Source organism: Hemicordylus capensis, chromosome 2 (genome assembly GCF_027244095.1).
Source record: "Hemicordylus capensis ecotype Gifberg chromosome 2, rHemCap1.1.pri, whole genome shotgun sequence".
Taxonomy (NCBI): domain Eukaryota; kingdom Metazoa; phylum Chordata; class Lepidosauria; order Squamata; family Cordylidae; genus Hemicordylus; species Hemicordylus capensis.
This window is the reverse complement of record NC_069658.1, coordinates 19,913,902-20,441,269: the sequence shown is the minus strand read 5'-3', so window position 1 is coordinate 20,441,269 and position 527,368 is coordinate 19,913,902. Positions and strand designations below refer to the sequence as shown.

The 527,368-nt window shown below is 43.8% G+C and overlaps 2 protein-coding genes, 1 long non-coding RNA gene and 1 other non-coding gene across 16 annotated transcripts; 1 reads left to right on the top strand and 3 right to left on the bottom strand.

Annotated features, from left to right (window-relative positions):
- Positions 1-92,644: 92,644 nt before the first annotated feature.
- On the bottom strand, positions 92,645-101,534 carry LOC128346868 (uncharacterized). Its single transcript, XR_008317253.1, has 3 exons — positions 101,427-101,534; positions 95,620-95,739; positions 92,645-93,501 (listed from the first exon to the last, which is right to left on the bottom strand). It is a non-coding gene; the product is annotated as an uncharacterized LOC128346868 (long non-coding RNA).
- A 17,357-nt stretch (positions 101,535-118,891) lies between these two features.
- Positions 118,892-435,111, bottom strand: WDR7 (WD repeat domain 7). Of its 9 annotated transcripts, none has more exons than XM_053295511.1 (28): positions 435,009-435,111; positions 393,752-393,923; positions 387,994-388,100; positions 387,645-387,723; positions 384,630-384,804; positions 383,047-383,123; positions 382,197-382,316; positions 378,358-378,503; positions 376,410-376,524; positions 375,613-375,754; positions 373,487-373,738; positions 370,048-370,268; positions 369,314-369,509; positions 363,839-364,053; positions 352,904-353,670; positions 352,116-352,204; positions 346,711-346,800; positions 342,189-342,307; positions 339,285-339,408; positions 310,931-311,041; positions 253,507-253,728; positions 221,841-222,027; positions 208,762-208,879; positions 204,669-204,818; positions 200,649-200,731; positions 185,892-185,991; positions 131,599-131,703; positions 118,892-122,862 (listed from the first exon to the last, which is right to left on the bottom strand). In XM_053295511.1, the coding sequence occupies exons 2-28, from the start codon at positions 393,908-393,910 to the stop codon at positions 122,659-122,661; spliced, it is 4,473 nt and encodes a 1,490-aa protein (XP_053151486.1). In that variant the 5' UTR covers positions 393,911-393,923; positions 435,009-435,111; the 3' UTR covers positions 118,892-122,658. The 9 variants fall into 9 exon arrangements, with proteins under 9 accessions (XP_053151486.1, XP_053151487.1, XP_053151485.1 ...); XM_053295512.1 differs by lacking the exon at positions 435,009-435,111 and adding an exon at positions 432,180-432,197; XM_053295510.1 differs by lacking the exon at positions 435,009-435,111 and adding an exon at positions 431,092-431,314.
- Positions 435,112-436,529: 1,418 nt separating this feature from the next.
- On the top strand, positions 436,530-477,916 carry TXNL1 (thioredoxin like 1). 5 transcript variants are annotated; one of them, XM_053296576.1, is made up of 10 exons: positions 436,530-436,943; positions 456,896-456,992; positions 460,077-460,250; positions 463,565-463,687; positions 463,919-463,988; positions 464,854-465,026; positions 467,876-467,980; positions 474,959-474,999; positions 475,471-475,652; positions 477,657-477,916. In XM_053296576.1, exons 1-9 carry the CDS (start codon positions 436,846-436,848, stop codon positions 475,616-475,618), a joined length of 1,029 nt encoding a protein of 342 aa, XP_053152551.1. In that variant the 5' UTR covers positions 436,530-436,845; the 3' UTR covers positions 475,619-475,652; positions 477,657-477,916. The 5 variants fall into 5 exon arrangements, with proteins under 5 accessions (XP_053152551.1, XP_053152552.1, XP_053152554.1 ...); XM_053296577.1 differs by lacking the exon at positions 475,471-475,652 and having other exon boundaries at positions 436,534-436,943; XM_053296579.1 differs by lacking the exons at positions 474,959-474,999; positions 475,471-475,652; positions 477,657-477,916 and adding an exon at positions 472,290-474,951 and having other exon boundaries at positions 436,534-436,943.
- On the bottom strand, positions 475,545-475,610 carry TRNAA-GGC (transfer RNA alanine (anticodon GGC)). The gene has a single exon. It is a non-coding gene; the product is annotated as a tRNA-Ala (tRNA).
- Positions 477,917-527,368: the final 49,452 nt, after the last annotated feature.

Sequence of the window (527,368 nt, the reverse complement as noted above, 5' to 3'; positions counted from 1 at the left end):
TCTTGACCCTGGAGAAAGATTGATGACAGCAGAGTTTTTTTTTAATCATGCAATTGACGGTCCAGGAGTCTATGGAAGTCCCATTCCAAGCTTCAGGATCTGTGTCTGAAAGCTGGCATCTATAGAACACCAGAGGGAGTTCAGATCAACTCAAGCCCTGCGAGTTTGACTCCCTCTTTTTCCCCAGTCCAAAGCCTCCGCATTTCTGATCCAATTATAACACACACAGAGTCATTGCCAGGCTTCAACTTTCTGCACATGTCAGAAATTGTTCTTTTTCTGGCATTTAACAATGCACTTGCATGTGCTACTTTGTGCACTTATCTGTGTTAATATAGGTCAACATACAGGCTTTTGCCACGGACACTATACAATACTTAGCATTTATTTATGGTATTCAAGTGATCATACTAATGACTGGACAATATTATCTCAGCAATTTTAATAACAGCAGTTTGGAGATAGATAATGATTCAGAGAGGGACCACAGCATTGTATGCAGAAATTCCTAGGGTCACTCCTTGGGATATCCAGAAAGGGGTTGTTCCCAACCTTTAAAAAATGTGTACCCCTTCTGTCACAAAACTATAGCTAAAGGGGGGGGGGGAGAGAGAGAATGCACTTACAACAAATCTACATATTACAGTTATGAGAAAGACAGCTCCAGTCAATGGCTTACAGCCAAACTAAGTTAATCATGAGTGCTCCCATTTAAATCAATGGGTCAAGTTTACTTGTCCTATTCATTTAAATGGGGGTACTCAGTGCTAATTTTCTGAATCCAGTTAGACTGAGGGGAGGGGTATGCTGAGCTTCAGCACATAGCAAGCCAATCAGGAACAGAGGAGGAGGGTCTTCACTCACCTCCCTCCCCTTCTGCTGTGGACATATTCTTGAGGATTCAACAATGTGCTTCAAGCCGGCAATCATCAGATGGGAAACAAAGAGCATGGCTGCAGCATAGGGAACCAAGAGGGCTCTGAGTACTCCCTGGGAGCCCTTCATGTACCCCTAGGGGTACATGTACCCCCTGATGGGAACCCCTGGTGTAGACAATACTGACCTATATGGACCAATGATCCAACTCAGTGGCTGGGTGCAGATGTAATGGTGGCACTTCAGGTTCCCACCGTCCGTGATGTGCATACATCCCCCACCCCTATGTGAGCCTCTATTTTCTTTGTTCATCTAATGCACTCAGATTGGGCATTCTGTACAAACCCACCTGTCATGGACCCAAATCCACCACCACACCATGCAGTGAGAGGACGAGGCATCACCCTGGAGTCCGAGTCCCCTGGAGACATCCACAAAATCCAGCCCTGAGGCTCCCCTTTGGAAACCATGTGTACCACCACCCACATCGAGACAGAGTGAGGGAAGCTCTGAGGATGTGGAAGCCGAAGAGACACTTCTTCCCGAGGAGCCTCTATCCGTGCTTTGTGCCGAGGATACTTGCCCCGAGGAGAGGGTTAGCAGCACCTCCCCCTTGGCAGTTTTTCTCTTTAGTCCTGGGGCTGGCTTCTCACCGGGAGATCACAGCCCTCCCTCCTGCTTCTGCCTCCATACTCCATATTAGTCCCTTCATTTTAGCTGCTTCCCCTCTGCTTCCTTTCTCTCCTCCTTCTCCCGGCCCCAGCCCTGTCTCTAAGGCAACCCCCGCCTCCATCAGCTGTGTCTCCCCACTGAAGTCATCAGAAGGCACGGTTTGGCTCATCGGGGGTTGCCCTATAACCCCCCCCCGTCACCTTCATATTCAAAAATTTACATATTTACAAATTTACATATTTACAAATCTACACATTTACAAATCTACACAGTGCAGCACTGACACCCCCCCCCCCCAGTCTTTGTGTGTGTGTGCCTCCAGCACCCCGGATGCTGCTGCCCAGGTGGAACCAGGGGGGTGTTCGGTGTCACGGGTTATGCTAATGGGGGTGTGTGACCAGATGTCATGTCACAGCACTAGTGGCATGAAGAAAGAAGAGGGGAGGGTTAGGATGAGCAGAAGCTGTTGCCGGGCAGGTGACATAGGAACATAGGAAGTTTTCATATACTGAGTCAGACCATTGGTCTATCTAGCTCAGCATTGTCTTCACAGACTGGCAGCAGCTTCTCCAAGGTTGCAGGTAGGAATCTCTCTCAGCCTTATTTTGGAGATGCCAGGGAGGGAACTTGGGAACTTCTGATCTTCCCAGAGCGGCTCCATCCCCTGAGGGGAATATCTTACAGTGCTCACACTTCTAGTCACCTTTTCATATGCAACCAGGGTGGACCCTGCTTAGCTAAGGGGACAAGTCATGCTTGCTACCACAAGACCAGCTCTCCTCCCCACCAACACCATGGGTCAACCATGGGCCAATCACTCACCCAGCTCAACATCCAGCCCAGGGTAGCCCAGCAGGGGGAGGTTAACCTTAAGGAAAACCAACTGCTCGACCAAGCCAGGGTTCTACCAGGACCAAGTGGGTGTTACCACGTCGCCAGCACATGAAAACACCTGATCACTCTGGACACTGGTTGGTGGGCAGGAGAGGAGGTGCACAGCAGTCACCACCAGGTCTGGCTAGACTGCCCAGAACTGTGTGCGGTCCATCTCTGGGTCCTCCTCCACAGGCTCCTCCAGGCACTGGGTAATGAATTGTGGTGCACTGTTTGGCCTGGTAGGCCAAGCCTCCCACAAGGAGGCACCAAGGCATACCCACTTAAACCACTGGGTTGATTTGAACCACTGGGTTGACGTTGGTGCTGCTGGGATACCTCACTTCTAGACTGGGAAGAGGAAGGGGAAGTGGTGGCAGATGAAGGGCCACCTGCACTGCTGCTGGGTTTGGGTTGCACACACTCGGGTGGCACACCATCACCACCCTCATGGTCTCTGGTCCCCCTGACCTCCTCCTCCTCTCTAACGCTATTGACAAGGAGGTCCCTCCACCTGGGCAAGTCAACTGAGCAAATAACATTGCCCTTGATGGTCGGGTTGCAGAGACAAGCCAGGACATACTCCTGTCTGTCACCCAACACACCAACCAGCCTGTTGACAACCCTGGTCCTCAGCCATCCAGCCACTGCCCGGCCTTCTGGCATGGTCAGTGAGGTCAGGAGTTCACACCTCAGCTTTTCCAGGAGAATAGCTGTGGGAAGGGCCTGGTTCAGAGGAGTTCGGCACACAGAGTCTTCGTTGCAAACAAGAAGGGCTCCAGTGCTGACACCATCTCGGACACAAACTTCCACTCCTAGTTGGAGATGTCACACACACCCAAGGCCTCGTTCCTCAACAAGTCATCTAGGGCCAGCTCCTGCTCCAACAGATGCTGGAACAAGAGGAAGGTGGAGTTCCACCGGGTATCGACATCTGTGGAGATGATATGGTGAGGAAGGCCATGCTCACGCTGCCGCTCACAGAGCAATCACCTGGACTTCTCACTCTGGTGGAAGCACCGAAAAATTACCTCCCCCAAACCCTACCATTGGAGGCCCTATTTAATAAAAACTAAGGGCAAAGTGGGCACCAAAAAGCAATCACTTACCCCCTCGTTGTCCTGAAGTGTTCTGCCCCAGATGCAGCATACACACACAGGCCAGAAGGGGGGAAAGCCTGACCAGCGGCAGCAGCACAATCACCTGGGGTGTGTGGGGGGAGGGCAGCTGGGCAGCTGTGGGCGACCCACCCAAACAGACAAATTAAAATAAACACTGAGTGAAATAAAATAAAACACGGATGGAAAAATTAGAAAAACTGCTGGAGCTTTCCTCCAGCAGTTTTTCTAATTTTTCCATCCGCGAGGAAAAAAGCATCCGCCCATCTTTTCTCCATCCGTGAGAAAAATGGGGAGGAAGAGAAAGCCTTGGCCTGTGGGTCAAGCAGAGGCAGCCACTGGCCGCTGCTGGAGCAAGCAATAGGGTTGCAGGGGGCGATCAGCCAAAAGTCCCCCCAAACAATCCAAAATAGAATGAAGTGAAGGGGGTGGGACAGAGGCTGGGGACAGACAGTCAACCCAGCCCAGAAAAACCAAAGCGGCCAGTCAGTCAGCAAAAAGGAAGGGTAGAGGAGGTGGGGATGATTAAAATGGGCCAAAGGCCTGTGGCCCTCCTAGAAGTGACTATCTGGGCAGAGCAGGAGGAGACACTCACTCAAAAATCCAAAAGGGAAAGCACAGCAGCCACACACAGCCAGGAATAATTACAAGGGGGTTGGGGGAGGGAAGCCCAAAACAAAACAAAACAAAACAAGCAGGGCAGGCTGGAAAGACCTCACCAACACAGCAGCAGCAAGACCAGACCAGAGAGACAGAGAGGCAGCAACTCCACAGCCAAAAATAAACAGGCAGCAGCCAGGCAGCCCTCTCTCTTGCTCTCTCTCTCTCTCTCTCTCTCTCTCTCTCTCTCTCTCTCTCTCCAGCAAAGAGTAATTTTGCAAGCCCATGGGCTTGCCTTTAAATAGAAGTTGAATCTCCCTCCTTGGAGCCCCTGCCCCATCCTTGCCCTCCCAATAGGGTGCCAGTTCTCCAGGACTGGCAGCACTTAAAAGCCTACCAGAGAGCCAGATACATCTGGCCAATCAGGGAAGCAGGAGCTCAGCAAATCACAGCAAGTGACACAAGTGTCACAAAATGGCCACCAGAACCGAAAATGAAGGCTCGAGCCTTCAAGCCTCTTCTAGCTGATTCGAATAGAACCAGGCTCTCTTTGGTTCTAACTTGGACCGACACTGCCAATTCCATGACCTGTTTGGTCCGAGTTCGAACCTTCGAACCAAACCGGTTCAAATTCGAATCTGTTGGTACATCCCTACCCTGGACAGACTAAGGAGGATTTGGGGGCCACCAGGGGCTGTGGAGGCCCTGGACTTCAGCCCTGAAGTCCAGGGGTAAGAGTGCTCTGGTCATACAAGAGGAATGCCTGCAAACTGCAAGCCGTGTGTGTGTGTGTGAGGAAAGAGAGAGCGAGACCAAGAGCACAGTACTGCAATGGGAAGTTAAGAGTCCTGCATTTCTAGGCAGAGAGATCTCTAGGCAGTGTTGCTGAACAACAAAATGAAGATCAGCTTGCAGGGGCTTGCAGCACTTATTTCATAATGTCAGTTGTGGAAATTCACCATCCAAGTTATTGTCCCACAGGAATGCCTTGAAATTGTTTCCTAGACATGGCCTAACAGGAAACAATACTCTCAGCAGCAGAAAAATAAAATGTAAAAGTGGCACACACGAAGAAGACTACAGTTGTTTTTAAAAAGCTCAGCTAAAACAGCACACTGCAGATCCAAATCTTGCACACAACAATAGTGTTATTTATTAATATTACACAATGCACATGCACACGCACATCCACACAAATACTCACACTCACACACATCCCTACAGGTTTTTTAAATACACATTGGCTGATGTGACGAAAATTTCTCAAACCTTCCCATTGAAATTAAAAGATCAAGTTAGGCATTGCCTAGCTTGTCTTTGAATTAGGAGTGTGCATGGACTGTTTGGCGCAATTCAGTCTGAATTCAAATGGAATTTGGACTGAACTGAAGGTATGTGAGCCGGTTTGATCAAACTGATTGGCTGGGCGCTTTCCAGGCTAGCTGCTCAACAGCAGCAAAATTTGGACTGAACTGAAGGTATGTGAGCCGGTTTGATCAAACTGACCGGCTGCAACAGCAGCAAAAATTCATCCATTGAGGCAAGTTGCATTCGAAACATAAACAGCAGTGGGAGCAGTCTTGTGGAAACGAACAACCCCCCCAAAACAGCAACTTCTTTACACGGGATATATGATGTCCTAGGTCTTTATCGCAGCGATTAAATTCAAAACAAGGCATTGGAATTGTGAACGGCACCTTGCTGTCCGCGTAGGGACTGCAGTATCACAACGCAGGAAGTGTGGAAGCACACTTCCAAGATATGACATGACCCTGTTGCAGGGTCTAATCTGGAAAGCACCCTGGGCCGGTTGGTTCAACAAACCATCTTGAAGCAGTTCAAGTGATTGAACTGCTCAAACCAGCCTGGTTCGCAGTGGTCCAGTTTGCAATAGAACTAATTCTACACATCCCTACTTTTAATTTCAATGGGACTACTTTGAATAATTTCCCCTATCACGTCTGCCCCTCACAATTAGTAAGCAGTGGGTTTAGTCATGATTAAAGGCCATTAAAATGAATAAAACTTAAGTTGTCTTATTGGGCTGGTTCACATGATTAAACGAATCTCAGTTTACTGGGAAATCCCAATTGACAAGCTGTGTGCACTCCTGTGGGGTATGTCTTGTGCACCCAGACATTTTTGCTAATCCCAGATCCAAGCCACAACTGATCAGTATCAACCAGCTGAGTTCCAATCTAAGATTAACAATCCCAGTTGAAAGCTGATTGATTGTGGCACATATCTGGGATCAAAGGAAAAATCTTGTACATGTGGTAGGGATGTGCCTGAACTGCGGTTCGAAGCGAGGTTCAGATACTTTTTAGTGAAATCAAAAGGGGGACTTTAAGAAAAAGGAGAGCAGGTGCGTACCTGCTCTCTGCTGCCCCTTCCAGCTTCCTAGGGACCCTCCCCCCGACACACAACATCAACATGCACACAGTGTCCATGCATGTGCGAGAGCCATTTTCTTGGTCAGCAACACCATGTTGACCATGCCAATGGTGCCTGCACATGTGCAGACACCATGTGCATGCTGATGGTGTGGGCTGGACCACCGCAGCAGAAAACTGGCAGGGACAGCAGAGATCTCCTTTTTCTCCCAAGTCCCCCTTTTAATTTCACTAAAAATGCTTGAACCATGCTTCGAACCGCAGTTCAGGCACGTTGTAACCCACCCACCGGAAAGCATGGGGTGGGGGCGAGAGGAAGCGGGCCAGCCGGCCTGCCCACCAGAAAGTGCGGTGGGGGGGAGAAGCGGGCAGGGGGGAGAAGTGGCTGATCAGCCAGAAAGCTGGGTGTGCGGGGGGGGGGGGAGCTGCGGCAGAGGGTGGGCCAGCCAGACGCGCAGATGCTCTGCGCCCGGCCCAGCTATGCTCTGTTGTTACAAGAAGCAAAACTATCTACAACTTTCTTCAGAAGAGACTTTGTTTTTTCAATATCCATGATAGCCAAGACCCTTAACCAGTCATTTGTCATTAATTTTATATTATGGTCCTAAGCTATAGGACCAAAATATACTATGACAGTGTGTGTGTGTGTGTGTGTGTGTGTGTGTGTGTGTGTATTTTTACATATCTATCCTGCTCTTCCTTCAAGGAGCCCAGAACAGTGTGGAAGGTTATATTTGATCCTCACAATAACCCTGTGAAGTAGGTTAGGCTGAAAGAGAGGTGTCTGGCCCAGAGTCACCCAGTGAGTTTCATGGCTGAATGGGGAATTGAACTCAGGTTTCCCCAGTCCCAGTCCAACGCTTTAACCACCACACTGACCAGTATTGACTGACACTTTGCTGTAAAATTCCAGTCAGGTGGTTGAGTGAGTGAAATGCAGTGGTGGCATCAGAATTTATTTATCTATCTATCTATCTATCTATCTATCTATCTATCTATCTATCTATCTATCTATCTATCTATCTAAGGGGCACAGAAAGGGCAAAGCGCATTTATGGGGGTGGGTGGGAGCTGTGTACCACATATTAGATTCTGAAACAGAAATGGCTGAGTGGAGAGAACAATTTGTTATGATGTGGCTAACAAATAAAGTTGTTATTATTTCTTGTTTACACAGTCAGACAGGTGTTATTGACTGGTTTGTTTTATCCAGACATCGAGTCCTTCCCAAGGACCTGGGATGGCTGAATTTTATTGTCAATGTTGTTGCTGTTGTTATAGATATCGTTGCAGAATATAGGATGTTCCCAGTAAAGCTGCTTTTTGTAATTGGCTGGTGGTGATTTCTGTGGCCCCTATGGTGTTGAGGTGCTCTTCAAGGTCTTTTGGAACTGCACCCAGGGTGCCAATTACAACTGGGATTATTTTGGTCTTCTTCTGCCACAGCCTTTCAATTTCAATTTGTAGATCTTTGTATTTGGTGATTTTTTCTATTTCTTTTTCTTCTATTCTGCTATCCCCTGGTATTGCTATGTCGATTATTTTGACTTGTTTTTCTTTCTTCTCGACTACAGTTACTGTATATCTGGTGTATTGTGTGGCAGATGTTTGTCTGTTTGTAGTCGGAAGTCCCATAATACTTTTACATCTTCATTTTCTTCAACTTTTTCAATTTTATGGTCCCACCAATGTTTGGCTACAGGTAGCTTGTATTTTTTGCAGATGTTCCAGTGTATCATCCCTGCTACCTTGTCATGCCTTTGTTTGTAGTCAGTCTGTGCGATCTTTTTACAACAGCTGATTAGGTGGTCCACGGTTTCATCTGCTTCTTTACAAAGACGGCACTTGCTGTTTGTTGTTGACTTTTCTGCTTTTGCTCTTATTGCATTTGTTCTTGGTGCCTGTTCTTGCACAGCCAGTATTAAACCCTCTGTTTCTTTCTTCAAGTAATCATTCTTAAGCCATTGCCAGGTCTTGGTGATGTCTGATTTTCTACTGATATTGTGCAAATATTGACCATGCAGGGGCTTATTTCTCCATTTTCCTGCTCGGTTCTTGACTTGTTCTTTCTTGTAGGCCTGCTTTCTTTCATTGGTGTTGAATAGTTTCTCGTTATTGACCATTTGAAGTGCATCTTCTTCACTGTCCTTGATATATGCTTCAAGGCCTCTTTTCTCCTCCTCTACAGTTTGATGGACTTGCAGCATTCCTCTTCCACTTGAGCTGCGAGGGAGGTATAGCCTATCTACATCACTGCAGGGGTGCAGAGCATGATTGATGGTCATTATTTTCCTGGTCTTACAATCCAGTGTCTCCAGCTCTGCCTGGGTCCAGTCTATTATTCTTGCAGTGTATCTGATCAAAGGTATAGCCCAGGTGTTTATGGCTTGTATGGTGTTCCCGCCATTGAGTTTAGACTTGAGGATTTTTCTAACTCTCCTGATGTATTCACTTCCCATTTTTCTTTTAACTTCAGTGTGTGCGATGTTATCAGCCTGGAGAATGCCCAAATATTTGTAATGTTCTTTCTCTTCCAGGTTCTTGATCTTGCTTCTATTGGGCAGTTCTATTCCTTCTGTTTTTCTTATTTTTCCTCTGTTCATTATTAATGCAGCACACTTGTCTAGTCCAAACTCCATTGCTATATCGCTACTGAATATACAGACAGTGTTTAGCAGTGATTCAATTTCTGACTGGGACTTTCCATATAACTTCATTGTTATTATTATTGTTGTTGTTGCTGCTGTTGTTGCTGTTGTTGTTATTGAAATGGAGGTGAGTGGGGAAGGCAAGACACTTCCCTGGGGGATTCTTGCCCACCCATGCCCATCTCCAGAGCCACTCTAGAGGAGGATTTAGGATGTTTTGGGGGGAGCACCCACTCCCCCTTGGAGTGATCCATGAGTTTTCTCCAGTGCGGATTTGGACGGCTGTTGCTCCTGGCTTCCCTCGCCCTGGAAGAGCGGAACCCCTGTGGACATGCATGGCTGAGCAGCCTCTTCTTGAATCCAGTTAGATATACTTTCCATGCGAGAAGCAAAATGTACAGCAGAGATTTCCTGTACACCAGCAGGACAGTCACATTTAATAATAAAGCAGCAAATTTACGACCTGGGCCCATTGTGGTACATCCATTCCCATCAACTGAGACCCTGAGCACCATAAAAGTAAAATGGAAGGCGTGCATTCAGTAAGTGCGAGCAGGGCAGCGTTATTAGATCATTTAAAGCTAAATACATTCCTATGTTGTTGTCCTCTTGACAGATATATCAGCGGAGGGAGGTGGGAGGGAGGAACGGGGCGGCCGTGTCTATGTTGGCTTCTCTGCCTCTTCAGAACTCCGGCTTTAAACTCAGTTTTGGAATCTGCTGAGAAAGCAAAGTCACCGCAGCAGCCCAGAGACTCCAGCATTACGCATGAGATCCCGAGAAGATGTTTTTTGTGGTTATCCACAGAAGAGGTTTGGCATCATTTGTGAGGTTTAAAAAAGAAAAGAAAAAGATGCCTTTCTCCCACTTCGTTTAATGCAACTGGAGGCACTGGAAAAGAAAAGAAACTTCCATTTATAGAGACGAGACGGCAAAAGAGCACCCATTTGATAACACATATTGTGACCAGAGTACATTTGGATGGCATGGAGAGCTGTTTATTTAGTGTATTGATCAACTTTTTGTATGCGACTAATTAAGACACATTGCTCAAGCCTAGCACTTAACTTGAAAATAGTCTGTTTTATAAAACAGTTCCAAGCATGTTAGAATGTGGAGGAAACAATTCAAGATAAGGAGAGGCAGGCAGATCTTAAATGAAAAGCACACTTGTGGAAGAATGCAGAAAAGGAAAGGAGCTACGGAGGCCTAACATGTCCTCCCCAGCAGATGATATTTTTCATACCATTCCCCAGCTGCAGAACCACAAGAAAGCAAGAGAAAGCACTTATGGAAAGTAGAAAAACAACAGACAATCTCTTTCCCCTGCAAGGCGTTCACAAGGACTTTGGAAAAACTCTGGGTTGCATGCATGAATGGAGTCCAGTGCACAGAAAGGGAATCTTCAGCTAAAACGGGGAGGAGAGATGGTCTTGCGGTAGCAAGCATGAATTGTTCCCTTTGCTAAGCATTGTCCATCCTGGCTTGCATTTGGATGGGTGACTACATGTGAGTGCTGCCTGCTGTAAGATTTACCCTTTAGGGGTTGAGGCTGCAGCTCAGTGGTAGAGCCAGGGGCGTAGCCACCATTGTGCCAATGGGTTCAAAGAACCCGGGCCACCAATGAAAAGGGCCCGTGGCTCAGGCTCCAGAGGAGCCCAGAGCGACCTCCCCCCTCCCATGCCTGGGCTGCCGAGAGCCCAGGCGAACTCGCCATCAGTTATTTCAGGCAGCGCTGGCTGCTGATAGGACGTTTTTCCCTTTCTCTCCCTCTGGAGAGAACTCTCTCCCTCGTTTCTCTCCCTCTGGAGGGAGAGAAAGGGGAAAACATCCTATCGGGCAGCCAGCACCTAAAATGACGACCTGAGAGCTCACTTGGGCTTTCGGCAGTCTGGGCCACACCCCCTTTGCATGTGACATCACGGGTAAAGGGGCATGGCCCAGATTGCCGAGAGCCCAAACTTGCTCTCAGCTTATCATTTCAGGCAGAGCCAGCTGCCTGGTAGGATGTTTTCCCCTTTCTCTCCCTCCAGAGAAAATGTCCTATCGGGCAGCTGGCGCTGCCTCAAATAGCAGATGGAGAGTTTGCTCGGGCTCTCAGTAGCCCAGGCGGGAGGCGGGAATTTGCTCTGGACTCCTCCGGAGCCTGATCCATGCCTCTGTGAGCATGACATCATGTGCACGGGGGTATGTGGAGGAGGCAGCCAAGTGGGGCTGGACCCAGGCCGCTGTTCAGCTAGCTCCGCAGCTGGGTAGAGCATCTGCTTGCATGCATAAGGGACCAGCTTCACTCCCTGGCATCTCCAGGTAGGTAGGGCTGGGGAAAACTCTTGCCTGAAACCTTGAAGAAGCTGCTGCCAGTCAGTGTAGACAATACTGAGCTAGATGGACCAAGGGCCTGACTCAGTAGAAGGCAGCTTCCGATGTTCTTGTGTAACAGGGAGGAGGGGGGCCAAGGGCTGGTTCACACATGCATGTTAATCACTTGATGATTTGCATATGCAAAAAGGTTGTCACAATCCCGCAGCTGGAACTTCTGGGCTATCTTGGATGCTTTTCAGTTTGAGGTGGTCACTCATTCAGCAGCTAGCCATCACTTTGCACTTGCATGATGGCAACATCCATTAACTTGCATGTGTGAATGAGTAACCGCAGATAGAAATTTCATGTCACCTCTCACACACAATGCTTTTTGGTGATGTCAGTTCGCCCATGCAGCTGCAGGTCAGCAAGTGTGTCGTCACTCAGTGCAGAGAAATCAAGGGACAAGCATGCATATGTGAACGAGGCCTCTGGAAAAATGAACAGAAAGCTATTTCTTCTGGAATCCCATCTGTGATTGGTGTGTTGACTTTGAGGCAGGTTGGTAGGGTGGATGTCCCTTCTCTCTCCATAATTGCCTGATGGGTGGCCATGGGAACATTGAAGCTAAGTCTGCAATCCAGATACACATGAAATCAGAAGCCATGCACTCAGCTGGGGCTTCCCCTCCAAGCAGTGTTAAATGTACCATGAGATACCCTGAAGAGCAGACAAGATAGTGCACCATTAGGAACATAAGAACATAGGGAGCTGCCATATACTGTGTCAAACCATTGGGTCTATCTAGCTCAGTATTGTCTTCACAAACTGGCTACGGCTTCTCCAAGCTTGCAGGCAGGAATCTCTCTCAGCCCTATCTTGGAGATGCCAGGGAGGGAACTTGGAACCTTCTGCTCTTCCCAGAGTGGCTCCATCCCCTGAGGGGAATATCTTGCAGTGCTCACACTTCTAGTCTTCCATTCAAATGTAACCAGGGTGGACCCTGCTTAGCTAAGGGGACAAGTCATGCTTGCTACCACAAGACCAGCTCTCCTCTCCTCTCCTCTCCTCTCCTCCCCTTACATTGAGGGAGGGTGCAAAGTTCTGAGGTCAAACCAGTGCTTCCAACCAGCCCCCTTACTCCCTGCATCACTGAGGCAGCTGTTTCACAGAGAGAGTTAATCAGCCTTATCTTTGCTGGTCCACAGTGCCACACAGATGATGGTCAGAGAGGGTACTGCAGCTCATCAGCCAGGCCAAGATATCTGGAGAACCAATCAGGGTCTGTCCAGCCTTATAATACATGGCTTCCTGTGAGGTTTCACATGTATGAGCAACTCATCTCCACAAGGCCCCTAGGACTGTGCCTTTCCTCCTTCCCCTTGGGCTGCCACCTTTCTCAACAGTCTGCCTGACCCAACTGCATTCTTGGCTCTGGCCCCATAGGAATTCTGCATGCCTCTTCCAGAATCTCACCTGGGCCCTGCTCCTAGGCTTGGCTCCTGACAGAGGTGCGTCATACCTGAGGGTCCACATTCTGAAGTGAGGTGGGTGGTTACTGGGGACAGAATATTGTCAGTTGTGGTGCCCCACTTGAGAAATCCTCTTCCAGGGGACTCCATGTGGCCTCTTCCCCTTCCCAAAAGTAAGTTTTTTTTTTAAAAAAACCCTTCCTTTTTAGTATTCTCCACCCCAGCCCCCCCCCCAAATCTAGGTAGCCATGTTGATCCATTAGCAGGGCCAGCCCGACCCCGTACAATGCAAAGTGGGTCACCTGCAATGTCACAAGAGAGAGACACAGGCGGGAAAGCCACAATGATCCAAGGCTCTCCCTTCCCAACTGCCACCATAGAGCTACCTAGGGACCCTCTTGCTCAGAGGAGAAGAGAGAAGAAAGGGTTGATGTATGGTTTTTTATCGAAGCTATTGGGAGGGCTGCCGGAAAAGCAGTACATAACATGCTAAACATAACATAACAAGCAGTACATAACATGCCCGTGCTAACTGGGCAAAGAGGCACCTTTTAACGTGGTGATTCTCTTTATTTAGCAGGGGGAGAGTAACTGGCCCTATCCACCCCCAGCACAGTACTTCCAGTGACTGTTGCTGGTGTGTGTCTTATGTTTCTTTTTAGAATGTGAGCCCTTTGGGGACAGGGATCCATCTTATTTGTTTGTTATCTCTCTTTGTAAACCGCCCTGAGCCATTTTTGGAAGGGCAGTATAGAAATCGAATTAATAATAAAATTAAAATAATAATAATTATAATAATAATAATAATGATAATAATGATAATGATAATGATAATAATAATAATAATAATAATAATAATAATAATAAGAAGAAGAAGAAGAAGAAGAAGAAGAAGAAGAAGAAGAAGCAGATGAAACAGTGGACCACCTAATCAGCTGTTATAAGAAGATCGCACAGACTGACTACAAACAAAGGCATGACAAAGTAGCAGGGATGATACACTGGAACATCTGCAAAAAATACAAGCTACCTGTAGCCAAGAATTGGTGGGACCATAAAATTGAAAAAGTTGAAGAAAATGAAGATGTAAAAATATTATGGGACTTCCGACTACAGACAGACAAACATCTGCCACGCAATACACCAGATATAACTGTAGTCGAGAAGAAAGAAAAACAAGTCAAAATAATCGACATAGCAATACCAGGGGATAGCAGAATAGAAGAAAAAGAAATAGAAAAAATCACCAAATACAAAGATCTACAACTTGAAATTGAAAGGCTGTGGCAGAAAAAGACCCCAATAATCCCAGTGGTAATTGGCGCCCTGGGTGCAGTTCCAAAAGACCTTGAAGAGCACCTCAACACCATAGGGGCCACAGAAATCACCATCAGCCAATTACAAAAAGCAGCTTTACTGGGAACAGCCTATATTCTGCGACAATATCTATAATAATAACAGCAACAATATTGATAATAAATTTCAGCCATCCCAGGTCTTTGGGAAGGACTCGATGTCTGGATAAAACAAACCAGTCAATAACACCTGTCTGACTGTGTAAACAAGAAATAATAATAAAATAAATAAATGCCAGAAACAAACAAATGCGGGGCTGCAGCTATAACTGAGCAAATGGGTACAAAGAACCTGGGCCCCCAGCTCCTGAGTGCCCCCCCAGGTCCACCCCTCCCCATTTTCTTCATTAGCTCCCTCACTCTGAGGGGCTGCCGGAGAGAGGAGTGAACACAGGCCCCCTCTCCCCCAGCTATGCCCCCGAATGAATGAATGTGTGTATGTGCCTTCTAAGGTGTGTGCAGGTGTGCATGCACACAAGGGTTGGTTTTTGGGGGGTTTTTTGGCCGCTCAGTGAATTTTCAATCGCGCTCAGGTTGAATCAGGGAGGCTCCTCTCTATACGCACATGTGCGCGCACACTGCCTTGATACTGCCACCTGGAACAAAACCCATTTTGCACCTTGGTGAAAAAAAATTAGAGGGAACCCTGGCCACTTTCCCCTCAGTTCTTCTCCCCGCCCCCTGCCCCCAGTGCACAGAAAGCACCCCCACTCCCACTCCAGCTCTTCCCCGCCATCAGGATGAGCCATGAGCAGTAAGCTGCTCAGTTTTGTAAGACCCCCGAAGCCGGGACTGGGCAGTCATGTAGTGGCTACAGCTGGTAGCTAGAGGCTAGGAACATGCCAGGGGTCAGAGAAACCGTGCAGACAGACTAAGACGTCACCAAGGCCAGTCCTGCATCCACCACACCAGGAACAAGGAGACCCTGACCCTGAGGCAAGGCCTGCCTCAGACAGAAATCAGGGGTGCTGCTGCAATTGAATACAGGAGGCACAAAGGGAGAACAGCCTTCTATGATGGGGATGGGGAGCAGTGTTTCCTCTAACAGGGATTCCCAGATGTTGTTGACTACAACTCCCAGCATCCCCAGCTTCAATAGCCCTTGCTTGGGGATTATGGGAGTTGTAGTCATAGGAATATAGCAAGCTGCCACATACAGAGTCAGACCATTGGTCTCTCTAGCTCAGTATTGTCTTCACAGACTGGCAGCGGCTTCTCCAAGGTTGCAGGCAGAAATCTCTCTCAGCCCTATCTTGGTGAAACCAGAGAGGGAACTTGAGACCCTTTGCTCTTCTCAGCTCCATCCCCTGAGAGGAATATCTTACAGTGCTCACACTTCTAGTCTCCCTTTCGTATGCAACCAGGGTGGACCCTGCTTAGCTAAGGGAGCAAGTCGTGCTCGCTACCACAAGAACAGCTCTCCTCTCTGTGAATCCTGGTTAGAGGGAACACTGGTGGAGAGCTCAGACTTCCTTTATTAATTATGAGGCTAGAGCTGTTACAAAGTGCAAAGGGATGCTTGTGAGGCTCTGTGCAGATGTTAGGGTGAATGCGGGGGGGGGGCTACTAAAGGCAGATGACATGTGACAATGAGAGCCAGCATGGTGTAGTGGTTAGAGTGCTGGACTAGCACCGGGGAGACCCGAGTTCAAATCCCCATTCAGCCATAATACTAGCTGGGTGACTCTGGGCCAGTCACTTCTCTCTCAGCCTAGCCTACTTCACAGGGTTGTTGTGAAAGAAAAACATAAGTATGTAGTACAGCACTCTTTATGCCGCTGGAAGCCTACAGGCAGGAGCCAAGGGCATGCCTTCTCTCCTGCTGTGATTCCCCTGCAACTGGTACTCAGAGGCATCCTTCCCTTGAAGCTGGAGGTGGCCTATAGCCCTCAGACTAGTAGCCCTTGGTAGACCTCTCCTCCATGAAGTTATCCAAACCACTCTTAAAGCCATTCAGATTGTTGGCTGTTACCACATCTTGTGGCAGAGAATTCCACAAGTCTTAGGAACCACGAAACATTGGCAGGTGAACCTTTGGTCCATCTTGCTCAGTATTGTTTACACTGACTGGCATTGGCCCTCCAAGGTTTCAGGCAGGAGTCTTTTCCAGCCCTGCCAGGGAGTGAACCTGGGACCTTCTGCATGCAAACATGGAGATGCTCTGCCACTGTGCTATGGCCCTATCCCCTAAGGGGAATATCTTACAGGGATATTTTATTTTATTTTTATTTTTTGTTTTTACACTTATATCCCACTTTTCCTCCGAGGAGCTCAGAGTACATGGTTGCTGTTTTTTATCCTCACAACAACCCTGTGAGGTAGATTAGGCTGAGAGATACATGACTGGCCCAGAGTCACCCAGTGATTTTCATGGTGGAGTGGGGATTCGAACTCAGGTCTTCCCGGTCCTAGAACAACATTCTAACCACTACACTATGCAGGGCTATATATCATATTATTAATATATTACGGGGATATCCCTTATTCTTAGGGAATAAGATATTGCCTAAGGCAAATATGATATTCCTTAAGGGGAATCTCTTACAATGCTAACATGTAGTCTCCCATCCAAATGCAAAGCAAGACAGACCCTGCTTAGCAAAGGGAACAATTCATGCTTGCTACCACAAGACCAGCTCTCTTCCCCATAACATTCTGCAAATATGTTTGCACTTGTGTGCATCAAAGTGGCATACCTCCTATTGTGAAATCTGGTCCTCAAATGTTTTGTGGGGAACTTTTGCACAGCATCAAACATGTTCATGGCTCCACACAATGACATGACTGACTTAAACTAGTGCAACTTTGTTTGTTGTTGTGTCACTCTGGCTGTCTTTCCTGCCTTTCCAGCAAATTCACTCATGTGATAACAATTCAGCGGCCTGTTTTCTTGCATGGCATTGTGAAGAATTTCCACCGACTAGAACTGAAACACACTCCAATACCGAGAAAGGTTAAGATGTTTGCACCTCTGTCAGAGTTAACACAAGAGTCCTCTCAAGAGCTCTTGAAACTTTGCAGAAGAACCTGATCCTCTCCAAGTGGCAAAGAAAAGAAAAGAAAAATCAAAAGGAATTGGCCCTATACGGCTGGCAACAGAAAATAATGAACTGTCTATAACTGTGAAATGTTGCTCTGCAAAAGAGCAAGCATGAAGGGGTAGGGAAGGAAAACACACACACACAATGGCATGGCTGGTGTTGAAGGATAAACTGCTTTGTGTGGTGACACTCGTGTTACAATGTCAATTGGCGAAGGGGTTTTTGCAGTGAATTGTATGATGGAGGGAGCACCATGATTCAAGCCAACTGTCATCAAAAGGAACCTCTGCTCCATATAAATGGGGCAGCAGACACCTGCTTTAATGGAATGCAAACAACACTGCCATGTACCAGATGAGATAGGTCGCAAGGCAGCCTGTCATATTCCAGGACAATTGCATTGATTTGTGTTTTTTGTCCTGGTTTTGTTTTGAAATGATTCGCGTGGAGGAAATATAGACGGACACCAAAGCTGCCCAATTGTGCAACGCATGCTGGATTTCTAAAGCCTCTGGAATATTTTATTTGCACTGCGTCTGAGGGGAACAGAACTACAGGGCATAACATTCTGGAGCCAATTTCACTGGCTAAAAAAAAAAAATCAGAAGACGAGGAGGAGGAGACCATGGGGTGGTGCAAAGTCACGAGAATGCAAAGTCACTCCCCAATCATAGTTGGGCTGTGTGTGATAGAGGTCTTTGAATATCAGAAGGGAAGCTGGCCTTATATTGAGTCAGACCATCTAGCTCAGTATTGTCTACACAGACTGGCAGCAGCTTCTCCAAGGCTGCAGGAAGGAGTCTCTCTCAACCCTATCTTGGAGATTCCAGGGAGGGAACTTGGAACTTTCTGCATGCAAGTATGCAGATGCTCTTCACAGAACGGCCCCATCCCCTTAAGGTTTGGATCTTACAGTGCTCACACGTCAAGTCTCCCATTCATATGCAACCATGACAGACCCTGCTTAGCAAAGGGGACAATACATCTTTGCCATCACTAGACCAGCTCTCCTCCTATTGTTATTCTAGGGGTGTGAAATATTCCCAAAATGCAGAATGAAGTGCCAAGAGGAGATTCTGGAGCATCTCAGACACAATGGCAGCACTGGGGGGGGGGTTGTGGGGGGGCGGCACAGAAGTAATCTCCCATCCAAAGGCAAACCAAGGCAGACCCTGCTTAGCAAAGGGGACAATTCATGTTTGCTACCACAAGACCAGCTGACAGACCTGTTCTCTGTTGCTCCTGAGGTTTGGAATTACAAGGAAGCAGATTTAGGCTAGACATTAGAAAGAATGTCCTCACTCTAAGAGCTGGCCAGAAGTGGAACAGTTTGCCTTGTACAGAGGTAGGCTCTCTCTTGCTGGAAGTTTTCACAGGCTGGATGGCCCTCTGTCAGGCATGCAGTTGCAGTTTTCTGTACTAAGCAGAATGTTGGACTTAAAGACTTCCAAGGTCCCTTCCAACTCCAAATCCATTGCTCTTGGCCAGAGCTTGACGCTCCCATGTTTGGTCTGAAGACACACAATGGAATTCTATAGCTGAAGCTCACCGTGGGGCTTGGCTGGGAGGCGACATGGGGATCATATGTAAACTCTCCTGAGCCCTCTGGAGGAACCTTGGGGCTACCTATCGAATGAGCAAAAGCATTTGAACTGGAGCTGGTGTTGAGGGTGGAGTAAAGAATGCTTCCTCTTCAAACACCACACCAAAGGCTTTTGCTCGGCTGCAAAAACTGGCTGGAATCATCATCTGGTGGCATCCCCTGATGATTACATGTCCCAGGTAGGAAGATCCACAGGAATTAGTGTCCCTTCCAGTGTTCCCTCTAACGCAGGGTTTCTCAACGTGTGGGTCCCCAGATGTTATTGGACTTCAGTTCCCATAATTCCCAACCAAAGGCCACTGGGGCTGGGGATTATGGGAGTTGAAGTCCAGTAACAACTGGGGACCCACACGTTGAGAAACCCTGCTCTAACGGATCCACAGATGTCGTTGACTATAACCCAGAATCCCCAGCTGCAAGGGCTTTGGCTCAGGGGTTCTGGGAGTTGTAGTCAACAACATCTGGAAATCCCTGTTAGAGGGAACACTGGTCCTTTCTAGGAATGTGCAAACCAGTTTGGAACCGAACCGGTTCGGTTTGACGGCTCGATGTCGAGGCAAAACTACGCCACTTCAGTTAGGCATTGAGCTGAATCCCACAACCTGTTCGGGGTGTTCAAAGTAAAAAAACAATTTTTTTTATTAACTTACCTCTTCCCGGGTGGGGGGGGGGATGTTCCTGCGGCCATGGGCAGGGGATCTCCAGAGGTTTCCCCTCCCCTGCCAGCCTCCATTATTGCCAGAAACCATCCCGGCCTCGCAGAAGCTCATTGGGCATGTGTGCAGCCTCCGAAATGGCTGCCACGATGGAGGGAAGGCCTGGAATGAGCTGAAGACTGCCCGAACCCGGTAATTTCTGGCAATAAAGGAGGCCAGAGGGCGAGGGGGGGGATCCCCTGGAGACACATCCCCCCCACAGCAGCACCCCCAGAGGGGGTACGTTGACTTAAAAAAAAATACTTTGAACCTCGCTGAACTGAACCGGGGGGGGGGGCGGGTTTCGAGGGGGTGCAAAATCGAACTGGCCGGGTCCAATTCAAGTCCGGTTTGGACTCGAACCAAACCAGGCCAACCAGTTTTGTGCACAGCCCTAGTCCCTTCCCTTCTCTTCCCAAAATAATAGAATTTTCGTGCTCAAAGGGATCATAGAGATCATCTAGTCCAACCCTCTCCTCAGTGCAGGAATCTGCAGCAGTATCTCTGTCAGGTGGCAATTTGAAAAGCTGTAGTGAAGAAGAGCCGACCACCACTCAAGAGAGATTTTTCCTTGTAATTCCAATCCTTCCCTTTCTTCCCTTTCCTACTACTACTATTACTACTACGCATATTTCTATACCACTCTTCAACCAAAGTTCTCAAGGTGGTTTACATAGAAAAATACATAATAAATACATAAAATGTCTTCCTGTCCCCAAAGGGCTCACAGTCTAAAAAAGAAACATAAGATAGACACCAGTAACAGCCACTGGAGGAATGGTATGCTGGGGATGGATATGGCCAGTTGCTCTCCCTTTGCTAAATAGAGAACATCACCTCTTTAAAAAGGTTCCTCTTCGCTCATTTTCCCCTGTTCTCTCTCCCCCTCTCCCTACCCTGCTCAGGACAAAGACCTGCCCTTGGGGATGGGGGCTAATATTATTTTACAAAACATCTTACTCATTTAGGGCTACAATGAATATTCTCCAGCTGTAGTTTTCAGACCAAAAATAGTGATAGTTGTGATGAAATTATTTCCCCCCAATTATTTTGGGGGAGATATCCCCTGCTAAGCAAAGAGGCACCTTTTAAAAGTGGTGATTCTCTTTATTTAGCAGGGGGAGAGCAACTGGCCCTATCCACCCCCAGCACAACATCCCTCCAGTGGCTGTTGCTGGTATCTATCATGTTTCTTTTTTAGACTGTGAGCCCTTTGGGGGACTGGGAGCCATTTTATTTATTTATGTATATCTATGTAAATTGCTTTGGGAACTTTTGTTGAAAAGCCGTATATAAATATTTGTCGTATTCATATCATATTTGTATTTTCCTTGTGCAAATACACACACACACATACATACACACATACATACACACACACACACACACACACACACTGTTCAATAATATTGTATCCCCTTGCTTAAATTACTTAGCACCATTTTCCCCTCTTGGTAATTACTTTTTTCTCCTTCTGGAACTAGACATAGGCAATTCCAGCCAATCAGGGAGCACAAACAGGGAGCAGGATGATATTACTACACTTAGGGTTTCACTCTGTGACATCATTCATTCATTCGATTTCTATACCACCCTTCCAAAAATGACTCAGTGCAGTTTACACAGAAAAATAATAAATAAGCTAAGAGGGACCCCTGTCCCCTTATCTTAGGGTTCATAATCTAAAAAGAAACATAAGACAGACAGTCACTGAAGGTACTGTGCCGGGGGTGGATAGGGCCAGTTACTCTCCCCCTGCTAAATAAAGAGAATCACCACGTTAAGAGGTGCCTCTTTGCCAAGTTAGCAGGGGATAGCATCACCGAGCTGCTGAAATCAACGGAGAGCAAGAGATATCACAGTAAACCTGCAAATATTTTTGCACAAAGCAGTGAAAGACCAGCAGGGAAAGGGGCATTGTTTTGATTACTGCCAAAAAAAATTCGTCTGAATGGTGAGTAGTTACAGCTCAAACCACCTTATGGCACTAGATACTTAATTAGATGTAAGAAAGAGAAGTGGTGGGAATGTGGCCTGGTTGGCTGAACCCCGATATCATATACATACGTTGAGTTGGGGGCACCACTTATATGGTGATTATCTTATTTTTAGCAGGGGGAGAGCAACTGGCCCTACCCAACCCCAGCACAGCATCCCTCCAGTGGCTGTTGCTGGTGTCTACCTTATATTTCTTTTTAGATTGTGAGCCCTTTGGGGACAGGGATCCATCTTATTTATGTATTATTTGTGCTTTGAGAATTTTGTTGAAGAGTGGTATACAAATATTCATACTAGAAGTAGTAGTAATAATAGTAGTATATTTTAAAATACCCTTGAAGGTTCAGTAGAAAACAAACGGCAGAGTGGAGAAGCCTGGAGATATTTTTGTTTTTTTGTTTTTTTATTTTTTTATTTTTGTTTTTTTGCAGTAAGGATAATAATAATAACAGTGTCAAGGACACCATTCAAGATGATGCCTGGAGAGCTATTCAGTATAGTCCTATTTACGGCCATTATAAAATGCCTGTGGATAGTTCAACGACTGATTTTCAAGAGTCTTTTTCTACTGTTTGAAGGATCAGGAAAATCTATCAGCTGGAGAAATTAAGCTATTTTTCTTCAGGGGGAAGAGATGGAGCGGGGAAGCTTCGTACATTAAAATGCTGGCTGTAGATTTGAGATGAATGAAAAATTGGCCTGCATATAAATGAGTCCTGGAGATAGATTTTTAAAAGGTTGGAAACTGGCTAGTTGCAGATGCTGTTTACAGTGGGTGGAAGATCAGGCAAACAGGAGTTAGGCTGTAAAGCCTGGGGGATTATTTTCACCCCCTCGAAGCACTATTTTGTCTGTTCTTGCTGCTCATGCATTTTTAAAACGTAGTTTGAACTAGTAGGGTTTGATAGTTTCACTTAACATGGTGCGGTGCCTATAGAGTGCAAGGAATCATACAGAAAGGTTGTGAGAGTTGGCTATCCATTAGAAACATCATGCAGTACAGATTCTCTCTGGGGCAGGGGGGTGGGCAAATTTGGCCCTCTAGCAGCAAGAACAGGCAAAATAGTGCTTCAAGGGGGTAAGAATAATCTCCCAGGCTTTACAGCCTAACTGCCTGATATCCCACCCACTGTAAACAGCATCTGCAACTAGCCAGTTTCTAACCTTTTAAAAATCTGACTCCAGGATTCATTTATATGCAGGCCTGTGGTTGAACTAGAATCCCCAGCATTCCCGACCACAATGCTGGGTGTTGTAGTCCAAAAACAGATAGAGGGCCCACCCCTGCTCCTGAGCTGCAGAACAGGGGTGGCAACCTGAGGTTCACCAGCCGTAGTTGGACTCCAACTCCCATCATCTGCAACCATAATAAATTGCAGCTGGGGGTGTTGGGAAATGTAGTGCAGCAACAGTGGAGAGCCTTAGGTTTGACACCCCTAGTTTAGAATATAGGCATCGGGGGCAGTGGTGTAGCTAGGGCAGAGGGAGCTTGTGTTTGTGCCCCCCCTCCAACGGCCCCCAACCCCCTAGGGGGAGTAGTGAGCAACGGATGGCAGCAGAGAGGGAGGAGGCAGGGGGAGCGGCAGGAACGAGCAGCAGTGGTGGCAGAAGCCCTGGTGGTGGCGGCAGTGGCAGTGGCAGTGGCAGCAGAAGCAGCCGCAGCAAGTGGGGAGAGGTGGAGGAGAGGAAGGGGGAACAGCGAGTGATTCCTGGGGGACCCCCATGACCCATGTTAACAGAAGGTGGGTGAACACCAGTAAACACTGCCCTTGTCAGGGGGGGTTGCATCTTTGAATATCTCTCCTACAAATTTCCAAGACCATGTGGAAGTTCCTGGAAGGTTTCCACCTCCATGTGGAAGGTCCAGTCCCTGGCATGACCAGTCAGAGTAGCTCTGAGTATGGGTGAAATAGATTTGCTCTTGAACAGTCTGCTCTTCCCGACATTGATTTTGACTATTCTCAGGCTGATCACATATTTGCTGGATTTTCATGCAATGTTTTGAGTCTCTATTTGACTTCCAACCATGTTTGTATTTAGCAATATCTGATAGCAATGGTATTTCACAGTTCACAATATCTGGTCAGTGGCACCCTATACTATTTAATACGTATTTGACTGTTGACATGAAGTGGTATTTAGTATCTGACAGCATTTCATGGGTGAGGACCTCTAAGATTTCATATCTGCTAAAATCAAAAGGATTCGGATATTCCAATAGGTCCAAAGCATTCAGATCACATCCAACTGGAAACAGACCTCTCCAGATGACCTGAATGTGCGTTAGGGACCATACAGAAGTATGTGCACGAGCAGGCCCACTTTTTAGACTACTTTGTTTAAATGTAGCCTTTTTTCTTATGATGTTGGATCTTTTTTTAATGCATTGTGGGAGATGGCAATGGTAAACCCCTCCTGCATTCTACTAAAGACAACCACAGGGCTCTGTGGTCACCAGGAGTCGACACCGACACAACGACACACTTTACCTTTACTTATTCTTGCTTTTAATAACTGTAAACCTCCTTGAGAGGTTTTTAAGCTAGAGGGCAGGGGAAAATATTATAAATGATACATCAGTAAGCACCTACATTCATACATATGCTTCATGCATGCTGTGCAGACTCAAATACCTTAAGTCCTTTCACTGGTACCTCCACCCCATTTTTCTTTATTTATTTCCCCCCATGCTTTTCTACATAAAAATGCACACAAATGGACAGACAATAAAAATATTAATCTACATACACTGTAATAAGAAATATAGTCTGCATGCTGCTTCCATCCATTCCGATACAAAGTCTTGCCAATTGTGGCAAAGGGATTGTTCGGCAAAACCAGAAAATGGGCAGCAATCAGAGGTCAGGGTGCTCTGGTAGTAGTGCTAATCCAGCCAGGTACCTAAGATACCACTGTCCCACCCAAGCACTCTCTCACTTCCACTTCTTTTCTCCTCCTCCCATCAATCCCCAGCATCCACCTTCCATCAGTTCCCACTGTCCTTAAGAACATAAGAACAGCCCTGCTGGATCAGGCCCAAGGAAGTCCATCTAGTCCAGCATCCTGTTTCACACAGTGGCCCACCAGATGCCTCTGGAAGCTACAGGCAGGAGTTGAGGGCATGCTCTCTCTCCTGCTGTTACTCCCCTGCAACTGGTACTCAGAGGCATCCTGCCTTTGAGGCTGGAGGTGGCCTATAGCCCTCCGACTAGTAGCCGTTGATAGACCTCTCCTCCATGAAGTTATCCAAACCCCTCTTAAAGCCATCCAGGTTGTTGGCTGTTACCACATCTTGTAGCAGAAAATTCTACCAGTTGATTATGCATTGTGTGAAAATGTACTTCTGTTTGTTGGTCCTATATTTCTTGGCAATCAATTTCATGGGATGACCCCTGGTTCTCCCATCAGTTCTGTTACCCTTTTTCCAGCCCACTGTCATCTTTCCATCATTCCTCACTGTCTTCCTTCTATCAGTTCCTTCTGTCTGTCTCTTCCCATCAATTCCAATTGTTCACTGAATTATATTTCTAGCAGCTGGGATAGCAGCATGGAATATAAATTCAGGAAGACTGTCAGGCCTGCCATGCTAAGCACAGTTGCTCACAATCATCTTGCAGGCGGGAATTGGTTGCGTGTGCTGTGCCCAATCTGACATCCTATTTCCCTGTGCTCAGTACATGATTTGTTGGTTGAATTTGGGATTGGGGTAGAGATGATAGTTTGAGCTCTACTTTTTTGGGCAAGAATAGGAGGTCTCTCCCTTGTGCGCCCTTCTCCTGGCTTACTGAGCCTCCAGTTTCTGTCCTGACTCTATTCAGAAACAGTATAGATAAAACATTTTGGCTGACAACAAGATTAACAAAGCACTGGTGCTCCATGAAAAGTGTCACTGCTGCTGCTGAGTTCTAGATTAACACAGCACTGGCACTTGTGGAGGGAGGCAGGAAATTTCAGTGACCCCTCCTTCCACCCCAAAGTGCCCTATACCACCTAAAAATATGTCCCTGAACATCATGCAGCCCTCAAGGACATAATTTTGGGTAGAACAAAGCACTTGTGGGGGAAGGAGAAGTAATCAGAACTAGGGATGTGTGAGCTGGACTTTTGGCCAATTCTGTTTGAATCCGGGCCAGTTTTGAGTCAACCCGGCCCATTCCAATTTCTGGTTCAGCCAAATCAGGTCTGGTCTGGTTCAGCCATTGAACTGGGTCAAACCAGTTTGCAGGCCGGTTCAAGGATACTTGTAAAGGGGAATCTTTGAGGATTCCCCTTTACAAGTAAAGGGGGCACCCCTAATCCCTATCTTAAAGGCGCCGGGAGAGAGGTGTGCTGCTGAGAGATAGGGCCTCCATAGTTTAGTGGAGGCGGTAAGGGAGCAGTGGAGATATTGGAGGCAGGGGGGCAGCACCGGGGGTTCCTGCAAGCCCCCCACTGGCCTCCTGAATGACAGCCTAGGCCGGCTAGGCCAGCTATGGCCTGGTCCAGGCCTCCATGTACACGTGGAGGCCATTTGCATCACCACATGATTTGAATGGTGACGCAAAAAGCCGTGCATGCGTGGAGGTCACAAAAATGGCCTCTGCATGTGCATGGAGACCTGAACTGGGCCTCAGCCAGCCATTCAGGAGGCCAGTGGGGGGGCTTGGAGGAGCCCCTACCCACCGCCCCACTGCTGCCTCTGATGTCTCTGCCACCACCTCTGCTAAAGGTACAGAGGCCCCTTTCTCTTGCCACTCCGGCAGTGCCTTTATTTATTTATCATATTTTTATACCGCCTGATATATACATCCCTAGGCAGTCCTGTCTTTAAGATAGGGATTATTTTATTTATTTATTTATTTATTTATTTATTTATTTATTTATTCAATTTTTATACCACCCTTCCAGAAACGCTCAGGGCGGTGCCCTTAGAAATGCCACCTTTAATGGTAAAGGATTCCCCTTTACAGGTATACTTGAACCAGCATCATCATCATCATCATGCTCTGCACCCCTGCAGTGATGTCGATAGGCTATACCTCCCTCGCAGCTCAGGTGGAAGAGGAATGCTGCAAGTCCATCAAACAGCAGAGGAGGAGAAAAGAGGCCTTGAAGAATATATAAAGGACAGTAAAGAAGATGCACTTAAAATGGTCAATAACGAGAAACTATTCAACACCAATGAAAGAAAGCAGGCCTACAAGAAAGAACAAGTCAAGAACCGAGCAGAAAAATGGAGAAATAAGCCCCTGCATGGTCAATATTTGCACAATATAAGTGGAAAATCAGACATCACCAAGACCTGGCAGTGGCTTAAGAATGGCAACTTGAAGAAAGAAACAGAGGGTTTAATACTGGCTGCGCAAGAACAGGCACTAAGAACAAATGCAATAAGAGCAAAAGTAGAAAAATCCACAACAAACAGCAAGCACCACCTTTGAAAGAAGCAGATGAAACAGTGGACCACCTAATCAGCTGTTGTAAAAAGATCGCATAGACTGACTACAAACAAAGGCATGACAAGGTAGCAGGGATGATACACTGGAACATCTGCAAAAAATACAAGCTACCTGTAGCCAAAGATTGGTGAGACCATAAAACTGAAAAAGTTGTAGAAAACAAAGATGTAAAAATATTATGGGACTTCCAACTACAAACAGACAAACATCTGCCACACAGTACACCAGATATAATTGTAGTCGAGAAGAAAGAAAAACAAGTCAAAATAATCAACATAGCAATACCAGGGGATAGCAGAATAGAAGAAAAGGGGGGGGGGGAAATCACCAAATACAAAGATCTACAAATTGAAATTGAAAGGCTGTGGCAGCAGAAGACCAAAATAATCCCAGTGGTAATTGGCGCCCTGGGTGCAATTCCAAAACACCTTGAAGAAGTACCTCAACACCACAGGGGCCACAGAAATTACCATCAGCCAATTACAAAAAGCAACTTTACTGGGAACAGCCTATATTCTACAGCAATATCTATAATAATAATAATAACAACAACGATATTGATAATAAAATTCAGCCACCCCAGGTCCTTGGGAAGGACTCGATGTCTGGATAAAACAAACCAGTCAATAACACCTGTCTGACTGTGAAAACAAAACAACAACAACAACCACAACCCCCCTTGCAGAACCCCATAGCATAACGGCCAAGGGGGTTGAGCAGTAGTCCTCCAGCACCACCTTTTGGGAACGGGCCTCGAGGTAGGAGTGGAACTACCTCCAAGCAGTGCCTCCCAAACCCAACTCAGCTGGCCTATCCAAAAGGATGCCATGGTCAATGGTACTGAAAGCTGCTGAGAGATCCAAGAGAATTAACAGGATTGCATCCCCCCGCTCTACATAGGTCATCCCACAGGGCGACCAAAGCAGTTTCTGTTCCAAAGCCGGGCCTGAAGCCTGATTGAAATGGATCTAGATAGTCTGTTTCCTCCAAGAGTGTCCGGAGCTGGTCAGCCACTACACTCTCAAGAACTTTGCCCAAGAAAGGAATATTGGCCACAGGCCTATAGTTGTTTACATCCTCTGAGTCCAGACTGGGTTTCTTTAGGAGTGGACACATAATAGCTTCCTTCAATAAAGCTGGAACCACTCAGAACCTGCTGGACACAGCTAAAAATTCCCTAGATTCAATAAGCCATGAAGGGCAAGGGTCGAGCATCCACATGGCTGGGTGAACCTGACTAAACACCTCAAGGACCAATAACTGAAACTCTCCCAGCAAAACTAGGCCAGGTTTTACTCTGGGCACCTCTCCCAGTGATCCTGCCTCACCCTTAGGGTCCAACTCATGGTGAATGCGAGCGACTTTAGCCTCAATGTGCTGTGCCCCACACAAGGAAAGCCCCACACCACAAGGAAGAACCCCACTGGATGACATTGATGCAATGGTGGATGAAAAAAAGTGTTTCTTCTGTTCCGTGACTGCCACAGAGTAGACTCAATAATGAGCCCTAACCTCTGTTCTCTCAGACTCATCCCTCCACTTCCATTCCAGACAACTCCCAGTTTGCTTCATCACCCTCAGCTCAGGTGTATACCAAGGCTTTGCATGGATTCTGCTTTGAAGGGGAGGGCACTTGAAAGCAATCATGTCAACCGTCCGAGCCATCTCTGCATTCCAGAGAGTAACTAGAGCTATGACAGGAGCACCTGCCATTCCAGCTGGAAAATCCCCCAGAGCCCTCAGGAATTGACTGGAGTCTTATCTGGCTCTGGGGTGGACCATTTTTATAGGTTCCCCCACCCTCTCAGAGTGTTGTAGTTGCTGAGACTCTAAACCTCAGAAGAAAGTGATCTGACCTTGACAAGGGCATAAATTCTATCTTCCCTACTTTCAAATCACCATTCTCTTGTCCAGTCAAAAAAACCAGATCCAGAGTGTGCCCCAATTCATGTGCTGGGCCAACAACATGTTGGGACAGCCCCCTGGCTGACATTGCGGCCATGAAATCTCGAGCCACTCCAGACAAGGCAGCCTCAGCATGGATGTTGAAGTCACTCAGAACAATCATTCTGGGAGTCCTCAACACCAAATCCGAGACCACCTCCATGAACTCAGGTAGGGAGACAGCTGGGCAGTGGGGTGAGCGGTAAACCAACAGAATCCCCACTCTGTCCCAAGAGCCCAACACCAGGTACAAGCACCCTGAACTGGCACTCACTTGGACAGGGGGCCTAGAGAGGAAAATAGAGCGTTTATTAATTACAGCGACCACCCCCCACCCGGCCCTCCAGCCTATGCTGATGCTGCACTAAATACCCCAGTGGACACAGCTGGGAAAGACTAATCTCTCCCAGTTCCCCCACCCATGTCTCTGTAATGCAAACCGGGTCGGCCCCTTCCTCCACAATTAAATCATGGATAATAGAGTTCTTATTCTGGACTGACCTGGCATTAAACAGAAGCACCAGCAGGCCAAAGGACAGGCTGGTAAAGCAGCCAGGAACCCTTATGGGAACAACCAGAAGAAGGGATAGGGATAAGAGGTAGAGCCACTCTTATGATATGAGACCCCACACCATACCTTTGCCTACCTGTAATCACTCTAACTGAAGCACCCTCAGCTCTCCTTAGGTTCACATCCTCACTCTGGCACATAACTGAAACAGCTTTAAAAAATATTACTCCCAGCTAGCAAAGTGGAGCCCTTGCGGTTCCCAAAGGGGCAACTGAAGGCGCAGCCCCTTTTGGAGTCACCCCTTCGGTCACCCCTTCGGCAAGCTTGCCACTCAGGGCAGCATGCTGTTTTATACTGCCAGCCCAGGAAATGAGGCAGGACCCATCAGGAACTGCTGAGTCAGCACTCTCTGGGCCCTCCTCCTGGGCTGTAGTTCTTCCACCAAGAGAGGGTTACAGCAAGGTTGCTCTCAAAGAGAGAGAGCCTCAGGAAAGCAAGGGGTCAGCTGCTGGCACTTACCACAAGCTCTACTCACCTCCTTCCAGGGCAGGATGACACAGGGCAGGTGGAACTCTCTCTTCCTCTCTCTTCCCTCTGCTGAAACTGTGATATAGTTCTTAGAAGTGGGGCTGGTCCGGTTCTAACTCAGGCCAGCCAACCGGGCCAGCTCAATTTGAACCGCAGTTTGAATTGAGCTGGCTCACACATCCCTAATCAGAACATCTCTCCCCTGTGTAAATGGTGGTGCTGCATTAGTCTGGAACTCAGCAGCAGCACTGGCGCTTGAAGCACCTGCTCTTCGATTACCTATTGTCTTCAAAGCACTTCACACATTGTAGGCTGGTTCACCTAATCATCAAAAGCAAGTTAAAAGCTGGGCTACCTAATGCTTCTGCTTAATACTTCTGTTGACTCACAAAAATCCCTCCAGCTCAGGTTTCTCCAACCAGGGTAACCCAGATTCTCTACTCTGCTCTTAACCAAGGTAGGAAAAAAGGATTACCCTCTGGCCTTTGTCTTCTGGTTGTGTGAACTCAGTCACATTTTCTACCCTAGAAACAGGCCTGGAAACAATAGAGACATGTAGCTAAAGGATGTGCCACTCTGCAAAGACCAGACATGGATGTGCCACTCTGCAAAACATACTCTCTGACCCAATCTATGCAGCCACTTCAGTGGGGCTTGGTCCACCTGGCCTGCTCCTTGTGGCCAGTTGAAGCGTAGTTGCTTATGTCATGAAGCTTTCCAGTCTACTGGCAATGCAAAACATGCTGGAAAGGCCTGATAGGTGTTTGGAAGACTTTGCATGCTTCCAGCTCCCAATTTCAGCAATGGAGGCCTTGCTTGGCTTCCTCGTGTGTTCCCTGGGTTTGCAGACCCAAACAGAGATTCTGATCACCTGTTGCAACTAGGGTAGGATTTTCCCAACCCTCCAACCCACCCCCAAATGGTTGGGTGAATGGGCCTACTCTCTCAGAAATCCTTACAACCCTGTAAAGCAGACCCAGGATTAATTTCCCACTGGATGCCATTTGCTGGGATAAAAAACTGAGTGATGGTGGGTTCCCAAAGTTTATGGGTGTGCTGAGAAAGGAGCTGCCTTATCCCAAGTCAGGCCCTAGGGCCATCTAGCTCAGTGTTGTCTAGAGCAGGGATTCTCAACATTGGGTGCCCAGATGTTATTGGCCTTCAACTCCCATAATCCCCAGCCCCAGTGGCCTTTGGTTGGGAATTATGGGAGTTGAAGTCCAATAACGTCTGGGGACCCAACGTTGAGAATCCCTGGTCTAGAGTACTGACTGGCAATAGCTAGTGGAGGCTGGCCACTTAGGGCAGGCAACAACAGTTTCCTCATCAAACCCATGATCTCTCTCTCTCTCTCTCTCTCTCTCTCTCATCCTTTGCTTGCTTGCTTGCTTTCTCTGTCTCTGCTTTCTCTGCCTACCTTTTCTCTGCAGTCTCCTACCTTTATTTGGCAGCTGCCTGAGTGACCAGAAGCTCTCTAAGGGGACCACCCAGTCACTCAGCCAGCCTCCTTCTGCAAGCATCTGCCCTGCCTTCTACCCCACCAGCCCCGGTGGGCACCAGCCACCACTGCCAGCAGCTCTTCAGGTACTCAGATGGGAGTTCTTCTCAGCCCTACTGAAGATGCCAGGGAATGGACCTGGGACCTTCTGCATGCAAAGCAGATGCTCAGACCCTGAGCTATGGTGCCTTCCATGAACAAGGGGCTTCCCATCTCATAAGCCTTTGCATGCAACATGCAATGCTTTGCTGGCTCTGTGCTTTTGTGCGCCCATGGCTTTAAGCTATTTGCCTTCACGTACAAGTGACAGGAGATGGCCGCTGAGCGCCACACAACAATAAGACATATTTCATATTATGTGTTATAGATCCAATCAAACACACTTCACATTCAGCAAATGGGATAAAGGTGGCTGTACAGTCACTGTAATGAGATATGATCTGGGATGTGTCACAGGAAGGATTACATTTACCCAGTGGCAACAGATTATAGCAAATATGATACAGGCATGAGGTAATGCAAGGATGAGAGGGCACCCTCAAGGTAAGTGGTGGGGGGCGAGAAAGCAACAAATGTAAAGAAGAAAGTGTGAGCAGGAGGCTCCATTCTGCCCTTCCATGCAGAAGAAAGACAATGCAGATGTTTAGCTGTGCCATTCATGGCTCACCCTGTGGGAAGAAGCCTATACTAGGAGGATATGTGTGTGTGCAGCCCTCACTGAGGATTAGGAACGTAGGAAGTTGCCTTCTACGGAATCAGACCATTGGAAGCTCAGTATTGACTACCCAGACTGGCAGCGACTTCTTCAAGGTTACAGGTGTCTCTCTCAGCCCTATCTTGTAGATGCCGGAGAGGGAATGTGAAACCTGCATACAAGTATGCAGATGCTCTTCCCAAAGTGGCCCCATCCCTAAGGCAGGAGTCTCCAACCTGAGGCCCTCCAGATGTTGCTAAACTGCAATTCCCATCATCCCAGCCACAATAAGTTGTAGCTAGGGATGATGGGAATTGTAGTTCGGCAGAGGGCCGAAGGTTGGGGATCCTTGCCCTAAGGGGAATGTCTTACAGCACTCACATGTAGTCTCCCATTCAAATGCAAACCAGCACAGACCCTGATTAGCAAAGGGGAGAATTCATGCTTGCTACCACAAGACTAGCTCGCCTGGTCATCCCGTTCATCTGACCAAAGTTGCATTCCAAGAGCTGTGAGGCAAAGAGGTCCGGGGTAGGTTGGTGCCCTCACTGTATCAGCGCAGGGCCCTCTATGGCAAGCAGCAGACTCAGTAGCAGAGTCAGATTTAAGCACAAGCTAGGTATGCTGCATTTTAGGGTATGCTAGGTATGCTGCATTTTAAGACACTTGCTCTGTGTCTTGGGTAGTTTCCTGGACAGCTCCCTGCCTTAGAATTGTTCTCTGGTGACTCCCATTTCCTGACACAGCTGGACAGCTCCTCTACGGAGCCCTGTCTGATTTTAGCCACATTCTCCAACGGGAGGAGAGCTGGTCTTGTGGTAGCAAGCATGAATTGTCCCCTTTGCTAAGCAGGGTCCACCCTAGTTTGCATTTGAATGAAAGACTACCTGTGTTATTCACCTTAGGGGATGGGGCCGTTATGGGAAGAGCTCCTGCATGGTTGCATGCAGAAGGTCCCATGTTCCCTCTCTGACATCTCCAAAATAGGGCTGAGAGAGATGCCTGCCTGTAACCTTGCAGAAGCTGCTGCCAGTCTGTGTAGATAATGCCGAGCTAGATGGACCAACGGTCCGACTCAGTATATGACAGCTTCCTATGTTCCTCTTCATGGGATCAGTGAATGCCTGGGAGTACAATTGGGCCCAATGCCCAATGCCCTGATGTTCATGTGTTGCTTGAACCCTGGTCATGCAAGGTCCCAAATAGCATGGAAGCTCCTACTGTATGTGCCCACAGCTGCACTTGCAAAGGAACCCCTTTCATTCTCAGCTGAATATATGCACTCCAGGAGTTCAATCAGCAAGCACACCAATGTCAGGGCTGGGACCAGTGATGTGGTCCTGCTCTCCACCCCATATATTCCCTAAATGCATTCAGGGGACAAGTGGACGGGGCTGTTTTGTCTGAATGGGCAGGAAGAGAACATATTTCAGCTGCAAACTCTGTGCTTGCTGATTGGCATATTCTCTGATTATGCCTTGTGAGAGGGAAAGCAAGCAGAACAGGAAGAACAGGGAAGCCATTGCAGGAGAGAGGGCATGCCCTCGCATCTCACCCGGGGGCTTCTCTGAGGCACCTGGTGGGCCACTGTGTGAAAAAGGATGCTGGACTAGATAGCCCTTGATCCTGATCCAGCAGAGCTGTTCTTATGTTCTTAAAAAGCAAAGAGGCTGGTGGGAACAGGAAATTAAACATAAATTAAACATAAAGATTTGGCCCTAGCTTTTTTCCCCTACAGGGCAAAATGTATGTATTTATTTGACACTAGTACTGTAGGTGAGCCCGTCATTGACTGACCGGGCAAAGTCATTCTGCCTAGATTACACTGTTCAATGAACGTAAATATATGTCATATAATTCTGTATTAATTCTTGCAAAAGGGAAGTAAAAGAACAATTTTCAATATGTAGGATTTCAACTTCCAAAATATTATTCATTGTATTGAATAAGTACTAAACATAGTAAATTTGAATCATAGTAAATTTGAATCTGGGAAAGCTCTTCCGCTTCTCTTAGGCATGAGATTGTTTTTGAATTATTGATCTGATTCAGTGTTACATATGTTGAGAACAATAACACTTAAAATATGATTAGTATATTCAGCATTTCTTCTAAAAAGTATGACTTCCTTTTGTACAAAACAAAGCCACAAACAAACATACAAACTCTTCAGAATATATTATAAGGGTATTCACACAAACTACGGGGTAGGTGAGTGGGCAGGGTGGAAGGCAGAGTTTCACCTACCTTCCCCCCAGACGATAAAACAAAGTTTGCCTGGAACACAGAACACACTCCCAGATGATCTGAACAGATCAAGCAGAGCAGATTTCCGGAGTCTGGGATGATTCATCCTGGCCTCCAGATATCCCACAATGCACCACATAATGAGTGTAGTGCACTGGAGGAATCCCTCAGGGGACGGGCACTCTAGGTGCCTGTCTCTATGTGCACTCGGGCTGTGAGCAGCCTGAGCACACATATGATCCTGGTGCCGGGGTGAAAGGTGCACTCACACCCTGACCCTCGACTAAAGGCTGGGCTACAACATGGGGTTAGGCAAGCGGTAGTGCCGGAATCCATGCAGATCCAAGTGCTGTACATGAGCAGCCTAATGAGCTGAGCTGCCCTTGTGAGAACAGCCTTTATAGATATTTTTATACTGCTTTTCTGCCTAATATCAAGCGTCCAAAGCAGCAAATAGCAAATATTAACACTGTAATAAACCTCATTTTAAAGTGATGTAAAATTACAATAAACAGAATAAAGTAATATATGAACGACCATTGCATATACATAAAACCCCTGCTACCTGGGCAAAGAAGCACCTTTCAAAGTGGTGGTTCTCTTTATATTAAGCAAGGGGAAAGCAACTGATCTTATGCAACCCCAGCACAGCCTCCCTCCAGTGGCTGATAACGTGTGTGTGTGTGTGTTTATGGTGAGTCCTTTGGGGATAGGGAACCATCTTCACCTCATAATTTCTTTCTGTGTAAACCACTTTGAGAACTTCTTTGTTGAAAAGCAGTATATAAATAGTAGGAGGAGTAATATTTAGCCAGCAGTATGAGGCAAGCCAGTTATTCTTCCAAAAAGATTCGTCTACGATTCATTTGCTACGAACCACACCACCCATTGAGATCATCTGGAGAGGTTCGTCTGCAGTTGCCACCGGCTCGACTGGTGACTACTCTGTGACGGGCCTTCTCCGTTGCTGCCCCAAGGCTTTGGAACACACTTGCTGCTGAAATAAGAGCCTCCTCATCTCGTACAACTTTTAAAATGGCAGTCAAGACGCATTTGTTCACCCAGGCTTTTAATTAAACATTGTTTTAACTGTGTTTTAATTGCTTTTTAATAGTTTTAACATTTTAAATGTTAATGTATTAATCTTTTTATTGGTTTTTATTGTCTTGCAAACCGCCCAGAGAACTCGCATTTTCGGCGGTATAAAAATGTAATAGATAAATAGATAGATAGATAGATAGATAGATAGATAGATAGATAGATAGATAGATCTAAAAAAGAAAGAAAAGCCAAATGCCAGAACTGGGCAATACCTTTATTAGGACCAATTCAAATATTATCATTTGTTTGGACCAATGCAAATATCAGGGCTGCAAGTTTTCAAGTTTTCCAAAGCCTCATCCAGACATTATAAACTACAACACCACTGGCAAAAGGGGATTGGTGTATTAGCATTCTTTCATCTGGACAACCATGGAAGAATCAACCAGTATGTGCAGTTGAGAGCAAACAACAAGTTCTTGTGGTTCAAGATACCCCTAGGAAAAACCATATTTCTTATATAGTACAAGTACATTATTATTCTTACCCATTCAAAATAGACTTCAACAACAGACATTACTGAGCTAAATGGACCAAGGGTCTGACTCAGTATGTGGCAGCTTCCTCTGTTCCTATCAGCATATACAGGCAGTGGGCTGCATAGTACATGATGGTACTATAATTGTTTTCTTTGCATGCACATGAATGTACACTGAATGAAAATGCACTCAAAGAAAAGAATTGGAACCACACCAATGCATATAGTTACATAGGCTGACATACAGAGCAAGGATGCATTGCACTAATGGAGTGAGAGAGCAGTCTAACAGGACTTCCTAATTAACTACATCGGTATAATGGGGAAGCACCAGTTTTTGATGCCCTCCTGTTCCCCAGGAGGTTTCTGTGACACCCCAAAAAAATGTCCTCGAGGGTTACCCAACCCTCAGGGACATATTTTCAGGTGTCACAGAGGGCTTTCTGGGAAGGGGAGGATATAAAAATTTGCCACTTTGGTGCACTGATGCAGTTGCTTGGGGAGTGCTATTAGACTGCTCTCCCCCTGAATCCCTGCTCTGTATGTGAGCCTCTTATAACAGCTCCAATGTCCAGCTGTTCTAAACTGAAATTATACGTTTTTCTTCGGTGTCTGTCTTCCTTCTGTTCTTTGCTCAGATCCAGTGCTAATGGAACGAGAGGAAGAGGACACAAGTTTCAGAATCAGAATTAAGTAAGTGGGGGGAAATAAAAGGGGGAAGCAGAAGAGGCAGGTCCCAGTATGTTTTCTATTTGGATGGCAGGCTGTTTCACTCACATTTTCATTACAGTACTCTTAAGGTGGCAGTCCAAAATTAATCAACAGCATCTCTTCTATAGCATTCTGGATACTCTTTTGAATCAAGATCTGATATCTTAACTCAAGATCCATCCACCACCTGTGATTTAACTAGTAAAGACCCAGGACAGAAGGAGGAAATCTGTTGGGTCACAAATGCTTACCTCTTTCTTTGTTTGCCTGGTCCTCCTGCTTATTTTGCAGCTAACCTCTACTAGGACCAATATCATGATTTGTTACTTTTAATAGTCCTATGAATATATCAAGTTGCCTTGTCCCATATCAGACTGTTGGCCCACCTTGCCTAGTACTGTCTACTTCAGAGCTGGGAAAACCTGACCCTTGAGTTGGAGGGCCAAGTTTGCCCAGCCCTGGTCTACTATGCCTGGCAGCAGTTCTCAAGCAATCATTCTCATCACCTGCTAGTCAAGTAAAGTTTGCCATTAAGTCATTGTCAGCTCCTGGTGCCCACAGAGCCCTGTGGTTGTCTTTGGTAGAATACGGGAAGGGTTTACCATTGCCATCTCCTGCACAGTATGAGATGATGGCTTCCAGCATCTTCCTATATCACTGCTGCCCAATATGGGGAACATACCAGTGGGGATTCGAACCGGCAACCTCTGGCTTGCTAATCAAGTCATTTCCCTGCTACTTGATCCTTTAACTGGAAATGTCTGGGATTGAACCAGTGACCTTCTGCATGCAAAGCATGAGCTCTTCCACTGAGCTATGGCCCTTGCCCACTAATGTGAACAAGATGCTGTCCAAGGTGCTGCTGGTGCAAAGGGAGCAGGTAGAGCTTTGGAATATCAGGGACCACTTCTCACCCCACTGGAAATGTTGCAGACTCATAAGGCACCCCAACGCTGCAGGGAATGAGCAGACGTACAATCCGAGCTAATGCAGTCACTCTCATTTGTGACAACTATGCAATGCTCGTCCCCTGCAGCGCCCCGATGTGGTGTGCAGTGGCACTGTAGCCCTGCACATGAAGTCAGCCCTTATTGTCTGGAAAATGTGAAAGCAACATGATATGAAAGTTTGGGAACAAACAAAAAAAGATCAGTTATGGGTTCTCATGAACCAAAGCCAGAGAGGGGGTATGTCCTCACCTCTTACCTGTGGGCTTCATAAGAAAATAAGAACAGTCCTGCTGGATCAGGCCCGAGACCTATTTAGTCCAGCATCCTGTTTCACACAGTAGCCCACCAGTTGCCTCTGGGAAGCCCACAGGCAAGAGCTGAGGGCACGCCCTCTCTCTTGCTCGCCTGACTGAAGATGCCTTCTCAGAGGCATCTGGTGGGCCATGGTGGGAAACAGGATGCTGGACTAGATAGGCCTTGGGCCTAATCCAGCAGGGCTGTTCTTATGAGGGTCTCTTCACATTTCTGCACATGTATTCCAAAATCTTGATTGTGCCACACACTGAAAATGGAAACCATAGTGTTGCTTCTTATTTGCAGGCTGGAACTGGAGGAAAGGCCAATCAACAGCAATTAGTCATGATAAACAAATAGCATCTGCTTCATGTCCAGAGACAAGGGTACCTCTGAATACTAGAAGAGGGTGACAAGAAAGCAGAGAAGGATGTAGCCTTCCAGGCTGTGATGATGGCTTTTCTAGAGACTTCTGGCTGACCAGGGATGGGAACAGAATGTGGAGCTAGACCAGGGGTTCCCTACCTTAGGCCCCCAGATGTTCTTGGACTACAACTCCCATCATCCCTTCTGGCATTGTAGCTAGAGATGATGGGTGTTGTAGTATGACTTCATCTGGGGGCCCAAGGCTGGAAATCCCTGGCCTGGACAGACCCTTGTTCTGATCCAATATTTCTTATGCTACATATTTGCATTACTGATTCAATTCTACTTTCAATTCTCTCTCTTTTGAAATGGCTGTACATTACCAAGCTCTGTGCTATCTTTCATCCATTCTCTCAATTCTGTGCATATGAGGCTACTCACATCAAAGATGAGACTAGGTCATTCTTACTTGAAAGTCTCCTGTATTCTTGCAAAGATAATCTGCTCAAAAAAACACAACAACCCTAAATTGTACACCATTACATTTAATGTGCCGTCACATCAACTATATAACTGTCTTTGCTGAGAGTAAAATGTAGGACACCCTGCTGCTGACATCAGAAAGTTTTATGCTTAGAAATGACCTTGAAAGCATCCTAGCTGATCTCAGCCCACAGGATGGGATACGAGATGAAAGCCAGTCTCATGGCTAACCGAGTTAACAGACCACGGAGGGCTTTCGAGGTCAGTGCTTAAACTGTATGCTTTGGGGAGCAGAGATGGTGTGTGTGTGTGTGTGTGTGTGTGTGTTTCCGCGCACATGCACACACACACACACACACACACACACACACACACGAGTCTGTATAATGCAAGCCTGAGTCCTAACTGATGCTCTTCCTGATTCTTTAGCTATGCAAAAGTAGAAAACTAACAGAAGTCAGTGAGGTCTGACAGTTAGAGCAAGGGATCTCAAACTTCAGTCCCCAGATACTGTTGACCGTCAGAGCCCATAATCCCCAGCCACAATGGTTTTTTCAGCCCAGGGGAAGGACTGCAGCTCAATGGAAGAACAGCTGCTTTGCATGCAGAAGGTCCCAGTTTCCTATGGCCATTATAGCTGGGGATTATGGGGAGTTGAAGTCCAAACACAATTGGGGACCCTTCCTGTATATTTATCCATGGTAACAGTCTAAAGTTTTAATTTTGTTCATTCACACACACACAAATTGGGGACCCAAGTTTGAGAACCCCTGGCTGTTAGATTGAGAGCCAGTCCACACAATCAACGGGATCAGGTGGTAAAAGCCTTCTTCTGGACTGTATTCCAAGTGTCAGAATTGTTCGTGGTGTGTCTGTGTGTGTGTGTGTGTGTGTGTATGTGTGAAGTGAGTGACAGCTACCATTGGGCGGGGTTAAGAGGAGCAGCTCAGAGACACCACTGGAGTTGGGGCCCAACCCTGGGGGAAGGACTGCAGTTCAGTGGAGGAGCATCTGCTTGGCATGCAGAAAGTCCCCAGGTTCAATCTCTAGCATGTCCAAGTAGGGTTGGGAAAGACGCTGGTCCGAAACCCTGGAGAGCTGCTGCCAGTCAGAGCAGACAGTACTGAGCGAGATGGACCAGTGATCTGACTCCGCATATGGCAGCTTCCTATGCAAACTATTCTCTCCAACCTTGGGAAATCAAACTTGGTCATCCCTTCACATATCCCCATCCAGAATTCTGTTTCTTGAGAACAGGATAGGAATGGTCCGTTGCAGACTATGGGGTTCACCCATACTCTCTGCTGCCCACCTCAAATCCAGTGAGGACCCTCATTCTGCCAGGGAGCATCAGTGGCAGAGAGCAGTGCACAGGTGTGAGCCTCCAGGAGGCTAGGATGCAGGCTGAAGGGATGCACAGTTTTTGAAGCTTGTTTCTCTTCCGCTGGTCAGTGGCAGCCAATGAGCCCTGGGGCAGGTGGGGCCGTGAAGAAGGGGGTGGAGGGATTTAAGATTAGCAAACTCACTGCTGCTGGGTTGGTCCCGGTGCCTGAACCGGCAACCGGCCTCATCAGTCAGGCCCGGGATGCCCTGCACACTTCACACACACACACACACACACACCCACTCAACGGGCCGCTGGGCATGTGTGGCAGCCATTTGTAGGGTCAGCGGGGCCGAGTGTCAAGGATGCTCCGTCGGGCACCAGGACTGCTCTACTGTCAGCTGCAGTGAGTCTCTAGAGATTGAATTGGCTAACCGGGCAAAGAGGCACCTTTTTCACGTGGTGATTCTCTTCACTGAGCAGAGGGAGAGTACCTGGTCCTATCCAACCCCAGCACAGCATTCCTCCAGTGGCTGTGGCTGTTGTGTACCTTGTGTTTCTTTTTGGATTGTGAGCCTTTTGGGGACAGGGAGCCATCTATTTTTTTTTTTTTTAAAAATTATTATTTCTCTATGTAAACCGCTTTGGAAACGTTTGTTGAAAAGCGGTATATGAATATTTGTTGTTGTTCTTGAATTGCCAAGTGCAATAGAGATGTGCATGAATGGCTCATGCATGGGCTGGTAGGGCAGGGAGTCGTTCCCTTAAGGAGCTGGTAAGGAGCTCCTGACCTGCTCCTCCCCGCCCCGTTGCTTTTCCTAGCATGGTGCTCGGTCCGCAACGGACCACATGGGGCTATGGCACTGTTCTCTGCAGCCTGCATGGTGTCGGCATGCACATGGCCGGGGTTGGGGACCAGGCACCATGCCCGGAAAAGTGGCGGGGCAAGGAGGAGTAGGTAAGAAGCTCCTGACCTGCTCCTTAAGGGAAACACTCCCCACCCTGCCAAGCTGGCTTGAATGTCGGTTCCTGAGCCGATTCGGTGCTTCCCAGAGGAGGTGCCGATCCAGCTCATACACATCCCTATTGAGCAGCAATCTTTGGCATGAGAACTGGTTGTTACAAGGCTATCCCTCATTTCGGTGAGCCCTTTGGGGACAGGGGACCATCTGATTCATGTGTTATTTATTTTTGTCTGTAAACCTCTTTGAGAACTTTAGTTGAAGAGCAGTATTCATAGATATTCATAGTAGTAGTAGTAGTAGTAGTAGTAGTAGTTCATCTGCAAAATGCTGGAAGGCATGGGCGTGGCACGTCTGCTTTGCATGCCAGCTCTCCCAGTTTGCTTGGCTGCACCCCTCACTCCTGGCACACCACGCCACCTGCATATTTCATGAGCCCATCCCTGTTTTCATTGGTGAAATGTTGGTGGGGATATAATTAATGCATTTGTTTTTACATTTCTATCCTGCTCTTCTTGGAATAAACCAAGGGCAGTCTAGAGGGGCAGCAAGGGGGGCAAGTGCACCCCAGAAAGTAGTTTTCCCCAACCTGCCCCCTATTTCTGTTTCAAAAATCTGATATGTGGGACAGGGCTTGCCCACCCATAAATGCACTTTGCCCCTCCTATGCCCCCCTCAGTTTTTTCTGGCTTATGTTTGTCCTGTGAGGTAGGTTAGGCTGAGGGAAACTTACCCAGTGCATTTCATCATGGCTGAACAGGGTTTTGAACACGTCTCTCTTTTCCTAGTCCAGCACTCTAACCACCACACCACGCTGGCTCTTAAGGGTATGCCCTTAACTATGAACCTCTAGTGCCCTAAAAACTTCCAGAGTGGCAGCTGTATTAGTCTCTTGAACTAAAGACCTCCTTGGGATTGTTTTAATGAAAGGCGGTATATAAATTTAACAATCAATCAATCAATCAATCAATCAAGTAACAAGAGGGTCTTACGGCACTTTAAAAACTAAAGCCCCATTCACACATGATGTTCAACACTCATACAACAAAGGTACAGTGTACACAGGTACAAATCTGTACACAGATACAGTCGTTCACATGTTATGTTGAACACAGACAGAGCAGTACACTTCCTCTCTGAACCATGCATTTGAGGGGCCTGTACCCAGGTTCACTTTTAACATGAATGTTTGTATAGTCATTCACACAAAAAGCATGTACAGGTGTACAGACGTGTGCTTTCATACAGCAGCACATCTGAATTGGGCTAGACACAGATCTGTATGCAGGTACAGTTATTCACATATTACGCTGCATAACTATAAGCAGGTTGGATACAGGCCCTTCAAATGCATGGTACAGGCAGTTCCTATCTGTTCCATGTATTTGAAGTGCCTGAATCCAGGTTCACTTTTAACATGAATGCTGGTACAGTCATTCACACAAACACATATACAAGTGTATAGACATCTGTACATTTGTACAACATAATGTCTGAATGGGGCTTAAGAAAGTGCTACAAGTATCTTTGCTATCCCCAAAGATTAAGACAGAAGGTAACCCCCTTGGTCTTCCACAGAATGCCAGCTAAACAACAGGAAGTTTTGTACTGCTTGTGCTGGGAAGCGAGTGAGAATCCAGAAGACAATCTGCACATCAATATTTCAGGCTGAAAAGGGTTTGGAGTTTTTTTGTTTTTTGTTTTGGAAGCACTTCACCTTCAACTCCATTTGTGACATGCCTGGCCCTCTGCCAGATTTCTCAGTGTACCGTGCACAATCGCTGCCTTTGGTTGAACTTGAAGTTTTCTTTGGAAAGGTTAGAAAAATGGGTTGTTATGGAACAGGAATGGCTGGAGATGCTCTCAGGGTGCATTCCTCAATGCCCTAAACAACATGGATGTAAACTGTGCTGAAATGAAAGGGCTTTACTTAGAGGCATCTGGGGTCAGGGTGTTGAAGCTAAAGTCCCATGGCTGCATTGCTGATAAAAACAGTACATGGTTTTGTTTTTCAAAAGTAAGCAATTTGGATCTGTCATCTGCAGTGGATTTGGCTATATTTGTGTGTGACCCAGCCAAAGTTAAGCACTATTGGAGAGTTCCACAGTTGGAGAGATATAACTTTCCCATTGAGATTAAAGATGTTTTTCTTTGGCTGAATTTTGCCCCTGGTTATTTCTTTATTTTTAAAAGTTTATAGGCCACCTGTTCAAAAGCTCACGTCAGCTGACAAACCACGACAGAGGAATCCAATCAAATAGTGAAAACCAAACCTGGAAAATCACTATATTAAAAAGGCCCAGCAGAAGAAAATCAGCAAAAGTAGCTTATATGTGTATCTTGCAAAAACTAACCCAAACAAATCCCCTGCTAACTGGGCAAAGAGGCACCTTTTTAATGTAGTGATTCTCTTCATTTAGCAAGGGGAGAGTAACTCATCCTATCCATCCCTAGCACAACACTTCCAGTGACTGTTGCTGGTGTCTATCTTATGTTTCTTTTTAGATTGTGAGCCCTTTGGGGACAGGGAGCTATCTTATTTACAGATTGAGTATCCCTAATCCGGACATCCAAAATCCAGAATACTCCAAAATCCGGAAACCACCACGGCATGCGCCCGCAGCATCAACAAAACATTATTTTCACATGAAATCTGAATTTCATCTCCACCTAAAATGCCATGTTTGAGTCTAACATGACCAGCAACATTATTACGTTGAAAATTTTCTCACAATTAGTTTTCATTACATTTACAACTACCTGTAGTTATTGTAAATTCGATGCTTATTTGTTTTTATACTTTACATAAAACCTTAAAAAAATAAAATACAGTGTACAGTAACCTTTCGTGTTTAGACTTGGATCCCATGCCCAAGATATCTCATTACAGTATGCAAACATTCCAAAATCCAGAAAAGTCTAAAATCCGGAACCTTTTGGTCCCAAGCAGTTTGGATAAGGGATACTCAACCTGTATTTATTATTTCACTATGTAAACCACTTTGGAAACTTTTGTTGAAAAGCAGTATATAAATATTTGTAGTTGTTGTATATTACTTTTTCTAATGGCCAGAAGACTTCATTGCATATAAGACATGCAACACAGGAAGCTGCTTTATACTGAGTCAGACCATTGGTCCATCCAGCTCAGTATTGTCCACACTGACTGGCAGCAGCTCTCCAAGGTTCCAGACAGAGATTTTTCTCAGCCACACCTGCAGATGTCAGGGATGGCAACTGAGACCTTCTGCATGCAAAGTCGATGCTCTTCCATTGAGCTGTATCCCTATCTCCTAATCCTATCCAATGGAAGTCAAGTCAGGGTTCTTAACCTAAAATGTTCATGCTTTCTGGTACATGAATGAATGCGTAAGAACATAAGAGAAGTCTTGCTGGATCAGGCCCAGGGCCTATCTAGTCCAGCATCCTGTTTCCCACAGTGGGCCCCAGATGCCCACAAGCAGGAGACGAAGGTGTATCCTCTCTCCTGCCATTGCTCCCCTACAACTGGTATTCTTCTTTTAAATGGAAGATGTTTTCTTTTATCCAACATACATTTGTTTATTGAATTTCCTTTTTCCATAATTCCCCCCCAACCCCGCCCACCCTTGTCTTTTGCCTTTGTTTGTAAACAAAGCCTCGGGTCTCCAGTACTTTCTCCTCCAAAGACAGCTGACCCTGAAAAGATTACTCGGGATTTTGCATCACTCAGGGACAGAGAAACAAAGCCGTAGTGCGAGTGCATATTTTGATCTTTGAAAGTCCTTCAACCCCTGATTTATCCTAGCTATGAAGAATGCCCATCTCCCAGGGTGCCAGGAGGAGTTAACAGCCCTGGAACTATAATCTCTCCTCAGCTGAAGCTTTCCAATCAAGTTCTCTCTCCCCCTCCTCCTGCTTTATGTACACTTGGCCTCTGCTTTTATCTTCTCTCTGTCTTTGTGGTGTATCTCCATTTCTTCTGTCTTTTTAAACTGCTTGACTCAACATTTCTCTCTCTTCTTTTTGACACTCTCTCTCTCTCTCCAGGACAGCCGCATCTCATGACTTGCCTCTCCTTGATACATCTCTTTGGGAGCAGATTACAGCACAGGAAGTTGTCTGGACTTCAGTTTCCCTCGCATTGTTTTCCAGGGGACAGTGTCTGCAGACAGAGACTCTTGAAGGACAACCCATTATATACTCCAAGCTCTGAAATGTGTATAAGATGTTACAAACTTTGAACCTGTTCAACATAATTTCCCCCCTTTGAAATACACATGAAATGTACACGCTGATTTGCTGCACTGTGGAATATCAGTATTAGGGACTCATTGTGGCTGCTGCACATGTGGCAGGCAGTCCCAAAGGAAAGCACAACTGGCCAGTTGTACAATGATTTAAAAAATCCATCTACACCCAGTTGCACAATGCTACTTCCATGGCACTGTGAACCTGGCCTGTATAGTTGCATTCTAATTGCATGGCAACCCGTAACACCTTAGGTCCATTCACATGTTATGTTCAACACTCATATCAGTTTACAGTGTAAACAGGTACAGAACTGTACACAGCAGGTACAGCCATTCTCATGTTATGTTGAAAGCAGGTACAGAAGTACACTTCCTATCTGTACCATATATTTGAAGGGCCTTTATCCAGGTTCACTTTCTAAATGAACAGGTACAGTCATTCACATAAACACATGCATGAGTCTACAGACATCTGTACACTCGTACAGCATAATGTCTGAATTGGGCCCTTGTCTGGGCTATTTGGGTCATGTCTGCAGTATTTGAAGATCATATAATAAGCATACGTAAACATAACAACAACAACTAGAAGGGAATATGGCTTAAATGCTTTCTGGAACATGGAAACATGAATTTTACCTTCCCAGAAACATTTCATATCTCTTCTTTCCCTGCACTGCAATTCCCATGCTCCTTTGTAGGCACTTTGCCTCCTGTGCAAAGCTTCTGGTTCCCCTATAAATTATTATGTTTGCTGCAAATATACCCATTACAGAAATGGGTATTGAAATGGTACTGGGGGGGAGGGGGGAATATGCAGTTTACCAAACTCTGAATAACAGCAGATTACTATGTTTCCCAGACTATGGGAAACACCTATATCGGCCAGGAGGATGCTGAAAGGCATCATCTCATACTGCGCGGGAGGAGGCAATGGGAAACCTCTCCTGTTTTCTACCAAAGACAACCACAGGGCTCTGTGGCCTCCAGGAGTTGACACCGACTTGATGGCACACTTTACTAACTACAGCTTATCAGGGTTTGAGACGGACAGACACCACTACCACCCTTAAAATCTGCTCATTTTCTGTTGGTGGCTGGTTTGGATTTGCAGCTAAAAATATCCATTCATATATATGGAACATATACACCATATTCATGGTGGCGTGTTTCCTCACAATTTTATATATACTTCAACCTTGTGAGGTAGGCTGGTCTGAGAGATTGATGACAGGCCCAAAGTCACCTAGGGAGCTTTGTGGCTGGATCATCCTGGTCGAAATCTAATACACCTCCCTGTCAAAACACACATTTTTGTTTCATGCCAGCTGTGTGTGTGTGTGTGTGTGTGTGTGTGTAATTGGCAGTGCTGTTAGAGATATATCTGGGGGCGGGGAGCAAAGAACTTTAGAGGACGAATCTCTTGTAAATACCCATTAACCTCAGTTCCTTGTTAGGCTCTGCTTATAGAATCCATGGCTCTTCTTAAAAGCAGGCAAGTGTATATGTCATTTCTTACATGAAAGAGTCTTCACCATGAAGAAATACAAGGATGAGAGACCCACTTTGAAGAAGTTTCCTCAGGAGGAATAAAAAGCTGTTTGCTGCTGCTGCCGCCTGGTTACTAAGGGGGCGTGTGTTGTGTGTGTGTGTGTGTGTGTGTGTGTTAAGCCTGACAGGCAAAGTTGAAAGCTTTCCTAGATGTGTGTAGACTCTCTATCTGATACAAGTAATACAGAAGAGAAATCTGTTAGAATTACTGAATTACTGTAAAGGCAGAGGAGGAAAAAAATCACTTCAGGAGCAGAATGACGGGCAAAATGGGGGCACTGCAGAGACAGTATAGCTGTGAACCTCTTTCATCATGAAAGGAGCCAGGAGCAATTTTCAAAACAGCACAATTGACCCTTGACTGACTGACCGCTTCAGATTGCTCGTAAGCTCCTATAGAAGAGAAGCTCTGTCAAAACTGTCAGTTTACAGTGCAATTCATGTACATTTGACTCCTTTGTTGTGGGAATCCAGACATCTTTTCAATATAAAGAGCTTCTGGGACAAGGATATTGCATTTTGCCAGTATTCAAATTGCAGTATTTGGTTTTGAGATCTCTCTCTCTCTCTCTCTCTCTCTCTCTCTCTCTCTCTCTCTCTCTCTCTCTCTCTCCTGCTAGGGTGGTTATTCTGTTTCACAGGTGCCTATTGGATAGTGCCTGTGACATCCTTCTTGAAGAGCACACGACTCCTTCTCCATAATATCCTTAGTGGGGATGCAATTCCCTATGCTACTACTACAACACTCATCCTTCATAGAGGGCTGGTGCAGTAGCAAAGAGTGGGCAGGCAGAAGTCTCTGGTTCTCACATCAGCCAAAATCTCCCATCTGTAATATAGATATCATGACCTGTTTGGGGCCATGAGCAGCCAGTTTAAGTCTGGAGGACATAGATAAGCTTGAAGGCTCTTTAAAAAGATGTGTTTTAAGTTGTTCTTTTTAAAAAACACTGAGGAAGGGAGCTTGGCAAAGCTCTTTAGGGAGGGTGTTGCAAAAGCCCAGAAGCTATTGTTAACCAATGAAGCTGCCGCAGGATGGGTGTGACACTCATGAAACAACTTGCACTCATGAGCATCTTTGCAGCAGCATTCTGGACCAGCTGAACCTTCCAAACCATCTTCAAGGGCAGCCCCACCTGGAGTGCATTGCAATAGTCCAATCTGGATATTACCAAAGCATGAATGACTGAGGTCAGATCCAACTTCTCCAAGTAGAGTCACAGCTGGGGTGCCAGCCGTAGCTGGCAAAACGGACCTCTACACACCACCACCACCACCACCTGAGCCTCCAAGGACAGTGTCGGGTCCAGAAGCACCCCCAAGCTGCAGACTTTGTCTTTCAGAGGTAGCGTGACCCCATCCAAGACCAGATTCAACGCACTACTTAGATGATCAGTTTTACCAACCCAGATCACTTCTGTCTTATCTGAATCAAGTTTCAGCTTGTTTGACCCCATCCAGTCCACAACAGCCTCCAAGCCCTGGTTCAGAGCATCCGCCGCCTCTCTGGTGTCTGCTGACTGAAAATATAGGTAGAGCTGGGTGTCATCAGTATATTGATGGCACTGCATTCACCACAGATGACCTCTCCCAGAGGTTTCATGAAGATGATAAACAGCATGGGGGACAGAATAGATTCCTGTGGCACCCCATAGGCCAAAGGCCAAGGGGTGGAGCAAGCATCCCCCAGCACTACCTCCTGAGTATGACCCTCCAGGTAGGAGCAGAGCCACCGTATAACTGTGCCCCCAGATCCCAACTCGGAGAGATGACCCAGAAAGATACCATGGTCGATGGTATTGAAAACTTCTGAAAGGTGCAGGAGAATCAACAGAGCCACACTCCTTCTATCTATCTCCCGGCGTAGGTCATCCACCAGGGCAACCAAGGCAGTTTCTGTTCCATATCCAGGTCATAAGCCAGACTGGAAAGGATCTAATCAGATTCATCCCAGGTTGCCTGGAACTAAGATGCCACCACACTCTCCAACACCTTGCCCAAGAAGGGGAGGTTAGAAACTGGTCAAAGTTTATTTAAACCATCTGGGTCCAATGAGGGCTTTTGAAGGAGGGACCTAATGACTGCCTCCTTCCGCTGAAGCGGCACCACCCCCTGCTTCGGAGGCGTTCACCTCCCATGGACCCGGTCCCTCCCTAGTAGCATTCATCAACCATGAAGGGTAAGGATCAAGATGTACAGGGTAGGCCTTCCAAGCAGCCTGTCCACCTGCTCAGGCAACACAGTCTTAAAACCATCCAATATAACAAGACGACAGCAACAACAACATTTATATACCACTTTTCAAGAAAGGTTTCCACCCCCTGCTAAATAAAGAGAATCACCACGTTAAAAAGGTGACTCTTTGCCCAATTAGCAGACCAGACGGTGCACTGTGACAACATCCAGTCCTGGTGCCACAAAAACCTTAGCATCCAAGTCAGGATGAATATGAGCGATTTTATCCACAAAACATAATGCAAATTAGTCAGATTGGGCTGCCAACGGTTCTGTTTGATGGTCTTTGAGGCCCTGACATAGGAGGCCCTGAACCTGTTGCTACTGAGGGTGGTACTGAAGGTGGATGGTATTTGCAAGTTTTCAAGCTTTCAGAGTACAGCTAGTGAATTGTATTGTTGACAGAACTGAAGGGAAAAGAAACGTTTATTTCTTTTCCCTTCGGTAAGTACTTACATTTTAACGTAAGTAAGTTTCCTCCTTTTCCCCCTCAGCTTGTTACCTTAATTACTTTAGAACAGAAAACGATCTAACCATTTGTTTCGTATATATCAGCACAACAGCCAGGAATCCTAGACATATTTGCCCTGTGATTTTGTGTCCACAGCTGGAGCGTTCCTAATTCAGCAATGTCCTCAGCATGTTAATGGGAGCATGGGATAGCATGGAACAAGCCCCTGGCTAGGAAATTCACATTTGGCAGCCTCCTCTGGAGCTCGCATATGCTGTGGCCTTCCCGCTCGGAAACGGATAAGCAGTGCTGTTTGGACTGTTAGAGGGCATTTTGATTAGTTTTAAGACTGCTGCTTTATCAGTCAGCATAGGATTGCCATTTACTGTATGCTGCATGGCACTTGACATCAATGTGCCTACTGTAGCATCTAAGAAGGTCCTTCCTGGGAAACATGGCATCATTTCCCAGGAAATCATTGTTAGCAATATAGGAACATAGGAAGCTGCCTTCTACTGAGTCAGACCATTGGTCCACCTAGCTCAGTATTGTCTACCCAGACTGGCAGCAGCTTTTCCAAGGTTGCAAGCCGGAGTCTCTCTCAGCCCTATCTTGGAGAAGCCAGGGAGGGAACTGGGAACTTTCTGCAGGCAAACATGCAGGTGCTCTTTCCAGACCAGCCCCATCCCCTGAGGGGAATATCTTACAGTGCTCACACAGAGTCTTCTATTCATATGCACACCAGGGCAGACCCTGCTTAGCAAAGAGGACAATAAAGGTAAAGTGTGCCGTCAAGTCCTGGCGACCACAGTGCCCTGGGGTTGTCTTGGGTAGAATACAGGAGGGGTTTACTATTGCCTCCCCCCGCACAGTATGAGATTATGCCTTTCAGCATCTTGGGATGATACATGCTTGCTATCCCAAGACCAGCTCTCCTCCTATTGTTATTCTGGGGATGTGACATATTCCCAAGATGCAGAATGAAGTGCCAAGAGATTCTGGAGCATCTCAGACACAATGGCAGCACTGGCGGCGGGGGGGGGGGGGGATTGCGGATGGTGGCACAGAAGGGGCTATGTGCATTTCTGGAGCAGGGGGGAGATGTGTCCCCCCCATTAGATGTCTGAAACAGAAATGGGGGGGCAAGCTACTTGTCTGAGGGGGTGTTGCCCTCCCTTGGCCCCTGCTGGAGGCACCCTTGCTCAGACAGTTTCCATACATGCCACTGAAAGTGCTTTAAAGTCTCTCTTTCGCCACCAGTGTGTGGGGGTGGAAAGCAGAAATGGGATTTCTTTGGGATAAATATTTTCTTTCCCAAAGATATGTGACTGATGATGTTAATAATAACCACTTTGAGTTAATATTGTAAGAAACTAACAAATGTATATCTTTAAGGACACCATGGAAGTGATATATCAGGTAACTAGTGTGTTTCGCAAGCGTATTGTCCCCATCTGGTCCCTGTCTCCTGCTTCTCTCTTCTTTCCATTTCCATGGTCAGTCTCCACTTTGGTAGTGGTAATGAAGCTTCCCCTTTGGCCTAAACATGTGCCGTTTGCACCTTCTGAAGTTTGAGAAACCAGAATACAGTCTGTTTGTGTGTACAAAAGGTATGTATGTATGTATTTTATTTGTACACCACCTCAAACTTACATCTCTGGGCGATTTACAGCCATATATAACAAATTAAAACCATTAAAACATTTAAACCATTTAAAACCATAATTCTAGTTGTATATATAGTTATAACATGAGTATTCTTGATCTGACAGTCCCAGGATTTTAATAAGAGCCTGTGGGCCTTCTGTAGGTGCTATGGTGCCTCCCAGATCTTCTGTTGACCATCATCTTTTATGCTGAAGAACAATTAATGAAGACTTAACCAATGCAGCAGGAACCTCCTGAGGAAAGGTGTAGAAGAGGGTTACAAGATGTTTCTAGAACTAAATATGTGAAGTGTATAATGTCCTTCTGTGAAGATCCATAGCTTTATTACTCCCAATGTATCCTGTAAAAATCTAGGCTGTGGTTAATACAAGATAATCAACTCGATTCAGATGTTTTCAGTGAATGCAGGTGCTCTCTTCATACAAGGAATGTCCCATTTATTTCAGCGAAGGAAAGTAGTCAAGATTGGGACAGTTTGTGGTTGCATGACCTCCATGTGTGTTTCAGAGTTCCTGGAGAGATCAAGATTACAGAGGCTTCCTCAGGGGCGTAGCATCCGTGGTGCGAGAGCAAGCAGTAAACCCAGGACGTGGGTGCCCGAGTGCTGCCCTGTGTGTCGCCTCGCTCTTCCATCTTTGCAGTCCACCACCACCACCACCTAGCCTCACTTGCCCGAACTCCTCACCAGCTGGCCAATGTGCATGCATGTGCACAGCAGTCATTTGAGGGGTTGGGTAAGGCCCCCATTGGAAGGGGTCAGGAGGTTTTTGCCCCCAGGCTGCTTGCAACCTGCCTACACCACTGGGCTTCATCAAATATTTATTTATTTATTTATATTTTATATCCCGCTCTTCCTCCACGGAGCCCAGAGCAGTGTACTACATACTTACGTTTCTCCTCACAACAACCCTGTGAAGTAGGTTAGGCTGAGAGAGAAGTGACTGGCCCAGAGTCACCCAGCAAGCATCATGGCTGAATGGGGATTTGAACTCAGGTCTCCCCGGTCCTAGTCCAGCACTCTAACCACTACACTACACTGGCTCATTTCTTCCTGCCCCCCCTCCCCGCATTTGTAGACACATATTTCACTGTTGAATAAGCAAAGAAACCACAAAATTAAGCCCACAAAACCACATTTTATCTCATTCAAATCTAATTTGCCTAAAGAATATCAGGAGATAAAAGGCGATTAATGAAATAGATGTTATCCATCTGATAAATATTTAAATATGCTTAATATTCTTCTGGTTAGCCGAACAGGACGAAGACTTACACACACACATTTCCACAAGCTGTCATTAACACTCTAAACATATATTCATTGGAGTTGCATTTATTATTCTTTGTGATTTTATCTGGGTGAGAAATTTTTGAGAATTCGGCCAGATTACTTTTTTTTTTTTTAAGGATTTTAAATGGAAGCCTATAGTGTTGTTAGCAATATGCAACTGTTACAAAAATAGAAGATATACAGATGTCATAGGAAAGATGACAATCGAGGTTTGGAGAGAAAAAATCTTATTGCTTCTTGTCATAGGAACATAGGAAGCTGCCTTATAATGAGTCAGACCTTTGGTCCGTCGAGCTCAGTATTGTCTACACAGACGGGAAGCGGCTTCTTCAAGGGGGCAGACAAGAATCTCTCTCAACCCTGTCGCAGAGATGCCAGGGAGGGAATTTGAAACCTCCTGTCTGCAATGAGTAGCACCCAAATTTGGACACGATGGCTGGCATGTTCACTACTGTGGGCCCTAAAACAATGTCGGAGGTGTTGCACGAGTGTACTCTTGCACTACTATGGGAAATTGCACAATCGTGCTTCTGCAACACTACAGCCAACATTCCCAGTGGCCATAAGACTGCAGAAGCCTGATTGCGCAATTTCCCATATTTTGCACAACACCTCCAGTGCTGTTTTAGATGCCTGGAGGGGCACAGGCACTGCTGAACCACCCACGGCACACTGCAGGATAGACCAGCCTTTATCTTAAAACTGGACCTCAGTCTGTAAGCCTGATCTATGAACTTATTAATTAAGCTGGTCTTGTGGTAGCAAGCATGACTTGTCCCCATAGCTAAGCAGGGTCTGCCCTGGTTGCATTTGAATGGGAGACTTGATGTGTGAGCACTGTAAGATAGTCCCCTTAGGGGATGGAATCACTCTTGGAAGAGTAGAAGGTACCAAGTTCCCTCTTTGGCATCTCCAAGATAGGACTGAGAGAGATTCCTGCCTGCAACCTTGGAGAAGCTGCTGCCAGTCTGTGAAGACAATACTGAGCTAGATAGACCAATGGTCTGACTCAGTATATGGCAGCTTCCTATATTCCACGATGAAGAGCAAAAACTGAACCACAAGCCTGTTGGAAGAAGGGCAAGCACAGCCTCCGATCATGGGTCATTTTCACATAAAAGGTTACCTTATTCTGAGTCAGATCCTTGGTCTATCTAGCTCAGCACTGTTGATTGGTCTATCTAGCTCAGCACTAGTTGTTGATTGGCAACAGCTCTCCAGGGTTTCAGACAGAAATGTTCCACAGCCCTACTGCCGATCTCAGGGATTGAACCTGGGACCTTCTGCAGGTAAAGGGATGCTTTACCACTGAGCTATGGCTCCATACCCCTTAAATCTGGATGATCTGACCAGGGATCGGGCCCATTTCTGCAGCAGAAGACCCCTGAGGATTCTCCCCACTAACCCTCCTAGGTCACTCCTGGCTCCCACAAAGTCATTATGAACGAGCAGGAATTGTAGTCGCTAGAACTCTGGACCCAGTTATTCTGGTTGGCAATAATTCCAGAACAAACATACCTAAATATCACGCCATGCAGTACTGCTAACTGTCCCCTGCTAAATGAGCCAAGAGGCACCTTTTTAAAGCGGTGTTTCTCTTTATTTCACAGGGGGAGAGCAACTGGCCCTATCCATCCCCAGCACAACATCCCTCCAGTGGCTGTTGCTGGTGTCTATCTTATGTTTCTTTTTTAGATTGTGAGCCCTTTGGGGACAGGGAATCAGTTTATGTATTTATTCATATCTATGTAAACTGCTTTGGGAACTTTTGTTGAAAAGTGGTATATAATTATTCATTGTATTTGTATAACCTGTCTTAATAAGTGTACAACTTCTTTTGTAAACCTTCAGCAAACCTTCAGCCCAGGGGTGGGGGGCAGGGGGAGAAAGGGAGAGATTCCATTCACATGTAACGTGAAACTGGAGGTTGCCGAAGCCGCGGTTATTTTTCTAACCATGAATCGCATAGCAGATGTTCACCCAACCACTGCTCTGCAGCCTCCATTTTCAGGGCAGGGTAGCCGCCCACACTTCCTGGTCCGCTGAAGCCACATCCCAGCAATCTCCGTAGCACTCATGGTGCCAGACTGTGGACAAGGCATCAGCACATCTCCAGGGTGGCATCCATTGGCTACCATCTTTAAGGGGGTGCGCCGAGCATGATCGTGCCTTTTCAGAATGGTTCACCTGCCGTTGGCAGGGAAAGGGCATTTAAATCCCTTTAAATGCCATGCCATGCAAGCCCTTCTTCTGACAAAGACTGCACAGCTTCCCTCGTAAGAGCCCTGAAAAGGAAACAGTCTTGCACAAGCACAATTTTTGGTGTAGGGCGGCGGGGGCGAGGATGCTGAGGGGCACTATTTTTCTGTTACTCAGGATATATTTATGAGGATCCTGGGGTCTGGCCCACTGTGACCAAGGATGCTCTTGTGATGGCTCACCCCAGCCAAGCAGTCCATGGAGACCAAACTCCACCACTGCCTCTGCTGCGGTCATTGTCATACTCACTGCCTGAATTTTAAAGGTAAAAACTACCCTTTCTCTTGTGCCCACCCCATCTACTCTAGGGACTTTTACTTGTAGTTACTTGTAAAAGGGAATCCTTGCCCGATTCGCCTTTACAAGTATACCCCCACGCTGGCCCCCAAGCTGGTTCTTCGAACCGGAGGTCGGTCCAGTTTGAATTTGGACCACTCGTATTGGGCTAGCTCGATGTTGAGCCCGGCTTGAATTAAGCTGTCTTGCACATCCTTAGCCCTGACTGACCACTGGGCCTGAAGAGGCCAAATTTGCAATGGTTTTTAAAACATTTTCAAAACACAAATACTACTATAACATTTTATCAGTATTGTCGGAGGAATCAAAATGAAAATTGGCAGGAATGTCCACCAAAGACTCCATGGAGAGAGGGCAACAATCTGTTCATTGTTACCGGAACCCTACCCTCACCTTTACCTTTACCTATCCCTTTCCTCTGTGCAACCATGACCGCTATTTTACCCAAATTGTTTGAGGGTAGTGATAACACACAGAAGGGATGATAACGCAGCTAAAACTATAAGTGCAACAATGCTATCACCTATTTTCCATCTTAGGGGACAGAATATAGACGTTGCCAAAAATCACTATGAGCATTCATCTCCTGAGATATTAGTGATGGCCAATATTTGTGGGCCTGACTCATGGACTAATGTTCACCAAAATAATTTGGTAGAGTCCTTCGGGGATTGTACTTCTTCAGATTGCAGGTGGGGAAACTGTGTTTTTGAATGCTTCCCCAATTTTATTTTATTTTTAGAAACACTCTCCCTGATATAGATATAGAAAACTAATCCTTCTGGGAGAAGGCCAGGTTACTACTCTCCCTTCTCTGCATGCTGAAATGAACATGATGCAGAGAGAAGCTGTTAAATACCCCACCACTTGCACTGGGGTCCCAATGATAATGTGGTGCTTAATACAATCCCACCTCTATGAGCTGCCATTCATCCCTGGAGTGAAGCTCCCATAGACTCCTGATCTGGGTTCCAAGCTGCATAGGGCCATAATGGCTTTAAATGTTTATTCTTAGATTTCCATCTCACCTTTCCACATCAACACCCAAGAGAGCTAACAAATAATTTTTAGAACAAAAACACAGCATCAAAACAGAAAGAATGGCAGATGAAAAACTTGCCACAGGAATCATCCAAATATAGTCACCATCAACAAAGTAATAAGTCTGCCAGAATAAGGATGCATGATTTTTCATGCAGAAGATCCTAAATTTAATCCCTGGAATCTCCAGGTAGACTCCTGCCTGAAACCTTGGAGAACCGCTGCCAGTCAGTGTAGAAACAATACTGCACAAGATGGACCAATGGTAGAGGTATGCATGAACTGTTCAACATCAAACTGGTTCGCATCGAACCGGGCTGGTTCGGCAGTTGGATCACAAACCTAACCGGGGCCAGTTTGGTCTGTGATAGAACCAAACCAACCCTAGTTCAATGCCAAAGGTGTGCAGGCCGGCAGTAGAGGAGCGGTTAAAAATGTTGTCTATGGTTCTTACTGGCTCACCGCTTGCTGCAGCCCCGCTTCCCCCAGTACATCCCAATCGCCTCTTACGTTGCTCTTTAAAATAGGTCACCTGTGTGGCAGTAGCACAGTTCTGGTCTCTGCAGATGCCACCACACAGGTGGCCTATTTTAAAGAGCGACCCAGAAGTAATTGGGAAGTACTGGTGGGGCAGTAAGCCAAGGCGAGCCATAGCGAGCGGCAAGCAGCAGCAAGTGGCGAGCCGGTAAGAACGTTAGACAACTTTTCTTGTCACTCCCCTGCTACCTTTCGGTGGAATCATCCACCCCTTTACTTGTAAAGGGGAATCCTCACTGGATTCCCACCCGAGTATTGCCATCTGAACCGCTGAACTGGTTTGACCGAATAGACCAGACCAGCCAGCCAGTTCAACTGAACCGGTTCAGAGGAATACGGTTCGGTTCAAATTTGATTCGAATTCAAACCAAACTGCAATTTTTGGTCCATAAACATGCCTAACCAATGGTCTGATGGCACAGCTGCAAATGGGGCCATAGCTCAGTGGTAGAGCATCTGCTTAGCATTTAGAATGTCTCAAGTTCAATCCATAGTTGAGAGGGATTCCTGCCTGAAAGAGAGCTGTTGCCAGTCAGTGTAGACAATACTGAGCTAAATGGACCAATGGTTTGACTTGGTATAAAAGATTTTTTATTTTTCTATGTAAACCGCTTTGAGAACTTTGGTTGAAGAGCGGTATATAAATATTTATAGTAGTTTGTAGTAGCAGTAGTCAGCTTCCAATGTTCCTAAGGATGTTCTTTTAACTGAGGCAAAACAACATTAAAGAAGAGACTAGACCATTTTCCTGAGACAGGGACTTACACTGTCTGAGTGCCACCAGAGAGGACTCTGTTCCATACCTCTAACCAATTGAACCTTAGATAATGGCAAGACACAAGGCCCATTCACACATGGCCATTATCTAAGATTTTGGCAGTTCTGGCAGACGTGCCTCTGGTACCATCTGGTCCTATTGTGTTGGTTTCTTTTCAGTTGGTGCAGCCTGAGGATGTGGACAAGATCTTGGGCAGTGGGCGGGAGACATCATGCGCTCTTGACCCTTGCCCTTCATGGCTAATAAAAGCTGCCAGGGAGGGTACTGGCAGATGGTTGGAGGTGATTATTAATGTTTCATTAAGGGAGGGCAGGATGCCATCATGCCTCAAGGAGGCGGTGGTAAGACCATTATTGAAGAAGCCCTCCAACCCGGACAACTATAGACATGTCTCTAACCTTCCCTTTTCCGACAAGGTGATAGAGCATGTGGTGGTGTCCCAGCTGCAGAGGGTCTTGGATGATACAGATTATGTGGACCCTTTTCAATCTGGCTTCCGCCCCAGATATGGGACTGAACCTGCCTTGGTCACTCTAGTGGATGACCTATGCTGGGAACTAGGCAAGGGGAGTGCGTCCCTATTGGTTCTGCTGGACCTTTCAGCGGCATTTGATACCATCGGCCATGGTATCCTTCTGGACTGCCTCTCGAGTATGGGAATCGGAGGTACTGCTTTGGAGTGGCTCCGGTCCTTTCTTGGGGGGAGGGTCCAGAAGGTGGTGCGGGGGGGGGCTATTGCTTGGCTCCATGGCCATTGGCCTGTGGGGGTCCCGCAGGGTTCGGCTTTGTCCCACATGCTGTTCAACATCTACATGAAACCTCTTTGAGAGGTCATCTGGGGACTTGGACTGAGTTGTCAGAAATATGCAGATGCACACAGCTCTATCTCTCCTTGTCATCTGATCCTAGGGAGGCAGTGGATGTCCTGAATTGGGGGCTGGAGGCCATGATGGGTTGGTTGTTGACTAATAAACTGAGACTGAATACAGTCAAGAAGGAGGTAATGTTGGTCAGTAGGAGAGCCAGTCAGGATGAGGAGATTCTACCGGTTCTGGATGGGGTTGCACTCCCCTTGAAAGAGCAAATACACAGCTTGGGGGTATTGCTGGACCCGGCTCAGCTTTTGAAAGCTCAGATGGAGCCAGTGGCCAGGGATGCCTTTGCATTGCTTTTGCTAGTCCACCAGCTGCATCCCTTTCTCAAGAAGGCAGATCTGGCTACAGTTACGCACGCCTTAGTCATGTCATAGCTGGATTACTGTAATGCGCTCTACTTGGGGCTGCCCTTGAAGAATATTTGGAAACTGCAGCTAGTGCAAAATATTGCAGCTAGGATTTTATCTGGAGCTGCCCGTTGGGATCACATCACACCATTTTTAAAGAGTTGCACTGGCTGCCAGTTTGTTTCTGGGTCTGATTCAAGATGCTGGTTTTGACCTTTAAAGCCCTTAATGGTTTGGACCCAGGATACCCGAGGGACCGCCTTCTCCCAAGGGTTGCTGCCCACTTGACAAGGTCATCTGAGGGATCTCTGCTCTGGTTGCTGACAATGAGGGAGGCTCGGCTGTCGTGCACGTGGGACAGGGCCTTCTCTATTGCTGCCCCCAGACTCTGGAATGCACTCCCAGTGGGTATCCACTCCTCAGTCTCCATCACAGTTCTTAGAAAGCATATTAAACCTTGGCTTTTTACCCAGGCTTTTATGTGATTGTCTCCACTGCTGCTTCTTTGTATTTTGTATGGTTTTTTAATGCATGTATTTTTAAATCTTTTTAATTAGATCTCTGTTTTTTATTTTTTAGCTTAATGTTTTAATTGTGTAACTTTTATAGTCTTGTTTTAATTTTTCTATGTAAACCATCTTGGGATTGTTTTAATGAAAGGCGTTATACAAATTTAACAATAAATAAAACAAATAAAAAATAAATGTTCAACACTCATACAATAAGTGTAGAGTGGACACAGGTACAGATCTGTACACAGGTACAGTCATTCAAATGCATGGTTTCTATCTGTACCACACATTTGAAGAGCCTGTATCCAGTTTCACTTTTAAAATGCACCGAGGTACAGTCATTCATACAAACATATGTACGCATGTACAGACATCTGTACACTGGCACAGCATAATGTCTGAAGTGGGTTACACACAAAAGTTTTAAAGTTTACTGATGGTTATTTTAAAACTGTTTTGATTGATTGATTGTTTTAATTGTTGTCTGTGTTTTAAATTTGTACACTGCCCAGAGATTTGTATATTTGGGGTATTAAAAGGAACAAAATAAATAAATAATAAATAAATAAAAGCCTCCCTCACTATTCTCAAAGGACGGGCAAGATCATAGTGAATTTTGCCACATGGCTCTGACCTTGACATGTTCCCCCAGCATCTCAGGAAGGACCTGCATTGTGGTGGTTCCACAACACCTGTGGAACAGGAAGAAAGCCTTATTGTTAATTTGCATATCATAACTCCTTTCATGGGACATCTGATGGCTTACAGATAAAGTACAGTACAGCAACGGTTAACAAGGATTTAGTTTGATGCTGGGCTGCAACAACCCAGCCTGTTTTGTTTGATAATTCACACCACAGGGATGCAGTCAAGTGTGCCTAATCCTTGAAGGATGTGATTATCTCTTCAGAAGCGCATCCCAGGAAGCTCCCTTGTTTTGTTATGTGAAATCTTTAGAACAGCCACGTTTGATGCAGAGGAAGAAGAAGAAAACTCTTCCAAATTTAAATGGTAGAGGAGAAACCAGAGATTTAACTTCATCCTGAGCTGAACTCATAGACAGCCAGCCATATGCACAAATTTAAGGTACAGGGGGCCCTCATTATCTGTGGTCCTGGCACCCATGGATCCACATATCTGCAGACGGGTCTTAAAGACCTGATTTCTTTATCTATGGTACAAAAATAGGCTAAAACTCACCTATTTGTGGTTGATGAATGGCCGGAAATGACCAGAAATGACTTCCAGTGTCACTTCCTGCCACTATTTTACAACATGGAGCCATTTTGAGGTTCTTTCTGTTTTAAAAAACAATTTGGGGTGGTGAATATTTGCCAAAAAATTGGCTGATTTTCAGGGGAATTCTGGACACCTGGAAAGTAAGATACTGTTCATTTCTACTCTTATTTCTCTCCCCTTCCCACTTTTTTTGGCAGTGTGTCTCTGTGTGTGTGTAGAAACCAAGCCCCTAGTTTCCCATAGTGGTAGGATTCCTTAAGTTTCAACTTTCATACTTGCGATTCTCTCTCTCTCTCTCTCTCGTTTATATTCAAGTCATAACTTGAATAGCAAGCCAGAGGTTGCCGGTTCGAATCCCCGCTGGTATGTTTTCCAGACTATGGGAAACACCTATACAGGCAGCAGCAATATAGGAAGATTCTGAAAGGAAGAAAGATAAGAGGAAAAGAGGACAAGTATATTATTTATATGTTTGAACAAGGTATTTTTCACCAATTTGCAAAAGGGCTATAGGTGGTTAATAATACAGTTTAAAAATTAAAACATGAAATAACATACAATAACACAGGGGTTCTCAAACGTGGGTCCCCAGATGTTGCTGGACCACAACTCCCATCTTCCCCTGACACAATGGCCAAAGGCAGTATCCAAAAATTACAAGAAAATACGGACAGTGACTAAAACAAGCATTTTAAGTGGAAAAACACAGAAAGCAGAATCAACTAACAAATGATCAGGACAGCAGCATACATACTTCCGGGGGCGGGGACTCTTGGAAAGGCTTGTTGGAATAATAATGTTTCAAGTCTCCATTTGAATATCACCAGGGAAGGAGCCAACCACAATTCCAGTGGCAAGACATTCCAGAGGACAGGGGCAACCACTGAGAAGCCCTGTTCATGCAGTATCATCAGCCTAGCCTCACTAGGTAGTGGAATGCTCAAGAAAGTCTCTCAAAAAGATCTTAGAGGACGGGCAGAAGTCATAATATGTTGTTATAGCAATAGCAATAGCACTTACATTTATATACCGCTTTATAGCCGGAGCTCTCTAAGCGGTTTACAATGATTTAGCATATTGCCCCCAACATTCTGGGTACTCATTTTACCGACCTCGGAAGGATGGAAGGCTGAGTCAACCTTGAGCCCCTGGTCAGGATCGAACTTGTAACCTTCTGGTTACAGGGCGGCAGTTTTACCACTGCGCCACCAGGGGCTCACTATTTTCATTTAGTTATTGCTAAATGAAAAAAAATTGGAAATTTCAGATAATGAACATCTCTTAATTATCTTTGGCAAAATGTAATGTGAATGTTTCTGGAGGGTTAGAAAGGTGTGTACAGTAGCAATCAAGGGAGTTATGAATGGAAAGAGCCACTGTGGCATACTTATTGGCAGTTGTTTATATAACATCATCATTGGCAGAGCTGTACAAGTTCAGCCCCTCAGCAGCTGCTGGACTACAACTCCCATCCTCTGCAGCCACAGTGACTAAAAGTAAGGGATGATGGGAGTTGTAATCCAATATCTGTAATAGGGCCAAAGTTGTGCAGCCCTGCTTTACAGTGTGAAAAAGACAGGTCCCTGCCCAGCAGAGCTTACTGCCCAAAATATAACACAGAGGAGACAGCAGAGGAAGGGCAGGGAAGGGGAAAGCTGTAGATAGGGAAATAAGAGGAGATTAGAGGCTGAGCTCCAGAGGGATACAGGGGTTTAGGTGCTCTGTACAAGGCTTCACAGAACAAAAGAGAAGAGGTAGCAGATTTAGAGGGTTGGGGACCATGGCTCAGAGGTAGAACATCTGCTTTGCATGCATGCAGGTCCTTGGTTCAATCCCTGACATCTCCAGGAAGGGCTGGGAAAGACTCCTGCCTGAAACCATGGAGAGCCACTGGGAGAGATAGCCGTGACAATACTGAGTTGATGGACCAATGGTCTGACTGGGTAGAAAGCAGCTTCCTGTGTTCCAGATGTTCTGGAATGCATTCCAAGCTTAAGGGGCAGCAAGGAAGAAAGGACAGAGCTCTGCTAATTAGGCAGTGGATATTCATGTTTAGCAAAGGGAGGGTCAGCAGTCTCTATCTAGCCCCAGTAAAGCCTCCCTGCCAGTAGCAGCTGCTAACATCTCCCTTGTGTTTGTTTTTAGCATGTGAGTCCTCTGGGGACTAGGGACTGTGTCCTCTTTCTATTAATCTTTTCCTTTTAAACCATGTTGAGAATGTGTCAACGTTCCTTTTAAACCAAGTTGAAAAGTGGTGTGTGGCTACATAATGATAGCAGCAATAAACAATATTTTCAGGGAGCAGGAGACCTCCAGGTGGCTGTGCCTTAACTGTGTTACCAATTCCAGTCTTCACAACTGAATGGATCTTGCTTCTTCGGAGACGAAGTTACCAGAGTTTATTTTATTTTATTTTTTGTTTAAAACTTTCTACCGCCTTTCATTAAAACAATCTCAAGGCAGTTTACAAAACATATAAAACAATATAAGACTATAAAACAGTTACACAATAAAAATATTAAATTGGAATATAGAAATCTAATTAAAAGTTTAGAAAACATACACCATAGGACCATAAAATACAGAGCAGCAGCAACAAAAACACTCTTAAAAAAGCCTGGGTTAAAAGCCATGATTTCACTTGCTTTCTAAAAACTGTGATGCAGTTAACGCTCATGAATTAAAAAAAACATATAATATCAAGTGCTTCCGACACCATCAGCCGTCTTGTTGTAGTTAACACTTACTAAGAACAACAAGGAGATTCTTTTTCCCAGGGTAAAGTGCTTCCTACATCTATTAACTTTCCTCTAGCTGAACCCTCACAGAGCATCTGTGCAGTAGTACACTGAACCTGTGGCATCCCCCCACTCCTCCCACAACTCACTCTCCCCCCCAACTTGCTTTCTCTGTCTGTTTCTCCTTCCCAACTTGCTCTCTCTCTCTGTCTCCCCCCACAACCCTCTCGCTCACGCTCTCCCCGCCACATCCCTCTCACTCGTGTTCTCCTCCCCACATCCTTCTCACTCGTGGTCTCCCCCCACATCCCTCTCGCTCATGCTCTCCCCCCATATCCCTCTCACTCGCGCTCTCCCCCCCACATCCCTCTCGCTCCTGCTCCCCACCCACCCGGCCCTCATCCTTGGCCCGCCAGCGCCCGCTCTCCCTTTGGCCCACTGGCAAGCCTGACAACAGCCGCCTCCTCAACCTGGGCCCACCGCCTCCTCCTCCTGCCTCCTCCCTCCTGAGGCCAGCGGGGGGCCTCTCCCCCCATCCCCACCAGGCCGCTTCTCGTTCCATCCCTGCTAGGCCATTTCTCCCCCCTCCCTGCCAGGCCACTTCTCCCACCACCGTGCCTCCTCCTAAGCCCGCCAGCAGCCTCCTCCAGGTGGCGGGGCTTTGCCCACCATCTGGCTCCCTGCCTCCCTCCCTCTCTCCCTGCCGCCAGCCAGGCAGCCATTTTTGGGTGACCATGCCACTGCCACATTCACTCCTAAGCCCTGTTGGTTCTGGCACTGAGCAGCAGCTCTGCCCCGCCTTTTCATTGGTCGTGGCTGCAGCAGGGGCGGGGTTTGCCAAACATCCACCCACATCCCCACGCAGTTCTCTCCTCAATCGGCTGTAAGAGAATTAAATATATAGATTCCCACAGTACTGTTAAATATACTTCACTACCAGCTGATGGATGGGTTGTAAAGGTTTGGGCAAGTATCTTCCTTCCAAGAGAGCAGAAAGTTTTAAGACTTTGTAGGGTGGGGACTCTGAGTTCTTGCCAAGAGTTTAACGGAGAGGAAAGAAGAGAGAGAAAATGACCTCATTGCAGAGTAATGGTTTGGTTTCTTCCCCTCACTTGTCCCTGTTCCTATTTTCCTCAAAAGGGAATTCACCACCTGCTCCTTTTCATCTCCAAACTGGGAGACTGAGCAACAAAATGGCAAATGTGGTTCAATATAAGCAAGTGTAAAGTTGGGGTGGGGGGACCCCAGCTTCACATATACACTGATGGGGTCTTGCTGTCGGTGACTGACCAGGAGAGAGATCTTGGGTCATGGTGGACAACTCGTTGAAAGTGCCGACTCAGTGCTCAGCAGCTGTTAAAAAGGCCCATTCCATGCTGGGGATCATTAGAAAAGGGATTGAAAATAAAAATGCTAATATTGTAATGCCCTTATACAAATCTATGGTGTGGCCACATTTGGAGTACTGTGTACAATTCTGCTCACCACATCGAAAAAAGGACATTGTAGAACTGGAAAAGGTGCAGAGGAGGGCAACCAAGATGACTGGAGCACCTTCCTTATGAGGCAAGGCTACAGAATCTGGGGCTCTTTACCTTGGAAAAGAGGCGACTATGGGGAGACATGATTGAGGTGCATAAAATTATGCATGGAGTAGACAGAGATACATTTTTCATCTTCTCTCATAATAGAACCAGGGATCTTCCCATGAAAATGAAGTTGGAAAATTCAGGACCGACATAAGGAAGTACCTTTTCACACAGCACACAATTAACTTATGGAATTTTTGCCACAGGCTGTGGTGATGGCCACTAGCTTGGATGGCTTTAAAAGGGGCTTAGACAAATTCATGGAGGACAGGACTATCAATGGCTACTAGTCTGGTGACTATACTTGTTTGTTTGTTTGTTTGTTTGTTAAATTTATACCCCGCCTTCCATTAAGAAAATCCCAAGGCGGCTCACAATAAAATTTAAGAACAAAAGGCCACCTCCAACCTCAAAGGCAGGCAAGATGCCTTTAAATGCCAGTTTGAGAGCAACAGCAGGAGAGAGCGCAAGTCCTCACCTCCTCCCTGTGGGCTTCTTGAAGGCATCAGGTGGGCCACTGTGTGAAATAGGATGCTGGACTAGATCCCCCTCTCGTACATAACCCTTCTAGAGCTGGTTGGTGAACTCTGGAGACCTACTGATTGCATGTTGCTGGCAATGAATGCTGATTCACCTACATACAAACTAGCCACTGAAGGCTGAGAAGGTAGACAATTTGAGATCACCTTGAAGCATGAGTCTGGTCTCCCCACCCACTTGTGGCATCACTGTTAAGAGCTTCCAACTCTGGCTGAAGCTGTTCCTGGAGATTTTTCATCCATTCCCCACCCCCTCCTCCCCTTCCAACATTCATAAAATAAAGCCTTTAAAATCTCCAGAATTGTTTTCCGTAGTCTCCTGGAGATCGATGTGGATTCCGGGGGACTTTAGGTTAATTGAGGAGGTTGGCTATCCTAGCTTCTTTATGGGCTGCTACTAACAGGGAGGGTGAGTTGAGAGCTAAATCCTAAACTAGGATGCTAGCCTGAATCCTAAATTCCTCCTCCGAAAGTTAGGATTCACCAGAATCTGAGTTTCCAGTAAAAGCCGGAGAATACTAAAGCATTGCTCTTAACACTGCAGTAACCTCTTCTGGCTACTAGAGGCATGATGAGATGTTAATAGGTCGTTCTTGGTCAGTTGAGTGAGAATTGTTCAGTTGTTGCTGAAGGCTAGTGCAATTTGTGGTGGTGTTCAATGGCGCTCTCTCAGTATGTAGTTTCTTAATAAAACTTTGTTTTTTGAAGTCAGCCAACTATCTTCAGAAAATATCTTGGGCTAAACATCTTTTTCACCAGAACATACTCTGCTGTGTGAGGACTTTAATGTTTCTCCTCACACCCCTCAACAGAACCCTCCTGAAAAATGTGGGTTTCCAATGGAACTTGGGGTTTAGGGTTCCTGTGAATTCTCTTACACTCCAAAAAACTTTGCTCACTTACTATCTCCCTTCTGCTATTTGTGAGTGTTGCCATAGTGATCGTGTCAGCATGGTTTCACCTTTTCCATCTCTATGTATTCTTGATGAAGGTCATGGCTGGAATATACAACCTGAGGTCATAGGTCTTACAGAGAGTGATAACTCATCAGGAGGTAGATGAGCTTATGGCGGAGTTTTACTTCCCTGGGAGATCTAACACTGGCAGGACAGAAGCAAGGAAATCATAGACGGAAACATTTGGGAATGTTCCCCTAAGCTTGGAGTCCCAAAAGTGCTTCTCACGTGGGCATGATTGCTTGGATGGGTTGCTTGTCCACCAGTCACAGTGTGTCACTCACTTGACCCAGGATCATACACACAGTGCTGGCTAGCATGCATCTAGCGCATTTCAGAGGGTTCACGTACATTATCTCCGTAATTTTTATAACAGCTGTGGTGGAAGGCCTTTGAGAAATATAACCATTATTATTTTCCCATATTGCATGGGGTAGAGAAAAAGGCAAGATAACTGTGCCATGCCTGATTTAAGACAGCCTAGTGAGTTTCTGGCTAACATTTACTTCATACCCAGGATTCCTCAGCATGTAGCTCACTACTATACACACAGCCACTATGTTATACCAACTGCCAATGACAATGTAGAATTAAAGGTAAAGTGTGCCGTCGAGTCGGTGCTGACGCCTGGCTACCACAGAGCCCTGTGGTTGTCTTTGGAAGAATACAGGAAGGGTTTACCATTGACATATCTCCCGTGCAGTATGAGATGAATCCTTTCAGCATCTTCCTATATTGCTGCTGCCCGATACAGGGGTTTTCCGTAGTTTGGGAAACATACTAGCGGGGATTCAAACCAGCAACCTCAGGCAAGTCATTTCCCCACTGCGACATTAGGTGGCTAATGTAGAATTACCACACCTAGAACATAAAGACATAAGAACAGTCCTGCTGGATCCTGCATAAGGCCCATCTAGTCCAGCATCCTGTTTCACACAGTGGCCCACCAAATGCCTCTGGGGAGCCCACGGGCAAGAGGTACGTGCATGCCCTCTCTCCTGTTGTTGCTCCCTTGCACCTGGTATTGGGAGGCATTGTGATATTGTGCCTCTGAGGCTGGAGATGGCCCACAGGCATCAGACTAGTAGCCACTGATAGACCTGTCCTCCATGAATCTGTCTAAATCCCTTTTAAAGCCATCCAAGCTGGTGGTCATTACTACATCCCATGGCAAGGAATTCCATAGATTAATTATGCGCTATGTGAAAAAGTACTTCCACTTGTTGGTCCTAAATTTCCCAACCTTCAGTTTCATGGGGTGACCCCTGACTCTAGTGTTGTGAGAGAGGGAGAAACATTTCTCTCTGTCTACCCTCCCCACTCCATGCATAATTGTATACACTTTGATCATGTCTCCCCTTAGTCACCTCTTTTCCAAAGTAAAGAGCCCCAAATGCCATAGCCTAGCCTCATAAGGAAAGTACTCCAGGCCCCTGATCATTTTGGTTGCCCTCTTCTATGCCTTTTCCAGTTCTACAATATCCTTCGGTGACCAAAGCTGTATGCAGTTCTCCAGATGTGGCCGCACCACAGATTTGTATAAGGGCATTATAATATTAGCATTTTTATTTTCAGTCCCCCTCCTAATTATTCCTAGCATGGAATTAGCTTTTTTTACAGCTTCCATGCACTGAGATGACACTTTCAATGAGCTGTCCACCACGACCCCAAGATTTCTCTCCTGGTCAGTCACCGACAGCCCAGATCCCATCAGCATATATGTGAAGTTGGTGGGTTTTGCCCCAATGAGCATCACTTTACACTTGCTTACATTGAACTGCATTTGCCATTTTGTCACCCAGTTCTCCAGTTTGGAGAGATCTTTTTGGAGTTCCTCACAATCCATTGTGGATTTCACTACCCTAAATAGTTTAGTGTCATCTGCAAATTTGGACACTTTGCTGGTCACCACAACTTCTAGATCATTTATGAACCTAAATACTTTGAAATCTGGGGTTCTCAAACTTGGGTGATGTTGGACTACAACTCCCATCATCCTTCAGTCATTGTGGCTGGGGATGATGGGGGTTGTAGTCCAACCACATCTGGAGATCCAAGTTTGAGAACTCCTGATTTGAAATGATGGATCCTGTCATGGACCCCACCCTGCTGCCACGGCTCAATCTCAACCAGCCCCATGATCTTAAGCTTCACCACTGACATCAAATAGACGTTTATATATTTTTGTTTTCCTGGCTGGGAAAACAACCTTCCAAACTTCTTTTTCATTCAAAGTTAGGTAGAGTGGAAAGGCTTCCAAACGTGGGGTGGGGAAACCGAGAGAAGCAACAAAAATAGTTCAATTCAAAACAATAATTCTTTTGGAAATTTTAGTACAAAACAGCAACCAAATGAGCACAAGGAACAAATAAAATATGAGAAAAATGCACCCAGACCCAGTCTATCCTGCACCAATGCTGGTCCCTCATTCAGAGTCCTCACTAAGAGTCCGCTTGCACTCCCTGATGGAGGCTATTCCCCCAATCTCTGGAAAGCAGGTTAAGGGAGCTTAGCTTGTTTGCTAGGGATTGTGGGAACCACCGGGCCTGCAGGTGAGCCTGGTGCTCCCAATGCGGCTAGCCTGCCTAATCCCCCCCCCCACTTAAATGAGGTTAACGGAGCGAGTGCTCTGTTAGCCTCATTTTTTGCTTGTGTCTCCCCGCAGCACGCGGAGACACATGAGTAGACCCCCGACCAGGAGGCTGCAAGCAGCTTCCCAGGCTTGGGGGTCTCTCCAGGATGCCCCATGCACTTGCTCGGGGCGTCCTGGAACATCGGGGGCCTCATGGCCCCCTATCCCGCAGCCCCTGCCGGCTCTGTGAAGGAGCCAGCAGTTGTGTGGGCCGCCGATCTGGCCACCCAGGGCTGCCTTTTGATCATCTGCGGGGACAGCGGGCTAAGCCCGCCCACCCAGCAGACCCAGAAGATGCTCTTCTCACTGTGAGAAGAGCTTCCTGGTCAGCTTCTGTATTAAGGCTGGCTTATCCCTGGCCCAGCTTCCAGTCCTGCGCTTCCCTCCCAGATTAGGGGCTTCAATCCCAGACTGTTCCTTCAGCTGCTTAGGGAGTGATCCATCCTCCAGAGAGTCACAGCTCCCTCAGTGATTTCTCAGCTCTCTTTCCAGAAGCTTTTCTCAGTTCTTCTTTCCAGCTCCAGCTCTGATTCTCTCTGACTCTGCTTCTGGCAGCAACTTGCACTCTTTGAACACCTTCGCTTGAACTCTTCTGCTCTCCAACTTGCACTAAAACTCTGCTGAAGGCCATATGTTCTCTTTTGCCCCACCACCTTTTTTCAAACCCACCAATCAAAACCAACCTCTCTTCCCTCCAAAATTAAACTGTAGAACACTCTGAACTTTTGACCTCTGCCCAGCTTTTTAACATAGGGAGTAAGCAAAGCAATGACAATACAGAAATCCAGGGGTGGAGTCACTATTGGGCCAACGGGTTCAAAGAACCCAGGCCGCCAACCAATAAGGGGCCGTGTCTCACGGCCCCGACATGCCCCCCCCCGTCTGATGTCAGATGCGGGGGTGCTAGTTTAGCTCCCGAGCGGGGGCCGCGCAGCCCCTTCGGGAGCTAAACAAAGGCTGGTGCTGTGTTCGCAGTGCCAGCCAGGAGCGGCTCTTCCCTGCAAAGGCAGGGAAGAGCTGCTCCTGGTTGCGCTCTGCGAACGCAGCGCCAACCTAAGTAGCTCCTGAAAGGGCCATAAAACCCCTTCAGGAGTTAAAAGGCTGGAGCTGCTTTTGCAGCTCAGCCCACGAGCAGCTCTTCCCTGCAGGGTTAGGGTTAGGGCAGCACCAGGCTTCATTTAAAAGCAGCGTCTAAGCCTTTGTTTAAAAGCAGCGGCCCCTTCCACAGTTAAACGGCAACTCTCCCGGACTGGTCCCGAACAGATCGTCAAGGCTCTGTTCAGCCAGACCACACCTCCGTGTAGGCTATCCCCAGCGTCTGATGTCAGATGTGGGGGCAGGGTTAGTGGGGCCGCTGCGGCAGCTGCATACAGGTCGCCGCTGGTCCCGCTTCGCCAGTGCAGAAATCATATATAAAAAGAGGAGATGCAGGCCTCAGTCCTTCACAGATCCTTGATAGCATTTTGTTCAGTACTAGTGGGACACTGAGCACTGTCCAGTAGGAAGACAGGGATTTTTTTTTAAAAAACTGTATTCCGCTCTTCCTCCAAGGAGCCCAGAGTACATAGTGAAGTTTCTCCTCACAACAACCCTGTGAAGTAGGTTAAGCTGAGATAGAAATGACTGTCTCAGAGTCACCCAGAAAATATCATGACTGAATGGGGATTTGCACTCGGGTCTCCCCGGTGCTAATCCAGCACACTAACCACTACACCACGCTGGCTCCACTACACCACACTGGGTGGGGGCATAAGTAATTATTGATAGTTACTCATGGAACTCTATGCTGCAGTATATGGCAAGAGCCACTAGCCATGACAGCTTAAAAGGTTAGTTTCAAAACCAACTTAATGGATACCTGATCAAAATAAAACTCACAAACCCTCCAAGACCAGGGCCAAAATATATACAAACAAATTTTCTATATACATAAGTGATTGTTCAAACCAGTGCTTAAACATGTCAGTGTAATCTAATTAAAACATCTCTGCAAATATGAATTATCAGAAATGTTCAAATATCATATAGAATAACAAGTAACAAGTTTTAAAAGTTTGCTTTTATTCCAGAATTGATGTATTAGGCCACTGAAGAAGACTTAGAATAGGTCGAAATGTGTCTGGTGAAGAATTTGTCATTTTCTAATTATTGTGCAAACTTCAAGTCCCAGTTGTGATTTCAACATTTATTATTGTATAAGATAGGTGAATATTATTTCTGGTCTTTTATATTTTGGGGGGATGGTTTAATTCGATTATATTTGCATTTTTAAGCATTTATGTGAACAAACATGTATACTTATGTAATACTTGTGTGTATGCATTCTGTTCCTAGTCTTGGAGAATTAAACTGTTCTCCATGGTCTGGGTGGGTGAACCCTGAGGAAGTTGCTCCACCATTATCATACAAAGTCTGTGGCACAGAGCTGGTCTTGGGGATCAGCTATGGGCCACTTGGAAGGTTTGGGAGTCTCAACAGTTGCCCAACAATGCCATCTTTTGACACCAGCCCTGCTGTATTTACTTTCGCCACATCATGCATAATTTCTATCATGTTCCTCCCTGAATCGACATTTAATGTTTGCTTTGCAAGCCAGAGGTTGCCAGTTCGAATCCTCGCTAGTATGTTTCCCACACTATGGGAAACACCTATATTGGGCAGCAGCGATATCGGAAGATGCTGAAAGGCATCATCTCATACTGCACGGGAGATGGCAATGGTAAACCCCTCCTGTATTCTACCAAAGAAAAACCACAGGGCTCTGTGGTCGCCAAGAGTCAACAGCAACATGACGGCACACTTTTCCTTTGTAAAGAAAATGTTCCAATCCCTTGGAAAAATTTCTTACCTTTTTCTTCACTTTTTCATCCTGCAGACATCTTTTTGAGATTGGGTCAGTGTTCCCTGCAACAGGGATTCCCAGGTGTTGTTGACTACAATTCCCATAACCCCCAGCCAAAGGCTATTGCAGCTGGGAAAGATGGGAGTTGTAGTCAACAACATCTGGGAATCCCTGCTGGAGGGAACACTGACCTGAACTAGGCACTTCCAGGGGAAGGGGAGATTCACCTATCTGTGCAATCACCAAAGCGGAGTTAGTAGAAGCCTTCTACTGCACAGGTGCATCTCACATAGCACGCATGCAGTTTTAGTCAGGATATTGGCCAGTCTTACAGATGTGTCTGCACCATAGATTTGAATAGGGGCATTACTGCACACAAGCACATGTTTCGGTGCACTGCCAAATGTGCTGAAGGCAAATATGAAAAGTGATATACTTCAGCTGAGAGAACTCTTTGCAGACCATTACAAGGTGACATTTAAGTGGTTGGTTAATGTGAGATTGTTTACCTTAATGTAAGTCCTGATAGGGGGATGCTGGAAAAGCCAAAAAAAACCCTCTAAGTGACTTTACTTCTAAAATAACCTGATTTTTTCCAAACACCTCAGTTTAAGTAAGAAGGAATATCTGAAAGTCAGAAAGGATACTGGAATTAGATGGGAATGTGTGTATATATATAGAGAGAGAGAAAAAAATAATTTAAAGCCTTTTATGTTTGGGGAGTCGGGGACCAATTAATTATCAAAACCTCTAGTTTTGGGAAGGAAGATATTTAATCTCCTCTAATCCCTTGTGACTCTGACCTTTGACCCCAATGTTCTGACCTCTGGCTTCAGGCCTTCCATCCCTTAGGGCATGACTAAATATAGAGCCATTGTTTTACAAACAATGGTTCCATAAATCTTTGCAAGTGTAATGTCAGAGCCTTGCCGTCAGTGTCTTTCCCATCCCCCTTTGAGGCCCTTATATGTTTCTGTATGAACTATGCATTCTGTTTCTTGACTCTTAGTTTCCCGATCTGATTTAACATGATCTTCCTCCTATCTCATTAACTCAGGTGTGTGGGGGGGATGGGGGGAGGGTGTATGTATTTACATAGGATGAGGATTTGCATTAAATGTAAAAGGTAAAATGTAGTGTGCCATCAAGTCGATTTTGACTCCTGGCACCCACAGAGCCCTGTGGTTGCCTTTGGTAGGATACAGGAGGGCTTTACCATTGCCTCCTTCCGCGCAAAGGTGATGCGTTTCAGCCTCTTCCTATACTGCTGCTGCCCGATATAGGTGTTTCCATCAGTCTGGGAAACACACCAGCGGGGATTCGAACCGGCAACCTTATGATTGTTAGTCAAGCATTTCCATGCTGCGCCACTTAAGGTGGTTGTATTAAATGTACAAGAATCTATCTCAGCACTGAGCCTTCTGCAGTCTTTCTTTCAGTCACTGGAATGGGTTCCCGCTCTGATCTGACAGTGGAAGAGTCTGGAAGATAATTATACAGCTCTGCGCGTGCCTAGCTTGTGGTGTATGACACACCACATTATTGACACCAATTTTAATTACTTCTGTTTATCTCTCCTCTCTACCTAATCCAAAGTTGACATTAGTTACTTCACTGCAGGAGTTGCTGAATATCATCTAGTGCAGGGCTAAGTCTACACTAGAAGCCTGGTTTATTTAAATAAAGAGCTCTGGGTTTATACACAGGAAAACAACTTTTTGTCGAATAGTGTCACGTGAAGGAAACTGTGTGACAAATAGAATGTGTATTTGTTGTAGCCACCAAGTGGCACTTATTTTCTTGTGCATAGCTCCAAGAGAACAACATCTAATATAAGGGCATTGCTAGGTACTTAAGAAATCCAGGGCCTAGGCCTCCTTTTGATAATTAATCTCAATCATATTCCCCCAGAATAATTACACACGTTTTAAAAAGTCTCTAATATAAGATAGCACCTGTGAAATAGAGTTGTGCATGGACCGTTTGATGCAGTTAGGTCTGAATTCTGTTTGAATTCCGACTGAACCATACCCAAACAAACCACATTTGTTTGGACATAAACTGCCCTGAGCCGTTTTTGGAAGGGCGGTATATAAATCAATCAAAATAAAATAAAATAAAATAAAATAAAATAAAATAAAGGAACTGGTTTGGTCTAACTGATTGGATGGGTCGGTTGGTTCGACGAAGCAGTTTGAAGCGGTTTGCGGTCGAACAGCTCGAACTGGCCTGATTCACAGCAGTCCGGTTCGCAAGTGAACCTATTCTGCACATCCCTACTATGAAGGTGTAAGCAGCAGAGAGCTAGGTGAGGCTAGGAGCTCTCTCCCATGCTCTGTGCAGGTGTCTCCACTGCTGCACTTCCTTTCTGGTAGAGGTCATGGAGGAGGGAGGTGGCTGATGAGATTCAGGGCTCTGAGCAATTCATTGGGAGTATGTGCCCCCTGGACCATCCCTAATGATTCCCTGATAGAGTATCTTATGTACAGACATTAAAAGGGGGAAGGTTCTTGTCCCTGTTCCAGATCTCTAAATCTGGGGTGCTTTTGGATCTGAACCTCTCCTTGGTGTCCCAGGTTGAGGAGGTGGCCAGAGGTGCTTTTTATCTGATTCGGCTGATACACCAGCTGTGTCCGTTTCTGGAGATGAACAACCTCAAAACGGTGGTACATATGCTGGTAACCTCTAGGCTGGATTACTGCAATGTGCTCTATGTGGGGTTGCCTTTGTACGTAGTCTGGAAACTGCAGTTGGTCCAGAATGCGGTGGCCAGGTTGGTCTCTGGGTCATCTAGGAGAGACCATATTACTCCTGTGTTGAAAGAACTACACTGGCGGCTGATACATTTCTGGGCAAAATACAAGGTGCTGGTTATTACCTATAAAGCCCTAAATAGCTTAGGCCCCGGGGTATTTAAGAGAATGTCTTCTTTGCCATGAGCCCCACGGCCTGTTAAGATCATCTGGAGAGGTTTGACTGCGGTTACTGCCAACTCGTCTGACAGCTACTCAGGAACGGGCCTTCTCCGTTGCTGTCCCTGGACTTTGGAATGTGCTCCCTGTGGAAATAAGAGCCTCCTCACCTCTGGCAACTTTTTAAAAGGCACTGAAGTCACATTTATTCACCCAGGCTTCAAATTAGATTTATAGTTTTAAAATGTTAATACTGGGTTCTAAATGTTTTTAATGTTTTAAATGATTTTAATTGTTAATTGATTTGATGTTTTACAGTATTTTAACTGTAAACTGCCCAGAGATGCAGGTTTTGAGTGGTATAGAAATATTTTAAATAAAATAAATAAAATAAAATAAAATAAAAAATATATGGACTCTGCTGTGTGCATAGAATTTGCATTTGTGCATTTAAAAATGTCCTTATTCACTCATTCCAAATGCTCAAGGAGAACTGGAGGGACTCACACTCTTTTGAACACATAGACAGTTCCTCACTGAAGGGTATGGAAAAGGTCATGCGGGGAAGTTTCATGAGGACATTGCAATTCTTGCATCCAGAAATGAATTCCTACATCTCCCACTTCCACCCACATGGCAGATATGTACAGCCCATTTCAGATGTTATAAATAAGCCTGATTACAGGAACTCTCTCAACTCTTTGTCACGCCCATTCTCTTGAAGGGCTGAAGCCCCCCCACTGGATTCGGGTGCTAGTTCAGTTACTATGAAAAATATTCTGAATACGTCTCAGTCTAAAACCCTATGCAGACATGTTTTTGTGTACATGTACATGTTTCTGTGTGAATTATTGTTCATGAAGTCATTTTAAAAGTGAACCTGGGTACAGGCCCCTCAAATTCAGGGTACAGATAGGAAGAATCAGAGGTGCACCTAGGTAATTTTGGAGCTTGGACCTAAAGGTCTTTGGAGCCCACCCATCCCCTGCAAGTTAAGCATCTCTCTCTTTTTTTTTAACATGTAGATTCTTGAGGGCACAAACTACACCACACAAGACAGACTAAAGGGGATTGGGGGAGGCAGGAGGTATGGGGGGGACCTGAACTTTGGCCCCAAATCCAGGGGTAAGAGCACCTCTGGGAAGTATACTACAGTATGAGCACATACACTATAATACCTGCATATAAGGCAGTATAGCCACCTAATGGTGCAGTGAGGAAATGCTTGACTAACAAGCAGAAGGTTGCTGGTTGAAATCCCTGCTGGTACTATATCAGGCAGCAGCGATACAGGTAGATGCTAAAAGGCATTATCTCATGCTGCGTGGGAGATGGCAATGGTAAACCCCTCCTGTATTCTACCAAAGAAAACCACAGGGCTCTGTGCTCACCAGGAGTCAACACTGACTCGATGGCACAACTTTACTTTATTTGTTTATTTGTTTATTTGATTTTTATACTGCCCAAAACGGCTCACGGCAGTTATAATGCAGTATGGTATGTGTGCAGAATAACCTGCATATAAGGTATGTGTTATAACCTGTGTATAACAGTATGTGTGTACAGAAATGTGCATGTACACGGATTATATGTGCATTGATGTGTGAATAGGGCTGAAGGACTACACTATAGGCTAAATGAGATAATACACAGATTTGCATGGTGTGTGTGTGTGTGTTTTAACTAGAAATAGCAGCCACCTAGGGCCCCAATCCAGATTGGTATTGCAACAGCGGGCAGGGCACTATAATCCTTAATGTTCTGATTCTTCTTAGACACTTCACAGCTGCTCTTTGGCCTGGAAGAGAAGCTGCCCTTAGTGCAAATGACACCCTCCTTCCTGGGGCAAAAAGCAGCTGCCAGGCTGGGGTGGGATTGGAACCAGGGTAGATCAAAAAGTTAAAGCTTTCTTCCCCCAACCCCAATCCAGATCAAGTCTCCATATGGCTATTATACTGTATATCTATTTAAAACGAACACATACACAGGTCCTAATCGTGCAATCTGTGAATCGTCTGCTTTGTTTTACAGGTGTTTATAGTTAGCAGATAATATGAAATGGGGCTTTACCCCCACGCAAACAAAAAGGAGTCACTTAACACCAAAATGAGATGCCTCCACTTTATGCTTCCATACTTAGTGTGGATCTCATGGACAGCAGGAAAAAAGCAGGCTAGCACCACACACAGACCTCAAAGCTTGGGGCCAAATCTCAGTAGTTCCAGTCAAAGCACAGAAGGTGAAACAAATGCATATTCGAGTGCCCTTATATGAATAAACCTCCCACTTGCTTTGGCACCTTCTGAGGTTTGCCTCCTTGCTCTCATTTACAGCACTCCTTCCAAAGCATTTATGGTGCTGATCCAGATTATTTGGGAGCAGGCATCAGCCTCAGCCTGGAAACATGAATTATTGCATATTGTCAACAAGCACGACGATACTAGGATTCAGGGAAGGAGGAGAATATTAAGCATTGCTTTGATTTAATGTAGCAATGGATATCGCTATGTGCTCCTTATTAACCACTGGATAAAACATTCTCTGTGGCTAAAATTGTGCTGACATTAATAATTCATCTTCCGTTCATTCCAGACTCACTGCTGTATCCCTTTGCCGTCACTTTGTAAGCAGGTGGATATTTTCAGTAAATGGAATGGGGAAAATACACACACACACACACACACAGAAGTGAGAATAAGTAATCATAATGGTGGTGTTTTGAAGCTGTTTTGCTTTTAGTTTTCCATAGCAAGGAAGGAATCCCCCGAGATCACATATGCCTGACCCTAAACTTTCCCCATTTTCCAAGTCAATGCACTTGATGGGAACTCTTCAGGCCTCTCTCTCTCTCTGATTACCTACCCTTTAGATCTTTAGTTGTGGAACAGTTGCCAATTTAGGATTGGTTGAATTCATTTCATTTATGGTGCTTTTAAGATATTTAGTCTCTCTTCCCCACACACTCCCTTTCCCTATGCATCTTAAAATGTCTTCCAAAGAAGCTAGATTGCATCAAAGGGCTGGATTTTGTAGTGCACACTTAGCATGCAATATGCAAACATATTGCATTTCCTTCAGATGAAGTTCCAGAGGGTGGGATTGTCACTTCGGAAACAAAGCTTGAGTGCCAAGCTCTTAAAAGTTCCCTCCCCCACCTTCAATTTTTAGCAAGCTAGTAAAAATCAATAGCTTTGTGTTCCCATCTGTAAGCCACCTGACATTCTATGAATGATCAATCGAGCCTACACAGGGACTCAAGAAAGCAGGCCGAGAAGCTCCACAACGTTACAGTTTTCATCTTCTGTTGATTCAAAATCATCCTTTCCTCTGTACTTTTAAAGGACATTAACGAACTACCGGATGTTGCTAAGTGGTTATCATCAGAAAGCGTCTCTCTTCGCATTCGGGGAATTATGAAAATAATAATAATAAATATCATGCCATGCAATCCATTCTCGTAAAAAAGAAAAGAAGAAACACTGCAGCTTCTTCCACATTTGAGAGCTAATATATCAGGTTGCATAATTTTGCAGTGAAGTGGGTTGAGAATTTCATTGCTCATAAGAACACAACACATTTTCAAAATGTATTTTTCAGGAAAGAGCCACTGTACACTGTATAGACACTTTTGTGGTGTCTATAGATTATATATGCAAATAGGTTGGGTTTCACCTACTGGAAAGCCATTCCTTGAGGGGTTTGATACAACAAAGCAGCAATTGGTGATGGTGAGGCTTTAACAAAGTAATTGACTGAGGAAATTGTGAAGCAAGACTCTTTTCTCCGAGGGAAAACTGGAGGAGGAAATGTAACAAAGATTTCCCCTCTCTTTTCAAAAGCCCCAAAGTGAACCTCTGACTATTGTCACTTCCAAGCCAAGTTGAACTCTGAAAGAGAGCTTTTCAAGATGTGCAAAAGAACCAGAGTGCACTTTGTAGCTGTAAGCACTGCCATCTGCCACAGCAATCCTCAACCCATAATCCCTGGCTCCAGCCAAGCTTTCTTTTACAGTGGCTCATGCTGTGCCCGCTGGAGAATGAGCGTGAGGTAATAGGACACAAAGGTTTCCATGTCAAAGAGGTGCGCAACTTAACTTCTCAGCCTGGTCCTTTACCAAACAATTTTCTTCAACATATGATGGATATTATGCTGTATGTAAAAAACTTGTTATACAGATATAAATATATGAAGCTCTTTTATTCAGAGTCAAACTATAGGTCCATTTAGCCTAGAGCTGTCTTTTCCGACTGCCAGTGTCTCAGAGGTGTTCCCCAGCCTTGTCAACTGAGATCTTTTATGGGGGGCTGAACCTGAGAACTTCCATATGCCAGGCAGGCATTCTACCGGGGCGGAACTACCACTGTGCGGATGGTCCAAAGAACCCATCCGCCACTCGCTGTGGAGCTGTGCCATCCAACCTAGCCACGCCCCCTGCATCTGATATCCAATGCAGGGGGCGTGGCCATATGCAGAAACAGGGTCGCACAACCCCTTTTGCAAGGCACTTCAGACACAGTGCTGGGTTTCCAGCCTAGCTGAGAGTGCCTTTCCCTGCCTCAAAAGGCAGAGAGATGTGTTCCCAGCCAGGCTGGGAACCCAGAGCTGGCTGAAGGGACTCTCAAATGGGGCCATGCCACCCTGTTTGCGAGAAGTTTTAGCCAGCTGGTTAGGGTGCCTAGGGGCCGCTGGCAGCGGGTTGCACCCATGCAGGTGGCAGCTTTCTACGTGCCTGCACTCTGCCGCTGATCTATGGGCCCCTGTAATTGGCAGGCAGTATGAAGCTTTTTGATTGGCCAGACCTGGTACACCCTACTAGGAGTCTGCCTTTGATAGAGAGCAGGGGTCTTCATTGTAAGGCCCGGGAGCAAGTGACAGCTCCCATCTACCCTAAGTGTGGCTCCCTGAATAATTGCTAATTAGGCCTGTGCAAAGCTTTGCTGAATTGGAATACTCCGCACACCCTCCACTTTGCCCAGAACTGGGGGGCTCCTTTAAGGGAAATTGAGCCTTTTTAAGCCCCTGCACCATCTTGGAAAGCATGCACAGAGTACTGGAAAGTGCAGCCTTTCCCAGCGCTTTCCTCCCAGGGATCTTACGAGCAGGCTCTGTCTCTCTTAAAGGGGCCTCGCAATTCTGAGAAAAATTCATTACTGGGCAGAGGTCAACCCACTGAGAAATGACTCTCACATTGATGATTTTTTGACAAAGTGGCCCCCACTTGAAAAATAATGAGGATCACTGCACTGGAATAATATCTTCTTGATTCAGGCCTCGCCAAGGCTGGTTTCTCACATAATGGTGGCCACTGAGTATGGAATTGCTGCCAGTTCCTGCTGGACACTGGTTTGATGTCATCAGAGCTAGGGAAATGTTGGATAGAGGATGTCAGTGACCCACCGCAGCCCAACATTGTTAAGCCAACTTCAAATGCTGGTTACAAATGTCGGGCGAATGTCGGGCTGACATCCTTCACCCATATCCGGGTTCTGATGACATGGAAATAGCAGCAGGAGTAGGAACACGTGCCCAGCAGGTAATTGTGGCTGTCCTGTACTTACTTGCCGCCTGCATGGGAACCTAGCCTTAGCTTTGAGTTCAGGTAAGCGAAGGACCTCAGGACTTTGGGCTGGAGAACAGTTCTGGATTCTGACTTCTGATCTCTGGGCAGCTAATTTTTATGTTTATTTTATTTTGCATTTTATATCCCGCTCTTCCTCCAAGGAGTCCAGAGCGGTGTACTACATACTTAAGTTTCTCCTCACAACAACCCTGTGAAGTAGGTTAGGCTGAGAGAGAAGTGAATGGCCCAGAGTCACCCAGCAAGTGTCATGGCTGAATGGGGATTTGAACTTGGGTCTCCCCGGTCCTAGTCCAGCACTCTAACCACTCAGATCTCTGGGCAGTTGACAGGGGGAATGGCATATGTAATTCCACTGGCTCACATCCTTTCTTCCTATCCTTGCATTACCTTGCCTTTCACTGTTGTTTCTCTCCACATCTAACTTTAAGATCATAAGAACAGCCCTGCTCAGCTGGACCAGACCCAAGACCTATCTAGTCCAGCCTCTTCTTCCACACAGTGGCCCACCAGAAGCCTCTGAGAAGCCCACAGGCCAGAGGTGGGGACATGCCATCTCTCCTGCCGTTGTTCCCCTGCAACTGGTATTCAGGGGCATCTATCCTCTGAGGCTGGAGGTGGCCTATAGCCATCAAGACTAGTAGCCATACTTTAAAATGCTTGAAAACAAAAGATATACATCCTTAGAAGAAGGTCCCCCCCCCTCTTTTTTCCTAGGTAGGCTGTATTTTATTATGTTATGCTTAAAGGATGTTTTCTTTCTTTTTTTCCCCCTTTTTCTGTTCTATTCACATATGTAATTGCTATCCCTGATAATGTTATATGCACTGTTGCAATCTTTTTGAAATAAAATTAAAATATCTTTTAAAAGACTAATAGTCACTGATAGACCTTTCTTCCATGCATTTGTCTAAGCCCCTTCTAAAGCTGTCCAAGTGAGTGGTCATCACCACACCCCGTGGCAGAGAATTCCATAGATTAATCATGCGCTGTGTGGAAAAGTTCTTCCTTTTGTTACTCCTAAATTTCCTCGACATCAGTTTCATGAGATGACCCCTGGTTCTAGTGTTGTGAGAAACGGAGGAAAATTTCCCTCTGTCCACTTTCTCTACTCCATGCACAATTTAGATCTGTCACTTACCTTTCGATGGCAAGTTCCTTATCCTGTAAAGCACCATCTGCACTGAATGCACAAACAACACTAAAAACAATGTCTCCATCTCTCTGCAATCATAACTAGAGGTGCCAGCCCTCAAGGATTGGCCTGGGGTTGCCAGGAACTGGCATCTGTCTCGTGGTGACTATTGAAAGCACCTCTGGATATAATCAATAATGTGGAACACAATGCGCCCCCCCCGCCCCACAACACAAAACCCCCCTCCAGGAATAGCTGCCATCACCGTTGGCAATCCTAATCACTGCTACCACATAGCAAGCCCCTTTTCACGATCGTGTGAGCAGGCTTGCTGGTGGGTGGCAGGGAAGGCTGCAGAAGCTCACAACTTCCCTGCAAATGAGCCTACTGCTGGTTCTGAGCACAAAAATTGTGCACCCAGATGTTCCGCTGCTGCCCCTGGCAGTGCAGAGGTGTGGGGGCCAGGATATGTCCCCCACCAAGCAATGGAAGATCCTACAATGTACCCCGCAAGTGAGCAGTGCGTTGTGGGGATTCCCCCAGTGACAGGCAGGCATCTGGCAGTGTTTCAGCACTGGCTGAAAGCAGCCAGTCCTGACACAGAGACAATTTAACAGCCTGGCTTCTTACCCGGGTTTGCCGCCAAGGCACCCCAGGAGCTGAGTGGCTCCCGGCGGTTCCACAGACAGCCAAAGGCTGAGCTTAGTTGCTCTAGCCCAGTCTTGGCTGCTCGTGAGAACAGCCTCAGTATGTCATACTTGTCATCAGGTAGTTTTGGTTCAACGGCTGGAGGAGGAGGGACTAGATCCCTCCACCTTTGGACAATCATTGACACAAATCGAAAGGATAATAAATCCTTAACAATCTGCTTCTTCTCTCTTCCTGGATCCTTCCCCTCCCATCTTGTGATGATGGTTGCATCACCCATCTTAATTGAAGCTGATAGTCTTTGTGCTTTTGATGATTCTGAACATGATGTGGTTGTTGCCACTTTCAGGGTTGGGGAAGATGGGAGTCATTCTTCAAAAGAGAATTCTCTCTGAACCGTTCTCGGGGATGTGGAGGAGGGTCTCCAGAATAGCCGTGTTCAGAACATGTGACTTTATGCTTTCTTTGCTCATTAGTTTTTGATGAGAAAGAAATCACCTCTCCCATCCCCCCATGAGGCAGGACAGTAGGGTGGACCCTGGCTGAAGACTTGCACCTGCTCAGAGAGAATAAGGACATGCGGTTAAGCGAATCTGCTTTCATGCAATGAACCCTTAATTTGCCGCTTTCAGGGAAATATGGCAGAATGCCAAGGAGTAACATTTGAACAATAAGCCTTACCCTGAGATCCAGAGGAAGCCCTCAGATCTTCACTGCGGACTTCCAAAATGGGCATTACTCATGCTCTTAAGAGCCAAAGACGTCCTGGACATCCAATTTTGCTTCACCGCTGTGATGCTCCTGTGAAAAATGGAGCGCACACAAAAGCTATTGACTCCTATGGCACAGAGCCAATTTGGGTTTTCTGGGGATTTGACTCATCACCTCATTTTAGAGAAGGGTCCAAAAATAGGAACAGGCGTGCAGGTGGAGAAAGGTGTGGGAAGGCTGTCACCTCCCAAAGCAAAGGGATAACTCTTGTTTTAGTTTGTGGTTCAAGGTGCACATGGTAAAGAATGAAAGAATATAAATCCAAGGGAAATTAAGAAAGTTTCCTTAATAAATGTTTCACATTTGGACAGATCTGCAATTCCAGAAATAGCAATACATCTGTATTACAAATCTACAGGTCTTTCTAGCTGCTTAAATGTTAGGGCTCATTCCAAAGATCAATCGGAATTGTGGTGTGGGGAGGTTTCCCTTAATTTGGTGTTGGAGATCCCCAACTGCTTGTGGGGGAAGGAATGATCTGGACTGCTCGTGGTCAGAGGTGCTCTTACCCCCGGACCTTGAGGCCCCAGCCCGTGCCTTCCAAGGTCCAGTGGGGTTCCTGCCACCACCCCACACTGGCACCGCTGCCCCGCTGCAAGGCAGAACCACTGATTCTTCTCAATAATTCTAGCTACTGGAGGTGGGGGTAAGCCGAGCAGGTCTCTCCAGCCTCCCCCCTCCCAATGGCGGTGGTGGTAGTGGGCACAGTGGGAGCTGCCACTGGACCTGACCATCTGGCCCAGAGGCCCTGAGAACTGTGAGGCGCTCCAGCACACCTGCACAGGTATAATAGAGTGCCACACCTCGCAGTTCTCAGGGGCTGCTGGGCTGGATGGTCAGGCCAAGCAACCACTCCTGCTCCACCCACTACCACTGCTCAGATCACCCCACCCACTCCCTGGCAACTAGAATTATTTTTTAAAATCGGTGATTCAGCCTCGTGGCAGTGGTGGTGGGATCTCACAGGTGTGGAGGGGGACTCATGGTGGTGGGGGTGCCTCATGGCGGGTGCGGTCCAGGCAACAAAATTACCTAGGTGCATCACTGCTCCTGGTCACATGAAAAGTATACATTAATTTTGAGCAGGGTCTGGGGTTGGACTAGGAGACTTCCAACATCCCTTCCAGCTCTTGAATTCTATGATTCTATATGGATTCTCCAAAGACAATGATCTCATCAAAGAATTAGTGACATGGAAAAGGAGCAGAGGTGCTTGATGTACACTGAACCTCCTGGGCTGGGTTCACACAATCACAAGGATCTTGATTAAAAAGTTAATCACGATTAATGAGCCCTGTGGAGCTGGAAGTGAAATTGCAGGATTTCAGGACAATCCTGGCCAACCGCTTTGGTTAAGCAGCATTTAACCAGGGTAGATAACCAGGATTCAACCTGATTATCTAGCCTGGTTGTCTGTCTCTAGAGTTGCCATTTCCCTCAAAATTCCAGTTTTCACCCGCATTTTAAGCATCTCACCCAGCTTACTTAGCCCACCCTGATTCTCCCATATTTCAGCTTTCATTTAAAAAAAAAAGAAGGAAAAAAAGGCTAAGCTCGAGTGCTTGAAGAGCAAAACATGCAGTCACTATTCTGCTCAGAAATTATCTTCCAGCTAATTTACATAATATGCAAATTAGGCACCCGGATTTGGAAAGCCAGAATATAGCAACCCTATCTATCCTGGTTAAATGCTGGTTAACTGGAGCGGTTTAACCAGGATTGCCCTGAAATTCTGCAACCTATCAATCAGCTCCACAGAGCTCACAAATCTGGATTACTTTTGTAATCAGGATCCTTGTGATGTGTGAACCCAGCCCTGGAAAGACACTCTTAGTTTTCATGTGCCACTTGCATTCCATATAACCCATCTTGGGTATTTATTTATAGAAAACTCAGTGGACTGGTGCCTTTTGAATCTTGGAGGCGTGTTTTACGATGCTGCAGCTGTACTTTGCAAAACGACTGCGATCACCCAGAAGGCAGATATCCACATTCACCCAGATGAGTCATTTGAAGCCATCAAGAGCAGGGTGGACAAGAGAAAACCCATTTAAGAGACAAAGGGGGACTTTCAGACTCTTAATAGCTCCACTCTCTGCACACAAAAGGCAGAAGCTGCTATAACTGAGGCCTGCTATTCACAATCAAACTCCGGCCTTACAAGATGCCAGAACCAAGGAACTGCTTTTGCTACAGATACATTTGTAGCTGACAGCAGGCAAAGGCCTCATATGGATGAACAGCCATTCTGAGAATGGTTCACGGTTCATGCTTTGGGGAAGCATAGACCTCCGGGCATCTCTGTCCTCCAGTCTTAGTAGCACTGGGTGAATGTCAATTCACCTGATCCAGCAGGGCTTTTTCTTATGTTCATTGGTATAGGACCAAAAGTGGGAAAGAGCCAAGGGGTCTCTTCTGACCTCTCTCTGCTATATCAAAGGCTAGCAGCCATGATTCCTGTCCAAAGCACCAGCTGCAGTGTGGCACTGAATACGTGATACTGGGGCGCAACAGCGGAAGAGGGCTATTGCCCAGCGCCTGCTTGTGGGTTTCTTGGAGACATCTGGCTGGCCACTGTGGGAACTGGGATAGGAACATAGGAAGCTGCCTTATACCATGTCAGACCCTTGGTCCATCTAGCTCAGTGTTGTCTACACAGACTGGCAGCAGCTTCTCCAAGGTTGCAGGCAGGATGTTGGACTAGATGAACCTTTAGTCTGATCCAGCAGGGCTCTTCTCATGTCCTTAAGGCAAGACTATCTACCATGTGCCAGCCTACCTCAGAGGGCTGTTGTAAGGATAAATACAACTACATATACCGCCCTGGGCCCATTGGAAGAAGACCCCAATAGAAACATAAAAATATATAAATATCACAACTTGAGGGAACAGGACTTCAGAGGAGGAGGAGATGGATGATTATATTATTAATTATTTAATAATAATAATAATAATAATAATCATCATCATCATCATCTTCTGCAGAACCAAGTACACAGCTGCTCCTGAACTGTAACTCATAAGGCTTACTGGGCTGGCAGGATTAGCATATCTGAATATTACACAGGAACATAGGAAGCTGCCATATACCGAGTCAGACCATTGGTCTATCTAGCTCAGTATTGTCTTCACAGACTGGCAGCAGCTTCTCCAAGGTTGCAGGCAGGAATCTCTCTTAGCCCTATCTTGGAGATGCTGTCAGGGAGGGAACGTGGAACCTTCTAATGCTCTTCCCAGAGTGGCTTCATCCCCTGAGGGGGATATCTTTCAGTGCTTCTAGTCTCCCATTCATATGCAACCAGGGTGGTGCCTGCTTAGCTAAGGGGACAAGTCATGCTTGCTACCACAAGACCAGCTCTCCTCTCCCATTATGGGACAGTTCTTAGGATACAGCCCTGACATACATGGTTATGAAGGAGATGTGCCAGAATATGCTTGTGTAAACAAGTATCTGGAGCATGAATAGTGGCCATTCAGATGAACCACCCCTCATGCAGTGAAGGGACATGCCAAGAGCGCATTGGGACCTCCATGGAGGACATCACCATGGCCACACTCTCAGAGCCCCCCACCCCCACCCATAATCAGGTGTACTGGGGCTGTATTGTTGGAACTGGCTCACTACACCTTCCCCCTCAAAACACCACCTCCACCTGTCTGCGCTTGACAGAGGGGAGGGTCCTGCCTAGATTTCTCCTTAGCCTGATTCAGATGTTATAAGACCACCCATTGTAGCCATATACAGCAGGGTGAAGAGGGAGGAAGTCCTGCCTCCTCTGTGTCAATCACCTATGCCCTGCTACTCATACTGGATGATGTGATGGTGGGTGGACACTTCCATGATCGCGAGGCTGAATCGACCCAACCTCACAATCATGGAAGCGCTTGTCATCATGCTTATGGCCCTTCCTGCTTCGGACAGGTCCTCCTGTAAGCATGAGCAGTAGGACGCAAGGATAATTGACACAGCAGAGGCAGGACTTCCTCTCCCTTCACCCTGCCATACACGGCTGCAGCGGGGCGATTTTATAACGTCTGAATCAAACTTGGGTCAGGGCCAATGGCAGCAGTCAGAATAGTTGGGTGGGGGTTACAGAGCCTTCAGAAAGGTCCTCTGCTAGAGTTGCTATATTCTGGCTTTCCAAATCTGGGTGCCTAATTTGCATATTATGTAAATTAGCTGGAGATGTTATGTAAATTAGCTGGCTTGAAAATAATTTTTGAGCAGAATAGTGGCTGCACGGTTTTGCTTCATAACTCCACTTCTGCAAGGGCTAGTGCTTAGCATTTTATTTTATTTTATTTTATTTTATTTTATTTTATTTTATTTTATTTTATTTTATTTTAATGAAAGCTGAAATCCGGGCAAATCTGGGTGGGCTAAGCAATCTGGGTAAGATGCTTAAAAAACCTGAAATTCCGGGGGGCATGGCAGCTCTATTCTCTGCTGACCCCCAAGACCACCTCTGTGCCCATAGCATTCATGTGATGGAGATGGAGCAACTCTCTTGAGGCCTACCAGGACAGAAGGAGTCTGGGAGAGGACAGTTTGCGGAGGATGCTCTGAAACCTGGAGCTGGCCCTGTATGAAGTGAGCCCCCCACCCACCCCCCAGCAGGGCTATTCAGAGACCGGTTCCCCCACTAGCACTGAAGTGGCGCAGTCCAGGAACAGCTTTGCCGCTTGGTTTCATTGAATGGCCTGAGACAGGAAACGCCAAACTGCAGCCTGACATACAACTTGAGAGCACTGTGAACTGGAAGGCAAACACATCCTCTAAAATGCCAACCTTGTTTTTATCATGTGTACGGTTTTTCTACATATGCTCAAGAGCCTTCCGCTTCCTGACATTTTAAAATGATGACACACAGGAGGGGAACCAAGACAAACCTTTCAAAAGAGCGTCAACTGTGAGCGCTACCTGTCCTGTAGAAACACATTGCCCCTTGGAGACACTAATCTGCTCCCTGCCTGCTGGGGAAAAACAACAAAAATGACACATTCTTCTTGTATAAATGCTTTCTGGTTTAGTCAGAAGAAAACAACATACGTATCTGTAAAAGACAGACTCACAGCATGGCTGCATTTATTAATTACTAGCTTAAGCCACACAGAGCATCTGTGCGCTAGGACTTGATTGCTCCCCTCACCCCCTGCCACAGACCCCCTTACCTCAGAGATCTCTCCACCCTCACCTGAGCTGCACTCCTGCTCCTCCTCCTCCATCCCGTTGCCCCCTCTTGATCACTTTAGTCCATCCCTTTATTCCATCCCCCTCACCCCTCTTGGTCATGGCTGCAGCATTGCTGGCACTTATTGACCAAGCTGCAGCCCCCTATGCCCAGAGACCTCCCCACCCTCATCTGAGCCCCGCTCCTGCTCCTCCCTACAGGAGCAGCAGCAGCGGTTGACTGGGCCCTTCCTCACTAGCCATGGCCACTCATTCCCCACAGGCTGCTGACAGGCCTGGGCCCATCCCTCACCTGCCTGCCTGTCTCCACCAATGGCCTAGGTAGCCCCAAACAGTAGCAGTGGTTGACTGGGCCCTATCTTGCTGCCGCTGCTGCCATAGCCACTCGTTCCCCTCAGGCCACTGAGAGGCTCAGGCGCGTCCCTCGCCTTCCTTCTTTTTCTCTTCTCCTCCCTTCCTTCTCTCTCTTTCTCTCTCCTCCACTTTCTCTTCCCCTCTGTCTTTCTTCCCCTCTCTTTTTTTCTTTCTCTCTCTCTCTCCCCCTTCCTGATTTAACAGATCTTGTTCATCTTGTTTCCTCATCTAGCAATAGCAATAGCAATAGCAATAGCACTTACATTTATATACCGCTCTATAGCCGGAGCTCTCTAAGCGGTTTACAATGATTTAGCATATTGCCCCCAACATTCTGGGTACTCATTTTACCGACCTCGGAAGGATGGAAGGCTGAGTCAACCTTGAGCCCCTGGTCAGGATCAAACTTGTAACCTTCTGGTTACAGGGCGGCAGTTTTACCACTGCGCGACCAGGGGCTCATCACACAACGGCAGCCTCCTTTCCTGAAGGGGCTCTTTCCTCCATCACAACCTCCCCCTTTGCAGACCTCTGCCCACTATCCTTTTTTATATATAGATTCCTCTCCTCTACAGTCAAGAACATCTTCCGACCAGTAACAGTTGCATTCCAACTGACCTTAACCATCACAGGCTCCTCCTCTCTATCTGCATATGGAATCCCCACTGCCCAATCAGCATGGTGCTACAGGCTCCTCCTCCCTATCGGCATATGGAATCCCCACTGCCCAATCACCATGGTGCTTCTGCTGTCACAGGCTCCTCCTCCCTATTGCATACGGAATCCCCACTGCCCAATCAGGTGCTTCTGCTTGCAAACTCTCGCGAGAGCTGCCATGAGTGGGATTAGCCACAGTTACACCTTAGAGAATTATATAGAGAAATTATTATCACATATTTAAAATATTTATCTCTCACCTCTCCAGTATAAGAACATAAGAACATAAGACTGTACATGAGTACAGCTTCCCCAGTTTTTATAATAGCAATTTTTATAATATAATTTTATTATATAATCTTTATATAGCAATGTACTACTGTATATGTGTTGTGCATGCATGTGTGAATAATTGTAATGTGTTATTCTACATGCATTGAATATAACATGTGACTAGGGTTCTGTATACATTCTGGAAATAAAATCCAGAAGTATGGCAGATGGAGTGTACTGGCACTGATCCTGAAAGAAAGGAAAGTAAATTGGACCCACCCAGAATTCCTGAGAGAAAGCTGCATATTCTGCAGGCGACTTCTGCTTACTCCTCTCTTCTTCTGTGTTCCATTTTAGAGTAGAAAACACCGTCATAAAATGGTGAGGATTTATTCATAAATCGAGTGGAAAGTAGCCAAAGGTACTGGCTACTTTGGGCTACTTTTTACTCCATTCTCTTTTCCACTCCCCCCAAGTTGCATTCATTTCAGGGCAAATGCAGCTTCCAGTCAATGAAATCAATAGATAATGTTGTCCAGCCGTAAAGATGGCACAGGAGTGGCTGTGAGCGGCTGCAAGATGAATGACCAGTAACACAGGACTTTAGGAGAAGGTCAAAGGTGGCCAGCACCTGGAAAATCTAATCTGCTGCCTGTAGTTCTTCTCTCAATGGACACCTGCCTGAGAGTGTAAGCCAGGTGTGCTCAAACTTGGGTGCCCAGATGTTGCTTACAACCAGGGCCTCCCATCATCCAAACGGGCATTCCCCATCCCCGTCACCTGCCTGCCAGCTCTCCTTGCCGCTCTGTCACTGTCTGGCAGCCAGCCTACCACAGCATGATGTGGCAATGACATTATACCACACCATGGCAGGCCAGCTGCCCAGAAACAGCCAGCAGTGGCAGGAGCGGTGGGCGAAGGTGGTGAGAAGAGCAAGAGGGTGGCTGGGCGGGCAAGCGACAGGGATGAGGAGCACCCACTCACTCAATGGGAAGTGCCTGCCTACCTGTGGGGGCAGGTGGTGCTCATGGAGGCGGAGGTGCAACAGCACACCCCACAGGTTGCACATGACCCAGGCCATCAGCGCCCCTCCCTGCTTGACCCCCTAGGCAGCCACCTAGTTCGCCTAGTGGACGGGCTGCTCCTGCCTACAACTCCCATCCTCCTTAGCCACAATGGCTGGAAACAGCATCATATATTAGCCGCAATGGCTGGAAACAGCGGCTCTGTGACTTACCAGGCCATTTCCAGGGCTGGATGTTCTATAACACCTGAAGACCATAGGCATAAAGGGTGACTTTCCACTTTATGAGTCTTCCTTGGCCCAACAGTCATCAATAGCCTCTGCCTCCAAGTCTCCCTGCCATCTGAGGTCCTATCCAACCCGGCACAGCATCCCTCCAGTGGTTGTTGCTGGCATCTACCTTATATTTACTTTTAGATTGTGAGCCCTTTGGGGACACAGAAGCATCTTATTTATTATTTTTTCTAAGTAAACTGCTTTGAGAACTTTGAAAATCAGTATATAAGTATTTGTACTACTACTACTACTACTACTACTAGTAGCAACAGAGCCAGGGACGGATTAATCGTTTGGCAGCCAAAGATTTGCCACCCCAGGGACAAGAGTAAGGGGGCTTGGCGGGGGAGGGAAACATTTCTTTTTTTACCTTGAAAAACGCCACTCTGTAGCAGCGGAGACTCTGCCCACCTCCTACCATCACAGCAGATGAGGTCAGGCACTGGAGGATGGCAGCAAAAGAGGTCCTCCCTCAAGCCTGGCTTACTCGCAAATGACTCAGAGCGGGCAATTTCGGGCCTCTGTGCATGCATGCAGAAGCCCGAAATCGCCTGTTCTGTGTTATTTGTGAGTAAGCTGGGTTTGAGGGAGGACCTCTTTCACCGCCGTCCTCCAGTGCCTGAGCCCGATCTCACCTCCTGTTATGGTTTAGGAGGCAGGCAGAACCATCGCTGATACGCAGCAGCATTTTTAAAGGTTGTAAAAAAAAAGGGGGGGGAATTTTCCCTCCAGATGCCAATCCCCAAGATTTTGCCTATGTGGTAATCTGCCATTGAACAGTGGTAGCAGCAGTAATAGTAGTAGTAGCCATATTCTCCAGTCTGGGTTGCATCTCCTTTGAGCCTAGATATGCCTTTGATCTCAGAACTCAGCAAGCTATCTGGAGTTTAGTCTGAGCATCTTCGTAACTTCTATCATTTTCGAGCAGTCTTAAAAGCAATTATTCATACATGATGATAAAAAGAGGTATTCACAATCCAACATTATAATGAATTTAGAGTTAATGCAATCTAAGCGCTCATCGAGATCACATGAGTTGTTGGGGAACCTTTGATCCTTGCGTGAAAACTACATCGGAAATGAATCATTCACATTATTCCTCTGTCCAGATTTATCAATGGTCTCCTCCCTTTCCTTGTAATTACAGCAGTTGCGGCTTCGGCCCTGGATGTTGAAATGATTTTAAAGTGCCATTGTTTAATTAGAGATGTAATATTTCAGCATGCACAGCGCAGGAGTGATAAAAATTCCCTCCTGGTCTCCTTTGATCCTGGTTAGCCTCTGTATTAATGTCGGGCACAAGCAAAGCAAGTTGGACAAAATAAAAGTTATGTCTTCATTTAGAGACAGGTATAAATTAGCAGTGGGTGAGATCATTAATTTCATTGATTTGGGATTCAGTGCTTAAAGATTCATGCTGTAGATTTGGAGAGGGAGATTATATCAGAGGCTATGCTGGGTCCCAGCGGAATCAAACTCCTCCAGCCTGTTGAGGTAGGTTCATTTGCTGAACACAAATGCTGGGAAAGACTTAAGCTGCTCAGCAGAAGTTGGCCATGTTATCTGCATTGACCTTGGCCGCAGCGAACGACCAGTGAACAGAAACGGTTAAAAAGAAGGTTACCTGAGCAGCTGTTTGGGCGGGGAAAACAAAGAGAACTGTCTTATGTCCCCCAACTAAAATGGGGCGGTGTAATGGTTAGAATGTTGGACTAGGACTGGGAGGATCGAGTTCAAATTCCTGTTCAGCCATGAAACTCAGCAGACTCATCCACACAATTATTATTAGGGTAGGAGAAGCCTCCTACCTTAGACTGGGAGCAGCATGTACTCCTGTTTTCTGATCGTCTGTGAGTTCAACACACACTCGAAGGTGCCGGCAGTGATCGTATGCCAAGCAGCAGCTGGGTCAGAGGGCTTTCCCTCCTACCTCATTAAAGACCTGCTGGGTGTGAACGGGCCTCCTGGGTGACTCAGGGCCAGTCATGTATCTCAGGGCCAGTCATTATTCATCCCGCCCCCCCCCATGTCATAACAAAGACTACAAATACAATGAATATTTATATATGAGAAATATAAATTACAATAAAAGGGTGGGGATAGGAGACAAAAACAGAAACAAGCAGAAAAGGGGGGGGGGAAGCGAAGGGAAGGATGGAGGGGTTAACACAGTTATTGATTTGAAATAAACAGAGGAAATTATGAGAATAACTCTAAACTAGCTGATCTGGCACAGAGCATCTGCGCCCGTAGTTCTCCCTGTCTCTCCTCGCCATCTTTATTCCTCCCCCTGCTTCAGCCCCAGTCCATTTCCCCCCTCCCAGTTTGCTTTCCTTCCCGGCCAGCTGGTGGTGCTTTCCCTCCCCGGCCAGCCTGGCCAGTGCTTTTTAATTCTCCCCACCACTGTATCCTTCTCCCACCCACCCCCTTTCTCCTTGCACCCGCTGCAACGGCCATTTGCCCGCTGCTGCCGTTATCTCCCCGCCCCACCGGCCAGATGGCTGCCACCGCTGCCATTTTCTTCCCCCAACCCGTCCCCATCCCCGAACTCTTGCAAGAGCTACCACACATGGGATTAGCCACAGGTATGCCTTAGCGAATTATATATAAAGAAGATAGTCCTTCCAAATGCTGGTATGGGAGTCTTCTTTCAGCATACAACGGTACGTTGTCAGTTCAAAGGTTGCCAGGTTAAAGCAGTCTTCTAGCCATTGATAAACTAGCTCCTTTTTGGCATTTATTTTGAAGGAACATCTGTGCCGAATGCACTCCACTTGCTCCTCTCAAGTAGAAACTACTGCATAAGAACAGCCTGGCTGGATCAGGCCCAAGGCCTATCTAGTCCGTTTCACACAGTGGCCCACCAGATGCCTCTGAGAAGCCCACAACAGTAAAACACCTGCAATTAAAACACAAAACAAGTTACAGTACAACAGAAAATACAGAATACAATATTTTAAAACATTTTTCAAAAAACCAATTTTAAAAAGCCTCAGTGAAAAAAAGGTCTTCACCTGGCATCTAAAAGAACAAAATGGAGAGGAGATGGAGAGGAGAGCTGGTCTTGTGGTAGCAAGCATGACTTGTCCCCTTAGCTAAGCAGGGTCTGCCCTGGTTGCATATGAATGGGACACTTGATGTGTGAGCACTGTAAGATATTCCTCCTAGGGGATGGAGCTGCTCTGGGAAGAGCAGAAGGTTCCAAGTTCCCTCCCTGGCTTCTCCAAGATAGGGCTGAGAGAGATTCCTGCTTGCAACCTTGGAGAAGCCGCTGCCAGTCTGTGAAGACAATACTGAGCTAGATAGACCAATGGTCTGACTCAGTATATGGCAGCTTCCTATGTTCTTATGTTCCTAAAATGATGATGGCAGGCGAATCCCACTGGGGAGGCTATTCCATAGAATGGGTGCCACCACCAGAAAGGCCCTTTCTCTAGTAGCCACCCACTTCACCTTATTTAGCACTGGCACTCGGAGCAGGGCCTTCGAAGAAGATCCTAATGTCCGAGTCGGGACATTTGGTGCAAGCCACTCGCTCAGGTAACTGGTCCCAAGCCGTTGAGGGCTTTAAAATGTGATAGCGCCAGAAATAAGCCAGTGTGAACATGGTGTGCAGCCTGTGTGACTGCACAGGAACAATTTGGAATCCAGGGCTCCACCACTCTGGTTGCACAAAGGCTGCCCCTGTGCAAGATCGCCCTGCCATTGCAGTTCTTCCACACTTGGACAAGAAACACCATGATACTTTCCTGTCTTTGGGCAGACTTTCATGACATTACCATTCGTCAACATGTGGACCACTGTGATAATATTCCTTTTTTAGTATTTGCACAATTGCAGTCACATCTAGGTAGGTCCTGAAGCTGTTATGTTCCTACACACATTTTAAAAATAACACAGACAAAAAACCATTGTACACATTTAGAGTTGAGCTCAAGTCTTCCAGGAAATCAGAAGTCGCCATTTCTGTAGCATAACGATAGCAGACCTTACACTGCAGATTCGTTTTACTGTACTTTGCATAGCTTTTCCTGGAGTAATTGGCTCTGCAGTTGTGTAATTATGAGTATAAGCATTTCTAAAGATAGCTCTTTGCTGCATTACCCAAGACACTGAGGGGCCAGGATCCCAGCTTTATCAATATATTGTTTTAATGCCATCTCATCACTCAGATTTTACTGATTTGCCATCTATATCGAGAGACCTCCTCCGAGATCTCATCCCTCACTCCTAACTAAGCAGAAGTGCCTTGAGATTTTATATGGATTAAGATGGATAGTGGAATTAAAATAATTCACTACTGTCCCTAGCACTTTGCAGTAGGACACTGGCTCTCTCTTGCAGTCCCTGGTCCACAACTGTACTGCCTCTATGCTTAAATGTCACTTCCTGAAGAAAAGATAGGAACATAGGAAGCTGCCTTCCACTGAGTCAAACCCTTGGTCCATCTAGCTCAGTACTGTCTACATAAACTGGCAACAACTTCACAGTTACAGGCTGGAGTCTCTCTCAGCCCTATCTGGAGATGCCAGGGAGGGGACTTGGAACTAGGGGTGTGCACAGAACCAGTTTGGTTCAATTCTGGACTGGATTTGAACTGACCTGGTCCGGTCCAGTTCCAGGTGCAGCAGAACTGGGTCGGGTCCAGCTCGGACATTGAACCGGGCCCAACCACTTCACGGATCAGTTTGGGGATATACTTGTAAAGGGGGATCCAGCAAGCATTCCCCTATACAAGTAAAGGAAGGGACGTTCCCTATCCTAATGCGAGGGGCGGGGAACAGCAAGAGAAAAGATATTTTGTACCTTATCCGAGACCGCAGTAGAGACATCAGCGGTGGTGGGGGTTCCTCCAAGCCTCCCACCGCCTCCTGACGGACAGCCTGAGCCAGCTGCTTTTAGAACCTGGGCTGGTCCAGTTCAAACGCTGACCAACCGAAATCACCAAGATTGGTAGGTTTGTACAATGTGACCAATCTCTGCATATCATTACCAGGACCGGTAAGAAGAGATTTACCTGGGGAGGGGAGAGTATGTACTCCTGGGATGGCAGCAAGCTGAGGTGCCACCATTAAATCTGAATGCACCCACTGTCTGAATGGGAGACGGAGAAATCCATGCATGACACCTTGAGTTGCTGCAATGTGAAAGAAAGGGAGGATTTAAATGTCAAAAATGCAATAACAAGAGTGGGCTGAAAGTGGTGAAAATGATAAATGCTTAGCATTTAGATAGCAGTACCGTCTGAGTTCTCGAATACTCCACACACATCCTTTTAGTAAGCTTTGCAACAGCCTCGTAAAGGTCCCTCTTACATACGGCGGCCATATGGAAAAGAGGTGTGTACCTTTAAGAGATGCACAGAGGAGATCATTCCAGCAGGGGGAACTTGTCATATGGGGTGGGGGGAAGCAGCACCTGTTGAAATTCCCTCTTCTGTGTATCTATTAGGTACAGGAGACCTTCCATATGGCCGTCCTATTCTTGTACTCACACTGTGCATCGGAGGCAGAGGCTGAAAAAAAGGGTGGGGGGACAAGTGGCTTGGCAAAGGCTACTTAGTAAGTATGTGGCAGCAGCAAGTTTTGAATTTCGGATTTCTTGCTTGATGCTCTTGTCTTAGCCAAGATATTACATTAGCACTGAAAACAAATAACACCATTTATGTGGTGATGGTGGTAAGGCAGAGAGCAAATCTCCCCCTCAATCATAACAATTCCCACCTGACATTAAGAAAAATCCATTCGCATTTTTAAACAAATCTGGGCTTTTGTGTAGAATGAGCAGTTCTTGGCTTCATATTCATATAAAAGCAACGGAAGGAGAAAAAGAAAAGCAAGCTGGTGAGCTGCTTTAGAAGAAAGTTTCACCTTTTAATTTTTCATAGCAGATTAATTTTTAATTTCCAGACATCAGGGATCATGGAAGGCGTCCTGTGAAGCTGACTGTTCAAAGGCCTTATTTAGGTGACTGTTGCCCTCCTGTTTAATTCTTTACCCTTGAAGGCTCTAGTCTAACTGCACCATGGTCATTGTTCTCTAGACATATTTTTGCTCTTCCAATTCCTTCCCTTTTCCCTAATAGCTGTGCATTGCCAGAACAAATGCACACAAGTTTACAAGAGAAAATTCTGGTTCATTTCGTGTGTGTGTGTGTGTTGTGTGTGTGTGAGAGAGAGAGAGAGAGAGAGAGAGAGAGAGAGAGCAGGGCCGGATTAAGCCAGTGCAGGGCCTGTAGCATATGTTATAAAGGGGCCCTAATTTTTTTAAAAAATGCACATAAATATTAAAACGTAAATTATTTACTTGCATAGTAAAGTAATTCAATTTTTTTCATTTGCTATATTTCGGAGTATGGGAGACCAAGCCACAAACTCACACTTACTACAACAACAGTGAACATTTATATACTGTATTTCAATCAAAATTCTCAAAGTGGTTTACATAGAAAAATAAAGAGTGGATAGATGATTCTCTGTCTCCAAAGGGCTCACACTCTAAAAAGAAAAATGTGGTAGGCACCAGCAACAGCCACTGGACAGATGCTGTGCTGGGCCTTCTCTTAAAAGGCACATTTAGCAGGAAAGGGATATTTTATCTAACGTGGACCAAATAAAACATAAAGTTTTAACTTTAATTCCCAGTTGGAAGCTGGGCATGCGGGGCCCTCAAAAACACGGGGCCCGTAGCAAATGCTACATTTGCTACTACGTTAATCCACCTCTGAGAGAGAGAGAGAGAGAGAGAGAGAGAGAGAGAGAGAGAGAGAATAAATTAACGGGGGTGGGGGGTGAAAATTGACCTGTAGCTACTGAAACATTTTAATTTACAAGCTCAGATTATCTTAATTTTTTAAAAAAATACAGTCACAATACACTCACCAGCAGTTCAGATGAGCTATGGAGAGCTTTAGAAACATTTGCACTGAAACTTTGCTGGTATTACTTGCTGTTTAGCTTTTGCAGGAGCCAGTTTACATTTTCTTTCTGACTTTCAGATTGTGCTCTTTTTGTTTGTTTTGCTGCTGCATTTTGGATTCAGATTCCCAGATTTGGGTTCAGATCCTGGATTGCAGTTTGTGTGTATGTGCATATTTTGGGGCACATATACATAAATGCACACACAGATAAATCACCTCTGCATTAACCCAGCATTTCAGAAGGCAGAAAAACTGAAATAATTGTTATTCTTGGATATATCTACATTACTCTTCCAGTAGAAGACATCAGACCAGGCATTCAAATTGAATGAAAACCAGATATTTCAGAAGTGTATACTTCTCTTTATACAGCCAGAGACGTGTGTATCTAATGTTAAGAGAATCTTTCTGATCATTAGAAATATACTGCATAAGGCTTCATATTTGCCTTATAACATTCTTCTTCCTTCCTTCCACATGAACAGTATTGTAGAATAAGCAAACCTGAAATTCCTGAGTGAATTCTGAGGAAGCCAGGTCACTATTTCTCAGCATCAAAATCACCAAAGAAGACCACAAGGTTACAGGTTTGGCCAATTGAATTTTGTTTACAACACCTCCAGAAAATTCATTATTTCAAGGCAACGTATTCTATTTGTTTGCAATTTCACTATTTCACATGGCTTGGGAGACATTTCCATGACTTTATATGATACCAAGTTTTTTTAGTTACAGTATCTTCCAAGCTTTTATTCCCCACCCCACCCACATCTACACTATAGATAGGTTACAATTGCATCCGTTTAACTGTCATAGCGTTTTCCAAAGAATTGTGGGAATTATAGTTTAGGGTGGATGCTGAGAGTTCCCTCCCCTCCCCTCACCCACCCCTCCCAGAAATGCAGTTCCAACTTCCTGGGGAGCGGGCAGAGCTATTAAACCCGTTTAAAGGCCAAACTGGATCAAATGACAGGAAATACGTGTGACTGGATCTTTGGCAAGTTTTTGAAAAGCTAGGTATTATTTGGCTTGCTGGACAAAATTTATTGGTATCAGAAGGTTGACTATTTGTTTTCGATGCTGCCGGACATATAGAAGTTCATGGGGGCAATTTGGATCAAGGAAATGCGGTTGGGGAGTGGGTTCTGTGTGCTCTACAATGCTGCAGCCCTAACACAAAGTAATTTATTTTATTTTATTTTATTTTATTAATTTCTGTATTGCCCCATACAGAATACATATATCTCTGGGCAGTATACACATTAAAACCTTAAATCATATAAAATAAATTAAAATAATCCTAACTTTAAAAAAACCCTTTAAAACATGATAAACTAAAAGTCTGATAAAATAGGTGCATCTTTAAGGTCACTTAAGAACAGCCAGAGATGGGAAGGCTCTGCTTTCATTTGGGAGTGCGTTCCAGAGCCCTGGGGCAACCCTAGAGAAGGCATGGTTTTGAGTCAACAAATGAGCCAGTGGTAACCGCAAACAGACTTCCCACAATGATTTTAATAGGCGGTGGAGTTTATGAAGAAGACCTCCATTTGTGGTTGAATTTACCCCTTTAATTTTCAGGGGGGTGGGACTGTTCTGATCCCAGATCTCCCGCTGCCATCTCATCAATTGTGGCTAAAGACCATGATGTAGCAATGTCAAAAAAATTTATTCCATCAAGGTGATTCCATTTGGATTCCTTTCTATTTCTATTTCTATTTGATTCCTTTTGAAGGTGAAGAACAGGAGGAATCTCTCACCATCTCCTACATGCAAGATCTAGCATGATAGTGGAAAGGGTATGGTCAGCTTTTGAGGATTGTATGGGCCAGGGACCTATAGAACCCACAACTAAATGAGTCAAAGGCCTCAGCCCACAAGATTTTCAAGCTACACCCTGATTCCAACATCAGTGTTCTGGTGGGGGCCGGGGGAGGGATGTTTTCCATTTCAGTCTCCAAAGCATTTCTCTTTCCTTCCCAAGTTTGCAGAACATTGCTGCTTGAATCATTTAAGCAGAGATTCTCACCTGTCATCTTCCCGCACAGCTGGGGTTGCCAACTCTGACTGAAGCTATTCCTGGAGATTTATTTCCCAATACTCTCCCCCAATATTGTTCACAATGTTGAGCCATTAACATCTCCAAGATTGCTTTCAAGAGTCACTGGGAGATAGATGCTGCCTGCTGGAGATGCCAGGCGAATTCTTGAGGGTTGGGGACCTTATCACACTTTGTCAGGGTCACGCCAAGGCCATGGGTAGTCATAATGGAGTCCAAGCAGAGCTGAGGTTTCTTCCAGCCCAGGACCCCTGGAATCAGCTGCTGGAGAAACAAGGGCTTGCTTTGCATCAGATATTGCTCTGCTGATCTGGCAGTGTCAGAGGCTAGGCTTCTCCCCATGTTTATACTGTGCCTGGACAATCCAGAGGCTTCCTACTGCTCACCAAATGCCGGAGCAATGTTCAGTCAATGTTCAACTTCCCAGTTCCCTTCATTGCCTGGAAAAGGCTCTGAATGAGGCCTGGGAACACATTAGGCTTGTGCATAAAGGTAGGTAAAGTATGCCATCAAGTCAGTGTTGACACCTGGCGACCACAGAGCCCTGTGGTTGTCTTGGGTAGAATACAGGAGGGGTTTACCATTGTCTCCTCCCGTGCAGTATGAGATTATGCCTTTCAGCATCTTCCTATATCACTGTCGCCTGATATAGGTTTTCTCCATAGTCTGGGAAACAGACTATGCCTGATATCAGTGTTTCCCATAGTCTGGGAGACATACCAGCGGGGATTTGAACCGGCAACGTCTGGCTTGCTAGTCAAGCCATTTCCCAGCTGTGCCATTATAAGGCAGGCTTGTGCATGCCCCCACCCCCAATCAGATTATGACCCAACCAGTCAGTGCTACTGTCAAGAGGCACCATGTCCTGTGAATCATATTGGTACAGCCTGGGTGGGGGTGGGGTGGGGGGAATTACCAGTCTCAGAAGCACTTGTGCTACTCATGAGACCTAGGCCAGCGTGGTGTAGTGGCTAGAGTGCTGGACTAGGGCCGGGGAGACCCGAGTTCAAATCCCCATTCAGCCATAAAACTAGCTGGGTGACTCTGGGCCAGTCACTTCTCTCTCAGCCTAACCTACTTCACAGGGTTGTTGTGAAAGAGAAACTCAAGTATGTAGTACACTGCTCTGGGCTCCTTGGAGGAAGAGCGGGATATAAATGGAAATAATAAATATAATAATAATAATAATAATAGAAGAGATTCTCTTTTTTTAATAGAAGTCCCTTTTAAATTCAAGCTGAAAAGGCAGCTTCCTGGGGTGGGTGGGTGTGTATGTGTGCTCCCCTTGGAGAGAAGATTAGCAGCCCATCCAGTCAAAGGCGGTGGAGGAGGAGAGGGCAATGGATGGTGTGTTTGACAGTCATGTCTGATCTCGGAGGGGGCTCCACAACAATAGCAGGGATGTGGCGCAGCGGGGAAATGCTTGACCAACAAGCAGAAGGTTGCCGGTTCGAATCCCCACTGGCACTATATCGGGCAGCAGCGATACAGGAAGATGCTGAAAGACATCATCATCTCATACTGCACGGGAGATGTCAATGGTAAACCCCTCCTGTATTCTCCCAAAGACAACCACAGGGCTCTGTGGGCGCCTGGAGTCAAAATTGACTTGACGGCACACTTTACTTTACTTTAGCAAGGATGGAGTGGGCCCTGGTATAAAAAACGAAGATGAGTCCCTGCCTTCCCAGGGACCCTGCCTTCTTCATCTCCCTTTTCTTTCTAACAAGGGAGGATTCAAAAAAGGTCACTATGCTCCCTTAACTGGAGATTTTTTCAGTTCTGTCTCAGCTTCAGGAGGGGAGGGGAGGGGAGGGGAGGGGAACCATTTCAGACACCATTGCTCCTACCTCCTCTCCCTGTGACTGGCTGGCTGATGCTGAGCTACAGTTCCCTCATGGGTGAGTGTGATGGTTGGCAGCAGCTGCCCATCACCTTTTAAAACCCAAGGAACTGCCCTCCAGGTGGGATTTGTAAGGGAGGGGCTTCAGAACGGAGCAGAGAGTGACAGTTCACCTGTAGGCTCCAAGTGGTAGATAGGAATGGGCAGGGCGAGAGAGAGGATCTCTAGATGGATAAGGGTCTGTTCTGGGACCGGTGGGGTGCCACGGAGCGACTCGGTAGGACAGGATCTGGTGATAGGCAATCAGTCAGGGGTGGGCAGAGGTGCACCTAGGTAATTTTGGAGCCTGGACATAGAGGCCTTTGGAGGCCCCTGCCTCCCCTGCAAATTAAGCATCATCATGCTTGGCTGGGCAACCACACCATCTGGGACAGACTAAAGAGGATTTGGGGGGCCCCTGGGGCTGTGAAGGCCCTGGACTTTGGCCTGGAAATCCAGGGATAAGAGCCCCTCTGGGGGTGGGTTGAACTTGAGCACTATAGCACTTACATTTAGCAATAGCACTTACATTTATATACTGCTCTATAGCTGGAAGCTCTCTAAGTGGTTTACAATGATTTAGCATATTGCCCCCAACATTTCTGGGTACTCATTTTACCGACCTTGGAAGGATGGAAGGCTGAGTCAACCCTGAGCCCCTGGTCAGGATCGATCTTGCAACCTTCTGGTTACAGGGCGGCAGTTTTACCACTGCGCCACCAGGGGCACTATCCAGCTGATCAGAAGGAGGAGAGAGGGATTCTTCCCCCTCCCATCCTGGAGGGGCTCGTCTCTCTTGAAGCCGAGATGAGTCCTTTGATCAGGAGCCAGCAGTGTGCCAATGAGTCAGGGAGGCGGGAGAGGGAAAGTACAGCATGCTGCCACTTAGACAGCAGGACCCCCACCCCTCTCAAGGACCCAGGGACATTTGTCCCCCTATTGTTCAATTATAGCTATATATTTATCACATTTTTATACTGCCTGATATGTACATCTCTAGGCAGTGTACAAAATTTAAAATATTGAAAAGTCAACATGGATTAAAATACATGAGACACAATAAAACCAATATAAAAGAGTTATTAAAGAAAATTATTAAAATCATTAAAAATTAATTCTAACTAAAAGCTTGCGAGAACAGGAGAGTCTTGAGGGTCTTCCTGAAAACAAACAGAGAAGGAGATGCTCTTATTCCAGCAGGGATCATATTCCAAAGCCCTGGGGCAGCCACAAAGAAAGCCCGGTCATGGCTCGCCACCAAACAAGCCGGTGGAATCTGTAACTGGACCTCTTCAGAAGATCGCAGGTGGCAGGGTTCATGACAAAGGAGGCGCTCTCCCAAATAGCCTGGACCCAACAAAGTCATTAAGCGTTTTATAGGTATTAACCAGCACTTTGTATTTCACCCACAAACATATCACAGCCAGTGCAGTTCTTTCAAAACCGGTGTTGTATGGTCCTTTTGGATTGTCCCAGAGAACAATCTGGCTACCACATTCTGTACCAATTGTAGTTTCCAGACTATGTACAAAATAGAGTGCATTACAGTAGTCAAGTCTGGAGATTACCAGCATATGCACCACGGTTTTAAGGTCATTCACCTCTAGAAATGGACATAGCTGACCGATCAGCTGAAACTGATAAAAAGTGCTCCTGGCCACTGTCTCAACCAGATAAACCAGGAAGAGATCTAAACCATATTTTGGATCCTGACGCCCACCCCACTCCCAGTCAGTACCTCCATCTTATTTGGAATCTTCAGTTTGTTATCCCTCATCCAGCACATTACCACCTCTAAGCAGGCATTTAGGGAAGATATGTCATTTCCTGATGTGGTCGGCATGGAGAAGTAGATCTGAGTGTCATCAGCATCTTGATAACACCCTGCACCAAACCTCCTGATCTCTCCCAGCGGTTTCATGTAGGTGTTAAAGAGCATTGGAGACAGTGTGGAGCTTGTGTAACTTCACATTTTAGTTCTCACTTTGCAGAACAACAGTCTCCAGAGACACCATCTGGAATTTGCCAGAGAGGTAGAAGTGGAACCACTGTAAAACAGTGCTGCCCAATCCCACCTCCCTCAGGTGGTCCAGAAGGATACCATGGTCGATGGTGGTATCAAAAGCCACAGAGAGATCCAAAAGGATCAGTAGCCAGTTGGTGATCATCCATCAGGTCGACCAAGGCAGTCTCAACCCCATAGCCCACATGAAAGCCAATTTAAGATGGATCTAGATCAGGGATTCTCAAACTTGGGTCCTCAGGTGTTATTGGACTTCAACTCCCATAATCCCCAGCCTCAGTGGCCTTTGCTTGAGGATTATGGGAGTTGAAGTCCAATAACACCTGAGGACCCAAGTTTGAGAATCACTGGTCTAGGTAATCTGCATCATCCAAAATTGCCTGGAGCTGAGAGCCACCACCCGGCTCAACCACCTTGCCCAACCATGGAAGATTAGAAACAGGTCTGTAATTAGCTAACTCCAAGGGATCCAGAGCAGCTTTCTTCAAAAATGCTCTAATAACAGACAAGAAGGGATCCTGCCCTTCCTCAGAGAAGCATTTATAATATTTACCAGATCATCTCTGATAGTATAATTATCAGATAAGATAAGCCAAGCTGGGCAAGGGTCAAGAGAACAGGTTGTAGGGTGCACAGTCCAAATCAATTTGTCCACTTCCTCAGTAGCCACAAACTGAAAATGATTCAATCTAACCCCATGAGAGGAGTTGCTGGACACCTCCACAGTAGACTCTGCAGTAACTGTGGAATCCAGCTCGGCCCAAATATGAGAGATTTTATCCACAAAGGAGTCATTTTAAAAAATTACAATGAGTGACCAATTGTTCCAAATTTAAATTCAAGGGGGAGGAGTACATACTAGCCCCCTCACAACTCTAGACAACTCAGCTAGATGTGAATTTGCAGAAGCAATGCGGGCAGAAAAGAACCGCTTCTTCATCACCCACACTGCCAAAGCATAAATGTTCAAATGTGCTCTGTGTTGTACCCGATAAGACTCGCGCCGAGTCTTCCTCCACTTGCGCTCTAGTCGTCCACCTTGCCTCTTCAGCTCCTGCAGTTCATCCAAATACCACGGGGCTGTCTTTAAAGCAGGTCAGAAAGAACGCTTAGGAGCGATTGTGTCCACTGCTCTAGTGAGTTCATTATTTCATCTTTGTACCAGATCATCGAAAGAATCACTAGCAGAGCCAACCCTAAACCCTTCCAAATCTTCTTGGAATCCTATTGGATCCAATAACCTCCTCGGGCGGACCATTCTATTAGGTCCTTCACCCCTGCCAAGGTGGGTTGTGGCTGTAAGTTCTACCTTAACCAGATGGTGATCTGTCCATGACAATCTATGTCCATGAACAGCAGCAAAGAGCCTCCCGAGAGTTCTGACTGTCAGAGGCTCCCCTGCTGTTATGGCAGAAATCCCTCCAGTAACTCCTGATAGAGGGATGTTGGTCCAACATGGCTCTCAGACCACCGGGATGCACAGCCCTAGAAATCACCCCAGGTAACTTTAGACTAGGTCTCAGCAGCATCAGACCACAAAATTCCCAGTTCAGCACTGGCATTTCTCACAGGGTCTACTGATATTAGTGCATTTTTGTCAAAGAATCGAACCATTACAAATCTGCATTGCATTCCAGGTCAGGTTCACTAGCATTTTTTTAAAAACTCAAACTTTACAAAGTGGTTTGGTAACTGGTCCAAACACTTTGAGCCATTTTTGAATGGATGGAGATATGTTTCATGCAGAATAATATCAAACTCTCTGGCTTGTTGTAATGCAGCTCCATAAAATGCATTACAATAGTAACTGTTCCACTTGAGAACGCTATTTTAAAAACCAGCTTTATTTTTGAATGTTTTTTTAAAAGGCTTTCACACACACAGTAGATTAAGGGGAGGGAACAAGGGGGTACTATTTAAATACAGAGGCCACTGAGGACCAAATACAGAGGTCCTCAATTGTCCACCACTGAGGACCAGATGCTTGAGACAGAGAAGAGGGGAAGTCCATCTAACCCCTGCTAACTGAGCAAAAAGGCACCTTTTGAAAGTGGTGATTCTCTTTATTTAACAGGGGGAGAACAACTGGCCCTATCCAACCCCAGAACAGCATCCCTCCAGTGGCTGCTGTTGGTGTCTGTCTTATGTTTCTTAGACTGCGAGCCCTTTAGGGACAGGCAGCCATTTAATTTCTGTATGTAAACCACCTTGGGAACGTGGGTTGAAAAGCAGTATATAAATACTCATTGTATTCATGTTCCATCACTTTCATGCCCTGCATGTGAGCTATTCAAGGCAACCAGCTTGCCCCTCTTGGAAACACTGTACTGGGTTAGAGGGTCTGGTGGTCTAGCTAGCATGGCAGTTCCCGTGTTCTTAGGGGGGTTGGAGGCTCTTTCCCCAGCATCTCTCCACAGTTCAGATGGCAGGTGATTACATAGCATTGCCACCTTCTCCTTCTGAAACCCGAGGGTAGTAATTCTGAAGGACGGCAGCTTTCTCCTGGTCCACTGGCACTCCCTCCCTGAGCACCCTCTAGTGTCTCAGCACTTAGAAGAGAGATGGGTGAAATTTCACAAATTAACCTGAGAGCTAGAAACACATATTTGGGAATAAGGCCTGCTGAAGCCAATGGGGTTTCTTATTAAATAAAGATGCATAGAACTGGATTGCAGAGCCTAGTATCAGCCCTGTCCCAAGGTTAACATCCCTCAATGCTCTCCTTAGCATTAACTAGCAGTTAAGATTAATTTTCATTACCCCACAACAAATTAAGCCTTATCCATGTTATGCGAAGCCAAATTTCTCAGCCAGGGGAGTCTACCGCTTCCAAGATATACACATAATGCAAGACAACGTAATAAAAAGCGAGAGTAGAAATTGTATTTATCTTTGATCAATACCTGGGCTGCAAGGTCTGCGTACAGCAGACCCCTGCATTTTGAAGCAGAAGTGCTTCCCCCTTGCAATCGGCATATCTTGAAGACGATGCTTAAAATACGGCGAATTTATCATTTATAAGGGCTCGAGGCAAGGGCTGTGACTATGTACTTTCTCGTGTGTGTGTGTGTGTGTGTGTGTGTAAAGGAGCTTGCACTGTGCAAACAGGGATGCCATTATCCCGAGGGTTAGAATCCCTGCAACGAACTGGGCAGGAGCAGACGCCTGTTTTCAGCAACAAAAGAGCAGACAGTGGTAATTTCCTGTAATAATATTTTCCCTATAGATCTCAAGTGCCCCCTCTCATCACAGGTATCTTTCTCCAAGTGCAGGCTGCAGAGCTTACAACGGATGGATCATCTGTGATATTGAAGTAATTAGCCAGTAGGTGGCCACAGCCATTAGGCAATTTGCACCAGTTCAAATTCAATGCCCTGCTAGACTTCGGAGAGACGCCTCTCCTGTTGCTAAGAAGGCCTCACTCCGCCTCTTAGCCTCCCTCTCTGTCCTCTTTTTCTGGCTGCTTCAGCCTTCACAGATGCTGCAATATTCTGGACGCTCACAGGAAACTGCCTGCAATTGCCTCTGACGGGAAAGAAAGCCTGGCCCTAAGGAAATGTCCAGATATCTCCTTTTTTAAAAAAGTAATGTGTCCAAATCCTGCTCTTAATGCCACTGATTTGCCTTTAAACGTAGGAGTTACATACATGTAAACAGACTCACAGCTGGGGTGCTGGGACGGGCCTGTTCTCCCCTCCCCCATTTTTATCTGCCTCCTCCCATTTATTTTTTTATCAACATATAATCTTAAAATAATGTTTGGTTATTTTTACTTGTGGCTTGAACTTTCGACTGGTGGGGGCCAGATAAGCTGCCTCGCCCCTACTTTTTTGCACACACCCCCAACGTCTAGCCTGGCTATGGGCCTGCCTGTCAAAACTATTACAGCCCAAGTGGGCCTCTAAGTGGTCTGTAATATTAACATATGAAATATCAGAGCAACAACAAAGCAAAGAAACCTGTAACTGAAAGAAATGCTTGTTCTTTCCCAGCTTACCCCAGTCTCCATTTCCCCCTTCCTTCCCTTGTTGTCTCCCTTGTGTCAAATTGGAAGATTGTAAGCCCCTAGGGGCAGAGGCCTGCCTTGTTGTGCTTTGGAAACACCATGAACATTGATGGCAAATAAATCATCGTAATCACAGAGCCTAGTTAAACCTCAGTTGCCAGTAAGAAAACCATAGAGGCCTGCTGAAACCAGACAGAGAATACAAATTAACCCCAAACTCCTTGTGAACTAAAAATGTGGCAGGACATCTGAAGAATGTCCCCCCAAGACCTCCTGCTCCCATAAACAACTTTGCCTTTTCTACCATGCGTGTCTGAGGGGCAGGGGAATGGGGCCGTGCAGCTGCACTCCCTGGATCGAGCCATTTCCGACTGAATTCAATGGGACATACTGGGGGGGGGGGGGGCGTGTATTGAAAAAAAAGAGCCCCTGGTGGCGCAGTGGTAAAACTGCCGCCCTGTAACCAGAAGGTTACAAGTTCGATCCTGAGCAGGGGCTCAAGGTTGACTCAGCCTTCCATCCTTCCGAGGTCGGTAAAATGAGTACCCAGAATGTTGGGGGCAATATGCTAAATCATTGTAAACCGCTTAGAGAGCTTCCAGCTATAGAGCGGTATATAAATGTAAGTGCTATTGCTATTGCTATTGGATTGCTGGCTTTGCCCCCTCCCCATGGAAAAGGTCTTGCGGACACCTATGCTTTCTTCTCCTTATTCCTGGAACTGCCTCCTGGAATGCCGCCTCCTCCCTCTCGCCCCCCTCAAAATTGCTACTTAAAACCATGCCTTTCTTCAAAAGAAGAAAGGCTTCACTCCTTAATCCAATACAATGGTGGTGGTGGTGGGGGGGTGAGCATCTCTAGGCCTCCGGGGTCTGGGGTGGGGGGCAGAGGCAGTGAGGCACTCCCTTGCTCCCTTCTGCACCCAGCCAGTGAACAAAACAAATGCTTGCTGGGAGCACAAGGTCCCCCTTCCTGCCTAGAGCCCCAGTTTCCAAAGGCCCCAGTTTTCTGTCAGCTGGACCTTGTAGCCCAGCCTCCAGGACCTCCCCCCCCCCGTGTGCTGCTGTACTGGTGGGCAGATTTTCCTCCTAGGTTGGCAGTGGGGAGCGGAGGGCAAGCAAGTCAGTCCAGTTGCCAGGGCTGAGCCGTGGGCCGCTTCCTCAAAGTGGGGCAGGACCTGACAGGTCTGGAGGCAATCGGGATTCATGGGGCAGGAGAGGAGGTGAGAGGGAGTCAAAGCCAGGGGGCAGGACTGCACAGCTAGTTGTGGGTCAGAGGTGGAGCCAGGGAGACAAGCCAGAAGCCAGGGGTGAAGCTGGAGGTCAGGAACAGAGTCAAAGGGGAGAGAAGCCGAGTAGTCCAGACAGAACAGGTGCAATGCACCAGGCTGCCACAAGGGGCAGTGACATGCAGATCCTTAGTACAGGTATTTTATTTTATTTATTTATTTTTACATTTATATCCCGCTCTTCCTCCAAGGAGCCCAGAGCGGTGTACTACATACTTGAGTTTCTCTTTCACAACAACCCTGTGAAGTAGGTTAGGCTGAGAGAGAAGTGACTGGCCCAGAGTCACCCAGCTAGTTTCATGGCTGAATGGGGATTTGAACTCGGGTCTCCCCGGTCCTAGTCCAGCACTCTAACCACTATACCACACAACACCTGGTCAGTTTCTCTGGATGGAAACACTAGATTTCCCCCTTCTCTGGTCACAGAAGTGGCTTCCAGGCACTTAGGTTCTTCTTACCTCTCGCTCTTTCTTCCCTTCCTGTAATTCCCCCTCCCAGTCAAAATGTAGAGTGTAAGCTCTTCAGGGCAGGGACATGTTGTGTGGTGTATGAACGTTATTCTGTACAGTGCCATGTATGCATTGATGGGGCTATAGAAAACATAACCTGCTCATCCTTTGGAAGGGAATTCCACAGCAGGGGGGCACCACAGAAAAGATCCACCTCTATGGGGCCAGGAGTCTTGCTTCAGGTGGGAAGGGGACCCAGGAGGAAGGCCTCGTTGGCTGGTCGGTAGATCTGCAAGTTTCTGTATGGTAGGAGGAGATTTGGGCAGGTGGGGCTTTCCCTGGCATTGTCTCCCAATGGCAACGGAAGCCTTACCTGCTGCAGATAAGGCAAAGGAACATTCTACAGGTCTGGAGCAGGCCAGATATATATATTACCTGTTATGTTGCATGGAATAGCGAGATGGAAACCAACAGAGCTTTCTGTTATTCTCTTCAGACAATTCAGAGTGGTTGCTTAGAGCTATGAAGCGCTAGAGCAGAGATCCCAGCCTTGGCCCCCAGAGATGTTTTTAGACAACAACTCCCATCATCTCCAGACCATTGTGGTCTGGGCGCCAAGGGTGGGAACCCCAACCCTAGAACAGTTACACTGAAGCAGCATCCCTGTGCCCTGGAAAGATGTTGGAGGTGGGGTCAGCCTCATATTCACTGCACATCCTCACTTTGGAGATACATTAAAGTCTCAACATTTTAGGTCAGTATTAGAAGAGTATCTCATTTTGGCTGACTTCTATAGGGTTGGGTTAAAATAACAGACCTGGGAGGGGAATCTATAATTAATTCTCTTAGCTGGCATGCGTGTCCAGGATTTGGTGGCGGAACTCTCGTGGCATGCTGTGAGAGTTCCGGTGAGAGACCTGGCTGACTCGAATGAGGAGGGAGGAGGAGAGGGGAAAGAAAGTGGCAGTGGCGGTGGGCAGTGGGGAGAAAAAAGCAGTGGGGAGAAAATAGCGGTGGCTGGATTGGGGGAGAGAAAAGCCATGGCAGGCGGAGGGGGGGGGAGAGAAAAGCGGCGGTTGGTGGGAGGATGGAGGGGAGAGAAAAGCAGTGGCGGGCGGGCTGATGGGGGGAGAGAAAAGCGGCAGTGGGTGGGCGAATGGGGGGAGAGAAAAGCGGTGGTGGGCGGGGCCCTTTTTGGCCGCCTGCTGCCCAGTGAGGCTCTGTGTGTGGGGAGGAATGGGAGGGGGAAGGGATAGAGAGTGCGGGGCTGGAGGGAAGGGGAAGAGAGGAGAGACTGGGGCAGGAGGGAGAGGGAGGGGAAAAGAACTGGCCCCAAAGCACAGCACAGATGCTCTGTGCGGGGTCGGCTAGTTGAGAAGTATTACCTTAAGTGGCACAGCAGGGAAATGTTTGACTAACAAGCAGAAGGTTGCCGACCTTCTGCTAGTTCGAATCCCTGCTGCTACTATATCAGGCAGCAGACATATAGGAAGATGCTGAAAGGCATCATCTCATACTGAGCGGAGGAGGTAATCGTAAACTCCTCCTGTATTCTGCCAAAGAAAACCACAGGGCTCTGTGGGCGCCAGGAGTCGAAATCGACTTGACGGCACACTTTACCTTTACTTTACGTTACTGGAATTCAACTTAGAGATCTTGGGTGTGTTCAGTTGTGCAGTTACCTTCCAACAGGTACCATATTTACCAGAACTGAAGATGACTCTGTATTTAAGACAACCTCCTTACAAAGTAGAGGTTAAATAGAGGTTATACTTGCATTTAGTCAAAAGGAAGTAGACTCAGGGATCATCTTAAATTCAGAGTCATCTTCCTTTGGGGTAAATACAGATGTAATCTGGATCTTTTAAGGGGGTAATCTTACATTCAGAGTAGTCTTCTATTCAGGTAAATATAGTATGCCATAGTGCCAATCAGGTTTTCTTTTAGCTGCTCAGGTGTGTCGGCTGCACGCAGAATCATCTGTTGATGGTGCCTCCATGTCATCCCTATTGAGTCAAGAGCACACTAGAGACCCTCTGCAGGTGATCACATGGGAGTTAAATGACCAGAATGGGCCATAGAGTTAGGAACATAGGAAACTGTTTTATACCGAGCCAGACCACTGGTCTATTTAGCTCAGAATTGTCTCCATTGACTGGCAGCAGCTTCTCCAACATTTCAGGCAAGAGGCTCTCCCAATCCTACCAGGAGATGCTGCCATGGACTGAACCTGGGGCCTTCTGCATGCAAAGCAGATGCTCTATCGCTGAACTATGTCCTCATCCCCTAAGTTGCCATAGGCAGGTCTCCCGTCCAGGCACTGACCACACCAAGACCTGCTTAGCTTCAGTAAGGTGACTGTATTTTGTCCACTTAGACTATTCTCTGGGACCCAAACTAGAAACGTAGTCCCCCTTCAGGAGGGATGGAAAGCTTATTCTCCCCCAACTCCAGATTTCTTGGCTTGGTGGGTAATAAGTCTATAATATCAGAAGAGTTTGGTTATGCTATCAAGCTCAGGCATTTTCAAACACCCTGGATCGTATTTTAGAAATGTCACTTATCAAACTCAAGTGCTTTCCCCAGGCTTAGGTTAACCAGAAGTGAACCTAACCACTAGTTGATCACTAGACAACAGATTAACCACTAGTTTATTGCCACAATTCCAGACTGTGTTGGCACCTCTCCACCCAGTCAGCTGCTTCTATGAATATTTACCTGCTGTTCAAATCTTGCAAGGTGATGCCCAAGGGGGCTTCCAAAATAAAGCCTAATACAAGACTAGTCATAAAAGCAATACCCATTGGCTTCTTCAGCGCCCGCTGGCCAGCTTCTTCCCCTGCTCCCTGCCCACCCGCCATCCGTCTTCTTCCCCGGCTCCCTGTCCTCCTGCCCACCATCTTCTTCCCTGCCTCCTGTCGTCATCGTCTTCTTCTCACCCACCTGCCACTGTTTTATTTGGCCGGCTGGCCAGCCGCCACAATTCACCGTCATTATCTTTGCCGCCATTTTCTCCCCCGTCCCCGTTGCTATCTGGGCAGCTGCTCACGAACTCTCACAAGAGCTGCCTAACATGGGATTAGCGACGGTACACCTAAGAGAGAGAAAGAGAGACAGAAATTACCTAACAGATAAAATAGCAAAACAACAACAACAACAAACAAACAGCTTAACATTGCTTTGAGTGTTGGTTCTGTTAGGAACATAGAAAACTGTTTTATACTGAGTCAGACCATTGGTCCATCTAGCTCAGTATGCTCTGCACAAACTGGCAGCACCTTCTCCAAGGTTACAGGCAGGAGTCTCTCTCGGCCCTATCTTGGAGATGCCAGGATGTGAACCTGGGACCTTCTGCAAGCATTCAGATGCTCTTCCACTGAGAGATGCCCTTACAGTGCTTGCATGTAGTCACCCATCCAAATGCAAACCAAGGTGAACCCTGCTTAAAAGGGGGAACAATTCATGCTCACTACTATAGGGTGCATAGCCATTTGCTGCACCCCTTTGTAAACTTACAAAATAGGCATACCACTGTTTCTGAGTAGACATGCAGACAAATTGAGTTGCTCATTTTTCTGGTCCTGGGGAGGAGTTGGCAAAGCTGTCTCCTACTCAGCAGTTTCCTGCAGGCTGCAGAAATGAGAATGTGGCATCCATCAGTCTGCAAAGGGTTCTTCAGTTCCTCCTATGGTGGGACAGATCCAAGCACACCAAAGGAAGCCTGCACAGAGCTGCCTCCCTTATTGCAGTGAATATGGAAGCTTTCTTGCAGGGGAAGAGTCTGCACACACCAGAACTCTGGTGCTGAGCATCCTTGTGTAATGTACTGGGGATAGCAGCATCCAACAGTTTTGGTCACAAGCTCCATAATTATGTATGTAGTGAAATCATGGCTGTGATATGACTTTCTTCTAGAGTACAAAGCTCCTCGGGAAGCATGTGGTTCAACATCAGTGATTAGCATTGTTCTCAGGTGATGAAGAGATTGATCGATGAAGAGATTGTTCTCAGGTGATGACTTCTGTGTACACGTGGCCTTCTGCATGTGAAATATGCCCTCTGCCTCTTTTTCCAAGAGAGAAAGACCAGCTCTCCAGGAGAGCTGGTCTTGTGGTAGCAAGCAGGACTTGTCCCCGTAGCAAAGCAGGGTCTGCCCTGGTTGCATATGAATGGGAGACTAGAAGTGTGAGCACTGGAAGATATCCCCCTCAGGGGATGGAGCCGCTTGAGCTTGATGGACCAGTGGTCTGACTCAGTATATGGCAGCTTCCTATGTTCCTCCTTACATCACCTCCCATGCCCTATCACATTTTACTGCTGCTCAGTTGTCAATCCCCAGCTGCCATATTTCCTAATGATATTGCCCATACATACTATTAAAAAATGGTGGCAGGGAATGGAAGACTGGTGGTCCCTATAGGGAAGACATGACTGCTGTCAGACTTGAGAGCAATATTATTTATTTCTTGTTTACACAGTCAGACAGGTGTTATTGACTGGTTTGTGTTATCCAGACATCGAGTCCTTCCCAAGGACCTGGGATGGCTGAATTTTATTGTCAATGTTGTTGCTGTTGTTATAAATATGGTTGCAGAATATAGGCTGTTCCCAGTAAAGCTGCTTTTTGTAATTGGCTGATGGTGATTTCTGTGGCCCCTATGGTGTTGAGGTGCTCTTCAAGGTCTTTTGGAACTGCACCCAGGGCGCCAATTACCACTGGGATTATTTGGGTCTTTTTCTGCCACAGCCTTTCAATTTCAATTTGTAGATCTTTGTATTTGGTGATTTTTTTCTATTTCTTTTTCTTCTATTCTGCTATCCCCTGGTATTGCTATGTCGATTATTTTGACTTGTTTTTCTTTCTTCTCGACTACAGTTATATCTGGTGTATTGTGTGGCAGATGTTTGTCTGTTTGTAGTCGGAAGTCCCATAATATTTTTACATCTTCATTTTCAACAACTTTTTCAATTTTATGGTCCCACCAATTTTTGGCTACCGGTAGCTTGTATTTTTTGCAGATGTTCCAGTGTATCATCCCTGCTACTTTGTCATGCCTTTGTTTGTAGTCAGTCTGTGCGATCTTTTTACAACAGCTGATTACGTGGTCCACGGTTTCATCTGCTTCTTTACAAAGGTGGCACTTGCTGTTTGTTGTGGAGAATGGTTACTTGAAGAAAGAAACAGAGGGTTTAATACTGGCTGCGCAAGAACAGGCAGTAAGAACAAATTATTATTATTATTATTATTATTATTATTATTACATTTATATCCCGCTCTTCCTCCAAGGAGCCCAGAGCGGTGTACTACATACTTGAGTTTCTTTTTCACAACAACCCTGTGAAGAACGGTTAGGCTGAGAGAGAAGTGACTGGCCCAGAGTCATCCAGCTAGTATCATGGCTGAATGGGGATTTGAACTCAGATCTCCCCGGTCCTATTCCAGCACTCTAACCACTACACTACACTGGCTCTTTCCAGATCTTGGAAATAAGATCTTAGAGATCTTGGATAAGCCGGATCTTGGGCCCAATCTGCTACAAAAGGCAGAAAAAGAACAAGGAAAGCAAGGAAGAACAAAGCAAGAAGCAAATCAATAGCAGCTGAAAAGGGTGAAAGGAAATGTGGAAACCATCACTGTAGCCAACATGTCAACGGTGTTCTCTGGGCAGACTTGGTCCCTTAAGAAACCATCACATAGATGCAAGGAGTTTCATCAGTACCAGCAAAGCAACTGATGCTTGCAAATTATTTTGGAACAGTAATCAGTTAATCTAAGGTCTAGATTACATATGCAAATTCATCACTTGATGAGCATAACATGAAGCAATGACTTCCATCAATGAGTCAGCTAGAACAACACAGAACTTGGACATTATTTCAAATACAAGGTTTTTAAGTGGGGGCTGTCCACACATTCACCGGCCACTCTTGAGTGTACAAGCATGTGTGAACTAGACCCGAGAGGAGTTTAATCAATACGTACCCGATTTAGTACATATAACAATTGTTCTCATTCCCCAAAGAGAATGATCAATAATTCACTAGATAATATTATACGCAATTTCTAGAAGATGGTGCTAGAATACAATAGAAAACAGGCAAGAGGCAGATGCAGGCTACACAATGAAATTGCTTCAGGCAGAACACAGATGCCTGTCATCTACTCTCCCCCCACCCCACCCCCGTGGCCACTCCCCACTTTTCCACCAAAAAGAGGACAAGCTGATAGAATTCATGGTGTGTGTGTGTGTGTGTGTGTGTGTGTGTGTGTGTGTGTGTGTGTATTTGGCAATCAAAGGTTGGCTACAATCTTGTTATTTGGTAAAGCAAATAGTAAAGAGACAATGCATGCAATTTCTGAAATTCTTCTCTGCTTTTCTTTTTGACCTTTGGTATTTGTACGTTATCGATGCTTTCTCTAAACCATTGTACAAAAACACCTTGAAGTGTCAAGCTTTAAAAATGAGTCTTCTTTTCTCTTTCTCCCGTGCAGCTTGGATTATCTTGGCCTTGTCAAAATACATTCTCTAGTTAGAGGTTGGAAATATTTCCCTCCTGGCTCCTAAGTATTGATTTTTTCAACACTCAGCTCTGTCTGTCAACTGAAGAGGTGAAAGGTGAAAGTTCACCCAGCGCTGCCTGGCTTTACCTTCCTATTAATGTCATGCCCTTTCTGCGTTTGATCAGTTTATGTGATCAGCAATAGAACGGTTACTGAGCAGATTCTACCTATAGGAAAAATATTTAAGCCATCAATTATTTTAACGCAGAAACACACCTTGAGAATCAAGAGGTGCTTGAAGTGTTGCAATTATGAACACACTGCGATTATCTGACGTTGCCCCCTCTCCCTTGTTATGTAATGACCACCTCAATCCATATTCTCCCTCCTCTTCATGAAAACCTCCAGGAAAAAGAAAAGGCTGAATTAGATAGTCATATAATCTGCTCTAAAGAATAATTACTCTACTTGTACAGCAGGTATCAGTATGCAGATGCAAGCTCAGATTGCCGGATGAAGAAAAATACCACTGGATGGCCGTCCTGGTTTAAACCATTCAGCTAATAATTTGCTTCAACTGCTGCTTTTTAAGAGAAAGCTAGGACAAAGACACAGTATTTTTCTGTACTATAGAGGGTGCTATTAAAATAGGTAAAAGATCTACATGCCTCTTTCAGGATGGAATCTTCCCATTCCACCGTAAACAGCAGCTGCAGCCTCTCCCCATATTAGAGGGTTGTCCTATCTCTAATTCCTTTGGCATTATGGATAGATTTGATCACCAGCATAATAAAATGCTGTTTCAGAAAGGCACTAAAAGTTTTAAAGATAAAACTATGGTCCAAACGAGATGTTTTGGTCTGTTGAAAATCTGGCTATATATAAAAGGCTAAGGCTAAACGTGGCAAGCCCTGCCCACACAGTGCTTTACCAATTGGAGGTAATAGAGCAGAAACACTGTAGTGATTGGGCAGTGAGCATTCCATATGCAGATGAGGAGCCTGAGAGAGCAGAAGCACTGTGGTAATTGGGCAGTGGGGATTCCATATGCAGATAGGGAGGAGCAGCCTGTGATGGTTAAGATCTGTTGGAATGCAACTGTTACTGGTCGGAAGATGTACTTGATTGTAGAGGAGAGAAGAATCTTTATATATAAAAGATAGTGGGCATGGGTCTGCAAAGAGGGGTTGTGAGGGAGATGAACAAGATCTGTTAACTCAGGAAGGGAGAGAGAGAGAAAGAAGGGAGGGGAAGAGCAAGCGGAGCACTGGCAGAGCCGCCATAGTGTGAATGGGTCCAAATAACACAAGCGGCCACACTTCAGGGGCTGTGCTTCATGCTCCAGCCATGCCCCTGTCAGACATTGGGCATGGTTTGCTTGCAAATGCGCCCCCCCCCCCCATTTGCGAGTAAAATTTGGCCAGTGCTGCACTCACAGTGTGGCTGGAACGGCTCTCCCTGTTTTGGGCAGCGAGAGTGGCTCCATCTGTGCTTCGAACGTGGCATTGGCCGGATCTTACTTGCAAATGGAGGGACCATGTTTGTGAGCAAACCATGCCCCCTGTGTCTGACATGAGATACTGATGGGACATATTGGGCGTGGCTAGGGGGCTGCGGTGGCGAGCTGTATCCAGGCTGCCCCTGGCCTCCCTCCACACCTGGACTGGAGGAGAGAGAAAGAGAGAGAAAAGAGGAAGGGAAGAAAGAAGGGTGGGGTACAGGCCATGGGCCTGTCAGCAGCCTGAGGGGAACGAGTGGCCATGGCGACGGCAGCAGTGAGGAAGGGCCCAGTCAACCGCTGCTGCTGCTTCTCTGGCAGGGAGGAGCTGGAGCAGGGCTCGAGTGGGGAGGTCTCTGGGGTTAGGGGGCTGCAGCTTGGTCAATAGGCATCAGCAATGCTGCAGCCATGACCAAGAGGGGTGAGGGGGATGGAGTAACAGGATGGAAGTGTGACCAAGAGGGGTGAAGGGCATGGGAGAGGAGAAGGAGCATGGCTCAGGTGAGGGAGGAAAGATCTCTGAGGTAGGGGGACCGTGGCGGGAGGTGAAGGGAACAATCAAGTACTAGTGCACAGATGTTCTCCACGGCTTAAGCTAGTTCTATTTATTTTACACGTTCATTCCGCTTTTCATCCTGGAATGGCCACCATGTGTGTGTCCCCCGCCTCTTTCTCTGCCACATCAAATAGAAATTAGCTTGTGTCACAATATGCGGCATTTGTGTATTAAAGCTCCATATCCTTGGCTGAGAATGGGAGTTGGGAATGTAACCCCCATGAACTGGGTTTTACTTGGTTCAGGCTGGTAGATGTAGCCAAGGGAGAAAACCAGATCTCGCACAGACAATAAACCAGACAGTGTGGAGGGTCCTTGTGCCAGCCATAGTCCCCCCCCCCCCCCACCACAGTGAACAAGGATTAGAGTATGACCGGCAGCTATGATCACACAACTTTAATCCTAGTTAACTGTGGTGCAGGGACTGCATGCAATAGGTGCTAAAGCGCAGGTTCTCACTTCGCGCTTCACAGGAACGTGCTTGGCTCAGCTATCAGAGCTAACCCTTTGACTAAGATGGTGTGGGTCATGAGAGTATGACCCTAGTGGAAGAACAAGAAGAGGCCAGTTTTCCATCTCCAAGGAAGACTTCAGTGTAGAGCTGAGACTTCTCCAACCAATGACTGCAAATGGTTTGTTTTCACAACATTTTGTGGACAATTTGTAGTTAAATTGTTCAAAGTAGGAATTGTGTGTGTGATCATGTATATGTTTGCTGTTGTAACGGTTTGCTGGTATAAAAAAACGAGAGAGAATATTGTAGCTATTAAAATCTTGCAAATTCATTTCTGAGTTTTGGTCCTTATGAACTCGGAGATCACTGCAACACAAAATCTTGTGATACCACAACACAACTAAAAATTTACCCAACGTTACAGGAGTAATAACTAAGGTTATGGTGGCTCATTTTTACTGGCAGTCACACCTTTACTGTAACCTCTGGTTTGGCCCTAATAGTTCAACCATCCAGTGCTGTTGAGTGTGGCAAAGTGAGAATTGTAATATAGGGAAAGTGTTCTTCAGTCGAATCTAGTATTTTTTCCACACACATTATCATCGACACAGTGTAATTCAGTACATGCAGCAACCAATAAGTGGAATCATCAAGCTGTTTCTCGAAGCAGACATTTTAATCAGTTACCATACACTGTGACTTCAGTCATGACAACATTTTCATACAGGTGCCTCATCATATCATCTTTTGCTTGTAAACTGCCAATGAAGCTACGTACGTCTCTACATTTACAAGGACAAATCCAAATACAGTACTAAACAAATCAATAAAACACTAAAAGCTTACACTGGAATGACAATACAAATTTTACTGCAGTGCTGAAAGATCTAAGCTGTGATGAAGTTTGCAGTGAGGGTTGAGAGTGTCAGATTTGCCTATGCGGATGTTAGGGAAATTAAGACTTCTAGGGCAAAAATCCACTTATGTGCTACACTGTAGCACAGCCTCCCTTCATTCCAGTGATGGGGGTCACACAGGGTCCCCATACTGGGCTTGGTGGATAGTTGCGATTGCTAGTTAATAAATATTGATTATCCTGTTTAAATTACTCTTTTCCATAAGCTAGCTTTCCTATTGGTTTAAAAGCCCTGAACTGTTATTTACAGACATGTATCATGTGCTATATATCTGTAAGAGACAAAATCTTAGTGTCCTCCCCCCGCCACCCTCCAATACGCCATTGAGAGTACTTTTAAATCCTTCACAACACCCAACTACTCTGTGTTAGTGATAGCATGTGACTGTATTTAAAAATACTGGAATTAAGAAAACCCATTTTGTTTTTTTTTAAAAACCTCGCACAACTCAGCTGTTATGGTTGCCATCTCATCTAGCACAGTTGCTGTACATTCTCCATTCTTCTTGGGTTTTTTAAATTTTTTGCTTTTTTTAAAGTAGCAGCAGAATTACAGGATGCACAATTCCCCTTGGAATGAAAACAGATTGTGCAGCCTTGCTTGGGAAATTTGCACTCTTGTCAGCACAGTGCAGAATCTGTGATAGACCTGGAGAGCGGAACTCCATGTTACAACACACACAGAGGCTGCTGGCAAAAGTTACAATCACAAAACTGAGTTCTCCCTTCTCCACTTGCAACGTGTAGTATGCTTGTCTGATGTCTCAACTTTATGCGTTTCCTTGCCCCTGCCTCACAACACTGACCACTTACTGGCAGAAAAATTCATAACATTGTGACATCAGGGCACAGATATGTTTTACTACATGTTAGGAAGGGAGTGAACTCACAATGGGGATGCCATTTTCAATGGAAGCCTTGTGTTCAACGTAACCTACGCACAATGGCTCTAGGTGGAGTTTTGTGGTAGCTGGAACCCTGTAAGTTTTCTTCAATGCTGGGGATATTCTTTGCATGAACATCCACAGCATGCAAGAAGCAGTATCCCACACTAAAGAGACAGGAGAACTGCTTGATTGTGGAGAACTCTGTGTAAGCACCAGAGCCCTGCAAACTCTGGCTCATGGGCACTGTTAGAAAAGCAAGAGATGAACAACAAAAGTCCTAAATATGACACTCGGATGTCCATGGAATGATGTGCAGAAAGGTCTTTCTCCATTTTTACTGATGCCAGCACTCAAACTCAGTGCTACAACACTCTGTCGTACAGACAACATGTATACGTTCTGTGTGTTCTCCCTTGCAACACATGAGCACATTGCATAAGTTCACTTAAAAAACGCCAAGCTTCATGATAGAATTTTTACCACGCTGGACACATGCTATGTAGCGTTGCCATAGTTAAAAAGGACACACATTTACAGCACTATGAGATCAGCGTTCCTAGTGGTCTTATTTCTTGCTCCACTTTTAAGATCCCAAGTAGATATGTTGATTGTGGCCTATGTAATCCTAGTTACATGTATAGTGTATTAAATAGACCTAGTTTGTTTGTTTGTTTGTTTTTTTAAACCAAATACACAATCCCTCAAAACAGCATTTGCAAATTACTGGGAGCTCTGCTGATGCAAGTTCCCCTGGCGCAAAAGGGAGAGGCAGGGCTTCTCAAACTTGGGTCCCCAGATATTGCTCGACTACAATGGCCTTTGGCCATTGGGGCTGGGAATGATGGGATTTGTAGTCCAGCAACATCTGGGGACCCAAGTTTGAGAATCGCTAGGGAAGAGAATGCATGATATCGGCACAACCCTCATCAACCTTTATAGTGACTGCAAAAAAGCAGTGCATGAACACGAATGCACCCAATCTGTTTTGAATCTATAATTTCAGTTTATTGTTTCAGATTCTAGTTTTGCATTTTCTACAGGCTCCTTTTGTTGTTGTTGAAACATGTTAGCATATACTAAGAGGATTCTCTCTGCACATTTCCCAGAAAGTGAATGCAAGCTAGAATCACACATGCGTATATACACACAAGCACGCGCGCGCACACACACGCACACACACATACACACGCTTTAATTTAAAAAAAACAAAAACCCCTACATCTTTTTACTTTGTCCTGTGAACAAAACTCAGATGCTTTTCACACAAAAATAAATATGCAAGACATGGGAGATATGTGAACACCAATTGTTTACATTATAAGTGGATCTTCTCATTAAGGAAAATGCTAAAAAATGTTGAAACTGGATCAGAGTTCACTTTTTAAAAATTTTTTCCTGCAATAACAATTAGTGATGCATTTCAGCATCCAACTCTTATGTCTCTGTCCTTCAGTGAAATCAAAATGAAAACACGCTAGATCATGATTTGTTTATGCAGCAACACAATCCGGCATAAATGTGAAGGACCTTTGCCTCCTCATTGAACCCAGGGCTAGTGAAAGCTGGGTGAAAGAACACTTGTGGACAGAGAGATCTATATTAGCAGCAATGAAAAGACTGATACATGTTTTCATACTAGGTTTCACTTAATTTTGCTTTGCAGATTTTCATGTTCTCTTTTAAATTTAACACCAGAGAGATTATTCGACTCTCTTCTGCAATGTAAGAAACATACAGTTCTCTCTTCATTCATTAAAGTATGCCATCAATCCCAAATCCATCAACAATGTAAGTGAGGGGAAGCATGCTGATCCAAAGTAGAAAACCCTCCTGCCCCTGAATTTTTGCGTGAAATGCCTGACAACTGATCTAATGAACATATGGGAGCTCTTTTGCACACACTGCAGGACTAGCTGCTTCTCTTCTGTTGGTCAAAAAAGACCAGAAATGCATGTGTGGAGCTATAACTACCACCCCGAGCTCTGGGTAGTAGCCTCAAAACTCTTCTGAGTGATCCTCCAACAGCTGCTGGAAGAACATCCATGTAAACATGTAAGCTTTCAGTAAACATCAGGATTCTAAATACTTCAACATTTCCATATATATATATATATATATATATATATATATATATATATATATATATTTTTATATATAAAAATTCCAGTGGGTTATTTCAGCTGTTCTCAAAGTGATTAGTCAGCCCAGCTCCTGTGCCATAGTTAGCAACTGCTTTTAGAAATATATCAAAAGAAATTAAGATCTTCCAGAGTCTCACTGAAGAAGCTAAAACAGACAAGGCAGCTGGATTCTCAAGCTCCTCCTTTTCTCCACCCACAAGAGGGGGAAAAACCCACCCCACACGCCAGAATAGCTGCTATAGGCCACAGCACGGATGTGCATCTTTCTAAGTAAACAGCAAGCTTAAATAAGGCTCTGTTCTTGAGAACCAAGTAGAATAAATGCCACCTGGCCAATCCTGCTGGATAACTTTTGTGGACACTGGTATGGACCCTCCAGTGTTAAGATCACAGAGAGGGGGAGAGCTTTACAGGGGATTTTAAAACAAAATTGTATTCAGAGCAAGAAATAAATAAAATAAAATAAAAAGGAGCCTGGCTCTACACCACAAATCTATGCTCTTTGCCATCATGGGCCATAAGGATCACATTGCGGTTGGAAGTCCAGATAAGCCTGGCCAGTCGGAGGGAATTGTGGGAGCCTGGTGACGCAGGCTGGACGGGCGGCACCTGGTAGGTTTTCATACAACGGAGCTGTGGTGCAGAATTCAGCATGCCAATGCTTCCCAAGAGAGAGGTGTTCATCTGTCATCAAGAGAAAAAGGAGAGAGAAACAGCAAGTCAGTGTTGAAACACAAGGACTGGTGGTTTAGGAGGAGCAAAGCCGTCCAAATGGTAGGGAATCTCCCCTTCAAAGCAGGGGGTCTCAAAACTGGGTCTCCTGATGTGGTTGAACGACAACTTTCATCAGCCCCAGCCACAATGGAAATCATACAGCAGGGATTCTCAAACTTTGACTACAACTATGAATATGAATATGACAAATATTGATATAGCGCTTTCCAACAAAAGCTCTCAAAGTGGTTTACATAGATATAAATAAATAAAACGGATCCCCAAAGGGCTCAAAATCTGAAAAGGAAACAGAAGATAGACACCAGCAACAGCCATTGGAGGAGACTGTGACTTTGGCCATTGCAGCAGGGGATGATGGGGGTTGTAGTCTAACAACATCTGGAGAGCTAAGTTTGAGAACCCCTGCAAAATGTTTACTAAAGCCCTTGGATAAGGCTTTCTGGGGAAAGCATCATAGATTCACTCTTGTTTGACTTTCAATTATACTTTCATTTCATTCATCTTCCACCAAAACCACCGCCTGAACTAGCGAGAGGGCAAATAAAACTTTGCGAAGGTTCTCGATAAGAGTTCCAGCATGTACAAGACACACAAAATGTGGCTAACCCTTCATATTTAACAGTGGCTTCTGAATGTGGGTTCCATAAAAGCTATATAACTGCAGCTGCCTAGGAAGGTATATTATTTTTATTATTTATTTATTTGATTTCTATACCACCCTTCCAAAAATGGCTCAGGCCATTTTGCAGCTGGATATAGAAGTTTACTTTCTAGTTCATTCATGCTTGAAAATAAGAGGAAGTCAAGTAAAAAATAATAATCAGCAACATAAGGGGAAAACACACAGAATACAGGCAAGGTTTAGGTTTATGGTCATTTCATTTCATCATTTGGCAGATCTGGCAACAGATACAGAGCAAGACAACTTCACAACTTGCCCTGCATCCTGATCTTGGATTCCCTTTGGTTATGGGAATAACAGGACTCAAGAGCGCTGCTTAAATACACTGAGAACTAAATGCTTGTTATTTTATGTCTTCCTTGCCCTGTAAGTACCTGCCACTGTAAGCACCTGTTTATTAGGGCAGGGAACGGGAACCAGCTGTCTCAGTGTGCTGCGGAGTGGCCTTCCGGTTGGGCTGCTTCATGAATCCTTATGAGGCAAGGCTACCACATCTGGGGATGTTTAGTGTAGAAAAAAGGCGACTAAAGGGAGACATGACGGTAGAGGTCTATACAATTATGCATGGTGCGGACAGGGAGAAATCTCCCCCCCCCACACACACACACAGAACCAGAACTAGGGGTCATCCCATGAGATTGATTGCCAGGAAATTTGGGACTAACAAAAGGAAGTGTTTTTGCAACAGCACATAATTCATCTATGGAATTCTCTGCCACAGGACACGGTGATGGCCACCAGCTTGGATGGCTTTAAAAGGGGCTTAGACAAATTCATGGAGGGCAGGTCTATCAATGGCCACTAGTCTGGTGGCTATAGGCTACCTCCAGCCTCAGAGGCATGATGCCTCTAAATACCAGTTGTGGGGAGCAACAGCAGGAGAGAGGGCATCCACATACCTCTAGCCTGTGGGCTCCCCAGAAGCCTCTGGTGGGCCACTGTGAGAAACAGGATGCTGGACTGGATAGTCCAAACAAGTTTGGTGAACAGTAACAGAACCTTGTTTGATTCAAGATACAGACAACACCAGAGGTACACCGAGGTAATTTTGGAGTCTGGACCTAAAGACCTTTGGAACCCGCCCCCGTCCCCCTTGCTGGAGCCCCCGCCCCCAACTGAAAATTAAGCATCATCCTCCCTGTGCACGCACATAGACACACACACAGAGTGACACACACAGTATTTTTTATACGTGGGATCTTGAGGGGCAGAAACAGCAAATGCACTCACAAGAATGTAAGAATATAAAACAGGTATATTTGTGCAAATATGCATTAGCAGAAACATTTCAACATGCAACTGAATGTACTCCCATCCCACATATTTCTTTCCCCAATCCCCCATATTTATTATTTATTTATTCAATTTTTATATCGCCCTTCCAAAATGGCTCAGGGCAGTTTACAATTAAAACAAAACCATTAAAATCAGTTAACAATTAAAACAAAAATTATAAAACTGTATAAAACAACAAACAATTAAAATTAAATTATGTCTCTAAAGCACCCGGCACAGGTCACAATCACACTCATCAGCCCTGTGCAGAGCTGGCCAGTGGCGACCACACCACCCAGGACAGACTAAAGAGAATTTGGGGAGGCCCCAGAGGGTTTGGAGGCCCTAGACTTTGGCCCCAAAGTCCAGGGGTCAGAGCACCACTGGACAACACCCTCACATCCAGAGGCTTTGGGCAGCATTCTGGTTAAGAAGTGAAATGAGAAGTGAAAGGGAAATGAGGAAGGGGTGGGCTGACATCAGGGAAGGGGCCAGTCTGCCTGTTTCCCCCTGCCGCATTCTTCACTCTGTCATTCCTCAGCCTCTCCCAGCTTGCAGTGACGGGCAATGCGTTGTGGGGGCAAAAGTGGAGTGGAGCTGGGCAAGAGGGGTGGCAGCAGACAGGTGAAGCAGCAGATCCGAGGGCAATGTGAAGGCGGGATGCCTAGACTCACCACCTCAGGGTGCAGGTGCTGTCTGTGGCTGTTGGCTCACCTCATGGACAAGCGGCCCCCTGGTCCAGAGTAAAGCGCCACAGGAGTCTGTGCAGAGCAATTATTGCTGCTCTCCCCTTTGATGCGCTCTGTGCCACTTGATCATATGTCCCTGGGGGTTGAACAAGTGTCAGGGACATATGTTCAGAGGGGAGGAGAGATGGGTGAAAACTGCCCTGTCTAGGCTGCTTTACTCCAGAAGGCAGCATGCTGTATGTGCACTTTGTTAACTCTGGATGTCGGCCAGTGTTTTGGTGGGAAAATCCAAACCCACCTCGCCCACGAATGCTGTGACTCTCATCTGATTCAAAATGCAAAGCAACTGTTGATTTATGAAGTGCACACAGACTGTTTTCTAGATCTGCAGGAATGTGCAAGTTTTAAAATGGTTGCAACTGTACAATCTGGTGATGGAAAAAGGTCCTCTCTGGCCACAGCAACGTCTTGAATAATAGGGTGGGTGTGCTGCTGGCCATATACAGTTTGAAAGGGGGGAAAGGAAAGCTACAACAGACTTTGTATGTTTCTATCATTTCTCTAAGCAAAGGGAACAAACCTTTAAGCATTGGAGCTTCCAATTCACTAGATAACTGGTCAATTTATATCACTTTGTTCCATGTGTGATGTGGTTTACAACAAGGAAACAGAGCAACAGCTCTATACTGGCTTAAATACTCCCCTAATCACCCTGCTCCCTGATTCATGAGATCTCTAAATTTGCATAGAACAGGTGGAACAATGGTCTGAGCTGCATGCCTGAGACTTTGACACATGAAAACCTTGGCATATCCGAGGACGTTTTAAGATGTGCTATTGCTGATATCATGTCCTGAATTCTGATAAGTGCAACACAGAAGCCATTACTTTCTTCCTGGTCCTTCTCAGCAGCAGAATGGTGTCAGAGCGTGTAAATCATGGCATCTGTAGCAGGGAGCATGCAAGCCCCACTGACATTTTCACAATTTAAATCATCTTGAGTAATAACCCTTTTAAGATGACTAATGTTACTGATTTTCCTGCATTAATAGTAGTGCTGAATAGACCACGGCGGGGCGTCGGGGGGGGGGGGGGGGGAGAATCACTAGTGCACGAGGTCACATTTTAAAGAGCAACGTGTCGGCTCTTTTTAACTCTTTATGTTAAAGCTGCCTTAAAAAACCCAATAATTTTAGCACAACAGTCTTAAGCTTAGCAGTTTGTAGGCACAAGCGTGTGCTTGCCTGTCCCTGCCACCCCCTGAGATCTTAGGTGATCATGTAAAACATCTCAATCAATATGTCTGATTGCTTTCTGGATCTTCCCATGCAACTCCACTAAATATATGCAAGTGATGGAAGAGCATTTTTACAGTTCTTATTCACTGCTCCAGAAGTCGCCCACTATATGATGATGGATAATAATTCAATGCTCTTAATGGCATGTACAGTTATCATTGAATGACATGCAGAAAGTCATGGTAGATTAAAAATATATACTATTAGCTGATAGTTACAGGAATGCCGAGTCCAAGGAGGCAATAATTCTGCTGTCAGAGCTTCCTTCTGTGTTCACAGAGGTACTGTATCTGCCTACATGGGGCTGCAATTCCAAACAAAGGGAACAACTAATAGGAAGATCTTCTGGGAGAGGAGAGCTGATCTTCTGGGAGCAAGCATGACTTGTCCCCATAGCTAAGCAGGGTCCGCCCTGGTTGCATCTGAATGGGAGACTTGATGTGTGAGCACTGCAAGAGATTCCCCTCAGGGGATGAAGCCGCTCTGGGAAGAGCAGAAGGTTCCAAGTTCCCTCCCTGGCTTCTCCAAGATAGGGCTGAGAGAGATTCCTGCCTGCAACCTTGGAGAAGCCGCTGCCAGTCTGTGAAGACAATACTGAGCTAGATAGACCAATAGTCTGACTCGGTATATGGCAGCTTCCTATGTAACCTAAGCAGAGTCCTGGTGGATTAGACCAAAGGTCCATGTCCTGATTTCTACTTCCCATGGGCAAACAAGATGCCTCCAGGAAGCCCACAAGTAGGGCAATGAAAGTTAATAGCCCCCCACCTTCAGAAGTGTAGACCTATTGGACCTAGAGGCTCCTTATACGTAGCTCTCACAACTAATCACCATTACCAATCCTATCCTCTATGAATTTGTCCCTTTTTAAAGCTACCTAAGCTAGTGACCATCCTATAATGTGGCAGACACATACCATATTTACCGACACAGAAAATTACTCTGAATTTAAGACAACCCCAATAAAAATATAGGTTCTATCTGTATTTGCCCCACAGGAAGAACTAATTTAAGACAACCTCCTGATTTCTAACAGCAAAGAACTTGGAAAAAACCCTGTATTGGATTCAAGTTAATAGGGCACAAAAGTTATGCACTGACCAAAGTAGTACTCTCTTGTGTCTGTCCTGAATCTACTGCAAATCCATTTCATTAGGTTTCAAGTTCTAGTACTGGCGGGGGCGGGGGGGGCGGCGCTTCACTTCACACATGAGCCCTGCTGAAATGAATGGGAGCTGTGCAACCACGCAATACCCATGCATTTGCAACCATGCAATACCCATACATTTCAACAGGGCTTGTGCTGAAAGAGTGTGCCCATACTTCCTTGCAGTGTCAGTCTTCATGAAATCTGAACAGGATTGATGAATATGCAGCAGGAGTTCTCCATCTCGGGTACTCAGATATTCTTGGGCTACAAACCCCTCACCCCCAGCCACAATGGCCAAAAGCTCAGGATGATGGGAGCTGTAATTCAACCACATCTGGGCACTCCAGTTCGAGAATCCCCAATATACAGCAGTTTTAAAGCCCTTGCTGGCCAAGAACTTTGGGGGTGGGGTGCAATGAAAGTCAGAGGGTCTGTTCCATCACTGGATTTAATGGTCAAACTCTGGTAGTAGACCACTGATCTATCTAGCCCAGTAACAGTACTGTCTACTCTGGCTGGCAGTGGCTCTCCAACATCTCAAGCAGGGGTCTCTCTCATCACCTGCAACCCCCTTCACTAAAGAGATCAGGGAATGTACTTAGAACTTTCTGTGTGCAAAGCAGGTGCCCTGAACCTCTGAGTTCATGCTGACACATTTGTATAAGATTGGGGGTGTCAGTTTTTTGTTTTTGTTCTGGATGTTCATTTTAGATAATGTCTCATTATATTCTATCAATGATTATTTAGAATTTCTAATGATATTCTATCATTAGATTTGCCGAACTAGTGCCTGGAGGGCACGAAAACCTGGATGTGGGCCAGTAAACTAAAACTTTACTAAATAATGAACTGGCAAGACAAAGGTGCTCTTGGTCAAGAAGGATGCTAGCCATGGTATAGGGCAGGGATTCTCAATGTGTGGGTCCCCAGATGTAACTGGACTTCAACTCCCATAATTCCCAACCAAAGGCCACTGGGGCTGGGGATTATGGGAGTTGAAGTCCAATAACATCTGGGGACCCACACATTGAAAAACCCTGGTATAGGGTTTCAACCCTCTGAAATCTCAGGTTCATAGGTTCTCCTCGATCTGAATTTCACCTGGATGCCCAAGTATCAGCTGTGGCATGAGGTGCTTCAGTCCACTTTAGGTTGGTATACCAGCTGTGCCCATTCTTGAGAAAGTAGATTTGGCCAAATTAACATGTGCTTTGTCACCTTCAGATTGGACGACTGTGACACTCTCTAACTGCTTTGAGAGCATTTTTGTTGAAAGGTGGTATAACAATAACAATAAAATAAATAGAAAAAAATAACAAAATATAAAGATCTTCAAATCGAAATTGAAAGGCTGTGGCAGAAGAATAATAATTCTGGCATCCCAGGTCCTTGAGAAGGACTTGATGTCTGGATAAAACAAACCAGTCAATAACACCTGTCTGACTTTGTGAATAAATAATAATAATAATAATAATAATAATAATAATAATAATAATAATAATAATAACGTGGGCTACCCTTGGATTGTGTTCAAAAGCTTTACCTAGTGTGGGACGCAGCCACCAGATTGCTCAGTGGGTTTGGCCCACTGGCCCATATAAGACTGCATTTGCTGCCCCCGCACTGGCTCCTGATTCACTTCCAGGCTCAGTTCGAGCTGCTGGGTTACCTTTAAAGCAACATGGGATGGAGATCAGTGTCAGCTATAGGTCACCACAAAAGCCAAGACAGAAACAGCTCCATGAACGGATCATTTTTACCCAACACGTTTTGAAGACAGAGAGTTGGGGAGGCAAGCATCTTTTCCAAGCAGTCTAGTAAGAACTAGACTAATCTTGAGAAAGATTGCTTTTGAAATGCACTGGGCATAAATGTTTGTGTCTTTGCTTTAATTACCTTTAAAACCCAAAATCAGCCCAGAGTACTGGAATAACTAGGAACATAGGAAACTGCCATATACTGAGTCAGGCCATTGGTCTATCTAGCTCAGTATTGTCTTCACAGACTGGCAGCGGCTTCTCCAAGATTGCAGGCAGGAATCTCTCTCAGCCCTATCTTGGAGAAGCCAGGGAGGGAACTTGGAACCTTCTGCTCTTCCCAGAGCAGCTTCATCCCCTGAGGGGAATCTCTTGCAGTGCTCACACATCAAGTCTCCCATTCAAATGCAACCAGGGCAGACCCTGCTTAGCTATGGGGACAAGTCATGCTTGCTACCACAAGACCAGCTCTCCTCTCTGTTTCCTCTCAGTCATCTTGCAGTCTCCAGAAATCTGGGGAAGCTGTGTAGTGCACTGTACCTTTATTGGAGGGATGGTTGGTGGGCACGTGGGAGGGTTCCTTCTCTTGTACAGTACCCAGTTTGTGCAACACCCTCCCTTGTGAGATTTGCTTTGCTCCCCTCTGTGCCCTGCCTCTGTCACTGTTTAAAGCTGCTTTTAAATCTCTTGACATCCCCTATCCCTCCTCGTGAAATCTGGTATTTGAGAATGGCTCCTCCAAAAACCATTGTATGATTTCTTTTTTTTTTCTTTTTTTGCACTATTGGATCAGTTCATTGGCCAGGCTCCAAGGGACATCTCTGAGCCTGAAGTGTGTGTCTTCTGCCTTCCTACCCCTGCGTGACCATCTACTTCCTATCTAGGTTAGAAGTAGGGGTTTACTTGGATCACAGAAACATTTGGTGAAGAGCCACATCTATAATGTGAAATCTACACTGTGTGCAATGTCTTGTAATCAAGGAGGAGCACTCCCAATTCACACTGCACAAGACTAGTAACCTGCTGAAAACACCTAGCAGACTGGGAACACGTACGTGTAACTAATAAAGCAGACTGGGGTGTGCGGAGAGCTGGTCTTGTGGTAGCAAGCATGCATTGTCCCTTTTGTTAAGCAGGGTCCACCCTGGTTTACATTTGAATTGCAGACTAGATGTGAGAGCACTGAAAGGTATTACCCTTAGGGATGAAGCCACTCTGGGAAGAGCATCTGCATGCTTGCATGCAGAAGGTTCCAGGTTCCCTCCCCAGTATCTTCAAGATAGGGCTGAGAAAGACTCCTGTCTGTAACCTTGGAGAAGATGCTGCCAGTCAGCGTAGACAATACTGAGCTAGATGGACCAATGGTCTGACTCAGTATATGGCAGCTTCCTATGCTCTTAGAATAAGCTAAGATTGGTTGTGACATCGAAGCCCACCAATCTTGGTTTATTCTAATCTACTTGCTTCAAATATGCCAGGATCTGAACCCAAGTTTTGAAGTTAATTACAGATCTTGGCATATTTGAAGCACTTAGGCTATAATAAACTGAGATTGGTCTGTCTGGACATCACAACTGATCTTGGCTGATTTTAATCAAGATAGTAAGTGGATGGGAACTTGTGCACCTGAGGCTCAGAGATGTTGCACAGAGCCTGGCTTTAACTGAGGTTCCATATGACATATGAACCACTCCACTGTATTGCACTGCCTTTAAATGCACATTTAAAGGAACTTTAATACACACATATACATTTCAAAAAGAAAAGCTAAGCAATAATATTCAATTATGAAGTGAGGAATATTTCTCTTTTGAGATGCATGTGTACGTCTTACCTGCCAAAAGGAGAGGTGACTATCTGTGTTGGAGTAAGTGGCAAGATAGCGTCCATCAGGAGCAAAAGACACTGCTGTAATGGGTCCTTTATGGCCAAGGATGGTCTACACAAAAAGGAGAGATGATGTATAAAATTAGTCTGTTACTACTGATCATATTGACATACAGCAACAACATGTGTGCATATGCAGATACTGTGGATCAAAAGAGAAGCTTGAGAACCATGTGTCAAAACATACAGAATGAAGGGTGATGGGGACCCTTATCGCGGGTTCTCTGCTTGCAGTTTCAGCTATGCATGGTTTGGCTATAAAGAACCAGTTTCCATTAGCAAGGGGGTGATTTCTGGCCACTTGCGGTTCCTGTGCACACACATCACACTTCTGGTGGCATTTCTGGCTTGGAGGTGCTTCTTGAGGCAGTGCGGAGCCATGGTTGGGACTTTTTTTCTTGCAAAATTTGGAGGGATTTTTTTTGGGGGGTGAGGGGGGTGCAGGTTGGATGGGGCAGTTGGGTGCCATGACTGGAGGAGCTGGAGAGCTGCAGTGGCCGAGGTACAAGGCTGAACCCCTCTGTTATTTCTGTCCCCCCCTCATTTTTTTTGGGGGGGGGCTATTTTTAGCAGTTTTCAATGTACTGAGGAACGTAACACAATCGTTCCCATAGGCACAAGTTTTCAATTACTGCAGTTTCGGCATTTGTGGTGGTAGTTGAGAACGTAACCCCTGTGATAATTCAGTCCCTCCCCCATACATTCAGAATTCATTCATTTATGTATTCATTCAGAATACATTCAGAATTTCTACCGAAGGTTGCTCTTCTGAAACTTAACACACTGAATAACCAAATATTAGCCTATTTGTCTTCACGAACAGGAATACTACATGTAACAAACGGAACTGTGCAAGAAATGGCCACTGAAAGCCAAATATAACCAGAATTCAGGACTCATACATTTGCACTGAATAACTGTTTGACCCCATGTCATGGTTAACTAACAGCACCCCAAATCCTAGACAAGCCCTGACAGCTTACAGCCATATAAATCACGTTAGCAAGCACCCCTGAACCTTTTTATATGCCATCCAATTTGGAAGACATTTCATAATGTTGAAAACAGAAATGTGTGTACACACACACACGCACACACACGATTGCCAAACACACACACACACACACACACACACACACACACACACCCCTGCTGTTCCAGCTATAGTTTTGTATACTTTTCCAAGATTATATTCATAATTCAACCATTATCTGAATAAGTATTTAGAGAATTGATGGTGTAGTGGATGCACTTTTGGATGTGGACCTGGAATTCCCACATTCAAATCCCTATTCAGCCATGAAGATCATGGGGAGACCTTAAGGAAGGTGCCACCTCTCAGCTTAACCTTCCCCACAGGTCTGTTGTACAGATAAGCTTGCCCCAAGTTCAAGACAAGTATGATGAAAATTAAAAAACGCACTTTCCTCCTCTGAAATGTAAACTGAAGGATGGCACAGCAGGACAAAGCCTCAGGGTGAGTGCAGTTTGTAGAAGTGATTACTATGAGACATTACATGGAACAGATGCATAATGTGGTTATAAACAGGCAAAATAGAGAAGGATACAATGCAAGCCGTAGCCTCAGATGGTCCCTCATGCTTGACCTATTTGAAACCAACAGTAAACATAGGGTGCTTCTTTCTTGTACTCTTCCTCTGAAGCCTCTTCAGATATATTAACAGTATGTGTTGTTAAAAGTAATGTGGATTTGTAGCACAACTAACTCTTTCTTCCAATAGTTCCCAGGTTCCCCCAATTTTTTAAGATGGAAATCTGAACCTGGGAAGGAGCAAATTGTTCAAAGCCACTGGGAAGCCACATGGTGAAGAAGGGATTTGAAGCATGCCTTCCTGGTTCCAGTCTAAGTTCAGAATAGTAGTCCCTGCTGCTCCCAACGAGTGCATCTTCCGCAAGCGGAAGATCAGCCTGGCCCAAGTTGCCAGAGATGAAGCATCTCGGGCAGCTTGTTCCGCTTCCATCTCACGGAGAACCGCACTTCAAGAGTCAGTCGGCCTGTGTCAGAAGCGAGGGAGAGGCTTGCCTGTGCCCATCCACTGCCCAGAACATACCAGTCAATATTGCCCTGAGGAAAATAGGAACATATGCCTGTGAATATGTAGGGGGCGTGGCCAATTAACCTGGGAGGCATGGCATATAAGCATGCCACTAACAGAAAGCAGGTCATAAAGTGCACGCAGAGCACATTATTCCAGATATAACCGAGGCAGATGTGCCAAGCTCAGATCCTCCAACATTTCACAGATGAAAAGAGGGTTACATACCCGTAGGAATTAATCCTCATACCAAGGATGACTGGCCAAGTATCCCCCTGCCCCCAGACTATGATACATCGCTGAAGACTGGATTCCACCGTGTGTGTGTGTGTGTGTGTGTGTGTGTGTGTGTGAGAGAGAGAGAGAGAGAGAGAGATGGATGGAGAGCTGGACTTGTGGCAGCAAACATGAATTTTCCCCTTTACTAAGCAGGGTTTGTCCTGGTTTGCATTTGAATGGGAGACGACATGTGTGAGCACTGTAAGATATTCCCCTTAGAGGATGAGGCCACTCTGGGAAGAGCATCTGCATACTTGCTTGCAGGGGGTTCTGCGTTCCCTCCCTGGCATCTCCAGGTACGGATGAGAGGGACTCCTGCCTGTAATCCTGGAGAATTTGCTGCCAGTCTGTATAGACCAGGGGTTCTCAACGTGTGGGTCCCCAGATGTAATTGGACTTCAACTCCCATAATTCCCAACCAAAGGGCAGTGGGGCTGTGGATTATGGGAGCTGAAGTCCAATAACATCTGGGGACCCAACACTGAGAAACCCTGGTATAGACAATGCTGAGTTGGATGGACCAATGGTCTGACTCAGCATAAGGCAACTCCCTATGTTCCTATGCTCTACACCAGGGATTCTCAACCTTGGATCCCCAGATGTTGATGGACTTCAACTCCCATAATCCCCAGTTCCAGTGGCCATTGGTTGGGGATTATGGGAGTTGAAGTCCATCAACATCTGGGGACCCAAGGTTGAGAACCCCTGCTCTACATGCATAGTGCCTTTGTGTTGTGCATCAATTGACATGCAGGTGCACACTAGGGTCCCAGGTGCACTTCTACCCACCCAACCCGCTTGGATGTTGTGTTTGATTTCTAGAGACTTAGGGGAAGGAGCTGAATTCTGAAGAATGACAACTCTAGCATCTCACATTAAAAACAAAACAAAATGAAATGAAACCTAAAAAGCATCCCACAAGAGACCAAAGTAGGGACCCAAATAGGGACATAGTTTTACCAGGGACAGATTTCAAATAAAAGGGACCGTCCTTGGTAAATAGGGACTGTTGGAGTCAATGCCAGAAGACCTAACATTTGCTAAAAAATTCTGCCCTTTCCCACTTAGCAAGAACTGTATCAAAACCACCAGCTCCTCTCTGAATTACTGCCAAGAAGCCCTGAAACACTGAAAGAAATTCCTTTTCTTGGTTAGTTCTTCTGCTGAAATTAGGAGAAGAGAAGACGAAGGTGAGGTCTTATAAACGTAAAGTGTGCCGTCAAGTCGATTTCGACTCCTGGTACCCACAGAACCCTGTGGTTTTCTTTTGGTAGAATACAGGAGGGGTTTACCATTGCCTCCTCCTGCGCAGAATGAGATGATGCCTTTCAGCATTTTCCTATATTGCTGCTGCCTGATATAGTACCAGTGGGGATTCGAACCAGCAACCTTCTGCTTGTTGTGCCACTTAGCTGTCTCCAAATATCTGAAGGGTTGTCACACAGAAGAAGAGGGAGTGGATGGAGTTACTGTATCTGTTGCTCCTGAGAGCAGGACTGGAACCAAGAGGTTGACATGACAAGGAAACAGATTGAGGCTAGACATCAGGAAGAATTCCCTGACTCTAAGAGGGGTTCAGTGGTGGAACAGTCTGCCTCTACTTAGCTGGAGGTTGTCAAACAGAGACTGGGAAGCTATCGGCCAGGGATGCTGTACCAGATTTCTGCCCTGAAGAAGGGGCTAGACTAAGACCTCCAAGGTACCTTCCAGCTCTGCAATTCTATGAGTCTGTTATTTCAGGCATCGTCTTGGTATGACAAAGAGAATGTGCATGACACATTAATGACATTATCATCTTGATTATGTATGGTGGACAAGTAAAGTCCAGTGACCAAACAGTCATCTTTAAAAAGGGAGAGTTTAAGGTTGATCAGAAAGGACACTTTCCAGGATGATTTCAGGCTTCTCGAGCCAAGAAAAAGAGCATAGCCACTGACATTAATAAATCATATTCACAGGATTAGCAGCAAAGATAGAGAGAAGAGAAAAAGTAAAATTATAGCATTATAAAAATCCAGACTCTTATACTAAGCTGTTGCCATTCAGACAGGAGTGCACCATGCCCTATCCAAGATTATGGACCCCCCCTCCCTCCCTCCCCCCCCCCGCAGCAAGCTAGGACATACTCTTTTCTCCTTTCTTCTTTTTATAATTGTTTCCGTTCATGCACTGCTGAAAGTAAGTCCCTTTACTACCACTGCTTCAGCACACTAAGGGACTTCAGCAGGGCACAGGGAAGACTCAGGCTAAGATGTCGGGAGGCAATATATGCGTGATCCTGTCTTCCCTTGATGCACAGAGGGTTCTTTTGACCTATGGTGCAGCCTGACCTTTCTGCCGAGTGGGTCAACCGGCTGTGGAGAGAATATCCATGTAGGGCTTTTAGCAGACTGTGTGATTCAAAGAGCTAGTTATATTCCTATGGCGATCACTCTGTTAACCCACAATGAATACCTAGCACTATCTATGATGCTTAAATAAATGTAACATCAGGAAGATAATTTTATGCAAAGACGAAAACAAACCAAAAATTCAGAGGTACAAATGCTTCATCACACACACACTTCAGGTAGGAAACTGGAAAAGCGGCTTCTGTAAAGATGTCTTGTTCTTTACTTTCCCTCTGTGTATTCTGAAAAGGTGTGAATAGTAGCACACCTCTCACCCTCCATGAGAGGGAATGAATAGCAGTAGTTTAGCTAAGTATCTACCATTGCTTCCCCAAAACACATTTCACACAATCTTGGAAACAAAGCTCCCGGCAAGACAGGTCAGCATTTTTAACACTTTAATATGGATTGTGGGATTGAGACAGAAAGTGCACTTTGGCTTGGGCTGCATGGCAAGTCCATGGCTGGGGCAACATTTCAAATACCCCAACTCCATGGCTTCTTATGTTAACCATTACAACTTGGGTCCCATGGCTGGGGATCAGTGTCCCCTCTAAGAGAGATTCCCAGATGTTGTTGACTACAATTCTCATAACCCTCAATCAAAAGCCATTGCAGCTGGGGATTCTGGGAGTTGTGGTCAAAAAAATCTGGGATTTCCTGACAGAGGGAACATTGCTGGGGATGATGGGAGTTGTAGTCCAAGAACATCTGGGGTGTGAGATTTGTGAACCCCTGCACTAAACTATACCAGATAATGGCCAGGCATGTCTTTGTAATGTACAGTTCGGTACAAGCAATGGAAAATTTCTTGGGAAGGTCATGATGATGTTATTGATTTGATATATATGAGTGAATGTATGTATATTTTATAGAATGTGTGTCACATCATAGGAGAAGACCTATGGCCCCCTATGAAGAAGATTGTACAACAATGAAGTTATGAAATTCCAATGAAGATCTTCTGTTACAGTCTATACAGTTCGCCCATTTGATTCATTGCTGCTCTGTGCATTTTATGTTTTGTTAGTATTCTTCCTCATATTATTTATTTATATTATCGTGTTCAAATGAGTTCATTAGTTCACTGAGAGCCAGCGTGGTGTAGTGGTTAGAGTGCTGGACTAGGACCAGGGAGACCCGAGTTCAAATCCCCATTCAGCCATGAGACTTGCTGGGTGACTCTGGGCCAGTCACTTCTCTCTCAGCCTAACCTACTTCACAGGGTTGTTGTGAGGAGAAACTCAAGTATGTAGTACACCGCTCTGGGCTCCTTGGAGGAAGAGCGGGATATAAAATGTAAAAATAAATAAACAAATTAGTTCCAATATAGTTTATATTTATAGTCATTTCTTGTTCCTTGTTTTGTTATGTTTGTTGGATCTGCTGGATTGTCTTTTGAATTTCTTGGGGAAGCCTGGCTAGATATGCATCTCATCAGACCCTCTACATGAGTTGTAGTTCAACAGCAGCTGGAGAACCCAGGTGGCTCAACCAGTTTCTGATGACAGAAAGCTGTGCATCTGCAGCCACATGCCAAATCCTCCCTTGCATGCATGTTAAGAAATGGCTACCATCTGCTCAAGAAAATACAGCAACAAGCCTTAATATGCAATATATGCCAACACGCAGGTGCATTCTCCCATTTAATGAACGGGGCTCTGGTTGCATGAATATGGCCGTCCACAAGCCAGTTAGCATCCTCTCCAGACACCAACCTGGGCTCTGTTTTGGCAACAGGGCCTTTGCGATTTTGCCTAACAGGCAGGCGACAGAACTGATTAGGCTGCCACAGTCCTTGCTGCTACATTTTATTAGTCCTTCCGGTAAAGGAATGAGATTTGGAAGCGCTCCCTTGCTGCTCAGAACAGAATTTAGGAAGAAACAGCGATACCGTGAGGCTTTGCATTTATGCAAGAACGGAGCAACCTCTTTTGAGGACTGGGGCAAAGACCGACTACAAAGTCAATCTTTTCCCCTTCCCCTGCCGCCAAACCCTACAGATCTTGCAGAGATATTTTGCCTGTAGAGTTTGTTTTGTAAGGCCGTGTCCTTATTTGCCCCTCTGATGGCGGGAAATCCCTTGGACTGCCACAGGCTTCCAGCATTTTTCCTTTCCCACCGATCGACAGAGTCATTTATGTCCGCTCTTAACATAACCTGCAGCATGCAATTAGAGCAAGATGGACCACGGCCATAAATAAAGGATGATGCCAACCCATGGTGCCTAATTCTAGCACATGTGTAACTTCAGCACAATAGTTACACCTCTACCATGCACTCTCAGAAACACCATGAAAACTGGCAGTTGGCAACTATACGCCCAGCCATGCTCTCTCTAAAGCAGAGGGTTGATTGAAACCATTATTCTTTTAACCGCACAAGCCCCAAACTGACCCACTCAGTCACAGGTTACCATAGGAAACTGCCTTCTACTGAGTCAGGTCTATCTAGCTCAGTATTGTGTACACCGAATGGCAGCAGCTCTCCCAGGTTTCAGGCAGGAGTCTTTCCCAGCCCTAACTGGAGAGGCTGCCAGGGAGTGAACCTGGGACCTTCTGCATGCAAAACAGATGCTCTGCCACTGAGCTATAGCCCCATAGCAAAAGTACTGTAATTTTGGGTAGAAAGGCTGCAGCGTGTATGTTATTAAAAGTTGTTTATTGCCACCTGCAGCATTTATGCCGATGTGGTGTTTACACTAGGATTCAGAATCAAGCTGTAGTAAAATCTTAAGCGTACAACACAACTGAAAAAATAATGGTTGATGTCCCCCTCTAATTGTGGCATTTACGCCGATGCGGCATTTCTGCTGGGTTTCTGCAATTTTTCAGCCTTTTTTCTTTACTGCAGCTTTTACACTGATGCGCGTTTCTGCCCAAAATTATGGTAATAGTAGTTTGCCTTGGATCAACTGCCACTTGGGTCCTCCTCTCCCAAAATTGTCTCCCACACTGTCCATTCTGCCATTATGTAACTCCATGTAATAAGTATGGAAGCTTTGGTAAGTTTTAGAACCACCTAGAGCCATCTGGGTTAGGCAACATAAACATGTAATAAATAAGTAATTAAAAATGCTTCTTTTCCTCTTCCCTCCCCTGCTAACTGGACAAAGAGGCACCTTTTACCGTGGCGATTCTCTTTGTTTAGCAGGGGGAGAGTAACGGGCTCTATCCACCCCCAGCACAGGACCTCCAGTGACTGTTGCTGCTGGTGCCTATCTTATGTTTGGTTTTAGATTGTGAGCCCTTTGGGGACAAGGGTCCATCTTATTTATTTGTTACTTCTCTGTGTAAACCACCCTGAGCCATTTTTGGAAGGGCGGTATAGAAATCTAATTAATAATAAATAATAATAATAATTCCTCTGTCCTTTTGTGTCAGGTCTCTTAGATTCCAAGCCATTATTTTTGTTGTCATTTGTTTTATTTTATTTTTTGTTGTCATTTATTTTAACTAATGTTTTAACTTTTTCTGTTTGTTTGCTTTGTTGTAAACCACCCAGAGACGTGAGCTTTGGGTGGTATGAAAATATGTCAAATAAACAAACAAACAAACAAACAAACAAACAATCTTAAAGTGCAAACCATCTTGAGTGCTTTGGCAGAATTGTGGTATATAAAATGTAGTAAATAAATAATAGCAAATGTATAGCAGAGACTTGAGCTGGGCTCAGTATGAAACCAACTCCAGTGCTCTAGAACCCAGTGGGAAGACATGTATCATTCACTTTTGCAAAAATGACTTCTTATGGGCATTCCATTTACCGACTACTATCTCTTCTGTCTAGGAGTCTATGTCTAAGGCAGGGGTCTTTTGAAATCCTTTGAAGTCAAGATACCAGGGGATGAATCTGGGACCTTCTGCATGTATTCTACTACTGGGTTATGACTTTTCCCTACAGTGGGAAGTGATTAACAAATACTAGCAAACCACAGTTAATGGGTAGCAATCATGCCTACCTACAGTGAGAGGCAAGCCAAAGATAACAGAAGGAGGAACAAGGCCACAGGTTCCTGCAGTAGGCTTTCAAATCTCTAATGAAAAAAACAATTCAATAAAAATAAGAGATTGCTCTTTGTCAAGTGGGTAGAACATTACTGCTTCTCTCCAGGTTCCATTAAGGTTCCTGGTATCCCAGCCCTGTTTTAACATGTGCCTTATCTACAACCTGTCTCTCCTTTGGAAGGTTCACCTTCTCCTTGGATAACAGTGGGCTTAAACTGCTAGAGTGTGTGTATGTTTAATGTATATGAAACAGTAGAATTATGCTTTGTGTACAGCAGACCATACAAAATTATGCTCTAGCCAGATGTCCACTATTTTAAGGGCCAGTATAATGCTCTGAATCAAGCATCTACAAATCCACTTGCCAGCGGCGAGTGTCCTCCATGTTCTGGAGAGCAGGACACCGAGAACCACACAGGTCGCCTCAACAGAGCTCTCATTTCCACAGCAATTTTGGAGAATGTAAGGAACAGCAGCAATCCATTCTGAGCAGCAGGAGAGGTCTCCCACTGTTTCTTACCATCTCCATCTACAACTGCAAAATGACAGAAGACCCGCTTCTCTTCTAAGTCCTCTGCTTGCATGTCAGAAAAGAGTCTGAGGGGAAAGAGGCAATTGGAGGCGACCACAAATAATGGCTGGCTAGTGAGCTTATAGTGCGCCATCGAGTTGGTATTGACTCCTGGCAACCGCAGAGCCCTGTGGTTGTCTTTGGTAGAATACAGGAGGGGTTTACATTGCCATCTCCCGTGCAGTATGAGATTATGCCTTTCAGCATCTTCCTATATCACTGCTGCTACCTAATGACGCAGCGGGGAAATGACTTGACTAGCAAGCTAGAGGTTGCCAGTTCGGATCCCTACTGGTGTGTTTCCCAAACAATTTGGAAACATCTATATTGGGCAGCAGCAATATAGGAAGATGCTGAAAGATGGCAATGGCAAACCCTTCCTGTATTCTACCAAAGGCAACCACAGGGCTCTGTGGTCGCCAGGAGTCAACATTGACTCGATGGCATATTTTACCTTTAGTGTAAAGTAAAGTAAAAGTAAAGTGTGCTGTCAAGTCGACTTCGACTCCTGGTGCCCACATAGTCCTGTGGTTGTCTTTGGTAGAATACAGGAGGGGGTTACCATTGCCTCCTCCCACGCAGTATGAGATGATGTCTTTCAGCATCTTCCTATAAAGCTGCTGCCCGATATAGTCCCAGTGGGGATTCAAACCAGCAACCTTCTGCTTGTTAGTCAAGCATTTCCCCGCTGTGACACTTAAAGTGACTTTTCTTTAGTGAGCTTAGTCTAAATTTGTGGATCCAGCCCCTGAATCCTCTGGAACAAAAACAAAAAACTAAATCTGCAGCTCAAGCAAGTGCCCCTTTATAACTGATTGCTGGAGAGTACAGCTTCACTACAGAAACTAAGATGTACTGCACTTATCAAAAAAACAGACATTAATAATCTATTGTGGTACTTGCTTACTGTATATCAGGCACATGATATGTTGGCTTAAGCAAACCCCGGTGTCTTAGGTAATCTCAGTTGCTTAATGATAAGGAAAACTAAAAGGCTGATTAATTATGGGATTCAATATTTCGGCCATCAAATTCCTTAGCACTTAACAAGCAATTAATATTTGCCAATGAAAAATGTTTGGCTAATTCAAAAGGTGAAAATCAATACAGCTAGTAAACTTGTTGCACTCTTGGCCACTGACAATTTATCCAAATAACTGCAATCCTTGAGGGAGCTCGATCGCGCTGATGTTTTAATTTATGTGCTTTCCTTGCAGATGCTAATCCTTTAAAAACAGATTTCCCTCTCCATGGTGTAATTCAGTGTGCACTTTGCAGGGCCCACTCGCATTCATTTTTCAAACAATTAATATTAATGCAGAAAACAAAAATCAGTAACAGAAAATCAGGCAGCGTGAGGCCAAGCCCTTTGGTCTACCCACTGCTTTATAGTTGGAGGACTTGAGATTTGTTGACTTCTGCACCTAAGTCTAAAGTGGATGATACACAAATATTCTAAAATTGCCATGGGGCAAAGAACAACTTTAATCAAAAGGGAAATCAACCAACCAAGGTATTTTGCTCAATACTGTAATCTGAAGTGAGTCCATACTCAATATGGAGCAAAATGGCAGGGTTTTTTTGTTTTTGCGGGGTAGGGTGGTTGGGCCGCGACAACTTTAAAATGCTCATTCTCTGCCATGGAGGCCTCCATTTGCCAGAGGTATAAAATCTAGGATAAATGACAAAGCACCTTGTAATGACGCTATGAAAATGGAGGAAGAGAAAGGGGAATTGATGCTTTCAGGCAGCAAATGCTGCCTGAAGGACAGGCAAATGCTCGCTCATGGGTGGAGAGGGGATTTCTCTTGGGACTCAGGCATGCCCCACGCATGGGACGTCTTCAGAGGGGCTGCCAGGCGGGGCTGGACCCAGGCCACTGCTCAGCTGGCTCTGCACCTGCCTGGACACATTACATGATGCTATACCTCTCTCCTCCACAGGGGTGCAGAGCCCACCTTAAGCATTAGAGGAGTTGCCCTCCCCATTTTATTGAACTCCCCCCTCCCCAAAGTGTCTTTCATCCCTTGAAAAAGAAAATTAGGTGAGAAGTTGCTCTGCAAGCTTTCCCTCTGTCTCCACCACTGTCCTTCCTACAAATCCTTCTCCCAAATTAACTCTTTCTGTGTGGCCTTTGTGTTACCCTTTAATCCTCATTCCCAAATGTAACCACATTTCATGTAAGTGTAATGTCATTTGCCAGCATTCTTTCTTCCCTCTGCCATGCTGTCCCTCTACCTGCATGTTGCTTCCCAGTGTCTCCTTTAAATGGTAAGATCCTGCTTTGGAGAAAAATTGTGTAACTTATTGGGTAATTTGTGAAGACCAAGAACTTCAAGTACTTGTCACATACACATTTAATGCTAGTGACCTTCACAGTAAGGCATGGGAGTCATGGTGGCTTCCATCAACGCCAAGGAGGCTCCCTCGCCCATGTGGAGGTGAGCGTCCCCACTATACAGTGCTGTACTTTGCCCAGTGTTACTGGGTTCCTTTAAAGGAAATGGAGCCCATTTGAGTTCCCACACCATCTTGGAAGGCATGCACAGAGTGCAGCAAAGCGGACCCCCTCCCACAGCTTTCCCCAAAGAGCTCTTAAGAGAGGGGACCGTCTCTCTTAAAGGGACACACTGAGAAAAGTGCAGTAATGTGCGGAAGCCAGTAGTGGAGGTAGGAAATGGCTCTCACATGAATGGTTTCTTGCCAAAGTGGCCCCTGCTTGAAAAATAGTGAAGATCACTGCTTTATGCTTTTAGATGTATGCTTTAACATTTTTAATGAACAGCCCTTTTGAGTAATTTTATGAATACCACTCAAGCATATACTTCAACCTGAACTGTGGATGTGTTTCCACCTCCACCCATTCCCTTGATACACATTTTGGGGCGAAGCCAAACACATGTGTATCCACTTGGATGACTTTACATTTCAGGTGGAGTCAAAACGTTTCTACAAGGATCTGTCAAAGGAGATTTGTCCCAGTATAAATTATTATTGCTAAAATTAAAGTAACTTACTCTATCATACCACTCTAAAAAAGTGTCATTAGCTTTTGGATAAGCAAAGTTTACACGTCAGTCCTAAACATAATGGGTGGCACCCACCATTTCCATTACTCCAGAACTAAGGAGACTTCATCCAGAATAAGATTTCTTGCTCCAGAGTAAGGGAAACTGTGGATGCCACCCAGTTACTAGAAATAAATCTCCTTGATTTTAATTGAACTTCCTTCCCTATTAAGCGTTTCTAGCGTGTACCAATGTCTGCAAGTACTTTATGCTTATGAAGCATGGCATTGTTGCCTCAGTGTTATACGATCAGATGGTGGAAATCACATACTTATGTTAACATTTTATATTCATTTTCTACCGGACTTTCAAATTGCTTTTCAATCAAAGCTAGATGGGGGCCAAGAAAAGTTTTAACTTACATATATATATCTTAATTTAAAAAATTTCTAATACTATTATTTTGCATCAGCCACCACAAATTACTTTGTATTAAAACGTAAAACTGCATGATTTGACAGCCAGCATACAAAGAGAGCAGAAAGTGACCTTGAACAGCAGTGTATAAAAATACATTTATCACTGAAATGGCATGCTGGCTGTCAGTCAATATATGCCTCTCATTTGTTCAGAGGTTCTCCTGCTGTGATTCCCTCATTATAATTTGCTTTTACTTCCTGGGCAAATGACAAGCTGAAAATGAGGCAGCGTCTTTCTTGACCAAACTTAATCCAGAAAAAATTAGACAACAGCTGCAGCCAACCAAGTGTTACAAGCTCGTTTCACAAAATGTTATCTAAAGCGTACTGTTTATATACATCCTCAACGTTACACGATGCCAAAGAGGAGAGCTGCCGAACGTGTCCTATATCCTCAAAACCCATCACATTTTATTAAGTTATTTACGCTGATCTCTTTAAAAAAAAAAATCAATGCACCCTATTTTTCAAGCACGCCAGACATTTACAAAGATTTGATTTACATTCACAGTTTAAGAGGCACAGACTTCTTTTCTGTTTCAGATATTTCAAGATGACACTGCCAAAAATTAATATGGCAGTAAAGTCAACAGCACATTTTGAACAGTTATTCCTAATTAGGAGCACTCACCTCTAAGTGGATGTAGTTAAGACTGGCTCACAGATTACAGTAAGGGGCATAAAATACTTCATAGCAAGGGCAGTTGATCTCTATGTGTAAACATGCATGAGTCTATGGCTGGTTGTTACAAACTGCTGCTACATCTTTTTCTCAGAACGCCTACCCGCGCCCGCCCCCCCCCCCCCGGCAAGCAGTGAATAATAAGTGACCTTTATCTAGATGAGGCAAGAATAGTTCAATCAGCTCAAAGAAGAAGCTATGGCGAAGTATAACACCCCACCAGTTTCTGCTATATGAGTAAGTCTGACAGTCTAGTTCATTTTACACAAAATGCACATGTAGTACAATGAAGTTGGGCTTCATTTGCAAGCATGGGATATGAATCTGCTATAAATTATAATTTACTTATAACTTAATTTCAGAAATCATTAGCCTAAAGTAGAATTCAGCAGCTGGCTAGCTTTATGGTTTACAGTGTCTTAAAAGTGATTTTAAACATTCTTCGATAGTCCGTTCACACAGAATCCAACAGTGGACCAAGAAATCATTTACATATATTCAACGTTTAAGGAATCATTCAATTTGCAGTAAGATCATAATAGTAAGAATTATCAAAATTCTGCTGTTGCTGGTTATAAATACCTACAAGTTTAACAGACCAAATGCATCACATTCACCGAATCAGACAAATAATGATCCTTGAATTTACATGTGCTAACCCTTATAAATCATTGCAAAGTACTTTTTCTTTAACCACAAATCCCACAAGATTGACGTTCAATAGAATGAACATTAGCTCAAGAGAGAGCACTTTGGATGGAGAAATATATCCAAAACCTTAAAGCTTCATTAACCAAAATCCAAAAACAAAAAAACACACGAAACATTGAGTACAACATGACAGTTTCTATTAGCTTTCATAACCGATTTAAAATAATATTCCTAATTATTATTATTAATTAGATTTCTATACCACCCTTCCAAAAATGGCTCAGGGTGGTTTACACAGAGAAATAACAAACAAATAAGATGGCTCCCTGTCCCCAAAGGGCTCACAATCTAAAAAGAAACATAAGACACACACCAGCAACAGCCACTGGAAGTACTGTGCTGGGGGTGGACAGGGCCAGTTACTCTCCCCCGCTAAATAAAGAGAATCACCACGGTAAAAGGTGCCTCTTTGCCCAGTTATCAGGAAATATATGGAAATGTATGTTAAGAAAATATATTAAGCCATTTTAGGAATGTGATGAATTGCTCATAAGAATCTTTCAGGCACAACTGAACTTCTTAATTTGGACAGCAACAGTGCAAATTAACGGTGCTTATTAGTACACACTTCTTATATATATATAAGCTGAAATGTGAGACAATATGATACACACACACACACACACACACACCTTATTTAAAGGAATAATCTGTGAGAAATCTGCATACATTTTATCTGTGGATTCTTCTAGCATTCTCAGTCTGAAGTGTTTTGGGAACGTACAAAAAAACCCATAGCTATTTGCCCAATGAACAATATTTTAAAAAGTGCCACATTCCATCCAAGTCATGATAAACAAGGAGCACACAGAAAACAGATGTTTGCACTCATCCCTTCAAGCCACCACAATTTCCCCAAACCAAAAGCTTCTGTATTCCACTGAGCTCAGAAGATCCTAATCTAGCCTTGCTTTCTGCTCTAAGGGATTGTGGAAGAAAAATGTAATTTCACTAACAATAACGATATATCTTCCATTGTTTCCTTTCATAATTTACTTCTTAACCATATTCTTGGGTCTGCAGACATCACAGAACTGCAGCAGATTCTTCTTACATGGGACAGGCCTTTTGACCAGCTTTGGATCCACAAAGACCTTAAGAGCAGAAGGCACCAAAATATAAAGAAGCAACAAAAAGACTTAAATAAAATCTATGACTGTTCCCACACTTCAAAGTATCACGCAGTCACTTCCAAGGATTTGGGCATGGACTTTCCGAATGGTGACTGGATTACATAGAATATTACTTCTGAAACTGAGAAGACTTTCAAAAGCTGTGACATTGTATGGGAGGTGGGTTTGCTGTTCAGAGAATCAAAGCCAAACATCAAATGGGGCACAGGAATACCCCTAAAATAGTTCTTTGGTCCATATTTACAATTCTGTTGGTTCAGACAAACCTGTTGCTTATTCACCATTGCACTCCTGATGTTTTTATGCTATTAGATTTTATTGCTATATAACTTAGAGTATGCCTCATTTAGTGGCCGATATCCTAATGAACAAATAATTGGTGCTCTGAGAGATGTGCTGAAGTGGCAGACAGAATAGACTAAACCAGCACTATCCCTCTCTCTTTCCCCCCACCGTGTGTGTGTGTGTGTGTGTGTGTAGATATAGATATAAATAGTCAATTTCTCCAGAAGCCCTCTGTCTCACCTGAAAATATGTCCCTGAAGGTTGTGTAGCCCACAGGGTCATATATTTTTGGATGACACAGAGGACTTCTCGGGGAAGGTGAGGTAGGCAAAATTAGCCTCCCCATGACCGCTGATGCTGAGAAAGTTTGGAATTTGTCTGCTGCACTGGCGCATCTCAAGGAGATTCATTAGTTAGGATGTTGGCTATTCTTTCTATTATCACATTTTAATTTATTGTTACATTGGTTCCTAGTCTGTAATTTATTATTTTTAATTTTTATATACTGCCTTATGCAGTTTGCACTTGCATAGAGAAGGGATATAAATATCTTAAATAAATAGTTATGCAGTTTGAAAATGCCAGCCTTCTCGTTTCCATTTGCTCCAGCGTATCTTACTTAGGGTGGCTTTGAACATTGTGCCGACAGAAAATGTGGCTGCACAAGCAGCTTGTGCAGTCACTTGGCAAGATCCAGACTTAGGATCTTCAGTTCCACTGAAATTAATGGAATGTAAGCAGGGCTTCTCAAAGGTCCAGAGAGGCCTGGGTCACTTCCAGCTGTTGAGGCCCCTAGCCATAATAATAATTTTAAAAATGACAACACAGGCAAACAAAACAAGAGAAATACTTCAAATATTTATTGAGACATACTTTGAATATTTATTGTTTAAATTTGAGCTCGAGACTTAAGCCAAATAGCCCTCCCTCTGATTGGTCCTAGGAATAAGTCAGTCATGTCTCATTTATTTCAATGGTGTTTAGTCACATGACTAACTTAGTCTGTGTCTTGCTCACTTTTTGTGCTAAAGAATGTAATGTCCAAAAGGGGAGGCTGTGATCTCCAAAGTGGTGAGATAGAATGAGCAATCCCTGGAAGCATCTGGTGTGCACTCATCCACTTACTGGAGAGGTGCATAATCCCCACAACCACCTTGGGCTGGACAGTGGAAACATGAAAAGCCAGTCGCATGCGTATCTGCTTTCCCTACTTCAGTGCAATGTGCAAGCAGTTCTCTGCAATCTCCGTTTCAAGGCTCAAGCCTGCAGATTGTCATGTTTCACAAAGATACTACTCATTGTATAAGGGAAGAAGTATTTGGCTGTAAATGTTCAGCACCACTTAACCCATTAGCTCTGGTCAAGTGTTTTCCCATAAAGCAGAATGCCATTTTATTTAGACAGCAATCCCAGCCATTTGCAATTAATCTCTTAGAGCAAATCAGTTTTCAAAGAGATATTCCAATAAATTTTCCCCTTAAAAAAAAAAATCAATCTTATTTGTTTTGAACTCATCTTGGGAGAAGGAAACATTTTAATTGAGATCTCTTTTAAGTTCTAGAGGCACAGATCAGGTAGGGCATTAGGGTGTATCACTTGAATAACCAAGGGAATGAGGCTGCTCACACTGAATCATTTTTGGCTGAACTAAAACTCTTCCTACCTTACATTACAGGATTTTACAAATGATCTGTGATGACCTTGAGCTGAAATGGTGTTGTGTGTGCATTTAAAATGTGAATCATTAACCTACAGCTTCATAGAGTTTAGTGTACCAAACATGCACAAACAGGAAGCTGCCCTATACCAAATTAGACCACTGGTCCATTTAGCTCAGAATTGTCTATACTGACTGGCAGCAGCTTCTCCAACATTTCAGGCAAGAGGCTCTCCCAGTCCTACCCGGAGATGCTGCCATAGACTGAACCTGGGGCCTTCTGCATGCAAAGCAGATGCTCTATCGCTGAACTATGTCCTCATCCCCTAAGTTGACATAGGCGGGTCTCCCGTCCAGGCACTGACCACACCAAGACCTGCTTAGCTTCAGTAAGGTGACTGTATTTTGTGCACTTAGACTATTCTCTGGGACCCAAACTAGAAACGTAGTCCCCCTTCAGGAGGGATGGAAAGCTTATTCTCCCCCTAACTCCAGATTTCTTGGCTTGGTGGGTAATAAGGCTATGATATCAGAAGAGTTTGGTTATGCTATCAAGCTCAGGCATTTTTAAGCATTCTGGATTGTATTTTAGAAATGTCACTTATCAAACTCAAGTGCTTTCCCCAGGCTTAGGTTAACCAGAAGTGAACCTAACCACTAGTTGATCACTAGACAATGGGTTAACCACTAGTTTATTGCCACAATTCCAGACTGTGTTGGCATCTTTCCACCTAGTTAGCTGCTTCTATGAATACAGGAGGACCTTGATATTCACGGGGGTTCTGTTCCTTGCTGCAGCTGTGGATACGGAAACTGCAAATATTGAGGCATTAAAGTCAATGGGATTGCGAGGGTTAGGTTCCCAGTTGGCCAGAAATTGCTCAAAAATGGCCGAAAATCAGCCAAATTTTGCAGGGGGGGAGCTCCTTACCATGCTTTGCTGCTCCCCTCGAGTCACATTGTGCCTTGAAATGCCCCCAAATTGTCCAAAAATTGCCATTTGTTTTGGTTCCCCCCTTAAAATGATCCATTTTGTGGCTCTGAGAAACACAATAGCGGCCGGAAATGACCTCCATGGTCATTTCTGGCCACCCCAACACACAGATACACGAGGTTGATTTGTTTTTTCCCTTTCCTCCCGTGTATGCTGAGGCCAGGTGTCTTCTTCCCAGCCAAGGATAGGCAAATCCGTGGATAATGAGGTTTCCCTGTATTAACTTATTTAGGGTATATTTATCTGCTGTGCAAATCTTGCAAGGTGATTCCCAAGGGGGCTCCCAAAATAAAGCCAAATACACAACTAGTCTGAAAATCAATAATCACAATTACCTAACACAGCATAAAATAGCAAAAACTAGATTGACATTCTTTGATTGTTGGTTTGGTTTTTAATATGATTTAAAGAAACTTTTTTTAAAAAAATATAAACCACACTCAGCATCTGGAAAAGTGACATAATATATTTTAAATAAAGATAAACAAACCCAGATAAAAACAAACAAGAGTTAAAAAAAAAAAAAAGGTGCAGAGCAGTGTTCCCTGTAAGAGGGAATCCCAGATGTTGTTGACTACAGCTCTCAGAAACCCTAGCTGCAGTGGGCTTTGGCTGAGGATGCTAGGAGTTGTAGTCAACAACATCTGGGATTCTCTGTTAGAGGGAACGCTGGTACAGAGCAATAGAATTCCCTGTTACCAGTCAGAAAAAACATCACAGTTGACTGAAAACCCAGGCACCAATAACTGTTGTCATACTTTGTTAAATTTTTGCTAAAACTTAGCAAAATTGCTGTCAGTGAATATATCTGGGAAAGGAGTTATAACTGAGGCACTATTACAGGAAATACCCCCTCCTCAGAGGCGTATCTAGGGAAAATGGTGCCTAGGGCAAGCACTGAAATTGTGCCCCCTGTCCAAACTTCTGACAACCATCTTTCAGATAACTTTACCATAATATCAGCTGAAAAATACAAGTCAAGCTCGTTAATCTTTTAATATTTCAAAAACTATTTAGTAGTGGACATAGCCAGACCAAAAAATGCTGGAAAACTACAAATTTCAGTATGCTGGGGCTCATGAAATACCCAAATACTATGTGGAGGTGTACTTGGAAAACTAAACAGAAGTGCCTGTCTAATTCTCTACTATGCATTGGAGCATCACTATTACATAAGTTTTAAAAATAAATGGAGAATTTGACTTTTCCCAGATACTCTGAAAATAATTAAAGGATATGCAGAGTAAACTGTGTCACTGCTTGGAATATATTCTAGTATTTCAGAAAGACAGTTAAAATGAGAGAAGGAGAGCAGGAAACTCCCAGTGGGCCTTAATACTAAGGATTTCACACTGATTCAAAGATAAACTCACCATTAATAGCCATATGATTAAGACATCACATTTAACTCACTTATCACAAGAAGCAAGGTAAGAGCAAATGAATACAATCCTAGCTGATAAGCTTCAGCTCAGTATTCACAAGCCCTGATTCTCTGTACATAGTGCCAAACTGAATATGTGTACAGTGACTTATATTATATATATTTTTTAAAAGTTACCTGTAGCCCCTTTGGGGGGCTTCCTAAAGGCCATGGGGGGGTCTGCAAAGGTTCCCCCTCCCCCCGCTGGCTTCTAGGGCCTTGCAGGGACCATTTGAGCATGTGCGGTGGCCATTTAAAAAAATATTTTTTTAAAAAAATGGCCGCCGCTCATGCTCAAATGGCCTCTGTGAGGCCTAGCATGGCCTAGGGCCTCACAGAGGCCATTTGAGCATGCACAGTGACCATTTTGTTTTCAGCAGCCATTAAAAAAATTTTTTTAAAAAATGGTGCCCCCCCTTCAAGTGGCGCCCGGGGCACGTGCCCTGCCTGCCCCACCCTAGATAGCCCCTGCCCCTCCTATTTGCCACTCACCTCATTTCTAAAGATGGGCACCTGGAGAAGGGTATTTGAGAAAAAAACAACTTAATGATCAGGGCTGTTCACATGGAAGTATGCCATGCTTTAGACTGCCTATGTGGTTTCAGATGATAACTACAACCCAGAACACTTCTTCCCCCAATGACTGGGTTTTCCAGAATGGCGTAGTGGGGGAATGACTTGATTAGGAAGCCAGAGGTTGCTGGTTTGAATCCCTGCTAGTATGCTTCCCAGGCTATCGGAAACTCCTATATCGGGCAGCAGTGATATAGGAAAATGCTGAAAGGCATCATCTCACACTGCGTGGGAGGAGGCAATGGTAAAGCCCTCCTGTATTCTACCAAAGACAACCACAGGGCTCTGTGGTCACCAGGAGTTGACACCGACTTGACGGCACACTTTACTTTACTTATAATTATCTCAAACTAGAGATGTGAAAAATGATTTGATTTAAATCGACTCAAGATCAAAACAGAAAATTTTGAGTGATTCGAACTTGAAATGAAACATCCTTAAAATAAAAGGCCTGTTTCAAGTTTGAATTGAATTGAAATGACCCTGTTTCGGGCTTGAATCAATTTGAATGTTTTGAGCACCATTTTCTGGCACTGGCTTTAGTTGGCTTGAGATCTCCTTGCTTCTTGGTTGGCTTGTTATCATTTGAATCAAGTGTTGGCATGGGCAACTGTGCCCCCAGTGGCTGGGAGAGGGCGCAGGGAGGGCCGAGGCCAAAGCAGGAAGTTTCAAAAAGTATGTAAGGGCTTGGGAGACAGAAAGCTCTTACAGTGTGCCAGTGTCTCTTGAAGAGGAAGGATAGATCAAGAGAGAGGAAGGACATAGACTGCAGCAGCACAGCAGCAGAGGAGAGCAGAGTGGTGGCCTGGGGCCTGCCTGGCCCAGTGGAGAGAGAGAGACAGATTGTCTGATGGGTTTAGCTGTGTCTATTTCCCCCTTCTTTGAATTTGCAATGCCAACAACAACTGCTTTCCTTTTTCTTTCTCCTCCTAAATCATTTTTAATTGTACCAGCAGCCCTAGTGGCTTTAACTGGCTGCTGCTTCTTGAATTTTTCTTCTTCTTTGGCCTCCCCCTCTTTGTGCTTGTAGCCAGCCCCCAGTGGCTTTAATAACTGGTGTGCTGTGCGGATTCCCCCCCCCCCATTATACCAGCAGCCCCAGTGGCTTTAACTGGATGCTGCTTTACACATTTCCTCCCCTTCTGAGTATTTACCACCCTTCTTGCTTGTACACAGCCAACCCCAGTGGCTTTTATAACTGGGTGCTGGGCTGACTGCTTGTTTTTCCTTTTGCAGCCCCAAGCTGCACCTCTTTGCTGCTGCTGTGTGTGCCTGCCTGCCTGGATTGGACTGCATTCTCTCTCTCTCTCTCTCTGCAGGATGGTGTTCTGTGACTTCTGTCTGGTTCCCAGCATGTTCAGGCTCTTTCTGTTATCCTGAGCTTTTTTGTCCACTCCCCACAGTAATCCCCTTAGACTTACCCCCCCCCCAAACCTGCTTCTTTCTTTGATTTCGTTTTTCTAGTTCCTGTGTGTGTGTGCACTACAATGCTATAGATAGCACTTTGTGTGGCACACACCACATAAATAGACCACACCTGACCCTACACACCCCTTTTTAAAATACCCTCCTTAAGGGCACCTCCCCCCACCCCACTTCAGAGTTAAGGCTTCAATATATTAAACAAAAACCCCAAGATGTACGGGAGGGTGTGAGGCAGAACGAGGAGAAGAGTGGCAAGGCAGGCAGAGGGAGGGGTGATGCTGCTGGTCGTGATGGGTGATGGCGAGACGGAACTACTCCCCGAGTCATCCCCGCTGATGTGGTTGTGTGCAGGCTCTCCTTTCTGGAGGTGCCTGGTCCTGCAGCACAGCCGCCTGTGGAGGCTGAGGTAGAAGTGGTGGGGAGGTCTTCCCCTGTCAAGGAAGAAGATCTTCCTGTGGCAGCGGAGGAGGAAGTGAATGTGTTGGGTGCTACTAGCCCAGTCAGATAACTCTCACCATCCTTCCCAATCAGTGCGATCCCCTGGTCTGAGACTGAGGAGGATCAGGAGGAAGTCATTCCTCTTCCTGTCCCTGGACCTTCTCAGCTCCAGACCAAGGATAGTGGTGGTGGCGGCCCCGGAAGGAACCAGCAACCACAGTACCACCACCAGCGAAATGGTCCCAGGCCAATAGCTGCATGGTGTGGGGCCACTTTGAGCTCTGCCCTGGTGATGCAAACCATGCCGCCTGCATCCACTCAGTGTCTTACAATGTCGGGGAACCTGTAGCTCCTGCATCCCTACTCCTGCTGGCAGCAATAGGCCTGGTGTGTCCTCAAGTAGCCACAAGACACTGTTCCTGCTCCCAAGCAGGAAAAGTTGCCTGCGCAGTGAGTGCAGTTGGTGGGCAGGTGGTCTGGTCACTCAGAGCCCCATCTCATCACCCAGATCACTGGGGAGATCACTTTGAATGACCAGCCATTCAGGTGGCAGAGAGCGCTGGCTTCTGCCAGCTGCTCCAAGTGTTTTGCCCTCGACTATAACATCCCTTCATGTACCAGCTTCAACAGGTGGGTGGTGCCTTCTCTATACTGGGCGTGCAGAGAGGCCGTGCCAGACACCAGGTACACTTCAATGTGGATCTGTGGACCAGCCACAGTGGGGGTGGGGGGGCATGCTGCTTTCTTGTCCCTCACAGTGCACTGGCGGGGACAGGAGAGCAAGGGAACATCTGCTTATGGTGGTGTGGCCAGCCCCTCCCATGCAGCAAAGCACAGGTGGGCTGTGCTACATGTGCAGGTGCTGGACACTAACCACACGGCAGATGAGCTGACAGTGGCCATGGATTGCTAGGTACAGGGTGGCTGTCTGGGTATCCAAACCTTCCCCAAAGGTTCATGGTCACCAACAATAACATAACTAAAGCAGCCAAGGAGGATCAGTTTGTGTCCATTCGTTGTATGGAACACACTCTGAACCAAGTTGTGCAGGATGTGCTTGGCTCCTTCTTGGGCTGCGGCCAGGCAAGGCATTCCCGTGGGAGGCGCTGGTGTACTGCTGCCATGGCTGCACTTGTGGAAAAGTACCACAAGATAGCAGCTAACTTCCACTGGAGTGAAAAGGGTAGGTGGATGCTCATGGAGAGGCAGCCTGAGCTAGGCCTTCCTGAACACCTGATCCTTCAGGATGTTTTGAGCAGGTGGAACTCTACCTTTCTCTTGCTCCAGCACTTGCAGGAGCAAGAAGCAACCATCCACACCCTGGCAAGGAGGTGTGGCTTGGAAGTGTGTGATCTATCCAACCCGGATTGTGCGGTTATTTCTGAAGTTGTCTTGATACCCAAGCCATTCTTTGTTGCTATGAACAGCCTGTGTGCCAAGACAACAATGCTGAGCCAGGCTTTGCCCACGGCTCCTCTCCTCAAGATGATGGGTGAGCTCCAGACCATGCTGAGCACTGGGGAAGGAATCACCTTGGCAGGCTGGCTGAAGACTGGAGTGGTGGATTGGCTCAGGTCTCCCTTGGGTGCATTGGCAGAGCATGATTTGTCCTGCCTATGTGACCCAAGGATGAAGGACAAAGTCATCATCCCTGACAAGCTGCCCTGGTGACGGGACCTGCTGGTTGCAGAGGTTAAGTGAGCCAAGGAGAGGAGGCTGGGGAGCAAGCAGGAGGAGGGTGTTGGAGCACCTACTGCTAGTTCGCAGTCCACTCCTAGCAGAAACATCACTTCCCGGTCCAGCAGCATGGTCCCTGGCAGCATGAAGTAAGACAGGAGTTTCACCTCAGCATTCTACCCGGTGGTTCACAGAGGGCTTCCTTGGCACCTTGCTAGGGTGATGGGAGGAGTCCACGGAGCCTCGAAACAGTGCTGTGCTGTGTGTTCTGCAGTACCTGCAGGAACCAGTAGCAGGCCAGGAGAGGGAACCAATCCAGTTTTGGGCAACATGTCACCAAGTCAAGGTGGAGCAGCTGTTCTTCCTGAAGGCCAATCTCTCCCTGCTGGGCTATCCCGAGCTGGCCATGGAGAATGAGTGATTCATGGTCACCCCTACCCACTGCAACACCACTGGCAGCTCACCCCACCCTGGCCATCCCCAAAAGCAGATGTGCCACAGTCTGCCAATTAGTGCTGCTCACACACATGGACATGCACACACACCACTGCCATGGCCAATGATAAGATTATGGACTGGTGCCCTGACCCATTTGTGTAAGGCTGTCAGCCAGACTTACACAAAGGCCCCCCCCCCCGGCCTTCCTTGTGCCAAAAATCACCCGGTTTGGGCATTCTTTGGCCCTTTCCCCCTTGCGGTGGCCATTTTGGAGACTGCCGCACATGCTGGCTGCCGTAACAGGAGAAAGGCCCTGAAAGGGCTGAAAAACACCCGAACCAGGCAATTTTTGGCATAAGGAAGGCCAGCGTGGGAGGGGGAAACCTCTGCGGACCATCCCATGGCCTCGGAGAAGCCCCCCGGAGGGAGTAAGAACTAATAGATAGATAGATAGATAGATAGATTGGTTTAAAAAAAATTACTTGAGCCCCCCCGCCGAACCAAACCCGTTCAAAGTCGAACCTGTCTGCACATCCCTAGTACACTGCACTATCATGTATTCTAAATGAGATAGAGGAAGGGTGTTTCCGTGACTTCTGTGTCATCTTGGTTGCACATAGGAATTGCAGCAAGTATGGTATATGTGTCTGGAAGGTATAAGACCTAGAGCATAATTTAGTGTGCCCCAAATCTCCAATCCTTAAAACTGTGAATACTCTCTTTCCCTGTTCTAGCATGTATTTGTACAGGAATCATACATTCTTTCTGCCCCACACTTTCTGGATTGCAGATGGAAGCAATCAATGGTACCAATGCAGGCAAGGGCAGTTGTTCACCCCAGAGATAAATGGTGGTTCAGTTTTTCGCCTACCGCATTGTATTCGCTTTTCCGAGGACCTTTCAGTGCAGCACTGGACCACATTGCAAATGCACCCATAAACACTCCCCCCCACATAATGGGTGTTTCATTCCCCCGCAAAGCCATCAATTAGAGATTGCCACCCAATTACCACTGAAGCCGCTTTAAAAATATTCATTCAGGAATCCGCTCTTGGAAATAAATAAGGTAGCTTACTCCCCATGCATAGCTTCAGTGATGCTGCCATTCAACTAAGATTGAAATTGGCACCTCCTAGCTTGCTATGCTGTTTGTGTAGCTCTGTTCCAACACAGACACAAGCTGGAAACAACACTTACATGAATAAGAAATTAGAAGTGCCATTGTAGATTGGATCCAGTTAACTGTTTAATTGAACCTCCAAACGCCTGGTAATGGCCACCCCACCTCTAGACTAAGCCAGCTATGGAAGAGCCTGCCCCATGGTGGCCCTAGCCACAGTCACACATTGAGGGCTGCATCACATGCTATTTTCCCTCAACAGGGAGAATAAAGTCAGGAAAAGGTAATTTGAGGCTGGCAGGCATTCTTTCAGCAGTCATGAGGTTTTTAATGTCCCCCACTGCAAAATCTGGCAACTGTTAAACCTCTTTTGTGGTAGCAAGCAAATGCTAGTGGCTGTTTACAGAATCAGGCCCCAGATTGCTTTGAGCACCAGAAGAGCCAGACGTGACAGAAGCAGAAGCAAATAAGGTGTTTGGGGTCTTGCAGAAAGGTGCTAGCCAACATCTAATGATCTCCACTGGGACAGCATGCCACTGCGTTGCTGGAAGAGGGGCACAGTAAATACCAACATCAGGTTTTAAGCTTAAAATGATGTTATTTGTACCATGTTGCTTCTCTCTCTCTCTCTAAAAACCATTTTCTTTGTCTGAGGCTTGTCTTCTGTTTGTCACGGTTGCATCATCCAACCGTTTTAACAAAAACCATGCACCTACTGATCTCTTACAGCAGTGCACAAGCGAATGATAATATCATCGCATTTTTAAAAAAGGGGGTGTATCTGAAAATGACCGTCTATTACCACCAGTCTTCCTTTTAGGTATCTTTTCACTCCTGAAATCCTAAATCTGCTTTTCTTTGAAAAAGAATTGGACACAGACTTTGCTCTAGCAAGCCTGGGTGGGATGGTGGTGGGAGAATAGGTTGTTACTATGCGTAAAAAAATCTAAAGTCTCTAATCACCCCCAAATTGATGTGATCACACATCACCAACCTCCGCTTGTGTCTACAGCCATCCCCTCTAACAGCTGTGTCATAAGGCGCACCCACGTTCCTGCATTGCCGGTCAATACCATGCAATCTGCTCTTGTGTTGCACAGTTCACGTACAGTAACATGTCCCAAGGCATTCTGACAATCCATACAACATAGCCCCAAAAGGCAAAACCTCAAATGAACTGGAGAGAGCGGAGGAGAAGGGGAGAGAGAAGCCTATTTCAACCCTCATGTTAAAAGGGGAATGTAAACAGTCTCAGGAGCCATTCTAATTATCCACATGATTGCTGTGCATTTTAAAAGGTAACCTCATTCAAAATAAATAATAATTAAATAACAATGATGATGATGATCCTCCTTAGCACCCTGCATTTGCTTCTAAATACAGGATAAATCAGTACTTGCTCAACAGCTAAAGCAAGCAAGCAAGCTTCAACAGACATTCACACTTTTTTTTTAACCTATTTCAGAATCGTTTTATCAAAATGCTTCAAATAAGGTTTTCCTTGCACTACGTTAATTACTGCTTCAGTTCCATTTCAAATGTACTCTTGATATGGGGATTAAAAGGTTTAGTTCCATTGTAGCCAATAAGTACCCCTATATCCTCTCTTGAAAGGCCATTTTGTAAGTCCTCGCAGCTATGCTCTAAGAGAATTCACAAATAGATTCCCAAGGATATGTGTGTGAGCAAGCACACAAAAAGAGAGTTCTCACTTTTTTTTGGTACTGTTAAATAACCAGTTCCTAAAAGCCTACATGTTTATCAAGGCTTCAGTTCCTCTGTTAAAGACCTACGCACTTAAGGGTACATCCACTTGGATACTCCCCATAGCTTCAGCTTGGTGTTTTAATGATAAAAAGTATAGGTATCTTAATGGTGCAGTGGGGAAATGACTTGACCACCAAGCCAGAGGTTGCTGGTTCGAATCCCCGCTGTATTGGAGCAGCAGCGATATAGGAAGATGCTGGAAGGCATCATCTCATACTGTGCAGGAGGAGGCAATGGTAAATCCCTCCTGTATTCTGCCAAAGACAACCACAGGGCTCTGAGGTTGCCAGGAGTTGACACTGAATCGACGGCACACTTTACCTTTACCTTCTCCAACAGAGAGTTAAATGATGCCTTACACTGATTCAAAACATTGGTCCTATCTAGCTCAGTCTACTCTGACTGACAGCAGACTTTCCCAACCCTATTTGGAGATGCTGAGGATTGAACCAAGGACCTTCAACATGCAAAGCACATGCTCTGAAACTGAACTTCAGTTCCAAGCCTGAACCTTCACCCTGTCTACCATGCACCACTTCCCCAATGTGTGTTCAAAGTGGCTTATAACAGAGAGAAACTTGTAAAAATGGCAATAATATAAAATCAACTTTAAAAGATAAACAAAAAGTATCTATTGATCTATACTTTTGTATTTAACTTTGCTGTCTGAATACATTTTTGAGCTTTCGGAAAAACAGTGTAACTTTTTTTAAAAAGTAAATTGATAATAAAGAGATTGCATCTAGAATTAGCTAATTAAAAATACCCCTCCAAGGCAAAACCCCTCAAAAGGCAGGCAAAATCTGAAATCCAAAGAGGAACAATTAATCAAATACCTCCACAGCAGTTTACCAAAAGGTGAAAGTTGGACATAAATCTACAACTGGTTCGATCTTCCTGGTTCAACACTTGAAGGGGGAAAAATGGTGGTGTGGATTACTGGCCAACATGATGACAAAATTACTCAAAGTACTCTCACTGAAATTAAAAGGACAAGTTAGGTTATGCCTTTTGATTTCAATGGATCTTCTCTGAGTAATTTTCCTCATCCCATCAGCCATTGCCTCTTAAGAGAGATGGGACTTTGCTCACCTTCAAAGAGAAATATAGCTTATAGCCCAACATGATCTAAAACACAAGTAGAAGCCTTCACAACAGCCAGCACTTGTCAACATCTTGAAGAGAAATCAGGCTGAAATGATCCAGGCAACAAGTGGGTGTATCTGACACTTCCATTAGAGACTCAGTACCAACAGCAGCATCTAAGCTGGATTGAATCTGAGTGACTTTATCAGCAAAGGGTTGAACAAATTCATCGCAACAAGCAACAGCTTATTCACCACGGGGGACGTTGGAAGCTGGACTTTAAAAGGCTCTGAGCCAACTGGAAAATGTGATTCAGCTGATGCAGAGTAAAAAGATGACCCGACAGTAATTGTGGCTATCCCACAGGTCGGCAAGCAGGTTCTATAGCAAGCCTGTACAACAGAAGATGTGGGGTGCTAGGGGAAAAAAAAAGATGTACCCCCATTCAGATATTTCCTGTGTGGGCCAACTGAATTCAGCCATGTTGAAACCCAAGTGGCTTAGGTGCACTGCAGGTTGGGTGCACTGCAGAAATCCAATATACAGCCAGAGCACATGCAATTGCTTTGAGAGCTTTAGCTTTCAAATGATGAACCGCAGGAGCTGGCACATCTGACCCCTTTTGTAGATGCACCCTATGATGGTGAAAGGCAAAACAGATTTTAGAATTCATGCCCTTGTTTTCCCTTAAAAAAAGACAAGTCCCTTGAAAACAGTCTTGCAACTCACAAATGTCACGTCTAGACTAGGAGTATAGGTCATCCTTTAAAAGATTAAGGAATACATTTAACTGACTGACATTGTTTTTAAAAGCACATAGATGGAGAAAATCAGACAGATAAAATCATGCTTGTTACAACCAGCCATGAGACACACCCTGAGATTGATCAAGGCTTCTCCTTTAAAAAATATAAACCTGACCTTGTCTATATTGGCTGTAAAGCTATCTGCTAGACATACTAGTTTACCTTCACCATGTGTTTTTATAACTTATTTTTTAGCACCAGATACTAATTTGGTTAGAAAGGCCACTGTGCTGCTGAAATGTGAAAGTGGTGGAAAACGTGCACACACACACACACACACACACACACACACACACACACACATATGCACTCTCTCTCTCTCTCCCCCTCCACCCATTTCTCACTGTCACCAGCACACAAGGCTGTAAGGGCCAAATGCCTGGCGTAGCTATTAGTTCCTAGAAGATCCTTTCAGCCAGAAATTGATCATTTATTTGCCAATCAGAACAGAACAATAACTGTAAGGTCGCTATTTCCGAATTTCAGCCATGCTAGTATATGGCTCTCTCTCTCTCTCACACACACACACACATATACACACATATACAAATGCACATCCTTCCACAGTATCACCTTCATCACAGAAGTGAAATGCAGGTGTAAATAACCACCATGAATGGGGGGAAAGGTTGCATGACTGGCCCTGTTATTTGGCTCATTCTGCCACCACTCACCTGTGTTTTATAGAATCCCTTGTCTACACTGTAGAGTTAAAATGTACCATACTTAACAGTAATTCCCTTTTACTAGAGAAGCCTTCTGGGAACTATAGTCCGTGTGTGTGTGTGGGGATAATCTAAGGCTCTACTATATAAAATCCGTAGTATCCTCACCAAACTACCCTTCTCAATATTCTTTGGAAAAATCCAGCACAATTAAATGGGTATAAAACTAATAAAAGCTTGGAATGCTGCTATATCCCTGCATGTAGGATCCAAATCACTTCTGTGTTTCGTACATGGCTTATGTTAGCTCTAAGTATGTGTTAAGGCAGGAGTGCCGGCCAAATGCAGGCATTGCAACTAGTTTTTAGGTTTCTATGAAACTGTTGCATTAGGTGAGCCTCCAAGTCTCTGATTGGGACTTCTACCAGTTCCCTGATCTGCTCTTTGTCATGACAACAAGGTACAGTAGTAGTGTATAGTATACAACAACATTAGCATCTATTTATCATGAGATAATGATTTTTAAAATTCTGTTTTGATGGCATCCCAATGTAAAGTCTTCTCCCCCATTGAGTTCAGTAGGACTGGTAAAGTGTAAAGTGTGCTGTCAAGTTGATTTCAACTCCTGGTGCCCACAGAGCCCTGTGGTTTCCTTTTGTTAGAATACAGGAGGAGTTTACCATTGCCTCCTCCCGCGCAGTATGAGATGATGCCTTTCAGCATCTTCCTACATTGCTGCTGCCCGATATAGTACCAGCGGGGATTCGAACTGGCAACCTTCTGCTTGTTAGTCAAGCATTTCCCTGCTAACTGCTCAATTAATGAGATTTGACTCAAAGTATTAGTGACTTAGGATACAAACAAAGAAGTCAGTGGATTTAGTGATTTTCCTTCCAGGTTAAGTGAGCCTAGGATTCCAGTCTAACAATCCAGTCGACATCCTCGTTCGGGCAAATTCCCTGGGCTTAAGGCAATTTTTTTCCATGACTGTGCAGTCACTAACATACTTAACATTTTTGTTGAATACAAGGATGCATGTGAACATTTGTTTTACTGCAAGTACACAGAACTATGCACTTATCATGGTTTCACTGTTTTCAATGCAGGAAAGAATTCACATACAAACAGGCCCTTCTGTCTAATCAGACAATGACCCAGTTCCAGTGACTATTTGACTATGAACTAGTCCATTCACCCCTTTCTTCCCTCTTCCCTTCTATTCTCACATGCCTGGTTAAATCAAAATCTTCATGGGAGTGAGAGACTGTGGTTAAACCATAATCTATAAACCATAATCTACCATGGTTGAATATCCTGATTTGTAGGAAGAGCTTAAACCACAGCTTCCCAGTTTGGATGTCATGGGAATCTGGTTTACCAGACCAGAAAGCTTTCAATTTATCCAGGCATGCAAGAACGGGGGAGGGAGGAGGAGGTAGCAGCAGCATATGGGTTTATTCCTTGCTTGTTCATGATTCATACAAACCATAGTTTGTTGGACTGTCTGATCTGGGCCTAATATTTCTTACAACTACATACGACCCTTGTCCTGAGATCCCAAAGCAGTGACCAATAAACTAAAACAAATAAGAAAATTATTAAAAATACAACTAAAACCCAACATACCAAAACCATACTAAAACCAAAAACCAACACACGAAACCACCTAAAAGAAACTCAGAAGACAACTCAGGATGCCTCTGAATACCAGTTACAGGGGAGTAGCAGGAGAGAGGGCATGCCTTCACCTCTCGCTTGTGGGCTTCTCGGTGGCATCTGGTGGGCCACTGTGTGAAACAGGATGCTGGACTATATGGGCCTGATCCAGCAAGGCTGTTCTTATGTTCTTAACTACTCCTTAACCAAAAGCGGGACTGAAGAGGGAAGTCTTCAGTTGTCTCTAAAAGACTGGGAGCCATGCGAATCTCACTTGACAGCAAGTTCCAAAGCCTGGGCACAATCACCAAGAAGGCCCTGTCCCATGTGCTCAACCAACAAGCAAGACCAATTGTCACTTGAGACCAATTCTACAAAGTACTAACTAGATCGTCAAATAAAAGGACACAAGCTCTGGGCTGGGAAAATGGCAAACTATGCTTTTTTTTTTTTTTTAAAGGGATTTGTACTCTACCCTGTTCTAGAAGCTCAGGACAGCGTGAGACAGCATCTCTATTTTTAAAGTCAAAGGAATACAATAATACTACCAAATGCTAATGTATTCAGATCAAAGTATTCCAGCAGTAATCCTGCCCCCCCCCCCCCACACACACAAAGATTCTGAAACAAAAATGGTTTTGTAGACCTTCTGGAACACAAATGTCAACACTGTAAAACTTTCAACCATAATGTTAATAGAGCATCTATTATTGTCCAGTTAATAAATTATTTTCAGGACCAACTTCAAGGCTTCTGCTCTTCCACTACCAATGTTGCAGTACAGAATTAAGCAGGCTGTCTGTAATCTGTTCTCCTGCTTTTTGGCATCAACCTTTTCCTAACTTTTAGGTCTTAACTCTGTGTGTAGCTGGATTTTTCTTTCTTTCTTCTGGCTTCTAAATTTAAACTAGACATTCAAAATGCAGTGCAAACATGCCTTTTCACACTATACATTTATACAGGATGTACCAAAATCACATCACTATTACTGGACATACAAAACCCACTATCATTTTCAGATACGCAATATGAAAAATAAAAGAAGATGGAAAAAATGTTGCAAGTCAATGCCAACATCAGTTGCGCAAGTACACTGCAATAATATCAATGAGCTGTGATGCTGTATGTTTATCATGAGATAATCACACCCCTGGAGGATTAAAGGCACTCAGCTGAACCTTGTGCCTCCTAACACACTTGGGGTGTCATTATCTGATGATAACCCTACTCCCTGTCAAGCCTTATTGCTTAATTAGGGGTTATGAAGGTGATAACAAGACTAAAAGAAATCGGATGAACAGCACCTAAGATGAGCGATACCTTAATCAACTTAAATCTAGCAGCTGAAAATGGACATGTCCAACAAAAGGCATATAATCACTTAACGGTAATTATGTGCTATACAAGAATGCGTCAGCTGATAGGTGGAGTGGAAATTCCCACACTTAATCGTTGGTTCTGTCAATGGTTTTGCGGAAGGAAATTTAATAAGTGCGCTTAAGGAAACATATTCAGCCAGCACCCGGAGGCAGCTTGTCCTGGCAAAAAGGAGACCGCAATCTAAGATGTGCAAGGGAAGGACATTCAAGAGTAAGCTTGTCCTGCCCCACCCCCTCAAAACCCCCCATATATTCTTAGCATTAAAAAATGCAATTAAGAGTTGAAAAAATGGCAAATGTTTTTAAACACACAGAACAAGGTCTGGCAAAGTCCAGGTCTTTTGTTCCATTTTGTAAACACTTGTGCTATTTGCACGTGGGAGACGTTAATGGATCTGGTACACTCGGAACTGCTTTCCAATTCACAGTGAAACATCAATTATCTTTATCAAACAACAATATCTCATCTCAGTCCATTATCAAGATGGAGTCTTATTTTAGCTGGACTGCAGCCCTATCTGTATATCAAGGCGGGCCGCAGTGGCAGAGAGTGAGTGAAAGGCTGTGAAATAATCAATAATAATCATCAAATTGTGGCCGACAGGTTGTGAGGATGGAAGTTTTTGATGAAACCTCAACCTTTTTGTGTGTGTGCGTGTGCGTGCAGATGATAAGGTTTAACCTTTAAAATACCTGATAACTGTGACTCAGAAGGAGCAGCCCTGGAGCCCAGAAGCATTTGAGAGCGCTTTGGCCATTCAAAATAAAGATGAAATAGTGAGAGGTACCATTGTCTTACAAAAGAGCATGCTTTCTATAGGAAAGGCAAAGAATGGCTTCATGAACATATTATATGGTGCACTACAGCACATGAGTTGATGACTGGAATTCAAATGGAGCACAAATGTGAGCAAGGTGAATATAAACAGTCAGCCTTGAGACAACATTGTTTGGGTAAGCATGAACTGGAGATTAAGCAACCATATGGTATGGCTAAGCAGCTGAACCCCTCCACAAAGCAAGGGTGTAGCGTTGCAATAATAGCAGGCACAATTTATAGTAGAATCCAAGTATGCATTATGATTGAATTACACAGGTAAGGTTTTCGTTCACTCAGATTTGAAATGTAGATTACAAGCCCCATGCCATCAAAACGTGGAGCTTAAATATTTGCAGATAAGTGCCTTCAGAGATAAGCAAACAAACAAGTATGCACAAGGGAAGCATAACTGCTCAAAATGTGTCCATTTAACACATCTGATCTATTTGCCTATATATTGCTTTTGCTAGTAAAGTTTTGCATTGAGCAACTTTCAACAAAGAAGATAATCTTTCACTATGAACCTAGCTTGTGGCATGCTCTCTTTCTATGCACATATATGCTTCTGCGGCAACAACATATTTCATAAGTTATGGCAAGGAAAAATGACAGTACAAAATTCCTCAAAATAGAGGGAAAAGTGCTAAACCATTTTAAGCTACAGCCCAGGTATGAGATGCAGTGCATCACAGCCTCTTGTGTTCTGTTTACACTGTTGCATTTTGAATTTTGCTATGCTGTTTCCTTTTGGATCCATGGTTCAGTATTACATCTGCAACGTTAATGCTAACTATGGATAACTCAAACAAGGTTTTTCAACCCCCTTCAAGCCATAGTTAGACATGTACACCTAGTACATAGACCCATTTAGTTGTTTTATAACAACTAAAAATGTACCACTAGTGATTAAGTGTTCTTGAGAAAGTCAGATATGATTTTACAGAAACCAGAAGTTATCCATAAATGACGTCCCGGCTCCATGCAAAAGACTTGTTTTGCCTGTCACATGATAGCTGCCCAAGTACAGTATATGGGGTTTCCATGTCCCCACTTGTGCATGTGGGGTTATTTCGTTGCACTGCAAACCTTGAGTGGCACATCTAGTCCACCCATGAGGCCGCCTGAGGTGGTTGTTCCAGGCGGTGGACGGGTGGAAGGCAGCGAGTGCCCTGTGCCCACTGGTCCCTGTCCTGCCAGCTCTGTCCCATCTCTCCCCAGAACTCTCCAATATCTCTAGCCCATATTCTTCTTTCCTCCACACGTCCTACTCCATTCCTTTCTTTCTAAAACATCAGGAGTGGGAGGAAGAGGTGGATGGGCAGCATCAGTGGTGGTGGTGATGGCACATTGCTGGGTAAGAGGGATGGGGGAGTAGCAGCAGAACTGGTTCCCTTCCAGACAAGAGCCGGGTGTGTGCCTGTACACCATGAGGTAAGGTGGCCTATTTGGTGTACACCAGGGCTGCTCAACTTCGGCCCTCCTGCAGCTGTTGGCCTACAATTCCCATAATCCCTGGCTATTGGTCACTGTCACTGGGGATTATGGAAGTTGTAGTTCAAAAACAGCTGGGGGGCCTAAGTTGAGCAGGCCTGGTGTACACCATTAGGTAAGGGGTCCCTGAGGTGGTGCACAAGTGGGGTGATCCCTTGCGCTGCCTCAGGAGCTGCAGGGGAGGACACCTTGTTCAAAGTTCCAACAATAATCTGAAGTATCTCATGGGCATATTGTCTCTTATGAGAAGCATTCCATGATCTAGTTCTCTTCTGTTTGAATGACAATGCTTTAAAAAAAGATAATGAACTATGTCTAAAAAATCATGATTTTAAACCACGTTCAACTAGGATACATGTATTAAATTAATATGACACAATAATTGTACTGAGAGATGTCGAGGCCTCACGTGGCTTTCTAAAGAATCAATAGGAATGGAAATAACTCACACCTATTGATAACAAAGTTGCTTGAAACTGGGAGAACCTCATTGTAGCATCCTACTGAAGTGCCTTTTGCAATGGTGTGCATTGAACTAGGGGTTCTCAAACTCGGATCTCTCGATGTGGTTGCACTACAACTCCCATCATCCCCATTGTGATTGGGTCCATTGTAGCTGGGGATGATGGGAGCTGTAATGCAACAACTGGGGACTCAAGTTTGAGAACCCTGCATTGAACTCTGGCTCACAATGATTTCTTAAAGTCCGTTTATAAAGCTCTAAGATACTCGTATCAAATCATTCATTCCTCGAGTATTCTTATTCACCTCCGTGGGTTCATTTCCATTTAATGGGTTTGAGGATTGCAGATTAATTGTCTTTAGACACTGAATAAAGTAGACACACATTTCCCCTCCCAGAATCTGAGAGCCAATTAAATTAGAGGAAGGTAAAACATGAGACCCTGTAGCAGCACTGCCACTGAAGTAGCTATGGTTTTGCATTAAGTCGGTACTGTCTGTAAGTGTTCTTGATGCAATGCTGATGAAGAAGAGCCCGTTGACTTACAAATATTGTGAAATCAGTTGCACTAACCTCCCAGTTAATTTTCATTTTCAGACACACGAATGGGTAAGGCCTGCTCTTTAGAACTACGACAATATATACTTTTCTAAATGGGAGAATACCACTAAAACCTAGCACAGATGCACAGCCTTAAAGTTGCTATAGCTCTCTGTCCAACATATAATAAATGTTATCCAGAAATGTAGCAGTTGTAGTAAAGCTCCATCGGTTGCTTTCCAGAGCAGAGTAGCAATAAGATAGTATGTTTTATTATGAGTGTCATGGAGACAGTGTGAAAAATCAAGAGCCACAGGCAGTAAGCAGCAATGGGTCAATAATGTTCACAGAGACATTGTGTAGATAATCAACAACAAGGCCTTAGGTTCTCTATGCACTGCAAACAGCTGAAGGGCAAATCAATACAGCCATGGGAAGGACACTGCCTTGTTCCACTTCCCACAATACACTACCCACCACTACAGGAAAGCACCCTAAAAATGAAATGAATTCTAGCTTCATCTGTAGCCAGCACAAGGCAACAATGAAATAAAAATAACTGTTATTAAGCATTTTATACACCCACATCTGTAGCAGAAAGGAAAAATCTAAGGTACAGAACATATAAGGAGAAAGTCTGATCAAAACAGTGAATGATGATTGCAGGACAGGAAATGGAATGAACACTGAATACTTATTGTGTAATACCAGAAGGAATGCAGTTTGCCTCCTAACACAGATATTATTTTAAAGAACGCTGCCCCTCTGCCACTGGTTTCTAACCAGGTAATCTCAATGCCTATGTTTTTGGAATTATACATGTAGGAAACACCACTTAATGATCAATTGCTTTCGGAATTAAGTAGGGACTAACAAACTTGAGTTAATAGATTTATATGTACAGTATGTTGCAAAAACTAATGAATCAACATAATGGGATAATATTGCAATGCAGAATATTGTTGCCAGAGGCAATATTTTCCAAGCAGTATTAATAAATGACAACTTTTTAAATATGTGATGCTAATTTTGCAAAACCATTTAGTTAAAAAATCCTGATCGGAAATAAATGTTGATTTATTATTTCTCAAGGAAAAGGCAATTCTCGGCATCCATCATGGCATTAATCACTAGATGCAATCTTTGAGTTGCTATATAGAGTCATCATGTTGGGACCTGATTAAAAATGTGCTCAAAGGGGAAAGTATGGAGGGGGGGGGGGGAACCAAAACCTGGTCTGTTTCTAAGCCTTCCCAGCTCAAGTCCCCTCTTCTCTTCTTCATTCAAACAATAACACTCTGCCTGTCTGCTCATACACCAGAAACTATGCACTGCATTTTGCAGAATGTGTACAAAGCACACACACAACATGAAAACAACCACCAAACCAACCAAAGGCAACGTGAATAATTAACACAGACACGTACGTATTGTCAGCTTACTGCCTCACATGATTTAGAGGGCTGTATATGAAAAATTGATAGAATTGATGCATACGTAGGCTGAGTGCATATGAAGAATTCTGAAATGTTAACTGAAGCTATGACTAATATGCAAAGCCCAGCAGACTGTTATTACTATGTGCCATTATATTATATCGCTACGAATACATTATCCGAAAGGCACAGCAACTTTGGGCAATTTCTGCCTCTTACTCCTTTAAGAAGAGTAATTAATAATCATAATAATTTCTATACTATACAATGTGCAGCTGCCATTGTTGAGACATGGGGGAGGTGTATTCTAATGCATATATAATTTTAGATTAATTAAATCAAAGAGATAATACCACACTAAATGATGGAATTTCAGTACATGCAATAGTAAATTGTTTTAACATTTTTTTAATAAGCTCATTTTGCCATGTTTAAGTTTGCATCTTTCATATAGGATTATAATGGATTCACAGAAAACTGATCCTAGATCACACGATCCCCCTGCTCCTCCCCCGACACAACAAATTATTTTAAGTTCAAACATGAAAGATCTGCTTTCTTGTTAAATAGTTAAATAACTGTGTCAAAACATATTTCCATTTATATTCCAAAACACGCACGCGCACACATGCACGCACACACACGGGTTCCAATACTTTAGTATTCCCTAACCCATGGCTTATCCCACCGGTCTTCTCTTCTCTACAAATACCCCCTTCCAGTCTCTTGGCAAGTTTATCTCTTTATCGTTTTCAATCCAGTGTCGCCCTTTCCATTCACTCTGGTGACATTAAATCATGGTACATTCATGCAATAGTGCCTGCCAACTTTCCCAAAGTATCCTCAGCCCCCCAAAACACATGCAAAGGACATTGCAAGAAATAAGCAGTTACTTAATATGAAAATGTTACAACGTTTAATAATCAACGATGGTTTTCTTATTTCTTCAGGATAGAATGTGAAAGGAAAAAATGGAGAAACCACTGCCAATGAACTATTTTGAAGGGCACTGTACAGTCTCACCCAAAGCCATGCAGAGGCCAACTATACTTCTCAGCCCCTGGCATCATCCTTCAGGTTACAATGAAAGCAAGCAACACTCTATAGAGAACTGTGACCATGCAAGATGGGAAGTGATCTTTGGAGAAACTATTTTAAGGAGTTCAATGAGCTTTAATGGTCAGGGAATTTATGCTTGTTCTATGGGAGAGGAATATTATGCTATAGAAGTAAAGCAGCAATGGCCAATTTCCTCCAGTCTGAGGAGTCAGTCTCTCTCTAGCCAAGTATTTGGAGGAACTAGAGGCTTTGTGCTTTAGGCTAGCAAAATGTTGCTTGTAAACACAAGCAACATTTTGCTAGCCTAAAGCACAAAGCCTCTAGTCCTCTAGGTGAGGAAGCCTCTAGGTGAGGAAAACACTCAGTGAATGAGAGCTAGAACCCTTGCAAACCGACACACAGCTCTAGCAAACCCCCCTTTTTTTAAAGAAAGGGTGAGCACGTACCATGGTGAATATTATTGGGTCTCCAGGCAATGTATCCTCAACCATCTGCAGTGAAGTTGGTCACTTCTTTTCAAGTTCTCCTTTTGTTTCCAGCTGCTGAGCCTTTTAATTAGGGGAACCAGCAAGCCTTCTGCAAAAAGCAGTTGCCTTGAAGGTTTCTTAAACCAACAGAGTGATGTATACATTCATATATACATGGGAATAAATATATCTGCCAGATGAGCAAACAAACATTTCTTCTCCAGTTTAAAGCTCTGGTTGGCAACTAATTTTTAACAAGGGCATGTTTTAAATGAAGGAAGGGATGAAAAAACTAATAGCAGCCGACTCAATCACAGCTGGGACCAATAGAGGTAAGGCATGGAAAAGCACATCCTCGAAAGACTGCCTTGTCCACTATGAAGGTGTTCAATAGCATATTGCTTGTTTATTAGGCTTCTTCTACTGAAAACAGTGGGATCACGAGATGGCAGAGTAGCCAATGTCACTTCAGGCTGCAGGTGAGGGATGCCATTTTTGAATGCTTACATTAAAAAAAAAGTTGGCATATGGAGGGAAAGGTTCTAGCACAGTGTGCTCTTGTACTATTTCCCCACCTGCAGGTGGCTTTTATATGCAGAAGAACATTAATGTCCATATATGCAGTCTGAAGGTACTTGTAGCTTCACCACATCACCTAATTTTCCTGTGCACATGGACACAAAAGAGAGAGCAAGAAACCACCACCACCACCAATAACAACAAAGCAATTGAACATGGTATCAAAGATCAAATTGAAAATGCCATTTTCATCTGAAGATAATCCTCATACCACTTACTCCAGAGCAGCTCTATCAGACAAGATGAGACCACCAGAGCCGGTGGTTTGAAGAGTTACAGAAAGAGGGCTGGCCGATATGCCGTACATGTCAGAATCTGGAGCACCAAGCTTAGAGAGAGTAGGCCAAAATATGCAGGAGTGGCATTTCAAAAGGTAAAAATGGCCATTTTAAAAGGAATAAAATCAAACTTTGACATCTACCATTTCAAATTATGTCAAACTGATGTTGACACAACAACAAAGTGCCAAGGAAGCCATTAATGAAAAGCTCTTCCAAATTTAATCACAGCATCCGTTCAGTGGGCAGCATTGATCTGCTACAGGCACAGGTTGGGGTGAAGGTTACACAGTGGCCAAGACACAATTGCATGGAACTTTCAGAAAAAGTATATATGATGTATCAGTGCATCCAATTTAGTGCACTCACAACTGGCTTCCTAGGCATGAGTGGAATGCAGAGAGAGCATGAGCCACAAATATGTTATGATGTGAAAGGTTTACATGGGCTTCCCCAGCATCATGCTGAACCCAAGTGTACTAAAAGCTTATGTATACACCACAAGCACAGCATTTCTCTTATTGATGCACTGACCATATGCAGCCAGAACTTCCTGGTGGAGAACATGGTGATAGATAAAGTCAACAAGAGCGCATCATTGCAATGGTTGTTCCCCTTATTACAGGGGTTCTCAAACTTGGGTCCACAGGCGATGTTGGACTACAACTCCCATAGTCCCCAGCGACAATGGCAAAGGCCCCTGTTGCATTCCAACAACATTTGGGGACAAATTTGAGAATTTCTGCCTTATCAGTATTCCATATGAGCCATTGATGGTTTGTTTGTAAGAGCAGCCCACAACGTTGAATATTCTTCCAATCCCCATCTGAAAGAGTTCTTTTACTAAGATCATCCTTGAATGTGGTTGCTCTTTTTTTCATTCCCTGCTATTGTGTAAACATAATACTAATACTTGCCATTTGTATAGCACTTTATCAAAGTGCTTCACAGATATTATTTTGATATAATCCCTATAACCACCCTGCAAAAGTGAGTAATATCTTACTCACTTTTGCAGGGTGGTTATAGGGATTATATCAAAATAATATCTGTGAAGCACTTTGATAAAGTGCTATACAAATGGCAAGTATTAGTCTGACATGTCATGTCTTTATTTACGATCCAAGGTCAGCATAACATGACATAAACAAAACATCTCATAACACAGGGAAATACAACTGGAAGAAGGAAATATGTAAATATGTGCATAAGTATCTACGGATAATAATCAATAAAAATTATAAAATTAATCAAGAAAAACTCACTGCTGTAACAATACTGCAATAGAACAAAATTTGGCCACCTTAAAGGTGACATCTAAAATTCTATCCTCAAAAAGATAAGAAACATAAAAGTCTCCTGAACAGCCTGGGAAGGGTGTCAGAAGAGGAGTTAATAAGGAGCATCTTAAATCTCTATATAATGGACAGTGCAACAGAACATGATGGATGGATTCGACTTCCCCCATACCACATGGGCATAATCTATCCTCCCTGGGGATCCCCAGAAACCTCCCCAAGAGCACCGCTGAAGGTAACATGTCATGTCTTGCCCTAAAAAGGCCCTCTGGTAGCACGTCATGCTCAGAGCATTCAAATAGGCAGCAGGGCCTCAGCTGGAACTGCTCAAACCCAACCTCCTTTTAGTACAATCAGGAATGCGGGAGAGTTCTTGTTGAATTTCAGAGTCCAAGAGTCTTTGCTTCAGGATCTGCCTAGCCTGGTCATAACTTAACAAGACCAGGTAGTCCACAGACAGACCCAAGGACACAACTTTGTCCTGAATAGCCGGGCCCAAGTGGGCTAGAATACATCAGCCAAGATAAGAGTGATCTATCCTTGAGGAAAAAATTCTGACTTTAAGCCACGTATTTTGGGGACTTCTAAAAGTTTGGACTAGAAGCGGTCCAAAAACAGTTCAGAACTAATGTAAAGGTCATGGCTTGAAGACTAAGCCATGACCCAGGAAGTTCCTAGTCAACAGTTTACTTTGGCCATTCTTTGTCTCAGCCCTCCAACTGCAATACAGGGATAAATTTAATACTAAGCCGAAATGTCCTCTCTTCAGTTTCGGTGCCTCATGTGCAGGCAGCAAAACTGAGGCATTTTGGCAAATTTCAGGTCCTGGTATTTAGTATTTTGGCAAATACTACATCTAGTACTGCTGCTACTAGTATACTGCAGTAAAACTAGTGTGAGTGCTCTTTGGGTCTGTGTGTGTCCTTCAAGTCAGTTAGGTGGCTCACTGGTTTTCCCCACTACTAAAGAATCTCATTTATGGCTTAAGGCAACTTTCACCCCTCACCCCACAAACTCTGTACTAAAATTTCTCACATGAGAATTTTGGGCTCAGCCATAAATACTGACAGGCAATATTCCCTCTAAAAGGGATACCCAGTTGTTGTTGATTACAACTCCCAGCATCCTTTGGCTGGGGATTCTGGGAGTTGCTATCTATCTATCTATCTATCTATCTATCTATCTATCTATCTATCTATCTATCTATCTATCTATCTATCTATTGCTCAAATCTTGTGTCTCTGGGCGTTTTAATCTGGGAATCCCTATTAGAGGGAACACTGCTGACAGGGCTATTGTCTATAAACCAGTTTCACGGGGTTACTGTTTAAATACTCTGAAAATATTAAATGGTATTAAAATGAGCATGATCCAAGAACATTCTTATATCTGCCTTGTTTAGGAGAAAACACAAGTTACTGTTTCAGTGCTAAACAGCACACATTTTGTCCTGCGCATGAACATGCTTGTACTCCATATTTATAAGAGGAACTGTTGACTTCTTTGGGGAATTGTGAATTATAAATCCTTTTTTGATGCATCAGCCAGCTCTTTTGGCACATCTACACCACTTTTGGTGCAAACAGACCCTGAATGTGGCCACTGGGAGCCACAACATTTCAAAAGTGCCTATAAGAACAGAGTAGCACGTGTCTTTCCTAACAGCAGTAGCTAACAAGTTTTCCGACAGGCTACAATAACTGCCAAGTTACTAAATAATGAATGACAAACATATTGAAATCATTTGTCAAATGGAAGCAGCTAGAACTCCTTCTTGAAACTCAATCTTATTTACAGGAAGGGGAAAGTCCTGGTGCCCAATGTAGATATGCAGTTATTTTACAGTGATATCAATATTCCCAGCGCCAAAAGTCTAACTAGGGACCTACAGGTGAAACTCGGAAAATTAGAATATCGTGCAAAAGTCCATTAATTTCAGTAATGCAAATTAAAAGGTGAAACTGATATATGAGACAGACGCATTACATGCAAAGCGAGATAAGTCAAGCCTTAATTTGTTATAATTGTGATGATCATGGCGTACAGCTCATGAAAACCCCAAATCCACAATCTCAGAAAATTAGAATATTACATGGAACCAAGAAGACAAGGATTGAAGAATAGAACAATATCGGACCTCTGAAAAGTATACAGTGTACTGTGCTTGATTGGCCAGCAAACTCGCCTGACCTGACCCCATAGAGAATCTATGGGGCATTGCCAAGAGAAGGATGAGAGACATGAGACCAAACAAAGCAGAACTGCTGAAGGCCGCTAATGAAGCATCCTGGTCTTCCATAATACCTCATCAGTGCCACAGGCTGATAGCATCCATGCCACGCCGCACTGAGGCAGTAATTGCTGCAAAAGGGGCCCAAACCAAGTACTGAATACATAGGCATGCTTATACTTTTCAGAGGTCCGATATTGTTCTATTCTTCAATCCTTGTCTTCTTGGTTCCATGTAATATTCTAATTTTCTGAGATTGTGGATTTGGGATTTTCATGAGCTGTACGCCATGATCATCACAATTATAACAAATTAAGGCTTGACTTATCTCGCTTTGCATGTAATGCGTCTGTCTCATATATCAGTTTCACCTTTTAATTTGCATTACTGAAATTAATGGACTTTTGCACGATATTCTAATTTTCCGATTTTCACATGTAGTCTATATACCCTAAGCTGCAAACCCCATTTCTCAGAAAAGGAAATTTGTATAGCACATTTTTGCAATGTAGCTTCATATTTCTGCTTTTAATCATAAACTAGCCTGCTGGAATAAGACCAAGAACCTGACTAGTCTTGCATTCTGTCTCCAACTATCAGATCATGATGCTTCATGGTGTGCCAGAGTACTTGGAGAAGGACCAGGGTCCTCCCTTCCTCATTAACATAAAATGAGAGACTCCACCTTTAATTTTTATATGATATATGGAACATTTAGGGTCGGGGATGCTTTTCATTTTGTTCAGGACATCAAGTTTGTGAGGAACCTCCCCAACACACCCCTTCCATCTTCCTGACGTTGAATTATACCCTCCCCTTCTCCCCCAGTTTCCTACTGCCTCAAGAGGGGAACCATGTCTACTGTACCTGCAATCCCCTATACAACCCCCCAACTACCATACACAAATCGGGGCTTATTCACTCAGTGGTTGATGGGAAATCAAGATCTCTGTGATTTTTTTTTTAAACTTTCAGTGGCCATGCACCATCACCAAAAACCTCTCTCCCTCTCCACTAAGCCCTGGAGTTTATACCGATACTACTCCTAGTATCCTGTTTCCAGTCTTGCCCCTCCCTTTTAATGTCATCACTGCATCTATCTAGTGTTTCTTTGCCCCATCCACTGAACTATTCCCACCAGGGACATTGGATGGCTGGAAAGAGGAATTAGCAGGCACACGAATGCCATTAGCAGGCACATGAATTGATCTCTGTATAAATTAATTGTTTGAAATACTACAATTTGTGTATCCTGAACAAACTCATCTATTGCTCACCCTCCAAACCAGTTCTAACAATGGTGGACGGAACCAGTTCGGCGCTCCAGGAAGGGAGCACAGAACCGGTTCCATGCACATCCCTAGCTAGCACTGTACAGACTAATCATGTGAATCAGCCTGCATTCCCAGATGATGCCACAAGAACTACTACTTTTCCTACAGAAATGCCCTGTTTTCAAAATCATCAGGAAACCTATCAAACTGGTTGATGGGTCACACATATCTGAAATAAATGGAGTTGTGCCAGTTGTTTTTATTATTATTATTATTATTATTATTATTATTATTATTATTATTATTATTGTTATTTCTTGTTTGCACAGTCAAACGGGTATTATTGACTGGTTTGTTTTACACAGACATTGAGTCCTTCCCAAGGACCTGGGAGGCCAGGGTTTTGTTATCAATATTGTTGTTGTTAAAGATATTGCCGCAAAATGTAGGCTATTCCCAGTAAAGTTGTTTTTTGAAGTTGGCTGATGGTGATTTCTGTGGCCCCTATAGTGTTGAAGTGCTCTTCAAGATGTTTTGGAATTGCAACTAGGGCGCCAATTATTACTGGGATTATTTTGGTCTTCTTCTGCCACAGCCTTTCAATTTTGATTTGCAGATCTTTGTATTTTGTTATTTTTTCTGTTTCTTTTTCTTCTATTCTGCTGTTACCTGGTATTGCTATGTCGATTATTTTGACTTGTTTTTCTTTCTTCTCGACTACAGTTATATCTGGTGTATTATTATTATTAATTATTATTTATTTACAAAGTCAGACAGGTGTTATTGACTGGTTTGTTTTATCTAGACATAGAGTCCTTCCCAAGGACCTGAGATGGCTGAATTTTATTATCAATGTTGTTGCTGTTATTATAGATATCGTCGCAGAATATAGGCTGTTCCCAGTAAAGTTGCTTTTTGTAACTGGCTGATGGTGATTTCTGTGGCCCATATGGTGTTCAGGTGCTCTTCAAGTTGTTTTGGCATTGCACCTAGGGCGCCAATTGCCACTGGGATTATTTTGGTCTTTTTCTGCCACAGCCTTTCAATTTCAATTTGTAGATCTTTGCATTTTGTGATTTTTTCTATTTCTTTTTCTTCTATTCTGCTATCCCCTGGTATTGCTATGTCGATTATTTTAACTTGTTTTTCTTTCTTCTCAACTACAGTTATATCTGGTGTATTATATGGCAGATGTTTGTCTGTCTGTAGTTGGAAGTCCCATAATATTTTTACATCTTCATTTTCAACAACTTTTTCAGTTTTATGGTCCCACCAATTTTTGGCTACAGGTAGCTTGTATTTTTTTGCAGATGTTCCAGTGTATCATCCCTGCTACCTTGTCATGCCTTTGTCTGTAGTCAGTCTGTGCGATCTTTTTACAACTAGGTTGTAAGATTAGGTGGTCCACGGTTTCATCTGCTTCTTTACAAAGGCAGCACTTGCTGTTTGTTGTTGACTTTTCCACTTTTGCTCTTATTGCATTTGTTCTTAGTGCCTGTTCTTGTGCAGCCAGTATTAAACCCTCTGTTTCTTTCTTCAAGTTGCCATTCTTAAGCCATTGCCAGGTCTTGGTGATGTCTGATTTTCCACTTATATTGTGCAAATATTGACCATGCAGGGGCTTATTTCTCCATTTTTCTGCTCCGTTCTTGACTTGTTCTTTCTTGTAGGCCTGCTTTGTTTCATTGGTGTTGAATAGTTTCTCATTATTGACCATTTGAAGTGCATCTTCTTCACTGTCCTTGATATATTCTGCAAGGCCTCTTTTCTCCTCCTCTACTGTTTGATGGACTTGCAGCATTCCTCTTCCACCTCAGCTTTGAGGGAGGTATAGCCTATCTACATCACTGCGGGGGTGCAGAGCATGATTGATGGCCATGATTTTCCTGGTCTTACGATCCAGCGTCTCTAGCTCTGCCGGGGTCCAGTCTATTATTCCTGCAGTGTATCTGATAACAGGTATAGCCCAGGTATTTATGGCATGTATGGTGTTCCCTCCATTGAGTTTGGACTTGAGGATTTTTCTAACTCTCCTGATGTATTTACTTCCCATTTTTCTTTTAACTTGAGCGTGTGTGATGTTAACAGCCTGGAGAATGCCCAAGTATTTGTAATGTTCTTTCTCTTCCAGGTTCTTGATCTTGCTTCCATTGGGCAGTTCTATTCCTTCTGTTTTTCTTATTTTTCCTGTGTTCATTATTAATGCAGCACACTTGTCTAGTCCACCTCCATTGCTATATCGCTACTGAATATACGGACAGTGTTTAGCAGTGATTCAATTTCCGACTGGGACTTTCCATAAAACTTCAGATCGTCCAAGAAGAGATGGTTGATTTTACTTGATGTTTTAGATGTTTGGTAGCCGAGGCCTGTTTTGTTTAGTATTTGTGAAAATGGAGTCATGGCGATTACAAACAACAGAGGGGATAGTGAGTACCCTTGGAAAATACCTCTTCTAATGCTAACCTGTCCAAGTGTCTCACCATTGATTGTTAACTGTGTACTCCACGTGCTCATTGCTTTTTAAAATAAATATCTGAATGTTTTTGCTGACACCAGTTGTTTCTAAACATTTTAGTATCCATGTGTGAGGCAATGAATCAAAGGCTTTCTTGTAGTCAATCCATGCAACACTTAGATTGGTTTTTCTTCTCTTGCAATTTTCTAAAATCATTTTGTCAATCAGCAGCTGGTCTTTTGTGCCTCTGGTGTTCAGACAATTTCCTTTCTGTTTAACTGGAAGCTGTTTGTTAGTTAATAAGTGTTGCAATACTTCATCTGCTATTATTCCAGTTAATACTTTGAACATGGTTGGCAGGCAGGTTATCGGTGTATAATACTTAGAACTGCACCTTTTGCTGGGTCTTTCATGATGAGATGAGTTTTCCCAGTTGTTAGCCATTGTTCAATATCACCTCCTTGCAAAATGTGATTGAACTGTTTTGATAGTTGTTTATGAAGGCTTGTTAGGTGTTTTAGCCAAAAGCCATGCAGTTCATCGTTGCCTGGTGCAGTCCAAAATTTTTAATTTTCTTTGCTCTTTCACTTATTAATTCTGGTGTTATTATTAGATCTTGCATTTGTTGGTTACATTTTTTGACCTCTTTCATCCAGCCTGCTTTTTTATTATAATCTATTGGATTGTCCCAAAATTTCCCCCAGAATTGTACTGTTTCTTCTTTATTTGGTGTTTCTATGTTTCTTGCAGTTTTTCCTTCTATGCTTTGGTAGAAACATCTCTGATTTGACTGGAATTGGAGATTCTGCCTGTGTTGTGTAATTCTGGCTTCATAACTGCTAATCTTCTTTGACACTGCTGTTATTTGCTGCTTTATTATTTCCAGGACTTCTCTAATTTTCCTTGAATCTAGGTGGTATTTTTGGATCAGATACTGTTGGGTGTTTTCATTCTTCAGCTTCTTGTCTTTCATATCTTTCAATTTACTAGCATCTGATCTAAGCCTGGAGATTTTATTTTCTAACTGAATCTTCCATTTAGCTGATGTACTACTTTCTTTTTTGACAGGTCCACTGATCTTATATCCGAGCTCTTGTGTTGTTATTGTTGCTGCACTGTACATTAGTTGGTTTGTTTCTTGCAAATTATTGGTTGTTATTTCTGCAAGTGCAGCACTGACATCTTTTAATGCCTGAGCAAGTTGTCTTTTGGCAACTGTTTTTAGAGCTGGAAGTCGAACCCTGGTGGTTGTTTGGTTCATGTGCTCAGTTATTTTTTGCTTTAGTTCTTGTTGCTTTTCTGTTAAATGGCATTTGGGTTTTTGAGGTGAAGGCAAAGGGGAGGTTGCCTGGTTTTGATTTTGAAACAGTTCAGTAACAGTGGCATCCTCTATTTCCAACACCTCCTCCACCTGCGCCTGAGCAACTGCTTCAGTTGGTGGTAATTCTTCTTCTATATCTTGAGCCTGTGTTGCTCTTTGCAGTTCTTCCAGCTCAACTTCTGTGAATACTTTTTTTCTTATTATGAATCTTCTCTGGTCTGTTATTTGTTCTGTTATTTCTATATCTGGATGCTTCTCTTTCCAAATTTGGTACATTCTTTTTAAATAACCTCTTCTAGTTGGACTAGACTTGTAATAGCAGATCATTATTTCCTTGTTGGCGTTTATTATTATTATTATAGTACTAGAACAACAAAGTCATGTCAAACAGTAAAACCCAAACACTTGTGCTAATGCATACAAATGTAAGCCAATGATTTGCTTTTTCAAACTCCCTGCTCTCAAACAGAGCGCATCCTAAAAGGTTGCTATGAGAAAGGGTGGGGGAAAGTCAGGAAGATAAGATAGTCCAGCATGTCTACTGAACCAAGGACAAACCGTGCCAGAGGGAAGATTTTCATTGCAGCTTCAGCCATTCATACAGAGATGTGGCTGTAAGCACTTGCCCGGTCTGTCCATCAACACCTCTGACCTTTGTTAGCTGCTTTAGACTCCCAGACAGCGACATTTTTAAAAGCACATTTTGGAATCCATAATGTAGAGCAGGGCATCCTAGAACTAGTGGTGGCAATATAATTCAGTGCATTTGCCCTGCAGACACGCTGGCAAACTATGCAAGAGAAGAAGGAAAAAACCTAGAGGATAAACATATCTTCAAACACTGAACATTTGTTGTTATGCTGTTCCTTTAAACAAACAAACTTACATAGGCGGAAGATACAGCAAGAAAAAATAAACATGGGAATGAAAAGCTCCTGAAAAAATCTATACAGTTTTCTTTCAGAAACCAGGTGACACTATGCTTAAGAAACATGAGTTCAAGGAGGACCCATTAGACATATGGGGAATTTATTCTCTGATAGGAGAAAAAAATCACTCATGTAACCTAACACAAAGGAAGCTTTTTTTTAAAAAAGGAAAATTCATGGAGGACAGGTCTATCAATTGCTACTAGTCTGGTGGCTATAGGCCATGTCCAGCCCAGAAGCAAGATGCCTCTGAATACCAGTTGCAGGGTGAGCAACAGCAGGAGAGAGGGCACACCTTCATCTCTTGCCTTCTTCCCAGAAGCATCTGGTGGGCCACTATGTGAAATAGGATGCTGGACTAGGTGGGCCTTGGGCCTGATCTAGCAGGGCTGTTTTTACGTTCCTATGTAAGCTGACACACAGTGAACATAAGGACAGCCCAGCTGGATTAGGCCCCAGGCCTATCTAGTCCAGCATCCTATTTCCCACAGTGGCCCACCAGATGCCTTCAAGAAGCCCACAGGGAGGAGGTGAGGACTTGCCCTCTCTCCTGCTGTTGCTCCCCTGCAACTGGTATTTAGAGGCATCTTGCCTCTTAGTTTGGAGGTGGCCTATAACCTTCAGGCCTGTATCCATAGATAGACTTGTCCTCCATAAATTTATCTAAGTTATGCGCTGTGTGAAAAAGTACTTCCTTTTGTCAGTCCTAAATGTCTTGGCAATCAGTTTCATGGGATGACCCCTGTTTGTACAGTTATGAGAGAGAGAGAGAGAGAGAGAGAGAGAGAGAGAGAGAGAGAGAGAGAGAGAGAGAGGAAATTCTCTCTCTCCAAACCCTGCATGATTTTATAGACCTCTATCATGTCTCCACTCAATCATCTTTTTTCTAAACTACAAAGCCCCAGGTATTTTAGCCTTAGCCACCTAATGGCACAGTGGGGAAATGACTTGACTAGCAAGCCAGAAGTTGGTGGTTTGAATCCCCACTGGTATGAAACACCTATATCTGGCAGCAGCGATGCTGAAAGACATCATCTCATACTGCACGGGAGATGGCAATGCTAAACCCCTCCTGTATTCTACCAAAGAAAAACCACAGGGCTCTGTGGTTGCCAGGAGTCAACACCAACTGGACGACACACTTTACCTTTATTGTAGCCTTGCTTCATAAGGAAGGTGCCCTAGGCCCCTGGTAATCTTGGTTGTCCTCTTCTGCATTTACCTTTGTAGAAGCCATGCTGGTTCTCCTTCAGCAGGGCTTGTTCTTCTATATGCTTAACAATTTTATCTTTGAGAATGCTTTCCATCAATTTGCCGAGAACAGACGTTAATTTCCCAGATCCCTTTTTGGAAAACTGGTGTTACATTAGCTACCTTCCAGTCCTCTGGTGCAGAGCCTGATTGTGGTGATAAATTACATATTTTTGCAAGGAGATTAACAATTTCACATATGAGTTCCTTAAAGACTTTTGGGTGGATGCCCTCAAGCCCTGGTGATTTGCTAATTTTTCCAGACAGTTTAGAATATCAACTCTCATCACCTCTATCTGACTCAGTACTTTAGCCTCCATACCTGAGAAGTGGCCCGGTTCAGATGAGCCACAGTGAACCTCTGGCTCGTGTGCTCACCTCACCTTAAGCACAAGGAGGAGGAGGAGAGCAAAAATTCACTTTAATCTTAAAACTTTCACTTTAAGAACAAACAGCAGATCTGCATTGTGTACAATCTGAAGGAATTGCAGTTTTAAAACTAACTAGGGTTAGAACCAATCAGATTATTAAATGAGGATCAAACCATGAAGTTCACAGGCAGACTGTGGTTTGATATCCTAGTTTGTGGTCCAAGACATTTTGCTGCCTGAGCAAAAATGAAACTCCACCACATCTACAGGCAGGTGCTCATTCTCAGGCCCTGTTGTTAAGGCTGCAGTGGCAGCATGCAAGCATTCTTAGATTGTGTCACCAAGTCAGGCAGTGGTGGATAGAGGCATTCCTAGCTCACTTTGGAGAGGGAAGAAGAGGCATACCCCAGCATGGCAAGAAGGAGAAAATGAACAGTATGCCTCAGTGGGGTGAGCAAGGGCACCAGGCACCACGCCCATGGGGTGGTGCCTGCTGTGGCAAGGGGCAACTCCCTATGCCCTCTCTCATGCTGGCTCCTGAGCAACTGCCTTACTCTGCGTCATGTGGGGGGGGGCGCCCCTGCCAGGTGCATACGTAACAGAGTTGTGCCTTGTTTCTAGTGAAGGCTTTAGGAGAGAGGAGGGAATAATATGCAAACCTAAGGTGCCTCATTTGCAATAGTGTAAATCATGAATTAGATCAGTGATGGCCGAAGCAGGGTGCCAAATGCCACAGCACCTTCTTGTGCATCTTTGTGGTTTGCAGTAGTGGCAACAGCCACTGCTTCTGCTTCACTAAACACGCATGTGGAGACGTGCATGAACACCCACCAGATTATGACATGCTGAGGCCCGACGATCCTGTAAGCTTTGTCAAGCTTAAAAGGGTAATAACGTCTCATAGGATTACAAATAAATAAATAAATAAATTCTTTTTGTAATGCTATGGACAAAAAGGGCAACTTAATTTTTACTTGGCAAAGATGCAACAGAGAACAAATCTAACAAAAGCAGTTATCTTGTAGTAAGCCTATTTGAATTAGAAGTACCTTTAAACGAAAATACATTATAAAGAAATTGGTCTATTTTTGTATCCAGAGGCCCCTCATAATGTGAGGCTCTAAAGCTGAAGCTTACTGAGCTTGTGCATAAATCTGGCCCTGCTTCTGCTCCTGGCTTGGCCCATATCCACCCACCTCTCTTGCACTGGGTTAGGAATGGAAGGAAGAGTAGAATTATGAAAGACTGATAGAGTATACAAGTTGGAGGCAGTGGGAGGCATCCTGAGACCTTGGTGGAGCCCCAAAGATTTGCCACTTGAGGCATGCCACCTCACTTCACCTCCTGGAAGGCCTTGCCGTTGGTTTAGGTGATGGTCTGAACCAGGCCATCAGAGGAGAGCTGATCTTGTGGTAGCAAGCATGACTTGTCCCCATAGCTAAGCAGGGTCAGCCCTGGTTGCATCTGAATGGGAGACTTGATGTGTGAGCACTGTCAGATATTCCCCTCAGGGGATGGAGCCGCTCTGAGAAGAGCAGAAGGTTCCAAGTTCCCTCCCTGGCAGCATCTCCAAGATAGGACAAGATTATTATTATTTTTTAATAGGACAAGATTTTTTAATTGAACCAACAAACTACCAAAGTATATATCTCCAAGATAGGTCTGAGAGAGAGTCCTGCCTGCAGCATTGGAGAAGCCGCTGCCAGCAGTCTGTGAAGACAATACTGAGCTAGATAGACCAATGGTCTGACTCAGTATATGGCAGCTTCCTATGTTCCTAGCCATTATGCTCAACTAGCATTTATTCTAAGATTAACTGACAGATGTGGAAATGGTCTCTTGAAGGTCAATGCAAGCCAAATTGAAAGTAAATTTGCAGTACTTTTTTTAGGAGGTTCACATTCTAAAACAAACAGGGCACTTGTATACTATTTACAGATATCAGTAAAAGTGGAATGAGATGACACAGCACGAGACCTACGCTGACACCCCCTTAATTTTTTGAAAGGCTAAATACAATTGCAGAGTGCCCCAATTCAGACCAGGGCCAAAGTGCTGCTATGTAACCCTTCCGCAATGCGATTTCCCCCTACATGAATCATGCATTCTCCCCCTCTCCCCACCCGAGCTGCTAGTTGCCCCATTAGGTGAAGTACATTCCTATCACACAAGCACTTGTATGATCTCCCCCATTTAGAACAGGAAAAGAAAAGGTTCCCAACTCTCAGCATTTAGCCTCTGAAAGAAATGCAAGAGATCCAACCAAAGATCCCCCATCATCTTACCTGGTTTGACCCTAAGTTTGATCATAGGTCAATTTAAATATTAGAGAAATAAAGACAAATGCACTGATGATGAAGGCTGCAATTCTAACATCAGCTGAGATCAACTGAAATTAAATCACTTCAGTTCATTTAACAGATCCATGGAGTAATTAAGAATGCAGGATGACTATTACTACTACTTATATGCCACTTTTCATCAGAAGTTTCTAAAGCCGTTTGCACAGAAAAACAAAGATGGTTCCCTGTCCTCAAAGGGCTCATTATCTAAAAAGAAACTTAAGTGATCCTGCAAAGAAGATTAAACTGAGAACTGTTCTGAGGGTCTTTGGGGGGAAAATAAGCACTGGCAGTTGCCAGACTTATGGCTCCTGGCAGCGTAAGGATATTGGCCTCTTTCTCTTTTCATTTCAGGAACCTCTGCATTAGTAGAAGTGAGTTTTGATCTAGTGAAATAAAATTTACTGCCAGATTTTACGCAGGCCTACTTGGAAATTGGTTCCACCGCATTCAATGAGACTGACTTTCCTAGCAATTGTGCTTCAAGTTGCAGCCTAATAGTTTAACTGCACTCTGGTGCTCATTACTGTTCTTTCTGTATACGGCACTTGCTCAACAAATCCTTGAATATGGGTTGCCTTTTTTTTTTTTTGTAAAAACCCCAAACTAAAATAGTTCTACTTCAAATAGAAAATTAGTATGGACACAAAACCAGGAATGAAACAGGCAAGATGTTCAAGGTACTCAGCAAGGAGTTACAGCTTTTTTGGACAGCTATTATTAACCCCATCTGTGCTCGCCATTCAGTTACAGCAAATGAAAACAGTAAGACTCTATATACATCGAGTCCTTCATTAAACTATTGATCCCCCTTAGCATTATCCATAATGTTCCAGCGACTCAGCATGTCAACGGGTGCAGAGCTCGTCTCCTTCCTTTCAATAACTACTACAGTTTACAGAGAGGAGATCACAATGATTTATTTACCTGACATTTCCCAGTCCGGATGTCGTAGAGGGCCACTGAACCATGGCGGGATCCAACTGCTATTCTGTGACTCCGCTCATAATAGCTGACCATGTAGAACCTGAATTGAACATTAAGAGCAAGCAACGAGTGAGAGATTTGATCAGGCGGTACGTGATGTAAAATTTCATCTGGTCCCCCGCACCCCCGCCAACCCACTACATCCTAGCAATTAATAGTAGTGCTGGTATGGACATTCAGTTTTGGACTCTGGCCCAAGGAAACCATTCTAGTTCTGCCAGTGCAGCTGCCTGCACTGCTAGGGCAAAAATGGTGCCCTCCCTTAAGCAGGAACCATGTGCAGCAGGTGCTGGGGAACACCTATGGGAGGGGCTGCTGCCCACGTTCTCCACCTGCGGGCTTCCCAGATGCACCTGATTGGCCACTGCATGAAGCAGGAGACTGGACTGCATGGGCCTTTGGCCTGATTCCACAGGGCTTTTTCTTATGCTCTTAACATTCTAGTTCTGCCTCTCACCAGCAGAATGCACCTACCCAGACTCTTAAGAGGAGAAAAACTTCAATTCCAAAAACCATTACACCACACTGGGTGCCCTTAATGGCAATCATTAAGAGCACCTAAGGCACTGTTCTTCATTGTAAGGCACCAGGACCAGTGGTGCCCCCCATCAACCATAAGTGTGACTCCCTGAATGATCATTTATTGGGCCTACATGAAGTTCAGCCAAAACGGAATACTCCACATAATTCCCCTGGTACCATGCAGAGACAACCATTCCCACTGTTCAGTGTTGCACTTTGCCCAGTGCTGGGGGGCTCCTTTAAGGACAACAGAGCCCACTTGAGCCCATGCACCATCTTGGAAGCCAGGAGACTTGCTGGTTGACTCTGGGCCAGTCACTTCTCTCTCAACCTAACCTACTTCATAGGGTTGTTGTGAGGAGAAACTTAACTATGTAGTACACCGCTCTGGGCTCCTTGGAGGAAGAGTCGGGTATAAATGTAATAAATAAATACATAAATAATAAATACACAGAGTGCTGGGTAGTATAGCCCTTCACCATGCTTTCCCCACAAAACTCTTAAGAGAGGGAGCTGTATCTCCTAAAGGTACTGGGAAAAGTGCAGTACTGTATGGGGGTCAGCACACTGAAGGTGCTTTGCAAAAGTGACCCCTGCTTTCAAAATAGTGAAGATCACTGACCCAAGGGCACTCACTCTTCTGTGCTACTCCCTACTGCTGTAAGAACATTATTTTATTATTATTAAAAATAGTTATAACCTGCCCCTCCAGTACAAGACTGCTTGGGTAGATCACATCTTTGGTCACAACTGAGTAAGCAAATATGTGTAGAACCCAAGACTCCAAATCCCGAACACACATGGCTTGCTTTGGCATTCAGCTCAGCAGCATCCCTGACTGCACTTTGAGAGAGGAAATGGGAGGTGGACACAGCACCTAGACAGAGGTGAGATACAGGCGTACCTCACCATCCATGGTTTTTCATATCTGTGGTCAGGTAATGGACACCTGACCTTGGCATATGTGAAAAAAACAAAAAAGGGGTTAATTTTGTGTTTCCGTGGGTGGCCAGAAATGACCTCGGAGTTCATTTACAGTTGCCATTTTGCACGTGGGAGCCATTTTATGGCTCATTTGTGTTTAAAAACCTCCTCAAAAAGTGATATTCAGTTGAATATGGGGGACATTTGCACTTGCAGGGGACATCCTGACAGCCTGCAGAGCACGGTAGGGACTATTCGGCCCCTTTTTGATTTGGTGGGAGGGATTTTAAAAAAAAAAACAATTCTGGGAATTTAACTCCTGCATTACCATAGACTCAATAACTTGTTACCCACAGTAACAATCTGTGGGAGCAGAACCCCTGCAGATAATGAAGTACTCCTGTACAATTCTTGCCTCCCTCCACAACCCGATTTGCATGCATAAGTGATGGTAACCGTTAGGTGATTTCTGGTTATTAAAACTAGTCAGTAATCAAATGGTAAAAAGGGTGTCATGGCTTTTCTGATTTCTGCGTATTGTTTTCATACTGCAGGCTGTGGTGTAATGGTTATAGGGTTGGACTAGGACTGTGGAGACCCAAGTTCAAATCCCCACTCAGCCATTAAACTCACTGGGTGACTCTAGGCCAGTCACTTCTCTGTCATCCTAACTCACCTCACAGTGGTGTTGTGAGGATAAACATAACCATGTACAGCGCCCTTGGCTCCTTGGAGGGAGATATATACAAGCAAACAAACACATTTCCCTAAGGGACAATGTCAGGTGCAGGTTTTTGGTTTGCTTTTCTCTGCATGGTTCACTCACTGGGGTAAATTGGTTAACAACAACAACAACAACAATTATTGCTGTTTATTTTATTTGCTTTTCAAGAAAAGTTTCCAAAGTGGTTTACATAGAGAAATAATTAATAAATAAGATGGTTCCCTGTCCCCAAAAGGCTCACAAGCTAAAAAGAAACGTAAGATAGACACCAGCAACAGTCACTGGGGATACTGTGCTGGGGGTGGATAGGCCCAGTTACTCTCCCCCCGCTAAATAAAGAGCATCAGCATGTTGACAAGGTGCCTCTTTGCAGGGGTAAGCCAGAGGTTCTCAAAGTTGCAGCTCCAGATGTTGTTGGAATACAACTCTCATCAGTTGTGGGAGTTCCTCATTGTGGCTGGGAAAGATGGGAGTTGCAGTCCAACAACATCTGGGGACCCACGTTTTAGAAACCCTGGGGTAAATACTTCAAACAACCCTAAAGGGAAAAGCAATAGAGAAGCAGTCCAGGCTGGGGAGCTCAGGCCCCAGAGCTGACCAAGACCTGTGCACCTGAGGGCAAGGCAGAAGGACTCAAGGCCAGGGGAGTGTGTGCCTCATCATCACATCCTGAAGAGGCCACCTATGTTCTGAGATAATGCTTCATGTTGTTATTTTGGTCTTATGTAACTTGCTTTATAATTACATTGCAAACCACCTTGATTGCCCTGGCAGAAAGGTGGCATAGAAATGCAGCAAACAGACAGACAGACAGACAGCATCACAACTGGCACACAGGGATTTCTTCTCTTCAGCTAGAACAGTTTTAATACCATATCTGAAGAGTGTTGTCAGAGCCTCAAGCTCTGTCATAGGTGGGATGTACGTTTTAAAGCAAACAATATGACCTTGGGGTCAGACTAGATAACCCCCAGATATAAGGTCTAGCTATATAATGGTATGAGGGAGAAAGAGGCTCCTGACAAACACAACAGCATGTTGTGTGAAAGAATGGACTTAAATGCAACGGACTGGTAGCTTTTATTCTTGGCTGGGGAGAGAAGAAAATGGAGCAAAGCTGAACAGGCGATTCTGAAGTGTGAGAAGGTTTTAGTCTAAGGAATCCTGAGGCCTGGGGGCATAGAAAGGTGTGCAGAATTATTTAATAGGGTTGAACAAAATCCAGGTAATAAAATGAAAAAGCTCTGAAGCTGTTGCTTTGATGCAGTTTGTTCTATGTAGAATAATAGATGAGGAATAACAGGAGTTCTGTGCTGTCCAGGCTGGGAATGGATAGAGCAGTTAGATTTCTGGGCAGGGTTATTTTGGGAATTCACACTCAGAGAAGGAATTCTTACTTCTCTGAAATCTATGGTCATGCTCCACTAGCAAAATCTGTGCACAGCATTCAATAAATGCATTCTAGGATTCAGATGTGATCGCCACAATTTGAATTTTGGGTCTAACCTGGCCACTTTGTTAAAAACAATAACTCTCTAAGCCATGGATTTTACATTCCAAGTAAAACTTGTCTATAGCCTCAAAAATAAGGCTGGGAGAAAAAGTGGGGCAGACAAATGAAATCTTAAAAAGTTATTCTGTACTTTTTCTATTGCTGAAGGACAGTACTAACAGAACTAGGACGTTTCAACTGCAAATAGCAATCAGGGCTTTCTATCTTTCAAAATAGAAGACCTCACTCAACCTTTTCCCAATTTCCCCTTAAAACTATTCACTTGACTAAAGCTAACATTCCAACCCACCAAAAAGATTTCAATCCAAACACTTCAGCAATTTTCAGATCTTCTCCTGCCACTTAACTTTTAGTCTTGATAAAATCGCTTTGAACTCACCAGTATTAACTGAGATGGGGGAAGAAAGGTCTAGATCATTTGTGAATATGAAATGATCTAAACAAGTGGAAATAATGTTGGGAGAAGAAGTATATCACAGAATAGATCCTTGCTGTTCACTTTGAATTACAGCTCAATGGAGCAATCACTGAACTGTAATCACTCCCCCTTTTTGTGACATGTTTTGAAAAAGCCTGAAGAGTTCTTATCTGAACCATCACTCTTAAATCTTTCCATAATTAGTTATGAGAGTTTCATTCGCCCCTGACTTTTTAGCTGAAAGAAACTTTTTGTGGGCCTTTATGATGAATGTGAGAGTATTTATATACTGCTTTTCAGCATGTTCTTAAAGTGGTTTATACAGAAAAATAAACGAGGGTTTAAAAAAAACCATATACACTATATTAAGATATATTGACTATGTTTAACAAATTAGGCTTGTGCAATATTGGATTTCAGATATTGGAAATGTCCTGATATCAAAAATATCAGAAATGATTCTGATCTGATATTTAGAGCTATGTCAGATCAGAATTATCTGATATGGTGTCAGGGATATCGGGGGAAATATTGGAAATAATATCAGAATTGATTGATGGATTGATTGATATAAGAATACTGGAGCACAAAATGGTGGTGGAAATACAAAATGCAGTCCACACTTTACCCCCTTGATCATGGCTTGGGAAAAAAGCCATCCCAACATCTATTTGCCTGCCCGCCCAAGTGTTTTATTTATTTAGCTGATTTTTAATTTAATTTTTGACTTACTGCTTTAAAAAGCAAGTGGTAGATTCTCAGATGTTACATCACTTCCCTTGTGATTCTCAGATGTGACATCACTGCCTGCTACAATTCTCAGAAGCGAGTACAATTTCTGGGTTACTTTAAAAATTCAATTAAAAACCAACGCATGGGCCAATTTATTCACAATTAAATACACCAAGTCCTGCCTTCCCCTGCTGTGTGTGTGCCAAATTTCAGAGCAGCCATTTTTTTGCAGTTTTATTTTTAAATTTCCCACATAGACTTTTATGGGGATTTTAATACATAATTATCAGATTTCCAATTGGAAATCAGATACCAATAATGATATTTGGAAGGATCAAATGACTTGATAGCAGTATCTATTGTATCTGATATGGTATTACATAGGAACATAGGAAGCTGTCTTCTACCGAATCAGACCATTGGTCCATCTAGCTCAGTATTGTCTACACAGACTGGAAGCAGTTTCTCCAAGTTTGCAGGCAGGAGTCTCACTCAGCCCTATCTTGGAGATGCCAGGGAGGGAACTTGGAACCTTCTGCATGCAAGTATACAGATGCTCTTTCCAGAATGGCCCCATCCCCTAGGGTCAGAGATGTATCTAGGGGAAATAGCACCTAGGGCAAGCACTGAAATTGCACCCCCTGTCCAAACTTCTGACAACCATCTTTCAGATAACTTTACCATAATATCAGCTGAAAAATAGAAGTCAAGCTCGTTAATCTTTTAATATTTCAAAAACTATTTAGCAGTGGACATAGCCAGATCAAAAAATGCTGGAAAACAACAAATTTCAGTATGCTGGGGCTCATGAAATACCCAAATACTATGTGGAGGTGTACGTGGAAAACTAAACAGAAGTGCCTGTCTAATTCTCTATGCATTGTAGCATCACTATTATGTAAGTTTTAAAAATAAATGGAGAATTTGACTTTTCCCAGATACTCTGAAAATAATTAAAGGATATGCAGAGTAAACTGTGTCACTGCTTGGAATATATTCTAGTATTTCAGAAAGACAGTTAAAATGAGAGAAAGAAAGCAAGAAACTCCCAGTGGGCCTTAACAGTAAGGATTTCACACTGGCTCAAAGACAAACTCACCATTAATAGTCATATTAGCAAGACATCACATTTAACTCACTTATCACAAGAAGCAAAGTAAGAGCAAATGAATACAATCCGAGCTCATAAGCTTCAGCTCAGTATTCACAAGCCCTGATTCTCTGTACATAGTGCCAGGGGCATAACTATAATAGGGCAAGGGGAGACAGTTGTCTGGGGGCCCACTGCCTTGGGGGCCCCCCCGAGGCAAGTCACATGACTGACTCCCCCAGCCACGCACCCGCCCGGGCTTCCTCTGAAATTGATGTGAGTGTTAAGACCTGGAGCTACCAGAACAGCATGGCCTAGGGCCTCACAGAGGCCATTTGAGCATGCGCAGTGGCCATTTTGGTTTTGGTGGCAATTTTTTTAAATTCCTTAATTTTAGAAAATGGTGCCCCTCTTAAAGTGGCACCTGGGGCACGTGCCCTGCCTGCCCTACCCTAGATACGCCCCTGCCTAGGGTCTGATTGTGCACAGGCCTAACACATATATTAACTACGTTTAACATAAACACTATGTTCCAGCAGTTTAAATGGTTATATTATTAAACATTATTTACATCCCTAGTCTAAAACCTCTCCATTAAAACTGAGACTCTCTTCTCTCACCCTTTGTAATGTTCTGAGCCATCAGAATTTAGATTTCAGTTGTTATTTTGTGTGTATATTTATTTCCCATATTTTTATACCGCCTGATATATACATCTCTAGGCGGTGTACAAAATTTAAAATATTTAAAAGTCACAGATTACAGTACATGACACAAGCATATATTGGAGAACTGGAATTCTCCAATAAAAATAGAATAAAATAGTTATTAAAAATAGAATAAAATAGTTATTAAAACAAGTTTTAAAAAATTATTAAAATTAATGGTATAATGATGCACCGACAAGCCAATTACTTCCTTACAGATCTAAGCCAGCAATGTAGCTCCCAATCAACCTGACAATGTGTGGTACAGCAAAATACACAGATGGACTGGGCAGAACCCATGGGGGACTTCTCCTGTGCAAGACCCATTGAAATGAATAGAAAGGGACATGCAAAGGAATACAAATATTCTCACTTCAGTTCCCATTCATTTCAATAAATCTTCAGCAATAGAAGTTCCCGATAGACTACATTCATTGAATTTTAATCCTGAACATACACGTTTTCAGTCATCCTCAGTTTATAGGAAGCTGCCTTATCCTGAGTCAGACCATTGGTCCATTGAGCTCAGTACTGCCTAGACTGGCAGTGGCTTTCCAACGTTTCAGGCAGGAATCTTGCTCAGCCCTCCCTGGAGATACTCAGTTACTGAACTTGGGAATTTCTGCATGCAAACAGATGCTCTGCCACTGTCTACCACTACAGTAGGGGTGTGTGTGTCTCTCTCTGTGTGTGTATCTCCCGAATAAGTCTTACTGAATAAGGCCTACATATGTCTTGGGAAGTATACAAGCTCCTGCTCTCCTTAACATTTCCAAAATGTCAAACACAACATTACCCTATGCCTAACACAATTACCAATATCATTTTATTGTTTCAGCTTGGGGGATTTATGTCTGGCCTTTTAGTAGGCATACACAACAGATAGAACGCAACATGAGTCTGCACAAAAAAAGTCCAAACATCGGAAGAGACAAGTCCTAATAAAACACTGTAAAGAGACACTGACTATAACCGAGAGTGCTATGCCACAAGGGGCCCAAGGCAGGCATGAATAGGCAAGACATGTCTATATGTCTGGGACTGGACATCCCCACAGCATCTCACAAAGTGAATGTTGGATGACATCGGCTAAGTGTTCTCTGGATACATCTGGCAATGCAGATGCTGTCCAAATAAGTACTGAAATGAAATGTCCAAGAGTCGGGGCCAATCAATCATTTCTGCAGCATATAGGAGTTAAGAAAGAGAGAGAGAGAGAGAGAGAGAGAGAGAGAGAGAGAGAGAGAGAGAGAGAGAGAAGCAGGCAGGTGCTTTAAAACAGGTCTCTCAAATGTACCCATTAACATTGTAATGTCATCCAGAGCCAGTGTGGTGTAGTGGCTAGAGTGCTGGACTAGGACCGGGGAGACCCAAGTTCAAATCCCCATTCAACCATGATACTTGCTGGGTGACTCTGGGCCAGTCACTTCTCTCTCAGCCTAACCTACTTCACAGGGTTGTTGTGAGGAGAAACTTAAGTATGTAGTACACGGCTCTGGGCTCCTTGAAAGAAGAGTGAGATATAAAATGTAAACAACAATAATAACAATCCACAGGTTCAGTACATACAGTTTCCAGTTCTCCAATATATGCTTGCTAAAAATGAGAAGTGTGTTCCTAAGGACTATAAAATCAGGTCTGAGAATTAGGGATGTGCATGGAACCGGCTGGCTCAGTTCGAGTCTGGACCGGACTCGAACCTGACTGGACCAGTTCAGTCCGGCACCCCTTCGAACTCCCTCCAGTTTGTTTTGGTCCGGGGGTGTGGTTTCATGATTTTAATTTTTTTTTTTAACCTTTAGCCCCTTTGGGGGGCTTCCTCTAAGACACGGGGGGTCGGCGAAGGTTGCTCCTCCCCCCGCTGGCCTCGATCATCACCGCTGCAAACCGTTTGGCTGCTTTTTAAGGCCCGTTCGGGCCTCCATATTTTGGCATGGTGGTCATTTTGTCTGTCACCGTGCATGCGCAAATAGCCCCAGCAAGGCCTGGCATGGCCCAAGGCCTCACAGAGGCCATTTGCGTATGCACGACAGCCATTTTTAAAAAAGGATGCCCGAATGAGCCACGGTGGTGATGACCGAGGCCAGCGAGGGGAGGAGGAACCTTCACTGACACACACCCACACACCCCCCACGGCCTAGAGGAAGCCCCCTAAGAGGCTTAAAGGTTTTTTTAAAAATTTCACACAAAAAAAATCGTGAACCCCCTGAACCGTCAGGGGTCGGGGTCGGTCCTAGTTTGGACTGAATGGGGAGGGGTTCGGTTTGACCCCAAACCATCAAACCGAACCAGGGTTCAAACCTGTTTGCACATCCCTACTGAAAATTAAACTAACCTACTTTGCAATACTACTCAAGAGCTTTTACTTTGATCTACAAAACATGCTCCAGGGTCGCCTGAATTTTGGTAAACAACATTGTTTAGGAATATTCATTGCCTTTAAAGGTAACCGGAACAAAGGCAAAGTCTGGAAGAGTCGCATTTCAAATGAAGGTGGGAGAGAGGAAACAGTTCTCTAACCAGTAATCTCCTTATAATCTCATTATCATATCAGATAATACTGAACTCATTTAAAAAGAACTACACTGGCTGCCAATACGTTTCTAGGTGAAATACAAAGTGCTGGTTATTACCTATAAAGCCCTAAACATCTTGGATCCAAAGTATTTAAGAGAACGCCTTCTTCTTCATCAACCCTGCCACCTATTAAGATCATGTGAGGAGGTCCGGTAGTGGTTTCTACCAGCTCAGTTGGTGATGACTCGAAACCGGGCCTTTTCTAGTGTTGCCTTGGGACTCTGGAACGTGCTTCCTAATGAAATTAGAGTTTCCCCTTCTCTGAATGTTTTTAAGAGGGATCAGAAAACACACTTGTTTAGCCAGGCTTTCAGTTTATAGTTCGGGTTTTAGTGTTTTTATTTGTAGGTTTTAAATTGTTTTAACTGTGTCAATGTTTTAATGGTTTTTAGATTGTGAACTGCCCAGGGACTTTTTTGTGTGGGGCGGTATAGAAATGTAATAAATGTAATAAATGTAAGAAAGAAAGAAAGGGGAATACTTGGAAAACTTCACCTCTCCTCCCAAAATTGGCTTTCTCCACAGGTTTAGCTTCCTCCAAGGTGAACTTCAGCAACAGAAAAGGAAGTGAGGATAGAAAGACAATCTGTAGAGCTGTCCTTCAAAGAAATCTTTGATTAATCTAATGTGGTTTAACTGGTTAATGTATTAAATCTGCATAGATTTGCATGTGAGAGAAAATCTTTAAAAGTATGAATTAATTTTTTTTTGAATGGTGCACATGAGCTGCAGCTGGCACCATCTTAGAAATTTATTCCTCCCTCCCACACTGCTCTAGCAATCTGCCTTTAGACTGAGTTATTTGAATTTTTCTCCTGCTTTTCAATATAGGAATTGTTAAAATCAGAGAAGTGATAGAGGGTGGGTCACAAACTAGTTATTCTGGGTTAGACAGATGACAGGTGGTCATGCCAGGGGCTAAAGCTTTTTCTGACATTTACAGAGAGAACCTGATTCTTGTAGGATGGCTTGGAGGAAGGTATAGGGGAAGAATTTTAGACTAAACTACATGTGCATGCAAACAAGAGCTCTAAAGGAGTGCTTCCAGAAGCACCTGTTATGTCAAATATGACTGGACTCTAAGAATGAGGGGATATTTGGCCAAGAGGAAAAATTCACTTCTTGGTTGCTGGGTAGATCTTTTCCTCCCCATGCTCCTCTCCATGTTGGGTGGGAAAGGAAGGAATTAACAAAGGGAAGAAATGGCGTGAGCCAGAGGAGCTTGGATAGGTTGGTAGGGATGGGCACGGACCTGTTTGGAGGCCCTTTTACAGGCCTTTGAACTTCAAACACAGGGCCGGTTTGAAGTTTGAAGGCCTCGGGGGTGGTGGTTTAAGGGCGGGGGGGAAACCTTTGGGGTAGTAGTGTACTTCCCTGCCACTCCGTTGCCCTCCTTGGCTGGAAGTACCGGGCGTGCATGCACGTGTATGTCAGATGGGTGTGCACACACGTGACGTGTGCATGCATGCCTGGTACTTCCAGCCACTTCCGGTTGAGGAGGGCAACTGGGTGGCAGGGAGGTATGCTGCTGCCCCAAAGGTTTTTACAAAAAAAATGATGCTGGTGGAGGGAAAGCAATGGGAGGGGTAAGTGCAGCCTCCCCTGCCCTTAAAGTGCCAACCCCGCCGCTTCTGAACCACCCAACCACGGTTCCGTGCACATCCTATAGTTTGGAATAGGATTACTGTCCTTAACCACAAAGAGCATTAAAAAAAAAAACCCATTATGTTTATAGCAAGTGGAGTCAATTAGATGGCGTAAGCCCTCAGGGCAAGGGGATGTGTCACAACTATATAGCGCCTGCACACAGATGCTGGTCTAGGGCGACATACACACACACACACCCCGGCATTTCGGCTCTGTTCTGCATCTTCAGCAGCAGCCCAGGGGAGGCTCCTGCCTTGTTTTTCTCCTTGCCGTGTTCTTACCATCAGCCCAGCAGGTGTTCCGAGGGCCCAGCTGTATTTGACAGAAAAGAACGGCTTCCGGTCAGAAGCATACTTCTAGAACACACATTTGTGCGCAGGTGTAGCTTGGCCCTTATCTGCTGCTAATGAGGCCAGTAAGAACAGCAGTATCATGGTGGGCCTCCTCATCATTCTAAAAGAATGACTCCTTGCCTCTGTTGTTTCTAACATGAGAATTCCAGGCCAGTCTGACGCAAAGACGTCATGGTAGCAGAAAGCAAAGAGGATGGTGGTTCTTAATAATACATTCCTTTGGGGTGGATTTAGTCCTCTTTGGTCATTAGTGCTCCTACGTCTACTTCCTATCTTCTTCTGAAACAGACCATAGAATTGGCATCATCTGTTTCTACACTACGTTTAGGAGACAAGTTGTGGTGGCGGTGATGATGATGAAAAATGCATTTATCTTGTTCAGACTGTCAGGACTACAAGATCACAATAGATATGCAATTACATATTTAATCAGTATAGAAGGGAGATCATTATGACAATAAAATATTCAGTAACAGAATTATGTCAAATTTTTCCACTTGAATTCTTTCCAAAGTTACAAAGCAAAAATCATAGGAAAATTTTCTCCAAGTCTGAAAGCTAATCCATCCTGTCATTAGTAGAATGCTGTATCATTTTTATAGTAGCCATAATTACATACAGTAAGATATAACGCATGCTAATTAACACAATTTAAAAGGCAATATGTCTTTATTAAACCAGCCTCCCATACAGAGAGTTATCTTACATTAATTCCAACTTGTCCTTGTGTTTGCATTTCACACGTGCAATGATTTTCAGCGGCACACCTCTAATTGTTGCTTTCACAGTTTGTCACATTAATGTTGCCACCACCCTGTTAAATGTCTATATTCTACAGACTGCAGAGCTGTAGAAGCATTTTGCCTTACGTCACAGAGGGTGATTCCATGCTTTATGCGAAATACATGATTGGGTGCAGATTCCACAGTGTTTCCTGCAGCAAACATGTCAAGGGTGGACATCTGCATATTTAAACACTTGTGCACAATGTGCCTGGGAACTCTGGAAAGCAGCTCTCCAAAGCTGGTGTTGGAAGAATCAAGTACAGTAGCTTGTTTGTTGCTTTTTAATTCAGCGAAAGCCCGGACGTTCTATCTCAAAAAGTACCCAAGAAAACACAGCCAAAGCTTATCAAAAGGTATCATTTCCCATGATTTTCTAATGGGAAATTTTTTCTGCATTTTCTGGGAATTTAATAGCTTTTTCCGGTGTTTTTGGTTTTGGGGGGAAGTCTGGGTGAGGTCTGGGACCCACTGTATGTTGTCCACACTTTACATTATTTGCTGCAGGAGACACTAGCATGTCTGCAACAATTACATCTTATATATAAAGTGAGGAGCCACTCTGGGAATATTTTATATCCAGATTGCTAGATTATCAATGTTGCATCATTACCTACAGGTGCAAACAACAGAAAACACACTTATGCTCCCTCTAAAAGATGAAAAACGTTGCCCCCACTAAGCCCATGTCCATGGTTCTAGGGTAATGCTTTCCTGAAATGTTGGGAGGGAAGAACAGGGCACCACTTTCATTTATTGCTACATTTTAATCCTGCCCTTCTTCCAAGGATTTCAGGGTGATGTACATGTCTCCCCCACCCCCACCCCCCATTTTATCCTCATACCATCCCTGTAAGGTAAGTTAGGTAGTAGAGAATGTCTGGCCCAAATCATTCTGCGTGTTTCATGGCTGAATGGGCATCTGAACCTGAGTCTCCCAAGTACTTTATTCTGGAAACCCTTTGGCATGATCCAGCAAGGCTCTTAATGTCCTCTCCTTGTTTCACAAGAGCAGCTTATAACATTGGTACCAGAAGAGTTAGGGAGCAATGTAAGCTTGCAAATTTTCCGCATCCTCAGACCACACGTTTGGGATCTTTCTCTGTACTGGAAGTTGCACACACATCTTAAAAAATTTCTCCACATCTACCAAACCTAGATCATTAAACTAAAAGCTAAGATTATTAGGCGCTGTGATATTAGAGTCCATCAGTTGTCTAGCTGCTTTAAGAAGTGACACTAGCAGTTCAAATTAATATGAATGATCTGGAGTGCGTGAGTTTTGCTGCACATAAAATGGGGGTGTGCACTGCCAGTTGCCGACTGCATTTTAGTACCATCAAACAACAGCATTCAGGGACTGTCCCCCACACTAACAAATGGGGGGATTTTCTTGAGTGCAAACCCCAACCCTTGAAGATTTGCCCTCGGCAAGGGGTATGATATATTTTGAAGATCCATGATATGCAAAGAGTGGCCCCCATACAATAGCTCCCAGGAATATGCAGAGATGGAAACTTGGAACCTGGCTGGGATTGTATGAATGCACAGGGTATATGAGCTGGTGCCTATACTTAGGAAAGACAGGGCTGTCCTTAGAGCAGAGCAAGCAGAGCAGCCATCTGGACCCTGTCCTGCCATTAAAACAATCTAGTAGGGATGTGCACTGAATTGCTTTGGTGCACATCCAAGGGCAGCAAGGGGTTCCCTTAGGAGGAGGTGGGCAAGTCCTACCTGCCCGTCCTCCAAGACCCCGCCAGGGCGGTATTGTTATGGAAAGACTTCAGTGCAAGCAGCAGCTTATGCCACTTGCCCCTCTAGAATGCTGCGCCATGGCAATGGGATGCATCCCCGGCATCCCTTGTGTGGTGTCAGCATGTAAATGGCGTCGACGCACTGACACCATTCACATGCTGATACCACGCGAGGGATGCCGGAGACACATCCCATCGCCACGGTGCAGCATATTGCACGGAAATCAGGTAGGATCGGCCCGCCTCCTCTTAAGAGAACCCTGTGCCGGAATGTTTTGGCACCAGGGAGCCGAAGTGTTTCGGCGCCTTTCCAAGGAGGAGCAGAAATGGTTTGGGCTCATCCCTACAGCTAGGAGGGACCCCGCACTAGCTGATTTGCCCTAGGCCCTATACCCTGCAGGGTTCTCTAAGGACACCCCTGATCAAAGGGGTGGTGGCGGTGGTGGCAGGGTCATGTGACTGGCATAATTTGTGCCACCACAGCATCCCTTTATTTCAAGTTGCCACAATTGCATATTGTGGCAGCCAAGCATCTGTGGTTCACGTGGAGGCATGATTGATACGAAAACATCTCCACATGCTTCTAAGCTCAGTAGCAAACCTGATACAGACCCACACGCTTCGGGATGCTATTGCATGGGGGCGGGGTGTTCCTGGTTAAATGACCAGATGCCAGCGAATGGGACATTTAAGGCCAACCCTTTCTGCCATCAGCACACTTATATTATCTGAGCAAATAAACATGGAGAGGCCTGTGCCTTTCCCTCCACAATATTGGGACTGGATGGATTTGATATTCATTGATTCATATCCTCCAAGTTACCTTTCCTGGGATAGGCCATTCCTTTGCCCAATGCCAACAAGATGAGAGTAACAAGAAATAGCATGGATAATGGCCACAAAAATCTGCTCATCACTAGTCTCCACAGTCAGATTTCTGTTTTGTAGTCCTACCTGCAGATGGCTGGAAAGCACTCTTTTAGTCCCTTTTTCTTGACTAATGATCCTTCAAGACAATACATGAGGATATCCATAACCTAGGAACATAAAGTAAAACATGCTTCAATTTTAATTACACCAAGATTTATTTATGAGCATTTCTAATTCTAAGCTTTGGCTACTTTGCTGATGATTCATTATAAAGCAGAGGAAAAACCTGACGGCAACCATTTGTAACATGAATCGTGCCAGTTACTGTTATCTAAACAATACTACCAACCTAACTATAGAGATGGTTGCCTTTAAAAACAAAGGTATTTCACATGATCAGCGCCACAGAGAGGTAGGCTAAGGCAAAAATTAATCTTGGGGCCTTTCTCCTGACCCCCCCCCCCCAAAAAAATGTCAATATGAACCAAAGTGCTGAGGCCCACAGCCCTGTGAAGCTCCAAGGCAGTTTGCCTTCTTTGCCTCCCCACAGCTAACCTTACATAGCTTATCTTGGGGCTGTTTTAGATGCTACCATTCCTTTTGAGTTTCAATGGGATTTGGAGTGAGGTGGAAGAAACTTCCATATACTGAGTCAGACCATAGGTCCATCTAGCTCAGAATTGTCTTCACAGACTGACAGCGGCTTCCAAGATTGCAGGCAGGGATCTCTCTCAGCCCTGTCTTGGAGATGCCAGGAAGGGAGCTTGGAACCTAGATGCTCTTCCCAGAGCAGCTCCATCCCCTGAGGGGAACATCTTACAATGCTCACACTTCTAGTCTTCCATTCATATGCAAACAGGATGGACCCTGCTAAGCTAAGGGGACAAGTCATGCTTACTACCATAAGACCAGCTCTCCTCTCCAAGACCATCACAGCTTGGGATCTGGGTGCCCGAAGGATCACCTTCACCCAAATCAACCTGTCTGTACACTGAGATGTGCTTTAGGGGATCTTCTCTGGGTTTCTTTACCGACTGAGATCCAGCAGGTGTCAACAGTATGCTCTGTTCACATCTGAGACAGGTATGGCAATTGAATAAAAGTGCTGAACTGATGTTAGACAACAAACTGAAGCTCAGTCCTGACAGGACAGATATGCTGTTGGTGGCTGGTTTGTTCCTGTCCAGCAAGGTGGCGTTCAAGCTGTTCTGGATGGAGCTGCACTGCCCTTGAAGGACCAGGTCTTCAGCCTGTGGGTCCTCATTGACTCAGCTTTGTCACTGGACGTCCAAGTAGTCTCTGCAGCATGAAGGCCTTCTTCCAGCTTTGGCTAGCATGCCAACTGTGACCTTTTCTGGATAGACACATCCTGACTGCAGCTATCCATGCTCTGGTAACCTCTGGTCTAGACTGCAGCAGTGTGTGATACATGGGTTAGAAGACTATATGAAAACTGCAGCCAGCTCAGAATAGGGTTGATTTGGCGCGACCATCACAGCTTGGGATCTGGGTGCCTGAAGGATCGCCTTCGCCCAAATCAACCTGTCTGTACACCGAGATGAGCTTTATGGGATCTCCTTTGGCTTTCTCTATTGACTGAGATCCAGCAGGTGTCAACTGGGAAGAGAGCCTTTTTGGTGGTGGCACCCTGGCTGTGCAAAGTTCCACAATGTCAGGACACTCTCCTGGTACCTACTTAACTATTCAATGCCAGGCAAAGACTGTTGTAGTTTCCCAGTCCTTTTAAATATGAACGTTTAATCCTTGATGCAACTGCTTCAAGCTGCTTTTATCTACTTTTTTAGAAGGTGTACTTTCAATTTTGGGCATGCTTAGAGCTTTGTATTGGATTGTAAGGCAACCTTGGAAAATGTGTATTGAAAGGGTGAGGTAGAAATGTTTCCAAATAAATAATACTTAATATGTTGCTCTAAACACAAACAGCACATGTGCTCTAGTGCTAAAATAATCCTTGCAGTGGCATTTACTTAATTAGATGTAATGGGATTGTTAAGATATTGTAAAAACCAATAAAAATTTAAAAAGCAAAAAAATAATCCTTGCAGTGGCAGTGCTGTATGTTCTGCGCCATGGGAGGCGAACAGTCTCAAGAAGACTGATGCATCGTCACTTCTGCATGGAGCACCATAATGGAAAAGAACATTTGGCAGCACTCACCTGGGGGTAGTGGCCCCTCAGTAATTCTTAGAGCAGTCCAATAATGCAGCCATTCTTGCTAAAGATTTAGGTGGGGGTGGAAACGGAAGACTGGCGACAGTGGCTTGCCTTCTTCCTTTTCCTTCCAGTCTCTCATCCGTCATTCTTATTGCTTGGATCGAATATCAGTTTTGATGATCCTTCTCGTTTTGCCTTATCTATCTAACCACTGCCTTTTGATCGCCATCTATCTCATGCTTTGGCCATACCCTTGAACTTGCGCTACATATTACTAGCTCTTGGCCTATGCTCTCTGAAATTTCCTTCTCTATCTGATGCCTGTTCTACTTGCTCCACTGCACAACCTTTCAATGGCTCCACTCCATGGATTCTTCTCTTACTTACTCTCTCCTCCACCATCTCCGCTTTCTACATTATTTCCCTTGCTTCTACTCAAGACACCTCCCTCCGTTTTTTCTTCCCATTCTGTCCATCCCTTTCATCTTTCCTCATATGCAGAGATACAATCATGTCTTCCTGCCATAAGAAAACAGCACACAACACAGAAAACAGGTTCTGTAGATGCTTCATCTTAAGAATCTAAAATCATAAACAAAGGGAATGGGCAAGGTAAGAAAGGAAGCAAGGACAGATGACCTTGGGGATGGGGCTGGAAATTCAGTGGTAGAGCATCTGCTTGCATGCAGAAAGCCCCTGGTTCATTCCCTGACCTCTCCAGGTAGGTCTAATAAAGACTCCTGCCTGAAACCTTGGAGAGCTGCTGCCAGTCAGTGTAGGCAATACTGATGGACTAATGGTTTGACTCAGTAGAGGGCAGCTCCCTATGTCCCTGTGACCTTGGTTCACCTACAGCAACCGTGATAACCAGGGCTAAACTGAAATTCTTATCTGCAAACATTGTGGTGATATGGCCAAGATTTCCCTCTCTTTCCCTTTTCAGATTGTACAAGATTGAAGGGTGTTTTTGGTGCACACAGTGCAGGTCAGACGTGCATTAAATCTGCTTCAACTTGGTACAGGCATGCAGTTAAATTACTAGTGCAAACAAGTTTAAGATACACTTGAGATGTACATGAGGGAAAGTATTGTGAACGTTAAGACCTTAAACTTGCATTCAATGGGAGTGATTATGGGAATGGCAGTAGCAAATATGAGCTAAGAACCTATAAAATATACATGTAGAGGACCAAGATGACAACAGGTGTTAATTTCTCTGTTTAATGTGCTGAAGGACAGGGATACATTATGAGCATCACACGGGGACAGGTAGAAATGGCCTTTAAGATGACTTATTGCTCCTTCCCTGTAATGTGTAGAGACGATCACTATGTTGAGCTTCTGAATCATGGAGGTGGGCATGGGAGGGGGGTGCTTCAAATTCAGCACTGTGGACAGACAGGTGTGGGGCCTCTCCAAATGATGAAAAAATTACAGTGTTGTGAATAGCTTGACACTTTATGGCAGCAGCAAGGATAAGTCATAATAACAGAGGCAATTCCAAACGGTCTCCATGTTATAACTATAGTGAGTAGATGGGGTTAAAAGTTTTTTTAAAAAAATATGCACACAAATATCCCAATTGTAACCTCTCAGGAAAACAAGCCATCTTCATGTGATAAAGACTGTGTAGACCAGGTCAAAGTGTTGTGATCTGGATATATGTGTGTGATGAGACTACATGTTTGTGATCAAATTACTCAGACCTGTATACTGTTGCAAATATTGTTTGCAACATGTTCTGCGATTTCTTTATCCAGCAACTGAGCAGGTGAAGAAGCACTGCCTTGCCTTCGGAAATACAGGTCAGACACCAAACATAAACACCTTCAGCACTTGAAAGCCCTGTGGGAATGTCGGGATCATCAACCTGCTTAAACAGAAACATGCATAACTTTAAAAACAAACAAACCAAAATGAACATCTTACCTCTACAAGGAGATCCACAACATCTGTGGGCATTTTTTCAATAAGTATTTCAACAACTCTCAGAATTTCTCCTTTGGCCCTTGACAAGGTTGTGGTATGAATATTCTGCTGAGACTGCGTGTTTGCTTGTAGAGCAGTGTGCCTGTGCACCTACAAAAAAGTGAGATTATTAGAGAGGCTTGCAACATTCTCTCCATTCAATTTTGTTCTGGGTTTGGGGGTTCTCAGTCACCTGATCTTGTTTGCTGAGCGACACTCATGCATTAGGAATCCACCAACCTTCCATTTTTTGGTTTCCACACTTTATCAAGTCTGCTGCACCTGCACAATCTGCTAATGTTTGCAATTTGCATCTCCCCCGCCCACAGATTACCAGTGCACATGAGCAAAAATGCAGATGGATTTAAACCTAATGATTAAGAAATCTTAACAAAATCACATCAGGATCTCTTCATGTGCTGCGATTTAATCAACACCCATCTGCACTACTGTTAACTATCAGTAACCTATACGGGGAGGTGGAAAATGAGACCTGAAAACTGGTGCAAACTGTGCATGCAACAATTCCAATAGGTATTTTAGAAATTCTCTAAGTTACACTTGTAGGCAAGTGAAGCAGAACACAGAGCAGAGTCAACACACAGGAATGGGAAAAATCTGCTCATCCCTAAAGACTACAAGTCTTATCCATGGAACTTCACCAGTTAATATATTTGACCCTTCCCTACCCTTGATCTTAGCCAAAAGGCCAAGAAGCGATATTTGACCCTTCCCAATGGAGTCTCAGTTTATTTCCTAGCAATACTTTCCCATTTATTTTCTCCACAACACTGTGCTTAAAAGTGTTTACTTATATATTTTATTTGCATTTATAGCAATCTATGTAGAATATGAGGCTTTTCTCTCTGTTGCAACGTACATCGGGAATCTCAAAAAGGAAGTTTGCAAGATTATCTTTAAATGCATATCTTTAAAACTAACACTACTGAAAGAAAACCTAACAAAAATACCTATCAACCAGAAATACACCTTATAATAAACTTTGTTTAAGAGACAATCTTCTTCTTCATCAACCCTGCTGCCTATTAAGATTATTTGGGGAGGTCTGGTTGCAGCTGCCACCGGCTCAATTGGTAGCCACCCAAAATCGGATCTTTTCTAGAGTTGCCCCAAGATTCTGTAATGTGCTTCCTAGTGAAATTAGAGTTTCCCCTTCTCTGAATGTTTTTAAGAAGGACCTGAAAACATACCTGTTTATAGCCAGGCTTTTCATCTATAGTTTTAAAGCTTCGGGTTTTAGAGTTTTTATTTATAATTTAAATTGTTTTAACCGTATTAATGTTTTTATGATTGTTTTTAGATTGTGAACTGCCCAGGGACTTTTTTGTATGGGGCAATATAGAAATGTACTAAATCAATGAATCAATCAATTCTACATCTCATAGTTAGCAATCCAGGTTCAAATCACAGCTCACTTTTCAGGGTATAGTCTCAGAGTTATGTCAGTATGGATTAGTAAGTATGGATGTGTCAGTATGGATTAGTAAGTATTTAATGTATGCTGGAAATCCTCAGCCCAATTCAGGGGTTTTTAAAAGGGTGCCACACAATGTTAAGTTTTATTCTTTCAATTAATGTTTATGGAGGCATTTTCATATTTCCCCCTATTCTCCACTGAATAATCTGAAGCATCCATAGCATGAACACGCCACAGAGTTTTGTACTGTCAAATCCCACAGTTGGGCCTCATAAACCTGTTGCTCAAACATCAAAAGACTGAAATGGACAATCATGAGATGTGGGTATATACGTCCTTTATGCTTGCTTTCTGGTTTTGACACACTTCTGGTGCATCCCGCCCCCACCCCCCAGACACATTTCCATTAGGAATTCTCTCAAAGATGCATGGGCTCACCAACTCCCTCAGGTGATTCAAGAGGCTCAAGTGATCTGCTTCCAACCATCACTTTTTATTCTAGCTTGTTAATAGTGAAGTGTCGCTTGGTTTAACTGTGTCTTCACGACACAGTTCCATGTAAAACCCATTGTCTCGGGATTGCAATGTATTGAGTATGCCTTTGCAGATAGTCAAAAGCTATGACTCTTCATTTCTTGAGAGGACCTTGAAGCAGATCACACTCAAGCATGGGTCTATTTTCCTAAAGACTTAAGGGTATACATTTCAGGCGAGTGCTAAAATGGTTTTGGTCCAAGGAAGCTTGAAGACAACTATGCCATTGCAATAGCCAAGCTAAAGCAAGAGTAGAACCTCTTGCCAATATTCCATGTGAGTACCCAGAATGTTGGGGGGCAATATGCTAAATCATTGTAAACCGCTTAGAGAGCTTCCAGCTATAGAGCGGTATATAAATGTAAGTGCTATTGCTATTGCTATGTGCCAATTTCAATAATCAGGAGTACACACAGAGGCATATCATTGGCTCCTCTAAGTTTACTCCCTTTGCTAGATTCTTCAGAGCAGTAGCTTGAATATTCTCAGGAAGCACTGTAAGAATTTGAGCAAGTGTTTAATAAGCCAGGTGGAATATATGTATGTGGGTACAGGAAATGGAGTACAGGTGGACCTCTGTATCTGTGGGGGTTTAGTTCTCCGCTAATACTATGGTATTAAGTCAATGGGAGGGGGGTAGGCTTAAAACACACACACACACACACACACACACACACACACAACTTTTCTTAAAATGGCGAACAGAAATGACCTCCAAGATCATTTCCAGCCACCCTATCCCTGCAGAATTAACCCCCTTTTAACCTCCATCCCCCCACGTATGTTGAATCCGCAGATAGTGAGGTTCTGCTGTATTTGCATAACGGAACAAACGGAAGTACTTTAATATAACGAATGGAAGTACTTTTTCACACAACGCATACTCAACTTGTGGAATTCTCTGCCATAAGATGTGGTGACAGCCAACAACCTGGATAGCTTTAAGAGGGGTTTGGATAACTTCATGGAGGTCTGTCAACGGCTACTAGTTGGAGGGCTATAGGCCACCTCCAGCTTCTGAATACCAGTTGCAGGGGAGAACAAGAAGGAGAGAGGGCATGCTCTCAACTCCTGCCTGTAGGCTCCCAGTGGGCCACTGTGTGAAACAGGATGCTGGATTAGATGGGCCATGGGCCTGATCCAGCAGGGCTGTTCACTGAGAACTATGAAATGTTCAACATCATGAGAAGCAGGGGAGATCACCATTTGTGGGTCTGTATCTTGTAGAGATATTTGGCTGCAGTATCTAGGATAGGAAGACAAATGTGTTCCTACCCAACTGTGTCTCAGATTGCACTGGTTCATTTCCAGTTTGTTGTGCAGAAATCAAGGAAAGGCACTGGAATACAGCTTATTTGTATTTGCTTTGCCCTGCCTCAATCACACTGCATTGTGACAAAAGATGTATAAATTATATGGCAATATGATCTATTTATTGAATTAACCTTAATCCAGGACTAGTTCCCCCCCCCCATTTGTTTGATGTTAGAAATCAGGGGGTCATCTTAAATTCAGAGTCCTCTTCCTTTTGGGTAAATATAAGGATAACCTGTATTCTACCTCTAATTTTTTTATGGGGCTTGTCTTAAATTCAGAGTCATATTGTATTTGGGTAAATACGATATATAGGACTTGATAATATCATCAGCCCTGAGCCCACAAGGTCAAAATAAATCTGTATATACATAGTTACTTGGCAATGGGTAAACTAGTGTGTGCATGCAAGTTTGCACGCACACCCACTCACCCAAGTCCAGATGTAACAACAAGCCACTGTTTCCTGTTATGAGCACAAGCTTCAGAATCTCATGCAAGAGAAGGCCAAAAGTTTCCATTCCTGGTTGGTGAAAAACTGCAGTTTCCCATTTTGTCTGAACTTGGAAAACTGTGTTTTGTACAAACCCCCATTAATTAACAAGCCAGGATAGGGTGTTTGGCAAGACATGCAACTTAACACAAAATTAATCAAGACATTAGAGAGAGGTAAATCAATTCTGAAATGTTTCTTGTTGCTAAATAATGAAGCAATTGTCCCTTCTGAAGTGGAACTCAGTGAGCACTGGAAAAAGTTCTTTGGCTCACCTCCTTGGCGATGGTTGTTATGAAGGCGGGTGGTCTGGCCGTGGCAATGAGGGAGAGAGCATGTCGTGCAGAGCGGGCGGAGTCAGCTGCTGGACTCAGAGGCAGCCCCATTGTGATGCTAATCAGAGATCAGACAAAGAGGGAAGGGGGGGAGGAAGAAAAGAAGCATTAGAAATATAGAGTGAAAAGATTAGACACAGCTTATAATGTCAGTTCAAGGTCAACGGGAGCACTCAAACAGTTAGAATATAATGGACTTCCAACAATGAGCAGTGATTAGGAGTCAGGGTGTTCTAGCATCTAATACAAAATCAAATAATTAACCGTGAAGATTGAAAACAGTATGTGCATCTGTCCAAAGTGTTAAAAAGGCCTTGTTAACAAATTATCTAGCTGTAGTACTGAATACGTATCACAGAACCAAGGCCAACACAAATATATGGTGCCATACAAAGAAATTGTATGTTTTATTTCTCATCTAGGAGTTTTAGAGAGACAATATGTGCACAGCTCTGCCCCATTTATCATTCCAGTCAGTCACGAATGTTGCGTTTTTCTGGCTCATAGGCAAAAGTGCACTGGAAATACTGGTTTCAGTATCATTTGGGCTTGCTGTGTTCAGTCCCAACCATTCTTTAAAGGAAAAAAAGTAGGGGAAAGGGACAGGAGATACAGCAAACCCAGTGTTCAGTTTTGGTGTTGCTTTCATTGCCAGGACAATATTTAAAGATGGAACTCCTGCTTCTTTCCTTCAGGCAATGAATCCTGCATATTGTAGGACACATGGATCGGAATTTGCTATTGATGCGTTGCCATCAACAAGCTCAAGCAGGCAATTTCTTTATAAGAACCATCTAATAGAGTTATTACAAATATTCCACGTTCTCAGTAACTCTTTCTGGCAGGGATTCTCAAAGTTGGGTTCCCAGATATTGCCAGACTACAACTCCCATCAACAGCCACAAAGTCTGATGGCTGGGGATGATGGAAGTTGTTGTCCAAGTTTATGTGGGATCCATGTTTGAGAAGCCCTGCTTTACATGGTTACAGGTTGCTGTAAAGCAGAGGTAGGAAAAAAACTTTTGGTAGGAAAAAAGCCTTTGACCCTCCAGCTACTGTTGAACTATGAATATGGCAAATATTTATATGCTGCTTTCCAATGGCTCAGTGGGGAAATGCTTGACTATCAAGCAAGAGGTTGCCGGTTCAAATCTCCACTGGTACACCTATACTGGGCAGCAGCGATATAGGAAGACGCTGAAAGACATCATCTCATACTGCACGAGAGATGGCAATGGTAAACCCTTCCAGTATTCTACCAAAGACAACCACAGGGCTCTGTGGTCACCAGGAGTCAAAACCGACTCAATGTCACACTTTACTTTTTCAACTAAAGTTCCCAAAGCGGTTTACATAGATAGATAGATGGATAAAAATGCCTTCCGGTCACCAAACGGCTCACCATCTAAATAAGAAACCTAAGATAGACACCAGCAACAGCCACTGGAGGGATGCTGTGCTGGGGTTGGACAGGGAGGAGAGCTGGTCTTGTGGTAGCAAGCATGACTTCTTCTTCTTCTTCTTCTTCTTATTATTATTATTACATTTATATCCCGCTCTTCCTCCAAGGAGCCCAGAGCGGTGTACTACATACTTGAGTTTCTCTTTCACAACAACCCTGTGAAGTAGGTTAGGCTGAGAGAGAAGTGACTGGCCCAGAGTCACCGAGCTAGTTTTATGGCTGAATGGGGATTTGAACTCGGGTCTCCCCGGTCCTAGTCCAGCACTCTAACCACTACACCACGCTGGCTCTCTTAGTCACCACTTGTCCCCTTAGCTAGGCAGGGTCTGCCCTGGTTGCACATGAATGGGAAACTAGAAGTGTGAGCACTGTAAGATATTCCCCTCAGGGGATGGATCCGCTCTGGGAAGAGCAGAAGGTTCTAAGTTCCCTCCCTGGCTTCTCCAAGATAGAGCTGAGAGAGATCCCTGCTTGCAACCTTGGAGAAGCCGCTGCCAGTCTGTGTAGATAATACTGAGCTAGATAGACCAATGGTCTGATTCTGTATATGGCAGCTTCCTATGTTCTATGTTTCAGGGCCAGCTGCTCTCCCCCTACTAAATAAAGAGAATCACCACTTTAAAAGGTGCCTCTTTCCTCAGTTAGCAGGGGACTACAACTCCCATCATCCCCAGCTGCAATTTATTGTGGCTGGTAATGATGGGAGTTATAGTTCAACAACAGCTGGGGTGCAAAGGTTCCTATCCGTAATGTAAGGATTGTGAACAAGGTAATACATATAGACTACTCTGAACACTAGAAAGCAGCACAGAAATGTTAAGTATCAGCATAACCACCATCACCACCACTCCTTTCATCGTCCATGGAGAGGTTACCTTCAGTTTGGGAATTTGTTGTTTATTTTATACTTGAAAATATGCATACACATTAGTTTCTAATTGATTTCCACATTAAAAATTGGCTACCTACATACAATCAGATATTGTACAACAGAATGAAGCAGGCCCAATTTTGCTATAAATAACCAAGCCACAATTTCACTATTGTGAACAGACTTTGGGCTTGTAAGTTCTCTCTTCCTTTGTGTGCACTGATTTTTCCTTCTCTTTTGCCTGGATATAATCAACCCATAGTTTGCAGTAATATCCAAACTGGGCAAAGCAGGAATCTGAGCATGTGACAGAAGAAGCATGTGTGAAGCCAGGCACCTGGATATGATGGCAAATCATAGTTTGGCCAGTATATCTGAATGAGTTCGCCGTCTGCATTTTCGCCACAACTAACATTTCCATTTTGCATTAACAATGCAACTGGTGATCCATAACACTGGATCACCTTAAGCCATTTCCTTTCTAAATCTTCACCAAGTACTTTACCCCTCCCTCGTGGTTATTCTTAAATCAGAAAGGCTTAAAAAAAATTACATCCACTTAGTTTAAAAAAAATTACCGTTACCACTTAGAATAAGTACTTCCTTGCTTACATTGTTGGTGGTGTAACCTGTCAGGTAATCTGATAAGCACATTGAGAACATCGCTTGTTGATAGAAGAAATGTCACGCCAGCTTTACATATTAGGAACCTAACTTTTTCTCCCTTTTTAACTTTTTCTCCCTTTCACAAATTGAACTAGGTGTAGCCTCTAGTTTCTTCACAACATCAGTTCACTCACCTTAAGTGGTGCAGCGGGGAAATGCTTGACTAACAAGCAGAAGGTTGTCAGTTCGAATCCCTTTTGGTATGTTTCCCAGGAGGTTGAATTTTGCCAGACTATGGGAAACACCTATGTCGGGCAGCAGCTGAAAGATGCTGAAAGGCATCATCTCATACTGCTTGGGAGGAGGCAATGGTAAACCCCTCCTGTATTCTACCAAAGAAAACCACTGGGCTCTGTGGGCACCAGGAGTCAAAACTGACTTGATGGCACACTTTGCTACTTAGAATGACCTCACCTTATTAAACAATGAACGTGTGACTACCACTGCAATCCTATGCACACTTATCTAGAAACAAACTCCATTCAACCAAGTGAAATTTACTTCTGAGTAAGTAAGTTTAGACTCATGCTATAATCCTAGGCACACTTCTTTGGCACCATTTACTCCCATGGTCTTTACTTACAAGCAGGGTGGATTTGATTTAAATCACGATTTAAATCACTAGCAGGGTGGATAAAAATCAATGATTTTTTTTTAAAAAATCAAAAAAATTGGATTTTTTTGATTTAAATCAGATTTTTTTGATTTAAATCAGATTTTTTTTATTTTTTTAAAAAAATCATTGATTTTTATCCACCCTGCTAGTGATTTAAATTGCGATTTAAATCGTGATTTAAATCAGTTTGATTTAAATCAAATCCACCCTGCTTACAAGCAAACACACTTAGGATCAGGGTGCATAAGCATCTAACATTTTAAACATGGCTCTCAAATACTTTTAAATCATCCACCTTATAACTGATTTATACATCTATATATTTAATTCTCCTGGGTGTGCCAGGGAAAAATGCGTCCCGGCAGCCCAGCTGATTGGCTGGGCTGCGGGGCGCCTGATTGGCTGGCGCACCCAGAACAGCAGCGGCGGCGGCCATGGCCGGGGAGCCAGGAGGGCCCGGCCACAGAGGGGAGGTGGCGGGCCTGGCCGCGCCGCTGGGCCAGGCGGCGGCGGGCCCCAGTACTACAGTACTACAGCGCGGTAGTGGTGGTGTGGCGGGGCGGGGGCAGCCCGGCTGCGGCGGTGGCACTTGGCCCGGCCGCGGCACTCGGGTCAGCTAGTTTACACTTAAAACACATGCACACATCACCCACACCTTTGTACAGATGCCTTTTTAGCAATGCAGCTAATTGACAAAAAAATAAAATAAGTACTGTTAGAAGGAAGTAGGAACATAGGAAGTAATATCTTTAACATTTTGTTACTGAATTTAACACATTTTTATGCTCCCCATAACCAGGTCTCAAGGTGGTTCACAACTGATTAAAACATCTGCGAGCTTTGAAACAGATACATTTGAAATCAGGTAGAATTGTATTGTTTACTATTAAAGCAACACACAAAAGGCAAAAGAGTTTCATAATCAAACACATATTGAATTAATTCTCAGCCCTCCCCGCCCCCAATTAAAATTTGCCCAAATTGGTTGAAAGTGGCCCACATAATCAAGGAAGTTTATTCTGCCAGTTAAAGGTTACAGCCTTATTATTATTATTATTACATTTATATCCCGCTCTTCCTCCAAGGAGCCCAGAGCAGTGTACTATATACTTAAGTTTCTCTTTCACAACAACCCTGTGAAGTAGGTTAGGCTGAGAGAGAAGTGACTGGCCCAGAGTCACCCAGCTAGTTTCATGGCTGAACGGGGATTTGAACTCGGGTCTCCCCGGTCCTAGTCCAGCACTCTAACCACTATATCACGCTGGCTCTCTGAATGAGATGGGTACGCTCTTGGGCATTGCAAAGGTGTCTAAAGATCTGTGAAAACCTAATGGCTGAATTACAACTAAATCTCAGAGTAGCAGCACAGCTTTGGACAGCTTTGGAAGCTGCTTCCAGAATACTGTACTGCTCTACTCAGATCTCCTCCCTTCTCTCCCTGCACTTGCCATTTAGTGCCAACATCATATGTTCATTGCACCTTCCGAATGAGACCATGGAAAGATGTGACAAGGGAAGTGTCCCTACCCTAACTTGCCGGTTTTAAGAATTTCTGTCCCTGAGTCTTTCTGTCAACAGCACACTCCCTCCTCCTGTGGGGCAAGGCGTGGGTTTTTCTGAAAAGCAACAGGCTCCCTGTCAATTCATTAATGATACTCTGTAGTGTTAGTATGTGGCCAGAGATTAACCCCTCCTGTAGCTGGGCCAGCTGCTCTGTCAGAGTAAGAAGTGTGCATGAAGAAGCAGACAACCTGCACCAAGGCCACAGAGGCCCAAACAAAGGCAGATGCAAGGCTAACATCAACAGGAAAGCACCAGGAGCGTCCCTGTGTTTATGCTTTGATTGAGGAATTTTTCTCTTCTCCATCATTAATGGTAAGACAGTCTGCATTTCACTCCCTGTCACACAGACTGCAATCATAAATCATGGTTTGCTAGTGTGCCATTCACATCACTATTAAGTCCTACTGATATAGGCATATGAGATTACAGTATTAGCTGATACTAGGTACATATCAACAGGTTCTAGAACACTTGACCACACAGAACATAAAGTGAAATAAACACTGAATATCTGTCTATTTTTATAAGGCTGAAAGAAATCTGCTCAGTCAATGAGAGGAAGGTCCTTTCCTACGGTGGTGCCAACGTTACTGAAAGTTCTTCCTGAAGAAGATCTAAGGAGAAAACACACACACTTATACAGTGTGTGTACACACACACACACACGTACGTGGCCACTGGCACCAAACAAAAATGATGGTGCACTAAACCAGGGATTCTCAGCGTTGGGTCCCCAGATGTTATTGGACTTCAACTCCCATAATTCCCAGCCCCAGTGGCCTTTGGCTGGGGATTATGGGAATTAAAGTCCAATAACATCTGGGGACCCAATGTTGAGAATTTCTACTCTAAACTTTGCCAATTCAAGTTCCTCCCTGAATCAGGGAAAATTTCCTGAGATGACCTTTAAACAAAATGAATTGGGTATATTTTTATGGTTATGGTTGTAAGCTGCTTTTATTCTAAAGAAAAGCAAGAATAATATGTGAAAATAAACACAGATGAATCATGCTTAAGTCATATGAATGACAAGGGGAATCCCTCTTCAGCAGTTATGATAGTGAGCACAGCAGGTTACAAACGGTGCAAGGGGTAACTTGGGTTTGTTTTTAAAGATCACTTAACTTTCTGTTACCCTTTGCTAAACTCTCTGTGCGTGTGACTAAAATATTCCCTCAAGCTCAATTCAAGGTCACTAGTAACTTCAGCCTTTATCATTATCTCCTTTCTATTCTGAAGCAATCTTTTAAAAACGGGTCTTTTAACCACTATGATTACCAGCATGGCAGGGTGCTTAAAGGGAGTAAGGGGTAACACACACATGTACACACACCACTGAACATGAACAGTATCTATCCTTTAAACTATATTTTAGCCCTTTTTAGTGCCCTGCCATAACTCAGAATCACGATGGCCATAAAAGGGCGATTTTTTTTTTCCTGGGGGTCATTTAAGAAGGGTATCTGTTTTTATGTAAGATATTAATTTGCAAGGGAGGTACTCATAAGTAGGCAAATATATGTGGATATAAAAATAATTGTTCTTATTAGAACAAGCACTTGTGCTTGTGGTAGAGAATTTTCTGTTCGTTATGAATACCCTGATTTTCCATCTGTTCCTTCTAAGCTTCACCTGGAAATGTGGCAGCTCCATTTGTCTAGGAAAGGTAGATTGACCCTGAATGAATTTATTGGTTAGGAGGCAACTGAGCAAAGAGGAACCTTTTGAAGTGTTAACTCTCTTATATTTACCAGGAGGAGAGCAACTGGCCCTATCCAACCCCAGCACAGCATCCTTCCAGTGGTTGCGGCTATTGTCTATATTATATTTTCCTTTTAGATTGTGAGGCCTTTTGGGACAGGGAACCATCCTATTTGTTATTTATTTTTCTATGTAAACCACCTTGAGTAATTTGTTGAAAAGTGGTATATAAATATTTGTAGTAGTCTCCCTGGTCCGTGTCTGGCCTGAACCAATGGCTCCCAGTCTCAGTTTCCCGTTTGGATATGTTTTCCTTATATTTTTATACCACCAGAGTCGTGCGTGTTCCTTTCTGCCTTTGGTTACTGCAGTCTGAAGACAAAAAGGACTCTCACTCCATCAAGCTCTGTTTCAATGCAAGCCCTGCTGCAATGGATGTGGGCAAACAGTATTGATGAATTGCCTTCAAACCCCTTAAATTAAAAACAAAAAGCCGCTGCTTAATTACACAAGAGTGCATAAGACAAACTGTACAAAGTAATCTGAATCAAACTGCAGCTTATAATTCAAAGGAAGAAAATTATGGGCAACAAAGATCCCTACAGCTGTCCAAGCCTAGAAATCAAAGCCTAATTAATGCTAGAAAAATACTCTTAATCCTCCGGAGTGTGTAGTTCCACTCAACGTATCTCCCACAGCCTAATTGTGCATGTGTGTGGTGACGGCAGGGGGAGAAAGAAAGCTGGGTTAGACCTGTAAAAGGAGTAATTCAAAGCTCTCCAGCACACTGTCTCTTGGAAATGTATTTTATTCAACACACACACACACACACACACACACACACACAGAGACATACACACACGCACGTAACACACAAAAAGAGAAACACTGCATGTGTTTTTTCTTCGTCAATAAATGCGAAGTGATTTTTTTCCCTCCCCCCTCGGAGCCACACGCTTGACATAAAAGCTCCTTTATAAACCATGCTTAACATCACAGACCGAAGCGAGGCAGCTGTGCGCTGTTATTGTGTGCACGGTAAATCAGGCACAAAAAAGGGGCAGCTCAGCAGGGCACCAGGAGGGTAAGATGCACACTTAACCCCCTGTACACTTTGTTGCTCCATTTCTTTCCATCTTAAGTCCCTCTGCAGTCAGTACTGTACCTGTCACGGATGTAACAGGCCGTTTTCAATCTAAATCTTGTTATGGATTAATAAGCAAACACTTTCTCGCTTATTATGCAATTTATCATGATGAAAATTGCATTGGTCTCCTCAAGGCTACATGCTGATACATTCATTTATTCAGCGGCTCTGTATACAGAGAGCAATACTAATCTTTATGACAGCTAGAGATGTACGAGGGAGACCAAAATAGCATCCTGAAAAACTCTACTTGGCATTTATGAAAACTGTGTAGACACACATGTCTTTTACCCAGTTTGGGGAGGGGGGGAACAAGGAGAAAGGGTATTCTACTTAAAAGTATTGCAGTATGCATTACCACCACACACTCACTTCCTGTTTCATTGATGCTGGAAAACGTACTACAAAACTAGCTATCAATATTCACCCTTCCATCATATACACAAACTTAAGTCATCTAATGACTCAGAATGACGACTAGGTGCATTTACACACAGCAGGCAATTGTACAGGTTCAGTCTGCCCACATGATAATCTTCAGTCACATGGTACCAAATATATATTTTTAATCTAACAAAAGTAGAATTAATCTTCTAGTCATAAAATTACAGAACTAAAGAAACAGTGCTTTCAAATTTTTAGAAGTAAATACAAATATAAAACGGAATTTATATAAAGAGGCAACACATGCATGGATCAAAACTTAAAATTCATATTTTCATTCATATTTAATAAAGTGGAATTGTACATTTAAAAGAAAGAAAAATATGATTGTTGAGGTACTAAGAATTTTGATTTAAAAAACCACCACCACCAGGGGCTGACATCCAGATTGAATTCCTTAGACTACATTTTTAGTGGGACTACTCATGAGTAATTTAGTCTGGATGCCAACCAATGATAAGATTCTGCAAAGAAGTTGCTCAGAAAAATACATTTTCAATTGAAAAACTTTGAATCCCCTTGGAATTATTGGGGACTTGTAACTGCATTGCAGGCTTTTACATATGTGCTTTGTAAAAAGTGTTATTAAGCAGGTATGTCAGAAAAAACTATGTAGGATAAACTAGGAAATCCTGATTTCTATCATGATGCATCTGAATTTGTTCATATGTGGAATGGCAAACTGCAGACAAAAACGCAGAGCCAGCCCCACCCTCAACTATCTGTTCCATAAATAATTAAGAGAATGCACAGAAACCATTGCAAAATTAATCAACAGAATGGGAATAAAGTATTTTGAGTGCTTGAGAGAAAACCATGCAGCTACCCTTGCTATGTGCAGGAGTGTATCATCTCATCCATGACATTTATATTCTCAGATGCTGAACATGCCTTGGAAAATAATTTTTGAGCTAGGAGTGCACAGATCAAAACACATTCTTGTCACAGAGATGGCTTTATTGTCTTTTTTTCACTAGGCAAGACACATAAAATGCTAACACTGCTGCAGAACAAGCGGGTAATATTTGACTGTTCATTTTCCCACTCAAAATATAGCTTACTACTTACAAATATCATAAACCACCGTGGTAGATTATACTAGGAGTGTGAAACAAAAGGCACAGAGGAACAGATGAAACAAGTTTATATTTGCTTAAGGCAGTCTTGACAGAAAAAATTAAAAAATATTCGGTTCCGAACATTAGATTTTCAATATAACTTTAAAAGGCGTGAGGAATAATCCCAATAGGAAATTAGAGTTTTATGTTTTGTTGCATATAGCTGAGATTTGGGAAATGATTGCACATCAGCTGATTATAACCACAGCTGTGTTTTTATCAGGTGATCTGGAGAGCAGTATAGATGTGGCATGCCGTGCTTTAGCTGTTTGTTAAAATTAGAGCAAATCACAGCTAATCAAAGTTTGTACGTTTATAAACTGATTAACCAAATCTGCACAGGAGCAAAAAAGAATGTTTATGCCAATCTGTATTTTGATGTCATATTTGGTTAGCATTCGGCTAGCACTGTAACATATGACTGACAATTTTGTTAGGCAAGAAGTAAACAAGCATGTTGATTTACCAAGTTATAGCTAAGAGTAATTACGGCTGGCCTACAAAACAGTCAAAGAAAGTGTTTTATTCAGCACTTGGAGGATGAAAGTAGAAGCATGATTACAAGGTCTTACAGAAGCAGATACATGTCAGTGTATGAGAACAATCCTGCAGGAAAATTTTTCCCCAAGTCGATTATATTTACTTAAGATAGGAATTAAAGCAATTACTGTCTCAATAGCGGCCTAATATTTTTATATCCTGTCCATGAGGAAGGATTATGCTTGCTTGGGAAGGAAAGGAAAATCTACTGTATTTTTTCTTTTAGAACCTGTTGTATTGATTGATCTTTTTTCTCCAGGATTGATCAGATAGGTCTGTTTCTCAGTACACCATGTTTGCATAGGAAATCATGAATCAAACTGCTCTTAAGGAAAGAAATGATACTCAGAACATTTATAAAGATGGTTCAGAGTCATTCTTGGGCAGCACTCACAGTTAAATACATTCCCCCTAATATAAATATTCTGTAAGTGCAATATTTGAAAAAGTTGTCTTGAAATGTGTTCTATAGACATATACGCAAATTACAGACATTATTAAGAAATTAACACTATAATATCTGCTTTTTAAAAAAAATTGCAAGTGGATCTCCCTTCATGGAGGAACTTGACTCTGCTAATATATTTCAAAACTTTGCTTTTGATATAGTATTAATAAAACAAGTGTTATACCTTTTCAAAAGCAATAAAAGTACACTAAGTCATCTCCCCTTTCAACTTGCAGGTCAAAATTGCTATATTGAGTTAGTTGATATCATATTATTACTTTAATACAAATTACAACAATACTAATTTTGTACATGTTTTGATGTTTAGAAATTTATTTATTTATTGGCTGGTTTCATTTGCTTGTTAACCACCTTGAGACTTTTATAGTAGGTTGTATACGAAGATATTAAACAAAAATAAATAATAAATAATTAGTTTGGGAAATTGTTGCATGTATATTAATACCTCCCACAGCACTACCTTACTACTACATCTGAGTGTGCTCGCCTGCCTTGGTACACTGTACATTTTTTCAAGATACCCTAGAAGCATTACTGAAGGATGGTACAGACGTTTTTAAAATAAAGCAACTCCAGTAGGCTACCTAAAATGAGTAAGGAAACATACTCATGAACAAAATTCGTTGACTCCCATTTTATATGTAATTACTAGGCCATATTTGATAGGAAATAAACTGCTAAGCATGAAGCCTGGTTGCAGTGACAGAGGAGGGCACTCTGTCCATGATTAGATCCAACCACCTCTTCAGCGACATATGGAGAAACAAGTACATAGAAACGTAGGAAGCTGCCTTACACTGAGTCAGACCATTTGTCCATCTAGCGCAGTATTCTCTACATTGACTGGCAACAGCTGTCCAAGGTTTCAGGCAGGAGTCTCTTCCAGCCCTACCTGGAGATGCTAGGGAATGAACCTTGGACCTTCTGCATGCAGTCCTGCAGATACTCTTCCACTGAGCTATGGCAACATCCCCTAAGCAGGATATCTTACAGCATTCACCCATCCAAATGCAAACCATTGGCTTTGCAAAGGGGATAATTCATGCTCGCTACAGCAAGATCAACTTTCTTCCCTCATGATATAGGATATGCAGGTGCTAATCAAAACATCTGGGAGACTCTTTGCACATTACATTTTTAGGCATTCCCTGGATATGTTCAAAGGGCATACTGCAACATGTGAAGTCGGAACATGTTAAACACATGTTTGAAAAAGTGCACCATTTGATAGAAAGCCAGGATTAGCTTGGGTTCCCTGTTAAATGTACATGTGGTGGCACACATGGGTTTGCAGCTGTTTAATGTGGGAAATGAGCTACTACAAAACTTCAACACAATGCGGTTTCCTTGCTTCTCTCCCCCCACTTCAAAATCTGCCACTGAAGTTCTCTGAAGAAGATGAGGGACCCACAACAGATTACAGAATCTTCCCAAAATTAAGAATCCCAGGATTTATTTGAGAAAAAAAACTCTAACAGTTACTCTGGGTTGTTTTTTTAAAAAGTTGCTCTGGAACAGTATCCTGGTTTAAATGACACACTTCAGCAAAGGAAATAAATAATCCACCGTGGATTCAGTCTCTCTCTGTAGAATGTTTGTGTATGTTTATGTTCAAGCCACAATTAAATACTTTCCAAAAGGCTGACTTTATGTCATTGACACTGAAGTGCATCTACAAAAATGCCACAAGAGACAATGAGCTGAGTAATGCCTGAAACAGTAGCAGATGCCAAGACAAATAAAAACGTGACACGGTAATTCTGCTCTCTTTTTTTAAAAAAGTAGTTGATTTCTAACGAATTGCTAGAAAGCAGAACACACGATATAGGAGTTTTTCTACCACTTCCCCTAAGCAGTCTGTAACATGCTGGCACAGTTCAGACACGGCAAACCGTGGTTATGAAAAGAAATTGTGGCAAGCCTTGGGCTCATGTGCTCCCCTCCTCCTCCTCCTGTAAATGCAGCAGAATCAAATTTCCAGTATCAGTTTTTAAAAAGTCACCGTTTTGCACTACTTTTGAAAAGCTACCATTCAGGAAACTATGCTTTATTCAAAACTGTTTATTCGAAATACATACAAATCAGGGCTGAAACTCTGGTTCATCCAGGATTGTTTGAGCTAATCATAGATTTTAGATCATCGTCTGAATCCAATATTAGCCTTATTATGTTGCTCTGGTTCTCAAGTGGTATTGCTTGATTGTGCATTTTGATACTTATTTTTGTGAGCCACCTTTGGCTGATTCTTGGAGAAACAGGGTACAAAATTCATGAAATAAAGAATTCAAACTCTTCACAGACTCTAGAATATAATCCCATCTATAAACATGGTTTCTATGTCATTTGACTTCCCAACAGCATGTGAAGCACATCACAATCAACACATTCCACTCCCACATCAAGGTACTGATGAAGAACTTACTTTGAAAGTTGCTTCTCAGCATCAGCACAGAGCTCCAAAAGGCCCATCAGCACAGCAGACACGTCCATGTAAGGTTCCCATACTGTAAACCCTCGTCCTATGAGGTCAATAGCAGTTCTCCTGATGGTGCTGTGCAGGGGAAGTTTGGGGCTGGGAGGCTGCAGCAGAAGGTATGTCAAGGCCTTGCCTGCCACATGAGAAACATTAAAAATCCAAAGTCAGGGGGTGGGGAAGAGAGAGTGATCAATCTGGACAACTGTGGTTTAAGGCATCTTTTGATATGAAATGTTTGGAAGTATCTAGCACGGAGACCTACTGATTGGGAAAAAAATTACTGATGTAAAGGACATAGGAACATAGGAATCTGCCTTATACTGAGTCTGACCCTTGGTCCACCTAATTCATTATGGTCTCTACTGGCTAGCAAAAGCTCTCCAAGGTTTCAGGCAGGAGTCTTTCTCAGGCCTGGGAGATGTTGTCAGGGGTTAGGACTGGGACCTTCTGCATGGAAAGCAGATGCTCTCCCGCTGAGCCATGGCCCGTCCTCACTAGTGACCACTGGCCTACTCAATGCAGCAAGAAGCTTGCAACTGTCTTTTGTTTTTAAAACAAATCTGTTGCCGCCCCGAGGTTTTGGAATGCGTTCCCTGTTGAAAGAAGAGCCTCCCCATCTCTGACAACTTTTAAAAGGGCAGCTAAAGACACATCTGTTCACCCAGGCTTTTAATTAGAATTAATTAGAATTTATTTATAAAATTAAAAAAATTATGAATTCAATAAATTCGATACTGTTATCGTTTTTAACACTGTTGTACATTTGAAATGGTAAATAAATAAATAGGATGTTATAGACTCAGAAAGAGACACTAAATTTATTTATTATGTATTCTGCTATGTAAACTGCTTTGAGAACTCTCATTGAAAAGTGGCATGTAATTACGTTGTGAGCTACCCAAGAACAATTATGATGTTGGCTACCAATCAACACATAAAGTTGCTGTTATTGGTAGGAGTAAGAAAAGGAGCAGAATATATTTTTTTTTTTAAATCAAAAGGAGATGGTTGTTACATTTCAAAGAATTACACACATTCATATGTAAAGAAACAGGAAAAAGAATTAATCTTGGAAAGTGATGGGAGCAGGGGGATTTTTCCTTCAGATTTCAGCTGGGGGGGACCCCTAATACTCTATGTGTGTGTGGGTTTGTGTGTGTGGCATTGGTTCATCTATCTATAACATTTTATTTCAAATTTATTTATTAATTTTTCACATTTGTAGACTGCCCCAAACCAAGGTCTTAAGAACTAAAAGGTCTTAAGACACTGCACTCCGTTCCAGGGGGAGAGGTGAATGTTGCCAGTTTCTTCTTCCTTCGGCAGCTCCAGAGCCCTGCAAAAATCTACTTGGATCCTCCAGAGCAGATCAGGGGGCAATGCAAAGGGCTGCAGAAGGGAAGGAATATGGGCAAACATCAGCCCTTCTCTCTTGCACACAAAATTGAGTTTCTTCTGCAAACAGAAAAAGCTCTCGGGATACAGCCCATTTCATAGAGGTATCTACATATATGTGACCCCCAAGACACACCTCTTTTCTCAGGCTTTTAAATGAAATTAATTTTAAACAGTTTAACTGTTTTTATCCCATGTAATTGTTTTAACTTTTTATTCTGTAAAATTGTGTAATTGTTTTTTACTCTGTTTTACATTTGTGGTGTTTTAAGTTGTACACGCCACCTAGAGATATACATAAAGGTAAAGTGTGCTGTCGAGTCGAGGTCGACTCCTGGTGGTGCCCACAGAGCTCTGTGGTTGTCTTTGGTAGAAAACAGGAGGGGTTTATCATTGCCTCCTGCCACGCCGTATGAGATGATGCCTTTCAGCATCTTCCTAGATCGCTGCTGCCCCGATATAGGTGTTTCCCATAGTCTGGGGAACGGACCAGCGGGGATTCGAACCGGCAACCTCTGGCCTGGCAGTCAAGCCATTTCCCTGCTGCGCCATTAGGTGGTGATTAGAGATATACATATCAGGTGGTAAATAAACAAAAACCAAAACAAAAATAAATAAATAAAATAGCACACTAAAGCAAAATGCTTGAGAAACTAAGCAGGCAATTTTTAATTCAACTCCTGCATATGCCACAAATTCACTTGTCCTCAGCTTTCCTTACAACTATCTGCAATATGGAGATTATAATAATAAACTACCTTACAAGGTAGTGTTCAGACTCCTGAGCTAATGTATGTAAAGCTTACTGAATGGTCACATTTGTAAATGTGGAATATTACTGCGGCCATGAGTGTTCCAATGGGAAGAAGTCAGGGGCGTAGCAAGGTTGGAGTGGGCTCAGAGACGAGCTTTTAAATTGCCCCCCTCCCCACTCAAAGTCCAGGGCCTCCGCACACCCCAGCCCCCAAGGATTTAAGTCTGATATTCCAAAATAAGTATGCTGCCTGGAAATACATTTCACTGAATACACACATGCACACTTCACAATATATAGTGATATACATTGAGTACTATATATTTGTGCTACTTTTAATGCCTAAAACACACTAGAAACACTAATGATTAAAATGGGCCCCTCACTGCAGATTAGCAAAGGAGACTTTCAACCATGCAGGGTGAGCCTATGTTTGTTTTCTCAGAATTCTGAACAAATTCAGTCAAGTTTGATTCCAGGAGGTTTTTCACAGGAGGCTTTTAAAGCCCTTTAAGACACATCTCCTCTGGAATGGAGGTGCTGCATTCACATGTTGGCCAGATTTACCCTGAAGTCCCTGCAAGTTATTGAGGAGCAGTTCACACACAAGAAATATAAAATAAAATAAAAGCACAGCACATGCTTCACAGTTCTCACTCAGACCTTCCGGGTTGCAAAACAACTTGAACATAAGTGCATTTATAAATGAATGAATGAATGAATAAAATAAATATAATACTGTTTGTTCCAGAAGTTTTTGCAATTTTCTGCCATGAAACAAGCCACTTATAGGACTTTTTAGATAGTTTTTTTTAAGCCAGCAAATTTTCCAAGCTGTTTTAAAATAAATATTCAGAGACTTCTCAGTCCCTCCCCCCATATCAAAGCCCTATGGCAAGCAGATCCCTATATATCCAGGGGCGGGGGCAGGGAAGGTAACCACAAAAAGGAGTTCACATTCTACCTGGCAAATGCTGGGCTGGGTTGGGCAGGGCAGCAAGGGGTCTGCTGCAGAGAACAGTGGTGGCCATTCTGGCTGCCTCCTCCTTCCTGGCTTGCTTGGGCCCTACTCGAGTTCAGGCTTCACAGAGGCCTACACGGAGGCCTCCGTGGAAGCCCCGCCCACCCGCCGATCAGCTGAGAGGCGGGAGAAAAGCAGCTCTTTGCAGCTTGTCTGCTGCCTGGATTGCCGGCCAGGAGAACAAGCTGGAGAGACGGAGAACAGGGCAAGTGGCTGAGGGCCTTGGGGCTGGGCAGGGGGCAATGGGGAGTCACGTGAGGTGCCTCTGGGGGGCCCCTCCAGGCGGTGGGGCCCCCAGACAACTGCCTCCCCTTGCCCAATCGTTGTTACGCCCATGGAAGAAGTAAAATGAGGCTTCTTTCTTGTATCTTCTCTTGCTATAAAATCATGCTATAGAAGTACAATTTACAATTTCTCTTTTCCCAGTGCGACCAAACAAACAGGGATTTGTAAATAACATTTCCCACTACCACTATTTAACTGTGTGTGTGAACAGATTCTTTGGTTTGGTTCTGCCAGTTTATACAAAGGGCTGGTGCAGATGTCATGTGGCGCTTCAGTTACAGTCAGGCTCCATGTGATGTCCGAGTCTCAGGAACGAGCACTCCCCCTCAAATACCCTTCCAAGTGTCTATTTCAGGCATCCCCAAACTGCGGCCCTCCAGATGTTGCTGAACTACAACTCCCAGCATCCCTAGACACAATTTTTTGTGGCTGGGTATGCTGGAAGTTGTAGTTCAGCAACATCTGGAGGGCCACAGTTTGGTGATGCCTGGTCTATTTCCTATCTAGGTTAAACTAAGACAAGATTGGTCATGTTATCTAAACCCACCAATCTCAGCTTATTCCAACCTACTTGCTTCAAATAACCCAAATCCGCACTCAAGGTTTGAAACGGGTTACAGATCTCAGATTATTTGGAGCAAGGTTAGAATAAGCTGATATTGGTGGGTTTGAACAATATGGCCTATCTTTGCTTGGTTAAAACCAGATATGAAGTAGCAGCTCAAATGGGAATGGGAGGCCGTGTTTCTGAGACTCAGAGATGTTGTGCAGAGCAAGGCTGTAGCAGAGGTTTCTCATGACATCTGAACCAGGCAACTGGAGCTTGAAGCAGAGGTATGGGAAAGAGCTTGTCTACTCAAATAAATGTATGCTTTTCTCTTCAACAATCTGGATAATGCAGAGGTTCTCTACACTGGTTGCCCAGATGTTATGGAACTACAACTCATATCATCCCCAGTCAAAATGCCTGAGGATGGTAGGAGTTACAGTCCAACATTATCTGTAAACCAAGGTTGAGAACCCATGGGTTAATGGAAGAATGAGTGCAGGCACGGAGCCTGACCGACAGTGGCTTGTGTGCAGGCGCGGCAGTGGCCCCGCTCACTAGTAGTGTGCACAGACCGGTTCGGAGGCCATTCTACTGGCCTCCGAACCGGTCCAGACAAGGGGTGGTTTTGGTTCGGGAGGGTTAGGGTGGGGGGTTCCATTAAGGGTGGGGGGGCTTTACTCACCCCTCCTGCGCTTTGCTGCTTTGGCGCCATAATTCGTTTAAAAAATGCGCCGCAGAATCGCTCTCCGCCCGCTCTCCGGACCGGGGCTCCTTCTTGTCTTCAAAATCAGGCGGCAGGATACTTCCCTGCCGCCCCCGAAGCCCCCTCAAGCCATTTTAGCTCTTTAAATCTCGCCCCGGACCGTGTCCTATAGCGCTCGGGCGGGCGGCGGGGAGATGTCCGTCCGTCCGCCCGCCCGCCCCCTTCCCTGCCTTCTGCGGAGATTTAAAGAGCTAAAATGGCTTGAGGGGGCTTCGGGGGCGGCAGGGAAGTATCCTGCCGCCCGATTTTGAAGACAAGAAGGAGCCCCGGTCCGGAGCCATAGGAGCGGCGAGTGGGCGGAGAGCGATTCTGTGGCGCATTTTTAAAACGAATTATGGCGCCAAAGCAGCAAAGCGCGGGAGGGGTGAGTAAAGCCCCGCCGCCCTTAATGGAACCCCCCACCCCAGTGCCGAACCGCAGGTCCGCGGTCCGGTGCACACCCCTACCGCTCACCCTGCCCGCTGCGTCTGACATCAGACTTGGGGGGGGGGGCGCGGGCGTGGTCTGGCTCCCGAATGGAGCTGCGGGATTCTGTTCAGGAGTTGGAGCCTGGCCGGTGCTGCGTTCACAGCGCTGGCCATTTAAAGGCAGGGAAGAGTCACTCCTGGCTGTGCCACGAACACAGCAGCCATTTAACTCCTGAATGGGGACTGCGTGGCCCCCGCTCGGGAGTTAAACCAGCACCCCCGCATCTAACGTCTGATGCTGGTGGTGTGTCGGGGCTGGGAGGCACGGCCCCTGATTGGGCGTGGCCAGGGTTCTTTGAACCCGTTTGCCTGATGGTGGCTCCGTCCCGAATGAATGGGAGGGTGTCAGACAAAGGAGGAGGAAGAATCATGCATACTAGCATTTAAACAAATACAAAAAAACCCCTCTCTCACTCCCAAGTTAAAATTCTTTATGGTTAATACTGAATAAGGTTTCTGTTTGGCCTATGGCTGCAATAAAAGAACTACTACTACTACTGGATAAGGCTGACTCAGCATCATTTCTTCTTGTTCAGAAACTGTATGCATATTGTGACTAAATGGACTTGAGTTAGTAAAGGGTTTTTTGTTTATATTTCAAGAACTGCATTACAAAGGACAGCTCACTGGCTGATAACATCGTTTGTGTTTTTTTAATGAGGTTGATTTTCATCCAAAAGGTTCTCCAAAGCCATGTATAGCATTTACAAAAACAGCCTTAAGCTACTAAGATTGCAATGAAGCATCAATAACTAACAAATTAAGCAACCTAAAGCAACAGTCAGCCAGTATCAACCACTACCATCTCACTAAGGAAGCAGAGCATAACAGAACAATGCTATGCCGGAGAGGAGCTGGTGTGCAACTTCACTGACAGTGTGGGCAGTAGAAGTGTGCACAAAAACAGTTTGCCCAGTTCGGTTTGAGCTCAGACTCGAACGGGACTGGGCATGTTTGGTTCTGTGCACCCCCAAGCCCTCAGTTTGGTATTTAATGAATTCTTTTTTAAAAAAAAGTCCCCTAAGAAATGTAACTCACTGCTGCCCCTCTGGGGGCTTCTCCAAGGTTGTGGGGGTGGGGAGGTCTCCAGAGGCTCTCCCTGCCAGCCCCCATTTATTCACAAATATTTGGCCGGTCTTTGGCCCATCCAGGCCTCACCTCTGTGGCAGTGGCCACGCATGCCCAATGGGCCTGTGTGTGGCCGGCCAAGACCCACTGGGAAGGCACAACAGCCTCCACAATGGCCACTGCCATGGAGATGAGGCTCGGAAAGGGCCGAAGACCACCTGAACCAGGCTATTTGTTAATAAATGGAGGCCAGCGGAGAGAGGGAGAACCTCTGGAGACATACACCCCCGACCATGGACAAGCCCCCAGAGAGATAGCAGTGAGTTATATTTCTTTCTCTTTTTAAATTTTAAAAAACCAAAAAAAAACAACAACAAACCAAAACCAACTCCCGAACCCAAACCGGGGGTGATTTGGTATTGAACCACTGAACTGGCCCTGTTCACTGTTGAATGGGTTCAATACCGAACCCGTTCACACATCCCTACTGGGCAAGGCTCCTACTTCCCACGCTGCATTGCACAGTATATGAGTGAGCAAGTTTGCTTGCGAAGGGGGGACTCGCACAGAAGGCTGGAACATGCTCCCCAAGGCTTGGTTTTCCTCAGCTCTCTTGGAAAAAGCTTTGTTTTGTTTGAGACATCTCTAGGAAAGCCTGGAAAAGCAAAATTAATTGCAACATGAGTGGAGAGGGGGAAGCTCACTCATTCATCACTAGCTGAAAGCAGACTTTAAAAAAGAAGAAAAAGAAAAACCCATAAAAACTTGCTAAAGCAGTTTTTGCAACAGTGTTGGCAGTTTTTCAATCAGCTTTAATTGCAGCAATGGTGGATGGGGGAGAAGGCAAGACTCTAATGAGAATGCATGCACAATTGTCAATGATTCCTTAACTGGTGACGTCACCCGAAGAACCACTGGAAGGGGCTCTCAATCTGTATGCATGGCACTGCCTGGGAGTTTAATTCTAGTGAGTAATGCTGCAAGAGTGTAATGAAGACGTCTTAACCCTTAAACCTAACCCCACCATGAATATGCTTCACAGTCAGGCACTTAATTTACTTTAAAAAACCACACACAACTTGAACTAAAAGCTGCTGCTTCCACAGTTACTTCTGTTACAGCTGAGAGGTTCAGAGGCTGCAGGCAGTTCCTTCCCTTAGAACCAAAACAGAGAAGAACATTCAGAATAGTTAGCAAGCGATGAGTTCAAGGCTTGAATGTTGTTGTACTTGGCATTTCACAGCAGTACTGTCAAAAAGGAATGTGACAGAAGGAGAAAAAGCACACGCAATAAGGAAAATGTGTTGCTGCTCTCCAATGAGACACGTGCATGCAAACGGCTGGGCCAGATATATGCCAGCCCCATCCTGCACTGTAAGAATGTTTGCATATGTGCTGGAGAGAGAAAGAGAGAGAGAGAGGTGGGGTGTGTGCAGGGGCGTAGCAAGGTTAGAGTGGGCCCAGAGACAAGATTTTAAAATGCCACCCATCACTGAAGTAAAATTTATATGTATGTATGTATGTATGTATGTATGTATGTATGTATGTATGTATGTATGTATGTATATCCTATGTGCCACAATAGAACATCATCCTAAATTATTTTTAAAACAGTTTTGTAAATTAAAACCCTTAAATGGTTAAAGCCTTAACAGTCTGGGCCCGGGATACCTGAGGGACTGCCTGCTCCCAAGGTTGCTGCCTGCTTGACAAGGTCATCTGAGGGGAGTCTGCTCCGGGTGCCAATGATGAGGGAGACTCAGTTGCCGTGCATGTGGGACAGGGCCTTCTCTGTTGCTGCCTCCAGACTCTGGAATGCTCTCTCGGTGGCTATTCAGTCCTCGGTCTCCATCATAGCTTTTAGAAAGCATGTTAAATTGTGTCTTTTTACCCAGGCTTTTATTTGATGGTCTCTGCTGCTGCTCTTTGTACTCTGTATTGCTTTTATGCTTTTGTTTTACATTATTAATCAGATTTGTTTTATATGTTTAGCTTAATATTTTAATTGTGTCTTTTTTACAATCTTGTTTTTAAATTCTGCTGTAAACTGCCTTGGGATTGTTTTAATGAAAGGTGGTATATAAATTTAACAATAAAATAAAACAAAATAAAATAAAACAAAACAAAATAAATAAATTGTGGATGATGCAAGTCATTTAATGGTACTAGAGAAAGACATGCTGTTTTGGTAGCTCCAGGTCTTAAACACTCACATCAGTTTCAGAGGATGAATACAACTGAAGGAAGCCCAGGCGGGTGCGAGGCTGAAGGAGTCAGTCATGTGACTTGCCTCTGGGGGGGGGGCAAGGCAGTGGGACCCCAGACAACTGTCTCCCCTTGCCCTATTATAGTTACGTGTGTGTGTGTGTGTGTGTGTGTGTGTGTGTGTATAACTAACGTCTGTCCACTCCCACTCCAAATCAGTCTTAATGCAGTGAGTAATATGCCTTTCCTATCACTTACTTTATTGATGGAGATTGGGAATATTCGATAAACTGCATCCTATTTGAGATATTTTCTCCCACCGTCTTCATTCTTCAGAGCGGCAGTGGGTGGAAGGTACACTGTATTCATTTGCAATCTCCAGTGCCTTCCCTAATGTATGTTGGGCTCCTTGCAAAGAACAGTGGACTTAAATAAACGTTGGCTAGGTGACACCTGCAAGGTGGTACTTACGTTCTTCAGCAAATGCACACACACTGAGATTAGTCAACATTTGTTATTTATGCCTTAGCTGTTAAATGAGCCCAAGCACACACTATTGCTTTATAAATTTAAATACAGTCAGTTGATCACAGGGATTGTAATCACACACATCCATACCATGCAAGACGGAAATACGCTTAGAGAACTTTAAACTCCACTATTTTGCTTTCTCCAATTCTCCCTTTTGTGCTGAATTTACTGAGCCATGCTACCTGGCCCCTAACCCCCACCAAACTACATCTTGGTAAGGTTCAAACCAATTTTGCTTTTACTCCAGGAAGCTTATGATGGAACATAGGAACCTGCCATATACTGAGTCAGACCATTGGTCCATCTAGCTCAGTATTGTCTACACAGACTGGCAGCGGCTTCTCCAAGGTTGCAGGCAGGAATCTCTCTCAGCCCTATCTTGGAGATGTCAGGGAGGGAACTTGGAACCTTCTACTCTTCCCAGAGCAGCTCCATCCCCTAAGGGGAATATCTTACACTGCTTACACTTCTAGTCTCCCTTCCATATGCAACCAGGGCAGACCCTGCTTAGCTAATGGGACAAGTCATGCTTGCTGCCACAAGACCAGCTCTCCTCTCTGATGTCTGAGAATCGCTGTTTTAGAACTCAATTCTTGATAAGTCTTAAATATTTTTGTACAACGCTTTACCTCGTACCAAATGTAGGAAACGAATGCTGAAGACGAGCCAGGCATAAAAGGCATGTTTGTGCTGTGGATGCTTTTCTGAACGCCTCTTTTTGGCAACCCACCCCACATCTCCACTCTAAACCTCATCCTACCACTCCTGTGATCCCATGAGCCCCTTGATGTGCCTCTAGTGAAGAACAGTGGAAAGAGGAGAACTAGCAGAGTGGGGTGAGAAGGAGATCATACCTTTGTTATAACTAAGAGCTACCAGGAGCTGTTGGAGGACTAATGGGCTGGGATTCTACAGACTCAGTGTTGTGCAGCTCGGCAGCCGGGTAAGTGAAGAGGACCGACACCAAGAAGGGGCAGACACACATTGGTTATACCGCTGTATTTAGCACGCTCTCAGGCATCATCCTAAGGGTGGATCTGCACATAACGTGGAGCCTACTTGCAAATCCAGAAACAGACTCATCCGTGACTGTCTGAATTCACACCCAGACAGGAACCAGAGGTTCACTTGAGGGGTCAGAGGCGTGTAACTAAGACATGAAATCAGCTTGCCAGACCAAGTGTGGCTCGTCCCGAGAGGCTATGTCAGAAGCCCCACACGCCATGAACTTCGGGTTCATTCCAAGACAGTCACGCCTCCCCCCCACTTTGCAATCAGTCCCAAAGGCTGCGAAGCAGAGAACACAGGGAAGATTGGCCAGTTGAATGGCAGAGCAAGGCAGGCTGGGACAGCATCCAGGGCCTCACTGGAAGACCCAGACAGGGGACATAGCTCTGGCTCAGCTTGGCTACTTCCAACAGAGATATGTGATCATCTGCAGCCTCAACACCTCCATATCTTGGGCTGGAGGAACCTCAGGCATAGGCATCTGGAAGGTGGGGGGAAGAGGGAACAGCCCCCCCCCCCCAACTGAGGCAGTTCCTACTAAATTAAATGGGGAATACTCCCAGGGAAGGGGGTATAGGATTGCCAGCTCTCCCCCCACCCCCACCACCGAGAAAGTCCTGCAGACGCCCTGATCTCAGGTTCTACGTTATGTGTGAAACCAACCCAAGACTTTGCTATGGTCAGGAGCAGTTAGATCTGGAGCTAACCATGTCACCTATCCTCCATCCTGGCCACAAACTGCACAACCTGACTCTGGCTTGAAGGAGGAGAGGTTTTTCTATAATCATCCTGCCATAACCAACAACTAACTACAAAGAACCTGTAACCATGCTGAACTTACGTTCATAATGGCATGCGTGTAATATATGCAGAAAGGAACTGATAAATGGCTGCCAAGTGTCTGCTGACATCAGGGGCTGAAGAGTTGATGGAAGCAAAGAATGCTGCATTAAAATAATGATGCATTAATTAATAGCTCAGTTACAGTTACAACCCCTGGAGATTCCTTATTAGAAGCACTTTAAAACCAAATTAGTTCACTAAGATTTACGTTATTACAAAGAATGCCAAATGAATTAATAATGACTGGCCACTTAAAATAAGTATTACTAAGCGAACCAAGCTCTTTCACCACAGCTGCTGGGGTCACAGGCGGTGGCCAGGTTTTATGTTCTGTGATTTGCCCATTGTCCTCAAGTTTAAAAGGGGGAGGAAATTTGGATGCTACAAAACTTCTCAGTTGAAGATACCAGACATTTTTTAAATCACATGATCTTCCATTCCTATTCTGAATGAGCAATCCTTGTTGAAAATGTTTGACCTACTGCAATGTTCACTCATAGACCAAAAACTAAAAAAAAGGAGGGGGGAGCAATACAGCCCTGTCTTGCTTGCTTATTCCTCTTTCTAGTTACATCATCCATCACCCAGCTCAGGTGCCATGACACCTGAGATCTGTCAAGCCTTGAATTAAGAAGCGCACATGTGCACACAGGCACACCATGAGCTAGAAGACTCTCCCATGCAGGCCATGCTCAGAGCCAGACTTGGTTACCTTCAGCAAGAGTATGGCATCACACACTTTTAGACAATACTTTGGGCCATCAACTGAAATAGGCGAAAATGAACGAGTGCACTTGGAAACCATCTTGGAGGAGTGGCACAATGTGTATTTTAGGGTCACGTTGTGGAGGCAGTGTGGTGAATATGAACCTTTCCACTTATGAGGTTCTTTTCTGGGTCCCCTCACTGTCAGATGTATGGCAAGTGGGCACTAAAGGTTGAGCCTTTTTGGCTATGGTGCTCAACATTTGGAACAGCCTTTCTGGTAGGATATGTCTGGCCCACTGCTGCTCACTTTTCACATGGACAGTGAAGACTGCTTTATCCCAGGCAAGCTCTCTCAGAATATTGCTTTTTAAAAGGATTCTACAGCAATTTTATAAAAGCAACAGCAATTGTTTTTAGATTTGTTATTTAGTGTTCTGTTTTATGGATTCTAAGTTGCCTTTATTATTTTATAGAAGAACGGGATAGAAATATAAGATATAAATCAGCTTCTTTGGAATGGAGTGGGGCTTGTTTCTTCAGAGCCAACAATCTTATTTCCCTAGTAGTTCTTATGTTCCCTAAAGGGTTGGGGAAGGCACTGGTAGGGTTATCCCCGAGACTAGGCTGGGATAAACCCAGAAATGGTGCAAATCCAGAGATTTCCCCCCAATCTCCATTTGGCAACACACCAAGCTGACAAGTAGCCAAGATCTGTAACCTTTTGACCAGGGTTGGTGGGGTGAGGAGTCCCATGTTTTTGGATGGAACTTGCTAAATATCTAAGACAGCTACCTACAATCATTAAATTCATGCCATTATGTCCACCCTGTTGGGATGACCTTGCACACTCTTACAGCTTTATGGACACCAATCACTTTGGCTCCCCAACCCTATGAAGCAGTGGACTTCTGAAAACCACTTTGTACATTTATAGCTCTCTATAGATAACACAATAAACTCCACATTTTCATTTACATTTACTACACTGGAGTTAACAGCTACATTCAATTAGGAGAAGTGACTGGGAGCCTTCCAATCCATACTATGCTACATCATCAGCTTCCAGCCTGTTAAATGCAAAATTAATTTGGTCTACTTTTTCTTCACTCACACACACACACACACACACACACGATGAACCCCAGTGTTAATACAAAGCCTCTGTCATATTCATTTCCGTGTCCAGATTATGCATACTGAAATTGTGATAATGAATCTTGTAATGGATTATTTTCATTTTCAAATGAAGCACGCAGAAATAATGAACTGCGGCAATCATCCATTAGTAAAATGTGAATGAGGGCTAAACAAGCAACTTGCCTAGATAAATGTAATTGATCATTACTGTGATGCTATTATACAGTAGCTCTTTTTAATATCATTCATTTAGCTACTTATTGTTGTGGTTGAGATCAAGTATTGATTTTTATGCTTTTCTTACCCCTTCTACAGGCTGTTTTCAAAACTCGGCTTATTTTTGTTTATTGAACAAACTGCCTGCCATATTTAGCACGTGAGTGGAGCTGCCCAAATCACGGCCCTTCCTAGGTAGCCCAATTTAACCTACTGGAAACCCGACTGGATTTCAAGGAATAGCAATTGGTTGTTTCCAAGATGCATACAAAGCATGCATTTTATAAAATTAAACGTTTCACTCTATTTAAGTCTCTCCCTATTTAAATAAGAGACTCCAGCCTTCAGAACTCTAGCACGTTAGCAAATACCTACTACCTACATACAAGTCTAAATATTTCTCCTGTCAACATTTGTCTTGTTTAAATTGAGCTAGGGGAAGAAGAAAAAAGATGAACTAAACAAAAGTCACTCTGCTGCCCACTTCTCAGTCTGGACATCTTTGTTTAAGCTTTGACTTGGCTTAAATGAACGAATTAATATTGACAAAAACATCAACTAAGCTAATGAGTTGTTAGTTAAGGCAATAAACATGTCACATTAGAGTCAGCGCAGTGAAGAGGTAATTAGCCCTAGAAAAGCTCCGCTGATTGGGGATGTTGCGATCCTTTGCTCTTAACCTTTGAGTCCATTATCTGATGCAGGATGAGCAGCGTCTATGCTAATGCAAATCCGCCAATACACATCGGCCTTGGTACAGTAGCCAAGGACTGCATTAGCAAGTATGTGCAGGGATGGGTGCCTTCATATTTGCCCAGCGTCTATTAACAAGTTGATATAATAGCTCAAAGGGATTACAATCAGTCCTGGATGCCGAAGAGTTTCAAAATAAGGGCAAACAATAACAGTACAGCATAGAGCAAAACTGGTTAAGAGGTAACTAGCTCTGACTACCTGGATCAGCCAGCTATGCTCCTGGGGGTGGGAAACAGAGAGGTTCTGAGCCACTAAGTCAAGGAGCATTGATGCATCTATCTGGTCTAGTGAGCAGAACACACTCTAAATCGACAGGAACAGCAAGCTGCAGGGGGTGGTGCTCCTTGCAGGCACTTCCTTGGAAAAGGGGATATCCCTGAGCCTAACATGGATCCAAACAGAACAGCAATCGTGGCAGGAATAACCGAGTCCAGGAAGAAAAAGTTCAAAATACGATCTAGTCATTTGCTCTCCTAGTATAGCCATCACATGGAGATCAGCACCGATAAGTCTATCTGTCCTATGGATAGGGCTGTCAACTCGACTCTGAATGAAGCTTCTCCTGGAGATTTTCACATCAAATTGCATGCCTCCACTATAACGTGGATGTTATATGAGAGAGTTTTTAGATTGTGAGCCCTCCTGCGCATGGAACCCTCTTTTCATTCCTTTTATTATGTAAATAATTTTGAGAACACCTTTACTGTAAAGCAGGGCTGCTTAGCTTCAGCCCTCCTGCAGATGTTGGCCTACAATTCCCATAATCCTTAACTATAGGCCATTGTGGCTGGGGATTATGGGAGCTGCAGTCCAAACACAGCTGGAAGGCCAAAATTGAGCAGCCCTGCTGAAAAGCAATACATACAGGCATTCTCAAACGGGGATCCCCAGGTGTTTCTGGGCTACAGCTCCCCAGCCACAATGGCTGAAGACCATCTAAATAATAAACAAATTGCTATTCTAATAGGACACATTCTAAACAATATTCTAAATATAATAAAAATAAAAAGTTGCAGACTTGCATGGCTACCATTCAGTCTCCTGCCCCCCGCTGACCTGGTATGATTAAACCAAACACAAGATGCAAGGTGATCACATTATGAATGTTCCTGCCTCTACAAGCAGCAGACTTCAGCGGTGTGGGGAGAAGAAAACTTGCAACGGGATGCCTTCACATTGTGCATTCTACTTTACTAGACATTATCGGAAAGAGAACTAGGGGGGACATCATGTTGCTGGTTTTGACATAGCTACATCATCTCTAACATCTAGCTTCAGTATGAACAAAGTTACATATATACTCTAGTACGGGGAAATGACTTGATTAGCAAGCCAGAGGTTGCCAGTTCAAATCCCTGCTGGTATGTATCCCCTGGTGGCGCAGTGGTAAAACTGCCGCCCTGTAACCAGAAGGTTACAAGTTCGATCCTGACCAGGGGCTCAAGGTTAACTCAGCCTTCCATCCTTCCGAGGTCGGTAAAATGAGTACCCAGAATGTTGGGGGCAATATGCTAAATCATTGTAAACCGCTTAGAGAGCTCCGGCTATAAAGCGGTATATAAATGTAAGTGCTATTGCTATTGCTATGTTTCCCAGACTATGGGAAACACCTATATTGGGCAGCAGCGATATAGGAAGATGCTAAAACACATCATCTCATACTGTGCGGGAGGACGGGTGGTGGTGGTTTATTTAAGGGGCAGGGCTGCCAGCCCCCACCCCACTGCTTTCCCACTGCCAGCGCCCCGGTCAGTGTCGCCACGGAAGCGGCCAACATGTGTGCATACCGTGTGCAGGTGTGCCATGGCAACGCTGACTGGTGCGCAGGGAGGGACACTGCAGTCCCACGTGCCTGCTTTTTAAGAGACCACCGGTGGAGGCGGGAAGTGGCCGGGCGGGGGGGTGGGGTAGCAGGTAGGCAGCGCCTCTCCTGCCCCTTAAAGAAACCCCCTGCCCTCTGAACTGGCTCAAATGCTGGACCACAGAAACAGTTCAGCATTCTTAGAATGGAGAGCTGAACAGTTCCATGTACATCCCTAGTCCCTACAACTGGACTAAATTTGGTCCAAAACGGTTAGGCAGTTCACAAGTTAGCCCACTTGCATTTCAAATGTTCATGCATCTGCCATCTTGAACTGGGTAGGATGACATCATCACAAACTAAGCCGTTGAGGTGTCCCTACAACTGTACCTAATTTGATTCAGATTGGTCCAGGTATTGCAGTTGATTGGAGGGAGCAGGGACACATGTGGACAGACAGACAGACACACGGAATGTTGGGTGATCTCGTAAGCCTACTGGAAAGTAGGTAAAAACAGCCAGCAGTTAGCAAGCATATTAAAGTCTTATCTCTCTGTGACTCTGTGCGTTTCCTAGCGCTATATGGTATAATTCCCCTTTCATTTCAATGGGAGAGGTTTTCTGGCTTTCCTGGGGCACTAATGCATTTCCCCATGTTTTGGGATTTTTTTTGGTAGTCTGGCCGAGGTCTGGAACCTACCTGCAAATATAACATGTTTATATCTTTTGTGGTTTAGTCTGGGATTTTTATGCCAGTGAGGGAGTGAGTGAGGCCCTAGCAGCTTTATATTATAGATACATACATATTCATTCCTCTGCATGCAAATTTAAGAAAATAAAAGGCTTCTATAGAAACAACGCTCAGCCGAACTTGTTTGTTGAGCTAACTTTAAATATCCAATATCTTGCACATTCTCAAATGGTGGTCAGGGATTCGCACTACCCTTCCCATCTTTCCTCAAAGGTACCTTGACTCACCTAATAAATGGTTCAAAAACTGGTCAAGTGGGAACCTTGCAAATCTTAACTGCGATTAGAATCTCTGACAATGGAATGCTCCAAGTAGGAACATAGGAAGCTGTCTTCTACCAAGTCAGACCACTGGTCCATCCAGCTCAGTACTGTCTACAATACTGAGACAATACAGACTGGCAGTGCCTTCCCCAAGGTTGCAGGCAGGAGTCTCTCTCAGCCCTATCTTGGACAATTCATGCTTGCTACCACCAGACTAGTTCTCCTCCAAGTAATGGAGTGTGTGGAGATAGAATTTATTCCAGAGCGTCTGTGGGAAAGGAAACCCACCGAACCTGCAGTTGAAAGCTGCCTCCTACCCAGTGATTAAGTCTCACTGACCCAGTTCCTATACCCTTTTTAGAAAACTCCTTTTAAGTAATACAACCTTTGCTGATTTTGTCACTATCACCTAAAATGGAATTTAAACATGAGCTCCTAAGTGCAAATATGAGAGATAAAATCCTGACTTTTTGAACCCCAGGGGAAGACTCCAATTGATTTCAAGATTTCACCCAAAGCCCTTTAATGTTCTTACAATGAAATTAATAAAAAAGTAAGACACATTAATTGTTTTATTAAAAGAAGCTTAAGACCCTTCTCTTATTTCCCTGCCAGTTTTTATGGCTTCACTGAAAAAAGAGCAAGAATACGGTTATAAAAGGTGGCTTCTTCCATCTACGCCACAACCACATTTCTGCGCAAGCCTATAAATTAAGATATGTGGTGCATTTCCCCCCCAAACTGTAAACTAATATTAAGAGGGTCATTGAATCATAAAATGAAGATGAATAGGATGTTACAATACATTTTTCAGAACCGTTAGTTCTGCCATTTTTTTCTTGGACAATTCTACTAATCTGAGCTGGCTGTTACGCAATGCCTGCTAAAGCTTCAACTCCAGTCATTGCTGCAGTCAATTGGGTGTTGAAGTCATCCTCAATTTCAAGGGACCCAGAAAGAGGAACATTGACATTTCGATGGCGCACTCAAAGTGCCCAAATTTAGAATGTTGTTCTCAATTCCAAGGAAAGAAAGCAAGTCAGCCCCACAAGCACTAGAAACCCTAGGCAAATGTTAACCAAATATGGACCACAGCAGTCATGATTTCCTAGCCTTTCTAACTGATATCTTGATGCTTGCTGTAGTTATTGGTAGGGTGACTTTGACGTGCACTCTACCAACAACTATGTGCTTGATTCCCCCCCCTCCTTTGGAAAATTCTAGGAACACTACACTGGGTGACAGAAGATTTAGGTTACCTAGATGTTAGGTGGGAAGCCCCACCAAAAATCCCACCTGGAGAAGAAATGATGTACAATGTATGCTGCCATGGAGTTCTGATGTTCCCAGTGCTTTTGACAGATGGCCAAAGAAGCAACTGAGCAGGCTTTGGCTCCAGACTGATGCACCTGGAGCACCTGGCTCCAGATTTCTGCACCTGATGCAAAGACTATGGGGGTGCTGTCCATTAAGTGAATGCCCTGGGTGTCTCATAGGAGGCAGCCAGGGTCCATGACAGTCAGGCCTTTTAATGGCTAGCCTGGCTAGATACAAGGACACTCTTTCAGGTCACACCAAGAGAGGGAAAAGCCCTGCTAGAACAACTTAGGAAGCTCAAAGGTGTGGCAATCACCTTCCCTCTGTAAAGCTGTGCCCTCGAGTCAGTGTTGACTCCTGGCGACCACAGAGCCCTGTGGTTTTCTTTGGTAGAATACAGGAGGGGTTTGCCATTGCCTCCTCCCATGCAGTGTGAGATGATGCCTTTCAGCATACCAGCGGAGATCTGAACTGGCAACTTCTGGCTTGCTAGTCAAGTTATTTCCCTGGTGCGCCATTAGGTGGCTACTGTACTGAGATGCCCTCTGTACTGAGCCCCAATAGCCACAGGTTGGGAGTAGTAAGTCTTAGACAGGCACGGTGTTGGATCCTTCTCTCTGCAGACCTGCCCACAATACTGCAGTTAAGGCCATATTGAGATGAGAGCTTTAAGGTGGAACAGACTTTGCAAGAGACAAGTGGTTGCCATCAAGAACAGCAGACTTGCATCTTTCTCTCCCTCATTGACCAATAAAATTTAGCAAGTACAAGGGTGTAACATGAAATCAGAACACTTTGCATGTTTGCACAAGTGGCAGCCATAGAAGTGAACGTGAAACACAATAATGTCACATTACTGGCATGCTTCTCTTGCAGTGTTGTTCTGGCCTCAGAAAACAATTTGCCTGCAATTATTTTGTTTGTGTGGTGTTCATCAAGTAACTCACCTCCATAAGAAGGTATATTTCAAATGCTTCTGGAAAGCACTTAATATTTTCTAATATACTAGCCAGTACAGGTTGAGTATCCCTTTTCCAGACTGCTTGGGACCAGAAGTGTTCCTGATTTCGGATTTTTCCAGATTTTGGAATACTTTCATAATGAGATAGCTTGCGCATGGGATCCAAATCTAAACACGAAAGGGGAGCATGCACTCTTTGCTCTCTCTTGCAAGGCAGGGATGGAGGAGCCCCCTTTGCTGCCTCATGCCAGAAGGAAGGCCAGTTTAAGGGTTAACCTGAGGGAGTTGAGGTTCCTAGAAAGGTGACTGGGAAGAAACATTCGGCAGGGGTATATATATTTTTATATATATATATATATATATATATATATATATATATATATATATATATATATATATATTTAATATCCCGCTCTTCCTCCAAGGAGCCCAGAGCAGTGTACTACATACTTAAGTTTCTCCTCACAACAACCCTGTTAAGTAGGTTAGACTGAGAGAGAAGTGACTAGCCCAGAGTCACCCAGCAAGAATCATGGCTGAATGGGGATTTGAACACGGGTCTCCCCAGTCCTAGTCCAGACTCTAGCCACTACACCACACTGGCAATGTAGGTGGGGTGCGTGGGGACCCTAGAACCGCAGGGGGAGGCAATGCAAGGGAGGAAAGCAGGGAAAGGGCTTGGGACAAAGAAACCAGGGGAGAAATGTCCCGGGTGGTCAATGAGGGGGATGAGATGTGTGCAGCCTTCTGAAATAAATAAGTTTTGACTTCATGTTTAAAAGCAGCAAAACTGGGAATCTGCGAGCGAGTGAGCTGAGGTGTTTTGATTTTTGTTTTTGTGACGGCATGGTGTCTGGATTTTGGAGCATTCTGGATTTTGGATGTCCAGATAAGGGATACTCAACCTGTATTTGGGGGGGTTTCTCCTAGGGGCAATGTGTCTGCAACCCTCAGAGTTAATATTTTGCATGAGAAACAATCTATTCATTTGCACTTTCTGTGCTTAGCAGCTCTTGAAGTCTATGTCAGCAAAATTCTTTCCATGTGTTGGAATCTTTCTATCCATCCATCCATCCATCCCCAGTCTTCCCAAGCCCTAACTGCTCTACCATCCCAGAGATTTGGGCAATGACAAAGGCTAGCCTAGCTATACCACTGGAGAACAAACAAACTGAACAATGTCACCAACTAGGATCACCTTCCCAATGTCTAACTTGCGATCAGCAGAAGCAGAGCCTCAGATACAACCATCTTGCTGAAGCTAAGCAGATCTTGCTATGGTGTCTGGATGGGAGAACCATGAATGCCACCTTTGAGGGTGAGGTCATAGCTCAGTGGCATAGCATCTACTTTGCATGCAGAAGGCCTCAGGTTCTGTCTCTGGCATCTCCAGGTAGGGCTGGGAGAGCAACTCCTGCCTGAAACTGTGTAGAAAATATTGCTGGATGGACCAATGGTCTGATTCAGTATCAAGCAGCTTCCTACGCTCCTAGAGGGCAGATGGTCAACTATAAAAACAAGAGGCTATTTTCAAATAGTCTGGGCCAGTGCAATATCTGCTCCTTCTCCACTGTTGCTCTAGGACAGTACTCACGTAGTTGGGCAACATTTATTTATCAATCATATTTTTATACTGCCTGATATATGCATCTCTAGGCAGTGTACAGAGTTAACACACAACAAATATAGAACAGAGTATAAACAGCTAAAATTTCACAAGATCAATAAAAACAATCTCAGAAGATCAACACCAATTAAATTGTTGCAAATTAATTTCAGTTAAAAGCCTGAGGTGCATCTTGAGGGTCTTCCTCAAGATTTCCTCAATTTATTAAATAAATGATAATAAATAATCCCTGAAAGCAAACAGAGAAGGAGATGCTCTTATTTCAACAGGGAGCATATTCTAAAGCCACAGAGAAGGCCCAGTCCCGAGCTGCCACCAAACGAGTTGGCGGCAACAGTAACCGATCTCTCCAGCTGATCTTAATAGGCAACAGGGTTCATGACAAAGAAGGTGATCAGCAGAAGCAAGGTCTCAGAGCATGGTTTAAGGGCACACGATACAACCATCTTGCTGAAGCTAAGCAGGTCTTGGTATGATCAGAATCTTCTTTGGGTAAATTATGTTGGGGGGATTTTTCAAAAACCCTTTTCACCATAGCAATGCTCTAAACAGTGTTCCCAGTGGCTGCTAGCCTCTGCATCTTTTTTTAGTCTGAGGAAATAGGAAATGAATCTGTGTTATGTTGTAAGGCAATTTCCTGCTGCATTCCAGATTTTTTTTTTTTTTAAAAAGAAATGGCACAAATGACTACATCATGGCTCTGTATTTCCAGCTTTGTTGTAAAATAGAGATGCACAACTTTGGTGCGCCAGCTGTTGGACTACAACTTCCATCCTTTCCCTTGACTTTTGGCTACTGTGGATGGGGATGATGGGAGTTTTAGTCCAACAACAGCTGGAGGGTGAAAGTTGTACATCCCTGTTCTAGACCAAAAGAAAGAAAGAAAAAGATGGTGCCTGGCACTAGCTAGCCACTGGGGATACTTTTAAAGCTGCCATGATTAAAAAACAAAAAAACAAAAACTCCTCCCCTTTATCCCTAACAACAGACAAGTATATTTGATAAATATGATAAACAAATAAATATTTAGAAGAGGTGAATTGCTTTGGGGGCTTACTAAGAAGGCTGCTCCACCATCCCTTGGATCTTGATACTGAACCCTACTTTGACATGCATCCATCCAGCGGGATGCCATGTTACCTGGTTGCTTGGGTGGCCCTGTGGAATCTGGAGAAGGGTGTGGCATCCCTCCTGTGGGGCTTTCGTTCAGGGGGTGGTCGGGATGAGAAGGGTCCAGCCTGGTCGAGTCCCAGGGGTGTGAGAGGACAAAGCAGGGAGAGCGGCAGGAAACAGCTCCAGGGAGACAGCTAGGTTGGGTGGGGCAGGAAACAGGAAGCAAGGTCCGGAAGGCGCTGGGGCTGGAAGTAGGTTTTAAGCCCTGTCAGCTCGGCACTGACTATATTGTAAGCTGCCTCAAGTTTGTGCAGAGCTAGATATAAATGCTTGAAACAGACACATGTGTGTGCATTTAAATATTCATTTGCTACATTTTTAAAATACACTTGGATTTTAATACAAGCCATAAAAAGCACTCCTCTAATATCTAATTCTGCTCATGATTTTCATAGGTTTCTAAAGATGAATCATACTCCCAAATGCGTATCTATGAACCTCTGAGTGAACCAATAATCCATACACATTTCTAGATTAAAATGGGGGTCACATCAGTGATGCTTCCCTATCATAGATACTCAGTGGCAGAATTTCAGCATCTTTAAAAAATCCATTCAATCTCAATAGATGGGGAAATCAAGATATCTAGGGCTAGCACCAAAGCATGCTGATGTAATGCTCCTGGCCTGGACTGACTGGGAATGAACACAGCTGCTTAATGGGCAGGACTACACAGTAGTGATGGGAAGGCTCCAGAACGTGCAAGGAGGGAGCAATCAACTTTCTTAGAGTAAGGTGCACAAAGTTCAGTCAGCTTCCATTTGGAATGCCTTAATCAAATAAATATGCAAAGATGTAGAAAGCAACAACGTTGATCTCTCGGCTGGCATTTTCTATGGGAAAACAATGGGATGCTGATGTTCAAAAAGGTGCTAAATTACATTTAAATCAGGCTGGCTGCTAGTAAGATTGGCCACAAAGAAAGAGAAAAATTAAAACAACGGGTTTGCCAATCTTTTCTGTCTAACTCTGGCCTAGTTAAACTGACCTAACAATGCTATTTTTCTTCCTCTCAAAATCTGCAGTGGGTGAATCAAATGTGAAAGCAAGATCAATTCCGTTCCAAGACAGTAAATGAGCTTTAGCTCAGACTTGTTTCAATTTATGGAGAGAATCCAACTATACCAGCTCTAAGTGCATTCTTAGTCCAGCTATGAAACAAATGCTACGGAAAAAGCCAACCATCATAATCCCCTCACTCCAAATTTGTTTGCTGTTAGTGAGGGTGAAATCTCAGGATTCTATATCTGCATTTCTATAACTGCATTTCTAACTTCTAGCCTCACTTTGCAAGGCTACTGAAAGTGTCATTTAAAAAAAATATGTCAATTTTTGTCATTTTGGTCATTGTTTTAGTGATCTGTTGCGAGTGACCATGGGTTGCTTTTGCAAGAAGGGCAGGTGTTCAGCTTTTGAAAATAAAAATAAAAGTAAATAAATTATTTCAGTATCATTCATGTATATAGATAGATGGATGAATATGAATATAAAATTATTGCAAAGCTTAATAAAAGTAGGAAAATACAGTTAAAAGTAAAAAGCTTTTAACAAAGTCTGTTGAAAGTAGGAATACGGTATCTAACAAAGCGAACCCACCTCCCGAAGTATATATTTAACATGTATTAAATTATTTTACTGTTTCAAATTAATGCACTTTTTATACTGCAAATTATAGGCTGAAAAGAATGGATACAATACAGCTTTACTGAAATAAATAGTTCCACCATTAACTTCAATGGTAGTGAATTGTACTATGCATGTTTAAATATCACTGGACTACATATTACATCTTGCATGTTAGCCAGCTAATGTGAATACTAGGCCAGAGTTCCATGTTTCATGCTCCCACTACTATACAGGGAGACACCAGTCCTCAGAATGGGCTGCAGTTAAATCTTTAAAATGTGCAGTTGCTTTAAGGATGGCAGACAGTACTTGTGCTCATGGCATCCGAGATCTCGGACAGATTACAAATTCGGTTGCTGTACTGTGCTGCACAGCAAGCTCCATGAGTGATCTAATTAGTTTCAAAGGTGACAGCAAAGGTGGAACTAGACATGACGATGAACACAGGATTGCTTCCCAAATGCCAGCTCTGTATTGAGTTTCTCTTCTTCATCATTTCTACGTGGTTATAGAAATACATAACATGGTGTCATCATGTCACGCAAATCCTTGGCCCCACCACAACAGCCTTCCCTTGCAGACTCTTGTGGAGCTCCCTATGGCCAATTTCCATTGGACTAAGTTCAGTGCCCTCAGTATGATGATGTCAATAGCATGTTCTCTTTCTGTTTGACTTGGTTCTTGTCATATCAGTGCTTACTGAAGCATCTAGCTATGATTGGGAAAGTGATGAAGGCAAACTGATTGAGGCTATGCAGACAGATCTTATCACACCCTATAAGCACCGCAAGATGCTTTTTACTGGGGCTAGTTCAGAGTAGCCAGGGTTGAACTTTTAATGGGCGGGAGGTTTTGTCCAATTTGTTGAATGTATTTTAAATGGTAATGTACATGAGTTCACAGCACAGGAGATCCAATGAGGTCAGAACTGCTGTTAAAACAAGCTGTGAGAATCTAGCACTGGGGTGGCTATTTTAATTGATAAGCACATGATTGAGGCAGCTTAGAAATGTGAGTGCACATTTAACAACATGTGTGCAAATCCTCCCCACTCCCCACCCGTCGCAACTATCTCTCAACATTCACAGTGCTTGATAATGTATTTTTGGACATGACATTGACTGAGTTGAAGTGCAAAATGCTTATCATTAATAGCTATATTGATGGCAGAAGGTTTGAAAAATACACTGCATTAATGACCGAACTGAGTATTTTCATATTCAGGACAGAAGAGTCATTCAGATTTATCAGCCCATTAACTTTATAAACATAGCATTAGCCGCCATTTAGGTGTGATGTGGTGAATCTGTAATGAGAAATTCTTCACGTGGCATTTTATAATTAAATATCTCATGAACCATTTGTAAGGTCAACAGAGATTAATGCGAGATGTCAGGCAAGGTCACTGTGTGAATTCCTAAAGAATCACATCTTTCCTTACAGAGCAGAAATATCACAATTAATTGGCATTAAATACAACAGTAGGCAGGCATTTGATAGAGTTTTACATGTTACAATATTAAATCAATGAGATGCTTATCAAAATAAGCTACTTTCTAATTGTTATTGCAAATTAAACTGCTGAAGCGAAGCCATGTATTTTGGCATAGGACTGGCTCTCTCATCCCTTCACTTTAGATCAGGGATTATTACTTAGTGAGACTGTGTTTACACTGAAGGGCATCATAGCTTTAATTTGCATTATACTTGTACTATACACCACTGTTCCTCTAAGGATCTTGAAGCATTCTACATATAGAGTTCTCAAGGGGAAGGCCATAACTCACCAGCAGGGCACCTGCTTTGCATGTAGAAGGTTCCAGGTTCAACTCTGGCATTGCCAGTTTATGAGGATCTCAGGTAGCAAGCCTGGGAAAGATCTTTGCATGAGACCCTGGAGAGCTGTGCTAACTGACCCTGCTAACCGAACAAAGAGGCATCTTTTAAAGTGGTGATCCTCTTATATTTAGCAGGGGGAGAGCAACTGTTCCTAATCCAGTCCCAGCACAGAATCCTTCCAGTGGCTGTTGCTTGTGTCTATCTTATATTATGTATGTATGTATGTATTTGATTTGATTTGATTTGATTTCTATACCGCCCTTCCAAAAATGGCTCAGGGTGGTTTTTGAGCCCTTTGGGGACAGAGAAGCATCTTGTTTATTATTTATGTTTCTAACATGTCAGAAGGAGAACCTGACACACAGGCTTTGTATGTGTGGGGATTTAAAAATCTCTCTCTCTCTCTATGTGAACCTCCACCGTCAGCCTGAAGTGGTACATCCAGTGAGCTCAGGACTCCTGTTAAACAAGCTGGGAGAGAATCTAGCACTCGAGTGGTTGCTAAGTCCACTGTTTCACTTGGACACCTTCAAACAACCCAGTTCTGCTGGACTTGCAGTATTTGGCAGTTGCAAAACTAGGTCTCCTAAGCAAACACTGAGAAAAGATAACACTTGTCTTCATCAGGGCTCACCCAAGTGAGTTAGGAAAGGATAAAGAACTCATAGGAACATAGGAAGCTGCCTTATACTGAGTCAGACAATTGGTCCATCTCGCTCAGTATTGTCTACCAGGGGTGGGGGAACCTTGGCACTCCAGCTGTTGTTGAACTACAACTCCCATCATCCCCAGCCACAATAATTGTGGCTAGGGATGATGAAAGTTGTAGTTCAACAACAGCTGGAGTGCCAAGGTTCCCCCACCCCTGGCACTCTATACTCTTCAAAGAGACTCTTCAAGGTTCCAGGTAGGAGTTTTACCCAGCCCTACCTGGATATGTCAGGGGTTGACCTGCGATCTTCTTCATGCAAAGCAGATGCTCTACTACTGAGCTACAGACCCACCCCCTCTTTATGGTCAGCCTCTAGAAACTCTTTGCACTTAACTTAGTGAGAATCACCTTCCAACTCTTCAGAATCTAAATGAAGGTGCTACAACACCACACACATAGACCAGGGATGCACCAAGTTGGCCCTGCAGCTGTTGTTCAACTACAACCCCCACCATCCCCTGACCACTGAGGGCGCTGAGGCTGGGGATGAGGGGAGCTGTAATCCAGCAGCAGCTGGAGGGCCAGAGTTGTGCAAGTCCTGTTCTAAACAGGGCAACAGGCACACAAATATAATATGGACATAAAACAGTTACTTAAGCATACAAAAGAGAAACAATTTTTTAAAAAATTACCAATTTTCACACATGAGGAGAAATAGCTATACAGGCTTAGAGGTCTCCTCTCTATTCATTTAGATATATTTGTGGTGACTCCCATGGGGGTCATGGAGGAGGATTCTTCAGATGAAGACTCAGAGCAGGGGGAGCAGGTTGAGACTCCGGTTGACTTAGCAGAGCCGGAGCGGACAGGCTCGCAGGCTCTTCTGCCTCCTTCCCGTTCTCCTCCTGATAAAGCCCCTGTGGCTCTTGAAGTCGAGGCACCTGTCCCAGATCCCTGGAAGCGATGCTTGGCCAGAGTACAGGCTCAAAGGGAGGAATGCCGCAGGTTGGAAAGGCTGGCCAGAAAGAACAGGTGTTCCACCTCTGACTCAGCTGCAGTGAGAGGCGGGACTCTCAGCACACAGCCTATTTAGAGCAGCCTGAAAGCTGGATCTGTGCGCTAGAAACAATGTCCATGGTGACCAGCCCTGACCATGAGCAACCTTGACCTCAAAACTGAGCCTGTTTCTTTGTTCTGACTACGACTGTGTTCACCCTTGATCCTGGCATTTGTGGAATCCCCAGTGAGGACTTTTGGCAATGTTTTGGGACTACGCGCTGTCTCTGTTCTTGTCGGACTGCATCTGGTGGCTCTACCATCCCCTCTGAAGAGAGAGATTCTCAGAGGCTGGGCAACCGGCCAGCAGGTCATTACAGTATTGAGCAGTGTGTGAATATACAGAATTGTCTTGCCTCCCCAACCATTTTCCAGAGGAGGCTGGATGGCAGAGCTTCTGTGGCCATTTAATCGAGCTGCAGAAGAGACGGCAGATGGTGCCTTCAGTTCTAGCATCTTATTTTATATTTTTAACTCACCCTTCTTTTAATGAACTCAGGATAGTATGGACAGCCTCCCCAAACCTTATCCTAGCTACAACCCTGTAAGGCAAGTTGGGCTGAGAGAGTGTAAATGGCTCCAAGTCACCTAGTGAGTTCATGACTGAGTGGGAATTTGAACCTGGATCTCCCAAGTCCAGAGGAGTGAGGCACTGTGGTCTCCCTGATGTTAAATAGCTTATCATCCACCTGAGGCTGCTCTGGAGTAATAGTGTTAATGTAAGAGTAAGGCATGTATTATTTTGTCAATTGCTTTGAGAGCTTAGATAGCAGAAAAGTGACTAAGAAATGCATTAAATTGATAAATACATTCCTTCCTTCTTGAGTTATCAGACAAATATACTAGAACTTCACAGAAACCTAGCATGTAAACATCAAGGACTAACCAAGGATTGAGATATACACAGTGCTGGGTCATGTTAAAGGGGTTCCAAATGTGAGCTTGCAGTACAAATACCTGCGGCCTTACCTGGACAGAGATAGCTTGGCCACAGTTACTCGCGCCTGTAACCTCTTGCTTAGATTACTGCAATGCAGTGTAGGCTGCCTACACTGTGTTGCCAGTGAAAATGGCAACACAGTTTTCATTGCATTGAAAACTGACTTTGAAAACAGGGCTGCCTTTGGAAATGGTCCGGAAACAGCAGCTGGTACAAAATAGAGCTGCAAGTTTATTAACTGGGACTGGATATTTTGAGAATATTACGCCAGTGCTTCGTCAGCTGCACTGGTCCCCAGTCCATTTCCAGGCCCAATACAAAGTGCTAGTGTTAACCTTTAAAGCCCTAAATGGTTTGGGGCCAGGTTATTTGAGGAAGCGCCATGCCCCTTATAGGTCCCAACTCAGACATTAAGATCTTCTTTGGAAGCTCTCCTCCAAGTGTCCCTGCCAAACGAGGTGAGGTGGGTGGCTACTAGGGAGAGGGTCTTTTCAGTGGTTGCACCCCGTTTGTGAAATAGCCTCCCCAGTGAGTTTTGCCTGGCTTCATCACTTTGTTCTTTTAGACACTTGGTAATGACCTTTTTGTTCACTCAAGTTTTTTAAATTTAAAAATATATATCTTATTTTAATTGATTAAAAATGTTTTAAAAATTGTTTTGTATAATATTTCGTATTTTCTCCCCGCCTACTTCTTGTTCTGTTATGATTTAATGTGTTGTGCATTTTCATATTATGTTTTAACGCTGTGCTGTAAGCCACCAAGAGAACAATTTGTTATGGGGCAACTAACAAAGTATTAACTATTATTATGCTATTTACACACAGTCTACCATATGTTATTGACTGGATTTAGTACTTTAATTATCAGGCCCTTTCCAAGGGTCTAGGGTAACTTGAGAAAAATTAGAGATACCGTTGTAGTATTCGTGCTGTCCCAAGTAGTGTGACCTTCTGTAGTTGATGTGTAGTAATTTTATTGATGCCCAAGATGTCGAGATGGTGTTTAAGTTCTTTTGGTACTGTACAAGAGCACCAACAACTATTGTAATAATAATAACTATTAATAATAGTATTAATAACTATTAAATAACTATTATTAATAACTTATTATTACTATTATTATTAAAATACAGCAAATATTTATATGCTGCTTTTCGATAAAAGTTCCCGAAGTGGCTTATATAGATATAAATAAAGAAACAAATAAATAAAACGGCTCCCTGTCCCCAAAGGGCTCACAATCCAAAAAGGAAACACAAGATAGACACCAGCAACAGCCCCTGGAGGGATGCTATGCTGGGGATGGATAGGGCCAGTTGCTCCTCCCACTAAATAAAGAGAATCTTCACTTTTAAAAGGTGCCTCTTTTGTTCAGTTATCAGGAGGTGACTCTAGCAGTCCTCTATACCATACTTTCACAAGTCAGATGTTTGTAGTTTGCCAAACAAAGAAGGAGCGAGTTGTATGGGAGATCCCTTCATATGACTTCGTTATACACATGTGTTGACTGGAAAAAACATGGTGTGTGGGGGGGGGGAATGGATGTTCTAATCCACTTTTGCTTAGTCCTTCATCCAGGACCTAATCCCAGATTAGCTTTTAAACATCACAGAATACTACACAATACACTTCAGCACGGTCATTTCTCTTCCAAATTCTTAGCAATGCTTTAGGATAAGCTGCAGCATTCAGCTATTGTGGTTTGCACATTAAAATGTGTTTACAAAACGAACGTGGGCTCCTACAAGCATTATCCAGAGTTCACTTGAGATAAGGGGCAGCCAATATTTTCAATCCCAAAGGGACTAGCGGTATCATACATTTGCAGTTGTGTTGGAGAGAATCTCTGCTCTTCCTTATGGGGGAGCAGCACTCAAGGGAAAAGGCATAGGGGTCAACAAATGTGATTATAGAGAGGCAACACTCAGTCTCTCGGAGAACTACAATTAATGATAAGTAACCTCTCTCTGTCAAGATGTTCTTTGTGCATTCTCATTGTGGGGGAAGATCCTGCCAAAAGTGCAAACCCCGGCAAAATGGACTATTTAGCTCCCATTATAGATTTCCTCTTGCAAATAAGCCTGAGATTTGGAAAGGTGAAAGTGCACTGCCATATGCAGATGTCAGAAGCAAACCTCTCAGCACCTTGCTATAGTGTAAATAACATGGCCTTATAGCAAAGAAACATGGCCTTATTCTGAAAAGAATTTTGCTATTAATGTTCCAACAAGGAAAATGTATGTTAAGGCCTATATATGGATCTGTTCAAAGGATTACCAAGCATAAAAAAGTAAATAGATGCTTTTCCACAAAGGAGGCCTTGATGTTCATACTGAGAGAATAAAAACAGGAAGCATACTAAACTCAATTCCTACTTTACAAAAAATCTAAAGTTAGATGAATGTAGTTAAGGAAGTGCAGAGCATTAGACAGATAATAGCATCAATAATTTCCAGTGGAAAGGCCTTTATATGCAGTTGTCCCAGACCAGAGACCCTGGAGCATGGCAGCACTTAAAGAATCTGTCTCAATCCCACCCATTGACTGAGAGTGGGAAGAAGGGAAGATCTGCTTCGGGGCCAGTAACACCTTGGCATTGCATAGGCTCATTTGAGAAGGCATAGTTCTTGTTACCAAAGAACCTCAAGAAATGGGGTTTGCTACTTCAAAGGAGAAGACCCAAAATTTGAAACAGGCACTGGCCTCAGCATGAAATATTCAATTTCTGTAAAATAAATTTATGTCTGAAGTTGATTTTGGCCTATGGGAATATGACAGAGAAGGATCTGATTTGCTCTATTGAACTTAAACTCACCTAAGTGATGTCTGCATTAGGAATTAAACACAAGAAAAAAAATATATGTGGATGGCAAAGGGGGGGGAGCACCCCTCGCCACCGAGCACTCAACCTTATTAGATTCTGTACAATGGAAGATTATTTTTGTAACCTTTAGGAATCCATCCAAGGCCACGGGATTGAGGAACCATTGTAACCGGACTACAATATTAATACATTGTGAAATAAAAGGTGAAAAACCCTTCTCTATAGTTGGGATAGTCACAAGAAAGCATCTTGAATAATTAGATCCAAACAACCACGAATGTAAACAAGGGGACACCCTACAATACACTTTTAAGCTTTGCTACACCACCTCTTCCCAAACTGAAATCTTGTCCTTATACTCCACTAAAATCTGAAATGGCATTCCTGGGGGCTGGTGTGTAGATAGATCCTGCCTTTACGTAGCAGGTTCAGTTAGATGGCTTGTGGTCTCCTAGCAGCTCTACAATTCTCTTCATGCATATGTAAATATATGCACAAACTTATACATTAGTATGGTAAACCCCTCCTGTTTTCTACCAAAGGGCTCTGTGGGTGCCAGGAGTCGAAACTGACATGATGGCACATTTTACTTTTATAGGCAAAGAATAATATTTTCAAGATTTCAAGGCATCAGGAACTTATTTATCTGACCTGCAAAGCAAGGTCATTACACTCACCTAATGGGATGGGGCTGCATATCAGTGGTAGAGCATTTCCTCTTGTGCAGAAGGTCCCAGGCTCAATCCCTGGCATTTCCAGACAGGACTGGTGAAGATTCCTCTCTGAAACTCTAGAGAGCCACTGCCAGACAGTGAGACAAGACTGAGCTAGATGGACCAATGGCATGACTCAGACTCAGTATAAGACAGCTTCCTGTGTTCCTGTTTTCTGGTAATTGCACACTGAAAATTCTCTCTTTGGCTACTCAAGTGCTCAGAATTTGCTCCTTGTCTTTAGTATCTATCTGTGTCTAGCAATCACAATATAAGCTAATGAAGTTCTATATACTCTGCAGAAATCATTTAGCAAAACAGCTGGATTAAAGAGGGGAGGGAGAAGAGGAGGAAACTTACAAGTATGCCTTGCCAAAGAATAGTTGGATCCGCCACTAGTTGAGCCAAACCCTTCAGGAATTTGGCTAGAACTGCGAGGTCTGGTCAGCAACTTCGGAGGCTCAATTTCTGCTCCAAACTCTGCTCCAATGACTCCTAGCAGAACAATAGCTGTAGCTTGCTTTCGCCTCTCTTCATATGACAAAGATATCTTTTTCATTTGTGGAAGTCCAGACAGAGAACCTGCAAGACAACACAAAGCGTTAGGGGGATGAACTACTAGCACCACTAGTTGCTTCCAACGCAAGGAAAACAACGTTGATCCCAGCAGCTTTGGTGGTCTTTTAGTTGTGCATATTTTAAATAGGGCCTCTTTTCACTGAAGGATTATCGTTACTGGCCCCGGAGCCAACACATTAGAGCTTATTCCTCCACGACTCAGTAACACCAGAAGCCTGTAGTCATGTGTTAGGAGTCACAATATCTCAACCTGAAGCAGTGCTGGTATGAGAAAGACACACAGGACTTTGCTCATGTCTCTGAGCAGCAAGGGGAAGAACCTTGCTGCTACAGCACCCAGCTGGCATTAAAAAGTGCTCTCAGGAATATGCGCTTTTAAAACATTTCTTAAGTGCCCAAACATTAAAACTGGGAAACAAGCATTTGTACCTAGGAAGATTAAATATGCCACTACAAATCTCTTTTCCCTTGCACTGGGTTCTGTTTCTGACTGTAGTTGTCTTGGGGTCAAGGAGATACAAGTGTTTAGGGATGTGATCTCCTGTTTCCTTAAGTTACTTATCAAAAAGTGTATAGAAAAACAACAAGATGGTTCCCTGTCCCCAAAAGACAACTGAGCAAAGAGGTACCTTTAAAGTGGCAATTCTCTTATACTTAGCAGGGTGAAAGCAGCTTTCCCTATCCAGTCCCTGCACAGCATCCCTCCAGTGGCTGATGCTGTACCTTACAATTCTTTTTCAACTGTAAGTCTTTGGGGACAGGGAACTATCCTTAAGACACTTATGCTAGACTGTAAGAGGCTCCTAGGTGTTAGTATAGCTTAAAGTTGTAGTAGGAGAACTTCCCAGGCAGGTACCCCAAGCAATGCATGCTAAATGGGTGCGGGGGGGGGGGTCGGGGCGGGATCTTCACGAATGCAAGGGGATGAATTGAAGTGCTCCTTTTCCTGTGGGCAAAGCAACACAACACACCAGATCATTCTGAACCCAAAGACTATAGATATCTTTAGAAATATAGGTCTGCAGACCTAAATAGCTTGCGATTCTCAGCATTTACAATTACACATAAACACAATGCTTCCTAATAGAATACAGTTATTTTGATAGCTGTACTTGAGATATATTTAATTCCTTCAACGTACCCGGAAGCACACTCCCATATATTGCCCCCAAAGTAATAAAAGTCTCACCCTTCCCTACTGCACTGTGATGTTAAATCTTTTCTGTGAGAGTCAGAGGATACCACTTGGTAGTACTCGGGGAAAATTACTAGGTCTGAAGATTAACGAAGTGTGAATTAATAAAAGGTCTGCTACTGTACGCCCAAACTGTAGCAAATGAAATTTCTTGCCCTCCCCCCTTCTTAAAAAAAGAAAAAAAGAGAGAGCATAAGAATCTCTGCTCAGAAAACCTATTCCCAGTTCAGTGCTAGCTCTGATAGTTTTACACCCAAAGGGGGCGGTGGGAGGGTGGGGGAGAATCTTTAACAATGAGAAGGAAAGGAGCAAAAAAAAAAAAAAATCAATAAGTCACCTTCTACGGAAAAAGGATGAAAATGGACTCTACGCTAAGTGATACGCAACCATTTTAATCGTCTGTAATTTGTATATATAATCACTGTAGTTAAATGCGGCACAAACGGCAACTGGACTCTGCCTAAAGAGATCCATTTTTAATTCTGTTCACTCAGAATACAATGATCTGGAAGGAAGCCACCACCGTGCTCCCTTTCCTCCTCCTCCTCCTCCCCCGCCCTGAAGAAGCATGCTCCATAACAATAGTTCAAAGGAAAGCTCCATTCTGCAGTTGCACTGATTGTTCTGTCAGCTGACCTCTGCAGAAGGGAATTGCTAACCGCGGCCGAGCTCCTTAGCTGACAAATGAATGATCGCAGCTCCATCTATTTTCACTATGGCTGCCTCTAGCCCAGGTGCTCAGACAGAGAGCCCGGTGTGACATCTTAGATCAAGATGAATTGGCACAAACTCCTGATCCAAGATTGTTTTATACCATTTAATTTAGTTTCTTCCCCTGCTCGGATGAGCACAGCTCTGGTTATGGATTTCTATTCTAATGTACTGAAGCAGGCACTGAAAGAAGCCAATGAAGCAGATGCTGGAGCTGGGGACTGCAGGGATACTGATCAATAGGCAAGGCATTGACCCCGGCCACTCAGCCTCTGCAATGGTCACTGTTTAAAGAGAAGGAAGGGGGCGGGGGGGGAGCCCCACACATGTGCTGCTTCCAGTAGGAAATTAAACAACAGGGGCACTTGGCAAACTCCCCCACCCCCAACACCCCCCCTTGTTGCTCTTCCTTTTGTTTGAGCTAGGCAACCTCAAGTTAACCCTTCTTGCAGCGGGACAAAAATTTATAACCAAAGACTCCTTTATCTCAAAGATCGTACTCAAGCTCAGCAAGACTGCCATTTTCCCCAAACCTCAAGAAACAAAAGAGTAATATATCAGCATGCACCTGTTTCCAAGCTCCGAAAGTCTGGCAGTTACATGGACTTTGAAATCCCTCCCCCCCAACAATAACAATCTTGCTTGGAAGCATGTTAGGTTCCACTTATTTTGTGAGTTAAATAGAGAAATAAGGCCTATGTGCCAAGAAGTTAAGGGGGTTAAAGCTCAGAAGGTTTTTCAAAGCCAGTAGCATCCTCAAGAAATTTCATCAATCCACAATCTTGTTTAAAGCCACAAACGCTGAGTGCTGAAAAGCCAATGGGGTCTTGGGTGGGTACAAAGCAAGCGTTTCAGAGAGACCCATTAACATATTTGTTTATGTTCTGCCCACCAAAGCATCCTGGATAACATTTTGCACTGCTTAAGACAGACTTAGGTGTGAAATTGGGGTGGGGTTGTTTTTTTTTTTTTTTTGTCTTTACAGTCTTTTGAGTTATTAGTAGGAAAGTGCAATTAATGGCAAACCTTCCCAACAAATAAACTGACAGCCAAATGGGAGATTTTAAAATGAAATAATGTCTATAAAAGTTGTCCTTGCTACAAGTTTCATTTGTCTCGTGAAAATTTGGTATTTTCTCACAGTGATGTGCCTCCATTTAATCATGCTAAAGGGTGACATGGAGATCCATTTTCTTGACAGGACGGTTGATCACCCTATCACAGTGAGAAAATTAATAACCTCAAATAGCCCTATGTGGAAAACAGAAGCTTCGCTGGGGAAGGGGGACGGATTCTACATTTAAGTTGTAGAGATAGTGCTCTTTCTATGCACTAAGTAAATGGACATGACAGATTTCTTCATTTGCTTCGTTTTAGCAAAATGTACATTTCTGACTCAGTATTTAAATGAATTCGAAACATGCTTACAGAATACTAAAAAACAATACAAGAATGGTTTTAGAGGAATGGTCTGCAAGCACAAATGTATATGTTGCCTCCCTAATCTGTTTAAATAAAATATAGGTTAAAATGTCTGAAAAGTTTAAGCTGTTTAAAAGGTTGCAAGATATTGATTACTTCATTTAAAAAGCAGTCAGGGAGTGCAACCAAGAGGTCAGGATAAATTTAACAGTTTGAAGCACTTTACTAAATAACTGTAAAGATCATGTTAATTGGCTTTGCACAGTTCTAGTGTAAAATTAATTTTATCCTAGCTTACAATAAAAGGATTAAAAGACATATTAAGTTCTACAGGTTTAACTGGAACAGGAATCAATGGATTTGAATTAAGGCTAAAGGCTATTTTATGGGAGATGGACTATCCCCAGATACTTTATAACTGCTATTAGGCATATATTGATGGTACTCTATTATTGTATTAGGTATTAGGAACTTGGAGGTGTAAATGCCAGACATATTTATTATTGCAGAAATACAAGTTGGGACCCCTGCAAAAATGCTGCAGTGTATCCTCAGCCCCTAACTGGAGCATTGCTGGTTCAGGGCTCTACCCAGCTTGAAACGGAGGCTTCCAGCACAGTCTGGGGGCTCACAGAGAACACTTTTTTTCCTTTCCCACCCTCTTGAAACTTTCCCTAGTGCTACAAAGTGCTAAGGGGCTCCAGACCAAGGAAGGCTAACTGTCCTGTTTTATTGTTATATAGCCAGGCAAGCATCACATGGAAAGGAGAATTTTCTAACCTCAGGCCATGCATCCATCTGACCTAAAACTCACCTCCAGGATTCTATAGAAAGTCAAGGGTTCAAGCAAACCAATTCCCTCGCTCTCTCTCCATTTCCCTCTCAGACATCATCAACGGTCTTCAGTTGTCCAACTGATTGTTAGACTTGCAGTCTGCTGGACTTCTGGCTTGTTTAGGCCCATTTTTAACTTAAGAACATAAAAATAGCCCTGTTGGATCAGGCCCAAGGCCTATCTAGTCCAGCATCCCATTTCACACAGTGGTCCAAAAGATACCTCTGGGGAGCCCACAGGCAAAAAATGAGGGCATGCCCTCTCTTCTCCTGTTGCTCCCCTGCAACTGCTATTGAGAGGCATCAAGTCTCTCTTCTTCCAAGATGCAAGTAAAAGCTGTCCATTGAAAGGCATGGAGAAACTAGGAGTTGAGCATAGCTATGACATGGCAACAACATTTATTTTATTTTATTTTATTTTATTTTAACTAATTTATATACTGTCCAAAACTTATGCCTCTGGGCAGTTTACAATAAAAACATTACAAATTAAAACAGAATAAAAAGATTAAAGCAATTTACAATTTAACACAATGTTAATACTGTTAAAAACTATTAAGAACTATAAATCTAATTAAAAGCCTGGGTGAACAAATGTGTCTGAACTGCCTTTTAAAAAGTTATCAGAGATGGGGAGGCTCTTATTTCAATAGGGAGTGAATTCCACAGCCTCGGGGCAGCAATGGAGAAGGCACATCCTGTTTTATTGCTATATAGCCCTTGGCAAATGTAGACAGACCTCTGTAGAGCCAGTGGCAACTATAGACGAACCTCTCCAGATTATCTCAAAGGGCAGTGGGGGTCATGGCCAAGCACTGCCCTTCTCCACCCCTTCCAGACAAAAGGTACCTAATATTCCGCCAAGTGTTCTCCCTCTAGATCAGGAGCAGGCAACCTTGGCTCTTCAGCTGCCACTGAACTGCAACTCTCATCATCCCCAGCGCCAACACCCCTGCTAACTGGGCAAAGCAGCACCTTTTTAAAATGGGAATTTTCTTTATTTAGCAAGGGCAGAGCAACTGGCCCTATCCACCACCAGCACAGTATCTCTCCAGTGATTGTCTATCTTATGTTTCTTTTTTAGATTGTGAGCCCTTTGGGGACAGGGAGTTATTTTATTTATTTATTATTTCTCTATGTAAACTGCTTTGGAAACTTTTGTTGGAAAGTGGTATATTAATATTTGGGAGAGGAGGAGGATGGAAGTAGTTCAACAACAGCTGGAGATCCAAGGTTGCCTACCCCTGACCTAGATAATGAAATTAGTATTTCCTTATCTTTGTTTAATTTGTAAACCGCCCAGAGATGATGATGATGATGATGATGATTATTATTATTATTATTATTATTGTTATTATTATTTTATTTAACATATTTCTATACTGCCCAAAACTTGCGTCTCTGGGCGGTTTACCATTAAAATCATTTAAACATTACAATCATTAATATTAAAATAATTTAAAACCCAACATTAAAACTATAAATCTAATTAAAAGCCTGGGTGAATAAATATGTCTTCAGTGTCTTCTTAAAAGTTGCCAGAGATGGGGAGGCTCTTATTTCAATAGGGAGCGCAATCCAGAGTCCAGGGACAGCAACGGAGAAGGTCCATTCCAGAGTAGCCATCTAACGAGTTGGCAGCAATTACAGACGAACCTCTCCAGATGATCTTAACAGGCGATGGGGCTCATGGTGAAGAAGAATTTTATATAGGGTGGCATATAAATGTAACCAACAAATGCCTTCAATATCCCATAGGCCCTTGAGTTTAATGCAACGTTTTCTTTTAAAATTATCTTATTTTACAAATTTATATATTTCCATGTACCCAGGGAGACAGGACTCCTTAGATACCAATAACAGCATCATTTTTGGACAGCCCTGTTTTGTTTCCAGATTGATAGGCGCTCAGCGACTCCAATTTGCTATTAGGAGAGAAGTGGGGACCCTCAACAATGTTTCAGTATATCCTCCCAGCCCTTAAGAGCAGCACCCCAGTTTAGGGCTCCAGCCAGTTTGGAACAGGAGCCTTGTGAGGCCTCAAAAAGGGGGGAGGAGTTTCCCCCTGAAATGTTTGAGGGGGAAATGGAGAGGAGGACACCTTTTTCCTTCCCCACTCCCTTGAGGCCTTGCCCTGCTGTGCTATAGAGTATTAGAAGGTCCACTCTGGGGCTGGTTACCAGTCCCAAACCCAAGCATTTAATTGCTTGGAGTGGCCCTTCCATGAGGCAAGGAAAAGCAAGGCAGTTGCCTCAGGCAGTACCTTATTGGTTTACCAGGAGGCTGCAAGATGCCCTCCAGCACCCTGCTTTTAAAAGTGGGGGGGATGAGGATATATGCAAGGGGGCAGCACTTGGTACCGTGCCTCAGGCACACAGAGGTCCTGAGCCATCACTGGCGCTGGGGGAAAGGAATTGTGCTGGGGTGAGGGAGAAAGAAAAGACGCCCTTTCTTGTTGCCTCTTGAAATATCCCTTCACAGAATTGTAGAAACCACCACTTTATCTTCGGGTGACCCCACTGCAAGGATCTGCCACAGACCGGCCAAAAAAGGACCCGGCACAAATGCTGGCAACCAAGACATAAGTGTCTGCTCTGACTTGGGTCTTATTTCATATGTAACTTCCCCCCCACCCCCTGTTATGTGGTTGTTTTTATGATGGGAAAACTGGTGCTCAGTCCCAGCTCCTTTTCAAAGCCCTTGCCCCTCAGAAACACAAAGCTGTGAAACAGCTGCTGAGGAAATGGTTTTACACACTTGAGAAGCAGAAGGGCTTCTGATTGTCTTGAGGGAGTGTTCTTCAAGCTGATACATTTTCTGGTCTTTTTCTTCAAGCCTTAACTAACATGGGGGCAGTTTTTGGTGGTGGTTGTTTTTTGGGCCACCTTAGAGTTTCCCCTTGAGATTCTTTGAACATTGACATATCTAATTTTAATTTTAATCTGAGTTAAACGTGTATTTTTTAAAAGTTTTAATTGTTTCATGTGTTTTTTAAATTATTTTAATTTAAACAGCTGATTTTAATTGATTGATTTTAATGTAAACTGCCCTGAGTCATTTTAGGAAGGGCGGTATATACATTAATTGAATCAATGAATAAATAATTCAGAAATAAAATAAATATACGTAACCCTATATCTGCTGGTAGTCTCCACTTGCACACAGGAGCTCTGATTCTCTGTCCATAAGGACCTCAAATCTTAGTATTTTCAAAAATATTATATAGACAATAATGATGCCACCTTAGGATTCTAAGCAGGTGACTCATTTATTCCAGTCTATAGAGCTGGCTGGTCAGCTCACCCATATCATGCCCCCTTATAGAGGTGAATATTATAGTGATCTTTAAAAAGGTATTAATTTGTCAGCTAAACTAATATAATTGCTACTTACCACTGAGGCCCCACAACTCACTGGTAGAAAGCTTGTACGCATACATTGCATGTAAATTTTGTAAGCCTTAAGTGCCAGTTCAATCTTGGCATCTCCACATATGTGACCTTATGAAACAAGGCTTGGAAAGACTACTGCTTGAAATCTTAAGAGAGTCACTGCCAGTCAAGAGTACACAGCACTGGGCTAGATGGACCAATGGTCTGACTCCGTACACAGCAGCTTCCTATGTTCCATGGAAACCCTGACATACTCTTGAATACAGCAGCAAGCAAGTCAAAAACCTTTCTGTTGTAAACCGCCCAGAGACTTTAGTTGGGGCAGTATAGAAATATGCTAAACAAACAAACAAACAAATAAAATTGTTGGCGTGTCATTGTTCTCTCTTAAAACCAAGGCAAATAGATAGTGACTTCCCCAATAAAACAAGCCCCCCCCCAATACTGATAAGAAAAATGTGTACAGTACATTGTTATTTAGTTTCCCATTCTCCTTCCAAATGTTTGCACTTTAATATCTCCACTCCATAGACAAAAGTTAGCACATCTACCTGAATGGTCATCAGATTAATTTCTGCAAACTTACTAACCTCCAGAGGTTATTTTATCTTGGATCTAGAAGTCTAAGAAAAGACCTTTGGTGTTTTAGTAGCTGTGTGTTACGGCATCTGCTTTGCATTCAGAAAGTCCCAGTGTCAATCCATGGCATCTCTAGGTAGCGCTTGGGGTAACCTCTAGGGGTGTGCACAAACCTTTTGACATCAAACGGGCCTGCAACCAACCGGGCTGGTTTGACCGCAAACCACAAAAATCAGTCTGTGTACATCCCTAGTAAACTCAGCCTGCCTCTGTTGGGTTCCCCCTCCCTGCCTGGAGCGCAGCAGTCTTAAAGGGGCAGGACTTTGGCCTGGAGTCTGGCGTTCCTCCTCCTCCTCCTCCGCTAATCCTGCCACTCCTGTTGCGATGGCTGACATGCAGATATCCAGGAGGAAGGTGGAAGGGGAGGATGAGTCCCCTCAAGGAGCCAGTTCCTCTTGGGAGTCTGAGGGTGCCGCTTTGGGAAGTTTAGGCTCTATGGACACTGTCTCAAGGGACTTCACCTACCTCTCAGTCTCTGGTCTGGTGTCAGGACACAGGGCTGGGGCTGGCCCTGCCTCTTCAGGGTCAGATTTGGAGTCACAGGCTGCAACTCAAGGCACACTTAGTTGGAAGTAGCTGCCCTGAACTCAGAGGGACCTACTTCCAAGTAAACAAGCATAGGATTAATCTGCACCCCAACTGATTGTATGAGTGTTAATTGACCATTCATTAGTCAGTTGAATCTGATTAAATCTGCATGTGAATAGAAAGTACATTTGATTGATTGACTGATAAACTTATATACCGCCTTTCATTAAAACAATCTCAAGGCGGTTTACAGAAAAATTTAAAAACAAGATTGTAAAAAAGATACAATTAAAATATTTAGCTAAAAAATATAAAATAAATCTGATTAAAAATTTAAAACACAAGCATAAAAGCAATACAAAGTACAAAGAGCAGCAGTAGAGACAATCATATAAAAGCCTGGGTAAAAAGCCACGATTTAACATGCTTTCTAAAAACTGTGATGGAGACTGAGGAGCGAATAGCCACCGGGAGAGCATTCCAGAGTCTGGGGGCAGCAACAGAGAAGGCCCTGTCCCCGCAGGGATGAAGATAAAGAGCATACATACTGCAAAAGGCACTAACTTGGAAGAAACATTCTTTATTGTCTGATTAAGAAAGTGAAGTCACTTCTTCTACGATGGTGTTTTAGATATTTTATATGACTAAGAGCACCTCTGCAGTTGATTAAAAATGTTTTGATCACTTAACTTATCCAGTGAATTACTAAGCACTGCAGCCCTACTCCGTAGATTCCCAGACATGATTGACAGATGCTGCAGGAGAGCTTTGCTTAAAGAGACTTCAACTTAATGACCTATGCAAGACTCATAAGCTAGACAAACAAACAAACAAACAAAAATATCAAGCAGTTAGCTCCAATGCCTCATGATCAGTGGTTTGCTATATTGTCCAAATATACAAGATTGCTATACTACACTCATGATGTCTGGTATTTGCTTATTATGATCTCATAAGTATCAGCCATACTTTGCTCTTCTATGAATTTTTCTTCCCTACCATAATGCTGGGGAAAGTTGAAGGTAAGAGTAGAAGAGGACGGCCAGCAGCAAGGTGGATGGACTCGATTACAACAGCAATAAATGAACCACTGGGAGACCTTAAAGGCCAAGTTGAAGACAGTTCATCTTGTTGAAAATCTATCTATGTGGTTGCTAAGAGTCAACACAGACTGACTTGACGGCACTTAATCAATCAATCATCTGATGCTTCATCACCTGATGAAGCATTTCACAAAGAAAAAATGATCCCTCCCATTTTAATCATCATCATCTTATACAAATAAACAATGTTTCAGAGTTGATAAGTCTCAGTCCTTACCAACTTGTTTTCTGCCCCTTTCTTGGCAAATGTCCTGGACTACTACTAGAACCCATCTTAATAAAACTTGGGATCAATGTACAGCTTTGGTTTTTTAGAAAAACCCTAGACAAGCTGTTTCTGTCTCAAACATGGCTGACCTGGGAAGCAGCTAGACATGACACAGAGAAACCCCTATAAGTGAAGCGGTATGCAAGCTTTGATATTTGTCTTTTAATTATTCATATAGATATGGCAGTATCTACTGACCTGAACTAAGGGAAGTTTACTGTGTGGTCATCTGTGAAGTGTTAAGATTACTGTTTTGCCACTTTCAAGGCAAACTACACTTGACCATGAGCTGTATGTGCCTTCAATTAAGTGCACCAAACAGTACTTATAAAATTTTCAGACGGACCTCAGGATGTGTGAAATATCACTTGTAGCCATGCCAATTTCTTTCTCTCGTTCTCCCACTTTGCATTATTTTTTGCTCAACATCACCCTAACCACTCTCCCCCGCCGAAACAAGCAAAAGTATAATCCCCATCCTTTTGTTGACAATTATTTCCTTTCATAGCTGCTATTGTCTTAATATTTCCCCTCTAAATGCAAAGGAGTGGACAGCTACTACCCCACACCTTCAAGCCATATGCACAGCTTCAGGTAACCAACCCAAAGCTCAAGGATCTTGGAACACAAAGATGGTTGAGCAATTAAAAACAACTAACTTCTAGGAACACATGAGATTTACAGAGTACACATGAAACTGCTTTATCAGGTTATTGGCCCATCTAGCCCACTATTATCTCCTCTGATTGGCAACAATTCTCCACGGCTTCAGGAGGGTTTTTTCCAGTTCTACTGCCAGATATTCTTTTAAATGGAGATTTGGGGAATCAAACCTGTGACTTCCTACATGTAAAGCATGTGCTCTATCAAGCGCTTTAGTGTATCACCTTTAGTACAGGCCTTGATACATTTTCTTTGGATCCAGGAACCAACTGAAAAAATTAGGAGCCAGACAATGGACACTTGACACAATTACAGGACTTTGTGATGGACACTGTGGAGGGAGAAGGCAAATGAGCTTCTCTTTATAAGTAACATACTTGGAACAGAAACAGATTTGCCTGGGGCAAATTAAATAACTCTGCCTCTGAATATTCTAGTCTAGGTGCCATGGTTAAATTTCTAGGCACTATGGCTTCCCAGAGCCTGGGATTTGTCAAGCCCTCCCTTAGTGAACTTTATAACTAACGTGTGAAGCAGGGCAGTATCATTCCCATACTGCAGGTGAAAAGCACAGCGGCTAAAGTGGATAGACACAGGCTTGCCTAAGGCTACCTAATAAAATCATCACAGAGGGAAGAATTGAATAGGGGTTTTTTCCTGGTTCACAGTGCAGTCTCTTTTCTGATATGCTACATATGCTCTCAGTTTGCCCCAAAGCAAGGCAGGATGCCATTCCAAGAAAGTGAATCCCCCTGATTCAACTAAATAAAATAAAATACAGAGACTGGGTCAGCTATTCTAATATTTGCTACTATTTAGTATCAAATATTAATAATAGGCAACTAGTTAGACTAGGTCAGTTGTGGCAAAGTCCCATTGAAATTAGTGGACGTAAGTTAACCGTTACTAACTTGTGCCTGTACATAATACCTGTTTGGCAATGAAAGTAGAGTATTCATATGTACCAAAATAATTTAGGTAGATTGCATGTACCATTAAACAAAGTTGCTTCTTGGACTTATGGCTGATCTACACAATGCAAAAGGCTGCACCCTAAGTTATGAGGGACCCTCTGTTTCCAATGAGCATTTCAGCTGTCATAGTGCTGAGCTGTTAGTGGGGTCTCCTATTCTTTTCCCTAACAGATCAACACAGGCAGTGCCAATCATCAGTTGCAGGGGGGGGGGGGAGATCCTGGATACCACCATTTGTTAAATGGGTGTCCAGACATTCACATGTTTCTTCAGGAGGTAGCAACTCTACCAGAAAGGTTTAGCAATATCAGAGCAAGGGGGGAAAAACAGAAGATAAACCCTCTACTGGAATTAATGCTATCCAAGATTATGTCGATTAAGTGCTTTGGTGCTATGAAGGCGCTCTCTAACTGGCATGGTGACTACTGTCAACATGTCTATTCTAATACACACAAAGGATGAACAAAGACTGACTCCTGTTCTGAGCTTTCACAGGATTATTATTAGTCTTCATCTCTTCTCCACTTTCTTGGCTCCTATTACTCTCTAGACCTCCTCCCTGATTACACCATACATCTTGCCCTAACTCTAGCTGGGTCATAGCGGCTGCATGGTCAACTCTGCATGCATGAATCTTCCCATCACCAACTGGAATGTTCATGGACATTCTACATTATTACTGAAGGTTAGAAAGGGATTACAAGGCACCAGTAACTAATTTTATCACACACATTGCTAACTTTTATACATTATATAATTTCACACATGTGTACTAGTATTTATATAGTGCCATTAAAGTACATAATGCTTTACATCAGCAATGGGCAGACTTAAGGCTTCCGAGAGCTATTCCCCTCACCTGCCTTGCCAAAACTTTGGGAACTACGAGTATGAAAGAGAACTCTGGGGCACTGGAATCCATCACAAAATGGCAGCTTGTACAAACATTTACATTGCCTGAAAAAAAGGCTTTTAACATCAAAACCACTGATTTTCAGGATAATTTTCCTGCAAGCCAGGAGAGAAGCAAGAGCAATTGATGCTGAGGTGGGGGGAGAAATCAGAGAGAAATTAGTGGAAGACCAAGTAAAACACCCAACGAGGGGCGGGAGGGGAGAGAGTGAGAGGGGCGGGAGGAACGGAGAGAGGGGAGGGAGGAATGGAGGGAGGGGGAGAATTTATAATGGCATAGCTGTGCCACCACTCAGCCAGCCAATCAGATTTATTATTATTATTATTTATTTACACAGTCAGACAGGTGTTATTGACTGGTTTGTTTTATCCAGACATCGAGTCCTTCCCAAGGACCTGGGATGCCAGAATTTTATTGTCAATGTTGTTGCTGCTGTTATAGATATTGTCGCAGAATATAGGCTGTTCCCAGTAAAGCTGCTTTTTGTAATTGGCTGATGGTGATTTCTGTGGCCCCTATGGTGTTGAGGTGCTCTTCAAGGTCTTTTGGAACTGCACCCAGGGCGCCAATGACCACTGGGATTACTTTGGTCTTTTTCTGCCACAGCCTTTCAATTTCAATTTGTAGATCTTTGTATTTTGTTATTTTTTCTATTTCTTTTTCTTCTGTTCTGCTATCCCCTGGTGTTGCTATGTCGATTACTTTAACTTGTTTTTCTTTTTTCTCAACTACAGTTATATCTGGTGTAAACATCTGAAAAAAAGATGTTTGTCTCTTTGTAGTCGGAAGTCCCATAATATTTTTACATCTTCATTTTCTACAACTTTTTCAGTTTTATGGTCCCACCAATTTTTGGCTACAGGTAGCTTGTATTTTTTGCAGATGTTCCAGTGTATCATCCCTGCTACCTTGTCATGCCTTTGTTTGTAGTCAGTCTGTGAGATCTTTTTACAACAGCCTATTAGGTGGTCCACTGTTTCATCTGCTTCTTTACAAAGGCGGCACTTGCTGTTTGTGGTGGATTTTTTGACTTTGGCTCTTATTGCATTTGTTGTTAGTGCCTATTCTTGTGCAGCCAGTATTAAACCCTCTGTTTCTTTCTTCAAGTTGCCATTTTTAAGCCATTGCCAGGTCTTGGTGATGTCTGATTTTCCACTTATATTGTGCAAATATTGACCATGCAGTGGCTTATTTCTCCATTTTTCTGCTCCGTTCTTGACTTGCTCTTTCTTGTAGGCCTGCTTTGTTTCATTGGTGTTGAATAGTTTCGCATTATTGACCAATAGAAGTGCATCTTCTTTACTGCCCTTTATATATTCTTCAAGGCCTCTTTTCTCCTCCTCTACTGTTTGATGGACTTGCAGCATTCCTTTTCCACCTGAGCTGCGAGGGAGGTATAGCCTATCTACATCACTGTGGGTGTACAGAGCATGATTGATGGTCATTATTTTCCTGGTCTTACGATCTAGCGTCTCTAGCTCTTCCTGGGTCCAGTCTATTATTCCTGCAGTATATCTGATAACAGGTATAGCCCAGGTGTTTATGGCATGTATGGTGTTCCCACCATTGAGTTTGGACTTGAGGACTTTTCTAACTCTCCTGATGTATTCATGTCCAATTTTTCTTTTAACTTCAGTCTGTGCAATGTTATCAGCCTGGAGAATGCCCAAGTATTTGTAAGGTTCTTTCTCTTCCAGGTTCTTGATCTTGCTTCCATTGGGCAGTTCTATTCCGTCTGTTTTTGTTATTTTTCCTCTGTTCATTCTTAATGCAGCACACTTGTCTAGTCCAAACTCCATTGCTATATCGCTACTGAATTTACGGACAGTGTTTAGCAGTGATTCGATTTCTGACTGGGACTTTCCATACAACTTCAGATCGTCCATGAACAGCAGATGGTTGATTTGACTTGATGTTTTAGATGTTTGGTATCCAAGGCCTGTTTTGTTTAGTATTTGTGAAAGTGGGGTCATGGCGATTACAAACAACAGAGGGGATAGTGAGTTCCCTTGGAAAATACCTCTTCTAATGCTAACCTGTCCAAGTGTCTCACCAGTGATTGTTAACTGTGTACTCCACGTGCTCATTGCTTTTTTAAATAAATATCTGAATGTTTTTGCTGACACCAGTTGTTTCTAAACATTTTAGTATCCATGTGTGAGGCAATGAATCGAAGGCTTTCTTGTAGTCAATCCATGAAACACTTAGATTGGTTTTTCTTCTCTTGCAATTTTCTAAAATCATTTTCTGGTCTTTTGTGCCTCTGGTGTTCAGGAAATTTCCTTACTGTCCAACTGGGAGCTGTTTGTTAGTTAATAAGTGTTGCATCACTTCATCTGCTATTATTCCAGTTAATAATTTGAACATGGTTGGCAGGCAGGTTATTGGTCTATAATTACTTGGAACTGCACCTTTTGCTGGGTCTTTCATGATGAGATGAGTTTTCCCAGTTGTTAGCCATTGTTCAATATCACCTCCTTGCAAAATGTGATTGAACTGTTTTGACAGTTGTTTATGAAGGCTTGTTAGGTGTTTAAGCCAAAAGCCATGCAGTTCATCGTCACCTGGTGCAGTCCAAAATTTTTAATTTTCTTTGCTCTTTCACTTATTAATTCTGGTGTTATTAGATCTTGAATTTGTTGGTTATATTTTTTGACCTCTTTCATCCAGCGTGCTTTTTTATTATAATCTATTGGATTGTTCCATAATTTCCTCCAGAATTGCACTGTTTCTTCTTTATTTGGTGTTTCTATGTTTCTTGCAGTTTCTCCTTCTATGCTTTGGTAGAAACGTCTCTGATTCGACTGGAATTGGAGATTCTGCCTGTGTTGTGTAATTCTGGCTTCGTATCTGCTAATCTTCTTTGACACTGCTGTTATTTGCTGCTTTATTATTTCCAGGACTTCTCTAATTTTCCTTGAATCTAGGTGGTATTTTTGGATCAGATACTGTTTGGTGTTTTCATTCTTCAGCTTCTTGTCTTTCATATCTTTCAATTTACTAGCATCTGATCTAAGCCTGGAGATTTTATTTTCTAATCTAATCTTCCATTTAGGTGATGTACTAATTTCTTTTTTGACAGGTCCACTGATCTTCTATCCGAGCTCTTGTGTTGTTATTGTTGCTGCACTGTACATTAGTTGGTTTGTTTCTTGCAAATTCTTGGTTGTTATCTCTGCAAGTGCAGCATTGACATCTTTTAATGCCTGAGCAAGTTGTTTTTTGGCAACTGTTTTTAGAGCTGGAAGTCGAACCCTGGTGGTTGTTTGGTTCATGTGCTCAGTTATTTTTTGCTTTAGTTCTTGTTGCTTTTCTGTTAGACGGCATTCGGGTTTTTGAGGTGAAGGCAAAGGGGCGGTTGCCTGGTTTTGATTTTGAAACAGTTCAGCAACAGTGGCATCCTCTATTTCCAACACCTCCTCCACCTGCGCCTGAGCAACTGCTTCAGTTGGTGGTAATTCTTCTTCTATATCTTGAGCCTGTGTTGCTCTTTGCAGTTCTTCCAGCTCAACTCCTGTGAATACTTTATTTCTTATTATGAATCTTCTCTGGTCTGCTAGCCTTTGTTCTGTTATTTCTGTATCTAGATGCTTCTCTTTCCAAATTTGGTACATTCTTTTTAAATAACCTCTTCTAGTTGGACTAGACTTATAATAGCAAATCATTATTTCCTTGTTGGCATTTATAGTATATTTTTTCCGGTTAAGCAACGTTTCTTCCAGTAACTTTGCAGTCTCCAGCCCTGGTTGCTCAACTGAAGATCCTGAGTCCTGTTGCCCACTTGCCACCAGATGTCCAGGGACTCCAGCACCTGGCGCGGTCCTTGTTGACCTGGGCGACGACCGATCCAGTATAGATTTATTAAAGTTACGTCTCACCATACTGTTGATGGGAGAGGCACTCTTTGTCTAGCTCCTCTGGTGGGACCTGTCCAGTATGGTTGGACCTCTGGCATAGCTCTCACCTTCCTTAGAGCATGCAAGCCCCACAACCATGCCAAGGTAGTGCCTCACTGGGGGATTATAATTATTATTATTGATTTGATTTCTATACCGCCCTTCCAAAAATGGCTCAAAGTGGTTTATAGAGAAATAATAAATAAATACGATTATTAATTATTTGTTACTTTTATTAAATTTTTATATACCGCTTTTCAACAAAAATTTCCAAAGCGGTTTACATAGAGAAATAATAAATAAATAAGATGGATCCCTGTCCCCAAAGGGCTCACATTGGCTGGAAGGGAGGGAAGCAAGCAAGCAAGCAAGCAAAAATGCTTGGAGAGCTACTTCAGTAAGACCACACATTACTAGTAGTTCCTGAGGAACCCAATGCCTGCCCTTGCTTTACAAAGTAACAACCAATGGCAGATCCCTGTCCCGAGAAGCTTGCAATTGAGGGAGAAAGATTAAAGCAAGGCAAAGCAGGAAAATAAAGTCTGTTCAGTTGTATGTACTTAGGCTTAGAGATTAAGTGGCTGTAGCAAATAATTATTACATATATCCCAGCACTGGATAGGAGGGTTTTTTCTCCCAAACATTTTAAATATTGGCATAAATGTTATGTTAATATATGTTAACTAAAAAATAAAAATAAACTTTTCTGAACCTTTAAAATGGAGGATATGCATCAAATACATATATAAAATGAATTAAAACCACATGTGCTCAAGAGAACTGTTGATGTCACCTGTTCATTTTACTCAAGGTAAACAGCACGGCACTACCTTATTTTAAAAACAAACTCAAGCTGAAATTTTGCTTCCATTTTTCAAGCAGCTGGAACCAAAATGTTTTCATAGAAGCTTACAGTAACCATAAGGATTAAGGTGCTGATTTTCTGCTGCATAGTTGGTGCTGTTCTAAGCCAATAGCGTGTTTAAATCCACACCAATGAAATCAATACAGCACTGTTCTCTTCAAGGTGAGACCAAATAAACCTGTCTGGAGCTTTGAGAAATAGGCTTTGCACTACACTTTGAGTGCTAAGTGCCTTTCAGTCTAGAGATCTGTCATTAAATAATCATTAGCCATCATTCATTCTTCCTAAAAAGCTTAACATCTAAACTTGTTCAGCATCCACTAAAGTATTAGTATAGACTACCAAGTATTCATTAGCTCTTAGGGATGTGGATACACTTAACTTTAACAATGTACTGACATGCTATGGCACAAGAACGCTTTGCTCACAACGCTCCTCACTTATTGCTTACAGGTTCTTTAAATTGCTGTCATTACATGGAAGGGTTAAAAGAGCTAGCAATCTTTTTGTAAAAAAAAAAAAACAGGTATCGCTCAGAGATAGCCTTGTCGAGATACTAAATTGCACCCCCCCAAAAAACAACAACGTTTACTCATAAATTTATGGCTTGTTGTTTCACATCCAATTGTAGGTAGAGGGTGATTTTTGAGCTTCTCTTATCCAGAGTCTTCGTTAATATTTGGAGGGGGAAACAGTTAGCCTTTTCATAATCCATTCAAATGAATCCACAGTGTTCCAAAATTCCCCTGTACAGTATTGCCTTGCTACAGAAGCACACTTTTAAAACTTAAAAAAAAAATAAGACTACTACATCATTAATTGCAATACACTAATTACTGCATCCTGTAATTTTGTTGTATAGTGAGCAGCATAAACATATTATTGAAAACAACAGAGCTAGGACAGACAATAGGCTTCCTGTTCCTTGTGCACAGCGATGCCTAATCATTTCACCAATCTGTACGGTGTCTCTCCTGTGCATTATTCATATCATTTAAAAAACCTTAAGACTCTTCTTGGTTTTCAAAATGTGAAACTCAAACGTTAAATTACTAATCTCCTAGCAAAAATATGTAATTTATCCCTACAATCAGGCTCTATACCAAAGAACTGGAAAGTAGCTAATGTAACTCCCCATTTTCAATAAGGGATCCAGTAACTACAGGCCGGTTAGCTTAACTTCTGTGCTGGTTAAATGGATGGAAAGCATACTTAAAGACAAAATGGTTAAAGATACAGAAGAACAAGCTTTGCTTAAGAAGAACCAGCATGGCTTCCACAAGGGCAGGTCTTGCCTCACTAACCTTTTGGAGTTCTCTAGAGAGTGTAAACAGGCATGGGGATAAAGGTGATCCAGTTTATTTACTTATTTATCATATTTTTACACCACCCAAAACTTACGTCTCTAGGAGGTTTACAACAAGATTAAAAGTAAAACATTAAAAACAAAAATTTTAAAACACAATTTAAAACACAATTTAAAATTTTAAAACAATATTCTACAAACAACATTAAAACAATCAAAACAATATCAGTTAAAAGTCTGGGTGAAGAAATGCATCTTTAGAGACTTTTAAAAAGATGTCAGAGATGGGGAGGCTCTTATTTCACAAGGGAGCGCATTCCAAAGCCTTGGGGCAGCAACGGAGAAGGCCCGTCCTTGAGTAGCCACCAGACGAGCTGGTGGCAAATGCAGACGGACCTCTCCTGATGATCTCAATGGGTGGTGGGGTTCATAATGAAGAAGATGTTCTCTTTTAAAAAAAAAAAGACTTGACATAGTATACTTTATTACATTTTTACACCACCTCATCCTAAGGCTACTTGGATTTCCAAATAGCTTTTGACCAACCTCCTCACCAAAGGCTCTTTAGTAAACTTAGCAGTCATGGGATAAGGGCACAGCTTCAATTGTGGACTGGTAACTGGTTGAAGGACAGGAAAGATTGGCTAGGAATAAATGGACAGTTTTCAAAATGGAGGGAAGTACGAAGTGGGGTTCCCCCAGGGATCTGTATTGGGACAGTACTCTTTACTTGTTCATAAATAATCTAGAAGTTGGGATAAGCAATGAAGTGGCCAAATTTGCAGATGACACCAAACTATTTAGGGTAGTGAAATTAAAAAAAAAAAAAAAGATTGTGAGGAACTCCAAAAGGATCCTTTTAAACTGGCTGAGTGGGTGACAAAATGGCAAATGCGGTTCAATGTAAGCAAGTGTAACTGTTGGGGCAAAAAACCCAACCCAATTTCACATTTATACTGATGGGGTCTGAGCTGTCAGTGAATGGCCAGGGGAGAAATCTTGGGGTCGGCTGCACATCTTGTTGAAAATGTCAACTCAGTGCGCAGCAGCTGTGGGGAAAAAAGGCAAATTCCATGCTAGAGATTATTAGGAAGGGGACTGATAATAAAAATGTTAATATTATAATACCCTTATGCAAATTTATGGTGCGGCCACATTTGGAGTACTGTGTACAATTCTGCTCACCATATCTTAAGGAGGACATTGTAGAACTGGAAAAGGTGCAGAAGAGGGCAATCAAGATGATCAGGACCCTAGACCAGGGATTCTTATCCTTGGGCGTCTGGATGTTATTGTACTGCAACTCCCAGAATCCCCAGACATGACCTTTGTGGCTGGGGATTCTGGGAGTTATAGTCCAACAACATCTGGGGGCCCAAGGTTAAGAAACCCCCTAGACCACCTTCCTTATGAGGCAAGGCTACAGCATCTGGGGCTTTTTAGTTTGGAAAAGAGGTGACTATGGAGAGACATGATAGAGGTATATAAATTTATGCATCGAGTGGAGAGAATGGACAGAGAGAAATTTCTCCCTTTCTCACAATGCTGGAACCAGGGGTCATCCCATGAAATTGATGGCCAGGATATTTAGGACTAACAAAAAGAAGTACTATTTCACACAGAACCTAATCTATGGAATTCTCTGTCATGGGAAGTGGTGATGGCCACTAGCTTGGATGGCTTTAAAAGGGGCTTAGCCAAATTCATGGAGGACAGGTCTAGCAATGCCTACTAGTTTGGTAGCTATAGGCCACACCTCCAGTCTCAAAGGCAAGATACTTCTGAATACCAGTTGCAGGGGAGCAACACCAAGAGAAAGTGTGTACCCCCACCTCTTGTCTGTGGGCTTCTCAGAGGCATCTGGTGGGCCACTGTGTGAAACTGGATGTTGGACTAGATAGGCCTTGGGCCTGATCCAGCAGCACTGTTTTTGTGTGGGATTACATCTAGTTACTGTAGGCTTATAAGTGAGTGCCTTCATAAGCTTGTTGGGTAATGCATCATCAAATACAGAAATTGTATGGCCTTGCTACTGAATAAAATTATAGACAAATATTTTTAATGCATATTAAAAAGTGTTGTTGATTAAGTTGGTAGTTTAATAGAACACAATTTCCTTTACCAGTTCTAGTCATATGAATACAAAAAAGAAAAGTTTGTTGAAGTATTGCCTTTATAACGTAGTAACAACATTACATTAATTACTAATGCATTAGAAAACTGAGCAAAGTGGGTAAGAGAGGAGAGATGGTATGTCAAAAAGAATTCAGCTCTGGTTGATTAAAGGGCTAGTCTACCTGCTTCACACAGAACTGCAGAGAATCCATTTTGTCTTAAACTATTTCTCACTGCTCTCACTGTGTGTTAGGAAGAGTAATCTTCATCCATTTTAGGCTTCTCAGTCTCCAATACAGCAAAATATTTGTACAGAACAGAGACCTCAAACAAGTCCCCAGGTTAAGAAAAGCTACCTATGTAATTACACACATTTAAGAATATGCCAGGTTCAGTGAAACATATGGACAAGAGTATACAATTTATACAACAGAGAATTAGGAATTTGATGGAATCATGTTTGTATCATCATGATAGGTTTAAAAGATATCCAAGACTGTGCTACAGGAAAATAGCTTTATTCTTTTTTCTTTTAAATTGAAGCATTAACATTAAAAAGTAAAATTTATACAAGAAACACCTTGACATCCTTAAACTTGCCCTATAACCGTGGCTATGCTTACTAATGTACAAGCTCTGGTTAAAACAGAAGTATACAGGACTCTCAGTTTTAGAACATTCCATGCTCTAAGAAACCAATCAAATATTTCAAATTCACCAGTTAAATTATGGACTACCTTGCAACATGCTAAAAGGTAGTAAACAACAAGACAAAAATCCAAGTACATATGAAAATATTTTTCCAGATGATACTTGCTCTTAAAGATATGCTAGATTACCAAAAACAAAACAAAACAAAACAAACACCAATCAATAAAAGCAATTCATTCTGGAGTATCAAACCTCAATGGGCATTGGTAAAACTTCAATAAAACCAGTATTCTAGATTTTACATTTTGAAGCATGATTACTGTTTTATTGAAAAGTATAAGAGTAACAAACTATTTTAAATTGCAATCATTTTGAAACCGAGTTGCAACTTATCCTGATTTTTTATGAACAGACCAAGTTCTTATTGGAAATCAATGAGAAGGCAGGTAAAATTAGATAGCCATGATTTGCCAGGAAATCAATAAGAGATACAGCAATATCAGAAACTAAAAACGGAGTGTCTTATAGAAACTGAGTGTATTTTCTCCACTAAGAAAAATGTAAAAAATATATCCTGTTAAAAACATTAAGTGCCATAAAATATCCAAAATAATATAGACATTACAATTTATTAGTATGCAACTATTTTCACGTGCGTGTGTGTGTGTTGTATGCAGATATATATTAAAATCTTCATATCTCCTTTCTTTCTATTTCCACTGCATGTCTGAAAATGATTCAACAAATCATTTCAGAAATTATATTACAAACAGTTTAAATGGAATACTATACCAAAACAACAGAACTGTATTTCAAATGGCTTGAGAACTTAGTATGTGCAATTGCATGTATGCAGTTAAAAATCCTGTGGGGAATGGGTATTTGTCTGCTAGATTCTTTCTGTCGTGATGTGCTTTTCAAAGGGTGACAAAGTAGCACCATCACACAAGTACAAATTGAATAGTGTCACTTTGTAAAGGTTTCTCAGGTTTTGCTCAGAGTCTCATTCTGTATCTCTCAAACCCTTGGTTATCAAGGTGTGCTGGGTATACATGACAAGTTGAAAGTACCTTGATCTATCTTCTTATATAATTCTCAAACTCCAATAATCAGCAGATATCCCATAACATTAAGTAAATATAAGAGTTATTCAAATCATAAAAGTACAAGGCTAGCTTCACTCTGGAGAGGCAGGCAGTAGGTCAGTGAGGTATATACATAGGCACAAAATAAGGGGGGAGAGCGAGCAAAAAAAAAACCAAAAAAACACCACAACACAAAATGCTTCTTAGTGACACACAAATGCCTCCTAGCACCACAGTCCTATGGCCACTGCTTAAAGCAAACAATGGATAGTATTGCATGTGCGGCCCACCACAAAAGGACAATCCTTGCAAGTCACCGTATTGGTATGACACTTTAAAGAAAAAAATCATCTGTCCAGGAAACCAACACGTGGTAGGAGATTGCATAATTTATTCATTCTCCTAAATGTAGCCCCTCTCTGACCCAAGAGACTTACAGAGAACAAATTAAAAACACCCCCATTTAATATTATTCATATTGCTATGGAATAGAGCTACTGTCCTGTGCAACCCTTTGCATGATTCAGATGTGGGCGGAGTGTCCACCCTGCGTAATTCCCAGTCATGTAATCAAGACCAAAAGGACCACCAGCAGCCCTTGTGGTGGTGCAAGACGGCAATCACAGAAGAAGGCAAACAACCAGCACATCTAGCGGAGACAGAACCAATTAGAGAAGCTCACTCAAAGTCTGAAAAGCCCCAACCTATAAACTATTCTATTTTCTAATTCACATAATCACTTAAATCATTCCGTACTGTTTACATAGAGAGACCAGACCCTACCATGAGGGATTTGGACAGAGATTATGCTACCTGAGTAAATAAGTGGTGGTGGGCGGGGGGGAGGAAGCAGGAGAGAATGAATGAATAACCACAGTGATGTGTCAATGTTCATTTAAATATCATTGGTTGCCATGACAGCACAAAACACTAATAGCAGCAGACTGTGCTTATCACATTCTCTAGCAGAGCTCGCATGTATAGCTTACGCTTAATGCATGACACTGTATCTGGACAGTTGTATTATGCAATTAAAAGGTGCTAGCTTTTATCCATGATGCCCTCATTACCTCTGGCCCAGCACACCTTGGATAGTAATAGTCAACCTTTTCAGAATCACCTTTAACCCCATTCTGCAAAACGGGGTCCACTTTACACACACACACATCCCTTTTTATCAGCTCTTTCTCCTGCTCTCCCAGTTTCTTCTCACTTAGAAACAACAAAACCAAACCAGAAATATGACAATGATGGTGCTGTTCCTGGTGTGACCCACCCATGTGGTCCTGATATATAATACAGCAGAACATTTTATTCTCTGTATACAACTGACCAAGAGAACCATTGTTAATATACCCTCTACCTATCATGCTTTAAGAAGAGCAAGCAGAAAAGGCATTGCCAACAAACACCCTACAATAATGGGGCTCTCTTTTTTTTCCATAGGTGCATCTTTCAAACACAGATGAACATTTTAACATTCAGATTAATGCCCTCCAGGATTGGCCTGGAGTTGCCAAGCATCTGCACCAGTTTCCAATTGACTACTAGGAAAAAAAAAATCCCAGCATTTTTAATGCCTTCTATATTTTGGAAAATACACTGCAAATTATATATATTTATATATGGGGGGAAAATCTGCAGGAATAGCTTCAGTCAGAGCTGGCAACCATAGTGGAGTATATAGATGGAATACACAAGCAGTACATGAGTGCCTCCATTTGAGAAGTAGCAAGGCAGAATACAAGTTCTCTAATAAAAATAATATTGGTATGAGGAAAATGAAGGCAAACTGAACTACCATGTTTACTTACAAGCAAAAGTGAAAACAAACAAAAATACCAACCACTAAGGAAGGCACAAATCTGTATTTGTTTACGGATGGCCCTACAGTACGGAAGAGGCTCAATACTCCGAGATGCTTCTGCTGCTGGAGGAACTCCAGAGAGTTAACCTGGTGTGATAAAAGACTTGACAAAGCAATTCTGACTGTGCAGCAATGCTAAGTTGTGGGCTAATACGAGAACAGGGGGCCCAATGGCTGTCTTTCAACATGTGCAATTTACACATGGCTTTATCAATAGCCCTAGTGCTGAATACAGAACACACTCTATTTGGCTTTCAGTCAATTAAGCTTTAAGCTGTCAGCAAACAAGACTTTTAAGTTAATTTTGAATCACCGTGAATCAAGTTGAAGGTTGGAAAAGGGCGCACTCACATGCCGGCATGAAAAAAGGCAGTTTAATTGCCTCTGAATAGCTATTATATGCTGCAATTGGCCTATTGAATCTTAGATGATCTATTTATTTATCAAAGCGCAGCCAAAACTGAGTAAAAGAATGAGGTACATGCATTAAAATTTTAAAACATGAATTAGATGGTGATAATATGGTGCTCTACATGTAAATGTTACAGCTGCTAGATCAGGGGTGTTTTAAAATTAAAAAACATGCTTTACTTCATTAGCATTTAAATGGTCTATTATATTCTGAATAAGCAAGCAGATGCTAATCTGAAGCACAGAACTCCACGTAAGACACCAATACTAATACACTATGATTTACAAACATTATAAACCTTTCCCCCCTAGACAATCCATGCATAACGTTTTGAATTCTGATGCAATACATGTTGTCTTTTGAGATGTCGACATAAGACAACTTAGCTAAAATGCAACTATTTTTCAGAACTCAGTATATATAAAAATACTGGACATTTTAGAAAACAAGTCTTTTCCCCTCTCTACCATACATTTAACATCATGTGTGAATTATTCATATTCATTTTGATGAAAATAGACAAATAATTTGTTTTCAAACTCAGGGATGGTGTTCTCCCTGCCCCTAGTCCCATATAGGAGGCTACAAATGTTCTAAGTTGCATTTCTTTTATTAGTGCATAACCAGAAAAACAAAAATACCATGTTAAGCAATTTGATTTGTGAATCTCACATACCTATTTAATTCTCAAAAACAAAATTAATCATATCATTTATATGGCTATCACAATGTCTGCTCAGTAGTCTATATGCCGTAATGCAGGATATTTCAAACAAATAACCTGCATTCCCCCAAGGGGCATGCTGTGCATTTTAATTGGTTCTGAGACATGTCAATCAATGCAGCAGCATTAATTTCAAAATCCGTAGACACTAATGTAGTGAGAATAGAAGGCGTAAAGGAGACATATGTATTACTTTCAAATCTTAAATTGTTACTTCTGAGGTAACTTAATATTTCCATCATTTACCAAAAAAGGAAAAAAGCAGTGTCATCTCCAAATTGTTTTAACATACATTCGGTTTCATTAGGAGCCAAACAACTTTTTGAAAATTATCACAATTTACATATGTTCCAGTATACAAACTGCTTTATAGTTAACCTGGTGTGATAAAAGACTTGACAAAGCAATTCTGATTGTTTATATATCTTAAAGTGTTTGTCTCATAAATTGACGGCATAGGGCAAATTTATGCAAGGGAATCCATGGTTCATATGAATTTCTTTGAACCTGGTCCCTCTCTGCTATATACAAAACATGCAATCCTCTGAACTCAAAAGATTTAAGACTCAAAATCATCTCTTTGTGTGCATAAAAACAGTCTAGCTGAAATTAAGAATCACCTACTAAAATAATTAGCACTGTGTGTATGAATATTATACACTTTTTAATTCATTAAAAGATTAGAATAAAAAGTCTTTTCCTACTCTTTTCCCCCTGTAACAATATTCTCAATTGCTGAGGCAGGAACAAACAAACCAGCCATACATTCATTCATTTAGAATGTGGTCAAAAGGCCAGAACATTATTAAATCAAACTTTAACAAGATAACCCCTAATGGCCATTAGGTTATGCTGGTGGCTTAAAACTGTATGGAGACACTTAGCCACTTTGCTATCGATACCCTCTTCTCTCATTCCTTGGATAGAGTGTCCTGATTAATCAAACACATAGCAACAAATCTATAACAAGTCTATAGCCACTAACAAGTAACAGACTGTTCATGGCAAGTCCTATGTTAAGAGGTAGACAGCATTGCCAGTTTCCCTTAGTATTTTATAACAAAGGTGACGTTTGGTGGTGCTCTTTAAAGCAAATGTTTGTTAATGTTTTCGTCTTCCTAGGGGAAAGCAGAAGTTTGTAAATACAAACCTTAAAGAACATCACAAGGCAAATGATGACTCTGGCTGTTATACTACACTGCTTGTGATCCAGAATTTCACACAAAATATGGAATTGACACAGACCTGAGCACAGCTGCATTTTCAAAGTTTCTAAACCTCATGGCTGTGGAATAATTTGAAACAAGCACCCAAATTTCCTCTCTGCAAACATTCCCTAAATGATTACTGTAAACTGCTTTTCAACGAAAACATTCTTAAAAGGTTTCAAGAAAAAAATAAGGTAGTTCTCTGCTCCCAAAGGGCACACAATCTAAAATGTTCGTTTAGTATGTTTTACTGAATGTGCTCATTTCCCAGCACAAAGCTTACTTCTGGTAAAACTTTGGAAGCCGGTTCAAAGATGGACCTGCATATTGTGACATTTGTGAAAATGCATAAGTTACCCCCCCCCCCCAAAAAAAAAAAAAAAAAAGGATTTGGAACCAGAGTGATTCCAAACTACAGCAGCTGTGTGACACAACTAGCTTTCCTGATGGACAAAACTCAAAAGTTTTGTTTTCAATTTCTCAGGTCTTTTATATAGGCTGGGTGCCAAGATATCTTGGGGACCTCTCTCTCAGATTCCATGACCTTCCCCAGCAGATGCCCTCCTCTAGCACAATGGAATTATCAGTCACAGTGATGGGGCCAGGGAGGGAAGAAGCACTTTTAAAGGCAGCAGCTGGCCCACAGCTTTTCCTCCACAATAGATCAAAACACACTGACCATGGATCTTTCTGCTTCCTGGTCAGCAACACTTGAAGCTCAGCAACATTGTTGCAGAGGGCAGTTTTCTAAATTAATGATGCAATCAACAGCTTTAGGTAGGCGGGAAGGCTCAATTACACCTTCAGCTACCTGCTTCTCCTCACCCTAACATTGATGGCTGTCCAATTTACTAGAAAATGTATGTCAAGAATCTGAAAACTTTACACAGCCCTATGCATTGCAGCCGGCTAGAAATTTAATTTATACTATTTATTTACTCAACGTATAGAACACCTCACAGTTACACAAAAATAAATAAAATACAAATACATAAAATCATAATAGCCACACAACAGAGGACAGCCGGTGTGGGGTTGTGGTGGTGGTGTGTGTCCAAATGGCTGGAGACAAAAAATGTTACCTCAAAAAGATTGAGGCACTGTTTTGGGAAATTTGAACTATCTATCTAGCCCTGGAGGCAAGTAGTTAAATTAACTGCTAGCCATTATGGTCTGACAGAACCAGGATTCAGATAATACCAACATACAATTCCCAAACGAAAATCTGCACTTACTGATACATTTACAATATCTTTTCATAGGCAGGCAATTTAGAATAAGGGGTTCCAGTAATCGTACTAAAGACTGAGGATAGCTGGAACTTAGGTAAGGGTGGACCAGTGGAAAGTCATTTCCATACTGTGCTAGCAGGAGTGGTTCATCTCATCTGAATGGGACTTTGTATAGGCTGTCAACATATTTTGTATTTGCAGTATTTCTTCAATGGAAGAGGGCAGATTTAAGGTTGCACACAATTAACTGAGACACTTGCTTTTACGATCCTCTAAAAACTTTTAGATCAGTTTCCACTTGTTCTGAAGCAGAACATTCATTTTAAAAGAAAAGCTATTAACAGAGTTAAGAGAGAAAACCATTCTAGAAAGTTACCATCAGATGTAATAGAACCAAGACAGGAAAACATCAGAAAACGATAGTGCCATACACGTTTTTCTAAAAGGAAGGAGATAGGCCTTTTATCATGTTTAACTTTAGTTTAACTATGGAATAAAAACGTTCTCAAAAGGTAAAACAAGATGTCTACTGCTAACATGGCAAAGAATTACTGATAAGTGTTATGCTTTCATATAAATTGAAAAAGTACTTTTTAAAAAGGATTAATAAAATTTGGTACTTTGAACTTGAGAAGTCAGAAGCTTTAATGTTGGTTAGTGTAAGAATAAATTGCCAATTATACTCAACAAAATCAAAATGTGAACTGAATTTAAAAGGAAAAAATGCACATTGACAATGTATGACAGAGAAGTCTAAATGAGTCATTATTTAAGTTCATACCTTGTATTTTTACTTTAGCTCTTGAATAGGCAGCAGCATCCTAACTAGCATTCTAACAAATAAAAGAGGTTCCAGTGATGTTTTTGGATTCTTTTCCCTCTGCAGTCCCTGAAAATATATCTGGAGGTTCTCCAGCCACAGATTTTTTCTCCAGGGGCAGATTTTGGGTTAAATGAGGAGGAGGGGGATAAATGAAAGCCACCCTCTTTGCACAAGCACAATGTCTTATAACCATGCAAATCCTTTAGTACTAAGCAGTAAATTTATCCAACGGTTCTTGAAAGTGTAACTGTAATGCATAATATTAGATATCTGATGTGCACGTTTTCCCGAGCACAGCAAGTTGCTGACTTCCATTAAAAGGTTAATACTGTTTTCCCCATGCTTGTTTTCATTTTCACATATACGGTGCTATTGATGTACATGGCACGTTACGGAGCAACATGAGCAAAAAGGGGATAGGCCCCTGCCCCACCCCTAGTAGGTGGATGTCTAAAACTTGGCATGGAACGAGAAAGGAGAGAGAAAGAAAGGGAAATAAACACAAATGACGACATGAATATGAGAGCCGCTGCCAGTCTGTGAAGACAATACTGAGCTAGATAGACCAATGGTCTGACTCAGTATATGGTAGTTTCCTATGTTCCTATGAGACATACTGAATTACACTCCCCTTGGGGAAAAGAAAATAGTGTTCAAATATATAAATCCTAATCCAGTGGCTGTGCTTGCTGATGCAGGACAGTTGGAAGTAAAATGGTCAAATATAAGGGAATTCTGGCATGTACGGAGCTACTACCAGCACTGCAGCAGATGGAAGCCAAGCCCTTGGGTAGGAGACCAAGCATTTTGAGTCAAGGAAGAGAATCTGACCCCAGGATCCAGCAACCAAGGCAGGAAGTCAGTGGAAATGAAAGGAAATATCTTCCTCTGCCAAGAAAGCTACTTCTCTCTCCACCCATACAAAGTCAAGTAACACCCTCCCAGCAATCAAAATAATCACACACAGGAGGGAATTACGCACAAATCTGGTTCTCTTCTAGATTTAAAAACTGCAACTGTGATCAAACATGGGGCTGCGGAGGAAAGTAAAAAAATAGTGGTATTGGCTAAGTCTGCCTGTGCTATGATTAAGAAAATACAGTGAGAAACACCCACAATAGCTGCATTTTTATTATGGCTATGAAGCCTTCTTTCTATCATAAAATGTTAACAGTAGATTGAAGACAAGTTTTGGTTCCCCTGACTTATCTGGTTTGTAAGTATAACAGTTGTTACACTACTATTATCAGCAAACTAATTACGTCTACATTGCTGTGAGAACTCTCAATACTGAATGCACTCGACTTCTAATTTTTTAAAATGAACTATAATATTTCCAATGCATGTTTTAAAATGTTAGCCATTCTCAATATTGTTTTCTTCCAGCTACATATGGTGGAGCACAAATTTAGCTCATTACCAAGGAGTCAGACGGGACATTAAACTCTGCAATCTCCAGAACAGCACTCTCTTAAGAAAACAATTTAACCTTTTCTACTATAAAGTACATGAAAAGTCATGCAACTGCCTCTTCCCTAATGTTTCACTCCAAGAGATTTCATCCTGTATACCTCTGGTAACAAGCATAAGAACGGCTTGTGAAGTGTACTGGGGACATCTACGTGACAGATACTTTAATCTCTTCAAGATTTGTATCTTGCTTAACATGGAACTGTCTTTAAAAACACTTAATACTTTAGTTTTTTCTCTTTTTAAAAGGGCATAATGAGATTAGTGTATCTAAGTATTTGAAACACACAAGTGACCACATGTTATACTATACCCCAGAACTCACCCTTTGCTGCAGCCACTCATGAAAACTTTCTAGTTGTATTTACCTGAATTGCCACTAACAGTTGTAGAAACATCATCTTTAGTAGCATTTTGAAAGCTTTACTGATTTAAGTGAAGAGAAATAAACCCTTTACCATTATATTCTAATCTATATTTTATATAGAACTTTACAATTTAATCCATATTTTGAAATGGAAAGGAATCAAAGCAACATATTGGAAGCAACAGATATGTTCCCTTCTTATTTAGCATCTGAAAAGACGCAACATTTGCTCAGGGTAAGAAAAAACTCACAACATCAAGTGTTTGACATAATACCCAAGGCAGGATATGGTGGATGGTTTTTCAAGGAGTGATTAAACACAAATTAAAAGCTTATTTGATCTGCTTAGGACAGGCTTCTGCAAGAGCATACACCGAAATCTATGTTGACAGGATCTGTGGAAGGTTCGCAGGTTTGGTCTAACCTACTTAAATGAAACCCAGCAGGAACTTTGTCCAGAGGCTGACTCCTTTGGCACCATTATTGTCCTGAACAGTGGGGTTGTTGCTTGTTCGCTAGGGATGACAGATGGTTTCATTTGTTGCAAACTTCTATTCCTCACCAAATTTTAGGTAGTGGCCTGATGAGAGGGAAGTAATGCGTGGTTGCACCTGCCAGTTTCCACTTAAACAAAACCAACTTTGTGTGTGTGCGCGAGAGAGAGGAGAGAGAGCAAGGATGAACAAGAACCAAGTAAACTGTTAAGTCTGAGCACAAATCCCTAACTTCATTATTATTTGTAATAATAATGAACCACCTAAATATGCTAGGTGCTGGTGGGGGAGGGAGGACAAACCCTTTCCCACAAGCTTGGGATTTAAATTATTCTCTACTAATTATTCTTCATTGAGTTAAGGCAATCATGCCCAGTGATGTCCAAACTTCAACAGATTAGAAAGGTAACTGGCAACATCACATTACTTGGTAGAACATTGTATTTCAGTTCCGTGTAGACTTTTTGAAAAAAAGTATTTTCTTCTGGGAGAATCATGCAGAAGCTTACCAGTCAAGACACTCAGAAAAATGTATAAGGATTTGGTTCTATTCAATGAATGTCAGCTGTTTGAAATATCATAATGCAAATTTAATAAGACTGCAGAAGTTGTCTAAGGAACAGGAGGATTCCAACATACCAGCAGTAATTTACAGGAGGATCCTTGGTCTTAGTATGTAGGCTGCTAAGGTAGCATGTACCAGCATAATATACTCTACTTGTGAACCTATGCACTCCTAGCAGCAGAAAGTCAAACCATCTCAGAAGAAAACATATTGTTCTTTCAGCCTCATTTGCAGATGTGAAGTTGAAGAAGGCAAGTGTTATCGACTTTTCCACTTTGCTGTGGGCCTTGGCCATTTATAATTTCTGTAATATGTTCAAGTCCCTGCTTGTTTATTCACCATTCATAGGAACATAGGAAGCTGCCTTATACCAAGTCAAACCATTGGTCCATCTAACTCAGTATTGCCTACACTGACTGGCAGCAGCTCCCCAAGGTTACTGAAGGGAGTCTCTTCCAGCCCTACCTAAAGATTTCAGGCATTGAACTTGGGACCTCCTGCATGCAGACTTGCAGATGCTCTTCCACTGAGTTATGGCCTCATCCACTAGAGGGAACATCTTACAGCGCTTACATTCGGTAAACATGGGGGCACAATGATATAAACCCATGCCATACATCTTGATATGTTAAATGAATATTTGCTACAAGAATGGACAATGAAATTGGAAGGAAAGACTACAGACACTTTAAACATTAGGCTCCTGTTCACGTTAACTAAGTGTCCAGGTCTCTATCTACCTGGATATAAATGTGGTAAATCTTTGATCTCATAACTATACAAATCCATCAGCTGAATAAGCTGATCCCTCCTTTCCACCCATACCCTGTTGCCAGAAGACTTCAATGTCAGCTCTGGGGTGGAGTTTGAAAATATATCCACCCTAGATATCTCCTAAGGTGGGTTTGCACTAGGATAAGCACAACTGGGTGTCAACCTTAGGGGTGGGGAGAGGAGATGAATGGATCATATCATGTTGCAACTTGTTTTAAGACAAGTACTAGTAGAAAACCTGGAACAAGCCGAGCTCTTCCATTTCAATATCATGCAGTGCGAGTACTGACCTATATTGATCTGGTCTGATAGAAAACTGAAGCCTATGGAACAGGCTGTATCTAGTCTACCAGCTTCAAGCACCGCGTCTGTGAAATATTCATGGAGTATTTGCCACCCTAAACTAATTCAACTGCAACTGTAAGACTTCATAGCATTGCAAAAAAGAAAACTGTGTGTGCACACAGAGAAAACAGACGTTGTTAAATGTCCTCGTTCAACAACAAGGCCCTTGTAGTTATGATTCTAATTGCTTAGAGTCTGTTCTTATTCAGGTTCTGAATTAATCCAATTAGAGGACATGGCAAACCCACATTAAAGCATCAGATTAACATTTCAAGAGAGTCCAACGCCTCCCCCCAAATCAATAAAGCACGTGTAAACTGGCCGATTAAAAACATCCCTGCCTGCTCTATCAAAAATCTTCAGTTTCTGCTTTTGGTAGCAATGCAGTTTGCCCCAGTATAAAATATGGCTGCACTGAAGGTGGGAGATGTGGAAAGCACAGTGTCCATATTAATGGAGATTCTTCCATATCAAGAAGCCCTGCATCTCGAAAAGTTCATATATGAAAAGATGCAGCAATGGGTGCTAAACAGATCTGGAAACTGGCCCACTTCCTGCCTCAAACAGACTTGGTGCTGAAGATGGTTTTAAAACGATGGTCTTTAATTTTACGTCTTTAGCCAGTATTTTGCTTTCCAGTGCTTTCTATATCTACTCCCCACCCACTCTTTTGTATCAAAGGATGCCAAGATCTTCAGACAGAGGAAATCACGCCAATTAAGTGTGTTGTAGCAACAGGTCCCGTCCCCCCCAGTGAAATGAACCTCAGAGGAATGAAGGCAATGAGCGATTGAGAAGAGATAAATGGCAAAGGCAAGGAGACATTAGTTCACAACATGTAAGACCAGTTAATGGAAATACAGCAGTCATCCAGGATTTTACCCTTGATGGGCATACTGACCTGGCTTGTGTGATGATGTCTTGACTGGAGAGGGCTAGTAGGGTCAATCCTGATCCAGCAACAGGCTCATCTCAATAATCATTCATGAAATCAGTCTCTTCCCCGCCATATCCAACCAGACAATCCCAGAGTGTGTGTTTGTGGGCCTCCAAGACAGGACAGGGATTCTTTTGATGTACTGCCTTGGGATTGTTTTAATGAAAGCCAATATATAAATTTAACAATAAATAAAACAAACAATAAAAAATACCTCCCACCTTGCTGCGCCTCAGTTTTCCTGCCTGAGCTGTTGGAATGGCCTCTGAGATGGTGCTGGGCTCTTCCAGACTGAGCCTTTGGGGATTTCAACATCCACACTGAAGCCCCCTCCATGGGGGCAGCTCAGGAGTTCATGGCTGCCACAATAACCATGGATCTGAAGTACCGTTAGGCTGAACACATGCAACAGGGTAAACACTGGATCTGGTGTTTGTTGGGCAGGATGCAGGCGATCTGAATAACAATGAATACTTAATTGTCATGGACAGTTCACTACTGGTGAGGCTTTCTGTGTACTCTGGCCTTCATGAGGTGGGGGTGGGCTCACTAAGAAGGTTTGCCCCAGAGGCTTTTGGATAGGGTAAGTTTCCAGGGAGCTCTCAGCGGGTTTTCCTATTGCCAGGTTCTGGGAACTTTATTGAAGTGCTGGTTGCCCTCTCGTATTGAGAGGCAACCCAGGCACTAGATACAGTTGCTCCTAAGTGCCCTCTCTGGCTTAGTAGAGTCCAATCAGTTCCCCACTTTTCTGGGGAGCTTAGGGCAATTAGTCAACCTAGACAGTGGCTAAGAGCATCACTGGATGGAATCCAACTGAACACCGGTGAGAGCCCATTTTAGAGAGACTACCTGATGATGGTGATGGCAGAAAAGAAAGTTTGCTTTTCTGCCACTATTACATCCATGCGGTTAGGAGGCAATCATTAGACTGCTTCTGAAGAAGCCTGCATTGGATCCTTCAGAGTCAAGCAACTATAGGCCTGTCTCCAATTTTCCGTGGCTGGGCAAGGTAATTCATAGGGTGGTCTTGGAGGAACCTGATTATCTAGACCCATTTCAAACAGGCTTTCAGGCAGGTTATGGGGTGAAGACTGCCTTGGTTGGCCTGACAGATGATTCCCAGTTGGGAATCGACAGGGGAGTGAGACTCTGCTGGTCTTTTGGATCTCTAGGAGGCTTTTGATACTATTGACCATAGTATCCTTCAGGAGCATCTGAAGGAGTTGGGGGCGGGAGGCACTGCTATGCAATGGTTCTGCTCCTACCTTTGGGGCATATTCCATATGGTGTCCCTTGGAGACTGTTGATCTTCAGAATGTGAACTTTCATATGGCATCCCCCAGTGCTCCATACTGTGTTCAATGCTTTTTAACATCTACATGAAACTGCTGGGAGAGATCATCAGGAGATTTGGTGCAGGGTGTTATCAGTATGCTGATGACACTCAAATCTATTTCTCCATCTCAACATCATCATAAAATTGCTTAACCTCTCTAAATGCCTGCCTGGAGGCAGTGATGGGTTGGATGAGGAATAACAAACTGAGACTGAATCCAGATAAGACAGAGAGGTACTTATTGTGTGGGATCAGAACTCAGGAGACAATTTTGATCTGTTGGTTCTAGATGGGGTCAGATCTCCCCAGAAGGAACAGGTATGCAGTCTGGAAGTGCTTCTGTATCCAAACCTCTCCCTGGTGTCCCAGGTTGAAGTGGTGGCCAGAGGTGCTTTCTATTGGCTTTGGCCGATACGTCTGCTGTGTCCATTTCTTGAGAGAAACCATCTCAGAACTTGATTCGCTCTATGTGGGGCCGCCTTTGTACGTAGTCCGGAAACTCCATTTGGAATAGAATGTGGCAGCCAGGTTGGCCTGTGGATCAACTCAGAGAAACCATATTTTTCCTATACTATAAGAACTACACTGGATACCAAGATGCTGGTTATAATCTATAAAGCCCTAAACAGCTTACGCCCTGGGTATTTAAGAGAACATCTTCTTCGCCATGAGCCCCATCATCCATTGAGATCATCCGAAGAGGTCCTTCTGCAGTTGCCACCAGATTATCTGGTGGCTACAATGATGGGCCTTCTCTGTTGCTGCCACAAGACTCTAGAATGCACTCCCTGTTGAAATAAGCGTCTACCCATTTCTGACAACTTTTTAAAAAGTCTTTAAAGACTTCCTGCCCATCCAACATTTTTAACTTTCTTTCTTTCTTTCAACATATTTTTATACCGCCCAAATCTTACATCTCTGGGCAGTTGACTGTGGTTTTAAAATTGTCCATTTTTGCCTTAATTTGTTTTATATTGTTGTAAACTGCCCAGACGTGGAAGTTTGGGGTGGTCCACAAATTAAATGATTGATAGACAGAAAGACAGACACAGACAAAAGCCAACAGAGTTGTTTCAAGTAACCAGAGCGTTGCATATCGCCAACAAAGGCACTTGGGGAAGAGTCCTCTATGGTCTGCTTTTACCAGTTTGCTTGAACTGGTCGCCCTTCCTTGTGAAGACCAAGCCAGCCTCTTTCACTCATGCCTTAGTCATGTTGCGTTTGGATTATTGCAATGTGCTGTACATGGGGCTGCTCTTGAAAGGTATTCAGAGACCACAGATGGTACAGAAAGTGACAGTCTTACTGGAGCTTCCTAAAGTTCACGTATTACACCTAACTTGAAGACCTTATAGGTTATAATAAGGTACAATTTATTTGTTCAATTCTTTTACCACCTTTCATGAGACATCCCAAGGCGGTTTACAATTCAAGGTGCTGGTTAAATGGCTTGGACCCCATGTGTTTTAAGGGTTGTCTATCTGACTGGGAGGGCTCTGCTCTGTATGCTAACACTTGCTGAAGCTTGTTTAGCTGAGTATGCAAGGCAGGGCCTTCTCAGTGCTTGCCCCCCACCCCAGGTTGTGGAATCTGCTCTTAGATGAGATCCACATACAGTAGCTCCCTCAATCCCAGACTTTTGGAGAAGGCTGCTCCTTTTACATAATGAATGGCACTCCTCTGATTTCCTTTTAGTTCATTGTAACTGTGTTTGTCCGACCCCGGACCAAACACCCCTGGACTGTTCGGGAGTTCGTGAATTTTTTAAGTCGCTTATCCATTTTGTGGGAGTTCCTTGAGGTGGCCAGGGTGGGTCGACCGAGGTTCCCCCTCCCCCTGCCCGGCTCCGTTATCACCCAATCCAGCCGGCCAGTTCTTCGACCAGTTTGGGCCTCTGTAGATCAGCACAGTGGCCATTTTGGATGCCACTGCACATGCACAAATGGCCTCTGCGAGGCCTGGCATGGCCCAGGGCCTCGCAGAGGCCATTTGTGCATGTGTGGTAGTGTCCAAAGTGGCCACTGCGCCAAACTATGGACGTAGTTTGGCATGGTGGCCATTTTGGATGCTGCCGTGCATGCGCAAATGGCCTCTGTGAGGCCTTGGATCATGACAGGCATGTGCGGCAGCATCCAAAATGGCCACCGTGCCAATCTACAGAGGCCCGAACCAGCCGAAGGGGGTGATAATGGAGGCTGGCAGGGGGAGGGGAACCTCTGCGGACCCCCTTGCCGCCTCAAGGAACTCCCACAAAGGGAGTGACATTAAAATTAAAAAAAAACACCCCCCAAAAAAATCATGAACCCCCTCCAGACCAGGGGGAGGGTTGAGGGGGTGCCGGAACGAACTGGTCCAGTCAGAGGTTCAAGTCCTATCCAGACTTGAACTGAACCGGGCCAGCTGGTTCTGTGCACATCCCTATTTGTTGTTATATACGTTTGTTGTTGTACGTATTTAAATATGCATTTGTTGTTAAACATGTATTTAAATAAAACATATTTTTGTTTTTCAGTTATTTGCTGCCCTGGAGTCCCAGTATGAAGGGATATAAATGTAAATAAATAAAATATATTCAATTGCCTTTTTGACTGAGAGGCAACCAAGATGGAGTACTACAACTCATACAGACCCATAAGATACGTATCAATTTCTTCCAGGCAAATAGCTTGGCGAGACCTACTTGTGAGTTTTTGACGTTCTGGGCAGGGCTACCTCTGAACATAACATACATATGGTAAACAAACCAGTTCTTATCTCATATTGGCTGCCTACTCATTTCTGAGCTCAGTTTAAGATGTTGGTGTTAACTTTTAGAGCCTTGACCAGATTGTCTCTGGAACTATCTACCCAAACGGAACCCTTAAGATCAGCTGGAGAAGCCCCGTTATCTGACCCCTTGTTACGTGTACATGATGAACTGTACACGGGACAGCGCTTTTTTAGTGGTGGTGCCAAGATTGTGGAATATCTTCTCTGAGAAGATCTCTTGGACGACTCGATTTGTTTTTAAATACCTAGTGAAGGCCTTTTTTTGTTTGTTCCAATTCAACAACCTTTTAATATCTCATTCAACTGCTTAGGGTCTGCTGCCTTTAAATTGTTACTTATATTTTAGTGCTGGTTTTTACGGTGGGTGTGTTTTTTAATCATTGCATCTTTCTTCATTGCAAGCTGCTCTGGTTTTTATAGAAAAGAACCAACAGGAAAACCTAGCATCAACTTGCACATCCATAACTGTCTTCCTCCCCACCCCACAGTGAAAAGGGCAACCATGTTAGTGTGGAAAGTTTATATTCAGTCAAAGATGTACAATGCCGCCTCAACTGCTCTGGGACCATGTTGTACTGTGGCACCGCGACCTCACAGGGAAGGAGCAAGGGTGTTTGTAAGCAGAAAGGCTTTTCATGCCCCCGACAGCTGCCTGGAGACGGAGCTGAATCAGCCTCTTGAGCATGTAACATTTTACATGATTATATCAAGAAGGGTATGCTTCCTCCTCGCTTCCATATTTGTCATTCAGCACCACTGCATCCCCCCTCCTTCAAATCCCTCCTCAAAACCCACTTTGTTTCCATGATGTTTTTGGGCTTTCCCTTTACTACTCAACCACTGGACAAAACAAAGACGACATGTGTGTAACTGCACTTGCGCTCACCCATCCTTTGAAACTTGTTCCTCATTCATGCCCTCTCCATTTCACTCCGTGAAGATGCAGTACGCCGTCATTGCTATATAAATGTATGAGTCAACAACAGTGCTTCTGCTTCCATATCCCCTGTTTAGTCATTAATTATGGAATTTCAACTTGCCCTCAAATGTGGATCATTAGTTCAGGTAAAAGCAAGACAACAATTCAATCAAGGCAGAGCTTCAATATATAGGCCTCTATATATACCAGTACAGAAGTATACCCAGACACCCATTCAGATGGTGGATGCATCCATTTAAAAAAGGAAGAGTACTGATTTTTAAAAGTCAAAAAATCAAGCAACCAAGTGAGAGCTGGCCAGCTGCCCGATTTTTAAAAATCCCTTTTCCCACTTTTTATCAGGGTTTGCACATGGATAGTAATAATTCACAGGTGTGATGTAAAACCGCTGAAATATGAGACATTGCTGTCATTACTCTTGTGAATTACAACTTTTTTCATATGGGCTTGTGATCAATTATAAGGGCAATCCATGTAATATATAGAATATATATAATAGTGTGCCACAGTCTAATGTAATTTATTTCCATCAGTGAGGTAATATCACCCAGCACACCAGAGGCCAAACCTAGAAGTTCATTGTGAAGGTTATTTCTTCACATCAAAGGTCTGCTTTGCACCACTGTCAAACCTTCCCTTCTCACTCTCATGTCAGGTGCTTTCATTTCACAATCAACACCATTGCAGGTTGTGACTTGGGGGAAAATAAGACCAAATGGTTATGACCAAGGCTACACGCATCCACACTGAAGACATATCCAGACACAAGGAACAAATCAACCTACCCACCCACCCACCCAAAACGTCTTCTGTGCCTAATTTGAATCTCAATCTGGCTAAACTCAAAGACCACAGAAACATAGAAAGCTGCTTTATGCCAACTTAGACCCTTCTAGCTCAGTCACTACACTGACTGGCAGCAGCTTTCCAAGGTTTCAGGCAGGGGTCTCTCCCAGCCCTACCTGGGAGGTGCCAGGGATTGGACCTAGGACCTTCTGCATACAATGCAAATACTCTACCACTGAGCCAAGCTGCATTCTACTGAATCAGGCCACTGATCCATCTAGCTCAGTGATGGCTACCCTGACAGGCAGTAGTACTCCAAGGCTTTCAGCACCACTGTGCTACAGCCCCATCCATGCAGGCTTGCTGGACCAGAACAAGAAGTCCATCAAATTCCAGCACTCTGTTGTCCACACTGGCTGGACGCCTTCAGAAATCCCACAAGCATGGCTTGCAAGAATAACCCCTCCACTGCTGCTGTTGCTCCCCCCACTCAGGAATTGATATCCAAAGGTCAACTGCAAGGGTCCCCAGATGCTGCTGGAATACAAAGGCCATTGTGACTGGGGTTGGTGTGTCTTGTTGCCCAGTCACATCTGGGGACTCAAGCTGGGGACCCCCTGGGTCTACTGCCTCTGAACGAGGATGTTCTAGACATTTATTGGTTTCCACATTACTACCTGTCCTAAGTCCTCAAATGAGTGGTCTGGAAGTCAAAACATCAGTTCAGCCATGGCAGAGAACACCACTTAAAGAACAGGTGAGTGTTGACAGAGGAGCACCATTTATTTATTTTAATTATTGTTCAATTTTTATACCGCTTTTCATTAAGTATCTCAAGGCAGTTTACAGAAGTTAGAATTCCATAAAACTTACATTTAAAACCTTAAAATCAATGTAACATTAAAACCACAAACCACAGGTCTTGAGTTTTTTTAAAAGGAGCCACAATTGTCACAGAGTGGACATTCACTGAGAGAACATTCCAGAGTCTGGGGGCAACAACAGAGAAGGCCCTGTCCCATGTGCATGACAATCTAGCCTCTCTCAGGGTCAGCACATGGAGCAAAGGCCCCCCTCCCGATCTTGTTGGGTGGGCAAAAACCCATGGAGGCTAGTGGTCCTCCAGGTACCTTCAGGGCCCTAACTGTTAAGGGATTTAAAGGTAAATAATCAGCACCTTCAATTGGATCTGGAAACAAATTGGCAACCAGTGCAGCTCTTTCAGAAATAGGAGTAATATGCTCTGAGCGAGCAGTTCCAGAGATTAGCTTTACAATCATTGCACACGTATTCCTTCTAAAGTAATTCTGCAGATCTGTCAAAAAGATAGCTAAGCATGCCAACTATTTTGTGTCGCTTCAGCAAAATCTGTAACCATCTGGTGCTCTAGGCCCAGCATTTTTTTAAAGTATCTGTAGGTCCCAACAGTTTCTGTTTTTCAACAGAGATGAAGAAGATTCTGCATAACCATCCAGACAACTTACTTCTGAGGAGGTTTGTTTCCCTGGCTCAGCTACCCTAAGAACAATCCCACAAACGTGTGAAAGTTTCCTCGTTCTGCTACCAATTAAAACCAGAGGCTTAAAATGGCACTGCTATGAAGCAAAGATGGTAGTTGTTGATAACTGCCACTGAGATGCTGGAATGGCAGCAAAGTCAAAACAAATATGGCTGCCTTTTTGAAGAAAGAAACCTGTTTTGTTTGCTTTATACCAACACCCAAGGAAGTCTGGGCAGAGTGCTTCCCCTAGCAGAGCACTAACGGTAAAGCAGACACTGGAAAACGAAGGCTTTTGCTGCATCCAAGTGGATCACAGAAATAGGTTCAGGCAAGAAAGGCAATTCCACGGAACAGTTTAATTGCCAGCACATTAATTATATGGGCCGGTCAGCAGCTTTATGTTGCCACCTGTTGGATAAATACAAGTCTAGCTTTTACAGTGCAGTCTTGTTCAGCATTTACATTGACATAAAGTTCTCTGCAAATGTGCAATCTTCTCCCCAGCCAGTTTAATCAACATCCCCTTACTGAGTTCTCTCCCCCTAACAAACCCAGGATTACTTACCCAATGTCATTTATTTTTTTAAATTATTATTTCTTGTTTACACAGTCAGACAGGTGTTATTGACTGGTTTGTTTGATCCAGACATCGAGTCCTTCCCAAGGACCTGGGATGGCTGAATTTTTTTGTCAATTGTTATAGATATCGTCGCAGAATATAGGCTTTTCCCAGTAAAGCTGCTTTTTGTAATTGGCTGATGGTGATTTCTGTGGCCCCTATGGTGTCGAGGTGCTCTTCAAGGTCTTTTGGAACTGCACCTAGGGTGCCAATTACCACTGGGATTATTTTGGTCTTTTTCTGCCACAGCCTTTCAATTTCAATTTGTAGATCTTTGTATTTTGTGTTTTTTTCCTATTTCTTTTTCTTCTATTCTGCTATCCCCTGGTATTGCTATGTCGATTATTTTCACTTGTTTTTCTTTCTTCTCAACTACAGTCATATCTGGTGTATTGTGTGGCAGATGATTGTCTGTTTGTAGTCGGAAGTCCCATAATATTTTTACATCTTCATTTTCTACAACTTTTTCAGTTTTATGGTCCCACCAATTTTTGGCTACAGGTTGCTTGTATTTTTTGCAGATGTTCCAGTGTATCATCCCTGCTACCTTGTCATGCCTTTGTTTGTAGTCAGTCTGTGTGATCTTTTTACAACAGCTGATTAGGTGGTCCACTGTTTCATCTGCCTCTTTACAAAGGCGGCACTTGCTGTTTGTGGTGGATTTTTCGACTTTTGCTCTTATTGCATTTGTTCTTAGTGCCTGTTCTTGCGCAGCCAATTATCTATATATTTAATCCCCATAGACGTGCCTCAGCCTCTGTGGGGATGCATCCCGGCAACCCAGCTGATTGGCCAGGCAGCGGAGCGGAGGAACGCACCTGATTGGCTGAGACGCATCTGTGGTGGAGGACAGAGGCAGCGGCGGGTTAGGGTTAGGGGAGGCCAGCGGCGGCCCGGCCCGACCAGGGAGGCCGGTGGTGATGGGCCTGGCCAGGGAGGCCGGTGGAGGCGGCGGCCCGGCCGCGGAGGCCGGTGGCGGCGGGGGCCCGGCCCGGCCGCGGAGGCCGGTGGTGGCGGGGGCCTGGCCGCGGAGGCCAGGGCCCGGCCCGAACGCGGAGGACGGTGGCAGCCCGGCCAGAGACTGCGGGGGGGGGGGGGGACAGAGGTAGCCAGCCCCCAGAAACACGCAGATGCTCTGTGCGGGGGTCGGCTTGTTATTATTATTATTTCTTATTTACACAGTCAGACAGGTGTTATTGACTGGTTTGTTTGATCCAGACATCGAGTCCTTCCCAAGGACCTGGGATGGCTGAATTTTATTGTCAATTGTTATAGATATCATCGCAGAATATAGGCTGTTCCCAGTAAAGCTGCTTTTTGTAATTGGCTGATGGTGATTTCTTTGGCCCCTATGGTGTTGAGGTGCTCTTCAAGGTCTTTTGGAACTGCACCTAGGGTGCCAAGTACAACTGGGATTATTTTGGTCTTTTCCTGCCACAGCCTTTCAATTTCAATTTGTAGATCTTTGTATTTTGTGATTTTTTCTATTTCTTTTTCTTCTATTCTATTCCCTGGTACTGCTATGTCGATTATTTTAACTTGTTTTTCTTTCTTCTCAACTACAGTTATATCTGGTGTATTGTGTGGCAGATGATTGTCTGTCTGTAGTCAGAAGTCCCATAATATTTTTACATCTTCATTTTCTACAACTTTTTCAGTTTTATGGTCCCACCAATTTTTGGCTACAGGTAGCTTGTATTTTTTGCAGATGTTCCAGTGTATCATCCCTGCTACTTTGTCATGCCTTTGTTTGTAGTCAGTCTGTGCGATCTTTTTACAACAGCTGATTAGGTGGTCCACGGTTTCATCTGCTTCTTTACAAAGGCAGCACTTGCTGTTTGTGGTTGATTTGTCTACTTTTGCTCTTATTGCATTTGTTCTTAGTGCCTGTTCTTGTGCAGCCAGTATTAAACCCTCTGTTTCTTTATTCAAGTTGCCATTCTTAAGCCATTGCCAGGTCTTGCTGATGTCTGATTTTCCACTTATATTGTGCAAATACTGACCATGCAGGGGGCTTATTTTTCCATTTTTCTGCTCAGTTCTTGACTTGTTCTTTCTTGTAGGCCTGCTTTGTTTCATTCGTGTTGAATAGTTTCGCATAACTGGCCATTTGAAGTGCATCTTCTTCACTGTCCTTGATATATTCTTCAAGGCCTCTTTTCTCCTCCTCTACTGCTTGATGGACTTGCAGCATTCCTCTTCCACCTGAGCTGCGAGGGAGGTATAGCCTATCTACATCACTGCGGGAGTGCAGAGCATGATTGATGGTCATGATTTTCCTGGTCTTACGATCTAGCGTCTCTATCTCTGCCTCGGTCCAGTCTATTATTCCTGCAGTGTATCTGATAACAGGTATAGCCCAGGTGTTTATGGCGTGTATGGTGTTCCCGCCATTGTAGTTTAGACTTTAGGATTTTTCTAACTCTCCTGATGTATTCACTTCCAATTTTTCTTTTAACTTCAGTGTGTGCGATGTTATTAGCCCGGAGAATGCCCAAGTATTTGTAATGTTCTTTCTCTTCCAGGTTCTTGATGTGGCTTCCATTGGGCACTTCTATTCCTTCTGTTTTTCTTATTTTCCCTCTGTTCATTCTTAATGCAGCACACTTGTCTAGTCCAAACTCCATTGCTATATCGCTACTGAATATATGGACAGTGTTTAGCAGTGATTCAATTTCTGACTGGGACTTTCCATACAACTTCAGATCGTCCATGTACAGCAGATGGTTGATTTGACTTGATGCAATGAATCAAAGGCTTTCTTGTAGTCAATCCATGCAACACTTAGATTGGTTTTTCTTCTCTTGCAATTTTCTAAAATCATTATGTCAATCAGCATCATCATCATCATCATTATTATTAATTCGATTTCTATACCGCGCTTCCAAAAATGTCTCAGGGTGGTTTACACAGAGAAATAATAAATAGATAAGATTATGTTATCACAATTTGTGCTTCTCCAGCCCCACTCCACATAATAGGCGTTGCTGGCAGAGGTGGGGAAACATATAATGTGATGGCATCTCAACACTAGGTAAGCATTCTGACATGTTTAACGGGAGATGGGGAGACTCAGCATGGAATTGCCAGTTTGGGTGCCATTCCCATATTGCGCGAAACATGCAATTACAGTTTTAGAAACTGGAAAAGCTCAGGCCCAGGGTATATAAGGTAACGTCTTCTCAATTATGAACCCTGCCACTTATTGAGATCACCTGGGGAGAACGATCTGCAATTGCCACCAACTTGTCTGGGGGCTACTTGCGGACGGGCCTTCTCCTGAGGCTTTGTAATGCACTCCCTGCAGTAATAAGAGCCTCTCCATCTTTGACAGCTTGTAAAAAGCATCTTAAAGATACATTTGTTCATCCAGGTTTTTAATTAGATTTACAGAATCTGGAATTGTTTTAAATTGTTTTCGTTTTTTTAACCACCCAGACACGTGAGTTTGTGGCAGTCTATAAATATGCTAAAATAAATAGAACACAAGATTTGTGGGGGGGGGGCACAGCAAGTGTGGAGCTCGCCATCTTTTGCCTTCTGATTTGCTGACTCTTTCAAGTACACTATTCTGATGCTTTCAGGATTTTAGCAACCCAGGAGAGCTTCATACTCTTTGCTCCCTACCCCTAAAGAAAACTGACAAGCGTATTTACTGCAATCGTAACCAATGCTTGTGATCCATGCTGAGGGTTTACAAACTGAATTATGCATAGTAGGGGCGATAGAAATAAGCTTTATTTACCCATTCACTTTGAAGTATTTAATTCAAACGACATACTTAATAACATTCTGCTATACAGTTTTGATCTTTAAACACAGACAATTCTCTGTTCTCTTGCACTGTAACTAGAACTTTTTGTTACACACACATATACAAAATTCCAAAAGTCCTTGCCATTTACAAATATTATGAGTAAGGCAGTGTTTTTAAAAAGTGAAATTAAGCCATTCTCTTAAGCAGCAAAAGTGTGTAAATTAATAAAGACAATATCACTGAATTTTCCATCTTGGCAACTCCCTTTATTCTGCAATGCAAGCTGTCAGATACAACAGTAATGCTGATGAAAGAAAAAAGCCTGTGGTTTCTGACAGCAGCAGTGAACTCTGACCCTTGAGGACCATAAAGCAGCCAACTTGGGCCCATTTTACATGAATGGAGCAAAGTGATTTACGTGGACTGGTCTAAGTTTCAAGAGACAGATAACATCTTATGAAAAGCCACAGAAATTATGGGAAGAGCCTTCTAAGCACAATTTTAAAGATGGCCAAGCTTTACAGTACAGGAGATTTTCAAGGATGTACAACTGGATGTTAATGTGTGCACATAATTTACTGCCTTCTTGTTGAGCTTGAAACTTGGCTCACCTTTTCCAGACCTTATGAAGTGCTTTGGAAAACTGAAGAATTTTTGTTTAACCCACTAACGGGCACTAGCGCAATACAAAGACACTGCTCAACTGGTCTAATCTTTGGTGCAGAACTACATGTGACACACACTCAGCAGCTGTTAAAAATTAAGCCCTCTGTCAAGTCTCCCCCCTTTCTAACAGTTATTTTTTACACACACACACACCCTCTCTTTAATATTTCTACTCCCAGAGCAGGTCACAAACAATATACAAGTAAAAATATAAAATGTGTGTGTGCGCGCTGATGTCACATCATTGTATTCTTACCCTGCCAACCAACAGTGTCAGGTACAGAAAATGAGAAAATGACAACAACATCATGGTATTGGAACACAGACACGTTTTACTAGATGGGGCAGAACTTGACATATGGCTGCCAGTTTCAGTCACAGTATTTTTATTTTATGATATGTGCTTCAAATACAGCATGCAGACAGCTCAAAATACAGCGAAGTATATGTCCATGTGCGAGAGAGAAATCTATCATGAAAATCATACCAAGGGCCATTTCCAGTTCAGCTACATGTTAAGCAGATGCTATGCCACTGTTTGTGCACACCAAATGCCACAAGAGGGAAGCGAATAATGAAAAGGTTACCCTTCTCCTCCCCCAGGACAGAACTGCTCTCTTTGCTAGTAATTTAGCATATGGCTTGAAAATCTGCATGTTTGTTCTATACTAGTAAAAGGGCTTGCAGTTTGCTAGCATTCCTCCTGTATGACAAAGTGACCATGCACTCTTCCTTCACTCCCTGCTAGCTGATGACCAGAAGAGATGTTCTGTTTTGAGGATGTAATAGTATTGCTGTCAGGAACCCTTAAAAAGACAAATTCTACAAGACTGCATGAGATTGACAAATCAAGATATCTAGTACAAAAATCTTCATGTATTTCGATTTCTTCTGCAAGTTTTGTGGAAATCAGACACGGATTGAAAAGCAGTGCACTGAAATAATATAGCTTATTTCTTTATCATTCTGTTCAAGACCAGACTTTCTGTCTCTCAAAGTACCCAAGGAAATTGTCAAAGTTTGTCAAAAGGCATCATTTCTCATATTTTTCTACAGGAAGCATTTCCCTGCTTTTTCTGTTAATGAATTCTAATGAATTTTTCCAGGGATTTTGGTTTTTCTCATAGTGTGGGTGAGGTCTGGAACCTACCTGTGGAAACGGCATGTTACTATCTTTCGTGATTTGGTCTGGGAGTTTGATAGATAGATAGATAGATAGATAGATAGATAGATAGATAGATAGATAGTGAAATAAAGTTCAGCTTTCAAAAACAAAAAAAAACCTCAACAATCCATAGGGCAGGGGTTCCCAACTTTAGGTCCTCAGATGTTGTTAGACTACAACTCCCATCATCCCCAGTCACAATGGCCAATGGCTGAAGATGATGAGAGATGAGAAACATCTGGGGACTCACCTTGGAGAACCCCTTTGATAGGCTAAACATCTGTTTTTAAAAGTTTACTTGTCTTAAAAGTAAAGGAATCAAGGAATGTGTACAACATTTTCAGCAGTAAAGAGAAAGAGACAGGAAAGATGACTTTTTTTATGGCTTCTATAGACATTTCTACATGAGATGTGCACTGGTCTCATGGTACTTAATACACGCCTCTGTTCCTGAAACAAACTTTGGAAACAGTAGATTAGAAACATATCAAAATATAGGTCTGTGAAAAGCAGAAGCCTGATGACTTATGTGAGAGGACTTAATTTTCAGAAATATTCATAGACAGCAATGACAGCTGAAGGGGGAAGAATGTAAGATATGAAACTGCAAAACTACAGAGAAAGCAAGAGGAAAGTGAAAGAGTGCATTTGGTTCAATTGAAAGGTTGCAGCATGCTGACCATGAAAGGGACTGGAGAGCTACTGAAGAAGAGTCCCCAAGGCCATCTCACCAATATGCTCTGGCAGCGCAGTGGATTGTGCCGCTGAAGGAATACGGAATCAGTCAGGAGAGGCTGCATCTTGCTCTTTATCCCAACTATCAGCCATGGGTATAAAGCCAAGAGCAGCCGGGTTTCATTTTTAATCTTAAGACTGCCAATCACAGTTTTTAGAAAGCTTCTTAAATCTTGGCTTTTTACCCAGGCTTTTACATGGCTGTTTCTACTGCTGCTTCTATGTGTTTTTACTCATTTATCGTTTTTATGCTTGTATTTTATAGTTTTTAAATTAGATTTGTTTTATATTTTTAGCTTAATATTTTAATTGTCAGTTTTATTGTATGTTTTTAACTTTTGTAAAACACCTTGGGGTTGTTTTTAATGAAAGGCGGTATAGAAATTCAACAATAAATAAAATAAATAAAATCATTTCAGATAATGCCTGCTTAAAACCAATCCAAACTTGTTTATTCTGAATGGGTACTCTTTGAGGGATCTCCCATTAATGGGAAGCCATAACTTGGCTTATTCAATAGGTCAGGTTACTACAAAAAATGTCTTCTCAATTCCTTAGTCTACAGTTAATCTTAAAGGCATATTTCGGCAAACAAGTTCTTGTTGCCATGTACCTGCTGAAATGCAATGGCTCCTTCAGAAGCCTAAAAACTGCCTTTAGCTCTTGAATGTAAGAAGAATCCTAGCCTTCTCTGTCACACTCTTTCCTCAAGACAAAGGCAACCACCTACCAGAGGCCTTACATAGGGACATAGGAAGCTGCCATATACTGAGTCAGACCATTGGTCCATCTAGTTCAGTATTGTCTTCACAGACTGGCAGCAGCTTCACCAAGGTTCCAGGCAGGAATCTCTCTCAGCCCTATCTTGGAGAAGCCAGGGAGGAAACGTGGAATCTAGATGCTCTTCCCAGAGCGGCTCCATCCCTTGAGGGGAATATCTTACAGTGCTCACACATCAAGTGTCCCATTCAAATGCAACCAGGGTATACCCTGCTTAGCTAAGGGGACAAGTCATGTTTGCTCCCACCAGACCAGCTCTCCTTTACGATGCTCTGCCTTTACCAACTTTTACTAACTCATCGCAAAGTTGGCCTTTATGATGCTCAGCCAACCACTGAGCCTGAAGACATGGCAGGTGGATAGGACTGGGCAATTGATGACTTGGCACCATTTACTGACTGCTGAACCAGGCCCTTTCCAGCCCAGCATGTAGGAACTGCATGAGTGCTTCCTGCAGGTAATGGAATTTCAAAGAGGACTGCTGGGGCAGGGGGCAAGTTGTTTTTAGCATCTTCACAATATCTTTCAGGCAGCACCTCTAATTTAGGTCACCATCCATCCACAGAAATTTGGAAATACTATCTAGATAAAATTTCAGAGTGCATCTCACAACACATTTCCAGTCTGACCACTGGTGCAGAGCAAGTTGCTCACTCCAGTTTATTTTTTAACTATTTGCCAAAAAATTGTTAGAAAGTTCAATTTTCCCCCAAATGCAAAACTTCAAAACAAAGGAAAAATCAACAGCAAAAAATCTCTTTTTTGGGTACCAATAGCTGTGGCTCAACAATACAGGAATATACAATGAAATTCAAACTTGAATCAATTTGGGTCAAATAGGGTGGGGGTGGTAGTCAACCTCAAATCTAATCACCCTCAAAATAAAGGGCCCGATTCAAAGTTGGGGAGAATCACCCCTGATTTGACCCAAATTGATTCAGGTGATTCAAGCACCATTTTTCCAGGGAGATCTTATCTAACAATTGGGCCAGCAGGTAGACCAGGCCTCTGCTCCAGACTCGGCACACCTGTCTGGTGTGGAGAAAGTGAATACAGAGAAATTTCTCTCTCACACACATAACACTAGAACCAGGGGTCATCCCAAGAAATTGATTGCCAGGAAATTTAGGACCAACCAACAGAAGTACTTTTTCACACAATGCACAATCAACTTGTAGAATTCTCTGCCACAAGATGTGGTGACAGCCAACAGCGTGGATGGCTTTAAGAGGGGCTTGGATAACTTCATGTAGGAGAGGAGTATCAACAGCTAATAGTCGGAGGACTAAAGGTCACCTCCAGCCTCAAAGGTAGGATGCCTCTGAATACCAGTTGTAGGGGAGTAACACCAGGAGAGAGGGCCATGCCCTCAACTCCTGCCTGCAGGCTCCCAGTAGCATCTGGTGGGCTGCTGTGTGAAACAGGATGCTGGACTAGATGGGCTTTGGGGGCCTGATCCGGCAGGGCTGCTCTTATGTTCTTATGCCTACCTCAGAGGACTGCCTGCCTTGGAGGATAGACCAGTCCTCCGAGGCAGGCTAACACACTACATCCAGTGCAGAGGGCTGGTCTACCCACCAACCCTTATTGATGGACCAGGTCAACCCAGAAAAATGGCGCCAAAAATGGTGGGCTCTCCTTCACTGGAAGTTTTCAACCAGAGGCTGGACAACCATTTGTTAGGGTTGCTATAGCAGATTCCTACACTGAGCAGGGGGTTGAACAAGGAGACCTCCAAGGTTCCTTCCAACTTTAACATTCTATGATTAAGCTTCTGCACTATGGTGTGGTCCAGACAGAAGGTGAGACTACTGCAGATACAAAGTTATTGAAAGTCTTTCTACCGCAGACATAGGAAGAGCAAACTAGTTTTTAAACTAAGCATGTAGGAGCACCATGTATTTTCATAGCAGCTTCTATTTTTGCATTCTAGACTTGGTTCACCCTTCGATATGGTGCAAAATTACCTCAACTCTGCCAGCCAGAAGGGATATATACAGATGCTTTATTAGGAGAGAACCTCAGAAACTAGCAACAAGCCCAAATCAATACTCAGTCTCACACTAAATCCTCCTTCAACTATATCCCTGAACACTGGAAATGGATATTTTTTCAGCATTATATACATTCAAAAATGATTCATATGTACTATATTTACATTCCTGAACTTATAGTGACAATGCACTTTCCCCAAGTCTACCAAATACCTTAACAGATTAAAAGACACACTGATAATACATGTATGAGGTGAAGAGAGTAAAGTGATGGTACTTACTGGGGCCAATTACTCTAAATGGAACAATTGACTACCATAAGTAATGATTTCAAAATGCATTTATGCATCTCCTCTCCCTCCACATGTTCGGTATGGCACCGGAATGAGTGTCTCATGGCTGGACTAATGTGGAACAGCAATATACGCACACTTTGTGCACACACACACCCTTTGCAGACACACCACAAAAATCCCTATGGATTCCTGTGCTAACAGGTCAGAATACAAAGCACGGTAAAGCAGATCTTCACATTAGGTTTCTGCTTTCGGACAGAACAACAGACCCTTTGAAGAATGCTTTAAAGTACTTTTCATATTGCTGACCAGAATGATTGTAAGCCAGCTGAAGCAATGCCAAGTGGCAAAGTGAATGTCACAGGACATCCAAAAGCAGTCCACTGCTCTTTCTGCTGTCTACACACATGCAGAGTTTAATGTCTGACAAGTGAAACTGTAGTTCATATCAGCAGATGAAACTGCCTTATACTGAGATAGTTCATTGGTCCATCTCTTTCCCAGCCAGATTGAACCCAGGACCTTCTTCCATAAAAAGCGTGTGCTCTACCCCTGAGCTATGGCCCTACCCTCAAAAGGCCCTTGCCTGCATGGCCTCACTGTGGTCTTTATGCTCACTTTCACCAATCTAAGTCTTTAGATCAAAAGAAAGGATACATTGCTAGAAAAGGAAAGGATCCATCCAAATATAGTTACTTAACTGGTGCAGTGGGGAAATGACTTGCCTAGCAATCCAGAGGTTGCCGGTTCGAATCCCCGCTGGTATCTTTCCCAGACCATGGGAAACACCTATATCGGGCAGCAGCAATATAAGAAGATGCTGAAAGGCATCATCAAATACTGCGCGGGAGATGGCAATGGTAAACCCCTCCTGTATTCTACCAAAGACAACCACAGGGCTCTGTGGTCATCAGGAGTCGACATCGACTCGACGGCACACTTTACCTTCTGTCAAAATGCCTCATTTGCTAATGTCAGAGGAAAAAATGCGAGTAGTTGCACTTCAGTGCCAGTATGGAAACCTTACAGGAGTGAACTAACTATGAGAATATAATCAGATATAATAAAAAATGGGTAAAGGGAAGGGATCCCAAGTATGATCTATTCCACTGCTTTCCCTCTATACATTAAAAGTGAGAAAGAATTAACTGGATTCTTACATGGCCCGTTGTAAACGTCATTCAGTAGAGCTACTCATAATTTAGCCCAACTGAAAGGATGGCAATTATTCTGACCAACACGGATATATAAATGGCATCTGGGAAATGTTTGCAGTGGCACAGAGGTAGTGCACAATGGCACACTGAAAGTGCTCTCTTTGTTTATGTAGCATGTGTGCAAAATGTTGACCCATTACTCAGGAAGGGAGGAGGGTCTTGTGTCCCCTTTAGAGCTCTAGAAGATTCTGCAATTACAGCCAATATATACAGTCCCCATACATGTAGCTGCACTGGGGCCATAAAGGAGATCTCAGGATAACTCAGTTTCCTGCAGTTTTTAAGCATATAAATGTACGATTTCCCCAAACTTCTAAAATGTGATCAAGATTTGGAGAGACCCCATGCTTCAACATTTCTACAAATTCTTCACATTTCCAGGAGGGTGTCATAGGTCATTAGCATCCAAACTGTAAGAAGATTTGGAAACAGCATGCACAATGTTGAAAGAACAGCATTAAATTCCACATATGACCATATTGCTTTTACTTGAAAGCAGTTAAATCTATCAACAAGAAGTCGTGATATAGTATCATATTCTCTGCTTTTGACAATGTCACTGACATTTGACCTATGCTCCTATTATGTGGTCAGCTGGGCTGACCAAAGAACAGCTAAAACTAAAGAATAGACACTGACGGCAGAATTAACCCATACAGCAACTGCATCCACTTAAAAGATTCATATTTACAAATAAAAAAGGTTGTTCAGAACTTTCCTATTAACCTTTAAGAATCAACATGCATCTAGAAAAAAAAAAACAGTTGAAGATTCAATTAATGCCTTAGCCTAGGTATGATTTGTTCCTGCAACTGAACATTTAAACATATAGTTGACAATTTTTACCTATCGATTTTCTATTCAAGTTTCTCTCTCCTAGATTCAAAAGCGTGACAGAATTTGTTGAGCTGACTACTGTTTGGCTGGAGTAATCATGTTTAGTGTTTTTCTCCAATCGTAATGTTCCAGATAAAAATATTCTTGCTAAAAATGATTCATTTGTGCTATTAACTAAGCTACTGTCCAGAATGGGCATCAGGAGTTGAGGGTAACCAAGTTGTGAAATTCATTTCGGACAGATATAATGCAAACATATAGTTTTGAAATATGTAACTTTAACACTAACTCTTCAACAGAGTACATAAAATTGGCAGCAATATGGAAGAATATGGAAAATGCAGAAGCGTACTTCAAACAGAGAGTTAATCTTCCAAAGGACTCAAGTGGAACTAATCTGTTTTTGTTTTTTAAGGCATACATAAGAAGTTTTGGTGACACACAGGTTGGGTTCAAAGTAATCCCTTAGGACCGCATTATGATGCCAATCAATATATATTAGCATTTAAAATACAGATATAGAAAGAAGCTGCATCATATTTTAAGATGACAAGGTGAGATTTCACTTGTCACAGTCACAACTTAATATTTCCTCATTCAAGTTTCCCAGTTGTCCACCTACAACTAGAAGGATATACTTTCCATATCCATGTTAACGTAGTCAATGGATTGCCATTTGACTATACACAGTTGACTTTCTTTTGTCTCTACAACAGCAACTTTACAGAAAAACCGATATGTTTAAGTCTAGCATGCAATTAAAAGCTTTTTAAATGGATCATTTGCCTTTTAACTGATTAAATTTAAACAAATCAGTTAAAAAGCAGATCTGCATATTACCAACACCTTTCTGAGACCCTCAAGCAAGTACGAGCAAACTTATAACCTAACCAAAAACGACCATTCATTGTTAGAAAATATTGAGAATGATTTTTTCTGCTTTTTACTGCCCTTTTCAGGAACACAAACCAAAATGGCCTCAAAAAGCAAAACAAGATGTGCCCATAATTCTAACCCCACTGAGTAATCTATTGGTTAAATTGATTAAAATTTGCAGTTCTGAGAAATATTTATTTATTTAGCATATTTCTATACCGCCCATAACACAAGTTCTCTGGGTGGTCCACAAGACAATAAAAACAACCAATAAAAAGATCAATACACCTCAACAATTAAAATTTAAAAAGTTAAAACAATTACAACAAACACAATAAAAACAATATCTAATTAAAAGCCTGGGTGAACAAATGCGTCTTGACTGCCATTTTAAAAGCTGTAAGAGATAGGAAGCAAATATTGCTTGGGAAGAATATTAGCAGCAAAATACATCAAATTTTAGTTTGGACTCTTGGCAAAAATGGAAAATTGTTATTAAGATATTTGCTCTAAATTCTATAAAGTGGACTGCTGTTCTCTACTGATAAAACCAAGTGTTGCAATAAATGTGGAGGTATTGCCAAACAAGAAAAAAACGCAGCTCTGTATCAAGTTTCCCCCTCCCCTTCATCATGTTTAATATAACTTCCATCATCCTCTGGGCACAATGGCCAAAGACCACCTTAGTGGGGGGTTGTTACGAGCCGATATCCAACATCTGGGGATGTAAATTTCAGAACCCCCCTACATATGACACTCTTAATTGCTCGGGTAAGCTCTACCATTACACGTTCAAGTGCAATGAGAAACCATTGATGTGCCTTACACATTACTTTCAGTAGGGGCAACAGAATGCCCTGTACGCACAATATAAATAAAATTAGAATAATCGCTTACTGGTAATGTCTTGAACCTATAAGCATAGATAGTACTATGGTAATGGGCCTCAGAGTTTCAATTTTTGTCACTTTGTATCAACAAAAAACAATGCAGTTAAACATCAGCAGAAATAAATAGCTGTCAGCCAAGGCAAGCAGCATATGGTGATAATTCTATATGGATCATAAAACGCTACCAATTTATTATTTTATACATTTGTTATATAAATTTATATCCTACCTCATAGCAACAAGGGCATAAGGTATTAAAAGCCATCAAGCCCCAAAACATAAAGCTAGAACAGCAATGGCAAAAATTAATTGTACAGCAACAGTGTGTCTAATGAACAGGAGACACTAAGAGTTCACAACATGTGAGAGATTATCAAGCGCCCAAATGGATTTACTGCCCCATGCTGTTTCGTAGCATAAATGCTCCAGCTACTAGCTAAATCTCACTTTCCTACAATCGCCACCAATATAGAATTTATGGCTCTTGATACTGGTTTCACTCCTTGTATGCCTATCAGATTTTTCATATTGTAATTTATATAGGCTCCTAGTCAATAGGAATAAATATAGTTTTCTTTTAAGACCTGCACAGAAATCTATACGGAGCTCAATCAAGTGGCAGACTCCAAAAGGAAGCTTGCACAGTCTATATGCGGGAGCTCGCTACTTGCTTTGCCAGTACGCTAAGAAAGGCTCTTTGTTATTTAAATTGTGAGAAATTTAACAAAGCACTCTTTCATTTCACGTGATACACCATACACATTAGTTGATGGCAACAAATCAAGTTTGATTAAGATGTTTGAATGTAGTCCTGCATAGAGATTGCAGTATACAACATCTCTCTCCAAAACCCATAGTTCCTTTTGGCCACAGCCCATCTAAGTACACATAACTGTACCTGGGTCTACACTAGAGATGTTCAGAACATTTTGAGCTTGAAACATTACAACTCGAAATGGACCTGTTGGAAGAGCCTGTTTTGAGCTTGGAACGGAATAACCTCACTCCAAGTTGGAACGTTTTGAGTGTTCTGAGCATCATTTCGGAGGCGTGTTTTCCCCTTGCTGGCTGATTTTGGCACAGAAACCAATGCCAAAACCAGTCAGCAAGGGAAATACATGCCTCCAAAATGGTGCTCGGAACACTCGAAACATTCTGAGCTCATTCCGTCGGACCAACCGGCACAACTGGTTATTCCAATGGAACGTTCCGGGCATTTGAGTTCTGTTCCAAGCTTGGAACACAAATCCCGTTCTGTGTACATCCCTAGACTACACAAGCAGCAGAAAGAAATGGTACAACTGGAACTTGCACTTCAGGAGTATGCCCCCTCACTGTAAAGAAACACTCTGCAAGTTAAAACAAAGCACCACATCAGGGAGAAGGGTTTTTAAGATCAGCCTTTGCTGATTGTTTTTAAGAAAGCTTTGCCAGCTTTCTGCTTACGGGGAATATGTTTACACCAGGAAGCAATATGAAGAGGTAAATATATTCTACCACTGCTGCATTCCATCATCTTACTATGCTATATGCACAGATATGTCTGTGTTTGCTTACATTCAGCCCTTGTTACCCTGATCTCTCTTTCTTCTCTCCTACTGTTGACATGTAGATTGCAAGCGCTTCAGGGCAGGGACTTAGGTCATCCTTTCATTATTCTCTCAAACTGTCATATACAATGATGGTAGGACATTCGTTCATTCATTTTGCAGTAAGCTGCTCTTTGGGGAATAATTTTTTCAATACTGTGATCATGTTTTTAAAAAGGAAGCAAACTGACTTTTCCTCTACTCACACAAATATTTTCAATGTTTACTCTGACAGAAAGACTAGGTGCAATTATCTGTGGGGCCATTTATAGCAGAGGCGCCATGGAAGGACCGTAAAGAGGGAGTGGGCAAGCGTCCATGCTAACCTGCATTACACCAAACAGTGAACAAAACTGAATGCAAATCTCAAAGCACAAGACTTAATAATTTTTCTAGAAATCTGCAAGACTATATATGTCATGTCTCAGGAGACGCTAACTATAAATTCAGCATGTAGTGACATAACACAGAACTGAATATCTGCAATAATATTTCACTTAGAAATACATCCAGAACATTTATTCCTGAAATTCTGCAATGTGACTTTATTTGGCATACCTGTAGAGTTTTATTGAAACATAACCCAATAATTCTCTGCCTTGCAAGCACCTTGTAGAAAAACAGTGCACCTTGTAGGAGCCCTGGTTTAGAACGGTTTATATAGCAAAGCTTACCTGAGATGTCATCATCCACCAGATCATGCTCCTCTTCTTGAACTTTGGTTTCAGGTCCCTGTTGTTCTGGATTAGCAATAGCAGACTGAATGGCTTCTGTGGTCACTCCAGCTGAAACAAGTCAAACCACATATGTAAATCCATGTTTGTCTTGCTTAAAACTAAAGAAAATACCAATCACATTAAATAACCAACCTCAACAACAAACTCATCTCAAATTCATAAAGGAATTGGGTTTGCACTTCCAGAGACCTGCTGAAGATCATATCATGACAGAGAAGAGTTTCTTCAAGCTGGCTTTGATCTCTTTAGAATACTTCAACCAAAGAGGGGATCAATGGCAAACCAAGCTAAATGTCCCTTGAAATCCAGTGACGTGCTCTCACCATCTCATTTGTGCATGTGATGTTTTCACTGTCTGGATACAGATCACTACATTTAATAAATAGATAAAAATAACTGACCGCTCCTGGCCTATTGTGTCCAGTTGCCTAGAACTTCTTTCAAGTAGGCTTGAGCCCGAAACATTTCGGCGGGCATTGAAAAGGCCGCCGAAACGTTTTGGGTGGTGGGGGCGATTCGGTGTTTCGGCGCCGGCAGGGGTAGGGCTTTAAGGGCGGGGGAGAGTGTACTCACCCCCCCTGCCGCATTTCCCCCACCGGCGCTCTCGGAATTAGAAGCCCCTCAGGACGGCAGTGTTCCTCCCTGCCGTCCCGTTGCCCCCGTCGGCCGGAAGTGGCCAGAAGTCCCGTTCGCGCGTGCGCCCGTCATGTGCGCGCACGTACGGGCACGCGCGCACGACGGGCACACGCGCGAACGGGACTTCTGGCCACTTCCGGCCGACGGGGGCAACAGGACGGCAGGGAGGAACGCTGCCGTCCCGAGGGGCTTCTAATTCTGAGAGCGCCGGCGGGGGAAATGAGGCGGGGTGTGTGTGAGTACACTCTCCCCCACCCTTAAAGCCCTACCCCCGCCGTGCCAAACAACCTTTCGTGCACATCCCTACTTTCAAGTACTGTGAGGTGTTATTTCAAGTATTGTGAAGTGTTATCTGAGCTTGTGTGTGGCATCCCTCAGGGCTCCATACCGTCTCCAATGCTCTTTAATGTCTACATGACACCTCTGGGAGAGATCATCAAGGGGGAGAGATCAAGAAGTGGGGTCCCCCAGGGATCTGTACTGGGACTGGTGCTTTTTAATTTATTCATAAATGATCTAGAAGCAGGGGTAAGTAGCGAGGTGGCCAAATTTGCAGATGATACCAAACTCTTTTGGGTAGTGAAATCCAAAACAGATTGTGAGGAGCTCCAAAAGGATCTCTCCAAACTGGGGGAGTGGGCGACAAAGTGGCAAATGCGGTTCAATGTTGGCATGTGTAAAGTGATGCACATTGGGATGAAAAACCCCAACTTCAAGTATACGCTGATGGGATCTGAGCTGTTGGTGGCTGACCAGGAGAGGGATCCTAGGGTTGTGGTGGACAGCTCATTGAAAGTGTCAACTCAATGTGCGGCAGCTGTGAAAAGGGCAAATTCCATGCTAGGGATCATTAGGAAGGGGATTGAAAATAAAACTGCTAATATTATAATGCCCTTATACAAAACTATGGTGCGACCACACTTGGAATACTGCGTACAATTCTGGTCACCACATCTAAAAAAGAAGAGTGTTGAACTGGAAAAGGTGCAGAAGAGGGCAACCAAGATGATCAGGGGGCTAGAGCACCTTTCTAATGAGGCAAGACTACAACACCTGAGGCTATTTAGTTTAGAAAAAAGACGGCTGCCAGGAGAAATAATAGAAGTCTATAAAATCATGCATGGTGTGGAGAAAATGGATAGAGATACATTCTTCTCCCTCTCCCATAACAATAGAACCAGGGGTCATCCCATGAAATTGATTGCCGGGAAATCTAGGACCAACAAACAGAAGTACTTTTTCACACAATGCATAATCCACTTGTGGAATTCTCTGCCACAAGATTTGGTGACAGCCAACAACCTGGATGGCGTTAAGAAGGGTTTGGATAACTTCATGCAGGAGAGGTCTATCAACGGCTACCAGTCGGAGGACTATAGGCCACCTCCAGCCTCAAAGGTAGGATGCCTCTGAGTACCAGTTGCAGGGGAGTAACAGCAGGAGAGAGGGCATGCCCTCAACTCCTGCCTGTGGCTTCCAGTGGCATCTGGTGGACCACTGTGTGAAACAGGATGCTTGGGCCTGATCTAGCAGGGCTGTTCTTATGTTCTTATGGATTTGGTGCGGGGTGTTATCAGTATGCTGATGACACCCAGATCTACTTCTCTATGTCAACATCATCAGGAGATGGCATAACCTCTCTAAATGCCTGCCTGGAAGCAGTAATGGGCTGGATGAGGGAGAACAAACTGAGACTGAATCCAGATAAGACAGAGATACTTAATGTGTGGGGTCAGAACTCCATAGAATATTTTGACCTGCCTGTTCTAAATGGGGTCACACTTCCCCAAAAGGAACAAGTACGCAGTCTAGGAGTGCTTCTGGATCCACACCTGTCTCTGGTATCCCAGGTTGAGGCAGTGGCCAGCAGGGCTTTCTATCAGCTTCAGCTGATACACCAGTTGCATCTGTTTCTTGAGATGAACGAACTCAAGACAGTGGTACATATGTTGGTAACCTACAGACTTGACTTCTGCAATGCGCTTTATGTGGGGCTGCCTTTGTATGTAGTCCGGAAACTCCAGCTGGTACAGATGGCAGCAACCATCTGTACCCTGGGCATTTAAGAGAACATCTTCTTCATTATGACCTCCACCGCCCATTGAGGTCATCTGGAGAGATCCGTTTCCAGTTACTGCCAGCAAGGCTGGTGGCCACACGGGGACAGGCTTTCTCGGTTGCTGCCCTGAGACTGTGGAATGCGCTCCCTACTGAAATACGATCCTCCCCATCTCTGACAATTCTTAAAAAGCACTTGAAAACCCACCTCTTCAGCCAAGCCTTTTCAGCTTTTTAAATTTTTAATTTTTAATCTGTTTTTACTTTTAGATTGTCTAAATTGTTTTAAGATTTTTGTGTATATTTTAACTTGTTTTATGTTGTTGTTAACTGCCCAGAGATGAAAGTTTGGGGCGGTACACAAATTCAACAGACAAACATATTAGAAACACACCACAGAGAAAAATTAATAAGCAAAGTATTTGTTTCTGTATTGACAATGAGATTGCAGTTTCATTGCACTTTGTGGTATCTACTACAGGTTGAGTATCCCTCATCCGGACATCCAAAATCTGGAATGCTCCAAAATCCGGACACCATGCCGTAACAAAAACAAAAAACAAAACTGCCTACAGCTTTAACCTCTCACTGAGTGAAGCCCCGCCGGAGGTGTGCTTACGCTTTTTCTTTTTCTCTGGACCCACGTGTTCCTTTAAATCCTTTGCCACACTCTCTCTCTCTCTCTCTCTCTCTCTCTCTCTCTCTCTCACACACACACACACACACACACACACACACACACACACACGCAAAAGGGCCTACATGCTATACCAATTTCGACAGCAGGCAGACTTAAAGTTAATTATCTAACTCCAGATATCGATAGGATTAAAATTAAAGTTCCACACACAATAACATAAGAATGGGAGGCGAATAAAAATCAGTCATGGCGCTCTCTGCCCAAGTTGTTACCAGGGAGCCATCTTGACTCCTCCCCCTTTTTTAGAGGGACTAAAGAAAGAGCACATGCAGTGAAGTGAAACTAAGTGATTCATTGAGCTCGAGTCAGGTGGGGCAGGCGCTCAGAGAAGGAGCTCTTGCCACCACCTCCCTCCCCAGAGTGCCCGCACACCCGCTGCCAGCCCCCATCTCTGCCATACAGAAGTGCTTTCTTTTAAAGTTTGTTAAAAAGATTTGACTTGCCCGGCAGGTGTGGGGCAGCGATGGAGCTCTGGGGAGCCCCCCCAGAAGACAAGTGGCCACAGACCAAATCCCCATGGTCCATGGCTAAGTGTGCCTCTGCACATTTTGCCCTGTAAAATACAAAACATCCCTGGAGAAAGCACGGCCATCACAAAGTTTCTTGAATTCCCTTCTATGCATGTGATTTCAGTGCCCAGAAGACTGAAGTATTTCACATTACCTTCTTCTAAGCAAACACTTGAATGTGATGCTGAACTCTGTTTTCCCTTTCCTTTGCCCGAGTCTCACTGAAGCTCCTAAAGATAGTAGCCTCTGCAAGCTGAATGGTCATTCTAGTAAAAGCATCTAACCCAATAACAGGAGAAATTCATCCGCATGATGGGGCCTTAATTGAGCTTTGTGTACTTTTTAAAAGACTGCTTCATCCTCCCCTATACAGGGGATCTATCTGGTGCACCAAGGTCAGATTGCAAGGGCAGCAGACAGAAATACTGTGGTGATCCCCAACACCTTGCAACTTGCTTCTTTTGGAAGAGCCTCTTTCAGGAGTACTGCAAAACTTTCCCTTTTGGTCACCAGGTTTATACTTTCTAATTCTTGGTTGTATAGCACATAAGTTCCCAACCTTGGGTCCTCCGATGACCCAAGGATGTGAATTCATCCAAGTTACCCCTGCTAACTTGGCAAAGAGGCACCTTTTAACGTGGTGATTCTCTTTATTTAGGAGGGGGAGAGTAACTGGCCCTATCCATCCCCAGCACAGTACCTCCAGTGACTGTTGCTGGTGTCTTTCTTACGTTTTAGATTGTGAGCCCTTTGGGAACAGGGCGCCATCTTATTTATTTCTTATTTCTCTGTGTAAACCGCCCTGAGCCATTTTTGGAATGACGGTATAGAAATTGAATAAATAAAAAATAACAAATTCAGCCACAACAGTTGAGAATTACGGGAATTGTAGTTCTCCAATTTAGAATACAGATGAACCTCCATATTCACGGGCTCCATATCCACGGTTTTGCGTATCTGTGGTGGGGGCATGGCACATGACCTCTGTATACACAGAAAAAGCTGGCAACTAAGGGGTAATATCCGGCCTCCATTTTGGGATCAGGAGCCTCAAAATAGTTCAGGGGGGGGGACTAAAAAACTGCAATTTTCAGCCAATTTCCTGCTATTGGGGGCATTGCTGTGCTGCTGGGGACCTGCAGGTCATGGCAGGCCACTTCTTCACACATTTTTAGAGCCGTTTTCTTCTATTTTGAACATTTCCCTGTCCTCTGGGAACCTAACCCCTGCAATCCCATTGCCCAAATGCCTCCGCATTTCTGGTTTCCATATCAGCAGTAGCAGTGAATGGAACCCCCGCGAATACAGAGGTACTCCTGTATTTATATAACGTGTGCTCACATGTGTATAAACTCTATTTATATAGTTTTAATATGTGTTTGTGTATATATTGTGTGTGTTTACACACACAATATTAATGTTTTACAAGGAAGGAATGACAAAACTGTTCCATGTCCCAAAAGGGCTCGCAATCTAAAGACACACACAACAGACACCAGCAGCAGTCACTGAGGGGGACAGATAAAGTTGAAGGCCATTGTGACTGAGGATGATGGGAGTTGTAGTCCAGCAATATCTGGGAAGCCAAGGTTAGGAGCTCCTCATGCAGTATAAAGACTTATTTTCTGGATTTGTGTAACTCACAACTGAGATCCTTTTGGATCTCTCAGTGGCTTTTGAGTCCATTGACCACAGTATTTATTATTTATTTATGTATCTAACATATTTCTATACCGCCTGATATGTACATATCTAGGCCGTGTACAAAAGTTAAAAAATTTAAAAGTTACAAATTAAAATACATAATAAAAATACAATAAAATAAATATTAGAATAAGTTTTTAAATTATTAAAATTAATTCTAATGGAAAGCCTGTGAAAACAGGAGAGTCCTGAGGTTCTACCTGAAAACGAAGAGAGGAGATGCTCTTATTTCAGTAGGGAGCATATTCCAAAGCCCTGGGCCAGCCACAGAGAAAGCCTGGTCACAGGTTGCCACCAAACGAGCCAGTGGCATCCCGAACCGGATCTCTCCAGAAGATTGTAGAAGGTGGCAGGGTTTATGACAAAGGAGGTGCTCTCTTAAATAACCTGGACCTAAGACATTAAGGGCTTTATAGGAAAAAAACCGCACTTTGTATTTCACCTGGAAACATGTTGGCAGCTAGTGCAGTTCTTTCAAAACTGGTGTTGTGTGGTCCCTACGTGTTGTCCCAGAGACCAATCTGGCTGCTTCAGTCTTTACCAATTGTAGTTTCCATAATATGTACAAAGGCAACCCCACGTAGAGCACATTACAGTAGTCAAGCCTGGAGGTTACCAGCATATGTACCACTGTTTTAAGGTCGTTCGCCTTGAGAAATGGAGGTAGCTGATAAAAAGCGTGCCTGGCCACCACCTCAACCTGAGAAACCAGGGAGAGCGTTGGGTCCAGGAGTACTCCCAAGCTACATACCTAATATTTCAGGGGGAGTGTAACCCCATCCAGAACAGGCAGATCTAAACCATCTCTTGGGTCCTGTCCCCCCAAAGTCAGTACCTCCGTCTTATATGGATTCAACTTCAGTTTGTTATCCCTCATCCAGCCCATTACTGCCTCCAGGGAGGTATTTAGGGAAGATATACCATTTCCTGAGGAGGTTGGCATAGTGAAATAGATCTTGGTGTCATCAGCATATCGATAACCCCCAGCACCAAACCTCTGGATGATCTCTCCCAGCAGTTTCATGTTGAAACAAGAATGTTGTTCAACCACTTTGTAAGGTAGAAGAGGGAGAAGGAGACTGGCCCGCTATAAGTGGAATAAAATGATTAAAGAATGTTGACTTACTTATAGCAATCTGGGTGTTGCAAATAATCAAAGTCATACACACACAGTATGTATGTATGTATCTATCTATCTATCTAGAGTGCAAGTGCACATTGGCAGCTTTTGTAGAAATAATTGCTTATATCACCTTACATTTAACGTTCAAAAGCTGGAGTATATTTATTTCACCTGAACCTCCATGGAGGGAAAAACCCCATAAATAATAAGAATAAAAAAAAGGAACACCACAGGAGCAACCAAAGACAAAAAAGAGAGAGAATGTGAAAAACAGAAATAAATCAGATGGAGACAGACTGTGAAATATGGCTTCTTTTTTGAAATAAAGTCAATGAACAAAAGCATGCATTACCAAGCCTGACCTCCCTGTTCTCTAGTGCTTTCTAGTTAACTGGTCAAGAGCAATTCCAACAAGCAAATATATTTTACACACAAAAATAGGGAATGATTTCCTTCCTAAAATATAGTAACTGCAATATAAAGAGTAGCATATGGGAGAAATCTGGTAGCAACATTATGTTACATAGGGTATGTCTTTAAAGACACAATTTAACTTTTATTATTATATTACTACTACTACTAATTATTATTATTATTATTATTATTATTATTTCACATCTAAGAGAAACCCCAAGGGGCTCTCTTCCAAATTGGAACCACAGTGCATGGAGGTAGCCCTTTCCCCCAGTCCCTATGGATGCGTCCACAGCTCAGAAACATAGCATCGGCTTTGCATGCAGAAGATCCCAAGTTCAATCCCTAGGGCTGGAAAAGATTCCTGCTCGAAATCTTGGAGAAGCTGCTATTAGTCAAGTGTAGACAATACTGAGCTAGCTGAACCAATGTCTGACTCTGTCTAAGTCAGACCATCCCCCTTGCGCTACTTTCCCCAGAAGCTATTTGATGCCAAAGTGGCTATTTGCTAGTAAGAAAGCAGGGGAGGATTTCTAGCAGGAAAATGGCTCAGGATAACAGCATTTCTGGATCAGGGGCCCCAAAGCTGCTTTTTGATTGACTTAAAACGAAGCAAAGAGGTGTTGCCTGACTTAACCATCTCTCTTAATTGTGCATTTTACACAACATGCAGTTTGCACTTTATTCCATTCCAACTGTTGTATGCTTTGAACTAACAGTTTCCCTTCATTCTTTCCACCTTGAGTCAGTTCTTTCCCATGCACGATATGATGTAGGCTAGGCGGAAACATGAGCCTATCCGCGAATTAGGTCTTGTTCCACCTCTCTTCTTCAATTGGAGCTGCATTGGTCAGGATACGCAGCAGGGCCCTCTTGATCAGGATGACCCCTCCCCAGAAAAATGCATTAGGGCAACTCTATTTTTTCTTCATTTCTAGCAGGCATTTGGGAGAATGGCCTGATTCTGCTGAACTCATCTTAACAGGTGCTGAAAACTGCGGTTATTTTCATACTGTTTTTATCTAGCTGTTGGATGTTTCCTGGTGCATGGTTATATTATAAACAGGTTTGGCTTTTTAAAAAGTTTGGTCAGCTGTAGCATCACCGTGAGAGCTCTAGGGAGCCATGTGACCAGGCAGAAACTAACAAAACAACAACAGCACAGCACAGGGCCACAACAGAATCTGCAGGAGCATAGCAAGGTTGAAGAGGGCCCTGAGACAAGGTAGCCTCTGGGCCTCTGACACCTTCTCCTGCTCTCTTTGCTGTTGAAGGAGACATGGTGAAAACCAAAACATTATCGGGAAACCCTCTCTCATTCCTGTGCAAATAATATCACACACTCCCCACACATGCAGACTCTCTCTCTATTCAGGTCTGGTTACGGTTGCCACCAGCTCGTTTGGTGGCAACTTGGGAGTGGGCCTTCTCTCTGGCTGCCCCAGGGTTCTAGAATATACTCCCTGCTGAAATAAGAGCATCTTCTCTGTTTGCTTTTAGGAAAAACCTCAAGACATACTTGTTTTCCAAGGCTTTTAACTGAAATTTAGTTTTATCTTGTTTTTATCTTTTTTATCAATTTTAAACTGTTTGATACTGTACTTATGCTTTAAATTGTACACTGCCTGGAGATTTCTATATCAGGTGGTATAGAAATATGATCAATAAATAAATTCATACAAGATCAACAGTGAAGAGCGGAGCGCAAAATGTCATGCTGGTGGCATCCCTCCTACTGCAGGGGCATCAGTTCAATTACAACTACTTCCCTGAGTATCTGGCTGTAGCTGATGTCAGAAGGGCTGCAGTATTGTGGGAACCACTGCAATTCTCATTGAATCAGTAAGTTTCCTTATGCTAGGGTCCAGCAGCTGGATGCCCCTGTGCACGAAGGCCAAATTTGATGAGACACTAAACATATTGTCTCCTGCAATGTGATTTTCCCTTTCAAAAAGCAGTCATGGAGGGACCCCCGATCCAGACTGGCACTGCAGTGCAAGTAGAGGGGGCTTTAAGCCTTTGCCCATGTCTATTTTTCAGTCAAAAAGCCTCCCTAGTAACTACTCGCCAGTGAAATTGTCATTTGCTGCAATAGTGTCTGGGGAGGGGCATAATGTTCAGCTGGAAAGCAACATAAAGGCAACAGATTAAATCCCATCCCCTATGCACCATGGTACCAATACAGTTTATAGAGTTCCTGAGCTGCTAGCTCTAAGGAAAATATGCACATGCACAACAAAAAATGATGTGTCAAATCTGCCCTAATTTAGACCTCTGAAATATGCCAACTAGACCCCCTGTTGCCCATCTAGAGGTAAAAGAGATGTGGTGAAAGGGATATTGGTCGTCAAAAATAAGCCCTTGCTGGCTAGCACTTTAAGTGGTGGGTGGTTGAGATGCTGGCCCCTTTGCTCCTCACTCACTTCTCAAAGTGACCCTTCCAGAAAAGCTAGTTGTTGACCAGGACTGTAAGCTCTTTGAGCGAAAGCAGATAGGTTACCTAGGACTGCAGTGCGGATAGCTGTCAGAATGTTTAGAGGAGATAGAGAGCCTAAACCACCTCCAGCCTCAGAGGCAAGATATCTCTAAATAGCAGTAGCAGAGGAGCAACAGCAGAAGAAAGGGCATGCCCTCACCTCTTGCCTGTGGGCTTCTCAAGGGCATCTTGTGGGCCACTGTGTGAAATGGGATGCTGGACTAGATAGGCCTTGGGCCTGATCCATCAGGGCTGTTCTTATGTTCTTAAATAAGGATTAGATGAGGCAAGACATAACAATTTCATCAAGGACCAGGGTTCCCAATCATCATGGGTCCCCAGAACTACAACTCCTAGGTCTTGATCTTTGTGTCTGGGCATGATGGGAGTTGCAGCCCAACCACATCTGGGGACCCAAGGGTGGGAACCTCTGTCTTAGGAAAAGCAGAGTAAACCAACAAAAGAATTGGAAAGGGGTTTCATAATAATCAATCACAAATAACCAGAACAAAAAGATTTGTTCAGGTTTAGAGCACAGGTGGAGTTGGGGAAGCAAGAAGCACGCTGGACAAGAGTACAAGGCATTAAGTGGACTAAGGAATGTGGTACTCAAGGCAGGATCAAAGCAGACAGCAAACAGGGAACAATCTAAAGTAAAGGCGGAAAGGGACCCAGAGCTATTTACAGAAGCCAGCCAAGATGGTGAGGCTACCCTGGGACTCAGGAGGAGACGAATACGCATTTCTAGCTCCCAGGAAGCAACTCTGAGTAGCTTTGTACAGAGAACTGCTGGTGAATCTCAAAACCTCTGGGTGAAGGCTGGCCATTCCAGATGTAGGACCAAGTAAGAATCCCCCCACCCTGCATGGGCTGATTCACGTTCTTTGCATCCAACCGCTTTATGCTAGAGCGCCTTCATTTTTCTTGACCGATTTTTAGGGCTTACGTATCTGAATTGAACTTAATCCCCTGATTAAGAACTAAAATTCAGTTCTTCTTAGACACGCATATTTTGAAAGCTCTTTCTACTTTACCAGCAGTTAAGTAAATTTCTTTCAGCTATCTGAGCTGGTGGCCAAAGATTCAACTAAAAACATTCAGAGATTTTCAAAACAGGACACCAAATACTCTGTGTTTTACAGAGAGTTTCATAATGATGCACAATCAAAGGCTGCAATCCCAAAAACCATTACACGTCCTTCAAGTCAATACTACTTGTGCGCATGTAGCTGTGCGCAGGATTGCAGCCTTAATTTGAAAGAAACAGATATTGATACATAGGGACAGAATCATACTTGTTATAAGGAATTTATTGTATTTTCTTTTGGAGTGCTAGTATGGATTTACAGGATCATTTGAAAGGTTCAAATTATTAAGACAACTCATTTGTATTTCATATCAAAGCATCCTTCGAGGGATTTTGTTGTTGTTCGTGCATGACATTAGTGGAAACAATTTGGTACAAATACTATCTGAATAAATAAGCATTTAACAATATGGAAAGAGCAAGACTACCTATAGTTTATTTCCAGACAGAAGGTTTAAAATTTATTGGAAACAGATTTCTGCAGTGACTGACCACTGCTGCCCCACATTCTCTGCAAACCCTATGACAGACAGACTGCCTGCCTCACATTAATTCACTTCACACTATTTCTATCGATCCACAGTCGGTTCCCTAGTCTCTTTGCACACATTGCCTGTCTGGCTGCCTACATCCACATCAGCACATATACACAAAGGCCACAGAAAGATAACCTTTTGCTTTCCATTAAAGACACAGTAGCCATTTTTCCCCTATCTTCAGCAGCATCAGACATATAAAAATATACCAGAATTTCTACTGCCTGCTGGACAAATCAAGTGCTCAAAGATTTCAAGTACATTGAGTGTTATAGTCTCGAAAACAATCATTTTCACATTTTAAGAAAAGATGTTACGTTGGTCCAAGAAGGTACGTACGTATGTGTGGGGGTGGGGGGTGGGGGGGTGGAGAAGAACCTGGGACAATAGATACATACAGCAAAGAAACCCTTTCAGAATGGCATTTCAGACTGAAAAATCAACATTACGTAGACCAATGTGCAGCTGTAATAAAAAGAACTCTTCTTTTGAGCGCCTGCATGTGATCAAAACATTTCACCATACCTCCCCAACACAGCTGAGTAGACTGAATACATTTGTGCAGTAAGTAAGAACTGTTCATACAAAGATGATCAAATATAGACAGTAAATACAGAGTGGCATCCAGATTGTAATGCTCAGAACACTCCATTCTCCAAAGGAGCCAGGGACAAAAATCATTATCAATTGACAATGTTTTGACAGTATTGATATTATAACAACAACAACACCTGTCTGACTGTGTAAACAAGAAATAATATTAATAATGACGACGACCAAAGAAGACCAGAAGACGACCAAAATAATCCCAGTAGAAATTGGCGTCCTAGGTACAATTCCAAAAGACCTTGCAGAGCACCTCAACACCATAGGGGCCACAGGAATCACCATCAGCCAATTACAAAAAGCAACTTTACTGGGAACAGCTTATATTCTATGACAATATCTATAATAATGACAGCAACAACTTTGATAATAAAATTCAGCCATCCCAGGTCCTTGGGAAGGACTCGATGTCGGGATAAAACAAACCAGTCAATAACACCTTTCTGACTGTGCTAATAACAATAATAATAATATACCTCTTTTCAAAAAAGTTTGCAAAGCCGTTTACATGGGAAAATATATAATAAATAAATAAGATGATTCTCTGTCCCCAAAGGCTCACAATCTAAAAAGTAACAAGTAGACACCCACAGCCACTGAAGGGATGCTTTTCTGGGTTTGGATAGGGCCAGTTGCTTCCCTCTTGCTAAATGAAAGAGAACCACCACTTTGAAAGGTGCCTCTTCGTTCAGTTAACAGGAGTTAACTGACTCACACTAACAGGAGTTAACTAACTGTACACACCTTCCCCCCCACCTTTTTTGGGGGGAGGTGCATCAGACAACAAGCTGACGACACTAGTTTGGGATTTATTTATTTCTATCGCTGTAAACTGCTTTGGAAACTTCTGTTGAAAAGTGGTATATAAATATTCATCCTATTCTTATTTCAAAGTTCCAAATAAAGAATAGATGTTTTTCTTCAGTCTGCAATTCATTATTAAGCGATGGCACATCTATCATAGCACACAGGCTCCAAATTCCTTAGTATATCCATGACTAAAAGTTTACAGATCACAACCTTCACTCGAGTCAGAAAATAAGACTAAGTACAGCACTTTGGAGAAGATTCAGGGAGACAGAAATCAACCCCTTGGGGTCTCTGTGATGGAAATCCACAAACCTTTCTGGGGTTATTCCTCTCTCCGAGGCTGCTAGCCATTTCTAAGCCACTAACTCTGTAAACTTACTGCATAGATTAGACAGTCTATTTCTGGAAAACAAATATGGTGCCAGCAGTAAAAGCTACAAACAATATTATCACAAGATTAAGAAAGCAGAGGAGACCGTGAGGCTGTGCATAATGAAGTGAGGGGTTGTGTAAAATTCAGATTTTACATTGCCACATGGTGCTCAGCCTGTCAGAAATCCACATTGCCAAACCTCAATCTTTTCTCAACATGCTCATTCTCCTTGGCAATAAATATATGCAGTTAAGAGTACAGATCTTTTGTCTAAAGATAGGCAAGGCATAGATAGTGAAAGAACAAGTTTGATGTTTGTTCAGTTGTCATCCAAGTAAAATGTAACCTAAGTGTGCATAAGAAAATGACTTTTGAACTGGCTACACTGAAAAATAATTTGCACTAATCTGATATGTTATGGAGATTATATCTAATGTTACAGGTGACAAATGTTTAGGATCTTTGTTGAGCACAAAATGGCTGTCAATCATTAAGACAACAATCCTAAACACACTTACTAGGGAGTGAGTCCCACTGAATTAAAGAAGACGTATTTCTGAGAAAGAATGATTGGGATTGTGCTTCAAGAATCCAATTCAACTGCAACACAGACAGGTATTGCCTCAGATCCATTTTAGCAGTTTTGATCTTGTTTCATGCAGCAACACTAGCCTTCAGCAGCCCCCTTCCATCTTTCTCATTTTTAAGCCTGACTGTTGTATAAAGAAAATGCAGCAAACATACATGCAACAGAATTTGGGAGGAAAAGAGAAAGAGAAAGGAAAGAGAAAGAGAAAGAGAGAGGCAGACAAAATTGAACATATTGTGCAGTGTCAGTAGCTTCGTAATTGGCATGTGTGGCCACACACAATCATGCCCACAACAGGCAGGGTACAGGAATTGTGCAGCTGATCTGGTAGGCAGCAGAAGGACTTCACGTGGGAAAGCAGGAGGCAAGAATGTCACTCATCAAGAGGAGCCCCTGACATTTGTTTGTTTATTTGTTTGTTAGAAACATTTAATAGACTGCCCACTCCAAAGACTCTGGGCAGCGTACAAAAACATGTAAATAAGGCAACATTAAAGATTGCAATCTAAATTAAAAACTAAAGTAGCTAATGGAAAACAAATAAAGTAAACAACAGGGCAAAAACCTGGCGAAAAAGAAAAGTCTTCAGTAGAGATTTGAAGATCAGTAAGGAAGGGGCTAGACAAATTTGAAGGGGAAGAGAGTTCCAGAGAAGTGGGGCAGCATGGCCGTGTTTACTAGAATACTCAGAGTAATGGGGTGGGGCAGGGGCAGGGGAGATCAGGAGAGAGAGAGCACTTCTGAGCATTTATGTATTTGAGGGTTTCTCATGTAATCTTTTTTAATAATTGCCGATAACTTTCAAAAGTGTAACAGGGCAAAGATACTGGTCAGAAATAAATGGCCACCATGAGTGCCATCAAGCTAGTGAAACTTGGGAGCATAAAAAAGCTTAACATCACTGGGCATAGCCTTTCAGGCACAAGACTTGGAAACTTAAGTATCTAAATACTTTAGACAACTAACTAAAATCTTGAGTGGGCAGGATGCTGACTTGCTAGAGAAAATGCACACTGCATGCATTTTATCATACTTCAGGACTAATGAAAATTATTATTAAAATGATGTATTTGATCCAGAGGTGCTTTGGACCAGCAGAAAGGCACTCTTGCTTCCTTGACTTCTCTCCACCACCTCCACCTGGAGCCCTCCACATCATGTCCCACATTATTCCCAAAGGTCCCCCAATGCCTCAAGATCAGCTTTTCCAGGGCCATGGGGGCCACAGAGGGGAGGGGAGGGTGAGAAGGTATCCTTATGGGAGGAAACTGCCTGCATCTCTAGGTTCGACTTGTATCACAGGCTTCAAAAGCAGAGCCAGTGTGTTAAGAACAATGTTAAAACTTTTGGAGATGCCAAAGAGCTTGGTATTGCCAGTCCACGACTCCCTTTAGCCTAGTACTGTCTACTGCATCTAGCACACTTCTCCAACGTCCCAAGCAAGCTTCTCTCTCAATCCTGCTCCCAGAGATGCTTTAACAGGAGATGCCAGGGAGAAAACACACACCTACACGAAAATAGATTCCATTGCAATATCATCCCACTCAGCATATCCTATATGTTCTGCTTATTACAATCTCACTGTGGAGAGATTGGGAGTGCATTTCTATGAGAGCTCATCTGGTCCTGCTGTTCATCTTTCTCCTAAAGTCATAATCCTCTCGCTATGACATCACAGCAGGCTATGCGAGAAGTTAAAAGGGAAGTATAAAATTATGCACTATATTTTTAAAGAAGGGAATGATTGCACGTCCTCAACAGACTCTTAGCCTCCGAGGTGGGAGGAAGGAGAGAGGAATCAGTCATTCCTCATGTGGTTACAAACAGTTTTATATTACTTTACTAGTCTGTTTCAATAGCACCATATTTCAGTGGTCTGGTGGGGTCTGTGAATGTCCACCCATTTAATCTCCCCAATAACAATGGAAAATCCATCCAAAACATTGCTAGAGGTGGCTTTGGATGGCGTTAGCAACATGGGGAATTTGGGGCAGAGTAAATGGAGCAGTGGGGAAATGCTTGACTAACAAGCAGTAGGTTGCTGGTTTGAATCCCCACTGGTACTATATCTGCCAGAAGTGATATAGGAAGATGCTGAAAGGCATCATCTCATACGGCGTGGGAGGGAGGCAATGGTAAACCCTTCCTGTATTCTACCAAAAGAAAACCACAGGGCTCTGTGGGCGCCAGGAGTTGAAATCGACTTGACAGCATGCTTTACCTTTACCTTTAAGTTGATGTCATCATTGCAGGATCAACAATGGGGAAACCAGGAAGTAGTTAAGTCAGGAACAAGGCTCCAAGACTACTTTCTTATCAGTGAGGTTAAAAGAACTTTCAAATCACACTCCCAGGAGACAAGTCTGAACCAGAGTACAAAACTGGAAAAATGGATACTGCAACAACTGAATCCCACAATATGTTAAGATGACCACAAAGTAAAATCGAAGAATCCCATGTTAAAAGGTATTTCCTAACCGCCTTTCCTTTGTCCATCTCTCTCAAGGATCTTTTTGGATTTCCCTTATCTTGAGCTAACTACATTGCAGGCAACATCCTGGATGACATTTGGAAATTTGTGGAAGGCTGTAGTCTGCCTTCCCCAAATTTCCATATGCGAAACAAGATGCTGTCTGCTACATAGCAGGAGAGGGCTCGGTAGGTATTAGGCCACAAATGGGAAACTGCCCTGTCCCAGCTACAAAGACATGTTCTTCCATGGTGTTGTGACAGACAAGCAGAAACGTAGGATTTAAGGCAACACACGACAAGCTAGGAAGTCTTTTGTTCTCACAGGAGCTACTTCACTTATGTCACACTTGGCATAACCAAGATATGGAAGGCTGGGGGAATGTTGATAAAGGGACAAGACTAAGCGTTACTGGAACTTTGGATCCCTTTTGTGAGATCTGTTATTTGACAAGTCTGATCTTGGGTTTTACCCCACAGTTGTCCCAAAGCAGTACTTGACCATTTTCCATTGGAGTGCCTAGGAGTTGTCAGATTAGGTGGAAGGAAACAAAGGGATACATTTAGGGGCATGGAATGTGGCAGAGACTAAATCTGCCACCAGTCCATAATAATCCACCTCTACCCAGTTCCCTAATAAAGAGCAAGTTACATGTGTTGCAGAGAACTCAATGGAAACCATCAAGAGCCAAGCCCACTTCTATGGAATGCCCCACCCCTTCATCTGCATACCCATCCTCAGCTTCCCTCTCTTGGTGATGAACAAGTGTCATGGAACCTCAACAAGTTTGGGTATTATTTGTACACACAGAGGCTGCAAACCCATGCACCCTTACTTGGAAGCAAGTTCCATTGAATGCAAAGGCTTAAGCAAATATGCATAGGGCCAGGCTACATAAGGCCGAATAAAAGTGGAATACTTATTTCCATGGTGGGGAATAAGGCACGCTGGATGCAAAAGGTTATCAAAAGGTTTGAATAGCACTTCCTTGGGCAGCTCACATCTAATGGAAAGACCCCCTCCCTGTCAAGAGCAAAGGAAGTTAGCAAGCAGAGACTAAACAATAGGATTCCGACTCTTCTATTCATCTGCTCTCCAGGTCTGCAACACTGGATTCTTGGACAGCTCCCTGGTGAAACAAATTAGTGCTTAGTTTCTTCTCAGCAGCAATCTGGTTCTAGCTCTCACTCTCTAGAGAGGAGGATTGGGCTTCTCGCATTTATCAGTGATTCTGCAAATATCCAGTCAATGCTTGGTTTTGTACCCATTTCAATCAGCCTTCCACCCCATATTTCAAAATCCTGTTACAAATGAGAATCTTTCACCAGCAGATGACGCCATAATCCAAACAGCCCAATGACAATTTACACCTCACTAGAGAGAGATAAAAGCTTTAAATTAATGACTTTCAACTATACTAATAATGCCATGTACAAAAGATAACAGGGTTTATTAGAGTGTTTTACTATGCAATGATTTCCCGCTCAAAAGAAATTTGTATTATCCAAAGTGGAGTATAAAAGCCAATATAAAAATGAAGGTTAAGGACAAAGATTGAAACTATATGGCATAAATAAATGATAATAGTGAGCTGTTAACCTCAACATGCACGAACTACCAGCAGCCATGCTTCACACCATGCTTTAAAAGCATTATTTAAGAGTATGAAGATGAAATATCCATAATGGCTGATATTCTGTATTGTTCCATTTTTAATGAACCATGCTGAAGTAAATGAAATTAAAGCTTTCTTTATTTATCCATGCAAAATATTTGCCCAAGTATTAGATTACTTCCATCAGGTCATTCATGTCCAATGTCTACCTAGATTTGTGTATTTACATTCTACAACAGCAGCAAGGTCTGATAGGCAACAAAATCATCTTCACCTCTTTCCTAAAACTAATCCCTTTCCTCACTAAGCACTGGTACTACTAAGACTTCTGCTTGCCCCTTCCTACTGCAGTCCCCTTGCATCCTCAAAATATCCATCCTGGGGTGTTGGGGAGCACTGAGCAGTGCGGAATGTAGCACTTTAGACAGAGAGGAAGAATTGGTGACAATCAGTTTCAGCCAATAAGTGCACAAAAGTGTCTTTCACTTGTAGGAATGTGTATGAACTGCAGTCCAAGCACTGGTTTGATGTGGGGAGGGGAGCAGGAGCTTTAAGAAAAAGGGAAGAGCAGGTCCTTACCTGCTCTCCACCACCCCAGGTAGCTTCCTGTTGGGGAGGTGCCTGGCCCAAGTACTGGCACACAGCGCCAGCACACACATGACATCTGGGCATGCTGTCTTAAAACTCCTGCTCCTCTCCCCTCCCCGCGCCAAGCCAGTTCTCGAACTGCAGTTTGTGCACACCCCTACTCACTTGCCCAAAGACACCTTCAGATTAAAGCCTATGCATGCAATCCAAAGCAGATATACATGCTTGCATGAAGACCCACCTACTCAGCTGAGGGGTTCTTTCAGGTTTGCACTGTTGGAGAGGCAAGTGTTTTGCAGCTTAAAAGTGAGGTTTGCCCATTCAACAATATCAGCACAAGCAGTTACAATTTCAAAAGAAACCTTGGCTGCCTATGCAGTTCCCCCCTACACACGCACCCCCTCAGGGCTGGAGTGGGGGCACCGAGAGAATGGTGGAATGTATGTGGGGAGGGCGCCAGGTTTTGAGCAGAATGGGTAATTAAGGGTGGGCACAGGGGTGCCCCGCAGATGGGGCGTACCGGGAATATGTCCTGTTGCCCTGTGGGTCAGTCCGAGCCTGCACACCCTACCTACCGCTATCTGCCTGCATTTCCTTTTGGTTTTTTTTTGTTACCAGAACCATGCCCCGTTTGCAATTTAATATATACACTTTTAAATGCTGTCAGTAGCCCAATTCTAAGACTGAATGATTGACTGCCTCTGTAATGGCACGGTAATAATGGCTGGTCAGCTTTCCTGAATGACAGCTTTCCCACTACTACCAGTCTTCCTCTGAATAGAACAGCCACAGAAGAGCATTCTAGGCTGCACACTCGGTTCATACCGAGAGGCGACAAAGCCCAAGCGATCTGGCGTGGCATCCTGCAAGAACTGGGAGTATGCCCCGGAATCTCTTGCAGCCTCATGGCATTCCATGGCCAACATGCAGAAGCGCTCACTGGGTGGATCAACATGCAAAGCATTCCCTAAAGTTGAAAGCTTGAAAATCACTGTTACTTACAGGAGATCAGTGACATTCCTCAACAAGATTATTTTTAATGCTGATGAATCCAAAGCAAGTCCACTACTTCTATCCCTCCCTCCTCCACCCCCACCACCCCACTCCTCTTCAGGGCCTAGTAGAGGAGACATTAAGTTCAAAGCAAAATAAAAGCAACAACAGTAGCTTCACTAACTTTGCTCATTTTAATAAATTTAAATGCAAAAATGATGTAAGTATTTGTAAAACTACTAAAGGGGTCTCTTGTGGAAAAAGGCTATATAGCCAGTTCAGTTTAAAATATGTTCATGACACATGTTAAATGAGTTGTCTTTCATCAACAATTCTCCCTCATTTTAGAGAGTGGTGGGATCACAGGAACCGCTAAAACTTATATTGTCCTAACATCAAGTTGATTTCCAACAATCACTTAGAGAAAAACTGAAACTAAATCTCATTGCTCTATCACCACTGCACTAATGTATATATTTAAAATTAACTATGTCAATTTGGGGGCTTACTGAAAGAGAACACAAATGCTGCTGCATTTCTTTAGCGTTTTTACAGAAATGCATTTGTAGAGGGACTAAAAAAAGACAAATTGATATTAAATGGCAGAAGAAACACAGTGATTACAACGTATGAAAGTGCAAGGCATCTAAAGCATAACAGAGTTACATCAGTACATTACACTGATTAAGTCTCACCGTTTTATATATTTATACCCAACAAAATGATTTTAAAAGGCAGAAGTGTTGAACTAATGTAGGAAGCAATCACTGCATACAGCCGGGGCTTTTAGAGAATTAACTTGTAAACATAAACTATGAAACATATGGCTAAGAGAGGCTGCTAGACCACAAAATCACTACAATAAATGTTAAATGAGTAAGGTATTTGGCAGATGAAAAATTGCAGAAAAAGGGCAGGCAAACACAGGACACAGCTGCATTTTCTAATTCTTTATGAAATCCTTCATTTGATTCCTAATTGTTAGCAACTGTGTGCATCACTAGGCTATGTGCAGCAACAGATGCAAATAACTGATTTTTAGCCATTTGTATTGAATGCTTTCAATTAATAGTGCAACTAAGTAATTCACTTTAAAACTCTGAATGATTCCTTCAACACCATCCCTCTTATACACCAAATAAACCAAAAGACCCACTGGCAAAGCAAAGAACCCAATTGGGGAGGAGGGTGTAGCTCAGAGCATCTGCACGCAAGGTAGAAGGTCCCAGGTTCAATCCCAGGCATCTCTAGGCAAAGCTAGGGGAAAGACCCATCTGAAACCCAAAAGAGCTGCTGCCAGTCCGTCTCTAGACAATGCTAAGCTAGACAGACCAACAGTCAGATTCAGTAGAAGGCTATGATCACAATAAAGGAATACCATGCATGTGTGTACACAGAGTACTTCCACATCAAGAGATCTGCAAGGGCATGAGGGAATTCTTCCTTCCAGCAGCTCCCTCTGCCTCTCATGGAGTGCTATTCCATGAGATATATAAGAACCACCCTGCTGGATCAGGCCCAAAGCCCATCTAGTCCAGCATTCTGTTTCACATAGTGGCCCATCAGATACCTCTGAAGAGCCCACAAGCATGAGGGCATGGCCTCTCTCCTGCTGTTACTCCCCTGCAACTATATTTAGAGGCATCTTGCCTGCCTCTGAGGATGAAGGTGGCCCATAGCCACCAGACTAGTAGCCATTGATAGATCTGTCTTCCATGAATTTGTGTAAACCCCCTTTAAAGCCATCCAAGCTAGTGTCCATCACCACACTCCATGGCAAACAATCCCATAGATTAATGAGTGTAATGAGTACGTTCAATCTTAGTGTGTGCGCAGACCACCACAAATGGTTATTTTAAATCCCAGCCTAATTACTTCATCAAATTCACTCACTTTCACACACCCCTACATGCAAGCAGCAGGTAGATTAAGTAAGACTACACAAAGGTGCCCCAAACTGCGCATTGCATTCAAATCACAGAGGTTGGCTTTTTGCAGAAAGGGGTGTTAACAATCTAACCACACCTTATGGTTATGATACCATACCTTAGTGGTATAGATTCCTTATGGGTGCAATATCTGAATCTCATGCACTAAAGCAATTATCTACTTGAATTCCAGTTTCTTTCATCCAACACCATTTAATGATGAGCACCCAACCCACTAATTTCTTACCGATGCAGGAGCTCCAGCCTCCACCTGCAAGGGACATGTCAGCTTCTAGGGAGGCAGCAGAATCATGTGTGCATTCCTTTGTACGTACAGATCAACTATCCAAATGAATGGGACAGTCAGTGGACATAAGAGCTCTATGCATGTGCTGAAGCACAGGCAGGAGTGGTGGGGGTCTATCGCTATACATATCTATATTACTGGAGATGTGTGTGTGGGGGGGGGTCATACCTATTTTTTTCCATATACACCATGGAAACCCTTTTTGCTGAAAAATGGTATATAGCCATTTTTAAAGAAAACAATGTACACACATTATATGCACATGTGCTCTGAGCATATTCACATCTGCCCCAAACCAATCCCAGACAAACATATTTTAAAGGTTTTGTAGATACTTATTCCACTACAGGGATGTGTTCCCACATTCAGGTGCTGTGTTTTGTAAAGCTCTTTATTTCCATTAGCATTATGGGTGGGGTGGGTGGGAAACTCAGTTCTTCAGCAAATCAGAGAGAGAGACTAATGGCACAAATCAATAACATATTCTTCAGAACAACTAATACTAGGCCCATTTACTACAACATGGCTCACTAATACCAAGGTGCTACCAACTTATTTCAATAATCCTACCCTCCTCCCACCCACACGAACACCCTCTCTCTCAGGCAGCCAGGGGTGGGAGAGATGAAAAATCTTTGCATTATCCTTTCCTATGATGCAAGCCTTAGACAAATGTTTGGATTATTTAAAATACTTCCTAGAACTCAATTTTAAATAGCTTCAATTAAAGATTCTACTGTTTTGATTGCAATCCAACCATAACTCTTCTTCCATTTTAGCTCATTAACTATATGGAAAGCCAACATTATATTAAGCATAGAAGAAGAAAAGGCATCATCAAAAGAAGCTAGAAATGTTTACAATGGGCTGGTTCAGACAGTCAACTAATCATACCGAGTCATGATTGTGAATCCAGCCTAAGGACTAGCAAGTCTGTACATTCTCATGCAGCCAAGAATCGTAATTTGCTCGAACCATGACTTCATGGTTTGCAAAAAGCCAGGAACTTGGTTTAACTTTGGCTTATAAACTAGGATGGGAAACAGACTTCAAAGCTGGCGTTAAATCATAATTCCCGGCTTTGTACAAGATGCAGAGTCATGGTTTAAACAAATCAGGATGCCAACGCCACAGCTCCATGACAAAGCCAAAGAGGTAAGGGGAGGAGGGAGCATGGGGGCTTGAGCTGTGTCCATGATCCTATCACTCATATGAACTATCATCAGAACCAGTCCAATGACATACATTCAGGTTCAATTCAGATGTAATGATAAACCATGATTAAGAAAGCTAAACTATGGTTTAGTCAACAAAACACACTATATTGTGGCATCTGAATTGGAACATCATGCTTTGCAACTGACTGGCAAATCAGAACTTGAAACCATGGTCTGAGGTGGACTTGTAAACCACAGTTTGTGCCAACTAGAATTTGACATACAAATCGGCAAACCATACATACAACTATTCCTCTGCTTCCAGAGATTGCTATATACTTAAGATAGGAGTGAATCAAGTCATGAGTGGATGGGTAACAAAAGAAGACATAGAAGTCAAAATCACAGTTTGCCTGCATGTTTGGAGGCTCAAAACCATGGTTGGTTGTGATGTCTGAATCAAGCCTTTAGTGGGCCAATTGGGTTCATAACAGAACGTCACAAAAAGAAACTCTAAAACAATGTCAAAGTCCACACATTACACAGGAAGCTGCCTTCTACTGAGTCAGTCCATTGGTTCATCTAGCTCAGTATGGTCTACACAACTTCTACACTGAAGCAGCAGCTTCTCCACACATTCAACTTGTACCACATATCAGTTCTACATACAAAAACTCTCATCCATATGCACTGTATACATAGATGCATAATCCTTCAAGGCTAGTTCTCACATTACATTTAATGCTGTTCTCATCTTACATTTGGGCGCCATATAAAATATAACATCTTGTGCATATGACAAACCAGGCTCTAGTCCACACAACTGTATATCACATTCAATGTGCTAAGTCCAAAGTGTCACAATTGTTTTGGAAACATAAATTAAATTCTAACTCTGAAATTCAGCACATTAAACGAGGAGAACTGGTCTTGTGGTAGCAAGCATGACTTGTCCCCTTAGCTAAGCAGGGTCTGCCTTGGTTGCATATGAATGGAAGACTAGATGTGTGACCACTGTAAGATATTCCCCTGAGGGGACGGAGCCGCTCTGGGAAGAGCAGAAGGTTCTAAGTTCCCTTCCTGGCTTCTCCAAGATAGGGCTGAGAGATACTCCTGCCTGCAACCTTGGAGAGGCTGCTGCCTGTCTGTGAAGATAATACTGAGCTAGGTGGACCAAGGGTCTGACTCAGTATATGGCAGCTTCCTATGTTCCTATTATTATGTCTTAACACTGATCTGTATGACCACAGAATCACCTCATGGTGATTCTGAGCCCCTGGTAGCGCAGTGGTAAAACTGCCGCCCTGTAACCAGAAGGCTACAAGTTCGATCCTGACCAGGGGCTCAAGGTTGACTCAGCCTTCCATCCTTCCGAGGTCGGTAAAATGAGTACCCAGAATGTTGGGGGCAATATGCTAAATCATTGTAAACCGCTTAGAGAGCTCCGGCTATAGAGCGGTATATAAATGTAAGTGCTATTGCTATTGCTATTGGTGACTTTTGCCCTCACAATGTGATGATGTTCCACTTCAAAATGGGGATCGACAGTTATTTTTATTTAAACTTGTTGTGTGAAATATCACAGAACTCCATGTAAATCTATATTATATATCCTGTTAGATTTAACCAGATTTTATATTAAAAAATCTGGTTAAATCTAATAGGATATATAAATTTCATATAAAATCAATTGTCATTTAACATACAAAGCACTCTCGCCAGAAGGAAAATTCAATTATTTGGGGTGAAATGTTTCTCATTGTCATAAAACTGTCTGTTACATTAGAAATAAACATATTCCAATCCACTAATAAACTAAATTACTTAACTAGGCTTGAAATAGTTGCACACAAGCATAACCTTCATCTGTAGTTGACTACTGGGATCAGATATTACTCAGGTAACATATTGTGACACATAATGCATAAGAGCAGCCTTGCTGCATCAGGCTCAAGACCTATCTAATCCAGCATCTGTCTTCCACAGTGACCAAGCAGATGCCTCCAGAAAGCCCACCAATAGGCAATGAAGCCATAACACATCTCCTGCCATTGCTCCCCAGCAACTGGTATTCAGAGGCATCCTGTCTCTGAACCTGAAGGTAGCATACAGTCATCGAGACGAATAGCCACTGATAAATTCATGGAGGACAAGCCTAGTCTCGATGACTATATACCCTGTTTTAAAGCCATACAAGCCAGTGGGTTAAGTACCCATTCCCTGGGGCAACAGATTTCACTGACTATTATGTGTAGTGTGAACTTGAAGGAGTATTTCCTTTTGTCTATCCTAAATTTCCTGCCAGTCAGTTTCATTCAATGATCCTTGGTTCCAGTGCTGTGAGAGAGGGAGAAAAACTCTGAATGTGTAACAATTCGAAACAGGCCAAAATGATATATAAACAAAAGTTAATTCAAAAACTTTGATCAATTTCAAGAATAAATGGTTTATTGCATACATATAATGTCATAAATACACCTGGTCACGACAAAAGGGACTTGGTGCTCTATTTTGTCCCACCCCAACAATGGAGAATTTATACTTGCGTGGTTCAGATGCAACTATCTATGGCAACAAAGTGAAGTCTGTTGGACTCTGAACAAACTACATACCATGTGCTCCCAACTCCAGCTAAATTAAAAACTTATTAAATTATTATGACTGTTTTCACAGTCATAAAGGTGTTATTGACTGGTTTGTTTTATCCAGACATCGAGTCCTTCTCAAGGACCTGGGATGCCAGAATTTTATTGTCAATGTTGTTGCTGTTATTATAAGATATCGTCATAGAATATAGGCTGTTCCCAGTAAAGTTGCTTTTTGTAATTGGCTGATGGTGATTTCTGTGGCCCCTATGGTGTTCAGGTGCTCTTCAAAGTCTTTTGGAACTGCACCCAGGGCGCCAATTACCACTCGGATGATTTTGGTCTTTTTCTGCCACAGCCTTTCAATTTCAATTTGTAGATCTTTGTATTTTGTGATTTTTTCTATTTCTTTTTCTTCTATTTTGCTATCCCCTGGTATTGCTATGTCGATTATTTTAACTTGTTTTTCTTTCTTCTCAACTACAGTTATATCTGGTGTATTGTGTGGCAGATGTTTGTCTGTTTGTAGTCGGAAGTCCCATAGTATTCTTGTAGCCAATCCATGCAACACTTAGATTTGTTTATGTTTATTATTATTATTAATATACCAGTTTCCAAAAACAACACAACCTTCACAGAGTGGTTTATATAGCCAACAGAATTAGAAGATAGTTCCCTACCCCCAAACGGATTTGCAGTCTAAACAACATCCTAGTGTGCTAAACCAGTTTCCCTTGATATCCAAACCTTGAAACAGGATGAGTGCTTCATACATATCAGGCTATCAAAAAATATACAAAGTGCTCACAGTTATTTCCTGACTTGGACATTGCAGCAATTGGTGGTTTAAAAACCAGGAAGTTTGATTTAGCTCGGTGAATGAGGGAAGGAAAAACAGAGAGTCGAAAGCACATGGCCACATACTTTGCTTCTAGTCCAACCAAGCATTTCCAGTGGGTCTTGCATCACATGACTGTGTTTGCACAACTTCAAGTCAGAGCAGACTCCACAACACGGTCAGTGGTGTTTACACACATGCAGTGGCATAGGAAGTACTCCAACAGCCCACATTTCACTGTGCAGGATGTCAGCTTTCAGAATGTTATGTCCCATGCAAATTGTTTTACTGGATTATCAAGCACTAAATGAGTTGTACTTAGTGCTACTGTTTCTTACATTATCACTGAACTGTGAGAAATAAAAAGGTAGTTTTGCATACGAAATCTATTTTTAGATTTCCTCTGCAACATGCTGATGGAAGCTAGAAAACTGAGAAGATCTCGATTTTGGAGCTAATTGCATAATTGCATTAACAATCTTGCTTTGGCAGCAGCTACTTGTGGCAAGAAAGAGCCCAACAGTTATGCTGCCTGCCATCAGAAAATTACCAAATATTAGCTGCAAAGCTGTATCAAGAGCAACCCAAGCAGCTGAAGTCCAAAGGAGGTGTTAGCCATTCTTACTCACCTGGTTAAGACCCTGTGGGTTGGTGACTGCAATATCTCCTTGGCTTAGAAGTAACACCTGCTGAATGGCCTCTTCTCTTCTATTGAGCTCTACAAACCACCAAATCTTTTGTTCTGTTGCAAACTCCAGCTACCTACAAATACTTGAAGTCACATTTCAGCTCTTGCCTGAGTAAGATATTAACTCTTGTGGCCCTTGATTGCTGCTCCTGTTATTTCTTCCCAGTCCTGTTTTTTTGTCAACTTGCTTCCTCCAGCCTGCCTGGTTCTTTTTCTACAGCTAGTCAGTAGGCAAGACAGCCTGCATGTCACCAAGGAGAGAACCCGATTCTGTTGCCACTTCTTTTCCCTTCCTAGAAAAAAAGACACTAAACAAAAGAGTACTCATACTCTTCCTTTATCCCTTTTCCAACCATTGTTTCACCGAAGACAGGGCTGTCAAACTGTGGCCCTCCAGCTCTTAGCCTACAATTCCCATCTTTCCTAGCTACTGGCGACTGTGACTGGGGATGAAGGGACTTGTAGGCCAACAACAGCCTGCAGTTCGAGGTCCACAGTTGGACTCCCCCAAGAGCTATAAGAACAGCCCTGCTGTATCAGGCCCAAGGCCCATCTAGTCCAGCATCCTGTTTCACACATTAGCCCACCAGATGCCACTAGAAGCCTACAGGCAGGAGTTGATGGCATGCCCTCCCTCCTGCTGTTACTCCCCTGCAACTGGTATTCAGAGAAATCCTGCCCTTGAGGCTGGGGGTGGCCTATAGCCCTCCAACTAGTAGCTGTTGATAGACCACTCCTCCATGAAGTTAACCAAACCCCTCTTAAAGTCATCCAGGTTGTTGGCTGTCACCACATCATGTGGCAGAGAATTCCACAAGTTGATTATGCGTTGTGTGAAAAAGTACTTCTGTTTGCTGGTCCTAAATTTCCTGGCAATCAATTTCATGGGATGACCCCTGGTTCTAGTGTTATGTGAGAGGGAGAAGAATTTCTCTCTATCCTCTTTCTCCACACCATGCATGATTTTATAGACCTCTATCATGTCTCCCCGCAGTCATCTTTTTTCTAAACTAAATAGCCCCAGGTGTTGTAGCCTTGCCTCATAAGGAAGGTGCTCGAGGCCCCTGATCATCTTGGTTGTCTTCATCAGCACCTTTCCCAGTTCTACAATGTCCTTTTTTAGATGTGGTGACCAGAATTGTACACAGTACTCTAGGTGTGGCTGCACCATAGTTTTTACATTACAGCATGCTGCTATGTCACATCTGCTGATGCAATTGTAAGAGCACCAGTGCATAACTGTTGTGATGTCATCAAGTTGTGGGCAACACGTGTAATGGCAGTGTAGCACTCATCTTTAGCACTTGCTTGGTGGTACCCATGGCTCACAGGATGTGCATACAGATTCATTTCTCCCCCCGCCTCCCGACAACTACCACAGATACCATATTTATAAGTTTCTCTTATGGAGTATTAATTGCCAAGTTACTTTGATAGGATCTTCTTCAACACCATGGTTTTAAAGCAAATGGAGCTCCAGATACAACAGAAAGTAACTTACGTGATATAACACTGTCCATATACTGCGGTAAATAAGGGGCCCACATATCAATGGTTTCCTTCCTCCCGACTTGTTCAATTCTTCTCAGTTCCGCTAACAGTAAGGCTTGGGCAGCTTCTCTCACCTGCAAATCCAACCAGAACATGCATTTGCAATGAGATTCCATAATAATCACATGTATTTGTAAACTTGCCCTAACACCAGTCACTGGATTTAAAGCTTCTTCAATTAGCAAAGTTACATAGTTTCACAAAGTAACCAGGGGAAACCACAAAACTAAAAGGCAGGAATGCAGAACAAATCACTACACTGGTCACTAATGAAGATTCACCAAGCCAAAGCCACAGTTAGGAAATTATGATAAATTTCACTTTTTAAAATGCTCCCTTCATAGGTCCAGGAAGTTCACCATGGAGGCCCCAAATGCTATCATCACCTATTCAGGAACAACATAAGTTACCAGAAGATTATTCTTTTTGGTCAGATTTTTGGCCACCTAAGTCTCAGGCGCAATTCACATGTCCTAGAAGAGAGAAAGTATTGTGGTCGTGAGCATGAGCTGTCCCCTTTGCTAGACAGGGTCTGTTCGGGCTGCCATTTGAATGGGTGACTACAAGTGAGCATTGCAAAGTATTTCCCTTAGGGGATGGGACCATTGTTCAGTGGTATCCCCTGCTAACTGGGCAAAGAGGCACCTTTTAAAAGTGGTGATTCTCTTTATTTAGCAGGGAGAGAGCAACTGGCCCTATCCAGCCCCAGCACAGCATCTCTCCAGTGGCGGTTGTTGGTGTCTTTCTTATGTTTTTTCGACTGTGAGCCCTTTGGGGACAGGCAGCCATTTAATTAATTTCTGTATGTAAACCACTTTGGGAACTTTGGTTGAAAAGCAGTATATAAATACTCAGCGTATTCATATTCGTAGAGCATCTGCCTTGCATGCAGAAGGTCAGAGGTTCACTGCTTGGCATCGCTAGGTAGGGCTGGGAGAAACTCCTGCCTGAAACCTTGAAGAGTTACTGCCAGTCAGTGTAGACAACACTGAGATAGATGGGCCGATGGTCTGACTCAGCCTAAGGCAGCTTCCTATGCCAGTAGCCCAGTGGCATAGGGGCCACCAACTTGTGGCTCCTTCGCACGCTACTCTGGTAATGTGCCGATAGAAGAACCGTATGAGCTGGACCAAGGGAAGGATTACTTCCTGCACAAACATCAGTCAGGCACCAGAACGGAACCCACATGGTTCCAGCACCCAGATTTTACCAGAGTAGCAATGGAAGCCACTACTGGAAAATAGCTCCCATTTCACTAAGGTAACATGAATAGGTTTCAGCCATGGTGAACAATGGGGGTACCCATCCTTGAATCCCCAGATTTGATCAACTATAACCCCCATAATTTCCAACCACTGTGGCCAAAGGCCATTGTGGAAGGGGATGATGGGGGTTGTAGTCAAACAGCATCGGGCAACTAGGTTGGGAACCCGCAGTGACTATGAACTTGGCATTGTCAAATGCCTGTTTAAAAAAGAAGAAGAAGAATGGTATGGGCTTAGACACTGAGAGCACTACTTTGTTTGTGAGACCCCAAAGTCACCTGTTTCCATGTTTCCCAACAATTCCTCCACCACCCTAGCATCCATGAGAATGAAAGCTTAATTTTCTTGAGAATTAAAGCTGAAAGTCTCATAATTCTGCTAGAGGTTTGCAACCACATGACCAATTTTACCAGCTTCTGGTTTTTAGGATGAGGTAGGCTAGAAAAGCAAAAGGTTACCTGGCATGGGTGACTATTCACACACAGAAGTGTCAGCTACCACATGTGAGTGAACTATACCTCCACAGCACAGCCCCAGCAGTAGATTTCCAATTAAGCTTAGGAGCCAGCTCAAAAATTCTACTGTAAATGTCACAGGTCTGCTCCTCATATATTTCTTTAAAAGCTGCACAATCAACATATTTTTTGCCACAACAGCACAGATGTGATGTCAAAGCCAGATAGTCATTTATCAAAAATAGTAGATGCCAACCCCATTTGCCGACTAGTGGAGTTACATCCAACAACTCAGCAGCCTCTCCTTCTAGAAACTGGCTGGAGAAATCTTTGAGCCAAAAGCCCTTTCCTTTCCTGGAATAAAAAGATGGCTCTGAAATGCAGATGTAGTGGAATGCTTATAGCAAACATCAGTGTCAGCTCTGTTTTCTGTCTGCCATCATAAGTCACTTAAAAACTAGAGTGACACAGACCAGAAATTAAAGTGTTACTGAGTAAAAACAACTGAGTAAAAACAAAGTGAGTTTAAAACTACACACTCCTCTGCATATCAGCGTTTATTTCAAAAACCGTATTATAAAAAGGGAGATAAACTTTCCTGGGCAAAGATAAATAAGATTTGATTCTCTATGCATGCTCCTCACTCCTTCCTTTTGCTTTTTAAAAACATCCATAGTATTTTCAAGGATTAAAAATAAATTTGCAGCAGTTATTGAACTGCTGATGCATGAAGAGTAAACAAACTATGTACAGCTTAATCCAAATAGGTTGAAATGGGCTGTAGCTTATGGAAAGGGAGGGTTTGGGTATTCAGTATTCAGAAGAACATTCTGATGGAACAACAATGACATCCAGTGGCCAGCAAGATTCATTGTGCCCTTTGTGTTAATCCTGTTCTCTGAAGTCGAGCTTCCCATTTAACCACAATATACTGTTGTCATACACAGATGTTAACTCTCCATTTTACAAAACTGACCTGCAAATTGAATTGCATATATCTATATATAATTCCAACCTTTACGCCAGAATTATAGTATACTTTTCTTGTAAAAATACACACCAAAAAATGTATTTTGCAGCTTGGCCAGCATATTCTTCCCCCACCCCCTACTGCAGCTTTCAATAAAACAGTACCTCCAAGCATCGATCTTGCCATCTACGAGCCAACATTTCAAGGAGAGGTGGTCTAAATTTATCCAGGCCCACCGTCTCAGGAAGCATAACACAGTGCATAGCAGCAAGTTGACTCCATCCTGTTAAGACACAGGTGAACCATCAAAATCAGCACCATGGAGGTAATTAAATACATTCTGTTTTAACAACATTCAGGACAGTGATTGTCAGCTAAAAATTACCATGGTCTACTTGCACACAACGAGTACTTTTCAAAATAGATCCTCGCTTAGGCAATGGCGCTATAAGTGTGCTGTGTTAGTAACTTAAATTTAACCGTCAGAATTCCACATAGCAGTATGCCAATATTAGGGACACCACCAGGGCTGCTGCACAACATGAAAGGCAGCCCCAGTGGTGATGCACAACAGAGTCGTTGTGCAACCATTTAAACCAGCAGCTGCACAGTTGCCGTTACCTCCACTGTTGCCAGTGTAAGTAGCTCTAGGCAACTGTGTATTTATTTATTTATTTATTTATTTGATTTATATACCACCCTTCCAAAAATGGCTCAGGGTGCTTTACATTACAAGTGTAGACATTTTTTCAAATCATTCGTCAATTTCCTTGTTGCACAGCACCATCAAGGGTGCTCTTCATGTTGTGCAACAGCCCTGATTGGTCCCTAATGCCAGCATACCACTGTGCAGAATGCTGATCAACATGCTTAACATACATATTTGCATACTAACCTCTTTCCAATATTTAAGGCATTCCGGAAGTTCATACTAACCATATCATTATTTATTAATGGCCCTTCCCTCTCCTCCTCATCTTCTAGTGACCAATATCCACTGTTCGTTACAACTTTAGACTGTATGCCCTTCGGAATACAGGGAATACTGTATGCCCTGTATGCCCTTATAAACTGTCCTGAGGGCTGGGAAGATAGTTAAATAAAATGTTTTTAATGAATAAAATCTTCTTCTTTACTAAGAGAAAGTGAAAGCTGGTGGCTGCTGGGGAAACAGTGATTGTCAAGAGCAATCAAGAGAGGAATGCCATTTCTTCCCTGCTCTTTCCTCCTCCCCATGCCAACCCCCATGATTGTCATGATCCAAAGCCACAAAGCTTAGTGCCAAACACCAATACTACACAGGGCTGGATCCAAAGACAGCCTTCCACATGTGCAAAGACTCTTCTGCTTTCTAGAAGGGCTTCCCCTCCACACACACTTTACACTGGAAATGAAACTCAAACCAGGGATGCTTCCCCAGCTTGTGCAAGAGCTGGCATGACCTCTTGTGCAACTGAGAGCATGAAAAATGCTACACAGCCTACCTATTATAGTCAACCTCTTGCACAAGTATCTATGAAAGAGCCCTAAAAGCTATTTTCCTAACATTCATAGTTCATTGGATCCAACCCGTAGTATCCAATTACAGTTAAAGCTAAACAAATAAATATACACAAACACACACATGATGTTTCACTGGACGGGATAGACGACCCATGCTTTAACAAAACAAAACAAAACAAAACCCTACCCCTTCCATCCAAATGTGTTTGTTCCAAATCTATAAGTTTATATTTTTCATGCAACAGATTTATCACAAACAAATGATAAACAAGAACAATGGCTGCAATCCTGCCCCTGTGCCTGCAGGCCTCCTCCTATAGCAGGGCAGTTAGCAGGAAGTGACATAACCTGTGGGCAGAAGCAAGGCACTGATATGCTGCTGAGTATAACAGGAGAAGAGGAGGAGCAGGAGGAGGGAGTGAGGGATGGGACTGGATTAGCAACGACCGATGCTCTAATTCCTCTCCCTGTTTAGTGCTAAACTGTACCTCGCACAATTACGCGACACACCTAGCCTATGCAGCGAGCATCAGGAAGAGCAGGAGAAAATGACTAGAACAATACTGGTGGTTCAAGTGGAGGTGGGTTACTGGTCTGAATACACAATGCCATAGCAACAGGGCTGAAAACTATTTCAAATTCCCAAGCACAAGAGTGGTTTATTTTTTTTAATTTTTTTTTTAAGACAGCAGCCATGACCAATTAATAAAGCAACAAATAGTAAGTGATCAGCACAAATCTTTTTGATCTCTTGATGACCCTGTGCCTAGGATTTCCCGCCCCAGCCCTGCTGTCAACTAAACCTACGTGTAAGCAAGTTATGTGCAGGATTGCAGCCAATATGTAAAGCTAAACATGGACATTTGGCCATTAAAAAAAACAACACGCACACAGAATTTTCAAAAGCCACAATTTAAAAAAAAAGTACGTTCACCAATGCAAGATAAAAATAGAGCAATTTAGCTTCATGTTGCAATTATGTCAATGTATAGTACTCCAGATGTTTACTCACACAGTAACTATGGGCATTCATCTCTCATGTGTTATTTTTTTTAAAAAAAAGCCATTAGGGTACATGAAGGTCTCTACATACATTACAGTTTGTGTCTTATTTTTAGCAGGCTCTGATAGCTAGAGCAGGCCAAACTATGCAGTTTTTTGCAAACATTTTCAGATGTCAAATAATACCCCCCACTCACTGAGCTCCTTGTGGAAGAATTTGCCAATATTTGCTTATTGTTATTACTTGCCATCATTCTGAATTGCTCCCATGATGTCATCATGTCGACAAGTCACATACTACTGTGGCCTGATCCCACACCCTCTTTCATTCCTGTCTGGGTAGGTTCACTCACCTAACTGAAGGAAAACCTAGCAGCTTTCCGGGAAAAGTTAAGTATAACCAATGTGCTTTTGTGGGGGGCGAGGGGCCAATCCAAAACACTGACTGGGGAATAGTTGGCCCAGCTGTAACAGCAGTTCTGCTACGTAGGAAATGTCATCTATCCCTGAAATCACACTAAAACTAAGTTGGGATGTTGCCTGCTTCTAATTAAATTTCTTCTAGTCACTACTTAGAGCAAGTCTTTCAGCTAATAAAAACCAACATGAAGCCTGGCTTTGTATGGCAGCTGAGGGATAGGAAACAATGCCATCAAACGTATGGTCCCTGAGCAGGGGTGGAGCCACCACTGAGCAGGCAGGTTCAAAGAACCCAGGCCACCACCAGTCAGGGGCCATGGGGCCACGGCTTCGCTCTCAAACAGGACCACATGACCCCATTTGAGAGCAAATACCGCCCAATGCTGAATTCGCAGCATGGCCGGGAACCGCTCTCCCTGCCTTTAAAGGCAAGGAGAACATTCCTGGCCACGCTATGAATGCAGTGCTGGCTGGAATATGCTCCCAAATGGAATATGCACCTCACCGGTGGGAGTAACACAGGCCGTCAGCTGGCTTCCTCTGCCAGTGTACCTGAGTTGTTATCTACTGAAAAGATTTCCTTTTATACAAGAAAAGGGCAAACTGAACACATTAAATGACACTGGCTGACATCCCGAGCAGTCTAATGTGGACGCTCTTAAGGAGAATCCACAAAGAGGCAGTCCTGGTGTTGCTCCGAGCTCACCCCAAAGCATGGATGATCTTGCACAAGAGCACAAATAATTTCCAGAGCTCACTAGCGCTCTGCAGATGCTCAGTTAACCGTGTAGTTTGTCCCCTTAATTCAGTGAGAGCCCAGAGCAATGCCAGGACTGCAGCCACGCAGATGCTCCTGCTAGAAATGCCCACGTTAGCCTGCTCGGCATGTCAGCCACTCTTTCTGCAGGCGAACAATTTAGACAAATAATTGAAAGCTACTCCATAAATTATGGGCAGTAAAATATAATAAGAAAACTATAAAGCAGTGTGAACAACCAATTATTCAAACTGACACAGATCTACTTAGAGCCAGCTTAATTCCATTGACGTTAAGAGCTCAGGGTTGTGGGGTTTTTTTGGTCATTTGTATCACACTTAGCTGTCTAAATTATGTTCTTGCATGCTAACTAAAGAGGTCTCTAAGAAAAACGCTGCTCAGCTCAAAATTGTGTTATAAACGTATTCACAGTTCTCAGTTTCCTCTCTTCCTTCACAGATAAAGTGTCAACTCAACTCTTACAAACTTTCCCACTGAAAAATATCCTCTATATCCATAAACAACCTTTTTTCACTATCCATGAAAGTTTCTCACATAGTAACCACCTTTCCTCCAGCCCCCCTCCCCGAAGTGCCCCCTAGGCTAAAATTAAAGTGCCTGAATCCTAATTCTGCAGTCATCAGGACATTTAAAAAGGGGTGGCTGTTCTCCCCCATCCACCCCCTCAAGGTGGAAGACCTTTGACAACTTGACCTTCAAAGATCTTAATATGTTAAATATAAATTTCTTTGCCAGTCAGATAAGCTAATTGTTTAAGTAATATACACTCATCACTTTAAAAAGGCACTGTCTGCCCCAAAGGCAGAGACAATAATGAATTAAAACGAATCATTAGTTGCAAATAAAGGTTGCTAAGTGAAGCTTGTCTTCAAATTGCAAAGTGAATGAATGTGTAGATTAAGAGAGGCATGTAACAATAATGAGAGAGCAAGTTAGTTGAAAGGAAAAAAAGGCCAAGTAGATAGAAACGGAGGCGAGAATACCTTCATTTACTAAGAAACAGGTATGTAAAGGAGGAGCAGGGTCAGAGCCAGAGTGATCAGCTTCAGTGCTAGCAGAAACAGCAGGAGCAACTTGAGCAGGAAAGAAGAAATAAAGAGGAAAATGAAGACAGACGTTTCCAGAAAAACTGGTTAGTATTGCTAAAGAATGAAAAAAAAAAACCAAAAGGAAAAGGAAAAGGAAAAACCCACATCTCCCAGAGCCTTATGGGACTATATTAACCAAAACAATTACCATACAAGGACCTTCCAAGGAGTATGTCAGTAACAGCAGAACAAGTCAATTATAAGATTAAATGTTTACCTGGACACTGCCCAGAACCTTTGGTCAAATATCCATGACACCAATCCTGCTTTAAGAAACGTGGGGTACCCAGGAATGGATTATGTTTGTGGGCTGCAACCCCGGCCACAGTTATATATACCAATGTATTTAAAGGAAGCACATGTCACTATGGGCAGCATTGTGGCTGCCCTTAAAATCACACACAATTGTAACTGCCGAGAACCTACATAGAAATAGCCACTCCCAAATAAATCTTTGATGTTAGTCATGCCCAATTTTGAACATTCTGACCTCTGCAAGTTATTTTAAGGCAAGGCTGAATAATACACTTGAAAGTGAATCTCCTGAGGACCCTGTTAAGATTGAAGGGGTGTATATTCTCAACTACTTTTAGCGAGGAAGCCACTTAACACTCAGTTGCTTAAAATAGTTTATGCCAAATTAAAATTTCTGCTGTTTTACGACAGCCATTTTGTGGATTGCGGTGGGGTCCTCCCCCCTCCTTCTTTTTAATGTGAAAGCAGTCCAAAGGCAGCCATAAACGTTATAGTTTCATTAATGCTCCATGAATCAAATTAACATATGAAAGGACAGGCAGACCTTATGGCACACACCATTCTACAACCAGAGGTCAATGTTAAGATTTCGAGGTCACTAGCTGACACTTCCTTCTCCCAGAGAATTACCATATGTCATGCACAAGCATCTTCAAATTAATCCCTCGTCTTTATTCCATTGCAGAATGACAATAGGCTTGGGCTCCAGAACAGATTAAGCATTGTTTCCTGAATGGTATGTTTGGTTTTCATGCAGTGAACTCCTTTTGTCACTCTAGGACATCTGCATCAAAATTACTTCTTCTGTGATTTCCGCATGAATGCATCATGGTGGCACGCGCAAAGCAGGAAGGAGAACCACCAGAAACCAGCAAGCTTGTATTTTGTGTGAACAACAACAAAAAAATTATGTGGCACAAGAGTTGGTAAAGGATTTGTACTGATAAATGCACGGGCCTTCCAAAAGTACACACTTGGACTCCAATTGTTAAAGTTTACTGCTTGATATTTAAGCTTCACTTCGTTGTGATGGGGGTAGGGGAAGAGAACCATCTCTGTGGTTGTCATTCTTCATATCAATCAGTGTAACCGAAGGAACAGCTGGCTTGGAAGCCCAGTAGCACAGAGCACAGAGCTCCCTGGCAATCTGAAAATAAACACTACATGAATTGATTACACTCAGGCTCTCTCCAATGTGTGTTAACTGCACTGCAAATTACAGTAACAGAATACACAACAAACCAGAAGGGCTGTTTCGAGAGACTGAGGGTTGATGGGAAATACCTTAACTATAATATATGGCCAACGATGTGAAGTCTAAAATGGAGGCACAGTGAGGAATAAAAAAGTATCTTCAGGCTAGTTATTTTTATGACACTGTTTGGCTTCCCTATTTTCAGGGCAGAGGAAAAAAAAATCTATTTGTAGATTTGAAAATGTAAATTACAAATCCAATATAATCCAAAGCTTCCCCCATCAACATGTGCTAATCGAGGATGGCACTTCTGTATACAATAAAATGGTTTCATTACTTATAAAAAGCGCCTGTGCACTTCGGCTTAGGCAATACTGAAGACATTTTTTAAAACGTCTATTTGGTGGAGGAAAGCTTATTTTCATCATAGTATCTTGTTCAGTGAGATACGGAAATATTTATTTTTAATCAGTTCATTCCATTTATCAGAAGCCAGTTAAATGACACAAAACTTTCATTCATTTGAGACTTCAGCTATCAAGAAGGTTTTAAAAGTCATAAAAGTATTTTCAGTTAATGAAATAAATACTCCCCACTGTATTTCAAGGGGGGAAAGGAAATGTAGAAACCAAATAGAAAATTCATTTGGGGATGCTACCGATTTCCTTGGATATGTGTGCGTTTCCCCAATTTCTAGCTTGCTTCTCTTGCACATTATTTCTTACCCACTTTTACCTCCACTTTTAGGCCTGGTTTAGGTGTCACATCCCCAGCACAATAAACCGTGGTTTGTTGGATCATGAATGGAATGGTGGGAAAGTCAGCTATTTGGCCTTCCATGGTTTCTTGGATCACAAATGTGCCATCTGAACCAGGCCTTAGGGCTTAGCTGCACAAATGTATACTATTTATTGCAGTTTAACCACAATGATCACAACAAGATGATAGGCAGGAGAACCCTCTCTCTTTGGTGTGGTGTTATTAGACATGTATATGAAGCTTGGCAAGCCTTTTTATTGTATATCTGCATGGGAAGAAAACTCAGTTTCAACCAACACTTTTCCATTCATCTGAGAAAAATAGCAGTTACCTCTAGAGAAGCAGACAAGAGCCAGTCAATACAACTGTATTTTAAGAGAAAGATGCACCCCTTGAGTAGGGATGAGCTGTATTTTATGAACAGATAATATCTGTTCCTTAGGTTCCTTAATGACTTTTAGAAGGCAAATAAAAACAGGGGTTTTTTAAATCCAGGCTTTTAGATTAGTGTTGTGCTGTTGCTGCTCTGTATACAGCCATCCCTCGCCAACCTCGGTTTTGAATATCTGTGACTCACCAACCACAACCAGAGTATCTGGCGAGATTTCTTGGTAATGAGACAGGGGGTGGTTTCATGATTTCTGGGGGTTTGGGAGTGATTTCTGAGCGTTTCTTTATTTTTCAGTCTTGCTGAGTCTTTTTGCAACCGCGAGTTCCCTAACCCCGTTGCCAATATGATTCAATTGCTAGCCAACTGATAATTCGCCAACCACGAGAATGGAACCCAGAACGGAACCCTCGTGGTTGGCAAGTGAAGACTGTATTGTGTATGTTTTTAACTTGAATAGATTTGTATTTTTGAATATTAAATATTTTGAAATTTAATATCTGTATTGTTTTAGGTGTCTAATATATTTGTATTGTTTTAAAGGATCTGTAAACCTCCTTGGGATTTTTTTTTAATGAAAGGCAGTATACAAATCGGGCAATAAAAAATGTATTCCACACTGTCCGCATCTATTCAAGACAGATGTCAGCAAAAGCACTGGGAGGAATACTATCCCACTTCTTACTGGGAGTACTGCGCTGTGGGCTGCTTCACAGGTTACATTTTTAGCATGCACACAGAAGCAGCTATATATTATGAACACATACAAAGGCAGTGTGTGTATCTGAGAATTTATTTACTTACTTACTTCCACATGTCTGCAGAACAGTGTGCAACCTTTTGAAGTGCCTCAGCTGCTCAGGCAAATGGCTACAGGCATGACCACCGCCATAGTTCAGGCATAATGACTACTCTAGACTTAGAGGCACTTCTGGGAGGAAGCCTTACATGCACCTGCCACTGTGTAACCTGTGATGTGGCTGTGGTGACTGGCTAGTAAACACCACCAATCAAGAGGCATTTTAACTTAGGAATTCTCTCCAGAGGAAGTTCCTAAGGGAGGGAGCTTTGGAGTGGAGTGAACAGGTGGCTATAAAATTCAGTGGGAGTTAACTGAAAGGTTCAGATAGGGCTTGGATGAGCCAGAGATAGGGATGGTTAGGGCTAGAGAGAGAATCTCTGGTTAGGTTCTCTAGGATTGAGGGTAGAATTGGGAGGTTGGTGGGGAGGTTTTACACACCAGGCATGACCTCTGTAAAAGCAAGCTTGGCTATCAAATGTAAATGTTGAGCACGTATGGCTGATTACACAGGATATACAGCCAGGGAGGTTGTATCCCTGTAAAGGTGGAGAAAGTCTAAAGAAGCTTGTTACTGCTAAACAGTCACCTCAGGAACTTGAGAGTAAAGCCTTTGTTGCTGTACCAGCATAGTCTTATATAAGTACCTGAGTCTGAATACCAGTTCGAAGAATAAGAGATGGTGTACAATGAATCTTGCCAGTTCTAAGGTGATTACTTCATCTCAGAAACCATTACCCATTTGACTCTACATTGTAGTGAATAAGAAACCACTGAAGCCGTTGTACAAGAATAAAGTTACTTTCTTTGGTTTGGAACTTTAAAACTGTGTCTATTTGCTTCTCCTCAGGTTACCATTCAGGAGCAATACCTAAATTAGTGTTAGAAACCCAAATTAGGATTTAATTTGGTGGTGGCAGTGTAATAAGTAAATAAAGATTTTAAAACAAATCAAAGGGTCACAAACATATTGTTTATTTCATCATCTATATATTTTAATCACTAATCTCCCAGTTCCCACCTCGGGTCCTGACGGTGGCCCTTATTTATGGAAGCCAGCCACAACAGCATAGGCCTCAAACTGCCCACATTCCACTCTCATGATAGGCAAGACTGTATTATAGAAATGTAATTCACTAGTCATCTGTTACTCTAGCCAGTGGGTAATGTAGACAATTATAGTGCCCAGCCAGGGAAACTTATTGGTCCTGTACCACGAACAAGAGTAGTATTATGTGTGGAGCCAAAGAGACCGTAAGAAAAAGTTTAAGGCACAACAAAGTTTTACTTTCAAGAAAGAAAATAAGTAGATCTATTAGTGTGAAACACTTTGCTGACAAAGTCAGGGACTGAGATGTTATTGGAATGACATGCCATTGTGAACTCATTTGAGTAATTAATAGGCCATCGTTTGTAGCAATCAGCCTGCATCGGTGTACCAGAGCCAATAATCCTGTAGGATCAGTTATATCAACTCAAAGAATTAAAATCAATAAAAATTATTTCAGTCATCATCAATTTAAGAACAGACCTCTTGCAACAAACTTTACCATAAGGTCCATGACAGCAGCAGTTTTCCATCAGCCTCTGCCGACTTCCAGCAGTAAATGTTAGGGGATGGGCTGTCATATGCCAACATTAGCCTGAATCAGCTTCAGACCCCTAACTTCAACTGCTTCAAAATCCCTGGGTGCTGATAATAAATCAGACAATTCAACTTCATTTCTATCACCAGAATCTTTGGGTTGCAATACAGTATTGTCTTAACCTAAATTCAGATCTGGAATCAAAATGTTTTTTTCCCCCAAGGCCCCAAAGCAAAAAAACCAAACAAACCCTCAATCATTCTTCCAGAGAAACTAGCCCAAACAGTGTGGCAATTATCTCATTAGTCTAAACGTTACCTTGTTTAATTTGCCCTTGACCTGTTGGGCAGGCAACAGGAGCAGGAGTCTTCACTTTAGCCAACTCAGGAGTTCCTGGCCTAGGAGGTCTACAAACAAATTCATCAAGAACTGAGCATGTAAGATCAAGAGACACTGAACACTTCGTAAATTGATATTGGGGGTAGTTTTCACATGAAAATGTATTAAAACTGGATCACCACCTCCAACCACAAACCCATAAACCATGGGAATCTTTCCATGATTTTCCACTCTTCTTTCTATCGTTGCTTTCCCCACAAAGACCCAAGGTATTTCCCCATCATTTCCCCCTACAAATTATATTCCAATAACTGATTCAATATCCTCTATGGGTTGCTAAGACCCTCAGTTCTTAGGAGGCGTCTCATTACCTGGTATTTTACAATGAACTCTCATCTTGAAAATCAGACAACTAAATTGGCTGCCAAGGGTCACACCCTGCCAAGAGTCTGAAGAGAGATGGCAAATCTAAATTCATTTTATTAACTAAGCTACTGTGGTTCACCAATGTAACTTTCATTTAGTTGAAATGCAACAACACACATTTTAGCCCTTTGACTGAAAGGCCATCCCAGATGGGATCCAATTACACACAGCTAGAACTTCACCTTCTGCAAACAAACTGCACCAGCATTTAAGGATATAAAGAAGAGTGGGGAAAGTAATGGGTTTTCTGCTCATCACTAGCAATAAAGAATACAGAAATCTGTATTATAAGGAGGAGAAAAAACTGATAAATAAGTACATGAAACTGGTTTTTGAGGTACCTGGCTGGTCCCTTCTTCATATGATCTCCAATAAACGTTGCATTTGTCATACTCATTAAGGTGTTTGCCAAGGAGATAATGGAGAGTAGGTGTTGAGTGGTTACTGCGCGCGATATGCCATATGTGCACCTGATGTATCCTTCCGAGAGAGAAACAGTCTTTCCTACCTCCACACCTGTAGAGGACGCCTTACTTACAGGCTGATTGTATCCAGGAAGCATTAGAGACATGTGGCCTCCTCTTGACAGCAGGCCAAAAGAGACAGAGCAGTGCGGCCTCAACATTCCCAGGCGGTCACTGCAAATTTCATCCAGAGCAATATTCAGGCCCCAAGCATGAAGACATGACATAAACAGCTTGGCTGTGTCCATGGTTAGGTTATATTCTAAGAGAGTCAATGGCTTAGATTTGCTGGACCGATACTCTAGGTCACTATCTTCTCTTCTCTGCCTGGCTTCCTCATCATCATCATCTTCATCAAGAAGATGTTCTTTTATGTTCTCTTTGATAGTCTCTTTAACCTGTTGAAACAGGACTGCTGCTCGCTTGCCAGCTAGGAAAGAACCCCCTTTGTCAGAACTGCCAGATGCTTTCTGCAAATTCTCTGGGGAAATAAGAGCTGTGTTAGGCCTGGAGGCTTCTTCAGTTAGTAGCTGAATAATCAGAGCTTCCACATCAAAGAAGAGTACATGGATATCTGGGTCTGTTAAGTTAGTCTTCAGGGCCTGAACCATCAGAGAGTTGTGAGAGTATTTAGGCAAGTTTCCCTGCAATGAACAAGGAATAAGCTTATGTATTTAGCTTATACTCTTCTCTTCAAGGTTAGTGCATAATATAACAAGTGCATTTTATAAAAGAAAACATAGAACAGTGACATCTGGAAAACACAAAATTTGAATGATTTGAGATGATCATACAACACTGTTTCAATTGAGGGGCAAAAAAAGGCAACAAGCTTTACAACACAAGACAGGCAAATTCATGGACAGCAGAATGTGACCTACCCAGCACAGAAGCTAATAACAGGCAATATTGAGGTACTCCATGTTTCCCAGACTATAGGAAACTTCTATATCGGGCAGCAGCTATATAGGAAGATGCTAAAAGGCATCATCTCATACTGCACGGGAGGAGGAGGCAATGGTAAACCCTTCCTGTATTCTACCAAAAGAAAACCACAGGGCTCTGTGGGTACCAGAAGTTGAAATAAACTTGATGGTACACTTTACCTTTTACCTATTTTAATTACAATAATACAAGCAGAATGTTTTGCTGCTTTCACAACTACACAGAAGATTTTGAAAGGCAGCATATATGAAGTGGGGTTTTTTGTTTTTTTTTTAACTGTTTAATGATACTTCCCTCCTTTTAAAAAACATTAGGAATATACATCTATTGGTGCATTCAATAGGTTAGGCTCCTAACATAATTCCATTCTCACTGCTAAACACCATATATTTCCTTGGTTTACCATGAAACTAAGGATAATGAAAAACTACTCGAGCCAAATCTGGCTGATTTCTAATTGTGGCAGTCAAAAGTGATGAAATAAAGTTTTATTCTCTGCTTCCATTGAAAGCCAGTACAGCTGTCCCAGGCGGTGAATGGCTTACAAAACTACTATGAAATGTTTGAAAGCACTTTGTAGAAAAATGTGCTTCTATTTAATCCACCTTGCAGAACAAGAACGAACAAACAAACCTGAGATATCATTGAATAATTCTAGTTACCTTTTTCTGATAAATTTCAGCTTCCCTTGGGGAAAAATGTTGAATGAACCTAAGCAAATTATGACAGAGGCCTTGGCAATCCACTGACCCTTCCTGCCTTATCTGAAGTTGTCACCAAGAAGCATATCTCAGAATTTATTGGGAAGCTAAAGCTCACATTAAAGCAGGTAAGGATGGGAAAATGCATATGCTTCCCCCCTCCCACTGAAAGGCTGGGTCCCCACACATTCTCTCTTAATGTTTACAAATACACCCACTTGTACTGCAGAGTTTGGTGCTAATTGCTCAAAGTGCCCATGCAAAGGTTGCAAAACAGCAACTGGGAAACTGACAAACTTTCCCTCTGCCTCTCAGGCAGTACAGATTAGGGATGTGTGAATCGATTCGGATTTGAATCTATTTGACCCCAGTCTGGTTGATTTGTGTGATTCGAGCTCAAAATGAATCTGCCCAGACACTCCTGGACAAATTTGAGCTCAAACTGAATCACGCCACATTCGATTTGAACTGATTCGAGTTCCTCCTATTGATTCCCCCAGATGCCCAGCTTTCTTTCTTTAAAAAAACAACAAAAAACTAAGCTCTAGCCTCATCTTTGGACAGTGCCAACTGTCAACTGCCATGTGACAACTACCTCACCCCACCCCACCTGCAAGGCAGTGGGGTACTACTCAGTTTATGTTCTAGGGATTTTTTTCAAGTGTTTAGACTTTTTGGTGTTTAGTAACCTTTCCTCATAATGAATCCCTATGAGGATTCATTACACACCAAAGAATCTAAACCCCATAAGAGCTTTAGATGTGGGCTATATCAATCCAAATCAAATTGAATCCAACTCAAATCGAATCTGATCAGATCCAGGTTTGATTCAAATCTGGCAGATTCTACTCAACCTTAAATCCAATCACAAAAAATCGATTCGTGCACATCCCTGGTACAGATACCCTCCTTTACTGTTGGGGTGAAATTGACAAGGAATTCAATATTTAACCACTGAAATGGTTTCCACAGAATTCTTACTGAAGTGAGAGGAAAGGATTCCAGTTTCTCTCTTCATTTTTTTACTTTTTCTTTCCTTCAAAAGATACAACTAAAATTCATAATATAATCAAAACAAAAGAGAAAAAAATACATATATAATCCCTCCCTCCTAATCGTCATATTTAAAATAATTATTTATCTCAATACGAAAGGGGAACAAGTTGTTCTAGTAAGAACTAATCTGCCTACTTTTCTTTCACTATCCCTATAACTGGACTAAATTTGGTCCAAATTGGCTAGGCAGTTCACTAGTTAGCCCATGTGCACCTCAAATGTTCATGTGTCAGCCATCTTGAAGTGGGGTGGATGACAATCACAAACTATGCGTTTGAGATATCCCTATGTGTTTCTACAACTGTAACAAATTTGGTCCAAATTGGTTCCCACTTGCACCTAAAACGTTCACATGTCCGCCATCTTGAATCACGGTGGATAACATCACTGCAAACTACACCACTGAGGTGTCCCTATGTGTCACTCACTACAACTGTAGCAAATTTGGTTCAAATTAGTCAGGCGGTCCATAAGTTAGCCCATTTGCGCCTCAAATGCTTAACCATCGCCATCTTTTAAATTTGTTTAATTTATCTACCGCCTGACTCCAAAGGCTCTAGGTGGTTTACAAAAAATAAAAACACAATAAAACCAACTATTAAACCACAACTGAAATTTAAAACATTCAAAGATTATAGCAATTAAAAAAATTTAAACAGCAATAAAAAATTGCAACATTCAGAGATTATTAAAAGCCTCACTCTTTTAAAGCAGGGGTGGGGAACCTTGGCCCTCCAGCTGTTTTTGTGGCTGGGGATGCTGGGAGTTGTAGTTCAAAAACAGGTGGAGGGCCAAGGTTCCCCACCCCTGTTTTAAAGGCTAGTAAAGATGTTAAGCCACAAATGTCTATAGGGAGCGCATTCCACAGTCCAGGAGCTACTACAGAGAAGGCCCGCTGCTGAGTCACTGCCAGACGAGCTGGCAGTATATGGAGACAGATGTCTCTTGATTATCTTAATGAGTGGTGGGGGAATCACGCAGAAGGCGGTGCAGTCCTAAGCCATTTAGGGCTTTGAAATCTTGAATTGGGGTGGATAACATCACCACAAATTACACCATTAAGGTGTCCCTATGTGTTCCTACAGCTGTAGCAAATTTGGTTCAAATCGGTTTGACAGTCTACAAGTTAGCCCACTTGTACCTCAAATGTTTACACATCCGCCATCTTGAACTGGGGTAGATGACATCATCACAAACTACTCTGTTGTGGTGTCCCTATGTGTCCCTACAACTGTACCCAATCTAGTTCATATTGATGCAGGCATTGTGAAGTTGGTGGGGGGAAGGGGGGACACTCACTCACATGGAAAGCCGGGTGATCTCATAAGCCTACAGGAAAGTAGGCTAAACACAGAAGTGAGGGGGACCCTTTTAAATATATAAATCTTCAGAATCCATATAATTCACTAAAATTAGACAAAATTGCAAACAAGTTCTCTTCTCCATTTCATCAGGAAAAAACAAAACTTGTTCAAACTGTGCTGAATGACACATATCCATAATCTGTAACTGTACATTGAGAGTAAACCTATCCTTCCAAGGTTGTATAACAATACTTTGGGCAGTATCATTGTTTCTCAGAATTTAAATGCAGCAGAATTATGGGCACTAACAGCTTCATATGTGCTTGTTTCGGAGGGGGACGGGTGGGGGTTGCAGGCGAAGAACCCTCCTTATTAAATGGATTTAAGGAAGTCTACGCAGTGGGGAAATGCTTGACTAACAAGCAGAAGGCTGCCGGTTCGAATCCCCGCTGCTACTATATCGGGCAGCAGTGATACAGGAAGATGCTGAGAGGCATCATCTCATACTGCATGGGAGGCGCCAGTGGTAAACCCCTCCGGTATTCTACCAAAGAAAACCACAGGGCTCTGTGGGCGCCAGGAGTCGAAATCGACTTGATGGCACACTTTACCTTTATGTGATAGAGTGGTTCAGGAGCACCCAACCAGAGGCTGACTGAGGTAGCTGTCTGGGGTGGTGGACCAGAGAAGGCAGCAGAGAGGTGCCCTGTCCCCACTCCCTGTCTGCTCGCTATCTCAGTCCACCTCCAGCCAGCAACCTGCAGCAGCTCACCAAATGCTGCCACAACTTGGAGAACAGGAGCAGTGGCAGCACAACACTGGGTAAGGGAAGGGGTACATATACTGCCAAGGAGGAGAGAAGGCATCACACCATCTCAGGTGTCAGGGGGCTTGGGCCACCCCCATACTCGTTAATGTTTTGGACACAGACCAAACGGGGTCAAATCTGGACTCTTTGGATGATCCTATGCTTGTCACTTTCTCTCAGCTTAAAAGACTTTTGTGAAAGTAAAATCCTCACTGGATTCCCCTTTGAATCAGCTGATATAATGGCGATGAAATACGCATGATGACAAACCTGCAACAACACTCCTTAGAAGACCCTGGCCAGGAGGTTCTCCCCTTTGCCAGTAGGTTTTTGAGCTAGTTCCAAACTAATTTAGCCATGAACTAAACCGGGGAGCCAGCTTGAAGAGCTAAAACTGAATTGGGAAAACCGTTTTTGTGCACATCCCTACTCCAAGAAGCCCAGAAGCAAGGCTTGAAGGCCATATTCCGCTCCTGCCACTGCTCCTCAGCATCTACAACTCTGTGACATACTGCCTTGGTACACACAGAGATTCCATACAGCCTTGGTGGCCAACAGTCATAGGCAGACCTCTGTACCTAAAGCCAAATTTAAAGTCATTTAAGGTAGTAGCCATCACCACATCCTGGGAAACGTTTATTAATTCCATCACTTCATTAGATGTTGTTGTGCAGCCTTCTTTTGTCTGTTCTGAAGCCCCTGGCAATCAGTTCTGTTGGACATCTCCAAATTCTGGGATTCCTAACTGTATTTGTGTGGCATTTCACTTAATATAGTTGCTTGTAAGATGGTCTGTATTAATCAACTTCTCAGTTTACCAACTTGGTGTAGAAACATAATAGCGAAGCGTCAGAATGCACATTCTGCTATTTTATTTTTCTAACCCTGTCAAATTAACAGGATATCTTGTAGGGGAAATGATAGGACAGAGGTTTAAAGCAGCAGAGATGTGAAGATAGTATTGGAAATAGGATGGGCTAACAGATTCTGGGGGCCACCAAATGGCGCAGCGGGGAAATGACTTGACTAGCAAGCCAGAGGTTGCCAGTTCGAATTCCCGCTGGTATGTTTCCCAGACTATAGAAAACACCTATATTGGGCAGCAGCAATATAGGAAAATGCTGAAAGGCATCATCTAACACTGAGCGGGAGGAGGCAATGGTAAACCCCTCCTGGTATTTTACCAAAGACAGCAAAACAACAACATGAAGGATCTGAAATATAGTACATAAAAACAAAACAGATTCTGATAATATAACCAAAAACAAAAAAACACTAAATACGTGAATATAAATTATATTGAAAGTATATAATTATTCATTAATTTATATATAGTGATCTGGAGGTATATAAATAAGATGTAATGACCAGACCTTTATAACAATACATATGTACAAACAATAGAATAATATCAAAAACTATGAGACCACAACAGCTATCCAGTATTATATGCTGTTTCAATGTGTCTTTTTCAAGTGTTCTGTAAGTTCAATCAATCTTTGATAAGATTGAAAAAAGACACGATCTGAAAAAAAAGATTTGAAAAAGACTCTTGAAAAAGACACACTGAAACCGTGTATAATACTGGATAGCTGTTGTGGTCTCATAGTTTTCGATATTATTGTTCCATTGTTTGTACAAATGTATTGTTATAAATATTTGGTCATTACATCTCTCTCTCTCTCTCTCTCTCTCTCTCCAGATCACTATATATAAATTATTGATCTACTTTCAATATAATTTATATTCACACAGTTAGAGGTGTTTGGGGTTTTTTTTGTTATATTATCAGGATCTGTTTTGTTTTTATGTTCTGCCAAAGACAACCACAGAGCTCTGTGGTCGCCAGGAGTCGACACTGACTCGATGGCACACTTTACCTTTTAACAGATTCTGGTAGCAATCCAACACCCAGTTGCACATGTGTAGGTACAAGTAGCACTGATTTTAACAGAGCTTAAATATGTATACCAGCTGCAGAACTGCAACCATAACAGAAAAGCTACACTCTGTTTTATGACTGCCGGCCATAAAATCCATGAAGAAAAATATGAATTTGCAACAAAAATTGGATCTCTGATGCCCTCTACTGTCCTACTGTCAAAGCTCCTTGGAAAGCAAGGCAATCCTTTGCTTAGAAGGATACAACTAAACCTCTTTTACATAAGGACATTTCAGTCCCAAATCTTTATCCTGACACAGTCAAAATGATATCATTACATCCTGCTACTCAGCCTCAAGCACCTACGTGTTGAAGTTCACGAACAGGGATTAGTGTTATTACAAACTGTTTCTGCTAACCAAATGTTCTTAAATCTTGGTGGAAACACCACAATACACATAGATCTGGGCCCAGAAAATTAAAAATAGTTCTGTACCAAAGCAATCCAAAATGAGCCCAAGAGAAGCTTAATCCTGTTTCTTGTACGAATTATACAAAATGCAATCCTATATGCACATTTATTCAGTCTGCATAATCTGTTCTATGTCTGGTCACTGTGAGGAAGGAAAGCTTTTGAAAGCTTAACGGAAAGCTTTCCTTGGAAAACCTAATTTGGCTTTTCAGATATCCTCAGGCATTGCCTATAGACTCTCAAACCTATCTTCACAGCTGTAAAGACCAGAAACTTCAGAATGAAAGCGGAGACACTCAGAAGGCTTTATTCTGCACTCAGTTCCAGATTTCAGCAGGACTCAATGATCACAGAACATACAAAGCAGTGTTCCCTCTAACAGAGATTCCCAGATGTTGTTGACTACAACTCCCAGAATCCACAGCTGCAATGGCTTTTTCTTGGGGATTATGGGAGCTGTAGTCAACAACATTTATTTATTTATATTTGGTTTATTTTATTTATATACCGCTCCTCCAAAAATGGCTCAGGGAGGTTATCTAGGAATCCCTGTTAGAGGGAACACTGATACCAAGCAGTTTTGCTCAATTTCCCAACCCCCACTTGAGTCTATAACGGGGCTGCACAACGTCAGCCCTCCAGCTGTTTTTTAACTACTGCTCCTAACATCCCCAGTCACAGTGGCCAATAGTTAGGTATGATGGACTTTTAGCCCAGCATCTGTAGCAAGGCCAAAGTTGCACATTCCAAAGCTGCACATTCCTGGTCTAATAAGGAATTGTTTGATCAGTCAAATGGAGCAACTGGGAAATGCTATGGTGTCTTTCAACACTGCCTTCCTTCCTGGGCAATTAGCTTTTGCTACTGTATTTTCCTGAACATAAGACGAATCGTAATTTAAGATGAGCCCTTAAAAAGAAGTTAAATACAAGTTATAACTATATTTACCCAAAAGGAAGACGACTCTGAATTCGAGATGACCCTTTGATTTCTCACATCAAAGGACTTGGGGGAAAGGTAGTATTGGATTCAGGTAAATACAGTATGTGAATCCTGTTCCATTGTCTATTGGAATGTTACACTGGAGTTCAAAAGTGGTCATGAATTCCCTACAGATTTTCTGGGAGAAAAAACTCTTCCATGAAATCTTTTGTTTTCCCATTCATAAGTACTTGGACAACAAAAGACATATTGTATTGTGCCACAAAGAGCTTCACATGCATCATCTCTTGTATTCCTTGCAACCACCTTGTAAGGCAGGTAGTAGTATTGTCCATCTATTGCAGTTGGGGAACTGAAGACGAGAAGGAGCAAGTGGCTCACAGACAGCGTAGAAGGACGGGGGTGCTTTGAGTGCTGCCTGAACCCCTGAGCACTCGTAAGCACTGCGCAACAATCAAGGGGAGGGGATACGAAACCCCTCCTCTAGCTGTGACAAGTCCCGGGCTATTTTTTAATATAAGCAGATGCACCCTTCCAAGGGAATATCCTGGGAGAGTAAAGTGGAAAACTACTCTGGCTCAGAAAAACACAGCTGAACCGAGTAACTGGAGTTCTGATATGTCATGATGTTTCCATCAAGCTTATCCAAGTGATGCTTTGCGTCTTGTGAGAACGGGGCTTTAGCACCATGGCAGAGTACCTACTTTGCATGCAGAAGGTCCAGGTTCAATCCTCAGCATCTCCAAGTAGGGCTGGGAAAACTCCTGCCTGAAACCTCGGAGAACAGCTGCCCAACAGCAAGATTGTCTACAAGGCAGCTTCCTACGTTCATCTGGCAGCCTCAACCCTTGACGCCTCAGGAGTTCAATGACTGAATCCCTGAACAGGGTCAGGATAGGAGCTAAAGCAACTGAAAGTCAGAAGTTTCCAGTGCCTTAAGACAAAATGTTGCCCACTTTCTTATATGGGTATTGATCTATGCAACAAGCGTAAAGGTGAACATTATGCTTTTGAAATTAAAATAAATGTCAGAATTATTAAACTCCTACTGGAAAGGAGCTTCTGTGGTACAGTATAGCTGAGCTGATTCATCCTGCTACATTTAATGAATGGGTGGTGCAGATTAATTTCAGTGGAGACTTTATCTTAAAATATGCGTGGACATCTAGAAGGAATGTGACTTTTGTGTTTTCTGATCAGAGGACACAACTGTGTCAGCTTCCACTAGAAAGAAAGAAAAAAGTGCAAGTAACAAAGAACTGCTAATTGGGTGAAGATGTACTTTTCAAAAATGAAAACTCTTATATTAGCAGGGGGACAACAACTGCTTTCTTCAGCCTAGCAAAGTGTCCCTCCCAGTGGCTGTTGCTGATGTGTTCCTTGTGTTTTGTTTTTAAACTATAAGCTCCTATGGAACAGAGAATCATTTTCTCATTTGTTTTGCTATGTAAGTCACTGTTAGATGTAACTATAGGTGTCCAAGACTCTCCTGACATGGACTCCATAGGAAGACTATGCCTCTCTGATGCTTTAGATCAGGGATGTTCACTATTGTTCACGTGGGGCCCACTTTGGCAAAAAACAACAAGAAAACCAAACACTCTTGAGTGTGAGAGCCGTTTCCCACTGTGCTGATCTCTACACAGTTGTGCCCTTTTCTCAGAGCTGGAAGGGACCTTTAACAGAGGTGGAACCCTCTCAAGAGCTCTAGAAGTGAAGCATCGGATAACTGGCCCTATCCACCCCCAGCACAGTACCTCCAGTGACTGTTGCTGGTGTCTGTCTTATGGTTCTTTTAGATTGTGAGCCCTTTGGGGACAGGGATCCATCTTATTTATTTATTATTTCTCTACGTAAACTGCCCTGAGCCATTTTTGGAACGGTGGTATAGAAATCGAATTTAATTAATTAATTGAATTGAATTGAATTGGGAGGGCTCTGTGTATACCTTCCAAGATGTTGCAGGGGCTCAAGAAGGCTCCATTCCCCTTAAAGGAGTCCACCAATGATGCAGGGCAAAATGCAGCACTGCACAGTAAGAATGGCTGCTTCTCACCTGCTGGTGCCAGGGGGACCATGCAGATTATTCAGCTTTGGCCAATACTTCACACAAGCCCAATAAACAATTAGTCAGGGAGCCATACCTATGGGAGGAGAGCTGGTCTTGTGGTAACAAGCATGACTTGTCCCCTTAGCTAAGCAGGGTCTGCCCTGGTTGGATATGAATGGGAGACTTGATGTGTGAGCACTGCAAGATATTCCCCTCAGGGGATGAAGACGCTCTGGGAAGAGCAGAAGGTTTCAAGTTCCCTCTCTGGCTTCTCCAAGATAGGGCTGAGAGAGATTCCTGCCTGCAACCTTGGAGAAGCTGCTGCCAGTCTGTGAAGACGATACTGAGCTAGATAGACCAATGGTCTGACTCAGTATATGGCAGCTTCCTATGTTCCTATGACAGGAGCTGACACGGGCCCCCAGGCCTTACAATGAACAACACTGCTTTAGATACTCCGCAGCAAGCACCACCTCTGTCCATGGCATTTCTGCATTATACTACTCTTCTCCTTCACACACACACACACACACACACACACACACACACACACACACACACACCACCTGCCATGACAATACACATTTCAGAATATCCATATCAACCAGGAGCAAATAAATAGGTTTATTCAAAACAAAAAACCCGCACTTACTTTGTCCGATGAATCAGAAGCCAAGAGGTTTGTGGCAAGAGTCTGGAGTTTCTGATGAGCCATGTTCTTCAGAGCGGCAAGGCTACGTCTGGTCATGGCCTGCTTTAAGTTGACAGCAGGATGGCTAAGGGAATCAACCGCAGCAGGAACAGCCTCGTCGCAAGCATTCAGGATCTCAACAGCCGTGATGCCCATTACACAGCGGTCCAGTGCACCTTAAGAAGATAGAGGGAAGAAAATTGGTTGCAGCAGGGGGAAAAAAATTAAGCCTCACATAAGAACATATGAACAGCCCTGCTGGATCAGGCCTAAGGCCCATCTAGTCCAGCATCCTGTTTCCCAAAGTGGCCCACCAGATGCCTCTGAGAAGCCCACAGGCAAGAGGTGAGGAGACACTCTCTCTCCTGCTGTTGCAGGAAGTGGCCTATAGCCACCAAACTAGTAGCCATTGATAGACCTGACAAGAATATAAGAGGAAAAGTAACTTTCCTATGTTCAGTAACCTACATCCCACATCTTACACCTCCTTGAGTTCCAGTTTTTGGAAGAAAGGCAGTATATAAAACCAATTTTAAAAGTGATCTTATAAACACCAACGAAGATATGAAGCAAGATCTTGCGGTCACCAACAACTTGGCACATATTGTAACTATTCAAAAATGCTGCCACAAACCAAAAATTGGGAAGTAGTCTGTTGCAGCAAAACGAAACATCCAACAACGGTTTGTAGCACTGTAAAGACCAACAAGCCAACTATTACATGAGCTTTCACAGACTGCATCAAAAGCTCTTAGTAAAAGCTGGCTCTTCCTTACCAAAGCATATTAGCTTTCATTAGTACTTTGTAGTGATAGCTTTTACTGTGTCACAGTTTCTTTAAATTGAACTAGTTCTATGCCGTCAAAGTTATGATTGGTTTATTTATTTTTTAGCAAAGCTACTTTGTCTCTTTTAAAACAGAAAGCTCTGAAATCTTCTTTAGGTGAGTAACTGGCAACTTGACATACAGACATAGAGATGTCGGATAAATGCTTTCCCAAGCACCTGCCTTGCCTGTTATTTTCCTGCCTTCTGTCCCCAGAAGCGGCCCTTTTCATTGGCAGCCCAGGTTCTTTGATCCCGTTCGCACAATGGTGGCTCCACCCCTGGCTGCTGCCATGCTGAGTATGGACATCAAGTGAAATGGGGAACTACGCTTGATAACAATCCTTTGCATTAAGAATCATGCTAATTCATGCTTATGACAGCAAACCATTACATGTTTGATTCTACACTCATGAGATTAACAATGTTTGTTCAGCTCACAAAGACATTTTACTATTCCGGTTTCACAAACACACATGAACATAAGAACAGCCTCGATGAACCAAGCTAAGGCCTAGCTAGCCCATCATTCTTTTTCCCACAATGTCGCACCAGATGCCTCTGAGAAGCCCACAGGCAAATTTGAGGGCATGCCCTAGCTCCTGCAACTAGTACTTAGAGGCATCTTGCCTCTGAGCCTGGAGGTAGCCTATAGTCATCAAGACTAGCAGGCATTATCATCAACTAGTCATCAAGACTACTTTAAGCAATAAACCTTGCTTAAAGCCATCCAAGCTAGTGGCCGTCACCACATCCCATGGTTGAAAATTCCATTGATTGATTATTTTTCAAATGTGTAGACCACCCCAAACTTCTGCCTCTGGATAGTTTACAACAACACAGAACAAATTAAAAATGAACAACTTAAAACCATTTTAAAACACAGTCCAGTTAAAAAGCTTGTGTGAAAAAATAAGTCTTTAAAGACTTTTTTAAAGTTGTCACAGATGCAGAGGCTCTTATTTCAGCAGGGAGTGCATTCCAGAGTCTTGGGACAGCAACAGAGAAGGCCCGTCCCTGCACAGCCACGAGACAAGCTGGTGGCAACTGCAGACAAGCCTCTCCAGATTATCTCAATGGGTGGTGGGGCTCATGGCAAAGACAACTGTCACTTAAACACCCTGGGCCTAAGCTGTTTAGGGCTTTATAGGTTATAATCAGCACTTTGTATTTTGCCAGCAAACTTATTGGTAGCCAGTGAAGCTCTTTTAGTGTATGAGTAATACTTCAAGAAGACCCAGAGGCCAAGCTGGCTGCCACATTCTAGGGGTGCACATGAACCATTTGTCCCATACGGGTTTGTCTAGAACCAGAGCCAGTTCGAAGGTACAGTCCATTGAACCGGGCCTGGTTTGGGTGAACCGGTTCGGGATAGTAAGGGGCACTGCAGAGGTGACAGCAGCAAGAGGTCGGAAAAGTTGCTTACCCTAGCCAATCACCACCGCTTGCTCTCCCGGCACCACAAGCATGCTCCCTTCTCCTTTACCGAACCACCGGTATGGTGGCAGCTTGGTTATGGCCTCTACACATGCCTTAGCTTGAGACACCAGGGAGAGGTTGGCATCCAGAAATACTCCCAGACAGCATACCTGTTCATTCTGGGGAAGTGCAACCCGAACCAGCACAATAAGTACCACCATCTTATCTGGATTTCGCCTCAGTTTGTTATCCCTCATCCAGCCCATAACTGCCGGCAGGCAGGCAGGCATTTAGGGAGTTTATGCCTTCTCCTGATGATGTTTACATGGAGATATAGATTTGGGTGTCAGCATACTGGTAACACCCTGCATCAAATCTCCTGATGATCTCTCCCAGCAGTTTCATGTAGATGTTTAAAAACATTGAAGACAGTATGGAGCTCAGGGGGACACCATAGCAAATTCAGCCTTTGAATAGCAACAGTCTCCAAAGGACACTATCTGGAATCTGCCCAGAAGATAGGAGCAGAACGACTGCAAAGCAGTGCCTCCCGCACCCAAACCTCTCAGATGCTCCAGAAGGATACCATGGTTGATATTACTGAAAGCGACAGAGAGATCCAAAAGGACCAATGGATTCATACTACCTATGTGAATTCCTAATTGGAGATTATTATTATTATTATTTTACACAGTCAGACAGGTGTTATTGACTGGTTTGTTTGATCCAGACATCGAGTCCTTCCCAAGGACCTGGGATGGCTGAATTTTATTGTCAATTATTATAGATATTGTCGCAGAATATAGGCTGTTCCCAGTAAAGCTGCTTTTTGTAATTGGCTGATGGTGATTTCTGTGGCCCCTATGGTGTTGAGGTGCTCTTCAAGGTCTTTTGGAACTGCACCCAGGGCGCCAATGACCACTGGGATTACTTTGGTCTTTTTCTGCCACAGCCTTTCAATTTCAATTTGTAGATCTTTGTATTTTGTGGTTTTTTCTATTTCTTTTTCTTCTATTCTGCTATCCCCTGGTATTGCTATGTCAATTATTTTAACTAGTTTTTCTTTCTTCTCGACTACAGTTATATCTGGTGTATTGTGTGGCAGATGTTTGTCTGTTTGTAGTTGGAAGTCCCATAATATTTTTACATCTTCATTTTCTTCAACTTTTTCAATTTTATGGTCCCACCAATTTTTGGCTACAGGTAGCTTGTATTTTTTTGCAGATGTTCCAGTGTATCATCCCTGCTACCTTGTCATGCCTTTGTTTGTAGTCAGTCTGTGCGATCTATTATTATTATTATTATTATTACATTTATATCCCACTCTTCCTCCAACGAGCCCAGAGCGGTGTACTACATACTTGAGTTTCTCCTCACAACAGCCCTGTGAAGTAGGTTAGGCTGAGAGAGAAGTGACTGGCCCAGAGTCACCCAGCTAGTCTCATGCTGAATGGGGATTTGAACTCGGGTCTCCCCGGTCCTAGTCCAGCACTCTAACCACTACACCACACTGGCTCTCATCCATCAGGCTGACCAAGGCAGACTCCACCCTATAGCCTGCCCAAACACCAGTTTGAAATGTGTTTATATAATCAGTTTCCTCCAAGACTGCCTGGAGTTGGGAGGCCAACACCCTCTCAATTACTTTGCCCAGCCATGGAAAGTTGGAGACAGGCCTATAGTTGCTTAACTCTGACGGATCCAATGCAGGCTTCTTCAGAAGATGTCTGATTGCCCTCTTAAGGCAAGGAGGCATTCTAATTGTGCTCTGTATGAAAAAGTACTTCCTTCTGCCAGTCCTGAATTTCCTGGCAATCTGTTTCATGGGATGACCCCTGGTTCTGGTGTTGCGAGAGAGGGAGAAAAGTTCCTCTCTCTCCACTCTCTTCACACCACATGATGCATAATTTTACAGACTTCTATCATGTCTCCCCTCAGTCTCCTTTTTTCTAAGTTAAACAGTCCCAGACGTAGCTTTGCCTCATAATGAAGATGCTCTAGCTCCCTAATTATCTTGGTTGCCCTCTTCTACACCTTTTCCAGTACTATAATGTCCTTTTGAGATACGGTGACCAGAATTGTATACAGTACTCCAACTGTGGCAGCACCATATATTTGTATAAGAGCATTACAACATTAGTAATTTTATTTTCCCTTTCCTAATGATCCTGAGCATGAAACTGGCCTTTTTTACAGCTGCCACGCACTGAGTTGACACTTTCAACAGGCTTTCTACTCTGACCACAAGATCCCTCTGACAGCTCAGACTCCATCAGTGTATATGTGAAGTTGGGTTTTTTTTCCCCAATATGCATCACTTTATACTTGCTTACACTGAACCTCATTTGCCATTTTGTTGTCCACAGAGCTTAGAGAGATCCTTCTGGAGCTCCTCACAATCTGTTTTGGATTTCACTACCCTGAATAGTTCAGTGTCATCTGCAAATTTGGGAGTAACCCACTTCTTACTTCCCTGCACTGTGAAAACTATCCCTGCCCTCTGTTTCCTGCCCTTCAACCAGTTAACAATCCAAAATTGAACCTGTCTCCTTATCCCATGACTGCTAGGTTTTCTCAAGAGATTTGATGAGGAACGTTATCAAAAGCTTTTTGAAAGTCCAAGTATATTACATCAACAGGATCACCTTTATCCACATGCCTGTTGTCACTCTAAAAAAAACTCTACGCGGTTAATAAGGCATGACTTACTGTTGCAGAAGCCATACCGGTTCTCGTTCAGCAAGCCCATGTCCTATGTGTTTAACCATTTTATCCTTAAGTTTACTTTCCATCAACTTACCCAAGACAGACATTAAGCTAAATGGCCTGTAATTTCCTGGATCCCTTTCAGAAAATTGGTGTTCTATTGGCTATTTCTCACTCACTCTAAAAATTCAGGATTCAGCTTTTCTATATATTTATAGTAAAAACCAGTACGACAAGGAAATCAATTAGTTTTTCTAAAGCTAGTTCTTTCCCTTTTTATCATGTATTTAAATAGCCAAACCCCAAATCCACTGCAAGCTAAGCTTTCAAAGATGTTTCTTAAAAAGTATTTCTTTGGGACGATAATGTCTGTGATAATTCTTCTTAAATGTAAGATTAGGCAGAGGTATTGAAGAAACCCTATACCACTCAAGAGGTTATACCCCAAAGTATTGTTTAAGTCACTTCTTCCGCACTTCACCTTACCAGTATCCATCTGCCAGACATACACAGATCCATCTGAACATCCAACTACTAGGTAGTCATCCGAGGGTCTCCATTTTATGACTTGAATTGGAAAGAGGTGCCGGGAAGCTAACATTATGCACTTTTTCTCTCGTAAGCTCAGGAGTCCTACTGAATGGTCACTGGCAACAGAGCAAACACAGTGCTGGACTCTTGACTGAAAAGGAGAAAAATAATATTCTCAGTTATATACTCGTTTTAACTGTAAATCCTTGAAACGCTGAATTTGAAGATCTCTCATCTCAACCACTGCAAGTCACAGAATGCACCAACTGAAGACCCCAAGGAACCTTAAATGCTTGAATGGAAGGAAAGCAAGAGCTTGAATTCCATTGACTGCACTCAGCCAGGTCTGTTTAAGCACAACAGCTTCAACTTAAGGTGGGCAGTGCACTGGCTTAAAGTCTGCATGGCAAACAGCAACTTGTGTTGCCACTCAAACACCATCTTATGTGTGGCTCTGGGAAATTCCTATTCTGTTTCTTTCTTTTAGGAATACCCAGTGACTGCATGCAAGCAAGCTGTTGGGTGTTATATCTTTAATCAAAGCCACTCAAACATTTAAGTCCTTAAAAAGGAAAGGACTGCATTGATGCAGGTAATGAACACATCGGCTCAATTTCAGAAGCCACATATTTGTCACAATTAGCAAGGCCCATGAGACAAACGGCCATTTTCTTTCATTATCAACTTACACTGCAATTTTCTGGAGGCACCAAAAGTTGAGTAATCTCCCCACCATGCACACAGAAGATGTGTTTCATTTCTCCAGAAAAGATGTCCCAGATGACGACGGAAAAATCTACACCACCTGAGACCAAGTATCTTTGGTCATAACGAGAAGAGACCTGGTGAGGATACAGCAAACATGTGACTTTGTTCCGATGACCCCGCAGAGTTCTATGAGGTGGCCAACCTAGAAAATGAAGGGGGAAGGGTGACACAAACACCATACAAGTATGAAAACAATGTTCAACTAGTTCCAACATAAGGGAGTAAAATAGTGGACCAAAAGGCATTACTAAAGAGGATTTGCTTTCGTTCTCTGGCTATCCTGTATTTGCCTTAAGCTCCCCTCACACCCAAATCTAATCTTGTGGCATGGTTTTTATTATTATTTATTAATTTATTTTTATACTGGCCTTCATCCAAAGACCCCAGAGTGGTTACCCACAAAATAAAAACAGTAATAGAATGTCAATAAAAACAAACTGCTAAAACAAAAGCACAGCTATATTAAATAGAGAGCTGGGGGCCACTCATTGCCCTATGTTACATGGTTGTCCCCTATAACCCATTTAATTAACTGCTGTGTTGATATTTAGTATGCTCTGTTCCACAGCTTCACTACTGCATTATTACTCGCTGCTCCTGGGGTACTGATGTCCTGTGCTTTACCTATACAGAGCTAGTTCAGACATGCATGCATATCACTGAATTCTTCCACAGTTGCTGATTGTCAGCGTAATGAGTGCATAACTGACTCCCCTGAAAAAATATTCAATTTTATGGTGAGATGCAGAGATACGGTATTTACCCGAATGGAAGACAATTCTGAATTTAAGATTACCTCCTTAAAAAGTAGAGGTTATATAAAGGTTATACCTCAATTTACCAAAAAGGAAAAGGATTCTGAATTTAAGACTAACTCCCGATTCTAATATCAAAAGACTTGGGAAAAACCTTGTGTTGGAATCAGGTAAATGCAGAATTGGTTTTCATATGCATACATTGCCTGTCAACAAAAAGTGTTCCCAAGCCAACTCAAAAATAAAACATGCTAAAGTTTACCAAAATAGAAGGTTGGAAGAAATTTGACACAAACTACCATCAAACATATTTCCCACTGATTACAATTAATTTCTGAGGGCCTGGTGAAAGAAAAGAGAAGTTCTCTTTTCCAACACATGCCAAAAGAGCATCATATTTGAATCTCTTGGGTGAGAGCATTGCACTGCTCTGGGTTCACAATGGAAAAAGCCCTGCTTCTGGTGGAAACCAACCTTCTTTCCTGAAATGAAGGCACCTAGAACTAGAGATGAGCACTAATCGTACTTTGCAATTCAATTATTTGTTTGTTTGTTTGTTTAAATTAAATAATAATTCAATTATTTAATCAAGAATAATAATTCAATTAGAGTTTGAATCAAATCGGCAAACAAATATATTTGCTGGCTGTTTTGATGAATCAGCTCAAATAGTTTTGAATGATTCGGGCATAGGGAACAATGGGCAACTCAGATCACTCCATTGTTCCCCATGGGTAAGTTCTAGGTACACCAAAGTGTGTTGGGTGGTAGGGCATGATGGGTGCTCTCTACCACCCAACCCACAAAAGAAATGGGCAAGTGGGCGATTTTTTTTTTTTAACAAAAAAACCCTAACCTTTTCCCCAAAGACCCATAGAATCCTTTGGGGGTTTGGGGGGAAGGTTCAAAATGTCTCGGGCACGAGACACATCTGGTTTTGGTTTGGCCAGAGTGGGGCAAGCTGTCAGTGGTGTTGCAGTGCATGGGGGTGACCATGAGTCACTCACCCTCCAGGCCGACTCAGGATAGCCCAGCAGGGGGAGGTTGGTGTCCCTCCTAGTCACCAGGGACTAATGAGTTACAACAGAATATTCATCCTTACCAAACCTTTAGTGGTTGACAAAGGACTAACCGCCCTGAGCCTTTCTGGAAGGGCGGTATAAAAATTGAATTAATAGTAACAACAAACACCACCACCACCCCAGGTTCAGAAAGAAAAGAATCTAAATAAGGAAATCTCAGCCCGGGGTGCGGGGGGAGGCGCACTGCCAGCGAGGATTGGGGAGGATGGAGAGAGCAATCTGGCTGAACTAACAGCCAGCGATACCTCCTCCTCTGCTGCCACAGGAAGAGCTTCTTCCCTGACGGGGGAGGACCACCACACCCTCACCCTGGCCGCCATTCTACCTCAGCTGCCACAGGGGACTGGGACTGCTCGTGTTGCATGCGTACATCAGGTGTGTGTGCAACACACACAGTCGCAACTACTACTTCCGGTTACATCCGGTAAAGTCAGAATGGAGCGGCACGAAGGTACACTGCCGCCCTGACGGGCTTTTAGGGAATCAGGGAAAATGCGGCGAGGAGGGGGAGTGCATCCTGCCCCACCCTTAAAGCCATCCCCTCCGCCATCAAACCGGCCCCCGCCGGTTCCGTGCGCATCCCTACTTGCATGTATGAACTAGCCCACAGAAACAGGCCCCATACAGTCAGCTCTAGGAGCCTGCACAATCCCCAGCAGGCTCATAGACCAGTCATAATTGTAGGGACTTGCAGAAGAGCCTTTTTTATTGCCAAGAACAAAAACATCCATTCATCACTGACCCACCTGATCATGGTCACCAATTTGGATGAGCACAGAACTATCTGGAAAACCCTGCAACAAACCTATTAGCAGCCTGTTCAGGAGAGCTGGTCTTGTGGTAGCAAGCATGACTTGTCCTATTAGCTAAGCAGGGTCTGCCCTGGTTGCATATGAATGGGAGACTAGAAGTGTGAGCACTGTACGATATTCCCCATAAGGGATGGAGCCGCTCTGGGAAGTGCACAAGATTTCAAGTTCCCTCCCTGTCTTCTCTAAGATGCGGCTGAGAGAGATTCCTGCCTGCAACCTTGGAGAAGCTGCTGCCAGTCTGTGAAGACAATACTGAGCTAGATAGTCCAATGGTCTGACTCAGTATATGGCAGCTTCCTATGTTCCTATGAGTCTTTGGGAGCTTCCACTAGCAGAGCAACAAATCATATTCAAACTTCTTGCATTTCTACATCTAATTAAAGAAGTATACTGAACAAAATGTACACTTTTTAAAAACCCTCTTCCGCTTTCTAGAGAGCATTCAGAACTCGCACAAAACACATTTGCAGCATTGTGGAAACATTCTTCATTGCAGGAATTAAATGTAACTTTTAAATTTAACTAGCACTTTTACAAAATGGCTGCCTGCATTCGTTAACAATGGTAAGAGTTAATCTGGAAGAACTACGGCACTCCAGCTTCATCTTCAAATGCTAGGTGAGTATGAAGAGATATGCAAGTAGTCACCATCTTTGCAACACAGCCACTTTTCATAACCTTGAAGATTGCTTTAACCAACTGCTCACACACCTCGTCTGCGCATGTGTTCATCTTGCAAGAGCTGAACTACAGCCGTTTGAGTCGCTGGTACAATAATAATGCTTCCATCTTCACGGCCACAAACCAGGCGTCCATGTGCCGGTATGTACACACTGGCCGTCACTTTGAGTGGCTCTTCGCTGTTTGGTATGAAGCTCAACTGATCTATAATTCCAGCAGGATGAGGAGAAAGTTTGCTGAAAGCTTCCTGCAGGGAAGTGGAGGTGGTGACTTTCAGGCCTGCTTTTAAAACGACAAAACAACCATTTTAAAAATTGAAAAAGGATTCAGTCGAAAAAGGTTTCCCACTCTCTCATATCCTGGAGAGAACGCCTCTTCTAAGAGGATACCAGCCATCCATTGTTTAATGAAATACTATTATAATTGTTTGCTTCTTTTTTTTTAAAGTCGTCCATTTGATTTTAAAAGGTGGCCACAATGAAAAGAAATAATTTCATCACCATTTAATTGACCAAAAGTAGTCTAATGTTAGACTATACTCCCTAATTTCAAAATTTACAACCCACTCTTTCACTCCAGAAATGGGACCTCCACGGCAGCTAGTCTTGCAAATTTCCTAGCCCCCTTGACCACCACAACAGATATTTATATATGCACCACAAGTGCACATATAGAAGATTCAGTGCCTGCACTGTCCATGTCATGCATGCATCCAATGAAGCAGGCCCTTGCCTACAAAAGGTCTTGTTAGAATACAATCATTGGTCTTTAAGGTGTCATGGGACCATTTCCTGCTTTTGCTATTACACACCTCACCGAGTTACTCTCTCAATCTGAATATTTAGAAATTTATTTGAACATGTAGTAGGGGAAAAAAAAAAGCAAGTTGAAAAAACCCAAGACTCAAGCAGACGTGGCAGTGATGTACTCTCAGAAGCACTTACAGCTGTGCAGTCCTGTTAGTGCAACAGGCATATCGGACCCAATAGTACCCATTGGGCACTATCACAATGAGACATAACACAGACATAACACATTGAGACATATCACAATGAGACGTAACACAGCAGGAAGCTCTGATGGTCGGAACCCAAGTTCCCCACTCTTTAAAAGTTAAACAGGCAGCATACCAGCTTTCAATTGAGAGGTGACTCATTGGCCTTCGAACTGGAGGAATGTCAAGAGTATCAGGAAATGTTTGATTTCTGATCCGAAACCGCCCAACTCGAATTTGGGAGGCCATGGCCCTCCCAACAATTTTTCTGTAGCGTTGGGTCTTAATTTTTTAGGCTGCACAGGCTCAGTAGCAGTGCCCAGGCTGTCCCCACGAGTTCTGCTTGGCCTCTTCCAATCCGTTGGTTGCTTCAACAGGCCTTTGACCTAGTGATGGCCACTAGCTTAGATGGCTTTAAATGGGACAAATTCATGGAAAACATATCTATCAATGTCTACTAGTCTGGTGGCTATAGGCCACCTCCAGCCTCCGAGGCAAGATGCATCTGAATAACAGTCACTGGGGAGCAACAGCAGGAGAGAGGAAATGCTCACCTCTTGCCTGTGGGCTTCCCAGAGGCATCTGGTGGGCCACTGTGTGAGACTGGATGCTGGTCTAGATAGGCCTCGGGCCTGATCCAGCAGGGCTGTTATGTTCTTCATTGGCTGATGACATATTGCCCCCACCCACAGCCGCTGCCTTTTTCTCCCCCGCCTGCTTTCTGACTGGCCGGCTTCTCCCCCCGCCTGCTTCTGGCCCTCCCCTCATGCTTTCTGGCTGGCAGGCCTCCTCCTGCCTGCCCAATCCCGGCAGCAGCCACCTCCTGCTCCCGCCGGCCGGCATTGTTATTTTTTCCCCGGTCGCTATCCTATCCGGCAGCTGCTCCCAAACTCTCACGAGAGCTGCCACACATGGGATTAGTGATGTGTATGTTTAAGATAATTAAATATACAGACAGATAGTTTTATTGTTTTGTGCTGTACACCACCTTGAATGTATTAGAAATAAAGAGGCAAAATGAGATGAACATGTTTTAATAAATGATTGCTCAGAGAAGATTTTGCAGAGGATCACCACCAACAGAAAGTGCCATCATTAGAAGAGAAATACCTGTGCCTAAAAGGTGGGTAACTAACTAATTAAGTCGTGAAGCAGCTACTACCTTCTGTCACGTCTTGCTGGGCAAGTGTATGGGGTATACTCCAAATGCTGAGCCTCCCCGAGGAATCTCCCTGGATAAGGAGTTTGTGGAAACATTCTCTGCGGCCATAGAAGAACCGAGTAACAGGAGGGCAGATTATTAACTGAAAGATAAAGAGAGGCATCAAAACAATCTCAGGGGAAAGGAACAAAACAGACCTCTCCCACTGGAACCCTAGTTTATCTAGGCTTGCACCATGTCTGCTGGTACTGCAGTTGCAGCTGTAAATACACACAGTTCAAGGTTCAATACCTGACATCTCCATTTAGAGCATCTCAGGTAGCAATGCTAGGAAAGATTCTAGTCCAAGAGCCTGACAAGCCCCCTGCTAACTGAGCAACGAGGCACATTTTTAAAGTGGTGGTTCTCTTTATTTAGCAGGGGGAAAGAAACTGGCCCTATCCCTCCAGTGGCTGTTGCTGGGGTCTATCTTATGTTTCTTTTTTAGATTGTGAGCCCTTTGGGCACAGGGAGCCATTTTAATTAATTAATTAATTAATGTCTTTGTAGACCGCTTTGGGAAGTTTTGTTGCAAAATGGTATATAAATATTCATCTTAGTCATAGCCACTGCTAGTCAGCAGGTCCTGGGTAAGAGGCATTAGCGGTCTGATGAAGTAAGAGGCAGCTTCATGAATTACCGCAAGGATGCCCACATACTTTGTGCTGCCTGCTTCCCATGAGCACAGCAGCAGCTCAAGGACAGCTCCCCAATCACTCTCTTTTCTCAAAGTTTCAGCTGCAGAGAATGTCTCTTACCTGTTGATCTGCTTTCTCCACTGCTCTGTCCACAACACAATAGAGTTGAGGGGGATTTAGGTTTTCAACAACTTTTCCAACATCACTGCGAAATGAATCACTAGCTGGTAAGCAACTGAAAAAATAAACAAACCCACACATAAACAATATCTACACCAAGTTAGTAGCATAAGCATCCCAAAGCCCAACACTCCAGTGAGTGCCCACAGGCTGTGGAGCACACACAGAGCATTTCTCTGAATTTTAGCAAATGAGAGAGTTTGCTAAAATTCATTTCCGCTACAGCCTAGCAAAGCTTTGGATTAGGGCAACTACATACATACAGCACACCACAAAAATAGTATAAAGAAGCAGAGAGCTGAGGATCTAAAGCACAGGAAGTTCTCTGATTTATGACACGGCTGGTTCCTAAAAACTGTGCCTTGTCAAACTTTGAACCTAATTTCCACAGGAAACCATGTTATAAGTAGATGTTTGGTTCCTGAACCAAGGCCAGATACACTATTTTTTCCTGCTGAGGTCAAAAGTGGTGGTCAGTCTCACATGTGCAGAAATGCAGTAGAGAAGCTGATGGTAGAGAATCAGAAGTTGCTAGCCCTTGTCACCCATTCCCCTCTCTGGCTCTCTCTCTTTTTTCCAGGGAAGGGTGGGTGGCAGCTGGGCAGCTCATCTCCATCTCTTCCTGGGCAACGGTTAGACAGTGAAGGAAGGAAGCAGTGTGTGGACTGGGAACAGGACAGGCTATCTCCCTCTTGCCATCACAACACAGCAGCTGAGCCTGGAGAAGGAGGAGCAGCAGCCAGAGCAGCAGCAGCAGTGGCAGCAGCGGCAGCACCACCACCACGGACAGGTGAGTTGGTCAATCTCTCCACAGCCTTACATGCAGCTGCCACCAGGACTACCAGCCTCAGTGATGTGAGCCATCACTGTCACCACCTCCTCCTCCACTAGCCCACATACCACCAGCCGTCTAGCAGAGCGAATGTTGTAATGTGAAACAGAGTTGTACTGTTGAAACAAGGCGGCAATTTACCAATGACTTAAAATAGCGCCCATCTTAACTCAGAACTTCTTAAGTGGAGGACTTCCTACAGGGAGTTCCACGCATGCAGCAGTATTTGCACCCTCCTCCACCTTCCATAAGCAGCTCCTTGAGCCACTCCCGAAACTTCGGGGAAGGTCAGTAGCCACTTTAACCTACTGGGTTAATATAATTAATAACCCAATATAATTGGGTTAATATAAGCAGCCAAAGAGTAGCACAACCTTACTAATGCTCTGGGCAGTAGCAAGTCCTTGCAGATCCTCCGCCAGGCCCTTGAATGCATTTAACTGGTTACTTCCAACACAGTGCAACATGCTTGCTCTTGCTATTTTATACCAATGGAATTACAGAGACTAAACAGCATGCATTTTATTGGGTAGAAATGTTTGGAAGATCAGATTATTGTACCTCGTTCAGCCTTATGGTTGTACAGTAATAGTTACACATTATAGCCCTCTCCAGAAGGAAGAGGAGATACACATATATGACCCAGAACGTTCCTCCAATTTCCACCTGAGCACGTCCTTAGTGCTGCTAACTGTGTTCAAGGTTAACCAGGTTCCTCTTTAACCAAGATCTGAAACTGGGAAGTGCAGTTCATATCCTAAGTGGGGGAGCAGGAAGGAAGGGAGATGAATTTGGCTTAGAGAAGAAAGAGAGTGCGCTTTCCCAAAGCTGTGATTAGTAGGGAGCCAGTGATGCACCTGAACTATCACAGAGAGAGAGATTATGCTTCTGCCTGAAAAAGAGCTTTGCATAACTCAGAAAATTACTTTCTTTTAAGCCAATGTTGGGTTTCTAAGTAAGAAGCACCACCTTCTCTCTGTTCTACAAATATATGGCAACCATGCTCAACCACCAATATTGGAAGGCTAAGCTTTTTGCCTTCATAAATTTATGTACCTGGCTGGCAGTTCATATATAAGACTTTGACCATCTTCTGTCCATATGATCACTTTGTCTGCTGATACAAAATCACCTCCTGTCCAGGTCTGGCCATCCTCACTGGGGACTGAGCACAACAGGGAATAATCTCCAGCATCAAACACCTAAAATAACAGAAGTATGTAACAGAAACAAATCATGATATCATAAAGTCAGCCAACCTACTCTGCACTTTTTAGACATTCTAGAAATGAAAAAAAAAATAAAATCATTTTTTTCCAAGCATAATACAAGTACAACATGAACTGCAAAAAGAACTCCAACTGATTTCCTTAGTGATCGAAATGAAACTGCAAGAGTTTTATAGCCAATGCTGAAAAGTAGGAATCTGTGTAACGTTTTGACATCAAAAGGTTTTGATTGGAAATGGGCTGTTTCAAGCTCAAAACCAAAACACCTTTTAACTAAATGGCCTGTTTTGAGCTCGGAGAAGAACAACCCTGTTTTGAGCAAAAAGTTCACCATTTCGAGCACCATTTTGGAGGCCTGTTTTTCCCTTTCTGATTGGTTTTCTGGCACTGACTACTGATTGGCTTGAGATCTTGCTACTTGATTGGCTTGCTAGCATACAAATCAAAGATTCTCATGGGCAACTATGCCCCCATTGGCTGGGGGGAGGGGGGGAACACAATAGGACGAAATTTCAAAATGTATTCCAAGAGACTGGGAGGCAGAGAGAGCCCTTATACTGTGGGTCTCTTGAAGAAGAGGATACATCAGGAAAGGAGAAAGGAAGGTTTAATTTGTGTTTTTCTTTTCTTTCAGCACCGAGTATAATATGTTGTGCTATTGCTGCTGTAACTATCTGGTATTGCTGGATCTCAGACTGACAAAGGCAGAACTTGGGTGCCTTCCTTCCTTGAGTTGTGGTTTGGTTTGTTTGTTTGTTTGTTTGTTTGTGAGATAGCATTGTGGCAAGAAATGTGGCAGCTGTTTTTATGTAATATTTATTGGGGATTGCTGTGTTGAACTCCATGTCTGGCCTTGAGACTAACTTGTGCTTCACTCACTGCTCTGTTCTGCTCTACAATCTGAGTTGTAAGGTTTACTCAGTCAAAATGTGGATAAAGTTGCTCTAGTTGAGCTTATGCTATGTTTGCTGCTAAGGGTGCTGCTGTGGCAGCTGTTACAATGCTAGGACGTAAAGAATCACAATTGTGTATGAAAGTGCAGCTTGTTACAATGATGTTTCTGCAGCGCAGGCACTGTGGCTGGCCATGCATTCTGGGTCAATTATTCTTTTTTTGCCATTTGGACTGTATTTGAAATGTATGTTCTGTGTTGGGAGGGAAAGATTCCCTTACACTGTATACTTGTGCAGTGTTTTTCCAAGGCAGGGTTGCAAAACCACCCAACCCTCTTTGGTGTCCCTAGGAACTACCCATAGGAACAATGGGGTGTTTTGAGTTTCCCCATTGTTCCCTTTGGCCCAAGCACTTGAAATGTTTTGAGTTGTTTCGTCAAAACATCCAGCTCAACCTTCGTTTCAATGAAATATTTTGGCCGTTTTGCATTTCATTTCAAACTCAAAGCAGAATGCAAGATCTGTTTCATGCACATCCCTACTAAAAGGTACTCTTGTGTTTTAAAATGAGAATCTGGATAACAGAGTCCACACCTAGTATTTTAGTCATCCGAGTAAAGATGACCACAGTGGTGGAAAAAGTGCCGGCAGTATCTTCTCACAAAAGCCACATGTTGGCACCATGGTGAGCTCCCAAAGAGCTTATGCATTCAATGAAATCAAACCAATCTATATATTTAATTCTCTTGGGTGTGCCTTTCGAATGTGCGTCCCGGCAGCCCAGCTGATTGGCTGGGCTGCGGGGGCGCCTGATTGGGTAAGGCGCACCCAGGAGAACGGCGGCGGCAGCGGCCATGGCCGGGAAGCCCGGCGGGCCCGGCGACGGAGGAGACCAGCAGCAGCGGCCATGAAGGCGGAGCCCGGCGGGCCCAGCTGCGGAGGAAGCAGACTCAAGTGGGCTATGCTGCGCAGCCAGAAACACGAGGCAGAGGCTGGACTCACCACCCCTCAGTGCTTGGGCCGCAGGCAAAGTGCCGAGCAGGCAGCGAAAGGGAAGCGGCGGGTGGGCGGCCCCGCCACAGATTTGGCGGAAGCGATCTCAGGGCGCCCCGCAGCAGCATGGCTGGTGTGGGTCCTCACAGACGGGGCGGCCACACACTGGGCAAGAGCGACTCTCCTGAGGCTTCTCCGAACGAGAGCCGCACGAAGACAAGCGGGAGTGACTTCGAGTTCTCCTTGCTGGTGGGCGACACCCGGGCTAACCTCCCCGCCCCACCAGCCCAACCAATCCCCGCGACTGAGGGAAGGGAACCGGATCCGCCCCTGTTTGACATTCCGATCTCGGTCAGTGAGTGAGGAGGGGACAGTTCCTGGAAGAGGTTTCCCTTCCCTTCCTTCTTTGACCCACACAGGAATATAGAAGGGTAGCAAGCCAGCCTGGTGCACCATGAAACAGGGTGGGGGGGGTAGGCAGTTCTAGGAAAGCAATTCCTAGGAAGCGGTGAACCCGGCTCTCCTCCTGGGGTGAGAGGAGGGGGCTAGCTGGGGCTGGGCACAAAACAGGACACAGGGACAAGCAGCGTGTGAGCGATGAGGCGGAGTGGAAGCCCTGAGGGGGAGCACGGAGAAGAAGGAGAAGATGACAGATGGAAGGTGGCTGGGGATAAAGAACCAGCCGTGCTGCAAGGCGGCGCGCATCAACTGCCCCTGTTTAAAAGAAATAGCCCGCCGCACCTGAGTTTGGTCCCTGGGTATCCTTTAGGGAGGCAAGATGTGGTCTAGAAAAAGACACTTAAATGAATGAATGAATGAATGAATGCCGAATAATGGAGGATATATCCTGCCCCCCTCCCCCGCTTCAGACAGGCAGCTGAGCTTGCTCTCTCCGCTACCGCTGCACCCCTGGGGTAACTTGAAGGGAAGGGCTTTTCACATCCAGAGAAGGGTGGTTTGCTGTTCTTCCTTTGATTAAGACGATCCTTCTAGGATCCAGGAGGAAATACATGCATGGAGTTGGATGGCGTTCTGTTTGCAGCTTTAAACATCGTCTCTCTCTATATCTATATATTACTATAGTGTACACACACACACTCACACTAGAAGGAAAACTGTAGAGATAAGAGTAAGGGGAAACCCATTTGCGGGGTAACCCCGCTAAGTTGGCAAAGAGGCACCTTTTAACATGTTGATTCTCTTTATTGAGCAGGGAGAGAGTAATCTATTTATCAGAATAGGAGGTAACTATCAATTTAAGATGAGCCGCCGCCGCTGCCACCACCACCGCGCTGCTGGGCTGGGCCGCCCCCGCCACTGAGTCCCGCTGCTCCGCCTGGGCCTGCCATGGCCGAGTGCCACCGCTCCACCCGGGCCAAACAGGCAAAGACAGACCAAAACCCAAGTCAAAAACAAGTAAGAGGCACAAAAAAACCCCACAAAACAACAAGGACAAACAAAAAAAAACCCCAGCCCATATACTTGAAACACCTACCCCCACAAAAAAAAACCTCCAAAAACAACAACCACTGATATACATAAAGAACTGCAAAAACAGAAAGAATACACATGGGAGGGGGGGAAAACAACTGAACAACCAGCCAGATTCACACAACACAACTCCAAAAAGTAAGAAAACTACCGCACAGAAGCTCTGTGCGGGTTCAGCTAGTTGCTTTCTAATCCATCTGTCCCACATTTCTTTGCATACATGCTTCACCGATTACAACTAATTCTACAACAAAGAAAAGCCAGCTACTACTTAACTGGTTATCCTTACCCTCCAGTACTTTGAGCATACTACCAAAAGAGATCTTTGGGTAAATGCACAGAAAGAAATGCTTTGGCAGTTCTGACAGTAGATTGGTTTAGATTCCTCTTCAAAGACTGGTTCTGTATCCTGAAAAGAAAAAAGAGAGAGAAGTGGTAGTTTAATGTTATTTACTCATGAAATCATTTCCAGCAGTGGAGACTTGATTCAGGGAAGCCCAATATGTTAAAGGCTACATGTATTCCAGCGTGTTAAGGGCAGCATATAATCAGATATTATAATTTGGTACCAAGTTCAGAATTCTGCCTCCAGAATCTCAGCTTGCATTTAGACACACACGTGCCAAAAGTTATTTGTTAAAAGCAAACTTCTCACAGTTTGGCTAGAAGGCAAAGTTGAAGGAACAAAATTACAAGTAGGTTATAAATCTTCAAATATATTTTAGCTTTGTTCCCCCCTTCTGTAAAATTTGACTTGAAAAGGAGGAATTAAATATATTTTTAAGACCCGTCATTAGTCTTGCTTATTTACTATTTCAACCACTTTAAGAGGAATCCTGACCATATTTTGAAGGCTCAAACCTTAACAGCACCTACTTTAATTATTTAACAAGCGAATTCTAGACATAGGTAGCACATTATGCACTAGATCATCTCTATTTCCATAAACCAAAAGTAACTAATCGACATAATAAGCATGCCATAGCAAAAAGCTTTTAGGCCATCAAGCTTTAAGAATACTGCCTCTGCATATTCTGTCTACATTGGAACAGCATATCCAACAGAACAGAAGAGCCATTTATAAAAAGAAGTCTATAACAGAGGCACGTTAACTAGTGTGTCCCCCACCCCTCCATTACCTGCATATGGCTAACTTCTGAAGTTACTATCCATACTTTGAGAATGCCCGTCACTGACACTGCTACAACAGTATCCTCTGGAGAGAGAAAAAGATACAAAAACTACACTTATATACAAAAAGTCTGCAGTCAAAGTTATTTATTTAAGGCAGTTACAAATTATTATTATTATTATTAATTCAATTTCTATACCGCCCTTCCAAAAATGGCTCAGGGCGGTTTACACAGAGAAATAATAAATAAATAAGAGAAATAATAATAAAATAAATAATAAATAAATAATTATGTATCCATATTATATTGAAAAAGCTGGTAGAGACCTACCCTAAGAAACAGATTCTAGTATTCATCTTGCATCATATTAATGAATGAAAAGCTTAGAGAAGCATACATAGGGTTCTCTCATTTATGGAAACAACCTGGATAGGTAGGTTAGGCAAAGAGGCAGTCTCAAGACTGCCCAGTGAATTCCATACCAAAGGGAGCGATCTGAAAAGCTTTCCCATATTATAGACCTAACACTCTAGCCACTTGGACCTTCTTCTCTTTTCCAGTTCTGTTGTTTTAAAACAGTTTAATACATTGGCTCTGGCAGACTTGACCATGTAGACTGCCACCTCGCTTTCCTGTCTTCATCAGCTATGCAGCTGGGTGAGAGACAGGAAAGTGAGGCTGCACCAACACTGGAAAGACACAGGAAGGGGTGGAGCCCTTCCTAAGCGAGTAGCCACAAGAAAGCTGAGTGACCTAGTATCCAACAGACACCTGGAAGCATGCTCCTGGCATACATTCCCCAAGAGGCCCATGACCTGTTTGCTCAGTAAGACAAGATAAAGCTGTACAGGAGCAGGAAGGACAGGATTATAAAGAGCTGAACCAAACAGAAAATACAATGACCAGCACCACAGGCCTAGGATGCAAGGAAGCTGTGACTGGCATTGTAATATGTTCTCGTAAGGACTCATGCCAGGGCTCATCTAAATACAACTGTCAGGTGGAATTTTCCCCTCCATGCTACTCTTCCCAAATACCCCAGGTACAAGACCACATGAACCCAATACTGGTGTGAACCAAGCGACACACGGAGTTGCCAGCAATAATTCCCATGACTGACTTGCCCCATCAGACCTATATCTGGGAGATAATTAGGAGGATTCACAAGAACATGGAGACATGTGTGCAAAAGCATCAGCTTCCATTTGTGAACCATCCTTATAGGTCACCCAAAGCCTGAATAAACTGAACAAAATTAGGAGAAACTCACCAGCTCTTTCACAAACAGAATACACACTTAATCACCCAAAGCCTTGGCTCACTGGAGAAATTCCCTCATCCTCAGAATTGTGAAGGCCTGGTGGGGGAAAACTCCCACCCACGAGTGGGCGGCTGTTTTTTAACTTTTCGCTCTCCAAGCCATCACATCTCTACCTCTCATTCACTTGAAAAGCAGGGTGTAGGACTGGTCATAGGACAAAGTATCATCATAATTACATTATTCCTTATATTCCTAGAACTACATTATTCCTTATTGTTCCCAGAAACTTCCTGAAAAATAAGCATCAAAAGTAACCCCAATAACTAACCTTGTGTTCTGTGAGATCGAATAATGCTCATGGAGCTGATCCAATCGGGAGAAATCTTTGACACCAAGGAATAAAGAACTTCAAGGCTGGTAGCATCCACAACAAGAATTTCTGGGTAATGGCCATGACACAGGAGCCTGCCTTCACGCTGCGTTCCAATTGTGAACTGATAGAACTAGATTAAGAGAGAATTTGATGTTAACAGAGTTTTTGCAAATTAGTACTCTAATTTGTATTTGGTTCACTGTGCCAGATTCGCTTAAAATCAACACTATACCTCAATGTAGTCTAGAAGCTATATGCTTTTTTGCAATTAGTACTGCTGAGTTTAGGGATGTGTACAAAACCGGTTTGCCCGGTTTGGTTCGAATTCGAACCAGGTTCAAACTAGGAGGGGATGGTTCGCTTTTGGTTTTGCTCGAACCTCACCTTGGTTCGAACCGTTTTGAACTGGTTCGGACATCCAAAAATTGGTAGGATGGTAGCTGGCACCCAGGGGTACCTGCCACCCAAACCCCAAAGCAATCGGACACTCGTACGATTTTTTATGAATTTTTTAAAATTTATTTTTATTTTTTTCTCATAGGGTATAATGGGACTCGAACCAGCCCATTATTCCTTATTGTGGAGCACCCATGGGTACAAACAACCATACAAACCCCGAAGGAATCGGACACCCCTATGATTTTTTATGAATATTTGAAATATTTTTAATTATTTTTCTCATAGGTTATGACCAGCACCAGCCCAAATCTCCTGTTGTGGAGCACCTAGGGACACAAAAGTGGGGTGGGTGGTAGACAACCAGGGGTGCCTACTATCCACAAAGTTCCAAGGCAATCGGACACTCCTCTGATTATTGGTGAATTTTAAAACTATTTTGTAATTTCTCATAGAGAATAATGAGGATTGCAGCAAATGTATAGCTTCACGTCGGGGAGACAGGGGTGTCCAAGAGCAGAGTGTGGTGGGTGGTAGTGCCCAAGGGGGGCCAGCTAGCTATCAGAACAAACAAAACCCAGTACCCCATGGGTTAGCAACCCATGGAGGTGGTTGGCACCCTCGCTCTGGGCCACCCCAGCACCCCCCAAGTGCAGTTATGGGGCTGCTGAAACCTTCATTCTTCCCTATGGAGAAAAACCTTAAAGCCACTTGTGGGGTGCTGCGGTGGCCCAGAGTGTGTGGTGGTCTAGTGCAAAGAGGGTGTCAACCACCCCCATGGGTTGCTAACCCATGGGGTACTGGGTTTTGTTGTTTTTGAAGTGTTCTGAGTGTAGATTCTTTGGTAGCATATAAGATTTTCAATGACAAACCATGAATCCACTCTCATCTGCTAACCTTAAAGACACATAAACTTCAAAAATCACTTAAAAATCAGCCCTTTGCCCAATTCCTTTCAAATAATTCTGATAGCTTCCTGACCCCCCTTGGGTACTATTACCCACAACACTTTGCTTTAGGCCACCCCTTTGCCCCCGACATGAAGCTATACATTTGCTGACTCCTCCATGCTTCTTTATGGAGAAAAACCTTAAAGACGCATAAACTTCAAAAATCACTTAAAAATCAGCCCTTTGCCCAATTCCTTTCAAATAATTCTGATAGCTTCCTTGCCCACCCTAGGAACTTCCACCCACCACACTCTGCTCTAGGACACCCCTTTCCCCCCCAATGTGAAGCTATACATTTGCTGCAATCCTTATTATTCTCTATGAGGAATTAAAATATAGTTTAAAAATTCACCAATAATCAGAAGAGTGTCCAATTGCCTTGGGGTTTTGTGGGTGGTAGGCACCCCTGTCTGTCTACCACCCACCCCGCTTTTGTGCCCCTAGGTGCTCCACAATAGGGGATATGGGCTGGTTCTGGTCCCATTATACTCTATGAGAAAAATAATTAAAAATATTTCAAATATTCATAAAAAATAATAGGACTGTCCGATTGCTTCAGGGTTTGGGTGGTTGTTGGCACCCCTGGGTGCTCCACAATAAGGTATAATGGCCTGGTTAGAGTCCCATTATACTCTATGAGAAAAAAATAAAAATAAATTTCAAAAATTCATAAAAAATCATACGAGTGTCCGATTGCTTTGGGGTTTGGGTGGCAGGTATCCCTGGATGCCAGCTACCATCCTACCAATTTTTGGATGTCCAAACCAGTTCAAACCACTTTGAACCGGTCTGAATTGAACCACCCCCTGGTTCGGTTCGAATTCGAACCTGCAGCTCAAACCTGATGACTGGTTCGGTTCAAATTCGAACCTTCGAACCACCCTGGTTCAAATTCGAACCGGTTTGCACATCCCTAGCTATGTTTTCAGTTCTTGTATTTATATTACGTCCTCCAAAACTCAGAATCCCTGCCATACTGGAAATTAGATCACCAACATGAATTGTGTATTCTTTTAATTTTGTAGTTTCAGGAATATTGACAATTTTTGCCATATGCAATCACATATTGGATAAAAGGGGATTATAAAACTAGAACTATTAAGTCACCATAGAAACTCCTTGGCTGACTTCACTAGGAAGCCAGAGGTTGCAAGTTCGAATACCTGCTGGTATGTTTCCTAGACTATGGTAGACACCTATATCGGGCAGCAGTGATAGAGGAAGATGCTGAAAGGCATCATCTCATACTGTGCAGGGGGAGGCAATGGCAAACCCCTCCTGTATTCTACCAAAGACAACCACAGGGCTCTGTGGTCACCCTACACCGACTCAACGGCACACTTTACCTTTACACATAGGCTGACCTCTAAGACAGAAACACCAGCTCCTCTTAGGTTTCTCAGAATGTAATTGCAGTAAACGCATTATTGCTAATTCTTCCCAAATATTCAGCACATTTTCAGCTTGAGTATAATTCAACACAGAAAACTGATCTAGCAGCTCTGTATGAAATGGGAAGCTCAGAAGAGTACATAACTAGTTACTGCAAAGATTATTAATGAGACTAACAGTTATAGTTAAGTCTAAAATAGATAGTTTATCCTATATGCCAAAAACTAGTTACCTGTATGCCAGTGTGTGTGCAGGCTAATTTAGTAAATTCAATACATCTTCCATCATTCACATCCCAGAGGCACATCTCCCTAGACAACACAAAGACCAATTAACTGATCACCCTCCTACATTTATTGAACTCAGGATCTCTCTGTTTATTTGCAGACTTCCTTCTGTAAGGGGAGAGATAACAAATGCTCATGGATGGTTGTTGATCTCCTACACACAGAGAGATCCTGGGAGTAAGTATTGTCAAAACAGGCCCTGCAATACTACCCAGAATTTTGTTTCAATCTCTTAGGATATCCCGTTAAACAATCCATCAGGGGGCATTTTAAAAAGAGAGGGTGCACACTTACCCACTTTCAGATGCACTCACTATGTACTGTTTCTCACTTGAAGCACTGGCTTTGGACAAACAAGTAACTGAAGCTGTATGACCAAACAAGAGAGCTCTAGGATTTATCTAGAATCAGAAAAAAAGAGAGGATATGCAGATAGCCAATTAACGAGGAGGTGTCAGAATAATTTAACACAAGCACTAAATAAAAGACTACCAAAGCAATATGTTTTCACCATTATTAACAAGTAGATAAGATTGTAAACTTTTCTATGAAACAACTCATTTATATTATCTCGGAAAATGAAAGCATATATAGGAGGTGAGATTTTTTTAAAAATTACTATTGCATTGAAAGTCACCTTAAATTATTTCATTTACAGTTAAAATAGCAGAAGAGATCCATCGACACGTAGCATCTCCATTCCCCCGTTCAGATGCAATATCAAACCATGGTTTCCTAGCAAACAATGGCTTGCGACCGAACACAAGAAAGGGAATTGCAGAATATGAAGCCAAGGGGCATATGAGCCTTTTGCATGTTGTGCCAAATCCATTTGAACTGAGCTAGAGTCCTGAATAGATTGCTAGCTATTGAGGGGGGTGGGTGGGGACAACTTAATGTCAAAGCTGACCCATCTGCAGAAGCAACTCTGAGACAAATGGAGAGCAAGAGCAAAGGCGTAGCAAAGATCATCATCAGGCGAGTGAGGATTTTGCTGTGCATTAAATTTTTACCAATGTAATTACTTGCTTTAGTTTATTTACCTTGTTAATTATTGCTTGCTCGATGTTTTTGAACTTATTTAGAAATGGGCCAGATTCCACTTAGAATATAAGCTGTTCCCAGTAAAGTTGTTTTTTGTAATTGGCTGATGATGATTTCTGTGGCTCCTATGGTGTTGAGGTGCTCTTCAAGATGTTTTGGAATTGCACCCAGGGCACCAATTACTACTGGGATTATTTTGGTCTTCTTCTGACACAGCCTTTCAATTCCAATTTGTAGATCTTTATATTTTGTTATTTTATCTATTTCTTTTTCTTCTATTCTGCTATCCCCTGGTATTACTATGTCGATTATTTTAACTTGTTTTTCTTTCTTCTCAACTACAGTTATATCTGGTGTATTGTGTGGCAGATGTTTGTCTGTTTGTAGTCGGAAGTCCCATAATATTTTTGCATCTTCATTTTCTACCACTTTTTAAATTTTATGGCCCCACCAATTTTTGGCTACAGGTAGCTTGTATTTTTTGCAGATGTTCCAGTGTATCATCCCTGCTACCTTGTCATGCCTTTGTTTGTAGTCAGTCTGTGCGATCTTTTTACAACAGCTGATAAGGTGGTCCACTGTTCAATCTGCTTCTTTACAAAGGCAGCACTTGCTGTTTGTGGTTGATTTGTCTACTTTTGCTCTTATTGCATTTGTTCTTAGTGCAGCCAGTATTAAACCCTCTGTTTCTTTCTTCAAGTTGCCATTCTTAAGCCATTGCCAGGTCTTGGTGATGTCTGATTTTCCACTTATATTGTGCAAATATTGACCATGCAATATTTTTAATATTATTATTATTATTATTATTATTATTATTAACATTTTATATCCCGCTCTTCCTCCAAGGAGCCGAGAGCGGTGTACCACATACTTAGGTTTCTCCTCACAACAACCCTGTCAAGTAGGTTGGGCTGAGAGAGACGTGACTGGCCCAGAGTCACCCAGCAAGTCTCATGGCTGAATGGGGATTTGAACTCGGGTCTCCCTGGTCCTTGTCCAGCACTCTAACCACTACACCACGCTACGCTGGCCCCTATGACAAGGCCTTTTTATTTCACAGACCCTCACACTGTACACACCCTTCATAAAACTATGTTTTCAAACATTTTACTTACCACAGTCAAATATTACTTTGACATGTTGGTGTTTTTTATTTAGATATAGAGTCCACCTTACCATAAAAGCTCGGCAGTAAAAAGACAACACAACACCAAATATATTCAATCAAGTGCAAGTTTTTAATCAGTTTAATTGTAGATCAACTAAAGCTTTCTCCTATGAGTCATTTAAGGGGGTCTATTTTAATCAGTGAGCTCAGCATTAAAGAGCACGCTTTATTAGGCTATTTGGCTTTAGTGGCTAAAAAGGGAGTGAACACCACATGCAACAGTTTTTTAAGTGACAACTGTAAACATACACCAATATTTCAAATGAGACAGATATTGTAAGGCTTTGGTAACATACAAAGCTTTATTAATTGACTAAATTGGTAAGGAGGAAGATGGTCTAAAATTAGCTCTACTATTAAACTGTCACTGACATTTCCCTATAGTTTACCAACTTAACTTTGAAGGCCCACCCAACTGATAGGTTACAATAACACTTCCAAAGACTGCTTAACTGGAAGTAAACCAATGAGAATCTCTCGCTTTTTGCTCCCTTGGTGGTAAAGTTGACACAAAGATGGTGTCATCAAGACAGTGTTCTTGGCCCTCTGAGATCATAATGGGATGCATGGAACGAGGCAGCCACTAAGACAGGGTTAGGCAACCTTAGTTCTCAAGATGTTGTTGAGCTATAACTCCCATCATCCACAGCCACAATAAACCATCGATGGGGTGATGCGAGTTGTAGTTCAACATTTGCAGCATCAAGGTTACCTACACCTGTGCTAAGGTGTGTTGTAGATAAACCACTTAGCAGTAGGGCCTGGCTGAACTACACGTCATGTTGAGCTCATTGGATCCTTCTATGTTCAAATACAACTGCAAAGGGACCCAATACAGAAACTGCAGTGCTGTGGAGCATTCTCATTGCTCCATTTTAGAACTGAAAACCACTTCCAAAGTGGTCATTTACTGCAACTAGCTGGGGGAGGGGGGTGCCGATTTTCAACACGCAAGTGGTGAAGGGGGAAAGTGTTAATGCCCTACACTTCAATCCCAAGTTGGATCCTCCCACCACCATGGCTGTATCTGAGCTTTAAAAAAAGAAAAGAACCACTTCGTGTTCACTTCCTGGTTTAAGTCTGTCTGTTTACAATGGGTCTGTGTCACATGTAGAGACTGTAGGAGGTTGAAGCAATTTCTCAAGAGACAATAAGCAGCAGTACTTGCACTGGCTAAAGCCGAGAAGCCCTGAATCAGCTTTAATTATTCCTAGCAAACAGCACACACACAGGCAATTCCTCTGTTGCCTGCTATTTATAATTCCAAATCAATATCCTCTCTCCTGCTCCTTCAAGTAACAGCTTGTGGCCAGTGGGCTGCTTATCGACACGACCAATCCATAGTTTAGAGTTTTACTTCTTTTTTTTTTTTTAAACACCAACACCCTGCTTTACAATTTATGAAAGCTGATGCTTCTTATCTCATGTCTGAAAGAGGTGAAGGGGCATTCTTTGCGGTTGCACTTGGTTGGAGGCTGTGCTCTGCATGCCAAGAGATCCAGGAGGTCAGACTGTGCACCTTTCCCTCCCTCAGAAAACACGAGGACACGGCCTCAATACTCAGTCTTGTGTTGCTGCTTTCACTCCAGGATTGCCTGGCACTTCGGAGTTTTACAGCTACTTGTTTCCAAAACAGTTCACTACTTAAAACTGGCATCTGTGGCTCAAAATGGAATGGATTAGTGGAGTCCTGAAGTTCCATTGGCTGTATCAGCGGCCAGTCGCCTTGTCTAGTATCAGACAGAGGAGATGACCAATAGAAAAATAAAATTTATTTATAAGGTGTTGAGATTTCACAGAGCAGATAGCCCCTGCTAACCAAGCAAAGAGGCACCTTTTAAAGCGGTGATTCTCTTATCCTTCTCTCAAGATCTTTTTTACTGTGTAGATTAAAAGGAAAAATATAAAAGCTGCCGGCGTGGTGTAGTGGTTAGAGTGTTGCTAGGACCAGGGAGATCTGAGTTCAAATCCCCATTCAGCCATGATACGTGCTGGGTGACTCTGGGCCAGTCACTTCTCTCTCAGCCTACCCTATCTCACAGGGTTGTTGTGAGAAGAAACTTAGCTATGTACACCACTCTGGGCCCCTTGTAGGAAGAGCGGAATATAAATGTAAAAACAATAACAATACATTCTCTTGTTTTTACATTTATATTCCGCTCTTCCTCCAAGGAGCCCAGAGTGGTGTACATAGCTAAGTTTCTTCTCACAACAACCCTGTGAGGTAGGTTAGGCTCAGAAATAAGCCTAGAGCCACCCAGCAAGTTTCATGGTTGAGCCAGGATTTGAACCTGGGCCTCCCCAGTCCTAGTCTAACCACTGCACCACCCTGGCTCATACTTAGCAGGAGGAAAGCTGCTCTCCCTATTCAACCTCAGCACAGCACCCCTCTACTACCACCACAAATATTTATATACTGTGCTTCAACAAGTTCACAAAGCGGTTTACAAAGAAAAATACATAAATAAGATGGTCCCCTGTTGCCAAAGGGCTCACAGTCTAAAAAGAAACACAAGGCAAACACCAGCAACAGCCACTGGGGGGATGCTATGCTGGGGTTGGATATGGCCAGTTGGTCTCTTCCAGCTAAATTTAAGAGAATCACCAGTTTAAAAGGTGTCTCTTTGCTCAGTTAGCATGGGGGAACAACCTCTAGTGGTTGTTGCTGGTGTGTACCTTATATTTATTTTTAGATTGTGGAACTAATCTGTTCCTGTTCCAATAGGAAACCACTTACTTATTTTTCTATGTAAACTGCTTTGAGAACTTTTGTTGCAAAGTCATATATAAATATTTGTAGCAGTAGTATCTACGTCTATTAACTAACAACCTCCTCCTCTCTACCTCCCTGGGAAGAGCTCAAGAGACACCATCACCACCACAAGACTTGAAATTGAACTCTTTTTGTTTGATTATTTTTAAGATTGTGAAACCTTTGGGGATAAGGCGATTTTAAAAATGCTGGCTGATACTTAAGTTTAGTCAGGGTAAGTCCCACTGAAATTAAAAGGACGTTAAGCATGCCTAACTCGTCCTTTTAATTTCAGCCAAACCACTTCTAGTAAATTTAATCAAAATGTCAGTCACTGGAATAGAGAGGGATATAAATCAAACTAACTAACAATCCAGACACCAGGTAAGTTATACAGCTTCTTGCAACCATCTATATGCAGACAACTGGCTTTAAAGACAAAACCCACAGATACAAACATAAAAGAAAACAAAGAGCAAGTGCTAGATAAAGGAGGTCTGAGCTGCTATCACATCTTTTGTTTTATTTGAATTCCAAGCTGCCCTATCCCTAAAGACTTAATACAAGATCACCACCACCTAACTATATAGACATATTCAGATTCAAGGGTTCAGTTTTACTAGCAGAGTTGTTTAACAGAGAAAATGCATTCCCAGGTTCAGTATCTGCATTAGTTATTCATGTTAAATTGATCTAGAAAGTTGACCTCCAAAAGGTCAGGGGGAAAAGATGACCCTACAGAGTCATTCTCCAGCATGGTTCATTGATTTTCCATGCCTTAATGATTAAAAAAAAAAAAAAAAATCAACACACACTCTCCTACAAACGCAAGCCTATGAATATCAATAGCAAACATTGATTGTTATGCATCAGCTCAAGTGGCAAGGTTTTGCTTTGGAAAAAGCTTCGGTACTGCAATAACACCTCAGCTGTTATCAGACACGTATGATATATCCAAGCCAGACTGGAACTGCAGAAAGATAGGCTTCCATTGCATTTTTGTAAACCAAGCTATTAAAATTGTATTGAAAAACTGAACCTTAAGTATGGCTTTAAAAGGCATCATTAAATACGCAATTCAAACTTACTTCTAGGTCTGAAGAAACATCCCAAAGGCATATTTGTCCATCATGACATCCCGTTATGATCATGGACACGTCATCCATTAATAGTATGGCCGATACACAGTGAGTGGGAGCTTTGCGTCCCCATAGGACAATTGGTAGCACCAAACTGTTGCCCGCCATTATGTTTTCACACCTGAAAATGTAATTAGAAAAAGTTCAACTTAAAAATTAAGGGCAAATTCAGAAACAGAGCTTTGTTGAATATCACCAACTTGTATCATTAGTGAGAGAACGAGCACTATTTCATGCTCCACAAAAACATTCCAAAAAGCTTTGTATTTTATTTATCTAGCAAAGTTCCAGATGAATTAAAGGTATCAAAAAAAGACCACAGAAAGTAAGTACTAGCTAATTTGTAATTGATTAATGAATAGTTCAATATCTAATGCCAGAAACTCAAAAACGATTTCCCACATTTGCTTCTTCAGTCATGTTGGCAGGAAAAACTGCATGCTCATCAGCAAGTATGACTCAAGAGAACACAATACTGGAAAATAAATCTCAAAAGTTTCAAGTCAAAGTGCCAAGTTTCTTTTTTCAAGATAATATTGAAAAGAATATCCAGCATATTGCAGTATGAACTGTCCCAATATCCAGAGCAGAGATCAAAAGTTACTCTGATTAGAGGTCACATGTTTATCAGCTGCTCCCTTATCCTTCCCACTGATCGCTACCTATACATGGCTATTTAACAAATGGGAAAGAAAAATTAAAATCAACTTTAATATTCACAATGTGGTCACTTCTATTTTAAAAAAACAATAGCCTCCGTTAGCATTGGCTTCAACAGTAAACACTCTCTCTACTCAGCAGTGTATATCCAGCATATGGCCCAAACAGTTACTCTGAACTCCAGGTGTCTCTACCCTCCTGTTACCATCAGTTCTCCAAAAACACTTGGAGCAGCAAACTCTTGCAAAGGAACTCCTCTTTGCAAAATGCAAATGATGGGGAGGCAGAACTTCCAAGTGTGGTAGCTTCATCCACAGACTGAGCAAAGAGCAGCAAAAGAACTCCAGTCACCTCTGGCAGCAGTCCAAGACAAAAAACGCCACGCTATTTCCATAACCACTGTTCAATTAGACTCTTGGGCGGGGGGTAATATACAAACCATTCATACGAGATAACATTTCCCCCCCAAATGAAATATGACCCAGATGTATTTTGGAATAAAAAGTATCCTCAGGGCGTGATGTAGGGATGCGAGAACTGGATCAGCTTGGGCAGTCCGTGTTTAAACCCAACCAACCTGCTCTACGTGAGGCTGGAAGCGGGCTTCGAAACTCACCCGGCGATGTCGCCACCACAGCCACCTCAAAATTAAAAGGTAAAAAGTACCCTTTCTCTTGCCCCCTCCCCCCAGTTTTTCCTCTAAGGTGTGCACACATACATGTGCTCAAAAGGTTGTTTTTTTGATGTCTGCTCAGTTAATCTTAGATCCCGCTCAGGTTGAATCAAGAATGCCCCACTCTGAATGCATGTGCATACACAGTGCCTTGATACTGCCGCCCAGAACAAAACTCATGCCCCACAGAGATGAAAAAAATGAGCACAGACTGACCCCCACCCACCCACCGGCATTACTATAGGGAATGCCCTTTCCTTGTAAAGGGGAATCCTTGTCAGATTCCCCTCTAGAGGTATACCCTTCAAACCGGACCGCGAACTGGTTCAGCCTGGTTCGATGGCCAGACCCAGTTCGGGAGAACCTGACACCAGGCCGGGCTGAACCCAGTCCAGATTCGAACCAAACCAGCCAAAGGGGCGGCTCACACATCCCTAATGTGATCCATTTATAAAAGTTCTATTTATAATGTGATCTACTTATAAAAGGTCATTCATTCAATTTCTATACCGTATAATGTACACAAGGACTGGTTATTGTTGTGATTGACATTTTATGAACATTTTAAAACCTATTTTTACACCATTGGATTACTATACTTCTAGAAAAGTGCTCTCTCTTACTTGAGCTCTGGACAGTTCGTGGAGCTGAGGGTTAGTGATAACATGCAGCAGTGGCACTTGTGTTCAGCTACATTTCTGCGAGACAACAGGCCCCATTTCTTGTCTGAATGTTTGCAGTACACAGAGCATGTGCTTCAGGGAAACAGAACAGCTGGCTATTATTTCATCCCTCAGTGCATCATCACTTTAGTGGTAAACAGCTAATTTGGCATGCTATCAAAGCATTTTTAAAACTGCATTTGTACTGCCATAAAAGATTATACAGTAAAAATGACCTCTCTCAAGGAGAGATGAAGCCACTTTTTTTAATCTGCAGCTGTGTTATTAAAATTAGCACTGCAGTGATGCATTTTACTCCAAAAAACCCTTCAGCTGATTAACTCTAATATCTTAATGCAGTCTACACGGCTACCTTAAAGCTATGTCACTTGTATTCCAACAGGAGATGACATGTCCAAGTAGATCAAAGTCTGCTTGGTTACATGCATGTCGAGGTGACATTCAGACAGTGACTGTTAACAATGGTCTACCACCTTGAATGGGCTGTGCAAGCCTGCCGTGCAGTGGGGTGGCATGCATTACCACAGATGAGCTCTTCCAATATTCAACTATACATCTGGTAGAAAGAACCATACTATCACGATCAAGCCCGAAAAGCAGTGCCAACCTGCAGGTCCTCTGGGAGCTCTCCTCTTTGAGCAACTGTGTATCTGCCAAAAACTATGCGTCACCTGTGGCCTAAGCAGTTTTGCTGGCCAGACTACCACACTGGAAAAGACCCGATCCTGTGACAAACTAGGCCCTCCTCCTGGCAAGCTTTGGCCCTACCGAAGGACACAGAATGCCCCAGTAGGCAGCACATGAACACAAGCCAGGAGGGGTCCTTTCACGAGGCTCGATGAAGCAGTCACTCAGGCAGCATATCACTGGGGCTAACTGAGCAAAGAGGCAGTTTTTTAACGTGGTGATTCTCTTTATTTAGCAGGGGGAGAGTAACTGACCCTATTCACCCCCAGCAAAGTACCTCCCGTGACTGTTGCTGGTATCTATCTTATGTTTCTTTTTAGACTGTGAGACAGGGATCCATCTCATTTATTTATTATTTCTCTATGTAAACTGCTTTGGAAACTTTTTGTTGAAAAGCAGTATATAAATATTTGTTGTTGTGGGGCACCAGCAGGGCAGCAAGGTTCAACCCACCACATTCAGAGCACCTCCTAGGCTATTGCAAGCAGTTTGTCTTCCCTCACTCCCTGCAAAGCTTGCAAGAAGCACGAGAGATGGGGAGACTGCTGGCAACCTTCCCTTCTCCCCAGGTCACTTTCCAAGCTTGCAAGGGTCCATTTTCAAAGAGAGCTGGCCCCACACTAAGGGCATGGGGCAAAATAATAGATGGTGCTTCACCTCAAGTGACACAATATCTTAGGCTGTCCCTAATACAAACTACATGCTTGCAAATTTTATTTATTCATTCAATCATTCATTCATTCAGTTATTAAGATGTATATACTGCCTTTCATAAAAAAAATTATCCCAAGGCACATTAAATGCAAGTGCAAATACAATTTCATCTAACAACTTTTTAGAAAGCTTCTTAAATCTTGGCTTTTTATCCAGGCTTTTCCATGACTGTTTCTAATGCTGTTTCTATGTGTTTTTATCCCTTTATAGTTTTTATGCATGTATTTTATAGTTTTTAAATTAGATTTGTTTTATATTTTTAGCTTAATGTTTTTACTGTCATTTTATTGTATGTTTTTAACTTTTGTAAACTGCCTTGGGGTTGTTTTTAATGAAAGGCGGTATATAAATTCAACAACAAACAAACAAGCAAACTCTGCTTTTATATTGGCAAGGTTCACTTTAATCATTTCGTCATTAATGTTATTGACAGTTATGCTACATGGTGCAAAAGTTGCTAGTTAGGATAAAGCATACAGATACCTAAGATCCTCCACAAATTGAATCAGACAAGTCTTGCAAACGCTGAACAGAAAGACAAGATGGCTAATAGTATAAGCTGAAAAAGTTTTACTTAAGCTTTGGATCACAAATATGTTGTGCTTTCAAATGGCAATTTTTAATTCCTCTATTCAACAAAGTTTACTTGCAGGTGGTGTGTCCAACTGCTATGATAATGTCTAGAGACAATAAATCTTGTCAGTTTATTCCAGTTCTTTGAACAGCTTCTGCTTACATCAGCCTTCTACTATCTAAACTACACATCTTCCCTGGGGCATGGGACATATTCAAACGAACCACATGCCAGAAACCCCAGAATCTGCAAAGGGAGGAAGCAAAATATATACAAAAAACAAGATTGTACTTCAAAGTCCAAATGGGGAACAGCTTCATACTGACATGACTTACAGGTATTATCTGCTCAGATCAAAGCATGCAATTATCAACATTTTAAAGGCAAAAGCCAATTACAAGAGAAGCTACAAATAGGACAACTTCCAACTATGATACATAAGATTTATACTAAGAATAAGTGCAGAAACCTATGGATGAAATCCAAGCCATTTCTCAGCCTATTGTGTCTTACTAAAGACAAGAAATGTATCCCCACGGGACACCATGTTGGGATTGCGGGCGAGGGTCAGTGGTGCACTTAAGCTCTCCCCAAAGCTGCAGTTTGCACCACTGTCACATTATACCTGATTCACTCATTTGCTCCACATATTTACTGAGTGCACAGGGGGAGACTAGAATCACAGCAACTGGCCCTGCCCCCTAATCTCCACATGTCCAGTGGAAGTTCAAAAGGGGCTGTAAGAGTCATGGGCTATAGCGGTCAGGTGTCCCAACTGGTATTCGGCAATCCCAGTCAGCCCCAGCAATCACAAAGAATTGGTACTAGGCACAGAACTGAGCATTCTGGCAACCTTAACTTTTGCAGGTTTCTAGCTCTTTAACTTGAGTAGATGCACATGTGCTTCAAACTACGCGGCTAATCTATACCTCTGCCACTTTCCAGTCAATATAGGATTCAAAGCAGCATACATAAGTGACAAAACACAAAACCTCTTTATTTGGCATAGCAAAATCTCAAGAGCCAGAGGAAAATGAAGCTTGCCAGGGGTAGGAATGTGAAATGTCATTGCTTCCCCATCTCTAACAGCACAATGCATTATACAAAATAAGCAAATGCATACAGAATTGCTTGCTCTCCTCAATGTATGCAGGCATCAGACTCAGAGTTTTCCACTGCAGGATTTGAGAGATTTTTATGCACACATATACACACACAGACACACATATCTCCTGTACATGTTGTAAATAGTCGGAATGCCAGTTCAGAATTCACAGCCCCCACCACCAGGTGGCAGTGCCTCAAGAGGCAAGTGCCCCAGGTAGGAGCAGAGTGATGGGGGCTTTTTAAAAGACACCCAGCAGTGGGGGCAGTTGGGCGGCACAGCAAAGTATGGGTGCTTCAGGGAGCAAATTACACAGGGCAGCCTGGGAAGCATGCATGAGGGGTGTGCACAAAAACTACCAGCCCCGGCTGAACGTGCTTCCCAGGCTGCCTTGCAGCACTCTCTCCCTGCCCTCTGAAACACCCAGACTTTGCTGCACCGCCCAGCAGCCCCCACATCAGTGCTCTTGCAACTTGAGGCACTGCCCCCTGGTGGTGGGGGCTGGAAATTCCATACAAGAATTCTGACTTGCACAGGCCTAATCAATATGCATGTATATATTACACTGTCCAGAGTCTTCGGAGTGGGCGGTATATAAAATGTTTCAAATAAATAAATAAATAAATATGTACTAAACGTACTGCACTGAGCAGGAGGTTGGACTAGATGGCTTGCGAAGTCCCTTCTGACTCCAACATTCTATGAAATTAACACTGACTTAAGTGCCTTTTTAGAAAGGTGGTGTGCACATATTAAAAGTAATATAAACGAAGTATAAACATAGTCCTGAATAAACTCAGATGCCAAAAAGCTATCCAAATGTCTTTTCAGGCATAAGCTAGACACATGAAAACCATACTGACGCTTTGTCCTTTGCTACCAGATAGCTACATGATTCCCTCACCCCCACCCCCACTACCAATAAGGTAGGTTGTCACTTATGAAAGAGCATTCTCAGCTTTTTAGATTGTTTTAGCAGGAGGCAAATGGATGATAGATTGACCAGTCTTTGGGAACGTGAATTGTCCCTTTTGCTAAGAAAGATTTGCCTTGGTTTGCATTTGGATGGGTGGCTACATAAGAGTGCTGTACAATATTCACCTAATTTATTTATGTATTATATTTTAATCCTGCCCAAAACTTACATCTCTGGGCGCTTTACAACAAAACAAAATAAACAGAGAAATTAACACATTACAACAATTTAAAAATGTAAAACAATATTTCAAAACTAAGTTAAAACTATTAGATAGTCAGCGTGGTGTAGTGGCTAGAATGCTGGACTAGGACAGGGGACACCCGAGTTCAAATCCCCATTCAGCCATGAAACTAGCCGGGTGACTCTGGGCCAGTCACTTCTCTCTCAGCCTAGCCTACTTCACAGGGTTGTTGTGAAAGAGAAACTCAAGTATGTAGTACACCGCTCTGGGCCCCTTGGAGGAAGAGCGGGATATAAATGTAATAATAATAATAAAACAGTATTAGATAAAAGCCTAGGTGAACAGATGCATCTTTAAACATTTTTCAAAAACTGTCAGAGATGGAGAGGCTCTTATTTAAACAGGGAACACATTCCATAACTTTGGGGCAGCAGCAAGTAGCCATCCAACAAGCTGGTGGCAACTGCAGACAGACCTCTCCTGATGATCTCAATGGGCGGTGGGGTTCATGACGAAGATGACCTTCTCTTAAATACCCAGGGCCCAAGCAGTTTAGGGCTTTATACATTATAACCAGCACCTTGTATTTTGCCCAGAAGCTTATTGGCAGTCAGTGCAGCTCTTTCAATAAAGGGGTAATATGGTCTCTCCAAGATGACCCAGAGACCAGCCTGGCTGCCACATTCTAGACCAGCTGTAGTTTCCAGACTACATACAAAGGCAGCCCCACATGGAGCACATTGTAGTAATTCAGTCTGGAGGTGACCAGCAGAAGTACTATTGTTCTGAGGTCGTTTATCTCAAGAAATGGACGCAGCTGGCGTATCAGCTGAAGCTGATACAAGGCACCTCTGGCCACTGCCTCGACCTGGGACACCAAGGAGAGGCTTGGATCCAGAAGCACCCCCAGACTGCGTACCTGTTCCTTCAGAGGAAGTGTGACCCCTTCCAGAACAGAGAAATAAAATTCATCTTCCGAGTTTCAACCCCATACAATGAGTACCTCCGTCTTATTTGGATTCATTCTCAGCTTTTTATTCATCCAGTCCATCACCACCTCTAAGCAGGCATTTAGGGAGGTTATGCCCTCTCCCAATGATGCTGACATGGAGAAATAGATCTGGGTGTCATCAGCATAATGATAGCACCCTGCACCAAATCTCCTGAGGATGTCTCCCAGCCATTTCATGTAGATTTTAAACAACATCCATCCCTGAGGGACACCATACAAAAGTTCAGATTTTGAAGAACAGTCTCCCAGGGATACCATCTGGAACCTGCCCAAAAGGCAGGAGCGGAATCACTGCAAAGCAGTGGACCTCCCACCTCCAACCCCCTCAGACGCTCCAGAAGGATACTATGGTTGATAGTAATGAAAGCCGCCGAGAGCTCCAAAAGGACCAACAGAGTCACACTTCCTCTGTCAATTCCCAATTGGAGATCATCCATCAGGCTGACCAAGGCAGTCTCCACCCCACAGCGTGCCTGAAAGCCAGTCTGAAATAGGTCTAGATAATTGGTTTTCTCCAAGACTGTCTGGAGCGGGGAGGCCACCACCCCCTTAATTATGTTGCCCAGCCATGGAAGGCTGGAGACAGGCCTGTAGTTACTCAACTCTGAGGGATCCTGTTGGAGATGGATTTCCAGTGCATCAACCTTTTGCACCAACTATCCTAATGACCACTAGGGGCACTGGGAGTAGAGATAGTGAGTAAGGGTCTCCCTACTGTGCTACCTGTCTCTACTCTATGACCCCTGATATGACTCTTCAGGTATTCCTGCTGAGGATCAGAATCCTTTCCTTTCCTCTTAGAGAGCAGATAGAAACATATCTCTCTCCCTAGCTATTCATTGTGTAATTCTATAGATTAGGGTTAGGTCTTTCCTATCCAAAATATACTTCACCAATAAATAGGTGCAACAACTAAACTCTGCAACTACTCTGTAACTGGAATGAGTAGTTTCTTTAGTGCTCTGCTAATTAAATGGGGGATAAAAATGATAACCCTCAACAGATCCAAGGCAGTCTTCTTCTGAAGTGGCTGAATATTTGCCTCCTTAAGACAAGGAGGCATCCTGCCCTCCCTCAGAGAAGCATTTATGATCTCTACCGGGCCTTCTACAACAACGCTCCTGCAAGAAAATATAAGCCATGTCTGGCAAGGGTCAAGAAAACAGATGGTAAGCCTCACCACTCCAAGCAGCTCATCCACATCCTTAGGAGTCAAACTGGAACTGATCCAACCTAACCACACAAGAGGAGTTGCTGGATACCTCCACATCAGACACTGAAGTAATTGTGGAGACTGAGTCTAAGTCGGCCCGAATAAGAGATTTCCCCCACAAAAAAATCATTAAACATGTCACAAAGGGTAATCGATGGTTCCAGATTCTGAGTCAAGAGAGGAGGGGCACATACTAGCCCTCTCAGAACTCTGAACAACTCTGCCGGACATGAACTTGAAGATGCAATATGGGCAGAAAAGAATTGCTTCTTTGCCATACATATTGCCTGAGCATAGGTCTTCAAATGTGCTCTATGCTGCCAGCTGATGGATTCGAGTCAAGTCTTTCTCCACTTGCACTCCAGTCATCTATCTCGCTGCTTCAGCTCCTGTAGTTTTCCGTATACCCCAAGGGGCCAATTTTGAAGTGGGTCAGAGAGCAAGCTTAGGAGCAATCATGACAAATGCCCTGATGAGTTTGCTGTTCCAGTTCTCCACCAGAGCATTGCCGATGATCCAGAACAGGATCCAGAACAAGATCACCAGTGATTCAGAACAGGATCGCCAGCAGAGACAACACTAAATCCCTCCAAGGCTTCTTGGAATCCTATTGGGTCCAATAACCTTCTCGGGCGGACCATCCTAATAGGCCCTTCAGCCCTGCCAAGGTAGGAAGTGATTTTGAGTCCAGATGGTGGTCTGTCCATGACAATGGGGAAATCACATGCACGGAACACCACCCTGATCAGAGTGAGAGACCAAATCAGGTGTGTGACCAGCAATGTGCATCGATCCTGAGACCACTTGGGATAGGCCTATAGTTGTCATGGCCACTATCAGTTCCTGAGCCACCCCGGACAAACTGGTCCCAAAAACACTGAAGTCCCCCAGTACCACAAGCCTGGAGGACTCCAACACCAAGCCCGAGACCAAGTCCGTCAGCTCCATTAGGGACTCTGTTGAGCAGCAGGGCGATCGGTACACCAACAAAAGTCCCAATCTATCCCTGGTACACACATCAATATGGTCTGACACTTCAACAAGGATCCTGGTAAGGGAGATGTTCATCTTATAGACCACAGTCACTCTACCTCTCCGCCCACAGTCCCTCACCTGCTCCTCAACCAAGTACCCTGGAGGGAGAAGCTGGGACCACACTGGGCCAACAGACTCCCCCAAACAGATCTCCATAATATATACCAGGTCGGCTCCTTCATCCAGAATCAGATCATGGGTGGTTTCTGAATTGTTCTGGACCAACATGGCATTACAAAGGAGCAAGGTGAGGTTTCAAGGGTGGTTGGCATTGCTCCCAAAGGTCAAAGAGCTGGCAGGGCAGCTGGAAGGGGCAGCGGCTATTAGATTTCCAATTCCCCTTCCCCTGTAATGTCCTGCCAACATTACTTCTTCTGTTCCCCACCACCACCAGATTTGCTGCCCCATAATAAGTTAATACACCCCCTGTCTCCCCATCTCCAGATAAGTCCAGACACATTATAAAGCAATCTCACCCAGGACTAATTAAAACAGAAGCCACACTATTAAATACCCACCCACATGTGAATTCTTGGGTGAGGAAAGTTGGATGGCCCTTCCCCTCACAGTCCCCCAAGGTAGCTCCTCCAAAGGGGTGACCCCCTTTAATGTTGCCCCTTTGGTGGCAGGCCCACTGCCACTGGCAGTGACCCTAAATAGCCCAGAGAAGGCTGCTCTGAGCAGATGGAGCCCAGGGAAACTGCCTAATCACCCCCCAGGCCCCAGTCCTGTAAACTCTCCACAGCTCAGCAGCCAGTCTTAGGGGGCAGACAGAAAACAGTGGGGGGCACAAGCATGCAGGCAGGCACCCAGACTCTCACCCTGGGGCCTACTTGAGAGGTTGATGTTCTTTCTCTCCTTAGGGGATGGGGCGTGGTTCATTGGAAGAACATCTGCAGGACTGCATGCGAAGGTGCCAGGATCACTCCTTAGCATCTGCAGGTAGGGCTAGGAAAGACTCTTGTTACCAGACTCACTCGCTATGCCATTTTTGTGACTGTGTGTACTTCAGTGCCCACCACAAACCAGAAACATAGCCATTTTTCCTGACAGCTTAGAAGATAAAGCCCTTAACGGCTTGGGTCCAGGCTATCTAAGAAAGTGCCTCCTTTGTCATAAAGCCTGCAGCCGGTTACGATCTTCTGGAGAGGTCTGGTTACGGTTGCCACCAGATCATTTGGTGGTGACCCAGGACTGCACTTTCTCTGTGGCCGCCCCGGGGGCTTTGGAATAAGCTTCCTGCTGAAATAAGAGCATCTCCTTCTCTGTTTGTTTTTAGTAAGACCCTCAAGACTCTGCTGTGTTTGCAGGCTTTTAATTAGAATTTTAATAATTTAACAAACTTGTTTTAATAACTATTTTATTCTATTTTTTAAATTGTGTCATGTATTTTAATCTGTGGCTTTTAAATATTTTAAATTTTGCATACTGCCTAGAGATGTACATATCAGGTGGTATAAAAACATGACAAACAAACAAACAAAGCTTTGGCTGGCTGCGTTCCAGAATTCTGACAAGGCATTTCCCATGGTGCCCCAAGGTCATTGCAGGACTGTAACTAACTAAGGAGATATCCCTCCAATTGCAACTGAGAATATACAGAGATCCAGGGTAGACTGAATCAGAGGTACAAAAGGAACAAGAGGCAAAGGAATGCTGGCTTTCTTCCCTCCGGATAAGCCTCTGCTGATAACAGGTTTCAAGGGTAAGTTGCTTAAACCTTTCTCCCCCGTTTTCTGTCATTAACCAGATTGGGTGAGTAATGCCAGACAGTGAGATGTGCCCCCACCCATTTCTATTCAGATGGTTACTTTCAGCAATCACCTAAGAAGCTCTCTTCTAAGTGAAGCAATCAAGAGATAGCACCCAGCACATAGTAGCCTGACTGATACAAAAAATTCATACCTTATACAGAGCAAGTATTTCAAAACACTTAAATTTTCCAAACCTGTCCCCCAAAGGACTAAAAACATGCCCCCAAGCTACTTTGACAATAAGTCCCTTTTGCTCTCTCTTTCTTTAAAGCTCTTTCACAACAAATCAGTATAGACAATACCGAGCTCCATGGACCAATCGTTTGACTCAGTATAAGGCAGATTCCTATGTAAAACTTTATCAAGGCCTAACAGTGTCCTTCTGGAATGAAAGAAGTTCTACAAACCTGCAATGTTCTGAAACAAGCCAAGCCACCATCCTTCAGAATAAAGGACGCCTAATACCGGGGAAGTAACTTGCCTAGGGAACAAGAGGTCACCGGTTCGAATCCCTGCTGGTATGTTTCACACACTATGGGAAACACCCATATCAGGCAGCAGCGATATAGGAAGGTGCTGAAAAGCATCATCACATACTGCATGGGAGATGGCAATGGTAAAGCCCTCCTGTACTCTACCAAAGACAACCACAGGCCTCTGAGGTCACCAGGAGTTGACACTGACTTGACGGCACAGTTTTAACTTTACTTTAGTACTACTACAAGAATCCTATTTCTTCCTTACCCTATATTACAATATGACATTTGCCTGCATATTTTCCTCTACGTGACCCTGGAGATCAGGGCAATTCAGTTTGAGGGTCCTTTGGGCTAAGGGCTCACTCCACTTCAACAGCCAGGCTCCCATCCAAAGCACATCTGCCAGCCATTTCCCAAGGACTCACTAGAAGAAGATGAATGCTATGCAAGGTCTCCCCCACCGTAGATAAGCACAAGGCCACATAAAACCCGTCAATGCTAATATTTGTGACTCTTCACTTTCATCATCACAAGAAACATGCTTAGCTTTAAATGTAGTCTAGATACACTTGAACTAAAATAATGGCAAGTATAGATCGTTAACAAAGGCTAGAGAAGTATTTCGGACTCTCCAACCAGCAGCATTCAATATTTAGGAAGAAACGTTTCATTCTTTGCCACTAGCTCTGCCAAGCTGAACATATTTTAAGTTACCAGGCACCAAATGTTAGACGACCAATATATCTACTCGCACAGTATCCTTTTAGCAGTCTATGCACCAAGGACTCAGCTGAACAGATGGTAGGGAAACATTGGCTAAATACGATTTTATTTTACAGCTTAAGGAAGTTTCAATAGATCTCCACCAAAAAAAGAGGTTAATTTAAAAACGCCATTTCACTGTTTTTGGTGTAATGTAGACTTAATTATACTGCAACTTTCCCCAAACACACATTTAATCAGTATAAGATGGATTTTCTCTATATGACAAATGACACACTTTATTAATACTGTCCAGGAAGCAATCATGATATACAGAAGTTAAATATTCATTTTAATTTTTAAAAATTGTATTGAGTTCCTCTTTGCAGATCATTATATGTCCAGCAATAGTTATGCTCAAGAAGTATATGCTATACCAACACTCACATGAAAATCTGTTGTCATCCAACTTTCACAAATAAAATATATATTTGATGGGGAAAAACCACTATTTGTACAAGTACCTGTTGTTTCCTTCCATTTTTTTAGTACGCAACTTCACTGCTTTCATGAATAAGGTCTTCATTTTCAAGACGTGCCACAGACTCATTTTGACAGGAGAACACGGCAGTCAGAACAGACCAAGCTTCTCTATCATTACACTTAGAATACTAAATATATCTCTGTGTAAAAATCAATATTTTCACATCAATGATGGAAAATCACAGTAGCAGACAAATATGTATCTGCTAATGAATAGTCTAAAAGCTAAGAGGGCATAATTAATTGTATTCTGAAACCAAGAACTGGTGTGTTTCCATTTGGAATAACCTGAGATATTCAGAAACCCCCAACATCCACTCTGCCTTGTCTGGAGAAGCCCAATCCAACTCCTAATCAATCTGTACTTTGCTCTTAGGTTGCCCTGTTTTTAGGAGCCTTTCACTGCACTATATGACTGCAGGTAAACACACATAAACCACAAAAGCACGACTCGTGTTTAGAGATACTGGCTTGGACTGAAAGAACAATGAGCAGAAGGTGCATTCGTACAGTTCTACAAACAATTGCACAAACATTAGCAGAAGACTTCTCGCATACCCATCATATTAGAAACACGGTGGATATGGAAGATCCAGGCTATGGCATACAAACACTAGTAAGTCATTTTTTAAAACAGTCATGAGGAGAGCTTGAGTTAAACCTCAAGTGATTAACTGGCTACTATTTCTTCCGTCTGGCAACATCCTCCAACAGCATATGATTAAATTGCTAGAATGTTCATGTCATTTTTCGCTAAAGGATGAACATAATTATTCTTGTTGACACCAGAGAATTCAGAGCGTGTATCACTAAGAGCACATGCTACTAACTCTTATTCTCTGCACATCTCAAATAGGTATATTCATCCAAGATTGAAGAACCCCAAGGTCTGGGAAGGGATGGGGGCAATGGTCACATTCTGGTCCTGTGACCAGTTATCAATGACATTTCCTACACAAGTTAAGGATGGGGTAGTGGCGCAGTGGAAAAATGCTTGACTAACAAGCAGAAGGTTGCCGGTTCAAATCCCCACTGGTACTATGCCACACAACAGAGACATAGGAAGATGCTGAAAGGCATCATCTCATACTGCATGGGAGGAGGCAATGGCAAACCCTTCCTGTATTCTACGAAAGAAAACCACAGGGCTCTATGGGTGCCAGGAGTCCAAATCGACTTGATGGAACACTTTACATTAGTTCAATCATCCAAAGCACTCCTCAGTGGAAGCAACATGTGAGAGGAGAGCTGGTCTTGTGGTTGCAAACATGACTTGTCCCCTTAGCTAAGCAAGGTCTGCCCTGGTTGCATATGAATGGGAGACTTCATGTGTGAGCACTGTAAGATATTCCCCTCAGGGGATGGAACCACTCTGGGAAGAAAAGAAGTTTCTAAGTTCCCTCCCTGGCTTCTCCAAGATAAGGCTGAGAGAGATTCCTGCCTGCCACCTTGGATAAGCCGCTGACAGTCTGTATAGACTATACTGAGCTAGATGAACCTTTGGTCTGACTCTGTATATGGCAGCTTCCTATGGACTGTTTTCTAGCATAGGTTGGTCACCAGTAATAATGGACAATTTCTTTCTTTTCAATGATTTATGTTACGAGGGGGCAAGACTGAGCCCCCTTTGGACCTTGTAGGTGCAGTAATCAATGAGCAGGTTTCCCAGTTTTAAAAATAGGAACATATATTTATAGACTTTGAACCCATTTTCTCATTGGCCCTGTATTAGCATTTTCATTTTCAATCCCCTTCCTAATATTCCAAGCATGGAATTGGCCTTTCACAGCTGCCACACATTGTATCAACACTTTCAACTAGCTCTCCATGACAACCCCAAGATCCCTCTCTTGGTCAGTCACTAACAGCTCAGACCCCATCAGCGTATATGTGGTATAGTTCATTTCCCCCACCCACCCAATATGCAGCACTTTATACTTGTAACACTGAACCACATTTGCCATCTTGTTGGCCACTCCCCCAATTTGGAGAGACCCTTTTGGAGCTCTTCACAATCTTTTGTGTTTTTCACTACCCTAAAACGTTTAGTGTTATCTGCAGATCTGGCCACTTCGCTGCTAATCCCAACTTCTAGATCATTTATGAATAAATTAAAAAGCATTGGTCCTAGTAGAGATTCATTTAGAGAACAGTCCGTTTATACCCAAACTCTGTTTCCTGACTTTCAATCAGTTACCAATCCACACATGAACCTGTCCCCTTATCCCATGACTGCTAGAGTCTTTGATGAGGAACTCTGTTGAATACTTTTTGAAAGATCAAGTATACAGTACTATGTCAACTGGATAACCTTTATCCACATGCCTGCTGACACTCTCAAAGAACTCCAAAGGTTGGTGAAGCAAGATCTACCTTTGCAAAAACCATGCTGGTTCTCCTTTAGCATGGCCTGTTCTTCAGTATCTTTAACAATTTTATACTTGATAATATTTTCCATAAATCCACATGGAACAGATGTTAAGCTAACTGGCCTGCAATTTCCCAGATCCTTCATCATGTAATGAACCAGAAGTTTCCCTGGCAGGTTTCCTGCTTCTGATGTGCTTTGTTATTTCCCTTGATGCTTTTAGCTAAATGTTCCTCAAAGTCTCTTTTCGCCTCCCTTGTTGTCTCCTTGCATTTCTTTTGCCCAAGTTTATGTTCCTTTCTGTTCCCTTCATTTGGGCAGGCCTTCCAATTTTATAGCTTCTTTGACTTTACTTGTTAGCCAAGCTGGCATCCCCCCAGACTTGGTGGTACCTTTTCTCCTTTGTAGTATACATTCTAACTGGGCTTCTATTATTGTGGTTTTAAATAAACTCCATGCATTCTGGAGTGAAGCGACTCTCCTGATTTTCCCTTTCAGTTTTCTTTTCACCAAACGCCTCATTTTAGAGACGTTTCCTCTTCTGAAGTTCAAAGTGTCTGTGTTAAGACTTGCTTGGCGAATCTCTCCTTACATGTATGCTGAATTTAATCATACTATGGTCACTGTTCCCTAAAGGTCACAAAACTGACATCTCACACCAGGTCCTAGGCACCCAGGATTAAGTCCAAGGTCACTTTCTCTCTGGTTAGTTCTATGACCAACTGTTCTAGAGCACAGTCATTCAGCGTGTCTAGAAATTTGTTCTCCATCATTACCTGAATGTGAGTTTATCTAGTCTATTTGTGGTAATTGAAGTCACCCATTATTACAGCTCTGTATATCTTTGATGCTTCCCTGATTTTTATTTTTATTTTTTATTTTTTTATATATTTATTTATTTGCAACTCCCAGACATTGTCAGAGTTTTGGTCAGGAGGGCAATAGCAGGTCCCTAGTAACACATTTCCTTTCAGGCCTTGTATTGCCACCCACAGAGTTTTTGTGGAGGACTGTAGTCTTCCAAGGTTTTCTAGCTTCTTAGATTATGTCCCTTTTTTAACATACAGTGCTACTCCAGCCCCAATTTGCTCTCCCCTGTCATTTCTGGAGTGTTAATATCCAGGAACAACTGGTTCTCCCTGTTCCACCATGTTTCCATTAAGCCTACTCTATCTATGTTTTCATTAGAAACCAAGCACTCCAGTTAACCCATCTTGGTTTGGAAGCTTCTGGCATATAAGTACCTATATGCCAATTCTCTTACCTGGTATGCGTTATCTTTCTTATGGCCATTTGATTTCTTTGACCAGCTAGCACAACCTTCTGTCTGTTCTTTGTCTAGTGCTACTCTGTCCCCTTCTGGTTTATTGGAAGCATTTACACCCTCACACCTTAAAGGACAGCATTTGTCAAACCGGATACTGCCCAGCTCCTGTCAGCTATCCACCATGCTTCATTTTAAAAGCTGCTCTGTGAACTTTTTTATTTTAAGCGCCAGCAGTCTGGTTCCATCTTGGTTCAAGTGGAGCCCATCCCTTTTGTACTGGCTTCGCTTGCCTCAAAATGTATCCCAGTGCTTAACAAGTCTAAAACTCTGCTCCCAGCACCGTTGCCTCATCCACACATTGACACCACACAGGGAGCGTTCCCTCACCAGCTGGCCTTCTATCGTCATGACTGGTTTTGTTGACTGTTTAGAGTATTGGAGATTGTTTATTTGAAAATATAAATATTTGAAGTTGTCAGCTATTCAACAGTTCAAACTTTATTTCCCAAGAATACAAAAGAGCGAGTTGTACTTATGGAGCGATCAGACTCATCTCCCCCTAAAGAGTTAACTGGAAGTGAACCATGTCTTGACTGACAGGCTAGTGAGTTCCAGGGCTCATCCAATCAGCACAACAGGTGGGTGGGACCTAGAGAGTTGTTGCCAGGAAGAAGAGAGTTTTGTGAGAAGAAGGTGGGTGGGAGGTGTACAGAAAGACATATGGCCATGGAAGCTGGCTGCAGGAGAATGCCTCTGCATATCCTTGAAAGATAGGAGAGCAGGAAGTTTGAATTCTCATCTGGAATTTGGTGGGTTCATGGAAAGGAAGCCTGGGCTTTGGCTTCAGGAGGATTTATTTAGGGAAATGTTTGTTTAGTCAGACTTTGTGTTAGAAACTTATATTTATTTCATGTGTGTACTTTTGCATAGTCCTGATACTGTTATTTTATTGTTTACCTGTAATGTAACTAAAGAAAGAAACACTAGCTTATGCCCATCCTACCTAGGGCATTGCAAAAAACCTCTATCAACATTTAAGCATGCATAAGGACAACCTATTTTTGTATCGTACTAAGTATTTTTAACTATATTTGAAAGCTGAGAAAGCCTCAGTCAGAAACAGACAGCAGTAATTGAATAAAATTGTGGTTTTTTAGTCCTTTCCTTTTTACAAGCCTCTCAGAGTTGATTTTTAACTCAGGAAAAGGGGGGGGGGTGTTTCTCTGGTGCAAACATGTCATCAAACATACAGCAGCTATCCATTTTCTCACCACATGTAGGCTTGCACATGGAAGAGTTTTGTACTTATCAAATAGCAAAATAAAGCGAGTTCTCCTTGGGATTCCACCCCAAGCCCAGGGAGGTTCAAGCTCCGTCACTAAGAGGGGTGGTGGTGGCAGCATTTTGAACCAACCGATAAAACAAAATAGTTTTCAGAGAAGCCTAGTTCTGCAGCTCGGCAGGGATCATTCAGCATTTCTTTCCCTCACATGAGCTTGCTCTGAGACAAAGGGTTTAATTAGCTACAACTTACCTTCTCTTTCCATTTGGCTCCTTGTGATCAAGGGGGCTCACTTCAAGCTCCCCCACACACTTCCCCAGGAAATTCCACACAAAACTCCTGTATACCTGTTTGCTAATTCTTGTTTGCTAAACTCTGGTCACTGATCTCCCTGGCCGCAGCCTCCTTTTTATAGAGAGGCTTCAAAGTAAGTCAAACAGGCTCAACAGGAATCTGGCCCCTCCCATCAGGTGTGACTCAGCTCAGCCCTACTTGGCTCCTTCTGCTGTCTCTGTCCAGGCAAGAGAGAAACTAAAACTGAAAGCTACATAGCCACAAAAATAAGCCCTGGCAAAAGTGAAACACAGACACAAACATTGGGACTCCTCCCCTAAAGAAATACCAGCCCCTCAAAATCTTCCCTTCCTCCTGTTTCTTTGAAGAAAAGTTGGTACGTTTCTGTGTGTGTGTGTGTGTGTTTTAGAAAAGCTTGCTACCTTCTCAGGTATGCTTCTATTATCAAGTAGGCTTCTAACTGAGGCTAATTATCATCATCATCATCATCATCATCATCATGTAAGTATGTAAGTAGGCTCAACAGGAATGTGGCCTTTTAAAATTTATTATTTTCTACAATGCCTTGGGTATCTTTCCATTAAAAGTTGGAGTTGGAGGCACTGCTTTGCAGTGGTTCCGCTCCTACCTCTCGGGCAGGTTCCAGATGGTGTCCCTTGGAGACTGCTGTTCTTCAAAATCTGAACTTTTGTATGGTGTTCCCCAGGGCTCCATATTATCTCCAATGTTGTTTAATATCTACATGAAACTGCTGGGAGAGATCATCAGGAGATTTGGTGCAGGGTGCTGCCAGTATGCTGACGACACCCAAATCTATTTCTCCATGTCAGCATCATCAGGAGAGGACATAACCTCCCTAAATGCCTGCCTGGAGTCAGTGATGGGCGGGATGAGGGACAACAAACTGAGACTGAATCCGGCTAAGATGGAGGTACTCATTGTGTGGGGTTGGAACTCGAGAGATGATTTTGATCTGTCTGTTCTGGATGGGGTCACACTTCCCCAGAAGGAACAGGTACACAGACTAGGGGTGCTTCTGGATCCGAGCCTCTCCCTGGTGTCCCAGGTTGAAGCGGTGGCCAGAAGTGCCTTCTATCAGCTTCAGCTGATACACCAGCTGCGTCCATTTCTTGAGGTGAATGACCTCAAAACAGTGGTATATCTGCTGGTAACCTCCAGACTGGATTACTGTAATACGCTCTATGTGGGGCTGCCCTTGTATGTAGTCCGGAAACTACAGCTGGTCCAGAATGCGGCAGCCAGGCTGGTCTCTGGGTCATCTTGGAGAGACCATATTACTCCTGTATTGAAGGAGTTACACTGGCTGCCGATATGTTTCCGGGCAAAATACAAGGTGCTGGTTACAACCTATAAAGCCCTAAACAGCTTGGGACCTGGGTATTTAAGGGAACGCCTTCTTCGGCATGAACCCCAACGCCCACTGAGATCTGCTGGAGAGGTCCGTCTGCAGCTGCCGCCGGCTCGTCTGGTGGCCACTCAGGGATGGGCCTTCTCCGCTGCTGCCCCGAGGCTTTGGAATGTGCTCTCTAGTGAAATAAGAGCCTCCCCATCTCTAACAACTTTTAAAAAGTCTTTAAAAACACATCTCTTCACCCAGGCTTTTAATTAATGTTGTTTTAAAGGTTTTAATGCTGTTTTAAAATATTATTTTAAAATTTTAAAATTGTTGTAATGTGTGTCGTCCCCCCCCCCACCATTTTTGTCTTAACAAATGTTTCACTTTGTTTTTATTCTGTTGTAAACTGCCCAGAGACACAAGTTTTGGGCGGTATAAAAATGTTTTAATAAATAAATGGGAGAGTTAAGGAAACATCATCATCAAATGATGATGATGACGACGGCGACGACAAAACAAAATTGCTATTGTGCTCTCCATGGGGGCATAACAATTCACTCATGAGAAAGCAGAGTGTGGTTAAGGCCATGCGAAGGTTGCAGAGGAGTAACAGCAGGAGAGAGGGCATCCCCTCAACTCCTGCCTGTGGCTTCCAGCGGCATCTGGTGGGCCACTGTGTGAAACAGAATGCTGGACTAGATGGGCCTTGGGCCTGATCCAGCAGGGCTGTTCTTAAGAAAACAACTCTCCATGGCTCCAAACACAGAACAATTTATCCGCTGGTTACATTTTGTTAAGCAATGTTTCCCATTTACACAGTCAACTCAAGTACTCTATTTTATCTGACATTAAAGATACAGCCACAATTCCTGCCACCATACCAATAAGTGCAGTGGGGTGCTTATCTCTTCTATGGCACAATTTACTTATGACCTTCTGCTCTTTCCTCCTCCTCCCCATTAAGCATGAAAATTTGTTTGTTTCTAGGAGGAAGGAATGCACAACATAGCAAGAAAAGTATAAGCATGTAGGATAACCTAAAGTCTTGTTTCTTGCTGCAAATGCAACATTTATATTTCACTTCTGACCTCTCACAAAAGCCTGATTACAATCAGAGTAGCAGAAATACAATATAAACAGAGATCTCTGTCAGCATTAAACTGCAGTGGCTGAAAAGCCTTTTGTTCAGCTAAACTTTAGTTATAATTAACCGAATACCCATCATTCTAAAAGGGAAGGATGGATGTTGCAAGGACTGGGATGTGTGCTCTGTGCAAAGAGATGCACTACATCCTAAAGTGGATTCTTCATCAGCAGGAGCTGGGGTCACGTATAACCAGGGATGGAAGAGATGAGAGGTGGTGCTTCTACCACAAGTGTCCCTAAATTAATGAATGCCTGTCATTGTTATTGGAGAAAATAAAATGAATGCACTGAGACACACCACTGGAATGGAGGCTTAACCTATTCCTTGCCCTGGCAACTCCAGCCACAGACAATCAAGGCTGCTCTACTCTAAGTCACCCTTCCATGGGTTCTGCTGAACAGCTAGGGTGTGACATAACCTTGGGAACTGACTAGTACATAAGATTCTAATATCACATTGGTCTTGCTTATATTCTGCATTTTTTTCATTTGAGTTTCCAGGTTCTGCCCTAATCAATTTCCACTTCAGTCCTATGCCTCTTTTACCCCACTCAAAAAGGTGGTTCAGTTCGAATTCAAGCCGAATTGGTTCGGTCAAACTGACCAGCCAGTCGGGTCTATTTGGCTGAACCAGTTCGGCAGTCCCAGCGGCAATACAAGGGAGAATTCTGGTGGGGGAATCCACCCAAGGGCAGCAGGGGAGCAGTGAGAAAGTTAACCCAAGGTTCTTACCCCCAGGCAGCCGGTGCCGCTGCTCATGGCGGCCTGCTTAAGGAAGAATGCGGTAGTGATTGGGCTACACGAGGGGGGCTGCAAGCAGTGGCCGGTTAGTACAAACCTTAGATTAACTTTCTCACCGCTCCCACCGTGCCACAGCCTTTCAATGTCTAACCCATTCACTTGAACTGGGCTTGGTTCAGTTCACAATCAAGCCGCCAAACTAGCCCAGTTCGCTAAGAACCGGTTCAACATCTAACAGTTCCGGTTCAACTTCTAACACTCTTATGTACCTCCCATTCCATAGATTATGTTACTCATCTCCAGTAATTCCCTTCAAGCAAACTGTATAGTAAGGCTTCTTAAAGCTGTGTCAGTAAACCTCTCTAAGTCATGACGACAACTACTCAGGTCGCCCAAAGGATGACTAAGGCAACGCAAATTAGAACTTCTGTATATTCTAGTCCTGTCTCAAAACTGCATTTCGATGTGGAATCCAAGCCTCAGTTCTGTTGATTTCAAGAGTGCGGGCATCAGGATCTTAAAACAAAGAGCTAAGAAATTAAGATTTAGGACAAATATACTCATTGTATTGCACCTCATCAGTCAATTCAGGAAGTCTTAGGAACTGGCTCTTCTGCACATCACCCTTAACTCATTTCAACCATCACAGATAGTACATACATACATACAGTTTATAACAAAAGTGCAACTGGTATAGCAATACTAACCTCTTACACAAGTCTCACACATCCTCACAGCTATATCGGTGCATACTACACACTATGTTATGTCAGCTAGATATATCCTTGGATACACGTCTTATATCTATTTCTGAAAGAGCCAAAAATGTGACAATTATCCATATGGACATATATCTATAGCACCTCTGAGTGAGACTGAAGTACTAGCAGAACAAGGTAACCAGCAGATAAATCAGTTTCACAAACATCGGAAGAAAAAAGCCATAAGGGAATTTTTAAAAAACCCATACACACCAAAACTCAAACTGCCCCAACATAATTTAACACAACAGAATGTTTGCTGAATCAGAGGGCACTTGACAGACAACCAGGCAGGCAGGGCTAATGGAAATCTGTATAAACAGGAGGGGGAGGAGGGCTTGAACAAAAAGAGCAGGAAATTTTTCAGTGAGAAGAATACTCCCCCAAGATTGTCACACCCCGTGTTTGCATAACAAGGATTCTCAGATATTGTTAACTAAAATTCACATCACCCCCAGCTGCAATGGACTTCGGCTGCGGATTATGGGAGTTGTAGTCAACAACAACTGGGAATCCCTGTTACAGTGAACACTAGTCACAACCTCTTCTGCTTCTGAGGAAACTAAATCCAGGGCTGCAAAACTTCAGTCCTCCCAGTATTTTGGAAATACAACTGCCATAATCCCCAGCTACAGTGGCTAATACTAAGGGCTGATGGTGAGTTGTAGTCCAACAACTGCAGGGGGGACGGGACTGTGCAATCCTAAATTAAACTAACTCTTTCGTTTTCTCACAGTGATTTCACACCAGTGTGTTTCTGAGGGGGGAGGGGTTTGACACATTTAAGCTCTTGGTGTGGGGGGTTAATGCCCCCCCCCAATAACGGAAGAACAAGAGTGAGAGAGAGAGAGAAAACTCTCCTGAGGAACAGAGTGGGAAATTGCACACTGAATGTGTTAAACTGCTGATCACTGTGCATGCGCATGTGCGCACATAGTCACACAAGAAATTCACAACATTCAGCATTTTTTTCACACTAGGGATAACTTTAGAAGAGTAGTACAACATTACATAGTCAAACACAGAACTGTTGGTGTGACATCCCCAGCCATATACTTCTTACATTTCACTCGACTGGACAAAGTCAACAATTACATAAACAGCTTGTATGGATACACATGTGTGGCCTTGTGCACATGTACAGTACTGTATAGAAGAGTCAATAACCACAGAATTAAGCTAGAACCTCTGCAGTATCCAAGTAAATTAGTCTGGAAACAAGAGATTAAGTGAGCTTCATAGATTATGTCCAATTCAAGTGGGAAGAGGAGAATTCAGAAACCTTCCACTTAAAAAAAAAAAAATTATTATTTTAAAAATTTGTATACCGCCCCAAACTCTCATTTCTGGGCAGTTTACAATAATAATTATTTAGATCACAGACAAGAAGATCATAGATTATACATACAGTATGTATATCCTGCAAATAGTACGACCCTCTGATAGTTTTGACATACTAAATGATCAAAAGAATGCTGTTCAATACTGGCAAAGACCAGCTTTTGTCTGTTCTAGACGTTTGACTGTATAAGCAGAGAGAAAAAGGCAAAACTAAAAGGAGCGCATTTTTAAAAAAAACTGTAGCTGCTCTGTGGACTTTGGGCAAGTTTTTGCAAAATGCTGCAAGTTTCAAAAATCTAAATCACTATTTTGAGCCTGTCCAGCTTGTTTATCTATCAAATTTGTATACCACCCCCCAAACTCACTTTGGAGACAGTATGGAGCTTTAAGGCCTTTTAGAAAATTAAGTAGTCAGTTTCAGCCCTGGTTACCATGGAGACGGATCCACAGCAGTGATCAGTAATCAGGCTATCATTATCAGCAGGAAGGCTAAGGATGGAACTGACCTGGAAAATTAGCTATGCCACTACTTATAAGGGTAATCCCCTACAACACAGATGAGGAAAGCAACTCTGATAATATACCAATGAATACAAACATGAACTCACTTGTGCATTCATTTATTTTATATATCCCCATAAGCCTAAAGTATTTTAAGCACGTAATTAATCTTTTTCAAGTCAGCACCAATGAAAGAACTGTCAAAGAGTTAATACTTATAGACAATGAGTATTTCAAAGAAATATCTGAATTTATTTGCAGAGAAACGAGCTTTAAAAAAATATTTTTGTTGAGATGCCTGTCTATATATTTTATTTTAGAAAGACACATTATCAAAATCTTGGAAGCAAGTTAGATTGTAAGCTTTTCAGTCATATCAGTTTTCCCACTGACTGGATGTTTGGAAGTTTCAGTGGTAACCCAATCCTGGATGAGGACTACAGAAGTTTAAATTAATTTAATAATAATAATAATAATAATAATAATAATAATAATAAGAAGAAGAAGAAGAAGAAGAAGAAGAAGAAGAAGAAGAAGAAGAAGTAGCAGCAGTAGTAGTAGTGAGGTACTACCTTATTCATAATAATAATAATAATAATAAGTGAGGCACTACCTCACTACCAGTGAGGCACTACCTTGGTGTGGTTGTGGGACTTCCGTGCTCTGAGGAAGGTGAGAGCAATGCCAGAGGTCCAACCATACTGGACAGGTCTCACCAGAGGAGCCAGACTAAGAGTGCCTCTCCCATCAACAATATGGTGAGATGTAACTTTAATAAATCTATACCAGATCGATCGTCACCCGGGTCAACAAGGACTGCGCCAGGTGCTGGAGTCCCTGGACATCTGGAGGCAAGTGGGCAACAGGACTCAGGATCTTCAGTTGTGCAACCAGGACTGAAGACAGCAAAGTTACTGGAAGAAACGTCGCTTAACTGAAAAAAATATACGAAAAATGCCAACAAGGAAATAATGATCTGCTATTACAAGTCTAGTCCAACTAGAAGAGGTTATTTAAAAAGAATGTACCAAATTTGGAAAGAGAAGCATCCAGACACAGAAATAACAGAACAAAGGCTAGCAGACCAGAGAAGATTCATTATAAGAAATAAAGTATTCACAGAAGTTGAGCTGAGAGAACTGCAAAGAGCAACACAAGTTCAAGATATGGAAGAAGAACTACCACCAACTGAAGAAGTTACTCAGGCGCAGTTGGAGGTGGTGTTGGAAATAGAGGATGCCACTGTTACTGAACTGTTTCAAAATCAAAACCAGGCAACCGCCCCTTTGCCTTCACCTCAAAAACCCGAATGCCGTTTAACAGAAAAGCAACAAGAACTAAAGCAAAAAATAACTGAGCACATGAACCAAACAACCACCAGGGTTCGACTTCCAGCTCTAAAAACAGTTGCCAAAAGACAACTTGCTCAGGCATTAAAAGATGTCAATGCTGCACTTGCAGAAATAACAACCAATAATTTGCAAGAAACAAACCAACTAATGTACAGTGCAGCAACAACAACAACACAAGAGCTCGGAAATAAGATCAATGGACCTGTCAAAAAAGAAAGTAGTACATCACCTAAATGGAAGATTAGAAAATAAAATCTACAGGCTTAGATCAGATGCTGGTAAATTGAAAGATATGAAAGACAAGAAGCTGAAGAACGAAAACACCAAACAGTATTTGATCCAAAAATACCACCTAGATTCAACGAAAATTAGAGACGTCCTGGAAATAATAAAACAGCAGTGTCAAAGAAGATTAACAGATACGAAGCCAGAATCGCACAACACAGACAGCCAGTCGAATCAGAGACGTTTCTACCAAAGCATAGAACGAGAAACTGCAAGAAACGTAGAAACACCAAATGAAGAAGAAACAGTGCAATTCTGGGGGAAATTATGGGACAATCCAATGGATTATAATAAAAAAGCAGGCTGGGTGAAAGAGGTCAAAAAATGTAACCAACAAATGCAAGCTCTAATAATAACACCAGAATTAATAAGTGAAAGAGCAAAGAAAATTAAAAATTGGACTGCGCCAGGCGACGATGAACTGCATGGCTTTTGGCTTAAACACCTAACAAGCCTTCATAAACAACTGTCAAAACAGTTCAATAACATTTTGCAAGGAGGTGATATTGAACAATGGCTAACAACTGGGAAAACTCATCATGAAAGACCCAGCAAAAGGTGCAGATCCAAGTAATTATAGACCGATAACCTGCTTGCCAACCATGTTCAAATTATTAACTGGAATAATAGCAGATGAAGTGATGTAACAATTATTAACTAACAAACAACTTCCAGTTGAACAGAAAGGAAATTGCCTGAACACCAGAGGCACAAAAGACCAGCTGCTGATGGACAAAATGATTTTAGAAAATTGCGAGAGAAGAAAAACCAATCTAAGTGTTGCATGGATTGACTACAAGAAAGCCTTTGATTCATTGCCTCACACATGGATACTAAAATGTTTAGAAACAACTGGTGTCAGCAAAAACATTCAGATATTTATTAAAAAAGCAATGAGCATGTGGAGTACACAGTTAACAATCAATGGCGAGACACTTGGACAGATTAGCATTAGAAGAGGCATTTTCCAAGGGGACTCACTATCCCCTCTGTTGTTTGTAATCGCCATGACCCCACTTTCACAAATACTAAACAAAACAGGCCTCGGATACCAAACATCTAAAACATCAAGTCAAATCAACCATCTGCTGTTCATGGACAATCTGAAGTTGTATGGAAAGTCCCAGTCAGAAATCGAATCACTGCTAAACACTGTCCATATATTCAGTAACGATATAGCAATGGAGTTTGGACTAGACAAGCGTGCTGCATTAAGAATGAACAGAGGAAAAATAACAAAAACAGAAGGAATAGAACTGCCCAATGGAAGCAACATCAAGAACCTGGAAGAGAAAGAACATTACAAATACTTGAGCATTCTCCAGACTGATAACATCGCACACACTGAAGTTAAAAGAAAAATTGGAAGTGAATATATTTAGTTAGAAAAATCCTAAAGTCCAAACTCAATGGCGGGAACACCATACACGCCATAAACACCTGGGCTATACCTGTTATCAGATACACTGCAGGAATAATAGACTGGACCCAGGCAGAGCTAGAGACGCTAGATTGTAAGACCAGGAAAATCATGACCATCAATCATGCTCTGCACCCCCGCAGTGATGTAGATAGGCTATACCTCCCTCACAGCTCAGGTGGAAAAGGAATGCTGCAAGTCCATCAAACAGTAGAGGAGGAGAAAAGAGGCTTTGAAGAATATATCAAGGACAGGGAAGAAGATGCACTTCAAATGGTCAATAACGAGAAACTATTCAACACCAATGAAACAAAGCAGGCCTACAAGAATGAACAAGTCAAGAACCGAGCAGAAAAATGGAGAAATAAGCATGGTCAATATTTGCACAATATAAGTGGAAAATCAGACATCACCAAGACCTGGCAGTGGCTTAAGAATGGCAACTTGAAGAAAGAAACAGAGGGTTTAATACTGGCTGCACAAGAACAGGCACTAAGAACAAATGCAATAAGAGCAAAAGTCAAAAAATCCACAACAAACAGCGTGCCGCCTTTGTAAAGAACCAGATGAAACAGTAGACCACCTTATCAGCTGTTGTAAAAAGATCGCACAGACTGACTACAAACAAAGGCATGACAAGGTAGCAGGGATGATACACTGGAACATCTGCAAAAAATACAAGCTACCTGTAGCCAAAAATTGGTGGGACCATAAAATTGAAAAAGTTGAAGAAAATGAAGATGTCAAAATATTATGGGACTTCCAACTACAAACAGACAAACATCTGCCATACAATACACCAGATATAACTGTAGTTGAGAAGAAAGAAAAACAAGTTAAAATAATCGACATAGCAGTACCAGGGAATAGAATAGAAGAAAAAGAAATAGAAAAAAATCACAAAATACAAAGATCTACAGATCGAAATTGAAAGGCTGTGGCAGAAAAAGACCAAAGTAATCCCAGTTGTAATTGGCACCCTGGGTGCAGTTCCAAAAGACCTTGAAGAGCACCTCAACACCATAGGGACCACAGAAATCACCATCAGCCAATTACAAAAAGCAGCTTTACTGGGAACAGCCTATATTCTGTGACAATATCTATAACAACAGCAACAACATTGACAATAAAATTCAGCCATCCCAGGTCCTTGGGAAGGACTCGATGTCTGGATAAAACAAACCAGTCAATAACACCGGTCTGACTGTGTAAATAAATAAATAATAATAAATCTTGGAATGTTTTCAATTTTTTAATTGCTGTTTTAATAATTGGTTTTGTTTTTATTGGGTTTTTCTTTATTTTTTTGAACGACCTAGAGCCTTTGGAGTCAGGCAGTATATAAATAAAATAAAATAAAATAAAATAAAATAATAATAATAATAATAGGAAAGGGCCCGATAATTAAAGTACCAAATCCAGTCAATAACATCTAGTAGACAGTGTGTAAATAGAACAACTAGTAACATGAATAATGACCTTAGTTTAGATATGAATACAGATTCATAAGCTTGCCACCAATACTAACACTTGGTTGCTTCGTTTCAACATCTGCTTGCATTACACACTTATTTTGGCTAGCCCCACCGAACTCAGCAGGACTGATCCCAAAGATTAAATTGCAAGTGTCTCCAAAGTTCATCTCTGGGACATGAACTGTTTAGGCCATGCCATTTGAAGAAACATGCCCATTTAAGGTCACTACAAGGAACAAATATTTTGTAAAGGGAACTTGTTTCTCCTTTCTTATACTCATTGTGGAGCATCAGAAGGTCCCCATAACGGCTTCACGCAAAAAGAACTGAGTTCAATCTATCACAACACATATGAGCCTATAGTTTAAGCCTCCATGCTTTCTCTTTAGAGGAAAATCTCACAAAGGAGATGCCCAAACCTTTCAGAACATGACTTAATTGAGCAAGAGAGATGCTTCTAAATAAAACTTTTGTTCTTACACTTACAAAATGCAGGGTGTGTGTGTGCAAAACATAGCAATGCTGCCACGCTAGTTTCTGTTCTGAAGTCACGCAACAAAGAAAAAGGGAATTTCCCCCCAATCATGAGTTGCCTCCCTAGGCAAGCTGCTTCCCCGCTGCACCACAGCAGCTGATCCTCTCCACTTACCTCCTGCAAATCTGTCTTCCTCCTGACATCCGTTTGCTGTAAAGAAGTTGCAGCCACATTTCCCAAACCTATGCTGGATACTAAATGTCCCATATGGAAATCCCAAATGCATCATGCCTTTTTTGCAGTTGTCACACGCATAGCGAAAAGTGTTCATAATATGCTACCTACAGGTGCAGTACAGACTTCCAAGAGGCTTATTCATTTGCAGCCGCTTATCTTTTGCTTCTTCCAAAGGCATCAAGATAACTCTCTGAAGTAGGCTAGACTGCTAGATAACGTCTTGTGAACACATCAGATGAGTTTTAAGGCTGTGCCTGTACCATACTAGTGCTTATTAGCTTGGCCTTGGACAAACCTGGCATTACTGTAGTAGGAACTGATTGTTCTGGAAATGCCCCACTGAACTAACTCCATATTGTCATAGGCCACAGATGTGTAAGCTATGGGGGGAGCATTTAAACTCAACGCTCTAACCACTGAATTAGGTTAGCTCTTTGGATTTTTGTACAGAGATTAACAGAAACGTGTGTATGACAGGAAGTGTTTTCATTCTTATCCATACTCCACTTTGGTGTTGTTTAAAGCACTCTTCCCACTCTGCACCATGATTTGAATCTTGTTGTCCGATGTCACAAAAAACTGTGCTCCCCTTCTAATCTCATGTCTAGAGAGAATTGCATGATGGCAGAGGATGAACATAGAAGCAGAGCAGGTAAGGAATAATTGCTAAGGAGGCTGGTGTACTCAACAAGATTTCTATGCTGAGTGGCGTGTGGACCATATTTGTATACACCCAGCTACTACACCCCCTAGCGCACCGATTGTCTTTCTGCTCTGGCTCTAGAACATCACTCAGCATGCTCAGTCACCTCCCTGCCCAGCTATTCTGTCACTTCTCCCAGACTCTGTCTCAGCCTCAGGCAACTGGGTTTTTCCCAGGAGTCGAAGCGATGCAACTCTATTATCCCCTTTCAGCAAGTTTTGAGGGTTGCAAATGGCATTTTTTTACTGTTCATGGGCTTAAGACAGGGTCACACAACTTTGGTCCTACTGCAGATGTCAGACTACAAGTCCCATAAACTCCTGCTAACTGGGCTAAGAGGCGCCTTTTTAATGTGGTGATTCTCTTTATTTAGTGGGGGAGAATCTCTTGGCGGTTTTTGATACTATCCACCCCCAGCACAGTACCTCCAGTGACTGTTGTTGGTGTCTATCTTATGTTTCTTTTTAGACTGTGAACCCTTTGGGTTCAGGGATTCATCTTATTTATTTATTTGTTATTTCTCTATATAAACCACTTCGGAAACTTTTGTTGAAAAGCGGTATATAAATATTTGTTGTTGTTGTTATTGACCACTATAGCTGGGGGTGATGAAAATTGTAGTCCAAACACAGTTGAAGGGTTGAAATTGTGCAACCATGGCTTAACCTCTCCCTGACCAAGATGCCTATGGAAGTGTCTGACCATATTGAATGTGTGTACCTAAGTTTGGGGACCAGGGATAGATTGGGACTTCCCTTGGTGTACCAATCGCCCCGCTGCCCAGTGGAGTCCCTAACTAAGCAGACGGACTTGGTCTCGGGCTTGGCGTTGGAGTCTCCCAGGCTTGTGGTGCTGGGGGACTTCAATGTCCACTTTGAGACCAATTTGTCTAGGGAAGCTCAGGAGTTCATAGCGGCCATGACAACTACGGGCCTATCCCAAAGGGTCTTGGGACCGACGCACATTGCAGATCACACGCTTGATCTGGTCTTTCACTCTGATGAAGGTGGTGTTCCGTGGGTGGGGAATCCTGTGTTTTCCCCACTGTCATGGACGGACCACCATCTGGTTAAGGTTGGACTCACAGTCTCACCCCACCTTCACAGGGGCAAGGGACCTATTAGGATGGTCCACCCGAGAAGGTTATTGGATCCAATAGGGTTCCAAGAAGCCTTGGAGGTATTAAGTGTTGGCTCTGCTGGTGTTCCTGTTGATGCCTTGGTGGAGAACTGGAATAGCAAGCTCACCAGGGCAGTAGACATGATCACATCTAAGTGTCCTCTCTGACCCGCTTCAAAATTGGCCCCTTGGTATACAAAGGAATTTCGGGGGCTGAAGCAGCAAGGTAGAAGACTGGAGCACAAGTGGAGGAAGACTCGACTCGAATCGGACAGATTACAACACAGAGCACATTTGAAGATCTATGCTCTGGCAATATGGGCAGCAAAGAAACGATTTTTTTCGGCCCGTATTGCATCTGCAAGTTCATGTCCAGCGGAGTTGTTCAGGGTTGTGAGAGGGCTAGTGAGTACCCCTCCTCCCTTGAATCAGAATCTGGAACCACCTGTTGCCCGCTGTGACGTGTTTAATTTTTTCTTTGTGGATACAAAGAATCTCCCGCATTTGGGCTGACTTGGATTTAGACCCCACAATTACTGCAGCGTCTGAATCAGAGGTGTCCAGCGACTCCTCTTATGTGGTTAGGCTGGATCAGTTTCAGTTTGTGATTTGTAGGGATGTGGACAAGCTGCTTGGAGCAATGTGGCCTACCATCTGTTCTCTTGACCCTTGCCCAAGATGGCTAATACTATCTGGCAGGAGGGTTGTTGTAGGAGGTCTAGTAAAGATCATAAATGCTTATCTGAGAGAGGGTAGGATGCCTCCTTGCATTAAGGAGGCAGTTATTAGACCACTTCTGAAGAAGCCTGCCTTGGATCCCTCAGAGTTGAGCAACTATAGGCCTGTCTCCAACCTTCCGTGGCTGGGCAACGTAATTGAGAGGGTGGTGGCCTCCCAATTCCAGGCAGTCTTGGATGAAACTGATTATCTAGACCTGTTTCAGACCGGCTTTCAGGTGGGCTATGTGGTGGAGACTGCCTTGGTCAGCCTGATGGATGATCTCCAATTGGCAATTGACAGAGGAAGTGTGACTCTGTGGGTCCTTTTGGAGCTCTCGGCGGCTTTTGATACTATCGACCATAGTATCCTTCTGGAGCATCTGAGGGGGTTAGAGGTGGAAGGCACTGCTTTGCAGTAGTTCCACTCTTATCTCTCGGGGCAGATTCCAGATGGTGTCTTTCGGGGACTGTTGTTCTTCAAAAGCTGAACCTCTGTATGGTGTCCCTCAGGGCTCCATATTGTCTCCAATGTTGTTTAACATCTACATGAAACCACTGCGACAGATCAACAGGAGATCTGATGCAAGGTGTTATCAGTATGCTGATGACACCCAATTTTTTTTCTCCATGTCAGCATCATCAGGAGAAGGCATAAACTCCCTAAATGCCTGCCTGGAGACAGTGATGGGCTGGATGAGAGGTAACAGGCTGAGGCTGAATCCAGATAAGACGGAGGTACTTACTGTGTGGGGTCGGAACTCACGAGATGATTTTGATCTGTCTGTTCTAGATGGGGCCAGAGTTTCCCAGAAGGAACAAGTATGCAGTCTGGGGGTGCTTCTGAACACAGAACTCTCCCTGTTGTCCCAGGTCGAGGCTGTGGCCAGAGGTGCCTTTTATCAGCTTCAGCTGATATGCCAGCTGCGTACATTTCTTGAGATAAATAACCTCTGAACAGTAGTACATCTGCTGGTCACCTCCAGACTTGACTACTGCAATGCGCTCTACGTGGGGCTGCCTTTGTACGTAGTCTGGAAACTGCAGTCAGTCCAGAATGCGGCAGCCAGGTTGGTCTCCGGGTCATCTCAGAGAGACCATATCACTCCCATCTTAAAAGATCTACACTGGCTGCCAATAAGTTTCCAGGCATAGTACAAAGTTTTGGTAATAACCTATAAAGCCCTAAACAGCTTGGGCCCTGGGTATTTAAGAGAATGCCTTCTTTGCTATGAACCACACCGCCCATTGAGATCATCTGGAGAGGTTAGTCTGCAGTTGCCACCGGCTCGTCTGGTGGCTACTCAGGGACAGGCCTTCTCTACTCAGCGACAGGCCTGCCCCGAGGCTTTGGAACACGCTTCCTGCTGAAATAAGAGCCTCCCCATCTCTTACCACTTTTTAAAAGGCAGTCAAGAGGCATTTGTTCACCCAGCCTTTTAATTAGACAGTGTTTTAATTGTGTTTTATTAGTTTTAACATTTTAAATTTTAATTGTTGTAATGTGTTAATCTTTTAAACGGTTGTTTTTATTGTCTTTTAAACCACCCAGAGAACATGCGTTTTGGGTGATATAAAAATATAAATAAATAAATAAATAATGCAGAACTGTTCTCCCTCTATTCCTGCTCTTGCTTCATTGCCTTGGGGTGTGCCACCACTCCATTTGGAAAGACGCTGATCTGAATGAGCTTTGACGAGACACATTATTATTTATCTGAAGTGTTTAGTTTAATGAACCTTTATTATTTTAACTCCACAAAGAATTACTAACATTGCAATGCTACGCACACTGACTTGGATGTAAATCCCATTGAACTCAATTAGATCTACTTTTGAGCAGGGTGGATTTGATTTAAATCAAACTGATTTAAATCACGATTTAAATCACTAGCAGGGTGGATAAAAATCAATGATTTTTTTAAAAAAATAAAAAAAATTGGATTTTTTAAATTTAAATTGGATTTTTTATTTAAATCAGATTTTTTTGATTTAAATCGGATTTTTTTGATTTAAATCGGATTTTTTTGATTTTTAAAAAAAATCATTGATTTTTATCCACCGTGCTAGTGATTTAAATCGTGATTTAAATCAGTTTGATTTAAATCAAATCCACCCTGCTTTTGAGTAAACATATGCAAAATTGGGCTGCAGGTTTGTATAAAAGTGGATCTTGAAGTTGTGAGTTCTTAAATATGACTTGAAAGCCATATGTCTGCCAATGATAACAGTCTTTTTTAAGTTTTTGCAGATGATAATTAACAATTAGCTCGCAGCATGGGTTTATTAAAGCAAAAACAACAGTTACAAAAGCAGCTATACACCAATCAATCACCTGCGTCCATTTAAACTCAATGAGATGATATGTGAAAATTCAGTCACTGGTCTTTAGAAAGTGTTCGTCAGAAGTTACTACACTGAAAATGAAATTTACAAGCAAGCCAGTGACTAAAGAACAAGGAGTCCTTCCAGTGCAGTTGTGCCAATTAGACCAACTTCTCAGTGCATATTATTATTATTAACATTTATATCCCATTTTTCCTCCAAGAAGCCCAGAGCGGTGTACTACATACTTAGGTTTCTCCTCACAACAACCCTGTGAAGTAGGTTAGGCTGAGAGAAGTGACTGGCCCAGAGTCACCCAGTAAGTATCATGGCTGAATGGAGCTTTGAACTCGGGTCTCCCTGGTCCTAGTCCAGCACTCTAACCACTAAACCACGCTTAGTTCTAGACCAGGGATCCTCAATGTTGGGCCCCCAGATTTCTTGGACTTCAACTCCCATAATCCCCAGGCCCAGTGGCCTTTGGCTGGGGATTATGGGAGTTGAAGTCCAAGAACATCTGGGGGCCCAACGTTGAGGATCCCTGTTCCAGATGACCCAACACAGACAGAATCTGCTGCTGAATCTTAGCAAAGAGTTGTTTAGTAAGGCTCTCTGTTCAGAATTGTAAGGAGGATGCATTATGACCCTGCTATCCAGGGCAACTTAGACTTTTCTTCCTGCAATGCCGATTCCCCCCACACCACCTCAATTACATTACTGTCCTCTCCATAGCACCTAGCATAAAGCTGACACTGGAGTGTTAACCTACTTGTAAACATGCTCCTTTAATCCACATTGCTTTTCTTATAGACTAAAGCAGCTCTCCATCACATCTATCTTTCAAATATCCATCAACCATTCAAAAAGCAAAAGCATGCTGCTCTTATAATGGAACTAACATGTAAAGAAACTATGGCTGCATTCTAAAAAACGACAACACGTAAAAGTATCAACAGCAATGCAGCTGCAGTTCCACCAGAGAGCCCCCAGAACAGAAAGGCAATGCCAGAGCTCCAAGCTGAAGAGGGCAAATAACGGGCATGAAAAATATTTCTCGGAACTCCCTCCTAAAGGGAACCAAGAGTCAAGCCCACTGCAGAGAATGGAGGACACAAACTAACTAAGGAGTGCAAAGGGGTTCCTTCCCCACTTCAGCAGATCTTGACCTCTTTCCCACAAACAACCCAGCACTTTCAAGAGACAAGGGAGTCACATTGAGTGGGAAACAAGGGTGGCTGGGAAAGACTGACACAGAATATCTGCCACCCTATGAGTCTGACCCAGTGCCCTAGAAACGAGAGGCTAGAGGGCAGTAGTTGGGGAAAAAGACTACCAGCCATGCAACTGCAGCATCTGTAGAAAAGGGATTTCTCTTTCTAAAATTAAGTTTCATACACTCAGTTCCAGATGAAAGAAGAAAGGCGTCTCTCACTTCACAGGTAGCAGTGGGGCATCTGTCATACCACGTAAAAGTAACCGTAGTCACCAACCCTGAAGCAGGGTTTTCATATTGCAAGGACAAGACATATTAATGACAGCATGCACCAACAGTTCACAGATTAGTGTGGGCATTGGGCATGGGGGGTTGAGAAGCGCCTGCTTCCCCCTGAAAGCAGATCTGTGGGGATGCCTACCTCTCACCCCACCCTAGCAAGTCGCAATCCAATAAAGGGAAGAGACTTTTGAAAAGCCATGAAAGATCATGGGTATTTTCTCTCTCGACACAAACACGCAAACGATACAATACTCTGAACATGTCTTGCAACTGTTTGAAGGAACTCCATGACATTTGAGCAAACAGTTTTGGCACCCCATATCCACCTGCTTATAGTTAGTTTCACCACAACTTGTGGTGAAGCAACAATGGGGAACACAGCAAAGGAACTGAAGCAATTGGATTCCCACTTTGGGACTGAAGGGTGGAAACCAAAATCATTACCACAACAAGGGTGAAGGGAGGCAACAGGTGTCCAACAACAGGGTTTCCATGGTGGTGACAGAAGGGAGCACAACCAGTACTTGCTTAAAAAGAAAAGGGAAGGGATGGTACAAAACCTTGCAACGATGTCGAAAGAAGGGGAGTGTCATGCTTGCACAGAGAAGATAAGAAGGGTCTCCCCCACGGAAAGAGAAGAGCAAGAACTGTATCAAGGCCACGCCAGTCATGACCTACAGCAAAGCGATGGTGAGGTTACAAATGGGTGTCTTTAAAAGGGGGGGGGGGTGCAGCGTGGACCACACTTGGGCATTCCCAGACAGGGTTGCTCAGTCCTACAAAAAGGAGGAGCTGGTCTTGTGGGAGCAAGCATGACTTGTCCCCTTAGCTAAGCAGAGTCCGCCCTGGTTGCATCTGAATGGGAGACTAGAAGTGTGAGCACTAGAAGATATTCCCCTCAGGGGATGGAGTCCTTCTGGGAAGAGCATCTAGGTTCCAAGTTCCCTCCCTGGCTTCTCCAAGATAGGGCTGAGAGAGATTCCCTTGGAGAAGCCGCTGCCCATCTGTGAAGACAATGCTGAGCTAGATGGACCTATGGTCTGACTCAGTATATGGCAGCTTCCTATGAAGCAGAAGCTTGCATATGTTCATTTTTCCTTCTAGAAACAGAGATCACACTCATTTGCCTACAAGCCTCTCAGAGAAGCTTCTAAGGAAAAAACCACCCCATGAATAAAAATCAAGAATGAAACACAACCACGTGAGGTGTGGGGCGGGGGGGGGGAAAGAGGAATTGTGCATGGGGAGGAAGAAATTATGCGGGGGGGGGGGCGGATTATGGGTGCCTGCAATTCCCACCCACGCCCCAGATGGAGGAACGGGAAGGGGGGGGCAGCTGGCGGGGGGTGGGGAGAGAAGCTGTGCAGGAGGAAAGGAGCCGAGACCGATGGGGAGACCTGGGGGCAGAGGTTAAAAGGGTGCCCGTTTATCTGTGAAAAGTGGGGGTGGGTGGGAAAGAAGGAAGGCTGAAGAAGGGGATATTACCACTCGACCCTACAGGGAAAAGGGGATGGAATTAAAGAGTGGAAGCGGCAGAAGCCTCTTTCCCACCCCTCACTGACCAGGAAAAGCAGCCTTATTCTGCAAGGGGAGAGGGAGCTAAAGCCTGCGCCCACCGCCTCAAGCAACCCATACCTGCCCCAGCCGGGAGCTGCCCCTTCCCACGGAGATGGAGGGCGAGGGGGCGCTCTCCTCCTGGGCTGCGCGCGCGCCCCCCACTTCTGCCTTCTTCCTGCTTGCCTTTCCTCCTTCGCCCCCTTCTCAGCGCTGGTGGTGCTGGAAATCAGCTGACGGGCTCCTCCAGCTGCCGCGACTCCTACTGCAAGTGTCGCAAAACGCCCGTGCAGCGCTTGGCGGCGGCGGCGGCAGCAGCCTTAGCAGAGAAGGAAGGGAAGGGATGGGGCTGTCATCGCGGGCGAGCCTCCCTGGCCATGGCAACGGGAGGGGCGGGGCCAGCCGCGCGGCGGCGGGAGGAGGGGGTTGGAGAGAGGCCGCGTGAAGAGCTGCGGAGGACCTTCTCAAGCACGTTATTCGGGAGCGGAACTGCGCGATCATTTAGGGATGTTCTTTTGCACATTAACGGTGTGTGTGGGCGCCCCCCCCCCACGCACTATTAATGTGCAAAAGAGGCTTACCATGAATACACACACACTTAAGACGCAAAGGAGCTTTATTACACGCACGCACGAACTCTCCTGCGCCTTAATCGTGCATGTATACAGATACATATCAATGTGCCAAAGAGCTTATTATATGCAAAAGCGCGTTTGTGTGTGTGTGCGCAAAAGAAATATATCCTGCATACACACACACACGTGTGTGTTTATATACCAATTTGTATATCAATAAAACTCTTTTGCACATTATATACGATTCTCTCCTGGCAGCCCTTTAAACTCACACTATGAAGTTCCATTTGAGAAACTGAGGCTGTCTTGGTTCATACTTCTTTGGGAGCAGAACTCATTGAAACCAGTGCCATTAGGTTGCTTAATAGGCACAAGAAAGTGCTGCATCATGGCTCCATAAAGAGTTACTGTACTTCAGACTAATGGAAACGTAGTCCCGGTCTATGCCTCTGCTTACCATTTGGAAAGGAGTTCCACTGATTCCCAAGTAAAGTGTATGTGGATTTGCAGCCTTAAATTACCGTTGTGCTCTCAGAGAAAGGGGAATTAAAATAAGAGGAACGAGGGCTACTATGTAAAGAGAGAAGTACTTACCTCTACTCCAGAACCCTTTGCTCTTGTGAATGTTTATTAGAATATGGCTTCAGGCTACAATAACAGAGACAAGGACCACTGAGACAGAGCAGGACTTGGATATATCACACATCAAATCAAGTTTGGCCTCTATAAACTCTGGACAACTCCTAAAGCTATTCCCCCCTTGGTTTCTTAAAACACAGCATGAAACATGAAGTTCTGCTAATGAGCAGCCAGAAAGCTGGAAATCCGCAGGAAGCTAAATTCATCTCTTACGCCCCTGAGTCCCCAAGAAAGTTAATTGTGCTTAAGTCCCAATGAAATTAATTGGCTAGTTACACCCAATAGCTGTAATCATATATGCAGTTGATTGCGAGCAAACCAACCCCATAGAATTCAGTGAAAAAGCATTCCTACTACAGTGTAAAAGGGTCACAAGATCTATGTTTGTAATCAGTTTGGCACATCATTCCAGAATTCTAGTGGGGGAAAGAAATGGGAGAAATGCCCATTTGCATGCCCAGAAGCAAGATGGCTGCCAAAGCTTCAGTGGTTCTATGAACCTAAATCTTGCCCAGACGTAGGATGGCTGCCAAAGTGATGATAATTACTTGCGCCTCTAAAAGGAAGAACTGCACTTCCTTACCCACAAGAAAGATGATGAAGTTAGCATGAAGTAGACCTCTGCTCGCACCAGGGCTTTCTCCTGCCCTGCACTAAGATGGCAGCCGGAGAGTCAGAAGATCACTCATAGAGATAGAAAAATTACTAGAGTCTTCTACTTTTACCCTTCGTACTATGCTTCCAGACTAGCATTAAAATCGATTTCTCATAGACTTAACAGCTAGACTGAAACACTATACTCAACTTCTCTAAGACTCTTGTTCTTTCCTTAAGGTTGAACTGATAGCTGCTCATAGAAATCAATCTATAATTGTTCAGCAATCAAGACAGCAAATATGAGCTTTCACTTTTTACTTCAAATGGGGGGAAATTCATGGTTAATAAATTTACTTTTTTTTTAGCTCAGTCTTCTTGACTTGCCTTGGGGTTGGTATTGGCAGGGCAAATGTTTAAGTTGAAGAAATCGAACTAGTCCCCCAACCTCCTTTGAAAGAACATAGGAAGCTGCCATATACTGAGTCAGACCATAGCTCCATCTAGCTCAGTACTGTCTACACAGACTGGCAGCTCTCTCAGTCCTATCTCGGAGATGCCAGGGAGAGAACTTGGAACCTTCTGCTCTTCACAGAGCGGTTCCATCCCTGAGAGGAATATCTTACAGTGCTCACACTTCTAGTCTCCCATTCATATGCAACCAAGGCAGACTGCTTAATAGGGATGTACATGGAACCCTGGATTTGCGGTTCGAAGCTGGCAAGGGGTGCAACTTTAAGGGCAGGGGAGGGTACACTCGCCCCTCCTGCCACCTTTTCCCCGCTGGCGCTCCTTCCTGGTAAAAACATTCAGGGCGGCAGCGTACCTCTCTGCCGCCCCTTCCCCGGACTCGGCTGGAAGTGGCCGGAAGTACCGAGTGCACCCGTTGCATGCACACGCCCGTCTGAAGCGCACACACACGCAACAGGCACATGCTGCCTCGAAGGTTTTTACCAGGAAGGCGCACTGGTAGGAGGAAAGCAGCGGGAGGGATGAGTGCACCCTCCCCTGCCCTTAGAGTCGCACCCCTGCCGGCTTTGAACTTCGAACTGGCCCCAGGGTTTGAACCTGTTTGGAGGCCCGTAAAAGAACCTCCGAACAGCTTCGTGCACATCCCTACTGCTTAGCTAAGGGGACAAGTCATGCTTGCTAACACCAGACCAACTCTTGTCAGTATCTGCCTTTAATTTCTGAGTGGGCAAGGTGCTACCAAGTCAGAGCTGTGCTAAAAACCTGGATTTCTCCAGTGCACTGGAAGAAGAGACCAGGGGCGTAGCAAGGTTGGAGTGGGCCCAGAGACAAGATTTTAAAATGGGCCCTCCCCCAAAGTCCAGGGCCTCCGCACACCCCAGGCCCCCAAGGATTTAAGTCTGATATTCCAAAATAAGTATGCTGCTTGCAAATACATTTCACTGAATACACACACACACGTCACAATATATAGCAATAGCAATAGCACTTACATTTATATACCGCTTTATAGCCGAAGCTCTCTAAGCGGTTTACAATGATTTACAATGTATATAGTGATATACATTGAGTACTATACATTTGTATTACTTTTAATGCCTAGAACACACTAGAAAGATGAATTATTAAAATGGGCCCCTCGCTGCAGATTAGCAAAGGAGACTTTCAACCATGCAGGGTGAACCTATGTTTGTTTTCTCAGAATTCTGAACAAATTCAGTCAAGTTTGATTGCAGGAGGTTTTTCACAGGAGGCTTTTAAAGCCCTTTAAGACACATCTCCTCTGGAATGGAGGTGCTGCATTCACATGTTGGCCAGATTTACCCTGAAGTCCCTGCAAGTTATTGGGGAGCAGTTCACACACAAGAAAAATAAAATAAAAGCACCACACATGCTTCATAGTTCTCACTCAGACCTTCTGGGTTGCAAAACAACTTGAACATAAGTGCATTTATAAATGAATGAATGAATGAATGAATAAAATTAATAAAATACTGTTCCAGAAGTTTTTGCAATTTTCTGCCATGAAACAAGCCACTTATAGGACTTTTTAGATAGTTTTTTTTAAGTCAGCAAATTTTCCAAGCTGTTTCAAAATAAATATTCAGAGACTTCTCGGTCCCTCCCCCCCCCCCATATCCAAGCCCTATGGCAAGCAGATCCCTATATATGGGGTGGGGGGGTGGGAAAGGTAACCACAAAAAGGAGTTCACACTCTACCTGGCAAATGCTGGTCTGGGTTAAGCAGTGCAGCAAGGGGTCTTCTGCTGCAGAGAACACTCTGGCTGCCTCCTCCTTCCTGGCTGGCTTGGGCCCTACTCGAGTTCAGGCTTCACTGCGGCCTACACGGAGGCCTCCGTGGAAGCCCCGCCCACCCGCCGATCAGCTGGGAGGCGGGAGAAAAGGAGCTCTTTGCAGCTTGTCTGCTGCTTCCATTGCGGCCAGCAGAACAAGCAGGAGAGACGGCGAAGAGGGCAAGTGGCTGAGAGGCTATGGGGCTGGGCAGGGGGCAATGGGGAGTCACATGAGGTGCCTCTGGGGTGCCCCTCCAGGCAGTGGGGCCCCCAGACAACTGTCTCCCCTTGCCCTATCATTGTTACGCGCCTGGAAGAGACCCTCTAAAACAGGGGTGGCCAAACGATCTAAATCGTAGCAGGGAATGAGGGGAGTTGTAGTCCAACCAGAGTGTGCCTCTCGCCAGCCCTTCTTGTCTGTTTCCTCCTCTAATTTCCAAATCTGGTGTGGAGGACCATGGGGGGAGTATTCATCCTTCCTTCCTTCATTCTTTCTTTCAAATATTTATATCCAGCACAATGCTGCTCAGGGCGGCTTCCAATCAAAGCATAAAAACATAAAATCCAAGATAAAGAAAAAATAAAGAGAGTAAAACACAGTAAGAGACAGTGAATCATCCTAAAAACACAACAAAAGACTGAGCAAATAAAAGCAGGATTAAAATAAGATGATAGTCACAGCCAGTCTTGACAAGTTTCTTTAAAAATGAGACTTTTAAAGTTCTTTTGAAAACTAAGCAAAGACGGAGACTGACCAAATCCCTCCTGGAGAGCCTTCCAAAAACCAGCCGGCTGTAGTAACACTTTCTCTTATTTGACAATGCCGCCTTTCCTGTAGGGTTTTATGATACACTCATAAAACCCTCGTTTGACACTCGTTTGTCATCTTCCCCTATCTCAACAGGTTTTCTACTTCCTTCTCCTTTCCTGATAGACTAAGGTAAAGTGTGCCGTTGAGTCGATTTTCGACTCCTGGCGCCCAGAGAGCCCTATGGTTGTCTTTGGCAGAATACAGAAGGGGTTTACCATTGCCATCTCCCGCGCAGTATGAAATGATGCCTTTCAGCATTTTCCTATATCGCTGCTGCCCATATAGGTGTTTCCCATAGTCTAGGGAACAGAGCAGCGGAGATTCTAACATTCTGCTTGTTAGCCAAGCATTTCCCCGCTGCGCCACTTAAGGTGATTAGATCCATAGACTAGAGATTGTCATCACTCCCTACCGCATCAGTTTTTCTGGTCCCATCCAACTAACCATAGAGCTTCCAAGGTGTAGAGAGACGCCTGTCTGGACTAGCGGTGGTTCTTAGCATGGGGTCGTGAACTATAACTCCCAGCATCCCTAGCCTTGTGGCTGGGAATGCTGGGAGCTGTAGTTCAGGAGCATCTGGCGAACCCCGCACTAAGAACCACTACCATAAAGAACTCAGGCAGAGGGCCTTTTCCCGCTTTGACCGGAAATCCAAGCGGCCTGTTCCCCTGAGTCCTTTTCTCCGTCTCTATGAATGAACCTGCTTGACCCTTTTCTCGGGTGAGGAGGGTGGCAGCTGCCGCCACCCCCGCCGTTCTGCGCGCTTGCGCGCGGGCTGCTGCGGTGCATTCTGGGCGCGCCCCTTGCTTCCCGCGGTGACTGTGCACATACCGGGATAAGGAGCTGCCGCCGCCGCCTTTGCTGCTTTTCTTCTGCTGCTGCCGGCGCCTTCGGTCGTCCCGCGGTCCCTGACGCGGAGGAATCCTCCGTCCCTCTTCCTGCCGCCGCCGGAATGGTCGGGGTGAAGGTGATCGCCAACGACGCGGAGTTCCAGAGCGAGCTGAGCGCTGCGAGCTCGCGACTGGTAGTGGCCAAGTTCACGATGAGGGGGTAAGTGAGCAAAGTAGGCAGGGAGTGAGCGAGCCAGCCAGCCAGCCAGCAAGCATTGGACCTGTAGGAAGAAACGGAGCAAACTCCGCACAGACAGGTATTCTGCTCCTGGACGTGGAGGCTCTACAGAGCGGGCAGTTTGGGTGAACTGGACGGCTGCCTGGGGTGCCTACCTGAAGGGGGTGCTGAGCTTGGTGACTTGAATGTATTGTCTGGACTGAGCTAGGTAGGGGTGGAAATGGCAACACAAACTGTCTGTTGTGGGAAGGGCACTGAGGTGCTCCTCTCGCACGGTTCCATATAGGACTAAGGAATTGTTAAGAGCTGGAAAGACCTTGGAAGTATTCCAGCTCAGTCTCCTGCTTGGTGAACCTTCATTGCATGAAGCGGATTGTTCTGTGGCTGAACTGCTCTTACAGTTGAGAAGTTCTTAGTAGTCCTATGCAGATGTTACATTGTAGTGTGTGTATGGGTGCCTGTACACTATATGTGTCCTTGTGATTATTATTATTATTATTATTATTATTATTAATTTGATTTCTATACCGCCCTTCCAAAAATGGCTCAGGGCGGTTTATACAGAGAAATAATAAATAAGATGGCTCCCTGTCCCGAAAGGGCTCACATTCTAAAAAGAAACACAAGATAGACACCAGCAACAGTCACTGGAGGTACTGTGCTGGGGGTGGATAGGGCCAGTTACTCTCCCCCTGCTAAATAAAGAGACTCACCACGGTAAAAGGTGCCTCTTTGCCCAGTTAGATTGATTGTGCATGCATTCATTTAGAAAATGAACCTGGGTACAGGCCCCCTCAAATGGGGTGTACTGGTAGGAAGAGGACTGCTGTACATATGTTCAACACCACATATGAACAGCTGTATGTACATAAGATCTGTACCTGTGCACACTGTACACTTGACACAACAAATAGGGATAATGTCTAGCTTACATCTGTTTCTGTGTAACTCCAACTCATTGTTCCTAGTCCTGGCACTAAGAGCTAGTGATAGCAGACACACACAGTCTCCAGGGGGGAAGAGAGCAAACACCATCCAGACCTGTATGCTGCTTCTGAACAAGGAGGTTCTATGTTCTAATTAATCCTTCAGGATTAATTGCTAGTGACAGGCAGATAGACACACCCACTCTCGGTTGGTCTCCCTAGCATCCCAGGAAAGACTCTTGCTTCAGAATATTCACGTAGCCCACACTGAAGAAACTGTGATTTTCAGTTGTTGGTTAAGAAAAGAGATGACCAAGGTGTCGGGATGATGGATGGTGTGGGGAAGTGGATTGTATGAGAGTGTTTCTCCTTATTCTGATGTCTGGGTTCACTCAGTGTGAAAGTGACCAATTGTTGGTTTAGGGTAGAGAAAAGGAAGTGAACATAGGAAGCTGCTTTTTACCGAGTCAGACCATTGTTTCATCTAGCTCAGTATTGCCTACACAGACTAGCAGCGGCTGCTTCAAGGTTGCTGGCAGGAGTCTCTCTCAGTCGTATCTTGGAGATGCCAGGGAGGGAACTTGGAACATTCTGCATGCAAGCATGCAGGTACTCTTCCCAGAGTGGCCCCATCACCTTAGCAAAGGGGAAAGTTCATCCTTGCTACCAGAAGACCAGCTCTCTCTTGCACACCAGGTGTTAGTGGTGTGCACAGAACTGGCGACTGGTGAGGGGGATACCTTTGAGGACCAGCAGGGAGGGTATTCTTAAACTCTTCTCCCCCCCCCCCCGCTGCGTTTCCCCTGCCAGTGCTTTCCAGAAAAGTGGTCTCACGGAGAGGCAGCGTATCTCCTTGCCACCCCAGTACATCATGGACCGGAAGTGCCCAGTACGTGTGTGCACGTTGCGACCTGCAAGTGAGCAAGGAGGTACACTGACACCCTGCGGGACTGTTTTTCTGGAAAGTGCCAGCAGGGGGAATGTGAGGGGGGCAGGGAGAGCATCCTCCTTGGTCCTTCAAGGTATCCCTCCCCTTTGAAACGGCCAGACTTTTGAACCGTAAAAGGGCCTCCGAACCGGTTCTGTGCACATCCCTACCAGGTGTTCATGGAATTCGCTGACACAAGATGCATTGACAATAGTTGGCTGTAGATGAAGCAGATTAGGCAAACAAAATTAGGAGCAGAAGTCTATTTCTGGTTATGACTTCCAAAGGCTTTATGGAACATCTGTGTTCAGACTTGGCATGCTTCGGATACACAGGTGCTGGGGACCAACATTAGGCAAAGCCTATTGCCCTGATGTCTTGCTGGGAGACAGGCTGGGAGCCTATGCATGCTGCCTTGAATCCATCACCATTATGTCCACTTTGCAGGAGGTGGTGGTGGTGTGGAGAGTAAGGAAGAACAAGTAATTTGTTGAACACTATCCACTAAGTCAGGCTAAGCTATGGTCACATCTAGACTCAGCTTCAGTCTCTTCCCTATAGCATCATCTATATTTTCCTTATTTATAATTACAACATCAAGGCTGCAATCTCACTTACCTGGAAGCATGTTCCATTGAACTTACAGGAACTTGCTTCTGAGTAGGCAGGCATAGATTGCTCTATAATAAAATCTTGGCTGTTCTTCTCCAGGAATGAAACCCACACCCTAGTTCCGCTTGTTCTGATTTGTCATATGCAGTGACTAATCCCCATACTTCCTGCTTGGAACAAAAAAGTAAATTAAGGGCTAGTGATATCTGCATGAGAGTTTTTGCCCAGGAGGGCACACACACTTTGCAACTCTTGCTACTGTGGCTGTCAGTATTGTATTTTGCATCTGATCCTGAAGTCTGACACAGTGGTGGACCAGTTCAAACACTGCACTCAGCCAATTGCCAAACCATGGTTTTTGTTGACTGTGGCGAGCAAGCACGACTTGTCCCCTTAGCTAAAGCAGGGTCTGCCCTGGTTGCATATGAATGGGAGACTTGATGTGTGAGCACTGCAAGATATTCCCCTTAGGCAGGCCTGCACAATATAAGGCCCGGTGGCCGGATTCGGCCTACAGGGACAATTTTACTGGCCCCCAGGTGTCCTGCAGCAACACATGAGCTGGAAACTGCCTTATAGTGCCATCCTCTGCATTCTTTCTCAGAAATATGCTCCATGGTGTGGCCAGTGAGCCTTACTCCCATGTAAGCATGCCTAGCATTGCAGCCTGAAAGCAACAACAATTTAGGAATAGGAGAGGACTTGGCATTTGTTTGGGGCTGGCATGCACTCCAGGGGCCCCACTGATTGAGCAGGGACAGGACCTATTCTCTGGCCACTATCCTTGGTTAAAACTATGGCTCCATTGACACGGGGAAACAGATTCACAAGTAACTAATAATATTTTTAATTTTAATGTAATAATGTGCTAAAAATTCGACCTCGGCCCCTGCACTCCAAGTTGTGGATGGTTCCAGCCCACCAGGGCATTTGAGTTGTGCAACTCTGCCCTTAGGGGATGGAGCCGCTCTGGGAAGAGCAGAAGGTTCCAAGTTCCCTCCCTGGCATCTCCAAGATAGGGCTGAGAGAGACTCCTGCCTGCCACCTTGGAGAAGCCGCTGTCTGTCTGTGAAGACAATACTGAGCTAGATAGACCAATGGTCTGACTCAGTATATGGCAGCTTCCTATGTTCCTATGTTCTTTGCATTCCTACCATTACAAATGTTGTGCTTGGCTGTTACTGTGTTTTACTGTGATATCTAAATCAGTACAGGTGGACCTCATGATCTACAGCAGTGTTCCCTCTAAGGCATGCACATGTATGCAAATGCTAACAAGTTTTTGTATGTCCACTCAGTTAATTTTAGATCTGACTCAGGTTGAATCAGGAAGGCCCCACTCTGAATGTATGTGTGCACACACTGCCTTGTTACTTCCACCCAGAACAAAACTCATTCCTCACTCAAATGAAAAAAATGAGAGAGAACACTGCTCTGCGGGGGTTCTGTTCCACATATTACCACGGGCAACGAAACTGCAGATAATAAGGCATTCAGTCTATGGGATCGCAGGGGTTAGGTTCCCAGACCTTTAAAAAAGTTTCCCCAAAAGCAAAAAAAAGGGTGAAAATAAGCTAAATAAAGTGCCCTACTATTCTCCGCAGGCCTTTAGGTGTCCAAGGATGCCCCCCAAAGTCCCTGAAATTCTGCTAAAAATAGCAGGTTTTTGTTTTTAACAAAGGAGCCACAAAATGGCGGCCAGAAATGACCTCCATGGTTATTTCCAGCCACCCTGACCCACAGATATGTGGAATGCACCCATTTTCTGCTGGTTTCCTCTCCCCTCTTCACTTATACTGAGGTTAAGCATCAGTTACGCAACTGCAGATATGTGAAACCATGGAAGCTGGATCCACGTATAGGGAGGTCCACCTCTATTATCATAGTTACCACTCACCACAGTTTGCTCTCGAATCAGAGATTGAAAGTGAGGCCTTGGTTTCAATTTCTGGTTGGAGAACCAACTTTTGTTATGTGATAATTATGATTGTCAGATCTAGCATCATGGTTGCTTTGGTTATTTATCGCTAACCAAGAAAAGGAGGGGAAGAAGCTCTCAACACAACATGACTGACCTGGTCTGATGGCTTACAGAGATGTGGGGTGGAAAATTTCCCCATGCTTTATTTTTCTGTGGAAATTTTTCTATTTCTAAAAATTCATTGGCTGATGTTCAGACTAGCACTATGCATCTGCAACAGTTAGAGTTTCAGACTGGCACTACACTGGTCCTTGATTTTCTCCAATCTCCCCTTCCTTCTGAAGCCTGCTGTGCATCAACAAAATATATCCCTGAGGGATGCGCAGCCTTAAGGCACATATTTAAGGTGATTCATAGTGGGCTTCAGGGGATGGGAGAAAATCACCCTTTCCTCCACTCAAGCAACAGTAGTTTGAAACATGCACTGCTGCATGTGTGCAGTGCTAGTCCAGATAGGAACATAGGAAGCTGCCATATACTGAGTCAGACTATTGGTCCATCTAGCTCAGTATTGTCTTCACAGACTGGCAGCAGAGGTGACTGAAAAAGAGGAACTTGAAAGGAAAGTAGGTGAAGAAAGAGAATTGAGCCCAGAATCAGAGACTAAGTTCTAGGAATCTGAAAATGCTCAGGATGAGGAAGGGCTGTACACTAGGAGGGGAAAGAGAGCAAAGTCCTAGAGAGGTTGCCCAAAAGACAAGGAGGCTGAAAGAAGTAGAACAATAGGCAGTAGCTTGGGAAGCAAGGACCTGAGAAAACAGTGGGTAGTGATGGGATGGAGTAGAAGGGAGGAGGCCAAAATGTGTTTACAGCCTAGAGAGAGGGATGTGATGGTCTCAGCACCAATGGGAAGGATGTGACTAGGCAATGGAGGAAATGTAGTGGGCATTGGGTTGCTAGAGCTAGGATCTAGGTCTTGATAAAGGAATCCTGCCAGTTTTGACTTTTGTTTTCACTGCAGAATTGCAGTCTGGCAGCTCTAAGGCAGCAACAAGAAGTAGTCGGGTGGGGGCTGAATTATTGCCTGTTGAGTTGAACTAGCCAGTTATTTGGCTGCAGATTTCTTGTTGTTCATCTAATGCTTGTTTGCCTTGTAGACTCCTCTGGAAGTCCTTTGATCAGGCAGAGGTGAACAGCAGCAGGCAGGGATTGCTGAGGCAGGCAAGGTTGGGAAAACTACAACAGAAGCGAAGGAAACCACCTTGCATCCAGTATGTCTAGACTGGTGCTGATCTTGACACAGGATCTTTCAAGTTGGAAAGCCAGATTGCAAGCCAGTCGGAAGTTATGGGAAGTTAAGTTGCTACATGCTTGCCTCCGAATGGTGTGGACTGAAGTTTGACTGAAATCAGTACCAAACTGACTTGTCAGCTTTTGTCATGAAGTGTGGTGACAGGCAATCAGTAATAGGGGTATGCAGAACTGGTTTGATTCAAACTGGCCCAAGTTTGAACTGGACTGGTTTGGATCGACCCGGTTCAGATGGCTATGCTTGTAAAGTGAAATCTGGTGAGGATTCCCCTTTACAAATTCAAACCGAACCACCGAGGATGGATCTGTGCACACCCATAACCAGAAACACTAGCTTAATGTTATTCACCACCAGCCCAAAGTGCCCAGTATTAACCTTGTACATGTAGGTCATGCTTTCTATTTTTAAGATGGATCATTTGAAGGGAAAGAATGGCTTGCCAAATGTTAATTCATTGGCTGAAATGGTATTTGGGCCTGGTTCTGCCACATGTTGCTCAAATTCTGTTTGTACTGAATTTGCATTAAACAATTTTTTGAATTAGTAATTTAGTTGGAGCTCTACATTCTCAATACAGTGGTCCCTCGACTTACGAAGTTAATCCGTTCCGAATGCACGTTCGTAGGTCAAAAATTTCGTAAGTCGAAAAGCGCACCCACGGAGGTCTGAAAAAATTCTTAAGTCGAGTAAGCCGCATCTAAAAATTCGTAAGTTGAGGAAACCACATCTAAACCGCCAACGGTTTCCGTTCGTAGCTCGAAAAATTTGTAAGCATGCGGCCATTTTTGTCGTTCGTAAGTCAAAAACATCGGATGTCGAGTAGTTCGTAAGTCGAGGGTCCACTGTATTATTTTGCAAGTCACAGGGCTGCTTGTCTGTGTTATTGAATTTCCAGCCCGTTAAATTTGGGTTGAATGGGACTGCCAGTCAGTTGAGCATCTGTGTTATGATTGTGTTCCTGTCACACTTATATAAGTGGTAGCCTTTTAAAAATTACTTTAATCACTTAATTACTTTTTAAATGACTTCATTTGATAGCAGAGATTCACCACTAGATGAACCTTCTTGCACAATCTTATGGTTTAGGAGCAGCATCCCTTCTTCTGCTCACAAATTGCAACCACTTCTCCAACTAATCTTTATCTTTTAGAGTTGCTCTGTGGGTCTTATTTGTGGAAATCTAATTTTTAATAAAATGTTTAACTGAGGCTATTAAGGCATGGCAAGGAGAACCATTTGAGCTCTTGAATATTGACGACCGTCACTTATAACTTTGTTAGCTCGATATAGATTTTGCTAGATTGTACTGGGACTGGTGCTTTTTAATTTATTCATTAATGATCTAGAAGTTTGGGTAAGCAGCAAGGTAACCAGATTTGCATATGGCACCAAACTACTTAGGGTAGTTAAAGCCAAAAGAGAGGAACTCTGAAAGGATCTCTCCAAACTGGGAGAGTGGGCAACAAAATGGCAAATGCAGTTTGTTAGCAAGTGTAAAGTGAGACATATTAGGGCAAAAAACCCCATCTTCATATATACGCTGATGGGGTCTGTACCAGTGTTCCCTCTAACAGGGGTTCCCAGATCCTGTTCACTACAACTCCCAGCACCCCCAGCAGCAACCGCCTTTGGCTGGGGATAATGGGAGTTGTAGTCAACAACGCCTGGGGATTCCTGGTAGAGGATAATGTTGATTATAGGAGAGGGATCTTGGAGTCATCTTCACCTAGCATCTAAAAGAACAAAGTGGTGGAGATCTTGTCGAATCAATGTGCAGCAGCTGTGGAAAAGGCCAATTCCATGCTTGCAATCATTAGGAAGGGGATTGAAATAAAACTGCTAATATTATAATGCCCTTATGCAAGACTACGGTGCAGCCATATTTGGAGTTCTGCATACAGTTCAGTTAATAATATCTTAAGGAGATTGTAGAATTGGAAAAGATGCAGCAGAGGGCAACCAAGATGATCGAGGCCTAGAGTACCTTCCTTATGAGGCAGGGTTACAATACCTGGGGCTTTTTTGTTTAGAAAAAAGATGACTCGGGAGACATGATAGAAGTCTATAAAATAATGTTCGGTGTGGAGAAGGTTGATAGAGAGAAATTTTGCTCCCTCTCACATAACACTAGAACCAGGGCACTGTTCCCTCTAAGGTGCACGCATGTGTGTGTGATCACAAGTTTTTGGATGTCCACTCAGTTCATTTTAGATCCCACTCAGGTTGAATCAGGAAGGCCCCCCACACACTGCCTTGACACTGCTGCCCAGAACAAAGCTCATTCCCCCAGAGATGAAAAGAATTAGAGGGACCACTGAACCAGAGGTCATCCCATGAAATTGATTGCCAAGAAATGTAGGACCGACAGAAGGAAGTACTTTTTCACACAGCACATAATTAACCTATAGAATTATCTGCCACAAGCTGTGGTGACCACCAACAGCCTGGATGGCTTTAAGAGGGGTTTAGATAAATTCATGGAGGACAGGTCAATCAATGGCTACTAGTGTGAGGGCTATAGGCCACCTCCAGGCTCAGAGGCAAGCTGCCTCTAAACTGCAGTTGCAGGGGAGTAACAGCAGGAGAGAGGGCAGGGCATGCCCTCGGCTCTTGTCTGTGGGCTCCCAGAGGCATTTGATGGGCCACTGTGTGAACAGGATGCTAGACTAGATGGGCCTTAGGCCTGATCCAGCAGGGCTGTTCTTATGTTTCACATTGCTGAGCTAATTCTGTGATTTACGTTCTCTCTGTTACTCTGCTAAATGTTAAGTTAAATATGTGGCCATCCTCTCTAATAAAACGCTTGGTGTCCGTCCGTGGACGGGCACCAAGCGTGTGTTCGTGCCTCCCCGCCCTGTTCTGCGCCTGCGCAAAGCGCAGGCGCAGAACAGGGCAAGGGAGACATGAGGGCCGGCACCCGGTGGCCATCTTGGGCGGCCAGAAGCGGCCGCCCCGAAGAAGCCGGGAATGCGGGGAAGGAGGAGACTGGCCGAGGCGGCGGCAAAGCCGCCGCCTCGGCCAGAGGACGCAGCGCGGCCAAGGCGGCGGTGGAGCCGCGCCGCCGAAGCCGGGCGGGGGGAGGAGGTGACGGGGTAAGCCGGCCGAGGTGGCGGCAGAGCCGCCGCCGAGGCCTGGCACCGCCGCCGCAGCCAGGCGGCTGCGAGTCCTTGGGGCCCTTGCCCGTCCGGGGAGACCGGCCGGGAATGTGAGGCGGGGGCGGACCGGACCGGCAGCGGCGCCCCCAGAGTCTGCCCGGCCACCACCACCGCCACCGCCCACTCTCCCGCCCTCCCAGCTGCCCAAATACTCCTTCCCCGCTCCCCCCCCGCAAATGATTAAGGGCCAAAACGGCCCAGAAGAATGCCTCCGCGGCCGCCGCCATGGCAGCCAACCGCCCTCCCAGCTGGCCGAGACTTCCTTACCCAGAGCAGCCCGCGACAGTCGGGCGATCAAAAATCCATTTTTTGCGAAGAAGAGAGGAGCTCCGGAACAGAGCTCCTCTCTGTGCTAAGCCAATGCCCAAACTGCTGCTATGGACGCAAAGGACGCCTATTGCGTCCTTTGCGTCCATAGCAGCAGTTTGGGCATTGGCTTAGCACAGAGAGGAGCTCTGTTCCGGAGCTCCTCTCTTCTTCGCAAAAAATGGATTTTTGATCGCCCGACTGTTGCGGGCTGCTTTGGGTAAGGAAGTCTCGGCCAGCTGGGAGGGCGTGGGGGGGGGAGGCCAGAGGAAGTGGGGCGGGGGGGGGGAACTCTCCCCTACTAGCGCCCGTTATCACAACGGGCCTGAAACACTAGTTATTCAATGTTATTCAATGTCAGAATAATGGCCTGAATAACAGGCCATTATTCAATGTTATTCAATGTCAGTTGGACTGGTCCACTGACCATTTTTTTTACTGGTCAATTGGCCAGCGCTAACTTGAAACTTGCTGCCTTGTATTTCGATAGCATTTTGGTCTATTCTACTTTGACTGTAGTAATAGACTCCCGCTTTAATGTGTATAGCACTATGCTTCCTGATTGCACTATATAAATAAGTGCCCATCTTGTCCTTGATATGCTCCAGAGAGAGAATTTCTGAAATTGTGCCAGCGGTCCAAGCAGGGGAAATTCTTGGCAAGAAATCGAGGCATGGTAAATCCCCAGAGCTATAATTGTAGGCAACCTCAATACACATTGTGACTGCACTTTAAATCCCAATGGCTTTGAGCCAGATTTGTGCAAGTGGAACAGTGCTCATGAAAGGGTTCTTTTTCACCTGCTCCCCATTGCAGTCCCCTGAGCAGCTCCTGAGAGTTGGGGGACTAACTGAAATGGTTTCAGGGAACACAGAGGGAGGAGGAATCCCTGGAAATTGGGTAGGAACAACTTGTGTAAGCGAAATTCTGCTTGCAAGTGGTTTCAGTGTCCAATTCTTGTCCATTTCGCTCTTCTCCTGACCAGAACTCCCTGTAACAGGGAATCCCCAAGTGTTGTTGTCTACAGCTCCCAACCAAAGGCCATTGCAGCTGAGGATGCTGGGAGGTGTAGTCAACACTTGGGATTCCCTGTTACAGGAAACTCTGCTCCTGACTCACCTTTGTCCCACGGCCTTCCACCCACTTCTGTGTAGTCCTCAACCTTCAAGAGAAGCATTGGGGGATGGGGGAGCAGGATTGCAATGAGGAGAAGAGGTGGGAAATGTTCTTTGTGCAAGCATTATTTCACTTGCCCAGGTCTGCATGCAACCTATTACTAACCAGGGTGGATTTGATTTAAATCAAACTGATTTAAATCACGATTTAAATCACTAGCAGGGTGGATAAAAATCAATGATTTTTTTAAAAAAAATCAAAAAAAATGGATTTTTTAAAATTTAAATCGGATTTTTTTGATTTAAATCGGATTTTTTTATTTTTATCCACCCTGCTAGTGATTTAAATCGTGATTTAAATCAGTTTGATTTAAATCAGTTTGATTTAAATCAAATCCACCCTGTTACTAACTGCTTTGCCATTTCCATAGATACTAGCCGATACGCACAGAGCATCTGTGCGCTTTGGGGCCAGCTGTTTTCCACTCCCTCTCCCTCCTTCCCCGGTCTCTCCCCTCCCTCCAGGCTCGCGCTCTCTTGCCCTCCCTCCCTTCCGTTCCTCCCCCCTCATAGAGCCTCACCGGGCTGCAGGTGGCCAGAAAGGGCCCCGCCGCCCCCACTCCTCTTTTCTGATGGTGAACAGGGAAGTCGCGCCACCCGATTCCTTCCCACCCCAGGCTGCAACAGGTGAGGGGGCTGTGCCCCACCGCCCGTTCCCCACTCACCCCTGCAAGCGCCTCCAGGGCCAGTCTGTCCCGCTGCCTCCCGCCTCCTCCCAGCCCAGGCCGCGGCTGCGATGGCTGGGCTAGGGCTGTGGCTGCCGCTGCCTCCTCACAGTGGCCACCACCGCCTCCTCGCCATGGCCACCGCCATTTCCCCCCACAGCTGCAGCTCAGCTCAACTCAACGGCCTCCTGCCGCTCGCTCAGCCAATCCCAACGCCTCCTCTGCCCAGCCAATCGGCTGGGTTGCCGGGACGCATCCCCACAGAGGCATGTCTACAGGGATTCGATATATGGATGCTAATACTTCGGCTTTACTTTATCACAATACTGAATAGTTGTCCTTAATGTATGGGATTTCATGCTCTCCTATAAACGTAGAACACTGTAAACAAAACATTTTCTCTGCAGTGGATTTTTATTAATTATATGCCTTTATTAGTCTACAGACCATAATACAATAAGATTTTTATAAGCGATTAATATACCCTAAGCAAAAAGCATTAGGGCACTGGTATGAGCTGTTGACAAACATATTGAAAATGGCCAGGCTTAGTATATATCCGGAGGCATCTGTTGGGCCACTGTGTAAAACAGGATGCTGGACTAGATAGACCCTGGGCCTGACCCAGCAGGCCTGTTCTCTTGTTCTTAGGATACCCAAACTCCTTCACAGTTCCAGCGATCACTTGGGGAGCAGTATTGGAAAATTGTGGCTTCTTTGGCCTAGGGCTTGGGAGGCATGTGACTGGGGCCCACCTTTCCCCACTGAGCACTCATGAAGCAATATTAACAACTCAAAAAGCTTTATCATCAAGCTAGGACATAAATTGGAGCAAATGGGGAAAGATAGAAAGATAGGCCTCAGTAGAGCTGCCATGCCCCCCTGGAATTTTGCGTTTCACCTGGATTTTAAGCATCTCACCCAGATTGCTTAGCCCACCAAGATTCATCCAGATTTCAGCTTGCATTAAAAAAACCCCACACATAACCCAACAAAAAACAGCTAAGCTCAAGCCCTTGTAGAAGCAGAGTTATGGAGCAAAATGTGCAGTCGCTCTTCTGCCCAAAAATTATTTTCAAGCCAATTTACATAATATGCAAATTAGGCACCTGGATTTGGAAAGCTGGAATATGGCAACCCTAGGCCTCAGCCTTATTAAGACCCCCAGGCAGCACGGAGAAGAAAAGAATAAACCAACACAAACTGACTATCAATACTGTCCCTACTCATACCTTTTATCCTGGTCCTTGGGGCTGTTATACTCCACAGGCCTCCAAGTCACCTTCTCAGCTCAAGCTGAGTAAGGCCTCGGGGGGAGAGACAGAGAAGCCATTTGCCCACACCGTCTCTTTTCTTCTTCCCCACCAACTCTCTCTTAAAAAAAACAAACCAGAAGAGAACTCACCAAATAAAAGAAACCACCCTTCCCAAAAAGAGAGGGGAAAGCCAACTTTTAATTTAAGTTGCTCCCATGTGGGAGACTGTAGCCAATTACAGGGTCTGGTTTGTGGTCTGAACCTAATGTAATCTATCCCAGCCACCAGGCCCAGACTCTGCTAACCCTTTGCGCAGTACACGGCTGCTCTTATTTATTTATTTTTCTCATTCAGCAAAGTAGGTGTTCCAGAGTGTTTGATGATAACATTTTAGCTAGTTGTATTCTGCTCAGCTGTTTGTATACAGGAGAACAAGCTAGTTAATTTCCGTCTTTATTTCCGTGTTGGAACTGTCTGTATTGTTTCTTGACTGAAACTTTGATCTAAGTGCGTCTGGATTTTAAATGGTAAGCAAGATGTCATGCTGAATGATCACTGGGGATAGGGCGTCACCATTGCAGTTGGAAATGGTGACTACCTCTTCCTCCCCTTCCTCATTCCCAATATAAAATCCTCCCTCTCTGAGTTCTCCATGAACTTAAGAGGACTTTGGGGAGAGGCAAGCTCTTTGGCCTAGAGATATACACTGTGGTTTGGAATATGGCAGAAGTGACACATCTGTGTTGCTACTTCTGACTTTCTCTACATCAGGCCTGCTCAACTTTGCCCCCCCCCCAGCTGTTTTTGGACTATAACTCCCAAAATCCCCAGCCACAGTGACCCCATAGCCAGGGATTATGGGAGTTGTAGGCCTATGTCTGCATGCGGGCCAAAGCTGAGCAGCCATGCTCTACAGTCAGCACAAAGTGAAGGACCAATTCTCCCCTGCACAAGTCAGAACAAGCCAGAACTTAGGGAGGGTGCTGGTGTTGGCCAAAGATGGTGGCTGGATAATCAGCCAGGCCAAATGTTGTGGACCACTGACTGGGGATTTGCATGCATTGCAGTAATAGAGAAAGTTCAGTATGATTCACACGAGTTGGAGATACAGTGGATGACCTCCAGACTAAATTACTCACGAATAAGGTAAAGGTAAAGTGTGCTGTTGAGTTGATTTTGACTCCTGGCGACCAGGGAGCCCTGTGGTTTTCTTTGGTAGAATACAGGAGGGGTTTGCCATTGCCTCCTCCCACGCAGTATGAGATGATGCCTTTCAGCATCTTCCTATATCGCTGCAGCCTGATATAGTACCAGCAGGGATTCGAACTGGCAACCTTCTGCTTGTTAGTCAAGCATTGCCCTGCTGCGCCACCTAAGGTGGCTGTTAGTCTCTCTGAAATTCGTTTCAGTGGGCACTACTGCAGCAGATTGAAGCAATGGGTTTTCAGAGGGTATCTGAGATGAAGTTGGAGCAGAGCAGCACAGCTTTGGCCTTCTGTGTACTACAACTCCCCAAATCCCCAGCCACCATGGCCGATGGGGATTATGGGAGTTGTAGTCCAACATCTGCAGGAGGGCCAGAGTTGTGCAGCTCTGTGTTAGAGTGCCCAGACAAAAACCCGCATGGAACAAGCTTTTTATTTTTAGATTTCAAATTTGACGAAAGATTCTCTTTCTCCACACCTTGGGAACCACCATGCTATCTATCTATCTATTGTTTGATTTATGTATTGCTTTTCATTAAAATAATATCAAAGCGGTTTACAATATAATTAAAACAATGCCTAATTAAAATACAAAAGTACATAATTAAAACACACAGCAGCAGCAGTAAAAGCAATACTTGCATTCAAAAGCCTGCGTGAACAGCCACGTCTTTGCTTTTTTCCTAAAAACTGTCAAGGAAACCGAGAACCCTTTTGTCCAGTAGCCATGTGGTTCAGGGTAGCACTTTGAAATTTCCCGCAGCATTAGACTGTTCTACGATGCTTGTGTAGCAGGCCTCTCGCTCCTGCCTGATCATCACCGCCCTTTTCTCCCTTGCTGGTCTAATGGCTGAGATTTGGTTGCAGAGCACAAGACCTCCTCGGAGAGCACAGCAAACTGCCAGCTCTTATCTCCTCAAATCAATCCTTTGCCGCCTCCTTCCTCCTCAATGGCTCTGCTCCCAGCATTCTGCACCCCATGGCAACTGCAGCTTAGCACCCATTGCCTGGACTTCTCCTCTGGCATTAGCTACACGACTCATGAGTAATCTATATACTATTCCTGAAAGAGCTGGAAATGTTACGATCCTTATGGATGGAAAACCAGAGTGCCTACAGCCAAGAGGGAGGTACCAAAAGACTCGAGTGATCTGAGTGATCTGCAGATTCACAAAATATCTGAAGGAAAAAATGTAATGGGTCCAAAGATTTTCCAAAACTGCCCCAGTGTTAGTCATTGGGACAGAATGTTCATGAGCTTAGACAGGTAAGATCAAACAGGTGAGCAAAGCTCATGGAACTCAGTGGTGAGGAGCGAGGGGGCAAAAAAAGCAGGAGATTTCTCAGCTTGAACAACTTCTGCTTCTGTGGGGGAAAGTTGTCTAATAGTCTCCACAGATTAAAATGCTGAAACGATCACCAGTCAGGTAACTGTGTTGTGTTTCTGAAGGGGAATGAGTATTATTTGACACAGTTAAGCTCTTGGTGTTAAGCAAGTTAAGCACCACTGCCTTCCCAGGTCCTGTGGGCAAGTTTGGATGGAATTTCCTCAGAACAACCCAGCTTTATGGGAAGACCCTGGAGGCTCAGAAAACCACAGTAAGACTTAACAAAAGAAATTGCCTTAGCTTTCTCTGTAGCAGTTATACAGAACTGAAGAGCCCTGCTTCTTAACATCAACTCTTGAACCTTTGGGGCTGGATGAAAAGGAGGTGGGACTGAGCAGCCAATGCCTCTGCCCCTTGCAAAAAAAACCCACCCCCAAAAATAAAAATTACACATTTATTTATTTGATTTTTATACCACCCTTTCTAAAATGAGAGCCAGCATGGTATAGTGGTTAGAGTGCTGGACTAGGACTGGGGAAACCCAAGTTCAAATCCCCATTCAGCCATGAAACTAGCTGGGTGACTCTGGGCCAGTCACTTCTCTCTCAGCATAATCTACTTCACAGGGTTGTTGTGAAAGAGAAACTTAAGTATGTAGTACACTGCTCTGGACTCCTTGGAGGAAGAGCGGGATATAAATGTAATAATAGTAATAATAATTAATAAATGCTCAGGGCATTACACTAAACCGCTCAGGGCGGTTTACACTAAAATAAAAAATACATGGTAATTAAAATCACAAACCAATTAAAAGCAGATTAAAATTACAACCGGCAAGCACATGAAGACAGGCCAAAGTTAGAGTCTTGGTTGCTAATTTTTGGTTTTCCACCATGCTCATCCACAGGCTCAGGTAACACTTGAACACCAGGAATGTAGTACAGCCTTGGTCCTTCATAGCTGCTGCCTTTACCCAGCCTTTGTTTCAGAGCAAGCCCACGTGAGGGGGAGCAAAATGCTGAATCATCTCGCCCCTGAGCTTTCTGAACAAAGGGTTCTCTCCAAAACTGGACTTCTAGTAGTTTATTCACTGCCACCACACCCCAATCCTTAGCAGAGATTACTCCCCCCCCCCCCCCGGGTGAATTTCCAGGGAGCCTTTTCTTCTCTTTCTATTGGAAAAGTACAAAAACCTTCCATGTGCAAGCTTACACGTGGTAAGAAAACCTGGTAGCTGATGAATGGTCAAATTGAGACGTGTTCTGAACCAGAGTAAACTCCTTTCCAGCCCCACTTTCCTGAGTTAAGAATCCACTCAAAGAGGCTGGTTAAAATTGTAAAGAGCAAAAAGGGGGGGGGGGACTTTATTCAAAATACTACAGACAGCTTCCGTCTGAGGCTCACTCAGCTTTTAGTTACAGGTGAAAATACTGAGTAGATCCCAAGGTTCCTTCCAAAAAGCACCCCAGCTGATATTGGGTGGTGCTCTGCGGGAAGAGATTTTCTGAGGGGAGAGGAAAAACAAGAAGACTGAAGCAGGGGCGTAGCTAGGGGAGAGGGGGCCCGTGTTCATCCCTCTCTCTGGCGCACCCCCCCCCCCGAGTGAGGGAGATAATGAAGAAAATAGGGAGGGATGGAGCTGGAGGGCCCTCAGGAGCTCGGGGCCGTGTTCTTTGAACCCTTTCGTTCAATTATAGCTACACCCCTGGACTGAAGTCCTGGAAGGAGAACTAGCCAGGATCAGAGTGACAAGACAAGCAGGGAAGATTTGTTCAAGAGAAGGGTGGGCTGGGGAAGGGGGTGAGAAAGAAGGAACAGCAGCTGCTTTTCACCTTCACCAGAGCCTCATTCAGACATTATTGAGCACAGTGATTGCAGCTCCAAAAGCAGAGAGGAAGTCCCACCCCAGAGCTATACTGCTCGCCCTCGTCAGCTGGCTGCTCATGATTATGGCGCGGTTTGTGTGAGGGGGTAAGCTCTGGCCGACATGGTTACAGCGCTTCTCCCTTCGTGCAAACAGTGCCATAAACTGTGAGCAGCCAGCTGGAGGAAGTGAGTGACAGCTTTGGGACGGGACTTCCTCCCCACTTTCGGAGTGCTAACCATGAGTGTCACTGTGCTCACTAAGTGCTGTAAACAGTGCTGCGCACGGAATGACTGGCTGGAGGGGGCGAGTCAGACCTCTGGGGCGGGACTTCCTCCCCACTTTCTGCGTGTTGCTGTGCTCAGTAACATCTCAGAGGTCTACATTGGACGGGGTGGCAGATCAGCAGGAGAAAGAGACTGGTCTGAAAGACCCAACTGAGACACGGGACACTATTCTCCTTTCACTGTGTGGGTTAGGGATTGATTTTGAAATCATATAGTTCCAATTATTTCTTTCCCTGCTCTCTCTGTGTTGAATAAATTTTAAGTCTTGTTAGCATCTATATATTTATTTCCCCTTGGTGTACCTGTCGCTAATCCCATGTGTGGCAGCTCTCGTGAGAGTTCACGAGCAGCTGCCAGATAGGATTGGGGGCAGGAATTAGGGATGCGAGGCCGGCCGGCGGGAACAAGAGGTGGTGGTGGTGGTGGGCGGCCCGGCCTCTGGGAGGAGAAAGCAGCAGCAGGCAGGCCTGGCCAGCAGGAGCTGGAGGCAATGGTGGGGCGGGGGCAGGATGGCCGCTAGGAAGAGAAGGTGGCGGCAGCCCGGCCTGGACAGTGGGAGTTGGCGGCCGCTACCAGGAGTGGGCGGGAGGAAGTGGCAGGCTGGCTTTCTGGCCAGCACTCCAGCCAGAAAGCGCAGGGGTGGGGCAAAAAAGGTAAAGTTGTGCCGTCGGGTTGGTGTCAACTCCTGGCGCCCACAGAGCCCTGTTGTTGTCTTTGGTAGAATACAGGAGGGGTTTACCATTGCCTCCTCCCACGCAGTATGAGATGATGCCTTTCAGCATCTTCCTATATCACTGCTGCCCGATATAGGTGTTTCCCATAGTCTGGGAAACATACCAGTGGGGATTTGAACCAGCAACCTCTGGCTTACTAGTCAAATTATTTCCCCGCTGTGCCATTAGGTGGCTGATAAACCTTTAGTTAAATCTGCCTAAGTTTTCTTTGTGTGTATGAGGGAAGCAGCTATAAAACAGGCTATTTTTAAAAAATAGTTTTAAAAACTCAAAAAAAAAAAAAAAGGAAAGGAAAGAAAGAACATAGGAAGCTGCCATATACTGAGTCAGACCATTGGTCTATCTAGCTCAGGATTTTCTACACAGACTGGCAGTGGCTTCTCCAATGTTGCAGGCAGCAATCTCTCTCAGCCCCACCACTGAGTTACAGTACTACCTGCATATACTTCATAACCTTGTGGGTTTCCAAATCCTTGTGTGTAAATCTTTGTAGATATAACATGTACAAACAAACATTTTGTATATAATTGTGCTTTGGCAACGTACTGTATGCTTTGGTAGTTTGTTGGTTCAATAAAAAAATCTTGTGCTCTTCCCAGAGCAGCTCCATCTCCTGAGGGGAATATCTTGCAGTGCTCACACATCAGGTCTCCCATTCAAATGCAACCAGGGTGGACCCTGCTTAGCTAAGGGGACAAGTCATGCTTGCTACCACAACACCAGCTCTCCTCTCCCAAAAGAAACCCAAAGCACATTTTTCAGATGAATTAAGTTCTGAGCTAGAAACTACTCTTTGCTGGAACCTTTTCTTTTAAGAATTGTTCTTTTAAATTTCAGACTGAGGCAAAAGGTGCTAGTGAACTAGCGAACAATTCCTCTTAATAAGTAAAAAATGTTACATCACCAGAAAGTTGCATGATGTTTGTTGAGAGCTTGGGGAGTATTATTTCATAGAGAACCATTATATTCTCATGGATTTCCAGTTGTGTGTAGTCTCAGAGCACCGCAGAGAAGTGTAAAAAAGATTATCTGAGCTTCTAATCTTGAACTTCTAAGAAGACAAATGGCCTTTAGCAGTGAGGCATCACTGTGGGGTTGCAATTAAGTAAAAGTTTGTTCATTTTCACAGGCTCCACTGAGTGCTTTCATTATGCATCTTGCTGAGAAATGATTATATAGTCAGGTTGGCCTGAAACATTTTGTGTCTCCTTTTCTTAGATTGGAGCTATCAGTTATAGCTTGTGGGGCTGCCACTGAAGGCAGAAGCCTTACCTCATCTCTTGTTCCTCCTTCTCCCTATAATATCTAGAAGAGGGGTTGACAAATTCTAGGTGCTAGGGAACCATGGCACCTAGAAATTTAAATCTCGCTCCTAGACTAGGATATTCAGCGGTGGATGATGATGATGATTAAGTGTCCCAGGCAGCCCCGCTTCTGTTTTAAGAATGTTTCTTGTAAAGAGAAGCCCTTTTCCACTCCCACAGTGTCCCTCACTAAATCCAGTTATTTTGTGCATTATCTGGCTCCTAAATATTTGGGCTGGCTCCTAGATCTGTCTGTCTATTTGCTTTTGACTTATATCCCACTCATTCCAATAAGCTCAGAGTGGTTTATAGCATTTTAAAATGGATAATCCTATCCCAAAGGGATTCACAATCTTTCTTATAAACTCTTTCTTCTTTCTTATAAACAAGACAAAAATTAAAACTGGAGAGGGGAACATTCTGGGGGGTGGGGAGGCTCAGAAGGCAGTTGGTTCTCAGAATTGGGGGTGGGGGGTTGGCTTGCTGCTTCCTCTTGCCCTTTGCTGCTGCAGCCTGAAAACAGTGGCTGCAGAGGAGGACCTGGTTCTTCCCAGAGGGGAGGGACCAGGTGACACCACAGAAAATTTGTCAAGGCCTGCTGCTGGGAATGTCGTGGAGCAACATCTGAAGAGGCTTAGGCTAGCCACTTAGCTTGCTAGAGAGCTTGAGGTGACTTGGTTGTAATGTGAGTTTGTCTGCCCACACAAACAGCAACCAATGGAGAGGAGTCAAGGAAGCTGATAGCACAGTGATGTCACATCCATTGTTTTAGTTCACTGGGCATTGTGTGGAGATGGCTCTGTAGGTCTGTGGTTTTTTTCTTCTTTTTGCCTAAGCCACACAATCTCCATAGCACCAAGCTCTAGTTATTTACCAAGTGAATCCCAAAGGTAGCTGCAGTTTCCCAAGTGGCACATATAATGTGTTCATGTGTGTGTGTTCTTTTTGCCTGACAGATGTGGCCCATGTTTAAGGGTATCTCCTGCATTCAATGCTCTGAGTAATAAGTATCCCCAAGCAACATTTTTGGAAGTCGATGTACATCAGTGCCAGGTGAGTAGTGCCATGCGTGTATATGTGAGTATTTGTGTATTAATTCAGCTGGTACATGATAATCCAATACATGTACTTGTATCTACCAATCCTTTCCCAGTTCAAAATAAATCTACTATGACCATTGAGTTCATGGATGTTGGCTTCCGCACTGTAGAAGTGTAGGCTGTAACTCTGCCTTTAAGCACCAAGGTCAACATTAATCAAGATTGGCTTATACCAGATAAAGGCCCCATTTTATGGTTTGAGATATTGGATTTATGCTGCTGCTTATTCCAGTCATGATGGTCTTGGGGCCAATTTGTATAGTAAGTTGGAGTGATTGTTAGTAGATGAATACCATGGGTTGATGTTGTCTTCGCTTAATGAGAGAGTTTTATTGTGGATAGCCATTGCAAATAGCTTAGTGGCAGACCACATATTTTGAGTTCAGATAATCCAGTGTTCAGTTCCTGACATCTCCATTTAGAAGGAACTCTGCCTAAGACCCTGGAGAGCTGCTGCTAGCCAGCCAGAATAGTGTGTGTGTATATTCTCTATAATAAAAGCCTTGGTGTCTGTCCGTGGACGAACACCAAGGCGTGTGTTCGTGCCTCCCTGGCCTGTACTGGGCATGCACGAAGCACATGCCCAGAACAGTGCAAGGGAGACACGACTGGCGGCCAGAAGCGGCCGCCCCGAAAAGGCCGGGTGTGCGGCGGGGGGAACTGGCCGAGGCGGCAGCAGAGCCGCCACCTCGGCCAAAAACGACGGAGCGGAGGTTGGCAGCGGCACGAAGGCTGACGGCACAGAGCCGACCGCGAATGGCCCGGCCGGGCCGCGGAGGCTGACAGCGGCGCCCCCCAGAGTCCACCCGGCCGCTGATTGAGGGGGGAAGAGGCGGCGGGGGAAGCTGGCCAAGGCGGCGGCGGGCGGGAGGGAGAACTTGGGGCCTGAAGCCGGGCGGGGGGGAGAAGCGGTGGGGGAAGCCGGCCGAGGCCTGGTGGCGCCGGAACCGGGCGAGAGGGCGAATATGGGCCCCTTCCCTTCCTAGCGCCCGTTAATCAACGGGCTAAAATTTACTTGTGTATATATATATAGAGAGAGAGAGAGATCACCTTTCTTTTGGAAGACTCAAGGTGGTTTACATAGCAAAATTTAAAACAATACAAAAATATAATTAAAAGTTCAGCTGGATAAATAATGAAAGCAAAGAGGGAAAAAACCAAAGCAAACATCAATAAAGCTGCAAGAATGGCAGCTGGAAAATAAGGTTTTTTGCTTGCCTCTGAAATGCCCCAGAGAGGGAGCCAGTTCTACAGGGTGGGGACAGCCACCAGAAAGGTTCTTTCTCTCATGGACACCAAGTGCACTTCCTGAATCAGGAGCCATGTGCAGGAGGGCTTTGAAATGTTCTCACATAGTCACTATTGGGCTAGATCTTCCAGTGGTCTGACCTGGTATAAGAGAGCTTCATATGTTCGTAAGTAAGCTGTCATATGAGACTAGCAGTTGGGTCATAGGACTCATTCCATGCATCTGTGTATGCGCGTGTTAGTGTGATGGGCTACCAGTTCTAATCCTTTACCTTGAGCAACATTTTGTAATAGATAGAATGAGTGCTCAGGACTTGTGTTGTGATGTTGGATGAAGAAACCTAACTCTGAAAATGCTCTCTGTATGTTGGATTCTGGTGCCATTCCAGTGCAATTTATCTTAAGAGTAGTTTGGATCTAGTATTTCCCCACTGTGTTCGGAATAAGAAAACAGCACTAAAACTTCAGCACCTAGGATCTTGTCATCTGTGTTTAGTGCAGGGTTGGGTTACCATGGGCTAAATAGGCCTTCGCTAACTCTATTCTGGACCTTTTGCAGTTCCCACAGTGTTCCTGCTAATTTGATTCCCAGAATATTTTGATCCAGGTGCTAGACCTGGACTTTAGGTGGAGAGGTTCAAATCCTTGCTCAGCCATGAAGCTCAATGGGTGACCTTGGGCCTTTCCATGTCTCTCTCAGCCTATGTGAAAGGATATTTGTAAAACATGATGTTCGCCATGTACCACTGCCCTGAGATATTTGGAAGGAAGAGAGAGATACAATTGCCATAACTATTGAAATAGCAGTTAGGAAGATAGGAAGCTGCCATATAGTGAGTCAGACTATTGGTCCATCTAGCTCAGTATTGTCTACACAGACTGGCAGTGGCTTCTCCAAGGTTGCAGGCAGGAATCTCTCTCAGCCCTATCTTGGAGATGCCAGGGAGGGAACTTGGAACCCAGATGCTCTTCCCAGAGTGGCTCCATCCCCTAAGGGGAATCTCTTACAGTGCTCACACACCAAGTCTGTTCAACCAGGGTGTATCCTGCTTAGCTAAGGGGAAAAGTCATGCTTGCTACCACAAGACCAGCTCTCCTCTCCCCAGTTGCATGTGGGTCTTCAAAGAGACATGGACAGAAATGAGTTTTAAAAAGCAGGATTCTCAAGTTGGGTTTCCCAGATGTGGTTGGACTACAGCTCCCATAATCCCCAGCCTTAATGACCTTCGGTCAAATGTTGGCCAAAGGCCATTGTACCTAGGAAGATGGGAATTACAGTCCAACCACATATGTGGACCCAAAGATGAGGACCCTTGCCTGAACGGAAGTAAGAATTAAGCAGAAATGCGTGGTAGCTCTTCTTTCTTCCCATACTGATAGCAGTTTACATCTTGCAGGTGCTGATGTGGAGAATGTGGATGGGAGGGGTGTTCTCTTCAGGGTTCCGTTTGCTAATTTAATATATTAAATTAAAGCATTTATTATATTCCGAGAAGCAGCCTGTAACAATTGCTGAAGCATCCAGCTTTTTAAACTTGTTCATCTATCATCTATCTAATTTCACCCTGAACTATCAGAATATATTGTAAACGTCACCAAGTAGACATTCTTCAGTTGAAAAGATCAGTTTCTATGCAATCCCTCAAATAAAATTGAGAGCTCCCTTTGGGCTGTGACCAAGCAAACTGTGGTTGCTAGTGTTTTTGCCAGTAACCTTGGCATCGCTTCCTTATTTTGAAAATAGCAAAATGTTGCTGCACAACACTAACTATTGACTTCTGAATGCCAGGGAACAGCTGCAACCAATAATATATCAGCCACCCCCACGTTTCTGTTCTTCCGGAACAAAGTGCGGATTGACCAGTATCAAGGCGCTGATGCTGTGGGATTAGAAGAGAAAATCAAACAACACCTAGAGAACGATCCTGGGAATAATGAAGATGCTGATATTCCTAAAGGCTACGTATGCATATTTTATTTGAAAGTGATTTCAGTGTTTGTAGTTGCGCAGTAGTATAAAGTTGTATTCCAGGTATGCACAAATGGAAGCTTCTTCCCAGGTTTCAATTTTCTTGAGTCTCCTCTTCCCACTGCCCTTTCTCTTGCCCCTAAAAAGTAGGGACCGCTGTTGTTCACCTTGGATTGAGTTAAGAAGAAATGCTTGGCGATCCCAAAGTATGACTAAATACTTGGCATTTATATAGTGTGAATAGCACCTAACATAGGTTGTCACCATAATTCCGTCAATGGGTAGCGTAACTGCAGCTCTCACTTAACAAAGAAAATGAGGAGGATTTGCGACCTGCTGTACCCACGACCACGATAAACATTGATATACCATTTTTCAATAAAAGTTCCCAAAGCAGTTTACATAGTTATATAATAAATAAATAAAATGGCTCCCTGTCCCCAAAAGGGCTCACAATCTAAAAATGAAACATAAGATAGACACCAGCAACAGCCGCTGGAGGGCTGCTGTGCTGGGGACGAATAGGGCCAGTTGTTCTCCCCCTGCTAAAGAAAGAGAATCACCACTTCTAAAAGGTGCCTCTTTGCTCCGTTAAGCACTTACCCATGTCCTCAAGGAAAATAATCTGACTCTCCTAATGGTTAATGCAAGTTGATGGGGCAAGTCATAAGGACATAGGAAGCCGCCTTATACCGAGTCAGACCATTGCGCCATCTAGTTTAGTATTGTGTATACTGACTGGCAGCGGTTCTCCAGAATTTCCAGTAGGAGGCTTTCATAGCCCTTCCTGGAGAGGCCAGGGATTGACCCTTGGATCTTCTGCAACAAGTCAGATGGTCTGCCACTTAGTTATGGCCCCATTCTCTTCACCAGCACTTTGATTATACTGAGTTGGTAGTAGTAAGTCTGAACTCTGCCATCTGCTCCATTGGGAGAGGTGAGGAGAATCGTTGTCATATAAGTCTTGTACAAAACTTTGAGAACCATGATCACAGAGTGTAGCCATCTTCAGTGGCCTGGAAACTTGTTCAGTAATCTCTAATGTTCACTGATTGCTTGTTTGCCAAGTTATTCCTCGTTGACATGAAAGCCTCAATATTTTAATAGTAAAGCATACACTGAGCCTGAACACAGTTGCCCAGAACATAACTTTCATCTAATTTTCCTAAAAATGCCCAATTCAAATGTATTTCTTGCCATCGAATTTCATTGTGGCCCATTAGACATACAAAGCTGCCAATCTCTTAGTGCCAGGGCAGATGTTACACTGATGGGAGAAGCAAACGGATGGGGAATCGTCACAGAACAGGAGTGGAAGGAGCATGTGAGTTCATATGCCACTTAATCTCTTACTCCTTGTTAGGGCATTACCCCTAAAACTAGCTCTGTGTAAGGAGTGGGGGGAGGCAGAATTTCTAAGCACTTGTTTGTCAAACATGATCTTCAAGGTTTAGTCTTCAATTGAAAAAAATGTTGCTCTTGGGAAAACATTTTTTAAAGCCCTGTTTTCCTTGTCCCAGTCTTTCCTCGGGGCTCCTGAATGTTGCAAATCAGAAACTTGTCTGACAGCTGGAGTAACAAACACATGTAAATGAGAACCTTAATGAGACAAAACACTCACCTGGAGCTGTCATCTTCATGACAGTTTCTGAGCAATACTTGAGATCACGTTCCTGCTTAAAAGGGGTCAGTGTTTGTTTCCTGCCCAAAATATTAACACAGCCTCTGTCAGAGTACAGTATTTAATATTCCAGCGTAGTGCCAGAGCCACTAATAGTTGAGTAACCCAATAGGCACGAGCTCTGCCGCTACTGTGTCATGAAGGTTTGTGTTCAATATTGGGGAATCCGGTCGATTAGACTTTGCTGGGAAAGGTATTTACTGAAACCTAGAATTATGTTTAATGCAAAAACGCATCTCTTTTGAGATGTTAAGTATTTTATATTCAGAGCTAAATAGACACAAACCTTATCGTGCAAATACAACCCAATTTACTTTTCCAGCTGAACCTTTCTTATGTAAATAACCCTTATGAATATAGGCCACTTCAATTTGCACCAGTTCACATTTACAAATGTTGCCTGTACCACTGTGTTCGTTGGGACTAGTGTGAATGTAAATAGTTATGCTAATAGTTACACACCATGTGCAGTGTGCCATTTCGGCTTCCAAAGAGGCAGCTAGTGCCACCTTCTTTTAATGTGACTTTTGCTTCTAAAGCTTAAAACTGCTTTGAATAACACAAATGGAGAACTACAGATCAGACACAACACAAAAGGAGATGGGCCTTCTGTGCATGATGTAGAGAAAGTGGATAGAGAGAAATTTCTCTCTCACATAACACTAGAACCAGGGGTCATCCCATGAAATTGGTTGCCAAGAAATTTAAGTCCAGCAAACAGAAGTATGTTTTCACACAACGCATAATCAACTTGTGGTATTAGTTGCCTACTAAGCAACTAAACTTGTTGCTTAGTAGGAAACACCAACAAGATGTGGTGTTGCCTACTAGTTTGAATGGTTTTAAGTGGGCTTTGGATAACTTCATGGAGGAGAAATCTATCAACGGCTACTAGTCGGAGGGCTATCGGCCACGTCCAGCCTTAGAGGCAGGATGCTTCTGAGTACCATTTGCAGGGGAGTAACAGCAGGAGAGAGGGCATGCCCTCAACTCCTGCCTGTAGGCTTCCAGCAGCATCTGGTGGGCCACTGTGAGAAACAGGATGCTGGACTTGATGGGCCTTGGGCCTGATCCAGCAGAGCTGTTCTTATGTTCTTATGGGCCAGCAAAGGAAGCGGGGTGGGGCTGGGGGAGAATGGCAACTCTTAGTTTCTCAGATTCTCGTTTGAGAAAACAAATGCAAAGGAGAAGTTATTTTATTTCAGGCAGTAGGGAGAAGCCACTAGAGAATCCTTATACTCTGAGGAATTGGGAAGTTAATCCTAGTCACCATAACTACTCCAATATACTGTGTGGCACTTGGATTTTGATCTTGGAAATCAATCCAGCTTCTGCAGTCCCTGCTCTCTTCCCTTCTGTACCATGATCGTATATTTTGGGGCATGGTCTTAAAGATAGAGAGTTCTAAAGGGAACTCAGTCTTGATACATTATATAAATTGAATAGATTCAGTTAATTGTGAAAGAGTGTGGATTTATTTTATTTTATTTTAAAGAGGAGGGTTGCTCAATCTTGATTGAAAAACTGAGTCTCACCACTATGGTTTGTATCATTGTCCCCCTGTAATAGTGTCTTGCCTACATACACCGGTCAGCTAGGTAATTGGTGCCATTGTATCTTTTTCCAGATGGATTTGATGCCATTTGTTAATAAAGCTGGCTGTGAATGCCTTAACGAAAGTGATGAAAACGGGTTTGACAACTGTTTACGTAAAGACTCTTCCTACCTGGAATCGGACTGTGATGAACAGGTATTTTGACTTCCAGGAAATAAAATTTGTACTTTTAAGGGATAGTGATAGCGCATATACAAGAATAATGCTCCTGTTGTATAAGATACCTGTCCTAGGATATACTCTGGGGTTTACATTAACAACCCAGGAAAGAAAGGACCAACCAAATTCAAAACATGTTTCTGAAATAAAGCTATAATATTGATATACTTGAAATCCCTCTCATAGCTGTTTCTTTCTCCTCCACAGCTGCTTATTACAGTAGCATTTAATCAGCCTGTCAAGCTTTATTCAATGAAATTTCAAGGGCCTGAAAACGGTGAGTAAAAAGACTTGCTTCTTTGGAGACAAGCTGAGTATATATGCAAGCCACTGATACACCTTTTGGTCCTCTAATAGTGGTGCGTATGGCACACAAGCTGCAAGTTTGTTACCTGTAGTTCTTCTGTGTTCTGAAGGTTGGATATGGCCATTGAGCACCATGTTGTCATTGCAATTTGTATCACATTGCAGGGCAGAGCATACGCAAAGTGACTGAAAGTGTGGTGTACACCCTGCAGAACAAACTACCACTGTTAACTTGAGACCGCTGGCATATGTCCCAAGAACATCCCCTTACAAAAATGTGCATGTTGTGTACCCCCCACACACACACACTCTTTAGGGTCTTTAGCCACATAGATACCTTCCAGCGTTCATAACTACAGTTCAGCATTCTGAAGACTGTGGGTAATGATTAGTATAGGTGGTACCAAAAAAAGGCAGCATTATTCACTAGCTGTTGTGCATACTTAAAAATAAAGACAGACACTCTGTCAAAAAGCTTATAATCTTAAGAGACTAGACCTGCAAGGTAAGGACAGTATGGAGCGAAAGACCAGACTGTAAGCGATTCATTTTACAGTCTGTGCCCAAACATAAGAGGCTGAATGGGCATTCAAATACAGTTGTAGAATGAGCCACCTCAGTTGAGTGTTGCACTTTTAAAAATATAGGATATCTTACCTTGGGCCTGGGGATTGAGTGAGTATTGACTGATATTGTCTGTCTGAATTTTTGTGAGTTTGTCGTGTTGAGGAATACAGGAGAACTTTTCAAATATCCCAAACTGAGTGCTAATGCCTGTGTTTAAAAAAACAAAAACCTCACACATTTTTAGAAGGATTGATAATATTTTAATGCAGGTCAAGGTCCAAAGTACATTAAAATGTTTATCAACCTCCCACGATCTATGGATTTTGAAGAGGCAGAAAGAAGTGAACCCACTCAGGCCCTGGAACTATCGCCGGACGATATTAAAGAAGACAGTATTATCCAGCTTCGCTATGTAAAGTTTCAGAATGTTAACAGTGTAACTGTGAGTACCAAGCCTTTAAGTCTGACTTTCCAGCTAATGTAGCCATGTAACGTTTCAAAAGGCTGCCTCCGAAGTGTGGTAGATCGTGCTCACAATTTGCCAGTGACTTGTAGGGGTGTGCACGGAACCAGTTCCGTGCACACCCGGGAGGCATGGGGGGGTCGCTTTAAGGCGCGGGGAGGGTGCCCTTACCTCCCCCACTGCGCTTGCCCCTCTGGCGTGAGGCAGCTGCACACTCACTTGCTGCCCTGGTCAGTGTGCGCCCGCCACTTCTGGTTTTACACTGACTGGAGCAGCAAGAGGGTATACAGCCTTCCCATGCCAGGGGTTTTTGAAGCCGTGTCGGAGGGGGAAGCTCAGTGGGGGAGGTAAGGGAATCCTCCCTGCGCCTTAAAGTGATCCCCCCATGTTTGAACAGGTTCCAGCACGGGGTTTCCGAACCAGTTCAGCGTTCTAGTGATCGAACACCAAACCAGTTTGTGCCCATCTCTAGTGACTTGTGCCTCTGTCAGCAGTTTTGAAATTGGTGGGGCCCAATTTTATTCTTCTGATGCTGCATCTGAATGTGATCTTTGTGTTTTCCTGTTTCTGTTAGATGTAGCTCTGGTAGGACTAGGAGCCTGGAGAGTTAGGCTTGCTATCAGACCTAGCTCCTGTCACTTTTGAGGGAGAGGGAGTTGTAAAGGGTTTATCTTTTACACAGCCCTCTTGACATGGTAGTCCATTTGATATAACTCTTCTGCCACCAGATAGCCTAAATATGAAATTATTCTTCCTGTGGTAGGTGGTAATAGGGCTTTGATGTGGTTTCGAGCACTGAGGAATTACAGTATTACAATAAATGTTTATTTAGTACAACACAGTTTGTCCAGTCAGTTCTTATGGAAATCAGGAATAGAATAACGAACTAAAGAAGTTGAAGAGACTGGCTTTATGGTGGATCTTGGTTCTTTTCCCTGTCCAAACTACAGACCCGGTTCCTTTCCTCTTTCCCCTGGATCCACCATAATACAAAATAGAGGCCTCCCCCCTGCCCCCCCCCCAGCTTCTTCTCCTTCTGAAGCTGTCAGTTACTGGCAGAGGTTAACTGAAGAACGCCACAGATTCCAGTTGATGCAAATGCTGCTTGGGCATGGGGTTCTGGACTAGACATGCAATTCCCAGAACAAATCTTGATTGGAGCCATTCCTACTGCTCAGCCTTGCTCAGTACTCAGCTCTGAGGTGTTTGCCCTTCCACTCCCCTTCCTGAGGTACTTTTTCCTCCTCAGTACTCCCAGTTTCCACTTCCCTCTGCTCCTTTTCCACGCATTACCTCAGACTCCCCTGAGGTCCAGTTAACCCCCCTGCTTGAAATCGCCAGAAAGCCAATCACAGTCCAGTTGTCTCTCTTCAAACTGATTGGCTAGTGCCTTCCCCTTGGAACTCTTCCTATTCTTTCTGGAAGCCACACATTTTCAGCAGCTACTGTCTGCATATAGACAGAACTGGAACCAGCCAGCTAAAGAAACAATCCCTTCCCTAACAGTGTATCTGCTCCAGTTCACCCAAAGAACAGATCTACCAGCACTATCATATGAAAGAGTCACAGGAGAATTTGCCTGAGGGGGATAAAATAAAAATGGGGCTGGACAGACCAAGGTAGCGTATTGCATGGAACAACACAGTCCATTTGTTGCTCAGGCTTGTAAGGAAGCTTAGCTTGGAAGCTTTTAAAGAAGTGAGAGCGCTGCCTGATTTCTCGGAGAGCCTTCCCTTGTAAGCCAGACACGGTGGTGTGAACTTGTCATCCTTGCTCCTCAGGAGACTGAGGCTGGCGGATCACTTGAGCTCAGGAGTTCCCTGAGCTGCAGTGGGCTATGCCGACTGGGTGTCCACACTAAGTTCAGCATCAGTTTGGTGATCCCTGGGTAGCCAGGTTGCCTTCCCTTGTGGTTTGTTAGCCACTAATTCAGGGGCCCACAAATAGAGGCTTGGCTTAATAGCCTGCCTTGTGTGTGCACCCGCCACCATCCTTCTCTCCCAGCAATTCCTCTGGCGTGCTCAGAGGGTAGGTAGAGAGGTGGGCATTTTTCTCATTCGCCCCAAAGTTTGGAGGAGGCATGAAACAGCAGTCGTCTTACACAGCTTTTTACCTTATCCAAACCTCAGTACAAATGGGAACTTGTGGAAGAGAATGCTTTCTGCTGGGTGTCTTCCTTGCTGGAAGGAAAAGGACACTTTCACCTAGTGGGCTGGCAAGTAAACTTGGGCTGTAGTTTCCTTGTGAGACCACAGCTTAGTGGCGACTTACAGGCTGAATTCCCAACTGGCCCCCCTCAAGTCCCAGACTGAAGACCCCTGTGGGCTTGTCCCACTACTGCTTCTCTTTTCCATCAGCAAACTTGAATCAGTGTTGTAAGCTAGATCACTCTGTACTGGTTGGCTTACCTCACTGTTATCTTCCCCTGAACTTCAGAGAAACTAGCCATTTCATGGGCTATTTTTTATTTTATTTTTTTTAAAAAAAATATTTAATAAGACAATACATGAGCATGCATAGTAAAACTGATACATAATGACATCCATTAACCATCCTTCTAGATATGTAAATCATTAGATGGAGGAAAATAACTAAAATTATCTTGATTTGTGAACAGAATAAAATCTGACCATATCGTGAAAAAATCATTAGAATTAGCTTGACCCGCTCAAAGACGAATAATATGGGTCAATTTTTCAGATATGGCAATATTCCACATAGACTGATACCAAGATGTCAAAGACATGGTTTTATGTTTCCAGTATTGTGTTTCATGGGCTATTGCCTCTCCACATTGTGTATCTCAATGCTAATATTCTATATTTCAGTTATTTGTCCAGTCCAATCAAGGGGATGAGGAAACAACAAGAATTGCATATTTCACATTTATCGGAACACCGGTCCAGGCGACAAACATGAATGACTTTAAGCGGGTATGTCCACATCTGACTGTCTCAAATCGAAGAATGTATGGCAACTTTTCAGAAAGTGCAAGTGGCAGTATTCTCTGCAAGGCTCCTCTTAACTGTAATATCTTGTGCATCCTAAGTCTTAAAACGTCTTCAGATTTGCAACAATCGGCAGTGCCTTTTGGCTTCTTAAAAGAAGAGCTGGATTTGTCTTGGATGTGTCCTTCTATGTCTGGTTTTTTATAGAGTGTTGAATGCAGAGTTGTTTTTAGAAAGCTTGTAAGGACTAATGACCTCTTAAGCCAGAGTTTTCCAGACTTGGTTGCTTTATCTCCAAGAGGGCCCAATGGGTTTAGGGGAAATGGCAGCTATTCAGCTCACCTATGGCATGGTAGATAGCCATGTATATCTCCTCCTCAGAAATTCAGAATAAATAGGAGAATGAGTGTTCTGTCTAAAACATGTCCTCCCAACTTGCATAATATTTTTCTGCTTCCAAGATCTGTGGGGTTGGGTTTTTTTGTTGGGGTTTGGGGGGGGGTTATTGGGGGGGGGTGTCCCCCACTAATAATGGCAAACTCTAGTGTAGGAAGCCAGTAAGACAAGTGGAAAAAGCAGTAGTTCTCTCAGCATTGAAGTAAATTATTTGATCTCTGCAAGTCCTCCTTAGCCCTCTTCTAGTTTTTCAGCTTTCCCCACAGATTTTTCAAGTTTTCTCTGCAACTGAAAGGGCTGGAAATCTGTTTCTCTTTTAAACAGAACCTGACAGTCTCAAGAAGCAAAGCTGTGCTAGATACCAAATTCTTAGGTGGTGCTCTGAAGCTGCAGCTGTGATAAATAACACTGCTCTGGCAGCAAGCCTTCCTCTTAGGTGATGGAGTAGTTGTTGTTAGGCCAAGGAAGCTGGTTACCACCTGGCTTGGTTTCACGAGCACCCTATAGAGTAGACTTTAGATGGTGCTTATACCTCTAAAAGGAAAGTAGCGAGTGGAAGTAAGTATAAACCCTTTTGGAATCCCTGACTTAAGAAGTACATTTAATGATTGCAATATGCATGGTGTGTTTGGGGATAAGGAGTCTATATTACACAGAAAACTTGATCATTTGTCTTGTGTGATCAAGGTTGACTTTGGCTTTTGTTTGTTGTGGGTTATAGCCAGCCCATTGGTAGTCCACTTTTGTCCAGTAAAGAATTCTTTTGACAGTTTTCATGGTGATGTTTCCCTTTCAGAAACATTGATCTGGATTTGGTTAAGGGCACCGTAGAGTAAAGCACAGTCATAGATGTTGGGGGAGCTGGATAACTAGCAAGTGGATCAAATGAGAATTGGACTCCTGTACTTTGCATAAATGTATAGAAAGGAGAATTTCATCATGCAGGCAATAGAATCCTCACCTACTGAAATTCCCTGTTCAGTTCACGTACCAAGATGAAACAGAGACAAGACAATAGACTTTAATTACCTAGGGGATTATTATTTTTTTGCTACAGCTTTGGATTATCCGTTGTTATATAAAGAATATATAACAAGTTAGTTTATAGATTGTCATGAAGTTTTAAAGGTTTGCTTACAATGGCTTACCAGTTATCAGGAGACATACCCTAAATTCAGTGTTTTTGTTTTGTGAGAAGGTACGTTCACAACTAGCCAGGTTTGGGCCCAGATTGGGAAAGGGTGGGGGGGAAACTGTAAGGAAAAAGATGTCTCATACTCAATATGGAGGCCAACCCTCTCTGTGGAAAATCCATTTCCTAGAGTGCCTTGTCTTGGCAGATAGCAGAAACAGTAGAGGTAGCTTACACTGAGTGATCCTGTTGTGACCTAGGCCTTGCCTCAGTAGTGGTGGCAGTGCCAACTGTGCGTCTGAGCTTGTAGGGCTAATGCCATCACAAAGCAAATTAGAACTAGAAGAACACTCTTCTAGAGTCTCTGTTGCTTAGGAGAAAGAGGCTCAAGAGCTCTCTGGATTTGAGGTGCATAATAAGTGGCAGGAATATACTTTTGGGAATGGAAGCTAGATGGGATGCTCCTGAATCCAGATTGATTCCTTTGGTTGCCAGTTGCACACCCTTACGTAGAGCTACATAACATGAAATAGGTCTGTACCTATTGAAAAAGTCCACATTACCTCAAAAGTTTCCAGAACAGAGTAGCTTGGCTAGATGGCATTCATGTAAAGAAATATCAGCGCCATGTCATTCAGTATTAAACTTTAATGTGGAAGAGCTTGGAAGACACAATCTGATTTATCACTGTACTATTTTAACACCTTGTTCCTGTACAGACCTTGAAATGGATTCAGAATACTTGCTGGAATACAGTCAAGCTTTCACAACCCTTTTCTCCTTTCTTTTTCTGGTGGACTCTTACTTCTCAAAACTTCTGCGTTCTCTGAATAATTTCCATTGCTAATCTCTACTGTGATCCTAACTGCTCCCCTTCCTGCCATTAATTAGAATGCAAACTAAAATCCAAGCTACACAAAAACCATCAACAATCTGCTCCCTAAAATATAGTGCCTGAAGAAATAGTTGAGTTGTGTTTGCTGCTGTTAGGTTTAGCTGAGCAGATCTCAGAGTAAGCTTCCCAGTAGCCCTTGTTTTGCTGGGAATACTGATTGTAACATGTACAGCCCACCAGCTGAACGCAGCCCAAGAACAGCTCTGCTAGATCAGGCACAAGGCCCATCTAGTCCAGCATCCTGTTTCACACAGTGACCCACCAGATGCCTCTGGGGAGCCCACAGGCAAGAGGTATGCGCATGCCCTCTCTCCTGCTGTTGCTCCCCTGCATCTGGTATTGAGAGGCATCATGCCTCTGAGGGATGGAGGTGACCCTCAGCCACCAGACTAGTAGCCATTGATAGACCGGTCCACTTTGAATCTGTCTAAGCCCCTTTTAAAGCCATCCAAGCTGGTGGCCATCACCACATCCCATGGCAAAGAATTCCATAGATTATGCACTGTGTGAAAAAGTACTTCCGCTTGTCGGTCCTAAACTTCCCAACCTTCAGTGCCCTCTCCACTCCATACATAATTTTATACACTTCAATCATGTCTCCCCTTAGTTGCATCTTTTCCGAGGTAAAGAGCCCCAGATGCTGTAGCCTAGCCTCATAAGGAAGGTGCTCCAGGCCCCTGATCATTATGGTTGTCCTCTTCTGCACATTTTCTAGTTCTGCAATATCCTTGTAGCAGAATATATGTATATCATAGATTGTGGCCTGTCAGAGACCCAGCGAACGTCCTGTTCTTTCTTCCCGCCTTGGACTGGAAAAATAAAGTTGCCTTGCCAAGCCCCGGTAGGCTCAGTCACTGTCTTGTGACGGGTCGCCTGCTGTGTAGGCCTGGTCTAAAATACTCCCACTTGATTGCCACTCCTTTTTGCAGAATGGAGGGAGTCCACATCCTTGGAAGCTTTTTACAAATTTAGTTCTCGCATGCACATTTGTTAAGTAATTGTTACAATCTCTAGTACTTGTTTAGGACCAAGACGGCATATTACGTTCTATCTGGAATTTAGTCCTGTGTGTGAGTTTAACTTAAGAAACAGCTGATGATGAGAGAGGAAATATGGTTGCAGTATGACAACAAAATTCTGCCTCCCCCATTAAAGCTGCTAATATCTTGCGATGGAAGTTCCCACTGGCACCAATAGGAGCCTGCCACCACCTCCCCCCCAAAAAATCAGTAGAAGCCTTAGTGGCGGGGTTGAGGGGGCTGATTTTAGTCAGGACTAGAGTGCAAGAGGAGAGGGTTTTATGTTCCTATTCCACATGTGATCATCCTGATCCTCCCCTGCACCAGCTGTTTAAGTTTTAAAAGCATGTGTACGCAGCTAAGCTGTGCGTTTAGTTTGGCCCTGGGAAAATTAGCAGAAAAGATTTAAAAGAGGGCTTTTCTAGAATAAGTTGCCAGGAAGACTGTCAAATACAAGTAGCGGCTTGACACTTGGCTTACATCTCTTTGTATTGCTACCGTAGCATTAACTGAAAATTGGGTCTGCTTTGCTTGCTGCATGTTTTGCTCTGAGCTTGAAGGCTTAAATGGAGTGAGGTGTAAGGGAAGGCAGAAAGAGTCCTCTTTCCCCTTACGTCACAGCAAGATGTGGCACAGCCTGCTTGTTTGTTTGGCATTCTTTGTGAATTGATATCTTGGGCTCGGATTGGCCTGTGTAGGGCGCAAAGGTAGAGCTCGTGGGGGTGGAGGATAACCAGGGCACAAGTGCGTATCGAAATGCAGCCCGCTCTTCTGTGGCATGATGCTTCCATTTCTTCCTGTTCATTCTTTTTCTTTGCTTCATTGTAACACTCTTGTTTTATTATTTTTCAGCACTTTCCTGGCCCAAAGAAATAAAAATGCAGAAGATACATATATATATATATATATATTTTTAATGACCTTTCCTTTTGCCACCCCTTTGCCCTGCTCCCTCTGCTCACTCAGCACCTGCCTTGTCCTTTCCACTATTCCACTGCTTCTGATACCATCGCTTTCTACTCTGCACCTTCTGGGACAGCTTTCCTGGGCCACCTTCTTTTCTCGTGGACTCTTTTTTTTCTTTTCTTAATATACCATTTTAAAATCTTCTTTTTATACTGTTTTGCTGCTCAGCAGTCTCATTCTGCTATTCAAAGCTGCTGCTCATTCTAAGTCTTCTAATTTTCTTTCCGTGGTATATTTTCACCTGTGCATCTTGTATTTTCTCCTTTTGTCCTAACTGTGAATCCTGGATTTGGAAGGGGACTGCCGCACCCCTCAACTACAAATCCACAGCCTGGGTGACTTATAGAGTTCCAGGTGCTCACATTTCCCTAACCCTCTTCAAAGCAGGGACTTTTTTTTCAGTGTTTCAAGGCTGAACAGCCCTTAATAGCTTTTCGTAAGAGTTCACTCCTGCATGTGTGGCTGCCTTGCACTGAGTCAAGCCATTGATTCTCCTAGCTCAGTACTGTCTACTTTGATTGGCACCAGCTCTCTGAGAGATCAGGCAGAGAGGAGACGGGCATTGGACCCTGAGCATGTAAAGTGTATGCTTTACATAAGAACAGCCCTGCTGGATCAGGCCCAAGGCCCATCTAGTCCAGTATCCGGTTTCGCACAGTTGGAAGACTACTCTATGTATTTATGTCAAAGGAATGTGGGGCCTCCCCCAGCCCTGACTGACACCACCCCCTCCAGGCAGGGACAAACAAAAAAACACAGGCGTTTGCTAGCACTTGCAAATCACTCTCTCTCTCTCTATCTCTCTCTCTCTCTCTCTCTCTCTCTCTCTCTCTCTCTCTCTCTCTCTCTCTCAGACTTCTCCCTTAAAGAGAAACCAGCCCCTGAAAATCTCCCCTCCTCCTGTTAGTTTGAAGGGGGGAAAGGCTAGATGCTCAGAAAAGCTTGCTCACCTCCCCAAGATGTGTCTGCTCTTGACAGAGTAGTCTTCCAACTGAGCAACACTTGGGGCTATGGAGCTTTACTATGGAGCTGTGTGTCCTTCAAGGATTCATTGCTTCATACCACGGGAGCCATTGCACACTTTTCAGGTAGAAGTGTGTGCTTTCTGATACAATAGTCTGCAATATTGTGTTATCACAGGGTTCTCAAACCAGGGTCCCCTGGATGTTGAACCACAGCTCCTGTCATCCTCGGTCACAATGGCCAGCAACATCAGGGTCCTCGGTTTGAGAATCCCTGCTTTATCATGAGAATGTTATGGGGAAGAGTCGTCCAGATGACACTAACCATCACAAAAATGGTTAAACGAATGAGATCTAATCCATTGTGATTATGTGTAAATCAAAATGAGAGACAATAGTCCTGCTCAGTTGGACTACTGGAAAAAGGATTACTGCCAGATCAACATAGGAAGTCTCCATATACTGAGTCAGACCCTCTGGCTTCTTCTTGATACCGACAAAAGGCCTCCAGGGTGCCAGGCCTACCGGTACCTGGTGATCCCTGGGAATTGAAGCTTGGGGCTTCTGCATGCCTAAGCACCACCTCTGGAACTGAGCTGGTGCCTTCTGCTTGCCTTCAACATTCAGCAGCTTTCTAGCTCTCCAATATTGTCTTCTTAATACTATGAATATTTATATACTGCTTTTCAACAAAAGTCCCCAAAGTGGTTTACAGAGAAACAAATAAATAAAATGGCTCCCTGTCCCCAAAGCGCTCACTCTACAAAATACCGGCAACAGCCACTGGAGGGATACTGTGCTGTGGGTGGATAGGGCCAGTTGCTCTCCCCCTGTGAAATAAAGAGAATCGCCTTTTTTTTTAAAAAAAGTGCCTCTGCTCAGTCAGCAGGGATGAGAGAGAGCGAGCAGGCCCACTTTCTTGCTGAAAGAACCCTACTAAACACAGTGCAGTGGGCATCCCTGGAAAGGCAGTTTCTCTCACCTATTTTCATTCTCCCCCAGGAAACCCTGCCTGTCTTGGGGCATAATGGCACTATACCCCAAAGGAGTGGTTTTAGGCACAGATGGGCAGGGGTATGGCCTGGGTGTCACACTGCCCAAATTGGATGGTCTTCACACCCATGTGCAAATTCCTTTAAGAATGAAGAAAGCCTCATGGTGCCCACCCCAGATAGGAATGAAAATGTCTGGGTGAGTTTCCTCTCTAATGGAAGACAAATTCACCTAGAATTTTATATGAAGTGGGTTCAGTGGCAGCACCAGAAAAAAAATGAGGTTTGGGGTGCAGAAGGGGCAAAGTGCATTTATAGGTGGGTGAGCGGGGATCCACATATTAGATTTCTGAAGCAGAAATGGGAGTTGGGGGGCAGGCTACTTGGGGAAGAGTTTGCCCATCCATGCCCCCCACTGGAGCCACCCTTGAGTGCATTGCTCGTGAGGAAGAAAGTGTTTTTGTAGAAGAATGCAAGTAACTGACTTAAAATGGCATTGCTCTGTTGCTTTCTTTTTTTTAATCTTACCATTGTATGCAGGCAAACCTAACTGCTGACAAAAATGTGAATGCCAAAAAAAAAAATGTTTTAATATTTTCAGGTAATTCACATGGGCCACTTGAGCATTTCCCCTTCTGAATGGTATAGATATTCTGTTTGGGCTTGTTTATGGTTGATTTACCTCTGCTAACATCAGAATTTGTTAAATTTGTGGATGTAACCTTACATAATCCACACTGGAGCACCATGCTTTAAACACAGCCAAAAAATAAATATTTCTCTCACTTGTTTGTCCATTTTAATCTTGCCTTTTTGTAACATGATTAATTTTAACTGGTTTGATTTGTGTGTGTGTGTCCCACTCCATATTGTCGTGTGAGGTTCTGATTCTACATTGGCTTGGACATTCTTGGGAAAGTTCATATTTGCATGCCATTATGTGGCACTGTCCCTGTGTTGCAAGAATAGGCTAGCCTTCATGGAGGGAGGAAGTGGGATCTTTACTTAAACTAAATAATCACATGTTCTTCACTATGAATTGAGATTCCTTAGCATGTGTACAACTAGGAACATAGGAAACTGCCTTACTGAGTCAGACCATTGTCTGTCTAGCACAGTATTGTCTACACTGACTGGCAGCAGCTCCTCCAAGGTTTCAAGCAGGAGTCTTTCCCAGCCCTACCTGGAGATGCTGCCAGGGATTGAACCTGGGACCTTCTGCATGCCAAGCAGATGCTCTACCATTGAGCTCCGACCATAAATCAACAATGGATTTACAATGTTGCATTTCAGAGGTGATCTCAAACTTTACATGGTTAGAAAACTTCAGTTTATTTTGTTTCACAGATGTTGAACAACTGCTTTGTTAATTGCAGAGTACTGACATGGGTTCTGTAAAATTAATATTTTACCGTTGGGTAGATTCCATCCTCCCCTGGACAGAAGGGAAAATTAACTGAGGATTGTTACGCTGTGAATATTCTGAAATTAAGAGCAGTAGAAGAACTGGAATGGAATCGATCTTCTATTCCTCAGCCTGGTCTGTGGGGGGTGGGGGTGGGGAAGTTTGCTCTTACTTGAATGCTAATGTGAAGGCCAACATTTATACTTGGCTTGCACAGAACTCCATAACCTACTAGTTAAAAATGTACTTTTGTCCTAAAAAGGAATTTTGGACAAATCTATTCTTAGGCGACATACCAGATGAATGGTTTGCCTGCTAATTTGCATCCTGCTACTAACCACTTGTATTTTGATGCTAGCCCCATTGATCTTTGTTAAATTCATTTCCAACTAGCAGCGTGCTCCTATCATTGGGTACTCAGTTCCTTTGGCAGGAAACCCTAATAAAAGCAATAGCAATAGGACTTACTCAGAAGTAAGTCCCATGGATGTCGGAGAAGTTTACTGCCAAAAATATATGCTTGGGATTAAAGCTAGTGAAACGGATTCTGTTCCTGTTTGAGCAGCCACAGTCCTGCCTTCCAAGTGCCAGTGAGTCAGGGCACCACATAACTGTATTTTCCATGTCTTATTGGTGGCCCTGCCAGAAGCTACAGTTCTTAGTTTGTGGACTGAGGACTGACAGCTACTGGATGTGTCGTCTCTGTTCATTGTACACGCATCCCTTTCTGCCAGCTTGGATTTGAAGGCGCAGATACTCTAGAATGCTGGAATTGAGTCGGTATTTGCATAGCTGCCTCACCCCGCCATGGATTTTGTAGAATTAGCCATTTCTGCTTCTAGTCTAGTTCAGCTTGACTGTCTAAAACTTGATGGGATAGCTGAGCAACAAATAGTAAGTACACTGCTGCCCATGTTTGCCAGCATAAGGTTGCCTGTGGGCTTCATCCCAGGGCATGGAGTGATGCTTTCTTAGCAGTACACCCAGGGTTAGTTCAAATGATACAGCCATATGTGGATAGGGAGGGGCACACCAAGTGTGTGTCCATTGGGACACCCTCCTAGCATCTCCCTTAATTGTATTTGGGTGCTGTTCATCCACATGGCCCGTGAATATGCACTCCAAATACTACTTTAAAAGCCCATGGTGGACTTCCCAACAGGCTCACTCTTGGAGTACCCCTTCATGTTCACGTGTGCTGCCTGGCCATACTGCTTGTCTACCCTTTTATACCTGAAGGCTGGTTCAAACTCCCAGGTCCTTCTTCTTTCTTTCCAGTTCTACTTTGATGTGTTAATGCTTGTAGGAACATAGGAAGCTGCCATATCCTGAGTTGGCCTATTGGTCCATCTCGCTCAGTATTGTCTGCCCAGACTGGCAGGGGCTTCTCCAAGGTTGCAGGCAGGAGTTCTTCTCAGCCCTATCTTGGAGATGCCTGGGAGGGAACTTGGAACCTAGATGCTCTTTGCAGAGCAGCTCCATTCCCTGAGGGGAATGCTCACATGTAGTCTCCCTTTCAAATGCAGCCAGGGTAGACCCTGCTTAGCTAAGGGGACAAGTCATGCTTGCTACCACAAGATCAGCTCTCCTCTTGCAACTTAAAACGAGTACCTGGCAATTGAGTTGCAGTCACACAGTCCCGAACAAGATTCTTTATTAGAATAGGACCTTACTAGTCGAATGAATTCTGAATTATTCTGTCCAGTCCCTTGCCAATTAATGGTTGCTTGGTTAGGCTTATAAGATCTCCTCCTATCCCCACCCTTCCACTTCAGCATTAGTACATATATTGGGAAAATACAGTAATGCCTTTGTTATTTACTCAGGTGGGTGAGAAAGTTCTCCTTTGCCCGCCAGTCCTCCAAGTACTAACTTGAGCTTTCTCTTCCTTTAGGTCGTAGGCAAGAAAGGAGAGAGCCACTAAGACTTGAGGAAAACACTGGAAGGCCTTATTGCAGTCAACGTGGGATCTTCACATTATTTCCAGCTCCTGGGGAAAATTGCTTGACCGTAGTCAGAGAGACTGTCAGTCTGTTCCATTTTAATACCATTACAAATAAATCACTGCATTTTGTTAATAAGGGATTTAACAGAAGTGTTTCTGTTGTAATCATGGGACATGAATTTGTAAATAAAATTCATTAATTTTGCCAAGTTGCATAGTGGAAGACTCACTGTTATCACTTCAAATATGACAAATGGACTCGTCACTCCTCTCTTTTTTTAATGTTGAAAATATTTAAGCGTCCATAATCTTAAAGTATCTGTTTTAGTGATGGGTTCTGGAGAAGTTATAACATTGTTTAATGTAGAGGCATTTTAAAGGGAATGTTTCTTCTGAAATCTCTGCTTCCTTCTATAGATCACAAGGCCCTTGTCAACCACTAATTTTGCCAGAAGCCCACTTGGCTAAAGAAAGGGTGTGTGTCAGTGGAGGGCCAAGGCCCTCAGGACCTTCATCCTCCACCACCAAAATGGCTTTCTGACAAGTTTCATTGACACAGGTGATTCTTGTGTACATCCACCTTTGTCCTATGGGGGGCAGTGATTGGAGGACCAAATAGCAACATTTGGGGGACCTGAATATGGCCCACGGGCCACCAGTTGCTACCCTCTCTCATATGAGGCTGTACATTATTGAACTTAATGTTCAATACGTTTAATTAGGTTGCTTATATCTAACCATGCACATCCCTTGGAAACAGCAGGAGGACAACTGGTTCTTCAAGATACAACCCAGTCCTTTGAATGTGTGCTGCTTCTGCATTGCTGTTGCAGCAACCGAGGTCTGCCGGTGTGGGGAAGAGTCTGGCTTTGCCCTCTGTCTCGGAGAAATCAACTTAGTAGCTTCCAACTCAGTCATGGACGGAATTTTCCGCTTTCCTGAGCTTCTAGCAGTCTTCTGACTGCTAAAAGTGTGTCTGATGGTGGGCTGTCTCGAGTTGTCCTCCACTGGTGTCAGTTTGAATTGACTTCTGTGGTATTGCATGGGTATGGAAGAATCGCCAGCCCCTTAAGTGTCTGCTGGCTTGTTAGAAAGCCATTTTCAGACATTATGTTGTATGAGTGTACAGGTGTATGTGTGTATAAGAAACCCTATTCAGATGTTATTTAATGGAGGCTGTACTCGCGTACAGTCCCTGAAAGCATGCCGAAAGTCTTGCCCAGCTTGTCACTCAGTTTCTCTGCATCGTTCCTCATACTACTGATCATGGAAGCGCCCACCATCATGCCTACAGCGGTAGTCTCTTTAGACAAATGCCTGTGATAGTGAATGATGCCTGGAGGAAACTGAGTGACCCACCGGGTGGGACTTCCAGAATGCTTTTGGAGGCTGTGCATGAGTACAGCCTCCATTAAATAATATCTGAATAGGGCTTAAATCAGACCTGCTCAACTTAGTGCCCCCCCCAGTTGTTTTTGGACTACAGCCCCTATGATCCCCAGCCACAGTAGCCAATAGCCAGGGATTATGGGAGTTGTAGGCCAAGATCTGCAGGAGGGCCGAAGTTGAGCAGCCCTGGCCTAAATGTACCTGCATTCATTTTAAATGTGCATTTGAGGGGCCTGTACCTAGTAAAGGCCCATCAAATTCATGGAACAGGCAGGAAACCTACTGCTGTACCTGTGTTCAAGATAACGCAAATAACTGTCATGTACATTGTATGCTCATATGAATGTTGCACATAATGTGGGAATACAGCTTTGGAGATCTTTAAATCTGACCTTACGCACTCTGACAGAACATCTCATGTGAACTATTAGTGCTCAAAACTTCTGGATAATTCATCTGAGGCAGGCCCACTCTGAGTCACGTTTCATGCTGTATTGGGCTCAAATATGCAGCAAAAGCATGTCTGGATGCTTAAAGTAGGGTAGGCAATAGAAAAACTGTGTTGGCAAAGTATAATTCCCTATATTTCTCCAGAAAAAACTGCAGAATCATGAAACTGAAGGTTGGGTAACTGGTTAAGATTGCTTGAGGCTAATTTTGCAGTCCCCCACCAGACACAGACCCTCACACCCCGCTTCCCCAAATCTGAGCTCAGTAGGAGAGGAAGGATTATCATGGTCAGATATTTCTGATATCAGCTTTTTTGGAGAGGGTTTTTTTTTTTTTTTTACATTTTTGCTCAACTTTTTAGTGGCATTACTATGTCTTTGTGGGGGGTTTTGTACAGAAATACGTGAGACCGATATTTATCTTTATTGAAGGACGAGTGTCTAGGCTTGATTGTTTTAAGCCTCTTCCATAAATCTCCTTGGCAAAGTGCCCCCATAAAGAATTTCTCTAAATCATGCATTGACCAGCGCCATGTCCGTATGTGGTTGCTTTCTAAGTCACAGTAAGTTTTAACAAAGAGGTTTTAATTGGAATAATTACTTTGTTGACTTAAATTTGTTACGTTTCTAAGTACAATAAATCCCAAGAAGAATTTAAATCCTAGCCTAATTAGTATTCTGTATTTTGTTGTTGTTAAATACCGCAGGCATTTTTGTCGTGCCTTGGCAGATTTAGGCATTAATACCAAACTAAATTCTTGTGCGTAAAGAGTTGGACACAATCCACTAGGAACGTCTCTTGCAAAAACCCCTGTAGAAAATGGACTGGAGTTAAAGAAGACTCTTATTTGGTTACTGTTCATTTGAATGGAACTTGTCCATGAGGGGCTCCCAGTGAATGCAAGATACTTAGCTTTAGTGCACAGGTGGCCAATCAGCAGCATATGTTGTGTGTTTAGGAGCTTAGACACATTCATGGAGGACAGGTCTATTAAGGGCTGCTAGTCTTGATGGCTATAGGCTACCTCCTGGTTTAGAGTCTCAAGCCACAGAGGAATACCTGTGGCAGCGGAGCAACATCAGGAGACGGGGCATGCCTTCCTCTCCTATTGTGGACTTCCCTGAGGCATCTGAGGGGCCACTGTAGGAAGCAGAATGCTGTACTAGATAGGCCTTGGGCTTGATCCAGCAGGGCTCCTCATGTTCTTATAAGAGGGTATTGGTACACCTAGACAGGAGCAAGGGAGTCTATTTAATAGATTTAGATTCCTGTACTTGTTTCATGTGATAAGAATGTGGGAGTCATCACCTTTGGCTCATACCAAAGGTCCGTAGCATCCAGCATTCTATTTCCAGGAGTAGCCAGGCAGGAGATTCTAAGAAGCTTGCTTGTAAGGCTTGAAGGCAGTCGTTTTCCCTTCTCTGCCCCATCAGAGGTGTACCACCTCTAAACTACTACTAGTACAGATATTTATATACCGCTCTTCAACAAAAGTTCTCAAAGCGGTTTACATAGCCAAATAAAGAATACATAAATAAGATGGCTCCCTGTTCCCAAAGGGCTCACAGTCTAAAAATAAACATAAGGCAGATACCAGCAACAGCCACTGGTGGGATGCTGTGCTGCGGTTGGATAGGGCCAGTTGCTCTCCCCCTGCTAAATACAAGAGAATCACCACATTAAAAGGTGTCTCATTGCTCAGTTAGCAGGGTGGTTTCCATTTAACTTCCATGATCAATAGACCCATCAGTGGCACTCTCCTTTGGATTTATCCAATGCCTTTTTAAAGTTTCCCTTTCGTAGAGACACAGGAAACTGCTTTAAACTAAGTCTGACGGTTGGACCATTGAGCTCAGTATTGTCTACTATGGGACTGGCAGCGGCTCTCCCAGGTTCGTTCAGCTCCACCACTGACTGAGCTAGGACTCCATCCCCTCCTTAAGGGAAATACGTTGCAGCAGACAGTGCTCACACAGTCGCCCTTCTAAATGCAAACCAAAGCAAACTCTGCTTAGCAAAGGAGACCATTCATGCACACCAATCAAGATGGGCTCTCCACCTGCAAAAGCTAGGAGCCATCACTGCTTCTACAGCAGTGGTTATGCATTGTGTGAAGAAGGGCTTTCTTTTCTTTGCCCTGGACTGCTGATGAATTTTGTCTAGAATCCCAAGTTCTAGAATTAATTAGGCAAGGTTATTTTCTGTCCTCTCTGCGGTTCAGAATGTTATATGCCTCCTATCCTGTCTTCATCCTCTGAGCCTTTGTTGTGCTGCAGGCTGGCCCAGCCATGGCTCAGTAGCCATGAAGCCAAAACCCCACCAAGGCACCCAGGGCTGAATGCGTAGATGGATTTGCATTGGACTTGATTTATGGCCACATGCCAAAATGGGGTGTCACCATTGCTTTGCCGTATGTCTAATCCATTAGTATTGCGTGTAACACTTTTCTCATTCGTCCCTGGCTATAAATGAGACTTAGGAGGGCATTTCAAATTATGAGATATATATAGCTTAAAATAACAATAATGGTAGCAAAATAAATGACTGTTCCTGGTTCTATTATATTTTTATGCTGCTAACTTCCTTTTGGGGTTATTGAAGTGCCTCATCTTAAGTACTGCTGACCTCATATTTTACCTGGAAGGATTTGATAACCTGGTGATTTTCTTCTTCTTCTTTGTACCAAATGTGTATGATTTCTATTATATTGAGCTCTTTCTCAGCCATGTGTTTTTGACCATATCAATGACTGTAACAAGTGCTAAATCCAGTGAGAGCTACTGTAATGATTGCATTGATGAAATGTGCTAAAACCAATGCATTATAAATCTAAAAAAGAAAAGAAAAAAGAAATTTGGAACAAGTGTTATACCTGAGTGAAGTTGTTTAATGTCTTAACAGTATGTGCTAGAATAACAAATAAGGCAGGTAAAAGAAGATTGGGTAAAATAATGTTAAGCAAAAGAGGAGTATTTACAGATGGCAGTTTATTCCAACGTGAACATAAATGATGACAAGAGGTTTTCTGGGGCATCCAGATGATGTCCAAGGATGTTGTGCAATATTTTAACTCCATCTACTAGCTATTTGTTGACAATTGACTGAAAAACCCATCCCTTTTGAATACTTTTACAAAAGTGGTGTTTAAAGGGATGGATTTTTTTTTTATTTTTTTTTAGATTATCATCTGATGGCCAGCAGATGGTGCTAAGAAATTGTGCAACTTCTGTTGACATCATCTGCTTGCCCAGGAAATCTGCAAATTTATTTATTATTCATTATTTATATATTTATTTAATGTGTACATACCGCCTGACTCCAAAGGCTCTAGTTGCCATTTGTGTTCATGTTGAAACAAATTGCCACTTGGAAATGCTTAAGGACTTTCTGCCCTTTGGTTCTTCTAGAGCAGGGATTCTCAAGGTTGGGTCCACAGATGTAATTGGACTTCAACTCCCGTAATCCCCAACCAAAGGCTACTGGGGCTAGGGATTATGAGAGTTGAAGTCCAATAACATCTGGGAACCCAACGCTGAGAAACCCTGTTTTAGAGCAGCCTCCGTGATTAGTCTTTCTGCCTGACTCCTGCAGAGCAAGGTTCCACTCCTTCTACATGACTGAATCTACTGCTATTTGCTTGTCCTTGAACTGTTGAATGCATTTGGCCCTTACAAAACTTTCTTTAGCAGCTTCACTCATTCTTCCTTGTTGCCCCTCCTTACTGACCAGACCCCCCCCCACTTCATAACAGAAATGTTTTCTCAGAACACATATATGGTGCCACCTTCCTTCCTTTAAATGCTTCCTCAAAACATCTTTTAAATAGCAAAATCAGTGTTACAAATGTAAACAGGCAGCATAATGCAAGATGAGATCTATTTGCATCCATCTGAACTGCAAAATTTGTAATTCCTTAATATATACTTTGTACCAAGAGACATCCTTAACTTTTTGTTGTGGTAGTCTGTGAGCTAATGCCATATTGCAATATTAAAAGGTGTGGTCTAATAGCAGCAGCATTTGCACTGTAGGTTTAAACTTAGCCATTTATCTCCTCAACCGTTGTGTGATAACGCTTGAAGATACACTTTTTCTATTTAAAACTATTAAGTGAGGCCCATCATTGACAAGGCAAAGTCATTTTGCATAATTACACTTACAGGAAAGTTTGAGTGTGTGTGTGTGTGTGTGTGTGTGTGTGTGTGAGAATTTTTTATTAATGTGCTTGCAAAAGGAAGCACAGTATTCATTTTATTGACTAATCATCATCTATGGTAAACATAAACCATAGTAAATTTGAATCTGAGAAAGATCTTCTTTTCTTGGGTATGTTTTGGAATTATTGATCTGAGTTTTAAAAAATAATAGTTAAGGTATGATGATATTAAAAAAAAATGCCAACCCCACACCCATTTAAACCTTTCCCTTTCTGGTGTAAAAGGTAGTATATTCAGCTAACAAGTGTCAGGATTGTGTGTGCAAAATTTGATATCTGTAGGTAATCGGGAAGTATGAATTTACTTCACACCAAGAAACAAATGTATAATAGATGATCAGAGCACAGGTATATGTGTTGGACATAACTTGTGAATAGGGCTTGTATCTCCTATGAAAAAGTAGTTGCTGACTAGGTGTGTTTGCCTTTTTGTCACAAGGAGGCTGAACAGTAGAGGTGGATAGTACAGAGATTTTAGCCTTTTAAAAACAAAAATGAAACATAACCACAAGTGAGGGGGGGGGAATATGACTGTAACATTGGCCCCGTCTCTTCATGAAATGCTTGGCTCTTGCTTCTTTAAGAATCCCTCTATTTAGCTAACCTATCAGCAAGAGAGATTCAATTCTTCCCACATTCTCCAGAGAACTTGGAACACAGATTGCCTTTCATGAGCCAAACAGAGGCCTCCCATTGCTGCAGACAGGCCTTGTGGGCCTCAGGTTTCTTTTACTGCGTGTCCTCAGGTATTTCCAGACTGCTTGTTAATGGAGAACAAATGTAGAACACGCTCTCCTGGGACCCGTTAGGGGCAAACTAGCAACCAAAATGCTCCTTCAACACCATTTCATTGCTTACCTGCTTTTTTTATTACACCTACGTATCCCTACCTGTTACAGTCATGCATTTGACAAGCTATTCTCCACCACTAAGTGCAATTCTTTTTTAAATTGGCCAGCGGAGATGCCATTCGCACTGAACAGTGTGTCCCACTGTTTAGCACTTGGAGAGGAGAGCTGGTCTTGTGGGAGCAAGCATGACTTGTCCCCTTAGCTAAGCAGGGTCCACCCTGGTTGCATATGGATGGGAGACTAGAAGTGTGAGCACTGTAAGATATTCCCCTCAGGGGATGGAGCCGCTCTGCAAAGAGCATAAGGTTCCAAGTTCTTTCCCTGACACCTCCAAGATACGAATGAGAGAGATTCTTGCCTTCAACCTTGGAGAAGCTGCTGCCAGTCTGTGAAGACAATACTGAGCTGTATAGACCAATGGTCTGACTTAATATATGGCAGTTTCCTACGTTCCCAAACTTTGATAGCTGAGGCTAATATGGAGCAAGGGCATAGCTACAACTGAACAAGGAGTGAAGGTGGGGAGATGTCCCTGGGGCCCTGAGTGTGGACCCCCAAGTGGGTGCCAGCTTGATCTTTGCTCTTGCCCTCATGCCTCTTTGAAAAAGGTGGAGAGATATGGGGGGGGGGGGCACAGAGGCCCATTTCCCCTTTTTGTCCCAGAGCCCACTCTATCCTTGCTATGCCCCTGATATGGAGTGTATTCTGACTTGCTAGCTTTTTCTATCCCTGTTTTATCAAAGCAATCCTGCATTACTTTCCACAACTTGCATAAAAACTTTCTTCCATTAAGATGACAGATAATGCCCTCTTTATCTTGAAGGAGGCTACCAGAACACTTCAAATGAACAACGCCCAGTGCTCAAATGGGGGCAGACTGGGTAGGATTCGGTCCTCCTCCTTTTTTATAAATGTAAAACCATCCCACTTCCCTGCCTCGAGAACAGAGTTGCACCAGTATTTTAGTTAGTTACCACCTATAAAATCTCTGAGCGGTTAGCAGATCAAAATACAGCAATCACAAACTTAAAGCATATAAGAACAACTGAAAATGACAATCAGTAAAAGTTTAAAGCATTATAAACGAAAGGCCTGATAAAATAGGTTGCTTTAAAGCAGCCAGAGATTAAGGAGGTTCTGATTTCATTTGGGAATGTGTTCCAGAGCCCTGGGACAACCATAGAAAAGACCAATGTGATCACCTCAATTCCTTTTCTCTCCCACTTCAAGCACTGACAACAGAGAGGCACTTGTGGCCTCCTGTCCTCTGAGAACCTTTTATCAAACAACCAGCAGAGTTGGTCTTGTGGTAGCAAGCATGATTTGTCTCCTAAGCAGGTTCCACCCTGGTTGCATATGAATGGGAGACTAGAAGAGTGAGCACTGTAAATTCCCCTCAGGGGATGAAGCCGCTCTGGGAAGAGCAGAAGGTTCCAAGTTCCCTCTCTGACTTCTCCAAGATAGGGCTGAGAGAGATTCCTGCCTACAACCTTGGAGAAGCTGCTGCCAGTCTGTGTAGACAATACTGAGCTAGATGGACCAATGGTCTGTGTCTCAGTATATGTCAGCTTCCTATGTTCCTATTCTGTAAGAACGGCCTAATAAAATAAATAATAAATGCCCTGCCAGATCAGATCAAAGGTCTTTTCCGTCCCAGTGTCCTTTTCTGCAATGCCCAACCAGATGCCTCAGAAATGTCCAGAAGCATCACATGACGAAAACAGGCCTGCTGCTGTTACCCTCTGTTTGCAAATGGTAGTCAGAGCAGAAGCAGCTGGTGGGCACTGGGGCTGGGATGATGGGTGAAAGTCCAGTTGCTAAGGTCAGCACGGAATACAGCAGAGGGAGAGGCTCCTGCCTCAGCTACTGGGTTCCCCGCAAGGGTGCGGACGAAGTGAAAGCAACCTGTATTAAGTGTTTACTTCATTTAATAACAGTTTATAAAATGGCTGATTTACATACAGTTGGACTTGGAACGTTGTTTTTTTCTTTTCCTAGTTGGTGTCCCCACTTGCTGCCTTCAATAGATCTTTTGATGCATTGCTGTTTAGGCATTTGGGTAAAAGAAAGATTGGTGATGTGTCTCTGCCTATATACATCACAACTAAACCCAGAGGTCGGGTTGTGCATGAAATTTGCACAAATTGATTCGAATTTGCATCAATTTGATTTGGAACCATTGAACAGAATAATGGTGATTCAATGGAATCAATTTGAAATCACCCATATTTGAATCGATTCAAATGGAACCCCACCCTGTTGAACGGTTCGAAATCAAATTGAATTTGAACCAATTAGTGTGAATTCTGTGCACATCGTTAGCTCTGGGGGTTCAATTTGAATTAGAATCAATTCATGTGAATTTCATGCACATTCCAGAGGCCCATCACTACCTTGCTAAAACTAGAGATGATCCAGGAAGGAGGAGAAGGGGCTCACTGAGCCAACCTAGCCTCTGGGCAGCACTGGTGCCAGAGAATGGGTACAAATATAGGGCTTTAAAACATTGACACCCATAGCTACAATGTATGGAGAGAAGCACCAGAAAAATGGACAAAATTCATTAAAGCAAACTCCCTACTTAAATTCCTGCTCATTTCGTGTTCAGGGTGACATTTTCCCTACCTACATCCTGGACAGAACAGGGGAGACTGTTCATTCGAATGGCCCCTTTACCCATGCTCCAAATACTTGTTTCCAATCCAAAGAGGACAATGGCAGAACAGAATTCTTAATCGAGGTTTGAAACCAAACATGTCCAGAGAAAGATAGGCATATCTGTATACCATCAAGGACACTGCTTGATGGTGAAGGGGGCTCTGATTCACAAACGCTTATGCCACAATAAATCTCTCTGTCTTTAAGATGCATCAAGACTTGTGATATTTGTTGTTGAAACTCCCTTGTGCATCCCCTGTGATGAAAACTGCAGTATGTTTTATAGTCTCAGATCTGAGTTTGGGGGACATTCTTTCTTCAAAAACCAAATTCAGATTAAAATTCACATGCATGGTTACTGGTAACCATCACAGGCTTTTTTGGATTTAAATAAAAAGCAAACTTACTGAGGCTTCCATCGCCCTTCCTTCTGCTTCCACCACTTTTATTTTTATTTCATCGTATACCCAACAGTTCCCTCATTTTACCTCTAGATGTCACTAATTGCATAGGGCATTTTGGATGGTGTCTCCCTCGTGGCTGTTTTCTGTTTATTTTCTCCCCACTCTTACCAAGCAATCACAGGCAACATATTCCAGAGCCTCCAACTTCTGTGTCTATGGGTCATTAAAAAAACCTGAGATCTGATTCCGATTGGAATTTGTATGGGGATTTTGCTTTTTTAAAAATTCAGATTCAAGAATGTCAGCAGCCAGCACTGTCCCACAAGCTGACTTCTGGAGAAATTTTTCTCACTGCTCTGAATCTACAATTATACACCGTACTGTTTTATTTTCCAAAAAGTTCAGAGGTGTTGTACAAAAAACCCACAACCTATCCTGCCTCTTTGGTCAACTTAACCCCCTGCTAATGTCGCTAAAGGAGCAGTGAGGCAGGCACCTTTTAAAGTGGTGGTTCTTTTACATTTACGTTTAGCAGGGACTGAGCAACTGGCCTTATCCAGTCCCAGCTCAGCATCCCTCCAGTGGGCTGGTGGTGGTGTCTTTCTTGTGTTTCCTTTTAGACTATGAGCCCTTTTGGGACAGGGAACCATTTCCCTAGTTTTATTCTTTTTGAACACTTTGAGAACTTTTTTTGGTTGAAAAATGGGGTATAAATATTCATAGTAGTGGTGCATAATCATCTGATGACAGTCTGGTCCTATTAACGGTGTCACCCATTGCAAATTACCTTGGAAGGATTTAAAATACTTCTACTTTCTGTCTAACAACAGTCCTCTGCTCTTTTTAATTTGCCTAGCCCCTTCTTTTCTTTTCTTTTCTTTTCTTTTCTTTTCTTTTCTTTTCCAGCTGTGTCTCTTAACCATCCTGTCAGAGCTCCGCCTTCTCCAGCTGCCCCAACTGACATTTCCAGTGGCTGAGTCTGAACTGTTCTTGCCCTTCACAGCAACCTATCCAATGCAAAGCCGCAGCCCCTTACTAATGGCCTTACTAATGGCATTTCCCTAGCAACCACAACAATGGGCTGGTTCAAACGTAATGTGGATCCATGATTAAGCCTTGGCCCACACAACATCTCCCAGGCTTGGAATCATGTGATTCCTGCATCCAATGCCCAATGAGTGTCTACTTCCAGTTTAGATTAGAATAAGCCATCAGCTAAATACTTTGATGTGGTGCTTGTCCCTAAATTTAGACGAGCCCTCACTTTAGCGCGCTTAAATGTTCTTCCTACAGTGGTATTGGATGGCAGGTTTAAGGGAGTTCTGATATTTTTACGACATTGCCCGTGTGGCAAAGGGGTTATAGAATCCACCTCGCATGTTATTCTTTAATGTGATTTGTATTGTGAACCCCGTTTAAGACTTATATCTCCTATGTTAGATAATTTGCCTGGTCGGTCTGATGAATTTTTTTCAAATTATCTTTTAACTAATGTGGACACTGATATTATCTCTGTTGTGGCCAGGTTTTGTTATATTATTTGTAAAATACGTACTGGTTTATTGTAAATGTTTGCTGGTCAACGACTGAATAAACTTATATCTTAGAATAAACCAAGATCTATCATGACATCTTAAGTGACTGATCTTGGTTTATTCTAACTTTCTGACTGGAAATAAACCATGAACGGTAACTCACTTTGAACCTTGACTACAGATCATGGTTTATTACAAGTAAGTAGATTTGAACAAACTGAGATGGGTCAGTTCAGACATCATGATTGGTTTTGGTTTATTCTAACCATCTTATTGGAAATAAACCACAATCTGTAACTCTGAGTACAGATGAACTTTAAACTCTGAGTACAGATCATGGTTTATTTCAAGTAAGTAGGTTAGAATAAACCAAGACTGGTCATGTCAGACATCATGGCCAGTCTTGGGTTATTCTAATCTAAATTGGGAGTGGATGCTCACATAAGCATGGTATGTCGGGGAGGACATACTCCTGACCTTGGAGACTTCACATGAAGCCAGGCTTAACTATGGTTCTACATTACATCTGAACCAGCCCATTCTGATAGACATTATTACAGTACAACTACCAAACAACCACATTAACTAATTGTTCTCCATTTCTTCCCCAGGATTCTTTTTGCTGTAGGATGGTGACCTGGGGCTTCTGATATGACTGGAGCAATGAAGTGAGGACACACACACCAGAAGCATCTGGATGGGAACTAGCTGTTTGTGGGTGGGTTATAAGTATAAGACATCAATAATGCATGATAAGGAGCCTTCAAACAGAATAGCAAAACTGTAGCGGCAGGGGCGGGGGGGCGGGGAAATGCTACAGGAACAGTTAGCACGCTGAACATAGTCCTGCATCAAGGGGAACAGAAGTGATAGTGTTGAACATTCTGTGGCTGTTTGTACAGAATGGGAATACAAGCAGTCCTTGGAGACTGAAAAAATAGGATGGGCTACCTCCCACTAAGCCACCTAATGGCGCAACGGGGAAGTAAATTGCCTAGGGAGCAAGAGGTTGCCAGTTTGAATCCCCGCTAGTATGTTTCCCAGACTATGAGAAAGACCTATATCGGGCAGCAGCGATATAGGAAGATGCTGAAAGGCATCATCTCACACTGCGCGGGAGATGGCAATGGTAAACCCCTCCTGTATTCTACCAAAGACAACCGCAGAGCCCTGTGGTCACCAGGAACTGACACTGACTCAACGGCACAAATTTACTTTACTTTACCTCCTACTATTGTATTTGGTCTGTTTGTTCCATTAATCATGTATGTCCCCTACAGATTTTAGTTCTAACCTTTGCTATGCCCCATACAATACTTCCAGGCTCGACATCAAAAACAACCCAGAGACCAAACCATGATGCTCTTACATGCCCAGCATTGCAGATATACCGCGGAGGCACCAGACTGCTAGGTCTGTCAGTCCATGTATTGTGATGTCATCCGATTAAACAAAACTTAGTTGAACAATCATTTGGGTTCTAGAAGGTTCATTAATCAATTAATTTTGCATAAATTTTTATATGGGCACCAATAAATATGTGCAATTGGAGACCTTTCTTTTGCAGGGTTCCCAGTTGTGTGGACCAGGCCTACCATGGTGCACATGGTTTGTATCCATATGGGCTCTGTGCTGATGTACTGAATGTATGTAGGCAGGAGGCAGAGCCAATGGGCACCATCCTGTCCCCCCTACCCCTTACTCACTCACCACCATCTTGTATGTATGTATGTATTCATTCATTCGATTTCTATACCACCCTTCCAAAAGTGGCTCCAGGCAGTTTTCACAGAGAAATAATAAATAAATAAGATGGATGCACTCTAATGATTTAGAGTGCACGTGTGTAATGTGTAAATGAGGCTAACTTGTCTAAGGGAGGAAAGCTGGTCTTGTGGTAGCAAGCATGAATTGTCCCCTTTGCTAAGCAGGATCTGTACTGGTTCACATTTGAATGGGAGACTACATGTGAGCATTGTAAGATATTCCCTTTAGGGGATGAGGCTGCTCTGGGAAGAGCATCTTCATGCTTGCCTGCAGAGGTTCCAAGTTCCCTTCCTGGCATCTCCAACATAGGGCTGAGAGACACTCCTGCCTGCAGTCTTGGAGAATCTCCCTCCAGTCTGGGTAGACAACACAGCACCAGATGGACCAATGGTCTGACTTGGTATGAGGCAGCTTCCTATGTAACTCCGATGTCTGCCGTTTAAATTATTCCTCAGCCATGCACAACTGCATGAATGGGCCTTAGATGCCTATTTGGGGGTTCACTGACAGTTTGCAGGAGACAACAGCAAGACATCTAGACAGTGTAGTATATCTGTCCTGTCTCTTTAAGATCAGGTTGTGTTTGCCTGTGCAGACAGTTCAGACTTGGTGCCTAATCTAAAAGGGTGTGGAGGGGTGTAGTATATATGCCCTGTCTCTTTAAGATTAGGTTGTTTTTGGCTGGGTGTGGCTTAGCATTCCATTTTCTAAGTGCAAGCTGCCCAGAGTTGTTGCAGTCTTGTCTGAATCAAGGCGGCTTCTAAACCTACTTTGTCTTCGGCTCCTTCAAGCCCAAAATCAGGCCAAGAAAGTGGTTGTGAATATGCCTAACAACCTTAGCTAGGGGAAGATACTACAGACAGCAGTTTCCTGCACAAAGTGCACCCTAGAACCTGCCCCAGAATCCTTTGCAACAGAGAGATCACATGACTGACACACAACAGTTCCTTGGGAGATGACGTGAGGTGAAAAGGGGTCCTTAGGAGAAAACGATTGGAACATTACGGTGTAGAAAGCAAGAATGTCAGCTTTAGGATCTGCCAGAAATTAGATTTGGACAACCACGCCCAGGCTTGCATTAAATTTTATCTAGGTGTGTACATATAGCTGTAGGATTTCATTATTACTCACAAATATCAGATCACTGAAATGTCTCAGTGGCTGCTTTTCATCCTGACTTACACTGTGCTTTTGCAATGAATGAAGTTGCACTAATGCAAAAAGATTGCGTAGCTGTGCTAAATCATGGAAATTTTCAGAAATGAGTTATTGAGCTCCAGCACAAACATTCCCTGCAAAGCATATGAGGCATGCCACAGGTTGTGCACTTTGCTGTGCAAGTGCTCACATGTTTACAAACATAAGCACAGCCCTGCTGGATCAGGCCCAAGGCCTATCTAGTTCAGCATCCGGTTTCATACAGTGGCTCACCAGATGCCTCTAGGAAGCCCACAGGCAAGAGGTGAGGGCATGCCCTCCCTCCTAATATTGCTCCCCTGCGACTGGTATTGAGAGGCATCTTGCCTCTGAGGTTCGCACAACACTAGTGCAGGACAGAAATTCCACACTTTGCAAAACTAAAGAGAACGACAGCCTTGTGCAAATGCAGTGTCCTTCAACCAGCACAGCATTAGTCACCATGTCAGCCAGTAACCTTGTATCCTGATGAACGTTGCCCACACTGACTCCCTTCACATATATGCCTATGTCCGCATCCCAAATAACGTGTCTTGGAAATGGAAAAAGAAATGGCCCACATGATCCACAGCATTACGGAGGCATAACTCTGATCTGTGGAGCTGCTCAAACGGCAAAGGCAATGTCAGGGCAGTTCAGAACGGGTGGTTGCACTGGCTTCCTCATTTGAGAAACAGGCCGTAGCTCAGGGGAAGTTTATCTGCTTTGCATGCAGAAGGTCCCAGGTGTCAATCAGCATCTCCAGGTGGGGCTGGGAAAGTCTCCTGCCTGCAGTCCTGAAGAGCTGCTGCCAATAGGTGTAGCCCAGGGCTGTTCAACTTCAGCCCTCCTGCAGATGTTGGCTTACAACTCCCATAATCTCTGGCTATTGGCCACTGTGGCTGGGGATTTTGGGAGTTGTAGTCCAAAAACTGCGGGGAGGGGGCAAAGTTGAGCAGGCCTGGTGTAGACAATGCTGATCTAGATGGACCAGTGGTCTGATCCAGTATAAGTCAGTTTCCAACGTTCCTAGCATCATCATCATTATTATTATTATTATTATTATTATTATTATTATTATTATTATTATTTATTTGATTTCTATACCACCCTTCCAAAAATGGCTCAGGGTGGTTTACACAGAGAAATAATAAATAAATAAATAAGATGGCTTCCTGTCCCCAAAGGGCTCACAATCTAAAAAGAAACATAAGACAGACACCAGCAACAGTCACTGGAGGTCCTGTGCTGGGGGTGGATAGGGCCAGTTACTCTCCCCCTGCTAAATAAAGAGAATCACCACATTAAAAGGTGCCTCTTTGCCAAGTTATGCCTCCATAACCAGAGGCGTAACGATAGGGGGGGCAGGAGGGCACGTGCCCCCGGCGCCATTTTTGCGGGTCACGTGGGGGGCGCCGCCATGACCCCCGCCGATCCCCCCATTTTTTTTTAAATTTAAAATAAAAAATTCTCCGGCTCAGCAGCAGCAAAGGAGCGCGTCGGCGCCCCTTCCCGAGTCCCGAGTGGTCCCTGCCACACCCGCACCCCCCCATTGCTTTGCTGGCCCCCCCACTTCTCGATTTCTACAAGGAACCGGGACGAGTCAGAACGAGACATTCAGATTTTGAATGGAGGAGACCTGGGCTAGCCTGATGACGTTGCCTCATCCGATTGGCCCTTCGGCGCAGTGACATCAAGGCTAGACAGAGGAGAATGGGCTTGGGCTTGATGATCAGTTTGAAGCAAGAGAAAGCCGGAGGAAAAAGCCTGAGCGGAGCCCTGCAGCAGGGATTGACATGGGATAGAAATATGGGCGCGGAGATACTGCTCAGTGCCAGTGGCTGAGCCGGTAACAAAAGCAGCCTCAGCCTACCTTCGACCCGAGCAGGGAACTCCAACCAGGTACAGATGCAAAGGGGTGGATTTTTCACACACTTGAAAAATCCCCTTTTGTTGTGCTGCTTCTCACTCTGAATTCTGCCTTGTGCTCCGCCCCACCCCGCCCCCTTAGTAAGCACTGCAGTTGTCCAGCAAGGAAGCGAAGCTGCATCATGGGACGGAGGAGGGAATTGTTTGCTGGGCTGCTCTCAACAAGGAAAGTACAAACGAAACCTTATGATAAAGCCCTTATCTGTTTCCCCCGTGTGTGTGTGTGTGTGTGTGTGTGTGTGAGAGAGAGAGAGAGAGAGAGATTTCTACCCCCCCCCCTTGCTTAGAAGCCACTGGCATTTGATTTGTGTGTATGTGTTTCTTCCCTTCCCAGCCCGTGTGTGTGTGTGTGTGTGTGTGTGTGTGTCTCTCTTCCTCACTTCCCTCCTTCTTCCCCCTGATTTGGAACTGCTTATTTACTTGGGAGAAAGACCCCCACCCCACACTTGATTTGGAACTGCTTATTTATGTGGGAGAAAGACCCCCACCCCACACTTGAAAAATCCTCCTTTTTGTTTTGCCTTGTGCTCCCACCCCCTTGGAATGCAGGCTTTCAAGTGGAGACAGTACTGCTCTCGCTCACACGTGGCAGCGAGAAGGGGCGCAATTTCAGTGCTTGCCCTGGGTGCTGTTTTCCCTAGTTACGCCTCTGTCCATAACACTGTGCATCATGTGGGCTGGCAATCCTCACAGATGATGTTTATCTTTACAGGCATATGCATAATTAGCTAAGCTTTGAGCACATCATAGGAACATAGGGAACTGCCTTGTACCAAGTTAGACTCTTGGTCCATCCAGCTCTGTATTGTCCACACTGACTGGCAGAGGCTCTCCAAGGTTCCAGGCAGGGGGTCTCTCCCAGCCCTACCTGAAGACACCAGGGATTGAACCTGGAACCTTCTGCATGCAAAGCAGATGCTCTCCCACTGAGCTACGGTTCGGCTCCATCCCCCACATCTAAAACAGAACTTTTGAAGGGGGATAGATTTCCTCCATGGCCCACACCTAAGCGGAGGCATCCCATCACCAGACGTCTTGATTGCACAAGGCAGACGTGGCCTGTTAAGAGGGGAGGAACTTGCAGGTACACACTGGTTGGTGCAACTGAGAAAATTTCTGAATTGAAAGCAGCTTCAAGATCAGATTTCAAAGCAAGAAGGCTGGAGATCACTCCTGAAATTGCTTGGCAGTTGTTATTACACTCGCAGGATGAATATATTACAAGGGCCAACAAACCTCATAAGGAAAATATGTAAACATCTCTGAAGTTCCAGGTGGTTAACTCTCCGTCACCACCTGCACTGCAGACATATAAGATTGTTAACAAACAGAGTTTATTTGGGCTGGTCAAATAATGGCTTGGGTGTAACTGTCGTCTTAGGCCAACGTCCACCTCTTGACTAATAGCGTATGACATCATTCTTGGTAGCAAGCAGGCAAATGGTTTTTCCTTTCAGCTTTAGGTTCAGGATCATTGAAGCAAAGAAAGACGGCCAAATATTGTATCTGCTCTTTCCACAGTAAAGCCGTCTTTCCCACTTAAACGCTCTGGTTTTATGTGCATTGCTCTTCTCTGGATAAAGGTTTAGCTACTGGTTTTCATAAGCCACTGAATAAATACCTTATGTGTCCCGGGTCATCTGTCCCGTCCCCCCCACACCATCTCATTTTAAAAAGTTATTTCAACAGAAAATATGTATATAAACATATTTGGTCTTGTATATTTCAGTCTTTGGTCTTGTGCATTTTCTATTACCTAGTGCAATCAGAAAGAACGTAAAAAATACAATGGCTGACATAGTGCATGAGTCTGGCACGCACTGAAATGTAACAATGGTGCAGTTGTATGAGAGCACTGTTGCGCATGCGCACATATTATACAAACAGAGGTGTGAAACAGTGAGGCCAATATATAGATAATGGTTTCACTGTCATGCAAGTCTGTTTGCACAATTTTTTGTTCTTGCGCAACAGTGTAGTTATACAGAGGGTAGGTATACATGGAGAGAAGTAAGAAGTGGGGTCCCACAGGGATCTGTACTGGGACTGGTGCTTTTTAATTTATTCATAAATGATCTAGAAGTAGAGGTAAGCAGCGAGGTGGCCACATTTGCAGATTATACCAAACACTTTCAGGTAGTGAAATCCAATATGGATTGTGAGGAGCTCCAAAAGGATCTTTCCAAACTGGGTAAGTGGGCAACAAAGTGGCAAATGCGCTTCAGTGCTGGCAAGTGTAAAGTGATGCACATTGGGATGAAAACCCACAACTTCAAGTATACGTTGATGGAATCTGAGCTGTCAGTAACTGACCAGGAGAGGGATCTTGGGGTCGTGGTGGACAGCTCGTTGAAAGTGTCGACTCAATGTGTGGCAGCTGTGAAAAAGGCCAATTCCATGCTAGGGATCATTAGGAAGGGGATTGAAAATAAAACAGCCAACATTATAATGCCCTTATACAAAACTATGGAGAGGCCACACCTGGAGTGCTGCGTACAATTCTGGTCACCACATCTTAAAAAGGACATTGTAGAACTGGAAAAGGTGCAGAAGAGGGCAACCAAGATGATCAGGGGCCTAGAGCACCTTTCTTACGAGGCAAGGCTTCAACACCTGGGGCTATTTGACGACTGAGGGTGATATGATAGAGGTCTATAACATCATGCATGGAGTGGAGAAAGTGGCTAGAGAGAAATTCTTCTTCCTCTCACATAACACTAGAACCAGGGGTCATCCCATGAAATCGATTGCCAGGAAATTTAGGACCAACAAACAGAAGTACTTTTTCACACAACGCATAATCAACTTGTGGAATTCTCAGCCAACAACCCAGATGGCTTTAAGAGGGGTTTGGATAACTTCATGGAGGAGAGGTCTATCATCGGCTACTAGTCAGAGGGTTATAGGCCACCTTCAGCCTCAAAGGCAAGATGCCTCTGAGTACCAGTTGTTGGGGAGTAACAGCAGGAGAGAGGGCATGCCCTCAACTCCTGCCTGTAGCTTCCATTGGCATCTGGTGGGCCACTGTGTGAAACAGGATGCTGGACTAGATAGGCCTTGGGCCTGATCCATCAAGGCTATTCTTATGTTCTCCTGCAACTGCACAAATGTTATACATGTGTAATGTTGTGTAGTGTGTCAGCCAATGTGACCACTGATATACACAAGTAATTTATACAATATATTTGCAAGAGATGCATTTCTAAGCCACTTATATTATGCTGAGTGATTGCCCCACTGACAATAATAAAATCAGTGGCTGATATCCAGACTAAGAAAGTGCTGGTGCTTCTGAAGAGTTCAACTAACTCAGCCTGCTGTTCATGGATGGGAGGATTTGATAACTTCCCCTTCCCCCAGTTCTCTGTGTCCCACAAAAATATGTCCCCGAGGGTCACACAGCCTGACCATCTGTGCCATCCAACCTTCAGGGTAAATCTTTCCCTGAGGGTTGGATGGCACAGATGGCTTCCCAGGGAAGGGGGGCAGGCATCAAAATTCACTGCCCCACACCAGCTCCAGTGCAGCATTTGTTTGGAGCTCTTCAGAACAGTGTTTCCTGGAACAGGGATCTCCAGATGTTGACTACAACTCCCATAATCCCCAGCTGCCATGGCCAAAAGCCATTGCTACAAGGGACGCTGCTTCAGAAACACCTGTGCTTTCCCCATAGCCCCAACACTTCATTGGTCTGGATACCAGCCACTGTCTCCTTTGGATGGGAATACGGCTGTTCTTTTTCAGTACCTTCTGCCCTCCCTTTCCCTCCCCTTTCCCACCCCCTGGTTATACTGAATGTTTTTCGTTCATCTTGATGTACTGTCCAGACTAATTCCCACCTCAATTCTCTCTAGGCAACTATACATGGAGGATGTTTGCCAAGGTGTGTGTTTCCATTCCAAGAAAAATGAAATCAAATGAAGAGCAAAGCTTTGTGATGCAGTGGGAAACCATCTTCATGGTTCCATTCAAGCTTGAACAGAAAAGAGAAGAAGCCTTAATAAAAGAGCACGAGCCCTTTCTCACGATCCCATGAAAGGGCTTGAGGGTGGGCAGTGGGGAGGGCTACAGGAGCTTGTCTTCCCCACAGACGATTCAGCACCGGCTGTAAGCAGCTGGTGCTGACACATGAGCAGTTAGATACAGTTAAGGGCATGAGTGTGCCCTTAACCTTGGCTAACTGGTGGGCATCTTTGGATCCACACAGATCCCAGCGGTTCTTACGGACAGCCTAACCCTGGGTGTCCCTTGCCTAGGTTAGGCTACATGTGAGAACAGCCTCAATGTGTCTTAAATAAAATACTAGCTGAAGCTGCGCACAGCATCTGCGCCGCTAGTCTCTCCTCACCGCTTCCCCCCTCCCTTCCACCCCAGTCTGCTCCCCATCTTTTTCACCCGCTGGCCACCTCCTCACCCTCCGCCCGCCTCCTCCGCCGCTCTCCCCCAACCCAGCCCCCATGCCCATCACAACAGCCCCAGTTGCTGCGCCAGCCTCCCCCCTGCCATTTTCGGGAGCCAGCCGCCACCCGCCCAGCTGGGCTCCTCTCGGCAGTGCAGCTCGGCCTCCCACCGCCTTCTCTCTTCTCGCCACCCTCGCTAGCTGACCCCAGCCACCAGACGGAGCGGCACCCCCTCGTCCTCCTCCTCCGGGCTCCTCCAACCCCCAACCGACGTTTCCCTCAGTCCCGAACTCTCGTAGCGTCTCGGGAGAGTTCCGCCGCCAAATCCTGGGCACGCATGCTGGCTAAGAGAATTAAATATATAGAAATGCTGACACGCAAGATACAAAGAACCCCATTGCTGAGTTGATGGGTCATTAAGGGAAGGATCTAGGCGCCAGGCCCTGGGCATAACTTGGGCCCAGTTCTCAAAGATATGGGATGATATAGAAAGCAACAATGCACAGGTGCAGCAGAAGCCTGACAGAATCTCCCAATTAATTGCACCAGTGCAGTGGGGAAGCTGCAATCTTTGACACCCTCCCCTTCCCCAGGAAGCTCTCTTTGCTACCTGAAAATAGGTTCCTGAATATTCCTGAGGAAAATATGTTACTTGGTGACATATTTTTGAGCGGCAAAGAGGGCTTCCTGGGAAAGCAGAGGGCATCAAAAACTGCTGCACCGGAGCAGTTAGTTGGGAAGTTCTGTTGGGCTGTTCTCTTGCCGCACTGGTGTATCCTTGCTTTGTATTTCAACCATGTTAAATAGTACTGAGGTCATTCACACAATCAAAAACTGTGTTCTACCCAGGTTTGAGAGCTGTGTATGCTCCTAATTTTTGGTTGTGTGGAAGCAAAGTAAGAGGAAAGCCTGGGTAGAAGTTATTGTGGGTAGCTTTCCTCCTACTTTGCTTCCACACAATCACTTCCGCCCAGCTTTTCCTCCTTTCTTGCTTTCACACAACCAAAAATTGGGAGCACACACAGCTCTCAAACCCAGGTAGAACACAGTTTTTGATTGTGTGAATGTTGGTTTTTGGTTTGTTTTGTTGGTTTTTCTTTTAGTTCTTACTTAAGTACTAGCCGACCCCCGCACAGAAGATCTGTGTGGCGCTTTGAGGCCGGCTGTTTCCCCCTCCCTCTTCCTCCTGCCCCGGTCTCTCCTCTCTTCCCCTTCCCTCTGGTCCCACGCTCTCCTCCCCTCCTCCTCTTCCATTCCTCCCCCCACACAGAGCCTCAGCAGGCAGCCAAGAAGGGTCTCGCTGCCGCCGTTTTTTCTCTCCCTCCCGTCTGCCTGCCGCAGCTTTTCTCTCCCTCCACTCCGCCTGCCCACCGCCACCTTTCTCCCCCCCGCCCACTGCCCGCCGCCGCTTTTCTCTTGCCCACCCGCTGGCCGCTGCCGCCTGTCTCTCCCCCCCCCCCCGCTGCCTGCCGCCGCTTTTCTCTCCCTCCCTCACCGCCGGCCGGCCAGCTGGCCACCACCAGCACTTTCTTGCCCCTCTCCTCCTCACTCTGCCGGAACTCTCGCAGCGTGTCGTGAGATTTCCACTACCAAATCCTGGGCACGCACCGGCTAAGAGAATTAATTATATAGATTCTTTTTAAAATCTCAAAACTGGATAGATGAAGACCAGAAAGCAGCTTGCTCAGAGGCTTAGTGAGAGCAGCAGGTCAGGCAGGATGGCAGCTATTGCAGCTTCCCTTTGGTCCTGTGCCTAACAGAGAAAAACACATTGACAACTGCTGAGAGGAGTGGGGAGAAGCAACGGTACACCATTCTGACCAGCTATTGCTGATGAGATGGCAACAGCCAGCAGGTGTATTGACCAGGGCCTTCTAAGCAGAAGCCATCTACAGTGAGCAGCAAGGAACACAGAATAGTTTCCCAATGCGTAGAAAGTCTTTGCCCTTCACTGGATTTCATTTTGTTGGAGTTGTGAATCCACAGGCATCAATTTCTACCACCATATACCTCCTATTGACCACTAGGGACCTTAGGAGTATAACTAAAGACTCGACTTTAGGACTGTCCCCCTTGTTCTCTCTGTATCTTTGCTCTAAGCTTCTTCTGATTGGTAGACTGATACTCTTAGGACACTCCCTCCTTCATTGTCCTCTCTGTTCTTTATTCATTCCAGCATGAGGTAGCTGGTACAAGATGCAGGCTTTCTATCTTAGTTTGTAACTTCTTAAAAAAAGCTTTACTTGTTTTAGTCCTTAATCAACTGTCTCCAGATCTCACCTGCGAGCTCATCCAACTGAGTTTTCCTGCTAAATAAGGGGTCAATTCAAATTCTCCCCTACACATTTTTCTCGGAACCGAAATGTACACCTTGGCACAATGGGTCCCAGTGCTAGCTCCTGGAGGAAGTGGAGTGACGTAGTAGAATTGGGACCCTGCCCTGGGAACAGGAATAGGAGTTATAACACTGCTCTACTGCCATATCACAGGACAGGGCTGTAGCTCAATGGTACAGAGAAAGGCCCAGTAGTACATGTAGAAAGGCCCAGGTTCAATTCCTGGTATTTCCAGGTAGAACTGGGAGAGACTCCTCTCATGTAGGGAACATAAGAACCTAAGAACAGCCTTGCTGGATCAGGCCCAAGAAGGCCCATCTAGTCCAACATCCTGTTTCACACAATGGCCCACCAGATGCCACTGGAAGCCACAGGCAGGAGTTGAAAGGGGCATGCCCTCTCTCCTGCTGTTACTCCCCTGCAACTGGGATTAACAGCACACAAGCCCACAGCCTGGCCGGCAACAGGGTGATGCTGCATGGGATTCCCAATAAAGAACCTTCGGAAGCAATGCTGTTCTCCCACTGTTTCTCCAGTAGTCCGTATGAATGCCTGGAGGAGAGCTGGTCTTGTGATAGCAAGCATGAATTGTCCTCTTTGCGAAGCAGGGTCCACCCTGGTTTGCATTTCAATGGGAGACTCCAAGGTCATCCACACAACCTTTTGCTGAGCTGGGGAGGTCGGGCGGTGGGGCGAGGGAAGGCAGGATAGCACCTACCTTCCCCCCAGATGATTCAGCAGTGAACTGAGCCGCACAGCTGATGTGCCCACACAATGGACGCTGCCGCAAGCCGCACTGTGTTCTAGAGGCCAGGAAGAGGCATCTTGTGGCCTCCAGATATCCCACAATGCACCGTGTGAATGAGCACAGTGCACTGAGGGATTGATGCTATTGGACTGGCATTGAGTCTGGTGCTATGGGCACCCACTCTGTGTCTACTCAGACTGCTTGCAGTCCAAGCATTCACATGACCCTGTAGCTGGCTAAAAGGGCATGCTCAGGTAAAAGCTCGGGTAAGATTCTCGGGCTACCCGGGGAGGCAGTGCTGGGATCGGCCTAGATCCTGGCACTTCATAGAAGCAGCCCCACACTGGTAGGGCTGCTCAAACCTGGGTAAGGCTGCTCGTGTGAACATCCTCTACATGTGAGCACTGTAAAATATTCTTCCCCTGAGGGGATGGGGCCACTCTGGGAAGAGCACCTGCATGCTTCATGCAGAAGGTTCCAAGTCCCCTCCCTGGCAGCATCTCCAGATAGGGCTGAGGGAGACTCCTGCCTGCAACCTTGGAGAAGCTGCTGCCAGTCTGTGTAGACAATACTGAGCTAGATGGACCAAGGGTATGACTTGGTAGAAGACACCTTCTTTGTGTTCCTGTGTCTCCAACCTCTTAGCTATGGAGCTCCCAGTTTGGGGTGGGGTAAAGCTCGAAAGGATGACCATGTATCTTACAGGGTTCTTGTAAGGATTACAATAAGATATACAAACGCTAAGCTGTAGCATTGCTTTAGGACTTGTAACCAGCTGGCCTGCCAGGCGGTTATTTTATTTTATTTTATTTACATTTTATATCCCGCTCTTCCTCCAAGGAGCCCAGAGCGGTGTACTACATACTTAAGTTCCTCCTCACAACAACCCTGTGAAGTAGGTTAGGCTGAGAGAGAAGAGACTGGCCCAGAATCACCCAGCAAGTGCTGAATGGGGATTTGAACTCGGGTCTTCCCAGTCCTAGTCCAGCACTCTAACCACTACACCACGTGTTGAACATGTATTTATATATTTATTTTTATTATACATGTTGAACATGTATTTATATCTTTATTTTTACATGTACATCCCGTTCTTCCTCCAAGGAGCTCAGAGCAGTGGACATGGTTATGCTTAGCCTCACAACCACCCTGTGAGGTGGGTTAGGCCGAGAGTGAAGTGACTGGTCCAGAGCCACCCAGTGAGTTTCCTGGTTGAATGGGGGTTTGATCTCGGGTCTCCCCAATCTGGGGATGCTGGTTTGGACGGTTCATTCTGCATGGTTTCATGCTGGCTCGGACGGTTCCAGCAGAAATATTGTGTGTGATGCATTCTAGTTTGGGCGGGGTATAAATTTAAACAAACAAACAAACCTAGAGTTGCATTGATGGTGGACTTGACTGGACTGAGCTTTTTCTATTTAGTGCCAACAATGGTGCGATCGAAGTGCCCGATGCAGTACTAGGACGAACATAAACATTTGTTCCCATCAGCTTTGCCCCAGTGAGCATTTCCCTCTCTGGGATTGATTTACTATTATATTTTCCCTCTTCCTCTCGCCTCCCACTCCCCTCCACATCTGTTGTTGCTCCTAGGGTTTCTTGATTTTTTTTTTTTAAGAGGCTATCTTGCACCTGGCAAGAAAATCTCTCCAGACTGGAGCAGCATTTATCTCTGCAGGCTGAGTGCTGCTTAGGCTTCTTTGCCTCATAGCAAAGCTATCTGGATTAAAAACTCCAGACACGCCACCATACTTAGTGTGGCATAGTGGTTAGAGTGCTGGACTAGGACCGGAGAGGTCGGAAACTCACCCAGTGACTCTGGACCAGCCACTTCTCTCTCAGCCTAATCTACCTTGCAGGGTTGTTGTGAGGTTGAGCATAATGATGTATGCTGGTTTGGGCTTCTTGGAGGAAGAGGCAGATGAAAATGTAGCAAATAAATACAACATAATAATAATAGGGACATAGGAACCTGACTTATAGCAAGTTGAACCATTGGTCCATTTTGCTCAGAATTGTCTAAGCTGACTTAGGAACATAGGAAGCTGCCTTCTTACAAGTCAGGAGATTGGTCCATCTAGCTCATTATTGTCTACACAGACTGGCAGCGGCTTCTCAACAGTTGCAGCAAAAATCTCCCTCTGCCATATCTTGGAGATGCCAAGAGGGAACTCGGAACCTTCTGCATGCAAGCAAGCAGATGTTCTTCCCAGAGTGGTCTCATCTCCTAAGGGGAATATCTTACAGTGCTCCCACATGTAGTCTCCCATTCAAAGGCAAACCAGGGTGGGCCCTGTTTACCAAAGGGGACAATTCATGCTTGTTGCCACAAGATCAGCTCTTGGAGAACCATCAGCAATGGCTCTCCAACGTTTCAGACAATAATCCTTCCTAGCCCTACCTGGAGGTGCCAAGGATTGAATCTGGGACCCACTGGCAGAGGGAAGCCAGCAGCGACCCGTGTCTGATGTCAGATGCGGGGTTTGTGGTCCCCATTTTGGAGTTAGAATGAGGCCAGCACTGCATTTGCAGCACGGCCAGGAGTGGCTCTCCCTGCCTTACGTGTGACCCTGTGCAGGAGCTAGATCGGGGACAGCGCTGTGAATGCAGAGCTGACCATTTAACTCCTGAACAGGGCCATGCAGCCCTGTTCCGGAGCTAAACCATGCCCCCTGCATCTGACGTCAGACGCAGGGGGCGTGTTGGGGCCGCAGCCCGGGTTCTTTGAACCCGGTTGCCCAATGGTAGCTACGCCCCTGCTGGACTACCCCATCCCCAACAAAAGGACTACCCCATACCCAACAAAAAGAAGTGAAGGCACTGCTGGTGGCAAATCCATGGCCAATAGACATCATGTATATCCTATGGGAAGAGGGGAATATGAGGCTTGTCCAGGAAATCCTGGCACAGAGCAGCCACATGTAGAGCTGAGTCAAAATGTGGGGGATGCTTTTTGCCCTTCTGGAGCCGACTTTGCTCCTGGAGGATCAGGCTGAATGGCCAGGAGTACTTTGGCACAGCTTTACTGGTGTTGGGGATGAGGCCAATGCCAACACCTCAGAGGCAGAGCATCTGCTTTGCATGCAAAAGGCCTCAGGTTCAATCCCCGGCATCTCCAGGAGGCTTTACAGACAGGGCTGTTACCCCAAATCTCCTTCGAAAGAGAGTGTGTGCGTTCACGCACTAGCCAATCTTACACCGAAGTCCCTTCAAGACCCTTGGACCCACTCCACACACAAATTGGGTTTTGTCTTGCTAATTCTAGCTTATCTCGGTGTATTTCCGGGTTTTTAAAAATGCTGGTTTTAAGTGACTTTTTCTGAAAATACCAGAGCAAATAGGGAGAGGCATTGAGGTAGAATAATTAGCATGACAAGAGGGATACTCTCTTTAGAAATGCAGATAGAGCTCTTTCGAAAGCTCTCTCTCACCCCACCCCCATTGGCTAGAAGGAAAACACGAAGGCATTCCATGTGAACTTGCATCGAAACAAAACCTGTGAGCAGGGGGGAGGGGCTGCTTCCCTCAGTGCCACGAGTGTACTTCAAAATGGCTTTGCTCAACGTTTACCCTGCAGCATGAAGCCCTGTGCAAATAACTCCCAGGTAGGGCTGGGGAAGACTCCTGCCTGAAAGCCAGAAGAGTGGCTGCTTGTCAGAGTTGGCAGTACTGAGGTGGATGGACGAAGGGTCTGATTCAGGACAAGGCAGCTTCCTATGTTCCTAACTTCACTGGGCTGAGTAATACAGGTTGTCGGCTCTTGCTCTTAAGCAACTCCATCTCTACCTTTCATCTCCCCCAGTGATAGGTGGGCCTCAATGCCTCTATACTTCTACAAGCAGGCTGGGCCAAAGCACACCGGATATTTCAAGGGGAGATGAAATCTAAGCCCCATGGGACTGTGTGCATGTCAGCACCAAAGAGCAAGGTGTCTGCTGACTCGAAGCGCCAGCATAACCTCACCTCTTCATGGCTTTCGTGCCGGCTTGTCAAAGCCCGCGCGAGGGCCGGATGTCACGTCTCCATGTGCTAATGCATTTGCATGCGGTGCTTGACATGAGAAGGGCTGAGGAGAATGCAATGAAGTGCCCGGGCAGGGCTTTTAAAATGATTGTGATAAATGAGAGCATTGGCAGGCACTCATTTCCTTCCAGAAGTGTTAGATTAAATTAATGAAGTTAACTTCCAGAAGCGTAAGTGTTACCCTCGCTGGTGACCAATCTCTTCTGGAAACAGTCGTCGACATGCCTGCAAACGTTAGACTTCCAGTGCAGAAGTCAAGAGACAGAAGAGAAGAATAGGAAGATGGAAGTCATTAAAGCTTTGATTCCCAGACAAATGCATAAACGGTGGTGCGCTTCTAATTCTTGATCCCACACAGTGTTGATGCCAGGTTGCTACAGGGCCAGTATTTTATTCATTTAAACATAATAAGTGGTGGATCCAGTGGTGGATCCGGCTGCTGTTTGGCACCTGGAGGGGATACCGTGGAAGTTTCCCTCCTAGGGACAATAGCAAATGTGGGGGTAGGGAGTTTCCCTCCTTAGTGTCCTGGGCCCTGGTGTAGTGCTTGGTGCCTGGATGCATAGGAGAGCCATCTCTGTGGCCGCCCCTTTTCTTTGGAACACTCTCCCCCACCAGATTCATTCAGCTCCCCAGCTGCTTTTTAGCCCTTCTTAAGACCTACCTGTTTCACCGGGAGTTTGCCCTTTAATTTATTTTATTTTATTTTTTTTTAAAAAAAAAATGTGATTGGTACTGTTGCTGTCCACCACCTAGAGTCTTTGGAGGAGGCGGTATATAAGATAATTTTAACAAACAAACAAACAAACCTCGGACTGAGACCACAGCATAAGGGAGCTATGGTCCCTTATATGGTATCTTAGGGAGGAGAGCTGGTCTTGTGGTCACAAGCATGTCCCCTTTGCCAAGCAGCGTCTTCCCTGGTTTGCATTTGAATGGAAGACTACATGTGAGTACTGTAAGATATGTTTCCCCTTAGGGGATGGGGCCACTCTGGGAAGAGCACCTGCAGGCTTGCATGCAGAAGGTCCCAAGGTCCCTCCCTGGTATCTCCAAGGTAGGAGTGAGAGAGACTCCTGCCTGTAACCTAGGAGAAGCCGTTGCCAGTCTGTGTAGACAGTACTGAGCTAGATGGACCAAGGGTCTGACTCAGTATAAGGCAGCTTCTTGTGTTCCTAAGAAAGGGCTGAAGCCTCCCTTCACTCCCACCATGAGAGGGGCAGTGCGCGGTATCGCATTCCTGCCAACAGGTCCCCCTATTTTCCCATTCAGGTGAATGGAAGAATAGAGACATGTTGGCAGGTATGGCATTGCAGTGCCTGACGCAAGGTGCGAAATGCTTCCTTGCCCCCAGGTCCCTGCTGGGGGCCAGCCTCTTTTCAAAATGGACCCTTGCAAGCATTGAAAGTGAGGCAGGAGCAGGGAGGAGGGGAGGCTGCCAGCAGGCTCCTCTTTTCTCCTTGTGCTTCTTGCAGGCTCGGCGAAGAGTGTAAGGAGAGGCATTCCTTGCAAAGCTCACAAGGGTCAGACGGCCCCAAAGCATTGCTGCCATGACAGTGGTGGGAGTGTTTTGTTGTAATGTCTGCTATCTCTCTCTCTCTCTCTCTCTCTCTCTCTCTCTCTCTCTCTCTCTCTCTCTCTATCTATCTATCTATCTATCTATCTATCTGTAAACTGCCCAGAGATGGAAGTTTGGGGCGGTGTGCAAAGAAAACCCCATGGCTCTGTGGTCGCCAGGAGTTGACACCGACTCGACGGCACAACTTTCCTTTCCTTTACAACTATAACAAACTAACTCCTGTAACTAACTCACTAAACAGCAAATATAGTAAGAATTGGAGGGACCTACTTACGATATAATAGAAGAAGCACACCGTAGCTACAGTCACAAATGCTATCCACTATTCTCTCTTTTCCGGCTTAATAATAGTTGCTGGTGCCAACCCCTGTCTTTCCAGTGTCCAGGGAGGTGCTGCCTGAAGCAAATGCCTCAGCTTGCCTCATGAAACTGTGCCATGGTCTCAGTCTGGATCGGGGTTGCCCGTTGCTGATATTTAACAGCAACAACAAAGCAAAAGCAGGTCCAAATGGCACAATGAATGCCACTTCTGGCATCCACCTGCTGGCCTTGGCTTCTTTCTTGCTGACCTAGAACCAAAAAGGACCTGCAGTTCAGAGAGGATCTGCGACCCCAGAGCAAAGCCACATGCCAGAGGGATGTAGAAACAACAGCAATGCTATTGCATGGTATTATGATATATAAGTTGCCTTCGGGATCGAAAGTCAGGATAGATGTCCAATAAAGGTAAAGTGTGCCATCAAGTCGATTTCGACTCCTGGCGCCCACAGAGCCCTGTGATTTTCTTTGGTAGAATACAGGAGGGGTTTACCATTGCCATCTCCCACACAGTGTGAGATGATGCCTTTCAGCATCTTTCTGTATCACTGCTGCCCGATATAGGTGTTTCTCATAGTCTGGGGAACATACCAGCGGGGATTCGAACCGGCAACCTTCTGCTTGTTATTCAGGCATTTCCCTGTTGCGCCACTTAAGGTAACTTAGATGTCCAAGACATGATCCTAAATAAATACATAACAATAACCAATGTAATTTGGTCTCTAACCTCCCAATCATGGGATATTTCCTCTCTCTCTTCCAAATGTCCTTCCATTTTCTCTCACTTCTTAAAAGTTGAGATGGGTAGCCTGTGGGCAGCAGCACACACATTTGCTTCCCCCCACAAATCAGTGCTGATGGCAATATTTTCGCCAGCAAAGAGGAAGTTTTGCAATGGAAAAAAAGGCTGTGATGTGGAAAGCATCATCTGGTATGCATTGCCGGAGTCAATCAGCGTTCATGAAGAAGACAAAGAAAACAGGATAAATAGCAGGTCTGCCAGGAATTATAGCCTGTTGAGCTGGAAGCAACCTTAATATTCCTCCTTGGATTACAGATCCAAGCCACAACTTATTTACCTTAGAGTAATCCTATTGAATGGCATTTTCCCAGGGTAAATTAGTGAGCAGTATTAGCTGCGATCACTCAATGGAACCTTCATGTTCACTGGCAGTATATCTCCAGATACCAGATATCAATAAATAAGAAGGAAGGGTTATTGCCTTCACACACTGCTTGAAAAGGTAAAGATAAAGTGTGCCAATCAGTCAATTTCGACTCCTGATGCCCACAGAGCCCTGTGGTTTTATTTTGGTAGAATACAGGAAGGGTTTACCATTGCCTCCTCACGTGGAGTATGAGATGATGCCTTTCAGCATCTTCCTATATTGCTGCTGCCTGATATAGTACCAGTGGGGATTCAAACCAGCAACCTTTTGCTTGTTAGTCAAACATTTCCCCGCTGCACCACTTAAGGTGGGCTTTCCAAAAAGTCTGAACTGGCCACTGTTGGAAACACGATGCTGGACTAAATGGCTGGATCCTGTGTAGCTCTTGGACCAATGGACCAATGTTGGACCGATGGACCAATGTTGAACTCGGTATACGGCAGCTTGCAATGTTTCTACATAAGGATCAAAGATGGTAGGAAACTGGAGGCATGATCATGTGATATAGGGGAAACCCCTAGTTCAGGAGTTGCCACTATGATCATACCAGTGGTCTCATGTATCTGCAGTGCATTTTGCTCAGCTCAATTGTGGATCAGTATGCCTTCAGTGTGCAAACAAGACATGGAAAGGATGGTTCAATTTGGTGGGTGATTTCGTCGTCACAATGTTGTGCCTTCCCACTGCAGACTCTGTGCACAGACTGGGAATCTAGGGGTCTACTATACACTGGAAGGGCCAGCCTTAAGGATGGGTGAGCTGGGTTGACCCAGGTTGACTACCTGAAGGGGACGCCAAGCTGAGCTTGGCGGCTTCCTGTTTGTTGAGTGTATTGTCTGCAGTGAGCTAGGGGATTTTAAAAAAACAAACACGGGCTGACATCTGACTAAACAAGCATGGGTGCAACAACAGAAGCACCGGCGGTTCTGAAGAATTCCAGATTAGTACTGCATAGGTGCTAGTGTGTATGTTGGGGGATTTCAGCGACCTCTCTTTCCTCCCTCGGTGCCACCCAAAAATATGTCCCTAAGTGCTGTGTGACCCTCAGGGACATATTTGTGCTTCCTGGGGAGGGGAGGACACTGATTTAGTTGAACTTTTCAGAAGCACTTATGCTTCTCATGTCGCACCGGTGCTTCATTAGGATATCAGCCAGTGTCTTTACGCTTTTATTTAAAGTTCTACCGATTTTTTGGATACTAACTGCAAAAATGAACCTCCATCAGTTAATGTGGAAGGGCACCAAAGGCACTCCTCTCCCAGGGCACTCCTCTAGGGCTGGTCCCGTACACTGGTGATGCCTAGTTTGCAGTCCTCAGAGCTGGCTCATGCAAGCTAATGGCTGCACCATCACGTCAAGTCTCACATGTGTGAATGGACCACTGCAGCTCTAAGACCTCCCATGGGACTTTCTCATCTCCCAGAGTTGCCTCAGATGAAATGAGGCAACTCATTCATACACTCAGCTGCCAGTCATCAAGTGCTGAGAAATCGCATGATACCCAGGCATGTGTGAACCAACTCTTATAAGTCCCAGATGAGGACACCGGAGACAAAAAAAAATGAAAAGCCACTGGTGTACAGGAGAGGGCTGGTACAGACATATTAAATAAATATTTTAAATACAACACAACAGACAAACAAATAAATATTTATTAGTTTCATGCTGGTTGTTGACCGAAATAAAGAGATTGATTGATTGAATATTAGTTATTCCTTTGCTTTTGAAATCTATCAAGTGATGCTGTTGCAGATGCCGTTAGTGGGATTGCAGGTGAAGGCAGAGGACGATGTGTGTGTGTGTGTGAGTGTGTGTGTTGCAGTTGGAGAAGGAAATTAGTAATTAGCAATGTCAGGTTTGTGGAGGGAGCTCTTTGTTGAAAAAGGAATGTTGAAAAAAAATGAAATGATTCCATGCAGCTGGAAGAAATGCATTTTAATGAAAAATTATAAACGGGAAGCAAGACTTCTGGGTGGGGAGCTTTCATCTCAGCTATCAACAGGATATAGAGTAATCTATACAACACTTGTAGGAGAAATGGAGTCTATATGATTTAAACTTAATAACGGGAATCAGATTTAGAAGAGACGCAGCGGTTGTATTAGTAGGATTAGTAGGATTGTGTTATTAGGATGATTATTAGGATTACTGGAAGATGTTAGGAAAGAGCACGGAGGATTTGTTATAGACTTGTTAGGGGCAGCTGAAACTGTTTGACCAAGATACTGGAAAACCGGAGCAACAGTGGATAGGAAAGATGGAAGCCCATATACGGTGCAGCACAATGCAAGCAGCCAGTTCAGCACTGCCTGTGCTACTGCATGCGCCTAAACCACCAGCCAAGCTGCAGGTCAGGGACATGTTTCCCCCTTTAACAGAGCATGAGAGCCCTGAAGTATTTGTGCTTTTGTGCAAGTGGATTTGTACTTCAGAAGTGAAGGGGCTAGCACAGGGGTTACCACTTAGGAACACAGGAATGTAGGAAGCTGCCATATATTTAGTCAGACCATAGGTCCATCTAGCTCAGAATTGTCTACACAGACGGGCAGCGGCTTCTCCAAGGTTGCAGGCGGGAATCTCTCTCAGCCCTATCTTGGAGATGCTGCCAGGGAGGGAACTTGGAACACCAGATGCTCTTCCCAGAGAGGCTCCATCCCCCAAGGGGAATATCTTACAGTGCTCACACATCAAGTCTCCCATTCATATGCAACCAGGGCATACTCTGCCTAGCTAAGGGGACAAGTCATGCTTGCTACCACAAGACCAACTCTCCTCTCCTACCATGGTCAATGGTACTGAAAGCCGCCAAGAGATCCAAAAAGATCAGCAGAGTCACACTCCCTCTACCTATAGCTAATTGAAGATCATCCATCAGACCGACCAAGGCAGTCTCAACCCAACAGCCATTCAATGCAGGTTTCTTCAAATAAGGCCTAATAATAGCCTCCTTAAGACAAGAAGGCATCCTGTCTTCCCTTAAAGAAGCATTTATAATATTTGTCAGACCCTCTCTGATAATATGATTACCAGATGAAATAAGCCAATTTAGGCAAGGGTCAATAGAACAGGTTGTAGGACATACAGTCCGAAGAAGTTTGTCCACATCCTCAGAGTCACAAACTAAAAGTGATCCAATCTAATCCTATAAAAGGAGTTGCTGGATGCCTGCACAGTAGACTCTGCAGTAACTCTGGAATCCAGTTCGGCCCGAAAACAAGAAATTATATCTGAAAAAAATTATTGAAGACATCACAGCAAGTAACTGATGGTTCCAAATTCAAATTCAAGGGAGAGGGCCATATACTAGCCCTTTATGACCTAGACAACTCTGTTGGATGTGAATTTGTGGAAGCAATGCGGTCGGAAAAGAACAGCTTCTTTGCTGCCTGCACTGCCAGAGCATAGATCTTTACATGTGCACTGTGTTGTGATCTGTCGGATTCACACTGCGTCTACCTTACCACTTCAGCTCCTGTTGTTCTTCCGAATACCATGGGGCTGATTTTGAAGCAGGTTGGAGAGGACGCTTAGGAGCAATTGTGCCTACTACTCTAGAGAGTTCATTATTCCATGTTTCCACCAGAGCATCAACAGAATCACTAGCAGAGCCAACTCTAAACCCTTCCAAGGCTTCTTGGGATCCCTATTGGATCCAATAACCTTCTTGGGCAGACCAACCTAATAGATCCTTCACCCCTGCAGAGTTGGGTTGTGGGTTATTATTGCTACTAATAACTAATATTATTGCGCCAATGATTGACATTTGGAGCAAAGAAGTGCTGGTGCTGGTTCGGCAAGAAGAACAGACTAACAGCACTTCCAGACTAACTGCACAAGTGCACCAGTACAGTGGGAAGGAGTGATTTTTATCACCTTCCCATCCCCAAGAAGTCCTCTGTGCCACCTGAAAATATGCCCTGAAGGCTACACCAGCACTTCCTTGCTCTGAATATCAGCCACTAATAATAATAGTAACAATAATTTTAAAATACGTATATGCCACTTCTCAACAAAAATGTTTTCCAAGTGGTCTACTTAGCAAAAGGTGGGAGGGACTTTGAGGGCCTTGCGACAGGAAGAGAAGGGGTTCTTTGTTCTCAGTTGGCTGGCTGTGTTTTCAACAGTATGGGTAGCCATGGAGTTGGCTACTGAAAAGGACTGCAGATCCTTGAGAGGCAGGATTCTTGAAGCTCATCATGTGAGGGGTGAGTCTCCAAGGAAAAAGAGTTTAGACTAGGGAACAGTTTGTTAGTCAGCTGTGGCATTAGAAACTTATCTTTCTTTTGTGTACATTGTGCATCCCGGATATTGTTCTAAGTTTGTCTATCAGTAATGCAACTAGGGCATTGCAAAAGCCTTGGTAAACTCTCCAAGGTGCTTTTTGTATTTTCTTACATTTATATTCTTTGCAAATGGGGTACCACAATTTTTAAAGTGTGCTGTCCCAATATCATCTGAGGGTGCTTTAAGTATTCTTGCAACTACTGAGTGTTTCTTTTACCTGTAACTAAAAGCTGAGAAAACCTCAGATGGAAGCAGTCTGTAGTATTTTGAATAAAGTTTTTCTCTTTTTGTTCTTTGCATTTTACCTGCCTCTGAGTGGATTTTTAACTCAGGAAAAGGGATTTTACTCTGGTGCAAACCAGCAACTCTACCAAGTGTTCTCATCATATATGGGCTTGCACATGGAGGTTTTTGTGTACTTTTCCAATAGTAAAGAGAAGGAGAGTTCCCTGGAATTTCACCCACACCAGGGGTGGGGGATTAAACTCTGTTAAAAAGTGGGTGTGGTGGCAGTGACTGAGCTACTAAAGCAATGGTTTCAGTTTAAAGGAACAGCATTTGTGGGTGAAAGCAAGTGAGAGGATGATTCAGCATTTTTCATCCCCTCACTTGGGCTTGGTTTGAGACAAAGGCTGGGTTAAATCATTTGCAAAGTGTATGATATGTGTCTACCCACTGCAGCCAGTCAGTGGGTACCTGAAGCCATTGTGAACTCTAGGGAGTCCACAAGCAGAGCATGAAGCCAACAGCCCTCTCTTGATGTTGTGCCATCCAGCAACTGGGATGGTGTACTGCCTGTTATTTACACAGAGGTTCCACCTAGCCATTGTGACATAGAGCCTGTGACAGATGACAGACCTCTTTGCTATGAAGATGAGAAACCCCCTGCTAAAGCCATTTGAACTAGTGGCTACTACCACATCTCGTGGCAGCAGTTTCCATACATTAATTAGGTGTTGTGTGAGGAAGTACTTGCTTTTGTCTGTTCTGAATCTCCTCCCAATCAATTTTAGTGGATGACCACGGATACTAGAGTTATGAGAGAAGGCCTACTCCAGAGTTGCTACTCTCTTGACCCCACCACTAAAGAGGTCCATCTATAGATGCTGCCAGTTCAGCTGGTGTCTGCTCAGGCCTTTTTGATGAATGCACTCTCCACTGAGATGTGGGGGCTGACTTCTTTAACTGTCTTCATGAGAGCCCTGAAGACATATTTGTTTATTCAGGCATTGGGTTGTATTAAACTGTTCAGTTTTATTTCTCTTTTAAAGTGATTGGCTGACAGGATGCATGAGTCTAACTGCACTGGAAGACATCAATAAATTTATTCAATTTATGTATTATTCCTCTGTGTAAACCGCCCTGAGACATTTTTGGAAAGACAGTATAGAAATTGAATTATTATTATTATTATTATTATTATTATTATTATTAATAAATGCCACTGCTGGGGTGGACATGGAAGCAACAGCATAAATGTTCCTGATGCACAAGCAACATCCCCACAGTTTCTCCCATTGTGCTGAATAGGAGGGCTCTTCTTGTGCAACCACCGATCCAAAAAAGCACCACTGCTGCTTCCATGACCACCACAGCAGCAGCGCTGATGTCTTCTGGTCCCGTAACCCTTGTGTGACATATCAGCTAATTAAAACAATTTCATTTTACTGGCTGACATAATGAGGAAAACTACTCAAAGTAATCCCATTGAAAATAAAAGGACACTGAACTTTAATTTCAATGGGACTAAAGTGACTAGGCCAATCTGATGAGTATTATGTATGTTTTCTTCTTTCCAACCAGGGCGCTTTCCAGACTAGCTGCTCAACAGCAGCAAAATGCCTCCATTCAGGCAAGTCCCATTCAAAACCTGTAGTTTGCAGTCTCGCAGAAACTAACAACTCCATTAGAAACTAACAAGACGTTGTATACGTCTTAGCTCTATATCACAGTGATATAATTCAAAACAAGGCATTGGGAATGTGAAAGGCAACCTGCTGTGCGCTTAGATACTGTGGTGTCACAATGCAGGAAGTGTGGAAGCACACTTCCAAGATACGACGTGACCCCGTTGCAGGGTCTAATCTGGAAAGCTCCTGGGACTCTGATAGTTCATATAAAGTAGTAGTTGGCAAAATTTGTGTGGTAGCCAGCAAAATTTGTCACGAATTAATTTCTAATGTAACATAGGTTTTGGTAGGTAAATTATTTTAGAGACACCTTTAGGAGAAAGTAATTTAACTACAGTATTTTTGTATTTTTATATCCAATACTTTGTATGTTATGTTTTGCTGGTCAGTGAACATAACAAAGATAATGATGATGATGATGATGATGATGAATTACAGTGGAACTACTTTTGAGTAATTTCCCTCATCATGTCAGCCACGGTAATTGTTGTTGTTTGTACACCACCTGGAGACCAAATATTTAGGGGTATAGAAATGTAATAAATAAATAAATAAATAAATAATTTAAAAAATGATTGCGTGGCTTTCATCTGACGAAAGGCGCAATCTCATAAACTGAGTGGAGGAATGGGCAGTTATCCAAGTCTTTAATCCAACCCATACTGAATAGAAGCATAATCAGGATGGTGGGAAAGAAAATGAACCACACCAAGATCTTTACAAATCTTTACAAATCAACCAGAAGGTACACTTTGTCTCTTTAGTCCCTTCCCTCTTTCAGGTTTGTAAGTTTTATAGAACCTGTGATGATTTGCTGACAGCTAATAGATATGTTCTATCTTTCATGTTAGGCCGTGATTAAGTTCTTTAGCATGTCAGCTCTCTCCCTTCACTTTTGATTTCAGGCACAGAGGTTCCTTGCCCTTTGAGCAAATACATCTGGTATCGTTCTTGGGTTGTGACCCAAAAGTCTGTTTCTAATTGCCAGAAGCTTGACACCCACAGATTATAAAGTTGAGAAACAAAAACAAAACCACTTAAAATCTCCTGTTTTTGATAATGCACTCCATAAGGCATTTTGCTTCCATCTCCATGAGATAATGAAAAACAAGCCCATGCTCCAGCTCATCCAGCTTGGTCTGGAACTCCTAAAATCCTGCACCGAGTCACCAGCACAACTTCCTTGTCATACATTCCAATTCTTTTGAAAGTTAATCTGGTCCGTTGTCATGGAGGAGCTCTCTCTTCTACCAATGGGCACTAGTTTGGGACATAATTAATGCATTCCCATGCTGTTATAAACATGTCAGCCTGCAGCAATCCCCAATGACTTTGGAATTAAATGAGAATGTGATTCCAAGTGTCATACCTTTGACGTATCATCACTGTACCACTGCATGCAATTAATTGTATTATGATATATGTGAATAGGGGTCCAGCTGCCAGTGTATTTGTGAGGGGAGAGGCTCAGCTTCTGAAACAAGGTAACAGGCACAAACAAAGCCCCTCATAAGTTTAAACAAAAATGTTCAGAAAAAACTAGAGTTCAAAATGTAGGTGATGAACAGGGTTGCCTACAATACTGGCTCAGAAAGTTTCAAATTCTGTGTCAAAGAAGCTCAGATTCTGCGAGGATTCGGCAATAGAAAGAGAAGATGCAATTGATATAATGCTTGCTAGCAGGGAAAAGCATTTGTGATTAACCCAAGGCAAAATGAGTTATTTTAAAGAAAACATTTATTTAAGGCAGGGGTTCTCAAACTTGCGTTACCAGATGCTGCTGGATTAAAATTCTCCTACCGGGACTGAGGATGATGGGAGTTGTAGTGCAACAACATCTTGGGTCCTAACTTTGCGAACCCCTGCTCAAGATGACAGTCAACACTGAACACCATTACCAGGAAAAGAGGCAGCAAAAACACAACAAAACAAAGGTGAGCTGAGGGTGGGAATGGACAGAATTGGTGCATATTTTGATCTCCATGAGTCTTCCAAAACTGAAACACAAGTTCCCCAAGGTCAACTTTCAGCTCAGCCTTAAGTTATATGGGACTGGCTCCCACATGTGTTTGAATCTAGGTTTAATGTGGATTACTGACATTAGCATGCTTGTGTGAACTCATGCCAAGGTGTTTCATGGCCTGAGATGAACATGTGATTCCCATCTTGGTGTCATTTCACATAATCACACTAATGTCAGTAACCCCCATTAAACCATTATTTAAATGATTATGTGAACCAGACCAACTCTCTAGTCTTATTAAGACAGTATGTTGTACATGCATCCAGGTGTCAGAATTCATGCAAATATTTTTGTTTGAATGCCTGTACATTTAAAAGTGGAACTGGGTACAGGCTCCCTCCAGTGCTGGGTACGGATGAGAAGTGAACTGCTGTGCGTGTGTTCAGAATAATTTCTGAATAACTGTACATGCATACACATCTGTATGTGTGTCTACTCTAAGTGAGGGGTTCCCAACCTGTGGTACTCCAGATGTTGTTGAACTACAACTCCCATCAGTCCCAGCTAAAATTTATTGTGTCCTTTGTTCTCATCCAGCAGAGCCTTTCTTATGTTCATGACTGAGCTATTAGATCTGGAAACAATCTCTTTGAGCTCTATATTCTTGATGAAGAAATTTTTCCTTGAAAAAAAAATCATGTATGCAGTTATATTTTGATGGTGATTTTGTCCAGAACGTGCAGAATGACACTTGGGCCATGCTAAAACTCCCATAGCTAAGTGCTGACCTATATTATGAATCAGGAAGGCTTTTGTATGCTTAAATAGCTGCCCGCTAGAGAAATTTAGGACTGAGTGAGCAGAAGTCATGTTGGTTTAGTTCCAATAAGGCAGTCATGTGTAACTAATACTGTATTATTAACACTGGGTGAAATTTTCAACTTTCAGTATCTTGATGAAAAACAGACAATAAAAATTGCTTAGTGACTTTTTCTAACCTTTGTAACATGTATTTTACCCTGCAAGCCCACTGTTTCTCCACTCCACATTCCCAGACAACAAAACAGGGAGATTATACATGTGCCATTCACTGGGAAGATGACTTTTCTTTGCTAAATGAAACTTTTACGGAATATTAATTTGCTCATTTTGAATCCTGACTGTTTCGTTTCCTGGTACCCTGTGCCTGAAAAGAAGTGTTTTGAGATATTTATCCTACTCTTCCTCCCAATAATATTATTTTTGTTTAGGGAGTACTCACTCATTTCAAGGCAATTCTCACTCAATCTGTAGAGCCCTTATATATTCTGTTATCCTTGGTCACCATCATCCAGAGAAAGTGATTCTTAAAGCAGCATCTCTTGAGCCCTATTCAGAGATTATTTTATACATGATGTCTGTACATTCGAATGTGCTTTTTGTGAGAATGACTGTACTTGCATTCATTTTAAAAGTGAAGCTGGGCACTGTACAATTCATGGTACAAATAGGAACTGTACTGCTGTACTTGTGCACCCACGTTTATGGGAAAACTCCAGACAATTGGACTCTCTTCTGAATCTCTAATTGTTGTGTGGGTTGTTCAAGTCAATAGAATTATAAAACAACGTCTCTTAGATATCGAATCACAAGAAGGGAGAAGCAAACTCCCTAACTGCATTAAGAATTGGTGGGTCACCTCAATTTTAGCTCTGGCAAGCTAACTTTATTAATATTATTATTATTATTAATTCGATTTCTATACCGCCCTTCCAAAAATGGCTCAGGGCGGTTTACAAAGAGAAATAAAACAAATAAGATGGATCCCTGTCCCAAAAAGGCTCACCATCTAAAAAGAAACATAAGATAGACACCAGCAACAGTCACTGGAGGTACTGTGCTGGGGGTGGATAGGGCCAGTTACTCTCCCCCTGCTAAATAAAGAGAATCACCACGGTAAAAGGTGCCTCTTTGCCCAGTTACCAGGGGTAATAATAATCTGACATGTCCAACCCATCGGAAAGCCTTCACCTTAGCTCACTATAATGTTTTTCCGTCAGCGTAGTTGGAGGGGAGATACAAAAAGATACCCTATCACCTGTGCGTGTTCCTGTGGATCAGACCAAGTTGATAATTTGGCTCATATTTTACTTCATTGTATATTTTACAGCACTCCACTTAGCAAATTGATTTTACCTCTTTTAGAGAACCTTCAGGGAAGACCAATGGATTTTTATGTAATTTATCTTCTTGCAGATAAGACTATATTTGTTACTTCTTGTGACGCTAGAATTTGTGCCATTGCATACAAAATCTGTCAAGCAATGGCGAACCCCCCCCCCCCACCCCCCGGCCAAATCAGTTAGGTAAGGATGTCCCTGATGGGTAAACTGCCTCTACCTAAATGCAACTGTGATATCTGACAGACTGTACCAACTGCATTAAATGTCAACTCTGTATATAATGCTGAAATCAGGCCAAGTACCGTAATAAAGATATTGATTGCTGTACTTGTGTCCAGTACAATGTGTACAGATCTGTGTACCGATATGTACCTGTGTACACTGTATACTCATAGGTATGTTGAACATATCGTGCGAATAGGGCATATTCAGAATGTTTCTGAAAACCAGATGCAGGGGAGCAACAGCAGGAGAGAGGGCGTGCCTTAATCTCCTGCTTGTGGGCTTTCCAGAGACATCGCGGGGTGGAGGGGGGACTGTGGGAAACAGGATGTTGGACCAGATGGGCCTTGGACTTGATCCAGCAGGGCTGTTCTTATGTTCTTAAACTGGATCACAAAGCACACAACTATCTGCAGACTTGAGCACACAGGAAAAGCCCATTAACTTACTTGCTGCACACACACAAACTGCAACCAAACATGCCCACAGATGAGCAAGAGGTGACCTGGATAGCAGTATCCCAGTCTTCTTAAAGGCACATAACATATATGCCACATTCCCAGAACCTCAGGGTAGTAGTGCTTATGATTCTCTTCTCTCCTGTTATTTTATCCTTACAGCAAATGTGGGAGATGGAGATCGCTCTCTTGGGTTGAGAAAGAAGGACTGGCCCGCGGTCACCCAGTGAGTGGCACAGCTGTGTGGGGAGTTGGACTCGGTCTCACCAGTCCCCATCCGAAATTTCTAACCACTCTAACCACTGCTAGAATTGCTCTTCCGACATTCAGACCTGATGGAATTGCAGCTTTAGGCCCAAGTTCTCCATAACGCTGCAATATTTTAACCTAATGAATTATGGGAAGTCTGGTCCTTCCGTGAGTCAATGGGCAAAATGAATATTTTAATTAATTAATGAATTAGATTTCTATACCGCCTTTCCAAAAATGGCTCAGGACAGTTTACACAGAGAAATAACAAACAAATAAAACGGAACCCTGTCCCCAAATGGCTCACAATCTAAAAAGAAACATGACACCAGCAACAGTCACTGGAAGTACTGTGCTGGGGGTGGATAGGGCCAGTTACTCTCTCCCTGCTAAATAAAGAGAATCACCACGTTAAAAGGTGCCTCTTTGCCAAGTTAGCAGGAGCTTTGTGTATTTGCAGTATATATATTTTTTATTTTTTATTTTTTACATTTATATCCTGCTCTTCCTCCGAGGAGCTCAGAGTACATGCTTATTTTTATCCTCCAGCAAAAATCCTGCGAGGTAGGTTGAGCTGAGAGATACATGACTGGCCCAGAGTCACCCAGTGAATTTCATGGTTAAATGGGGATTCGAACTTAAGGAGAGGAGAGCTGGTCTTGTGGAAGCAAGCATGACATCCCCTTAGCTAAATAGGGTCCACCCTGGTTGCATATGAATGGGAGACTTGATGTGTGAGCACTGTAAGATATTTCCCTTAGGGGATGGAGCCGCTCTGGGAAGAGCATTTAGGTTCCACGTTCCTTCCCTGGCATCTCCAAGATAGGGCTGAGAGAGATTCCTGCCTGCAATCTTGGAGGAGCCGCTGCCAGTCTGTGTGGACAATACTGAGCTAAATGGACCAATGGTCTGACTCAGTATATGGCAGCTTCCTATATTCCTATGAACTTAGTGTTCCTCACATGATACTGAATAACAATTTGATATTATTGAATGCCAAGTTGAAGAACTGATCACTAAGGTCTAATGGTCATGATAGCCTTCAATGTCTTATGCAAAAATATTCTTGCATACATCAAAAATGTCCAAAAATCAAACTGCATTATCTTCCGACAAAACAGTTTACTATTATTAGGTTGGGTTAGGAAGTCGAAACTTGAAAGCATACTTGCTATTGTTCTCTGCTGTCTCCTGAAACACACATTTTTCTCCTTAAACACATATTTTTGAAATGAAATGCAGGACTGGTTGAAAAGGGGGCTGAAAAACCCAGGTGCATGCAAAATACCATGCACTCAGAATTGCACCTAGGTAATTTTGGAGCCTGGACCTAAAGGCTTTTGGACCCCCCTCCCTTCCACACAGCATTTTAAACACATTTTTAACATGACCACACTACCTGGGGCAGACTAAAAAGGATTGGGGGGGGCAGGGTGTGTGAAGGCCCTGGACTTCAGCCCAGAAGTCCAGCGCTAAGAGCACCTCTGCATGCACTGCTCTTGATCCAAAGCTGGTCCAAAGAGTGACTCCAGTACCCTCTCCTTCACACCCATGGGTGGTTTATCCGTGGCTGGCATTCAGAGCCAGGAAGATCCCGAGCAGTGAGAAGAGCATTCTAACAGAACTTCCCAACTAACTGCACCAGTGCAGCAGGGAAATAGCAAAGTTTTGCTCCTTCTCCTGCTTCAGGAAACTCTCGTTGTCCCCAAAAATATGTCCCTGAGGGCTGCACAACCCTCAGGGACATATTTTTCGGGTTGCACAGAGGGCGTCCTGGGAAAGGGCATCAAAAATGGCTGCTTCCCTGTGGCACTGGTGCAGTTAGTTGGGAAGTTCTGTTAGTTTGTGCTTTTCACTGCATGAGTTCTTCCTTGCTCTGAACATTAGTCAGCATCATACGTTGTGTGGTTTCTGCAGGTTTACAGAACCTTGCCATGTAAGAGGCCCTAATGCTGTTCACAGGCTTTCCCAGCAATGCCCATGGATCTGCCCAGAGCTGCCTGTGATTAATTTGCTGCTGTGCTTCCAGGGGTCCCCTGCTCCAGCTGTGGGCTTTCACTGCAGTCTCACAGGCCTTCTGCCCCCTCCAGGTCTCTCACTCTATCCCAAGGCTGCACAGCTTTGGCCCTCCTGCAGATGTTGAACGACAACTCCCATCATCCCTGATTATTGGCCGCTGTGGCCGGGGATGATGGGAGTTGTAGTTCAAAAACAGCTGGAGGGACCAAAGTTGTGGCACCCTGTGTTTTCCAACCTAGCTGTAGCTCAGCAGTAGACCATCTGCGTTGCATGCAGAGAGTCCCAGGTTCAATCCCTGGCATGTCCATGTAGGGCTAGGAAAGACTCCTGCCTGAAATCTTAGAGAGCCACTGCCAATCAGTGTAGGCAGTACTGAGTTAGATGCGCCACTGGGAGCTTCCTCTGTTCCTAGTGCTTTCTCTCTCTTCTCCCTAGCTCACTGCAGACACTACACTCAACCAACAGTGAGCTGCCAAGCTCAGCTCATAGAAATATAGGAAGCTGCCATATACTGAGTCAGACCATAGGTCCATCTAGCTCAGTATTGTCTACACAGACTGGCAGCGGCTTCTCCAAGGTTACAGGCAGGAATCTCTCAGCCCTATCTTGGAGAAGGCAGGGAGGGAACTTGGAACCTTCTGCACTTGAGCCCCTGGTGGCGCAGTGGTAAAACTGCCGCCCTGTAACTACAAGGTTACAAGTTCGATCCTGACCAGGGGCTCAAGGTTGACTCAGCCTTCCATCCTTCCGAGGTCGGTAAAATGAGTACCCAGAATGTTGGGGGCAATATGCTACATCATTGTAAACTGCTTAGAGAGCTCCGGCTATAGAGCGGTATATAAATGTAAGTGCTATTGCTATTGCTATTGCTTTCTATAGTGGCTCCATCCCATAAGGGGAATATTAGCTTACAGTGCTCACACATCAAGTCTCCCATTCATATGCAACCGGGGTGAACCCGGCTTAGCTAAGAGGACAAGTCACGCTTGCTCCCACAAGACCAGCTCTCTGCCTTCAGGTTAGTGCCCTGAGCAACTGTCCTGCTTGCCCACCCCCCAAGGTAATAATAAATATTTTGGGATTGGCAAAGTGCATGCTGCACAAATCTGGTCTCAATTCATTTTCACATTGAAAATGCATCTGATCATTCTTCTGATGTTCATTCCTTTTCTGCTTCTGACAGTTCTCCTAACTTGAGCTTTCAAGTGCGGTAAAAGCCCAGCTCCAGACCCCAGGGAGTGAGAGGAGTAGAGTTATCTAGCACACTCCACAATGAAATGAAGCTGGCTTGTCATTTTGAGGCCATTTCCTTGAAAATAAGATTGCATACTTAAAAAGAGAGAGAGAGAGAAAGAGAGGAGGGAGGGGAGAGAAAGAGAGCATTCAGCAATTGCTTTGCAACCCCCTGGAAGTTGCAGGTTTGTTGCATCCAATAATAACTTGAGTTCTTTAAAAGGCACATTATCTTTGGCAGGATCTCATTGCTGTTGGCACAGCCTGGAAGTGGTAACAAATGATAGCTCTGTGTTTTCTTTTTTTCTCCCGGCAAACACAACATTACCTAGAGCACATGCATCTCTGGCAAAGGTCTCTCCTTTCTTCCTCTGTATCCCTTTCACACCATCTGCCGGAGTGTACTTAAATCCACTGGAATGTCTTTAAAGGTGTCACAAATTCCACAAACTCCACTCTGCTTGGCAGTTGAATAGGGATGGATGGAGCTATCAGGGGAGTCCTACAGCAGAGACAGTACTGAGGCTTGTCTTTCCAAGTTACAAACCAGACAATGATTTGCCTTTTAAAATATATGCAGAATTGTCACTGAGCTCCCTGAGACCCCGACTACAAAATTTAAGAAATGGGCCAGTTTTATAATGAATCGGCAGGGGAGGGGGATGAAAAATAGCCACCAGTGCACTAAATCTCTGTATCTGATATTTGTTTAAGTTCTCTTTGGGTTGGCTCTTCATGTCTACAAACAGGGGTGACTCCAAAAGCTAACAGGGGGTAGTGGGTGCTCCCTCCAAAATATCCCCCTCTCCCTCTTTTCCATCCACCAGACTAGAACTTTACAGCAACGTATCAGTCATAGTATTTCATTCATTCATTCAATAAATGCCACCCTTCCTAAAGTGGCACTGGGTGGTTTACATTAGTATTTATTTTAGAAGGCTCCAATGTTTAAAGAAGCCTCATTCACTCACTCCTCAGCTACAGAACAAGCAGCAGAAGCCAGTACAGCTGGTAGGTAGAAGATGCCTCCTCCAGCCTCCCAGGAGCCAGGCCAATTCAAGCCCTTCACTTTCTTCCTGGCCAGAAAGTGGATTGGGTGAGACCGTGTGTGTGCGTGCAGTAGGGGTGCAGGGTCATCTCTGCAGGTTTCAGTGGGCTTGGTACTGACCTCTCTCCCCACCCCAGTCTTTCCTGCCACGTGGTCTTGGACAGGAAGAGAAAAATAGCCTGGAAAGTGGACTGGAAGGTTTGGCCAAATCCAAAAAGCTAGTATTTTTTAAGAGGAATATGGCTCATTTCCTGAACAAGTCTGAAAATATCAAGCACGCTTCTTTAATAGGTAAACTAACTAACATTGGTTATCTTACCCCTATACGTATTTAATGCACAGCAAAATCCTTGCTCCTCTAATAATGTTCTTTGCCACCCCTTTGTTTTGCCAAATTCGTTCTTTTAGTGTCAACGCTGACTGCAAGCCTCTTTTATTCACCCCAAATGGGTATATGCAGCCTCCAAGTTCAAGGGCAATATGCCACTGAATCTCCTTTCCTGGGGAGAAATGGTAGGGAAGGGTTATTGCTTTCATGTTCTGCTGATGGGTTTAGACAAATGTACTGTGCAGACACATTTGGAATACAGTTCTGGTCACCATATCTTTAAAAGGATGTTGAAGGATATTTCCTCATAAGGAAAAGGTGCAGAAGAGGGCAGCCAAGATGATTAGGGGCCTAGAGCACCTTCATATGAGGCAAGGCTATAACATCTGGAGCTTTAGAAAGCCACAGATGTTTAGAAACTATAAAGTAAAGTATGCCGCTGAGTCGGTGATTTCCGAGTTGGTGATTTTATGCCGCCGAGTCGTTCGACTTTCTGAACAATAGGAACAAGATTCCTGACAAACAAGTGAGAGACAATAAATCCACAAAAGAGTTGGGCATGGGCCGAGGCCAAAAATGGGCTTTTGGAACTGAGGGAAGTTCTGATATGAAACTGGATTGTGTTTTTAAGCCAAACAAAGGCCCATTCTGTCACATCCCCCCACTCAACCTTTTCCAGTGGGGGAAGAGTTCTGTTGCTGAACACTGCTGAAAATGGGACAACACATAGCATCCCAAAAGTCAGGGTGGCTTAAACATCACCAGTGAGTTTTGGGGAATACTAGACATCATGTAGCCTACATAGCCTATGGTGCATACTAGGAACAGCACAACAAAGTTCAAAACATACACAGGATCAGATCCGGAAACACTTCCCATAAAATGGACACTCAAAAAGCATAGCAAAGCATTTTCGGCAATCTAGCATGACAGATATAAGCATATCTCTTATTCCTATAAGGCTGTGTGTAGCCAACTCCAGGCACCTCAGAGGCAAGATGCCTGCAAATACCAGTTGCAAGGGAGGAACAGCAAGAGAGAGGGTATGCCCTCAACTTTTGCCTGTAGGCTTCTCAGAGGCACGAAACAGGATGCTGTACTGGATGGGTACATCCACCAGCATAGCATAGTGGTTAGAGTGCTGGACTAGGACGGGGAAGACCCGAGTTCAAATCCCCATTCAACCAAGAAACTCACTGGGTGACTCTGGGCCAGTCATGTATCTCTCAGCCTAACCTACCTCACAGGATTGTTGTTGTGAGGATAAAAATAAGCATGTACACCACTCTGAGCTCCTCGGGGGAAGAGCGGGATATAAACGTAAAAATAAATAAATAAATAAATAAATAAATAAATAAATACAAAATAAAAAAGGATACTGGACCCTACACATAGGAAACATAGGACGCTTTTCCTGCCACACAAACATAATGATTCTCAGTTTCTCTCTCCTCTTTGAAATTAGGAAGAATACAGTACTCAGGATGAAACAGCCCCCCATTCTGCAAACACCTAACAAAGAGGGTAGCTGCTGGCTGGGAATCAGACTGCGCCCAAAAGTGTTTGCAAAGAGTTTTTAAGAAGATAAAATAATTATTTACCTCTTGCCCTCCTAACTGTGCTTTGCTGATTGCTGTTCTGTAGACCAGAGAAGGACAATGCGTAGACAAATCTCAGTTAACTTACATGTCTGCAAACCCTCCCATCTTCCAAGGGAGTGGGGGTGGAGTTTACATCCCAATGTGGGTCTCACTGATCATTGAAAACATTAGCCTGGTCATTTCAAACAGGTCAACCAGTTATCCCTTGCTTTTCTCCTTGTTATACTACTTCTAACCAGAGAATCCTAGCGTGAAAGGGCATGCCTCCTAAAAACTTGCTTGCAGAGTTGCTTCGAAGACAACACAGGACTTACTGGGTTGTTCAACTGACTGATGAACTTGAGCATGCGAGCTAAGCTTGCTGATACTGATGGGGTGCTTACTTGCAATAAAAAGGCAGCTCTTGAAGCAAAAAAACCCAAAAGCAATGATTGGCTGATGTATTTTGGTTTCGGCAATATATTTTTAAAATACAAAATTCCTGAACAAATGTATTTTAGAAACAAAATACAGCTCTGAAAAGTATTTTTGATACAAAACACAAAATACAAAAATATTGAAAATACCAATTTTAAAATACATATATTTTAGATACTGCCAATCTTTGTTCAAAGCCACTCCTGAATAATTCACTGCCAGAGGCAACCACCTCACCTTGCCTCATGGGAAGCCTGCCCCCACTTAGAGAAGTGTTTTAACCTAAGTAGTGTAGAATAAGTCAGAGATAATGATTTGTCCCAAGTTTTCCAGATGTGGGTTGGCAGCTGAATGGAGCATTTGACCCAGGCTTTCCCCATCCAAATGCAGCACTCTAGTCACTGCACTGCACCAGACCAAGTTAGAATAAACTTAGGGAGTGATTAGCAAAGGTGGTAGCAGCTTCCAAAAACATTTTGGAGAGATTCCAGGCTAACGAGGCCTGCAATGGAAAATCACAAGGGAGGTAGAGGAATGGGAAATACATCTGCTGGCCAGGATTGAAATGATGATCGCTTTGTCTAAGGCTAGACAAGGCAAGACTTGCTGAAAGAGGGACTGGGGGAATTTTTTATTTTTATTTTTTGGCTGCTTATAGAGTGGAATGGAAGACCATTGTATTTTTCTGGAGCAGACATCTTTCATCTGGAGGCACTAGAGTGTGGGAAAGGATCTGGGGAGGTGGGTAGAATGCAGGCATGGGGGTGGCCATGGAAAATATTTTTGGATTTAAGAACTTTTCAAGTAGGGATGAACAA

Excerpts from the sequence above, each read along its gene's own strand:
- WDR7 (XM_053295511.1), bottom strand. The coding sequence starts at position 393,910 with ATGGCGGGCAACAGTTTGGTGCTACCAATTGTCCTATGGGGACGCAAA. Across the intron at positions 353,671-363,838 it reads CTTCTGATTCATCGGACAAA|GGAAACTTGCCTAAATACTC; the intron begins GTAAGTGCGGGT and ends TGTTCATTGCAG. Across the intron at positions 185,992-200,648 it reads TGCTTTCCAGCCATCTGCAG|GTTCTACATGGTCAGCTATT; the intron begins GTAGGACTACAA and ends TGTTCAATTCAG.
- TXNL1 (XM_053296576.1), top strand. The coding sequence starts at position 436,846 with ATGGTCGGGGTGAAGGTGATCGCCAACGACGCGGAGTTCCAGAGCGAG. Across the intron at positions 456,993-460,076 it reads TCGATGTACATCAGTGCCAG|GGAACAGCTGCAACCAATAA; the intron begins GTGAGTAGTGCC and ends TCTGAATGCCAG. Across the intron at positions 463,688-463,918 it reads AATCGGACTGTGATGAACAG|CTGCTTATTACAGTAGCATT; the intron begins GTATTTTGACTT and ends TCTCCTCCACAG.